This window comes from Arvicanthis niloticus, chromosome 6 (assembly GCF_011762505.2).
Source record: "Arvicanthis niloticus isolate mArvNil1 chromosome 6, mArvNil1.pat.X, whole genome shotgun sequence".
Taxonomy (NCBI): Eukaryota; Metazoa; Chordata; class Mammalia; order Rodentia; family Muridae; genus Arvicanthis; species Arvicanthis niloticus.
Window position 1 is genome coordinate 45,132,718 of NC_047663.1, and position 478,283 is coordinate 45,611,000.

The following is a 478,283-nucleotide window of genomic DNA, read 5'->3' on the forward strand; positions in this document are numbered from 1 at the left end:
TGGGCTAGAACTCACTATATAGACCAGGCTGGCCTTTAACTCACAGAGATCCTCCTGCCTCCGCTTCCTGAGTGCTGGGATTAGAGGTTCGCACAAGCACACCTGGCTAGTTTTTGCTTTTCACCTGGGAGGCCGAGGCAGGCACATCTCTGAGTTCAAGGCCAATCTGGTTTACACAGCAAGTTCCAGGCTATCCATGGCTACATATGAGATAGAAGAAGGGGGTGGAGACCCATTAAACCATGCACTTTAGATGGGTGAGTTTTACAATATGTGAATTACATTAATAAAGCTATTAAAACTCCCATTAGATGATAACGGGTTTATTAGGACACTCTTGTCATTATAGCACTTGGGAGGCTGAAGTAGGAGAATTAATATGGTCTGAGGCCAGCCTGGGCTATATTGCAAAACAGTGTCTCAAAAATTCAAAAATAAATAAATAAATCCTACAATAACTTCCCATCCCCCAGAAGGGAAACTCCCTGTAGCACTTAGTGTGACCACAGAACACACTTAGGTGGGGCTGGGTTCTGTTCTTAAGCACTTTGTTAGCCCCATCTCAGCCTCTCTCCACTCTCTGACGCAGACATTGAGCTTCTGCCTGCCTTGCAGATAGCTGAACTGCTGGGAGGCGGAGCAACTTGTTCCAGATGACTTAATTCCCTTGTGTTTGTGTCTAGCCTGGGCACTCCTGGCAGTATGTTGTAAGGACCTGTTTAGAAGCCTGGAATGCAGCCCCAGGGACTCTAGTGTTGGGTTTAGAGTCCTATCCCTTACTCCTGACCCTCAGACCCTACTCATGTACAGAAAAAAGAGAAAGAGCCAGAGATAGGTCCAGTGGTCTCACAGTCTTTGACCCAGCTTCTTTTGGACAAGGACAACTTATTCTGTCCCCAATTCCCAGGAGATAATTCTAGAATCTGTTTTCTCCTGAGCCCTAATATGATTTCTCTTCTGTCTCTGTAACCAACAACTCTGAAGCTGGCCCAGCCCAGAGCCATCAGCTACACCCTGGAGCCTGGCAAGGTCCCTAAGTGCAGTAGGCAGCACAGGAAGTTTAGATGGGCACTGCCCAGGACCCTGCCTAATTTTGTCTCTCAAGCCTCTTATACCCAGAAAGCTGCTACTGTCCCCAGCACCCTTTCAGGTGGCTCTGGATCATATGGGAACCTAATGACATGGACAGAGATGTCAGAAGAAGTATAGAAGGAGTGACCACAACTCCTAGTGGCTGGATAATCAGTGACTCAGTGGTAGTGTCACTCTAAAGGAGACAGATAGTGTCACCCAACCCAGGTCTCTCGTTCTAACTGGCTTGTTTTCTTCCCCTGGCCCTAACCTGATTCTGAAAGTCCCTGTCCTATCCAGCCCTGTCTGTCAGCACACATTCTCTGTAAGATCTTCTGTAAGCAGCCCTACCCAATGACTTGTCATGAGGACAATCTAAGACAAGCTATTCAGAGTCCCTCAGAAGTGAAGATTAGCACACATGCACCTCCTTGGCCAGCCATGCCCTCCGACTTGTGCCCAGACCTCCAACAAAAGCCAGATAGTGAAATCGGGGAAATCAGGAGATTCACTGTGCTCCAAGAACTTCATTGTATCCCAACCCCCAGCCTTACAACTCCCTCCCTTTCCCTCCCCATGTGCCCCAAGGGAAACCAGGCCCCAGGGCTCCCAGGGAAGAAAGGAGTGGTTCTTGGAAACAGAGGCTGGTAGAATGCCCTGGTGGCCTAGGAGGCCTGGCTCTCCTTGGGGCATTTGGAGCCCTTGGCTCCCTTCTGGTAGTGTTCTCTGTTGATACAGAACTACAGTTAGACAGCCCCCCACCTCATCCCTACAGTTCAAACAAACAAAAAACAATCAAGACAGCCCCTCCACACACATGCACAAACACCAAGTTGGCTGTCACTCTCTTCTGCAGAATTTCACTCCAGATGTACCCCTGAATCCTTCTGCCAACAGGGGCAGCAAGAAGTGGACCAGTGATACCCAGAGGCAAACATGAAGAAAGAGTAAACAGAATTGAGCCTTAGGCCCCCTCCAAAAGGGAAGTCAGGAGATGAGACAGGATTCCTGCCAAGGCTCCAACACCCGATGCTTCTCGGCACTTTAAGCCCCTTCCCTGAGGACGTGTCTGCTGCACTAAAGCACCCATACCCTTTCCCTGAACAAAGCACAGGGCTTACCATGATAGAAAAGATGAGGGGGATGAGGTTGAGAGGCCAGACGGGACAGAAGCAAGAGGCAATGGCAAGGACCAGGTAATCTTTGGGGGCTTCTTGGTCCTGGGCATAGGAGGTGGTGATGACGGAGGATGCTCGCCGAGAGCTGGCCCGGGAAGGGGAGCCAGAAAGTGAGGGCTGGCGGTGCCCCTCAGAGATAACCTTGAAGGGCAGGCTGTGACCATTCTGCTCCAGGTCCAGAGCCCCTGACAGAGACTTGGACAGATTCAGGGCTTGGTCATCCTTGTTCTCCACTTTGGTGAGAAGCTTTTCCATCTCAGGCAGTTCCAAGGGTGAGGTGGAGCCTGGGTCTTGAAGCTGAGGCTGCACTGGGTTGGCCATGTTGACTTGGGCCTTGGGTTTCTTCAAGTCCAAGTAGGGATAGCCTGCTCCAGAGGGTCCTCAGCACAACATTCCCCAGTCCAGATTTCAAACCTCCAGGACAAGGGTGGATGTATTTTGCAGAGTCTGGGGGTTAGCTGAGTGCTGGAAGATTCAGAAGAGGTTCTCCAGGATCTAAGCAGCCACAACTGGAGCCGGCTGCTGCTGCTGCTGCTGCTGCTGCTGCCACCGCCACTACCACCACCTTGGAACTCCCAGGAAGCTGAAGGCTTCAGCTCCGTTCAAGTTTGAGGCCAACTTTGCTGGAGCTGCTGACTGCACAGATGGGCGGGGAGGCAAGAGAAAGCAGAGGGAGCAGAGAGAAGATTGCTCCTTTCCTCTGCTCTCCAAAGAATGAGGGTGAGGAAGCAGAGAAGCTCAGTGTGTGTGTGTGTGTGTGTGTGTGTGTGTGTGTGTGTCTGCCACACAGCCTTCCTCCCTCTCCACCCGCTTTGGAAATATCTCTCTTTTTCAATTCCCTTCTCCCCAGAGAATCATCCCAGCAGCATCTTGCCTCTGCCCCAGCCCAGCCTGGCCCAGCCTATAGGGATCTGGGCCAGCCTCTGGTTTCCTCTGCAGCCTCAGACCTGCTCTTCTGGGCCATGGACTTAGATAGAGAAAAAGACAATGATCACAAAAAAAAAGCCTTCTGTTCCTCCCCCAGGCTCGTGCTTTCTATCATCTGATGGCGAATGCTGTGCCCTGGCCCCTTCAGGTCCCACAGAGCCCTTTAACCCTCAACACTTAACAGGGGGAAGAGACCTGAGGGCGTTGTGGTTCCTGGGACATAGTAGGGCCCTCTGCCTGAGATTCTAATCAGTTCACCAGGGCTGAAAAGGGCGTCTGTGGGATAAAGGCCTCTCCATCTCTCTCCTGCCAGGCCTTATGGTGCTAAGCCATAGGCAGAGACCCTCTTGGAATTGCTCCAACAGACCCCATCTCTGAAGTGCCAGAGGCTCTGCCTGTCTTCCTTCTAGTTCTCATCCCTCCTCTGTTTCTGCCCCCTCCAGTCTCTTCATCTTGTTCTCTTTCCCTTACCTGTCTCCTTGCTTTGTTTTACCAGAGTGACCTAAAGCCACCAAGGGGACACAGAGGAGTATAACTTGCACTGAACATCATGGAACCACTTAAAATCCCAGAGTCATGCAGGATGTGGGAACCAGAGCTGGAAGGGTCACAGAGACCATGAAGTTCACAAATTGGATGCTTTTGTAAATAAGAAACAGGCCTGGATTGGAAAGAAACATTAATCTTAGAATGTCATCGCAAATAGCAATTCCTGGCCTATGTCCTGGGGTTGGTGGGGAGCAAAGCCAGCCATGTTAGTTGTACCTGTGTGGTGGTGGTAGGGGTTGATTTCGAGCTTATTTCAGAAATGCTGCTCCTAGCAAAGGTAGAAAGGGTTGACTTCACTGTGAGCTGGCAGAAGGGAGGGAGAGAGGGAAAAGGGGAGGGAGGCAGAGAGAGGAGGTGGGGGAGAAAAGAAAAGAGAGAGGAGGGCAGGCAGTCCTGAGGAGGACTCCCCTGCAGGGGTGCCTGAAGGGGAACTGAAAGCAGACTTGGGAACAAGTAAGTTTAGAAAACGTTTGAGAATTTAAGCTGGCTTAGTGGGTAAAGTGCCTGCCAAGCAATCATGAGGCGTGGAGTTCAGACTCTCAACACACCCACATAAATGCCAGTAGGAATGGCAGCCCACCTGTACCCCCAGCCCCCAGGAGGCAGAAACAGAGGATCCCCAGCTAAAGAGACTCTGACCTGTGATAGACAGTGAGGAGTAACTGGAGAAGACACCCAGTCAACCTCTGGTCTTCCCAACATGCGCACAAGCATGTATGTGCACCAGCACACATGAGCACTCCCACAACACTCATGCTTCCCCACCCTCAAGCATACACCCAAAAAAGCATGCTTACTCAGTAAGGAAAACCATTGTTTGCAAAGACAGCCAGCCCTCTTGGGAGACACTTTCTCCATCTCAGACTTCAGGGTGGCTCTTACTGTCTCAAGCCACGAGGAGGGCTAGAGAAGTAAACTCGTGGGTGTCCTTGCCTGGGGACACTTAGCCTAGAAAATATGCTAATGCATTTCAAATAGGAAAAAAAAAAAAGCCTCCCAAGGCAAGGAAATAGAGTCCTGGACTGTGCTGGTGCACAGATGTCCCTTAGATAAAGAACTCCAGGCCCATCACAGTCTGAGATCTTCTAGCCAATCATGGCTTTGAGCACCTGAAATAGGTCTAGTCCAAATGAAAATGTGCTGGCAAAAATATTTTAAGTAAATAAATATCAGAGGGAATCAAATATAAAGAAGCCCTTTTTACTTAATAGGAGATACAAGAGAGAAAGAAAGAAGAAAAAAGAAGGAGAAAGAAAGAAAGAGAGAGAAAGAAAAAGAAAGAGAGAAAGAAAAAGGAAGAGAGAGAGAGAGAGAGAGAGAGAGAGAGAGAGAGAGAGAGAGAGAGAGAGAGAGAGAGAAGTCAAGCTGCCGCTCCCCAGACTGGTCTGAGCAGTAGCAGGTGCCTGGATGGGCTGGGATTGGGGGAACCACCAAGTCAGGTTGACCAATGTAAAATTCTGGGTTTGTAGTGCCACCTAGTGGGTGACAATGATAGGAGCATGACCACAGAAGTAGATGTCTTGGGCTTCCCACAGGAGTCCAAAGGAGTCCAACTTGACCAGTGGCCCAGCATGCTGGTCCACTATGCTGTAGTCCCAAATAGGGTCCCGTCCAGGTTGTACATGGAGCCTCACAGACTCTATTTATTCTGCAAGGTGGACTTGGCCTACAGAGGTGTGTGTGTGTGTGTGTGTGTGTGTGTGTGTGTGTGTGTGTGTGTGTGGTGTGTGGTGTGTGGTGTGTAGAGGCCAGACATTGATATTGAGAATCTTTCTCAATCAATCTCAACTTTATTTCTTGAGACAGAGTTGTTCACTGAACTTGGAAAGTGCTTATTGGCTAGACCGACTGAATAGCAAGCTCTGGGAGCTTCCTGTTTCTGTCTCCCGAGTGCTAGGACTTCAGCAGTGTGCACACCTGATTTACATGAGTGCTGGGCTCAGATTCCCCAGTGTTCACTAACTTAGGCATCTCCCCAGCTTCCAACACATGGTGGGTTTCCTTCCTACCCACCCCCATACCCTCTATTCTTAAAAAATATTTTTCTTACATTTATTTATTTTGTTGGGGGTAGGGGTGCATGTATACTCGACAAAGTGTGTGGAAGTCAGAACATCTTGCAGAAGTTGGTCCCTTTTTTCCACTATGGTGGCTTCAGAGAGCAAACTCGGGTTATCAGTTTGGCAGTGTGTGACTTTATCTACTGAGACACCATCCCCAACCCTTATCATATTTTTTTGTTTTAAATTATTCCACATAAAAATTTGGATTTCAGATTTTTAATATGAAGATATTGGAACCCAAAGAGCTTTGAATTCTTTCACCAACCCCATGTTCGCACAGCCCAGCCTGCCTGGGGATGAGAGTGCTGAGCCCTGCCCCAGGTGGACCAGAGACTGCAGAGCCCTCCAGACCGTGAAGATGCCAAGAGTACTGCACCGTTTTTATTATCTGCCATTAGAAGCTAGCTTCTGACAGGCTGAGTGATCTCTGAAGCGTGAGGTTGGTGGGTTTCTGGGCACCTTGGGCTATACAAGCAGATACTATCTCAAAACCCTTTTTAAAAGTGGGCATGGTGGTGTGAACTTTTAATCCCAGCACTCTGGAGGCAGAGGCAGGTGGATCTCTGTAAGTTCAAAGCCAACCTTGTCTACAAAACAAATTCCAGGTCAATCAGGACTACACAGTGATGTGCATTCTGAAAGAGAGAGAGAGAGAGAGAGAGAGAGAGAGAGAGAGAGAGAGAGAAAGAGAGAGAGAGAGAGAATTCTAACAGGCAGGAGAAGTGGCTCAGCGGTTAAGAACACTTGCTCTTGCGCATATGGTGGTTCATTTAGTTCTAAGGGAATCTTCTGACCTCTATGGCTACCAAACATGGACATGGTGCACACACATGCAGGCAGGTAAAACACTCATACAAAAAATGAATACATTAAAAAAAATAAAAACAAAACATAAGCAGGCTGGAAAGCACATGAGGCTCCTGCAGAGGTCACCCAAATTCAGTTCCCAGCACCCGTGTTAGGTGGCTCCCAGCCACACCTAATTCCAGCTGCAGGGGATTTAGCACTGTGTTCTGGATTCTGAGGGTCCCTGAGCTCATGTGTTCATAACTGCCTCATACACACACATAACTAAAACTTTTTTTTTAAATCCAGGCAAAAACTTGCCAAAAAAGTACCAACACTTCTACTGCTACTGCTAATAATAATAATTATATTTTTAAAAATCATTAAAAATCTTGGGAGTCTTTTTGAATGATGTTTTTACTAATCTTGCATAAAGAATTTCTTAGTGCATTTTTATGCATTTTTTATATCTTTTGGCCTCAGCAGCACTAATATGCATTTTAAATCATGCTGCTGTGCTTTTTTCTTCCTTTTTTTTTTCTACATTTGAACAAATCCATTTGGCCTTAGTGATAATCTTCATCTCTTTAACAGCCCCAAATTTATCTTTCTTTTACAGGAACCACTCATCTGGGGGAATGGATATGATTTTGAGAAGCATTTTTTTTTCAAAATTTATGTAAGATTTGTAGAAAACCTTTGTAGAAATATTATATAGGCACATAATTGAGCTCCCTAAAGCATCAGGGAGGGGGAGCTCCTTTTAGGTTGGTACATACATGCACACACACAGACACATTCATACAGTCATACATCTACATAAGTGTATATATAGTATATATATGTGCCAAAAGACCTCATGATAGCCAAATACAAATTATCTTAGCAACATTCAAACACAGAGTCCTGATAAACCAATTAAAGGAGCCATGTTGCAGACTCCATGGCTTCTAAACACCTTTCACACAGTCTCTTAAAACAACCTTGTGGACAGACTGATTAAATGGCTTTCAGTGAGTGCTTACTGAGGAGCTAAACACTCTGCCAAGAGCTTTAAATGTGTGTCTCACTTGGTCTGTACAGCAGCTTGTGATGTAACAACTGACAGTAGCCCATTATACAGAAAAGAATGCCAAGGCTTAAAGAGATTAGCCGATTTGCTCAAGGTTAATCAACTGCTAAATTGGAAAGTTTGGCCTGATTCAACTCCCTCATGTGCTGCAGATCCTAATTCTACCCACAGAGGGTGCCATCGCTTTCCTCAGGGAAAGAATGTGATTGGGTAAGAAAAATCTTATTATCTTAGAATTTAGAAAAATAAGATTTGCCAGTTATTTGTCATATTTCCAGAGAAAAGATCCCTGAAGGTAAAGACAGGAGTGAAGCATTGCCTAAGCTCGCCAAATACAAAATTGGAGTATGGAACGGTTAACAACTTATAAACAACTGCTGGGAAATATCTCAGCTGCCCTGAGGTGGCCTCATTAGCCACATCAGTTGTGAAGTGGCAGGGAGGTGGCATCCCAGATCGTATCCCAGGCAGGCCCAGGTTCTCTCCTCTCCAGCGTTCATCCACTTAGGAGCAGGACCGAAGCTAGCTAGAGTCTCACTTGACTAAACCCAAAGTGGAAGCTTTCCTGCGGGCTGCTGAACACAGACAGGAGCCGTAAGGCTGTGACTGCGGACAGGATGTCAGAGAGCACATAGCTTCAATTGTGGCCTTGAGCTTCATCTCAACTGTGCTGAGAAACCCTCACTCTCCCCAGAGTCTGTGCCTATGGTGTCTATCCAGCCCCCATTCAGGGGCAATAGCCCAGCAAACACTGCCTTCAGCATTAACGCCCCAGCAGGAACCCATCCTAAACGCTGGCCAGTTCTCCATAATTCTCAGGGAAGGTGTTGTCTTGGCTTAAAACCATACCTCAAAATCTCTCCTGTATTTCCAGTTTACCTCTCTACCGGAAACCTTGGCGGTCAATTGGCTGAGAGCTCTGTCTACCACTCTGGGTCCCCTACCCCTGTCCTTGGCCCTGCCCTCAACTTTCCTCCTTGAAGCTAGCCCAGTTACACTTCTGGCAGCCTCCAATGCCACTATTAGCTTTCTCCAAATAGTGTCTCCAGCACACAGAGAAGTGTCTAGCCATCCCCAGGGTCTTGCTATAAGCCAGTGGCCCAGTGCCTACCTGGGGCCTTATCCATCCTTCCCAGATAACCCCCTGGTTCTGAGGCTTTCTTGACATATCAGGTCACTGAACTCATTGGAGTCCCAATAGTGCACGGAGAAGACATGTTTCATTTTTATTTGGTCATTTTCCGGGCCTCTCTCAGTTCAGCAGCAGCCCAAACAGGGGAAGAGGACCACGGCATGTGCCCTCAGATCATAACAGCCGTCTACCCACAAAATCCCACAAGTCCCACTTCCCAAACGCAGTAAGGGAAAAGAGGGCTCAGAAGCCCAGGAAAGCAAAGGCCACTTTCCAGGAACGAGAGGCTGACCAAGTCCAAACCTAAGATCTCCCTCCATTTTCACCACCCCAGGCTGGCATGTGGGGAGGCTGCCCTGGGCTCCGGGGTTCTTTCCCATGGTAAGACAGCGTCCTCTGCCACGCAAGTCACAACCCATTCAATTTTGCTCTGTCCAGGATGACTTTTGCAATCTTCTCTTTGTAGTCATTCGACTAACCCAACTTTCCTCTGGGTGGCGTGGTCAGGAGTGCTGGTAGCCCAGCCCAGAGCCCCACCGCCACGGAACCGGTCCAACAGGGGGAGCCCCAGGACATCGGCGCCAGCTTCCCCCGGAGGCTTGGGACAAACTGGGCACTTCGGGCATCACCCTAGGCCGCCCCAAGTGCGCGTGCGGGGAGCAGGAAGCGCAGCGCGGTGCAGGAGGCACTAAGGGGCTGGCGAGATCCCTGCGCGCTAGGCTAGGCGCTGCAGGGGACGTCGCAGACCTCGGAACACTGAAGCCGGAGTCCCCCGCGCTCGAGCCGTGGGCAGCCTGGCCGTGACACTCCAGGTGGCCGCAGGGCCAGCGGGGCGCCGGGCTGGCGCGCAGGACCAGGGAGAGCGCAGTGATGCGGTGGATGGCTCTGCGCAGCGTAGCGATCTTGGAGAGCCTCTTGCCGCCCAGGTCGTGCTGCAGCGCCCGGCGCAGCGCGTTAAATGCCTCGTTGTAATCCAGGATGCGCTTGCGCTCGCGCACATTGGCCGCCATGCGCCGAGCCTTGGACCTTGCGGGCCGTTCGCGCTTTCTGCCAGCTGCCTCTTCTGCCTCATCCAGGCTGCTCCTCAGCACTCCAAAATTCCTGCCAGCCTCCGGGCAGGAGCGCCCCAAGTCCTCCACAAAATCCTCACCCCGCTTCAGGCCCCTGAGGCCTAGTCCTGGCGTGCCTCGGAGCATGGCCTATGTCTTGGTCCTGCAGCTTCAGCTATTCAGGTCCAAAAGGCTCTGGTCCACTGACCGATGGCTCTTGCTGGCTGGACACTCTCTGGACAGGCCCTCTCTAGCTGGGCTTTATGGCACCACGTGGCTCCCCGCCCTTCCAGTCCATCCATCTCCCTCCTCCTACTTTATTACCTGCCCCCAGGTGAGATGGTGAGGGAGGACCTGAGAGGAAGGAAGCAAGCAAGGAAGGAAGCATGCAGATTCTTGTACACAGGACCAGCTGGGCAGCCTGGCCACGCCCTGGGCAATGCTCCAGTTGTCCCAGGGAACATGCTTGCTGTGCTGTACGGACTCTCTGGAGTAACTGGGTTCTGTTTTCCCTACACCTGACCCCCAGATAGAATGCCACATTTGATTCTTGGCAAGAGAGCAGATAGGGTTACAGAAGGAAAGCAACGGTGGATTGGGTGAATTTTATAAAGCTTGAGTGCCAGAGAGATGTCTCACCGACTAAAAGCAACCCGCTGCTGAGCTCCCACCGGAACTCCATCTTGGAGCAGCTAGAGTTGACACTAAGGGAATGCATGGCCATCCCAGAAGAATCCAGAAAGGAGGAGCAGATCTGAAGCACCCGGCTCTGCAGGTGCTACAAGTAACCTTTCAGCTACCATCACGAGGCTAGTCTCGGTTCTGAGTTGGGGTTTGGACTGAGCCTAGCATTCCTACTCTTTTTGTCTCCCGCTTCTTCAAGCAGAGCTGGGCTGAGTCAGAAGCAAAGAGTGATGAAGACTTTTATTTCTGGCTTCCCTCCCAGTACCCATCAGGGAGCAAAGCTTAATGTCCAGGGCCTTTGGGCAGCCCTGTCCCACTACAGAGTACGGTCAGGTTATGAATCCCCATTGCCGTCACTGAAGACTGGAATTTTAGACAAGATCAAAAAAGGGAAAGAAAGAGAGGGAAAAGAAGGAAGGAAGGAAAGAATAATACTCATTCCTAGAGACAGGTGTGCATTCATGATTTATCAGGAACAATATCAGATTAAGATTCACCTCGTTTCCAGCCACATTCCAAATGCTGGGGCACCAGTCAAGATGGGCACACAGGTCACATGCATATTACCAATGACCTCACTGCTTCAAGCTGAGTTTTCCTGCAGAAGAAAAGAACAGGGCACTGGGAAACAAACTGCCTGCATTTACTTATGAAATAACCTAAAGATCGTCAGGATGGATTTCTCCAACACGTTCAATATATGTGAAATAGAAAACAGCTAAGTTCCGCATGTTGGCACAGGCCTATAATCCCAGCACTTGGGAGGTAGAGGCAGACGCCAGCCTCAGCTACATAATAGTTTGAGGCCAGCCTGGGTTACATGAGCTCTCACTTCAAAACCAAAACAGAACAAAAATTTTTTTTAAAAAAAAATAGCTAGAAGCGGGCTGGAGAGATGGCTCAGAGGTTAAGGGCACTGGCTCTTCTTCCAAAGGTCCTGAGTTCAATTCCCAGCAACCACATGGTGGCTCACAACCATCTAGAATGAGATCTGGTGCCCTCTTCTGGCTTGTGGGCATACATGCAGGCAGAACACTGTATACATAATAAATAAATTTTTTTAAAAAATCAGAAAAAAAAAAGAAAAGAAAAAAAGAAAAAAAATAGCTAGAAGCTAGACATCGTAGTGCATGCTTGTCATCTCAGCACTCTGGACAGCTGAGCCGAGAAGATCATGAGTTAGAGGCCGGTCTGGACTGCCTATGGAGAGAGACCTTGCTTTAGAAGAGACAGGAGAGGGTGGGAGTGTAGCTCAGTGTGGGTGTCTGCCCATAAAGCCCCAGGTTCCAAGCTTAGCACTACAAAACAAACTCATCAACCAAGCAAAGAAGAAATGAGCTAAAACCAGTATTCCCAGTGTCTGAACACTACCACCTGCACCATGCCCAGGCAACAGGATGCCAGTTTAGATGGATCTCAGGATGGAAGACAGAGCAGGCCAAAGCCTGGGCATTGGGTGCCTGGTGTCACTTTCCACATTCCGTGGCTACTCTGTCATGTCTTTTAGCCTTTTGAAGCCACAGTAGAGACTGCTGAATCATGGCCCTTTCCATCCAGGAGGACATTGGGACTCAGGGCCTTACCCAGCCTCTAAGAAAGCCTGGCTCTGGGGTGGGACACCTGAGCAGTTTGGTACTGAAGGAAGCTCAGTGGTGGGAATGCTCTTCCATCCACACCAGCCAGCAGCTCCTTACTGTGGAAATCAGTCATCTCATCCGCACGCCTCGGTTTCTTTTGTTTTATGTAGAAGATGCCTTCTCTGTGAGAGTTTAGCCTGGGGGCTGGTGAGACGGTTCAGTCTGGAAAGTGCCTGCTGTACAAACAGGAAGACCCATTCAGATCTCAATACCCACATGAAAGCTGGGCATAACATCTGTAGAACCCCAGAGCGGTTAGATGGAGACAGGTGGACCCCGGGAGCTCACTGGTAAGCCAGCCTAGGTATTCTGATGAGTTCAGTGAGAGATCGTATCTCAAAGTTAGAAGGTGGAGAACAACTGAGAAAAACATGTAGTGGAATTGGGATGGATGGAGGTGATATGGAAATAAAAGAGAGCAGACAGCCAGGCAGAAGCAGAATTGTTCTTTTCATCACAACAGCTACGGGACCACGGTTTCTCCTCCGGAGTAGAGACTGTTTGCACAAGGCACAAGGAGTTTGGGGACTTTATAGAACTGGATGAAAGATGCTATCTACAGAGCAGTTCTGCAGTCTCAAAGTAGTAGACACCCACAACAGGTGCACACGCCTTTAATTCCAGTATTTGGGAGGCAGAGGCAGGTGAATCTCTGTGAGTTCAAGGCCAGCCTGGTCTACATAGAGAGTTCCAGGACAGCCAGGACTACCTAGAGAAACTCTATCTCAAAACAAACAAAAAGTGGTAAACAGGACGGACAGTAGTCTGTGGGGACTCTTTTGAGCCCAACAGCACACAGGTGTTATGAATCAAGTCAGTGCTTCCTGTCCTGAGTGTCTCAGTCCATGTGGACTTTCAGGTCCTTAACCCTTCACACCTGGTGTCACCCTCTAACTTCTGCTTGTATGCACATACATGTGTACACACTCTTGCCCGCACACACACACATATACTATACACAGGCACACCAGAGAGAGGGAGAGAGAGAGAGAGAGAGAGAGAGAGAGAGAGAGAGAGAGAGAGAGAGAGAAGACAGGACTATGTCCCTTGCCAGGCCAAGTGTGAAGCCAAATAAAAATGTGGAGCCCTTGTTCAAAATTATTAAGAACTTGAAGATGGAGACAGACAGCTTTTTGTTTTGTTTTGTTTTTGTTTTTTGAGACAGGGTTTCTCTATGTAGCCCTGGCTGACCTGGAACTCACTCTGTAGACCAGGCTGGCCTCAAACTCAGAAATCTGCCTGCCTCTGCCTCCCAAGTGCTGGGATTGAAGGTGTGCACCACCACTGCCCGGCTGACAGACAGCTTTTAACTGAACCCTAGTGTTTGGAAGCAGTACAGTCCCAGACCCACGAGGGTACAAAAGGGCTCAAGCCTTTGGTAGAAGTTTATCTGGATATGTAGCAAGACCTTCAGTACAGCCAAAGATGGGCAAGTCCTGAACTCCCCATCACCGAGGACTGATGAAGAAGACCTAGTGAAGCTGTCCTTCCTCCTAGATCTCCAGGGAGCTTCCAGGAAGCAGAGGGGAAGGTGCCAGTGGGTGAGAAATAAGCTTAAATTGCTTCTGACGCCTTCCTTCCTCCAGTGACTCAGCATTTTAGAACTCACACTCCACTGTGGACACTATGCAGCCTAGTAATAATTAATCATAAAAATTATAATCTTAATAGTATTGATACTGACTTCTGCAAAATGTTTATTGTAGCCAAGGTATTGGACTAAGTGCTTTTAAGCATACATTATCTTAGCCTCACAACAATCTTATATGGAAGGCCTATTATTATAGTACCCATTTTACAGAATGCAAACTGAGACTCTGAGAGTCAAGGAACTTATGCCAAGCCAGTGAGCTGACCTGCAATGTACCTCCTATTCCAACACTAAGGTCTTAACCTGCTGTAAATCCCCAATGACCACCTGTAGTTATTAGAATCCTGGCACTTATTTGTCTTTTGAAATAAAAGCCAATAAAGAACTGGGGCTGGGACACAGTGGCAGGACACTTGCTTATCATGTGCAAGGGTCATGGATTCCATTCCCAACTAGGAAATGGCCTCGGGTGTAAAGGAACTAAGTGGTTCCCACTGGCAGGAAGCACATACCTGCAATCTCAGCACTAGGAAGGCCAAGGCAGGAAGATTGAGAGTTCAAGGCCAGCCTTTGATACAGAGTGAGATCCTGTCTTGATTTATTTATTTTTTTAAGAATTGATTATTGTTTTGTTTTTTGAGACAAAGTCTTTCTGTGTAGCCTTGGCTGTCCTGGAACTCACTTTGTAGACCAGCTTGGCCTCAAACTCACATAGATCCACCTGCCCCTGCCTCTCAAGTGCTGGGATTAAGAGCATGTGCCACCACCGCCAGCTAAGATTTCATTTTAAGAGTGTGTGTGTGTGTGTGTGTGTGTGCACGTCATGCAGGTACCCTCAGAGGCCAGATGACTCTGGAGCTGGAATTACAGGCTATTGTGAGCTATTCATCCTGTTTCAATTTTAAAAAAAAAAAAAAAAACCTTTTTCAACCAAGTATGAAAAATAAAAAGCTGTTGTCTGATACAGAGGAAATTTGGGAGCTTGGGGTCAGGGGAAATGGAGGTGTGAGCAACGGAGGACAGGAGGCTGGAACAGCAGACAGCTAACTGTAACCAGCCCTGATGCAACAGATGACCTGTAAGACCCAGGGCCAGCTGCAGAAAGGTCCCCACCCTGTGTCCACAGCCCGTCTGCTCCAGCAGGTTAACCCAAAGTGGCCTGGAGGGATCAGTCTACAGCTCAGAGTCTGTATCCTTACAGGATCTTTGTTAGGAGACTTCTCCACTGAGTCCCCACGGTGGCATGCAGCTTGCCAGCCTCAGCAGCTTCAGCATCTTCCTCCCTTGGTCTCCTGGACTGAGTCTCAGAGCTGAGCACTTCCAGATTCATGCTGGGGCCACCTTTAGGCCCCCTTAAAGCCTCAGCTCTAACACAGAACACAGCAGAATACATAGAACATTTGCTGAAATGTTTACTAAATAATGTAATCCCTGCTATTAAGATAACCATGACTGACGGCTGTGGTGGCTCACATCTGTAATCCGGTACTAGGGAGGTGGATACAGGAGAATTGTGCATTTGAAGCCTAGCAAGACTTTGTCTTAAATAATAATCACCATTAAACTAGAAACCCCAGCATAGGTCTGATCAAACTTTAAGTTCATATCCAATGAATACCTATTGTCTACCAAGTATGAGAGCTGTGTGCACATATACTCATAAATAAAGGCGTTTGGGGCTGGAGAGATGGCTCAGTGGTTAAGAGCACTGACTGCTCTTCCAGAGGTCCTGAGTTCGATTCCCAGCAACCACATGGTGGTTCACAACCATCTGTAATGGGATCTGATGCTCTCTTCTGGTGTATCTGAAGACAGCTACTGTGTACTCATATAAATAAAAATAAATAAATCTTAAAAAAAAAAAAAAACCCAAAAACCAAAGTCATTAACTCAAGGCAAATCTGTGAGGCTTGGAAGAACTTCAACTGCACGGAAATAATTTAGAGCCGCCCCCATCACATGGGGTCAAGGAAGGGTAGCTGTGGTTCTCAGATGTGGTGGCCATGATTCCATCAAGCAGAGACTTCTAGAGACCCACCCACCTTAATCCCACCCCTGCCCCTACCGGCTGCTGTATTCAGAACTGTCTCCACAGCAACAGTTTTAAGGTTCAAAAAAGATTGGTTTAGAGTATAGGAGCTGGAGAGATGGTTCAGCAGCGTGTGCGTGTGCATATACCTGTGTGAGTGTGTGTGTGTGTGTGTGTGTGTGTGTGTGTCTCCCAACCACCTGTGACTCCAGCTCCAAGGGAGGCCGAGGCCGAATTTTAACTTTCATAGTCAGGTGTGGTGAAGCACACCTGTAATCCCAACACCCCGAAGTCAGAGGCAGGAGGATTGCTGCACGTCTGAAATCAATTTGGTCCACATAGCAAGTTTCAGGTCAGCCAGGGCTACACAGTGAGACTTTGTCACAGCCACACCAAGTTTACCTTGCATAAAAACCTGACTTGTGCCTATAATCTGGCAGTCCAGTAAACTGAGACAGGAGTATCTTGCAGCCGGCCTGGGCAATTTAATAGAACCCTGCCTGTCTCCAAATTTAAAAAGGAACGGAGAAGGGAGGGGGAGAGGGGGGAGAGAAAGGAAAAGAAGAGACTGCAGCTGCACATCAATAGCTCTGGGACCAAGCTTTCTTATCACTGGCTCCTGGGCGAGCCCTTTGGGATCCTCACGGATCGGATCGCAGGATCTTCAAAGCGCTTCCGCAGCACCTGCGGCGCTGGACCCTGGAGCCGCCCCTGCCCGGAGCTGTAGCTCCCTCACGCCGCGGAGGAGGAGCCACTGCCGGTGATTTACGGCCGGGCGGTTCCGCTGGCGGCCGGCGAAGGTGCCTATTACCGCCCAGACCGACCTGGATTTCAGAAATTCTTGCTCTTCTCCGGCGTCGCTCCCCTGGGGGAGCATAGGATCCCACCTTGGAAGAAAACCGAGAACCACACTTGGGAGGCACGAGAAGGCGCTGTGTCTCTGCCCTACCAGACCAGGGCCCTCGCCTTGCCACCGGGGCCATGGCTTAGTATGGGACAACGATCCAGGCTCTGCTGCTTCATGCTGCTTCATGCTGCTTCATTCAACAACAGGGGGAAAAATCAGTACGAACCCAGCTACACTAAGTACGCACTCTACCACTGTCCTACACTTCTGTCCCTGCTCCCACTGCCAACAACAAAGGACAAACTATTTTCAGGACCCGGGTTCGAGTCCCAAGACAAGGAAGCTAGCTCACAACCCTCTGTAACTCCAGGTCCAGGGGATCTTAAACCCTCTTCTGGCCTACATTGAATAGACATACCTACACGCAGACCAAACACCCGTACACAAAATAATAATTTTTAAGACTTTTTAGGAACTACTGAATGCCTACTGGGGTTGTTTCAGACGGTTTAGAGACGTGACTGGTATCACCAAAAACTTATCCTGTGGGGTCGTGGAGAGCGAGTAAGAAGTAACTTGTGTATTGAAGGCTGCGGGTCTAGTTCAGCTGAATGTTTGCCTAGCATTCAGGAGGCCCGGGCTTCCATTCTCCGCACTACATAGACTAGTGTAGTAACTCAGGTTTGTAACCGTGTGTGTGTGTGTGTGTGTGTGTGTGTGTGTGTGTGTGATCGAAAAAAAAAAAAAGCTGGAGCCAGATTTCCGAGGATAAACAGAGGGATTGCAAAACATGATTGGAAGGGTGTGGAAAGGCATTAAATATTAAAAGAAAAATATGTACCCCAGCCTAGCAGTATACGTCATGGTACAATAGTGTAGAAAAGAATACAGCTAATTGGTTTTACCAAACCATGAAGTGGAGAGGCCAAGGGATAATCTGAGGCTGGGGAATCTCTGGGCACAGAGGTGTGGGGGGAGGGTGTAGGGAGAGGGTGATATGACCCTTAGTTTTCATTCTGTGGACAGCTACAAATTACAATCGTATTAAACTGATGTATAGCTCAGAGTTACAGCATGATCCCAGCACTCCAGAGGTTGAAGCAGCACTTCAAGTTCTAGGCCAGCTTGTGCTACATATTCAAAGCCTGCTAAATAAATAAACCAAGGCATCCTGTGTGATAGTGAATCATAGCTGAGTACCTTCGACCTGAGAGAATAGGTTGAAGACAAATTTCTTAGGAAGTAAGGATCCTAATCCCAGCACTTGGGAGGCAGAGGCAGGCAGATTTCTGAGTTCAAGGCCAGCCTGGTCTACAGAGTGAGTTCCAGGACAGCCAGGGCTACACAGAGAAACCCTGTCTCGAGAAACCAAAAAAAAAAAAAAAAAGTAAGGATCCAGGAGGCAGGGGTGTCTAAGCGAGGCAGGGATGGAGACAGGGCATTGGAGTTGGTATCTGCTGAGAAAATAGATCTGGGACGTGGTGGTGACAGAAGAGAGGCCTTATCTCCATACTGTCCTTCAAAACTGGAGGCTCATACCAGGCGGGGTGGCACATACAGTCAGGGCTGTTACAGAGAAATTATGCCTGATAAAAACCAAACCAACCAGTCAAACAAACCTGGGGGCTCCCGGCTTTTGAAGAAGTTGTAGCAATCAGATCTTTGGAGTAGGGACGTGGGCATCTTTTCCTGGGCAGCTGGGTGACATCATAGTAAATATGACAGACTTTCTAGAGTTGACAACGCTGCTCTTCCAGAGGACAAGAGTTCAGTTCCCAGCACTCACATGGCTGGTGACAACCATCTGTAATTTTAGCCCCAGGGACATCCTATGCCCTTCTTCTGGCCTCCAAGAGCACCAGGCACACACATGGTATACAGACATGTATGCAGGCAAAACACTCATACACACAAAAAGCACACATAAGTAAATATTCAGCAAAATAGTTAGTTCTGGGCTGGAGAGACGGCTCAGTGGTTAAGAGCACTGACTGCTCTTCCAGAGGTCCTGAGTTCAACTCCCAGCAACCACATGGTGGCTCACAACCATCTGTAATGGGATCAGATGCCCTCTTCTGGTGTGTCTGAAGACAGTGCCGGTGTACTCACATACATAAAATAAATACATCTTTAAAAATATAGTTTTATTGTCCTCTTGCCAATGGATTAGATGCCAGCATTCCGGGAGTGCCAACTTCATGTCCACATTCGGTTCTGGCTACCACTCCCATTTCCAGACAATACAGCATCACCCTTCAGTGCACCCCTGCCTCCCAAGCCTCCATCCACTGCTTCTCAGGCTCAGTGGTCTCCAACCATGGCGTGAGTTAGTCTTCCCTTCATTCAGCTCTAAGCCTCCACCCCCAGCCAGGTCCTGATTTGGTCTGGATTCAGACTCATTTTTAGTTCTACAGCCTTGGACAAGATGTTTATCTACCTCAGGCTTCTGTTTCCTTGTCTGTCAGATGGGCAAATGTGACAGTACTGCCTCATCAGATTTCTAATTAGAATTAAATAATTCTAATGGAGCGCTGAGTCCCCTCCCAGAGGCATTCAGGGACACAGACTCTTCCTCCTCCTGAGTTTCTCCCTCCCTGACAGGCTGTAAATCACCCACTTGACCAGAAGCAGCCCCTGCCCTCCCAGCCCAGCACTCCTCACCCCATCCACCCACTAATGATAGAGCCATTGGCTCCACCCACTAAAGACAGAGCCATTGGCTCCACCCACTAATGACAGAGCCATTGGCTCCACCCACTAATGACAGAGCCATTGGCTCCTCATTAAGAAAATGACAAAGAGGCCTCTGTGCTCAGCTGGTGTCCAATTTCCAGACCTGTCCTAGTAAGTGGGGAGTAAGGCAGGAATGTCAGGTCTGGGGGAGCTGTCATGGAGAGGAAGGAGGGCTCTGTCTCCTGGGAGAAGCAGCTGCAGTTCTAGCCAGGGTAAATGAAGGACAGGAACCCTCTCAAAAGGATTCTGTTTCCATGGAGAGAAAAAACAGGGCTTAAGCTGAGAGCCAGGCTTAGGCTCAAAGATGGTGACCTTTGCCCTCCTGAGGTCTGTCAATGGCTGATGCTCACTCCTAGGGTTAAAGTCGAGAGAGCAAAGATAAGATTCCAGTACTTGTAGATGTCCCCAGATGAGCACGGGGAGGAGTGACTCAGGCCATCATGAATGTTCCTGGAAACCAGGTATTAATCTTTCAGCTCTATTTGATGTCTAGTTCAATCTGTCTCCAAAGGTGTCCAGTGCTACAACTCTCCAAGCCACCACCCATGTGTGTGTGTAGGTCCAGCTGGCCAGCTTTGTTCTTCAGAATTGTCTTTGGACAATTCTTGGCCCTTTAACATTATATATATATATATAAAATATTATTTATAATATATTATATATAATATATTATATATATAATGTTAAAGGGCCAAGAATATATATTCACAGTTAATACTTATATATATTTATAATATATGATATATTAATATATATGATATATATGTAATTTAAACTTCAGGATGGAGAGATGACTCAACAGTTAGGAACACTGACTCTCCTTCCAGAGGACCAGAGGCTCAGTTCCCAGCATCCATATGGTACCTCACAATCACCAGTTCCAGATGAGCTGGCATCCTCTTCAGGTCTCTGAGGGCACTGTATGCTTGCAATACATAGATATGCATGCAAGAAAAACAACTATACACATAAAATACATCTATAATGAAAACTTCGTTGTAAAGAACTTTCTTTGTTTTGTTTTTTGTTTTGTTTTTTCGAGACAGGGTATAGCCTATCTGTATAGCCCTGGCTGTCCTGGAACTCACTCTGTAGACCAGGCTGGCCTTTGTAAAGAACTTTCAAAAAATAAAAATTGCTAACCAGAAGCGGGCACAAGATCTTAATATGAGTAATGAGTCACTGTGCAGTTGCTGGAAATTGAACTCAGAACCTCTGGAAGAGCAGACAGTGCTGTTAATCTTTAAGCCATCTCTCCAGCCCTATTTATTGTGTGATTTAAAAAAATAAAGATAAAATGTTACTTGCTTAGTGTGCATACGTGTCTCATAGGGCAGCTAGTGGGGACTGGTTTTCTCCTTCCACTGGGGGGGTTGCAGGGACTGAACTCAGGTCATCAGATTTGGCAGCAAGCCCTGTTGAGCCCTCTCACTCAACTGGGGTTTCTCTTTAAAGCCATTCCTATGTGTCTTTCTTTCTCAAGATGACTTCTCTTGTGTTGAGAAAAAGCCACAGAAATTCTAGAGTTCACATGCATACTCCACCATGCACCAAAGAGAATAACCCAGCATTTACCCTCCCCCTAAAATTTTGGCCCATAGAGAGTATGAACTAATGTGATTTTTTAAAAACAAGATTTACTTAGTTTTATTCTATGTGCATGGGTGTTTGAGAGTATGTGTTTCTGTGCACCACATGAGTAGTGCCGAGAAAGGCAAGAAGAAGACATTGGATCCCTTGGAACTAGAGTTGTTACAGACCACTGTTAGCCACCCTGAGGATGTTGGGAATTAAACCCAGGTCCTCTGTCCTCAAGACGAGCCAGTGCTCTGAACCATTGAGCCATCTCCTGGGCCCCTTGTTGCTTTTTGTTTGTAAAAGTGGGGTTTTGTTTAAACCTCCTTCCTCAGCCTCAAAGTGTGGAGATTACAGCTGTGCCCCACCATGCTGGACTTGCTTTAAACCCATAGGTTTGGCAAGAGATGACAAATCCAGCTGTCATTTCAAAGCCTTCCCTGCAGTTGACTGGCATATCTAGTGTGTGCAGAATCAATGAGCCCCCCCCCAACTCTCTCCCTCCCCCCTTCCCCTCTCCCCATCTGCTACCCTCCACACATATGCTAGCTTCCTTCCCTCCAGCTCCTTCCCATTCAAAGACACCAGCCATGCCACCCCAGCCAGCAGCAGGAGCCACAGGCTAGAAATGACAGAGCTACCAGACTGTGAAGTCCCAACTTCTTGATGCCTGAAAGAAATTCCCAGCTGGAAACACTGAGACTGGAGACTTAGCTATCACAGAAACGCCTCCTCCCCCAATTCCCTAAACAAGGAACATTTTAAACACTTCCCCTAAATTTGATCCTAGCCTCCTGTGCAGCAGGTAAGCCAGCATTTGCCCAAGGGCGCTCAGCCCCTGACTGGAGGATGTCCGTGAAGGAAAAGGAAGCAAAGAGACAGGAAAATCTGGTCCAAAAAGCTCAAAATTCAGGGACAGGTGGTCAGGAGTATGAGTCCTTCATGAGTCACAGCTAACCCAACCAGTCAGGTGACTTCAACATTCACCAGGACAAACTTCCAGGCTGTTCAGGAGGTAATATGTGTAAGACTCCTATTTGATAAAGGAGTTAAAACAGTGTTGGCAGAAAGTTACCCATTGTCCTTGGTTAATTTTGCTTCATATATAAACACATTACAGCTTATTACTCTCAGAGTTGTCATTTCAACAAGGCCCTGGAATTTGGAAGCCTCTCAGGCCTCTGGCTCCCGTCTCCCCAGGCTCTCCCAGACAAGCAGGCCTGTGCCTTTGCTTGCATCATAAATCAGGCCCCACAGGCCTGTAATTATGGGACCACGAAGGCAGGCTGAGCCCACCCTGTCCCAGGGGCTTCCTGCACTCCGCCCCTCCAGGGGGAGGGACGGGCTGGGAGCTGGGGGGTCCCTCCTCAGGCCTCTGATTTATGGCAGTCTGTGTGAAGGAGATTTACGAGCTAAGAACCAAAGCTGGAACGAGGTGGAAGTGTGCGGAGCTGGGGAGCTCGGTGCAGGAGGACACTTGGTGACCCACGTAGGTGTTCCGCACCAAGTGGGCTTGTGGAAGGGGTAAAGGCTCGCAAACCTCCAGCTCCCGGCTCCGGGGGCAGCATCCTCCTGCTTGGTGATTCTATAGGACATCCGGCTGTGCCCTTAGATAGATCACCTTTATATCATAAGATATATCATCATTTTCAGATGAAATATTAAACATTCCTATGGTTGCCTTGACTACAAAGCTCAGTAGTCTCTGAAGGGTCAGTCTCCCTCCAAATTCTGCTTCATCATGCTCACAAATGCAAGGACCCAGGCTAGGATAGACACCAGCTTGGGGTAGTTCAGGGAAGGGAACAAAAGAGGACAACCTCCAGGCCCTGCAGCAGCTCATTTAGATTTGAGTCCTAAATGCCTGTTGTACTTTTTGTTTATTTTGTGTTTAGAGACAGGGTCTCTCTCTCTCTCTCTCTCTCTCTCTCTCTCTCTCTCTTTTGTTTGTTTGTTCGTTTGTTTGTTTTTTCGAGACAGGGCTTCTCTGTGTAGTCCTTGCTGTCCTGGAACTCACTCTGTAGACCAGGCTGGCCTCGAACTCAGAAATCCGCCTGCCTCTGCCTCCCAAGTGCTAGGATTAAAGGCGTGTGCCACCACCGCCCAGCTTTTTTTTTTTTTTTAAGATTTATTTGTTTATTATATATGAGTACACTGTAGCTGTCTTCAGACACACCAGAAGAGGGCATCAGATCTCAATACAGATGGTTGTGAGCCACCATGTGGTTGCTGGGATTTGAACTCAGGACTTCTGGAAGTGCAGTTAGCGCTCTTAACCACTGAGCCATCTCTCCAGCCCGACAGGGTCTCTTATAACCCAGGCTGGCCTCAAAGTCATCATATAGCTGCAGCTAATCTTAAAACTCTGATCCTCCTGCCTCAGCTGCTAAATGCTGGGATTATAGGGGTGCACCACAAAGCCCAGCCTTCTGGTGTTCTTATACCATTTCATGGAAGTGGCAACAACTTCCAGTGGTCGCACGGCTTAAAGTGAGCAGTTGTCTGAGTGATTTGGGGTGAGGTTGGAAGAGACCTGAGGTTACTGATAAGACAGAATACATTGAAGGACACAATTCGTGGGAACTCCTGGGAATAAAGGGCCTGAGGCCCGGGACATGGGCTGCAGAAAGAAGACAAGAAGCCACCTAAGCAGGTGTAACCAGATCTCTTTCTTCTAGGAACACGCCCAGAAGCCACACTTTGGTAGGCTATGAAGCACTCACCTCTGTCTGTGCAATGCACCAGCTTCTGAAGGAGCCGGGCTGTTGGGTGCAGCAGAGGTCCAGAAACCCTCTTAACCTACTAGGCAGCCATGCTGGAAGGAATGGGGACGATCCTTGTTTACCTTCAGTACAAGAAAGAAATGCTTCCCAACCGATTTATCTTTTAATTTCACTTTGTGTGTGTGGCTGTTTCCCTGCGTGTATATCTGATCATCACCTGGCTACCTGGTATCTGTGGAATCCAAAAGAGAGCATCAGTTCTCCCAAAACCAGAGTTACTGACTTAATGAGAGTCGCCATGGGAGTGCAGGGAACTGAACTCTGGAAGAGCAGCTGAGTGCTCACAGCCACTCAGCCTCCCCTCCTGCTCCCAATGGGTTGTTTCTTTGTTCATTAATTTTAGAGGGGAACTCACAATGTTGCCCTGGCTGGCCTTGAACTTGTAGAGCTCCATCCGGTCCTGTCTCCAGAGAGCTGAGATTATAGGCATGCACCACACCTGGCCATCTTTGAGTGGATTTCTGACTCAGATTTCACCTCAGGCAATTGATTTAACCTCTCTGACCCTGATTCCTCATTTGAACAATTAGAACAATAAAACCATCTTGGGGTAAGTGCTTGCTCTCTAGGTATCAGGACCGGTGTTCAATCCCCCCCAGGTGTGTATGGGGATGGGGCACTTCAGGAAAGAGCACTTGCTCCCTAGCTCAGCCATCTGAGTTCAATCCCAGGGACCCATAAGGTAGAGAACCCGTTCCCCAAACTGTCCTCTGACTTCCACATGTGCACATGGGGTGTATATGTGCACCCCCCACCACACACATATTAAATAAGTGCAGATAAGAAAGAAGGTCTGTGTGTGGCTATGCATGCCTACAATCCCAAAATCGACAAGGCAGAGGCAAGTGGTTTTGCAATGCTCATAGCCAGGTACTTAGACAAAATGGTGAGCCTCCAGTTCAGGGAGAGAGCCTGTCTCAAGACAGTGGGGTTGAAGAGGGCAATAGAGAAAGACACCTGACATTCTGCTCCTGTTTCCACACGCGCATGCATAGCATGTGCAGCTGCAAACTCACATACTGTGTGACACACACACACACACACAGCCTGCACTCACAAAGCATGTGACACACACACACCACCCCACACAAAGCACACATACAGCCTGCACTCACAAAGCATGTGACACACACACCACACCATACAAAGCACACATACAGCCTGCACTCACAAAGCATGTGACACACACATACACACACATCACACAAAGCACACATACAGCCTGCACTCACAAAGCATACACACACATACACACACATCACACAAAGCACACATACAGCCTGCACTCACAAAGCATACACACACATACACACACATACACACACATCACACAAGGCACACATACAGCCTACACTCCCAAAGCATGTGACACACACACACACCACACCACACAAAGCACACATACAGCCTGCACTCACAACACATACACACACACACACACACACACCACAAAACACATATATAGCCTGTACTCACAAGGCATGTGCCACACGCACACACCACACCACACAAAGCACACACAGCCTGCTTACTTAGCATGTTACATATACCACACCACATAAAACACACAGAAACAAAGAAAAGTCAGGTGGCTCAAACCACCACATAAGTAAAAATAAAGCTAAATCTTAAATAAATAAGCAAGGGGCAGAGGGAATGGCGGAGACATTAACACACTTGTGCACCACTTGACCCTGGTCTAAATGCACACACATACACACATCCATGAACATATGCACACACATAAAAATAAACAAGCCTTTCCATCTCCATAGTATGTAATTCTGCTTTTTACTACCTTCAAGATTTTTCCTTCATTTTTTATCTTACATGTATGGGTGTTTGGCCTGTCCCTGGTATGTAGTTTATTAATTAAGGAAAAGCAGGGGCTGGGGAGATGGCTCAGTGGTTAGGAGTCCTGGATGCTCTTCCAGAAGACCTGGATTTGATTTCCAGCACCCACGTGGTGGCTCACAACTGTCTGCAACTCCGGTTTCAGGGGGATCTGATACCCTCTTCTGACCTCTGTGAATAGTAGACATAAACATGGTTCACAGACATACAAATATGGAAAACACTCAGATACATAAAATAATAAATGTATTTTTAAAAGAAATTAAATGTAAAAATTAATTATATACTAAATAATTATTTTAAAATAATTTTCTTCACAAACATTTGATGTGTATACTTTTACATAATTGGATACAATTTGGATAAAATTTTCTAGGATGAAAAAAGATGATGAGTGGGCAAAAATTGAGGCGTGCATCTGGGGGTGGGGGTGGAGGTGGGGGTGGGGGTGGGGCAGAGTGTTTGGAACAGGGCCTTGCTAAATAGCCTTGGTTGGCCTGGAACTTGCTCTACACACCAGGCTGGCCTCAAACTCACAGAGATCCACCCACTTCTGCCTCCGTAGCCCTGGAGTTAAAATTGTGCACCACCAAACCCATCTGAGTGGGAAGATTTTAAACAGCCATGTACTGGATGAAGTACTCAAGTATATAATTCCCAAGAGGGCCAGGAAGCATCCTGCATGTCCCAGCTGCCCACTCTGCCAAGTCTATAGCCCATAAAGGCTAGCAGCCCCAATCCCGACTTATTCTCAGGGTCTGTTTGTTTATCCACAAATGTTCCAACAATATATACTTCCGTAGTTAACTGGTTGCAATCAGCTAGGAATACAAAGGAGCATGGTGGCACAAGCCAGCACCTTTAAATCCAGCAGTCAGGATGGGGTGGGATTGTAAGCTGCATGCATAAAAGGGAAAAAAAGAAAAGGAAGGGAGGGAGGGAGGAAGGGAGGGAGGGAGGGAGGGAGGGAGGGAAAGAAGGAAGGACAGCTTTGTCCCGGAGCCAAGCAGACAGAATCCATCCAGCAAAATCTAAAACTCAGAAGATTGTTGGTGTGACTGAGCTACATCAGAGGATCTGCACCCAACAGACAAGTTGTCCTTTGTCAACTGTTCCTGGGTGTGTGGAGGAAGCACAAAATATCATCCAAGCACGAATCAATTCTTTCTTTTAGGAGCTCTCATTTGAATTGATTCACAGAGTCTCTAACCCTTGAAACATGAGTAACTCAGAAAACTTTTACTCCTAAGATTGAACTCTGGAAAGAGTACTTTGGAGAGGCAAAAGAAAATTCAGATGGCTCGCTTGCGCCCTCTGCTGGTCATGCTCTGGAACTTTGCACAAACACAGGCTTTGGGGCTTGCGGCTCTCTCTGAGGTTACAGCAAACAAGTTTATTCTCAGCACAAGTTTATTCTCACAAGTCGCCTGGCTCCTGCTGCTGCGGTAAGGGGCTCCTCCAATTCCTCCTAGAAGCGCCCCCTTCTCAATATGTTTAAAATGTCTTTTTTTTTTGAGGGGGAAGATGTAGTTTTGGGGTTTATTACCTATCTTTATTTATTGTGTGTGCATGCATGTGTGTGTGTGAGGATGTCACACTGCATGTGTAAAGGTCAGAGGATGGGCAGGAATTGGTTCTCTCTCCATCATGTCCATACTAGGGATCAAACTCAGTTCATCTTGCTTTCAAGCAAGTGCCTTTACCACCTGAGCTATCTTCCTGTTTGGTTGTGGTGCAGTTAATCAAACCCCGATTCTTGCCCATTTTTAAATTGTGTGTATGTGTGTGTGTGTGTGCGCGCGCGCGTGTGTGTTCTAGTAGCACTGTACCATTACATTCTCAGCCTCTGCTGCATAGTTTTGCATATTAAATATCATTCTAAGTGAGGTTGGCTCATAACTGTAATCCCAGTGGTCCAGTGTCCCAGAGGCTGAGGCAGGAAGATTTTGAACCTAAGCTACATGACAAGAAATGACCTCTTATAAAAGCAGACAACCAAGCAAACAGAAAAGGCAAATACTGAGAACCATGTATGCTCATGCACTCTTCTAATCCCAGCACTCGGGAGCCTGAAGCAGGAGAATCATAAGTTCAAAACCACCTTGGGTCACACACAGAGTTCAAAGCCAGTCTAAGCTTAATAGCAAGTCCCTATCACAGCGGGTTGAGGAGTAGGGCTGGGGGGGTGGGGGGCTCAGCAGTTAAAAGCACTTGCTGCTTTTCCAGAGGGGACCTGGGTTTTTATTCTCAGCACCCACAAGGCAGCTCACAACCATCTGCAGCTCCAGTTCCAGGGGATCTGATACCCTTTTGGCTCCTTTGGGGACTAGGCACCAGCATGGTGCCCAGACATATAAGCAGGCAAAACACCACACACTTTAAATTGCAGGAGGAAGAAGAGAAAGCTACAGGTGCATCAATTAGGGTTGGGGTAAAGGAGCTTTCACGTCAATCCCAGATGGGAGGTTAAGGCAGAAGGATCATGTGCCCGAGAGCAGTTTAGGCTGTATAGGGAAACCCAGTCCTAAATTTAAAAAAAGCAAAAATTAAAATAAAATTAAAATAAATTCATAAACACATATAACATTCTTAGAGCTGTACAGGATAAACACCATTATGCGATGATCTCCAAAATAATGTTGAGTAAAAGTATGTAAAGTACCCTACTGTCTGTGAAAATGTGAGACGAGAGCTCATCCCTTTCTGTGAGGTGTGAGAAGTTCCACCCCACCCCCCACCCCTCCCAGCCCCATCCTGTCTTTGTCTTTGTGCTTCTAGAAAGAAAAGTTACTATGTAAACTTCTTTCCCCAGGAACAGTAACAGTAATGTAGGCAATATGTCCTAGGCTCCCACTGTGACTTAAATCTGATGCTGGGCTCTTTGCACAGGTGCATTGCCCTACTTTACAGATGGGAGGAAGGAGGCACAGAGAGGTTTAGAGCTAGCCAGAATGTAGCAGAGCTGGGATTGAAACCCAGACACTCAGACTTCTCCTAATCCCTTGCCCAGATGCACCGCTTTTAACAGTTGTATCCTATTCACACTACCTGGTTTTTGCTCTTTGTAAATATTTTTCTTGAACAATTTGAAGAAGACAGACATGCAGCTCTCCTCCCAACTTTATTATGACTATCCTTGGACAAAGACATCTTATGCAAGCCTAATAAGGGCTGTCGGGTGATCCTGGTGTTCTTTGATCTACAGGACACAGTACATTTTAATACTTGTGCTAATAAGGACCTCAATACCTGAGTGTGGCCCTTCCGGGGAAGTGTGTGACCTGACATCAGTGATCTGTGTGGTTGTCGTGTGCCTTTTGTCTTCTGCAATTGGAGACCAACTTTGTCAGCCTTTTTTGCCTTTGCCACAAATCATCCTTTTTCTGCCTCTCCACTGTAACATAAAGTCTACTCAAGAAACATAAGGGGCTAGAGAGATGGCTAAGCAGGTAAGAGCACTTGCCGCCCTCACAGAGGACCAGGGTTTCATTCCTGGAACCCATGTGGTAAGTCCTGACCATCCTTAACTCCGGTTACAGAGGATCCAGTGCCGTCTTCTGACCTCCAGGTACACTAGGCATGCATGTGATTATGGGTACATACATGCAGGCAAACACTTAAATATGTGTAAGTCTAAAAAGTAAACATATAAATAAAACAAAAGTATATGAATCTTTAAAAAATACTTTTAAAGAAAATATTATAGAGCAAGCAAGATGGTGCCCAGGTAAAGGTGCTTGCCGCCAAGCCTGGCATCTGGGAACTCGTGGTAGAAAGAGAGGATCTACTCCTGCAAGTTGTCTTTTGAATTCTAAATGTGTGTCATGGCATATGCATGTACACACACACACACACACACACACACACACACACACACACACACACAGAAACAGACAGAGACAGAGACAGAGAGATAGAGAACAATTACATAGACACTACAGTTGGTTGACACAGACCTGTGATTCCAGCACTTGAGAGGTGGAGGCAGGAGGATTAGGAGTTCAAAGTCATCCTTGGCTACACAGCAAGTTCATAGCCAGCCTGGAGTAAATAAAGCCAGGTGGTGTCCTGGTGCATGACTGTAAGCCCAGCACTTCAGACGCTAAAGCAGGAGAAAAATTCTGAGCCTGGGTTACATAGCAAAATCTCTGTATCGCTCATTCACTCTCTGTAACACTCTCTGTTTCTCTCTGACTTCTCTCTGTTTCTCTCTCTCTCTGTTTCTCTCTCTCTCTCTCTCTCTCTCTCTCTCTCTCTCTGCCACACACAGACACACACACATCACAGGAAACTTGAGCTCAGTTTCTCATGCTGGTAAGCTATGTCCTCAGCCCCCTCCTGTCTGTGTGTGTGTGTGTGTGTGTGTGTGTGTGTGTGTGTGTGTGTAGGTGGTTGTCACTGAGACAGAAGGATTGCTGGGGCTTGTAAAGTAGCAGCCTAGCTCCATGGTCAGTGAGACCCAGTCTCGAGAATAAGGCAGAGAGAGACAGGGCAGAGCAGCTGACATCCTCCTCTGTGCATAAACATGTGCACACACACTGTGCATGCATATACACACTTTCATATAGCACACAGATGTGTGTGTACATGCGTGCATGTGTGAGAGAGGAGAGAGAGAGAGAGAGAGAGGAAGAAGAGAGGGAGAAATCTATCCTCCACAATGACTGTTTCAGTATGCAAATAAACAGGGAGGAGGAAATGGCTCAGTTATTAAAGTGCTTGCTGTGCCATCTTAGGGTCACGTACTGAAGCAGGCCCATGGCCATTAGGCTGTAGTCTCCACACTGGGAAGGCAGTAATGGGCCTGGGCTCACTGGCCCCTCATCTAGCCTACTCAATAAGTTTTAGGCCAGTGAGGACAGTCTGAAGAAAGCAGTGTGGGCAGCTCCCAGACAACCAGTACAGGAGGTTGTCCTGCCATCCACTTGTACTTGCACACACATACAGCCACACCCACACTACACACACACAGCTGCACCCACACCCACACTGCACACACACACATACAGCTGCACCCACACTACACCCGCACTACACACACACATACCCACACCCACACTACACACACAGCCACACCACATACACACATACAGCTGCACCCACACTACACACACATACAGCTGCACCCACACTACACACATACACATACAGCCACATACACACTATACACCTACACTACACACACACACCCTCACACACATACAGCCTACAAATAATTAGAAACTTTCCTCCATTCCCATGAAATTATGGCATAACTGATATACTGTCAAATACATCAATACTGCACCAGAAAAGTCCCTGACAGCAGAGGACATGCCTGTGGCCCCAGCACTCAGGAGGCTGAGGTGGCAGAGCATGTGAGCCCAGAAGTAGGAGCCTGGGCAACACAGCAAAACTTTCTAAGGAAGGAGGAGGGGAAAAAGGAGGGGCAGAGAGTAGGGCTAAAGGACGAAAAGAGAAAAAGAAGGGGGGCTGGAGAGAATGGCTCAGTGGTTAAGAGCACTCACTGCTCCAGAGGTCCTGAGTTCAATTCCAAGCAACCACATGGTGGCTCACAACCATCTGTGATGGGATCTGATGCCCTCTTCTGGTGAGTCTAAAGACAGCAACAGTGTACTCACATACATAAACTAAATAAATAAATGGAGAGAGAGAGAGAGAAAGAGAGAGAGAGAGAGAGAGAGAGAGAGAGAGAGAGAGAGAGAACAAGAAGAAAGAACTCAGAAAAGAAAGAAAAGCCAGTGGTAGGGCTGGAGAGATGGCTCAGTGATTAAGAGCACTCACTGTTCTTCCAGAGGTCCTGAGTTCAATTCCCAGCAACCACATGGTGGCTCACAACCATCTGTTGTAATGGGACCCGATGCTCTCTTCTAGTGTGTCTGAAGACAGAGACAGTGTACTCATATACATAAAATAAATAAATAAATATATCTTTTAAAAAATATTAAAAAAGAAAGCCCATGGTGATACATGCCTCTAATCCTGGACATTCAGGAGGCTAAGACAGGATTTCCAGATCAGGGCCAACCTGGACTACATAGAGAGATTATGATTATTTTAGAAAAAAAAAAAGCTGGGCCAGGCATAGTGGTGCATACCTTTAATCTGGAGGTGGCTGGGGCTCAGTCACTGACGTGCTTGCTGTGCCAGAGAGGACTTGACTTTAACTGCCAGAACCTATTTAATAAAACTGGCACATAGCCGGCAGTGGTGGCGCATGCCTTTAATCCCAGCACTTGGGAGGCAGAGGCAGGTGGATTTCTGAGTTAGAGGCCAGCCTGGTCTACAGAGTGAGTTCCAGGACAGCCAGGGCTATACAGAGAAACCCTGTCTTGAAAAACAAAAAACAAAACAAAACAAAACAAAAAAAGCTGGCACATACTTGTAATTTCATCTTTGAGGAGGCAGAGGCAGGCAGATCTCTGTGAATGTGAGGCCAATCTGTTCTACACATTGAGTTCCAGGCCAGCCAGGCTAAACAGTGAGAGCCTATCTTTAAAAAGGGGGTGGGGGAGCAGGAAAAATTGCTACCCAGAGAGAAAGACTAGTGGTGGCTAAGAGGGAAAGTTTGGGGTTTGGGTTTTTTTTATTATTATTATTATTATTATCAAATCATAATTTTTACTTTTTAACACAGGGGTTATAAACACAAAAATGCAGGATGTGGGGAAGGGGATGACACAAGAGCATAGGTGTTCAGGGGGAGTACAGATATCTTTCAGAACAGGGTATCAGCTGGTTCAGGGGTCAGGTCACTATGACTCTGCCTATGATTCACTTGTCCTTATCTAAGTTGGTACTATCCACCAAGGCTGCCTATTTACAAGGTCTATGACTACTCAGGCTGGTAGATTTCCACAAAAGCTGCCTGTTTACAATAGTTTATAGACATCTGTTTCAGTGTTTTTCCATAGAGACCCAAGACTTTGTGTTAGCAGGCATGTATGTCAGGCCTATTGCTGATTTTAGGCTTATGGCTGATTTTAGGCCTTCAGTGTATAAGCAGGGCGGCCCCTGACATCTCCCTTCTCCAAGTATAGAAGGGCTGTGGCGATTCTAATCTTGCCAAGGCGGGGATAGAGGTCTGACCTCCATTAATTAAAGGGAACCTTGTAATTGCTCCAGTCCTCCTGTCGTTGTCCAGTGAGGCATGAGGGCCATACCCGTCCCGATGTCTTTTTCCTGGAAAGGGGATACTTTTGACATCAACCCCTATGCAGTCAGGCTTGTCCCTCAGGGAACCCAGAAACATATTTTTAACTTTTATTTATATTCCCTTGCAGTGCTTAGCCTCGCAGCCTAAGCAAGAATTCAGATCACCAGACAGAGGGGGTTCTGGGTGACCCCTCTCTGCTTGGTCTAGGGGCGGAAGTCCCCTCTTTTAGGTTTGGTGGAGATGGGATTTGGAAACACCCTGGATAGAGTAACATCCTCATCTAGAGTCTCATGGTCCTCCATAGCTAACTTACGATAATGTATCTGAATAGATTTTGCTATTAGATTATCTATCTGTTGTTTCACAAAGTTAGTCAGCCTATTTAAGGCCCAGGGACCAAAGGAAATAAGCAAAAATAACCTAATTAATGGTCCCAAGATGGAAGGAAGTAGGGTTAACAATCATGGAGAGGTTGAAGACCAACTCTTGTACAAGCTCTCCTTTTTCTCTTTTTCTGTCTTTTCTCAAGATCTTCTCTGGGTTTCTTTAGCCCAGTAGTTTGAGAACTCACTCTGTACCCTAGACTGGCTTTGAACTTGTGGCAATCCTCCTAGTTTCCCAAGTTCTGGAATTGCAGGCTTATGGGTTTGTATCTTGGGTTTGGTTTGGGATCTCTGGTGGGGTTTGAAGTCCTGGCAAATGCTCTCTTAGCCTACAGGTACAATCTGTGGTGCCAGCCTCTAGAGGACGGCATTGACTGCCTGGAGGCGCATGGCACGTGGGAGAAACCGCAACATCTTCTCTAGTAAAGCCATGGGTGCCCAGGGCCCAGGGCTATGCGGTCTCCAATGCGGTCACCAATAGCCCAGGGCTATGCGGTCTCCAACACCAATGCCCAACACCACTGATGTGGGGAGAAGCTGGAAGCCCAAGAGACAGGCGTGGCAGGGAGAGGTGTGGCAGCCTTCAGGAGGAGCCACTGCTGGGTGTGGCTTCTCTGAGTCCCATAGAGGATCTAACTAGTGCTCCACTCCCATCTTGTGTTGAAGTGGCCTGAAGGAACATCCCTGCTGATCACAGAGAGCAGAGAACAGAGCTAACTAGCACCAAGAGTGCCTGGAAATATATTTGAGTCACATGACATGAGGACTAGCCCAAACCATCCCTAAAGCTACACTGCATGCCATCCACTGTTCAACTGCGTGAGCCAGAATATTCTTTTTTTTTATTTCTTTTTTTCTTTTATTGGATATTCTCTTTATTTACATTTCAAATGTTATCCTCTTTCTGGGTTTCCCCTCCAGAAATCCCCTATCCCATTTCCCATTCCCTGCTTCCTTGAGGGTTCTCCGCTCCCACCTTGATGGCTGGAGGCAGGATCTGGTCTCTTATTTCTGTGGGTTTGCTGTTTACTGCAGCACAGCTGGCCTGAGAGCTTCCAGGTGATTCTCTTGTCACTCCCTATCTAGAGAGGAGTTCAGGGATCCAAGACGTGTGCCTTCCATAGTTCCATTGCTGTGAAGAGACACCATGACCAAGGCAGCACTTATTTAATTGGGGCTTACAGATCAGAGGTTTTAGTCTCCTATCATCATAGCAGGAAGCATGGCGGCATGCAGGCTGACTCAATGCTGGGAAAGAGCTGAGTATTCTACATCTTGATCTGAAGGCACCCAGGAGAGGACCACTGTGCCTCACACTGGGCAGAGCCTGAGCACGTGTATTACCTCAAAGTCCTGCCACACAGCGACACACCTCCTCCCACAAGGCCACACCTCCCAATAGTGCCACTTCCTGGGCCAAGCATATTGAAACCACCACAAGAGGCAAGCATTTTTTTTTAAACCATGAAGCCATCTCACCAGCCCTATTTTTGATTGTTTTTCAAGGCAGAGACAGAGAGAGACTCATGCAGCCCTACACTGGCCTCCATCTCCTGAGCCTGCTCACTCCCAATGTGTCAGCATTGTTAGACCTCTAAACTTCTTTTTTTCTATTTTTAAATTCAACTTGTATTTATGTGCACATGTGTGTATCTGTGTGGATGTGTGCCACAGGTGTGCTGACGCCCCTGGAGGCCAAAGGAAGACATCAGATTCCCTGGAGGTGGGGTTACAGGAGCTGTGAGCCTCCTATTGTATGTCCTGGGAACTAAAACTCAGGTCCTCTCTAAGATCAACCAATGCTCTTCATCACTGAGCCAGCTCCCCAGCCCCATAAACCTCTTTTCTTTATAAAGCAAGCCTGCTTCAGGTATTTCATTACAATGATGAAAATCTAACACAGGCCTGGGTCTCAGGACCACTATGTTCACAGCAGCAAAACAGACTCACAACAGAGCGAATCAAGACTGTCCCCGTCCCCTCAGAAACTACTCTGACTGAGATCCACCAACCTGCTTCTGTGTCAGGAGTGCTAGGATTAAAGGTGTGGTCCGCCACCCAATAGGCTAGTGTCCTTCTTGAACCCCATGTACGGATGGAGGTGACCATTTAAGCTGTGATCCTGGGGATAGGAATACAACTGTCCTAGTTGGCTTCCACTGTCATCTTGACACAGTCATGACTTGACACAGAGTCATTTAAGAGGAAAGCCTCAACTGAGGAACTGTCTAGATCTGATTGTGGGAGAAAGTTTTATTATTGATCGATGCAGGAGGACCCAGCCCATTGTGGACTGCATCATCCCTGGGCAGGTGGTCTTATATAAAAAAGCTAACTAGGCATGAGCCTGCAAGTCGGCCAATCAGAAAGCAGCATCTGCCATGGCTCCTGCTGTACTTTCTTGGGCTATGAGTTCATATTCTTTTTTTTTTTTTTTTTTTTTTTTTTTTTTTTTTTTTTGGTTTTTCGAGACAGGGTTTCTCTGTATAGCCCTGGCTGTCCTGGAACACACTCTGTAGACCAGGCTGGCCTCGAACTCAGAAATCTGCCTGCCTCTGCCTCCCAAGTGCTGGGATTAAAGGCATGCACCACCACCGCCCGGCTTGAGTTCATATTCTTGTCAGAGGTAGTAGTTTATGGACTAGCAAACAGTCCCCACTTCAGGTTCCTACCTTGCCTTCCCTCAACAAAGGACTTGTGACCTGGATGTGTAAGATGAAATAAGCCCTTAGGATGCTTTTGGTCAGAGAGTTTTATCACGGGAACAGACAGGAAACCAGAACAACAGTGTAAGACTTGGAAACTGCCTCCCTGAGCCTGCACACTCCCAAAGCCTTGTATCCTACTGGGTCTCACCTGCAGTTCTTGCCTCAGCCCCATGAGGGAGCCTTTGCCACTTCCTGCTACCTTCAGAGTCCCCAGTCTCCTTCTTAGGACTCCAGAAATGGGCCAGCCTTTGAGGCTCTCCTGCCATGCAGAATGAGTTCCTGCTGGGCACTGGGTGGCACAGGAGACTGGCGTGAGCTCGGGCAGCGGGGGAGGTTCCAGAACACAAGGCTATTTTTAACCTGGCACAGATGCCCTATTCCCAGCTAAGGGAGGGTGTGGGGTGGGTGGGAAGCAAGCTTGCCTTCCTGACTTATTATTTTATTAACCACTTAGGATGCTGGATACGAGGGGCATCACTTAGTTTTGTGGCAAGTTTTCCTCACCACAACTCCTTCCTGCTTCTTACTTTTCAAGCAATGATCTCCCTGCAGAGGGCAGAGAAGGAAGAGGAGAAAATGGAATTGACCAAGTGCCGGTGACTAAGGGTGAGGAAGGGGTGAGCATTCTGTCTTGTGCTGTCAGCAGTGGGAGTGAGTCCAAAAAACCACTTAGCCCCTTAAATTGCTCACTTATCCTCTCTATAGTGAGTTTGCTCTAAATGGCTTGGAAAACCATTGCAGCTAATCAAAGGCAGCTGGAAGAGGGCCAGGCTGGACCCAGCAGGGGTCCGAATTGAGCCTGGATCCATTATCGCTATCTAGTCCAACATTTTAGTAGTGGGTTTCCGTCTGATTTCAGAGTGAGATGATTAGGTCATTATTTGTTAAATTATACCTTTTAATTAGTGGATCTATTAAAATGAAAAGCCTGAGAGAGGCACACATGCCTCTGGGTTTTTGTTTGGGATTTATAATTATCACTGTTAGGAAGAGATTAGTGGGGGGCGTTAAAGCCTTTTTTAAAAAATCCTGTGAACAGAGATGCCAATAAGCAAGATACGGACCTTGCTGCTGCAGCTGCTTGCATCATTATCTGTTTCTCATTACTGCAGAAAATGGAGGTGAAAGGGGCCGAGGTCTAGCTCAGCAATACAGCAACTCTCAGCATGCTGGAGGCCCTGGGTTCCATCTCCAACACCCAAAATAATAAATCAAGGAAAGATGACTGGGCTTGGCTATGGCTTAGCCTTAGAACATTTGCCTCATGAGTCCCCAAGTTCCAAGCCCAGCACTATACACAGTCCATGAACTATCACAAAGATTCTCTTGTTTTCAGTGTTGGGGATGGGGCCCAGAGCTTTGCGAATGTCCATAAGCACTACCGACTGCTCCTCCAACCAGTTGGTTCTGTATTTTTCCAAAGAGCGGGTCCAATACTGGAATTGAGGCATAAAAGAGATCATGATTTTGGCCAATACAGTGCGGAGTTTTAACCCATCACTCATTCCTTATAAGTTTTGGGTTCTTGGACGGTAGGGAAGTTGCAGGTGGTGAGGGGAGCGAGATACTGGATCTGTCTATGTAGACTTAAGCCTTTGGGAAGTTTGATTTTGTTTTTAAGAGGAACCAGCAGGGATAACATGACGATGCTGTTTGGAGTTGAGCTTTCTTCATGTCGCTGTCCAATCTAGCTTTACAGACTCCGCTGAGTGCAGAACGGCCTTGGTCCAGCAGAGGGCGCGCCACAGCAGGTTTTAGATGCTCTCCTCTCCAGGACAACACACTACACCATCTGTTGAGAGCCCAGCAGCGTGGCTCTCTTCTCCCGCTGTTTCTTCTGTCTCTACTAATAGCAAGGAAGCCAATCATAATCTCTGCACACGTTTGGCCTCGGACTATCAGAAGCCACCAAGGCACACGCTCCGGCTTTTTTTCATCTTTTTACTTAAAAGCAGATCCTCGCTGCTCGCTGCACCAGGGGTATCTAAGCCACTTCTTCTTAGACTTCCAGATGCGAAAGCTTTTCTTCCAGTTGCTCTGTGCTCTGCAGACCTCACTGACTGCAGGTGGGGTGCCTCACCCCAGCCTGACATGAGCTCTTGTCTACTGTCCCTCCTCCCTTAGGCTTCATTACCGTATTCTGTCATGGATCACAAACCCCACGGGAGCAGCCGCTAGGGGCATCTTCTGTCCTCTGTCTCCAGCAATAATCAGCCCAGTGTCTGATACAGACACCCCAGAAACATTCAATGAACAAAAATGAGTGTAGTCATGTAACTCATGTAAATCCAAGTTTAGTCTCTCTCTCTCTCTCTCTCTCTCTCTCTCTCTCTCTCTCTCTCTGTCTCTCTCCCTCTCTCTCTCTCTCTCATGCACTAAGCAAGCTCTCTGTTATCAGGCACTGGGGAAGCAGACATAAAAGTCACAGTTCCTGCCCTCACAGAGATTGTAATCAGTAGAAGGCAGACATGAATCCGGGCAACTTGAATTTCCAGCTTCCTCTGGGTTGGTAGTTAATTTCACACCCGACACACCAAAAGGTTGCTGGCTGGCTGGACGAACACCGCACCCTCCCCCCCACTACCGCCCCCCGAAATTCAACCACAGAACTTGACTCCCAGTCTTTCCTTGGGTTCTATTACTTTGAAGCCCCAGCTTACACTCTACATCCGATCCTTCCTATGAAATCAGACCACCTTGCCAAGGTCGTGCTGATTGTACATCGGGGTTTGTCTGAGTCTAGTTGCCTCGAAAGGGGAAATGATAAAGCAGCCCTCTGATGGGCAGTTTGTGTTCTAAAAGGGGGTGGGGCTTTTGGAGTTGGTGGTGTTTGTTGTAGTTTTTTGGTTTGGTTTGGTTTGGTTGAGACTGGGCCTCGCACTGTATTCCAGAATAGCCTTGAATTCATAAAAACCCCTGCTTGAGCTTCTCAAGTGACCTGACACACACTCAGCTTGCTGGTTTGATGTTGCTGATTCCGTGTGCAGGCCGGGTGCTTGCTTTCCAGACTTCCATCTTTATGCATAATAGCTGCTTATAGGAGCAGTAAAGAGAGATGCCCTGTGAGAGCCAGCAGCAGAGACGAAGCCTGCAGACAGGCATTGCCTTCAGATAAGCAAATGTCAGATTCTACAGATGAGCTTTCGGAGGCAGGGCTATCACGATGGCCCGAAGCAACTCAGACTCGCTTCTAGAACAGAGTACATGTTCGGGAAATGATCTTATGTAAAGCTATGGCTTCTGAAAAGGGTCGGAGCATGAAATGAATTACAGAAAAGGCCATCGTGGTTTTTCCCCTTCACTCTTGCAGTAACAAAGCCAATAATTTGATCTTTACGATTTCAGAGCATTGAAATTTTACCCCAAGTAAATGCTTTGCTTTTGTGGTTGGCATTGTTTTTCAACCACACAATTACACCAGCTACAGCTGTGTGCACTGGTGTGAATCAAATACTATCTGTCATTTGGATTCTGTGACTCCCCTCCATAGCCCCCAGCAAGGGTCCCGAGGAACACAATTAATCCACTCACTGGATGGTTCACAGAGCAATTCTATCAAACCTTTGAAAAGAATGTGATAAGAAGGACTGCTTAAAATGTTACAGACTACAGAGGAAAGAGCACCTGAGCACAGGCCTGATACCAAACTCAGTGACGACTATGACACTATGTCTGTCACTTACCTCACTAATTAATAGCAGTGCAAAAGAAAAAAAAAGCACAAATGAACTCTCAATGCATGTTATAACACAGAATATTATAATTAGTTTAGGGTCATTATATAGCATTTATCCCAGAAATTCAAGGATGGTTTATCACAGATAACCGTACCACCATCACTTGCAACTTCATCTGGTTGTAGTAGACTAATTTATTTGGTGTTTTTTTTTCTTTTGTTTGATTTTTTTTTTTAGTTATTGTTATTGTTTTTGCATTGCTGTAATTTGAACCTAAGACCTTGCGTGTGCTGGGCAAGTGTTTTACCATTAAGCTGTATCACAGCCCACTTAGATAATTCACAAATTATCTAGTCTTTTCTATGTATGAAAGGTTGGGAATTCACTTTGGTGACTAGAGGACAGGTCTCACTTTTTCTAGAAAACTGGATACAGTTCTAAAGTATGTCAGATACAGTTGCATAAACCTGTATGTACTCTCAGTGCTCAGAAAGCAGGGCAAGAAGATTGCGAGTTCAAGGCCCATCACAGCTATATAATAAATTCATGGCCACCTTTGCCACCATGTCTAATGACCTGAGTTCAATTCCCAGGACCCACATGGTAGGAGAGAATTGACTCCCAATAATTATCCTCTGGGACACACACACACATATGCACATACTAAATTACATACATAAATGTATTTTTAAAATGTTAAGCGAAGATGCATGGTAACAACAAACCCAAGGTGCTGCTGGGTTAAAAGCAGAGGTGAGATAAAGAACAAAGTTCTGTTCTCTGCAGGAAATGGAACCAGAGGTAATCATATTAGCGAATAATCACTGTCTCAGAAAAACGACGTTTTCTCTCATTTGTACTTTGTTTTATTTTATACAGCTACATCAAATTATGTTATACATAAGGTGGAGGCTCAAGTGAAGCTGTCTAGGGGACATGGGGGACTAAAGAGGGAGGGAAAAGGGACACAAAAAGAAAGGGTAGTAAACAGTGGGGGATCATGCTCAATGCACAGTAAATACGTGTATAAAAATTAAAAATTAAAAAAAGAAAAAGGGAGAGAGGCTGGAGAGATGGTTCAATGGTTAGAGCTCTTGCGGGTCTTTCAGAGAACCAGAATTCAGTTCCCAGCATCCATATCAGGTAGTAACAACTCCCTGCAACTCCAGCTCCAGGGAATCTGGCTCCCTCTTTTGACTTCCACAGGCATGAAACACACATGTGAACATAACTCAGAGAAATAAACACATGCATACACACACACACACACAAATCAATAAATAATAAAACCTTATTTTTAAAAGAGAACTGGACATGGTAGCTCACACCTTTAATCTCAGCACTTGGGAGGTAGAGGCAAGGGACTTTCTGTGATTTTGAGACCATATTGAGCTACAGAGTGAGCTCTAGGCCAGCTGAGACTGCATAGGAAGACTGTGGTAGTTTGAATGATAATGGCCCCACAAGCTCACGGGGCGTGGCACTATTGGGAGGCGTGGCTGTGTCGGAGTGGGTGTGGTGTTGCTGGAGGAAGTGTGTCACTGGAGATGGCTTGTGGTTTCAGAGGTTCTAGCCAGTGTGGCTTTCTCTTCCTGCTGTCTGCTGATCCGGATGTAGAATTCTCAGCTTCTTCTCCAGCACCATGCCTGCCTGCACGTCACCATGGTTCCCACTATGACGGTAATGGACTAAACCTCTGAAACTGTAAGCCAGCCCCAACGGAATGCTTTTCTTTATAAGAGTTGCAGTGGTCATGGTGTCTCTTCACAGCAATAGAACCCCTAACTAAGACAGCCTGCATAGGCTCATATATTTGAACGTTTGGTTCCCAGTTGGTAGACGACATATTGGCCTTGGTGGAGGAGTTGTGTGACCAGGGGTGAGCTGTGGGATTTCAGAAGCCCGTGCCAGGCTCAGTCTTTCTCTCTGTCTACAATCTACAGATCAAGAGGTGAGCTCTCAACTACCACTCCAGTACCGTTCCTGCCTGCTGCCATGCTTCCCACCATGAAGATCAGGGACTGACCCTCTGAAACTATAAGCATCCTCCCCCTCAATTAAACACTTTATTCTGTAAGTTGCCATGGCGTGGTGTTTTGCCATGACAATAGAACAGTAACCAAGACAGAGATCTTCCCCTTTTTGTTTTTGTTTTGTTTTTCGAGATAGGATTTCTCTGTGTAGTCCTGGCTATCCTGGAATTCACTCTGTAGACCAGGCTGGCCTTGAACTCAGAAATCCGCCTGCCTCTGCCTCCCAAGTGCTGGGATTAAAGGCATAAAGGCGTGTGCCAACACTGCCCGGTGACCCTATCTCAAAAAAGTCAAATAAGTAAAATTTTTAAAAAGGAGGGATGAAGCCAATAACTTATATGTATATTTAATAATCCCTAGAAGGATAAGATACTAAACGGGACTGTGGCACCTGGGGACTGAGCGGAGTGCAGTGAGTTCTTTATGGCATGCTTGTTTGGTGTTTGAGCCCTGTGGGTGTCTTATGTTTGGCAGCTGCAGGCTGTGACCCTCAGCGCAGCATTCTTACCTGCTTTTAAAGCAGCAGACCAAGCATATTTCCCAGCAACCATAAGGAGCTGCCCTGACACAGGCTCTCATCCAGCCAAAGGCATCGATTATATTTTATCACTGGCTGGGCTGGCTGGCTCTGGTTTATGAGAGAGACTGGAACCTGTTGGTCTCTCTTAACTATTGTCTCTAAACTTAAAGATATTTTTTTGGCCCGTGTCACCACACAGGCACACACCTCGGAAGGCGGAGGCAGGTGGATCTCTGTGAATTTGAGGCCAGCCTGGTTTACAAACCAAGTCCAGAACAGCCAGGGCTCTGCTACAGAGAAACCCTGTCTCAAGTTGGGGGTCTCACTGCATAACCTTGACAGGTCTGGAACTCACTATGTAGACCTGGTTGGCCTGAAACTCACAGAGATCCTCCTGTCTCTGCTGGGATTAAAGGCATGTGCTATTCTGCACCGTTGGCTTTAAACTTTTTTAAGTTGTAGCAAAGCATGCACAGAGGCTAGGGGATGCCACTCAGTTTAGAGAATGCTTACCTAGTGTGCATAAGACCAAGCTTAATCCTTAGCACCAAATAAAAGCAGGTCCAACAGTACATGTCTGCAATCCCACTACCTTGGAGTTGGAAACCAGAGGATTATGAATTCAAGGCTAGCCTAGTCTACACAGTGCGTTACTGAGACCCTGTCCCAAAAAACAAAAAAAACAAAACAAACAAAAAAACCAAAAATAAAAAACCAGACATACACTGTACCACTGAGCTCACTTTTAACCCCCCTTCAGCATACAGCACTTGGGAGGCAGAGGCAGGGGGAATCTCTGAGCTTGAGACCAGTCTAGTCTACTGTCCAGGACAGGCAGGGCTCCACAGAGGAAGACTGTCTTGAGGATGGGGGTGGGGAATGTGTCATTAAGTACTTTCACGATTCTATTCAGCCATTGCCATCAGCTATCTAGCCTTTTGTCAGATCCCACACTGACACTCTGAGCTCATTAAACAATAGCCCTCTTTCCCTCCTACCCACCCTCTGGCCGTTTAGTTCCTAGTAACCATAATTTCTGGGAAAAAAAAATGTGCTCATTCTAGGCGTCTCATGAAAGTGGGCATCACACAATGTCTGCTCTTTGTGCCTGACACATTTCACTTAATGGTGTTCCAAAGCTCCTCCACATCACAGCCCACACCAGAGGCCTGTCCCCTGTGGCTGAGAGTGCAAGTACTCTGGCCCGCAAGGTCACTGCACACATGTGCATGTGATACACAGATACACACGGGCAGGGAAAAAATCAAACATATAAAATAAGTAATTAAAAAAGTTCTTGAAGTAAATAAATCTTTTACTTAAAAAGGTATCATAACATAAACTAGGCATCAGTGACACACACCTCTAACAGCAGAACTTAAGAGGCCGAAGCAGGTGGATCTCTGTGAGTTAAAGGCCAGCCTGGTCTACATAGAGAGTTCCAGGATGTCAGGGCTACATCGAGATACTCTGTCTTTGAAGAAAAAAGAAAAGCACCGCAGCCTAGTAGCACAGGCTTTAAGAATTCATTGTTCCTTTGTTTCCACAAGCAAGCCTGCCTGTGTGTTTGTGTCTCACCTTAGTCTCCAAACAAGGCCCAAGGATTTCAAAGCCACCTGACACCCACCCCTTTCCCAGCTGGCACAAGAAGCACAGATGGCCTGCTACATCCACCTGTCAGTAAGCAAACAGAAAGCAGAGCCATGTGCCTAATGTCGCGGGTTTGGTTGCCTTTGGCACCTTTCAAAATTGGCCTGTGGGGACACCAACATGGCTGTTTGCTAATAATTCCAAAAAGGACTACAAGCTCAATGATTTGCTATTACTTCTGACCTCTGAGAAGGCTTTTGGGAAGGGCACTGGCATTGCTATCCTGAAAGAGCAGAAGGCTCAGTCTGCCCACTCTCTTCACTTCCTCTAAGCCTTTGTTCAGTGGGTCACTCTTACATTCCCATTGTCAGTCACACACCAGCTGTCAAGGAAATGCCTGTTAGGTAAATACGTGGCTGCTCCACATTCACCATGGATGCAGCTTCTGTGTGGGAGGCAGATGGCAGAGTATGGTTCACTATAGCATCAAGAACTAGCACAAGGGTGCTGTGTGCCCAGTCTCCCTGCCCAGATCAGAGACAGACAAGAGTGAGCCAACTTAGTTCAATTCATACGTTTTCTTTTTTCAATTTTTTTATATTTATATATGTTTGGGGACACACGCATATCATCACACAATCATGGAAGCCAGAGGACACCTTTCTAGAGTCTGTTCTGTCCCTCTACTGTGTGGACCCCAGGAATGGAACTCAGGTCTTCAGTCCTGGTGGCAAGCATTAAGACATCTCACTGACTTTTATCTCACACGGTTTAATCTACCATCCGCCCTCTTGCTTTGCCAAAACTGCCCTGATTTCTCATGGAGGAAATTAACTTTATCAGATAATATGCCATGCAGTGGAGGCACAGTTAACCCAACCCCCAGGGCCACAACCTGATCCTGATTGGTCCAAGACAGTGTCCTACCCTTTGACTGTGGTGATTGGTTTTTAAATGACACGTAAGGGGCTCAAAAGATGGCTCAGTGGTTAATGCCAAGGAGTTTGGTTTGGTTCCCAGCACCCACATCAGGTGGCTCTCTGTCACCTGTAGCCCCAGCTCTAGGGAATCTGACACTTTTGGCCTCAGTAGGCAGTGGCATTCACATGCACATAGCACATACCTTCACACACACACACACACACACACACCATTGTTATTATGTAATTATCAATATTTAATCTTTTGATGGGGGGCGGGGTCTCACTGTGAAGCCTATGATGGTCTTGAACTGGCAATCCTTTTGCTTTTGCTTTGGCTTCCTAAGTACTAGAATTACAGGTGAACCCATCACACCTAGCTTCCAAGCCATAGAAATATATTTTTAAGTAAAAAGAAAAAGAAAAGGTAAGAGTAGGCTGGAGTGATGGCTCAGTGGTTAAGGGCACTGACTGCTCTTCCAGAGGTCCTGAGTTCAATTCTCAGCAACCACATGGTGGTTCACAACCATCTGTAATGGGATCTGATGCCTTCTTCTAGTGTCTGAAGACAGTGACAGTATACTCATACACATAAAATAAAGAATTCTTTTTTTTTTTTAAAAAGAGTAAATTGTGCAATATATCTCAAGATCTGTTTCATGTTCTGCGTCCTCTGTGGCACCTGAATGTTCCCTGGACTTGGAGTCTGAAAGGGATTGTCAGTGCCCAGTACTGTCTCCAGTGATGACTCATTCGGAACTGGGCTTCATGCTGTAAGCAGGCCTCCTGACACATGACTGTCTGGTCACATTGTGTTTTACGTCCTTAGCTGTCTCTGTCTGGGTGGTGTTGTCTATTATATAAACCACTGTGGCTGTCTCCAGACTCAGCGCAAGATGCAGCCGTCAGCACTGGAGGTTTCCTGTCATAGAAGATACGATCACACATGTTGGTGCATGCCTTTGATTGCAGCCCTTGGGTAGTAGACAGAGGCAGGCAGATCTCTAAGTCCAAGGATAACTTGCTTACAACACAGTGAGTTTCAGGCAAGCCATGGCTATATAATGAGACCCTGTGAGAAGAAGAGAAAAGGGAGGAAGAGGGGGAGAAAGAAGAGGAGGAGGAAGTAGAGGAGACAGCTTTAATTTCCTGTGAACAGGTAATGTGAGGCACACATGCCACTCAGTAATGTGTTCACATTTTTACTCATTTTTATCTTTTAATAGGTTATTTATTTAATATCTGCTGTGTGTAACTGTGCATGCACATAGAGGCCAGAAGGAGGCGCCAGTGTCCCCTTTATCACTCTCTCCTATTCCTTTGAATCAGGATCTCTCCCAGAACCCAGATGGGAAGGTGAGTAACTGAGTAATGCTCTTACTCCTAAACAAGGAACTCTTTTTTTTTTTTTTTTTTTTTTTTTTTTTTTTTTTTTTTTTTTTTGGTTTTTTTTTTTTTTTGGTTTTTCGAGACAGGGTTTCTCTGTGTAGCTCTGGCTGTCCTGGACCTCACTCTGTAGACCAGGCTAGCCTCGAACTCAGAAATCTACCTGCCTCTGCCTCCCGAGTGCTGGGATTAAAGGCGTGGCCACCACCACCCGACAGGAACTCTTTTTTTTAAAGGAGACTTTCTATTATTATTATTATTATCATTATATTTTCAGATTTGTTTTTCCTTGAGACAGGGTTTTTCTACATAGCCCTGCCTTTCTTAGAACTCTTTACATAGACCACACTGGCCTCAAACTCAGAGATCTGCCTGTCTTTGCCTCCCCAGTGCTAGGATTAAAGACACTGGCCACCATGCCTGGCTCTTTTAATTATTTTGATTATGTATATTCGTGTGTGTGTGTGTGTGTGTGTGTGTGTGTGTGTGTGTGTTGTGTGTGTGTGTGTATAACGAGTTACAGGCAGTTGTGAGCATCCCAACGTGGGTGCTGGGAACTGAACACTGACTGGCCTTGGTTGGTCAGAACACTCTATGTAGATCAGGCTGGCCTCCAGTTCATACAGATCCATCTCCTTGGCTCTCAAGTCCCAAGAGTAAAGGCATGTGTCACTATACTATACCCAGCTAAAAGTAAATCTTTAAAAAATATATTACCTTACCTTCCCCATCACCCTTTCTTAAAGATAAGATTTTTGTCATACAGTCCAGGCTGACCTTAAACTCAAGATCCTTGTGCCTCACTTCCCAAGCAGCTGGGATTATGGACACACACCATTTTTGCTGATGTAATACACCATTCTTAAAATGTGGGCATTGCCTGAAACATCTCATGTATAGGAGGCAGAGGGAGGCAGATCTCTGTGAGTTGGAGGCCAGCCTGGTCTACACAGAGAGAGTTCAGGCCAGCTAGAGCTACACAATGAGTAACCTCACATTTTAAATAAAAGGTTTACTTGTTATTACGTTATGTGTATAAGTGCTTTGCCTGGATATTTGTAGCTATGTGTAAGCTCAGAACCTGCTCAGGCCAGAAGACCTGTCAGATTCCCTGAAAGGAGAGTTACAGATAGTAGTGGTCCACCATCTGTAACTGGTGGAACTGGGAACTGAACCCAGATCCTCTGCAAGAGTAGCCAGTGCTTTTAACTGCTGAACCATCTTATCCAGCCCAAGGTAATGTATTTATGTGAACGTGCACTGAGCACAAAAACCTTCGCATAGGCAGACAGCAAATGTGTCCTTGTTTGTTACACTGGTACATGATGACTTTGCAAAATGCTCAGTAAATAAAAGTGTAGCTGTATAGCTAGTAGACAAATGCATAGGTGATTCATGAGTTGGAGAAAAAAAACACACCACACAGATGCCTGAAGCCTGGAAGTGCAGGAGAATACAAACACTTTAGGGAAGAGGCTTAAGCCAGGCACTTGACTAGGATGCCTTCCAGACTAATTACCAAGGAAATACTAAGGAAATACTAAACCAAACTTCACAGGGCGTGGCTTTCCCCCTGGCAGTTCTCACTTCCGTGGTGGACAGACAAAGCTCAGAATGTTAGAGTGAAAGCACAATCCTGGGCTGGGGACACATATAGATAACGACACATTTCGGGTGACTGCTGTGTGAGTAATTGTGTTGGCTTGGCTGAGAACAAGAGCTCCCCTTTGAGCAGACAAAAGTGAGATCTTTGAGATTAAGTGAAAGTTCTGTCATCCAGAATACTAATTGGAAAATATGCAAAATATCTATTTTCTAGTTTGGTCTCCTGAGCCAAACCAGCAGAAATAAACACCTCTAATCTCCCGACTGTAGTCTCTAAAATCTGTGTCTCATTTTTAAAAATACCCAGACCCTTTTGAGAATGGGAGATGTTTGGTCTGGACAGGAAATAGAAAAGATAAGATAGGAACACCTTGCCAAACCAGAAAGCCATCGTCACAGCTTCTGAAGATACAAAGGTGACACAAAGGGCCTCAAAAACCAGTTTATAAAGCCCCCACTAGCCACAGGTGGGACAATACAAATTCATATCATGAAAAAAATCACATAAATATCTTTTAGTGCCAAAATTGTTACTATATTAAAAATAATTTGGAACAAAAGAAAACCTCACTGACTGTCATCCAGGAATACCAATGGATCAACTCATTGTTTTTTAATTTTATCTATTTGTAGTACAATCAATTTAAGCTTATTCCCGATTAGCTTACAAATAAATGAGACTCAGACTATGGTTATTTTATTTGGCTTTGACAATTACTGGGGGTAACCCCTAATCTACTCTCCTAACTGCCAGTCTGCTACTTCCTCCTGGGGTGTACCCAGATACTATAAGGGTCCATGATTCTCTGAAGAATGATTCCCTGGACTCAAATAGTATGTAAACACAAAGGGTCTCTCATTTCTAGAATAGAGAGACACCCAAATGAGATGCGGTCCTGATTTAAAGCACATCAGGGAATTCTGGGGTAGGTGGCCTCTATGTTCATCTGTTGGGTCCATCTCTAAGGACATTCCATTACTGGAGTGTGGGGGCTGGAAAGTTGCTGGAGAGGTCTGGAGACTTACTGAGGAAGTAGCTGAGGAAGTCTGGAAACTGCTGCTGACCCATTGTCCTTGCCTCAGGCCAGGTGGCGGGCCAGCTTCTAAGGCCTGGACTTTCCTGGAATCCTCCAGTTCTTGGAAATTGAGATTTAGGCCTAGTCTCCTTAACTGTTTATTTGAAGCCTGTCATGGAATCAGCCTAGCCTTCTCAGTACTTGCTGCTTCTCTTGGCCACGGGATCATCATCTCTTCATCTCCCCTCATGAAGAGGCAGCTTCTTCTCTCCTCTTCTCTCTTCCAACTAGATCACTCCAAACACACCTACCTCCAATCCCTCCAGTAATTGGCTGTAGCCAATTTTATTTAACCAATAGTTTTAAATCAATGAACAAGGTTTGCACAACAAAAGCTTGCAAATGTGAGAAGTCACTCATAGCCCTAGACCTTCCCTTCAGTTATCTACTTACTTATTATTTAGGGTTTTTTTGTTTTTGTTTTGTTTTGTTTTGTTTTGTTTTTAAAAAGAGTTACTCTGTGCAGCCCTGTATGTCCTGGAATTCACTTTGTAGGCCAGGTTGGCCTTGAACTCAGAGATCTGCCTGTCCCTGGTGGGACTAAAGGCACGTGCCACCACTCTGGCTTAAATTTATTTTTTAAAGATTTCTTTATTTTTATTTTATATGTATAAGGAGGGGTTGGGAAAAAGAGACAGGAGCATTCCTGGAGCTCATGGGCTAGCCAACCTAGCAAAGGTAATACATATACTTAACCATTAAGCCATTCTCCAGCCCTGAAACTCATTATTTAGACCAGAAAGACTGACTCTGAACCTGCAGTAATCCTCCTTCCTCTGCCCCTTGACTGCTGGGGATTACAGCGATATACCACTGTGCCCAGATCTTTCAACCTACTTTAAAAAAAACAAACAGATTATATATATATATATATCTTGTTGGCATCTTGTAGGAGTCTGGGGGGCAGTTGGAGGAATAAGAAGTATTAGCTGGCCATAGGCATCTGATCCTTCACTCTCTGTAGGCTTGAGACTTGAGGGCCTGAGGTTTGAGGAGGAGTGGACTTGAAGAACCAGAGAATCAATACAATATACTATTGGGACCAAGGCGAATCCCTCTGGTAAAGGAGTGGTTCTAGAGAGAAAGTTATGGGGTGTTTGAGTGTCTTAGCTACTGTCCTATTGCTGTGAAGAGACACCTTGGCTAAGGCAACTCTTATAAAAGAAAGCATTTAATTGGGTGCTTTCAGAGGGTTAGTTTATTATCATGGCAGGGAAGCACAGCTGCAGGCATGGGGCTGAGAAAGAGATGCAAGCTTTACATTCTGGTTTTTAGGCAACAGGTGGGGGGGAGAGGAAGAAGGAGGAGGAGGAGGAAGAGGAAGAAGAGGAGGAGGGAAGGGAAGAAAGAAAGAAAGAAAGAAAGAAAGAGGAGCTGGGAATATTTATTAACCAATGCCTATTTCAGCCTATTTCATAGGAACTTCCCCATAGAAATTTCAAGCTGGACCACCCTTGAGAACTTAATAATTTTAAGAAAAAAATGAGGGAATGAAGCATAGCCATTCTAGCAAATGCCTTTAAGCCCAGGACTGGGAAATGTTTCGGTTTTCAATCACAACTATTGAGCCCACCAAGGGCCAAGTCTCCCTCACCTAGTACAAGTTTTATGTAAATCTCTTATTTCCCCTGCCTGGTAAAACTCTACTTTAGACAATGTCCCCTCCACTCCCCACATTCCAGAAATCAATGGCTTGAAGCCGTGGTCCCTCCCCTTCCTTTATTTGCCTTTAAAATTAGCCAGTCTCAAAAGACTGTGAGCTTGGTCTCTAGCAAATGGGGGAAAAGTCACCACCCATGGCAGAATAAAAACCAAGTGAACTTCCTACCCCAGTGTGCTCTCATGACTTTTGCAAAAAGTAGTCTTGCCTAGTTTCATTTTGTTACTGTGTTCTTTTGTATAATACCGAGATTACTCATTGTTTCAAATATCAGAAGGCAGAGGCAGGAGGATCTCTGGTTGTTCAAAGACAGCCTGGTCTACAAGGTGAGTTTCAAACAGGACAGGCCTATATAGTAGGATCCAGTTTCAAACAGAATAACCCCACCCCCACACCACACCACAACACACACATAGAGTGTGGTGGAGGTTCACATTTGAGGTGAGGACACCATGGGGGCTGTCCACAATAGCTGCAGCAAAGACTCCCAGATAGACCAAGAGGAGGTGACAGGGGACATAGAAACATCTGCTTCAGAGAAGCATTCAGGTTGAAGTTTGAATGGGTGCAGCAAGCAGAAGGAATTCAGGAAATGACAGTGGGAAAACAAGCCGGCTTCAGAGCATACACAGGGAAGGATCTGGTATGCCAGGTTAGAATGTTTAAATCTCATTTGCCTGGCCCTAGGGCCACCCAGGTGCTCAGCACATCTTCCCTGGGAGAACGGATGGAAATGACAAATGCATCTGACGAATGCATCTGGACTTCAATACTGCAAAGCTGCTGGGTTTCAGAACCCAGAAAACTAGCCAGCTATGTGACCTCTAACCTCAGTGACCTCCCCCGCCCCTCACCTCTGTCTCTGAGACAGCAACTATAACTCCATCTTTATAGATTTGTTGTGAGGAATTAGACAAGATCAAAGCTGTGTGTCAATTAGAAATGTGGACCTAATAAATGTTAGCTCCCTTGCTCCTGTTCCGGTGATAACCAGAAGCCAGGTAACAAAGCAGAACTACTCACCGACTAGAGACAACGAAGGCTGTTCCTGAGATCTGTTTACGGAAGATGTATGCTGCAATTCCCAGCTATATGGGCCCTGGTGGGAAAAATTAGAGGTTTCAGTAACAATTTCCTTGAGTCAAAAGGAAATCATAGCACGGCTTTAATTAAAGGACAGAGTTGAAAGTGTCCTCCCTGGGAGTTCAGGCATTCAGAAATTGATGTTTATAGTAACTTAGAGTTTTTCTCTTTCCTTGTCCGTTTCAGCACACATGCTGCAAGATCTTTAGATCAATACGCTATTGACTGGGGTCATCCATCACTATTGGAGTCTCAGCAGAGGCTGTGATGCCTATAGATTCTGACGGAATGTCTCTGACCTGGCTGCCTGCAGGGATGGGGAAGGCCTAATCTTCCCAGTAGAGATAAGAGGTTGTGCTGGCCTCTGAGGCTTTAGGGTATGGAGCTAAGGTAAGAAAAAACAGAGTAAAGAACTAGGTGAAGTATTTCAAAGTCATTCCAACTAGGGATTATGAAATTAGTGTATTTTTAAAGATATTCAGGCCTTTAATCCCAGCATTCAGGAGGTAGAGGCAAGCAGATCTCTGAGTTTGAGGCCAGCCTGGTCTACAGAGTGAGTTCTAGGACAGCCAGTGCTGTTAGACAGAGAAATCCTGTCTTGAATAAAGCTAAAACAAGATCTTCAGTCCTCTGTAATAGTCTCACTTGAAGACAAATGCCAGGACAATCTATGCTAATCGCTCACTAAATCAGAAAAAAAAAAAAAAAAAAAAAAAAAAAAAGCAAACAGAAGAGGGGACAGGAGTAAAACCAGGAAACACAAACTTTGACAAGGAAGAAAATTCCAGAGTTGTAAGCCTCTGGGGAAATCACATTTGGCCCAGTTCTGAAGGATGCAAAAAATTAGTCAAGCAGGAACAGAAAAGTGTGTGTGTGTGTGTACACATGCATGCACATGTCCGTGACTGTGCGTATGTGTGTAGGTGTGTGCATGTGCATTCATGTGTTTGTGCGTTCATGTGCATGTGTGCATGTGTGTGTGTGTGTGTGTGTGTGTGTGTGCAGTCTGGCTGACCATTCCTTTATTCACTTTTTCCCCTTCAACAGTGATCAGCTATCTCTATGTCACACTAAGCAAGAAGGAACACAAGGTGGAAGAGAAACCTCTGCTTTTGTGTGCTTTTTCAGAGGAAACACAAGGTGTCAGTAATTGTAATGGGTTGTAGGAAGCCAAAGGCAGCCCTGTGCAGGATCCCAGCATGCTGGGGAAGAGCTGGAGAAAGCTTCACAGACATCTTCAACTTCAGAGAGTTCTCTGGGGGAGTAGAGGGGGAGGGTAAAGTGGAAAAAACACACATAAAATAACTTTTATGGAGGGGGAAGCTGGCTTTTGTTTTTAAGGAAACTTTGGGGACAAGGAGTTGTAATTGATTTTTTTAAAAAGGCTAAATAAAGTACCGGAGGAATGCAGAGACTAAACCTAGCAGGCCCCCTATGCCATGCAAGGAGTCTGGACTCCACCCTGTGGATGACAGGAACCACTGAAGGAATTTGAACAAAAGCATTGACTAGATCTTGTTTGTGGTTAGCCGGCTGGGAGAGGGTTCAATTGATTAAGTATTAGCCTCCAAAGCATGAGGAACTTGAGTTCAGACTCCAGCACTTATTTAAAATTGGCCATAAACACAGGGGAGAGCAAAATAGGCAGTTCTTGGGGGAGCTTCCTGGCCAATATGTCAAACAGCAGAAATTGGGAGCCCAGGTTCAGTGAGCTGCCTTGTCTCTTTTCTGGTGGAGGTGTAAAGTCATAGAGAAAGAGAGCAGACCTCCAACCTCTACAAAGATAGACACTGGTCATACACCATGCTTGTAGTTGAATGTGCGCGCGCGCTCACACACACACACACACACACACACACACACACACACACACACACGACAAAGGATGTTTCTCAGAACCGGGAAGTATGAATTGAAGAGGATTGAAAGGGGGAAATGGATGAGGTTCAGGAGACAGGAGAGTGGCTGGAGGCTGGAAAGAAGTTCCTCCTGCTTTTACCTCCACTTCCCTAAGTGAGAGATGAAAGGAAGACTTCCAGCTCTGGAGTCACTTTGCCTCTGAATCGTATCAGTTTCCTCATCTTTGAAATGAAGAAACCCATGAATCACTGATAAGGTCTCTGCTCTCCAGCAAGCACGAGACCGAGTGTTTCAGGGCATCTCTGCAGGCTGGAATCCCCACATGGCCTACTGGTAACTTCCCCCAGCTCCTGTTTTGTTCCCCACCTTTAAGGGCGTTGTCTGAGGCCACAAAGAGAAGGTGGAGTGGAAGGCCATCCACTAGACCTAGGCCTCTGCAACTATAGCTTGGCTCAAGTCACTCAAGAGTGCCCTCAGCTTTGAGGTCACAGGACCATTACAATTTCCCTTCCGGAAAAATCTTTAGGGAGCAATGAAGAGAACATTTAAAGGTACCCAAACACCAAAGTCTAATCCCCAATTTGGGGTTGAGTGGCTGTATGCTCTTCAACAAGTTAGTCCAAGGCGATGGATAAATCCCAGCCTCTGGGCAGCCCAAAGGAACTTGCCACATCTCCTTTCCCGCCTCTTTCCCTCCTTGGTCGCGGGTGCCTCCTGACCAAGGCAGGGTCTTGGAGAGCTTGATGAGAGCGGGGCGAGGCTGGGTTGGGGTAGGAGTGTGGCAGGAGGCGCCAGTTGGGATCCAGAGAGCTCTGCGCGCTCCCCGGCCCTAGTTCCCGCTTCCCCGTGGCCGCGCGCTTGGGTGCAGGGAGGGGGCGCGGATCGCGCGCTGCGGCTGGAGCTGCGCAACACCGCTGGCCCGGAGGGTGCGAGCCGGCCGAGCTGCGGGCAGCGCCGGCGCCTCTGAGGTGGGCAGCCCGGCCGGCCCGCCCTGCCCTGGCCCTGGCCTAGCTGCCCGCGCGGCTCCGAGGCGCGCCCGCAGGCTCTGGCCCTGCGCCACCGAGGCTCCGCCCCCGCCGCTGCTCTCCGCGCGCCTGAGCCCACCGGGCCAAGCCGTGTAGCTGCGGACCGCGGTCTCAGCCCTAGCGGCCGGAGCTCCCGCCCCCGCAGCCGGGTGGCTGCTTACGTCAGGGAGGCGAAACCTAGAAGAAGAGGAAAAAAAAGAAGGCACGAGGGCGGAAGGGGAAAAAACTTTAGTTGTTTTTTTTTTTTTTTTTCCTTTTTCTCCTCCAGGCACTGAAGCGAGGGACAAGCGACTGCGACAGCACGCGCTTCCGAGCGAGCTCCAGGCGCCACCTCAGCCGGCTGAGGCGCACAGCAGCCGGGCCCGGGAGGCCCGACGGCGGGGTCAGTATGTGGGACCCACAGGAGTTTGAACGCCACTGGCAGGCCGAGTTCCCCGGGGAGGAGACTCCAGTCATGAAGTTGGAATCGGTGCCGGACATGGAGCGCGAGCTCGAGCGTTGCAAACTCAACCTGAAGCGGCTGCAACAGGTGTTGGCCGAGGAGAAGTTCAAAGTCTGGTACCTGCAGGCGGCCCTGGCTGGAGAGAAGATGGATCTACCCGGAGGGCGGCCGGAGGGCGGGGACGGCGGAGACTGCAGCAGTGGCACCGGGAGCCGGGGAGCCGCCGTGGAGGAGCAGGAGCCAGCCGGGCCCGTGCGCGCGCCGCCACCACGCGACAAGGAGAACGCATCGGGCCGCGACCCAGATTCCCCTGGCCCCGCGCACCCAGACTCAGAGGTGGCAACACCGGCGGAGCCATGCCCCTACGTGTGCCTGGATCTTCCTGCCTGGCCCGGGGCGGCGGAGGGAGGGGGCGCCGTGCGCAGTCTGACCGCTGCCATCCACCAGCAACTGGTGCAGCCTCGTCTGCTCTTCAGGCTCCGAGAGGACTGTGCGCCCCCAGGCCACGATGGCACGGGGTCCACTGTACCCGGAGAGGAGCGGTCCTCTGAGACCCGGGCAGGGCGGGGCTCGGAAGAGGGCGAACCGGACGCTTCAGGTGGGGATGATGGAGGCGATTGCAGTGACCACGACTTCGAGATGGTGGATTTGAATGAGAAATTCGTCCTCGGCCACCTACTTATGGCCCCCTACCGGTTTGGGACCCGCGATGAAGCTGAGAAGCCCGCGCGGCCCTGCAGTCCCCATCGTTGGATGCACCTGATCTCCGGAGGCTGGCGACACCACCGGCGGCGGAGTCGAGACCTGGAGCAGCTGGAGGCGGAGGATGAGTCCCCCAGACGTGGGGCTCGGGAGCACCTCGCCCAGTGGGGGCGCAAGAGGTTCCTGCGCGTGCCAGACCGGGATTCGCCCAGTCACAGCTCGCCTGAGAGAGGCAGTGACTGCAGCCACAACAGCTCAGACCACGAAGACGGCTTCTCCGCAGGTAGGCGAACCCCTATTCTAGGTACCTGGCTGATCTATCCTGCTGGCTGCTGGTACTCCACCACGGAAGACCTTGGTGGTCCTTTTAACCCTAGGCAGTTGGGGAGCCTTTTCTTTTTTTCTCTGTAAAGCCATCTGTGGAATGCAAAACGAGAGCGTGCGAAGTGATTTTTTTTTTTAGGTTCGGATGAGTTTATGAAAATAAGCGTGATGGCTGTGCCCGGGGTCGGAGGGAGAAGTGTGGTAGAATGGCGCAACTGATTAGACCTTGGCAGAACCTTTCATCTTGGTCTTCAGCCCTCACTTCCCACAGGTCCTCCAGTGTCTTTTGCACCACCCTAATAGCTCTCTCTGCAGAAGCTCCAGAAGTCCCCCATTTCCCCTGAGATTTCTTAGTGCAGAAATCCTTCCCCAAATGTTTTGAAGTTATCTTGCATTTTCTCCAGCCTGCATCTCATGCGGGGGTGGGGGGATGGGAGGGTGGGCGCTAGTTTACTCTAGGAGGTGCCTAATGCTCCTCTTTGCTGACTATTCTTCTTTCCCAGAAGGCTACTCTGGGGTCTGTGGGCTTCCCAGGAGCCCGAGAGGAGGGAAAGGCTTGGATTCCCAGTTTTGAGCTGGCCTGGTTCTTAGAGAGCCTGTTGGACCCAATGCCTTCCCTGATAAAGGAGAAAATTGAATCTGAAGTGTGTTCGAACAGGTGAGCTGAGATCATCCTGTGTCTTCTGCTTCCTCTCTAATCTGCCATCTTTCTTGAGGACAGGGTCTGGTCTTAGTTGTCTTTGAATCCCCCTGTGATCACAGTGCTCCATAAATAATATCTAAATTAATGAGCAACTGCTTTGAATTTGCAAGGCTGTTCAGCTCTTCATAGGTCAGGGAGTAGAACTAGGTAAGGAGAAATAGTTGACTGAACTGTGGGGTGATATGTAACTGCCCCTTTGCTGCATCATAAGTGCCAGGGTCCCCTCAGGCATGCAGATGGCATGGTGTCTCCGTTGACTGTGTTGTAAGGAACTTAAGATGCCTTCTTGCTCTGTGAATGGGGTGGGCTGTGTGTGGGGAGATACATCAATGATTCTGGGATTGTTCCAAAATCTCCATTATTAGGTCTTATCTGGGTGAGTTTGCATTTGAATGAGAAACTGTCCACTTTGCTAAAAGCACATTTGGAAGATCCATCAAGTCATCTGTTTTGATCAATTACACTTATTCATTAGCAGATATTGGCTGCACTTCCCATAGGTAATGCTTCTGCCACCCCTGCTAGTAATCATTTTTTATCGTCTCCTTTAATTTAAAGCAAGAGTGAAGATTTTTCTCTGGTGCCAGATTTCAAATGCCCTCCTCAGAGGCTAAAGTCGCCTCAGCTGCTTTGTAGTTGGCACCTGTCCCATTTCTCCCAAGACGCACATCAGTCATTCTGTCAGGTAATCTCAGTGCTCTGGACCTTCCCCAGGAGTGATTGTTAATTCTGCAGGCAGGCTGTTCGATAGCACCTTGATGCAAATTAGAAACCAGCACTTGCTTGGGGCTAACTACACAGTTGCTCCTCAGGGTAGATCTGTGATGAAAAGGGTCTCTTTCCTTTAGACCAAAGACTCCAGCCAGGGCACATGCTCTGGCACCAGTGGCCTTGGCGAGGTGCCAAAGCCAGAGCTCTTCTAGGCTCTCCTCATGACAGACTTGTATAGGAAACCACCTCACAGCTGCAGGTGGAGATCACACATTCTTTCTCCAAAACCTCAGGGAGGATATGATAGAGAAGACACACATGCAAGCATATGCACACCGTATGCAGCGACACATGTACACGCAGGCTCACAGCAATTGATAGTTTTTCTTAGACTGCAGAACAGTCTGCAGGTAGCTGAAGCATTGTGAGGTCATCTTTGCTTGCATTTCCTGTAATTCTCATTTAATTAGCTCCTCAGACATGACTGTTTTGTATATGGATCCAATATCTCTCCCTGAACCCAAGCTCAATGGTGAAATGGAAACTGTAGGGGAATAAAAATGTTTTGTGTCTCCATTTATACAAATGTGTCTAACGTATACTCAGTTTCCCAGAAGTATTTGTTGAATGGTATATTTATACATTTATTTGTGTGTGTCTGTGTGTGTGGGTTTGCATATGCCACAGTGCACACGTGAAAGTCAGAGAGTGACTTCTGTAACTTGATTCTTTCCTCTCATCGGGTGGGTCCCAAGGATCGAACTCAGGTCCTCGGGCTTGGTGACAAGTGCCCGTGTCTGCTGAGCCATCTCACTGGTCCAGAAATATGTTAATTTTTTGTCCTTTTTGTTGTTGTTGTTTGTTTTTGAGACAGGGTCTCACTGTGCAGCTCTGGCTGGTCCGAAACTCACTATATAGAACAGGCTAGCCTGGAACTCACAGTGGTCTTCCTGTCTTTGCCTACATAGTTCTGGGATTAAAAGTATGTGTCACCATGCCTGGCTCTCAGAGTAATGTATCTGTAATAGTATATAAGAGAATAATAGATAAAGGGAGTGTAGCTCATGGACAGGACACATGCTTCCCATGCTCACCGCTGTGGGTTTATCCCTGAGCATCAAAAGCAAGAAGGAAGGAAAGAATGGGGGAAGAAAGCATGAGAAAGCATTGTAGCACACGGCTAGTATCACTGCTTTAAAAGTGTGTTTCCATGATATATAAATGTGTGGGTAATGTGTATGCCACAGGTGATGATGGCACAAACTTGTAATCCTAGCACTCTAGGAGGCTGCAACAGGAGGATGGAGAACTGGTTAGCCTCGGCTACATAGTAAGCCCTTATCTAGAAAATGGAAAACGCCATGGTCTCCGCATCGCACGGTGCTCGTGTGACAGCGTGAGGAGTTATTTGATGTTTCTGTGGCTTACTTTCTCCATTAGTAAAAAAGGACTTCCTCATACTATTGAATAGATGTGCTACCATCTCCAAAGAGCTTAGAACAGGCCTGGGAATGTAGTAAGCATGTGAGTATATGAAGTAACTACTGCTATAGGCTGAATTGACTCTATAGAACTTTCTACTTCCAGAATATTCTGGATCAACTCAGGCCCTTTCTAAAAGCTTCCAGGCAACAGGGCAGGAGCCAGGGCAGAGCATCAAGTTTGGCTTATGAAGCTCTTTAGACTGGCCCCATGTGTTATAGCGGGCTTTGCCTTAGCCACAGGGTTTGAAGGAGAGAGAACCCCGAGGTAACATATAAAATAACTAAGGGACTCCCCCTCCATGGAAAAGGGACATTTTCTATTAAGTAGAGAGCAGATCCATAAACCTGAACATCTTTGGGGTTTTACTTCACTCATGAGAAGAAAATCAGAGTTTAATTAATAGGCATGCCAGTTCATTTTAAGCATCGTTTCTTGATCATCTCTATTGCCTTGATTAGTTTGGGAAAAGTCTAGCTCATGATGGCATGGTTAGTACTTGGTGGTTGGGAAAGGACAAAGGAGTTGTGGGCGGAGCAGAATCTGATGTGTCAGGTCAAATATACTGTTGTCCTGAGTGTACCTGGTGTCATTCTCACTAGATATGAGGCCCTGGGCAGGTTTCAGCCTGTCTTTCACAGGCAGCAATAAGGAATAGCACTCACTTGGCCTACTTTTGTCTCAGTTCCTGTCCTGAGTACTTTATCCCTAGTTATTAGTTTATGGCATACAGCCTCGTGAGACAGAAAGTTGAGGCCCGGGAAGCCTAAAGGACACTCTACCAGTCACTCAGTTTACAAACGGAATACATAGTCAGTCTGATTCCCAAGTACATTGCTTTCAAACAAATGCTAAGCTTCTGGCTACAAGTGTTGGTATGTACCTCCCAGGATAGTTGGGAAGATTGAATTCAGGGAACTAGGAAGTTGTTTAGATTGGTTAATAGCACACTTGACTTATCATGACCATGAAGTCCACACATGTCTGTATCATAATAGCTTTTGTTATCAGTGAAATCCCTACCAGACTCCAAATCAAACGAGCTGGGGTCACCTCGCAGGGTTACCACCTACTTATGGGGTTCCTGTGAACTGGGCCTCATAGGTAGCAGGGTATATTGCTAGGTTTCAGACTTCCCTTCAGTGGCCAGCCAGTCCTGGGCTCATATAGCTTATCCTTCAGTGGAGGCTGGTGTTTCACTTGGATGCTAGCATGCTTCTGTACCACCACTGGTACAGTCAGTCAAGGGGTCTGTCTTCAGGGTTCATGAGTCCTTTCTGCAGACTGTGGTTTCTCCTGTGTGTCTGCATTGCTTGTGAACCCAGATACTGTCCTCTAACAAAGCTTCCAGGTAGCTTTTCCAAGTCCAGCATCCTTTTGACTGTCAGAAATTATTTATCTGATAGTCTGGCTCAGTTAAATGCCAAAGTAGTTTGCTCAGTGGAGACAAGTTCTCTCCACACAACCTTCCTTAACCTCTGATGTGGGGATTGAACCCATACGTAAAGGGCCTTGTATACACTAAAGAAGCCCTCTACCACTGAACTGCAGCCCAACCCCAGTACTCTCTATTTCTTTAAATTTTTTTTTGGCCCTTAGCCATTCATCCATTCATTATCCATCCATCCGTCATCCATCTCTCCCTCTCTCCTCCCCTCCCTCCGTCTGTCCTATGTAGCAAGCATATCTCAAGATCATGCTTCATGCAAGCTGTGTTCAGGACTGAGACTGCTCAGGTTGGTGGCCCACCCTCAGCTTTTCATTATCTTTTTGCTGAGTAGAAATTTTGATTTTTAGATAAACGCCTTTTTGATGGGTGACTACTGTTAAATCCTAAGTAGGGAACCAGACATAGTGGCATATGCCTGTAATCACAGCATTTGGGAGGCTAGAGCAGAAGGATCATGAGTTTGGGGCCACTGTGGTCAGCATGTTTCATAAAAAGAAAAGAATCTAAATAAGAAATGTGAGCTGGAGAGATGTGATGGCTTAGTGGAAGCCTGAAGACCTGCCTTTGATCCTGCAACCCACGTAAACTTGGTAAATGTGGAAGGAGAGAGCCAACTCTACAGAGCTGGCCTGTGACCTCCACGTGTGTGAGGTGACATGCACCCCATCCCAATAATAACAAAGTACTAGCCTAGGCTAGACCTGTGTTTCTGTCTACCTCAGACAGATGAGAACCCTGGACCATGAAAGCAACCTTAAAGTCATACTTAGGACCCCAAGGAAAGCGTAGGAGTCAGATGGGGGCTGTTCCTATTGTGTCCTCAGCCTTTTCCAGGAATTTAATTAGAGGACACTAAAACCGTAGTCTGTTGGAGGCCAGGTGACAGAGCAGCAGGCCACCTCTGCAGATGGCAGTGGTTAGTCCTATCTTACTGGTGCCTCTGAGACTCTGAGGGAGCCAACCAGATCTATGTAGAGAGCTTATGGAGCTGGCACTGGAACACGGGTCTGTCCACAAAGCTGGTGTATGGCATTCTGCTTGCAATGCCATACTAGGCCAGCTGTTCAGGGCCTGGCTTCGCTCTTCTCTTCTCTTCTCTTCTCTTCTCTTCTCTTCTCTTCTCTTCTCTTCTCTTCTCTTCTCTTTTCTTCTTTCCTTTTCTTTTTTATTTTCTTGTTTTTGTTTTTGAGACAGTTTCTCTGTGTAGCCCTGGCTGTCCTGGAACTTGCTCTATAGACCAGACTTGTCTTGAACTCAAGAGATCCCCTACCCCAACCCCAGTGCCTCTGCTTCTGGAGTGTTGGGATTAACGGTGTGTGGCAATACCATCCAGCTCAGGGCCTGATTTCTATACCTGGAAGCCTATCAGTTGGATTCTGCTGGCTTCTGATGGAGACCTTTTATTTTTAAACTTAAAGGAAAATGCATTTCCTGCTGGATGCTCATGTTACCTTGCTCATTTGTAATTTGATTCTCTCTCTCTCTCTCTCTCTCTCTCTCTCTCTCTCTCTCTCTCTCTCTCGATGACTAATGAGATTGTTGCACTGGGAGGAATTCCTTGCATTCAGGGATGTGTGTGAATAACTTAATTTAAATTGAATTTTCAGTGGTAGCTGTGATAAAATAATACTGATCTAGTCCCTGTTGTGAGAGATATTAAAAAATTTTGTGTGGGGGGGGGCAAGTGTGGTGGTGCACATCTGTAACCCTAGTACTTGTGATGCTCAGGTGAGAGGATCAGGAGCTGTGTCATGAACCCTGCATCAAAACAGAACTGGTTGGGACACACGTACTGGTTTGTTGTGCTTCGTTAGTGATGAGAGTTCATGCTGAGTCACTGGCTCTCCTGGACTGGACGTGCCTCCCTCCACCGCTCACATCCACTGTCTTGCCCTCATCATTAATAGGTAGGTCTTAGGTTAACCTTCTCTCTATACAAGTATGGAATGCAACCAGCCTCGAAACTGATTCCTCTGGTCTATCTGGTTTTCTTCTGTTTAAGAATAATTTTGTAGTTGCCTCTAGATCACAGGTTCTCAATCTGTGGGTTGAGACTTTTTTGGGGTTGCAACCCTTTGGGGGCCGAATATCAAATATCCTGCATATATTATGATTCATAACAGTAGCAAAATTACAGTTATAAGGTAGTGATGAAATAATTTTATGGTTGGAGTCACCACAACCTGAGGAACTGTATTAAGGGTTGCAGCATTAGGAAGGTTGAGAACCACTGGCCATCCCAGCACCCACATGGCAGCTCACACTTGTCTGTAACTCCAATTCCTGGGCTTCTGACATCGTCACACAGACATAATGCAGGCAAAGCACATTAAAATAAAAATAAGTTTTAAAAAACATTTATCATTTGTGTGTGTGTGTGTTTGCGTGTGCATGTGCATACATTTTGCCTGCATGTGTATGTTATATGCGTGCCTGGTGCTCATGGAACCAGGAGCGGTATAGGATTTCCTAGAATAGTAGTTAAGGACTTTTATGAACTGCCATGTGGAAGCTGGGAACCAAACCCAAGTCTTCTGTATGAGCAGTAAATGCTCTTAAATGCTGAGCTTTCTCTTCAGACCTCACTTTACTATCTTTTAAATACTGGTATAAACACTTCTTTATACTGGAGAGATGGAACACTTTTTTTTAAAAATTAAAATCTTGAAAAATCTTAATAACAACAACAAAACAAACAAACAAACAAACCCCGATTCCATTGTCTGGAAAAGCAGTGTATCTGGACAGTAGACAGGGCTGCAGGGTTGGGGTATTTCCCTGGGACGACTTTCTGACTTTCTCCAAGTTTCAGGCTCTTCGCCTGTGAGATGGAGGTGGCAGTAATAGGAGTATATCCTAGACTTGTTATGAAGCCTTAATGGGATAATGTATGCAATCGCAGAGCACAGCACCAGCTCATAGGTTTAGCAGCTCTCAGGTGACTCCCGTAACTGTTAAGTCCAGAGATTTTCAGTTGGCTGAGCTGGGCTCATATTACATCTCCTTCCTGTCCCTCCCATCATCCCTTCCCTCCCTGACTCCCTCCCTCTCTGTTTCTTCCTTCCATGTTGGACATGGAAGCCAGAGCCTGGTGCATGTTGGGAAAACATTCTATCACTGAGTTACGCCCCCATATTTGCATCTCGTCACATAAAGAAGCTCTCAGCTTCATTTTTGTTTTGTTTTCTCTTTTCCCTTCTTTTTTTTTTTTTTTTTTGGTTTTTCGAGACAGGGTTTCTCTGTTGTAACTCTGGCTGTCCTGAAACTCACTCTGTAGACCAGGCTGGCCTCAAACTCAGAAATCCACCTGCCTCTGCCTCCCAAGTGCTGGGATTAAAGGCGTGCGCCACCACCGCCCGGCCCTTCTTACTCCGCCCGTCTCCCTTCTTACTCAGTCCATAAATGTGTTGTTCCTTCAGAGGAGACCGGCCTTCTTGGTTGTTTGTGGTCTCTAGTCCTTTTCCTCTTTCCCCAGTTATCTGCAAAGCCAGCAGCTGGGATTTCTGGGATTCCTGCTTTCCTCTACCTGCTCAAGCTAACATTCTTGATGCTGGTCCTTTTTGTGTGCTCTTTTCTGGTGTTTGAGGTGCATGATCATAATTCTGCAAATCCCCAAATCAATCCTTTGAGGCCTGGCTCTTCCATAGAACCTGTATTGGTTAAGATATAGGATTGCTACATAGAATAAAGTCTTTAAGTTGGTATTTAAGCAAGGTGAGAGTTTTATTTATCTGTCATATGAAAGAACTCCAGAGTAAACTATCTGGAGATGGTTGGGAACTGTGGAATCATGAGGGATTCAGGCTTTTTCATCTTTTTCTATTATGGTCCAAAATGGCTGCTGGAGATCCACCCATCACACTTAGGCTTCAGGCAAGAATTTTAAAAACAGGAAAAAGAGGGAGTGGCAGTTGCTGGGTCTGCTATTTGGTTTGCTGTCAAGAGGTCTCTCTTGACAGTTTCTGTTTTTAATCACATCAGCCTAGCTATCGGGGAGGCTGGGAAATAGAGTACTGTATAAGGGCATACAGTCCTCTCAAGTCAAATGGGGTCTCTGTTACAAGGAAAAAATGGAAGTATAGAGAGTGAGCAGGCAGCTAGCAGCCTCTGGCACGAGCCTTTCCATCAACTCCATCCCGCCTGTGATTCTTAGAGTGAGCCCACACTGCACAATTGTTTTTATTATTATGCCATCTATCAGTTCATTGACCCAGTGGACAAATGACAACAGAACCCCTTCTCTCTGCAAGGCACGATGCCTGTTATGTTCTGAAGCATCGCTCTCAAGTCAAGGGTTGGCTGGCTCCTTAAAGGCAGTCTTTCTCAGCAGTGTCTTTCCCAAGGCTGAGTATGAGACAGGCATTAGAAAAGTGGCTTTCACAGCCCCAGGTGAGAAGCTCAGGGGGAAAAAAACCAAAACAAAACCCCAAGCAACAAACCTCATAACTTCTCTTCCTTAGTCCTGTGCTAGAAAATTCAGGTGTTTTGGTTTTGAGGGTGGACCATGAACCATCTCCAAACATCAAAGCTGTGCTGCTGCCCAGCGTGGTCTGTTTTAGACGCTGAGCTCTGTTTGCATATCAAACAAGATGTATGAGTAGAAGTCTCACCTGCTTCCCTCACCACTGTTCTGCACATAGCTGTTTCTGTCACATGCATCTCCCTTGTCATCTCTGCACCATATTAGCTGCAGAGAAAATCTGCAGTGTCTCCACCGTGAGAATCGGCTTCCTTTCCCATCATGCCTTCACGTTTGAGTCTTGCAGTCATCTGCCTGAGAATAGTCTGTCTGAAGGTGCATTGCCTCGAGCTCATGGCATGTCTTGTGATTGCTGAGCAAAAAATAGCTTTAAAGGTTTATTGGCACCTAGGAGAGAAGGAACTAAAATATGTTTAGTACCTACTGTCTGCACGGTGTGAAGCCGGGTTTCCGTTCTTGTTCTATTGCGCATGCCTGAAATCTCAGCCATTCAGAGGTTGGAGAGTCAGAAGCTTACTGAATAACTTAATGTGATTCTACCTCAAAAGAAAAGGGAGGCTTAGGGGTATAGCTCAGTGGCAGAGTTCTTGCCCAGTATGCAAGAGGACCTCTGTTCAATTCCCAGGATGGCAAGGAAAAAAGGGGGTGGGGGTGGGAAGGAAAGATGATGTCCCACAGACAGGGAACTGGCTGCAATGGGTTAACTAGCCAGCCCCCAAGATTTTCTATTGAGAATTCATGTATTATTAAATTGACCTGTTGAGTGCATTCAGTGATGCGTTTTAGGATTTAAAGTTATATTACTGATATATTTCACTCTAATCTCAGCTGCCCCCCCCCCCCCCCCGTGGAGGACTTGGGTACATTTTGAGCACAGACTCAAACCTCAACCACAGCCCCCATTCTATTTCCTCATTTGCATGTGCAGTGATTTAAAATATATGAAGCTGGTCTGGGGCTGTTATTTAGTTGATGGTAGAGTGCTTAAAACATTCACAAGAGGGAGGCAGAAGCAGGCAGATTTTTGAGTGTGAGGCCAGCCTGGTTTACTGAGTTAGTTCCAGGATAACCAGGGCTATACAGAGAAACTCTGTCTTGAAAAACAGAACAAAACAAACAAATAGAGAGGGAGACAAAGAGAGGGAGGGAGAGAGAGAGAGAGAGAGAGAGAGAGAGAGAGAGAGAGAGAGAGAGAGAATATGAATATGAATGAACACATGTCCACAAGACTCTAGGTTCAGTTCCCAGTACTGGATGGATGTTAAATGGGGTGTCATGATGCAGTGATCCCAGTCCTAAGGAGGTGGACTCTGGAGGACCAGAATTTTAAGCTCCTCCTTGGCTTCATAGTGCGTTTGAGACTATGCTGGACTACCAGAGATTCTGTCTCAAGAAAAAATAAAATAACAACCTGATATGTGGGAAAACATCAGGACCTTTTGCTTTGGGGGATGACATATATACACAAAAGGGCTGTTGGGGACCTGGAAAGATGGGCAGGCCTGCAGAGGACACAAGTCTGATTCCTAGTACCCATGTTAGGTGGCTTACAACCACTTATAAACCCAGGTCCAGGGGATCTGAAGCCCTCTTTCAATCTCTATGGATACCTGAATTCACATGTGCACATACCTCTTACTCCCAATATACATAATTATAAATAAAATTTAATATTTGAGGGGGCCATTGGCCACATTAGTCACCCATTACTGCAGACCCTGGAGCCCCTTTCTGTTGAGTGGGACTGCCTTAATTCTTCTGAGTCTCATTCTTCCTGTTTGTGCTTTAGGTCTCAGGGCAGGAGTTATAGGGTCCCATACATGAGGCTCCTCCCCTGAACACCATTTATGCCCTTGGTTGTGGTTGTCAGACTGACATGGGAGCTTGTTCTGACCTATGCTGCCTGTGTTGTAGCATCAGGATATCATAGTGCCTGGCCACATGGGAAGTGCTCAATAAATGTTTATGAGTAGCTAGAGGTCCATCATCCCCACCCAAACTACCTCAAGGACCAATTGGTTTGCCTCTAGCCTTTCCTCTCCAGCATCAAGTTACATTTCACATTAAAGATAAATGGCTGCTCTCTGCTCCCAAGTCGAAATTTGTACCTTTATTCACAAATTACAGTGGCTCTCCATACCATATACAGAGAGTAAGATCTGATTTTTTTTTTTTTTTTTTTAACAAGGCTATCTGGGAAACCCCCTCTTCCTTCATGCATGCAAACTTTATGTCCCAGCAGTATTGAGGGCTTTGTGTAGCTTCCTAACACAGAGCATATGCTTCTCTTTCTGCTTTTGCCTTGACTGCCCCTCTGCCTTGTCTTTAGGACAGATTTTCATCCATCCTTTAAGCCTAGGATAGGAGGCTCCCTGCTCTGTGAAGTCTTCTTTGTCTTCTTCACCACATAGAACTAGGACTCGGCTCTCAGTTAAGAGTTCATTTAGGGAGCTGAGAGATTGTTCAGCAGGCTCACTGGCTGCTTTTACAGAGAACCCATGTTTGAGTCCCAGCATTTGCATAGTGGCTCACAATTGTAACTCCATGTCCAGGGGGTCCAATACCCTCCTCTGGCCTTCACAGGGACCAGGCATGCATGTGGTGCACAGAAGACATACACATATCAAGGAACTGAAAACTCCCTTCTCCAGTGCTTACATTGCAGCCCTGCACCTCCACAGTAGTCATGATAAGCAAAATTTTGGGCCTCAAAGAAGCCCACATCCTAATTCCTGGACCCTTATATATAAAACAGAGACTTTGAAGATAAGAGTAAACTAGGGACTTTGAGGAGTGAGTGTGTGTGTGTGTGTGTGTGTGTGTGTGTGTGTGTGTGTGTGTGTTGGTCAGGATGATATAACCCTTTGCTACCTATTTTGAATATTTAGAAAATGACTAGCCAAGAAATGTGAGTGGTGTTTGGAATCCACAGACTACAGGAAAATGACAATTTCTCCATTCTCCAGAAAGGAATTTGTTCCTGCCAGCACCTCGGTTTAAGCCTGCAAGCCCTAGGCTGGCCTGGGTTACAGAGTAAGAACTGCCTCAGGTTTCCAAGGTATAGAACTGTAAGTTGGGGTTATTTTAAGTGTCATTCACTGTAGTGGCTTCCTGTGCTAGGGGTATGTTTTCCTCCTGTTGGGAGGACTGTCTCAGCAGGGACTTCAGATTCAAATCCTCCCATTGTCTTACAGTGGGAAGGTGTTTGTCCTCTTGCTTGTGGAATCACAGTGTGAAATGGGTGAGTGCTGTATTACCTTGTGTGTGCTTGGGATTTAGGGAGGGAAGGACACAAAGGATTCAAGCTAATCATTGGCTGAGTGTCCCTGTAAGAATGGAGCCAAGTATGGTGGTTTGTGTTCACAATCCTAAAGTCAGTATTGGTCTCAGTGGGTACTAGACCTGCCTGGGCTACAGAGTAAGAACCTGTTTTAAAGCTAATTTTTTAAAAAAGTGTTTATGGACCTCCTACCTGACAACTTCTGATGTCACACTTTGGGGCCACATGGCCATCTTTATCTGCAAGGGAGGCTGATCAGGAATCTTAGCTCTTTAGCTCACCATGAAGGATGTTAGGGGAAAGAAACTGTGAATAGCTTTTGGAAAATAGCCCAGTATTGGCTCCACCATCCACCCCTGAACTTTGCACACTGGTGTGTTAGGGCAGCTATATAACTGTTTGTAAGTGGTTTGTAACCCTCTCCACTTCTCTTTGCACAGGTCAGTTTTTTAAATTGTAGTATCACTGCCTTTTAGACAATGATGACATAATGTTTTTGTTGAACAAGTGGAAGAGTTATTGCATGTTTTTGGTGGCTGTATGTATTTTTGAGATAGGGTCTCATTATATAGTCCAGGCTGGACTTGAACTCAAGATCCCCCTGCTTATGCCTTTCTGACGTTAGGTTGGCCAGCATGAGCTATTGTACCTGATGAATCATGTATTTTCAGGTAAGGATTTATTTTTACTTCATTTATTTTATGTGTATAGGTGTTTTACTGGTTGTCTGTCTAGGGAGTCCCTAATGCCCAAGGAGGCTTGAAGATGTTGTTGTGTTCCTCAGAGTTACAGATAGTTGTGAGCTGCCATGTGGGTGCTGGAAGTTGAACCCTAATACTCTATAAGACCCTGATACTCTACTCAGACCCTGTTAATTTTTTTTATTTATGTTTTATGGATGGTGTGGTGGTTTGAATGAACTGTCTCTTGAATAAGTCTTGGGTATTTGGAAACTTGGTCTGCAGATGGTGGCTGTTTGAGAAGAATTAGGAGATGTTGGGTCCCCTGAGACTGGTATTATAGGTGATTGTAAGCTGCCATGTGAGTGCAGGGAATTGAACCCCGGTCCTCTGGAAGAGCAGCCAGTGCTCTTAATCACTGAGCCACCTCTCCAGCCCTTTAAGTGAGGATTTGGTGGGATTTAGAATACCTAGGCAGGCTATTGGCCTCTAAGAATTAAAACACCTTTGACTTTTTCTCTTCCCCATTTTTTCATCCTCCTTTGCCTCCTGCTCCTGTGGCTCAGGCTAGCCCCAAACTGTATAGGTAGGATCACAGCAATGTGACATCATCTGGCTTTCCTTTTTCTTCATCTACACTTCTTTTCTTTTTTGGTTTACTCAAGAGCTGGGATTTTCTGTTCCTTCCCTCCCTACTTCCCTCCTGCTTTCCTTTCTTTTCTTCTATTCATTCTTTTTTTCTTTTGACAAGGTCTCACTGTAGCCTTAGCTGGTTTGGAACATGCTCTGTAGACCACTCTGGCCTTGAACATACAGAAATCTACCTGCTTCTGCCTCTGAGTGCTAGGATTAAAGGCATGTGCTAACATGCCTGGTTTGTGCTGCCTTTTTCTTATTTTACCCTTTTCAGGCTTTACAGCCCCCAAGTTTCTAATTTATTTATATTGCTGTTCCTGCCTTTAATAAAGCTGCTACTAGCTGAGCATGATGGCACCAGCCTTTAATCTCCAGCACTTGGTAGACAGAGGCAGGTGGATCTCTGTGAGTTCCAGGACAGTCTGGTCTTCTAAGTGAGTTCCAGGACAGCCAGGGCTGTTATACAGAGAAACCTTATTTCAAAAAACCAACCTCAGCCAGCTCCTCCTCAAAGCTGCTTCAGTGTTAACTTGATGATCATGATACATTTGCACCTGGAGGTTTCCTTGAGCCCTGGATTCTCTTGCCTGACCTCAAGTGCTGAGATTACAGGCATTCCCCACACAGAAGGGCTCCCTGGCTGTATACATGTGTATGTAAGAGGTGAGCCTAGAGCAAATGTGAAAAACAATGTTAGAAGTTAAGTGGCTAGATTGTTTTCTCTTTCCCTTCAGCCTCTGCCTCACCCTTGTCTATTCCCAGTCTCTCTCTTCTCTTCTGAAACAAGGTTTCACTATGTTGTCATTTTGTTCTGAAAATGTTCTCAAATGCCTGGGCTCAAGACATCCTCAGCTTCCACAGAGCTGGGACTCAAGCCCAGTGCCACTATGCCCATCTTATTTACTGTGTTCTCATTCAGTGATTTGCTAGGACAACTCTAAGAGTCAACAGAGTATTCTGATAACTGAATGTTGCACATGTGTATATAATGTAACATTTTCATTTTATTATTTACTTTTTATATTTTTTTCTGTAGATTTTTTTTTTTGTCTACATATATGTCTGTGCACTATGTGTGTGCCTGGTACTGTGGGAGCTCAGAAGATGTTGTTGGAACTGAAACTGGAGATGGTTTTGAGCTGCAATGTGGGAGTTGGGAATCGGTTCTTGGTCCCCTGAAAGAGTAGCCAATGCTCTTAACTTCTGAGCTATCTTTCTAGCCCTGGTCTGAGTTTTGGTAGTGTTTAAAGCAAACTGACAAACATTATGTCAAGGCCCCTGGCTCCAAGTACAAAATCACTGAATCCCTAGCAGTGAAAAGGATCTTAGAATTTAAAAACATGAAAATCTCCAGCACTTGGGAGGCAGAGGCAGGGGGATTTCTGAGTTCGAGGCCAGCCTGGTCTACAGAGTGAGTTCCAGGACAGCCAGGGCTACACAGAGAAACCCTGTCTCGAAAAACCAAACAACAACAACAACAACAACAACAACAACAACAAAACAAAAACAACAACAAAAAAAACTATGAAAATCTATTTTGTGCAGCTTGACATGGGTCTGTTGATACATTGCTTATTTTGCTTATTTGTGAGAGAGGAACGCCTAAGTGCCTGTTGTCCAGCTTGCTGAGAAATAAGATTTTCTTGGGAATCTCACACACTTGGAAATGATGGAACCCTAGAAGTGCAATGCAAATGTAAGGGTTCTTGTCTGGTAATTAGATTTTTTTTTAAAAAGATAGGATCTTGCTATGTATTCCTGGCTGGCCTCGAACTCACAGAGATCCACTTGCTTCTGTCTCTGGGGTGCCAGGATTAAAGGTGAGCATTAGCATATCCATCATAGATTCTTGAAGCCGTCCTGGGCAGTGTTCTTATTGCTCACATCTTTATTTCTAATCATAAAGAACAGACTAGTAAACAAAAGTATGAAGCTATTAATCTGTAAGTTAGGGACAGCTTGCTACAATATTATTTAAAGTATATATTATATATATTTACTTTTTTGTTAATTTTGTTTCTCACTTGTTATAACTATTGGTCATCTATAACTCTGTCTGAAGTTCTTTGAGATGGTGCTAATGGCCTTGGTCAATTGGTGACTTACTCATCCTTCAAACAACTACCCAGAGCAAAGGTATTTTTGTTGTTGTTTTGATTGTGTGTGGGGGGGGGGTTGGGGAGTAATAATAGTTCCTCATGTAGCTCAGTTGGCCTTAAACTTGTTATATAGCTAAGGATGGCTTTGAACTTCTGGTCCTTTTGCTTGTACCTCATGAGTCCTGGGATTTCCATCATGACCCACCACGAATGGTTTTTATGCAGTACTAGGGATCCAACCCAGGGCTTCATGCGTGCTAGGCGAATGCCCTACCAGCTGAGCTAAATCTTCAGCCCTCACCACTAACTATTAATTTCTTCAGGCTGTAGGTCTGAGATAATGCAATTGGACTAGATGATTTTCTAGTCATGAATTCTATGAAATCCAATAAGTTGAATGAGCCGGGACTCTGAACCCTGTAAGGTGGAGCCTGGCTTTGAGTCAGAGGGATGTGAGTATTGTGGTTCAGACCTGAAATGTCCCCAAAGGTTCATGTTTTGAACATTTGTTTCCTCCCTGGTGGCACTATTTGAGGATACTGTGGAATCTTTAAGAGGTGGGCCCTGGCTGGAGGAAGCAGGTCACTAGGCCATTGAAGATTATGATTGGGCTCCTAGTTGTCAATATGTGAGGCTGTATAAACCCCTGCTGCCTTGGACTAAGATGTTCCACCATGCCGTCCTGTGTTGGACTGCAACCTTCTGAAATGGTGAGCGAGAATAACTCATGCCTAGTGTAACTAACATACCAGGGTTACAGCCACGTCTTCTGTAGCCAGACAATTGTTCCACTAACTGAAGTACTTCATCTCCCCTTGAGACATGTTATTTCCTGAAACAAAAAGGTATGATTCCCAATACCCCTCACACACAGACACACACACACACACACACACACACACACACACACACACCTCAGTTTAAAGGAATAATGTACAAAAAGTAAATATCACAAGGTGTGACTTATAGTTAGAGCTGTGCAAATGCAAACAGTCACTAGTGTGTTGGTCAGGGTCTGGGACTGTATTACTTAGACACAAGTCCTAGCTCCGTCACATAGTAATTGTGTGACCTCATGTGAGTTTCTTGGCCTTTTTTTGTCTTGGTGTCTGTATCTGTAGACCAAGGAAACCATACTCATACAAAATCAATGTCTAATTAAGTTGTATGAAGATTACACAAATCAGTATGTATCTATAAAGTATTCTGGACAGTAGCTGGTACACAGCAGACACTCTCAGCAGGCTGGATAACCTTGTCACAGTCATTACTAGTGTGGTCATGAGCATTGCTGAAATAGACTACAAGGGTGAAAACAGTATTATGCTCGTCAGGTTGCCTGGTCATATTCTTAATTGAAACCTGAGGCTCTTGGAAATCCTGCACTTTGAATAATCTAAGAGCTGGAGCAATGAAGCATCCAATTACAGATGCCTCTCAGCAGCAGTGAGCAAGGTGAGACCTCCACAAGGCCTCGCTGGGTTGTGATCCTATTATGGAGAAAGCCCTGCTTTGTATGCAGCTGCATTGTCTTCGCTTGGCTGCATAATTGTGCCCTTTTGTCTTATTTTAAAACATCTGGAGAAATCTCAAGTCCACTCCCACTGACAGCAGTGAAAGCCACAGCATGTCACAGCTCTAATGAGTCTTGCTGACGCTGTTATGGCCTCACTGAGGCAACTAGACCAGAGCAGACTAACAGGCTAGGCTGGCATCCCTGCTCCCTTTGAACACAGATAGCCTCACCAGATTTCATGATGATGCTCTCTAAGGTTTCCTAGGATCTCCCAGGCCTGCCTTCTTTGTCTTAGAAGGGCATTGGGTTGCTTTCTGAATGTTGGGCTTGATGGTAACATTTGTGGGCAGCAGTGCTAAAACAAATTAATTATTCATATCAGTGGACCTGAAGGAGCTGTTGTTAGTTGAGGGAACTCCCTCTGGTCTCTAGACTCACAATCCCCACCAGAGACTTTTGGTCAGATGGGAGGCAGCTGTGACCACACTCCAAGCTCGGTACAGTCTGGTGACCTGCCTTGTTTAAATTACAGAGGGTTAAAAGAAAATGAAATTGTTTCTTTAATATAGAGATTCTTCTGTGAGCGTATGTACTTCTGTCTTTCTCAACAGATAATGAATCAGGTAGACTAGGTGCGATTTTGCCAGTTGTTTCAACCTTCTTCCTCAACCCCTGTGTCTACAAGCACAGAAAGTATAGAAGGTAATGGGCAGAGCAAGACTCAAGTGTGGACTTCCTGGCCTTGGTGTCTTGCCTCTGCATAATTTAGCTGCATGAGCTTAGGCAAATTACATAACTTTTGCAGGCAAATTACATAACTTTCCTAAAAAATGGGGTCTATAATAGTTTATTTAACAAATACGTGAAAAGGAAACGGGTTAATGTGTGCTCAGACAGGCATATACTAAGTGTTACTTAGATGTCAGCGTCTACCAGTGTTAGACAGCTGCCTAGTTGCTATAGGCATTTAAGGTTATAATTCTTGTGTTAAGGATTGTTTCACAGACCACAAAAATGCCCTCCTTTCCTAGTGTACCTTTGAGCTGGCTAATAAGACCTTGGAATGTAACAATTATGTTACTGAAATGTAATAATTATGTTATAGTAACACCATCCCAGGTAACCAGACTTCTCAGTGTTCTAGTGGTTAAACCTCATATGTGTGTGTGTGTGTGTGTGTGTGTGTGTGTGTGTGTAGACACAGACATAGATACAGATGAGGTGTCTTAATTTGCTTTCTGTTGCTATAATAAAGGCCATGACCAAAACAACTTGGGGAGAAAAGGTGTATTTTCTCTTATGCTTCCATGTCATAATCTATGATTGTAGGAAGTCAGAGCAAGAACTCAAGGCAAGCACCTGCAGTCAGGACAGAGGTCACGGGGGAACAATGGTAATTGTCTTGTTTGTGGCTTGCTCAGCCTATCTTCTTGTAAGTTCAAGGACCACCTGCCAAAAGATGATACCAGCCACAGTGAGCTGGACCCTCCCACATCAATCACTAATCAACAAAACCTGTCTACAGGCCAGTTTGATGGAGGTAATTCCTCAGTGGAGGTTCCTTCTTTTCAGATTATCTAGATTTGTATGAAGTTGGCAAAACCAAGCAGCATACCAGCCTTCTGAACTCTTGTAGATCTGCCCTCCTGCAGGCCCCAGTGTTCACAGCTTTCAGAGGACAATGGCAAACTTGGCTCCACTGAGTTGGGGGGACTGGGCATGAATTTGATTCGGGCAATATTTTATTTTTTAAGTGAGAGGATAAATACAACTTAGCCAGTATACTTATATACTTTGTGCTAAATTAGGATGGAAACATTTACAACCACAAGTTTTATATGTAAGCTATTAATTTTTTTATTTGCTATTATTTTGTTTTGAGACAGCGTCTTGTGTAGCCTAACTTGGCCATAGACTCACCATGTACCTCTCTGATTCCTCCCATCTCTCAAGAGCAGGAATTAGAGGCCTAAACTCTGTTGTTTTTGTCTTTGAGATAGGGACTTAATATGTGGCTAGGGCTGGCTTCTGAGTGCTGCTGCCACACCCAGAATAGATCTAATCCCCAACACCGCCTTCTGGAAACCAAACCTGAGCCTTCAGGAATGCTAGGCCAACTTTCCACCATTGAGTCACATTGAGTCACATTCCCAGCTCATACATTCAGACCTTAAATCCCTGGCTCTTTTCTTCTCTTAAATTGCTTCTGCCTTATAGACATTTTTAGCATTTGGCTTTGTTAAGGTAGGTAATTTAGACTTGTTAAGAAGTAATTTACATATTTCACTTAAGTCAACTGTGGTGGATGGAGATTTATGAAAGAAAGGAAGAAGGGGGGAAGGAAGGAAATAGGGAGGGAATAAAGGAGGGGAGGGAGGAGGGGCAGATACAGAAAAAGGAAAGGAGTGTACAGCAATAATGTACACTAGTGTCATGGATTCTAAAAATTGATGAAGCCCCCCCCCCGCCCCCAAACCTTTTGAGACAGGGTTTCATGTACCAGCCTGTCCTTGAACTCACTAAATAGCCAGGGCTGAACCTTCTACCTCCACTTTCCAAGTACTGAGATTACAGGCATTTACCACCATGCCTAACTCCAAAACTTAATCTTTATTTAAAGTTGAAGACCCTTGACAAGCTGATCATTGGGTTTAAGGCAGGGAAGAGGTGCTGTACAGCACCTGACAGCTCTTAAAGATAGATAACGGGCAGGACAGAGCTGTGCTGTAGCTTGCAGGTAACCTCTGCTAAGCTTGTACAGAGGACAAAGAGTGACCTTTAACCTCTGTAAACCCAATTCAAACTAAATATCACACACCATCACTAAGATGGTGGGGAGTGGGCATCTTCTGGCTCTGAGGGTGGCCCTCACCCTTGGTTTGCTGTTTGGGTCCCAGACAGACTGATAGCTTTCTCTGTTTCCTAAATGATCATCTAGGGGATCAGTTCAGGCACAGTTTATGGAAAAAATAGTCAGAATCTGAAGTTTCATGTTTCTCTGGTTCCCAGAGTGGCCTGACTTCCACTCCAGCTCATTAAGAAATCAAGATGCTTTAGAAACTGAATTGTGGAAATGATCGGCCGGCTGTCTTAATCTCTCAGCTGAAGCTTGGAGAAAGCTCTGTGCTATGCTCAGATAGAGTGATCTCATTTGTAGCTCCTGTCAAGGATTTGTAGAGAATTTTATACTTCTTTAGTCTTTTGGCAAATGATTAAAAAAAAAATCTCCAGTCAAACCCCTGTCTTTCTATCTTGATTTAACCCTTTGTTTCATTCTGTCTTGCTTAGAGTTGGTAATGCAGGTAGGCACTAGCTCCTGGTGGTAACTTCAGGCTCTGGAGCCAGGCTGGACACATTTAAAACGTCTCTCCTGCCTATCAGTTAGGAGATTTACTTATTTATTCCTCTCTAGGTTGGTTCTGAGGACAGGGTTTCCTTGTGGAGCCTAGGCCGCCTTCTAACTTGTAGTGAACCTCCTAATTCAGCCTCTCAAGAACTGGGACTACCATTTTTTTGTGGTACCATGACTGGTTTACAACGTGCTGGGGGCAGAGCTCGGGGCTTCCTGTGTGGTAGGCACATACTCCACCAAATGAACTGCATCCCCATCCTCAGTTATGAGGATTTAAAAAGGGATTCTGCCTCTTCATGCCTGGTTTTATCTGTGCAATGGATGTACTAGTAGCTCTATCTTCTGGAGTGCTGCACAGCTGAATGTGTGAACTCTTGGGAAACCAGACCTGACACGCAGCAAGCCACCTTTGTATTCCCAGTATCTGCTGGAGCACCATTTACCACCTCTCTACCTGTTAAGTATCTGATTAACCTGAAAGATGCAGGACATTACTAAACTATTATCGTTCCTCTACCTCCAAAATATTCTAGATAAAGAAGTCAAGTGGCTGGAGAGCTGGCTCAGATGTTAAGGGTGCTTCCTGTTCAGTCATGAGGACAGATTTCTGACTGCAGCACCCATGCAACAAGTCAGGGGTCTGGTGTACATTTGTAACCCCAGCTCTAAGGCAGGGTGGAGGCAGGAGGATCACTGGGGCATCATTGGGGCATGCTGGCTTCTGGCCTAGCTGAGAAAAGCACAGGCCCTAATTTCAGAAAGAGAAAGGGAGAGGGTGAAGGGGAGGGGGACGGGGAGGAGAGGGAAGGGGGAAGGGAGAGAGGGAGAGGGAGAGGGAGAGGGAGAGGGAGAGGGAGAGGGAGAGGGAGAGGGAGAGGGAGAGGGAGAGGGAGAGGGAGAGGGAGAGGACAGACCCTACCTCAAAACAATAGGCTGAGAGCAATAAAGGAGGGCACTGATGCCATTTTCTGATCTCCGAATTGTCTGTCTCTGTCTTTGTATTTGTCTTTCTCTGTGTAACTCTTTGTCTCTTTCACATACACCTGCACACACACTTGCACACATACACACAAGTAAATGAATACATTTTAAAAAATCAATTGCATGTTAAATCATCTGTAAAAACATTATAAGGAAGGAGCTTCAAGATCTGGTGAGACAGGTAAAGGCACTTGCTGCCAAGCCTGCCAACTTGACTTTGATTCCCAAGAGTCAGGGTGGAAGGAGAGGACTGACTCCTGCAAGTTGTCCTCCAACTACATGGAACTTTCCCCCAAATGAATGAATAATGTGATTTTTCTTGTAGCAGCTTCCTAGCCAGTCATGCCTGCCTGTGAGGATACACACCTAGAATCCCAGCACTTGAAAGGTTGCGGCAAGAGATTTGTGGTGTTTTCTTTTTAATTTTTATTTTATGTATATGGGTGGGTTTTGTCTACAGATATGTCTATGCATTACATGCCTGGTGCCTGAAAAGACTGCCTTCAGAGTTGTGAGTTTTAAGGCCAGCCTGGGCTACAAGTGAGGTCCTATCTCAAAGAAATGAATGAATGGATAAATTTCTATATCCATTGGAATGAAGCTGTGGAGTCTCAGTGTCTGTCTCTGTCTTTGTCTTTCTGTCTTGTCTGTCTGTCTCTGTATATATAATTTTTGGAGTCAGGTGATCTTTTACTGGAATTCTTTTCTCTTCTTATTTCTTAACTAGCCGGGCTTCTCACTCCACCGTTGCTGATGTCATCTATGATGTCATCGAGGTGGTGCCCTCACATTGCTATCCACAGGCTGTGAAGTACCGAGGAGCTCCTAAATAGTTCCAACGAAGTTCTGTGGCTAAAGACTGGGGTTACAGGTGTGCTTTAGCACACTTTTAATCCCAGCACTCAGGAGACAGAGACAGGAGGATCTCTGTGACTGTGAAATCAGCCTGGTGTATATGACAAGCTCCAGGACAGCCAGAGCTACATAGAGAGAACTTCTCTCTCAAAAACAAAAAACCAAACCAAACCAAACCAAACCAAAACAAAACAAAACAAAACAACCCAGAAAACCAAATAAAAACAAAACAAAACCTAAAATTGGTCATTGTCTATTGGTCAGAGTTGACAGTCTTATCAAAAGTCACAGCTTCACTGTTTTTCTGCTTCTTTGTCTTTTTTGGTGGTTCCTTGAGGGCTCTAATGATCAGGGCAGAGGCAGAAGATACCACCTTAGTCTGGGCCTGTCCTGAATAGTCTGCCCTAGTAATTCTGCCTTTTTTTTTTTTTTTTTTTTTTGTGAGGGGGGCCAGACTGAGGGGACCAATCTAGGGGTTGAGGTGGGTGTGGCACTGGAAACATCTGTGCACTTCAGGTGCATGACTTTGATCTCATTGTGGTCAAACTTGGATGGCATGGTGGAGGCAGCTGGTGTTGGATGAACCAAGATTTGGGATTTAAAAAGTATTTATTAATTTCACAGGTGAGCATGTGAGTGGAGATCAGAGGATGACCTGTAGGATTTGGTCATCTTTCCACCACGCATGTTCTGGGATCAAGTCACCAGATTCTGAGCTGTCACACTACCCTCCCGCTGTCCATCCGTGCTGGAGTGTATCTTCTGGCCTTAAGAAGCCATTTTTTGTACATCAGCCTTTTGAGTAGCTGGGACTGTAGGTGTGTGCCACAGCACCAGGCTCTGTAATCTGCATTTTTATCCAGCCAAGGAGATTGTGAATAACCAACTCCAGCCACCAGGGGTTGGCAGGCTTCCCGAAGGTTGCTGTCAGGTGGTAATGAATGTCTAGTAAGTTTAAATATAGGTCCCTTTCTGCCCCCACAACTCAAAGGTTGACATTGAAAAGAAGCCAACAAAAGAAAGAAAAAGCACCAGTTTTCTTAAGAACTTGAAGCATTCTAAGCAGAGCAAGGAGAGAAAGTCCTTTTTGAGTTGTGTGTGAGTAGGTAAGATATCGCTAGACAGCTGATAAAATGACCCATCTGTGTTTGGAGCCAGCAAATGGAAGGAGCCCATAGTGACCTTTAGCTCCAAAGAAAACACAGTAGCCCGAAACTGAGTGGCACTTGGACAATGGCACAAAGTTTTCTCAGATTTACTGTTTCCAGTCCCTTGACTGGTTGAGGTTTGACTCATGCAGCTGACCCTTTCCTGTCCCCAGATAGTCATTGTAGTATTTGACAGCCTCATGCCCCGCTTCTGTATCTATACTTTATTCCCCTGGCTGATCTCCAGGGAAGGGGGATTCTGGTGTTAGAGTCAGATCTTTCCAGGTGACAAGTGACAACCCATAGTGCCAATGTAACTGAGCTTCTGAACCCTCAGTCCTTTCTCTTCTGTGTCTGTGTTTTCCTTGTTCAGAGAAAAGAGTCTTTGTTAATTTAGATGTGGGTGTATGGAAAGTGTGTGTTGTTCAGGAGTCAAGACCTCTGTAGTTAAGACTGTTTTGTTGTGGTTTCCAAGTTTGCTGAATTTACAAATAGTTAGGCGTACCTGCTGGACTTTGGTAAGTGGAACCTTCCTTGATGTTTTTAAAAACCATTCTGAAGCGCTTATAGCCTCCAATCTAATCAATAAAAAAGTCAACAAAAGCCTTTTCCTACAGATCTCAGTGTTGATGGAGGAACCAAACCACCATGAATCAGAAGGTTAAGAGAGAAGGATGTAGGCAGTAAAACACACCCACTTCAGTGCAGGTCCAGAGAGGAAAGCATTGTCTGTGTGACTTTATGACCCATGGGAAATCAATTCTGGGCTACCATAAACAACTCATATCTATGAAAGGGATGCCGGCACCATTAACCCAAACATCATTGATCTCTGTGCCCAGCAGCACCTCAAGGAGAAGAGTCACACTGCTTCAAGGACTGGGAGTCCTCCTGTGGGACCAGGTTGGTAAATGACATTCACGGCATAAATGCTGACCACAGAGACCATACTAAGGGCATAAATGCAGACCACAAGCTAAAGGCTTGCCTTCTCTAACTGGCTTGCATGACTCAAGGTTCCTCTTTATATACACCTGGCAACCGCTGTTGTTTAAATGGGGAGCAGCAACAACAAATGGCACACCTTTGCTGACCAGTCAGTGCGCACAGGAGTGGGAGTACTTGATCCACCATCTTTCCCATATCCTTTGGCATTTTGCCATCTTTCTTCAGCTCCAGTGTCCACATGCAGAAAACCCAGCAGCCTCCTCCCGAAGCCACGACCATAAAGGAAGCCATGTCAGGGCTGATGTTCTCCTAGGTCAGCAGAGAACTTGATGTTGTCAATAGCCAGCCTCTTCCTGTCAGAAGGGATCTAAGACTTCCTTTCATGGGCCAGCAAGTTTTGGTGGTGTATGCTGTTGAGAAACCTAGTACAGGCAGCTATTCTTAGAGAAAATATCAACTCCTCTGTGCTTAGGTAGTTTGGATGCCCTGAATCGCTGCTCTTCACACTCCATTTTCCAGATTATAGGTGGGACTGTCTGTCAGGTGACAGGTTATCCAGGTCAACCTAGCAGAGAAGCTTCTAGTGTCCACCTCATCCTTGGCACTTGGTACTCTGAACACTTTTTTTTAAACCCTTAGAACTCAGTGGGTCTGCTCACATCTCTTTCCTAGACAGAAGCAGGGAAGGAATTCTGACAGCAGTGACCCCAAAATGGCTCATCTTCTAAGAGGCGCTGCCTCAAGGATTATAAAACTACAAGGTTACGCTTACAAGATCTCTTCCAGCCCCCGTGTTCTCGATGGAGAAAAGGCACAGAAGATAACTCTAATTCCTGACAGGGTACCTTACTTTTTATTATTCCAAACAATACTACAATGAGAAGCCATGTATAGTACAGAAACATGGACCACACAAATAAATGTTTTCTTAAAAAAAAAAAAAAAAAAGGGCTGGTGAGATGGCTCAGTGGTTAAGAGCACTGACTGCTCTTCCGGAGGTCATGAGTTCAAATCCCAGCAACCACATGGTGGCTCACAACCATCTGTAATGAGATCTGATGCCCTCTTATGGGGTGTCTGAAGACAGCAACAGTGTACTTACATATAATAAATAAATAGTTTAAAAAAAAAAAAGTATCCAGATGTGGGACTGGAGAAATGGCTCAGCTGGTAAGAGCTCTTGCTGTTCTTCCAAAGGGCCTGCATTGGTTCCCAGCATCCACAAGATGGGTCACAGTTGCCTGTAACTCCCATCCCAGGGGATCTGATGTCCTCTTCTGTGGGCATCAGGTACACACACGGTACACATACACACCATGCAAGCAGATACTTACATACATGAAATAAAATCTACACTGTTAATTCCATCTCCCAGCAGGCAGAGAGGCAGGCCAGCTTGGTCTACATAGTGAGACTTTGGGGGCAGGAGGGGTAGGGGAGAAGGAAAAATCTAGATACGGAGTCATTAAGTTAAGAAACACATGTATTTTAATATCAATAGGCACAGTCAAACTGTCCTATGAAAAATGGTTAACACAGCTTATATCTTCACTGTACCTTTTTCTTATGGCTCTGAGGATTCACCCCAGGGCTCTGGGCATGGTAGGTAAGTTCTCTACTATTGAGCTATGTTTCTACTCCTAACCATACCTTCTCATCGTCACCATCATTTGTTACTGTTGGTAGTTGCTCCAGTCTAATGTGTCCTGATTACAGATAAGGCTCGGCATCTTCTCTTACATTCTTGGCTGTTTCTTCTTTGTCATATTCTTTGACTACTTTTTGGATTTAATGTGAATATACCTCATGCCTCAAGTTCAAGGAGCACCATCATAATCATTTGACTCAATAAACCTTATCTTTTTATTTCTAGTTTCCAAGAGTGATTTTTTTCCTACAATTTTAAAGTCGAAATACATTTTGACTTTTCACAAATGCTTTGCTCAAACATGTTGGGATGTTCATATGATTTTTTGTCCTTAATCTGTTAATGCAGTAGATTGTACAGACTCTCAAATGTGGAGTGAGGCTTAGATTCCTGAAATGAGGAGCTGGAGAAATGGCTCAGCAGTTAAGAACTCTGCTCTGCTCTGTTCAGTTCCCAGCACCCATGCCAAGTAGCATAAAATCAACTCCAGATGATCTGACATCTCTGGCCTCTGTGGGCACCTAAACTCACTGCACATACCCACACGCAGACACACACCTACACACAATTAAAAATAATAAAAATAAATCTTAAAAAAAAAAAAAAAGACCTGGCAGCCAAATGCGGTGTCATAGTCGTTTGTGCCCAGACTCAGGGTTGATTTGCTGAGTTAAGTGCTTGCTTTGCAAGCACAAGACCTGAATTGGGGTCTTCTGTATCTGTGTAAAAGCCAGAAATGGCAGTACGAGCCTATAACCAAAGCAGAAAAAAGTTCAAATGAAGATCTCAGTTTTGTGGTTGGAGGCTTGACTTAGAGACTCTCAGTAATCCTCCCACGTGCTGGAAGACCTGTTTCAAACTCAACATGTCGGGGCTAGAGAGATAGCTCAGTGGTTATGAATGCTTGGTGCTCTTTCAGAAGATCTAGAGCAACCCATCACAGGCAGCTCACAAATGCATGTAACTCCAGTTCCAGACGATCTGGTACTGTTCCTAGCTTCTGGGAGCTCCTGCACAGATGTGCACTCTCTCTCACTCTGGTTCTTTTGCTCTCTCTCACAACCCTCCTGTCACTTAAATAAAGATATTTTAAAGTGCATTAATAGAGCTGGAGTGGTGGTTAAAATACTGGTTGTGTTGGGCAGTGGTGACATACTCCTTTAATCCCAGAATGGCAGAGGTGGGTGAATCTCTGAGTTCAAGGTCAGCCTGGTCTATAGAGTTTCAGGACTGCCAAAGCTACACAGAGAAAACCAAAAACCAACCAACCAACCAACCAACCAACCAACCATTGGTTGTTCTTCCAAAGGACATGGATTCAGTTCCCAACACCTACATATCTACATGGTGCCTCACGACCATCTTTAACTGCAGTTCTAGGGAATGTGATACCGTCTCTGATTTTCTTGTCTACCACACACATACACATATGCACAGACATAGATGCAAATTCAGCACCCATATACATAAAATAATTTAAATGGTTTTTGTTTTTTTAAGACAGAATTTCTCTGTGTAGCTCTGGCTATCCTGGAACTCACTCTGTAGACCAGGCTGGCCCTGAACTCAACTCTGCCTGCCTCTGCCTCCCAAGCACTGGGATCAAAGGCATGCACCACCACTGCCCGGTTGTTTAAAAAAAAAAAAAAGTTTTAAGTCAACATTTGACTGCTGTAGCAAAAGCCCTTTACTAAACACCTGAGTTATTCATTTTCAGAATAAAAAATTCAAAAATATATACTGAAATACTTGGAATAAAACATGTCAGTTCTCAATTCCTATCACTCCCACCCCAGGGAACTTGAGTAAATGTGTGTTGTACATTGTTTATTCTGTCTTTTATTCTGTCCTTTTATGGCATACCTACAAGGATTTGGATCTAATTTGTGCACTGTTTGATTTATACAAAACCATAAGGGACAATTACTATTATTGTTAGTTTTGTTTTTGGTTTTTTTTTTTTTTTTTTTTTTTTTTTTTTTTTTTTTTTGAGACAAGGTCTTATTACAGAGTCCAGGCTAACCTGAACTCCCTGTGTAGCATGGGCTAGGCCTTAAACTTCTAATCCTTCTGCCTCAGCTTCCAGAATGCTGGGTTAACAGGTATGCACTACCACCCTGGTGAAAGGTTCATATTAGAAACCTGCTTTATAAAAAAGAGAAAACTGAGCCCTGAGGTAACATACTGATGGGCCATCTTCTCATTTTGAAGAGCTGGTTCCTTTTTGAGAAATAGTCTACAGCTCTTGCAAACATATGAGAGAGAAGAATTTTTTTGTGTGGCTGCATGTGTTTTATCCACTTCCCAATAGCTCAGAGGTGCCTAAGTAGAGTAGGCTGGCCAGCCCTCTGCCAGCTCTGGGGTTACAGACTCATCACCATGCCCAAGGGCTTTATGTTTGTTTGTTTTTAACATAGATTATGAGGATGGAACGCAGGTCCTTCCTCTTGCAAGGAAAGCGCTAACAACTGCTATCACCCCCACCCTAGGAATATAGTGCTTAAAAACTAAGACTGATCTGAGGCAGAGAGACACTGGGCAGAGCTGAGTCTTTCAACCCTCTCCACTCTTTTTTCAGAGACCTGAGCTGGACATGACCTGCCTGATTTGAATTTCCAGCCAATCTTGTTTGGATTTTACCTTTCTCTTTTGCTGGACCATTTTAAGCTCCATGCAAAGAAGGAACCACCCCCCCACCCCCACCCCTTAACTTTCTCCAGGGAAGATTATACAAGATGGTTTATTCCAAGATGCCTCTAGGGAAATCGAAAATTCAGATAACATTGGAGTGAGCTGTAGGAGAGGATGTGGGCTGGCCCTGCCCCTGCCCCTGGGCAGCTAGACTGGGGCTGTGCCTTCTCTTGTCTCTGCTCAGCAATTTAGCAGCTGATCTTGCACTGGAGGCTAGATAATGAAACCCTATTTATTTTAAAGCCAAAACAAAGGGTTAAGTCTGTTGTCATCTCCCACTTTGGTCAGCACCTCCTGGAATACCCCTTGCCTGCTGGCCATCACCATGGGAGGGGTCATGCAGCAATGGGACTTCTCATTTGATGCTAGACTAGTCTTGCGTGCAAAAGAAGGTAATTCTGCATGCCCTCAATCACTCACTATGGGTGCAGGATTTTATGTTTAAAGGCCACAGAGCCTTCATATGATCAGGACCTCCTTGCCTCCCTACTTTGCTAAGGAATCATTTGCTGGCCCTGCTGGGGTTGGAAGTGATAGCCAAGGAGTTCCCCTTGACCCAGTGACCCGACATTGACCAGGACAAGTTGGGAAACTAGGTGTGGCTTGGTAAGTTCAGCTTCAAACCAGCAGTCTAGTTTCCAGACTCTATAATCTGGCTGGTTATTAATTGTGACTGTGGATTGTCTTTCCTTCCCTAGCAGGATCAGCCAATTTCATGAAACATTTACTAAGAGACAATACATGAAAACATGAAAAGGGTGTTTTGTACACTGGGGAACACACAAGAGCTGGGGCCCCTTGAGAATCAGACTTGTTCACAGAAGTGAGGCAGAGGCGAGGCGTGTTTGTATTTGAAGTCTGTTCACTGAGAATAAACTGGATAGTCATTCAGTTTACAACCAAGAATGAGTGGTCACACTGAAGTCTGATGTGAGTACTAGGAAGAGAGATTTTCTTTTGGTGTGTAGTGCTGGAGATTGAACCTAGAGCTTGTACATGCTAGGCAAGCACCTTACCACTAGGCAACATCTCTACCAGCCTCACCCTAGGGCCCCTCCATGCCATTTTTAATTGTTAAGCAGAGTTTGGGTAAATTGTCTAGTTGGTGTTGAATTTGCTGTATAGTTTCCCAGGCTGGCCTGAAGCCCTAGGTCCTTCACTCCTTCATCCTCAGTCTCCAAGCAGCCAGGATTACAGATATGTGTCACTATTCCAGAGATGGCCATTGAATGTAAACTGTGGGGCCCAAGAATAGCTGAATCTGCTAGTAGACACATTCTTCTGGGAGGGAGGTATGGGGGTGCATGCCATTAATCCCACTCCAGAGGCAGAGGCAGAGAGGCAGAGAGGCAGAGAGGCAGAGAGGCTGAGAGGCAGAGAGGTAGAGAGGCAGAGAGGCAGAGGCAAATGGATCTCTGAGTTCGAGGCCAGCCTGATTTATAGAGCAAGTTTCAGGACAGCTAGGAAAACCCTGTCTCAAAACAAAACCCAACCCAACTCAACCCAATCCCAACCCCAACACCAACCCCAACCAAACCAAACTAAACTAAACCAAAAGAAAAAAGCATTCTTCTGTTTGAAATATGTCCTTACTACAATTCAAGCCTATTCCAAGTTAATTACATGTGGGCATGTGTGTATGGGGGGGGGTGTTGGGACCAATCCAGGACATAATAATGCATTATAAACATGTGATATACTGTTGAACGAACTCTACCCTTGACTTCCTTAGCTTTAAGCTTAAAACAAAATTTTTATGTATATATTTTATTTTCTGTGTATGGATATTCTGCCTGCACATATGTCTGTGCACAACATAAGCCTGTTCCCCAAGGAAGTCAGAAAGGGCTGTCAACCCCCACTGGGAATAGAGTTCCTGATGGTTGTGAGCCACCTTGTGAATACTGGGAATTGAGCCTGGGTCTCTGCAAGAGAAACAAGTGCTTTCTAACACCGAGGCATCTCTTCAGGCCCCCTTTTTGGTTTTGGTTTGAAGATAATACCTTGTTTTTGTTTTTTGTTTCTGAGACAAAGTCTTGATTTGCAGCCCTGGCTATCCTGGAACTCTCTCTGTAGACCAGGTTGGCCTTGAATTCACAGAGATCCACCTGCCTCTGCCTGTGTGATGAGGACCACCACCACTCAGTTAAATTTATTTTTAAAGATTACTTTGTTTTATATGTTTGAATTTTTTTCTTGCATGGTTGTATGTGCACCTTGTGTGAGCAACCACGTGGGTGCTGGACACTGAACCTTGGTTCTTTGGAAGAACAGCAGGTGTTTCTAACCCTTGAGACATCTTTATGGGTCCCTGGCATTTTGATCCTCCTGACTCAGCTTCTGGAGTGTAGGATTGCAGGCATTTAGCACCATGCCTAACTAATTTTTGTGGTTCTAGGGGTTGAACCCAGGGCATCACACATGCTCAACAAGTCCTTGTCTCTCTCAAACATGACAGCTCTGAATTTAAGGTGAAGGGATTGTATTCCTTCTAGATGGATCTTTTCCCTATTCTAGGGCAGTGGTTCCCAACCTCCCTAATGCTGCCACCCTTTAATGCAGTTCCTCATGTTGTAGTGATCCCAACCTTAAAGTTATTTTAGTTACTACTACATAACAGTAACTTTGCAACTTTTATGAATCTCAATCTAAATCTCTGCTTTCTGGAGGTCTTACGCGACCACTGTAAAAAGATCAACCCATTTGACTCCCAAATGGGTTGTGACCCACAGGTTGAGAGCCACTGTTCTAGGTTTTCTTGAATACCGAAACAATTAAGGGGATACACTTAATAAGGGCCAGCAGATAAAAGGCTCACAAGTTTGAAACTAGCCTCAACAAAACCCACCATCAACAAGGAATTGTCAACATGGTTGTAGACACCTGTAATTGGGTGTGTGTGGCATGTCCAAAGGCCAGAGGCATTGGACACCCCTGGGGTTGGAGTCACAGGCAATTATGAGCTGCCCTTTTTGGATGCTGGGAACTGAACTCAGGTCCTCTGCAAGAGCAGTATGCACTCTTTGTCTCTATGCTGGAGGATGCCTATGCTGGTGTCTTTTATCAGTTACCTCATCTGTCCCCTTACCCATCTCAGTGAGCTAGTTCATTGCTATGTGTGTGTGTGTGTGTGTGTGTGTGCGTTCGTGCATGTGAGTGCAGACGCTTGAGGAGACCAGAAGGGGCCAGATCCCCTGGAGCTGGAGTTTCATGTGGTTGTGAGCTATTCAAAACAGGTTCTGGGAAGTTGGGTCCTGTGATGGTTTGGATGAGAATGGCCCTCAGTGGCTCATGTATTTGAATGCTTAGTCCAGTTAGTAGAACTGTTTGGAAAGGTGTGGTCATGTTGGAGGAGGTGTGTTATTGGGGATGGATGCTCCAGTTAGCCCTTCTTCTGCCATGTGTTTGTGGATCACTATATAAGCTCTCAGCAACTACTCTACTGCCATGCCATGCCTGCCCGCCTCCCTCCCTGCCTGCTTCCTTGCCTGCCTGCCTGCCTGCCGCCATGCTCTCCACGAGGATAGTCATGGACTCAACCTCTGAAACTGTAAGCTCCAATGACCTCTTTTTTGTAAGTTGCCTTGGTCATGGTGTCTTGTCACATCAACAAAACACTAAGACAGTTCCTCTGCAAGAACAATATGTGCTTTCTTAACCATTGAGCAATCTTTCCAGTCTTCCCCTGACACTTTTGAAGGGGGATCTTGGTTAGGGTTAATATTGCTGAAACACCATGACCAAAAGCAACGAGGGGAGGAAAGGATTTTTTTTTGCTTATGTATCCTGAGTCACAGTTCATTGAGGGAAGCCAAGGCAAGAATGCAAACTGAGTAGGAACCTGGAATCAGGAGCTGATGCAGAGGCCATTGAGGGGTGTTACTTACTGGCTTACTCCTAATAGCTTGCTCACTCTGCTTATAGGACCCAGGCCACTATCCCAGGGTGTCCTCAACCATAATGGACTGGACCCTCTTATCAATCACTAAGAAAATGTCCTACAGGCTTGCCCACAGCCTGATCTGGAAGCATTTTCTCAAATGAGGTTTCCTCCTCTTAGGTGACTTTAGCTTGTGTCAAGTTGACATAAAACTAACCAGGTCAGGACATGAGACGAAAAAGTACTATTCTCATTTTTAAAAATCATTTTATTTATTATTGTGTGTGAGCATGTGTGAATGTGCGTGTGCACACGCACTATGGTGTGCATGTGGAAGTCAAAGAATAACTTCGTGGAGTCTTGTCCTTCCACCTTTATGTGGCTCTGAGGATTAAACGTTGGTTATCAGGCCTTAGTGGCAAGCACTTTTGCCTGCTGAGCCATCTCTCCAGTCCTGTTATCCTCATCTGTCAGCAAATGAAATCAAAGTTCAGTTGATTTTCCCTAAAGACAGCAGGTCTTAAGTCTTGATACACTGTTTCTAGGACCCACATCTGAGCTACACTGTTTAAACTCTGCTGCAGCAACAACAGCAGCTCAGACGCTAGCTTGGTAAAGCTATTATAAACAGCCGTAAGAGATGCCCTGCTGCACCTGCTTTTAAGATTAAAGAAACTGACAGTTTTTACCTTGGCATAAGGATTGTAAATTCCTGACTTGGGAGTGAGGATGGGAAAAGCAACATTTTAACAAGATTGCCTGATGTCTGGCACAAGCTGGGCTGTGGCATTCCCAGGAGAAGCTTTATCAGTAGCCACACTAACAATATTGTGTCCTCCTGGCAAGTATGTCCTGTGCCTCATTGTCATAGGTGAATTGACTTGGACACTGCCTCTTTCACTGCTGTAGAACTTGGGTAGCTGTGCTGGCAGATATTATTGATTTTATTGTGATTGTGTGGAGGCTTATGAAGTCAGAAATGCTGAGCTAATTGAGGTAGGATATACCTGTTTGAGTGGAGTGACACACACTTTTAAAACCAGCATTTGGTTTTAAAATTGGCAAAGGCAGGGAGATCTCTGTGTGTTTGAGGCCAGCCTGATTTATATAGTGAGTTCTGGGACAACCAGAGCAGCTTAGTGAGACCCTGACTTTAAAATTAATTGATTAATTAGTTAATTAATACAATATTTTAATTTTAAAAGACCCTGTTTTTAAAAAAATAAATGATATGATATGATATAGTACATGCCTGAAGTTCTAGAACTAGGGAGGCCAAAGCAGGTGTGTTTGAGGCCAGCCTGGGCTATGTGAGGCCCTGTCTTTAAAAAGTAAAATAAGATGAAATTCGAAATGCTTATGAAGTTTGCAGCCACTTGGAATGAGTAACTAGAAGCTCAAGGTTCTCTCTCCCAGAGTTTCCCAATGGCTGTGCCCAGAATATGTTGGAAATGTGAAGACATAAAGTTGACCACTAAGAGCTTAGTCAACCTGAGGGTGTTGTGCATGTGATGTCACTTCCTGTGTGTACCACAGAGTGATAGTCTGGAAGGCATCTCTGCCTTCTGTTCCCCCTCGGGTTAAGACTGAGGTTTGTGTGGTGGACCAAGCCTTTTTCATAGCAATGCTTCCTGCACCCCTCCCTCACTCTGTTTCCACTGCTGAAAAGCTAATGCCACTGATATGGCCCTTGATAGTGTTGACAAGTGGATAACAGAAGACTTTCCCCCAATTAAGTGCTAAAACTGAACTAGCCCAAAGGAAGGAATAGCTAAGGCTCCATCAGGAATAGTTCTCGGCTTCTTATCAGGGAACACTACAACTCTGATCTTATCCTTTGTGACCCCAGACAACATGGCAAATCCAGCAATACTTCTCACCCCAAAGAGACCAGACACATCTTACGCTGTGAGCAAACTTGAGTTCTTATACACGGTCTCATTTTTGTGTTTGTGGCCAAACAGGCCCTGAACGAAGCGAGGTCATTTCTCATTTAGGTAGAAATCACCTTGCTTGATGGAATGGGACAGTAGAAGAAAATGAAGGAAGACGGATCTACCAGTGATCAGGCTGAGAAACTCCAGGGCCATCTGCAGAACCACTCTGATTTCAAGTGTGCAATGACCCTGTTGTGTACTAAGTGGGGTGGTGCGTTGAGTCATAGTTTGCTTTTAGTGTCTAAAAGATTTTCCCCTCAGTGGCAGGGCTTTGTGTGTATTAGGCAAGCATTGTTACGGAGCTGTATTCCCAGCCCCCATCAAAAGGAATTTTTATTGTGACTCAATGACTTTTACAGCAGAGAAAATTAAATTACTGTATAAACATGCAGTTAAGACAATTATGGACGGGGTGTGCTGAGATGGCTCAGTGGATAGAGGCACTTGCCTGCTGGACTGATGACATGAGTTTAGTCCTTGGATCCCACGAGGTGGCGGGAGAGAACCAGCTCCTAAGAGTTGTCCTCTGACCTCCATGTGTGCATCTATACGCATACAAAAAATAATAATAGTAAGAATAAAATATGTTTTAAATAAGGGGGTTGGATGTATAGTTCAGTGGTAGAGCATTTGTCCAAAAGCATAAACCCACAGCACCACAAAAATGAAAAACAATACAAAAAAATAGCCTACACGCTTCATACTCTCTGTGGCCTCCCGGTGATACATGAAATGCGTATAAAACGAGCAAATGACAGGATGCTAATTGTGGTGTGGCTTCTGAGTCAGCAGCTTGGGTGTTCTTGGTGGCAGGACCTTGGCACATTGTATCTGTCCCTGACACCTGCAGAGTTGAGGATAGGTTTTGTTTTCCAAAACAAGGCATTTGTAACCCTGATCATTTCTAAGCTGTTTTTGCACCTTCAGTAGCCTGCTTAGAAGAATGAGGGTCTGGGCAGGGAATGAGGGTACCTTGTGCTTGGACACAGATACCTTTGCCTGTAGAATCAGGTGAGTCATATGGAAAGTCAGTTTGTTTGTGTCTTGGGGTCATAATACTCTTTGGCAATAGAAAAATCTCTTCCTTTTTTGGCCCTGAAGTTACACTGGAAATCCTCAGCAGCTCAGCTGTGGCCTGATGTGCCCATGGGTACTGGTGTTGGGGTTAGTGGTCTCTGCAGAAGTCAAGGTTCCTGTCAGGCCTGGGAGGAAGTGTGGCCTATGTACGTGTGCAGCTGTGTGTGTGGCTCAGAGAATGAACATCTCTGTGGCAGCTTCCTCTTCTTGGCTTAACTGTGGTGGGAGACAAAGAGGTTCTCTTATTAAAACAACCCTGAAACCCTAATGAAAAACAGCTTCACTCTCCTAAAGGGCCCCTTGAAGAACTAACCCAAGCATTGAGGCTCTAGTCAGCCAGATGCAACAGCAGCACGTGTCCCTGCCTCCTCGGCCTGCAGAATGCTTTGATCTCAGGGTCTTAGGGTACATTTGCTACAACAGTTAGAAGTTGAGGGGAAGAGAAGGCTTGGAGCCCAGGTCCAACTGAGTATGTAAAGGAAAGGAGCCTAGGAACTGCCTTCTGAACTCTGTCCTTGCCTGTGCGGATCCCCAGGGGAGCCAAAGCTAAGAATGCTGGCTATGGGAAGGCACTACTCACAGTTTTGAACTAGAATGGGATCCAGGAAAGGAGACTTCCCAGCATCCTCCCTCCCTCTGCTGGTGGCCTGTGGCTACTATCATGTGATAAGCATGTGGCTTTGTAGGAGAGAAGCTTGCACAATCACACAGAAATAGGAAGCTGGGAGATAATCAAGTGTGGCACATAAAGAATTGGGCAATGAGTTGTCTAGAAGACTTTTGAGAAGGGAGCCAGGTTTTCTCTGAGTTATGTCTGTGTCTGAGGAGTCCTGAGAGCATGAACTATCTGAGTGGTCAAGAGGTCAGTGTTGTGCTGTCCTCTGCCTGTCAGATAAAAGTTGGGCATTTGCTGGCCTGCTCTGGCAGAGGCAGGCAGGGGCAGATTTGAGAGCCACCAGGCTGTTGTTTTGTCACCCCAGAGCAGATCTGGCAGGGCCTGGGTCCTGATTGCTCTGAATTAGCTCTGGGCCCAGGAAAGGCTGCTGCTTTCGGGAAGCACCCCCTAAAGCAGGTAGCTCCTGAGCACTGCACAGGGCTCCTGCCCAGATGGCTCTGCAAGGGAACTGAAATGCCTCAGCCTTCGTGTTTCCAGTTCCTGTGTGGCAGGTTCTCAGATGCACAGCTGTACCTCCTTAGGAAAGTGAGTCGCAGCCGGGTGGTGGTGGCGCACGCCTTTAATCCCAGCACTTGGGAGGCAGAGGCAGGCGGATTTCTGAGTTCGAGACCAGCCTGGTCTACAGAGTGAGTTCCAGGACAGCCAGGGCTACACAGGGAAACCCTGTCTCGAAAAACCAAAACAAACAAACAAACAAACAAACAAACAAAAAAACAAACAAAAAAAAAAAACAAAAAAAGGAAGAAAAGAAAGAAAGAAAGAAAGTGAATCACATGGTGTTATCCTCTCCCAGAATGTCATGCAGCGCTATTGAGAGCACTGAGCAGAGAGTGTTCCAGAAAGTTCAAACTTTGGGCAACAGAGGTGTGGATATTGGGAAGGGGCTGGCTGAGACAAGATATGGAGCTATTAGCTCAGTTTCTTCCTGTGTTCCCCTGAGATGCTTTTCCTCAAAATGTTCATTGTGGGACCGGTGAGATGGCTCAGCCATCTCAAGTTGTTTGCTGTGCAAGACTGATGACTGAATCCAGCCTTCAGAACCTACAGTGGAAGGAGAGAACTGACACCCAAAAGTCGTCCTCTGATCCCTGGAATGTATAATGGCACCTGTCTACCCACCCACACATCACACCTACACAGATACAGGCCCACTATTAAAAAAAAATTAAAACATCTCTTACATGGACTGATGGTGTGGCTCATTGGCAGAACATGTACTTAGTGACTCTAGATTCCATCTCCAGTAACAAAAATGAAACATTTTTTTTTTTTTACTTTATAATTCTTAGTTGAGCCTATGTCAGGTTAGGGCTGCCTGTGTGAGAGAGATGCCTAGAGTCTAGTTAGCTCCAAAATCATTAAGTGCCCTTACCACCAGGGACCCTCCAGGCACAGGCTTTATATCAGAAGTGTTAGACCTCATTTTAAGGAGAAAGCATGGCAGTCTGTCTTTGTTCCTTTCTGGCACTGCCAGTTCTCTTGTCACGCAGCTGAAGAACTCTGCTGGTGCTGGCCATGGAGGCACATCCTGTAATCCTAGACACTGTTTAGGACATTAATCTTGGTGACACTGGGAACATATTAAACCAAAGAGCTTTTCAGTAACTGAAGCTGAGGCAGGAGGATTGCAGATTTGAAGCCAGCTTGGGAGAAGTGCCACTGTAGTCATGAACACACAGCAGTGGTAGATATCTGCCCTGCCGTCATGGATAGAGGAGGTGCCCAGGAAGCCTCATCTCATTCCGAGGCGCTCTTGTTGACGGTTTCTGCGGAGGGATGTCATTTTCTTAAATGATATAGCCACTGGGGGACAAGATGGGAAGAATTTGTGCAGAGGAAAAAGGAAAAGGAGATGACAGAGGATTGTGGGAAGTGAATATAATCACATATATGGTATGTATGCATGGAACTGTCAGAAAATCAAAGAGAAAGAAAACATACAAAATCCCTGCTGATAAATCCACGTCAGCATCCTGTACTCGTGCTGCCTGAAGTACAGTTCCTCTCCAGTGATTATCAGTGGCAGCCAGACCACAGTGTGAGCTTCGCTCTACCCTTTGCTGGACCTGTGACCCAGAACCTCTCTTTTAAAGTGGGGGAGATGAATCTGTCTTCCACAACGGGTGTCAACTAGAAAGCTGAAAACAATGTGTTTAACATAGTCACGGTGTCTAGGATGTAAATCTTGGTGACACTGGAGACACCTTAACTAAAGGGCTTTTCAGTAACTGAATAGAGGAAATTGCTCCTAAGGTCAGGTGTGCTTTGAAGGGGAGAGGTCAGGCCTCTCCTAAGAAGAGCTGCAAATTCTGTTGGGTTTGTTGTAGTTACTTCTCTATGGATGTGACAAAACACCACGACTGAGGCAATGTATAGAAGAAACAGTTTGTCGGGACTTACAGTCTCAGAGGATGAGTACATGACGATCATGGCAGGGAGCATGGGGCTGGAGCAACAGTTGAGAGGCAATAACCATGAGACAGGGGGAGCTAAATGAGATTGGTGTAGGATTTTGGAACCTTGAAGCCCACCTCCAGTGACACACCTCCTGCAACAAAACCACACCTCCAATACTTCCCAAACAATTTCACCAACAGGGACCACGTATTCAAACGGGAGCTTATGGGGGTCCCATAAGCTTATTCTCATTCAAACCACAAGTCCCTGAGTTCCTGTTAAGGCAGCACCCTCGAGTAGCACATCTTCCTTCAGGCACCCATTGTAGCGCTCACATCCTTTTTTTTTTTTTTTTTTTTTTTAAAGATTTATTTATTTTATGTGTATGAGTACACTATTGCTTCCTTCAGACACACCAGAAGAGGGTATTACAGATGGTTGTGAGCCACCATGTGGTAGCTGGGAATTGAACTCAGGACTTCTGGAAGAGCAGTCAGTGCTGTTAACCACTGAGCCATCTCTCCAGCCCCTCTTCCCCATCCTTTATCTTTCTCTTCTTCCTCCTTGTCTGTCTACGTCTCAGGCTTTCCTCCAACTTTCTGTGTAACAGAGGATTAACTTGAATTTTTGATCTTCCTGCCTTTACCCACCAAGTGCTGGGATTACAGATGTATACCACCACACTTGACTTTATATGGTGCTGAGCTCAAACCCAGGGTTTTCTGTATGCTTAGCTTGTACTTCACCAAGTGAGCTATACCCACAGCCTTCCTCCCTTCTTTTTTTTTTTTTTTTTCTTTTCTTTTTAAAAAAGGCAATGTCTCACTGTGTTGCCCAAACTGGTTTAACTCTGAGCACAAGTGATTCCTGCCTCAGTCTCCCAGGTAAACATAAACTGTTTACCACATCACTGGCACAATAAACATACATATTTGTGGTTGTCACATTATTATTACACTCTTCTCATTGCCCTTCCATTACTGTAATAAAGTTGTTGAGGCAGCCTACTTTATAAAGAAGGGTTTTATTTGCCTCAGAACTTTGGAGGCTGGAAGTCCAAACAGCATAGGCCAGGTTCTGATGACATTATGGCAGAGCATGTGTGCATCTCTCCACGTTCTCTCTCTCCCTCTCTTTAAAAGATTCGTTTATTCTATATATATGAGTACACTGTAGCTGTCTTCAGACACACCAGAAGAGGGCATCAGTTCTCATGACAGATGGTTGTGAGCCACCATGTGGTTGCCAGGAATTGAACTCAGGACCTCTGGAAGAGCAGTCAGTGCTGTTAACCACTGAGCCATCTCTCCAGCCCCTCTCCCCCTCTCCCTCTCTTTATAAAGCCACTGGGCTTCAATCATGAAGCTCTCCCTTAATGACCTAATTATTTCCTCAAAGTTCTCTCATTTGGACTTCTTGGCAGAAGGATTGTCTACAATGTGAGGCCCTAGGTTCAATCCCCAACACTGCAAACAAACAATAAGACAAAGCAAAGTCCCCAGTTCAAAGGACCATGCAGATTTAAGTTTCTACCCTCCTTTAAAAAAGGATCTCTCTCTCTCTCTCTCTCTCTCTCTCTCTCTCTCTCTCTCTCTCTCTCTCTCTCTCTCTCTCTCTCTCTGTAAGTATCTAAGACAGCCAGAAGAGAGTGTCAGGCCCCCTGGAACTGGAGTTACAGGCTATTTGGATGTTAGACTTTCACATGCAGGTGCTGGGAACCAAACTCAGGGCTGAAGAGATGGCTCAACTGTTAAAGAGCATGTATTGCTCTTTCAGAGGACTCAAGTCTCTACCCTCCTAATACTATTAACACACGACTTTACAAATTAGACTTTTGCATGAATACAGGGAGCACAGATCATATTCAAACCATAGCACAGGATAGGAAAGATAGGACCTAAAGTGAGTTAAATACACCAGAACAGCCTTACTAGGTAGCAGGGGAAAAACTGGCAAGAACCTTGGATTAAACCCCTGGGGGAGTAGGGATGTAGCTCAGTAATACAGTGCTTACTTACCTAGCATGCATGAAATCCTAGTACCAAGCTCTGTAACACCCAGACAGACAGACAGACAGACAGACACACACACACACACACACACACACACACCCCTGGTATATGGCCCCTGATAGCCTCAGGTAATTTTCTATGGTAAAGGCTCAATCAATGAAACCTTGCAGGCCCCAACAGACCAGGTGAGTCCTGCATTCTCTGGGACTTTATGGGTTACTCAACAGTCCCTGGGGATCCAGGCACACCACATTACAGAAGGTCTCCTTCGCTCAGTTCTCCCACTATTAATCAGCCTGTCTGTGGACCCTCTTAAACTAGGTCCTTGAGTGGGCAGGAGGCCAGAATCAGGTTCCACAACTCCCATTAGATGAAAAGCAGATTTCCAGTCTGCCTGCTTAGAGGGCTTAGAGAGATGTGAGTACATTATTAAGTCAACTCTGGGGCTGGATAGATAGCTCAGCAGTTAAGAGCACTGACTGCTCTTTCAGAGGACCTGAGTTCAATTCCCAGCAATCACATGGTGGCTCACAACCATCTGTAATGGGATCCGATGCCCTCTTCTGGTGTGTCTGAAGGAAGCAATAGTGTACTCATATATGATAAGTAAATAAATAAATAAATCTTAAAAAAAAGTCAACTCTGGGAGGCTTCCAGCTCTAGCCTAGGCAAAGCAGTTCAACATCACCCCCAGCAACCTAAGTCTTCTTCCACAGATTCCCAGGCCTTCCACCCTACAGAGAGTAGAGGTTTCAGGCCAAGCAGGCTGCCTCCAGAGGCTGTGTTCTTCTACGAAAGCAACAGTTCACTTTTCTACTCCAAAACCAAATTGCCTTGCAAATTTGGGACAGGTCTAGAGAAGGACTCTGGCTTCAGCTTCAGAGATTGAAATTCCCTTAGTGGGCTGAATCTTTTCTAGGTTTCTATTTTATTTCTATGTTGGAACCTGATTGGGTGAAAAAGAGTGCAGCATAGGATGTTGGCTGCTGAGCTGGGGAGGCTGTGCATTGGGGAGTTCTTAGTTGGGGCTTTGTATGAGCAGTTAGAGAATAATTAGAGCAGCAGTTGTCCTGCCCCAAATCTGATTTTAGGTTCCCCTGGAGTCATTTCAGAGGATGTGGCCACATGTCAGCCATCCAGCCCAGACAATTTATTTCCAGTTGATGGAACGCAGATAGCTAAATATCCATACTGCTTAATTCCAGGCTCTTAGTAGCCAGGAACCATTCATTCATTTGATCCACCCTTTGAACAACATGCTAGGGCTTGCTGAAAAGAGAGCTCACTGTCTAGCAAGAGATGGCCCTGAATGGTCTTAATTTTTTAAAAAAAGCATTTATTTTATGCATATGGGAGTTTTGCCTGTGGGTATGTCTTGACACCATGTGTGTCTAGTGCCCCTGGAGGCCAGAAGAGGATGCTGGATCCTTTGGAACTGGAGTTATAGATGATAGTTAGCCACCATGTGGGTGCTGGGAGTCAAATCTGGGTCTCCTGGAAGAGCAGCCAGTGCTCTTAACCTCTGAACCATCTCTCCAGGCCCTGAATGGTCTTTAAGAGCACCAAGGAATCGGAGAAAGAGAAGCAGGTCTCCCTGGCTTGGTTGTTAGGTAAAGCCCCTTAGAAACAGTGGTATTTCAGTTTAACACCATAATGTAAGTATGCTCAGGCAGAGAGGAGGAAGCAGTGTTGGGATTTGTTTTCCTGAGATAGGATCTTAGTCAGTCAGGCTGGCCTTGTGCTTACTGTGGTCTTCCGGTTTCAGCCTCTTACAGGAAGCAATAATGGGTATGTGCCACCATGCCAGGATAGGGACAGAACATTTTCTTTAACTTTATTTAAAGATGTATTTTATTTTATGTGTATGTGTTTTGCCTGTGTACCACCTGTGTGCCTGGTGCCACAGAGATTAGAAGAAAATATCAGATCCCCTGGATCAGATATTTGTAAACCACCATGTGGGTGCTAAGAACTGAAGCCAGGTCCTCTGCAAGAGCAACAAGTGTTCTTGAGCACTAAGCCTACTCTACTGCCCTGACGACAGAACATTTTAATCAGCTGTGATGGTTTTTATATGCTCAGCTGAGGGAGTGGCAGGATTAAAAGGTGTGGCCCTATGGAGTAGGTGTGTCACTGTGGGTGTGGGCTATCAGACCCTCATCCTACCTGCCCGGAAGCGAGTATTCTGCTAGAAGCCTTCAGATGAAGATGGAGAACTCTCCTCCTGAACCATTCCTGCCTGGAAGTTGCCATGTTCCCACCTTGATGATTATGGACTGAACCTCTAAACCTATAAGCCAGCCCCAATTAAATGTTGTCCTTATAAGAGTTGCCTTGGTCATGGTGTCTGTTGACAGCAGTAAAACCCTAAGACACCAGCTATATCAACCTGTGCAAGAAGTACAGTCAGGCAGCTGCAGGAAGGAGCAGGAAGTGGTGTGCGTGTGAAGTGGTCCAAAGGGATATGCAGGACGGTGGTCACAGGGTCTGACAGGCTATGAAAATAATAGTGGGGGTTAGGTTTGTATAGCTGAGTGGAAGAACACCTGCTTAACATGCCCAAGACCCAGGGTTTGATCCCTAATGTTGCTAAAAAGAGAGATGGGGTGGGGGTGGGGGAGGAGGAGAATAATATGCCTTTCTCCAGATACTGCTGTAAGTGTGCCTTAGAAAAAGGGAAATGGCATGTGAGAGTTCTCGTACAGCATGCTGTCTGTGGCTTTGAGATGCAGGGAGACTTCCGTCAGAGCATCCGGTCTATGACATCAGCTTAATGAGCCTGGGACTGCTCAAACCAGCAGATCCTTGACAACTTCTACTGACTTGCTACCTGTCTCATTCTTTCTCACTTTCCCTACATTAGGATCTGAGCCTGGAGCAGAGGCAGGGAGATCTTTCAGAGTTAGAGGCCAAGTTGGTTTACAAAGTGAGTTCTAGGACAACCAGGACTGTTACACAGTGAAACCCTGTCTCAAAAACCAAAGAAAACAATAACCATAAAACCCTTTTTGTTACAGCAATGACGGCTACTTCTTTCAATGACAGCTACTCCTTTTCCAGTTAAGAAGCACTGTCTTGTGATGAGAGTACAAAGTTATGTTCAGCTGTGTCCCAAGCCCCTGTAGCTGGCAAGCAGGGAGGTATGGCAATCTCTTCATTGAAGATGTTGCTGGATAAGACTGGGCAGGAGTGACACACTTGGGAAGAAGAGGCAGGCAGATCTCTGTGAGTTCAAGGCTAGCCTGGTCTATAGAGTGAGTGCCAGGGCAGCCAAGGATACTCAAAGAAATCCTAGCTCAAAAAGCAAAAGCAAAACAAAACAAAAAACCCAAACAAACAAAAACAAAAAAGATTTTACTGGAGGGGCTAGAAGATGGCTTATCAGTTAAGGGCACTTGCTGTTCTTTCAGAGGACCTGGGTTCAGTTCCTAGCACCCACATGTCACTAAGTCTACAACTGCTTGTAACTCCCAGCTCTAAGGGAATATGTTTTCCAAGGGTGCACATGCACAGCTGCACAGGAACACACACACACACACACACACACACACACACACACACACACATATCCTTCCACATAGATACTTAAGCATGTACATAAGTAAAAATAAAATTTACTCTTAAAAAATGTTCCTGGAGGGTTTGTCCAACGGAAGAGTATTTTGCCCACACTATTCTTGTTCCTCCTGGCTTTCTCAGACTCTGTTCACAGTGGTTACCTGCAGCCCTACATAGAGTCTGGTGGGAAAGCTGAGATTTGAGTCCAGGTCCTTGGAGGTTGCCTATCTAGAACACCTCGTGCAGCTGAGGTGACACTGTGGCCACCAGATGGCGCCCAAGAGTTCCTGTTCTCTGCCGCAGGACCAGTAGTGATAGGAATTGACTGCAGAGAGAAGTTGCCTTAAAAGAGGTCTGATGCTTAAAGAGACACTGCCACATAGCCTCGGGCTGGACCCTTAAATCTGTAGAACAAGACTCTACCATGGCAAGCACCACTGTTCAGGGTCAGTGGCTTCTTTGTCTTTGCTTTCCTGGGTTTTGATTCCATTTCCTTGATGGCTCTAAGTCGTTGCCTGGCTCTAAGTTCCTGAGCCTGAGGGGACTGAGCCAGCCAGGAGGGTGGCGTCAGAGCTTCTGGCAGAGCAGGTTTGGAGCTGGGATGCATCTGCAGAACTCTGGCTGAAAGAGTGGCATAGCCAGCTTCGGGGCAGTGAGGACCACAGGAGGACAGAGGATCGGCCTGTGAGCTCTGACCTCTGCTGGACTTAATTCTGCTGCCTTGGAGCTAAGGAGACTGGAGCCTTTGAATTTGATGTCTGGGTTATTGGGATTTGAGAATTCTTGTGTCTTCTTCAGGTGGCATCTTTCCAAATACTGATGGGGACTCAGAGGTGAGTACATTGAGGGAGTGGGCTCTGAGGTGGAGTCTTCTTATTGACTGTAGGAAAAGTCTCATGTTGACCCTTGGGATGTGAGGGTTGAAAATTGTTAGTTGAGGGTCACTTTTGAAGGTCTCCTGCTCAAACTGCTTTTGCTTAGCCTCATCTAGGCCAACTGCTCTACCATGGTGCTGACTCTTTCTGGTGTCTGGCTGTGTGGATAGGGCCTGGGAAATGTGTGTGTGTGGTATGTCCCTGCTGCTGTCTGTCCTGGTATTGATATGAGGAAAGCATCAAGCGTGTGAATGTGGTTCTCTGTCTGCATCTTGTCAGGGCTACAGACCTTCACCATGGCTCAAGTTGACAAAACATCCACAGTGAAATGAAATGGGGGTGGAGGCTTGAAGGTAGATCTGTTGTCTGTAGATCTCACTGTGTTCCGGGAAAGCTAAGAGAGTAGAAAGGGGCAGGGAGGAAGAGAATAAAGGACAGAGTCTTGGACCAAGCCGTCTCTCTGACAGGCAACTCATGGGATGCCTGGCCTGGGGAATTTTCTACTTAAATTATTTTAAATTTACATTTATTCATTTATGAGAGAGAGAGAGAGAGAGACAAGAGAGAGAGAGAGAGAGAGAGAGAGAGAGAGAGAGAGACAGAGAGAGAGACAGAGAGAGAGACAGAGAGAGAGACAGAGAGAGACAGAGAAGAGAGGAGTGTGTGTGTGTGCATGAATACCACAGCATGTATGTGGAGGTCAGGAGAGATCAGAGGATAACTTTTGGGGAGTCTGCTGCCTACCATGTGAGTCCCAAGGGTAAAGCTCATGATGTTCTTAGGCTTGGTTGTGAGCACTGTACCCATTGAGCCCCTCCATGGCTTTGGGGATTTTTTTCTTTCCAAACCTCAGAACTGAAGATGAATTTTGAGAACAGTAAATGCTACTTTGCTCTACCAAGGAAAAAAGAAATGAAGTAGGGAGTGAAAACAGGCTACTGGCCAGTCGTGGTGACATACATGCCTCTAATCCCAGCGCTTTCCGTGAGTTCAAGACCAGCCAGGCCTACATAGTGAGTTCTAGACCAGCCAGGCCTACATAGTGAGTTCTAGACCAGCTATGCCTATATAGTGAGACTGACTCTATTTCAAAAAAGAAACAAAGGAAAAGCAAACAAAAAACCCAACTACACACATACAAGTACACACCAAGAAACAAAAAAACAGGCTACCCCAGGATCTCTGAGAAAGCCAAGTTTACAGTCTTTCAGGGCTAATAAGATACCTGGAGGTCATCTACCTGATCTACCTGGGTTCCACCTTCTGTACCTATGAAAACTAAAGTTGGAAAGCCTAAGCCTGGCCTTAGGCAGGTGAGCAGAGGGCTAGGGACTTGGCCTAACAATCATTGGATTGTTTTTCAGCTTGTCTGAGGGGTCATCTGACCTGTTGTCATAGATGTGGTTTTCTGTGGGAAACAGTTCTCTTTTTGCTTACTTATTGGTGGCCCCTGGGAGTTCTGGAATGACACTGTCTTGCCTTTTTTTTTTCTTTTTCTTTTTTTTTTCAGCTCCAATTTCTTCTTCCCTGGGTTTAACGCTTCTTTTATTTATTTGTTCCTTCCTAGGCCAGTATAGCACTATACAGGTGGACTCTAGGCCCAGACTTGATTCCTTTTCAAGTGTCACTGTCTGCTGGCTGGTCAGTGGCCCTAACCTTTCTGTGCCTCCATCTCTGTCTGTGAAATGGGGCCAATATAACACCCTTCTTGCTTGCTTTCTGTGAGGATCAGGCCAGAGGAAGCTTGTAAAGCTTATAGAACAGTCCCTGGCAGTACCTGGCAGTTAGGCATTAATCAGTGCAAACTATTATTAATTTTGATAACTTTATGCATTTTGAAATATTTTTATTTTTATCTTATGAGTGTTTTGTCTGCATGTGTATCTGTGCATTGTGTATGTGTCTAGTGCCTGCAGAGGCCAGAGGGTGTCAGATCCCCTGGAAACCGAAGTTGCAGGTGGTTTGAGTTGCCATGTGGGTGCTAGAAGTCAAACTTGGGTCTTCTGGAAAAGCACTATCTCTCCAACCCATCATCTGCATTTTATTAGTTCATTCTCACGAATTAAATCCCAACTGCAGTTTCCTCTCCTTAGCTTTTTTTGGGGGAGGGGGAGGGGTAGGGGGTCAGGATTTGAACTCCTGCCTCAGCCCTCAGAGTGGCCGGAATCACAGGCATGAATACATTGCTACACCAGGCTTAACATGCATTTTTGAATGACAGTCAGCTAAGCTTTTGGCAAATCCCTGGTATGTGTGAGGTCACATTGCTGTAAGCACTTCTGGAAGTTTATATACACTGATGCTTCCTGCTTGGCCCCAGCGATAGAGACACTTTCATTTGTTTTGTTAGCAGTGACCACTGGGTGATCAGAGACTTTTGGGGCCTTCCTGTGGTGCCCAGCAAAGCTGTGTTGCTAACCTGAGAAAGGAAGAAGAGTGGAGATATATAGGTAACATCACTGATTTTGCATCCTGGCCAAGTAGCTGGTAGACATGAGTGCTGGTTGTTAGAGAGGCAATGAGTAGTGCACCCCTGAGAATAAGGGAGGGGGTGGCTGCTGGTCTTCAGAATGGGCTTTATCTGTCTTCCACTGAGTCTCTCAACTCAAGCCTGTGTAACTAACCTTAAATCCTGTGATGAGGGAGGAGCAGGCAGGAAACCACAGGGATGGGGATGGGGATGGGGATGGGGATGGGGATGGGGATGGGGATGGGGATGGGGATGGGGATGGGGATGGGGATGGGGATGGGGATGGGATGGGATGGGGATGGGGATGGGGATGGGGATGGGGATGGGGGACAGGATAAGCTGGGTGCACAGGTTAGGGATACAGAGAGTGTTGGCCCTTAGGACTAGACAGAGAATGGTTGCTAGGGGCTTGTCAGAAGTGGTGCATCGAATGCTGATCAGTGCCTTGGAGCTCTCCACCCATCTGTATATCTAGTCACTTAGCTGCATCGAGGATTAGCGGTTCCCTCATAAGGATACCTCCCTGATGCTCTGACATATTGGGGCTGATAGCTGGGGTAGAGAGCTCTTCAGGATAGCAGGCCTTGGACAAACTACAGAGAAGTATGCCCCTTTAACGCCTTAGTTCCCGGAGTGTGTGAGTTAGGATCTTTCTCAACCTTTCTCTGCCCTCAGTGTCCCTTAACCTAACTGGAGGCTTTTGTCAGTCTCAAGTCACCCAGGTGTTCCAAGACCCACCCACTTATCTCTGTAAACAAGGTTAGAATTAATCCGTGTGATGAGATTCTTGAAGTAACTACCCCTTTTCAAGACAGCAGGTCAGAAGTGGTATTGTGTGACAAAACTTTTCCTGGGAGACACAATACACATTACTCACCCAAGACAGGGAACTCAATGGCAGAGCAAAGTACAGATACCATCAAAATCAAATTTGGTGATCCAATAGGTTTTATTGGGGGTTATTTACAGGAGCAGAAATGACTTAAAGACAGCTGCATCATCAAGGCCCACCTCAGCAGGGGTGCCAACTCACAAAGCTGGGAAACCTGGAGTATGCAATGCATAGCTTGCAGGGAGCTCAAAAGGTTGGAGTGTCCTTTCCAAATGACTCTGGTCTAAACCTCTTCTAGCAGCTGGTCTGGCTTCTGCTTCTTCCAGCTGGTCTGAATCTTCTTTGCAGCAGAATTCTCAGCTCTTGTTGCCTACTCTGGCAAGAAGGGGCCTAGTTAATCTTGTCGGTTTCTGGGACTTCCTGAAACTGTGGTAAAGTTGTTTACCTTCTTGCTTAGGGAGCTTCCCAGCAGGATAGAATGTTTCAGTCTTGGAAGAAACTGTTACATAACAGGTGGGCAGATGGTTATGGAACAAAACTGTAAGGGCTTCCTAGCAGATGGTCTTGCATTCATGGATCAGCAAAGATTTCCAGGGACCTTCAGTGACTTGGTTTATCAGTCAGCTGACATTGAAGTGGCATGCATAAGATCCCAGCCCACAGTATGTGTTTGGATCACTGAGCTGTACCTTAGTTTTCTCATCTGGAAAACCAAGATAAGAGCTGTGCTTGGTAACCCAGGCCTCTAGTCTTAGCTTTTAAAATCTCAAAGTTAGCCCCCCATGACACACCTCCTCTAATAAGACCATACTCGCTAATCCTTCCCAAACAATTCCACTGACCAAGGACCAAGTGTTTGAATTTATGAGCCTGTGGGGGCCATACTCATTCAAACCACCACATTGTCTCAAAAGGTAAAGAGAGCTGGAGAAAGCCGGGTGGTGGTGGCGCACGCCTTTAATCCCAGCACTTGGGAGGCAGAGGCAGGCGGATCTCTGAGTTCGAGGCCAGCCTGGTCTATACAGAGTGAGTTCCAGGACAGCCAAGGGCTACACAGAGAAACCCTGTCTCGAAAAACCAAAGAGAGAGAGAGAGAGAGAGAGAGAGAGAGAGAGACAGACAGACAGAGAGAGAGAGAGCGAGAGCTGGAGATAGAGCTTTGTGGTAGCGTGCGGGAGTGTGGTCCTGGGTTCAAGTCCTAGCACTGCGTAAAGAAAGTGAGGAGAAAATGGAGGATAAGAAAGAAAGGAAATGGAAGTAACAGTGATGTTCATCAAGAGATCATCCTCGTGGGAAAAAAAATCTTAGTATCTATCACACACAGACACCAAGTATTCAGTGGCCAGTATTAGCACTATGGCCTGCAGATTGTCTCTGCACACTGTTGTGGGGGGACAGTCCTGGACAAGATTAGACAGAATGTAGAATAAAGCAAACTATAACAACTACAAGAAGAGCAAGCAACTGCAGCATTTTAGCTAGGAAAAAAAATGCTGAAAATAGCTTGCTCAAGCCTTTGTGGATAAAAATGTGAAATGTATGCAAATGTATGTGACTCACATAGAATCGTATATCCATGGCCTCCTCAGAATCAGCACAGGATGTGGAGATGTGGGGCTGTGGCCGGCCCGAAAATCCCTGTGGCGTATCATGTGGTGTATTGTGGGAGGGGTCAGTGCTGCAGCCTTTGAGGGTTTGTAGCTGATAGCTGTATCCAGGCATGTTTTCCCTTTCTCGTGGGTTCTATGCCTTCAGAAAGTGCAGAATAAGGCACGCCCTTGTCCTTTCTCTGTCTGCTTCCTCAGAGAGCTTGCTTGCTCCCTCTCCCACCCGGAACTCTATTTCTGGATAGTCTCGCTGGAGATGCACAGCCCCCTTCCTTGCCATGCTCTAGGTGTTGGCTAGCTCCTCCCAATTGTATAAGCCAGTCAAAGGTGGTCGGGAGGGTAACAGCTGAGCAGGAAGGGCCAGCAAGCCACAGAACCAAAAAACATGAGTTAGACCTAAAGGGGTACATGAGAGCCTCTATCTGCTGCAGCCACCTGTGGGGGCTTCCACACACAAGAGCATCTACCCTTGAACCTTCCAGAGGCTCTCTCCTGTGTATCAATGGTCTCTAGCTTTTCTTGAGCATCTATAGAGGCCAGTGTCCAGACAGCTGGGCAGTTTACAAGGCTGGCTACAAATTTCTTTATAGGCAAGGGTCTCCTTCTACCTCTCAAAACTGTCTTTGCTTGTTTGAGATAAGGAGGAGCCCCTGTGGGTACTAACAACTCTGCCCTCCTTAGAGGTTATGAGGAACTTAACTCTTTGTAAACCTCTGTATGGCTGGAGCCCAAAAAGGGCTTAGGCTGTCTGAAGATGGGATGGGATGGCATGGGAAGTGTTCCATGATTAGAAATGCCACTGTACTAATATATGAAAGATCTAACCCAGGTCTTCCTTAGTGGGCTTGATTACATCCTTCCCTGAGAATTCAGAAAACAGGCTGCAGCAGCCTTTGCTGACCTGGACCGCCCTAGCCTAACTCCTTTTAGTCCAGTTCTGTCTCCAAGTCACTTGGCCCAAGGAGGTTGGGAAAGTTGCTATGGGTCCCATGTCGTCAGTCCCCCACCCCCAAGCCTTGTTGAGGTCACTGTTTGGAATTTTGTTTCTTAAGACTGTTCTCTGAGGCATCTGACCCCCATCTTCCTTCAACTCCTATGTGATTGTGCACAGAGGCTAGGGATCACCAGAGGGCTCCTGGAGGAATTGGGAGAGTCCAATTGTGGCTTCTGTACCTCGATTTGCCTCTCTGCCATAAAGGGGCACATGTAAGAGGTAGATCCTACCTCTGATGCCAGAGGATGACCCTCACCCCACTGGCCTCACCTTACTTAAGCCCGTGGTGTGTGTGTGTGGTGGTGGTGGGTGGTGGGAAACATGCACTGTAAGATCAAGGATAGATGGGGTGTTTTAAGGTTTGGTAGGAAAACAATTCCTGGGTGGCCCAGCCTTCCAGTGGGGCGCAGGACGTTAACCCAGTCCAAGGCTGTGCTGCCCATGCTTGTCTAGGGGTGGGGCCTGTACCAGCCCCGAAATCGTGCTTAGAGATCCTGGGGTGGCAGGTGATGTCACCCCTGCGGGTCCATAGGTTTCCCTAGTCTGCGGGTTGCCAGAATTTATGCTCAGCCCAACTGGAGGAGGAGGGGGAACCTCTGGCCCTGCGCCGCCTCCCGGAGACCCCGCGGGAGCTCTGTGCGCCGGCTGGAGGCCATCGGTGGGGCTGCGGGTTGCTCTCACACCCCACCGGCCCTCTGCGGCTGGGGGTGGGCGCGCTGAGCCTCGCGCGGATTGGCTGCCGCCTCCGCCCCCCGCCCCGGGCGCCGCGCAGCCCCGGGGAAGTTGCTAGTTGGCGCGCGGGCTGCGGGGCCGCGGCTCCCAGATCCGCAGCGGGTTCGCTGAGGCTGCCACAGCCCTGCACTGAGCTCCCGGGGGGCGCTCCCCTCTCCTCACCTTGGCAGCTCCTCCCTACTACCTGTTTCCCTGGCTCTCCCGCCACCACCCTGAGCTCTGCAACTTCGACCTCCGAGTCTGGCCGCCCCTCCCGGCACCCCGCCCGCCGGCGCCCTCCCTCCTTTGTTGTGCGATGAGGGTCGGGTTTCCCATCTGACCAAGGAGACTCTGCCGCGCGGAGCTGCTGGCATGGAGCCGCTTAGCCACCGGGGCCTGCCGCGCCTGTCTTGGATCGACACCCTCTACAGCAGTACGTGTGCCCATGGGTTCCTGGGCGGGGGACGGGGGGTGTAAGAGGGACACCCCGCACCCTCCGAGGGAACCCTGTTGCCCTCGGGGTCCCAGGTGCACTCAGGCACCGGAGAGTGTTAGCGGCCATGGTCTGCCAGGTGTGCAGCCAGCCTGGAGGAGGAGGAGCGCTATGGAGTCCTCATAGCAGATTTAAGGGGGGAGGGCTAGACAGACCGGGGCTGGGGGAATTGTGTCACCCCTCCCACCTGTTGTGTAACCCATCACTCTAGCGCTCCGCGAGTGGGAAGCGTCCTTTTTAGGGCTCTACCTTGGCCTTCAGAATTGGCAGCTTTTCTCCTCACATTGAAGCAGGAAAGCCATTTTGGGAAAAGTCTTTGGCTCTTTCTAGTTTACTACCTCAGGGGCATTCCGGGTGTGTGATTCGGGTTGATGATGGGATCAGGTTGGAAGAAAGACTGTAGGTACGGATCTCTGTGGGGGCCATTTGGATGAAAGAGCCAACCTCTTAGCTCAGCAGTCTTTCTTGCCAGCTTCATCACCACCCTCATTCTCAGCACTACCATCACCACCCCCAAGAAAAGCAAATGAAGGGGGGGAAAAAAACCTTCGGTACTCCACCCCCTCGCTCCCAAGTCAGCCATGATCATGTGAATGCTCTTGTACTGCCTGGGGGATGTGTAGTTGATCACTGGGACTTACTCAGATGGGAACCATTCCCACCCACTCCCCCTCCATGCCTTAGGTGGCACTGGCCATGTCGCCCTCCCCGCCCCCTCTTTAACTTATTGGCATTCTGTGGTGTAGGGAGATGATCCTGGTGGCCTACTAAGAAAGACAGTGGATTTGCTCTTACCTATGGAAATGCTGGGAACCCATACCACTACTCTGTTAGCACACCCTAGCTCTGAGGCAGGTACAGCTAGGTGGTGACTCTGAACGTTAGATGCATGAAACAAGGACATTTTGAAGGGTCAACCTGGCTTGAGTTCCTTATTAATAGTCACATTGCAGGGGTGAGAGGAGATGATGTCCTGAGCCTGGAGGCCTTGCCTTGGAGCCTCTGCATTACCCAACACCTAGGCTCTGCCCTCTGCATCCCTTGGGGGCTGCCTCTGCCCTCCCTTTGGGCCTGCACTTCTCATATCTTCTACCCAGCCTCTTTCCCCAGTTTCCTACCCCTCCTCCTCTCAGGAGCTCTCCTTGTGATGGTTCATTCTGCTTTGGGTTTTCAACATCAAAGAGGCAAATCTGGTTCCCCTGGGTGTCCATCCTGGCCAAACCCAGCCAGTCCATCTGCTCTTTTCCAGTAGAGGCCAGCATCATTGGGTGAAGGTCAGGACTCACAGCTGTGGTGTGTGTGTGTACACGTGTGTCTGTGCAAATGGGAACACGCATCTGTTAAGAGGCCTGATGCAGATCTGCTCCTGACTCAAAGGACAGATTAGTGACCTCTGCTTAGCTGTGCTCTTGCAAATCAGTCATAACAATGCCTCATATTCATTTGCAGTTTGTGCTCTTGGATATTTCTGGCTCTCTACAAAACCCATTCCCACTTTCCTTATTTCCCAAAGCATAGAATTCTATGGAAAGAAATTTGTGGCTTTCTCTATATTACTAAGGATGATTCTATAACTTGATCATCCGAGTCCCCAGCCCCAGCCTGGAGTTGAGAAGCAAAATTGCCTTGAGAATTCCTGACTAGAGGAAAGTCAGAGAAGGGAATTAGCACCCTTCTTTAGGGGTGCTTTATAAACCAGTTCTCACTTTGACAGCTTGGCGTTTGAGCTGTCTAGTCTATTGTAAGGCCCTGGGGCAGCTGCATGGTGAGGTGGTGGGCAGGGGCACTAACTTTGCATAGTGTACGCTTACTTCCGGAGTGCCTGATTTGTGAGTCTGTAACAGAAGGCTTCCTGGGGAGGTTTTATGCAGTCATATTTGGGCTGTTAGCCATCAAGTTTTCTTTTTGACAAGAACCTAAGTTAAACAAATACTCAGGCTGTCATTTGCCTGGCAGCATGATTCTGTGGTTCCAAGGGGGCAGTTCTGGGCCTCTGTGGAAGCTGTTTGCTTACCAAGCTCACAGGTCCCCACAAATGCTATATCCAGGATTGTAAATGGGGTACACATGGCAGCCAGTGTGACTCCCTAGAGATGTGAAGCGATTCAGTTATAGAGGCTTAGAGTGAGTGACATTTCTGTAAGAGTACTCATAGCTTTTCCAGGTTGTTGTGAGTGTGCCAGGTACTTCCTACCTCTTCTTTTCAAACTGCACAGCTCTTACAGATCAGAAAAGGGAGGTTGAGTAAACTTAAAATTTAGTCAAAATCACATAGCTGATAAAGGACAGGGGAATTCAGATCACACTCTGGCCAATGGGGAGGACTTGAGTGTCTCCCAGTATGTCTGAGCTTACTCAGGGCAATGCCTGTCTATTCAGAACGCTCCTCAGTTGTTGCTCTGAAATGATGTAGCAGGGTAAGTGGTTTTGATAACTTTGACACCATTCTGTGTCTCTGTAAGACCTTGGGCCCTGTTTTGTAGCCTATGCCAGATTGGCTGAGGCTCCCTCTAAACCTAGTGGCTCTCTCCTCCCGTCAGACTAACCACCAACCCCTTTCTCTTGACTTCTTGTCATTGGAGTTCTTGGTCTCTTCTTTCTGGTGTCTGCAGCTATGCCAGAAGGTGTGTGCTGATGGCAGAGTATATTGATGGTCGTCATACACTCCTTGTAAAGGTGGTAGCTGTAAATGTCATCTCTTTGTAGTGGAGTCCTGAATGGCTGGGTCATGGAGATTCATCAGGCACAGAGAGAAGTGGTTGATCCTAGCTGCCCTCGTGATCTGGAACTGGTTGGGACAGGGTTCTTGGCCCCGATAGCCTGAAGTGGCTGTTGAGGGTGCAGCCACCTCAGCTCCTGCATCTTGACCTCTCATTGTCCGTGTGGATATAATAATGGCTATAAAGGTTCTTCCTCAACACTTTGTCTTGACTCTTCCGCAGTGGCTGGTATGAGTCTCTCTGTGGGTTTGTTTTCTTTCTCATAATTCCTCTATGTCTTTTCATCAGTCACCCTTTCTGCTAGACACTTCTGCCCTCTCTACTGTACCATGGAGGGAGTCTGGACTAAGTTAAGTTCTGTGACGCAACACAAGCACAAGGACACTCTGAAACTCTGCCCATCCCTCCTAAGTGGAGCCAGCCCTCCAAGCAGGTCGGGGCTGAGACACATGTGCACCAGGCAGGCTCATCATTTAGCTCCTCTTCAGATGGGAAATCTTTAGGTATGTGCTCTAGATTGATTTAAAAGGGAGGCACGGGGCTACGTTTAAGCTCTCCTCCTTTGCCATTTTGATCTCATTTATCTCAAGCAATACATACCTACCCTCCTGAGCCAAGCAAAACCCTATGCTTTCCTGGGCTCTATAGAAGACAGAGCATGACCATCTGTAGTTTCAAGACCCCCACCTAATGGAATCAATGCCTGTTACTCCAGTAGCATTGAAGACTATCTGTTGTGATATTCTCATGTCCCGTATAGACTTAGCCTGTATGCCAAGGGCTGTGAGGATAGGAACCCATTTCCAGATCACCCTGACCCTGACTCAATGTCTCATCCTACTCCTGTGTTCTCTGTGTATCCCAGGACCACTAGCACTGAGCGTAATCAGAGTAGCTCCCTCAGCCAGGCTCCATCAGACTGCTCCTTATGTCCCAGCCAACATCTGCAGATGGGTGTTCTCTTTTGCTGAATACTAATTCATTCTTTCTCATCAGCATCAGTCCATAATTGTAATGGCAGTTGGAGTCTCAGAGGTAGGACTGACAGAATAATTAGGTCATCTGTTCAATAAAACTTTGTTATGACCATTGCTGCTGTTATTTGGAAAAAGGAAGAAGTGATAAGAACACTCATGGAGAATTGGCTGGAAGATGCGTCTTGGGGTTGATTAGATAGTGGGGAAGGTGTTGCCTTTTGTCCTGGGGCAGGGTGGGATGCTTAGGCTGTTCTCTGAAGTATGATATATATCTTGGCACGAGTCTGTTCTGTCCTTGTGCCCACTCTACTGTAAAGTGGTATGTCTCAGGGGTGGCTTGTGGATCCATTTGTTAATATCTATTAACATCTTTGAGGATAAGGTACACCATTGAACTGCCTGGCTCATCAGCCTCATGATTGAACAGGTTCTGTGAGAACCTTGCATATGGTGAGCTCACTGATCTCGACAGAGTACTGTGCTAACGTTCTACGCAGCTATACCCACTGCTTTTAAGGAAGTACCTAGCTGGTAGCTCATGAATAAGCCCTCAGTAGTTTTTGGTGGTGTGAGTCTGAGAGGGAGCAAATATTTTCCTTCTGTGTTTTTTGGCTCCTTTAACTCCTGACTCCACCAAAAATCCCAGAAACACATTATCTGGCCCATTCATGAGTTTCCTGACATGTGTTTGGTAATTGTAGTAGTGTGTTGTGAATTTTGAGACCCCCCAGGGGAGTCCTCTGCTTTGCCAGGGCCTGTGATTAGAAGGCTTCTCTGCTATGTTTGTGTTGCAGCTGTTTGACTCAGCTTGAGTCTTTTAGGGCAAATCTGGAGCTAGGCTTCAAATGGCTCCAGAATAACAGATTTCCTTCACCTCAGGTGAGGTTTTGGCTATGGTGGGCTAAGATAGTATGTGGGGATATGGCCCACTATGTTCTTTCAGGGACTAAGCACTTTTCTCTGAGGGTTGCCTGGATCTCTGAGAGAAGCATGCAAGCCTGTCTATCTCCAGGGCTGTCAAAAGGAATACGAAGTCTCACCTGTCTGAGGCTGGTCTTGATCTCTTAACCCTCCTTTCCCCAACACTTGGGATTACAGGCTTTATACAGTGCTGGAGATGTAAACCAGGGTTTCATGCATACTGTACAGGGACTCTGCTAAATAAGCTGTATCCTGAGCCCTTCTAGGTTGTTTTGCTCTGTGACTTAGCCTGCCTCAACCAGTTGGAGCCTTGAGGACCCATGGTTGGTAGCAGGAGTCTTACGTTGGCTTTGAATCTTGGGCAAAACCTTCTTTAGATTCTGTAAGGAGGGAGGAAAAAAGAAACCAGGGCAATGGACTGACTATTTAATACCCATTTGGAAGCTGATGACAGATGCTAGATCCTGCTCCTGTGACCTCCAAGGCATTTGGAAAGAGCCCTTTAAGATGGTACCTCTGCCAGGCAATGGTGGCGCACGCCTTTAATCCCAGCACTTGGGAGGCAGAAGCAGGCGGATTTCTGAGTTCGAGGCCAGCCTGGTCTACACAGAGAAACACTGTCTCGAAAAACCAAAAAAAAAAAAAAAAAAAAAAAAAAAAAAAAAAAAAGATGATACCTCTAATGGTCCTATGACACTTTATGCTGGGGGCAACCAGTTGTCTGGTCCCTAAATTCTGCTTTAGTCTCCCTCAGTTTCCTGCCTCTGTGCTTAGTTGCTATCTTCTCTTCTTACTCCTCCGTCACACACTAGAACAAGACATGAATCTGGCTTTATGGGCTGTTTAGAAAACGTCAGGGTTACCTGGCCTTTGGAGATGAGGCTAGCTGGGGTAAGTTCTGCAGCTACCTAGTTGGTCAAGTCCACTCCCCTCTTCCTTGTCTCTGCCCTCACATGCCTTTATGTCCCTTTAGGCCACATGAGGAGTCATTTTGCCTGAAGTGAGCAAGGTCTGCAGAAGGGGTTGGGTACCTAGGGGAGCCTAGGGTTGATGAGGGACCTGTGGGTTTGCTTGGGGATTCTGGGGAAGGATGTGGCTGTAATTATCTGCATGGGATTGAAAGGCTGATCCTGTTAGTGTGCTGGGCTAACCTCTTCCTCCTGGGTATTGCCTCCCAGGCAGCAGTAAGAGTTTAATGGATCAAGATTACACAGCATAAAGATGCTGTGTAATTAAGCTTAGTTGCCTCCCTGACTGGGGGACATCAGTACACAGCACCAATTGATTTCTTCCTTTGTGGTTACTTCGGATATTGTTGGCTATCCTTAGCATTTTTCTTCTCTCTCTGTCTCTCTGTCTCTGTTACTCTGTCTCTCTCTGTCTCTCATTGGTCTCTCCCTTGAGGGCATAATTTTAAGAAAAAAGGCCCCTTTATGAAGTTTTGATGTTAGGGCATCAGTGTGTTCTGTGATGGCACCTAGTGGAGGCCTTTTTGGGAAAAAAGGAGTTCTGAAGAGAAACCTCGTCCTTGAGTCCCCAAATTACATCTTCCAATAAAAATAATCTGTGAGTCTTACTGGACTCAGGGACATTAGGTTTTTCCATTTGAGAAAAACCTGTCTTCTAATTTTTAAAAAATTTGTTACTAAATATATGTGTGCATTTGTGTATATGGGTTGGTGTGCATGCTTGCTTATTTATATATGGAGGTTAAAGGACCATTTATGGAGCCAGTTTTCTCTCTCCACATTTCGTATGGATTCTGGGGGTTCAACTCGGGCTGGCAAACTTGTTCAGCAAGCACTTTTACCTAATGAACCATTTTTTAAAAAAGATTTATTTATTTATTTAATGTATATAAGCACACTGTCCTTGAAACACCAGAAGAGGGCATCAGATCCAATTACAGATGGTTGTGAGCCACCATGTGGTTGCTGGGAATTGAACTCATAACCTTTGGAAGAGCAGCCAGTGCTCTTAACCATTGAGCCATCTCTCCAGCCCCTAATGAACCATTTTGTTAGCCTTCTGTTTTCTTTAGAAAATTTGGAAGTGGGGGTTGGTGATGTAGCTTAGTGGGTAAAGTACTTGCCTAGGATTCATAAAGGCCCAGTTTAAGGCCAAAGCAACCACACAAAACTTGAGTGTGGTGACACCCTGAAGGATTGAAAGTTCAAGGATAGCTGTGTAGGGAGCTTGGGCTACAGGAAATATTACCTCAGAGATGGATGCATGTAAACCCAGCAGCTGAAGACTGAAGCATGGTTTTGAGGTTAGCCTGGGCTATATAGTGAGATCTAGGATAGCCTGGACTAGTGAGTGAAATCTGAAGAAAAAAGTAAAGAAAATGTACAATTTAATTAGCCCTACGCTGTGCCAGATATCCTAGACATTTTCTGTGGGTTATCTATAAAACTCTCAGACAGCCACTTGTTTATCATTTCCTGATAGAGGTGAGAACATGGAGGATCTGAGAGACTCAGCTTGCATTTGACCAGGTCTCAGTGCTCTGACTCCAACGACCACTCAGCTTCCTACAGAATACCAATACCACAGTACTGTCCAGTACCTGTTGTGTGGCAGCCCTGGCAAAGGAGTGCCACACGTCATCACTGCTCTTCTAAACCTCCACTCATGTGCAGGTGGAGATCCTCTATGTGACAGGGAGAAAACTGGAATTAGGGATTAGCTGGAGGCTGGCAAGCTAGAGGAGGCACTGGGTGTGGAACATCAGGTTAGCCTGACCCTAAAACAATGCTCCACTTTCTATACTCGTCCCTTTCACAGTGGGTCAATGAAGGGCCAGTAGCTGCCGTTCCACTGAACTGCATAGATCTGGTTATCTTTGGCCAGCGTGACAACTGATATCCTGGATGACCTGGAACTTGCTCTATAATAGAGCAGGCAGACCTGGAACTCAGAGATCCTCCTGCCTCTGCCTCCTGAGTGCTGGGATTCAAGGTGTGCACCCCACCACTGCGCTCCAGCCCTTTCTTACTCTTTATTTTGAGCCAGTCTTTTTGACAAGGCTGACTTGAAACCCTTGATCGTCCTGCCTCAGCTTCCCACATAGCTGGGATTATAGGCAAGCACTACCAAGACTTAGTCTTGTTTCTCCATGGTGTGAGTGGCTCATCTTTTAGGGATCCTTCTTGTGTCTCACCAACTGGCTGCCTTTTCCTAGGGATAGTGCCCCACCCCCGGGATATTTGGAACCCATATCCCTGCATGACCCCATTTTGGAGGTTATTGGCAAGAAATAATACTTGGTAATGAGAGGGGGAAGCAGGGGAGGGAGGGAGACTGACAGGCCATGAATCTAGGCTTTGGAGATGGGGTTTGGGTGTACTTAATGTCTTGTTTTCAGAGCACTTGGGGATAGGGGTAAAGAAGTGGGAACTGGAAGAGAGGACTTGGCAGAGCCACAGTGTGCTGGCCCTGCTCTTGGACCTTTTAAAATTCACCTCCACAGTCCCAGAAGGAGAATAAAGAGCCCTTAGCCATAAATCAGGCCACTGAGTACCAAGCTTCTTTGCCCAGGCCCAGGGCCTGTTGGGTGGAGATCTGGCTGATGTCTGAATTTACCCAGTGCAGCATGTTAATTAGGGGTGATGTGACTCAGGTGTAGTAGCCTCCAGCCTCACTTTCTACATCCATAGAGGTCCCCAGGCCCAGGGAACCCCTTATTGAGATGGTGGACCTCAGGAAAAGACTGAGCCTGGTGACTCGGACCTTTGTATACCCACCTTTGGTTAAGGCCAAAAAGTCCCAATTAAGACTAAAGGCCTTATTTCACAAAGGGTTTCTGTGTGGTGAGCAGAGAGAAGAAAGGCTGAGCAGGGATCAAAGGAGGAAGGCAGAAGCGCACTGCCCTCCCCCCACCCCACGCACATGGGTTGGGGGAAAGCTTTCCAGTTCCAGTCTCTTTCTTCCCCTTGGTACTCAAGATTTCAAGGACAGCTCACATCCGGTATTGAGTCAGCAGTGTTTTTTTAGGAACCTCTGCTTTCTGGAGTATAGGGACAGAGGGACGCTGCATCTCAGTCACATGTTTTTCTATGGGGACACACAGAGAATTCCAGTTGCTCCTGGGGCCTTATTATTCCCTCCTGACTCCTCTTCTTCCACCACTCTGCAGGAGCCTCCTTCCTGGGGTCCTGTTCTGTTCCTGCCTCCTAGCCTTTCCCCCCACCCTTGATTCTAGAATGTTTAGCCTTGCTATGGTGCTGTCCACCCCTCAACCATCCAGAGCTTTCTTTTGCTCTCCTGCCTTTCCCCACTACCCTCTTCATATTTTTCCGAGGGAGCAGTGTCTCTCTGGGAAGACCCCACTATAAGGCTGCCAACTCTAAAAGTGATTCGAGGTCAGGAGAGCAGGTCCTAGTAATGGAGTTCCATTCCTCCAAAATACACCCTCCCTTTGGTGTGTCCACTGGTTGTTCTGTGAAGGTGGAAACAGTGATTGGAGGGAGCAAAGCAGGGTTGGGGAAATACCCACGATTTAGTATCCTGTGGCATTATGTGTTCATTATGTGTCAGGAGAGAAGAGCCAGGGAGTTATGGAGGTCTAGGATGTAGCATTAAAAGGAATTTGCTCGTGGGTAGCCTGACTGAAAAAGCCAGCTCTATACCCTTGTGATTTTTAAAAAAAGTATTTAAGAGATGAATGGTTTAAAAAAATATATTCGTGTGTGTGTGTGTGTGTGTGTGTGTGTGTGTGTGTGTGTATGTCTGTGTCTCTGTGTGTGTGTTGTATGTGAGGATGCACGTATACCATAATGTGTGCGAGTGGCGGGTGGAGGGAGGTGTCGGTATTTGTCCTGGCCCTCCACCCTGTTTGAAGCAGGGTTCTTCCTGGTTGTCACTGTGCTTTGTACTCCAGGCTAGCAGGCCCCAGGACTTCCAAGGGATTCTTTTGTGTCTCCCCCACCCACCTCACTGTAGGAGTACTGGAATTACAAGTCATGTACTATGTCTGACTTTTAGATGGGTTCCAGAGGTCCAAACCCAGGAATCACCAGGTTTGCAGGACAAGTACTTTTCCCAGCTGAGCTATCTTCCTGACCCTCTTACCATTTTTTTTTTTTAAGTGACTTGCCGACTCTGTGGACTCTGAAGGCATTACATAAAGTATCTGTTCTGTGTGAGCCAGTGCACTACACAAACTGAAAAAAAAATTCACAGAACTGTTCATATTCTGTCACTGTCCTTCCTCTAGCAAATTCACAGTGAATTCATATTTTTATACCCTCCTAGCCTTTTCCATTCCACCCCATTTAAACAAAGAACAGAAGTGTTGGTCATGATCTACAGTGTTTAAAACAAAATAATGGCGTTGATATTAAAGGACTCTTATTAGCTGGGGAGCAATAACTCAGCCGACTGCCGTCATTAATGTACTGCTGCTGTGGGTTTTGCCACATTCACTCTGGTATTACAGACTTAATGTTTTTCTTCCACTTGATTTATCGTTTTTAAGATATGACTTACTTAGGAAACAAATGAGAAATGTGGCATTTGTAATAAGTAAAATGTTACCTTACAAATAAACATACTGAAAACTAAGTGGAGCTATTAGTGCTTGGTTGCACATTGTTGCTCTTGGGAGGTTCTAATTTTGGGTCTTTTCACTTCATTGTTGAGAAGACGGAGGATAGAGACCTTAAAGACATGCTGGTTCCAAGAGGGTTTTTTTCTCCTTACAAATATGAAAGGTTGATTTTCTTAACCTGTGATTGGGCTTAACCTGTGATTGGGCTTAACTGTGCATCATGACTAGCAAGAGAGTGCTATTCAAACGACTCTCTGCATTAACTCCTACTTCCATCTAACCCCCAGTGTTTCTTGTAGCCAGAACAGGAAGGAAAAGAGATGGTTTGCCTAGGACCAAATGCCTGGCGTAGCTTTTCACACTCCCATTGTGCATTGGAACCTCCCGGGATCATTTGAGCTCTGTTTAGTAGGTCTTGGACGAGACCAGAGGTTCTGGATTCTGACAGGTGTCACTGCTGGGCTCCTGCTAATTCAAGGAACATAGTTTGGGTAAGACTGTCCCAGAATCCTTTATGCCCACTCAGTGAGGGCTGACTGGATTCTGAGCCAAGTCAGACCCTTTCTGTTCCTCTAGAGCAGTGGTTCTCAACCTTCCTAATACTGCGACCCTTTAATGTGGTTTCTCAAATTGTGGTGACCCCCCCAATCATAAAATTATTCCATTGCTACTTTATAGCTATAATTTTGCTACTGTTGTGAATTGCAATGTAAATATCTGATATGCAGGATATCTAATATTTGACCCCCTAAACAGGTAGAGAATGGCCACTTTAGATTCTAGGCAAGTAAAAGTACACCTGTAATCCTACTATAGGTAGGGGATTGCACAGAGTTTAAAGGCTAGTTTGGATTACATAGTGAGTACCAGTCAGGGTTGCATAATGAGACCTTGTCTTTTTTTTTTTTAAGATTTATTTATTTATTTTATGTATATAAGTACACTATAGCTGTCTTCAGACACACCAGACCCCATTACAGGTGGTTGTGAGCCTCCATGTGGTTGCTGGGAATCGAACTCAGGACCTCTGGAAGAGCAGTCAGTGCTCTTAACTGCTGAGCCATCTCTCCAGCCCAATGAGACCCTGTCTTAAGAATTCTCCCCATCTCCCCTCAAAAAAGTAGACTTGAGCTAGCATTCTCACACTCATGATCTCTTTTAATCTGCACAGTGTGTCAGTCAGCCTGTCTTCTCTGTGACAAAAAAACTTCACATAGATACTCCCTCTGTGCGTGCGTGCGTGCGTGTGTGTGTTAGGAGTCAGGGGTGTGGGGTGCATGTGCTGGCCATATACCCCACACTGATGGCTGATATTGGATGTCTTCCTCTATGACACTTGACCTTTGTTTTTCAGACAGGTACTAGATAAGTGCCATGTTAAGTCCATGGACTGCAAAGCCATTATATAAAGCGTGTGTTTTACTTCATGACCAGGCTGGTCTTGAACTTACAGAGATCTGCCTGCCTCTGCTTCCTGCCTGCTGGAATTAAAAGTACACACCACATTTGCAGTGCGACAGGGTCTCTTAATGATCCTGAAGATCACTGATTGGCTGGATAGGATTGCACCAATCCCCAGGGATCCTCCTGTTTCTGCTCCCCATTGCTAGGATTATATGTGCATGACACCATGGTTTGCTTTCTTGAGTGGATGTTGGAGATCTGAACTCAAGTTCTTATGCTTATGTGGCAACTACTTAATCCTCTGAGTCATCTCTCCCATCCCTATATAAATATCTTAAAGGCTTATTTTGGTTCAAGGTTTCAGAGCTTCAGTTCATTGGCCACTTGGCTTCATGTTTCTGGATGTGTGGTGATGTTGCGTTTTATGCTACTGTCTTTGCTCTGGGACTGGCCATGCTACCAGCCCCCACCTGTCTTCCCTTTTGCTCTACTGCCTTTGCTCAGGGAAGTGGGCTGCACTACCAGCCCCCACCTGGCTTCCCTTGAATCCTTGAACAAAAGACACATACAGTTTGTTCCTTTACAGCTTGCTTTCTTGGCACAATTGCTGGGTGCTGGTCCCACCAAGCCCCTGTCAGACATCCCTGGCCCCCCGCCTGTAGTAGTGGCCTCATGCTCCAGCTCCCCTTAGAGACCTCACATGGTTGCTGTGTTCTTCTCCCTCCAAAGCATGGCAAAAACCCCTTCTCTCTTTCCTTGTGTCTTCTTTACCTCCTGGGACCTGGAAGTCCCACCTGTACCTTCCGCTCAGCAATTGGCCCCTGGCTTTCTTTACTGACAAATCAAGAACCAGTTGGGGAACAGGACCTTAGCATCAGAACCACCCCCTTCATGGTGAGGCAGAGCACATAGTAAGAGAATATGGCAGGGAGAAGCTGAAATGAGATACACCCTGGGTGGCCCACCTCCTGCTTTTTTACCATCTCCTAAAAGCCATCAAGTTATGATCCATCAGTGGCTTACTCTGCTGTTGAATTTAGAGCCCTCATGGTCCATTCACCTCCCAGAAGCCTGTCAACCAGGAACCAAGCAAGCTTTCATTCAGTACATGAGTCTGAGAGACACTTCATTCTATGGAAGGTTGTTGCCCCTGTTTTAAGGGTGAATGGGGACCTGGCATTGTGATTAGTTGCTGCTGGTGACTTTTGCCTTGGGACACCCTCTGTAGGGGGCACTCAGGATCTCCCTTCTTTCTGAGTGGCAGCCGCATAGGCATCTGGTCTTTATGAGTGTCTCTGTCTAGACATAAACCCATGTTCTCCCACCTCCATTTCCCCCCATGATGGGCCAAGTGTGGTGTTAATGGAGCAGAAATGGTTGTTAATTTTGTAGTGCATCATTGAGAGGGTTAATAAGAGACCATCTGGTCTTCTACCCAATTGCTTAGAGGGCCCTTCTCCCTTAATTCAGGCAGACAAGCATTTTGCAGACCCCGAGGCATCTCTTGAGTTAATGTTCCCTGTCTTGGAGGTTTGAGGGGCATCCACCTTGATAGGCAGTAGGAGCAGTGTTCTGTCCCTAGTGTGAAAACTTCAGTGAGTGAAAGCAAAAGGTGACTTCTTTCTCTAGCTCCCTGGAAAGGAAGAATGGAACACAAGCTTTCTGTCAGAGCTGTTTGTGGCCTGAGGACTCTCTGTGGCTGTTTGTGGCTGGTGAGCTGCCCCCACAGCCTGGGCCTGGCAGCAGGTTCCTGCAAGCATCCTTCGCCCTTTCCCTGAGGCAAAGGCTTCAGTCCTTTCCTGTTGGGTGTGCATTTGTAGATTCAACCAACTGCAGATTGTAAATATTCAAAGGAAAATGCATATCTTGAGCACATGCAGACTTTTTTTCTTGTCACGATTCCCTAAACTAAAGAAAGGAATAATGAACAAAGCTCAACCCATCTGCCTCTGCTTCTCTCAGAATATTCAACGGGGCCATTCTGTTCTCACCGTATCTGGTCCAAACTGTCTTTAAGATTTCCCCATGCCTAGAGACCCCCTCGTTATACACTCTCATTCCCCAGCATCTCAGCACGAGACCCCTCACTGTCCCACAGCAAACCTGTGCTTCTATAGCATCATCCTGTCTCACCTCAGTCATCACCACCTCCAGGAGGCCTCCCTGGCTTGACATAGGGAGTATTCATCTTAACAAGATGCTAACTGAGCCACATCCTTTAGCATTTCCTTATCTATTGTCTTACAGTGAAGTTGTGTTTCCTGCTAGTTACCAGTTCTTTGCCAGATTCTATCCTTAGAGGCTGTATTTGTAGGATGCTAGACACTGTTCTCAGCACTTCACAAACAATATCCCGTTTAAACTTCACCTACCTGCCAAAGTACCAATTGTTCTTGTTCTTTTTAAATGGAGTGGTCATCAGCTCCTCCCCTACCATGCCTCCTTAGGTCACTGCCCAGATTGGGGGTGGTGGTGGTGTTTATTCTGTAGATTCCCATAGGTGAGACTTTCTGGAGAACTTATTCAGTGTTTGACAAGCTCTACTTGCCCAGTCAGATTTGAAGATGGGGCACTTAGCTTTTTAACTCTTTTTTTCATTTCCTCTACACTTGCTTGCTAGGTGCTGTGGCTGAGCTGCAAACGCTTGACATGAGACAGATGAGCAGGCGCGAAATGACTTTAATCCAGTGCCTATGCAATGAGTCCCACAGAGGATGTGAGAGAATGCTCAGACGGCTGAAGTGTGTGTGCATATGGTTCCTCTGTCTCTATGGTTTCTACACCGGCAGATTTAAACAACTACAGACGACGGATATTCAGCAGAATGGGCAGCGTCTTTACTGTATGTCATGTAATGACGGTTTAGAGGACATAGGCTAGGGCGTGTGCCTAACTGCTAAGCTATAACTCTAGCCCTTTCCTGTGCCTTATTTACTTTTTGTAGTACTTGGGGTGAAACCCAGGGCCTTGGAAAGACTAGGCAAGCACTGCATGATCAACCTACAACTCCTTCTTTATGCTGTTTTATACAAAGGATTTCAGCATCCAGGGGTTTTGAGATCCCTTGGGGATCCTGAGCTCAACACCCCCCCCATCCTATATCAGTACAGATTCCTGAGCTACACAAAGGAATAAAGACCTGGGACTTCTGGGTATGATGATGGCACAGGCTGGGGGAGAGGGGGGCAGGGAGGCTTTGTTTAGTGCATCCAGGTTATTTTGTTATGTGTTAGAACGTCTGAGGTAATAAAAAATGGTCTGGACTAGCCCTCTCCCTGTCACAGATACTTTACTAACATAGATTTCCTTTGTAAATGTAAATTTATTTTAAAATGACATCTTTTTTCCAGAGCTATTTCCCCATCTGAGTTGTCTTAGAATAACTAGCTTAAAACGTGCCAAAGGAGCCAGTCTGAGTTTATTTCCAAGACCCGCTACGCAGAAGGAGAGAACTGAGTCCAGCAAGTTATCCTCTGACCTTCACACACTGGTTGACACAGGGCACACCATCCTCTGCGTGTGTGCACACACATAACAAATAAAATAAACATAATTTAAAATGTTTTTAAAAAAAACAAAGAAATACAGTTTAGGGTGGTGTATTCTTGGGAGGGGTGCTCCAAGCTGAGCAGGTGGGAGGTTTGAGATGCTTTGTGATTGGTTGGGAGTGGGGGTAAAGCAAAGAAGCATGCTGGAGACAGCGATCTGTTTTTCCTTTCGAAACCTGTTTTTCTAGCACACAAGCATCCAAGAGAACTGTGAGCAAGAAGGATGCCAGGAGGAGGGAGAGCTGGGTGCCAGGAGAGTAGAGGACAGTTGAGAAAAGATTACAGAGCTCAGGTTCATGACCTTCTTTGTCCTGGCTGTAACTCAGGGTTGGCCTTGACCGATGACCGCTGTTAATCAGCTGAGTGTCCTTGCAAGTGAGCATTCTCGTTCTGCACCCGCAGGTTGAGCCTCCTGCTGTAACTTTACAGAGAGCCTCCAGGGATTCCTTGATGCCCACCCCACGGGAGAAAGACCTAGATTCCAAAATCCATTCCTGCACATATTTAGCCAGTGACTGACTGCCCTTTACTCCCCAGCTCCCCAGTTCCTGTAGGATAAGATCTCAGCTCCCTAGAGTGACATAGGAAGCTAGCTCCATTGCTTCTTGGCCTTTCGGCTGAGATCAAGAACAAAGGCTGATGCCTGCTCATCTCTAGCACAGCCTTTCCTGGTGCCCCATCCACATTAGGAACCTCTCACCTTATGTATGGTTCAGACCCACTATGCATTTTGCAAATTCTGCTCTTTGCCTGTAGCATGCATTTGTGTTTTTCTGGGCCAGGCCAAGTTGAGGCTGAAGGTCCCTTCAGCAGCAACTGAACTGGGGAGTGGGGTCTAGACCTAGATTCCTGGCCCTAGAGAGAAACTCTCCAGAAGTTTCTGGAGTCCTTCCCTGTCCCTCTTCACAGAGGAGTCAAACATGGACCCTGGGCTTGCAGGTAGAGGTGAAATCAGGTGACTAAGTTGTCTTTCTTTGAACATTTGTTGTTTCTTGACACCTTTGAGTAAAAATAGAACTGAGAATGACTGAAGTGAAAATGCTGCCTTGGAGTCCTGGAGATCAGAGGTGGAGAGGTGGGGTCTCCAGGGGAAGGTGTGTGCATGGCCCTCAGTGCAGGAGTCCTGAGCCAGAAGGGGCCTTCTGAGCTGGAGCCGGGCAGTGGGTGGGCTTTGGCCTTGGGCTGGTCTGACCCTCCAGGCTCTAGAGCAGAGCTGCTCTTGCTGGCACTTTCTGTCTCCCGGGGGAATGGTTTCAGGACCTGCTGTAGGAATTCCTCTGGGGCTTTCTGAGTTTTCTCTTGGACTTTCTGTGCTCAGGTCCTGGCCTCAGGCAGGAATGGTTTCAGAAGAGCTATGAGTACCACCCTTGTCTATTCCACTGCTGAAGACTTTCTGATAGTCTGGTTTGGGGGACCAGTAGCTCCTGCTCTTTGTGCAGGAGTTGAGGAGCAGGCTGGGGACACAGTTCTTTGCTTCAGCCTGTCCCCTCCTCTGGAAAGGGCAGGTGCTGTTGATTCACACAGATGTGGGCCTTGGGGACCTGCTGGGACTATTTCCTTCACTCTTTATTCCTTTGAGCATTCTTTCTTTATAAAATGGTGAGGTGAGAAAAAATTATATATAATTGGCACGTTATCAAGTCCAGGAAATGGTTGCTGAATTTTTAGCAAATAAAAATATAAGATGCTTTCAAGTTTGAGATCTGCTTAGACCATCTACTTACCTTTAACCAGTGTAGGAAATTTATTGATATATTGGGATTGGGGGAAAGAAGAGATGAGAGGAGAGGAGAAAAGAAAGGCTAGCTATGTAGCTCATTGGTAGAACACTTTTCTTGCATATGCGAGGCACTGGACCTCAGCATTGCAGGATGTTATCATCTGGTGAGCTGGTTAGTCCTAGCCATTCTGTAGGCTGAAGCAGGATGATCCCTCGAGCCTGGGCAACATAGTGTGACTCCTCTTACCCAAACAACGGTAGCAGTAGCAGCAACCAAACAAAACCTCCAAACCAAAGAACAAACCAGAAGCACAAAAAAGTCCTACCTAGGGGGCTCAGTTATATTAGATCAGGAATTCGTTGGTTAGTTTTGCAACCTGATTCAAATGGGAAACATCCAGGAAGAAGGAAACTGAACTGAGAAATACTTCTATCAGATTGGCTTCTAGGCAATCTGATGTGGAAGGACCCAGCTCACCGTAGGCAGTGCCACCTCTGGGCATGTGGTCCTGGGTTATATAAAATGCAAGCTGAGTAAGTGATGGAGAGCAAGCCAGTAAGTGCATTTCTCTATGGCCTGTCCTTCGTCCGTCTCCATGTTCCTTCCTCCAGCTTCCTGCCTTGAATTCCTGCCCTGACTTTCCTCAGTGGTGGGTATTGAAGTGTAAGCCGAATAAACGCTATCCTTCCCAAGTTGCTCGTGGTCAGAATGTCTTAGTATAGCAATAGAAAGCAAGTTAAGACAATAATGAACGAGTTAAAGCATACTGTATCATGCAAAATTTGGGACATATGTATATACTAAAAATCTATCTGTTATTTATCCAAAATTCACATTTAACTTGGTGTCTCACTTTCCTTTCCTTTCCTTTCCTTTCCTTTCCTTTCCTTTCCTTTCCTTTCCTTTCCTTTCCTTTCCTTTCCTTTCCTTTCCTTTGCTTTCCTTTCCTTAGTTACAGTCTCACTATATAGTCCTGGCTGACCTGGAACTTGCTATATAGATCTGGTTGGCATTAAACTCAGTGTTCGGTCTGCCTCTGACTCCTGAATGCTGAGATTAAAGGTGTGTACTACTGTGCCCTCATCTGTTTACTCTGGTGTCCCTACCACTGGATTAAATGTTATATATAACACTTTGGCGGATCCTTCTTCTATGTGCTATTCTCTCCTTTTGCCCAAAGACCAAGCTGATAAAATTCTGGGAGTTGTCATAGAAATATTGAGATTGTTTTGTTTTTTGTTTTTTGTTTTTTTGTTTTTTTTTTTGAGAATTGACACAAAAATAATGATAGGATTTATGGAAGGATGCCAGTGAAATTTCTTGAGCAATTTAGCACTTGCTGTGAGTCCCACGTGTTTCCCAGGACTTTGTGTGTACGAAGGCCTTTATTACCAATGGACCATGAAGGAGACACAGTGGGTAAGCAATCCTTGTTCTTGCTTTTCAGTTTGTTTTGTTCTGTCTTGTCTTGTTTTTGGTGGGCGGTACTAGGGATAGAACCTAGGGCCAAGGCCTCTGGGGTGCTGCCACTGAGCTAGATCTCCAGTTCTGTGTTCTTGCTCCTAACCAGGATGCTGTATCACTCTGTCTTGTTTGCCCACCTGCAGGAGTTCAAAGACTTACATTGTTTTCCAACGTCAAGGACATGGAGACTTACAGGGGTGGGCCTCACAAAGCAGGTGATGCGCAGCATACACCAGAAGGAGGTGTGACTTACTGCCTGGGTGCCCTGTGATCTTTATATGGAGAGGAACAGCCTGACCTAAGGAGCTGCCATGGGAGATTATATTTTCTTGCCTAACACCCTGACTGTCATGGAGACACCTGCAGAGTGTTAACCTATCCCAGGTGCAATAAACAGCACATTGCTGAGTGTTTACAAAGTCTTACTGAAGTGAGAATCCCCAACAGGTTGAAGTCCAGACCTGTCTGAAATCTGTGCTGGCAAGTCCTGATGCTTGATCCATTTCAGACTTACTAATTGACAAAGACTTCTGCCACTCTGTGATGTCTTCCTTCAAGAGACTCACAGTAATTCTCCAAGACAAAAAAATTTCCCTTGAAAGAATGAGTTGTAGGGCTGGGGAGATAGATGGCTCAGCAGTTAAGAGCACTGGCTGTTCTCCCAGAGGTCCTGAGTTCAATTCCCAGCAACCACATGGTGGCTCACAACCATCTGTGATGGGATCCGATGCTCTCTTCTGGTGTGTCTGAAGACAGTGTACTCACATACATTAAATAAATAAATAAATAAATAAATAAATAAATAAATCTTTAAGGAAAAATGGATTGTAGCTGGGGATGATGGTGCACGCCTTTAGTCACAGCACTGGAAGCAGAGGCAGGTGGATTTCTGTGTGTTCCAGCCTGGTCTACAAAATCAGTTCCAGGACAGGCAGGGCTATACAGAGAAATTCCACCTCAAACAAAACAAAACAAGTAAAGGAAACAAATGAAAATAAATGAGTTTTGTGTAGGCAAGGGTGGAGATGATGAAGTACAGTACTCATGTATTCTCAAAAAAGACCAAGCGAGCGTGTAGAGTAATTGAAGCCAGAGTCCTCAGGTATGGCTGCACCTCTGGCCTCCCTAGCCCTGCCTCTTAGATTGCTTCTACTCCCAGTCCCTTGCCATCCTCATTTTCTCAATGCCCTGGCCCTGGTCCTCAAGGAACTCCCCAGTAAGTGCTTGTTAGGAGATTGGGGGGAGGGGGGGCATCCACTCATCAGGAGTCAGGCCCTTACCTGATAACTCCCCATCCCATCCGTAAGTGTAAGCGAGGAGCACGGGGCACAGTTAGATGGGGAGTGTGGGAGCTTCTAACAAGGACTGTGACCTTTGTGTGGTTAGGACAAGGGCAGGGCCTGGCTTCCAGAGCTGGAGATAGAGGCAGTGAGTGAGCTCAGGGCTTCTAGGAGGGAGCTGTAACATACATTGGATCCATGGCTTGGGAGGCCACAGGGAGGAACTGGGGAGAGAACAGGATGAAGGTCCAGGAAGCTAACCTGTGTCTGGAGTAAATACACGCTGAACTTCTTCTCATCACCATGTCAGTGTAGGACACATGCACCCACCCACATGTGCCCTGATCTGTGTGAAAGCCGGCCAAGATGAAGACTGCACAGCTGTTACTGCACAGCTTTATTCCAGAGCAAGGGATTATTGGTATTAGTGATGAGTGTTGGCTGGGTGCTCAGCTTCAATGAATCTTAAACATCTCATTTCTGCCCGGGTGCCTATAACCTCCAAAGGATTGTAGGTAGAGGAAAGAGAAATCTCACAGCTGCAAAGCCTAGATTTAAGTCCCTGCACTCCCACTTAATGCCCAAGTAGCAGCATAAAGCAAGTTAGGCAGGAACCTTCTCTCTTCCCTCTCCCTACTCCCTCCCTCCCTCCTCTATTTCCTTCCTCCCTCTTTTTTCTTCCCTCTCTCCTTCTTCCTTATCCCCCCTTCCTTATCCCTCTCTCCTTTCTCTCCTCCTCCTCCCTCCCTCCCTCTCCCTATTTTCTTCCTCCCTCTCTTTTCTTCCTATCTCCTTCCTTATCCCCCTTCTTTATCCCCCTTCCTTACCTCCTCTCCTTTCTCTCCCTCTTCCTCATTCCCTTCTTCCCTCCCTCCCTCTCTTCCTCCCTCCCTCCATCCATCTGTCTCACAGTGGGTGGCTTGCCTCTGCTGTCCTGAATCCTGAGATTAAAGGTGTGCACCAGCCCAAGCAAGTCTTTTAATGACTCTCTCATTAGTGAAGTATACTCACAAGGCTGGTTTGGAGGCTCAGAGTGGGATGGTACAGTCCTGTCTGGTGACAGAGGCTAATTAGAGGACACAGTGAGCCTTTAGCCCAGTTCTTTAAAAGTCTTAATGTTTGGATTGTTGGGGCTTTCTGGAAAGCACAGGTGAGGTGCTAGACAGGTGAGCTTTGTGGCCTCAGCTCTGTGTCCTTAAGAAGGGACACTGTGTCTAGGTCTGAAGAAGACCAGGGTACAGCCATCTCCCACCCTCTTTTCTTGACAGCAGCACCCCCTGGAGGCTGGAAAGTAAACAATAGTGTCTTATATAGACTGTTTCCCATCCCACATATCCAGAGGAGATCACTGTGTACCCGATTTCCTTCTTGAAGTCCAGACCTTGTTAAGTTTCAGACATTTGAAGTGTCAGATACTACTGAGTGGGTTCTCTACGGCCTTTGCTTTTTCTATGGAGAAGGGTAACATGTTAGCAGGGGCTCCACAGGGCAGCTGTTGTCCCAGTCATCTCTTTATGCACATGCGCACACACGCACACCAGTCTGGTTGGTGTTCACACCTTGTGTGCTGCTGGTTGTGTAGACTTAGTGCCAAAGGCTGGACATTTTGCCTGTTTGGTTCTGTTCTACCTGCACTTCCTGGGATAGTGTCCGAGACACAAGAATTACTTCTAGAGGGAGGGAGGGAGGGAGAGAGAGAAGGTGGGTGGTTCCAGATTCAGTATTTCCCTTAGAGCCAGAGAGATGTGGGTATGAGTATTGATTCAATGAAGCCGTGTTCTCATAGGCAAATCTGGGCTATAGTGTTTCTTGGCTAGAACAGCTACAGGTTGACTCTGTTTAACTTTAGTTATAGCATATGTAAGTGCCAGGTCCTCGGGAGGCACCTGCTAAGCCATTTTCTGCCTTTTACATGTGACCAGAGGTGCAAAGGGCAGTGTCCAGGGCTCTGTTCTTGGCTGTGCTTGTATTCTCCCCTGGGTCTTCCCCTTTGTCTTCAATCAGGGCTTGTTGTGGGTCTCTGTCCTTGTGGCCCCAAGAGACTAAGCCCCCAGGACCACACCCCTTCCCCAGGAGTGGCTTCATTCATGAACCCTATAGTTCATGCACATTACCCATCCTTGATTAAGTCCAAGGTCTGACCTTGGATCAAAGATACAGAAGGATATTTCCCCCTCTTAAACTTGAGATAGGATTTCACTATGTATCTAGGCTGGCCTTGAACTCAAGATCCTTCTGCCTCAGCCATCCCTGTGTTCGCATTATGAACATTCACAGGCATGCCTTGATCTACTCCTAATATTAATGACAAAAGTTGTCATTGGCTTTATTGTTTGATTATGGTCTACAAGTCTTATCTACTTAAGTCTTCCCAACTTATTTATGACTAGAGTAGGGTTTTAGTAGAACTAGTTTCCTTTGTATACTTACTATATACTTTATTCACGTACCCCCCTCCCCACTCCAGAGAAGTTTGTTTCTCTTGACAGACTACCCCTGATCTATGGCACAAAAGGCTCAGTCCTGGCTCATTGTCTAAGTCCCAGGTTCCCTGTACTTTGAGCATAACTGAGCCTTTTCAGAGCTCTGGGCCTGTGGCTTATAGCAGTGGCTCTTACTGATATGGGAGGCATAAAACATGGGTGTTGTTTGTTTTGTTTTTCTGTTCTGTTCTGTTTTTGAGCTGGCCTGGAACTCACAGAGATCTACCTGCCTCTGCTTCCTGAGTACTGGGATTACTTTAAAGCATGCATCACTGTACCCAGAGGAAACCTGGGTTCTTCTTATTCCACCTCAGCCACTTGCTGGCTGTGGGACCTCAGGGGGTCCTTTAAAAGCCATGAGTTAAACATGTTTTTTATTTCTATTCCATATGTGAAATACATCATACATGTAAAAGTACATGTGAAAGACCTGGTTTGGATTAATAGGGACCAACAAGATGAGTATGTGTTAAGTTTCAAGAGAGTGTTACAGTCCTGAGAAAATGCTGTGTGCCTTGATGTTTTTATATGCTAAAGCAAAGCACCCCAGGCTGGGTGCTCACACAGCAGGAATATGCCCTTTCTCAGTTCTTCACACCAGAAGGTCAAGATAAGGTGTCAGCAGGGTTGGTTCCTTCTGAGAGTTGAGACTCTGCTGCCTTCCTATGGCAGTTGCTGACTGCATGTGTAGAAACCACCAGGATTCAGTGTCTTTGTCTTCTCCCAGCTTTCCCTGTCTGTGTTAGGTTTCCTCTTTGTAGGAGGACACAGGTCACATTGGATTAAGGCCTGCCCCCAGGACCTCACATCAACCTCATTGCCAATATAGATACCCTGTTTGCAAATCAAGTCACATTCTGAGGTGCAGGTGCCAGGACTCCAGCATCTTTTTTCCCCCATAATGTTGCCCCAGTACACACTGCAGTTGAGGGACCTGCTGTCTTGAATTTTGTGTTTGTCATTCTTACCTTTTTTTTTTTTTTTTTTTTTTTTTGAGACAGGGTTTCTCTGTATAGCCCTGGCTGTCCTGGAACTCACTCTGTAGACCAGGCTGGCCTCGAACTCAGAAATCCGCCTGCCTCTGCCTCCCAAGTGCTGGGATTAAAGGCATGCGCCACCACCGCCATTCTTACCTTTATTTTACTACATAGTTATATATATATATATATATATATATATATATATATATATATATATATATGTTATCATATATAGTACATATTATATATAATATTATATATATATAATGTTACAAATATACATACATGTATACACATATATATACATATATACATACAGAAAACAAGGTCTCACTATGTAGCCCTGGCCAACCTGGAATTTGCACTGTAGACCAGGCTGGCCTTGAACTCACAGAGCTCTACCTGTCTCCACTTCCTGAGTGCTAGGCGTGAAGGCATTTAACCACCATGCCCAGCTATACATTCCTAAATAATATATGTAATTTTGTTTGTAATTCATATAAGTAATATTATATCTTTCTGTAACTTACCTTTTTTTTTTCATTTAAGGCTTTTTGACGTTCCTCTTTGTTCCTGCCTATAGCTCTAAATTATTCATTGTCAAAGCTGCCTAGAATTCTGTAGTAGGAATGAACTACAGCTTGTTTAGTGCTAATAAAGGTACTCCCACGTTTTGGGACAAAAATCCATTAGCACTCACTTGCGTATATATTCCCACATTGTGTGCATATTTAACGTGAATGTGAATGGAGCAAGCTTTACAAAACAGGACCTATACATAGAAGGTAAGATACTATTTCAAAAGGGTTGATGGTGTATGTGGTTCAACAGCTAAACGATTGCCAGTGATGTGTAAAGCCCTGGGTCCTGTCTCCAGCTCCATGGCGAAAGAAATTCCTTTGCAGTCCATTCCAAAAAGCAGCCTACCAGATGAATTACACAGTCCACTAATGAGCCAACCTGCTGTCTGAAAGAACTGAAGGTTGATGTACCCACTGTGTATCATGTGTCCGCCTTGATGGCTCTGTGGGTCCCTGCCTGGCGGGTAAACCCGGTCCATGGTCCTGCTGGTCTCACCAGCTGTCTGTCTGCACACCCACTGAGGCGAGACCACATGTCTGCAGGTTTTCATCCTCCCATCTGTCACCATTGGCTTCTCACTGTTCCTACTGTGGCCTTGGCCCTGTAATTGTAGCCCAATCACCACACACACACACACACGCACACACACACACACACACTTACACACATCCTACTCTCCCTGGATATTTTAGCTGCATGTGCACTGTGACGTTACTGGCTTAGGTTATAAGATCACGTCTGGGGCTGCCTGAGGTCCTGACTTGGCCATTAGCAACTGTGTGACTTAAAGGAGATAATTAGTCACTCTGTGCCCCAGTTTCTTCATCTTCATAAGATGAGACAGTAATGGTGCCTATTCCTGCCTTAGCCAGAACCTGAAATGGCTCTAGCTCTTTGTCAGGTGTCTCTGGACACAATGGCTTCCTTGGACAAAGGTCAGAATGTCAAACCATGGAGGTGGAGGTAGGTAGAAGGGCAGCTTCTGGATGCAGGCTGCTGCAGTGGGATCCTGGCTCGAAGTTATCTGGCCATATTGCTTCTAGCAAGTTGCCTAGACTTTTTGTTCCTAAGCTAAGGCTTCTGCAAAGTGGGATGATGGTGAAGCTGGGCAATTAACCCTTAAGAGGATTGAGTTTGATAATGTACACAAAGCTTAAGTATAGTGTCCAGGTCTGCTTCCATAGCTTACCCAGCCACCGTCAGGGAGGTGGTGGCTTTAAAACACAGAAAGCCTCCCTTTTTTCATAGGACTCTGAGACCCTTGTGCAGGGAGCAGCCACATGGCCACTTTGATTCCCATAGTAAAGGTCCAGTCCTCAGAGCTGTCCCCTTGAGCAGAGGCCTGGGCTCTTTGCCACTGGACTCTTGAGACACAGCCTTCGTTCTGTGCAGGCAAGTGACAGCTGTCTTCATTTTGATGTCCATAGGATTCATTGAGGATCCTGGAATTGGAGTTGAACCAAAGGTCATCCAGTCGGAGACATTCTGTGTCCCATGGTGGGCACTTCTTTACTCTCCATGGCTAGTGTTCTGACTGCCCTGCCCTTTCTTTTCTGGGTACACCCCGTAGATGGAGCAGGAAGACGTTCTGTCTGTGCACACTGGTCATCATCTGTCCTCAGCCTCCATGGTTAGCCACAGCTGCTCATCCCCATCCTTTGCAGTTCTCCTAGCTCTTATGCTTCCTTAAATCAAGAGTCTACTTGGTTTTCCTTGCTTAGAACCTTTAAGACCCCCTCTCTTTTGGGAGAGCCAGACTTAGTAGTAACATGCCTGTAATTTCAGCCTTTGGGAGGTGGAGATAGGGAGACCAGAAGTTCATAGACTTTCTTAGCTACAAAGCTAGCTTGAGGCCAGCCGGAGCTGCCTGAGACTCTGTCTCAAAATAAAAATAGGAAAAATAAAATAATAGCAAATCCTTTCATGGCTCTCTGTTGCTCTTTGGGGGGAATCCAGCTATTATGTATTCTTCTGAGCTTCATGGATGTGGCCTGCTCTTCTCTCATGTCTAGTCTCTCACCCTACCCCCCCTTGAGAAAAAGATTATTTTATATACATGAGTACACTACACTGTCACTGTCTCCTGACACACCAGAAATGAGCATCGGATCCCAGTACACATGTAGTTGCTGGGACTTGAACTCAGGACCTCTAAGAGAACAGCATTTTTTTTTTTTTTTTGATTGTTGATAGATGTGGGACAGCCCAGCCCAAAGTGGGCAGTGCAGTCCCTCGGCTGGTGGTCCTGGGAGATGTAAGAAAGGAAGCTGAACATGAGAGTCTGGAAGCAAGCCCACAGGCAGCTTTCCTTTGTGGCCCCTGCCCTTGATTCTGCTTCAGTTCTTGCCCCATCTTTTTTCTCCATGATCCATTGTGATCAGGATGTGCAAACCAAATAAATCCTTTCCTCCCCAGTTTTTGTTCATGGTGTTTATCACAGCAATAGAACCCAAACTAGGACACATGGGAACTGAGAATTAACTGAGCCACTGCCCATTAGGAGCAACTGATAAATGCATTTGGTATCTGCCCATCATGAGAACAGGGATTGAGTCTTCGTTTCCCAGCGTTGTCCCTGTCACCTAGCACAACCCTGGTGCAGTACGCACCAGACATCTTTTGGTGGAAAGAAGGGCCCTTCCTCTTTCTGGAGAAATACTTCTTAGATAGTTTGACCATCTTCCACTTGGATTAGGTGTCTTTCACTGTTGAGTTGTAAACTTTCTCTAGATGTTCCAGATTCAAGTTTCTTGGCTAAGGAAACAATTTCATTCCGTGGATGATCTTTTTGCTTTCTTGATGGTGTCCTTAGAAGTAGGGAAAAAATTAATTTTGATGATGTACAGTTCTATATTTTCTTTTACTGCTTTTTGTCTTAGTTACTTTTCTGTTGCTGTGAAGAAGCATCATGACCAAGGCAACTTATAAATAGTGTTCAGTTGGAAGCCTGCTTACAGTTTCAGAGCATAGCGGCAGGAGGGCAGGCAGGCAGACAGGTGCAGGCAGCAGGTGAGCAGGGAATGGGAGCCATAGTTGAGAGCTCAAATACTGAGACTCAACCATGAGAGAGAGAGAGAGAGAGAGAGAGAGAGAGAGAGAGAGAGAGAGAGAGAGAGAGGTGGAAATGGATTGGTTGGGCTTTTAAAACCTCAGATTCCTTCCCCAGTGACATATGCCTTCCAGCAAGGCCACACCTTCTGATCCTTCCTAAACAGTCCAGCAACTAGGACCCGAAAATTCAAATACATTAGCCTATGGGGACCGTTATCATCAACTACCACACTTTTGATATTGTTATCTAAGAATCCTTTGTCCAATCCAAGTTATGAAAAGCCACTGCTGGATTTATATATATATATATATATATATATATATATATATATATATATATATATAATTTTTATTTTTATATTTTTTTGGTTTTTCGAGACAGGGTTTCTCTGTTAGCCTTGGCTGTCCTGGAACTCACTTTGTAGACCAGGCTGGCCTCGAACTCAGAAATCCGCCTGCCTCTGCCTCCCAAGTGCTGGGATTAAAGGCGTGTGCCACCACTGCCCGGCCTTCTAAATATTTTATAGCTGCAGCTCTTACTTGTAGGTCTTTAATTCACACACTTATGTGTATGAATGTTTGTGTTTGTTTGTTTTTTGCATGTATGTCTGCACACCACAGAAGAGGGCATCAGATCCTTGGAAGTGGAGTTGCAGATGGTTGTGAGTCACTCTGTGGGTGCTGGGAATCACACCTAAGTCCTCTGGAAGGGTAACCAGTGCTCTTAACTGCTGAGCCATCTTTCCAGCCCCCTTTAATTCATCCTCATTTCTTTTCTTACAGATTTTCAAAACAGGGTTTCTTTGTGTAGACTTGGCTGTCCTGGAACTTGCTTTATAGATCATACAAGCCTCAAACTCACAGAGTTCTACCTCCTGAGTTAATTCATCTTTAATATTAAATGTTCTCATATTATTTTGTAGAGACAAGTTATTACTATGTAGCACAGGCTATCCTCAAATTCCTGCCTCAGCCTACTAAGTGGTAGGATTACAGGTTTGAGCCACTAAATCTAACTCAGTTAGTAGTGTTGCTTTGTTTTTCCAGGGTCTTACTGTGTATCCCTGGCTGGTCTAGAACTCACTGTGTAGATTGGGCTGATCTTAAATTCACAGATAGCTGTTTGTCTCTACCTCTCCTGAGAGCTGGGGTTAATGGCATGTACCACCATGCACAGTCAAGCAAGAGCTTTTGGTATACTTAACCAATAAGCTATACATCTCCAGCCTCGCGTTAAATTTTAAAAATTATTATTATTATTTATTATTGTGTGTGTACATATGTGAAGGTCAGAGGACAACTTTGAGGTTCTCTCCTTCCAACTTTACATGAGTCCCAGGGGTTGAGCTTGTGTTACCAGGCTTGTATGGCAATTACCTTTACTGTTTGAGCCACCTTGATTGATGGCCCCTAACTGAGTTCCGCTTCACTGCTTTACATTTGGTAATCCAGTTGTGCTGGTACCGGCTGTTGAAAAGTCTGTTCTTTCCCTATAGAGTAGCTTTGACACCCTTGTCAGGATTCAGTTGATGGGAGGCAGTGCTTGCCTCAAATGTATGATGTCCTAGTTTAATCCCAGTACCAGAAAACAAAACAAAAATATCAATTGGCTACCTGTAGTGCCTGCTCCCTTTGGGAGACTAAGGCAGAGGAGGTTAGATTTGAGGCCAGTTAGGCTACAGAAAGAGACTGAAAAACAAAAGGAAAAAAAAGCCCTTGACCATAGTTACACAGGATTATTTCTGGACTCTTCAGAGCTGCTCTAAAGATGTTTATTGGAAGCCACTGCCAGCAGTTTTCCACCTCTCTGTAGTCCTGGAAGCTCCCACAGGACACAGGACCGGTTACTGGGCATCCCATGGTGAATGCTTCTCCCAAGAGGCTCTCAGAGCTAATCACTTCCCGCATCTGTCAGTGTGGCCAGGGAGGTTGCAGTGGGGCACCCCAGTGCAGGCCTCTGCCAGGGTGCAGGTCCCAGAGCAGGGCCTGTTTGTGTGAATCCCAGCTACTGATTGGGTGGGGGCCCTGAGTGCTCCAAGGACCAGGTGGGAAAAAGAGCCAGCCAGCTGGAGGGAGGCATTCCTGGCACCACAGGCATTTGCACTGACGCTGGCCTGCACGGGAGGGCGAGTCCTGCATCCATGGGTAGGCACTTGGAGGCTGGGGGACTGTGCCTTGCCAGCTCTCCTGAAAACGTGGGCTTTTTGCCTGTGTCTTTTGGGGGTGGTGAGGCTGGGTGAGTTGACCCTTCAGGTTTCTAAGAGTTTCCTGAAGTTGGTGGCATTGATGAGCTAATGGGTTGGGTGGGTCTTGGCAGGTATATCCTAGATACAGAGTGAATAGAACTCCCAGGGAAGCCAGAGTCCCTCAGAATGGGGTTGAAAGTTTGGAGGCATCATGGGACACGTTAGTTGAAAGAGAGTGCTGAGATTATGGATATTATGCTGCTGATATGGAGTGTGTAAAGCTATATGTCTCCATTTCGGATTTGTTTGCTTGTTTGTTTTTGGTTTGTTTTGCTAACTTGGAGACAGAACACAGGACTATGTACATGCTTAACAAATGCTCTACTCCCAAGCCACACCCCCAACCCTGCACCTGTTGACTTTTGAAGAGTTGGGCTGCCTGTGGGCCCAGAGAAGAAGTGGGTTCAGAGAAGGGGTGGGTTGCAGGGTGCTGGGTCAGTGGGTGAGAAAGGACACTTATGAGAGTAGAGTGTATTGTGGCACAGTGCGACTTTCCTGATCTTCCACAGGTGGCATCCACTGCAGTGACACTATGTTCTTTAGGGATGTGGGAAGAGAAGCCTTTGCTCACTTCATGGTCTTGGTTCCTTGGATTTCAGCTCTCGAATGGAAGGGGGAGCAGAGTTGTTTGTAGGCTGCACACCTCTCCTCGTTCCTCATTTGTTCCCACCCCTTGCCCACCCCCGAGTGAGAGCAGAGCTGTGTGAGTGAGTCTGAGCAGCTCACTGCCTGAGAATTGCATCAGCCTGGCCTGGCAGGCTGGAGCGGGAGCCTGTTGCTATGGTGACTACCAGGCTTCAAACCAGAGGGAAGGATGAGGTAGTGGAGGGTGTGTTTTTCTACACCTTGTGGTGTTGCAGTGTGATAGGCACCCAGTTCTGGTGGGCCTACGTTCCCACCACTCCATGGAGGTGTCATCTGCTTCAATGGGCAGGATGGAACTGGGCCAAAAGCTGTGTTTAACCAAAGGATACAAGTGGCCCCTCCATGGTTCCTCTGCCTAGTTTTGGGGTTGGAATGAGACTGGAATTTGACTAAGTGAGCTAGAATTTGGAGACAGAGAAAGGTCAGGGTGTCCTCCCATCCCCCAGAGCTCCAAATCTGAGGTGATAAACCTGTGGGCTGCCTTGTGCAGGTTTTTTCCCCTCCCCCTAACAGAACACATCATTTGGCTGAATATAACAGACTTGGGCAAGCAGTCAGATCCGTCTCTCATCTTTTTCATCAGTGGGAAAGGAGATAGAATTCTGTTCTAACACACTGAGCACCTGTGAGGTGTCAGCATCACAGCAGAGCCACCTCGTCCTTGTGACATAGCCTATGCTCTGCTCTGGTAAGGAAATGCTATCCTTACATAGCAAAGCAGAAAAGAGCATAAGAGCTTAACACCTTACTCAGAGGGCTACATCACAACTCTGGTTCTTTGTCTTGTGTTTTGCTGGATTCCAGAGACCTCTCCAAGACATCACAAACCCTTAGAATGTCCAGGGAAGAAACACAATCATCCTTGAGTGGAAAGTCTCAGCAGTGTCTCTGCAGGAAATATCCCCAGGTCTGTATGGGGTGTGACACACTGCCAGTGCTGTGATCTCTGGACAGGAGTGACGATGTTGGGGCCTGCTGTGGTGCAGCCTGGAGGCAGAAGAGACCCTGTTAGGGTGGAACATTAACAAAATCTGTTTGGGATGTGGGCCAAGCTTGGGATATTCGCAGACCTTCAGGACCCTTTGCAGATAAGGACCAGTTGCCCAATAAATTCTCAGAAATGATCAGGGGTGAATAAGATGTGTGGATCTGAAGGGCCAGGGCCTGTTGAGAGCTCAGAAATTGGATCCACCTAGCTGAGCTTTCAGTCATAGCTGAAATTCACTCAGAATGTGCTGACTCATCCCTCCTCACAGAAACCCATTGCATTTGGCTGCTATTATTATCCCATTTTGAAGGCAAAATAGAGGCACAGAGAGGTTATGGTGACTTGCCAAGGTCATACAGCTGATAGGAGGTGGAGTCTGGGATTCAAGCCAGGCAGTCTGGTTCCAGAGCTTGAGTTCTTACCAAATGTTCCACTGACTCTTACCTTCCAGAAGGATGATGGTGAGTCAGCTCATGGGACCTCCCCTGACCCAGGAGAGGCAGAGGAAGGAGCGAACACACAAGTGCACATTAACTGACCAGTGCTGGAGAGACAGTGTGTGTGTTTGTGTGTGCGTGTGTGTGTGTGTGTGTGTGCGCGTGCGCGTGCGCACGCGCACGCGTGCTGTGAGCTGTGCTTGTTGGTGGCTGTGCTTTGTGCTTTTGCAGGAGTGTGGGGTTAGGGAAGTCACTGTGTGTGTACTTCCCACCCCTCCCCTCCTCCCTCCGTGAGTGGTTGTTTTCTGGTGGGAGTGGGCTTGCATGGACCACATGCCTAGACAGTTTGTCCAACTCTATGGAAGGGCCCTGGGCTCTCAGGAAGGAGTCCAGATCTGGGGCTGAGAATGAGTGGCAGGCACAGAGGGAGCAGGCTGTCAGATTGGGGAGCACAGCTACCATGTGTGAGGTCTGTCCTGTTGTGCCTCTGTTACTCTTGGCAGTGTGTGTGCTACCAACACAGCGTGCAGCTGCCCTTCTTGGGCTCTTTCCCAAGGCCAAGACAGTAAGAAATAAGAACAACAATAACTTCAGTGATGAGAATAATAGCCAGCACCATCACTTGTGACATGCCAGGCTTTACCTAAACTAACTCATTTAGCAGCCACAAAAACTCTATGAGAGTTTGAGTGCTGTTGTTATCTCATTTTATAAACAAAGAAGTTAAGCAGTTTGCCCAGAGCCACACAGTTAATGATGAATTCAGGTAGCCTGGAAGTCTGTATACTACTATGTCCTCTTGCGGCTCCTGGAGAAACACCTGGGCACTGTACGCCTCTTCTGGCCTTGCATTCAAAATCCCACCTTTCCTTTCCTTTCCTTTCCTTTCCTTTCCTTTCCTTTCCTTTCCTTTCCTTTCCTTTCCTTTCCTTTTTTCTTTCTTTCTTTCTTTCTTTCTCTTTCTTTTTTTTCTGAGAGGCTGGGCGTGTCATTTACCTGCCCATCTGCTCCGTGTGTGAAATGGGATTTTCATTATTAGCCAGGCTGAAGTTTTTGTGCAAACAGTGTCTGCCATTGTCTTCACATCCAGGTATGGACATTTCTAGCTCTATTTGGAACAGAGCTGGCTGACCACCGTACAACCTAGCCTGGAGGCCTGGTGTCCCTTGTCTCTTGGCCTCTTGTATCTGGCTTGTTCTCTGCAGCTATCCTTGCTGTGGCAGCCAAGCGGAGACATCTGACTCCTCATCATGTCTGGCCTTGTGGTTGCTCCCTGATGGAGGCTGCTGTCCTCTGGCAATGAGGCTGGCATATCTTACTGCCAGGTGAGAGGATGAGGCTCTCCAGACTGAGCGGGGGCCTTGGTGGTATAAGAGAGGTGAGGCTCAGTGCCAGGGCAAGTGACGTCATGGGGAAGTCCTCTTCCTTGCCGTGACCCCTGGACCATTCAGCATCTTCCCAGAGTCACTGCCCACTGGCATCAACCTGACATGGAGATGGAATGGGTTCTGGAGTGGGAGCCTAGGTGCTGCCTGATGAGAGAGGGAACACTGGAATTCGAGCCCACAAATGCCTGGCGGCCCTGCTTAGAGCTGAGCCAGGATGTACAAAGCAGGATGCACTCAGCTAATGAATCTGCCTTTGCAACTCAAGAGGGACACCAGAGTCTGTATCAGCCTCCTTGCCCTGGTGATTTTTTTTAAGATTTTTTTTTTTTTATTTTATGTTACACTATTTTGTCTTCATGTTAAGTGCAACATGTACATGCAGTGCCTGCAAAGGCCAAAAAAAGCATCATGTAGTCCCTGGAACTAGAGTTATAGATGGTTTTGAGCCCTGATATGGGTACTGGAATCGAACTTGGGTCCTCTGCAAGAGCAGCAAATGTTCTTAACCACCAAGCCATCTCTCTCTTCCCTTGCAAGGGCTCTTATCCTTGGTATTGATCCCTTTCTGTCTTCTTTTGTAAAATAAATATATTTTATTCAGGCATGTAGTACACACCTTTAATCCCATCATTTGTGAGGCAGGAGGAACTCTGTGAGTTCCAAGCCAGCCAGAGTGAGATCCTGTCTTTGAAAAAAAAAAAAGTATTTTATTTTTTGGATAATATGTTATACAAGTTATGCCTTTTAAATTTGCTATCATTTTAAGTGCACAGTTCAGTAGGCTTAAATACCTTCACACAGTTGTATGACCACCATGTATGATCACCTCAGGCTCTTCTCATTCTGCAGAGTGGAATTGCCCCATTAATCAGCAGCACCCCACTCCCTTCTAGCACCAGCAACTCCTGATTTTACTTTGCATTTCCACAGTGGGGTGCCACCTCTCTCTCTCTCGCTCTCTCTCTCTGTCTCTCTCTCTCTGGCTCTCTCTCTCTGTCTGTCTCTCTCTCTCTCTTTTTGTGAGCAGTTTATTTCATGTAGCATAATATCCCCAAGGTTCATTAGGACTATGGATGGCCCTGAATTTCTTTGCATCTTGATGTGGAAGATATTCCATTGCTTAAAGGTGCTACTTTTTAAATCCTTTCACTCTTGGGGACCTTGTGTTGCTCCCACCTTTTGGGTCTTGTGAATAATGTTTTTGTGAATCTACCCCTTCATATGAGCTATCCTTGGATTTTTTTTTTTAAATTTATTTATTCATTTATATGAATATACTGTAGCTGTCTTCAGACACACCAGAAGAGGGCATCAGATCCCATTACAGATGGTTGTGAGCCACCATGTGGTTGCTGGGGATTGAACTCAGGACCTCTGGAAGAGCATGTACCCAGTGCTCTTAACCTCTGAGTCATCTCTCCAGTCGTATCCTTGGATCTTAATCTGGGCTGGGTGGGTGGACCTGGCTTTAGGGGTAATGTTAGAGAGCAAGAGTGCCATAGCCATGTGGAGAGCCTGGCTCTGTGGCATCAGCTTCTACTAAGCTATCATAAGCCTGGTGTGGTGGTGCATGCTTAAATCCCATCCCAGGAAGGCTGAAGCATGAGGATCAGAGTTCAAGGCCAGCCAGGGATACATAGCTTCTGGATAGCCTGATCTGTATAATCCCATCGTAACAAAACAAACAAAGCAAACTCAAGATTTGAGGGCTCCTGGAACCAGCACCTTCTGAAGGATATTCCAGATCCCTAGAACAAAGTGTTGAGTTTCTCGTTTTCTCAGCAGGAGGGTGTCTGTAATTTACCATGAGCTGGCATAGGAAAACAGGAAGTATGGGTGTGACATCTGTGAGCCTGGGATTGGCCAGATGATGGATTCTTCCGTGGTTATGTTATAGGACCAAGCTAACCCTTGAAGCCCTGACTTAACACAGGCAAGGCTGCCTCTTGCTTATAGCTCCATCGCAGGTAAGCAGGGTGTGCTTACCTGCAGGGTCTGCACCGTGTGGTCAGTTGGGGACCTTGACGGATGGATTCTTTGCTGTCTGGAGCCATGGCCTTTAAGGCCCACGGCCTCAGTAGATGAGGAAGAGCGATTGTACATGGTTTTCCTCTGCCTCTGTCTAATGTCCACTTAAACTTTGGTGGACAGAACTGCTCACAATGCCTTGTCCAACTGCAGAACAGCTGGATATGGTGGTACTTGGTGAATCCAGAAGGAGAGGAAAATGGGATATTGTTGAGTGCTGGTCATTGTTGGACATAACAAGGACGTGACACCTTTGTGAAGGAAGAAGGCCCTCAAGCTTGCTTTGTGGCTAGGGTGGTCCTGCCATGTGAGTGTGTGCCACTGGACTGAGCTTTCTTACAGTCATTGTCTCATGGAATACTCACAATGAAATTATCATTCCATTACACTGTTGTGGAAGCCACAGCTCTAGGCCACAGCCTCAACCAAGGCCACTTGCCTCAAGGTGATGGCTATGCTTGCTGGCAAGTGCTCACCTGTGCTGGAGCTGACCAGAGTAGTGGATGTTAGATGTGGGCAGGGCAACAGGAAGGGGGCGGGGAACCCATGTGTGTCCACATGTGCATAGGAATGCCCATGTGTGTCCACCTGTGCATAAGGAGATGGGCTTGGATGTTCCTGGGCTCAGACCTCGCCTGGCTTTGCCTCTACAACCCCAGAAAGTAATGCTGCTGTAAATTTGAATGGGTTCTCTCGTCTCTTTGAAGCAGTAAAATCACTGCCGTTCTGGAGCCAAGAGAGCACGGGATGAAATTTGACGTATCTCTTTTAGTTCTGCTCAGTAGAAAAAAAAGCTTTTTGAAGTGCTGGTAACTGAATCCAGGTGTTTGTGTGTGCTAGGCATATGCTCTGCCACTGAGACACATCAGCTTCAACAGTGGAGTTCTTGTAAGGTCCGGAGGCTCTGGGTGGAGAACCAGCAACTGGAACAGAATTCCATAGGTAGAATGAGGTCTCCCAGCCACAATGAGGAGACGTGCCTGGGTTGTGTGAGTTGTGCTGGAGCGTACAAAGGGAGTGCCTTTGTCCACTTAATGTAGGGAAGTGTGGAAGTGTGGAGCCATATGCCTTTGTGGTTCTGGTCCTGGTGGCTGCCAACCCACAACATCGCTCTTAAACTCCCACCGACTCCTCTAAGCCTCACATTACTTTTCTCTGAGCTGCCTCTTACAGCTTCTCAGTACTGGATTGAGAATCATTTAATTTTTCATGAATACCCTAAGGACTTATAAAGCCATTTATGGGAGAGGGCTCTGAGGAGGCCATTGCAGGCAGGTGATAAAAGGCTGTGGATTTGAAGATCGTTTTCATGGTGGTCATCCCTATCAGGCCTCCTGGGTGCTCCCCATTTTGTGGCTCTGGGGCTGAACATTTCCTACTGGGGACAAGGAAAGACAGAAAAGGGCCTTAAATGAAACCAGTCCAGTTCTTACTTGTTATCAACCCTGAGATGGTCCTGAGGGATGTTAGCTCTGACAAGGGTTAGAATTCCTGAAGATTGGTCAGAGCAACCTCCTGGCCCCTACACCTTAAATAATCAAATCAGTTGTCCTGAGAAGAGCTTAGAAAGCTTTTTAGGGACTGGTGTCACCCAGCCAGCAAGTCTCCTGCACAGGTTCTGTGTGGATCCTGACTTTGACTTACAGACCAAAGTCTTTGCCCTCTAGTCTCCTGCCACCTAGTGGACAAACCAGCACATGCCAATCAGAACATGCCAATGGAAGCAAACACTGTACGTTTATTGTTGTTACTTTGGTCTTGTTGACCAAATGATTTATTGTCTGTGAACTGTCCTCCTTATCGAGTGTCTCTCATTATTCACCAGGATATAATAAACACCCAGTTACAGATGAAGAAGTGAAGGTGCCAAGAGAATGAACAACTTGTAGAAAACATACAGAGCTAGAACCTGGCCTTCCAAACCTCTGGCTTGGCCTCAGTCTCATTAACCAGGACATTGGATAGGCTCCAGTAATGGAGCTGGGGGTCAGCTCCTGCCCCTGCATCTGGCATGTGATATCTTAGGAGGTGTTTGTTGACTGGCCCGATTATTTACACATACAATAAGCTTCCCCTCCATTATGGAAGGAAGGATATATGTCCGTTTGGTAGTGTCTGTCTTGCATGATCAGTGCACGTGTAACTGCCTCTCCTACAGAGTATGTGGCGTGGTTGTTTTCTTTTGTTTTTGTCAGGTATGATGTTGCATGCCTTTGGTCAGGTATGATGTTGCATGTCTATAATCCCAGCACTCAGCAGGCAGAAGCAGGATGATCATAAAATCAAGGCCAGTTTGGGCTATATAATGAGACCCTGCCTCTAAAAACGAGATACAGGAACGGAGATTGCTCAGTGGGCTAAGAGTACTTGCTGCATAAGCATGAGGACCTGAGTTTGATCCCTCCATCCCTGTGAAAAGCCAAGAGTTCCTGCATACTCCTGTAACCATAGCATGGCAGCAGTGGGGATGGAGATTAGAGACAGGAGAATCTCATGAGTTTGGTGGACAGTCTAGTAGAAAAATGGTTAGCTCCAGCTTCAGTGAGAGACCCTGTCTCAAGGGAATAAGGTGGAGAAGGATAGAGGTACATATACTTAGGTACCTGCCTGTGTGTGCACACACAGAGACACAGGTATATTTCAGAGAATTTAGGAATTTTAGTTTGCCTAAGGAGGAAATTACATCAGAGCATAAAAAGAAATCAGACTTGGTTCAAAGAGCAGGCTTTAAGTTGGGCTCAATTGTTTTAGTACCTGATGGCCTTGGTTGACAGGTGGAATTTCTCTGAGCCTCAGTTTATGCCCCATTTATGTACAGAGGGGTAGATAATGCAGGGACTAGTAGTTCTCTGGCAGCCTGCCTAACTTTCAAGGGTGAAATTAACTCCTGGCTGTAGGGTTGCTCTGTATACTGGAAATGATTCGGATTCCAGTCAGCATTTCTGTCCATCCTCAGAGCCTGGAAACTGGTGAAGATGTTCCCTTTTCTACCCTGAGCCAGTTGGCACATTTTCTTCCTTATATCAAGACCTGAGATTTTTTTTGTCTCTGACTTGGGAACCCTGGCCTTCTCCAGTCAGCCATGGTCTCTGCCTCCCTTCCCAGAGGAATCCTGGAGGTGGATGATCAGATCACCATCTCCACGGCAACCAAAGAGGTCCTGCTGTACTCCCACAGAGGGCCTTGAGTCTGTTCCCAGCAGTGGGGGTGGAGCCAGAATGGAGAACTCCTATGACATTAGCCACACACCAAGCAGTGAGCTGCCACGTGTCATTGGCCAGGTGACCAACTGTCCCTGTGCTAATTTAGTGATTGGATGAAGGTAGGAACCATTCTATGCTCCAAGTAATTACTGTATGCTGATCAAGGGATCTGGGTGAAGGAGCCATGGACTAGGCTCCACGCCTGTTCACTGTATACACTCAGATCAGAAGAAAACACAGCTCTTCCTGTGTACTGCCTCCTCTATCCCCAGGCAAACTCTGGATCCCTTAAGCCTTCCTGCAAGCCCTGCTTCTTGTCAGCAGCCTTCCCAGTGCTTAGGGAGTTGATGGCTTGCTACCAACTGACTGCGTTGTAGGGCCGCTTCAGAGCCTGAGCTCTGTTAGGCTTTCAACTGAGTTCTTATCTTAAACTGGTAATTTCTGCATTTCTCAGAAGTAGAATTGCACAGGGTTGGGGTAGTATTAATAGCCCTGACTCGACCTACATGAACTCAGTTCAAGTCTCTGGGGTGGGACCTAGTCACCAGGAGTTTCCATCATGTGTGAAGTCGAGAACTTCAGTCTTAAAAACTCAGCATGTGAACCCCAGAGGGCCTTGATGCCTTTCTCCATGCCGACACTACTTGACGGATGGTGACTATTGCAAATGACAGAAGGTGCTGTGACAGCTGCTTGTCAGTTCCATCAAAACCCTGTGTAAGGGTCCATGATTTGCTGAAGAATGACATCCTGGACTCATGCAGAAGTCCAGCATGCTGGGATCTTCCCATTACCAAGATAGAGAGACAACCAAGTGAGCTTGCAGGCCTGATTTAAAGCACATTGGGGAATTCTGGGGTAGGTGACCTCTATGTTCATCTGTTGTGTCCATCTCTAAGGACATTCCATTACTGGAGTGTGGGGGCTGGAAAGTTGCTGGAGAGGTCTGGAGACTTACTGAGGAAGTAGCTGAGGAAGTCTGGAAACTGCTGCTGACCCATTGTCCTTGCCTGTGGCCAGGTGGCGGGCCAGCTTCTGAGGCCTGGACTTGCCTAGAATCCCCCAGTTCTTGAAAACTGAGATTTAGGCCTGGTCTCCTTAACTGCCAATTTGAAGCCTATCATGGAATCAGCCTAAGCTTTCTCACCTGTTTTTGTAGTTTAACACCCAGGAGATCCTTGTGGGCATCCAGTGTTAGGGATGCAGTCAGGGTTGCGCTGATAATAGCTATTGTTTATTTAGTGCTTGCCCTGGGCATTGCATATATCTTTCCCATAACAAGTTCACAAAAAATTGATGGGTACTGAGTTTAGTGTTGTACCCCTAGAACCCTGCTACTTGCGAGCATGGAGGCAGAAGGATCGGGAATTCAGAGCCAGTCTTGGCTATATAGCTGTTTGAGGCTGACCTGAGTTACATGAGACCCTTGCTCAAAAGAAAAAGGAGCTAAATATGTATTAAAAAAATCACAAATTGATAAAAGTACCCTTCAAAAAATTTAGGGACTGTAGAGAGATGGCTCAGTGGTTAAGAGCACCCTTGCTCTTGCAGAGGACCTGGATTCAATTCCTAGCACCCACATGGTGGCTCACAGACATCTGTAACTCCAGTTTTAGGGTAATCTGACAACCTCTCCTGACCTCCATGGGTACCAGGCATATATATATGTGGTGCACATACATACATGTAAGCAAAATACACATACATATAAAATAAATCCTCAGTTGATAGAGTGCGTCCCCTGGGCTCAGCCCTTACCACCCTGTAAACAGATTGAGGCGGTGCACACCTGTAATTCCAGAACTCAGAACGTGAAGGCAGGAGGATCAGAGGGGCTTATAGTCCTCCTCAACTACATAGAAGGAAATTACATGAAACCCTGACTTGAGAGGAGAAGAAAGAGAAAACTGAAGCTCTTGAAGTATAGATATTGTTAACCACCTATTTTACAGATGGGGAAACTGAGGCTCTGCATGATTAGGTAGCTTGTCTAAGATCTCGTGGCTGGTAAGTAGGAATATTGAAGATAGAACTGGTATCTGATTCCATAGCCCATGCCCACCATGTTGTCCCAGCCAGACCCCTCTTTGTTTATGGGGCAGCAGGTGCTAAGAGGAGGTGACTTGTGCTGAGAGAACCCCTCATCTTGTTGTTAGGTTCTGACCAAGGGCTCCAAGTGGTAGCACATTGATCAGCATAGGTCCTCTGGGCTCTGAAGTATCTGCCCTCTACTCTTCTGTGTTCCCTGGGTGCCACCTCCGCCTCTACTCTGCCTGTTTACCACACCAAGTTCCTTAATGTCATTCTGACAGACACTGTTGTGTGGGCACTGTCCTTATCTTACAGAGAAAAACTCAAACTCAGAGAAGCTGTGACTCAAAGAAACCAAAGCCAACCAGCTGGTAATCTACATCTGGTGTTTAAAGCCAGGCTCCCAGCTTTGTGGCAGCTCAGCTTTGGCATGGGCAAGAAGACACTGGATTGTCTGTATGCATGGAACTGGCTTTCCATAAGGGTGGAGAGAGCCAAGGACAAACCAGTAGCAGAGCCGGACAGGAGACTGTGGAACTTATGCTTGCTCCTGACTTGAGGTCCTATAGAGACTGTCAGTCTCAGAGCAGATGGTAGGAATGAGCTCTAGACACCCACGGGACTGTGCCTGCCCCCGGGAGGCTATGGACAGAAGTCCACTCCTCACTGGGACTCGGAAATGAGCCCTGTGTTCGGAAGACAGTGTAGACATCAGAAAACACTGTCCATCTGGAGCAATGTGATGCAGGGGATTGTGGGCTACTGAGTAACTCCTTCCTGACGGTCCTCTGCACCCCTGCCACCTGGAGGCATTCTGGTCTCAGAATGGTGACCAGCCCAGCAGATGTAACCTCTGGTTCTGACATCCTAGACTTCTGTTGTGGTTTTTAGTTTCAGGACTAGGAAATGGCTGCTTCACTCACCAGAAGGAATGTTCTAGCACCTCTGCATCCCCTGCCTCAACAAGTCTGTTTTCTGTGCCTGCTCCCTTGCCGTGGGCAGCAGTGTAGCCTTGGGCTCTGCTTTAGTTCACCCGCCCTCAGCTCAGAATCTCTCCTGGCCTTTTTGTGGAAGAGTCACACTCCTTCACTGTCTCTCCTCGTTCTCCTTGCTAATGAATTTGGCCTTTGCTTCCCCATCCAAATGTGCTGTTCCAGAGTCCCTGGTGTCCCCCACCCACACTTCCCGTTCCCACACCAGAGCACACCCCCCTCTTGATTCTCTTCTGGACCTTACTCTCTAGATTTCAGCTTCATGTGGTTTCCATGACAGCCGTTCACCATCCTTTTTAGTCCTCAGCAGCCCCTTCTTGGACTTGGTGCCTTCTTTGCTCTGCTCACTCCCTCCTTCTTCATCTAGAGTGATTTGTAAATTTAGCCTTACCCGTCGTCTTTCTACCCGTTTCCCTGACCTGTAGGCTGCTGGCTCCTGTTCGCAAGACATCCTGGGTACTGACATTGTCTCCCACATCCGAATAGACTAGAAATGTCAGTAAGGTCAAATCTTTCACCATGCTGGGATTATATGAGGATGCTCACCTTTTTTTTTGTTTTTGTTTTGTTTTGTTTTTGTTTTTGTTGTTGTTGTTTGTTTTTTTCGAGACAGGGTTTCTCTGTGTAGTCCTGGCTGTCCTGGAACTCACTCTGTAGACCAGGCTGGCCTCGAACTCAGAAATCCGCCTGCCTCTGCCTCCCAAGCGCTGGGATTAAAGGTGTGCGCCACCACCGCCCGGCCACCTTTATTTAAAAATCAATCAATCAATCATTCATTCATTCATTCATTCATGGATTCAGCATGTGCTGTGATAGTTATTATAAACACTGGGGATGAAACAGGGAATAAAATGTATAAGAATGCGTGTCCTCCGGGAATTTGCCTCCTCATCAAGAGGAAACAAGGAATAGTAAGAACCTCAGAGTAAATGATCTGATGCGTTAGAAGCTGGGGTAAGAGGCATCAACCACATGGGGGTGGTTACTGCTTGTGATTTTAAATGGCATGCCTGGTGGAGCTGCCCCACAAAGATTTGAAGGAGGTGGGGAGTTGGCCTTGAGGCAAATGAGAGGTCTTAGATGTCACCAGGAGTTCACTTTGGAAAATTGGTGACATTCAGGTCTTCGAGGCCCACACCTGTAATTCTAGCATTCAGGAGGCTGCGATGGTGGCTTGCTGAGATTCTAGGCCAGCCTGGGATGTAGTGTGAGACCCTGTCACAAAACAAAACAAGAATGAATTGCTGGGACTAGGTGGGGGCTAGTCTGTCTATGTAGTTCCAGGATTAACAGATAACAAGCATGCATATGGCCCTGGGTTTAATCCTCAGCACTAAACAAAAAAGAAAGGAGTGGGATACTCTGTAGGGGGAAGGGCAGGAGCAGGGAGACCCATTCAGAGGGCGTTCTTCTGAGAATATGTGTCACTCAGACTAGGTATTAATACTGAGAGGTGACTGTTCCACAGGTAGAGCCAACAGGAATTTCTGGAGTGGGTGTGTGTGTAAGAGAGTTAGGATGATTGACAAGAGGGTGATAACTCTAGGCGAGTGGGTAAAGCTGTGGTACGGCAGCCGTGTGTGTGCCACTTTGGTTAGACGTTTTTACATTGGGATGCTTCTTGACGTTGAACTTGAGCAGACAGGCACCGTCTGCATAAAGGAGGGAGACGTGGGCTGAGAGTCATCAGGATGTACAAGATTCTTCAGAGTAGGAGACTGGATGAGGAGGAGACAAGTTGGGAGAAGTCTAAGTTCCAAGTCCTGGGCTGAGGAAGCAGGAGCACCGTGCCCTGTGCTGAGGTAGTATTGGGTAAGGTGTAACCACTCATAGAACAACTCCTGGAAGCCAGATGGAAGGAGCACTGTTCACCACCCTGAGTGCTACCACGAGTTAGGGTGAGCTTCGACTGTGCTTTGATCCAAAGCACAGTCCTCTAGATGGTAGGTGAGAGTTGGTGCCTGTTTCTTCTTGGGCTTTTTGTTCCTCCCCAGAGCATGGGTCAGAGGTGAAGACTGACCGGGCCATGGAACATTGTAGTTTCAGCCTAGTTTCCATCTCAGTGTCTGACACACAGCCTAGCTGTTTCAGCTGTTCTATGTAATGCAATAGGAGACTAGGATTCTGTCTTATGTCAGGTCCATGTGTGATGTACCATCCTGCTACTGTCATTCCAAAGTGTATGATCTGGCTCTCATGGTATGTATGGAACAGCAGCTGGGCATCTTCTCATTGGTTTTGTGATCCAGGAGCTGGCTCTGCATCTCTAGAATAATTTGGAGCTCTATGGATAGGACCTTGCTTGCTCTCGCCCACACCTGCTACACCTGAACCCAGGGCCTGTACCTAGGAACCTGTCCCTGCTTCTGTCTGTGGTACCTTCAGTCATCCAAGCCAGAGGATCCCCTTCCTGACTACACTTTGCATAAAACCTTCCACATCCACTCTGTTGTTCCCTCGTTAACTGGCACCGCCCTCGGCACCCACAGGAGGACTGTGCTGCACTCCAGAATGGCCCCTCTGACCTGACTGGCTTACTGTTCCTCAAGCCACTTTGCTCTTTTGGCTTTAGTGGTTCCTGTTACTGACTGGAATTGACTGTAGGGTACAATGCGCTGGTCTCTCCACAGCCTGATCCCTCTGGAGCACAGCAGCTCTAGGTCAGTCCACTTACCAGTGCTGATAGCCGCTCAGCAGGGGGCCCTCTTCTGCTGTTCCTTCTCAATACAGGTTGTTTCTTGTATTCTTGGGCATCCTGGAGCAGTCTTCTGCACGATTTTTTTGTGTGTCATTGTATGTCCAACTCACATGGTGGAACACCATTGGTCCTGGCATTAAATTCCCATGTTCAATCTGGCTTTCTGCCTAGACCTTGGACAACCTTAAACTCCCTGTGCCATTATTGTCTCAATTGTAAAAGCAAATGGTACAATTTATGTAATTCTTAAGTTCCTAAAACTTTTTTCCTTAATACTAATAATTATTATTACTGTATTATATAAATATTACATATTTATATACAATATATCATTTAATTATATTTATATAGAGTCACATATTTTATATATTATATATAATTATATATTTATATATGTTATATACTATATAACTACATATAATTAATATATAACTATTATTATTATTATTATTATTATTATTATTTTGGTTTTTCAAGATAGGGTTTCTCTATATAGTAGTCCTAGCTGTCCTGGAGCTCACTCTGTAGACCAGGCTGGCCTTCAACTTAAAGAGATCTTCCGGCCTTTGCCTCCCCAGAGCTGGGATTAAAGGTGTGTGCCACCACAACCCAGCCATAACTTTTTCCCGTTTTTGAGACATGTCTTGTGTAACCCAAGCAGGCCTTGAACTCTCAGTAATCCTCTGTCTTCCGCATGCTGACATTATAGATTGCATGTCACATTGCCCAGCTCTTCTTAAAACCTTTTATGTATCAGGTATGGTGGTGTACATCTATAACCCTAGTACTCAGGAGATGAGGCAGGAGGATCACTATGAGTTCAGAGCCAGCCTGAGCTACAGAATAAGTTAAAGTTAGCCTGAAACCTACAGCAAGACCGTGTCTTTAAAAATCAAGCCAGCTATGCAAACAAACAAAAAAAAAACCCCACACTTTCTTTTTTTTTTTAAGATTTATTTATTTATTTTATGTATATGAGTGCACTGTAGTAGCTGTCTTCAGACACACCAGAAGAAGGCATCAGATCCTATTACAGATGGTTTTGAGCTATCATGTGGTTGCTGGGAATTGAACTCAGGACCTCTGGAAGTGTAGTCAGTGCTGAGCCATCTCTCCAGCCCCAAACCCACACTTTTTAAAGTGTACCAACCTTGGGTATCCAACTGAGTGAACATTTCCACGTGTCTCTTTATATAAGTGGATCAAGATAGGGGACGTTCCCATAACCCATGGAAGTTTGCTCATGCCTGCCCCAGTCGGCACACTGCCTGTTTCCAGCCCTGGGTTTCACTTGTTCTTAAACTGTGTGTGACCGAGTCTATGCTGTGTGCTTTCATATCTGGCTGCTTTTGTTCTACATAAGATCTGTAAGATGAACCTTGTGGATGAAATGAAATAGTGCACCCAGTGTGGCACAGTTGTGAGCCACAGTGCAAAGTGTGGCACAGTTGCGAGCCACAGTGCATAAGTGTTGGTCACAGGAGCTCCTGGGGCCAGCAGGACAGCTCTCTGAAGACTTGATGTTGCTTTTGTCGGATTGATGGTTAGGCCCGTGCTTTCCTCTGTGCTTCTTCCCTGCCCCCACCATGCCCCATTGGTTCCTAGGTAAAAAATAACTTACAGTTAGCCTTGATGTCACCCATGCTGGGATGTCAGGACCACTCTACTACCTAGAATTATATCTTGTACCTGTAGGTTTTTTAAAATCTGCAGAAGAGGAAGAGAGGACCCCATCCCTTTTATCAGCATCTGCTTGGAGTTTGGGGCCCTCCTTGTGTCTGTCTAGCCATAGCTGTTGGTCTCTGGGTCAGGCCAGCTTCAAGACAAGATTGTAAACACAATCTTGTAAATGGTAAATCTTGTAAATGGTTTCCTGCCATTTGGGCACTGGTGGTAGTAGGAATGAGGGCGAGTGAGCCATGTTGGCTTGAACTTTCCTCTTGCCAGCCAGTTCTCTTTATTGCTTGAATTTGTGTTTGAGGGCCGGTCATCTGGCTGCTCTCAGTATACTGGCTTCATCACAGGCTGAGAGTATGGTACCCCATATTCATGGGTGATATCTTCTCTGGGTGACACAGGATTATGCCTGTGTATAACACCCAGGAGCGTATGTCAGGAGGAATTGCCGAGAGGTAGCTGTGTTATATGACACCGTGGCTGGGGTCTCTGGGCTAGCAGGCTGACTCAGCAGAGCTCCAAGTCCTGACCAACCTCCAGTTTGACTCAGGATCTAGGCTGTGCCCCCTTCTGTCGTGCAGTTCCCCTCACCTCCTTGCTCACTCAGTGTTCCAGCCATGGTGGCTATTTATAGGCCTGTTTCATACTTGTGCCATTGCCAAGCCTCCTCCTTGCCTAGAACTATGCTCCCGGCCTCCACCCACCTGGCAAGCACCCACACATCGTTCAAGAGTTAATTAATAATATCAACAATAGCAGCTAAGATTTATTGGGTGCTTACTATGTGGTGAGTGCTTCACGCATATCATCCAGTTGAGTCCTTGCAGGCCTGGAGCTTGCTCTCTCTGTCCACCGTCCACTCAATTATCTGCTCAGAAGTGGCTACCTGGTGCTTAGGCACAAAGAGGCTGAAAACTGAAAGACAATGGATAGAGTCTGTTTTCTCCATACCTTGCTCTTAGAAAGTGATAGTCCCTGGAATGTTTGGTCCCCTCACCCCTCTTTGCTTCACCATTTTTATTGCATGCTAGACTGTCTTCCTTTACTGGGATGTAAGGATATCACTTAGAAATGTGTGCGTTACACATGACAGAAACCTGATCTGCTAGGGCTTTTATTTCCTACCTTGCAGGATACAAGGCACGCTGATTTCAGTTGGTTCCGTAGCTCGAGGCTCACACAGATATCTTTGCTCGCCTTTCACTTTTTCCTCACAGCAGCAGAATGGCTGTTGTAGCTCCTGTCATCACAGCCAAGTTCAAGGCAAGAAATCAAATCAAGCCACAGGCCTTTCAGAATCTCACTGGTCAGAATGGCATTTAGCAGACACTTCTTACAAGAGAGGCAGGGAATGTAGATGTCTTTCTGAGGACAAGGTCCATTTCTGCTTCTTATAAAACCAAGCTGATGCAAGCAGGGAAGAGAGATAACACTAGACAGAAAACAAGCAAGGCTGCTACTGTCTGGGGAGTAGGTCACCACAATTCATTCCTCTCAGATTTCCAAACTATGAATGCTCAGTAATGTGTTTTCTTTTAGTTTGCTTTTGATTTGTCCTTGGGGGGCGGGGGTAACAGGGTTTTACTGTGTAGCCCAGGCTGACCTTGAACTCAGAATTCTCCTGCCCCAGGCTTCCAAGTGCAAGTGTCATAGATGAGCGCCATCACATCCAGTTTCTGTAATCATGTTCCGTGTGGTCTCCCCAGCTTCTGCGTGTGTCCAGAACTTCTGGGTTTTTTTTTTTTTCAGATATACTACTATGCTACTGTTGCTAATATCCTCTTTCACTTATATGATGGCGTATGTCGCCCACATAACGCTAGGTGATTGCATATTGGTCTGTCTTGAAGATATATCATAATTTACTCATCCGGTTCTCAATGCCTAATCATTCAGATTGTTTTAAATATGTTTTTGCAACCATAAATAGCCTTGAAAGTCTATTTTAAACATTTTTAAACTTTGTTTGTGTGGGTGTGTTTTTTGGTTGGTTTTGGGTTTTTTGTTTATGTTGTTTTTGTTTTTTTCAGACAGGGTCTCCCTATTTGCTCTGGCTGTTCTAGAATTCACTATGTAGACCAGGCTAGCCTAGAACTCACAGAGATCCACCTGCCTCTATCTCCTGAATGCTGAGATTGAAGGCGTGTGTCACTACACTTGGTCTTGTATGGATGTTTGTCTGCATGTCTGTTGTATGGATGTTTTGTCTGCATGTCTGGTGCCTGCGGAAGCCAGAAGGTGTCTGATCCTTGGAACTGAAATGATTGTGATCCACCATGTGGTTTCTGGGAATCAAACCCAGGCCCTCTGGAAGAACAGTCAGCACTCTTAACCATTGATCCATCTCTCTAGCCCTATGCAAGCATATTTCCATGAGTATTTATAACCAATTGCATATTATTATCTTAGGGCACAGTTTTGAATTATGCTGGGTTCAAGCTGTGTTGACTACTAACATTTCTTTTACCATTTACCAGATAAACTGAGCAAAGTTGTGTTAGTTAAATACACCTTCCAGGAGCTCTGAGAATGTTCCTTTACAGCTTTGGGCTTATTAATTAGTACTATCATTTTGTGGTGCTGGCCTTCACCCTCAGGGTCTCACGCATCCTAGACAAGAAGCCTACCATTATTTTTATGTTCTTGTTAATTTGATAGGAAAATTATACCAAGGGGAAAGGAAAAGTAGTTTGCATTTTCTTTGATTGTAGTGAGGTTAACCTTTAAAAAGAGTATCTCTGGCCATTTGCTGTTCTATTTTAAGTTTTCTTCTTCTTCCCCATGCTCATTAGAATATGACATAATTATCTTTTTCTCACCAGCTTATAAAAGTGCTTTATCCGGGTACCATGTGAGGCATACATAGGAGAGCTAGCTGGCTTTGAGAGCTAAAGAGGGTCTCACTGATGGACAAAGGCTGAAGAGAGGGTTTTAGGCATCAGATCAACAGATGCAGTGGTGTGGGGAGGGGGCTTCCTTGCCATATACATTATCACAAAAGTTGGTGGCTTAAAGCCACTAAGTTATCTCACTCTTGAAATTATAGGCCTTCATGTTGGGAAGCGCTTCCTTCAAGACTTCAGGAGTCAAATTCTTGTTTGCTTCTCTCAGTGCTGGCTGCTCACATTCACAGGGCCTTCCCTATATCTTTCCTTTGGTTCCTAAACTTCAAGGGATTCACCACCTATGGTTTCATCCAAGATGATTTTCTTTTGAGATCCTCAACTTGATGGTGTCTTCAAGTATCTTTTTTTTTATCCAAATAAGGTCATATTTACAGGTACCAGGGTTTAGGATTAGATGCTTTGGCTATCTGTTCAGACAACTGAAGGAGCCTGGAGATGATCTGACACTGTAGGGCAGAAAGAGACAACCATAAAGTGGAGGTAGATTTGGACTACAGAAATTCTTCAGCTGATACATTAGGCTGGTTGTACCATTGGTACCATTGTTTGTGGGGAAGTATGGAGTCTTAAACAGAGGCAAGGCATAATTGGGTTGTAGCTCGGCTGCTCTGGGGGAGAAAATTGTCGAGGTGGGTATTTGAGAAGACTTACATTAAGAGTGGGAAGGAGGAGTCTGGAGAGACTTGGAAGTCTTCTGTCATCTGATATAACCACAGGTCAGAATTGGGGGTTGGAAGATGTGTGTGTCCAGGAAATAATCAGAGACAGATATGCTGCCCAGACCACTCTGTGGAGTGCCTAAGTAAAGGAAGGAAGGAAGGAAGGAAGGAAGGAAGCAAGAAAATCCCAGACAACACTGTCCCCACCCCTATCATTCTATTATGAGAAATATCAGACATGAAGAAAATTTGAGAGTATTGCACACTGAACAGCCCATTTACTGTTAGCTAGACTCTGTAATTACCAGTTTCCCACGGCTGCTCCTTTCCACATCTGTCCAACCCCCCATCCCATTCCTGCTTATATTTTATGTATTTCAGAATTGCAGATGATTCCCCTTCAGGCTGGCATATCATTAAGAGGCGTTCAGTAGTTGGTGAACTGCATAAAGCTTAACTGTACTAGGGTTTGGTAAATTCTGGTGACTATGTTGTGTATTTCAGATCTCTGCTAGGATAAGGAATGATTCCATTGGCCTGGGAAGTTCTCTTGTGCCCACTGCTATCACCTCCTGTCCACATCCCATTCTCTGAGGCCACCAGTGTTGTGACAGTATTTCCAAACATGAATCAGTGTTGTCTGTTCTAGAACGTTCTACAAGCAGAAGCATTCAGGCCCTGCACTCACATCTAACTTCTTTCACTTAGGGTAATGTCTTCAAGAATCAGTTGTACAGTTCCTTATTGTTGTCTGGTGGCAATCTGTTTTAAGAACAGCAGTTTTAAAGAGATGGGTAGTGAAAGATTTCACCAAGGAGACAAAAAAGAGTCTGGCTGGTAGTGGTTCAGATAGCACGGATGTCTCTGGTCCCAGCCCCTCCTTGCTCCTTCTCTTTTATAAAAGAAGTCTGAGGGTAAATCATTCCAGGGTCAGAAAGGAGGCTCCATTATCCTGCTACTCTATCAGTGACTTGAACTCCTGCTATTCTGTTCAGCCCTCTGTCTTCAGAGACGTCTCATGGTTTAGCATGGCTGCCGCAGCTCCAGCCAACAAAAGGAAGAATGGTGAATGCAGGGGTGATGTACTTCTTGTTTGTTACTATTGATAAGTTTTTAATTATTTATTTATTTATATGTATATGAATGATCTATCTTCACACACACCAAAAGAGGACATCAGATTCCATGACAGATGGTTGTGAGCCACCATGTCATATGGTTGCTGGAATTGAACTCAGGACCTCTAGAAGAGCAGCCAATACTGTAAGCCTCTGAGCCATTTCTCTAGCCCCCTATTATTATTAAATAATATATGTGTGGCCTGTTGTATGCTTGTTAGTTTGTGTGTGTGAGTGCGTGTGCATATACACGTGCATACATGCACGTGTGTGGCAGCCAGAAGTCCAGGTCAAATGCTTTTGTTTGTCACTCTCCACCTTTCAAGTTCTAAAATTTTTGTGTGTGCATGCACACATCTGTGTGCATATATATATATGTGTGTATGTGTATATATATATATGTGTGTATATATATGTATACGTATACATATATACATATATATGCCGGAAAAGAGCATCCAATCCCCTAGAGTTGGTTGTGAGCTACCGGACACAGGTATTGGGAATTGAATTTGAGTCCTCTGGAAGAGCAGTAAAAATTCTTTTTCCATCTCTCCAGCTTCACTTTTAATTTTCTAAGACAGTATTTCACTGAACCTGAAACTCCTCAGTTTGGTTAGATTTACCAACCAGTGAGCTCAATGAGCTTCAGGGATCCTCCTGTCTCCATGCACTCCCTACTTACCAGCAATGGCATCACAGGTATGTGCCACCGTCTCCGGCATTTTACATGAGTGATAGAAATCTGGACTTATGTCTTTATGCTTGTGTAGAAGGCACTTTACCAACTGAGCCATCTCTCCAGCCTCCATGACCAAAAGCAACGTGGGGAAGAAAGACTGTACTTTTAGCAACTGCCTTCAAAGTCTCCATACATGTCCACCTACCACTCCCACCTCGAGACGGACTATGCTCTCCAGGCTGGCCTTTAACTTGTAATGATCCTCCTGCCCTGGCCTCCCATGTGCTGGGATTGTAGGTCCAGGGCACTATACTCAGCTATTCCACTTGCTCATTAGTAAGGACTTAATCACACACTACTAAGAAATGTAGTTTCCTTACTAGCCACTGAGCATAGTGCCACTGCAAATACAGTGGGGTTTCTGCTACCAAGAGGGGGAGTGGAGCTGGCTGTTAGCAACTTCATTGTCTCACTTCCTTTTGTGGCCAGGCCACATCCACTTAGTGTTCTCACTTGAGGCCTTCGTGGACCAAAGCCTGTCTGTGCCCAGTGGGATTCCTTTTCAACCTTTCCTAGAGGGTTGCTTTCTCCTTCTTTTTCTGTATCTCTTTTCCTAATAGAACTGTTCTAGACTCCCAGGATTTTATGAAAGTGAGTAACAAGAAAGGAACTACCTAGAAATACTTGCAGAGGACGCTGTGCCAGTCCTCATGTTTGTTCCTTGTGTCCCCTCATTGGCTAACATGTCCCATGAGGAGAGCCAAAGGCAGGGTGCTAGGATTTCTTTGGCGTGAGATTCAGAAAGGACAGGACAGTCCTTGAAGACTTAGACAGACCACGGTCTCAGGCAGATGTCTGAGGCGCAGCGTCCTCTTCTGTGAGAACAACCTTGGAGAGGTGCTTAGATGGAGCAGGAGTGCATGCTGGGGGAAAGGCTGGCAGAGACCTTCCTTTCCTATGGGAGATGCAAGGAATTGCACTAGAGGCGAGCCAGGTCATCTTCCCTTTGGTCTTTCTGTGAAGCATGCCTTTGGGTAACACATTCATTTCTGTAATGCATGATACAGGCCAGTCTAGCTGATGGCTAAGCCAAGTTCCACCATAATTCATTACCCTACCCCCTTAGCTTCAGTATGACCAGGGAGACCCAGAACCCCTGGAAGAGAAAAGAGGTCTGTGGATCTTCATGTATATGCCTTTCCTGAGGAAATACAGCCTGTGTCCCCAGTCAGCTTAATGGACATCGGCAGAGCCCTGGAAGAGGAAGTCAGCAGAAGCAGGTGCAGAGAGCCCAGGGGAAGCTTATCAACTGCCAACAGCCAGATTGGACTGAGTGTAGCCATGGCCTGGCGCCCCAGTGACCTGGTGACACCATTCTCAGCTTCTGGCTGCCTGTGGGTCGGTGTGTTGTGACAGAGAAGGAGGAGCCAGGGCCTCCACAGAGAGCTTGACTCACTGGGGCCTGCCTGGTGTAGACCTCAGGCCTGAGGTGGAGAGTGCATCCCTCCACTTACTCAGCCTGCCACTTCAGCTTTCCAAGAGCCTGCTATACATCAGGGAGGCCATGTGCTGTGGGTACTATAAACTGGGTTCCCAGGGAGCATCCTGGAGGAAGTGATGTCTGAGCAGATAATGGGACAGATTCAGCCAGGCTCCTCTGACAAACTGGCCACAATCCCAAAAACTAGGAACCATATGACAAATTGCTGTTTTCAGCAAGTCCTGTGTACATCAGGACACTGACTGCCACCCATGGTTTCAAGGTTCATTCTTGGCATTCCTCTGTAAGACATGGTACCAGCTCCTTCTGGTCTTTCAGAGGCTGTACCCCTGACCTCTCCTCACCGATGACTCGCTCCCTGAGCTAGGGTTCAAGACAGAGGAGACCTTCTTCTACCTTGCTTGCAGCAACCTGAACTCTGAGACATCCTGATAGCGGGCTAGAATGTTGGAAATAGCAACACCCAGCTCTCCGTCCAGTCGCTGACTAAGAATAATGCCTGGGTCTTAGTGAGACTGTTCTATAACTCTTGGCAAAGCCTAGAGGTACCACCCTGTTCCATGGTGGCCTACCCTAATGCCCCCAGGAGGGTGTTTGTGTGGGTGCTGGCCCTTGTGTGGTGCTAGGAACACTGAGGGGTTAATACAGCTTTACTTCCTGTCACCTTCCCTCCTGCCTGCTCTGAAGGAAGCTGTGTTGGAATTATAGACATAAATGCTGGCTTTTGAGGAGCCTGCTGCTCACCAAGTCCCTGCCAGGCCTGGGCACAACCCTCTCTCCCACGCCTGCCTGCCTTGGGCTCTGTCCTGCATGCAGGGCTGCATTCAGAGGACTGACGGCCTCCTAGGGCCCACTTTCTGGGCCCTCCCTACCCCCAAACCTGCCCTGTTCACCCCCCACGGATTGAGCTCAGTGTACAATGGTACCCAAGGAGGAGGGACCGAGGAAGTGACATCGCTTGGCCCGCCCCCACCTCCTTATTCCCTATAAAAAGCAAAATGGTGACTCAGAGAGAAGAGTTGGAATCGTCCTGCCTCCCGCTCCCACTGTTAATTTTTAGACGTGGAATTAGGCAGGAGGCGAAGGAAACACAGCTCCACATACGCAGCTGACATGCTATTAGGCGGGTGGAGACAGCAGAACCGCTCCTCCCCGACTCCCAGCAGCCTCTGACGGACTCAGCAGAGCCTGTGCCTGCTGGAGCTCCCACCCCCCTCCCCAGGCCTGGCTGTACAGCCCCTGCCCTGGCCCAGGGTGCATGGTGCAGCAGGGGCCATGGCAGCCGGGGGCCGCCGCCGGCGCCCACTGCGCTACCAGTCCCTGGCAGCCCTGGTGGAAGACTCTCAGTGGCCTTTCTTGTTCCTTGTCTCAGACTTCAGCTACGGTGCGGAGGACTACGACGCAGAGGGGCATGAGGAGCAGAAGGGGCCCCCCGAGGGCTCGGAGACCATGCCGTACATCGACGAGTCACCTACCATGTCGCCCCAGCTCAGCACCCGCAGCCAGGGTGGTGGGGACAGCATCTCACCCACCCCACCTGAGGGGTTGGCACCTGGGGTAGGTACTCCTATTTTCTCTTCTGGGGAGGGGAGATTACACGACAAGTGCAAGAAGTGGGCCAGGGCCTGCCTAGGACAGTGTTGGCAGTGAGTCTGGGGGAGGGTGGATCTGGACTTCTGACGCCTGTTCTTCTAGCTCCTGGTTCACTACCTGCAGCGCTCTGCTGCCCCTCATCTGCTCCCTGCTCTGCCAGCTGTTTGTTCCTCTGCTTCCTGGATGTGCTCTCTCCCTTTCAATCACCTCAATCTCTCATAGGATGGGGAGGGGTCTCTGGAAGGACCAGGCTTTTTCTATCTGTACCTGGCTAGATACATATGGCCTGTGGGACAAGTGCCCCCACAAAACCAGTACTGGTCTCAAGCTCCCTGTGGGATAAAACATTATGTTTCTGTAATGTTCCCCAGGATGAGGGCCTCCTGTTCCACACGAAAGGGGTAAGCCTGGGTGCCTAACTTTTCTGCTACCAGGAGAGGTAGGAGCTGTCCTCTCAGAAGCCTTTTGTGAGAAATATTAACTAGGCTTTGATAGGGCAGGGAGATAGGAGTGTGTGGAGGACGGTAGTAGTTATAATTAGTGCTGTTCCTAGTGACAGAGATCAGCTCTGGCCCAGCTCATGAGTGTACGCATCTGAAATACATGAGCAAGCCACGCAGTGATTCCTTGGGGGTCTTTTCTGGAGTTGGGAGGAAAATGATAGCCATTTGTGTTGGTGGGGGGAACTCAGTTTCACAGGTCCTTTTTGTCCAGTTGGTCTAGGTGTGTTTTGTGGGGTTCCCTTTCCTCTCTCTGAAGTCCCTGGGGGAGCATCAGAGATGCTATGCAATGCATCCTGCTTCTCTAGGGCCTAATACCCCCCACCCACCTGGAGGCTGCCTGGACTCTACCATTTGGAAGAACCCCTGCTCTTTCCCACCCTCTGCAGGCTCTCACCCCCTCTTCACACACTGGGGTGGCTGTTATAGCCTTTGGCAACAAGGGCCTTGGCAACCAGCATCCCACTTGGGGGAAGCCACATTGTTGCCACGGCAACAAAGGCCTAGGCAGAGCTCAGCGCTGCCAGGTGGTGCAAGTTTGAGAAGGGATGGTGGGGGGCAGGTAGGAGATGGAGGGGATGGATGTAGGTGTTGGCCAGCTTCAGGCTCCCCCACAGCCAGCATTCTTGGATGCTGTTGCCCTGAGGAGGAGTGGTGAATTGGAGACAGCCATTTTGGCCATGTAGAAGCAGGGTGTTTGAATCAATGGAGGAGCGGTTGTTTTGGGACCTGGACTCAGGCCAACCAGGAACAAAAAGGAAGAGAGAACTCTGGTTCTCCATCATTGCCTTCTGGTTGTAGGTGGGGATCAGATCTCTCCTAAGCAATTACCTATACCCCTTTGTAAGCAAGCACAGGATGATACACATTGAATCTCCATGCAGGGCCTGGTCTATGCAATCTCCTCTTTTGTCTCTACCGCTTGTCTCCCTTCCCCTTCTTCCTCACAACTACCTTGCAGGAGTATTTATTCATAGATATTTGGATTTCCTGGTGAAAAGTCCTGTCTGTGTTCTATGTATTGCAGGGCTATATCTCTGCCTGAGGCTCTCAGCTTTGGGTAACAGCTTTACTTTTTCCCATTGTTCTTGATGGTCAGAACAGAATAACTTGAATGGAAGATTTTGAAATGTTAAATATTTACAGAAAACTGTCAACTGAAGTACTTAGGGCTCTCAGTACCGATTTTCACACTATTGATAGATAGAGGGATTATTCATGCCAATTGGGAATGGCTGAGGCAATTCTAGCTGCAGGATGCTGCCTGCCCCAGCTGCCTTCCCAAGCTATAATCTCTGCCTTCCTGGAGCTAGCTGCCTTTCTGCTCCTTCTGTTGGGTTACTGGCCCCACCTAGTGGACGCTACAAGTATTGCTATTTGCAATAGGGTGCCTGGATTGTGCAAACCCTCTTTCCCAGTTCTTATCATGATCTGGTTTTGTTTTTATAAAAGAGGTAGGGGTGTGTGTGTGTGTGTGTGTGTGTGTGTGTGTGTGTGTCCCTGTCTGTCCATCTGTCTGTCTGTCTGTGGCTGTGTATATATGGCTTGGGGGGTGTGTGTGTGTGTCCGTCTGTCTGTCTGTGGCTGTGTATATATATGGCTTGTATGTGTGTGTGTGTGTTTGTGCCTGCTACTTGGCTGTGCTCATTTGGCTAGGCAGTCTTTTCCTCTGCCAGGCTTCCTGTTAGGAACTTGGGAACAGAGGGGATATTTGGACCAAATCAGACAATTGTTCTAGATATTCAGATATCTAACTTTTGGCTCAGCCTGGCAGCTAAACTTTCCACACCCAAACATGCAGCCAAGTTGTACCTAGGAAGGAGGTCAGAATTTGGTTTATGTGTTAGAAAAACATAAAGCAAATGGTGTGTGTGCAAAACTCTGCTTTCTGGCTATAGGACACTGAACAGGGGCATTGAGTGGAGAGCCAACGTGTAGTCCCTAGTCCAAGTCCAGAGGCGTGAGAATCAGGTAAGTCAAAGGTCAAAGATTCTAGATGTAATTCAGCTCAAGAACACCTAGTGTTTCAGAGTCCAAAGTCTCGAAAAGACTAGTGTCCCAGCACTAGCAGGCATGCAGGTGGAACCCCTCTGTCTTTGTTTAAGACAGGATTCTCTTGAACTTTACTTTATTGTCCTGGCTGCCTGACACTCATGATCCTTCTGCCTGGGCCTCCTGGTGATGAGTCACACATGCACCACAATTCCTGGCTGGCAAGAGCTCCTCTTTCTTAGCCTTTTTGGTTTCATATCTTCAATAGACTGGATGAGGCAAAGCCAGCTCACCTTAGGGAGGGCATCTGCTTTGCTCAGTCTGTAGATTCAGATGTGAATCTCATTGAGAACCATCTCACAGACACCCAGGATAATATGTAGACACCACATGGCTTAGTCAGGTTGGCACATAGGATGAACTATCAGTGTCTTGTGTTAGTGGCCTAGAAACCGGAAATAACATAAGCTTTGGAAAGTCATAAATACAGTGGAGCACCATTTCTTCAGGTCTGAATGGCTCCAGCTCCTCTGAAGGGAGGCTGTGAGGAATGGCCAGGGATTGCTCACAGGGAGCCTTATAGCATTGAATACATCCAGTCCCAGCACTCAGAAGGCAAAGGCAGGAGAGTTGTGGATTCTAGGCCAGACTGGGCTACATAGTAAGCACCTGTCTCAAAACAATCCCCACAAGATGGCTGTCATGGGCTGGGACCGGGAACATTGCAAAGACTCAAATCTGGTAAATACATCCTGGGAAATGGATCTGTTTGCAGCTCACCTCCATTCTGGATCTGTCCTCCCAAGTGTAGAAGCCTCAGCCAAGACTGTGCTATGATACTTTTCATCTTGGCTTGTGCCCCAGAGGTAACAGGTGAACCACAAACCCTGCTTTGCAGGTCTTTCCCAAGCATAGGCTGAGGCGGGTGCCCTGGCACAGGGCCAGGGTCACCCATTGCTAGTGGCTGAACTCAACTGGAAGTGTGTAGTTTCCCTTGGGAAAGAAGGTGAGGACACTCCCATTCAGCTACAACTTCCTGTCCCAGAACCACAGTCTGAACAGAAAACCTCACTGCTATAGATCACAGTTCCTGTCTCCTCTCTGGCTGATGTAGTCAAAGGGACCCCAAGACAGAGAAAAGATCTGGATTTTGTCTGTCTTCTGCTTTGAATGTGAATCATCCAAGGATATCACCCTCTCTGAATTAATTTACTAATTGGTAAATGGAAGATCCCGAGAATCCCCTCCCCCGTGTGACCTGACACAAACTATCAGAAGTCTGCCATGAGATGTTATTCAGGCCGGAATGCCATGTAATTTGTAAGGTTCGTATGGGTGCAGACCAGCTGGCATGAGGATCCGGAGGTGAAAATGGAGGCGGGAAGTAGCCATCATTACCACTGTCTTCTTTTCAATTTCTCCCTCCCATCAGCCACTGGAAGCCCAAGGCTGAGCCTCTCACATCGGTTGCTTCATTTAAAGTCCATGATGTCTTTGCAAGATATGTGCCCTGCTTTCATTTTATAGTTGGGGGAACTGAAACTCAGGGAGTTGACATAATTCACCAGAGACTGTTGCATCCAGTGGGACCAAGGCTCCTTTTCAGGTCTTGTGAAGCTTTTACATAAGTGGCGCTGCCACCCTCTCAGACACCCTCCCGGATAAAGATCTGATAGCCCAGCTGACCCCCCTCCCCAGTAGTGGGGGGTGAGATACAGTTCTTGGGACTTGCATCTGTCCTTCTAGATAAGGAACACCATTCTTGGCCACCCCTTTGTACATCCACAGCTCCCGTGGTAAGCTCCCAGTCAGTCAGTCACCTCTGAGATCCTGGTTGGTATTTGGGATTGAATTGTGTAGTTGTAGAGTGGAGAGTCAGGGACTAAGCTGGGCAGAGCCACTATCTGTTGTCCCTGCCCTCTCAAGCTGGGGTGTTGATTGGGGCTGTGTGGAAAAACCTGGGTGCCCTAGTGGGGGCTCAGCACCCTTGCTTCTGTTTCCCCCTGCTGGGTTTTCTGTCTCCGCTGCAGTGAGGACAGTAACTGTCTCCTCCTGTGCATGGTGTTGGCCCACCGCTTCCAGCTGCCGGTGGAGCTGTTACATACATGAAGAAACAAGGGCTTCGGGAGCTTCCGGCCTTGCCAGGTTGGGAAGGAAGAAGATAAAGCAACTTAGTGTGCCACTGGCCACTTACTAGTGGGCGCTCCTTATCTTCTCCAGGCCATGCCCCCCCTTTCACACCCCATAATAGCTTCCTTGGTGTCTTCCCCAGTGGACTGCATCTGAGTGGCCTGGCCACCCTATGGTTCTCACACCATCTCTGACCTCTCTTCTCCTACTGGCCTGCTGGCAGCACAGTTCATAAATGTGTATCTTACCTGCAAGTAAGGCTACTCCCAAAGTCATATTTATTCAATAAAGGTATGCTAATTAACAGTTGCCCAGGGCCCTGTGGGTAGGAGGGTGGGCCCAACCAGAAGAGGTCTCAGCCCTAGATATTCTGAAATTTGGAAGGAGGTAGGGAGGAAGAAAAGAGGTATCTGGTAAAAAGAGTGATTCCAGCATGAAGCAAGTGTGGTGACAGCCACCAAGTGTATCCTCAAGCTGGGTGTGGTAGCCCATTTCTGTATCGGCCCTGAGGAAGCTGAAGCAGGAGGATATTTGAGTTTGAGGCCAGCTTGGATTCATAGTGAGTTCTAGGGTAGCCTGGAACTAAACTAAACTAAATAGGAAAATAGTGTCTCTAAAAAAAAAAAAATGTCCTCGTGGATGACAGAGGTGAGCTACTAGGGTCAGAGGCTCTGCCTCTCTGCTTTCGCCCAGGGGCCCAGAAGGGTCCCAAAGAACCAGCAGGATCTTAACACTACATCATTGTCTGTTGTTACTGAGTTTCTCCACTGGTAGGTGCTAGCTAGGCCAGAGCAGCTTCTCTTCCTTTCCCAGAGAGGATACTCTTATTTGCCTGCCCAGTAAGAGGCATGTGCCAGTGTGGTGGGTAACAGGAAGAGAGTAATTACTGTGAGCTAAGATTTGAGTTCAGCTACTAACTGTCCAGCAGGCCAGTCATGGCAATGTGTGCCTGAAATCTTAGCATATAGGAAGTTGAGGTAGTGGAGTTTCCAGTTCCAGGCTGGTCTAGGTTCCTAGTAAGACCCTGTCTGGGCAGTGGGGATGGGGTGGGGGAGGGTAAGAAAGAGCTGTCTAGCATTTGGACAGGTAATGAGCTTCCTGTCCTTGGAAGGATCCCAGTAGAGGCTGATGACTGAGGCAGAGAAGAGATTTCTTCCTTGGTCATTTCTTTTGGGTTGCCATTTGCACTAGGGATGCCACTTCATTGGCTGAGTTCCTTAGGAACCATTCTCTTAACCTGAGCCCCCCTTTTACCTGACTCTCGGGAGACCCAGGGCTGTGGATATGCTAAGCCGGTACTCTGTCACCAGGCCATACCCCAAGCCCCAGATTCCCCCATGAAGGCCATCCATCCAACATCTTTAAGAAATGTACAATAGCCCCAAAAGGAAGTCATGTGACCTCAAGTGAGATCTTAGAGAAGGGGTCATGGAGGAGGTAGAAGTAAGGGGATTATATAACTTGGTGTGGGAAAGTCCCTAGAGGCTTGAGAAACAGAGTGGTTTGGTGTGGCTGGGTTATTAGGTTGGAGATGAGTCTCTGGTGGACCACCCCCCACCAGTGTGCCTCCTCACACAACATCTGCCAAGGGAAGAAGGTGAGAAGAACTGGTGTTTACTAAGTCTCAGCTCAGTTCGGGTGCTGCCCTGTGTTTGCCAGACGTTCCAGTAGCCCTAGAGATGGCACAGTACTAGTTCCTATTTGCACAACAAGGCTATTCCCATTTTATGGATGAGGAAACCAAGGCACATTTAAATGCTTTGCCCAGTGTTACAGAGCTTTAAGAGGCAAAACTAGAATTCAAATCCAGAGTCCAATGGAGAATTCTCTCACTCCACCCTCCACCCCTTTCTCTCTGTGTGTGTGTGTGTGTGCACATGCGCATGCCAACGTATGTACATACTTTCATAAATGTATGTACACTGCATGTGTGCAGGAGCCCATGAAGGCCAAAAGAATGTTGAGTCCCCTGGAACTGGGGTTACAAACAGTTGTGTGCCACCATGAAAGTGCTGGGAACTGAACCTAGGTCCTCTCGAAGAGCAGTAAGCAGCGCTCTTAACCATTGAAACATCTTTCCTGCCCCCGATTTTGTTAGTTTGTTTTTTACCATATAAACAGTGTTATCTTATACCCAAAAGCTTTATGCTATTGAGTTCTGTCCAAGTTTTGTTTTAAATTGTTTGAAACAGTATCACTCTGTAGCCCAGGCTAGCCTTGAACCCATAGCACTTCTCTTGTCTCTGTCTCCCTAGTACTTGACAGGCATGAGCCAGGATACCAGACTTATGCGATCTTTTGAGTGATGCTTGCCACTATGGAAAGAGAAGGCAGATGGGGACACGGAGTTCATGAGGAGAGAGTCCAGTTCTCTCTGTGGCTCCTGTGACCCCACTGCCTTGACCCCACTCCAGGGCCAGCCATGCTTCCCAGAGCCTGGTGCTGGCACTCAAGCTTCTGCCAGGAGAGCTGGATGGGCATCTTCAGGCTAAGGAAACTGCGTCTGTCAGAGGTCTGGAAGCAAGAATGTACCTAGCCCTTTTAGGAGTTACTGTCACCGGTGTGTTGGTTTGAGTCACCAGTGAGAAGCCAGTGGGCCAGCTGTCCCTGTTTGTCTGACTTAGTGGCTTGCTGTTGAGCACAGATTGAGCAGTGTTTTAAAATGAGTGATGTGATACCAGATGAGGGATACACCCAGGAGTGGTCATCTGACTTCCCTGAAATCCTTCCACACCTAACCTTTGGCTATAATGGTGAAACCCAAAGGCTCCCACTCTGCCCGACTCCATCACTGAATTCTTTGCCAGCCCCTGAAGTTTCCCCACTGATCTCCATCTGGAATATTAACTCCATATGATTTCCCTGCCTGTCTCCCATCTCCAGCAGTATGGCTAACCCATTCATTTTTATTTTACTTCACTGTTTTCGGTGCTTGAAGGTAAGGACTTACTTATGAGGCTGTATTCTGCTGCTGAGCCTTGTCCCCAACCCTGGGCATTTTGAGACAGACTTTCCCTATGTAGCCCAGTTTGGTTTTGAACATGTAACCCTCTTGACTTAGCCAAGTGCTAGAGTTTCAAGTATGTATCGCCATGCTCAGCTATGGCTGAATTTTAATGTCACATCCTCCAGGGAGCCTCCTGTGACCTCTCATTTGTTACATCAGATGCACCTGCTTGTGCCCTCCCAGCTTCACTGTAAATTCCCGCCATAGCACGGGGGGTGGGGGGGGAATGGTTAAACAGCCTTGAGAATGCTAAGCACTCAGTCTATGACTGGGCTACACCCCAGCCTCCACGCTTCTTTTTATAGCTTTATTTTCTCTGATTACATATTCAAAATTCTCACTCATCAGAAATACATCATCTAGATCATGAAAGCTTGCTTCCTACAGAAAACTACTGAGGGTTTATTTCTCTCTGTTTTTTCCATATGAAGACTATGTATTAAAACAATTCCATACTATTGGTTAGATTGTTATTTTACCTGGTAAAGAATGAGAGATACCTTGCATAGCTAGAATTAAGATCTACTGTATTCCTTTTGTGGCTGTGTAGTATTCATTCCATGTATATCAGAATTCTTTTAACCAGCTTCTCTCTCTCAGCGCTTTTTTGGTAAGGAGGGAGGCAGTGCTATGATTGAACCCAGACCTTGCACATGCTGGCTAAATACTCTGCCACTGAATTACAACTCCAATGCTAATTCAGACACTTTTTTGTGTCGTTTTAGTGTGTGTGTTAGACTAACTACTGTAGAACTCGAGCAGGCCTGGGACTCAAAATCTTCCTGCCTCTGCGTGACTGCTAGAATTTTTGGTGTACCATCCCACCATTGGAATCTAGTGTACCACCGATTCCAGTTCACTGTCAGGTGTTTGAACTCGTAGCAGCCTGTGCTGCTTTCTCACGTCAGTGAACAGTTTATACATCTCTGTGCCCTTCTCTATGTGCCTTTTTAGACAATTCCCTAGGGTGGAATTGCTGAGTCAGAGGGTGTGGACATTTAAAAATCACAAAGCTGTTTCCAAGTTACCCTTTCTGGAGTTATACCTCAACAACATAATTCTAAAATGTGCCCCTCCCCAGTCCTGCCTTTCCTTTGGCACAGCCTTGTGAGTCAGTCATGTGGTCATTCTGTTCCTGAGACCATCAGCTCCACAAAGGGCAGTGTCCCCTGTTTGTGACTACATTTTGAGTATGAGCACAATGCCTGACGTACAGCAGGCAAGTGATAAGTGCTTGTTGATTGAGTTGGTAAGAGAGTGAGAGGATGGAGATGTAAGTAAAAGGAAAGGCCACACCCCCTCTGTGTTCACGTGCTTGTGTGTGTGTGTGTATGTATGGAGATGTAAGTATAAGAAAAGGCCACACCCCCTCTATGTGCGTGTGCTTGTGTGTGTGTGTGTGTGTGTGTGTGTGTATGGAGATGTAAGCATAAGGAAAGGCCACACCCCCTCTATGTTCACGTGCGTGTGTGTGTGTGTGTGTGTGTGTGTGTGTGTGTGTGATAGCTCACAATAGGCTACAATAGGCTTTGAGATGTGGACCTAGTAGGTGTGAGAAATTGTGATCAGCTATAGGAAGTTCATGGTTCTTGTCCTTCGTGCTCCTGTCCCGGCTGCCCTCTGCATACTTGTCTCCTGCTGCTTTTGTCTTCTGTCTCTTTACTGCTTCCTGAGCCTTCTTAAGAAACCATCTTTAGGGCTGGGATGTAACATAGCTTATGCAAGGCCCTGGATTCCAGCTTCAGCACCACCACAAAAAAAAAAAAAGAAAAAGAAAAAGAAAAACCTTTGTTTTGGACATTCCTCCCTTTGCCTGGAAAGCCCTCCCTGTTTCCAGGTGCTGCTCAGAAGCCCACGAGTCATATCTCAGAGCCTGCGTCATTAACTCCCTACTCATGCATGGCATTCTCTGTCTCTACCCTCTCACCCTCTTACTGACTTTATCAGCAGACACTCCCCAGTGAAGTTTTTCCTTGGCGTGAGTACTGTTGTCTACTCCATCCTATTTTTCTTCATCCCTCACCTCAGTGGATTGAGAGTTCAGCAGTGGTAGGGGTTTGGTCACACATCCCAGGCCTCCTTAAGGTATAACTATGCATGTACCATTGAGCACGTTAGCCGGACAGACAAGGTGTTGGGTAGGTGTGAGACATTGCAAGGCCTGCTTGGGTTGTGGTTTGAAAAAAGAAAGATGGAAGAAACAAAGAATTTAGTGAAAGGGATGTGGGGGGCCGTGGGCACAAGGAGCCACAAGATAACAGCCCACTGATGGAAGTGGAAAGGCCAGAAGGGGAAGCTGGGGTGGGGAAGAGGAGGGACTTACTGGTCTGGATTTGGGGAGCTGAGGATGGTTGCTGCTCTTGACTTCCATGTGAGGAGAGCCAGCTGCCTGTGCAAGTCTCATGCCTAGAGGTGGCAGTGGGTTGCCATTGGCAGAGCAGTAAGATGGAATGAGTTTCCCGAAGGCTGGGAGCATAGGGCTGTGGGACAGAGCTTTGAGCCGTGAGGCAGGAGGAAGGATCAGCCAAAACCCACTCACTGTGTACCCAGCTGCCCGAGAGATTTGAAAAAGGTCAGAGGACAGTGGCCATGTTGGCTGTTTCTCTGGAGAGGAAAGTCTGGAACTGGGCTGAGCAGGCAGAGTAAGGAGGAAACCTAGGTTCAGGGCCGCCTTGAACTATTGAGAGGGAAAGGGAGGGAGCACCCTGGGGATTTGTGAGTCACTTCCCCTCCAGAGGGAGGACTGAGGGCCTCTGAGTGGATGGAGCTTCTGTGTCCACTCACTGGAATTTCCAACCAATTGGAGTGGGGTGGGGCAGTTTATGCCTCGAATGTTTGGGGAGCAGCTTCTGTGGGGTTCACAGAAAGACCCTTGGTGACAGTCCTCAGCTGCCTGCTCATCTGACCCATGTGGGCCCCCATGCTGTGCACATAGAGCTGGCAGGGTAGAAGACAGAAGAACTGTAGCACGTTGCCCTGAGCTGGCACACTGTGCCCTAGGGAATGCCAAGCCTGGCTGTTCCCAAGCCATGAAGCAGCCTTCCCCACCCAAACCAAATGAGGACTTGAGGCTTGAGAGGGCCTTCAGATGTGTCTCGGCTATTTATAACTCTGCCAGAGCAAAACTGGACTGAGAAAAAGTAGTGGATTATGGGTTGGAGATATCTGCAGGATCCCAGTGGGACAGATCCTTGACCAGGCCTTAGAGAGCCCGTCGCACCTCTCTCCTTCTGTTTCATTTTTGGTGACAGGATGGAGGCTGCACCTGGTGGGGGGGCAGGTTTTCTATTATTGACAGAAGGGCAATAGCTTCACCAGACCTCAGAGTCCCAGAAAATGTTTAAGGAGTAGGGTAAGAAACTACTCTCATTACTTTCAGTCTCCCCCACCCCTCGGCCTCCAACATGCTTCTTCTCAGCTAAGGTGCCCAGTGGAGTAGAGAGGAGTCGTCACTGCGTGTCCCCAGTGTGGATAGTTTGCCTTTCCTTGGCAGTGGCCTCAACAGTTTGACTCAGCCCTGTGGCCATATGGTTGCCACTGACAAGTGAATGTGATGTCGTATGAAAGTCTGGTGTGATGGTTTGTATACGCTTGGCTTGGGGAATGGCACTATTAGGAGGTGTGGCCTTGTTGGAGTAGGTGTGTCACTGTGGGTGTGGGCTTTAAGACCCTCATCCTAGCTGCCTGGAAGTCAGTTTTCTGCTAGCAGCCTTCAGATGAAGATGTAGAACTCTCTCTCAGCTCTGCCTGAATCATGCCTGCCTAGACTCTGCCATGCTCCCCCCTTGATGATAATGGACTGAACCTCTGACCTGTAAGCCAGCCCCAGTTAAATGTTGTCCTTTATAAGACTTGCATTGGTCGTGGTATCTGTCCACAGCAGTAAAACCCTAACTAAGACAGCTGGTCATAAAAAGCACATGAAGTTTTGATGGACATATGCAGACACTGCACCACCTGGTTTGTGGTACCCGTTACACAAGTTTACAGAGATAAAGTGGTAGGCTGGTAGATGAAGCTGAATTTTATTCCAAGCTGCCAGATCTTCTAAAGAGATGGGGCACAGGGCACACACTAAGGGGAAACTCCTCCCACATAACCACAGCTAACAACCAGTTGCAAGAATAAAGGCAGTGTGGCCACCCTTAAGCCTAGCTCTGAGCAAAGGCAGTGTGGCCACCCTTAAGTCTAGCTCAGAGCAAGGATGTGGTTCAGAATGTGTTGTGCTTTTTAAAAATGTAAATTACTTGCTTTCATTTTAAAGTCGGGAAATTTTATTTAAGCATTCATATTTTCCCTTGGGCATGGTGACAAAGGCAGACAGATCTCAGAGTTCCAGGCCAGCCTGACTTACATAGCTGGTTCCAGGATAGCTAGGGCCACACAGAGAGACCCTCTCTCAAAAACAGCTCCCTGTAATTGTTTTTGAGCTAGGCTTAAGGGTTAAGAACACTTGCTGCAGCCAGGTGGTGGCAGTGCATACCTTAATCCCAGCACTGCAGAGGCAGAAGCAGGATTTCTGAGCTCCAGGACAGCCAGGGTTACAGAGAAAAAACCAAATCCCCCCCCCCCCCCCCCCAAAGAGCACGTCTTGTTCTTGTAGAGAACCTGGGTTTAGTTCCTAGCACCTTCATTACTACTGTTACAGGGGATCTGCTGTTTTCTGATCGATGCAAGCATGAGACACATGTGATACACAGAGGGAAAATAATCATAAATCATACATGTACAATAACATAAATTTAAAAACGACAAAAAGAGCAAACAAGTCTTTCGTGGTTACATCCAGAGATCCTGTCTCAGAACAAAAACTAAAAACATAAAGAATACAGATTTTTGCAAACTTGAGCTTGTGTTTCCTTTGGGAGACATCAATTAGCTGGAGCCCCGATAGTTTCTTCAGCTCACTTAGAACTTTTGTGCTTGCCTTACCTGAACTTTGAATGAGTGCTAAAGATATGCCACAGTTGGCTTCAATGTTGGCTTGTAAAAGAGTTCCTGCAGCAGGCCCTAGACCCCTCCCCCATGGCAGTATGAGTGTGTCTACTTAGGGATCAGGGTCAGGGGACCAGGATGCGAGCCTCATCTTCTGCAATGAATTTAGTTTCTGGAACATGGAAGACTCTTGAGGAAAGAATGAGAGTGAAGCACAATGGGAGCCGGCAGGGTGGATAATACTACCTGTCCTAGATTGTGTGTACTGGCCTTGTAGGCGGGCTCTCTCTCCTTGGGCTTTGCGGAAGCTACTCCAAGGAAGTAGCATTGCCAGCAGCACCTGACCGTGATGTGGCTCTCGGGTGGTCCATGGTGCCCAGTGACACATGCTCAGGAACCGTTCTGGCACTATGCTTCAGCTGGACATGGGGCAGGCCAGTCCTCCCCTGTATAAATACAAAGCCTTGTTCACTCTACCGTGGTGCAATGGCAACTGCGGTTTCTCACCGGCAGTGGGCCTCCCCTCCGCAAAGGTGCTGGATGGAGCCTGAGGCCGAGGTGCGAAGGGGGCTCTATCTTGTGACGATCCCACGGGGATGTGGACTGAGTGAGTGAAGGGTGGCTTCTCGGGGAAGCCGCTCTCCTGCTCCCCCTTGCCCGAGGGCTCCTGCGAGAAGTTGTAAATAAAGCTTGTCTCTGGGAAGCAGACCTCCCCCCGCGCCCGCCCGGCCTGTCTGCGGCCTCCTCCCTCCCTCCTCCTTCGCTCCAGAAGCCTCCGCCAGCCGCTCGCCCGCCCGGTGACCACAGAAGGAACGAGCAGCTCCACCTCGCAAGTCAAGACGTGCGTTTCCTGTGCATTTGGAGCAATCGGGCCTCCGGGTCCAGAAAGGGCGGGCTCTGTGGTGCCGGCAGCGCAGCACCGGGACGCCCGGACGAGCCTGGCACCAGGCCTGGGGCGAGCGGAGTGGCCGAGGAAGGAACGGACCGCGGAGGGCGCTGGCTGCCGCCCCTGCCCGGCGTTTTTCCCGCGAGCCGCTGCCCGGAGGCCCCGCTTCCCCTTTCTCAGGGTGGGGACGCTCGGGAGGCGGGCCCGGCGCGCAGGACGGCTGGAAAGCGGCAGCAGGAAAAGGTTCATAATGGAGCCTTTCATCGCGAGCCGGTGGCCAGGTGCCAGGACCGACTCCGCGGAGGCCAGCATGCTGGTGTAGGCCTGCCCTGCGCTCTTCCCCGCCCGCCTGTCCCCTGCCTGCCTCCCTGCTGGGGCGCGCGGCAGCCGCCGCCGCCGCTGCTGCTGCTGCTGCTGCTGTTGCTGCCGCCGCTGTGTGGACCCTGCTTCCTGTTTGCCCTCTGCGGCTCTGGCTGCCATGGAAGAGGAAGAGGAGGCAATAGGCTTTTTGGACAAGGTTCTGGAGGATGAAGATGTGTTTCTCCTGGAGGAGTGTGAACTGGGAACCCCGACCAGCCCTGGCTCAGGGTCCCCCTTCTTGGTGGCCGTGAAGGTGGGAATGTGACACGCCCTGGATGCTTGTGGGGAGGGGGCAGGGATGGCTCTTGACTGATGCTGAAGCCGTGTTTAGAGAAATGGCTGATGTGTGCACAAGCCTCATGGCTGAGTGGAAGAGCCTAACTCAGCATGAGATGGGCTGGTACGTTCCTGCCAGAGGATTGAGGGCTCTGCTCTCTCAACAGCTGTTCTTGAGGGAGAGAGGTGGAGTGCCTGCCTGCCCTGCACCAGTTGTCCTTAGGGGCAGGGACTGTTGGCTTTCCCCTCAGTCAGCTGTGTTGAGGGATCTTTTTGGCAGTGACATGAGTCACCTGGTGGCCTGTCACTGATGTGAGCCTATTGCCCCCAGAAGAGCTGGCTGACTTGAAACTAGTGGCCAGTAATTTATTGTTTCCATGGCAACCAGAGGATAAGGGCATTTGTGAAGTGTGGCCAAGGGAGCTACCTCTTTTCCAAGGAGGAGACTGGCGACTTGGTGCGTCTTGACTAATGCAAGTGAGCCTTTAGGAAGACCAAGAATTTGAGGTCACTTGGGCTTTCTTGAAGGAAAATAATTGAATCAGCTGGAGAGGGGGGTGGAAACAGCTGTCCGGTAGGTAAGCATTTTTCCCAAGGTGGGCATAGGCAGGAGTAGCCCACTTGTTCCAGGTCTGTAGACTTAAAGCAAAGCTCCCAGAGAGGCAAGTTAGGAAGGAATGGGCTGTTGGGAATGCCAGCTCTGGTGTGGAGAGATAACCTTTCTTGCTTATACCTACCTTTAAGAAGGCTACCTACTCTAGCCATGGCTTCTCTTTTCTGTGCCTGGAGGGAGGGCCTCTGAGGACTGTGGCAAGGAGTATGCACACTGTAAAGCCAGGCTACCTAACCACATGAGCCCTGGAGGGTGTGGTGGTCGGTGCCTTGCCAGGCTAGGTGTCTGAGACTCTCTGAGGCTTCCCTTTCCATAAGATGATCACAGTTCTGCTCCACCCACACCATGATGTGGCTTCAAGAAGAGCCAATGGAGACTAAAAATAGACTGCAGACCTAGGTTAGGTAGGTGGCAAATATGCAGGGTTGGGGTGGAGAGATGACTGCAGGCTTGGGTGGGAGCTGCAATGGGATCCTGGCACCTCCTCTCTATTCGGTAATCTGATTTGGAGCACCAGAGTAAGTCACGTCCCTCATTGGGCCCACAGACACCTCTGAACTTAGGCTGTGGCCAGCCTTCCTACCAGCCTCTTTGTAATTCAAGGAGCATACTGGGAGTTTAGCAGTCAAGGGATGGCCAATCTATGAGGTTCCTGATGAACCTTCTCTCAGGAGCCCTCCCAGCACTGGTATTAACACCACTCCCGCTGCATCTTGGGCATATCCTTTCTCTGGGTCATGGTATATAACTAACTTCAGCATACTTACTCTGCTGACCACTGAGTGGTACTGGCTGTATGGCTGGGACCCGTGAGAACTTTTGGAATGACTGAGTTTGTTGAGACACAGAAGCTATATCAGATTCCTGGCCTTGTTTCATATTAAAAGTGTTCTCAGGGAGTGGCACTCGGTTGCCAGTGGGATCTTGGACACTTAGCATGCCTAAAATCATCCTTCCTCTCAGGTCCGCATGAGGTCAGAATAGAGCTCTCCCTCTGCTTCTCTCCCCTCCCTCCTCCTCTGCTTTGGTGTTTCTGGAGTTAGCATCAGCCTGGGAGCTTCTTGCTTATCTGTAATAACCTCTCCAACACCTGTTTCCTCTGTCAGGTTTGGCCTTAGACAGATTGCCCAGGGTTGCAGAGAAGTGGAAAGCACGCCCATCAGTTCATGGAAGTGCTGTCAGGCTGTGTGTTAAGTGCTCATCAAGACATCATGGAGGAGACAAGTATGACCAAACACAGCATGGTCCTTTCTCACCAAGTAAAGGATCAAGTTCACAGGGGACAGAAAAGTGGAGTGAGAAAGCAAGCAGGCCATGAGAAGCATCTGATCAAAGAATACCAGAATCCAGGTGTGGTGGTGAATGCCTGCAATACTACCCTTCAGGAGGTTGAGGCAGGAGAAGTACCCAGGAGTTCAAGGCCAGCCTGAAATACATAGTGAGTTCCAAGTCAGTATGGGCTATGAATGAGACCCTGTTTACAAAGGCCCCTGGATTCAGAGGAGGAGGGAACCACTTTTAATTGAGTCAGGGCTGGACTTCGTACACGGTTCCACACGCACATGTGCAGGGACCAAGGAGCCAAGGTGGTGCTCTTAATGTCCTGGCTGCAGATGGGCTTGGCTCCCTCCTCTATGGCAGCTGGTAGGAATCCAAGGCAATTTACTCTTTGCTATTACTTTACATCAGGAGTACTTACCTTAAACAGTAGTCGTGTTGCCGTGCATTTGCCCAAATGCCAGCCCTATAAATCAATCCTGGTTTCACTGTAATTTCCATGGTGCTTCGTCTTCCTGGGGGACAGATGCAAAACTGGCTGGCCGTTTTCTCCAGAGCCATAGCTGGAGCTTGCTACATCTCACAACCCAGCTAGCTTTCTTTGAGGAGTTAATGATTTGTAAACTCATAATGCAGATACTGATAGCAGCAGCACATCCCATCTGTAAACCGGTGCATAGTTTTCCAAAAATTTTCACACAGTTCTATTTAAAGGTAGTTAGGGCTGACGAATGGAGTCTTGTAGATGCTGCTATTTCAAGGAACTCATTTGTCAGGAATAAAAAGCCCTTTTGTATTCCATATTAACTCTTCAGGTATCAGTGCTTAGGGAGAATGGCTTGTCTGAAATGGCTGTATTCCTGTTTGACTACTCAGGTCTCTCCTCTCGGCAGTGATGGTGTTATCCATCACCCCATTGGTTTCCAAAGGTATGGGCCACATAATTGGTGAGAGATGATTTTAGGTGACACATTGATATATGTTTTATAGTTAGGTATATGTTTTAATGTGTATGAGGAAAAACAGGACTCATATATCATTTCTATGATTTGATATAAAGCTTAGGATAAGACTGTATTTAAAAAAAAAAAAGTCAATATTGGCCAAGGAATGGTAGGGCATGTCTTTACTCCCAGTACTTGGGAGGTAGAGGCAGGAGGATCTCTGTGAGTTCAAGGTCAGCCTAGTCTACATAGTTAAAACTTGTATTATGCTATGGTGGGAAGGCTATACTGGTGGGGTATGAGCAACTGAGGTTCTTCAACGAATATGGAGTATATGAATCTGGCCAAGGCTTCAGACAGCTCGAGGGTAGAACATGAAGATCTACCACCTAGAGAAGACTTGGGGGGAGGAGAGACTCCATGCATTGTACTCTCTTTGGTGTGAAAGGGCCCAACTGTCCTGAGGCTATGGCTTAGCAGCAGTCCCTGATGTGAATCCAACCCCACACAGCATCTACTCTAATCCTGAGTGTTCCTTGCAGGCTGGTGTGGCCCGTGGGCTAAATTATGCTGACTGCATAGTCTCAGACCCTTGACGGTTAGCTTGTGGCTTAAAGCACAGCTAGAGCTGAGCCTGCCTGCTCAGTCCTCTCTGTTGCCTTGGAGAAGATAAAGGGCCGTGGAAAGATTGTTTCTTGACTTGGCTTAGAACCAAACCTTAGGAGGCTTTATTTAGCCCTAAGCTCTGCAGAAGGACAGGCCAGAGCTTGCCACAGCTTATCAATAGATACTGCCATAGTGACCTGGTATGTTGATTTAGGGGCCTCAAGATGACAAACTTGAAATCTAACAGATTGTGTAAATTGCTGGGGATGAAGGTGCCCACGTAGGATCTGATTTGTAAGCTGCGATTGGAGAGAAGGGAGTGACAGCTTTCCTGTGTTGGGGAAAGGATAGCTGTGTGGCAGAGCATTTGCCCAGGGGGTTCAATGCATGTAGTCATCTCTGGAAAACATGCTGAGAACAAGCATCTCCTCACTCGTATTACTAGTGTCCAGCATGTGTAGTAGAGAAGAAACAAATGAATTTTGAGTACTAGTATTTTATGAAACAAACAAATCTCACACAAGGACTGAAGAAACAATCATAAATTTCTAAGTTTTGTTTAGTTTTTAAGTTTATTGAGTATGTTGCAAGAGGGTAGCAGCCAGGCAATAACTCAAGAACCAGGTGTAGGGCTGGAGAGATGGCTTAGCGGTTAAGAGCACTCACTGCTCTTCTCGAGGTCCTGAGTTCAGTTCCCAGCAATGACATGGTGGCTCACAACCATCTGTAATGGAATCTGATGCCCTCTTCTGGTGTGTCTGAAGAGAGCAATAGTGTACTCATATACAGAAATAAATAATTAAAAAAAAAAAAAAAAAAAAAAAGAACCAGGTGCAACCATCTCCGATTGTCCCAAAGCAGAAACATACATGATCTCGAGAAAGCCATCCCTGCCCAAAGATGGAAGGCTCTTCAGTGCTAGGCTTACTGTTAGTAAAATTCACAGAACATAATTTCATATCATTAAATTCTCAGCTGCCTACACCCCATCCTAGCTTGAATTTTAGGAGTATAGCCCAAGAACGGGGACTATTAGAAATGACTGATTATTGCCTTTTAAGAGAGCCATCTCTGCCGGGCAGAGGTGGCGCACGCCTTTAATCCCAGCACTCGGGAGGTAGAGGCAGGCGATTTCTGAGTTCCAGGCCAGCCTGGTCTACAGAGTGAGTTCCAGGACAGCCAGGGCTACACAGAGAAACCCAGTCTCAAAAAAAAAAAAAAAAAAAAAAAAAAAAAAAAAAAAAAGGAGAGAGAGAGAGAGAGAGAGAGAGAGAGAGAGAGAGAGAGACATCTCTTCTTAAAACCAGCCTTTGGGGTAGGCTTATGAGCCAAGGGTCTTGTTAAAATGCATGGTTACAGGGCAGGGGGTCTTGCTCCACAGAAGAGGAAGGCTTCTTCAGATCATCAACTCTCCAGAGGCTAAGAGCACTGTGGTCAAGCCCACCTGTTTACAAAGTGTTTGCCAGATACTCAGGTAAATCCTTGGATGTAAGGTATGAGGGGCAGTATGGGAGCAGTGTCCTCCAGCTTGGAAGGCAAAATGCAGGTCAGGTTTGGGAAGCAGGCAGCTAGCAGGCCATTGTGGATCTGACTTTGAGAGCTGGAGCTCTGCCTCCCTGGACTCCAGGGTGTGTTGGAGGTTGGGCTGTCTCCAAGCAGCTGCCCATTTGCACCCTCTATGCCTCAGGGCCCTAATGTTTTATTATACCTACCAGATTGTGAGATGTCAGTGAAGAGCACTTAGCACAGTTTCTGGTACTTGTGAAGCCATCAATAAATAACTCTGTCCTTCCATAATGTAGGGTTTGTACTGTTTCCTAATGCCACTGAAACAGATTGCCACAAACTTATGGCTAGAAACAACCCTGATCTTAGTTTCTTGCATCGCTTCTGGAAGTTCTCAAGAAATAAATTTCTTTCACCGGCTCCCTGTATCCCTTGGCTGCAGGTCCCATTCTCTAGCCTCAAAGCCAGCAATTTAGCCTTTACCCCCCTTACCTCATTGTTACAAGTGACTATTAAGGGCCCACTTAGGTAATCCAGGAATTTCCTCAAGTTCCCGAGAAGTCCCTTAGTCTTAGTGGACCTCTCTGCAGGGTGATTATTGTCTTTACTCTAGGGAGAGATAACATTTCAGAGTTGGGGGGCAACAGCCTTCAGACATTTGTACCACTTAGGAAAAGATGTGAGGATTACTCCTTTGCAAAGTCTTCAGGGACACTGGAATGGGTTTTCTCTGTGGCTTGAGAGATTTTGGTGGCTTGATAGACTTTTCTGGCTCACATTAAGGGTGTGCATTTGATGCCCAGAAAGGAGCCGTTTGAGACAACAGTATAAGTACAAGCTTGGGAAGGGTGTAGGAGAGGGAGGAAATCATCACACAGATAAAAGGAAGATGAGGTAGTATTGGAGGACTTGGGGTGGTTCTTCCCAGCTCTGCCTCTCAAGTCTCATTTATTTCTGTTGTATAAGGGAGAGTACAGAACTCACTTCAGGGTGGGTGTCTGAGGGCTGGAAAGCAAGTATGCAAGTATGGAAAGGACTCGAAAGCCTTTCCCGGTGAAGGTCGGGTGGGACACAGGATTGAGGCTTGTCTTGGGGAGGAAGATCGTAATGCAGTTGCCGAAAAGGCCTGAGGGACATCTCACACTAGCCAGGCAGGTAACCTCAAGGCCATGCAGGTTTTAGGTGCTAAGGCTGGAGGAAGAAATGACAGAACAGCTGTCCTGTGAAGAAGAGGTGTCACTCAGCTGAGGGAAGAGCTCAGAAGGCAGCATCAACAGGAGAGCCCAGCTTCAGGGCAGAGTATGACTAGCTTTGTTGGAAAGGCAGAAATGGCTAGGCCTTGGCCTTAGGAGAGAGTGGGAGGTAGGGAAGGCCCTGAGGCCACTACAGGTATTTAAGTAAGATGTGTTGTGGCCTCAGTTACAATTTCTGGCCCTCCTTATTTATTATCTTTGTCTGTTTCAATGTTTTCTTCTCCTAGATTATAAACCGGGTGATGGCAGGGCCTGCTTGCTTCTTATTGTCGTTAGAAGGGCTGCTGCGCGGTAATATTCGTTGAATAAATAGATACGTGAACCTATCTTTCCCAGTTGAATTTTACAGTATTTATATTAAGTCCTTGACCAGAAGGTGTTCTTGGAAGATTGATTTTACTGCAGGAGAGAGGTAGGATTCAGAGGTCAGATAGGAGAACTTAGGTGGAAGGAATCAATCCTAGAGACAGTCAAGGAAGCCTCCAGACATGGCAGAGGGGAGGGAGGTGGAGCGATGAGTAGCCAGAACTAAAGCTTGAGGATCCTGCCTGGTGAGCATTACATGCTTCTCACTGATGGTAAAATTCTAACGCTTTTTCTGTGCCACTGTGCCAGTTGGTGGCATCCATGCTTAAACGGGGCATGATCTTCCACCACAGGGGAACAGGAATTCAAGAGGGAGGGAAACCTAGCATGAGTCTGTGCCTTACACCATGAGGAATGGCTGAGGTAAGCGTGGGTGGCTCACAACTGACACCTGTTAATAGTGTTGGGCCCCTAGGACAGGAAGACCTTAGCACAAGTGACCGCGAGGCCAGGGCTCCCATACCCATTTCCGCCGCCCCATTCTCTCCAACCCTGTCTCAGTTTATATATCACTTCCTCTGGGGGGCCCTGTCTGTCCTTAGCTGTTCTGTCCCATGGAACCAAGCTCAACCTCAGTGATGAAAGAATGTCTTTATCCTCTCTTCCCTCTTAAGGCCAGATGTAAAGCAGGTTCTTGCTGACCCTAGTTAATGTTACAACGTTACTAAGTAAAAAATGGTTGAGAGCAGAAACTCTGAGAGCAAAAGTGTCTGCAAAGGATGGGAGAGAAGCAACACCGTCTGGTAGCAGGACTATGGGTGGTTGCTTTTTCTTTTAAGTTTTACTGTTTTCCAAAATTTCTATAATATATCATATGGCATTAGGCAGAGCATAGAGGTTTGTGAATATAATTTCAGCATTTGAGTGGTTGAAGCAGGGGTATTGCTGTGAGCTCCAGACCAGCTCGGGCTACAGAATGGTATTCTGTGTGAAAACAAACAGCGATGTTAATAATATGACTTTTTATCACCTTTGAATGTGTTGGTTAAAAGAAGGGGGAAAAAAAAAGCAAAGAAATGGAGATCCTGAGCTGTGGCCCTTTCTCACTGGCTGCTGGTTTTTGGCTTGTTTTCTTGCAGGTGGAGGCAGGGAAGGGCCTGGAGATGAGGAAGCTGGTTCTCTCTGGGTTTCTGGCCAGTGAAGAGATCTACATTAACCAGCTGGAAGCTCTGTTACTGGTGAGTACCTGGAGTAGGCATGCAGTGGCTCCCTGTCAGCCAATGTCCTGCTTTAAAACTGTTCTTGGGGTTGGAGAGGACCCATAAAGAACAGACACTAGTGTTCCTCTGTTCACAGCTGGGCATCTGGAGAACTGGGTCAGTCACTGCTGCGTGCGTCTCCATGATCCTACCGTGACAGGCGGGAAAAGACACATAGGTGTGGGAGGATAAGCACTCTTATCCTCTCATCAATGGTGATGACTGTGACGTTGTATTGCTAGTTGATACAGTGCTACATACTAGTGGGCACCTGGCTACTTCCCCAGCTCTGCACTGGGTAGTGTGTATCAGTCAATCAGGCCAAGACCCTTTCGTCACCCTTGGTCCACATCTTTCCTCTTCCCCGGGAAAGGAGACCATTACCACCATCCTGAAAGCTCTCTGGAAAATGTGAGATGGAGGATGTCTGTTTTTAAATGTGCTATTACTCTGAAGCGTTAGATCAGCCCGAGCTCTCAGTAAAGATGAAGGTGGAGTTGCGTGAATCAGATTGGGTGGTGACTATTAAAACATTCTCCAGAGATAAAAGCACCACCACACAGATGCGTTAGCCTTTGAAGAAAGTGCTTATTAGATGCGTCTGGGTATTATGCAGAGTGATCGTGTGGTGTAAATTCTTTTCTCTGGGTGTTGTGCAGTCAGATGGCATTTAAAAAAAAAAAACTGTTTAAAAAAAATCTGAGGCAGGAGGATCAACATGACTTTGAAGCCAGTATGGGCTACCTAGTGAATTTCAGGCCAGTCTGAGACCTCGTCTCGAAAAGCTAAAAAGACAAACCAAGCAAACAAATAAAAACCTCAGAGAATCAGAGATAAATGTAGATCAGTAGAGGATGGTCCTCATAAGTAAGACACATGTTTGTATGCTTGTTGTGAGATGGTATGTCATTCAGTGTCCCAGAGGCATTGGTGTTTATTACCTAAGGAATGACTCTTGAACTGTAAGGCTGCTGTTTGGGGAGTGGGGGGAGCTCTGTGCTGAGCTTGCCTCAGGGTCTCCTTGGGAGTTTATTGGTAAGCCCAGAGATGGTTTCCAAATGGGGACAGTGGCCGACAGGAATCTAGTCTGAATCTGGAGCCAAGAGCAGGACACAGCCTTACCCTGCTGTTAGTAGCAGGCATAGTGCAGAGTTTCCAACTGCATCTCAACCCCTTGATGGGTTGTGAAAGTGTAGAGGTTTGAAGCAACATTTTAAAACGAATTGAAAAAGAATGTCAGTGTACATTGTAAGCAGTGAAGGGCAGGTGCTATCAGAATGTGTGTATAGATGATATACAGGGGCACTTTATCTTTTTCTTTTATCCACCTCCCCGCTTCTCTCCCTACCCCTGTCTCTTTCTCATGTAGCCCAGGCTGGCCTTGAACTCACTCTGAGTTCTGGCTTTGAACACCTGATCCTTTTCCTCCACCTCTCAAGTGCTAAGGTTATACTAATGTGCAAGCCCACTACATTATTTCTTAAATGTTTTGTGGATTCAAAACCCACTGCTTTGCTAGATGTGAGAGTGTGTGTTTGTAATCCCAACACTCTGTAGGCTGAGGCTAGACCGTCAGAGTTAGAGGCCAGCCTGAGCTAGATAATGAGACCTTGTCTCAAAACAAATAAGACCACTGTCTGAAAAGTTATGTGCAAACTCTCTGATCCTTAGCTTTCTTATTTGAAGATGATATAGATCCTCTCCCTTCTGTGGAGAATCTATTTCGAGACCCATAATGGATGCCTGCAAAACCTTGTATAGTACTGAATCCTAGATATACTGTGTATTTTTTTATGAATACAAACTTATAGACAAATCAGGTACAGTAAGATATTAGCAATAATTAATGAACATGAACAATGGTTGCTGTATACCATGATGAAAGTTGTGTAGCAAAGTCGTGTAACATGGCCTCTGTTTTGAATGCAGACACAGTTTTCAGAGCATGGGTGACCACAGGTAACTGATGAGTTGACACCTCTTTCCCCTCTGGGTTGATCCTTTGGGACCCAGTACTGTAGTGGCTACTAAAGTTAAAAGGCAGACAGACCCAGGGTTGCTGTACCTAAAACTGTATCACTAGCAGAATGCAGATCTGAAAGGGACCAGATGCCTGGCTGAGAGCCCCTCTTCACACCTTACCTTCACGAAGTGAAAAGATCATGCCATGCCTTATTTTTTCCATCTGCAGTCTAGGCTCACACGTAGTACTCTCTGCGTGAGACTGTAGTGAAGACAGTGAATTATATTTGGCTCTTGGGAAGGGCCTCAGTGTTATCTGGCATTGTTACTGTTTCTCTCTGAGCTGAGCAGAGACAAGAGTCAGGCTCCTGTGTTCCTTTTGGTTTTGTTTTGAGACAGGGTCTTGCTATGTAGATCAGGCTGAGCCCAAACTTGGAACTGTCTTTCTGCTTTTGCCTCCTGTGTTCTAGGTGACAGTGGGTTTGAAAAGCAGTGTCTTGCCCAGTTTAATGGTGTATGCCTATAATTCCAGCAGCAAGCTTCAGGCTTTTGTGTTCTTGTCAGTACCCCTCCCCCAGGTACCCCAAAGAAGGAGGAGGAGGTACCCCTGAGCGGCATGCTTCTCACATTCCAGTTTTCTTCATAAGATGTTCTTATCTGGGCAGAGAGAGATTTAGGAGCCTGGATGGAGCCTCCCTGACATGCCTTCCTAAAGCGCTCCCACCCCAAAGGCACAGCTGTGTGATCGATCCCACACCCCACCGCTCCCAACTTGTTCTCTCTGGCCTCTCCGAGGAGGAGAGACAGGTGGGAAGGTTTGTTGCTGGAAGGCCTAGGGAGGGGGTGGGGCTGGATTCTCCCCAGCCTCTGGCTCAGAGGATAAAGCTCAAAGATAAGGACTCAATCCCTAGCTCCACTAATCAGGAGGCCTCCCCTTTCAGCCACTGAGGAGCTCAACTCTGCCTTTCCTGGGTGGTCCAGCTTAGAGGTGAAACTGTTTCCCTGGCTTTCTCTCCCCCTTCTCATAACACCAGATCCCTTATCCCCAAGGGAGTGACTTAAAAGTGGAAATTGACTTCTCAGTGCAAAGTGTCTCTTTTCCCCTCAGTACTTCCTGGTATGCAAAGGACTAGGCCTGTGTACTTAAGACTGTACACACTGGCAGAAACAACACACAGACAGGAAAGCCACATAGGGGCCTCTGTTCCCCAGCCAGCACTCAGGGGCCAGGTTTAGTAATCTTCTGGAAGTCTTTGTTCCTGGTGAGCTTCTGTAACTCCTGAGGTCTGAGAGAGAGAGGAGAGAGGAGAGAGAGAGAGAGAGAGAGAGAGAGAGAGAGAGAGAGAGAGAGAGAGAGAGAGAGAGAGAGCACGCGCTCAGGTTTAGGGGCTGGGGCTGTAAAAGAAAGACAAGAAAACTAAATGGGTTGTAGTTCTGTACATGTCCTGTGTGGGTGTAGACTGTGGCCTACAGTCCATCCCACCTTAAGGTCATAGTTTGCCACAGCTAGCCCACTTGCTGCCTTCTCTTAGCCTTTCATTTTGGCTGTTTCTATCGGAGTTCATGGTCCTAGGGCATCTCAACTTGCTTATTTATGTGATAGGTTAACTACACCTCCTCTGTGAGCTCCAAGAAGCAACCAAGGCTATGTTAGTAAATGTGCCTGGCAGGGCCAAGCCTTCAGGGGTAGGAGGTAGAGGAAGTGGGCAGATTTCTTTCCCCGATTTCGAAAGGCTACTTGCTAAGAAGACACAGCAGACTTGACTATATGAGGTCAGAACTGGCTAACTCACATCTTCAAGTGAATTTCCCAGGGTAGGAGTTGAGGCAACCCAGGCGTTCTCTCTAAAAATTCTTTTGACAGCCTCTGTCTTATCCTTGCTATATAGCCGGATCAGGGAAGATGTGCCAGCTCCCTGGTCCTAATAGCAATGTTGAGTCAAGCTCAGTGAGAGGGGACTGGACTTTGAGCCTGTATGTGAGTCTTCAGATAAAAATAACTGACTGAGGGCCAGCCAGACTTTCCCCTTCACCATGGAGAACGGGGATGAGAGCAAAAGTCAGTCCTTCATCTGGTGAGAAAGTTGCATGCATCCAGTGCAGGCTAGCCCATGTGACTGGCCCTGGTGAGAGCCCTTTTCTTCCCCTTTCACAGTGGGAAGTTTAGGAGGAAGCAGAGCTGTTGGGCCTGTCTAGGCGTAGGAGGTGGACAAGTGTGTGCTTCCCCAGCAGCAGCTTCTGAGAAGTCTTGGCCTTCCCAGGACTGCTCTCCTGTTTCTTTTATTCCCTCCACCTGGAGATTGTGCCAAGGCACAGGATGAATGGCTTTGGGGCTCTGTGGCAATTTGTTCTTGTCTGTTGGGTTAGATAGAGATGTTATGCACGTCTGAAGGGAAGTCCCCTTGTATCCTTCTACCCGGGCATGGGAGCACCCTGTGCCTTTCTCCTAGTTCCTCCTGCTCCCTTGCCTGTGCGTCCCTGCATCTCTTCTCCTGCTCAGATCTCACCAACTTCAGAGGCCCCATTACTTAAACGTGTACCTCCCCCACAAAGCCTTTCTTAGCTGCTCTAGTATATCCAAGTTGGGGGAAATGTCCTGCCTCACGCTGGCCACCAAATTGCTTGGTTTGTTTCAGTCCATTTTTCAAAGAGTCTGATGTTCTCAAGAAAGGAGATCATGGATCACCAAAATGATCTCCTGAGTACTGGGCTTCTGTCACTCGAGTCTCTGCAGAATGCTGGGTCATTGCACAGCCAGTCATACTGTCAAAGCCATACTCCCCTCTGCATAAACACACTCTTGTGCTCCATCCAGCCCTGCTCAGCCCTTCTCCTCCTGTGTATGTACACTGTATATAGGCTTGGTGACTTTCAGCTCTTGTCTCTCCAAGACTGGTTCTGACTCCATTTCAGTCTTCAAGGAAATCTTGATGGGTACAATTCCCTCTGGCCCCATGTTTCTATCTCAGAGTAAGGGTCCCTCCCCTCTTTGGAGGAACCTTAGGTAGTCCTCTCCTTATTTTCTTCATCGCATTTACTGGTGTGTATAATTTCATGTCTGATCATTTACTCGTGTTTCCTCTGTCTCCTCTGCTGGATTGGAAACCCCATGAGGACTGGGGTTGTATGTGTTCCAGGCATACCACTGGGTGTTGGGGATTGGTCTTATGTTTGGCACTTGGTTCATTATTTATAGGATGAATAATAATATTGGTTGCCTTCTAGATGCCAAGTATGTACTAGATACTTTATTCTTTTTTAAAGATTTATTTACTATCTTTATGTGTATGTGTCTGCATGAGTTTATGTGCACTGCACGCAAGCACAAATTAGAGACAAGAAGAGGGCATCAGATCCTCTGGAACCGGAGTTACAGGTGATTGTGAGCCACCATGTGGGTGCTGAGGACTGATCCCACGTCCTCTGCATGAGCAGGAAGCAGTCTTAACCACTGAGTCATTTCTCCAGCCCGTAGAGTGATACTTTATGTAATGTGTGACTTTTGAGATTCGACCTTCCTATTGGTTCTTTTGTGAAGGTAATACCGCTTCAGTCCCACACACGAGTCTTCTAGTGAAGTGATGATACACCCAGAAATGGGGAGTGACTTGCTCTCGACTAGTAAATGGCTGCGTCTGGCTACAGCTCACACTGGTTGGTCTGACCCAGATCGAATCCCATCCTGTTTTTTTTAGCAAGGACTTGGTACTAAAGATTACTTGGTTCTAGTGCCAAGAGGGTCAGCAGGTCTCCTTGGGCCCAGTTTTGTCTTGTTTCTGGACTTTGTAGAATGTGGAGGACAAAGAAAGTCAACAGTCAGACATTATCTGGATATATGAGACTTCCTCTTGTGGACAGATTTGGGCTTAGCCACTGTCAGAAGGAAGATGGAGTGCAGTTGAGTTGAAAGGCTGGCTTCTGTGACCAACCCAGGTTGGCTGTCATAGCACTGAAGGAGCCAGTGGTAGCTCTGTTTCCCTTGGTGTAGGTGATCCCACGGCCCAGCACCTCAGCTGTTGACTCTCCCACTCTCTCCAAGAATGCTTCTCTTGTTAGTTGGCTCACGATCTCATTCTGTGAGTCGCTGACAGCCCTGGTGAGTCCATGCTGACTGTCATCTCCCCACTGCTCCCAGGGCTATGGGGAAACAGGTTATTGGAGAGCCCTTTCCTTACTGCCTTCAGGTAATAGTAATCATAGCTAATGTAGGCTGCTCTCCTTTGGTATTGTGTCCTTCCTGCCCATATTTCTACAGCTTGATTCCTGCTGGGCCATTGCAGTATAGTCTTAGCATCTTCTGAGAGTTTTTCTGATAAATTAATGTTTATTATTGTATGTGACTTATTTATATGACTTTTTCTTTATATTTTTGTTTTGTTTTTGAGACAAACAAAAATACAAAACAAAAAAGGATATACAGGGTCTCTCTGTATATCCTTGGCTGTTCTGGAACTCACTTTGTAGACCAGGATGGACTCAAACTCACAGAAATCCCCTCTGCCTTGCAAGTGTTGGGATTAAAGGTGTAGAATGGTGGAGCACCACCATACTCAGCTATTTATGTTAATTTTATTTGTGTATTCACTTTTAAAAATTCGAGGTGGGGTTTCTTTTTGTTTTCCAGGCTGTTATCAAACACCAGGGGTTATACAATCCTCTTGCCTCAGCCTCCTCAGCAACTGGAACCACAGGCATGCACCATGGTGCTCAGCCTCACTGTGGGTAATTTAGAAAATGACAAAGGCTCTTTCTAAAGAGCCTTTAACCCAGGCAGTGCTTAGAATGGTGCTGACTTACCATCAGTCACTGCCCCTTCCACTGAGGGCCCTACTGGTCTTGGCATAGATGGGCCAGTATGACTGGTTGCTTTCATTTTCGTGTCAACAGGCATTGAGAAAGAGTCTTGAGACCAGAACCACACTCAGTGGGAAAGATCATCATGCTCGCTTAGTAATGTCTGCATGTCTGCCACGGATGTGGGAAGTAGGAGGGTTGCGTGTGTGTACTTGCTCCTCTCTGAGTTAGCATTGGTTTCTTTTTCAGACTGGCTCTCATTGTGTTGCCTGGTCTGGTCTGAAATTCTCCTGCCTCAGCCTCTGGAATGCTCCCAGTACAGACCTGGCTTAAGATAGAGTCTCTTTTTGGTTTTATCTCCTGAGTACTAGAACCGCCTTCCGTTTCTCAAAAGAAAGCAGCTTAAGGAGCTGACCTCCCAGGCAACACTCTCTTCCACTGAAGCATGACAAAGAGGCTTATGACTGGGGCATGAGGCCACTGTGGAAGAGAATAGGGACCTGTTCAATGGACCAGTGAACACATATGAGCCAGGGGTTGTAAGTTAAGGTTAGGGAAGGGATGTGTTGTGGCTGCTGTGGCAGATTGCTGCTGTCAGGTTCCCTCTCTCTGCCTATGGCTTGTTGGGACCTGTGACAACAGCTCTGAGAAATCATGTTTCAGGTACTCTACCTTCAGCGGCCCTGTCTAGGCAGGACTTGGGCATCGCTGCATGTTAATCAGTGCCACAATCTGCCCGGGACCTGCCAACACTCTGTTCCATTCATCACCACTCTCGCACTTTGTTCTTCTTCTTCTTCAGCCCATGAAACCCCTGAAGGCCACAGCTACCACCTCCCAGCCTGTGCTCACCATCCAACAGATTGAGACCATCTTCTATAAGATCCAGGACATCTATGAGATCCACAAGGAGTTCTATGACAACCTCTGCCCCAAGGTGCAGCAGTGGGACAGCCAGGTCACCATGGGCCATCTTTTCCAGAAACTGGTGAGTCTCCATGACAGACTGGTGTTAGAACTGGTCACTCTAGCCTGAGGCCTGGGTCATCTCCAAGCCCTTGGAGGCCAGTCTGGGCCTGGGTTCTTTGGGGCAACTGGACTTGGATCCTCAACCCCAGCCCCATCCTAGTGGATCCCTGAAAGTGCTTCTAGGGGTAGCAATGGAGCCAGGTCCTGTGTGTGAATGTTTCTGGGGAATGCTGCCTTCATCTGCATGGGGGTCCTTTGAGCGCTGGAATGGAGCTTCCTCTGCCAGGATTCAGGCTCCTCTGTCACTCCACGGACAGAGAAGTGTGTGACAGGCTGCAGGAGGATGATGCTCATCTGAGACCTTGTGAGGCCATTGCATCACAGTGCTGCCTTTACAAAGTGAAGCAGTTGGACGGCTGTGGTCTTATCAGTTGATTCCAGAGCAGAGAGTACCAGCAGCCGGTGTTACCTGCTACTGCTCATAGAAGTGTTGTGAGAACAAGCACAACTAGAGCCAGATTCCAGCTGGGTTTGAATCCTGGCTTTGCCACAGATAGTCCTGTGATAGCTTAACCTCCTGTTCTCAGCTTCCTCCTCCATGAAGAGGGGTACCAATAGCCAACTGGATTATTGCAGGAGTGAGTTAATCCCTGAAAACGCCTGCTGCTGTTGCTGTTCTCATTACTGCTGTTTTAGAAAGAGGTTCTCATGAGGCGTTGTTTCCCAGAATGCCATAGTTCTGGTAGTTGGGGACCCAGCTGCTTCCCCTGGTGCAGAGATGGTAAATATCTAGTGATCTTTCCCTGTCCATGGACGTCTGAGGTGATTGACGTGGGGGCTGCCTCTACTCAGCCCTCACAGGTACAGAGCACTAGCTCTAGTGAGAGGGCAGGGAGGCAGAGCAGAATGAAAGAGCTCTCCGTTTAATTATTTCTGTGGCTTTTGGTGCAGGGTCTCTATAACCCAGGCTGACCTTGAACTTGAAGCTGTTCTTCCGTCTCAGCCTCCCAGTGCTGGGATTACGGGTATGTGCCTACATAGCTTTATCAGTATGTCTGTATCATTCTGACTTGGAGTCCCCTTGGTCTCAGGTCTGGTTAGGAATCTGCTTCCCAACCCCCGCCCCTCCCAGCATCATGAACTGCTGTCTGCCACCCTGAGGCTGCCTGCTCTGTGAGGGCTGGGTGGACCCAGGGCAAGCCAGGCATCTGGAGGCAGTTTATTTCTGCTGAAGTCTCTGGGTATTTGATTATCCATTACCAAGAGAGGAGAATTAGCATCTCTGCTGTTTGTTTTATGAGATCATTCCAGTGCCAAACTCCTGTTTCCAAGCAACCTGTGCTTCCCAGTTAATGACCCTGGCAGGCTGGGCCTCTGGCCTTCCAGCCTCGGGTAACTATGGAGATGAAAGTACCTGGCATGGCCCATGACCACCTCACACAGGTGGCTTCTGGATCACAAGAGGGTAGCAACATAGGTATTCATGCTTTGTCTTTCTCATGGTGACAGAGGAGACGACCGGGTGTGTGTCAGCTACTTGAGTGTTTGCCTAGCTTGCAGAAAGCCCAGAGTTCAGTCCCTTGCTCTAAATAAAACTGGGCGTGGTTAGCCACACCTGTAATCCTAGTACTTTGGAAGCAAAAGGCAGGAGGATCAGAAGTTCATGCTTACTTAACCTTGGCCAGGTAGTGAGTTTGAGGCCAGATACAGGAGACCCTGTTTCAAAGAAGGAAAAGATAAAGAAGTTGTGAGAATCGAGGGTATGAGAGCCCTTCCTGGAAGACTGTGATTTGTGCTGGTTTTGGAAGTGTCTGGGATATCGCTGTGCCTTAGTGCACTTATGGTTAAGGGTTTCCTAGAGAAAAGTGCACTTTGACCCCTCTGCTCCTTTCCCAGGAGCTTTTCTTTCTGAGGTTGCACTGCTTGGGCTTGCTTCTCCCCAATACCCTGGTTCACACCCTCCTCTCTGGCTTCCTGGTCCTAAGGGCAGCCTCACTAGCTTCTGTCTCCTCGCTGGGTAGCTCCAGCGACCTGCCCCTGGCCCCTGCCCAGCCTTTGTGTCCTGAAGGAACATGGATTCTTTAGGGAACCAGTTGGTCTTAAGGGGGAGCACAGGAGCAGTGTACTTTCCTTGGTTGGAAGGAGAAACCCCCAGGGAAGCCTGCATCAGCTGTGTTCTCTTGCTACTTTATTGGGAAAAAAACTTAAAGCAGAAAATCTAGAGGATAATCTATCAGGCAGCTGGGTCTGCAGCTCTCAGTGTAACAGATGAGGGTCGTCAGAGAAATACCAAACCTTTCCTTTTCTCCATTGCTTCATCCTCTTTGTCCTCCTCCCTCTCCCTCTCTCTTTAAAGCTAGCAGCAGCAGCAGCAGCAGCTGTGTATGTATGGATACTGTGCATGGGTGAGCTGGGATGGCTGTATAGAGTCTCTTCCCCTTCTGCCATTACATGGACTCTAAGGATCAGATTCAGGTCACCAGGCTTGTGTGGCACAGGCACCTTTGCCTGATGAGTCATCTTGCCAGCCCCTCCCCTAGTAAAACTTTCTAATCAAAAAAAAAAATTAAGTTTTAGCCAGGAGACTGAGGCAGGAGAATTGCAAGTTCAAGGCCAGACGTTGTCTCAGAATGGAAAGAAAAAGGAGCCAGGTGTAGGCCTGGTGCTGCACATCTGTTAATGCCAGCACATGGGAGGTGGGAACAGAAAGATCAGGAGCTTGAGGTCATCTCAGGCTACATAGAGAATTTGAGACTAGCCTGGGCTACATGAGACCCTCTCTCATAAACAATAAACAAAACAAAAAAATGCAAAGTATTACAAATGAAGGAGAGTCTGCTCTTCCTTGACTCTTTTCTCTTGAAGCAGCTTGGTGGGAATCTGATGTGGACCCGTGTAGTATACAGTTTGTATTTTTGATACTTTCATATTCTCATGGTACTGCATGCACTTGTAAAATGTGCGAGTGTGTATGTGTGTACATTTTGCAGTCTGGTCACATTTGCTCTGATGCGTGTGTTCATTCATCTGAACTGTGTTTGTCCGAGTTCCTGTGCTTGAAAACATCTGTTCACCTCTCCTACTGTGAGGAATAAGTTGAGGGCCATGAGTGTCCTTGCTCAGATCTCCTGGGGCACAGGCATGTCCAGGTTTCTCAAGAGCAGCACTAGCCAATGGAAATAGGTTGTGGGCCACATACAGTTTTTAGTTATTTCATTCATTATTATGTGTGTGTGAGAGTGTAAATGGAGGTGTGTGGCCATGGTGCATGTGTACAGGTCAGAGGGCAACTTTCAGGAGTTAATTCTTTGGGTTCAGGAACTGAACTCAATGCAATAAGCTATTTTACCCGCTGAACTGTCTTGCTGGCCCCACATATATAATTTGAAATGTCCTAGTAACCATGGTTTTTTTTTTGTTTTTTTTTTAAGCAGTGCTGGAGTTTGAACCCAGGGCCTCACATATACAGGGAAACTCTAGCATGGAGCTGTGTTCGCAATCAGGAACCACAGTTTTTAAAAGTAAAGACTGGAAGTAGCTCTATGGTAATGTGGTTGCTTCCCATACCCATCGCTCTGGGTTTGATCTCCAGGAACCCAGAAAACAAACAAATACAAGGTGTGTGTGGCAGTGCCTGCTTGTTCTCCTGCTACTAGGAAGGCTAAGCTGAAGGATCACTGGAACCCAGGCATTTGAGGCTATCTGGGCAGTACTATAAAACCAGAGAGAAAGAGAGAGGGACACACAGACAGATAGACAGAGCTGGGGAGGTGACTCAGTGGCTACTAGCTGATTGCCTGAGTTCAAGCCCTGGATGACACAATAGTAGATATAACTGACTCCTGATTAGTGTTTGTGTATGAGCGTCTGCCTGAATGTATGTTTGTCCACCACACATCTGTCAGCTGAAGCTAGAAGAGGGTTTTAGATCCCCTGGGACCAGAGCCAGTTGTGAGCTGCCATGTGGGTGCTAGGAATTGAATCTGGGTCCTTTGGGAAAGCACTTAACTACTGAGCCATTTCTCCAGCCCCTGGAAGTTGTTTTCTGTGCTGTCTGCTGCAGCACATGGGTACATGCACACAGTCCTATCATAATATACAGATAATAAAATTTTTTCAAAGGGTTGGGATGATGGCTGAACAGTTAAGAGTGCTTCCTGTTCATCTAGAGGACTCAGATTTGGTTTCCAGTACCCATGTTGTATGGCTTACAACTGCCTATAACATGGTACACAGACATACTTGCAGGTAAGACATTCACACATAGAAAATAAAGTAAATTAAAAAATAATTGCTGGAGAGGCTAGGTATCGTGGTGTACACTCTAATCAGCACTCAGAAGGTGGGTCAGCAGTTTAAGGTCATACTCAGCTACATAGCAAGGCAGAGGTCAGCCTGGAATACTCCTGCTTCAAAAATAAAATAAAAAGGGTATGTATGTGTGGGGATAATTTATATCCTCTTTTATTTACTGGGTCTTTGGGATCCAATGTGGATTTGTTGTTGTTTGTTTTGTTGAGACAGGGTCTCACTGTGTATTCTTGGCTGGAGAAGTAGCTATGTAAACCGTATTGGACTTGAGACCCATCTGCCTCTGCTCCCAGTGTGGACTTTATACATGTGGCATATGTCAGTTGGCAGTGGCCGCGTTGTACATGTTCAGTGTTCGTGTGTTACCCATGACCTCTGTATTAAACAACATGATGTTGTGGTTTGTGCTAATGGTAGATTTGCTAATCCATAGGCTGAAGTTGTACCTATGGTCAGTTTGATTAGTTATTGACCAATTAATTGTATCAACTTACACTGTAGTCTGAGGGCTGGAATCAAAGCTCAGTGTCATTAGACTCTAACTGTTGACTCTTCAGGTGGGCTTGGCATCACACATTATAGCTTTAGTTTGCATGCCTACTCTTTGCTCTCTCGAGAGAAAATACTTTTACCCAACCCAGAGAAGGCTTGTCACAAATACTGAAGTAATTAAGTTAACAAGCCTCAGTTTTCCTTTTAGAAAAAAGGGTGATGGGCCCACCCTTGCATCTAGGGGCAGCAAGGTTTTTGCCTGTTGGGACGAGTGTTAGGGTCCAGCTGGCATTAGGTGTATAGTGAGCAGGGGTCTGGCTCCCTGGAGGCTGAGAAGGTGGGGACAGAACCTTAGGGACTCAGTGTGGAGAAGGGGCTGAGCAAGCTCCTCGTGCTCACCCTGAGCTCACCCTGCTGCTTTGTCTCCTTTGCTCTGTTTAATTACATGATGTGGAAGAGGTGTAAGGCATTGAGAGGCTTCAAGCCCTGGGAGATCTTGATGGTACTAAAGGGAAAACTAACAAAACACAAGACAAAACAACAACAACAAAACCCAGTACATAAAACCAAGTGTTGGGATAAGTTGTGTTTCTGGCATGCTAACAAAGCCCTGCCCTGCCCTCCCCACTCCCAGTACCACCTTGTTATCCTTATTGGCTGAGCCAGTTTCCATGGAAACTGTCAAGTTCAAAGGGATACTATAATATGTTCATCTCTGCCTTTCCCTGGTTTCCAGCAAACCCTTTGGAGCTGAGTTAGAGGTTCTGAGTGCTAAGGGGGCTCCAGGAGCTCAGGTTAAGCTTTCAGCCGTTCACTAACTCCCTCCACCCCCTTCTCCTCATTTCCTCTGTCTCCTCCCTGCAGGCCAGCCAGCTTGGCGTGTACAAAGCATTTGTGGATAACTATAAAGTCGCTCTGGAGACCGCTGAGAAGTGCAGCCAATCCAACAACCAGTTCCAGAAGATCTCTGAGGTAGGCAGTTCTCCCCACAGCCACCCCATCCATCCTGGGCTCTGGTAACCATCTGAGAAACCTCTGAGTCTATGGATCTCCTTCCCGTCTTGCCCCAGGGAAGCTGCTCACAATAATGCTCACCCTGACATTTGCTTTCTTGCAACTGACATTTTTCCTCTTAATATAAGAATATCGATTGGTTTGACTTATTTTTTTCAGATTAGAAACTGGAAAGGAGGAGGGAACAAAATAAAGGGTGGGGGCAACATTCCCCATGACTTTCCCAAGTGACTTCCCGACCTTTGACCTTTGTTTCCTCTCCTGTGGAATGAGCTGTCTGGACTGGCCCTGCTTATCTCAAAACTTGATGGGGGCAAGGTGGAAAGATGATGGTCTGGCAATTAAAAGCTCCTACTGTTCTTGCACAAGACCTAAGTTGTGTTCCTAGCACCCAAGTTGGGTGCCCACTTGTAATCCCAGCTGCAGATCTGATCCTCTGGCCTCCTCAGGCACCTGTCATCAGGTGGACATATGCACACACAGTTATACACGTATACACATAATTTAAAAAAAGAAATCACCAGGGCCAGTGTTTAATATGCAGATGTCCAGGCTTTTCCTTTCTTGGAGAGCTCACTCCTTTTCTCCTCTCTTCTCCTTGAGTGTCATCCTCACCCCATCCCTCCACCCCCACCACCCTATCTCACTCTCTCACTCTGTGCAGCTCAGACCAGTCTTCCTTCCTCAGTCTCCTGAGTTCTGGGATTACAAGTGTGTGCCCTGATGGCTTGGATCTTCTGATTCAAGAGGGGAGGGTAGATCAGGAGCAGGACTTTATATTCTGACAGGTTCTTGATTTACCATCAGAAAGGGAAGTGTGAGGAACTATGGACTGAGTAGTTTGGAAAGGTACTAAACATATGAAACTGCACTCTCATGGAGTCAACCAGAGTCAGTTAAGAACAGAAGCCCTAGACCCCTTTGGCCAGAAACATGCCTGTCCCTACTCCACAGCTAAGTCTTCCCCGATTACACATACATGTGTGGTAGAGGTATGAAATCACCTGCCATTGGCACTTCTTGTGGTGCTGTTATTCTTTCATTTTGTTTTTGAGACAAGGTCTTACCATTTAGCCTTGCCTGGCCTGGAACTCACTATTTAGCCCAGGCTGACCTCCTGCCTCTGCCTTCTGGATGCTAGGGTAATAGGTGTGCATCTCCATGCCCCACGTGGCTTTGGAGCTTCTGTCCAGGAAGTGGCAGGGAGAGGCTGGTAGTCTAAGGTCCTTCAGTTCAGCTCATTCTGTATCCAGCGGCTCCCATGGCAGTCAAGCCACTGGCTTTGGAGGCAGCACCCAGCTCAGAACAAGAGAGCCTCTGCTTTAGAAGGAGCTAGGGGTAGGGGGTACTTCTGTAGTTTTGGAAGTCCTGCCTTGAAGCACCCCTTTCCCTGGCTTTGGCGTTAGAAAAGAGAGACACATAATTCCTCGAAACTGCTGGAATTCCAGGTCATACCTAAGCTGATCTAGAGATCACACAGCAGTTGGGAAGGTGGAGATGAAAATGTGATTATGAGTGCCTCTCAATCCCAGTACTCAGGAGGCAGAGGCAAGTGGATCTCTGTGAGTTCAAGGCCAGTCTTGTCTATATAGCCACTTCCAGGCCAGCCAGGGCTATATAGGTAGTGAGACCCTGTCTTAAGAGAGAGAGGAGGAAGGAAGGAGGAAGAGCAGAGAGTGTGTGTGTGTGTGTGTTCCTAAATAGGTAAATAAAAGTCAATTTTAAAAAGAAAAAGGGAAACCGTGACAGTTTGATTATTAGAAAAAGCTACTGGGAACTTAAGGTTTGGTGTGCAGGCACATGGAGCTGATGCTTCACTCTGGAAACACAGTTCCTTTCAGTTTCCAGATGGATAGATGGGAAGCACCGAGAGAAGGCTTGTGCTCAGCTTCTTCTCTCAGACCCCTGGATCAGATAGCTGGGGCACCCTGTGGGAAGACAGATGGGACAAGGGTGGGGACATCCCTCTTGGTAAAATCATGAGTCTGGGGAATTGATGCTTCCTCTCAGCATCCAGCCCTCTCTGAGAATGAACTAGACTGTGTTTACAGTGGCTCTGCTATGGCCCCGGGTACCCAGAGGGTCCAGAGACTATGCGGTCCACTTTTAGCCTGGCTGACTGCTTATTCTCTGTGCATCTACACATCCACTCTGCTGCATCCATGCATTGAGCTCCCCCACCCTGATACCCAAAGCCTGTTCCAGAGGACAGAGCCAGACCCATGGCCCTCTGCCAGGTGGCTGCTCATCTTGACTCACTCAGTAAGATGACGCTGATGCTTCCTGCTGGCGCTGCCACTTAATTACTGCAATTAGGCCCTTCTCCTCTGCAGCAGCAGTGATTTCATACCTCTAGGCTGCACTGGAGGGGGTGTGGACCAAAATCCCTTAAAGCAGGGAATCCAGGCACCAGTGAGAGACAGACTCAGCATAGAGAGAAGCTGAGTTCCTCCCCCAAACCCCCACGAGCCAAGCTCAGTTCCTGGGGGTTTTCTCTGTCTAGAAACAGCTGGAGACAGAGCGGGGAAATGAGCTTCTACTGTGTGGACCTTGCCTTCCCCCCAGGCAGAGCAGGCAGTACCACCTGGGCATCTGACCTTGGCCTCACCTTCCCCCTTGTCTCTCTGGAGGACCTGCCTCTTCTAGGCTCTGGTTCAAACTGCCCAGTAAGGATTGCATTTCAGCTCCAGTTGCAGCCACTGTCCTGTTGGCAAAGGCTGGGGTGTCTCTTCCTCTAAAGCAGATGGAAGAGGTTTTGATCTAATGATCAAAGTCTTTCCAGCACTCACTCCTGGGTCACCTGTCATAGGTACCAGAGGTAGTGAGAAGTGTGAACAGCTCTGGGGGCTGGGTTAGTCCTTGTCTGGGGAGGGTACGGCTTGCTGCCCTGTGGACTCCAAGCCCATCTCCTCTCTGTTAATTGTGCAGGGATGCAGACCCTGCCACAGCTCAGGGGTGTTTATTCCCAAAGGTCAGCTGGCATACCTAGTGTATACTGACTTCAGTCCTGTCTTCCCAGGGCTGGTGTGTACCCATCTCTGAGGGGTGGTTGGCAGTGGGAGCATCTTTGCTCTTGGCCACATTCATCCTCCAGGGGCAAGGTCATCAGAGGGCAGGTCTTAGGAGGTTTGGTTTATTTATTTATTTTTTTTATTTATTTTTTGCCACAGTACTTTGTAGCAATCAATCCTGACCCTGGATCTTGGAGTCTGCCTTCTTGCCTCTTGTTACTTATGCCCAGGGCGTCAGAGCCCCTCTCCTCACTAAGCTCTGCTGTAAGAGAGAGAAGCTAGGGAACAGAACAGATAGTGATTTTTCTCCTCCCTCTCACAGGAACTCAAAGTGAAAGGGCCCAAGGACTCTAAGGACAGCCATACATCAGTCACCATGGAAGGTACTTTGGGGAGTGGTCTGGATTACAGTTCTCTTCCTTTGTTTTAGTGAACTGTGAGCTGTGTGAACCGTGGCAGCCTCTCTCTCTCTCTCTCTCTCTCTCTCTCTCTCTCTCTCTCTCTCTCTGTGTGTGTGTGTGTGTGTGTGTGTGTGTGTGTGTGTGTGTGTCTGCTTCTCCTCCCTAGGCATCAGGCCAGCTACAAACGTGCTCCTCCTTAGGATGCCAGCAAGCTTTTGGTCCCTCCTCCCTCCTCCCCTCCCTTCCTCCTCCTGCCTCTCCACGCTCCTGCCCTCCCCCTTGTTGGATGAGCACTCGGAAGGAAGCTGCTGCTTGATTCTGGAGGTTGTGCAGCAGCAGCCAGCAAGGTGGCTGAGTGGCTGGCCTGCTGAGGAGAGCCAGGAGCCTGGAGCAATGGCTGCAGGTCCCTGCTGCAAGGAGAGAGGCTGCCATGGAAATCCTACTCATCATTCGCTTCTGCTGTAACTGCACCTATGGTAACCCAGGCGCCCCTCCATGGGAAGGGCATGCCTTAAGCCATCTGGGGGCTGGCTAGAATGGACTTCAATACGGTCAGCAGGATTTAGGGGCTGCAGGGAAGGGAGGACAGTCATGTTGTTGAACCCACTTGCATTTGCTTTGTGGTCAGCCTGGAGTTGAAATCCAGAAGCTATACTGAGTATCTTTGAAATGGAAGGACCAGGCTAGAAAGGTCCAGGTTCTCCTGGGGCAGTGTGTGGAACTGGTAGCTTAGCATGTGCATGCATGAGAGGCATTGAGCAACTTCCTGAAGAGGCTAAGGAAAGTGACAGGCTGTTCCCTCAGGCCTGAGGTGGTGGGTAGAGAGCAGTTGGGAGCAGGCAGAGAGTGACAGAGAGTTTGGACAGCTGCACCTCAAGACAAGAGGGTGCCAGCCTGGGCAGGAGGGAGAAGTTGGGAGTTTCTTTGTTTCGTGAGCTCGGAGGATGCTGAGCATCAAGGGTATTGTGTGCTCCGCACACATGCTGCCTCCTCTCTAATGGCTTTGGGAGAGCAGGGAGGAGCTGGTTGGTTTAGGGAGCAGCATTTCCAGCCCCTAAACACCCCCCCCCCAGCCCAGGTCCCAGCACTCAGTGCAAAAGGTCTGCTTGAGAGGGGGTGTGGCCGGCTGCTGCTTTGTGAAGGTCACACACCCACTTCAGTGGAAGGGACCTGGAGCGTCCTCTGTGCCACTCCTTCAGCTAGGGAGAGGTGTCCTGGGACAGGTGCGTGCTGTCAGTCAAGCTCCTTGTTCATAGAATACCAAAGCAGGTGCATGCAGGGAGTTATCCAGACCTGGTGGCCCTACTTTCTAAGGCAAGAAGTGCCTTAGGGGTGTCCTAAGTCACCTCTGGCAGGGTATGAGGGGCTCATGTAAGCCCATGTGTGTCAAAGAGGCAACTAGCTGGTTAAGGACCTTTCCTATTCCCTCCTACCATGCGCTTTGTCTTTACCCTTCTCAGTCACTTTGCTTGCCTATCTCCGTGGTAACCTGGGGCTCCTGTTACAGGAACCGAGTGGGGGGTGGCAGTTTGCTGGAGGAAAGATGATAAATGAGCTTTCTAGTTCTTTCCTCGAGGCCTGTATGTTAGGGAGCAGTTTAGGACCACTCTCCCCCTCACCTTCCATGGCTTGTTCTGTGTCTGGTGCTCATGGTGGAAACAGCCTTTGTGCTACCTGTCAGCTGGATCTAACAGGCTGGGGGCTAGACAACAGTGGGGCTTGGTGGCCTGGCAGAGGTCAGGGAAGAAATGCAGGGCCTGGTTGAGGGGCCAGTTAAGTGTCTGTGCTGGTTTTCTAACAAGGAGAAAGGATCAGCTCTCTGCTCCCCATTCCCTCCCTAGAAGGAAAAAGTCCTGATGAAGCAGACCTGAGACCTGGAGTCCAGGGTCTCTTTGTTCCCTACAATTCCATAAACTTTGAAGTCTGCTTCAAAGTAGGGAGTAGGGTGAGGAGCTAGCTCTGCGGCAAGCACTCACCTGGGCAGACGGAGTCTTTTCCAGAACTCTTATATGTGGAGTTCCTTCCATCTGCTACTCTTTTCTGAAGAATGCAGTCCAATTTCAGGCAAATAGCTTGGAGTTTCTGCACCATAAAATTGAACTGCTGAAAATTGCGTCCCCTTTTAAGTGACAGGAAACAATGTGTGTAAGGCAGTACCATGACACATGGTAAGAGACCAGCTTGTTCATGTTGGTGGTCTGACTTTTGGTGTTTATAGAGGTATGGTCAGGGAAGGCTTCCTGGAAGAGGGAGAAAGGTAGACAATGTAGCCTTTGACGGCACCTGTCCCAGGAAGAGTAGGGGAAGCATGATACAGGAGTAGAGAATGGACAGCCTGCAGAACCCAGGAACAGGGAAGGGGCAGGGCCTGTGGAGCAAAGAGGAACACTTAGAAGCCGGGAGAACAAAGGCACTGGGGGCACCTCTCCTTGCCTGATTTCCTTCCACATACCTGATCCCCTTGACCATTGAATGCCAAGACTGTAGGATTCATTCCATGCCCCTGTCAGATGGACTCTTGAGGTGACTTCAGGCATATTAATAGCCCCCTGAAACCTGATCCACCATTTCTGCAGACTTCTGAGTTTAGTCAGAAACCTCTTTCTCCTGGGACCCAGAGAGGGCTGCAGAAGCTGCTATTTCAGTGTCATCTTTCCTGGGGGAGGGACTCTGGGCCCACCCCAGCCTGTGTCTGTTGACCTTGAGGTCTCAGTGTTTCTAGTATGAGTTCTCCCAGCACAGTGCAGATGCCTAAGCTACAGGTGGATAGGGTGCCTTAGATCCTCAGAGATGAGACCCATGTACACACCCATGCTTTATTCTCACTGTCCCAGTACACCCCAAACCTATGGGTCCATCCATTCCATCCCTCATCAGAGGGCTTGCTAGAAATGGCTGGTTAAGAAAGAACTGCAAAAAAAAAAGTAACAGCATTTGTCAGCTGTTAATATATATCCCTCTCAGCAAAATAGCTCCTTTCTCCTTTGGAGATCTTGGTTTAGTCAATGAAGTGTAGAGGGGACATCTGTTTCTTTTAAGAGCTTGCGTATGATCCCAATGGGCAACCAAGCAAACAAAGGCTACAGACAGGGCACTTAGCATACATTGTCAGAGCACCGGGATGTTCCCTGAAGTGGTTGCTTAACACTTCACAAGGTATCTAGGGCTTTGGGAGACTGTCCAAGTGTGAGGAATTTAGGATCTGGCCAGGTTCTTTGGAACATTCAGTTAGAGTCCTTTTTCTTCAACCAACATCCTGCCTTTTAGAGTACCTATGACAGGAAGCCAAAGTCATGGTTCCAGGATTTGAAGATCCAGGTGTAGGACCAGCCCTGTTGAGAAGAGCAGTCCATAGAACATGCTAGGCTGATGGCTGCAGCTTCTTCCCAGTCCCTGATGAATCTGAGTGATCATCATTCACTGTCTGGGTCACAGAAGAGTGGAACCTGCCTGGCCTTGCATTTTTCCAGCTTCTTTGGGGCTTCTGTAGCAAGACTGTACCCAAATTCCTTTAGAAAGTCTTTGCTCCTCAGTTGGCCACTGGCTTGAGGACGGAGTGTTTGCGTGGTGATCTGCCTTGCCTTTTGGCCCCTCAGCTTATCCCGTTTTGTCAGTGGGCTTGAGGACATAAAAAGTCTTTTCTCACAGAGCTGAGGCCAAATGTATGAATGGGAATGAATGAAGCATGTGGCTTCCAGCTGGATGTGTCAGTCCTAAGACTAGAAGTGCCTGAGAGTGACTGACAGGTGGGGCATATCCTTCTGGAAAAGTAGCAAGTACCTTTGGCCATCCTAGAGTCCCGAGGGCACCACAGTGTGCTGAAGGGCCTCTGTGGGTATGTCTGTGTGGCTGGGGATGGGCCCAGGGGAGCTTCAGCTGTTAGGGCCTAGTCAGCACAGGACTGGGTGAGGAGAAGAAGGTTCAGGTGGGGAGGGAGCCTGAGTGGACAGAGCTGTGTGTGTTTGTTTTATTTGGCTTCTCCACGGAGTGAAAACGGAGGTATGAGTTGCCACAGAAGCCACTTGGCTTCCAAGTGACTGTTCATTTGGAGAAACAGGACAGGTTAGGAGTAAAAAGCCCAGCTTCATGGTCCAGAGTTTCTCCTTCATCATCCTGTCTTTCTTGGCCTTCCTACAGCTCTGCTCTACAAGCCTATTGACCGAGTCACTCGGAGCACCCTTGTCCTGCACGTGAGTGTCGTGTCCCATTGTGGCCAGAGGTGGGTTAGGAGTTTTGTGTGAAGGCATTGAAGTCATTGAGACTCCATTTGGGGAACAAGGCAGAGGGTCCCTGGGCCCTGACTTTGCCAGCCTGGCCTATGGTAACCATGCCAACGGGGCCGTGTCCTAAATATAGCTTGGCTACTAAGCTTGATACTTGGCCAAATACTCCTTAGGAGGCAGACACTTGCTGCTGCTTTGTTCCCTGCCTCATGGTCGTCAGGGCCCTGGAACAGCTGTACAGTGGGTAGAGGAGGGTTCCCCAGCTGTTTGGTGAGGTATGGCTTCACTCGGCCACAGACCCTTGGGAAAAGAGTCACTTGAGTACAGCAGAAATCAGAGGAACACCAACTGCCTTCACCACTGTTCCCTGGACCCAGGTTCCGTTCTGATTTCACAGGAATGGCTGGGTAGAGTGTGGGTCCTGGGAGTACCCCTTCAGAATTCTTTGGAGGATTGCATGTTCCCACTGTTTTCTCATTGAACCTGAACCATTTCCTCTCAGCTCATTCCCCGCCCCCACCCTTTCCCAGGATCTGTTGAAGCACACACCTGTGGACCACCCAGACTACCCGCTGCTTCAGGATGCCCTCCGAATCTCCCAGAATTTTCTGTCTAGCATTAATGAAGACATTGATCCTCGCCGGACTGCAGTCACAACCCCCAAGGGGGAGGTGAGTTCCGGGCCCTGCACAGTTTCACACCTAGACTGAGGAGTAGACAGTTGGCCAGACCCCTTGTACCTGCTGTCCTTGGCCACCCTGATTAACTATAGCATGTTGGGTCCTAGGTTAAGAACTTTATGACTGGCTGGGCAGTCCATGGTGGTGGACACATTTAATCCCAACACTTGGGAGGCAAAGGCAGGAGGATCTCTGAGTTCGAGGCCAGCTTGATCTATGGAGCAAGTTCCAGGGCAAGGCTACACAGAGCAACCCTGTACTGAAAAAGCCATTTCCCTCCTGTCCCCCCCCCCCAAAAGAAATTTAAGACTATTGTCTGATAGGTCTCTATAATAACCTGTTAAGACAATCTCTGAGCCTGGTACAGGGATCCCCAGATAAAAGTGTCAAAACTAGATTCTTAACTGGGCTGTCAAACTCCACACATTGCCCCAGCTAGCAGCTGGACCTCTGGAGACCTCATTCTTGGTACACATCCTTGCTCTGATTGGAATGATGCTCTCTGGGAGCCCCTAGGAGATACTTAATGAATATACTAGGTAGGCCAGAGCTAGGCAACCAGCCCAACAACAGAAAAACACTAGTACTGGACATGGTTAGTACTGGACATGGTTAATCCTGGACGTGGTTAGTCCTGGACGTGGTTAGTCCTGGACATGGTTAGTACTGGACTTGGTTAGTCCTGGACATAGTTAGTACTGGACGTGGTTAGTACTGGACATAGTTAGTACTGGACATGGTTAGGTTAGTACTGGATGTGGTTAGTACTAGACATGGTTAGTCCTGGATGTGGTTAATCCTGGACGTGGTTAGTCCTGGACATGGTTAGTCCTGGACGTGATTAGTCCTGGACATGGTTAGTCCTGGACGTGGTTAGTACTAGACATGGTTAGTACTGGACATGGTTAGTACTGGAGGTGGTTAGTCCTGGACATGGTTAGTCCTGGACATGGTTAGTCCTGGACGTGGTTAGTCCTGGACATGGTTAGTTCTGGACATGGTTAGTACTAGACATGGTTAGTACTAGACATGGTTAGTCCTGGACATGGTTTAGTACTGGGCATGGGTTAGCCACCCAGGCTGATGATATGTCCTTGGAAACACCTAGATGTGGCGTTGCATCTCCCCTGGGGTGGGGTGAGAAGCTTCCTGATGGAAGAGTGGGAAAGCAGTGTGATGAACTGGGGAGACGGTGACCCTCAGTGGTCAACAGACTGGCCCAGATACAGTTCCTTTAGTCTAATTGAGGTAATTAAGTAGCGTTTAGGGGGGAAGGCTGACTGGGTTTATGCTCCTTTGTTTCATTTATGAGTCTCCCATGTCTGCTGGGAAAGGAAGTAATGAGGGGCAGGGTCTGGGGCATGGCTAATGGGGCGTGGAGCTGTCTGTACGCACTTCCCAACCCTGGTGTGCAGCAGCCCGGAAAATGGCACTAGTTCATTTTACTCTGAGGATATCTGAAAAAAGTCTCTAGAACGCAGAGAGTGCTATCAGTTTCGGGTTGTCTAAATCATATCCTTTCAGCATGCTCACCCACAGACGATAGTGTATGTAGGTCACACAGAGAAGGCTGGAATAGATGGTGACAGCCCTGAAGAAGCCCACTAGCTCTGAGGGTGGCAGGGAGGAAACGATACATGCCTCACGAGCACTGAAGTGCTTCTGGCTGTCCCAATCACTATAGCTCGCCTTGGGGAAATCCTAGGGTCCTTCATCCGTAGTTGAAGAATCCACTGAGAAGGTAGCATGGGTTGGCTGAGCAGGATAAGCTGAAAGTAGATCAAACTCTCCATTGGGAGGAGATGTGAGATTGGAGGTGTTCACAGACAAAGATGGAGAGACCAAGTCATTCCAGAGAGTTTTTATTAATCCAGGGGAAGCTGCTGAGAGCTGTGGGAAGGGTACCCCTTCTGAGTGTCAATCGCTTATGGTGTGCCCCTGCACTGTGTGTAGGGTGTGCCCCTGCGCTGTGTGTATGGTGTGTCAATGCACTGTGTGTATGGTGTGCCCCTGCACTGTGTGTATGGTGTGCCCCTGCACTGTGTGTATGGTGTGCCCCTGCACTGTGTATATGGTGTGCCCCTGCACTGTGCTAGTCCACACTGAGTACTGCTTCACGAGACAGACACCATTCTCTTAGCTGTATAGATAGTAAACCTGAGATTAGAGGAGAGCACAGCTGAGAAAGGGCTGAGTCTGGATTCCAACCAAGACTCCAAAGCCAGTGCAAGCCGGCCTGGCCCTCTAAACTCTCCTCCCTCTGAGCAGGTGGGTGTGTGTGCTCTCTCTCCCTCAGACTCGGCAGCTGGTGAAGGACGGCTTCCTGGTGGAAATGTCTGAGAGCTCCCGGAAGCTGCGGCACGTCTTTCTCTTCACAGATGTTTTACTGTGTGCCAAGCTAAAGAAGACCTCTGCAGGGTGAGGATATGGGTTTGGGGTCACAGTCGGGGACAACTGGCTTGGGCAGAGAGTTTCTTCTTCTTCTTGCCCTTTTTAAAAAAAGGTATGTTAGCCAGGAGTGGTGGCTTATTATCTGTAGAGATGCTAACACAGAAAGATCACAGCAAATTTAAGGCTTACAGGGTTACAGTTTCACCACACATACTCAATTCAGTTTTACATGTAGTCTTTTCTAAAAAGAAATCATGCTATTACTATTATTGTTGTTGTTATTGTAATATATTACAGAAAAACAATAACCTCCCTGAACATGAGCATAAGTCTTCTGTGACTTTATTTCTTTCCCATTTTTAAAAATGGTTTTGTAGTTTTTTTTTTCTTATAGTTATACTAAATACTAACAGAGAATGCCTGATTTGGGGCTCTGCTTTTTATTTTTGACATTTACACTATTATTATATATTAGATAGGTCTCACTATGTAGCCCTGGCTGTCCTGGAACACCCTATGTAGACCAGGCTAGCCTTGAACTCAGAGATCTTCCTGCCTCTACCTCCTGGGTGCTGGTCCATCAGAGACATACGCCACCAGCTTGGGCTTTTCCTGTTCCATGCCAGCATTTTTCTTATCACTGCTGAGCCATTACAAACACCACTTTACTTTTCTGCATGATATTAAGTGGATATGTCATAATTTACTCAAGTATTCTCTCCTTACTAAACAAAGTTTTTGCTAACTACAGTTCCATGGGTATTCATTACATCTGCTGCCATTTGTTGACATCTTCCACAACTCCAGATGCCATGACAAATGTTTCAAATACATTATTTCTAATCTTCCTATCACCTTCACAAAGTGTTTGTTATTTTCCTTATTTCATAGTCAGAAGCCAAAGAGAAGACAAGTAAGTTGCTCAAGGTCACATGACTAGAAATGGAGGAGATGGGATTTGAACTCTTAACTCTGAAGCTCCTTTTCAATTCCTTTTCAGTAGAGTGGATAGATTCTGTCATTTATAACCTATTATATGCTAGACATGTTGCCTCATACTATTGAGGGAGAGCTTTGTGCCTACTGGAACATAAGGAACCAGAACTGAGAACAATCTAATTATCAGAGGAATTGGAAGAAGAGAGGAGGTCACTGTGGGCTTCAGTTGAGGACATAACTCCCAGGAACTAGACCACAGAGATGCCAGTAGTAAGCTGTGTACGGGGATTCTGCTCCTGTGCTGCATTTATGAGTCCCCAGTGTCTGCTAGAAAGGAAGTAATGAGGGGCATGGTCTGCAACATGACTGACAAGACATGGAGCGCCCTCTGTTTTCAGCTTTTCTCCCACAGCAGATATTAATAATCAATCATAGCACCCTTTCCCACTAAGCTTAGATATAGAGTGAGTGAGTGAGTGAGTGAGTGAGTGAGTGAGTGACTGACTGACTGACTGACTGACTGACTGAAATGGAGTCTTGCTATGCAGCCTTGCCTGTCATGGAACTGTGTATGTAGACTAGGCTGGCCTTGAATTTATAGAGATCTCTGCCTCTGCCTCTGAATGCTGGGTTAAAGTACATGCCACCACACCCAGCTTGGATATAGTTTTATGACTCTCAGCCCAGGGCTTTGTATGCTCCCTGTGGATTGGAACTAGCATTCAGAATCGAATCTATAGGCCATCTCCACAATAAAGGACAGTGATTGGGAGCTTCCTTGTGGATAGAGTAGCAGAGATGGCAGGGTGTGAGGCAAGAGATAAGAAGACATGAGCACAGCCGAGAAGGCTTCATTCCTGATACACAGTGATTTGGGATAGTTAAAAGCACCAGTCCCATTGGGGTGAAAGACTGGGCTTCACTGCTGGCTGACTGAGACCTGGTTCTCTGTGTTCCTGTCACAAATGTGTGCCTAAGGTTCCTCAAGAGCAGGGAGTGTTCCTCTCTTCCATGCGTCTCAGCAGACCCCTTTGTGGCTAGTTTTTTGCTCTGAGCAAGCAGTTCTGCATTGAAGAGACTACTTTGCCTAACTTACATCTCCCACTGCTTGCTTACAGAAAGCACCAGCAGTATGACTGTAAGTGGTACATCCCTCTGGCTGACTTAGTGTTCCCATCCCCTGAGGAGTCAGAGGCCAGTCCCCAGGTGCACCCCTTCCCAGACCATGAGCTCGAGGACATGAAAATGAAGATCTCTGCCCTCAAGAGTGAGATCCAGAAGGAGGTAAGCCATGGCCTGGGGCTGTTTTGAACTGGGTGTTCTAAGGGAGGGGGGAGCTGCAGGTTTACAGGGTGTGATAGGGGAGGCAGGATGCAAGAACGGGAGCCCCTGCTTGTGAAAGTGATGAAGGAGGGCCAAGGGCCAGTGCTAGTGCTAGTGGGTTCAATTATGGATTGTTTCTTCAGTAACCGCTTGTGTTGCACATTGTAGAAAGAGGAAACAAGAGAGGAGGAGTGAGAGGCTTTCTTGAGAAAAAGCACAGGCGGCCTCGTGAGAAACTGACACCTCTAGCGGGAACTCAATAGGGAGAGGGGACCCGGGTACAACAATTGGCCAAAACATGTGCTAGGAAGGAAATCAGATTCTTGTCACACACAGAACATCCACAAATCGTTCTATGCTGGTCCACAAAGTGAGTCTCTAATCTTTTTAAAAGCTCGATAGCCTGTGGGTTGTATCCACAGACTTCACTGTAGAAAATTATACAAAGATAACTAGAAGTTAGTAGTTTAAGGAGGAGGACTCAAAATAAAAACGGAAAAGTATTTAGAAGTGCATAAAAAGTGAAAAGTACTGCAGACCAAAACCCATGGGATGAGGCCGAAGCACTGTCTGGAGGAGAATGTGTAGCCTTACATTTGTGTATTCAAAAGCAGTGGCCTGGGGAAGGTGAGGTGTTGCTGTGGGTAAAAGCACTTGCCACCAAAACCAAGGACCTGGGTTCAGTCCCCAGGTCTACAAGATGAAAGAGAAAGAATCACCTCCCTCAGTTTACCCACTCAACCATCTTGCTGGTCATACTGATAATGTTTAAAACTCATTTTTTCTAGTCATCAATGTAATAGATGCTTACAATGATAGGATATAGTGTAAAAGTATTTTCCTACATTGTTAACAACTTAAAGTGTTCGTGTGTGTGTGTGTGTGTGTGGTGTGTAACCAGACCACATGCCCTATTCTGGTACTTTTTAGTGTTCTCACAGAACTACGCCTGGAATTCTGAAATTCTGGGTTGTCAGATTCCCTTTAGCAGCTATGTTCTTCTCTGCTGCCAAGCATGTACTTGGTTATTTGGATTGTTCCTGGTTTGTTCCCTGTAGGAAGCAGGTTTATAGTCCATATTACTTCCCTGAGTCTCTGTAAGTGACATGGCTGGGCAGCTGTGTGCATTCAGCTAGAGCTGCCTCTGAGAAACGTTTTCCCTTCTTCCAACAGGATGTGAGAGCCACTGCCACTGAGCTGGCTGTGAGATTTGCTAGAGTTTGCTAGACTAACACGTTAAGGGATAGGGAGATGGCTCAGTGGTTAAAGTATTTGCCATGCAAATAAGAAACCACAGGTCAGATAAAAACCCATGTAAATACTGGCTGGGTGGGGTGGCCGTCCTGTAATTCCAGCACTCGGAACCCCAGACTAAGCTGGCTATTGAGACTAGCCCTGTCAGTGAGCTCTAGGTTTGATTGAGAGGCCCTACCTCAAAAAATAAGGTGGGAGAGGGATCAGGGGAGATTCCGTCGTCATCTGTGGGCCTACACTTGAGTGCACACACACATGAACACATAATGCACTCCACACACATCCATGAAGGTAGAAGATGAGGTTAATCCAAATTAAAGAGTGGGGAATCCAGTAACGCTGAGGTTCGAGGCATAGGAAGCTTCCTTGACGAACTAGAAAGTTGGAAAGTTGGAGAAAGCTCCTTGTGCAGTATGGGACAGACTTGTTGGTGAGCAGGGCAGGCTTGGCAGCATATGGAACCACAGGCCAGGCTCTGAGGCCCTGCATTAGACCAGTAACTAGGGCTCCATGCTGACAGGTATCTGACGGTTTCTAATAGAGGTGATTGAGTGAAGGAGAAGCCTTACTACCTTACCCATGGCCGCCTGAAAGCCTCAGGACTTGCCAGGTCATTGGGGTTTCTCTGGCGAAGCAGAACAGAGGAAGTGCTTAGGACTGGGATAGTTCCAGTACTATTGGGGGATGGGGCTCTGGGTTTGGGGTGGTTTAGTTGTCTGGCCTGACTGTGGATGTCTGGGGGGTGGGGGAGCTCCCGGCTGGGGCCTTGGGTTTAGTTGCATGTGAATGGTAGGCTGGTAGGAGAGTTAGGAATTATCTGGCTCTTGGGAGGTACAAACCTGGGCCCTAGATATCAATACCTCATGAACTATAGCAAATAAGAACCTGATTAGCATACAGGAGAATGTTGTGTTTAGCACAGCTGAGTGAGATAAGAACTTCATATGAGGGAAAACACCCATGTCTCATCTCCTGCAGAAAGCCAACAAAGGACAGAGCCGAGCCATTGAGCGCCTCAAAAAGAAGATGTTTGAGAATGAGTTCTTATTGCTGCTCAATTCCCCGACGATCCCATTCCGGATACACAATCGGAATGGAAAGGTCAGGAGGAGCAGGGTGGAGGGCCACCTGTTCCCTTAGTGCAGGGTTGCCCACTCCCTGTGGCTTCTGGCACTGACCTATGGGAATCAGGAGCAGGGACTGGAAACCCCATTTCCTAGTCCTCAGCTCCAGTCCTGGATAGGCTCTCCCAGCTGCAGTAAGCTACTGCTCTCTGCTGGCCATCATTGGCACTGTCACGGCCACTTGTTACCTGGCTTCCTAAAAAGGACAGCCCCACCCTAGCTGTCCCTTCCTTCAGTTTCAGAGGGCCTGATTAGGCTTTAATGGGGCACCTAGAGGGTGGGGATGCACCTTTCCAGCTATGCCACTGCACTGAACTCTTGCCTCTCCCTCCAGAGTTACCTGTTTCTTCTGTCTTCTGACTATGAGAGGTCGGAGTGGAGAGAAGCGATTCAGAAGCTACAGAAGAAGGGTAAAGTCCTGCCTGGTTTCATACTGCTCTGAAGGTGTCCTTGGCAGCACAGAGCCTTGTGTCTTTCCAAGCTTGTTACCTCTAATGTCTCTCTTTAGCCCTTGTAGTCACCTTAAGATGCCAGGGAGGTGGCCTCCCCCTAGGATCCTGGGTTGCGTGTCCTCCTCCCCTTGCTTCCCACTCACACACATGAGCCTCTTTATATAGTACTCTGGCCTCTGATGGCACCCACAGCTGTGCTCATGTGGATACCTGCAGGACTTTCCCTTCACCCAAAGAACCAACTCCAGCACTAGAATCTAAGCTGATTTCCTGAAGCATCTGCAAGGAAGAGCAATAGGTTCTCCGTGGATCTATAATGAAGCCCCCTCTCTTCTTGGCTTCTCCCACAGATCTCCAGGCCTTTGTCCTGAGCTCTGTGGAGCTCCAGGTGCTCACGGGATCCTGTTTCAAGCTTAGGACTGTGCACAACATTCCTGTCACCAGCAATAAAGATGGTAAGATTTGAAACTCCAGGCTGCCCAGCTAGCAAGTCCAGCCTCCCAGGGCATTACCAGGGGTCTTCGACAGGGACCAAGGAGGCTAGGCATGGCTGCTAGTGACTGATCTCACTGCCCAATGAGGCTGAAACTGTCCTCTTGTCAGGTATACAGAGAGTGTAAATGGGATATACTCACTCCAGGGCTCAGGTAGTCCTGGGCCCCCTCCAGTTTGAGTGGAGATGGTGCTGGAACTCATGCCACCAGAACAGAAGAAGGCTGCAGAAGAGGCAAGGGTTTGCAAGGGAGGGGTGAGACAGTAGGTAGACTAGAGAAGGATATGAGAAATCAGGACAGGTGTTTCATAAATGCCAAGCAAGGGAGATTGGAGGTGGTGCTTTCATTTCAGGGGCCTACAGGAGCCAGAGAGCTGTGACGAGGCTAGAAACTGGCCTGGGGTCTGCTCCCCTGGTGCTGGATGGCATCTGCTGTAGGACCTCCTAATCTTCCTGTCTCTGTCTTCTCAGTAGTGCTGGGATTACAGCATGCACCGCCATCCAGGGCATGAAAGGAGTTTTGAAGGCTAGATTTCTTCAGGCTCACTTGGGGACCTTTGTGTCCCAAACAAAGGGCCAAGCCTTCCCTTGGAGCCTTGCCTTTTCTACTAGAACAAAGTGACTCAAATTAGTCCATTTCCATTTTTGAAGAGTTAGGCAGAGGAGGGCAGCCTTGGGATAAGCCATGATCAAAGAGAGGAAGATAGTAAATGCACGGCCCAAGACATTTGTTGTAGCTCCCAGTCTGAGCAGAAAGGACTCCTCTTTACTTAGAGCTTCACACGCTGTGGAAGAGTGAACATTGGACTTGTTTCCCAGCTGGCCAGCAGGTGGTGCTGTGGACCACAGCCCCCTGTCTGCCTTCCCACCAGCCCAGGGTGGAAGAGCTGAGTCTCTGACACCTCTAGCCTCCTCTTTGCTCTCTTGCAGACGATGAGTCTCCGGGACTGTACGGCTTCCTTCATGTCATCGTCCACTCTGCCAAGGGCTTTAAACAGTCAGCCAGTAAGTGCCCCCTTGGCCCTAAGAAGAAGTTGTGTGGCCACTGTCCAACTTTCATAGCAAGTCCCTGAGGTCGCACTATGCAGGACTCTTTCCTCGCCTGCTCAGCTCTGATCCCCGCATGCTGGGGCCTGCCAACATGCCTGGAGTTGTGAGACTTTCCCTCTAAGGCTAGAGGCCAACTCCTCTCAGCAGGGAAGTCCCCTTTGCCATTTGTGCTTCAAGCCTTCCCTTTAGATCTATAGACACTGACACTCAAACTTACGTCTTGTGATTACAAACTCTGTGATCCTGGGCAAGTTTCCTAATCTTTCTAAGGCTCAACTTCCTTCTCTATAAAAGACAGCCATGGGCCTGGAGGAAGTGCTCAGTGGTTAAGAGTGCTTGTTGCTCCTGCAGAGGACCTGGGTTCAGTTCCCAACACCCACATGGTGGGTCACAACCATCTGTCTCCAGTTCGAGGGATCCAGCGCTCTCTTCTGGTCTCCACAAGCACTGGGTGCACTCGTGCACAGATGTACATGCAAGCAAAACACTTATACACACAAAATAATCTACCCCCCCCTTTCTCTCTCTTTAATTTTGTTTGAGACAAAATTGAGTCTCTCTATTTAACCCTTGTTGTCCTAGAATTTCCTCTGTAGACCAGGTTGGCTTCAAACTCACAGAGATCTGTTTACTTCTGCCTTCTAAGCACTGGAATTAAAGGAATACAGTGCCATGCCTCAAAAAAAATTTATGACAATCACATTTGTTTTTATTGACCTAAAAGTGGGCTTAAATATTATTGTGTATGTGTGCAGAGCATGGGGTACTGCGGTGAATCCTCACTCCTTGCATATACTAGGCAAGTGCTTTACCACTGAGCAATGCTCATTTCAATTAAACTTTTTTTTTTTTTTTTAAAGACAAGGACACACTATGCAGCTCTTACTGGCCTTGAACTCTCTATGTAGATCAAGCTGTCCCCAAACTTACAGAGATCTAACCTGGCTCTGCCTTCCTGGGATTAAAGATGTGCACCACCAAACCCACCTCCAGTTAAACTTATTTATTTTATTTATTTATTTTATGTACATGAGTACACTGTTGCTCTCTTCAGACACATTAGAAGAGGGCATCAGATCCCATTATGTTGTGAGCCACCATGTGGTTGCTGGGATTGAACTCAGGACCTCTGAAAGAGCAGTCAGTTCTCCTAACACCTGAGCCATCTCTTTAGCCCTCAATTAAACTTCTAATTCTACTTCTTGTCTAGTGAGTTTATAGTTCCTAACTGTTTGCCAGATGAGGAAACTGAGTCACAGAGATGTGAAATGACTTAATATAACACACAGGCTCAGAAACTCAGGGCTCCTGGCTCCTACCTCTTCATACCAAGCTATTGGCCCCTAAACAGCCATTCAGTCAGTCAGCATTGCTTCTGGGTTGAACAGACCTCCACCTGGTGTCCCCAACACCATGGTGCCTGCCATGCTGTTGTGTCACTTACAGTTTGCCTTTCCTGCTGTGAGCACTTCAGAGACAGGAAGCAGGACTCCTCGTTTGTCCCTGGATGGTTAGGAGCTCAAAAGGGTCGTGTGACACTGAATTTACAGAACACCAACAGCATACCCAGAGAATAGTGAGAAAAATGCAGTGCCATGCATATTCGAGGCCTTTGCAGCCTCATTGTCTGCGCTGGACTTGTGGCATCTCCCTGTGGTCACTAATGTCTGCTTTGTACACAGGAAGCTGAGGCTCCAGGGATTTGCCCAGCCTGCATAGTCAGTAGAGATGTCATAGGATCCATGTACCCTTGTTGCTGAAGCTCAGGTTCTGCCCCTCAGAGCCTGTCCCCCTTCCTTCCTGAGCCCTTGACTACCCGTACCCTGGCTCACTTGGTATGTCTGTCCTTCCCCTACAGATCTTTACTGTACTCTGGAGGTGGATTCCTTTGGCTATTTTGTCAGCAAAGCCAAAACCAGGGTGTTTCGAGACACGACAGAGCCCAAGTGGGATGAGGTAAGTAGAGGAGGCTCGGCTCCCCATTTGTCATTGAGCGTGGCTCTGCTGAGGGTGACCACATCACTGGCTGGACTAGCTGTATCTCCCTAATTCCTTACTTTCACTAGTCATCCTCCTGCAGACCAGTGTTTAGGTTGATGAATCCTGGGGGTTTCAGCTAAGGTCCCCAACCCCACTCCACCAGTCACATAGAGGCCTCCAGGAACTCCAGAAAGTACCAGTGCCCCTCTTTGTCTTGTGATGTGATCCTCCTGGGTCCTGCCTAGCTCAGCCTTGCAAACTCATGACCCACACTTTCTGGGAAGCTGAGAAGCCACAAGTCTCACCTTCAGAAGCTCAGGGCCTCTGTTCCTTCCGTCTCTCACCAGGAGTTTGAGATTGAGCTGGAGGGTTCACAGTCCCTGAGGATCCTGTGTTATGAGAAGTGCTACGACAAGACCAAGGTCAACAAAGACAACAATGAAATTGTGGACAAGATCATGGGCAAGGGGCAGATCCAGGTAAGGAGCCAGGGTGAGACCTGGAGCTGTGGACCAGGTTGTATAGTTAAGGAGCTCTTCTCATTCGTTGTTTGGTCTTTTCTGACTGGCTCAAAGCTAGGACAAGTTCCCCCAAGTTGGCTCCTTGCTGTGTCTCAGCTGTCCATAGATCCTGGGTCCCCAGGTGACCATACCTGGCCCAGGTAGACAACCGTGTTTCTGCAACGTGGATAGATATCATGGAGTAACTGCCTTTGCTGTCACAGTCACTTTGAGTCTGTTGGTGGTTTTTGTGTGATGCTATGTTGGGAAACATCCTGAGGTTGTCATAAGCATGAAGAGATGTAGATGGTTGTAATGAGTCGTGTCTGCTCTGGGCGTGAGACAGAAGGGAGTCACATGTTTGCCAGTAGTTGCCATTCTACCACAAGGGCTTAGGATCAGCAGGGCTGCTGGGCTCTAAGTTCCTGTACTGTCCTCACCTGTGATGGGAGTCACTGTCTTGGAGGGGGGGAGGGGAGGATCTCAACAGAGTCAGAGCCTCAGTGAGTGCATGTATTTCAGTTGTGTTTCTTGGTGCCCAGAAGATGGAAATGAGGAAAAGGGTCTGTGTGGACTCGAGTCGTACTTGCGTCTCTGAGGCCTTGTGCCAGCTCTGAAGAAGGCTGTTATGTACTTATCTTCTCAAGAAAGCTTGAGGGATAATGTTTAGCATGGAGCCATTCACACTGCTGCCTGGCACCTTGTGTGGCCTCACGCCTAAGACACAATGTCCGTGGATTCTGTGACCATGGCATCAAAGGAGATGATGGCAAGGTTGGACATCAGGCACGGGTGCTCTGGGTTTCTTAACTCTTGACCCCAACAGGTATACCATCTTAGTCCTGGGTAGGGAGTGTCACTCTTTTCTTTCTTTTTCTTTTTTTTAAGATTTATTTATTTAATGTATGTTGAGTACACTGTTGCTCTTTTTAGACACAGACAGAAGAGGGCACTGGATCCCATTACAGATGGTTGTGAGCCACCATGTGGTTGCTGGGAATTGAACTCAGGACCTCTGAAAGAGCAACCAGTGTTCTTAACCTCTGAGCCATCGCTCCAGCCCCAGAGTGTCACTTTTTTTAATACTTGTTTTTATTTTATGTTTATGGAGATTTTGCCTGCATACATGTGTATTCACAGTGTGTTTGTGTGTGTGAGAGAGAGAGACAGACAGAGAGAGAGAGAGAGAGAGAGAGAGAGAGAGAGAGAGAGAGAGAGAGACTGACTGACTGACTGACTGGCTCTGGTGCGGGCAGAACCAGAGAAGGGTGTTAGATCCCCTGAAATTAGAGTTAAGGATGGTTGTGAACTTCCATGTGGGTGCTGGAAACAGAACCTGGGTCCTCTAAGTGGTCATAACCATTGTGCTATCTTAGTGTTCTTTTTGCAGAAAATGATTGTTCTCTGGTACATGAGGTTGAAGTTTTATATCTGGTGTTTTATGTGGTGCCACTGGGAGGTGTGTGGGGTAGTATCCTCCATCCCCCACCTGTCTTGGGTTCAGTATCTGAATAGAGGGGTGGTATCCTCCAATAGAGGCCCAGCCATCTGCCTCATGTTCTTAAGCACAGCTTTCCTGATGCTGAGGGACCTGTACCCTGCTTCTTGGTGCTGTCGCCAGGGAGACAGTGCTGCTAGGCAACCATGTGCCATTGTTTCTGAAATAAGAATGACATAAAGCTCTCTAAATCCAATTCCTGTCACATGTCCTCTTAAGTAGCAAAACCCTTGGGCAAGGCCCAAGCAACAGGCAGGAGATGAGTTCCAGGCTGGCCTGGCCAGCCTTAGCAGACATACAGCCAAGAGATGTAAGAAGCTGCCAATGCCTGGGCCATTGATGGCTGTAAAATAGAAGAATGACCAGGGCAGTCAGCTCAGTGAGTACTGAGGCCCATAGCCCCTCTCCACTCAGATACTAGGGCCAGGAGTCCCCCACTGGATGGCAGCCCCGATCCTTCTGCTCTCACTGTGCTGCTCAGGGCCAGAGGAAACACCATAAATCATCGACTCTTGGAGACAGGAGCAGATGGAGGTCGCGGGGGAGGGGAGGCTGCCAGGTTGTATTTGGCAAAGCCGAAAGCACATTCTGCTAAGGAAAATGTTTCTGGTTTTAGCTTCGAAGAATGTTAGATGCCTGGGAGTTGATATTAAAAGAAACACAAACGTTCCTGCTGCCAGCTGACCAGGCCAGTGAGTGGGCAGCTCAGAGCCCAGGGCCTCAGGAGGCCTTTGAAGATCTCTAGCTCTCAGCCTCCTGAGCACAATGCTGGGCTCTGAGTCATGGATTCACCTCACCATCTCCTGTGCAGTGGGGAGGGGGTATTGTGGCTCTTACAGTCTTGCACTGTAGCAACCTCAGAGCCACTGAGATATCCACTGGATGGATAGTCTGCACTGGACAGTCCCACATGGCCAGGCCCCACAGAGTCGTAGGACAGCCTGTTCTCATAGCTGCCACATGTTAAGGTGTCTAGCGTTCCACCTAACTCTGGAACCCGGGTTGCTTCCCTTCAGTGGGTCAGTCCTGAGAGCTTGGTGGGAGAGGAGGTAGAACCTAAGGAATGCTTGATGGGAAGAGGGAGAGAAATCCCTCCACTCAGACCAGCTGGGGATCAGTGAGGGGACCCTTGTCTGAACTCTAGGCATTTGCTTCTATCATGGGTTTGCTCTCTTGTAGCCATGATGTGTAGCGGAGCATCTGGAGCTGGAGGCTGGGCTGTGTGTCATATTCAGTGCAGACAAATGGTAGCACTGGGCACTGCCATGTGTGTCCAGTACTTGTGCTCTTAGAAGCTCATACCCAAGTGCTGTCTGATGTGATAGTGCTACAGCTCTGCATGAAAGGTGACCTCCTTGTCCCGCTTCAAAGGCAACACTGAGCCCAAAGTGCCTCTGCTGACAGTATGCAGGGAAAGCTACACTGTCTCCTTGGGGCTGTGTCTCTGCATCTTAGGCCTTCATCAAGAAGTTGTGCAGCCCAGGTGGAAGACCTTGGTGTGGTTAATGGTCTGGTGATGGAGCTGGAGCAGTGTTCTGCTGTCTGGCATAACGAGAGCCTCAGATTGCCATTGGTTGGAGTAGTGTCACCTCTGGGCACAAAAAAACATCTCTGCATAGTGCACCTAGAAAGACGTAGAATGCATGGGAAAGAGCCAGGCAGATTATACATTTGGGGGGAGGGTGTTTACAGTGCCTTGGCAGTGAGTGCCCAGAAGTGGAGAGTACCCTGTCAGATTGCAGGGCTAGTGTTCCACTGCAGGCTACCAGAGAGCAGTACAAGATGCTAGCACAATACTAAGAGCCCAGCACTACAGATGCCCTCAGCTATGGTCACAGGGGGTCTCCGCAGTATCCTGTGGGCAGGAAGGGTCACAAAGATAAGCACACTGAGGCAGTGAGAACAAATAACCTGTCCAAGGTCCAGGGGTAAAGTCAAGAGAGCCAGCATCCTAACTTAGAGCTAGCCCCTGCCACCGACTCCAAAGCTCCATTGCACTAGAGCTCATTGCTCCAGAGCGGCCCCACTGCTCGGGGTAAGGACTGTGGTGGAAACTAATAGGGAAGGTCATGTGGCTGGAGGTAGGGAGGCTTCAAGAAGGATGTGGGGCCAGAGGGATCTGAGGGTGCTGGATCTTTAATCCCCAAAGCAGGATTTGTTTGTATTAAAAATTGGAGTCATTGTGAAGAGACTTGACAGTCACTAGCTCTCTCATCGAGTCCCACAGCTCTTTATTATGTAATTCTGTGCCTTTTTCTCCCCCTTGGGTTTGTACACTATTATGTAGGCTTAATCATAGTGTGTGTTTTGTGTATTTGCTCTATTTTCATGGCATTGTATCATAGACTCTCGTTTAGGCCTGTATATAGTCTTTAGATATACATTTTAAAGGCACATTATTAAAGTACTTTTAATCAGTTTATATAGTAGCAGGCATGTAATTGCTCTCTTAAGGGTCTGTTACTTTAGCGAGTGGGCAGGCTCTGGATCAGCAGAAAGGAGGCAGGAGTTTGGGGGAGGGACCCTCATGTGAGCTCAGAGGAGCAGGAATGTGCAGGGAGTGGGCCAGGAAATTAAGGCACCCAGCTTGTCCTGAACAGGAGGGGCTGTGAGCCAGGCAAGTGGGTGGGAGGTGAAGGAATGAGTAAAAGAAGATGGTCTGTAGGGTTTAAGGTCATCCCTTCCTGTCTTGAGGAGCAGACCGAGGCCACAAAGGTGAATGACAGGCCTGCCTTCACATATGTTGTCTGTGGTTCAGGGACCTCCATCCAAAGTCGGCAAAACTTTTGATTGGCTGCTGGTTGGACAAGTAAATGACAGTATTCATAGGTAGAATGGAGACAGTGTGTGACTTCAAGGCAACTGCCCTTTGCCAGTGAAATTCACTGAAACACCCTACCAGCTTGTTTCATCTCTCTTGCAAGCTGACCCCTTTCTTTCCAGATCCTCAGAGTCATTACTTGTCGATTTTCTGTACAGCCACCACACTATCTACCTCTCCTGCTGGCCTGCCCATAGCTCAGCTCAGCCTGAAGCATCCTCCATTAGCTTTCTCTGCTTCCCTGCTCCCAGGGGGGACTCCTCTATGTTTATCCTGGTCTATTTCTAACTACATCATTCCAGACTCCAGATGTGATCTCCCCAACTGCTGTCTGATTAACATATTCCCAGGGTCTAACCAGTCAAAGCTGGCTGGGTCTGAAGGGGAAAAGGCAAGCAAGGGTGATTTTATAACCAGGCCATTTAAAGAGATCAGAGCTCTTATAAATGGAGTTAGTCACAAAGGCCAGTCTCCACCTCCAGTGCCCAAATCGCCAAATCTGACAGTATTTAAACACTCTTAAATCTCTGCCCCCACCATATAGGAGCTCACATAGCCTAATCTGGCCTCGGATTCTCTGTAGTCAAGGCCAGATTTGAACTTCTGATCTCTTGCATCTTGTGTCTATCTCCTAGGAATGTGCCACTGTGCCCTACTTAGCTCTCTGTATTATTTTACACTTATTTGTTTTGTGGGAAAAGAAGGATAGGAGGGAGTGCTCATGCCAGAGCACACCAGAGGACAGCCTGTGGGGATCCGTCCACACGTTTTCTCATATCCATCTCTACCATGCGGCTTTGGAACATTTTACCTTCTTCTCTGGCTGCTTTATATCCATTAAACACTAACTGCCTTCTCCCCTCCCCCAGCCTCTGGCAACCACCATTCTCCTCTCTGCATTTGACTACTTATTATAATGCCTTCAGGGTTCATTCATGTCCCATTTGTCTTTTCCTTACTTTCCTTTTGAGAGCTCAATAATATTCCACTATTATGGATATACCATATTTTGTTTATCCATTTTTCCATCTGTGGACATTGATATTTGCTCCACCTTTAGACTCTATAGTTTTAAGTGGGAAAAAAAAAAAAAAGACAATGCCTAGTCTTTGGAGCTGGAGATTTCAGAGTCTCCTTTCCTAGCTTCATGTATGCTTTTTACTTCCAGCTGCAAAAAGACAGCAGAGCCCCGTGACCGCAGGTCACAGCTAGGAGCTTGGTGTGGTTAAGCCGGCTCTGATCTTCCAGCCCCTAGGGAGGGAGCAGTCTGGCCCCTTTCCTTTCTTTCCTCAGCTCTCCTGCCCAGCCTCCCTTGGGCAGTTATTGAATGTGGTATCCAGTGACTTGAGACTGTGGGAAGAGTCCTGGGCTGTGGGTCAGAGAAATAATTCCTGGTTCCTTGGCCGCTTGGCCGCTTCGTTTCTCCATCAGTTAAGTGGGAATTATTCTCACTCTTCACTGCGATCTTGTAAGATGCAGGTTATGGAATGTACCTGGAAGAGCAGGTCAGAGCTCTGCATGCACATCCATTCATGTTTTATCTGCATTTGTCTGCTGGGCACCCTGAAGTGACAAGCACTGAGCAGAGATCCCAAGAGAACAGGACTTCTAATGTAGTAAAGAAACCATGAAAGGATTTGCTCCTTCAGCCTACCTTGAAGGGGCTTTGAGGCCAGACAGATCAGAGGTCTGTCTTTCTCCTTCTGTTCATTATTTGGGAGAATGGGGTGAGTTGCTCCATCTGCCCTAGCCTCAGTCTCTTTACCTGTAAATTGGGTTGTGATGAGAGTCCATGAGGCTCTTGGGACAGGGCCTAGAACAAACTTGGGGGATGAGGAGGGCCTTTTGTTCTAAGCTGGCAGGCTCAGCTCCCCATTCCAGGAATTCTGGGTATACCTTGTCAAGAAGTCCCCTCCTAAGGCTGCTACTTGCAAGTGTCCTTTGTGTTTGAGCTGGGGTGCCACATCAGGATCTGTTGTCCTGAGGTGATAGAGTTAGAACAGCTGTGGTGAAGGATCTGAGGTGGCCCTGCCCCACACACAGCAGCTGGACTCTTCTAGATCTGCTCTCAGCTGGCTCAGGGCACCTTGTGACGAGCCCTGAAACAAGGGACCTTTGTCAGCTACAGGAGAGCTGCTTCTGGTCTCAATTACTGTGCAGAGTGAGAGAGCTTGGGGGGAGTCTAGGTCAGGAGCCTGCTGGAGCAAGAGTGAAGGCTTCCCCCACCAGCCTCCTACCCTCCAGCGTTCCCACTTAATTCTCTCAATGGTCCTGTGGGCCAGTTCTTGTCCTGGTAGCCTGGTTCTGGGACATTGACCAAGGTGACCTATAGTCTTTCTCTGAATAGATGACAAGGCTGTTAAATGGAACTCCTTGACTCTTTGTCCTGTTTGTCCACTGGGCCTTGTTTATTAACTCAGTGACCACAGTCAGGTCCCTGTTCCCTGGTAGAGGGCATGTTTTTAACTAATGGAAGTTGGTGGGGGGTTGGGAGGATTGGCCAGTCACACACACACACACACACACACACTTCTTTGTTTGTTTGTTTTTGCTTTTTAGTTTTTCCAGGCAGGGTTTCTCTGTGTAGCCTTGGCCATCTGAGAACTCCCTCTGTAGACCAGGCTGGCCTGGAACTCACAGAGATCCACCTGCCTGCCTCTACCTCCGAGTGTTGGGATTAAAGGCGCACCACCACCACTGCCTGGCCCTTTCTTTCCTTTTTATCTCCAAGCCTCATCCTGGTAAACATCACAGCCTCTGGCTGTTCCCTGCTCTAGAACACAGGGGTGGCCTCTCTGAAAGATAGACTCCCCTTACCTCCAGCCTGTGCCAGATATGGTTGTCCAGAGGTTGGTGTCTATGAACGTCTGCCCCAAGTTCATGTTTTGTGGCCCTTGCAGTCAGCTGCTCTCAGCGCTGCCCCAGGTGGGGTGCTTTTCTTTGCCATGGTCACCACTACTTGACACATGTCCTAGAGTCACATGGGGGAGAGGAGGCTATGGAACAGGTGTGGTTTTGCTCATTGCCTCAGACCCCATCTCCTCCGGTGGTCTAGGGGACTGGGACCATTGTCCTGCCAGGGGTTCATTCTGCTTCAGCTGTTGCAGATTCTTTCCCAGTGTATTTGTTGTCACTTTTTCTTGTTTATCCAGGGTTTTTATTTTGTTTCGGTTTGTTTATTTGTTTGAGATAGGGTTTTTCTGTGTAACAGCCCTAGCTGTCCTGGGACTCCATTTGTAGACCAGGCTAGCCTTGAACTCACAGAGATTTCTCTGCCTCTGCCTCTGCCTCTGCCTCTGCCTCTGCCTCTGCCTCTGCCTCTGCCTCTGCCTCTGCCTCTGCCTCTGCCTCTGCCTCTGCCTCTGCCTCTGCCTCTGCCTCTGCCTCTGCCTCTGCCTCTGCCTCTGCCTCTGCCTCTGCCTCTGCCTCTGCCTCTGCCTCTGCCTCTCTGCCTCTGCCTCTGCCCCTCTGCCCCTCTGCCCCTCTGCCCCTCTGCCCCTCTGCCCCTCTGCCCCTCTGCCCCTCTGCCCCTCTGCCCCTCTGCCCCTCTGCCCCTCTGCCCCTCTGCCCCTCTGCCCCTCTGCCCCTCTGCCCCTCTGCCCCTCTGCCCCTCTGCCCCTCTGCCCCTCTGCCCCTCTGCCCCTCTGCCCCTCTGCCCCTCTGCCTCTGCCTCTGCCTCTGCCAAGATTAAAAGCGTGTGCTACCATACCACACTTGGCTACTGTCACTCAAGGCTGGTCCTGATGCCAAGCATGGAGAGTAAGCAGAGGCACATTTGTCTTGGGGCACCGGAAGACCTGTGAGAATGCAAGCATCAGCTGAGCTGCCTCTATTGCCCAGGTGTTCCTGATTTGGGGAACCTGGACCCTACCAGTGTATCCTGGAGACAGGAAAGACAAGATGCATTTGACAGGAAGTAGGTGGAAGCCCCCTTCCTCCCTGTTCCTCTGTATTTGGGAATTCCATCTTGGCATGCAGGCTTGATGCCTCTCCTCTATCCCACGCTGAAGGTAGGAGACACACTGGGAAGCCAATCCAGAAAGCATCTTGCTACCTGCTCCCTTTAGGCCCTGAGAATACCCTCACAAACTCTGAGAAGGATGCTATCCTCTCAGCTCTGGCTTCCAGGCCCTGAGGCTCAGAGGCAGAAGACAGGTTTGGTGCCAGCAGCCTTGGATAACTCCCACAGCATGTCTTCTCAATCCTGGATGAACATGAAGAGCCTGCCCTTCAAGGGGTGGGGGTTGCTGCTTTGCTTTCCTAGAAATCAAAGTAGCTGCTCTGATGCCTACTTTAATTTGTTCCAAAAGCTTTAAGAAAAAGACTCATATAAATTCCACGGAATTCTCTCGAGTAATAGCTGGGGCTGCCTCTGAGTGCCAATACCAGGTATCCATAGAGTGGGATCTGCTGCCTTCCCAGTAGTAATGAGGGTGTGGATACTGTACTTGCTCTTGGGCTAGTCCTCATGCTGGGAAATTTAATACCTGGTTGCATGCCTGCACCACATGCAGTCTGCCGTACCTTGAGTTAATTGCTGAGCTGCAGTAGCTTCAGGGCAGACCCCAGAGTGACTTGAGTGTCCACAATGGCCTAGAAAACACCAGTCTGAATGAATGGATGGGATAAGTGTTGGCTCACTGGAAGACCCTGGGAGGTAAGAGGCACTTACAGTTTTCTCAAAGTGAAGCTAAGAGTTGAGTTCTGAATCAAATATTCTACTTAAGAATAAAAGCCCCTCGTCTGGGCAGGGCATGGTGGTGCCGACCTGTTATCCCAGTGCTCAGGAGACCGTAGCAAACAGATCTCTGTGACTTCAAGGCCAGTCTGGTTTACATAGTGAGTCCCAGGCTAGCCAGAGCTACAGAGTGAGATTCTGTGTCCCAAAAGAAGGGGAATTAAAGTTCCCAATCTCTGAAATTCTCCACCTCCCCTACCCTGAGGGGACTGAGGGCCAGTAGCTGCTGTCAAAGGAAACTGCATTTTTCCTGAGAACTGTTGTCTCTGCTCAGCTTTGGACCATTGTCGAGAGCCCAGTATGTTATCTGTCCTGAGCAGGTTGTGATAAGGTTTTAGGGTCCCCGTGGGGAGAGGAGCGATAAGTCCTCTCCACTCAGGAATCGTATACAGGATTGAATGTGAGATAGTCAGTTTCACGAGAGGGGAGAGAGTACACCAGAGACAGAGGTTTGATATTTAATTGCTCTTTAATAATGCACAGCAAACAATATAGTATCACCAATGCCAAAGCTATTGTAACAAGGAGGTATTGCCACATTTCCTATGCATTGACTCTATCAATGTCAGTATACAAATAATAAGTTGGTAATTACCAAAGAAGTAAACATAGCAGTGAGTACATTATTATTTGTGAGTTATATGACCTGAGTCCTTATGACTGTAGTTTCCAGCAGCTCACGTCCAGAGAGTGCTTGATCACGAAGATAGGAGCGTTGGTCTCTCGGCTGCTGCTTTGATGATCGGGTGCAGCGGAGTGCTCGGTCTCTCAGCTTGATGATCGGGTGCGGAGTGCTCAGTCTCTCGGCTACAGAGGAGACCTGGACGGAGGATCACACTAGCCAGTCATGGCTACCAGTGTGATGAAGTGCTCCGGCCAAGGGCTTCTTTTTTATGCTTGAATTAGGGTTAATTCTGACGTACGGCAGATAACCAGATGTGTCTGGCTATCTGTGGGGCTATGATTTCATTACAGCTGGTTATCACACTTATTCAAAACAACTTATTTTTCAAAACAATTTTTAATTATAAAAACAACTTCTGGTTATCACAGCACTTTAAAACAACTTCACTTCAAACTTGTTTTCTTTCCTATTACAAATATGGAGTCATCTCTGTTAAGGGCCTGTCCCTTACAACCATAGACACTGGAAGGGAGACCTGGGGCCTCTGGATCAGCCTGTGGAGCTTGGGAAGTTGCAGCAGGGATAAGCATGGCCCTGAGATGGGTGAGGACTAGAGGACAGAGCCATGGGTTCCCTGTCTGGTCTCAGCCAGACTCACCACTATGCTTACTTTTTTATTTGATTGGGAGGTAGGGGGACTGAAGCACAAAATTTCATTTGATGCCTGGAGGCAGCTCAGCAGTTAGGAGCTCTTACTACTCTTGCCGAGGATCCGGGTTCAGTTCCCAACACCCATGTGGTAACTCACAACTGTCTGTAACTCTAGTTCTAGGATATCCTCTACTATAGTGTGGCCTGGGAGGCCCCATGTGTCCAAAGCACACCTCTGGAGTCCTCTACCACTGACAAGGAGCAGGCAAGTGGCCTGGGGGGAAGGGGGGGGACTTGTCTTTGCATGCTTCTGGCTGCTGCCTGTGTCCTGTCCTGGAGTCAGGATGGAGTAAGTGGGTATGTAGGGATAAAGTAAGTGGTTTTCCCACCCTGTCCCTGGGTGGATTTAGTTCTGAATGATCCAAATGTTCCCAAAGGCTCAAGCGGATTTTCCACCCTTTCCACGGCCAAATGTGCCGTGAGAAACACAAGGGATTGCCAGGAACATGCTGTCCATCCAGTCTTTCTACAGCACATAAGCTCTTAGGCTATTTCAGCCTCTCCTGTCCACCAACAGCCACTGGGAACCCTGGGAACAGCCACCTGAGGTGGTAAGGCAGAGTGAAGAGGGCCTGCATGGGAATCAGTGTTTTGGATCATCCACAAACCAGGAACCAGTACAGGCTTCTGAGGAGACGGCAGGAGGGCAGGCCACCTTGGGTGGGCTGGGTAGGTTTTTCATCTTAACTACAGTGTGTATTTAAACTTGGGCCCATCCTGGTACCTGCTCCCAACCCCTTTACCCTGGACATCTATAATTACCCATACCAGCTTAGGAACAAAGAGTTGAGCTGAAACTGCTACAACCCCTTACATGGATGTTTATCAGGCATAAGAAGGGCTCTTGAGGACCTTTGGAGCCTGGGAGGGGAGCAGACTCCCTACAGAGCTCTGATTGCGTCTATTGTGTCAGGGCAGGGGGTATTCATTGGGGAGGGGGCAGGTTGCTGTTAGGCTGATTTCTGCTTTGAGCTCTAAGAAGGCCGCCCAGCAGGTAGTTGGCATCTATTCAGTGGTGAGTGAGTGAGTAAATGAGCCAAAAGGTAGCTTCTTAGCTTAGCTCTGTTACTGGCTCCTGTTGATTTTGAGCTAGGAGTTCCCATTGCTGGGCCTAGCGAAGGCCTGAACAGAGAAGATACTGAGGACTTACTATCAGTATGTGTGTTTAACTAGGATGGTGTCTTAGTTAGGGTTACTTATCGCTGTGATAAAACACCATGACCAAAAACAATTTGGGAAGCAGAGGGTTTATTTGGCATACACTTTCAAATCACTGTTCATCATTAAAGGAAGTCAGGACAGGAACTCACACAGGGCAGGAACTTGGAGGCAGGAGCTGGTACAGAGACCATGGAGGGTGCTGCTTTCTGGCTTGCTCATCATGGCTTGCTCAGCTATAGAGCCCAGGACCTCCAGCCCAGGGATGTACTACCCTTAATAGGCTGGGCCCCGCCCCATCAATCACTAATTAAGAAAATGCTCTACAGGTTTGCCTGTAGCTGGATCTTATGGAGGTATTTTCCCAATTGAGGTTCCCTCTCCTCAAGTGACTTTAGCTTGTATCAAGTTGACATAAAGCCATCCAGCACAGATGGATACCTATCAAGATAAAAGCACACAGGAATGTAGGGCCAGCAAAACATGTTGAGAGGCCAGGACCCTCTCCTGGTCCCCCCTGTTTTCCCTTATGATATGCCTTGTCACACCCCCCACACACACACTGGCATGGCCTCTTCATAGACCTGGTCTCTGTGGCCCCAGTGCTTGTCTTCAGTCCTCTTCTGTACAGTAATCTCAGCCTGTCTCGCCTCCATCAGCATCTGCCTTCCAGTTCCTTTGGTCCTCTGCCATGCTGCTCTCTTCTGAGATTCAGAGGCTCCCTCCCCCCTCCCCCACTTGTTCCCCCCAGGCTCCTGTGTTCTACCTAGGATTCTCAGAGTAGTCTACTTGGGGGAGCTCACCCACACACACACACTCTTGAGTAGGGGAAGCTGGCATCTGATCTATAAGACAAAGGCAAGGATTGGAGTCAGGGCTGAGGGGAGATGAAAGTTGTTCTGAGAAAGCAGGTTACTGTAGAGAGGCAGCCTCCACATTCTGAGGTTCTGAGAAAGAACCATCCTCCTGTGTTCATGGGGGACGCGGGAGCTTGCCTGAAGCTATCCTTGGCATATAACTCTTGGCAGGGTAATGCTGTGGGAGACCCTGCGTCTCTGTGGGAGTCCCAGCCAGTGTTTCAGGCTGGGCATTATCCCCGTTGACTTCTTTTCCCTCAGAAATGCCACTGCCGACCACTTAACCCAGTTGTGCCTCAGTCACATCTGTGCTGATTAGAGGGGTCTCCCTCTCTACATATAGCCAGGGACCTACCCACCTTCCCCCCCCCCCCCCCCCCCGGGACAGCTACTCTTTGCTTTGGCCAAGAGCCAAGGGAAGGAATGAGGGAGAATGTGACTGTCCACCAGAGATGTTTTTAATTCCAAAGGCAGTGACATCTGGTCATTTGTGAGGGCCTTACCACCCAGGCTCTGTTTATCCAGACACAGGGGCCCTGTGTGTCCTCAGAGGCGGCTTGGCCAGGTGTGGCTGAATGGATAGGGAGGGCACAGCAGGAGGGGATGTGATTACTTCCTGGGTGGCCAGGCTGGTGTGAGCCTTGCCTAGCTAGAGCAGAGATGAGGACCACCTGATTGTCTGCAGAGACCACACTGTTCAGACTACTGCTTTTGAGGAACTTGCTGGGACATCATTTTGCAAAGCTCTTCCTCTACCCTGCTGCTAGGCCACAGGTTTCAGGAAGGCAAATCTGTGCTGTTCCCCGGAGGAAGGCTCCAGTCCTTGAGGAGGAAAGGAAAGCTGAATGTCTGGGGAAGAGCTTCCCAACTCAATCATCCATCTGCTAAGCACGTTGATCACCATGGAGACCAGCTGGCCAATGCTCATCCAATCTGAGCTTGCTTTACCCAGACAAGTGTTGAGCCTGGGGTTCTTTAGACAGACAAGTGTAGGACTTTGGGAACAGGATTTATCCTGCCCTCTTTCTCCCACACACCAGTGGTGGGGAGCAGTACACTGTTCCCCAGACTGCACTCTGTGTCATGTGACCCAGCTAGAGGAAAGAGAACCTTAGGAAGTCAGTGTTAGCTGTTCTGAAGTTAACCAGCCAGCACCAGATACCAGCTGTGTGTCTGCATCGGGTGAATGAGGTGAGCAGTTCGGTTGGTGCCTTCTCAGCTAGTTACACAACCAGCCATTGTACCTTGGAGAAGGGATGCTGAACAAAGCAGGGACCTGTGGGAGGGATGGAATGACTTTACCCGTGCTTATAGTGCCTCAGCTCCACAAAGCATCCCTCATTCCCTCCAGCTAAAATTGATCTTTCTCTCCACTTGTATGACATCTCATCCTCACTGTCCTGGTAGTATAACCCTGGGTTTCTTGAAAACGGAGAGAGGACACTTCTGTCCTCATATGCTACATAGTAGGTCCACAAAGGCTCTTCTGCTTCTTTATCTACAGTTAAGTTCCATTTCCTCCCTGCCTACTCTAGGCTGGCAGTTTGTCAACACTGGCTTTTGGTTCATCTGATTCCTCAGCCCCTACTCTAGGGTCAGGCACTTAACCAGTCCCTCCTCATGGCTCCAAGTATCATTCCTTCTAAGTGAGGAGGGCAGAGGCCCTGCACTAACCTCAGTCTTCTCTAGTGACTCCGTTTCCCCAGATGTGAAGTGGGAGCCTTTGTTCTTCATATGGTTAGAGGGACGTTTTTTAGTCCATACAGAGAGAAGAGAGGGTCAGTGTGGTGCTGACCACTCAGAATAGCAGTCTTTATCTTCTTAGTTCTTGGCTGGCCCTGCAGTGAAACTGTTCCTTTCCCAGAAAGGTACCAGAGGCAGAAACAGAAAACGTCAAGGACTGTCACTGGTTGAGACCCAGCAGGGGTATTCAGAGGGCCAGGACTGATTGCTATACCCAAGTCCTTCACTTTCCCCTGAATCCTGAGAACTGTCCACACTTGGCCAGGCAGTGACTGTGACTGACCCACAGGGGCTGTGAAGGGCTCTCACTGCCCCTTCTGAGCTGCAGCTGTGTGACCTCAGGCCAGAAAGCTACTTCTCTGTGAGCTCCGGTTCTCCCAACTCTGAAATGGAAAAATGACCTGCATTTTTCAGTAAGTGCAGTATCGAAAGCCCTGCGCGGGGTACTTGGCTCATGGTTGGCACTGTGCAGACCTGGTTTGCTTCCTATATATGCCCAGCTTTGCAGTGGTGGGATGTCCAGGATAACTGGGTTGCATATACCCTAGCCATGTAGGTTTTTTGCATTCTAGCTTTTCTCTTGTCTCTAAGTATCACACTCTTTAAGTTGCATGGTTAGCTTGAGAAAGGATTCACTTCTCATTCTTCAGTTACAACAAGAGCTTGCTGGGCATGATGCCACACACCGTTTAGGGAGGCCAAAGCAGGTAGATCTCTGAGTTTGAGGCCAGCATGGTCTACATAGCCAGTGCTACATTAAGAGACCATGCTGGCCTCAAACTCAGAGATCTACCTGCTCAGACATAAACAAAGAACAACAACAAACCCCAAGCACTTACGAGTTTTCTTCCAAGGTACTGCGGTTGCTCCTGTGCTGTTGGACACCCTCTGCCCCTTATAGCAAAAGTCTTTGTTGGTGAGGTGTCCAGGGCTACAGCTGCAAACAGCAGTGGGGGAGCACCTCCATGTTAGTGGGGGAGCACCTCCATGTCAGACATCCTTGACCAGAGTCACATTTGCTTTCACAAAGTCCTTGGTGAGCATCACATGGGGCAGCCAGAGATGCTGCCTCTTTATTCTGTACATTTGTCATAGGAAACTTGTGAGCATAAACAAGTGGCTGGCCCTGCCACCAAGTTGGGACTGAGGAACATGCCTTAGGGTAGGAATTGAGTGGGTCGGAAAGTGGAACTCCAAAGCAGGCCTTTGCAAAGGAGATGGGCAGCTCTTCATGGCCAGATGCAGCTTTTACCCAAAACAGTGGCCCCTGAAGTTGCCACCGGCTTGGCCTCAAGCCTCCTTGATACTACCCAAGTGCCAGGAACAGCCTGGTGGTGAAGGAGTTAAAAGTAATGTTTAGCTTCCTGACAAACTTTATTTAGTAGAGACTAGAAAGAGAGATAGAGGGTGGGTGAGGAGAAGCCCCAGCTTGCCAAGAGTTAAACACCGGGCCTGCATGGTTTTGGAGGGGGCAGCTCCAGAGCCCTTTTTGAGTCACTTCCTTAAGTGGGGCGGTAATGTGCGCACTGCCTGCAGCCGCCTGTGGTGCTCTCCCAGTTCACGCTATGTGTCCCAGGATCTGCAGCTCACAGGAGAAGGCTGCAGGCTGCCTGCCGGAAGGCACCGGGCCCTAGTGGTGCCTCAGACTCTGCTGCTTCCCGGCTGCAGTCTCCAGGGAGGGGGAAGGAGGAGAAGGAGGAAGACGCAGAGGGAGGGGAGGAGAAACCGGAGGCCCACACCCGCTGCTTTGGGACTGCTCCACTAACAGTCCGGCTAAGCACTTGGGCACAGACAGCAGCTCTCTCCAGAGCTGTGCGCCTCTCCGCCTTTCTGCCTGGATCTGGTTCGGCAGGCTGGCCGCTGGCATGACGGACATCCTGCCTCAGCCGGACTGCAGCCTGAAAGCAGTGTGTGAATCGCTGGAGCACTGCTGCCTGGATCAGTTGGAGGAGCCAGGGAGCAAGCGAATGCCCAATACTGGCGCCAGACTCTGGGGCCGAGTGCGCAGTAAGCTGCTTCGCCACAAGGTGCTAGCAGGGGCAGGTTGGGTGGTGGAGGATTAGAGTGGCTGCGGGAGGTCTAGGGCTTCTGGGGACTCTGTCTACCTCTACATTACTGCTCCAGCTGGATCCCAGAAGTCCCAAGACAGAGGGTGGAATATGGTTATGCTTTAAGTGGCTTGAACTTAGTGATGAATGCTAGTGGCAGCCCCCACCCTAACCCTGGATGCCTTTTCTGCATCTGTCCCTGGCTTAGCAGAAAGAGGTTTGTCTCCTGTGCAAGTGGACTCTGCTTGGCTTCCTTCTGAATATAAACTGGCAGAAATAGACGTAGATAGGCAGCCTCACTGGATCTCATTGTCCACCCAACAGCCCAGCACAGGCTACCCCAGCCATCTTTTGTGGATATCAGTTCTCTATCCCTTTGCTGAGGAGCTCCTCAACATGGTCTACCATATAAGCTTTATTTGTGCAAGCTGAAAGGATCGTTGCCACCTGGGAGGAAGAACTGGTAGCAGAGAGGGAATAACGTGCTAAGTCTGGGGGCTGTAGACTGCTTCTTCAGGGACCACCCAGACAACTACTGGACTAATGCCAACTGGGCATCCAACAACTCACACAGCATGCCAGGGGGTTCCTGACCAAGCTATGCCAGGGCAAGCTGCCTGCAGCCCCAGACCTGAGTTGGGATCAAAGTCTGAGATTAAAGCTGACTGTCCTACATCTGGGAAGGCTGCCTTGGAGCTGCTTTAGGTCCTGGCATCAGGCAGCCAAGGAAAAGCCAGACCCAGTGCTTAACACACAGTAAGTGCTTGATAATGCCACAGATCAGATCAACTGCCTGAGTTGTTACAGGGTGCTGATCCTGGCTGACATGGAGTCTGTGACAAGTCTCCCTGAAGCTCAGAGGAAGACCCTTGGCCAAGATCTGTGCCAGCCAGCACATGCTAATAGGGGTAGGGTACTCTTGGGCCCATTGGCTCCTGTTTGGTTTGATCTTTGGCTAGTGAGGCATAGTTGACCCTGTAGAGGTGACATCAGTCCTGGAAAGTGCTGGGTAGGGAAGCAACTTGAACTATCCTGCTTGGGCCCCTGTGTCACCTTCAGTCTCCCTGGGGACCAAGCAGGCAGAACCCTACTGGCCCTGGCACTTACCAGAGCCCCTCTATGCTGAGGCAGCTATTTGTTGCAGGCAGCTTGGAGCCATCCCCATCCCCTCTCCTGGGTCTTGCTGAGGCCAGCAGACACCAGCCCAGAACACATCATTCCCAAACCTCAAGGTTGGCAAGAAACTGCCATAGCAGGTTCCTGACCTAAAACTAGCCAGAGTTGTACAGCCTACCTGCCACCCTGGGTACCAGGCAGGTAGGGTTAAAATTCTAAACCTTGAAACCCACACTTTAGTTCTCCTTTCATTTGTGGCTGGCAAAACAGAGCCTCTTTAGGAACTCATTGGCTGGCTTGACTTTCAGTGGTATCTAACAGTTTCTGCTTCTCATGTGATCTCTGGCTGAGGGTAGCGGGCCAGCCAGGTGCTGGACTGCTGAGCGTGTTGGCATCAATGCAACTGCAGTGGCTGTGGTGCAGGGCTGTGCTCTGTAGTTGGTGATTCAGTCCCCTAGCACATGCTGTGTGATAAAGTGTGTTCGTGTCATGGACCCTGCAGGTGACAGAGGGACATCACCCTCCTGGGCCTGCCTCACTGCATAGGCCAGAAAGTGGGGGCGAGGCCTGTTCTTCCCTTCCTCCTGCAGCCTACTTATTTCAAAGCGGCTATGGGTGCTGAGATTAGGTAGGACTTTAGGTGTGGTGAGGGACATGTTCTGCCCAGTCTGGCAGGAGGGACCACCTTATTAGCTCGATAACTGTACCTTAAGGATTTGATGTCATGAATGCCGGGATACCTGTGGCCTTCCTGTTGCCCTCTAACCAAAGCCATTAAAAGGCAGAAGAGGGGTGACTCATCTGGGACCTCACACTGGGGCTGAAGAGTGTTCTCTAGAAAGGTCCTGGTATTAAAATGGAGCTTTTGAAATGGTGTGAAACCTGTTTGCTGGAGGAACAGAGGCGGAGGTGCAGGGCTGGAATAGGTTACTTTTGTCCCTGCGATCAGTTCTGAGCCTGAAGCCTCATTCTAGGCCCTGGCTTGGCAGTTGGTTTGTTGTGCAAGCATTTAGCAGGGGACACACGTGGCATTTGGCTTTGTGGGTTCTGCCAGGGTGTGCAGTATTTAACTTGCATTTCAATTTGCCTTCTTCTCTCCCCCACCCCCACCCCTTCTCCAATCATATTCAAGTAGAGTAAGCTGGGGGGGGGGGGTGAGTTACCCTTCTTCCTATCCTGCCTGGGTCTAAATTCTTTGTTTGAACCTGTGAGGGGAAGGGAATTGAAGGAAGAATTCCATTCCTAATCCTGGAACAGCCGAAGTTTTTAATAGGGCCCCTTGTGGGAATCATAGAGGCGAAGTAAGAGGCCCAAAGCAAGGCCAGGCCAGAGACATTTGTCTAGTGAGGAAATCAAGACTCTTACTGTTTCTCTGCACCCCAAGACAAAGATGCGTCTCATTCAGACCAGGCCAGATGCTGTCCAGAAGTGGAGATTCAGGCCGAACGAAGAAACAAGGGAGCTAGGGAAAGCTTCTGGGCCTTTATCTTTGCCTCAAAGAATGGTTGTGTGGGCCTGAGAAGTCCGGGCTTTCAAAGAGCTTCTCTTGACAAGACGGAGGCTGATGTTGCTAAATGTACCTGCCCTGTGGTGGCCATTACCTCACCCTGCTTGCATAAAGGGTCAGAGGTGGTACCTGAGAAAGGATGAGATGTGGGGTGCCTTGAGGTCACTTGTCTGGGGGCCCTTAGAGCCTAGGAGGACAATAGAAGAGGGTTCCATTGTCACCTTGATTGGTCTTGCAGAGCAGCTCCTCACCCCCTCTGGAGGGTCATTTAGCTCGACAGATATTTCCAACAGAGGTTTGCATACAATATGTACATCCCAACACATTTACTTGGCCATTTACCGACTGTTCCTGCCATTGAGGGCTTGGGTACTGGGTATAAGATACACATGTGTCCTGGGCTCATTGATTTATTATGGCTCTGAACATCAAAAAAGACCTTAATGCTGTGTGTGGTGGCACAAGCCTATAATTCTAGTTTTCAAGGCTGAGACAGCAAGACCACCACATGTTTGAATCTAGCCTGAGCTACATAATAAGCTACATAGTAAGACCCTTTCTGAGAAAGGAGAAAAGATAGTAGAAGCTTCTGCACTAGAAATGCCCTGGCTGTGGCTGTCTGATGCTCTACCCTGCTGCCATCTTCCCTGAGTCCTTATTAGCAAAGGGAAGAAACTTGCATTGTATGCCTCCACCATTCATGGACCCAAACACATCCCTGTAGCATTCCTTCACAGTAGACAAAAGAACAAGAGCACTCCCCCCAAGGACTAGAGACTCCTGCCACAACCCTCCTTCTAGACCTCTGTGGACAGGACCATGGTCACACCAGCAGGTAGGAAGGAGGGTTTTTGTATTCACACAGCGCTGCACTTGCACCTCCGGGAGAAACCCTGACTTCTGGGACCATGTGAATAATCTTTCAACTCCACTTCTCCCATCTTTCCACTGAGCTGCCTCCCCAAAGCAGGAGTCCTTGACTCTGCATATTTGATGTTATGTAGCCCCACCCAGGTGTAGAGTCACCCTGTATACAATATGCTGTTTCACAGGATCCATGCACCCAAAGGTGGGAGTCCTTGTTCAGGGGAACTTGTCAGATTTTTGGTACCTGGGATATCTTAGCTCTGGGAACTGTATGACATAAGTGCCTGGCCACTATGGTTCCCTCCAACATCTCTGATCCCATACACAGGTTGACCAGTTGGCCTGGTTGGGCTTAGTGCCCTACATTTAGATGGCCTTGGACCAGAGATTGCTGAGCCTGCCAACCTAACTGATTCCTCAAAGGCCAGAACTGGCACCCAGGGCTGTAGTAGCATCCAGGATAGTGATGCCCCATACTCAGGAGGTCAGAGCTATGGAGGGCTTTAAGAAGGATCTCAGAAACATCTATAGGTGCTGTCTGGGGGTGTTGCCACATTGTTGGTAAAGGGCACTCTTGTGCAAGGATTCAGCCCTCTGCCAAGTACTCCCTCTGCTGAGTTGGCAAGGGACTATTTGTCTTCCTTTCTTCTGTCACAGCATGCTGGGGACAGGAAAGAGGCAGTTTTGTTCTGTCAACTACCTAGTGGACACACAATCGCAGCCCCCTGCTCCTGGGACCTGCCCAATGCTCAGAAGAAAGCCACTGCCCGTCTTTGGATTCTAGGATCTTTAAACCATCTGTTTTGTCCTTGGACCCACCGGAGTGCCATAAGACCTGTTCCTGGGCTTCTGCAGGGGGTTGGTTGGGAGGGGCCCTGGCTTAACTTGAAACATGCCCTGAGACAGAACCTAGAAGCGTCTCTATCCTGGACAGTGACCCTTACTACAGTCGGCGTATCAAATACATACAGCCGGTGCAGTGTCACCAACAGTGCCCATTCCTATCAGGTGCTTGAGTGTTGTGTCTGCCCTCCAGGAAGCCTCCTGGGAGTACCCCAGACTCGTGACACAGGTTTCTAGAGAAGAAAGGGCTCTAGGCTGGTAGGAGCTGAGGGACTTCATTTGTTCAGTCCTGGAAAGACGATTTAACTTGCTGTAAGACCTTGAATAAACCTCTGCTGTACCTCCTATGTTCTGGGCCAAGGGATATGGAGGGGCCCAGGCAGGGAGGCCTGATCTAAAAAAGTCAGTCAATAAGTAGGGTCATTCTAGGCTGGGTGATTTATAAAGAAAAGAAAATGGGGTAATATATTAAAGAGGAATGGTTGGAAGGCTTGGCTGGAGGTTTTATGGGGGGGGGGGGGGGGGCTTAAGACAGGGTTTCTGTGTAACAGCCCTGGCAGTCCTGAGACTCGCTTTGTAGACCAGTCTGGCTTCAAACTCAAGAGATCTACCTAACTCTGCCTCCCAAGTGCTGGGATTAAAGGCATGAACCACTACTCCCAGCTAGATAATTTAAATGATGAACTTTCATGAGTTTGACCACAAAAGATCTGGGCACAGTGAAGTCCAGACAAGGCGCCTAGTGAGAGAAGCTCTAGGAGAGGTATGTTCAAAAGCAGAAGGCCATGCAGAGTGGAGAGGACAAAGTTGAAGGCATAAGTACTTGTCAGCATCAAGAAAGAAGCCACTAGAGCCTTAGAGCAGTTTAATTGTGTCGATGTGTCTTGAGCATGACCTGGGTACCGGGCATCAGTCTGTGAGCTGATTGCTTGTGTTATCCATGCCATTTTATATACAAGGGAATGGAGGCTTAGAGAATGACCCAGGTGATGTTATACGCTTCTTAGCAGAGGAGCTAGTTCTTAAATCTAAACAGCTTGGCCCCTATATATAGGCTCTCACTCTACCAGCTGCCTTATGTGGCCTCTAAGGAGGAAACCCAACACTTGTTCAGGCCCCGAGGCTGTTTCTCAGAAGTCCAGTTGTCAGGGTTGTGTGGTCAGTGGATAGCCTAGATAGGAACTTGTGGAGGCACAAGGTTTCTACCCAGCTGCCTTGTGGATAGGGTGTGCCGCCTGGCCCAGTATGCTGTGTCTCAAAGAATACAGGGATGCTGTTGATAACGTGTGGACATGAGACTCAGAACAGATGTGAGGCTTGGGGGTGAGTCTGCTTGGAGCTACACAGTAAATTGCCAGTGTCCCCATTTTCACTAGCAGTGGGATCTGTACCTAGAAAGTCTTCCTGGCCAGGGTGGGAGGTAAAGTCAGTTTCAGAAAAGGATTTTATAATTCTTATCAAACCATTGCAAGTCAAGGCCTTTGAGCCCATGGTGGTCTTCCAGACCCTTCACATTCCAACAGCAGCCAGCATGGAAGGATCCTGTAGTGCCTACTGCCTCAGGCAGCTGATGTCTGCCTCTGTTGCTTTGGCCTTGACCATCTCCAGACCAGGCTGTTGCCCCTGTTCTTGCTGCCCCGCTGACCCCAGCATGGCCCTGGGCAAGGGCAGAGTAAAATACTTGCTTTTCACTCGCAGCTTGGCCCTATGGTAAAATCCTCAGGCTGGCTGTGAGTAGGGAAGGCCTTGGCAGAGCTGCAGGGCTGGGGAAGAGATGAAGGCCAGAGGCAGTCCAGTCTTGATTTTGTTTGTCTCTCCTTAAAGTTCAGCCATGCCCAGCCAGAGCCCAGGAGTGTGGTCTACACAGCCATGCCCAGCCAGAGCCCAGGAGTGTGGTCTACACAGAATAGGTTGAGGCCCTGGATGGAGTGCTAGAAAAGGCAGGTTGCTGAGGGACTAAGAAGCTAACCTGGCTTCAATAAAAGCCTCATTCAGAGCTGCTAAACCCCTTCCATATGTGGGCCTTGGGAACTTGAGAGTTCTTGAGAGGGGGAGGGGAAGGGAGCAGAGGCAAAGGGGCCTCACCCGGGTGTCTTAGAATAGGGAGTCAGCCTAGCCCATCTGTGGCTGGTTTGGGAGGAGAGGGGCAAACTGCGGCCACAGAGCACCTTCAGGGCAGCCTGGCTGGCCCTGCTGTACCTGTTCCAGGGGCAGAGGGCTAGAAAGTCAGAACTGGCTGGGCTTTACAGTGAGGCTGCCAGGCCACTGGAAAGATGAGGTGACAATTTCCTGAGCCTGACCCTAGTCTTTTCTGACCCAGTTGCTGAGCTGGAAGGCAGGATGGAGATCTGTTCCTCTGCCCTTCCCTGAGCTCAGCAGCCACGTTGACAGAATCTTAAGTGCCCTGCTGCAGGAAGGCGAGGCAGTCTCTTGGCAGATCTCTTTCAGACTGCCTGCCCTGCTGTGCCTCTCACGCCTGTGGTATGTCCCAATGACAGGCTGGCTTACTTTCCCAGAGGATCCAGCCCTAAGCCCGTGACTACTTGGGAAGACAAGGTAAAGCAGCCCAAGACCACCACTATGGCCCTTGGTATCAGACTCATAGGAATCATACCTACAGCACACATGGTACCTAACTGGGTCAAGAAGCTCCAGAAACATCCAGACTCCAGGCTCCCTTTTGTTTGGTACCTGACAGCAGTCTGTTGTATTGAGGCTCTTGAGTCATGTGATGCTCCTGTGCTGCCTCTTAGCACAGCAGCTTTAGCATGCTGGATTTACTGCCCTTATTAAAGAACATTTCACTTTTATAAATCTCTAAAACAAGCTGTAGACTTTGAGGAGAGTCTGTTCCTTTCCAGAAAAGGGCAATGGTGGGTCTCGGTCTCAGCAGGCCAAAGGCAGAGTAGACTAGGAATGGTAGGCTGGTAGGAGCCATGGCAGGGGCAGAAGGTCAGGGGCTTGTGCAGGGGGCTGAGCTCCTCACAACCTCTGCTCTCCAGTGCTGGGGCAATGGTAGAGGGGGGTATCCTAAGAAAGGGGGTTTACTTTCAGAGGTGGGGGCCTGGAGCCCTGCTGAACATTGTCATGGGGGTATGCGTCATCCACTGAGCCACTGGTTATGTTCCAGGGCACTGCCTGCTGAAGACTGCTCTTACCTCTGTCTCTCTCTCCCCTGAGACCAGAGGTAGCTGGTTTTGATTTTCTGTTTGTCCCCAGCTGCTCCTAGGCAGGCCTCTTAGTGAAGATTAAACAGTCCACATGAGGGTTTGTCCAGAAGCTGAAGCAACAGCAGTCGTCGTTCCCAGAACTCTGAAGGGCTAGCTGTCTGGTAGAGGACATGTGTCATAGTAGAATGTGGCCCAGCAGTCAGGAGGACGCAGGCTTGAAAATGGCTTTGTCAGCTGAGATAGAATAGAAAGAGACGCCAGTGACAAGAGTAGTCCACACTTGCTTAGTGTCACCTAAATGCAAGGCACAGGGAAGTGGCAGAGAAGTGATGGGTTACCTGCCTGGGCTGGTGAAAGCTGGGCCTGGGGAGGAAGGACTTCCACACCTAAGAATGTTCCCAAAACTCACACTGAGTGTCCCTCTCTGTGCTTGGAGCCTTCCCCTTATATGACCATGTTGGTGCTTCCTGTCCTAAATATGGGGTCACTTTGGTCTAAAAGAGTGACGGCTAACGGGGATTCTAGCAGAGCTCTTTGTTATGTGGCTCATAGCGTGGTGCACTCTTGGACAGTAATCCGAAGGCCTCCACTTTTTTTAGGGAGAGGGCAGAATACATGTCCACGATGGGCCTAAAGCTAAACATAGAAGGCTGATTTGCTGTTTGTCAGTGTTTGACCACTGCTTAATAACTCCCTCTAAGGTGTTTTGGGACCTGTTTCTCTCTTCCCTGAGCCCCACCCTGGAGGAGCCTCACTGAAGGTATGTTACCTGTGGTTCTTCCCCATCCAGCCCTTCACAAGCCCCATCTGCCCTTCTCCTTCAGATGGTCTGATACCTTTCACTCAATGCCTGTTCCCAAGACCCACAGATAGCACCTGTCTTCTGGGAGGTTGTCCCCTCTTGACTGACATCCCAGAGGCTGGCTCCTGCACCCTGAGCACTAATCTAATCAGGAAATAGCAGAGTCCACAGTTCCCAGGGGTTATAAATAGTCACAGCAACTCAGGCAGCATCGTTTCTCTGGAAAATGTGCCATGTCCCTCTTGGCTCCCCACCCTCCCTTCTCTGTATTTAAATGACATCCTGAAATAGACTTGGTTTCTCAAGGCTGCTGGCCTCCTGGGAATCTGAGCATCATCGTCAGGGCACTGAGAAGCTGGGCAGGTCTTTTTAAGTGGATACTAGGGGCACCTGTGGCAGGAACCAAAGACATGGCAGTGTTGGGAACCCACAGAAAACAAGAAGAGCATCTTACCCATAGCTGTCCTGAGAAAGGCTGGAGCATGTGAACACACAGCAAGGGGCACCCAGCAGGTGGTAGACAGGGTGGACCATAGAGGGTACTGAGACCTGTGGTTCTCTATGAGGTCTTTCTGGAAGAGGGAGCTAGAATGAAACCTAGCACTAGCAGTGGCTCTACCTGTTTTAAAAGCTCCCAGGGAAACAGACTTATGGGTAGAAAATAGAGCAAACAGTAAGTTTGTGTTAGAAGCAGCCAGACAGACTCCACACCAAGAAACCTGGTGTCTCTTTTCTGAGTGAATCACAGGCCAGCAACCACCACTCTAAAGCGCAGGTGCCAGGTTAGATGCATTACATAGTATCCTACGGATTTAGTAAAGAGAGTAAGTCCGGGAGATGTGACTACACCCAGTGCACATTCCCTAGGTCTGGGCACTGCACAGATTCCTTGCACTGTTTAAGTCTCTGTGTCCTCATCTTTAGAATGGGGAGAGCTACGAAGGCTTAAATAACACTGGTGGATTATGTTGATTAACTGAGATGTGTATACAAAGGGTTTGTCAAAGTGTCAGACTTAAACAGAATGCTCAAACTGTCAGGCAGCCCCGTGAGTAAGCCAAGGCTTGTCAGTAATCCACCCAAAATCAGGAGATAGAACAGGAGACTCAGGCCAGTCTGACTACTAATCCCTAACATTTCCAAACCAGGCTCTGTTCAGATGACACTCCAGGAGTCGGGAACCACTGGGTCTCTCAAGAAGAAGTGCGAGGTTATAGGGTGCTAAGATAGGGATGTAAGGTGAGTCTGGCTAGGTGTAAGGACTATGAAACAGACTGAGGCTTCGCTGGTACCTAGAAAGACTTACTTTTGAAAGGATTGGTCATAAGCTAGGCATGATTATGTACATCTGAAATCCCAGCACTCAGAGGCTGAGGCAGGAGGATTGAGAGTTCCAGGGTGACAGAGTGGCATAGACCCTATCTAAAAAATCTCCAAAACCGGGATGTATCTGTTTCAGTCGGCTGAGGAAGGGCACTTGAGATCCCTCTATTGTGTGGGTCACCTCTGCGTGGGCACCTTGGAGGCAGTCAGGGAGGAAGAACCAGAGCAGACAGAGGCCCTGTCTCTAAGACTGAGCAGTCTAGATGCAGTTAAGGACCTGTGAACAGGCAGGCTGTGCTGTAGGTCAGGATTTGGGGACAAATGTGGAGAGAGAAGGGAGGTTCAGAAAACAAAGTTGGGGCTTCTGTCAAGATGAAGTAGAATCCTCAGCCTCAAGCCTTCTGAATGAGAGGGCCTAGGCAGCAGTCACACTGGTGGCTGTCTTTGTTGGAGGCCATCCTGTAGGCAGGGGCTCTGCCCAGGGAAGATGTGTGTATGTGCTTGGTTCTCCCTATGCTACATTTTCTTTATATTCTCAATTCCATTCCTCCTCTGTGACAAGGAAGTGACTGCTGAACACAGGGTTTGAGTCTCTGTAGACTGGATGCAGGCCCAGAGCCAGCCAGGTATAACCCCAGACCCCATCAGATGTGACAGGCACAGGAAACACCTGGGCTCACCCACATGCAGCTTTTTTTCTGTGAGGACAGTAGTCTGGTTAGAGGCACATGTGTCCCTGAAGGTTCAGAGACTTGCTGAGGATCAAGGTGGCAAGGGAGAGTTGAATCGGCTCTGATCAAGGAGAGGGGCACCTTCTGTGAGACACTGTGCCTGTCACTCTGTGCTGGCTCCTGACCACCACATTGTCAGATGGGCCTTGTCACTTCAAAAGATGAGCTCACTCTTGTGTTTAAGTGGATGATGGTGGGTGTTGAATCACTATGGTAATTAGATTCCACTGCATATACTTAAAGAATGATGTCACCACTTTACAATGTCAATATTTACATTATTCTAGAAATGATCTTTACAGCTACTTAAACTTGCCATAGAAATGTTGAGATGTTGACTTTAAAATGTGCTGGGGTTGGGGGTTGGCTGGGGTACATCGGTGATGTGGGCACAGCATGTTTTGAGTGTCTCATTCTTCTGTCTAGTAGGTGCCAAGGGCTAGAGGCCCTCAAGGAAATCAGGAAGCTCTGGTGTGCCCCTCCCCCTTCTCCAAGTGTGTGCTGTGCATGGTGCTTACTTGTGTGCAGTTGTTGTGTCTGTAAAATTAGGGGACAAGGCTCATCTGACTATGTGGTAGTCAGCAGCCAGCACAGTATGAGGGACACAGTCTCACTGGAGGTGTCCCTCCTCTTTAGGGAACCAGGAATCCTTCCCTAGGGAATGGGAGCTGTGGCTGAAGCTACTTTTTAACAGGTTGATTTCAGGATGAGCATCTAGGCCTCTGCCTTTCTGATTTTTTACCTTTCTTGTAAGTGATTGCTGACCCACAGGAAAAGCTGGCCTCTGACTCTCTCTCTCTCTCTCTCTCTCTCTCTCTCTCTCTCTCTCTCTCTCTCTTTCTGCAGCTGGATCCACAGACAGTAGAAAGCAAGAACTGGCATACAGATGTGATTGAAATGAATGGGGTAAGGACATCTGAACCACATGCCATTCCTCCTGCCATCTTCCCCTGGGTGCTAGGCTGCCTGTGCCTCCCTCAGACCAGTGTTCTCTCTTTGGCCACATCCTTCCCCATCCCAGCCGCAGGTGCGCATGGAGCCCTGCCAGATTGGGGTAGCCCTGTGTGCAGTCTTGGGGAGAGAGACCTTGTGTTTGGTGATACTCATTCCCTGGGGGATTTGTACCTACTCAACCCCCTGACCAGATCAAAGTGGAATTCTCCATGAAATTTACCAGCCGTGACATGAGCCTGAAGAGGACCCCATCCAAAAAGCAGACAGGCGTCTTCGGAGTGAAGATCAACGTGGTGACCAAGTAGGTGCTATCTTGGAGACCAAATAGCTTCAGTACATAGGTGCCAGCCACTTTCCACCTCTCATTCCTTGCTCCCTGCCCATGCCAGCAGCTTAATCAGTCAGTACCACAGGCAGCCAGTTTGGAGACCAGGAATGGCTCCCAGGATACTTTAGAAATAAGCAGGTCAGCCAGGCAGTGGTGGTGCACGCCTTTAATCCCAGCACTTGGGAGGCAGAGGCAGGTGGATTTCTGAGTTCGAGGCCAGCCTGGTCTACAGAGTGAGTATCAGGACAGCCAGGACTACACAGAAAAACCCTGTCTTAAAAAAAAAAAAAAAGAAAAGAAAAGAAAGAAAGAAGCAGGTCAACATGGAAATGGTGGACAGTCCCAGGGGAAGCCAGAGGTCTGTTTCCTGCAGTAAACAAGAAGTGACAGTGACTGTGGGCCCACGTTCGGGCTTTGCAGCAGTAAGCTAGCATCGGAGGGTGGCTGGCTGGGAAAGGCCCACACCCTTTTAGGTCACCCTGCCCCTTTGGGCTCTTTGGTCCCAGGTCCTGCCCTACCCTGGTCATGCAGACTCGCTCTTCAGTCTCCCTGTGAGCATTTTTATTTATTGCATCACCAGGGCTTGGTCCCAGGATCTCTGAGTTGTTACCGAAGTTGTTACCCCACTCATAAGCATTTTAATCCAGTGGGATGTCCTTTGCCCAGTCTTTGAGCCTTCTCCCACCCATGCTGTACCTCAGCAAGCAGGCTTTAAGGAACAGGATAGCCTCTTCCCTGGTCCTTCCTTGCCTCGACTCCTGACACCAAGGGGCTAAAGCTGACCAAGGCTGAGGTATCCTGTAGAGGAGCTAGAGGGTGCAGCCAGTGTGAGACACTCCCTCCATGTTCTCTGCACCCGTGTCCTGCAGGCGGGAGCGCTCCAAGGTGCCCTACATCGTCCGGCAGTGCATAGAAGAGGTGGAGAAGAGGGGCATCGAGGAGGTTGGCATCTACAGGATATCAGGGGTGGCCACGGACATCCAGGCCCTGAAGGCTGTCTTTGATGCCAGTGAGTAGGGAGTCCCAGTGGGTAGGGTTGGTACCTGAGCAGCTGGTGGAGAGCAGAGAAGTCTTGGCCAATGCCCTGTAGTTTGTTGTGACACGAAGGAGGCTGTTTTTGAGTCCCCTGGCAAGTTACATGTTCTGGGTCTTGTCACTTAAGTCTCCCTCACTCACGTTTCTTAACCACTGCTACAATAAGGATGGCGTTCAGAGAGGTCAGGTCACTTGTTCTGGGTTACCCAGCTTGTATGTTTTTGTACCTGAACTTAAATTGAGACCTTTTGACTCCAGAGTATATATTGCTGGCACAGGCTCCTTCCTCCCTACTGTCTTCAGGCCCTGTTATCACGTGGCAGGTCTCTTCTGTGGTGGACCCTGGCCCTCAGTTTCTTTTCCATCGGGCTGGGTTGGGCACTGGTAGTATATCCAATGCTCAGGATGCCTGAACTAGGCAGGCAGTCATGAGTCCAGGTAGGGTAAGGATAGGCTAGGGGCCAAGAGCATGATGGTACATGGCTCCCCAGAACATGTGATTAGGTGTGTGCTGTGTGGTGTGGATATAGCTCTGATACTCTGAGCGACTAGTTATGTCCCTTCTCTCTTCTGAGAAGTCATGGCAGATAGACCCCAGCCTGTCCCTTGCTGCCTTTTCCCACAGATAACAGCTGCATTGACATATCGTAGAGCTTGTAGGCACCATCTATGCCCTACCTTCCTAGGGGGAGTAAAGTGGGTAGAGGTTTGAGGGACAGATCTAAGAGACTAAGACAGTACTGAGGGCTGCCACTGAGATGTCTCGGAGATCAGTGTGGCCTGTGACCATGCTCCCTCCTGTACAGATAACAAGGACATCCTACTGATGCTGAGCGACATGGACATCAATGCCATTGCTGGCACCCTCAAGCTCTACTTTCGGGAGCTGCCTGAGCCCCTCCTTACAGACCGACTTTACCCAGCCTTCATGGAGGGCATTGGTGAGGCTTCTGCGGTCCTGAGGGTGGTTGGGCAAAGTCTCCTAGACTGGTAAAATAAAAAGCAGAAGGAAATGCCCCAGGCATTCCTGCCAGTGGCTTGTCCAGAGTAGTCTCCGTCCTTGCGACTGAAGGACCTGAGAATGAGGTGCCACCTGCTGAAGCTGGGCCCTATTTTACCCGTCCCTCTCTCTGCCCATGTGTCCCTTTTGTGACTCTCCCTTACACACTGATCTGCTTCCTGGAAACACAGGCCCTGAGCTAGCAGGGCCTAGGGCTAGAGAGGAAGCTGGTTTAAGCTGTAGTATACTGGGGACAGCTGTTCTGAGCCCCACAGACTGGCTCTCTTCATTGCTAGGTACTAGCCAGTGGAGCTCCTATGACCACCTACAGGGGCCACTTCCAGGCCTAGCACAGTGTTCCCTTCTCCTGAGGCAGATAAGACTTAAGACCCTCTTGAGAATTCGAAGCCTAGGGGAGGTCGTTCATTCTAGTCACCAGCTTCAGAGCTGTTGGGACAGAAAGCATCCCCATCCCAGTAATGATGTGTGACTAGTGGGTTAAACTAGCATAGAGTATGGGTCGGGTGGACTGGGGTAATGGCCAGCGAGAAGGGAAGGAAGAGGCTGCTCCCTCAGCCTACCTTCTAGCCATGTTATGAGGCATGGTGGGCATCCTAGGGGAACCCACTGTTGACAGGCCACACACAGGTCAGGCCCTCCCTCTGGTCCAGGCTTCTGGCCTTCCCAGGCTGGCCCTGCCCTAGCCCTTTCTCCTCCTGCAGCCCTGTCAGACCCTGCTGCCAAGGAGAACTGCATGATGCACCTACTCCGATCCCTGCCCGACCCCAACCTCATCACCTTCCTTTTCCTGCTGGAACACTTGAAAAGGTAAGAAGGAGAAGCAGGGCCCAGCCCAGAGCAGTCGCCTGTCCCACCAGACCCATTGTCTCAGCTCCACCTCCTGGGTACTGGCCTGTGCTAGGCCACCCTCCTGACCCCCCCTCCCTCAGCATCCTGAGCAGTTCGGTTGTTTCTCCTCCTCCTGAGCTCACACCCTGTTGTTGGGAAACTGGCTCCTAATTGCAGCATAAAATAATTGGCCATGGTACCATAGCACATGCCTGTGGTCAGGATGCTGAAGCAGGGGGATTGCTTGAACAATCAAGAACTAGCTTGGGTGGGAAACATAAGGAGACCCTCACAGAATGGTGGGGTGAACCACAGGGTCTCAGGTGGGTTTAATCTATGGACCCCCAAAGCAGCCATTTAGTTGGTGTAACGTTTTTGTTTTGTTTACATTTATTTATTGTGTGCATGTGTATGTATGTGTGGTTTTGCATGTAGAGGTCAGAGGACAATTTGCAGAAGTCGACTCTATTATGCAGCTTCTGAGGGCTGGACTCAGGGCATCAGAATTGGCAACAAGGACCTTTAGCCACTGAGCCATCACGCTAGCCCAGTATAGCCTTTTTTAAGTGAAGCAGAAAGGGCAGCAGGGTTGTGCTCCAGGCCAAGGACTACTTTATTCCTGGGTATAGATGTGTCCTGGGTCATTACATCATCCAGTGTGTTCATTATGAGTCAGTTAAGAATTTGAAGCCCATACATTATGAAACAGGGAAACTGAGACCCTAAGCCCAGCAGGGACTTGCTTGGCTCAGCAGTAAAATTGTATTTAATACCCACATCTTCCTAAACTAAGACCCTGCTCACCTTCCCTCCTATGGTCAGGGCAAAGCAGAGCTGTTAAGCTGACATCACTGTTCAGTACTGAACTTAGTAACAGCCTGTCCTCATCACTCACTTTTTAGCCCAGGACTTACTACAGACACCAGTCAAAAGGAGGTCACTTGGTGTTCCTTAAATCCACTTGCTACCTTGGGCCAGCATCCCCTCATCTGGGTGCTGGCTGTGGTTCAGGCAGGCCAGGCTCTGGAGGCCCAGTGGAGACCTAGTCACAGCTGGCGCTGATGCTTTGCTTTTCCCATGATGAGACAATGTTCCTCCCTCTGGTTTGGCCAGGACCAGTCCCAACTAGTTTGGTGAACATTGTGAGAGGACACGCTGAGAAGGAATGGGAAAGGAAAATTCATTAGGTTTTTCCATCCTGGGAACTGGGCCCGTGTGTGTGTGTGTGTGTGTGTGTGTGTGTGTGTGTGTGTGTGTGTGTGTGTGTGTGTAGGGACTAGCCAGCTGCGCAGCTGTTGCTGGCACTACATTTGCCTGTTTCCAAAGCAGTCAGCAGGCACATTTGTGACTCCTGCCCAGAGGGTGGGAGTCATGTTGGAGAACAGGATGAGAGGCCCAATCCAGGGTTTGTGTATATCGAGGCTCCAGAAACATTTCCTAGTATGGAGTTGAGGGAGATCCAGAACTTCTTGGTGTGTTTGGTGATCTCCCTCGACAGTAGCCACAGACAACAGCTTCCACTGTCACTCAGGGGACATATCAAACTAGTCTATTACATAATAGGAGGGGAGATCTGGAACGAGTCAGAGCAGGCCCATGAGCAGGCCTTTCAGAGACAATGGGGAATTCAGCCCCCAGACTTGGTTTAGACCACTCCTGCTACAATACAGCCTGCATAACTGGGCTCAGCTAGCAGCTGCCTCTGGGCAGCAGGTCCTCCCTGCTCTGCCCTATCCACTGCTGACTTCCCATATCTGTACTACTGTTGGGCTCTTGGGGAGACTTCCCATCACTCAGAAACCAGCTCTAGCACCTATGCTGTATGACTGTGGGGAAGTCACTAAACCTCTCTTATTTTGTTTCCTTACCTCTACAGAGTGGATGATAATGATACCTCAAAATGGCTGACAACATACAGTATTACAGGAAGAGTTCTTAGAACTGTAGTGTTCTCAATCTTATTGTAAGGTTTTTATCTAATCCAAGAGGGATGCCATTGGTAGTTGCTAGTCCTTAGGCTTAGCAGTTTTCCATCAGCTTGGCACATAGCTTAGAGCTAGGGTATGTTACAGCAATTTACTGGGACAAGGCTGGGACCTCAGTCCCTTAGCCTAATGTCCTTCCCACCTATAGGAAGGGAGGCTAGGTGACTTCTACCTTGATGTCCCTGATGGAGCTACTACAAGTACCATTAGCTTCCTGCCATCCTGAGGATGGGCTCCTGAGGAGTGACTCTGTTCTCTTTCCTTTCTCTCAGGGTTGCCGAGAAGGAGCCCATCAACAAGATGTCGCTTCACAACCTTGCCACGGTGTTTGGCCCCACGTTACTGAGACCCTCAGAAGTAGAGAGCAAAGCACATCTCACATCAGCTGCAGACATCTGGTCCCATGACGTCATGGCCCAGGTACTACCAGCACTGTGTAGGCCTGTGGACAGTTCAGAGGCCCCAGCTCCCCTCCTAGGCAGCTATATTAGTGGTCTAGAGGATGCCCAAGCACTTGGCTACAGAGCATCCTCCCTGCTCAAGGCAAGATAAAAAGGGTTGCCTGTCCCAGGTGCTAGCTGCTTTCTTTCCTGAATGCTTCAGTCTTAGAGACAGAAAATTGGGGGCTGGAAACTGACCTCATGTGTGAAAGCCCTGGGGTTGCTTTCAGGGTCACTCAGGCCCATGCTGAAAGCTTTTGACCCTGACAAAGAGGTGGCTCCTTGACCCTTGACCCTGCAGCACCTCTAGTGCTGTAAATGAGCAAAGGGATCTGGACTTCCAGTAAAGGGGAGGGAGCCAAAGTGAGCCTGGGGAGTGACATGGCTGTAGTCCAGCAATCATTCCTTTTCAGCTTAGCAGGTGAGGAGGGTCTGGAACACGAGAACCCCAACTTCAGTCTCCCTGTTTCCTCACAGGTCCAGGTCCTACTCTACTACCTGCAGCACCCCCCCATTTCCTTCGCAGAACTGAAGCGGAACACACTGTACTTCTCCACAGATGTGTAGCCTGGGGTGGCAGCTGTGGGGGTGGCCAGAGCCAGCCCTCCAGCCAGGGCCCAACATAGACTTGAAAGACTGCAACAGAAACTCCCCAGCCTAGCACTCTAGAGTCCAAGGGAAGCCACCTCCAAGAACTGGAACATGTGCATCTTTTGTGCCACCTTGTACAAAGCCAGCTGATCAGCCCCGCCTCACCACACCCCAGCTCCTACCCTCATACCTGAGTGTGTCTGATGCTCCGTGCTGTCCAGGAATTGTTTTATGTACATTTGTCTTTGCAGAAAAGGTAGTGGCCGAGCTGGTGTGGGCACAGACAGCTTGCTTGTTCTTTCATTTCTCCCAACACTCACTTTCTGCCTGAGTCCAGTCCAAGGACTTTTACTTTGCGCTGTGTAACTGCTGCCAGCTTCTCCTCTCCTGGCCCTGCTCCCAGATTGCAGCCTCCCTGCAGTGTCTGCCCTCTCCACCTCCCAGCCTGCTGCATGCATGTGCAGCATGGGCTTTTGCTCCATCACTGCAAAGTTCTGCAGGGGCCCTGGGCAGTGCTGGCCTGTCTGACGTGCTGCGTGCTGCCCTTGGCCTCCTTGCTTTCCACATGTGGAAGGACATTTGCTTTCCTTGCTGTCTGTGCAAATGTTGAACAAGGAGACAGACACACACTAATCCTCAGCACAGAGCTGGAGAGCTCATTTCTGGAATGTTCTATTTGAGAATTGCCATTTCTGGGGTTTGTCTGTTCTGTCTCCTGCCTACCGGTATGGCATCTTCAGCTGTTTCTTCTATTGCTGAATTTTCTGTTCCTTTCCCCTGGTGTTCTATTTTCTTTCAGTGTAATGACCCACAAGTGTCCTGCCATCAAGAGAGGTCAGGATTGCACCTGAAGGGTATGGTGGGCAACCAGGCTGTGAAGGAACAAGATGGGTGGAGCAGCCAGCAGTGGCAAGTCAAGGGAAGCCAGTTTCCACTGTCAGGACCCGCAGAGGCTATCCTAGTGTACAGCCTCCTGGAGGGCAGCTTCTGTGGCTGAATCAGGTGTCCAGGTGAAAACAGGCTCTGTCCTGGAACCTGGAACCACACATACCTCGTGGTACTTTTGCCTTAGATTTTACACTCTCAACAGCCAAGCACTGCCACGGGGCAGCCACGTTGCCATGCGTGCTCCAGAGCCTTGGAATAGCAGATAGAACCCAGTTGGAATGCTTCTACCCTGGCTTCTAAATTCAGGCCTGTGGGTAATCTCAAGTATACAAGAAATTGTGGGGTAGGCTGGCTGTCTTGTGAATGAGCTCTGCTTGGGCTGTAGAGCGTCGGGTCAGCAGGTGTCATTCCCAGCTCTGTGACCTACTGCTTGGTACTAAAGAGGAGTTTTACTCCCAAAGCACCATTTCCAGTCTGAGTAGGAGCTACCAGCCTGTGGCAATTAGCAGGGAAAGAAAGGTGCTCCTGTCACAGGGGCTTGAGCTACCATACAGCTTCCTAGATCTTCTATATGGCAGAGGTCATTCTTGGCCCTCAGGATTGGGGAGACCAGCTCTCATCGTGTGTGCTCAGGGCTAAGTCTAAACAAGGGTTTGCTGGCCCCCAGGCCGTTGTTTGCTAGGTGAGGTTAGGTAGGGCTCTTCTGGGCCTGTTCATACCTATTGCCTTTGACAGAACGGTACAGGTTGTTTATGCAGGAGGAAGGAATGCCAACTTCCCAGCTGCCTATTTGCAGTTTAACAAGGAGTCTTGCTGTCTCAAACAGGTGAAAGAAAATGCCGTGCATGTAAAGATCACATCTGCCACTGTCTTGGCGCTCAGGTGCTGGTATGTGGCATTCTTGCTTCCAAAGGATTGACAGTAACAAATTATCAAAGCTTGACTGGAACTGGCCTCCTGCCTCTTTAGAACAGGGAGTGTAGGCTGTTCAGCGTCAGCTCCTGCAGCCCCAGCTTGCTCAGGCAGTGTAACAGGGAAGCTGGAGCTGAGAACTACTAAAAGTTCCTATTATTTATAAATTTCACCCAAAGTGGACAGAGTCAGGTGCCAAACCTGAACTGAGGCACACCAAGAAGTATCTGGTGGTTCTCCTGAGACAGGGGCCGTGCAGCCCAGAACCCCCTCACTGCCAGCAGGGCACCAGGAGACAGGGTCCAGGAATCCAGGTATGCCTGTACTTGCTTGGGCAACGACTGAGGGCTGCCAGCCTCTGCTGACGAGGTAGGATGGGACTCCCAATAAGTTGGTATGGATATATTTTTTTTTGTCTCTGTTCTGTTTAAACTTATGTAGATTATTATAAATTGATGTAAACCATGTGAGAGGGAAATGTTAATAAAAAAAAAATTGCAAAGCCTCAACATTTGCACAAAACTCAGCCCTGTAGTGTGGTTGTTTGTGTTCTTAGTAGTCCAGGAAAGACCACCAATCTAAATATTTAAATCCTTCCAGCTGCACCCAGATGTGTTTCCAGGAACCTGTTTATCTGTCTAACCTTACACCTCCCTTCTGACTTTTGGGGACTGTGGCAGTTGAGGGAGAAAGCTGCCTTCTCTCTGTACATATTTCTAAATCATTGCTGCAGTAGTTCAGTTCATGGGATACTCACTATTGACCCGGTCACCAGCAGGCCTGGGAAAGATGACAGAGGTAGCCCACTGGCCTTCCACTACTTATGTTTTCCTCAAAATTAGCATGTCTCTTATGACAGCCTTCTGTTGAAGTTGCTTGTCCGAGACCTGCATGCCCCCCACCAAGAGCCCGCACTCCTTTAGGAGACCCAATAGGATCTGTGTGAGACTGACAGCAGCTGAAGTCACTGGACACTGTTTATTCTAGAGATCAAGAACAGATGTGTCTGCAAATTGCTGTTTGGTTTATGAGCTCATACTGACCCCCAGCCATCTAAAACAGGAAGCTATTCATCTCTTGATTGAATGGTCCACATAGACAAGGGTTGGGTTGTTCAACTGACGGCTACTGACAGGAGGCTCCTCTTTGCCAAGGTAGTTGTGATAGCAGCAGTTCTTGTACTGGGGCTCACATGAAAGAGCAGCAGGTAAAGACCTCAGGCACCCAAGCACTTACTTCGACAGGTACCAGGTAGAGTCCATCCTTGCACCAGTGTTCCTAGGTGAAGGATTTACAGACGATATAGGACGCACTCCTAAGCTTGTTTCAGAGCTCTGAGCTAGGCTCCACTGAAGCCTTGTGCTTATGAAATAGAGCAGGCATCCTACAGAATTCACTGCAGACTAGAAGCAGGGAGACTGACTAATTGAGTACTTGCCTAAACATGCATAGAGCCTTGGAGTCTTTCCTCCACAAATGAATGAAAAGGATTCAGCAAAGATCACGAGCCCCGTGCACTAACTCACACCCGTTCTAAGGAGACAGCAAAAGGTGTTATTCTGGATCTGATACTATTATTCGAATACAAATACACACCCAGATGACTAATGTTGAAGTTGAGTCTTTGAATTCTGCTTAAGGTTGAGTGGAGATGAGGAAGAAAACAAAGCAAAGGTGGAAGGGTTACTATATAGCAGACTGAATGCTGGCTGAAGGCAGCCAGGTACAGGCCTTGGGTGAGCCTCCTACACAGCTGACAGGAGGTAAGGACTGAGCCCATTAGTTCCACCTGCACCCACACACTAAACAATTTGGTGGCACAGCCCAAACATAAAAGGCTCATTTCCTGTCATGGTATAATTAGGCTGAACTGTTGAACAACAGCAACAAAAAACAAACCACCAAAAGCCAAAGAAAAGCTTAATGGAGAACAAGGGTGGTGGTGAACAGACCTTCGCCATCTGATCTGAGCCAGTAGCTACAGTGTGACTCGGCTGGCAGGATGACCACAGCAAGACACTCATGGACCTTTCACCTGGGCTGGGCTGGGGCCCGAGACCCAGGGTTCAGTAAGCTGTAGGCATGACCATCAGCCAACCCAACGCCTTTGAGGAGACAGAGGAGTTACCAGCCTGTTGCAATACATCCAGGAACACAGCTAGACTTTCTAGAGAGGCCCAGCTGATGGAATGGCTATGGTAGCAAAGATACAGTTTCCACAGACGCTAAGAGCAACACTCCCAGAGTTCCTTACAGGTTTCCTAATCTTTCCATTGGACTTGTCACTCTTTGGGCCAGCTGACATCTTTTGTTGGAGGTGTGAAATCTGAAAAACTAGCTCCTTATAATAGTACATAGGCTTTTTAAAAAAAAAAAAAAAAAAAAACGGGTATTTTTGCCTGCATGTATATATGTCTGTATACTTCTTAGGTGCCTGGTGCCCTCAAAGGTCAGAAGAGGACCTTAGATCCCTGGAACCAGAGTTACAGATGATTGTAAGCCACAATGTAGATGCTGGGAACCAAACCTGGGACCTCTGGTATAGCAGCCGGTGCTATTAACCATTGAGCCATCTCACCAGCCTCCATATACATATTTTTAACAAGGACAGCAAAGACACTAACTCAAATTACGTAACTGCCTCGATGGCGTAAGTTTACTTTGCCCTGCCCTGGAACTCATGATGGATGCTTGCACAGTCCGAAGGAAGAAGAGCTTCCTGGCTCTGGGCAAACACCTCCCTGTTGACAGCTGGAGAGCTGAGCGAGGTCAGAGCTGAGCCTGGTTCAAGCTTAATTCTTTAACAGTCCACACACGGCCTCCTGATTTGTGTACTGCAAGGAGACCACCTGCCATACCATCTCCCCTGAAAATCCTGCTTGGAATTCAGAAGTAGAAAAGTATGGTTGTCCCAATGTCTGGAGAGAGAGCAGCAAGGTGGGTCCTTCACACTACCAGTTTCGGCTTCACCCCTGAAACAATGCCAAGTGTGTAGAAACTGCTCCAAAGAACAGCCCTGAAGGTGGCTGGCGTCCTCCTTCCTTTCAGGCTATTTCTTTCACCGTAGGTAATAATCAATTGCAGCAGAGAAAGCAGCAAAACCTCCGCAACCTATGGCCCCGGCCTTTACTCCAGCTGCAAAGCAAACACAAGCAGTGTTACCATTGTAATGAGTGCTGGGTTGGGACTGTACTTGTAAGTTTGTACCACAGATGTAAAGAAACCAATTTAAGCATGTTAAATCTTCCAAATTATAATGCCTCATTAAGATTTCAATGAAGTGGGTCTGGAGAGATGGTTCAAGCGGTTAAGAGTGCTGGCTACTCTTCCCAAGGACCTGGGTTCAATACCCAGCACCTACATGGCAGTTCATAACTGTCTGTAGGTCCAGTTCCAGGACATCTGGCACCCTCAGACATACATGCAGACAAAACACTAATGCACATGAAATAAAAATAAATCATAAGAAAGATCTCAATGAAGCAACATACCTCACCCAAACCAGTGTGCTTCATCTAAATATATGCATTTGCTTAGCTGTCCTCACTCCAGTTACTGTTTCCAGTCATATGGAACTAGCCCTCAGTCAGGAAAGTGGTTAAGGGAAGCAGTCCTTGGAATCAAATGAAAGCATATGGCCTTATACCCTGATCTGTTTATGGAATAAATTCCTGGGAAGGTGATCAAAGCAATCCTGGGGGGAGCTGAGCTCACAGCCTTGATGAAGCTATGGAAGACCAAAAGAGAAGCGCCTCTGCCAACCAAACATGGCTGTGAGGAGCTGGTGCAGCTTAAGTGACAGCAAATCGTTGGCTCTCAGAAGATGAGAGGCTTTTGCTCTGGGTAGGTCAGGCTGTGAGTGATGGAGAGTAGCCCAGCAATACATACTGCTTCTAGCTTCTAAGGGCATTCAAGTGCTTGAGGCCAGTGCTACACACTTCAACAGGGACGGGCTGGGGAACGGCTTGTTTCTAGCTGATAACCTAACATTTCTAGCATGTCTGCATCTACCTTCCTTCTGTCTCGTCCTCCTTTTTTATTTACTTTTTTTTTGTTTTGTTTTGTTTTTGTTTTGTTATTTGAGATAAGGTTTCTCTGTATAGCCCTAGCTGTTCTGGAACTCGATCTATAGACCATGCTGGCCTCAAAACTCACAGAGATCTGCTTGCCTCTGCCTCCCAAGTGTGGGAGCAAAGGCATGCACTGCCACCGTCCACTATTTTATGTGTATGTGTGTACACATGGGTGCCTGAGGAAGCCAGAAAAGGGTGTTAGGTCCTCTGAAGCTGCAGTTACAGGTGGCTGTGAAGGGTTCTAGGAACTAACTCTGCAAGAATAGTAATATGCTCTTAACCTCTGGGCTGAACCACCTCTCCAACCTGCTGCATTGACTTTTTTGAGACAAGGTCTCTTGACTCCCCCTGAGCACTGGGCTTACATGTATGTGCCACCAATTCCAATGTGCACTCAGGTTTCAATTAATAGAAATCTGAGAGTCCCCAACGACAGAAAGACACAGCTGTTAAAATTCATATACAGAATTAAAACCAGGCTGGGACTGTAGCTCAGTATTAGAACTCATGCTTAGTGTTTACAAGGACCTGGGTCTGGTCTGCAGAACTGTAAAACAAACAAAACCCCCAACAACTGTATAAAATCAAAAAAAGATATTCAGAACACTTGAAATGCCATGAAATGAATCTCAGCACAGTCTGAAAGTGTGGACAGATAGAATGTTCAGGGCAGAGTGACTCTGTACCATCCTACATGCCAACACAGTACTTACCATGAAAGCATCATCTCACACACTTAATATGAAAGCTCTTTTTTTCTTGGAAAGATCTGGCTCTATGGTTAAGTGTGGGTAATTTCCCCATCCTCGGGGGCTTCTGACACAGCAGGAAATACTTTTAGTTGTCCGATCTGAAGATGCTATGAGCATCTGGCCAAATGCACATAACTCCATTCTAGACACCAGCAAAGATTTATCTGGGGGGGGGGGGGGGAGTGGCTGGAGAGATGGCTCAGCAGTTAAAAGGGCACCTGTTCCTCTCTCAGAGGACCCAGGCTTGGTTCCCACCAGCCATATGGCTTACAAGTGTCTGTAGTTCCAGTTGAGGGGATCTGATACCCTCCTCTGGTGCCAGACACATATGTGAGGCACAGACATATATACAAAATATATGTAGGCAAAACACATTACAAAATAAAGTTTTCTTTAAAAAAAAAAAAAAAAAAGAAAGAAAAAGAAAAAAGATTTTATGTGGTCCAAAATCTCTAGAGGCCAAGGATGAGAAAGCCTCGAATGGATGGAGATACTAGCAAGTTTTCAGAACCGAGTTTACACAGAAGCAGCAGCTGGGATTTATTTGTCAGAGGGAAGAATATCAAGTATCCTTAGAACACTCATGTTGGGAAATGTCAACATCACCACGTTGTCCCAGACCACAAAAGAAAACCACTCAAGAGCTGTTTACCAACCTCTGAAGCCGATGGCTCCGCCAGTGATGCAGCCACTAATGACGCTGTTCTTCCAGTCTGACTTTCCCCGGTACTGTGGGTGGAGAAATGCTGTTTAGAGCCAGGGAACCGAGCCAGGCAAGACGACTGAGGAAGAAAACACAGGGCTCCCAGCTACCCACTCTAGTCCTACTCAAACCATGATTTCAAAAGGCCATTCCTAAAAGTTGTATGTGCTCATACATGGTTCCTGCAGGGGGCACCAGAGAGCTGAAGTCGAGTCTAGTCAAGTCTGCCATTTGGGAAGTAAAATTTCATATGTTCTCCAGTATAATTTTAAATCATTAATTACAATTACCTGGATTGAGGATGTGGTCCAGTGGTTAAGCACCTGCCTACTATGCATAAAGCCCCAAGTTCAATCCCCAGTACCAAATAAATAAAAAACAAACAAACAAACAAAAAAACCCACTTGTCTACAGAAGATTTTTTGTAAAAAGCAAAAAACCCAAATTATAAATATATAAAAAGTTCACATTAGGGGCTATTTTTTTGGATAAACAATACCAATATTTGACATTTTTAATGTTTGTGTTAAGGGAAAGTCTTCCTATCTAGCCTAACCTGGCCCAAACCTCATGATCCTTTGCTTCAGTTCCTGAGGGCTGAAGCTGCAAACGGCCCACATCTAAGGCTTGACATTTCTGATCTGCATTCTGAAGGAACACTGAGAACACTGCTCTTTTAAAAGTTGTGTCATGGGCTGGGCATGGTGGCAATGCCTTTAATCCCTGTGCTCAGGAGACAGAGACAGGGGATTTCTGTGAGTTCTAAACTTACCTGGTCTATACAGTGAGTTCCAGGCCATCCAGGGTTATAGTGTAAGACCCTGTCTCAAAAAAGGAGGGTATTTGTTGGAGAGATGGCTTGGTAGTTAAGAGCACTGGCTTCTCTTCCAGAAAGACCCTGGCTCAATTCTCTAGATTTACATGGCAGCTAATAACTGTCTATAACTCCAATCCCAAGAGAGCAGATACACTCTCCTGGCATCCTCAGGCCCGAGGCATACACACAGTGCACATACATACATGCAGGCAAACATACACACACACACACACACACACACACACACACACACACACACACACAAAGATGTTTCAACCTGACTTTTTGTTTGTGTGTTTCTATTTTGTTTTTCAAGACAGGGTTTCTCTGTGTAGTCCTGGCTGTCTTGGAACTCACTCTGTAGACCAGGCTGGCCTCAACTCAGAAATCCACCTGCCTCTGCCTCCCAAGTGCTGGGATTAAAGCCGTGAGCCACCACTGCCCGGCTGAACCTGATTTTTAAAAAAAAAAGATAATCAAAAAGTGTACAACCACAATAGAAAGGGCTTTTTAAAAAGCAAGAGGCACTTACAGATTCTACCAGACACTCAGTACACGAAAACATGGCGCCCACAATGGCAAAATTTTTGGCATAGGACATTCCTCTCTGTCCCATGTCTTTCAGGACTTCTTTTGCAGTTGGTGTCCGGTAAGGGTCCTTGGGGTCAAAGCCTACGTTGGTATCAATGCCAGCAGTAAAGATGCCAAACGCACCTCCCAAGACAAACCCTAGAGGCAAGCAGAGATAAGAGTTCTTTTGCACATTCTCTGGATTACTATTTTGGAACAACTGAAGATGGCCTCTCTGGTCTCTTGGTCTCAGTCCCCATCTTGCTTCCCCCACAGTACACAGTTGGAGTCTATCCGCCCCCGCCCCCCCTAGGATTCCCCTCCTTTCATTTTTCTGCCTTTCAGTGTGCCACCACTGCCTGGCTTTAATGTGGAATCTTATATTACTGTCAACAATTGACTTGTCTGAGCCTTGGACAATTCTTTGTGTGTATGTGGGTGTAGGCCAGAGGTCAATCCTGGGGTGTCATTCTTCAGGAACTATCCACAAATTTCTTTTTGTTGTTGTTTTTTGTTTTTTGTTTTTTTTTCAAGACAGGGGCTCTCTGTATAACAGCCTGGCTGTCCTGGAACTCAATATGCAGATCAGGCAGGCCTCAAACTCAGAGATTCATTCGCCTGCCTCTTCCTCTCCAGTGCTGGGTTAGAGGCCCTGGTTACCTCACCCAGCCTTACCTGGCTGTTTTACATAGATGCTGTGTCGTGGACGCAGACCTTCATGCTTACACGACAAGCACTTTACCAACTGAGCTTTCTCCACAGCCATCTCTATATGATTTCTTCTCAAGATGATCGCCTCAAGATCAATGAAGCTCAATGAAGCCAGACACCTCCTCTCCTAGAATTTCTTGCTTTCCAATTACTCCGGCTCCAAAACTCTATCTCTTTTTTTCTACTTCATTTTTAAAAGTTTGTTTTGTTTGCTTGTTTGTTTTGGGGGGATCTTTGCTTGCTTGTTTTGATTTTTGAGTTAGCATCTCTATTATGTAGCCCTGGCTGTCCTGGAATTCACTGTATAGACTAGGCGGATCTGGAACTCTGAGGTCTGACTGCCTGTTCATCCCCGATTTTAAAGATCTGAACTCCTGCTATTAGAATTTTTAAATGTTTTTCATTCTTAGTGAAATTTAAACTCATCTACAAATATACTTAACCTTTTCACCTGCACACTACAAGTATGCTATACATTCTCAAATGCTCAAAGGTTAGTGTGTGTTGGGGGTTGTTAATGTTCATCCCAGCCCCACCCCAACTGTTTAATCACACTGACCTTTATTGTTTTCTTGTTATTGTTGTTTTATTTTGAGACAAGGTGTCTCTATGTAGCCCTGTCTGTCTGTCTCTGTCTCCCCGTTCCCCCCACCACTCCCCCACCCCTCAGTGCTGGGGTTAAAGGCCTGGACCACCACCACCCAGCAATAATTTCCAAGCTCCAAACTTCTGCCTTGAGGACCTTTGCATCTGCGACTCCTTATGCGTATGCAGCATTCTTCTCTCTGGGTCCTAATATTCTCCTTCAGGGTTCCTGTCGCTTTCATCCATATTCTCACTGCCTGGCACATGACGGTTAGATAGTAACTAACAACTTATTGAATGAATGAATGAATGAATGAATGAACGAAAGAAAGAAAGAAAGGAACTACTTAGGAACCTGCAGACCTTGACTGTGAATGTTAACACCAGGATCAAGAGAGGCATCTTCGGGTTTAAGGAGCCAGTCTGGGTGCAATCAAGGTCGAGACCTACAGGTTCCTGGCCTTCCAAGCCCATGGTCTTAGCAAGGAACCCTAAGGCTCTCCAAGCCCTCAACCCCTCGAGGGTCCCACGAGGCTCGCCTCACCTCCCACACAGGCCAGCACAGCCTTGAAGGCGCAACTTTCCATTGCCCTCTCGATCATCTTCTGCTCCTCGCTCTTGGCAGGACTCGGGATCCCGCCCAGGCTGCCAGGCTCCAGAAGCCGGGGCTGACGCTTGTCACCCACCAAGTACTGAAGAAGAAGGCTATATTGCAACGGAGCTTCGGCGGAACCCGCCGCCTCAGGAGCTGAACCCCCGGCCTTGGGGGCGGTAGCCGCCATGATCGCGGGGGACCTAGTACCTTTCACGTCGTATTTCCCACAGCCGATTCCACACGCTTACCTAGGAGTCTAACCAGCGTGACCACAACGGCAGATTCGCCACAGTGAAGAAGATGTAAAAGCGAGAGTCGGCTTCAGCGTCGAGGAAACTATCATGTTTTCTTAAAGCCTCTTTAAATAGTGAGCCAAGTTTGTAAGGCATTGCTAAAAGCACTGACAAAATTCAGTATCTCAAGAGCACCCCTCAACTAGGGGCTCCATTGAAGTGCGTGCCGGGATTTGTAGTTCTAATTCGAATGTCCGACTACATTTCCCAGAAAGCTGTGCGCGCTCGATGGCCTTGCTATTTCCTTTGAAAGCTCCTTTGAGAAGCGGCCTAAAAGCAGGCAGGCTCCTGCTAGGCTGCAGTTCGTTAAACTTGCAGCAGGGGACGCGCGTGTCCGCTTTGTTGCCAGGCCATGCAGCAGTTATCCAGCTACCTCAATCACTAGAACCACAGGCTAGTTGGTATTCTGGGACGTGCTTTGTAAGTAAGTGTTAAAACATGGCATAAATATGTTCGAAAGGTATTTTATTACATAGTTATTAAGGATAAAGAAGGTAAAAAAAACCTCTTAAAAAAAAAAAAAAGCCGGGTGGTGGTGGCGCATGCCTTTAATCCCAGCACTTAGGAGGCAGAGGCAGGTGGATTTCTGAGTTCGAGGCCAGCCTGGTCTACAGAGTGAGTTCCAGGACACCCAGGGCTACACAGAGAAACCCTGTCTCGGAAAAAAAAAAAAAAAAAGGATAAAGAAGGGGGGCAATAAATGAACTGAGTGGTGGTCCAGCACACCTTAAATCCTAGCACTCAGAAGGCAGAGGCAGACAAGATCTCTGAGTTTAAGGCCAGCCTGGTCTACAGAGTGAGTTCCAGGGCAGCCAGGGGTACACAGAGAAACCATGCTTAAGAAAAATAAGAGACGGTGGGGGCGGGAGAGTAAGCTGAGCACAGCGTGTTGCATAGGGTACTAGTTGCATACGGCTATGAGGAAAATGTCAAAGCCCTATGGCTGGTAGAAGGTATGTGCCAACAGATACTGCTTAGCTGACTGAATTGTTGTACACAGTGGGTGTTGGACAAGTGACTTTATTTTTAGATTTTATTTATTTTTAAATTAATTCAAACGAGTCTTTATCTGAATGTATGTCTGTGCACCAAGTGCATGTAGTACCTAGGAGGCCAGAAGATGGCATTAGATCTTCTGGGACTGGAGTTAACACATGGTGTGTGGGTACTGAGAATTGAACTCTGGAACTCTGGAAAAAGAGCTAGTCCTCTCAACTGCTGATCCATTTCTGCAGACCCTGGACAGATGACTTTGCAATTAAGTGGCTTTGATTAATGTCCTCCAACAGCAGAGGGTAACTAGGAGCTACAGATGAAGTTAGAACTTCTTTTGCCCCTCCCCCACCATAACTGCACTTCCTGTTTCCTGTCTGGGTGAATCATTCTCTGGCTTACACACACACCTGTCTTTTGAGCCCATCCCTTTGCTCTGATGCTCACTACCATGGAAGTTGTGGTATTCCCCATCATTTCTCAGGCATTAGACCAATAACTAACCCCTTGCCTCCTGCCCAACTCTTCAAATCCTCCACAGAAACATCTTTGAGCACCCAAGTGAAATGCATCTTCTGCTTCAGATCCTTTGCTGTGCCAGGACACAAACTCTAGATCTGTGAATTGCCAGGAAAGCATTTATGCTTCACTCCAAGCTCAGCTCTTCCTATGCCATTCCCATCCTCACGATTTGCTTTCCATATTCTTATTTAGACTCAGAAGTGATGTGTCAGAATCATTCTTGCTTTGGGAGAGGAGTGTCCCAGTATTGGGGAGGCAGAGGCAGGCAGGTCTCTGACTTTAAGACCAACCTGTGTACTGCATGTGTGAAGGTTCCCTCTGAGGCCAGAAGAATGGCCCACTGGAACTGGAGTTACAAGTGGTTGTGAGTCACCTGATGAAAGTGCTGGGAGCTGCCGCTCAGTTCCTTTAGAAGAGCAATCACTGCTTTTAACCACTAGCCACCTGCCTCAATCATCCTCAGGGATTTGTTTGTTTATTTTTGTTTTGTTTTTGAGACAGAGTCTCACTGTGTAGCCTGGCTGGTTTGGAACTCCTATCTAGACCACACTGGCCCCCTTGGAGAGATCTGACTGCCTCCAGAGCACTCCAGAGCACTGGGATCAAAGGCATGGGCCACTATGCCAGGCAACTTGGAATTGTTAATGCTTTGTGTTCTTTAGTGTTAGAGAGCTAAGTTTGAACTTTTTGAAACTAATTTCTTTCTAGATGCCATCCTGTTTGTTTGTTTGTTTGTTTGTTTGTTTAAAGCAGGGTTTCTCTGTGTAGCCCTGGCTGCCTTGGGGAACTCACTCTGTAAACTGGGCTGGCCTCAAACTCAGAAATCTGCCTGGCTCTGCCTCTCCAGAGCTGGGGTCAAAGGCGTGCATCACCACCCTGCTTCTAGATGCCATTCATGTAACTGAGTCAATGGCCAACTGTTAGAAAATGTTGCTCCTATTACATGTTATTATTGATACTGGCCTTAGCAGTGGATCTGTGATTTCCTCATTAAGAAGAAAGATTTACTGGGCTGTTCAGTGACAGATCCTTAGATTCTATCCTGTTTCTGGTGGGTGGTCTAATATTCCTGGACCATATTTCCTATGTGCCAGAATTGCTGGGCTTTTAAAATTTTTTGTATGTATGTATGTATGTATGTATGTATGTATGTTCACACACATAGCTGTGCAAGTATGGGTGCCTGTAAAGGGTGGAAGAGGGCACTGGTTGTGGTACACACCCCTTAATCCTAGCACTCGGCAGGCAGACACAGACAGCTAGATCTCTCTTAGTTAGAGGTTAGTCTGGTCTACTTGTCAATTTCCAGACTAGCCAAGGCTGCATAGCAAGACTTTGTCTCAATAAAAACAAACAAACAAACAAAACAAATATATAGTTATTTTTTCTTGTTTAGATTCTCTTCCATTCCATAACACAGTGTTGATTGTCCAATTAAAATATTTTTAAGACTTAATTACTCTACTTTATAAGTATGAGTGTTTTGCCCACATGTATGTCTGTGGACCATGTGTGTGCCTGGTATCTGAGGAGATCAGAAGAAGGTGTCATTCACATCAGGTAGAATCAAAAGTTTGTTGTCATCTTTTTTTCCTTCGATATTTTATTTATTTACATTTCAGATGTCATCCTCTCTCCCCATTCCCCCCCCTTAACCCCCTATCCTATTCCTTCCTCTACCTATTTTTGCTTTTATGCCATTTAAATTACATGCAAGTATTAAGGTCAGTTCTAGGTTGAGGAACTAGCAATACAATAGATGCAAATAGTCAAGGAACAAGCAAGACAATAAACCCAGATAGTCAAAGAACAAGCAGGACAATAACCAGAGTCCCATGATCACTCCTGTGATCACTATTTCTAAGGGCTTATCAGGATGACCAAAATATCTGAGCCTACTTCCCTGTCCTAGCCCAAAGTCATTTTCATGCCTGAAGCCTACTTCTTTGTTCTAGCTTGAGATTTAGATTCCTGTCTGTAATTACTTCTTTGTTCTAGCCTAGGATTTAGATTCCTGCCTGAAATTACTTCTTTGTTGTAGCCTAATATCAGATTCCTGCCTGCAGTCCATTTCCTTGTCCTTGGCCAATGCCAGATTCCTTCCAAGCAGCCCATTTCCTTGTCTTTGGCCAATGTCAGCTTCGCCAGGCAGCATCAAAAGCTCTCTATATCTCCCCATTTTTTATTGCATAAACCAGACTGAGCCTGTCTTAGGTGGTATTGACAAGAATGCCTTCCTTATCCATCGTGGAATATGCATTATCAAAAACAATGCACTTCTGTCTTAGGTTGGTAAGGCTCTGCAGAATCTTACCCATCCTTGGCTTGCCAGCCTATTAAATTAATAACTCTGTCTAGGGGTCCATTTTCAGTTTCAAGTCATGTACTTTGGCTGCCAACATGTTGATATTATTAAAGACAAGCTTTAACACGATGGGCAGGAGTAAAAGTATTCCAAGGACAAAAAGGGCTAGCATGATCAAGCTATATGTGCCATTTTTGAGGTTTGACCAAAATGGAAATACTGACCTCAAGCCATAGATAATTTTATCAGAATTATCTTCAGCATCAAAGCTCAGCAGAGCAGCATCCTTTAAATTCATAATCTCACTATGCAAAGTTAAAGCATCCAGAGAGGTGTTAGAATTATGCCAAATACTCTACAATTGTCTTTAAACTTTTTTCTGATTATAATGACTATCATTGTAAATTTTAGAAGTAACACAACTCCAATGGTATTTGGCATGACACTCAAGATGGCTCCTAACTCTTAACCCCTGAACCTTTTTCTGATAATTTGAATAGGATATAGAGTATCAATCCATTGTTCCACACACTTATATAAATCCTCTTGTATACTCAACACATTAGTAACATTTTTTTGCTAAATGATTAACAAAAGTAGCTGTCATAACTTGTGTGTCAAAGCAATTGCAGAAGCAGTGGTGCTAACAATGTAATTAAAGCTGTTATACCAGCAATAATCAAGCCCACTACCCTCTTGCTTCTGCTTAAAGCCTAACTCACTTCTTCCAGCACTTGCAAGCTTTTTTCAGAAAATCAAAGTTTTCTAATACTCAGGGCAGTAAGACAAAAGCTGGTTGATGGACCCCCACAACAGACATGCCAGGTTTCAACATACTAACATATTAGTAAGTATACAGTCAATGCAACTTACAATAAATACTGTAGAAGAGACGAAAGTAATTTTAACTTGGCAATTAAAAGAGCCTTAACACAAGCACTAACAGTTGTTTGAAATCCAGATCCTGTCTCAACTTTATCTCTTGTTATCATACATCATAGAGAACTGCAGCTAACTTCCAAATATGTTTCTGAAAATGTCCAGATCCAGCCTTCCAAATGAAGACTGTTATTTCCAGTATTGGATTGATTTCTAGACAAGTACATGATTGAGTCTGAATAATTGGTCACCTTTAAGAAAAATACAAGAGTCATTATAACTTCTCTTTTTGATTCTCTGTCCCATAAGATCTAAAAACTTGAGGCAAGTTGTCCCATCTGGGATATAGGCAAGCAAAGGTGGGTCGGGAACATATGTCCAATACAGCTTCCCCTTCACCCTTGTCAGGGCACTCAGCAAGCTCACAGGTCAGCATCATTCTTTGTCTCAGCAACAGCATGTCTCACCAATCATTCTGGCAGCCACCATGCTCCTTCAGCATCCTGTAGAAAAAAAACACAAACATGCCCTCTTCCCCATATTAGATACCTGAGCAGGATCATGCCTTATACCTGTAAGGGATCCTACCTTTTCACCTAGGCATAAGTATGCCTAGTTGTAGGGTGCCATAGACACTTAGCAGAAAATTCCTTGGCATCCAATTTTTTTAAAAAAATTAAAATAAAAAGAGCATGATTTAAATAAATTTGTGGTGTGCAGGACATACCTCCCTACCTTTTATTTTATGCAGATATTGTTTTAAAGTTCCATGGGCCCTTTCCACAATACCTTGTCCTTGAGGATTATAAGGAATCCCCATAATAAATTGTTGACAAAAAGTCTCAACTGCTAGACTACAATTGCCAATTCCATTATCTAAGATCCTGGGGTTAGAGCTCCTGGGAGCCCCTCCTCCTTTGGGTTTTGTGGGATTGGGTGAAGAGCTGAAGCTCAAGATCTGCTCAGTGCTTGGGCTAGACCAGAAGGCTGTTGTCATCTTTATTTGATGATTAAGTCTGGTTTAAGGAAGACACATGTTGGTGCCACAGTGACAAAGGGTAGACTCGTGATGTTTAATTTTATGAATCATTTGAGTCGTTCATGGAGTTCTCTGCTCATTGGCTCAGCTTGATTCTGGGTATTGCTGTGAAGGTCTCCTGGATCAGATTAATATATGGCCGGGCAGTGGTAGCATTTAATCCCAGCACTTGGGAGGCAGAGGCAGGCGGATTTCTGAGTTCCAGGCCAGCCTGGTCTACAGAGTGAGTTCCAGGACAGCCAGGGCTACACAGAGAAACCCTGTCTCGAAAAAACCAAAACAAAAAACAAAAAACAAACCAGATTAATATATGAATTGGATTGGTGGACTGATTAAAGCTAGTATCCTCCCTGCTGTGGGTGTGTCTCATTCATCCCTGTGGAAGCCTGGATGGGACAAAAAGGCAAAGAAAGGGAAGTTATTCTTTGATATTTTGGACCTGGTAGCTGGAGGTCTACATGTAGACTTGAAGTCTGAGATATTTACATCATTGACTAGATTGGTCTACAGACAACACACACACACACACACACACACACACACAAAGAGAGAGAGAGAGAGAGAGAGAGAGAGAGAGAGAGAGAGAGAGAGAGAGACAGAGACAGAGACAGAGAGAGAGAGACAGAGAGAGAGAGAAGAGAGACAGAGAGAGAGAGAAGAGAGAGAAAATCTTTGTGCACGTGTTAGCATACCTAAAAGCCAAGAACTGTGGTATGTGAATCAGCTAAAACATTTTTTGAGCTGGATGAGGTGGTGCACGCCTTTAATCCCAGCGCTTGGAAGGCAGAGGCAGGTGGAAGGAAGGTGGATCTCTGTGAGTTCAAAGCCAACATGGTCTATAAATTGAGTGAGCTCTAGGACAGCCAGGGCCACACAAAGAAACTCTTTGTCTTGAAAAAAAAGATTTTTTTTCAAACGAGATGTTCCTGGCCCTGAACTCAGGATGCTTCTGCTTTGGAGGCTCTTCCTAGATGCTGGTATTATAGGTGTGACACCATGCTGATTTATGGATCTTCAATTTTTCAAAACTTATTTCATGTGTATTTTGCCTGTATGCATATCTGTGCACCACGTGTGCCTGGTATCTGAGAAGGCCAGAATAGGGCATCAGATCCCTTGGAAATGGAGTTACAGACAGTTGTGAGCCATTGTGTGAATGCCAAGTCCTCTAGAAGAGCAGTAAGTACCTTTAACTGCTTAGTCATCTCTCCAGACCCAGATTTTTTGTTTGTTTGTTTTTGTTTTTTGAGACAGGTTTTCTCTGTATAGCCCTGGCTGTCCTGAAACTCACTCTGCAGACCAGGCTGGCCTCAAGCTCAGAAATCCACCTGTCTCTGCCTCCCAAGTGCTGGGATTAAAGGCATGTGCCACCACTGCCCAGCAGACCCTTAATTAAAAAAAGTGTGTGTGTGTGAGTGCGCACACATGTATGATGTGTATAATCTGTGTGAATGCCGCATGCACGTGGAGGTCAGAAGACAGCTTTGTGGTAGCCATTCTCTCCTTCCAGTATTACATAAGTTTCAGGGACCAAACTCAGGCGTCTAGCTAGGCTCACATGGTGGACTGGCTAATTTTATGGCAATTATGTTAGAGCATGTGGGAAGAGGCATTCTTAACAGAAAATGCCTTCATAAAACTGGTCTGTTGGTGCTTGGAAGGCAGAGGCAGGCATATCTCTGAATTTGAGACCAGCTTGGTTGGTCTACATCGTGAATCTCAGGACAGCAAGGCCTACACAGAAAAACCCTGTTTTGGGAGGGACAGAAAGAAGGAAGCAAAGAACCAAAGAAAGAACCAAAGAAGACAGATCAAAAAACAAAACAACTGGTCTTAGGCAAATCCGTGGTACAGTTTCTTAATTACGGATTGACGTGGGAAGGACTTCCCTATTGTAGGTGGTGCCATCCCTAAGCTGGTGGTCTTAGGTTTTATAAGGCTGGGGGCTGGAGAAATGGCTCAGTGGTTAAGAGCACTGACTGCTCTTCCAGAGGTCCTGAGTTCAATTCCCAGCAACCACATGGTTTACAACCATCTCTAATGGGATGCAATGTCCTCTGAAGATACTTACATACATAAAATAAATAAGTTTTTTAAAAAAAGGCTGACTAGCAAGCCATGGCCTCTGCAGCAGCTCCTGCTCTGTTTGAGTTGTTTTTTTTTTTTTTTTTTTTTTTTTTAAACTTCCTTTGATGTATGGGAGTGTAAAGAGTATAAACCCATTCCTTTCCATGGAAGTGTAAAGAAAATAAACCCATTCCTTTCAAAATTGCTTTTGGTTATGGTGTTTTATCACAGCAATAGAAAGTCTAAGACATGTGGCAAGAACCTTTACCTGCTGACCCATCTTGCCAGCCCTGATTTATGAATTTATCTTCATCTTCATAGTACTAGGCAATTGAATTAGGGCCTCTAGCATGCTATGCCGTTACTCTACCACTGAGCTACCCCTTGATAGCTTGATGAATCTTAAAGATGGCAAACATATATTTGTTCTGTGTGTATTTTGAATGATACTATGTGACTCTAACTGTAATTTTTCAAAAGAAATTAGTATACATTTCTTATAAAATTAGGCATGTTGTGGTTATTTAATACAAAATTTAAGACATGTAACATAATTAAATCCTGGATGGAGCAGCTCCTTTAAGTGGGTCTCTTACCTCATACAGACCAAAGAACATTGACTAATTCTTTACAGGAAGCCAAATGAGTCTTGTTGGGCTTCTAGCAACAGACACCCGCTGGAATTATGAGTTTGGAATCATTTCCATTGCAAACCCCCTTCTTCCACACCCCGTTGAAAGGCAGCTGCAAACTTTGGCTTCTCACCAAGGCATGCTGCACCAACAATTCTCCAAATTGTATTTATATTTCACGTGCAGTATGTTCGGACTCTCACTTTCCCAGGTGCCAGATGCCGGCTTGGACACACTCCAGTGGAAACCGCTTTCCTGTAAAATAATGAGAGGAAGACGCTAAGCACATGATCTCTGCATGAGCCACACTTGTACCTAGTTTACCAACTCAATAATGGCTTCGATATTTCCCCAATCCACGATCCCCGGAGCCTCTCCTCACTGATTGCTGCTCCTGACAGCCTATTCTTTGGCTTGAAGAAGATGCAGATGCTGATAGTCCTTTCACGTTTTTGTGAACTGAGAGAAGGTCTTATTACATACCCCTGGCTGGCCTGGAATTTGCTATATAGACCAGTCTGGCCTTGAACTCATAGAGATCTGCCTGCCTCTGCCTCCCCAGTGCTGAGACTAAAGGCATATCTGGCCATCATGCCTGGCCTCCTTCCACATGTGTTTAGAATTTGTCTGACGATGTCTGACTGTAGATATCTATCTACAAGTCATGCTTTCAGACATGGGAAAGCACACACCCACTCAGGGACATTTCAGATGGGATTCAGGTGGGAAGATAAAACATCTTAATTTACTTGTAGAGTTTATTGTGAAATGTAACCTCCCTCTGTAGTACAGGCTGGCCTGGAATTCAGGATCCTCCTGCTCTCACCCTCCTAATGGTTGGGATTACAGGACTGCACCACCACATCCATACATTCAAGGCTTTAAGACCAGGATGCAAGGGTTGCTGGAGAGATGGTTCAGCATGGTTCAGAGCTCTAGGGATTTAATGTTTGGACCTCTACATTTACATGGGGTGGCTCACAATGCACTGTAATACCAGATGAATACACACACACACACACGAATAAGACTATTTAGTGCTTTGAAGCAGGTGTCACTGTGTAAACCTGGCTATTGTAGACCAGGTTGGCCTCAAACTCACAAAGATGTGTCTCCTGGGTGCTAGGATTAAAGGCATGAGCCACCATTTTATGGCACCTGAAAACTTACACAATTCTTCTGTCTACCTTAAACACATTGAGAACTCCAGGGCGCATAAGGTTATATTCTAAAGTTTAAATGGTTTTGTGTCACATACTTTGTGCTTGTTCTCTCTCTCTCTCGCTCTCTCTCTCTCTCTCTCTCTCTCTCTCTCTCTCTCTCTCTCTCTGTGTGTGTGACAGTAGAGGAAGCCTGTGTAATTAAAGCATTCTGCTGCGTTCACTAGTTAACCTTTTGCACCTTATGCGTTGGTAAAAGTTCTCTCTTTCATTCTTCCATTAGATGGCGGCAGATGCGAAAGAAATAACCTCCCAAGCCATGAAGGATGGCCAGTGGTTGGGTTTCCTTTTAAAATGTCACTGTTCTTAGTAGCTGAGCTGATACGCATAAATCGTCCTCTTTTTTTGAAATGTGTGTATGCATGTGTGTGTAATAGTATACATCTTGTCTTGTGTTCGTGCCTAGGAGACTTGCCACAGACCATTTGTTTAATCAGGGTTCTTTCCTAAGCCTTGGAAAGCATCTTTCAAGATGGGGTAAAAAAAAAAAATCTTAGAATTTTCTCAACTACCAGCAGACCTGAGATAAGCTATGAAGTCAGGAGAGCAGCCAACCCTGATTTGGAAACGCCGCGCCATCTGTTGCATACATTTACAGAAATGGAAGAAAGCCATTTCCCATTGGGGAATGATTCCAGCGACCTGTGGACTGAAATCCCACACTGTGACTTGTAATCAGCCCACAAGTATTTATGAATTCTCTCTCTTGTGCCTGGCATCAGAAACAGAGAGGTGGCGCCCACCAGTCTTATAGTAGCAAGCATGAAACACACACGACTGCTGAACAAGACCTGACCTGATATAGTGACATTGGGCGGTGATGGTGTTAAAAACTTACAAGTTTTATACGAGGTCATTGGGGTTCAAAACGTCTTAAGGCTTAGTATTGGAAAGGGAGAAGGAGGGGCTGGAAAAGAACAAGAACGGGTGCAGAACTCCAGTGTGGAGAGGATTTAGAAGTGGAAGATGAGAGGAATTAGGAGTAGGGACGCGGTTTAGCAGCGGTTTGCAGCCTCAGAAAGCGCCAGTTCAGGCGGGACCGTTCTCCTGCCTTAAGTCCAGGGATTCTGGTCCTGGTGTAGAACGGGTCAGGTTTCTTACTTTAGCCACGTACGGGAGGCCCTCGCCAAGACGCCAGCTGCTACGGACCTGCCTGCACAGCGCGGGCCAGCCACCGAGGGGGCGTGGCTACGGAGGGGAGTGGCTGGGCGGCCCGGTGGGCGGGACTCCCCTCTCAGCCTCCGCTGCCGCCGCTGCCTCCGCCCGCCGCGCGGACTAGCGAGCCGGGTAGCTGTCGCGAGCCCACCCGCCCGCCCGCGTGCCGGGGCTGCGGTGGGCCAGGATGTCGGTCTTCCTGGAGGAGCTGCTGGGAGACAAGCTGGTGACGGGCGGTGGCGAGGAGGTGGACGTGCACTCGCTGGGCGCCCGCGGCATCGCGCTGCTGGGGCTCTACTTCGGGTGCAGCCTGAGCGCCCCCTGCGCGCAGCTCAGCGCCAGCCTGGCCGCCTTCTACGGCCGCCTGCGAGGGGACACGGCGGCCGGGCCGGGGGCCGGTGCGGGGGCAGGCGCGGCCGCGGAGCCAGAGCCCCGGCACCGCCTGGAGATCGTCTTCGTGTCCTCGGACCAAGACCAGCGGCAGTGGCAGGACTTCGTGCGGGACATGCCATGGCTGGCGCTGCCCTACAAGGAGAAGCACCGGAAGGTGAGTAGCGCGGGCCCCGCGGCGCCCCCGGCCTGCAGGCGCGGTCCACCTTCTGGGAGCCAGCTGCTCGCCGCCCTCACCGGCTGTCCATAGGCCTGCCATCTCTATCTTGGCCGGCTCCTTCCTCTTGCCCCATCCAGGATCCTGTCGGGTTGGGGCGCTCGCGGCAACTCCCGGGTGCCAGTACCCAGCTGAGCCCACGCTGGGAAGTTTGACACCCCTCGGATCCACGCGGTGGGAATCGCGTAGGAGTGGCCGTGCTCTGCCCTCCCCACTCTATGACCCCTATCATCCTTCTCTAGCCACTTGATTTCCCGCAGATACCTGTGGTGTGTGGGGGAGGGCACTAGCCCCCTTCCCATAATGCCTACACCAGGAAGTTTCCTTTCTTTCCCAGAGAAATCTTGCCTTCCTGGGGTCCCCTCCTCTGTGGCCCGGGACCCGGAGGGGGCTGCTGATCGGAGCTTCAGGAGAGAGGGGAGCTCATTCCTCTCCCCCTTTCTTCCCTTGCCCCGCCCCGCCCCCTGGGCTGAGTTAGTGGCCACCGGGGAGCTTTTCATTGTCTGGCTGTCCAGCAATCTTCCCAGGCCCAGAACAGCCCGCAGTCCTTGTAGATGCCATAGTTTGGTGGTGGGCTGACTTGGCATACTTCGAATTAGATGTAGAACTGATCCCATCGGTGCAGATGAATGACAGGAAACGGCCCACCAGTTTGCTGATGAAATTAGTTCGGGTTTCTGAGTGTATCTGTTGGGTGAAGGCGTCTGTTTCAATAAAACACATTCAAGATATTTTGTAATGAGTGGTAACAGGAAAAGTTTTGGCGTGCCCTTGCTTAATTCGCGTGGCTAATGCAACGTATGAATCTGGCTCTTTCGTTTTTTCGAGGAGCATCTTAGTTTATGGGGCGCACGGGAGAAAGGCTATTCCCGGGCATTTAGGTTCCTCCAGGGAGGGTGGTAACATATGCCACGTGTTCCTTCTATGAGTACAGAATCAGGTTGAGACGCATGATTTAGACTTAGAGCAAAAGGCTTATAATTTGATCCAAAAATGTCTTGCGTAAATCATTCGTCCCAAAGTGGTGTAAGGCACAGATGTGAGATTTAAAGTTTGAAATATAGTTTAAGAAATACAGTTGGTAAATTTAACATTGGGAAAACGTCGGCCTGCTAACCACACAGAAGCAAGACTTTACATCTTAGCTATTTTTCAAGTTATTATGTCCCTATTTGACTTATATGTCTGTTAGGATATGAATATGCATGACTAGTACTTTTTTGCTTAAAAATATGGGAATCCTTTGTTTTCTTCTTGGTGGTTGTTTTGAGGATCCTTTTGGGAAGGAATAATGTTCGGAAGTCATTTATTGAAAAAATATTTCATCGTCATGGCCTTTTTCTGTTGTAGACTAAAATTTGTTTAAAATAATATCCTTATTGGGCAATACAAATGATTTCTAGCTTTTGAATATATACAACAAATGGCAGAATGTTCCAGACTTATGGTCTATTGTAGTTTTTACAGAAGGGGAAATAAAATTGCTGGGTAATAAAAACAGGGAGCAAACTGAGATGTTTTAGAAACATCTGATGTCTTTTGCCCCCCAAGTAGGAGTGTATTTTATATGACAAATGGCTTCTTCTATCTTGGCTAACCCCTTTGCATGAAAGAACATGTTCTGTAGCCATAGCCTGCTCCGGCTAGTCCCACTTAAATGAACATCTGGATGACACAGGCTCTTATTTGAAAATACAGTTCAGAATGTTGGATGTGCCTAAATCATAAGCCAGCATCTTAAACATTTATTTTGGTTTTATTCATTCATTTATATATGTATTCATTTATTTATATATCTTTGTGGTGCTAGGCATGAGATCTTTGCACATGCTAAGTGCCTTCCACCACTGAACTTCACGTCCCTAGCTTCCCAGATTTTTTGTGCCATTTTCCTGTAACACCCATAGTTTATTTGTTTCTTTAGAAGTTTCAGAAGCCCTCCTGTGGTGGAGAGTAGGCGATTTAGTGTCTGACCCCAGAAATTGTCTCTGTTTTGTGGTGACATGTCAGGTAAAAAGGCCATGATGGGTTTCCTGTAGAAAACATACTTGGAAATGGAAAAGAAGTGTCCTCACTGTGAAAGGGACCATTTCCCACCTTGAAACCAAAGAAGTGTAAAACACATTCTTTTCTGTAACTAAGTTTTTGTCTTCTGCAGCTTGAAATTAGGGTGCATAGAAGTCGGTGAGTTTGCAATACCAATTTCACCCCAAGAAAAGTGAAAAGAGAGGGTGTCTCAGTTCAAGCCACTGTGGGGGGACTTGTATGGATGGATCTGGCTAGGCTGTTTCCCCAACTGTAAAAATAGATTTAAAGACGGGCATTTTGTTCTATATGGAAGGGAAACTGAAGTTCCAGATTACATTTTTTTTTTTTTAAGTTTTCATTAACATTTGGTCTTTAAAAGCATTTTGTGTGTTTCTTCCCATTGGGAAAACAAAGGATATGGTTCTAATTAGTTATTGGCTGGCATTTCTCTACAGAAAATTGAAAAATTATGGTGGGGAAAGAAAATGCTGTGTGGTATTTCTCTTTCTCTCCTTTTATTAATATCTCCTTTATATAGTAAGAAAGTCTGGGGATGACCATATATGTTCAGCTTGCATTTTTGCCCAGCTCTCTCACCTCCATTGGAGCTGTGAGAAACCATGAGGTAAAGGGTACTCGTGGTGTTCCCCCTCCTCTTTAATTCTTTATGGAACATCATCTTCCCTGTTTCTGTTTCTTTTAATGGTAGGTCTAAAGTAATTGAAGCTTTTCTTCTTCCTTCCAGAACACACACATTATTATATAGCTGTATAGAAATTGTAATTAGATGATAATCAAACTTTGAGTGGATTTATGGGAGTGGCTCAGTCAGGAAGCCTGTAATCCTGACGTTAAGACGGCTGGGCTTGTTTTAATAAGTAGGCTAGTGGACGTTTGTCAGATTTCTGAAGAGAGAGAACGTGATGAGCAGCTGGAAATTGGTGATGACTTAGACTTTCGGATTTGAGCTGTCTCTTTCGATGAATAAAAGTTCATTGTTGAAACTGGAGAATCTGGCTCCAGGATCAACTTAACTGTGGCGATGAGAGTGAACACCAGTTTTGGTTTTAAAGCTACAGGCCTTGGCTCTGCCTGGGCAGGGCGTCTAGTGGAAAATAGTTGCTCATGGATGCTCTGACATCAGGGGGTGCAAACCACTGACCACCCTCCACACAGGTGTATTGGGCTTTGACTTGGTCTGTAATGTTCTGAAGTCAGGATGGGAAAGCATTAGGATTGGGTGACAACTCTGGCCCAGATCTTCGGTTACTTGTTTTGGACGGGTAAATGGAGTCTCTCTGCAGCTGGCCTGTGTGGGCTGCTTGCTCTGGCTGTTCTGGATGGTTCTTTTGGTATAGACTAAATCAGAGTCATGGCCTGGACTTCTCTTGAATCACTTGGACACTTTGGAGGTGACAAGATCTGATACCAACCCAATCTTCAAGCTCCAATCTTCAAGGCCTCTGGTCTTCCTCTTTCTCCGCCTTAGGCTGTGAGAGAACACTGACATTTGATTCTGGCCTTGCTTCTTATTCTCTTTCAAGACAGTGAGTGCAAGATGCCAAACAGGATACAGCTTTCAATATTGGAGGCTTTTGCCTTGTTCCTAAAGACTCTCAACCAGCCAGGACAGGCTCTCATTGGGGACTGTGTTTCCATTTGAATGGGTCTAATAAAAGATAACAGTCCAGTAAAAGCAATCAGAGCTGTATTCTGGAGAGGCTTTTCCCGTCTTTCATTATTTATAATGTGTGTTTTAATCTTATCTTCTCGGAGTAATGAAATAGTCTAGTGACTAAAAATCAAAGTTCTTTTGTCTTTTTTTTTTTTTTTTTTTTTTTTTTTTTTTTTTTTTGCCTGAGATCTGCCATTTTTTAGCTGTGTGTCCTGTGCGGGATACTCTACATCTCTGTGCCGTAAGTTCCTCATTGTAAAATTGGGATAGCAACACCTGTCTCATAGGATTGTTGTAGGGTCTGTGTGATATGCATGTGCCCGACATAAGTATATCAAGTATGGTACATACTTGATAAATCATTTGTTAATAAATTGTTACAACATTGAGTAATCCATTATACAGCCTGCCTCTGCCTCTTAGGAATGTGTCTCATTGCATAACTACAAACCTGTAGTAAGGGCTTTCTTCTTCCTCTTTTTCCTTTTTGTTTTGTTTTGTTTTTGTTTTGTTTTTTGAGACAAGGTTTCTCTGTGTAACCCTGGCTGTCTTGGAGCTCCCTCAGTAAATCAGTAGATCAGGCTAGCATTGAACCCACAGAGATCTGCCTTCCTCTGCCTCCCGAGTGGCCACCACCACCTGGCATTTCCTTTCTTCCTTTCTTAGGATCTCAGTGTCCAGAAGGGTCTTGAACTCACCTCCTGGTTGAAAAGGATTTTGAAGTTCTCACCCTCATGTCTTGGCCTCCTGGTGCTGTGATTGCAGGCTCTCACTACCAGCCCTGTCTATGTGGTGCTAATGAGAAACTTGAGGCTTACGGCATGCTAGGCAAACTCTCCATGCTAGGCAAACTCTCCGGCAATCATCACCTTTGATGTATTTCTTAAACTTTCAAAACTACCACTTATACCACGTAAGGGGGTACAGTGAAGGAGTTCAAGGAACTGCCCTCTAATAGCTAACAAGTAAGGAGAGCGATTTGGATGAATGCAGCTGCAGAAGCAAATGAGGGTTTGATTACACTGAAGAGACCCATAGTCACTTGTCTGCCTTTCTATACCTGCCAGCAACTGGGATTGATCCTCACAGCCCAAGCTTGGCAAAGCCTGTCACTCAAAGATGATCAAGCACCATTTTGGAAGAAAGCATGAATGTTCTGATTGTTTTGTGATTTGCCAAAGCTTTCTGGCTGACTCTAGTCACAGAGTCTAGGCAGTGTGGGGATGCTCTTTTAAGTGGGAAATGGACAGTGGGCCTCTGAGTTGTAGAAACTCACCCCTCCTGGGGTTGCATCCCTTCCCTGTTCTGGAATGCTGTAGGAGAGGTTTGTCCATTATCCTCTCTGTGGCTGGATTAACCCCGTCTTGCAGGTGATGGCTGTGCACACTATGTTCATTGGTTTGTCTTCCTGTTTGGGTTGAAGTGTGAACCAGAGCACAGAGCAAGGTAGTGGATGTTGAAGTTAGGACCACTGGTTTTGTTCTTCCTGGTTTCTCTTCAACCTTCCATCTCATGCTTCCTTTTGTTCGGAGGCCTGTTTTAATATTTGCACAATTGATAGAAAAATGCTCTGTGCTGTTTATGGCTGGAGCAGGGATGAGAAGGCCCCTCGGGTATCTTTTTTTTTTTTTTTCTCCTTCTAATTGAGCTTGAGGATTCTGGGGCTCCAGCTGCTCCTGTTCTGAGGTAGGTGTGGCTCCGAGACACACTGCTTCATTTGGGAGAGAGTGTAGACTTGGCCTAGGCTGTGTTTTCTTTCTTCACAGTCTGAATTCCCAGTGGTGCCCAGTGTTAACCACCAGGGTGCTTAGTTTTCTGCATCTCATTAATTTGTCATTATGCATATTCAAAGACACTCAAGGAAAATGGCTCTGAATTTAGACTCCTGTGAACCCTCAAGTTCTCTCGTACTCTTGTATCTTGCCATGATTTTCATAGTTGTGGGGAGCTTTTGAATGCCCAGGGCCATGCTCTTCTACATGCTCTTCTACAACTCATTCCCCGAAGGTGAAGGTGCCGTGCTGGGTCTAGCTAACCTGACCTGTTGAGTAGCTGGGAGCTCCAACCCCATCTTTCCATCCCTGGATCACTGGGTCCTGAGTTAACATTTCCTGTCGACCATTGCCTATCAGCTGCCTTCTCCAGGGCTTCCTGCCTCTAGTCTCAAATCATTTTCCAGATTAGAATGTTTTCATCTATTTTCAACCATCCATCCACTGGTACGTTGCCCTGGGTCACACAATGCTGGTGCTGTCCTGTTTAACCAGATGAGACGTTGGACCACCAGCGTGTGTGCTGCTGCTTTTCTGAGGTGTCACATCACTAAATGTCAGCTCACTGTTTCTGTGCTCCGCTTCTTTGTGGACCAGAGGCAAACAACTCTTGGATGAGCCTGTGCCAGTCCTCAGCCACCGTCTCCAGCAGAACCTCTCTAAGCCTTGCCAGAATGGAATGACAAGTTCAGAAATACAGTACTGGGCTGGAACTGCTTATCTAACATTTGAGAGGCCCTGGGCTCAACCCCTAGAGCCCCTATATTCGCTGAAAAGCTGAAAAAAGAAACAGCTTCCCAATCTTGAATCTCATGGATGAAGAATCCTCTGGCTCTTCGAAGCTCTTGCAGTCAAGTCTAACTGCTCACCTCTCACTCTGTGGGGATACAGGACTCTCTATCTTTTGCATTTCTAGGCTCTGCTAAGTTCTTCTCCCATCTGCCTGGGTTTGGAGCTTCCTGGTATCCCTGCCTTTAGAAGTTTTCCTTTCTCTATCAACTTACATTAACTATCTCTTGGTACACCTTGTGGCATGTGGAAAGCAACTTGCGCCAGTAGGTTCTTGCCTCCTGACCTGTGGGACCTGGGGTCTCAGATTGGCAAGCTTGTGGTGACAGCCGTTACCCTCTGAGACATCTTGCCAGCCTTATTGTGTTGTCTCTTATCAGTTTCTTTAAGGTTGTCATTTTCAGTCATGAGTTTTACAGGTCTCCTCATCACGTCCCTCAGTAACTCACTTAAAATCCCACATGAAAGACCCTCACCAGATGTATGCGAGCCCCGGCTTTTCTGTGAATGCCTCATTACTTTCACATGTGTCTCCAGAAACATGTAGCAGCAGTACATGTCTGTGGGTGTAGTGTGGTATTTTCTGTCACTTTTCCTCTAGGTAGAGCTCTGTGAGCTTCTATGCACTGTTTGTTTGTTTGTTTGTTTGTTTATTCATTTTGAGACGGGTCTCTCATCATAGCTCTGGCTGTTCCGGAATTTGCTCTGAAGACCAGGCTGGCCTTGCACTCACAGGGATTCTCCCGCCTCTGCTTCCTGAGTGCCGTGAGTAAAGGCATGTGCTACCCTTGCCTGGATGCTCCCATAGATCTTACGCACAGAGTTTTGAAAGATTTCCCGGTGTTTTCCATAGACTGTAAGCTCCGTGAGGACGGAATACAAATGAAGGAAGGGGAGGTGATCCCTGCCTGGTGCTGGAAAACAGAATGAAGTCATAGAAAGCAGGTGTGTGGCTTTCAGATTGATAACTCAAGATGGTTTTCAGATCACGTGAACTAAAATATGCGCTTTTGCCAGGTGCAGTGGCACATGCCATTAATCCCAGCAGAGGCAGGCAGAGCTCTGAGTTCAAGGCCAGCCTGGTCTACAGAGCAAGTTCCAGGACAGCCAGGGCTACACATAGAATTCTATTCTGTACAGTTTGTAAGGTTTTTGTTTTGTTTGTTTTGTTTTTTGTTTTTTTGTTTGTTTGTTTGTTTTTGTTTTTAAATTTTTCTTTCTTTTTTTAAAGGAAAGGGCTCACCCAGGCTGGGTTTGAACTCTGAATTCTCTTGCCTGTGCCTCCTGGATGCTAGAATTCCCATCTTATTCTTTTTGTTTGTTTGTTTTTGAGATAAGTTCTTACTGTGTAGCCCCAAACTGGCCTAGAACCTACTATGTAGACCAGTATGGCTTTGAACTCACAAAGATCAGCCTGCCTCTGCTTCTTGCCTCCTTCCTGCTGAAATTAAAGATGTTTACAAGTGTATGCAGCCTTTCTTTTCTAATTTAATTTTTTTATGGGTATGGGTGAGTGCACTGTGTGGTTTCAAGAGCCCATAGAGGTGAGAGGAGGGCATTAGATCCCCTAGACCTGGATATGCAGACAGTTGTGGGCTGCCCTGTGGGTACTGGGAATTGAACTGGGTCCTTCTGCAAGTAACTGCTCTCTTAACTGTTTGAGTCATAATGAGCTTTAAAGTGTGTGTGTGTGTGCATGTGTGTGAGAGACCAGAGGTCAAACCTAGGGCCTTGCTCAGTCTAAACAAATAGTACCTCTGAGCTTAGTAAGGAGAGTCAGTAGCTTCTTATGCCCTGTAATTCTGTGTTCAAAAATAGGAAAAGGCATGACTCTCCCTTTTTGAATGTTGACTTAGTGCATTAAAATAGTCTCATACGCAGAACTGTCATTTGAAGCTTCTGTTTCATAAATGCATTGCATTTCTCTATCACCCTTCTTCCCAGGAACTCAAAAGAGTGTCTCGTCCCTCCGTCAGCTACTAGTAATCAGTGTGGTTGACTTTAACTTTAAACATTTCCAAGTACGTTAAGAGTCGGAAAGCTGAAGTAAAGAGAACAGTGATGAGTTTGGGGGTCTTCATGCTGGAGTTCTGGGATCTCCGTGCTGGGTGACAGTTTGACTGACCTCTCTTAAATTTGAGTCTTTTCTTTCTGTTCGTGAAAATGTATCTTGAAAACCATTTACATCAACCCTGCTTCGTGGCGCAGGAGGAGGCAGGCTTCCATGTAAGTTCACTCTGAGATGAGCCAGCCCAATCTAACTACTTAACACATTTGCTATTGGTTGGCAAGGCGGGAGAGCCCAAATGTCTCTGCCCTTCACATTGTGGTGATTTCCAAGCCCCTTCCTTCCTCCCCCCTCTTTTTAATGACTCCAGGGTTTTTTTTTTTTTTTTTTTTTTTAAGTTCAGCTAGTGACGAGCTCCCAGCTCCCCTTCATCCTATGCAAAGCCTGCAGGGCTGCTGTCGTGCTTTTGTTCAGTGACAAAATTGAACTTCAGGTATCCTGTGGAGATCTGGGACTAAATCAGTCCTCCCCTTTATGAAGCTTTCAGTAACGGCTGTTCCAACTTCCAGTGAAATCTCAAACATGTGCTCTTTGCTTTATGACAAGGAAGAGGTAGAGTAATTACACATTGCCCTCCACGGTTCTGCTGCAGGGAAACCCTGCAATGGAGATGTTTGTTCTGGGACATCTGTGATTAAAAGCAAAATGTAAATATTCTGCTGCTCACTGGTCTTAACTCTCGGACCAGAGAGACGATATACTTTTTCTTCTTTGTATGAGCTTATAAATCAGAAAAATCCTTTTTCAGAAACAATTTAAACTTAGCATTCAGCTTTCCTTTCTACTGACTCCGTCACCCACTCTCCCTGCTCCTCACTCGGCTTTCTATAAAGATGCCAATTACAGATAAATCTAAGCAGCATTGCCACGGTTGGTTGCTTTCATCCTAGATTGATCCTGAAGAGTCACAAAGTGGGGTGCGACGAGGGCTGTGGGACTGTGGGGAGGCTCTTTGCTCTCGTTGGAGAATTTTCTCCAGGTCTACTCCACTCTACAGATTTTATTTTGGGGAGGGGGGAAAGGTCAATATTTCTGTCATAAAAATCTGAATGGCTCTTGTCTGCTCAGAATCCCAGAGATGTTGCCTTCTTCCCCTTTAAACACAATTAAGTCAACAGAGTTTTCATCGGATCAAGCTTCCTGTTACTCATTTTTCAGGGTTTGGTATGAAATCTAAAGATTGGGCTGAACAACTCACTGCGGGGGGGAGCAGGGGGACCTGAGATGTGGGTGTGGGCGTGGATGTGGGTGTGTGTGTGAACATGGGTGTGTGTGTGGACGTGGGTGTGTGTGTGGACGTGGGTGTGTGTGTGGACGTGGGTGTGTGTGGACGTGGGTGTGTGTGGACGTGGGTGTGTGTGTGGACGTGGGTGTGTGTGGACGTGGGTGTGTGTGTGGACGTGGGTGTGTGTGGACGTGGGTGTGTGTGTGGACATGGGTGTGTGTGTGGACATGGGTGTGTGTGTGGACGTGGGTGTGGGCGTGGACGTGGGTGTGTGTGGACGTGGGTGTGTGTGTGAACGTGGGTGTGTGTGTGAACGTGGGTGTGGGCGTGGACATGGGTGTGGGCGCGTTTCTCAGCTCCAGGCATTATGTGCCTGTAACTTCCAAATTCATTCACACCCATGGACTTTCAGAACGTCCCATCATTATAGGTGAGTATTTAAAATATAGTACTTAGCAAGCGAAGGAAGAGCATACTCACCGTCCAGTGTCCTTAAGTCCACTGTGTCCCAGTTTCCACTTGCTAGCTCAGTGACTTCAGAGCAGGTTACATGGTTTCTGTGTCTCCAGTTTCCTGATCAATAAATGCAGTTATCTGTATCCATTGGGTCCATTGGGGTTGTTTCTGAGGCTAAAATGAATCAATGTGCAAAGGTGGTGGGAACCGTGGCTAGCGTGGAGTGGGTGCCACGTAAGAGTTTGTCCCAAGCACTTGACAGCTCATTCTACCCTCTGTGCTTATTCTGATCCTAGGAGGGAGGGGTTCTCAGCCATTGTATTTCTTTACACAGCCTTCCTCCTTCCTCTGCATCTAGTGGTCTCTCATGTTCCCTAGTTTCTCTTTGGTTTCTTCCTAGGACAGTGACCATGCTTGTTTATTGTTGTTTTGATGACATACTGATATTTTTGTGTGTATGCGGGGATTGGACTCAGGGCCTCATGTGTGTTGAGGACAGACTATATACCTGCCCTCTATTCGTATTTTTAAAAAAGATTTATTTAATTTTTATTTATGTGTATGTGTGTCTGTGAGCATATGGCTCGTGAGTGCAGTTGCATGCAGAGGCCAGAAGAGGGCATTGGATCCCCTTGGAGCTAGAGTATAGGCAGTTCTGAGCCTGTTGATGGTCTAGGAACCAAACTCCAGTCCTCTGGGAGGGCCACAAGTGCTCTTAACTGCTGAGCCATCTAGCTAGTACTGCATATTTATATTCCAGATTTTGAATGTGACTGTATTTCCAGACCATGCCTATAATTCAATCAAATACTCAGCTCTACTGAGCGGGTCTTATTTTCTCTTTTACACTGGGAGTGAGTAAAAGAGGGTCCGGCACATGGCTCTTGTTACTTATCTGTAAACATTTTATCATAGCAGTCTTTACACATCATGTAGGTAACAGAAAGTGTGTCTAGAGAGATGGGAGGTACTTGCCTCATATGCACAAGGACTGGAGATCCTTAGCAGCCCTTCCTGAAGCTGGGGCTGTGGGCCTTGCCTGTATTCCCTGTGCCAGGAAGGTGGTGTGCACGCCACCAATTAGCAGAATTTGCAATTCCCAGATTCAGTGAGAAACTCTCTCTCAAAAAAATAAGGTGTTGAGTAATTGGAAGGGTACTGAGTGTTGACCACTGGAGTCCACATACACAAAGTAGGACAGTGAATTGTCATGTCAAAAAAAAAAAAAAAAAAAAAGCTGGGCGGTGGTGGCGCACGCCTTTAATCCCAGCACTTGGGAGGCAGAGGCAGGCGGATTTCTGAGTTCGAGGCCAGCCTGGTCTTCAGAGTGAGTTCCAGGACAGCCAGGGCTACACAGAGAAACCCTGTCTTGAAAAACAAAAAAACAAACAAAAAAAAAAAAAAAAAAAGAAAGAAAGAAAGAAAGAAAGAAAGAAAGAAAGAAAAAAAAAAAAGGTTGTGGGGCCTGAGAGATGACTCAGTGGTTAAGAGCACTGGCTGCTCTTCCAGAGGTCCTGAACTTAGTTCCCAGCACCTATGTGGTGGCTCACAACCATCTATAATGGGATCTGGTGCTCTCTTCTGGTGTGTGTGAGGACGGCTACAGTGTATTCACATAAAATAAGTAAATAAATCTCCCCACCCCCCTCTTCCTCTTGCTCCGGTCTGCTCGCTTGGGCCCATAAATAAATCTTAAAAAAATTAAAAGTTGTGGAAGTTTTCATTGTGCATACTCAGTGTATGTGGTATTTATTGTGCTGTGTGAGGAGGCTTCGTACACTCACTACAGCCCCACCCTCCCATCTCTTCCTTCCCTCTTCTGTTAGTCCCTATTGTGCTCATACAGTAACACTCATACCCGCTGGGTGATCTCCCAGCTCTTGTGTTGGCTCCTCTGATAGTCACGTCACACTGGTGACCCTTTAGTCACCCAGGATTCCAGAGTCTTCTCTAGCAGTCAGATGCCTGGACAAATGAGGATGGAGTCCAGATTCTCAGAGCTCCATTTTCTTTCTTTCTTTTTTTTTTTTTTCTTTTCTTTCTTTCTTTCTTTCTTTCTTTTTTTTTCTTTTTCTTTTTCTTTTTTTTTTTTTTTTTTTGTTGTTGTTGTTTTTTGTTTTGTTTTCGAGACAGGGTTTCTCTGTATAGCCCTGGCTGTCCTGGAACTCACTCTGAAGACCAGGCTGGCCTCGAACTCAGAAATCCGCCTGCCTCTGCCTCCCAAGTGCTGGGATTAAAGGCGTGAGCCACCACCGCCCGGCAGAGCTCCATTTTCAAAAGTCAGTTTAGATGTGGTCAGTTTCTATAGTCTGTTGAGATCATTGTGTTTGTTGATATGCCCACTACAACAACCAGAGCCCCTTCCCAGGTTTGAATTATGTATGATCCACCTGGGTGATAGACTCCTGGGGCACAGAGACCCTCCTCCAGGATAACTGTGGTCTGACTCCTCCTTACCCATGTCCACCATGGGAGAGCTTGGGAGTTCTTTACCTTTTCTCTCCTCAGGAAAGTTGGTGTGAAAGGGCCTGTACTTGGTAAACCCACATTTGTTCCTAAGTGAACACCTCTTCCACAGGGTCTGTGAATAAGCCGGAGTGAACCTGCTGAAGGGCGGATGTCAAGTTCACCAGCCTGTGGTTTGCAGGGTCTGCCCCCTGGAAAGTTCATGTGCCTTCCCTCTGTTGGTTTCAGGTCACAATGGCTGCCATTCTCACTGCACCTTTTCCTTCCTCTTGTTCTAAGTCCCACCTTGTTGGAGATGTGTTACTCAGCCCGAGGGCCGTGCAGGCCATGCTAGGACATTCATTTCCTGTAGAGGACTTTGCACCCAAGTCTGTGCATATTTGGTAGTGGCATGCAGTTGAGGGCGCTCCATTGTCAAGGAGGCCAAGAGCCTGAGCTTTCTGAGGGCCATGTGGCAACACAGAGCGGCCTTATCCCAACCCCAGAAAACCCCAGAACCCAGCTTCATCCGCTCATTAGAACGCCAAAGAGCTGAAGGAGTCGTTTTCTCACTCCTCCTCCCCAGGATGAGAATCCCACTGGCTAATTAAGTGTGGCATTTACTTTCAGAATGAGCGAGCAGTAGATACCAGGACTTAACAAAGAGATCTGGGGCCCTGTTGTAGAAAGACTTGTTTTTCTTAATATTTGACTTTTTAGGACAAATTAGTCCATTTATTTTGAGACTTTTTATCCCATTTTAAAATGGATTTGTTTTCTCCCTAACTATATTTGCCCATATAATCCCAGTATTTGGGAAATGGAGGCGGAAGGAACAAGAGTTCAAGGCCACTGTGAGCTACTTTAACAAAACACTTTTCGATAAAACAAAACCAACAGAAAAAGATTACACAGGACTCTCTCAGATCCGGTAGAGTTTGGCACCGAAGACTCCTGACTGCTCACGTTAGACCTGGGATGACTTAGAATTAAGTGCCCCAAAGGACTTTCCAGGGAAATGAAATTTCCTCAGTTTGTACAAGGCCCCCAGATCCCACCCTTGGACTCATTGCTCTAAGCCTGTACAAATGTTCTTAAGAGTAAAGTACTCCTTAATACCACTTGGACCTACTGCTTTTCTTTAGGACTTAGGGAAAGCACATATGTGTCTGCAGAGACCGTCAGAATGCTGGCTCGCAGCGATTCCTTGCTGGCATCATCCAGTGCACCCTGCTGCAGAGCCAAGACTCCATAATTCTAGGCCAATTCTAGGTCTCTCTAGGATCAAGACCTAGTTTGCTTTCATGAGGAAGATAGGGTTTATCCGCCTGTATCCAGCACAAATAACAAGCTTTCTGCTGACTGTGAACATTAAAAGTCACTTATATCCCTTCGTTTAGCATAGCAACTTCTTTCCATTGGCAAGGGAGAGTGAGCCTTCCAGTTTTTAATCATAAAATCAGACTCTTCCCCAAAACAGGCAATGACGATAGATAGTGTTTTGTACTCTTCCAGAAAAAATTATACATATACACTATGCATAGGCACGTGTGTGCTTATTGCTTATTGCACAATGGATTGCGTTTGGCATCAGTCTGTTTTCTTGAAGGGAACTACATTAAAACATTCTGGTCTTGGGATGTGACTCTCTGGTAGGCTACTTGGCAGGTACACCCCCAGCCTGAACTTATTCAACCCTCAGAAGCACGCAAACAATAACGATGATGGTGGCACATAAAATCTGCATTAAATACAACAGTGGCACTGATCACAGTCTAAATAAAAGGAAAGGCAGGCAAGCAGGGAAAGATCTCAACTGTCACTGCTGACCACAGTCCACCTCCCCAGTGACCAGTACCACAGTCAGTACATCTCTTCAGTGGTATTTTGGACATCTGCAAGCAAGTGTATGTGCACACAGATTTCCCGTACATATTTTGGAGCAGTTCTCATATACTATTATTTATTTATTAAGCTACAGGGTCTCATTATGTATCCTTCACTGGCCTAGAACTTACTGTGTAGTACCAGGCTGTCCTTGAACTCATAGAGACCCACCTGCCTCTGCCTCCCAAGTGCTGGGATTAGAGGTGTTCACTAGCACACCCTGATATTCTAATTTTTTCCCTTTTTTTTTTTTTTTTTTTTCTTTCAAGACAAGGTTTCTCGTGGTAACAGCCCTGGAGTTCCCAGAGCTCACTCTGTAGACCAGGCTACCCTCAAACTCAGAAACCCACCTGCCTCTGCCACCTGAGTCCTGGGATCAAAGTGCACCACCTCTGCTCAGCACCATTATAACCTTTGACTGAAATCAAAGGTGGTCAACAGAGACAAAAAGCCAGTCTCGTGTAACTCTGATGGCTGCCTTGGCACAGACCTGCACACAAACCAAAGCACAGACCCCCAGGACCACCACCGAGATTAGCAAGACACCTGGTGTGGCATGTTTCCCCCCCCCCCCCCCCCCCCGTACAATGGCTGGAGCGCTCGGAAGACAGTTTTCCACTTCTCCACGAGAGCCCCTCCCAGACTGACACAAACTCTCTCGCTGCCTGTTTGAATTCCGAAGTTCACTTTCTAAAGCAGGCAGTCTTCCCTTCTTGGAAGCATTCAGATTTATCCAGGAACAAAAGATTTCCCCATGCTGGGCACTGTCATTGTGGCTGGCCTTCTGTGGCAACTGGTATCAGGCAGCCTGTATTTAATCCACATTTGATGTGCTAAAGTGTACCGTGTTTTCAGAAAAACCAACACTCTTCAAATCTGAAGCTATGAAAGAGGAAAATGAAGGGGCACATCTTTTCATTATTGAAGGCTCTTGGTTTTAGGGTCTGGTGCTCATAGTGTAATTTCTTCTGCTCAGAACCCCTCTCCCCTGCCGTCTTAGGAATGTATCTGTTGCTTTGAGAAAAATGTACAAGGATTACATCAAAGTCTTCTCACGGAAGATTGAACATCTCCCCCTTTCCCTGGAACATTCCTCATTCTCTTCTGCATGAAGTAGCTGAGAAAAGCTAAAATTAATTTTCTTATGGGTCATGGAGCCAGGTTGCTTATGAAAGAATGAAAGGGTTGCCCTGGGAATGTTTATTAAACAGACAGAGAAGAGCAGTTATGAAAGGTGAACTTTGCAAACACCCAGTGAATCGTAAAATGGGACGTGCACAGCAAGCTCAAGAATCTGAATTTATATCCCCAGCACCCCTTAACTGCTGCGCTTGGTGGCCCATGCCTTTGGCTTAAGGACGGTAAGGGTTAGTCTGTTTAGATTTAGCCCTGGGTATAGATTCGGTGTGCAGCCCGTAGGACAGAACAAAATGGCGATGGTGCTCACCTCAGCCTGCTCTGTCTCTAGAACAGTGTTCCTCTGTAGACGACAGTAAGACACTGGAAACACTCCAAATGATCACCAGCCAGAGTAGCTCATACACCATACCTCAGAATGGTGTGGAACAACCATTAAAAACAGAGGCTTTGTGGGATTGCGGCCTTCTGTGTTATGCAGAAAGGCAAGATTCCAGATTGCATATATAACACAATTCCAGCATGGTATTAAATAGATACTTTAAAAAAAAAAAAAAAAAAAAAAAGATTGAAGTAACTATGCCAGACAGCATGTTGTCAAGATGGTGGCATCTATGGGTGGTAGGTCTCTGATTTCCAGATGTTCTGAATAAAACTGGTTTTATGATAAAAATCCATGTATGTGAAGAAAATTTAAGTGTTCCTTGCCAGAAAAGGCTTGCATCTCATCTGCGGCGCTTGGCTGTAGTAGTTTACTCTTTCCCATATAGTTAGCGGCTGAGTAGCCATGCTCATCCTTGCCGCTTACAAAGCAAAGGATCATGGGGCACCGGGACGGAGGATCAGCTTGAAGCCACAGACTTCAAGAAAGCCTTTTGGAAAGAATAACTTGAAAGTGACCTTTTCAAACGAGGGGGCGGGTAGTCAGTGGATTAAGAAAGAAAGATGTTCCCGATATAAATAACTATGTGGGAACGGAGGGGAAAGCTGAGAAGAGAAGGTTCATCTGATCCTGGTAGACAACGTCCATACACAGTGGAGGAGGTGATGTGAGCTTGCAGACTGCTGAGGGACACAAGAACAGTTTTACCTCCTGAAGGAAGCATTAGCTCGTTTGTCAGAGCTTCTAGGAGTACCTGTGGGGAGGTGTGATTTTTGTGGTGAGGAGTCTCTGAAGCAATGGTCCTTGCTCAAGGCCTGTCTCAGGCTTAGTTTTGGGCTTGGGATAAGAAAAGTCTAAATTGCAGATATGTCCCACAGTAAGAAACAGATGCTTTTTGGACCAAGAAGACCACACTCAATGGCTCAGTGGATAAAATGAAAACCTTAGTTCAGGTTCCCCAGCACTGTGTTAATGTGGGTTTAATGACATAGACATGTAACTTCATTGTTGTTGGGCAGAGACAGGCAGATTTCTGGAACTCTGTGGTAAGTTGGTGGCCCCACCCCAACCCCTACACACACACACACAAAGGGAGAGACCTAACTTAAACCAATGAACCTTGATCTGGGCCAGATTGCAGGAATGCATTTTTAATAAACTTCCTTAGAGTGCAATGAAGGCACTGTGTTAGTGAATTCCATTTGTTAAATAAAGCAAAGGAAATACTTTTAAAAATCGGTACATGGTGGTGTGTGTGTGTGTGTACATGGCGGTGAGAGAGAGAGAGAGAGAGAGCTCTGTGTCATGCTCTTAAAGGTTAGAGGACAGCTGAGCAGTCCCTTACCCTCTTCCACCTTATGTAGATACTGTTGTCATGGGCACTTAGAAATATTTACATATATATATACGTACTTTATATATAACATATATTTCTTTTTTTTTTTCTTTTTTTTTTTTTTGGTTTTTCAAGACAGGGTTTCTCTGTGTAGTCCTGGCTGTCCTGGAACTCACTCTGTAGACCAGGCTGGCCTTGAACTCAGAAATCCGCCTGCCTCTGCCTCCCAAGTGCTGGGATTAAAGGCGTGCGCCACCACCGCCCAGCATAACATATATTTCTTATTAGTGTTTTTGTATCAGTTCAAATAGAGGTGTGGTTGACAACGGAAGCCAGCATCACCTGAGAAGCCACCTTCTCTTAGATCCCACCTGCGTCTCCTCCTTTCTAGCTTTCAGAGCTCAGTCAAGGTTTTCATTCATAGTTCCTGCCATGCTGGGTTGCTGTGGAGGTGTGAGCCAATGGAAGATACAAAAAGACTGTCACACTGTGCTTGCCACCACAGTACTTGGTCTGGTGATGGTGACTATTGCTTTGTTCTTATAGACTAGGAAGTGTCCTGAGGGTGGGGACCCAGCTCCTCCTCATTTTCTTCTTATTTGACTCATTTGTGGTCCTGTCCTGCCCCCTCCCATCATCACCCTCCCATAAGCCCCACCCCCACCTCTCCCCATACCTCCCTCTACCCCCACCTCAGAGGATGGCACTTCATAACCCTTGCTGGCCTGAAACTCTGTAGAGACCAGGCTGGCCTTGAACTCCCCGGAGATCCATCTGCCTCTGTCCCCACATGCTTGGATTAGAGACGTCTGCCACCAGGACAGCCATCATCTCTTATTAAAAAAATATTTGTCACAAGTGCTTGTTAAAATAAAGAATAAAGGGCTTTGATTGGCGTTTAGAGGACCAGCAGGGCTGGAGTGGAAACGAGGATGGGACTCTCATAGCTGAATGTGGTGTGTGAGTCTGTAGTCCTAGCTACTTAGAAAGCTGAGGCAGGAGCACTACTTGAGTCTGTATTTTGAGACCTGAGCAACATACAACATAGACTTCATCCTAGGAGTGGGGAGTGAGTCTCAAAGTTGAATGACATAGATTTGTCTGATTGTTTGTGTTTAATCATAATTAAACAAATGTACAGTGTTGGGCAATGCTGCCACTGAATGATACCCTGGAAGCATGTTGAGGGCTGTGTAGCAATCCTTTATTTTAATTAATTAATTAATTAATTAAAATTTTTTTGAGACAGGTTTCCCCTGGATAGCCCTAGGCCTGGACTCACATCGCTCTGCCTTCCTCTGCCTCCCAAGGGTTGGAACTAAAGGTGTGTGTCAGTACTCCCTCACAACACTCTGCCTCTGCTTTTACCAGCGAGGAAACTTAGGCTCAGAGAGTAACTGGCGGCCGCCTGGCTGAGGTTCTAGCTCTTCTTACTGTCTGCTCAGTGGTGTTGCTTAGCCTCTAATCCTAATAGCCCTTAGAAAAAAAAAGATCCACCAGTATCTGTGAGTTGTTGCCAGATTTTATTTTGTTCACAGGCTAGAGAGATAAGCGCACCGAAAGGAGGGGAGTGGCACAGGGCTCTTTCCCGTGTGAGTTTATGTGCCCTGCTCTCTAGAAAATGGGACACTTTCCTGGTCCCAGGAGCCTGTTCCTGAGAGCACAGCGGCCTTCCTGTGACAAGGCCAGGGTCAAGCTGGGGACACAGGTCAGACCTCCTACGTGGAATGCCTCAAGTGGCTGTAACTCACGCAGAGAAAACAAACACTTTTCCACTCTGTACAACAGCACAGAGTTCTTCAGGACAGAGCCCAGGCTGTGAAATGTAAAAAGAGCTAGGTGCTTCACTGTGGGTCCAAGGCATGGGAGATAAGAAATTCCACACAGATGGCCCAGTGGCCAAGGTATTTTTTCCTGTCAGCCCATCAGGAAGGGAGAGGATATGCTCTCCTGCTGCCTGTCAGGCAGTTTGCACCCTTCCCCTGTTGTGTTTTGAGATAGCTGTGACCCAAGAGAGCCCTTGGCACTGGTCCCTGGGCCTGAGGTCACGGGAACTTGGCCTGTTGCTTTCAGGAGGTCTTTCCAACCTGAGCAGGAACATAGGAAAACAGGAATTTAACACATCATTGGCCTGAACTCAGGCCTTTGAAAGGGGGGCTGTGGGGTCACACTTGTGACTTTATGGGGCATGAGGGATACAGATGTTCTGAAACTTAGGAGTTCAAATCCATTCCAAAGCCAATTCTTATTATTTTATTTGTAGAGAGGGTCTTATGTAATCCAGGCTGGCTTCAAACTTGCCTTATAGTTGAGTGTAACCTGGGACTCCTATTACTTTACCTCTGCGTCCCAAGCACTGGGGTTACAGATTTGTGCTGTTATCTTTTGGTTTACAGTGCTAGGATTTGAACTCTGAGCTTCATGTATGCCAGGCAAGCACTCTGTCAACTGAGTTTCACACCTGCTTCTCTATAGCTAGTTCGTTCTTTCTCTCTTTCTCTTTCTTTCTTTCTTTCTTTCTTTCTTTCTTTCTTTCTTTCTTTCTTTCTTTCTTTCTTTCTTTCTTTCTTTCTTTCTTTCTTTTTTTATTGGGTGGAGGGCTAGGCATGCTTTAATCCCAGAATCAGATCTCTGAGTTCAAGGCCAGTCTGGCCAACATAACGAGTTTCAAGACATCCAGGCTATGGTAGAGAGACCCGTTCTCAACCCTCTCCCCCAGTTTGTGTCTATGTCTGTGTGTGTGTGTGGGGGGGGTATGCCTACATGAGTATTTATTCCTGCAGAGGCCAAAGATGTCAACGTCTCTTGGTTGGAATTGCAGGTGGTTGTAAGCCACCCTATGTGGGTGCTGGGAACCAAACTTGGGTCCTCTGGAAGAATAGTGAGCACTCTTTTTTTTTTTTTTTTTTTTTTTTTGGTTTTTTTTTTTTTTTTTTTTTTTTTTTGGTTTTTATCGAGACAGGGTTTTTCTGTGTAGCCCTGGCTGTCCTGGAACTCAACTCACTCTGTAGACCAGGCTGGCCTCAAACTCAGAAATCCGCCTGCCTCTGCCTCCCAAGTGCTGGGACTAAAGGCGTGCGCCACCACTGCCCGGCAAGCACTCTCAATCCCTGAGCTATCTCTCCAGCCCCTGCAGAGAGTTCTTGTTCAGTAATTATCTTGGTATAGTTTCATATACTCAATGAAATCCTAACACATCTCCTTGGAGTGTGCATAGCAGTTTGCTGTACAAAGAGGACATAGTCTGAAGCTACAAGGCTACTTGTGGCTGTGGTTGTCTCCCACCAGGAGCTTATTATGTTGGCAAAGTCGTCTTTCTCTATTTCGGACTCTTTAGCATGGGCACTGATTGCTTTTGAAGTTATAATTATAATCAGCCAGTTTATAGATTGACATCCATACAGTTAACAACGTTATGTAGTGTTCAGCTAGAGAGTTCTAACAGGTTTACTGCTGGGTGTCTGAAGCATAAAAGCTGATACTTGTCATGCACTCAGGAGAGATGGTAATCAAGGAGGTGTGGGAAGAGGCTGGTGAGCTGCATTTGAGATAACTTGTTCTGCTCATGGTGTCGGTGAGACAGTCCTGGTCCAGAACGTCTCCTGAGCTGGATGTACCGTTATCGTTAGCGTTATTCCTCACTGAACTCCTACTAGGTTCCAAGGACCCCGTTCTGAGGTGCCCCTTGCATATTATCTCATTGGCTCTTTCTAATACTCCATGAAGTAGGTACAGGAATTCTTCCTTAGCCACAGTTCTGCCTTGCATGGTTTCAGTTACCCATGGTCAGCTGTGGTCTGAAAATACTAAACAGAAAATTTCACAGATAGACAATTTGTTAGTTTTAAATTACATGCTAGGGGGCTAGGTATATAGCTTAGTGGTAGAGTACTTGCCAAGCATGCATGAAACCCTAGGTTCAATTCCTACCAATCAAAACAGAAATTACATGCTGTGAACTGTGAATAGCATGATAAGATAAAATCTTGCACCGTCCCCCTCTACCCAGAACGAGAATCATCCTATTGCAGTGTATCCATATCCTTTGAACACTGTATCCATATCCTTTGCACAATTTCTCCATATCCTTTGTGTAGTGTATCCATGTCCTTTGTGCAGTGTATCCATCTCCTTTGCCCAGTGTATCTATCCATGCTGTATATGCTGCCTGCCTATTAGTCACTTAGTAGCCTTCTCAGTTATTCTAGGTAAAATTGAACTGCTGTTTCGCTACTTCAGTTTTGTATTCAAATAACTCTTATTTTATAATGCCCCGGGAGCACAGGAGTAGTGGTGCAAAAAAGGGTCAGGGCAACCCACATAATATACAAAATATAAATGTAGGATTGAGTACTATCTGTGACTTCAGGCTAGACTCTCCAAATCTACAGAAACACATATAAAACAGGTTATCTATCTACCAATTGGTGACAGCATTGTGAATAGAGCTCCCAGGACCCCAACCCTGAGCATCCCCTAGGAGCAATGCTTCAACATTTGCTTATTTACTGTTGCAATGGCTTTTCAAACTTGGGTATTGGGCCCAAAACGAAGGTGACTGACTAGAGTGTAGAACTAGATTTTTACCCATGGCTGTCACCTCCAAAGCCAGCCCACCAGTGTCTCTGCACCCCACAGTGTGTTGCATTTTGCAGCTGTGCTGTAGGCATTCCTACAACCGGGCCTTCAGGCAGGGGCCTGCTTGTGGATCCCTTTGTCCCCACAGACCCAGGCTCAGCATTCCACCCAAACTGTATGGATTTCCTTTTCTTTCTGGTTTTCTGTGGCTTCCCACATTCTGATCTGTGAAAGCAGGGTACAGTTGGCTGTTGTTGGTCATGGTGTTTCTGTTTGTGTAAAGTCCTTGCAAGCAGTGACTTAGCTTACTCCTAGGGAATGTTTGCTTAGGATTCTGGGAGCATAACTTTGCTTCATGTGTGCTTCTGTTCGGACGCTTTGTTCTCCCATCTATATATTTCACTAAAATAAAAATTAACTAGCATAAATTTTATATTCATACTTTATGTCAATTATTCATGTGTATATAATTTATTAATATTGAGATGATGAGCTCATAGCCAACAGCACTATAGCTCATGATTGAGCAAAAGTTATCTGTGGGGCCAGTGAGATGGCTCAGACATAAAGGTGCTTACTCTGCATCCTAGCTGCCTAAATTTAATCCTGGAATCCCTGTGAAGGTAGAAGGAGAGAACCAACTTCACAGGGATTTTCTTTGATCTTCACATGTGTACACATGTGTACTGTGTAGCACATTCACCTGCACACACATACTATACATGTACACATATATAGTACCAATTAAAGTCATTATTGGCTAATTAAAATATTGGCTAATAAATATTAATTAATGGCTAGATGGGTAAGATGTGGGTGAGAGGGATGGGGTTAAGGGATATTGGGGCTTTGGCCCTCTTAAGGGCTACTGCTTAGACTGGATAGGTAGTAGCAGTGTAGCACACTAGACTGGAGCCACACCATCTGGTACAGTAGCTACAAGCCAAGTGTGGCTCTCGAGTACTTTGCAAGGCTAGTTGTGATTGGGGTGTGCCGTGATAATTGCATACCAGACATCAAAGACTCAGTGTGAGAATAAGAATATAAAACAACTCATTAATAGTTTTTATATTAATTACATGTTGGAACGATAGTCTTGTGAAATATTGGGATATTGGGTTAAGTAAATTCCAGCTCTAAGACAGGCTTCCTTCCATTTCTATATTTTTTTTCTTTTTCTTTTTAAATGAGACAGAATCTCGCTGTGTAGACCAGGCTGGCTTTGAACTCCTTATTCTCCTGCATCAGCCTTCTGAGTCCTGGGATTACAGACATGCACCACTATTCCTGAATACTTTCTAGCTTTCAGTGTGGCTACAAATAGGATTTTAGGTTGCACAGAGTTCTTGTGGGCAGCACTGGATAGAGAGGAAAGAGGACACACTCAACACTGCCAGAACAGCCGAGGAGGGATTGGCAAGAGGCAGTGGTTTTGAGAACTGTTGGGGCATATGATGGGGACTGTATCCTGGCTTTGCTGGGGGCAGTGAGATGTGGCACTAATGTCCCCAACTGAGGGGTTTTGTGGAGCAGCTATGGCAAGGTCTACAGAGAGGTGAGAATGGTGAGTCTTCAGCGAATGGAACCCTGAGTTGGACTGAGAGCTGGGGGTGGGGGGGGGACTTGAGGGGAGACTGCTAGGGAATAGGATCAGGGCTCTGGAAGCAGGAGCACAGAGGCCAGGAGGAGTCTGGTGCTCCACAGTGCTCTCTGAGAGGAGGAGCACAGAGGCCAGGAGGAGTCTGGTGCTCCACAGTGCTCTCTGAGAGCAGGAGCACAGAGGCCAGGAGGAGTCTGGTGCTCCACAGTGCTCTCTGAGAGCAGTAGCATAGAGGCCAGGAGGAGTCTGGTGCTCCACAGTGCTCTCTGAGAGCAGGAGCATAGAGGCCAGGAGGAGTCTGGTGCTCCACAGTGCTCTCTGAGAGCAGGAGTGCAGAGGCCAGGAGGAGTCTGGTGCTCCACAGTGCTCTCTGGTCTGAATGTGGACTTTAGCAAAGGTCGAAGACATCGCTTCTGTTTCTCAGTGTAAGCAAGGTGGCAGAAATCATGGAACAAGTTGGTTGCTTTTTGTTTTGTTTTCTTTTTTGAATCTCATGTAGCCCTTCATGGCCTTTAGCTGAAGATGATCTTGACTTATGATCCTTCTCCCTCCGCTGCTAAGGATACAGGTATGGGCTACCACATCTGTTTCATGTAGTGGTAGGGAGCAGAATCCACAGTCTGGTGCACGGGAAGCAAATATTCTACCAACTGAGCTATATTCCCAGCTTCCTAGAGAGCAGCCTTTATAGTTAGTTAGTTAGTTAGTTAGTTAGTTAGTTAGTTTGTTAGTTTGTTTGTTTGAGACAGGGTTTCTCTGTGTAGCTCTGGCTGTCCTGAAACTCACTCTGTAGGCCAGACTGGCTCCGAACTCAGAGATCCGCCTGCCTCTGCCTCCCGGGACTAAAGGCTTGTGCCACCCGGCTATACTTTATTATTATTAATAAACATCTGACACTATACTGTTTCTACTAGAGATGTGAGCCCACCACATCTCTAAAACCTCACAGGATACTTCCCCACCCTTTCCCGTTTTCATCAAGTACCTTGCTCAGAGTCACCTACCAGTAACACTTGTGGGGCTCTTAACTTGTATCTACTGCAGCCTGGCAGCTTGACTTAAACTTTCTGGCAAGCCCTAGACGTGCCCTGGCAAGAAGTAACTGCCTCGAGTTTCTCAGACCACAGAAACAAAACAAACCAGAAGCTACCCTTCTTAGAGCTGGCCTTGAGGGAGTTCTGGTGATGGATGGTGAGTTGTGGAGGATTCTGCATTCCAGGGGCCTGAGGTCAGTGCGCGTGCGCGTGTGAGCTGCCTGGCCCTGGCTTCCAGCGCTGCGCCTAGGTTTAGACCCTCTGCGTCTTGGGCACCTTCTTGTGCGAGTGTTCTGTGCCCAAGTTTTCCTGCTTTTTATCTTTTTCTGCCCTTGGAGCCGTTCAACTGAAGAGTCCTCGGTTCCCCAAAGAAAGGGAACCCTGTTGCCAACCCTTCTGGTCCAGTTCAGGCCCTGCTGGAAGAAACGCCATCCCCCCCATGCCCCCACCTTAAGCCTGTCCAGACTCCTGCCTGAGGTTTTACAGTGTGCGTCCACTTCCATACAAGGAAGTAGCTCGCCAGCTTGCAGAAGAGCCTGCAGCAGGAGGCTGTTTCCCTACAGCTGACAACCACTCGGCTTACATTTTAAAAATGTATTGATCTTAAAAGGCCCCAGCTCTCACCGCAGCACGTGTCTGTAAAGGGAGAACTCCACTATCTCACAGAGAACAGGCTCTAAGCACTGCAGGTTAGGCCCGAATGCTGACTTGCTGACCAACTGTTTGGGGCTCTAGAAAGATCTACTGATGTGAGAGGCCTTTTGAAAGGAAGAAATAGACTCTGTGTGTGTGTGTGTGTGTGTGTGTGTGTGTGTGTGCTTGCGCATGTATTGTTACCATGCATACATACAATTGTTTTTCTCCAGTGCTGGGGTGGAGCCCAGGGCCCCCCACATGCTATGCAGGGCCAGTGCTGCACCACTGAGGAACAGCTCTACTCCATTGGTGCCCTTTTGTTTTTCGATTTGATAAAAAGAAAAGATCCGATGGACCAGCTAGAGTGTCATGTGGGATGAAATGAAATGGTTACGCCAACCCAGACCCAGGCCCAAGTTTTCATGTATGTAGACCGTGAAATCGCTAAGAAGTCCCTTTTTTGTTTGAGCGTTCGTTTTCTCTCGGCATTGCTTTCTGTAATACACAGAACTAGGATTTATCTTGAGTTTTGTTTGCCTTTGGTCCCCAAGCGATCAAAGATGGACCTTGTAGAACTTGGAGGTGGTATAGAAAGCAGTATTTTTACGGTAAGAGATTTTAAAGTGGCGTCGTGGAGGGACCGGGGGAGGGTTTGCGCACCACTACGATGACGACTCAGACTGAGTGCCAAATATGTATTGCAGCATTAAGGGGGCTATGGATGGGGATAAGTTTGAGGGTAGCTGGGCTATATTCTAAGATGCCCCACCCCACCCCATCTTTAAAAACATAAAGAAAAAAATGATGTGGATTTCCTATGCTGCCATCTTCACTGGTGTGGAACCTTCTTCATTGGTGTGGAAACGGGTGCAACCCCTCATGCCCGATTGTTCACCATGCCATCTGGTTCTTTCTCCTGCTGCCATGTTGGGTTCAGCCCTTTCACTTCATTTTCTGTTTAGTGTCTCAGAGCTAGTTAATGGTGATCTCTGTGCTTCATTAGAGTGGAATCTGAATTATTTAAAAGCCATCATTCAAGACTGTTACATTCTGGAAGAACACGGCTGAACTCTTTTCTTGGGGGGGTGAGACCCCCCACTAGCCTGATGGTTCTTTTACTGGGCTGTCCACTCAGACACCAGCCGAAGTCTCTGCCTTCGATAAGATCTTGAAAAAAAAAACATACCTGCTAGGCCTTTCCTATTGCGATTTATTGAGCTTAAAATAGCAAACCTTAAACTCTATCTCTGTGCCCAGCCCCTTCCCCCCACCGGATCCTCTCTTTAATTGTATAAAAAGATTTTGAAATTCTTCCTTGATTCTTCCTGCCTCAGGAAAAGGGTGAAGCTACCAACTTTACTGTGGGACGTTGATCTGAATTCCTCTTCTCCTCTCTCTCTCTCTCTCTCTCTCTCTGTAGTTAAAAGATTCCCCATGGTGACAGGTGGGTTTGTAAGGTGATGGGCCTACCTACTGTGTTAAAAGGCTTCTTTTCAGCGATCTCTGTTTATTTATTTATTTTCATTTTTTTAAAAAAAGAAATGACTCCTGAAGCCCCAGGCCGTCGTCAACCTGCTGATTGTGTTGACTGTAAGCAGGGCCGATACTTGGGGCAGATTACTTCTGGCTCTTGTGGCCCACCACAGAAGCTGCAGGCCAAGTGGCCATGATCACAGGGTATGTGGCCTGGTTGCCACAGTTAAAGGATGGATGATGTCTGCATGTCAGAACCCTAATAGCCACAACCAGGCTGAGTCCGGAGCCTGGAGGCTGGCCAGGGAGTTGGAGGCCCTGCTGGGCAGCTCCACTTCAAATTCACTGAGGCTGCCCCCCCCCCCCCCATTTGCTGTTTCTCCTAGGTGTGGCTTCAGCACTATTGTGGGGAAGGAATGCTGCTCTCAGCCAACAGAGCCCTGCAGGTAGGAGAGGTAGGGAGCCAGGTTGGGACCCTGCTCTGTTTACCTTAATTAAGTGCCTGTTCCAAAGGAAATATCCATTGTTGATTTCTACCCTGACTGAGACTCAGTGCACCCTGGGGAGCTGTTAAAATATGCATTCCCAGGCTGCTGGCTCATTGTTACTTGCCCAGCTTAGAGCACAGTCCCTGGCGTCTCTGAGTTGCACAAGTAGAGCAAAGTCGTTAGGGCCTGCTGAGATGCTTAGGTACAGTCTCTTAGCCAGTCTAATGCAGTAGTCTCATCCTTGTACCCAGGAGGCCCCTTCACACACGGGAGGTAGCTCACCCGTCCTGGTAATTCCCTGTGTTAATGTGTTTCTACCAGGCTCTAGTGCTTTCTGATCTAGAACACATCAGTGAGGGGTTGCTGAGAGTAAGGATGTAAATGAGTGTGAGCCAGGGGGCTCTGCCTTTCCTTGACTAGGGAATCCTTGCTCCGGCCAATGCCTCATATGTGCTATCAGTGTGCACACAGCCTCGGAGTGAAGCAATGTCAGGCGGATTATTTTTGCAGTCATTCTGGCAAGTGTTGGAGCCAGGATTTGAACTCTGGCCCTGAAGCTGTGCTGAACTGTCTAATTGACTAAGGGTGTCATTAAAAGAGGCCCCTTCTGAGTGCGAGGCACTGGGTCACAGGGTACTTTACATACCCGATCTTACTTATCCCAAGGATCCTAGTAAAGTTAACATCGCCCCATTTTATAGGGAGGAAAATTTAGGCTCAAAGAGATGAAGAGGTATGCCCTCTGAGCATGGTGGAATCACAGGACTGTGGGCCTTCCCTCCACATCTTGTTCTTTTTTTCCCCAGGCGCTGCCATGTCTGGTGGGGAGCATGGTAGAGATATATTCAAGAAGCCAATATAGGAGCTAGAGAGATGGCCACGTGGTTGGAAGCTCTACCAGGGGACCTGAGTTCAGTTCCTCCCACCCATGTCAGGCTTGTGACTCATAACACCTAGAGCTACCGCTCCAGGAAATCTGATGCCCTCTTCTGACCTCTGTGGGTGTATCTGCATCATGTTCACACATGATGATACAGAGACACATACATGTAATTAAAATTCTTTAAATCTTTGAAAGAAAAAAAGAGATGTGTGGCCCCTGTGCTTTGGCAGGGGTTTCTTGCCCATTGTGTAGTGGGAGCAGTGGAGAAGGGTAAAGTGTGTTCCAGGGGCTGAGCATACCAGCCAGACTCTTGCCCAAGGGAGTTTAGGAAAGTGGCTCAAAAACCTCAGCTCCCTAAAGATGGCTGCTATGTGGTCTGGATGTTCCCTCAAGGCTCCTGTGCTGTGCTGTGATGCCCAGCATAGTGCAGTTAGGCAGTGGAAGAAGCTTTCCGAGGCAATTCCCAGGGTAAGGCAGTGAGACACAGGAGTGATGCTCAGGGCAGGGGTTACTGACCGGCTCCTGGGAGTGAGAGTGCATTGTTATAAAGTGAGACCACGGCATGCATCTGGCCACTTCTCCACGTGGCTGTTTCCTTTTCTGCCTCTCACTGTGACTGGATGTGGGGTGTCATCAGAGTATGCATCTGCCTGATCTTGGTCTGTAAACCTTTTCTTTGTAAAGAACTTAGTCTCAGGTATTTTGTTATGGCAACAGAAATTGTACTAATACAACAGCCTTCTGAACGTTCAAGCTCCCAGAATCCATCAGCTCCTTGCCTTTTACTTAGACCAGCTCCCTCAGCACATACCTTCTCTCCCTGCCCTAGGGAGTGTCCCTAGCAGCAAAGAAAGAGCCCTTTGAGCAGCTACCAGGGTGAAAACAGCCAAGGTCCCAGGACCCCAAGGACATTTCCAGGCTGTGGTCTGCTGGCCTAATGTAAAGGCGCTCCCGAGCTGCCTCTCATGGCCCAAAGATGAACATTTCTCTACAAAGGCAGAACTGCCAAGATTCAGGTGGGAGAGAGTTGCCCCCGACCCTGTGGGAAGAGGTCCAGGATTGGCTGCATGCTGTTGCCACCATGGTCGCCTGGACCCAATCATTAGGTGGGGCTTAAAGTTATGGAAACCTCCACCCTTGATATGCACTCCTGTTCTAAAAGATTTACCTACCACCACTACCACCACCACCATCTCTCCTCCCCTTCCTCCTCTTCCTCCTCTCCCTCTTCTCCCTCTTCCTCCCCTCTTCTTTTTAAAGACAGAGTTTCATGCATGCCTCAAACTGCTGCATAGCTGAAGATGACCTTACACTTCTGACCCTCTTGCACCTTGGTCTATGTAATGCTGGAGATGGAGCCCTGGCAAGTTACACAAGCACCCCATTCATACCCCAGCCCAAGGGTCTAACTTGGAAAGACACTCTTGTCTGTTCTACAGGATTTCTTTAAAGGCCCTTTGGTACTACAAGGCCAATTATACTGGGCACCGTGCTTCAGACACAGTTACCCCAATGCATGAACCCTGTGGTCATGCTGGCACAGGTCTTTGTGTGCTTATGAAACAGGGCAGTGCTGTCTTTCTATTCGTGTTATTTATTTATTTTTTTCTGTAAGCAAGCATTCTTTTTGGTGAATCTTCTGTTGTCTAACCTTTGAGAGCAACCCAGGACTAAAGAGCAGTTCACTTGTTTAACTCTTCTGGCAAACTCATTGATTGGTAAGTTAGGAGCTGCTGGGGAGTGCGGGGCTAGGGCAGACTGGTAGGAGGGTTCGTCATCCCTGGGAGAAGCTTACACAAATGCAGGTGTGGACTGGTGCAATCTTCTGAGATGCTTTCTTTTCTTTTTCTACGTATTTGTGTGTGTGTATGTATGCATCTGTGTTTGTGGATGCCAGTGTGCAAAGAACAGCTTCTGGTGCTGTTCCTCCTTATTTGAGGCAGGATTTCTGGGGTGTTATTGTTGTTGTTTTTCTGCTGTCTTTGCCAGACTGGTGGGAGTGTGAGCTTCCAGGATTCTTCTTACTCCCTTACTGTTTTCCCAAGGAGTTTTGGGATTGAAACAGTTAATTCTATGCGTCTGGCCTTTCTAGGACCTGGGGATTTGAACTCACTCAGTCAGTTTTCATGGCAAGTGCTTTTTCACCAACCAACCCCCTGCAGTCCTCTGAGGGAAATTCATAAGAGATGTGAAATCTTATTTCTATGTGCAGGCAGCCAGTTCCCCTTTCAGAAAGAGTGTTCACCAAATAGTTTAAGGTCCCAGCTTGTTCCTTGGGTGGCCCAATTGTGGTTGTGCCCTTAAGCCCTACTTCTGAGTTTGTACCCAGTAATCTGAGTGCCTGTGGAGATCTGCATAGGAAGGCAGAAGCACATCCTGGGAGTTTCTGGGCTTGCTTATGGAGAGAAGGCTCTACCTGGTTGGGAGACACTAAAGAAAGAGTAGGTGGCTCTGAGCCAGGCAGGACAGTCTAGACAGAGGCACAGGGAAGCTCTTGCCCCTCAGGGCAGCAGAAAGGGAGGTATGTTCTAGAGAGGTTCTCAGTGTGAGCTCACAAGTGGCCTTATCTGCACTGCGGCTAGGGCTTGACTATTCTCAGAGGTCCCCCCTTCCCCAGGTATTTATTCCTGAAATGATGCTTTGCACAGAGGGAATTCCGTAGAAAAGCTGGGGTTCTAGTGCCCCAGAACCCGAATCTACAACAAAGGCTTTACACAGCCTCTTCTGCCAGAATCTCCAGACAATCTTATAAAGTAGATGATGGTGATCTCTTTCCCAGTCTGGTAGCTGAGGATCTAAGGAATGAAGGGACTTACCAAAGCCATGAAATTAGCAAGCAATGGAAGTGAGGTTTAGTCCCAGCTTTGTCTCAAAACCCAGCAAGCTTTTGTCATAAAAGCTCAACAGACCACCAAGCTTTCCTGTTTAGTCCCAGGACCCAAACTCAGGTCCCAAGAAGTTATTGTCAGAGGTAGAGAAATAGAAGAACACATGGAAGTGGGGGACAGAGGCTTGGAAAGAGGTCAGAGCATTGGTCCTGCATGTGGGTGGCATAAGCAGCCCGAGGGCCTCGAATGCAGAGTCTGGGATGATGACTGTGTCAGGAACATCACTGCAGTTCTGTCGGGGAAATCAGACTGTTTGGGGAGGAGAGGGTGGCTTTACCACAGGATGAGACCACAGGCTTGAAAGACAGTTTAAAGAGACACACTTGCTCTTCTCCCTGCAGCTAAATCAAGGAGTGTGTGTGTTGAGACAGCAGTTCTTAGTGTTCTCCTCTGGTGAATTTTTGGGCATCTGTCACCATTTTAGAAAAATCTGTTTCATTTCTTTCTTTAAAAATATATAATGTTCTTGTTCTTTGAGATTTTTTTTTTTTTTTTTTTGATTTTTAAAAGTTACTTTTAAAAGCTGGGTGTGGTGGTGCATACCTTTAATCCTAGCACTCAGGAAGTTGAAGCAGGCAGATACCTGTGAGTTCAAGCCCAGCTTGGTCTACAAAGTGAGTCCAGCCAGGGCTCTGTTATACAGAGAAACCCTGTCTCTTTAAAACATATGCATATACATATATGTATACGTATGCATATTTGTATATGTATACATATACATTCCTTTTAATTGGGACTGCAGAGATGGCTCAGTGGTTAAGAGCACTTGTTCTTCCAGAGGACCTGGTTTTGGTTCCCAGCATTCATATATGGTAGTTCACAACCACCTGTAAGTCCAGTTCCAGAGAATCCAATGCTGTCTTCTGACTTCTGACTTCTGCAGCGGTCCTGACATGTTGAGAAGACACTTTAGCTTCAATTCTTCCCAACTCAGGCTCTTTATAATTTTTGCGCTCTCTCTCCTGAAGTCTTTGGGTGTGGTATAGATATCCCATTTGTGGCTGAACACTCCACCGTCTCCTTATTTATTTATTTATTTATTTATTTATTTATTTATTTATTTAAACTGTAGTATCTTTATCACAATGTTTAAGGACTCTCTTCAATGGCTTCCTGTCTGGACTGTTTCTCCTTTTGGAGGTGGGGAGAGGTTGTCACAGAAACTTTCAATGTCTCATTCTCAATTATGAGCCTGCAGTCATCGGTACCACTGCAAAAGAAGCTTCCTTGCCCATAGCAGCTGGTAGACTGCAGACATCTGCACAGCCAACAGTGGCAGCAGGGACCATGAAGCTCAACACGGCTTCCATCAGCAACACAGACCATAGACATCAACATGGCCTCGGGTGGTAACAGGGATCAGGGATACTAGCAGGGCTCCCAGCTTCAGAACGGACCATGGAAGTCTTTTGAGATGGCTTAATCCAGAAAATGAACTGTTTTTCACGTGATTGTACCACTGGGCAACGGTGTGTTCCGGGTAGAGCCTGCAAGAGCTCCATGTTGTTGCATCTCACCCTCTTGGCCCTACTTGGAGACTGCTTCTTTGTCCCCAGCAGCCTCACTCCCATACCTGTGGCTGCCACATTTCTCTAGCTCCGCTTCTTTCTGCTTAGCGCACTCACTGTTCTGTTCTGCCATCTTTTCCACCTCTCTATCCCACATTCATTTACTAAAGTGACACTGGGAACTGCTGTGTGTATGTACGTGCACCACATGCATGCCTTTTGCCACAGAGGCCAGAAGAGTCTGTTGGACTCCCTCCGACTACAGTTACAGATGGCTGTGAGCCACCTCGTGGGTGCTGGAAATGGAACTTGGGTCTTCTGCAAGAGCACCAAGTGCTCTCCAACTCTGAGCCATCTCTTCAGCCACCACCACCCCTTTAAAATTTTATATTTAGACTGTGAGTGCTAGTGCCTGCAAAGGCAAAAGTGGAGGCATAGGGTCTCCCTAGAGCTAGAGTTATAGGAGTTGTCTGACGAGGGTACTGGGAACCAAACTTAGGGCCTCTGGAAATACAGCGAGAGCAAGCCATCTCTATAGTCCTGCTTCTGAATTCTTTGCGCATGCGCCGGGTGGGGGTTGGGGGAATGAACTAAAATAATTGTTAAGGATGTTCTTTTGAGGAAAAAGCTTGGACTTAGTGACAAGGTGTGATCGCTAGTGTCTGAACACTGGACAAGGCAGTGTGGAAAGTGTATCCTGGAGAAGAAGAGGCTTGCAGGGAGAGGGGTGGCTACTCTGGATCCTGCCCAAACATCTTTAGGTCTTCATCGGGTGCTCAGGAACCCCTGGCAAGCATCTCTCTGTGGAGCCTCCCTTTCCCTGTCTGTGACTTCTCTTGGAAGTCTTTAGAATCAGGTAGTTAATACAGTTGTTCAGTGGGTCCCTTCACACAGGACAAATGCCTCAGTTGAGAGACTTAAAAATCTACAAACATCTTAGTCAAGAGAGAATTATGGTGCCCAAGAAGCTAACCCTAATATTTACCTTTAGAAATTGACAGCTTATTTTAAAGCAGTGAAGTGTTTGGTTCAGGGTAGGGAGGATGGGGTTAGAGCTGCTAACCTCGGAGTAAGTCCCAGGGTGGGGTGGACATGCAGTGGATTTACAGCCCTGCCCTAAGTCCTGTTTAAGGTTCTGAAGAGCCTTCAGGGGGTTGTCAAGTGAGGCAAACTGTAAGGGGCCCATCCCACACAGGGAGGGTGACACGAGGAAAGCTGCCTCTGATTTGTATCCAATTTATATTCCATAGACCTGCTACATTTTAAAGTAGCCCCAATCTCTTTCCCTCTTTTTCATTTTTTTAATAAAAACATTTATTAGGTCATTTTTCTGAAAGCATAAACAACAACAACAAAACGACTTAACATTGGTATAACTAACACAACACTGTTAAACCCAGTACTTGGGAGACAGAGGCAGGAGGATCTCTGTGAGTTTGTGGTAAGCTTATATATCTAGTTCCAGGCCATGTAAGACCCTGTCTCAATTAAAAAAAAAAAAAAAAAGGCACTAACATTGGATCATCGAGAAATACTGAAACTCGTGCATGTGCATGCACACATGCACACACATGCTTACATACGAACTGTAGGCTTTGTTAGAGGTAAAGCACCCTCAGCTTTTCTTTACATGCATGACCACATGTGTTATACAGATTCAGAGTGTCCTTCGATTCTATATTCTTCTGAAAGATGCTCTCTGATGGCTACAAGGTCTTTCACCTCATAAGCACACTATGGTTTATTCAGTATTTTTCCATGAAGGAAAACTAAAGCCGCTTCCTACTTCGCTGTTGTCGCTGGGCAAGTTACAAACCTCTGTGCATACTTTGTGAATGTCTTCGGTTGCGAGGGTATGCACCCAGGCGAATTGCTGCATCAGAGGTTGGGACATAGCTCAGGAGTAGAGGACTTGCCTGGCGTGTACAGGGCTCTGGTTTGATCCCCAGCTCTGGGGAGAAAGGATTTTGATGCTGCTTTCCTTCCTGTTTCCCTCTCATTTTCTCTACATTTCATATTTTTTGTTATTGTTGTTTTAAATCTGCCCCTCCCCCAACACGGTTAACACTGTTATTCTGTTATCACTGTTATCACTGTTATTCTGTTATCACTGTTGAGTCTCCTATGGCTTTATTACTGTTGCTGCCTGGTGAATGCTAGGCAGGCATTCTCTCTGAGTAACATTCCAGCTTCAACTGTGTTTTTATTGGTTTATTTATCATTAGTCCCTTAATTTTATTTTATTTGGCTTAAAAACATTTTTTTAGCATATAAGCAAACATACTCCCCCCCCCCATCTGCTCTTTGTATCCTCTGTGCCTCATTTTTTTTCCCCCGTTTGTTTCCGAAGCTTCAGACTCCTCAGTGTTTTTTTTTTTTTTCTTGAAAGGAGAAAGTTTTGTTAAGTCCTGGGTTTGCCCAAAGGCAGGGCATGCCTCTTCCTCCTCCCCTTCTGACTTGGTACTCACAGACTTTCAGAGTCCTGATGGGAGTGTGTGTGTGTGTGTGTGTGTGTGTGTGTGTCCTGGCAGGACAGGTCTGTGGTCTCTTTCTTCTGTGTTTGTGGGAGCTGCTGAGATAGGATCATGTTAAGCCTTCACACTGACCAAAAGTGTGATTGTGACCACTTGGCCACTTGTCACACAGATACAAGCTCTTTGCCCACCTGTAGCCACATTTTCATCCCACACTTTCAAATACTGCTCTCAAGAGCAGAAGAACTGGGTAAGCGATGTGCCTGCTCCAGCAATGCTTGCCCCTCCAAATAAGGGGACATTAGTGGGATTCACTGGAGTCTCCTCACAGGGCCCTTCCAAGCCTGGTGACTTTCCAATCTGGTCCCAGCTATGCTGGCTTTATCTAGCAGCAATTTCCTTTCCTTCCTCATGTCCTTAAGCCAAGTGTGAGGCTCCTGGGTTACTACTTAGCGAGGAGAGGAGGGAGAGACGGCCTGTAAGCCAGTGTTGGATACCTCTGGCTTTTTCCACTGAATGAGCATTTTTTCTTCCCTGGCTGCTCTGTCACTAAGTGCTGCTCTGGGCTGTGTGACTTCAAAGCCATTTCCTGCTGTCCTCAAACTAAAACTAAAATGAGAGACATTTCTGAGCCCTTTAAATAATAATGGTGGTAATAATAATAACAATAATAATGATAATAATAAATAGGAATAATAAAGCGTCTTGTGACTTCTCAGCTTTTCATGTGGCTTCTAGTGCTCCCCTGCCATCATGACCTGTTTTGGGGCTGCCAGCTCGCCTTCCTTTGATGTCTGTCTCCAGGATACCTCCCTGGAATCTGTTCTGAGAACAGGGAAATTGCTGTTGTGAGTTGGGGCTGGGGGGGGGGCGGGGGGGCGGGGGAGACCCAGGAACTTTGTGGATCTGTGCCGAAGGAATTCAGATTGAACTGGCAGTGACCCCGGAGGAGCGGTGTCCTTCCTGATTATGGGGAATATTTCAGTCCTTCCCTCCCTCTCCCCTTCTTCCCACATTTGCCTTTAGCTGCTGTTCATGTTCACTGCGGCGTGGAGGATCTGCGCCCAGTGACCCTGAGGTAGTCCTTGTCTTCTGAGTGTTTCAAGGCAGCTGTGGGTCACTGGGAGATGCTCTTTGCTCTGGATGCTAACGCTGTGGAATGCTTTTAGTCATACTCCCCCCATCCTTTCAGTAAAACATAAATTTTTATTATTATTACAGAGACTTTGATATACGGATCAAGCATCTCTTATTTTGAAAGGCTTAGAACCAGAAGTGTCTCTGGGTCCTGTTTGTTTGGTATCTGGGAATACTTCCATAGACTTGACTGCTTGAACATCCCAGATCAGAAAAATCCCCAATCTAAATACTCCAGAGGCTAAAACTTTTACAAGCCCAGAAAGGAGATGCCCATAAATGTTCAGAATTTCAGGTTTTCTTATTAGAGATGTGCCATCATCATGGTGTGTATGTGTGTGCGGTATATGTATATGTGTAAGGTGTGTATGGTGTATGTTCATGTGTTGTGGTGTGTCTGCATGTGCATATACAGGGTATATTTACATGTGTGTGCTGTGTGTATGTGTGTTTGTGGTATATATATATATATATATATATATATATATATATATACTTTGTGTGTGGTGTATGTATATATGTGTGGTATGTATATATACATACATATATGTATGTATTTGTGTACAATGTGTGTATTTGTGATGTATATGTATCTGCGGTATATATATATGTACATTGCATGTGTGTGATGTGTGTGGTATATATATGTGTAGAATATGTATGTGGTATATATATATATATATATATGTATGTATATGGGGCATATATGTACAGTGTGTACATGTGGTATTGTGGGACAGGGTCTTTCACTGAAGCTAGAGCTAAACTAGCAAGCCCTATATCCTCTGTACCTGTCCCCCACCTCTCCAGTGCTGAGTCACAGGTGTAGTACAACCATGCCTGGCTTTTGACATGGGTTCTGGGGGTTCAAACTTGGGTCCTCTTGCTTGCTCAGCAAGTGTTCTCACCTGCTGGAGCAGCTCCACGGACCCTATATACTATTTGATATTCATATACAGTCCAGCAAATTAGTCTACACATTGTTTTCCATAGTGACCTTCTTTTGATTAGCTGTTAAAATCATGTTTGTCTTAATTAATCTTAAGCCTTCTTCAACTTGAAGATAAGAGTGCTAATTAAGTTTTCTATCAAGTGAGCCAGACAAGTGCAGTGAAGGGCAGGATATTAGCCTGCTACAATAGCCAGAGAACCCACAGCAGGGGTGTGGAGAGATCACTGTGCTTGCTGAAGACCTATGTTTGGTTCCCAGCACTCATGTCCGACAGCTCACAACCTCTTCTAACTCCAGCTCCAGGGGACCTGGCATCCTCTTCTGACCTGTATTCACATGCACATAAACACACAGAGATACACATAACTTAAAAATAATGAAAATAGCCAGGCATAGGGCACACACCTTTCATCCCAGCACTTGGGGAGCAGAGGCAAGGCTCCTTTTGAGTTCTAGTTCTGACAGCAAGTTCCAGGTCAGATAGGGGTACGTAGTGAGACCCTGCCCCAACAACAAAACAATAATATAATAGTAAATTAAAAAAATAACCCAAGGCATGAATTCACATGCCTCTCAGGCAAACAGCCCTGCCTGGAGCCAAGCCTGCTTCTCCTCAGGGCTGGGGGAGGGGGGTGGGGCTCATCAGCCTTGAGTCAGAGGTCACAACACACTGTGTTGTTGGTTTTCTTTCTGTGTTAACTTTTATTTTATGCATACACGTGTCTAGTCAGAGACACCATCAGGCCTTCACAGTGCATGGAGGGGACTTGGTTGAGGGTCACTAAAGCCATCTGGGAAGCTGTCCCCTGTCCCTTCTCTGTCAGTGAGCAGTGTGTGTTGAATCCAAGTCCTGCAATTCGGAGGAGATACTCCAGATTTCTAGAACTTATATTCTTTCAGTAAAAACAAAGTTGTAGACATCCAACTTTAATTTGTTTATATTTGCAAGTTAGGGGGGAGAAAAGCCACCATAAGCCACGAGTTCTGAAAAACCTATCCAGCCTGTAGCTTTGTGGCTCGATTAGAAGAAAAAAAAAGCTGCTGTGGTGTGTGCGTGTTTACTTGTGTGTGAGTGTGTGTGAGTGTGTGAGTATGTATATGTGAGTGTGTGTGAGTAGGAGTGTGTGTGCATGAGTATGTGTGAGTGAATGTGTATATGTGTGTGTGATATGCATTAATTTGTACCACCGGGGCGGGGCAGTTAGGAGACAAATCCAGGTGTCACCCCTCCCTTTCATTTTGTTTGAGACAGGTTCCCTTCACTTGTGCACATGTCGTGTGAGCTGGCCCATGAGCGTCTAGGGCTTCTGTCTCTGCCTCCCGTCTTGCTGTAGGAGTGCTGAGATTACAAATGTACACTACTGAATCTGGCTTAGGTAGGTTCTGTGATTTAAACTCAGGTCTTTCCACTTGTGCAGCAACAGCTTCCTCACCGAGCCACTTCTCCATGCTTGCACCCCATGGTGGTCAGGCATCTGTAATATTCTTCTCTCTTGACTCTCTGTGTAGTTGGGGTTAGGTGTGGTGACACCCCCATTCTCCTTGCTTTTATTCTCCTTGTGTCTCTCATTTAGACCTTTTCTTCCACAGCAACATCCTGTCTGTTGGTTCTTAGGGCCTGGGAGATTTGGATCTCTGGGCCATTCGTGCCATGCAGAACACAGCATGTCCAGTTACAGGAAGGACTTTTTGTGGAGCCAGTGCTGGACCTGATGACGCACTGTATGCAGAAGCACAGAAGGGCTGCCTTTGCTGTATTTGCAGTCATTCAGCAGGCTATGGCCAGCTACAGAGCCTCAGGCAGAGTGTGGCCTTTCCAAAGGAGGTGGAGAAAAAAACACGAGAAACGGAAAAACAAAAGGCTTTGTGTGTGAATTGTGTGTGTGTGCGCGCGCGCGCGCATGCATGCGCATGTGTATGCGTGTGCGCGTGCATCCCTTGTGAATTGTGTGTGTGTGGGGGAGGCCTCCACCTGTGTGTGGGGATTGGAGGACAACCTCAGGTATCCGCCACTTCCTTCCACTTTGTTTGAGATAGGGTCACTCTTTTTTTTTTAATTTATTTTATGTATATGCGTGCACTGTCACTGTCTTAGATACTCCAGAAGAGGTCATCGGATCCCATTACAGATGGTTGTGAGCCACCATGTGGTTGCTGGGAATTGAACTCAGGATCTCTGGAAGAGCAGTTAGTTAATCGCTGAGCCATCTCTCCAGCCGCTGACAGGGTCACTCTTTGTTGCTTTGTTGTATGTGTCAGGCCAGCTAGACTATGACCTTTTGGGCATTCTCCTGTCTTTCCCCAATCTCATGGTAGGAGTCCTAGGATTGCAGATGCACCCTGCTTTTTTGTGGGTTCTGAGGAACTCAAGTCCATGGCAAGCACTTTATCCCACCTCTCCAGTCCTTGAAATTTATTTTGTGCATAATAGAAAACGATTGCTTTAGCTAATCCCCCCAATGACAAATGTTCATACAGTGTTGACACCCAAATGTGTGACTTCTGTCATAGGCTGAATTTGAGTGACATGCTGATGATGCAGGGGCAGGGGTGGTGGTGGTGGCAGACTCAAGTCATCCATTGGAGAGCAGCAGATATAAGCAAGAGAGAGACATCGTGGCCTGGTTTTATCTGGGTTGGTTTGAAGGGTGTAGCTGGCGTGGAATGTGTGGCGTGGGGTGTGGGGTGTAGAGTGGCTTTGTTTGGAAAGATCACTACAGTCAGTCCCCAGCTGGGTCTCTGTCCCTCAGCTCCTTTAGATAGAGCTCTTTCTTTAGCTTACTGTCACATTGAGGCTCAATAAACTCAGCAAAGGAACCGGCAGGTAGCTCACCTGCAGAGGGGCTTGATTACTGCAGTGAACCTGGAGCTGCTGGTTTCCTTTAAATGGGACTAGTTCTTATTATCTCAAATCCTGCTTTTTCTGCCTTGTCCAGCAGCTTCCGGGTCTTTCCAAGCTTCCTGGGCCCATCCATATCTTATTCCCTGACCTGACTTCATAGCTTTCTATTATTCCCTGAGTGGTCCTTTCATGGACTTCCTTGCTGGTTGTCTGACCACAAGTGGCCCTTGGTTGGCGCTGTCATAATCCAGTGGTACCCCCAAATCCCAGTTGTCTGACCACAAGTAGCCTTTGGTTGGTGCTGTCATAATCCAGTGGTACCCCTGAACCCCACTTTTCAGGAGTCTTAAGCCCAGAGGATTCTGGCTTCTCCACAGACCACACAATACAGACGAGGTGGTAACTTTTACAAGAGAATCCCCAGAAGCTTGGGAATTGGTGTGGAGTCCTGTGGTGGTTTTTAAAAACACAGCAAAAAAAACGACGTAATGATGAGTGACAGCCAGCAGCGACGCCATCCAACTCTGGAACTGGGCTAGAAGAATGTTCTAACTTGGACTGGAAGTTGGCCAGCTGTGGGATTTTATTGACCATAAGTTGCTAATTCAAAGACTTTTCCAGCCATGACCCCTGGTTTTCTTCTTACTGCACTTCCTACATTTCCCGGAGTCTGCATTTATGACTTTTATCATCATAAAGTTCAAAATGAAATACCTACTTAAAAATTAATTGAAGCCTGCGAACACCACGTCATTTGTTAATGTGCGTAGTGAGGCATGCTCGCCCCCCCCATCTCCTCCATCTGTTTATTTTGCGATTAATAAAAGGCAAAGCATGTTTGTGCTCGAGGCCGAAGAGCTTGGCTGCCTGTGTCGGAATCTGTGAATTTAGTCCAAATTGATAATGTCCTGGTATTTGTGGAGGCTTTTATTTATTTATTTTAGAAAAAGCTGCTTAAATAGAGGCCGATTTTTTTTTCTCTCTAAAGCTGACCACATAGAGTTCATCATAAACAGCTTTCTAGTAAGAGGTTTCAGAATAATAGGGATGTGGATTTACCATGGGGGCCTTGAGTTTTCAAGGCATTGTTTTAAGTTGGTGGGAGGCCCAGATGAAAGAGGAGTTCCAGGATAAGCCCCTGCGCTTTCGTGTAGCAGGAAAGTGGTGAGATGCAGGGGTTTGCGCTCCGCTCCGTCCTCATCAAGAGGTTGCTGCAGCAGTACAGGGCCCTCATTTGGGTTGTGGTTTTAGAACAGTCCTGCCGTGAAACTCACACTAGAAAATCAGTCCTTCTCTCCCCCACCTTCTCTCTCTGCCTATGACACGGTGGGCAGCAGGTCTACCTCCCTCCTTGCTTTGTGCCTTTTTTCCTTCTGTGAATAGTCATTTAATTTATTCCTTGCTGCTTATCATTTTAATAATCAGACTTTTCTCCCTGGGCCAGGCTCTTCGCCGGAGGCCTTGCCCTGCCTCTGTCTAACAGTGCGTATTCACCAACAGTCGTTGGCCTCTATGACGGCTAGTACAAATCCTGAGTACAAAATCAGAAAACCAGATCTGTTACCGTCAGAGTCTGCTTCTCTGGGAGCTCTAACACCCTAGGCTCAGCCACGCTTCCTCAGTATGCCGACCAACCAAGGGGGCAAGTAACAGCGACATTGGGAAGAGGAAAAAATAAAGGGGTTCAGGGACCCCCAAGTCCATCTTCCAGGTCTTGACATGAGAGTTAAGCTTTCAAATAGAGGACGAGAGGAACACATTAAGAAGCGGTCAAGGTGTGGTCCCATCCATTACTGTCTGGGCCGTAGTATCTCCTGCAAGGTGGTCTGGTATTATCAGAACTTTGAACCTTTTTCCTGAGACACAGTTTACAGACCTTACTAACACTAGGCTTTTCATTCTCTCAGCTTGAGATTCCTGGGAAAATTCCAGTCTCCCTAGGACCACTGTTTCAGTAGTCTGATACCAGAGGGAGCCACACAGAGATAGAATGCCCCTTTACCTCAAAACCCAAACCCCAAACCCAACAACCAAACCAACAGACAAACAGAACATTTCTAATCTGTATGGAAGCCTCATCAGAAAAAGAGACAGGAGAGATGGGCTGAAAGTCCACCAGCCTCTATGGCAGATGCCTGGTGCTGGCACTGGGAAGAGGCTCTGAAAGCCTGCACCAACAGCACCAACCACTGAGAAGCCATTAAAACTGCAAACTCTTGGACCTCAGCCAAGTCTACCTTCCCTTCAGAATCAGGATCTCTGGGGTAACACCTAGGAACATTCATCTTGAGGCCTTCCAGGCTTCTCTTCTACCCACCGTGCTGGGGGTGGGGGTAGGGACCAGGCATCCTGGGCGAAGTGCTCTACCACTGAGCAGCAACCCCAGCCCCTCTAGGTGACTCTGATACAGATCCAGCCTGAAAAGAACAAACAGGTCTTGAGCAAACTAGAAAAGGAACAGTTTCCCACACCAATATCATGTTCTGATGTGTTAAAAGTCTTGGACCCTTCTAAGAACATGCAAACTTATGGTCAGTGAAATGGTTCATGACCACCTGAGTTTGATCTCTGGGACCCACAAGGTAGGAGGAGAGGACTGACTCCCCAAAGTTACCCGTTGACCTCTACACAAAACACCCTGGCATGTGCACCCACACTCACCTGCACATACACACATGCATACACACATAAATATAATTTAAAAATTTAAAAGAAAATATAAATTTAAAAGAATATCAAAAACAGCTACTCTGGGGTTAGGACCAGAGAGAAACACAACTCATATGCAAGTGCTGAGCGGGGCCAGCAGAAGAGACTTCTGGGAAGAACCCATCTGCCACAGCCAGGTGGGGCAATGAGTGGGCGGGGTGACCCTTGGCCAAGCAGTTGAGTGGCAGGGAGTGCCAGGCTGTGGCTGACGTCTCATAAGTCATGTGCTATTATCTGGAAACAAGAAGCCCTTTGCTTCTGGCCTCCGACAACGCTCAGTGTGTGGCTCTCAGATGTCCTTTGGCTATTTCTAACTTAAAATAGATGAAAGTAGGGGCGGGGAAGCCACACCTTGCCTTCTATATATCCTGGTGATGGGTACAGAGGTCGTCCAGCAAACGTGCCCTGTGACCCCATGGCTGCTTCCGTTTGGAGCTGACCAAGAGGATCAGCCTCGTGTTGGGCCGCAGTCTCAGGAAAGGTAGAGGCCATCATACAACTGCCACCATCTCCTTGCACAGAGTGGACTGCCGAGATGGTGACCAGATAGCCTGAGTCCTCACCACAGCCTTCAGAGCCACAGAGCACAATTGGCAGGCGAAGCGAAATTTACCACGCCCAACCTTATCCATCCAGTCACTTCGTTATTAGCAGAAGCCCCAAAGAACGGTGGAGTACCTAGTGTCTCAGTGGGAACAGCTGCTGTTGCTAATGACATAATTTATTGCATGTTTTTCTTCTTAGGTAACACATTCCCCACGTTTATTACCAGCTCCATGAAATAGCTGAGCAGTGTTAGAAATTACAGTTTCCTGATCTGTAGACAATCCACTGATAGCATACCCAATAAGGAAAGAGGATTAAAGCCTGGAGTTCCAGAAAGTCATTTGAAACTGGTCTTCCCAAGAGAGCAGGTGGACTGTTTGTCTCCCTTCCTCCAAAGTGCTTACCATACAGGAGAGAAAGCAAAATGAGAAAAAAATACACACGGGGTCCATGCTGGAGCGGAGAGAAAATAGCTATAGAGATGTCCCTGCCGAGGGACTTCCTCCCGAGAGCGCTAGAGAGGGTTTTGTGGTGGTCACATGGACCTGTTTGTTCAGGTGCAGAGGGTGCGCTCTCCAGGTGGTAGGAAGGACCGATCCTGAGGAGCAGCTTGCCGGCCAGGGCATCTTCTGGAGAGGACTGTGAAGAGGAAGGAAACTTGGCAAGATGAAGTGGTGCCCGACACAGATGGCTTCACTAGAACTCCGGGGAGTTTGATCGCAAAAGTGTTTGAGGAAGATGAGAGCCATAATGGAAGAGGAGGAAGCCGGAGGAACCGCAGCAGGGTAGACAGAGCTGTTCTTCCTTCCTTTCTTCCTTTCTTCCTTTCTTTTTTTCTTTCTTTCTTTCTTTCTTTTTTTGAGACAGGGTTTCTCTGTGTAGCCCAGGCTGTCCTGGAACTCACTCTGTAGACCAGGCTGGCCTCGAACTCAGGAATCTGCCTGCCTCTGCCTCCCAAGTGCTGGGATTTAAGGCGTGCGCCACCACTGCCCGGCAGAGCTGTTCTTTCTTAAGGTCTCTAAGGTAATACTCAGATGTGGCAGGCAGGTGTGTCTCCCTATCCACCTAAAATACTTAAACCAAACTTAGTTCTCTTTACCCTTAAGCGGTGACTGTAACACTGCTTAGAGTTTTCCTGGTTATACCTGTAGTAGTTGTGGACATGTGGTGTGTGTGGTGCGTGTATACCCATGAGTGTGCATGATATGGAAGCCAGATGAAACTGGGTGTCTTCCTCTACCACCTTTTCCCCTTTTCCTCTCTGTTTTTGAGACAGGGTCTCACTGTATAGCCTTGAACTTACTATGAAGACTATGCTAGCTTTAAACTCAGAGATCACTTGCCTCTGCCTCCGAGTGCTGGGATTCAAGGTGTTTTTTTTTTTTTTTTTTTACCGTGTCCCTAGTCTCAACACTTTGGTATTTTGAGAGGCTCCCTCTTTATAAGGGGGCTGGCCTCGAACTCATAATCCTCTTGCTTCTGTCTTCAAGTGCTAAGATTACAGGTGTGTACCATCATGCCTGACTCTCCCCCTGAACTTCAAATTCAGCAATGTGTTTTACCTTGTGCCCTGGGACTTTCAAGACCTCCAACATTCTAGATTGGACCTGCCTGTTCCATAGAGCTCACCCTGGATCTCTTTGGAGGTCACTTTCCAATGACTTCCTTTCCAACTCTGGTCACTAATTTGGTTCAAGCATTTTCCTTTATTTATTTCTTTGCCTGAATACTTAAAAGCGTTACCAAGGAGACCTTACAGAACAGAATACATCTTTGAGTGCAGAACTTTTAAAATGAAGTGTATGGGTTCAGCATAGGTTTAGTGTAAATGAGAATCAGCTGTCTTTGGATGAAACACTACTACACGGTTTTGTTTCTTTTTTAGAAGATTAAAAACGGAAATGAACCAAGGATCACAAACGTGGCTTTTTCCCAGAGTGGCCCAGCTGCTTTCCAGGCTGCCTGTCAGCCTCTTCTGCTTGGGTCACCCTGGAATCGGAACTGCCTGTAGGGACGGAGGGGCACAAGGTATGGTGGGAAATGCTCAGATCAGGATTAACCCAGATCCTGAGTTGAAATCCTGGCTTTGCTTCCTGCTAGCCAACTGATCTCCCTCACACTGTGCACAGTAAGCCCAGCCTTCCTGGACTGTCAGGAGGATTAAGCTAACCAGAGGCTGGGGAGGCAACAGGGCAAAAGTGGGACAGTGTCTGTGGACAGCTTCTCACTGTGAAGCAAAGAGCAAAACCCATAAGAGCCAAAAAGTGAGAGCGGGTCAAGCTGGAGCTTAAGGGGTGGATCAGATGAGTAGTTACTGAACTCATTTAATAGCGAGAGCCAACATCTTACTACAGGGATCAACTCAGATGCCAATAGAGGACCAAGTAGTCACGGAAAGCATGTGAGACATACACGAATGGCGACCGCTCTTGAGGGTCAGTATCAGCCCAAGGGCAGTCTTTCCAGTACTCACCTGCAGTTGATCGCTGCCACGGAGCAGCAAAAACCCAGTGGTGTAAGGACCCTGTCAAAGCGTAAAATCTGTTCTTGTTTTGTTTTCAGATGTGCAATTAGTTAATTTTTACATGCTGTTGTTCAGGTTAAGAGTTTTCTTAGTATCGTGCAAGCCAGATGAGGCACATACAACAGTTCACCAGTGTGAGGCCTCAGTTTCACTGCATGACAAGTAAGTGTGAATTGCAAACAGATCCTAGAAATGAATCTTCACTGCATTTGCATACACAGCTGGTCCTAGTGCAGGGTTGGAGTGATTTGTTCATCTCCTGGTTTAGGGGTGTCTGCACAGAAAGACCTTTTTCTTCCAAGGGAAATTAAGAGTAATGTTGAGGGTGGTGGTGGAGCACAGCAATCCCAGGACTCAGGAAACAGAGACAGATGAATCTCTCTGAGTTGGAGGCCAGCTTGGTCTACAGGGCAAGTTCCAGGACAGCCAGGGCTACACAGAGAAACGCTGTCTTAGAACTGAACCAGACCAAACCAAACCAAACCAAACCAAACCAAACCAAACCAAACCAAAAAGGAGTACTGTTAAGCTAGGTGAGCAATGGCCAAGTACAGTGAGACAGTCCCCTCTGTTAATAGACAGGTTTATAACCTGATGACCTTCAAGGGTGCATGGGGCTCAGTAACTACCAGTTCACCATACCTGCTATGTCTCTGTCTTGACTACAGGGACTCACCAAGAATCTCATTGCCAGCTTCTTTCATGAAGTCAGATATGTCAAGAATCCTGTATGCCTTCAAGAGGAGGTAGTTAGATGTCACTTGTAAAAGGGTTGTTCACACACACACACACACACTTCATCACATGCACACATGCACACACATAGGTGCTCGCACACACACACACACACAAACTACACTGTACTTACAACATAGAAACACACATACTTGCACATAGACACACATACACAGACAGACACATACACACACACACACACTACACCATATACACGAACATACATGCACAGATACACACACATACAGGCATACACACTACACCATGGGCTCATAAACCCACATTTATGTAGCGCTTCACTCTCAGAAGCTCCTCATCTGCACCCTCTTCAGCCCCTTCCCAACAGTCCTCTCTGCACTCAGTCATTCTTCCAAGGGTTTAGCTACAGTGCACTTCTGTGGTTTTTCTTGACCTGTGTGGTTTCTCCATCCCTCCCCTGTTCAGTTACAAGCAGCTCAGTTCCTCAGAGAAATTAACTGTTAACACAAGCGATGGTGTTGGTGAGACTCCAGGTGAGAAAGGATGCATGCAGGCGTGACCACGGAAAGGAGACTGGTATGGGGTAGGCGGAGCTGACGGGGTGGGCTGGGCTGACCCTAGGTGTTATTTTCATTGTTTTACTTTTTGGTGTGGGACTGAGTAAGGAACCTTGTACTGAGGGCATTACCTTGAAGTTCTGTGTTCTCTCTTTTCTTCATGTCCCTTCCTTTTGTTCTCTGCTTTCAGGAGCTCCCGGGCTCTGAAGGAGCAGCCACGTCGCCCCCCCACAGAGCAGCAGCACTAGCCATCTTTTCTTTTTTTCTTTTCCTTTTGTTTTGTTTTTAGACAAGGTCTGTCTATGTAGCTTTAACTATCTTAGCTTTGAACTGGACAGAAATCCACCTGTCTCGGCCTCCCAAGTGCAGGGATTGAAAGGCTGTAGTTTAAAAACTCTCTCTCTTTTCCCTCTCCTCTCTCTCTTTTTCTCTCTCTCTCCCTCCCTCCCCTCCGTGTGTGTGTGTGTGTGTGTGTGTGTGTGTGTGTGTGTGTGTGTGTGTATGGTGTATGTGCTCACCTTGAGGCATGCCTCTGGGGGCCAGCAGCCAGCTTTCAAGATCTCAGGGATGGAGCTCAGGTTGGCAGGCTTGGCAGCAAATGCATTTCCCACTGAGCCATCTTGCCTGTCCCTGCCTTCATTTCTTTCACCTTCTTGTTCTATACCCCTTCCAAGCCCCCACCCCCATCAGATCACACCTCTGCCTCCTGTAGTCTAGGAAATAGTTTTCTTAAGGCATTGGGGAGAGAAGACAGACAAGGTCTGGCCCAGTACAACTTTTCATTGTCTGGAACCAGGTTCTGCAAATACCAGGAATCTATGAGACCATGCTGTCAGTGTTTGTTTTTGTGTGTGTGTGTGTCTGTGTGTCTGTGTCTGTGAGTCTGTGTAAAATGTGCAGTCGACAGCTGTGCCTAGAATCTGCAGCTGTAACACTGTCTTGACTCTTTAAGAGCCTCAAGCATTCCTGAAGGTTCCTGACAGGTAGTCATTTGTAATTTTACTGAGACAGGTTTGAGCTGCAGCTCTGTTGTAACTCCTAAGTAATTAAAGCCTCCTTGTGGAAAAGAGAAGCTGCTGCCAGTATTCAGTGTTTGGGGTTCTGGAGTGGGGGATGGAAGGAAAGCTATTCAAAGAAATGATCAGCTTTAGCCAGAAAAACAGTTGTTTGGGAGGCACCGAAGACTAGAATAATGGATTTTGCTGTTTTGGGTTATAGGCCCATGCTCATACAGACTCCCTAGGGAATAAAGGTATTCATAAAATCTGTTGCAGTGGCTGGGACCAAGGCAGAATTTATTGAGGGGAGCAAGGTTTAGAGAGAGGCTGACTTATGGAATATGAGCACACTAAAAAAAATCAGTAAAAGGTGAAAGATTTCTAAGCTCTGAAGAAAAGGGTTGAGGACACCAGGAGAACACAGCTCACAGACTCATCTAAATCGAGCCCACTGGGCTCACAGAGACAGAAGCAGCCGTGGGGAGCCTGCATGGGTCCGCACTAGATCCTCTGCATATGTTATGATTGCTCAGTGTGGTGTTTCTGTGGGACTACTAACAGTGGGAGTGGGGTTGTCTCTGACTCTCTTGCCTGCTCTTAGGACCCTTTTCCTCCTATTCCATGGCCTTGTCCAGCCTTGATGTGAGGGTCTGTGCCTAGACTTACTGCATCTTGTCACGTTGTGTTCATTTGATATCATTGGGAGGCCTGCTCTTTTCTGATGGGAAACGGAGGGAGAGTGGATCTGGGGGGGGGGGGGAAGGGCTGGGTGGGACTGGGATGAGTAGAGGGAGGGGAAACTGGGGTTAGAGTGTATTGTATGAGAGAAGAATAAAATTTTTTTTTAAATATCAGGAGGTTGAAGCCACCACTTAATGATAGAAATCTTGTGTGGCATGCTCTCCACAGCTTGTTCTGAATGAATAGATTTGGGGACTTCCGATGCTGTCTGGATGCGCTGCTTGGGACTGCCAGGCTCCGCACATTCCTGTCAGTGGACATGGTCAGGCAGGTGCAGCATGGCCAGCTGTCAGGAGTACTGTGCAGGAAAATCCTGGTTTTGTTCTAGGAGGCCACAGCTCACTGATGCCCAACTTTCTGGGGTTGTTTTGTTTTCATTTCTGTTCTTCTGTCTCTCAAGAGTGTGTCTATGTTGCCCAGACTCAAGACCAGGGATAGTGTTCTACCATTGAAATACACTCCTTCCCCTTTCCCCTTCTTGTGCCCCAGATTAGCCAGAGACTGTCCGGTGGAAAGCAGTGAGGGTTCATGGTCCTTACCTGAAGACCCTGGCTGTTCCCTGGGCTCCCTTCAAAGCAGCCCATTTCTCATCTCCCCATCTCTGTTTAAAGCCCAGACTGCCACACTGCCTGCCCGCTCTGTGTAACTGTAGTCCTGCCTGCTTAGTTCAGGCAGTCCTTTTTTGAGTGATAGAAGTTTAGCAGGTGAAATTAATTTACGCCTGAAGTGTGAATGAGCCTTGGTCTTTGAATGTTTGCGTTTTAAAATGAAATGAGGCTTGAGGGTTGCCAGGGGCCAGGGAAGCGGGGTAGAGGGGAGTTAGTGTTTAATGGGGATGGGGTTTCCGGCTGGGAAGATGAACCGCTCTGGAGCAGATGGCAGTGCGCGAATGCCCTCGGTGTCACTGAGCTGTGCACATCCCAATGGCGAAGATGGTAAAATTTGCATTGTGTATATTTTACCACAAAAATACTTTAAAAATCAGCCAGACATGATGGAGTGTGCCTGTAATCTGGCAGGAGGGTTAGGAGTCCCAGGTCATCCTCAGCTACTTAGTGAATTTGAGGTCAGCCTGGGATACATGAGTCTCAAAGAAAATGATAATAATAATGAAAGGAGAGAGCAAGATCACAGAATTGTGGGTAGGTAAGCACTCTTCTTCAAACGCCAGTTTCTAGCAGTGCCCCCACCCCCAGCATTGAGCTGTGGAGGTGTGCAGTAGAAGCAGCAGCCAGCGCTGCCTCTCTTAGTTCCTATGCCAGCTTGCCATATCCTGACCCATGGCAGCAGCCAGCTTTACCACTCTCAACCTCAGGCCTGAGACCCTAGGCCCTGACAGCTCTCTGGACTGCTGGTGATGAGGGCCCACAGAGTGTCCTCTCTGGTCTTTTCTATCAGCTTTCTGCTCTCTCACCATTGTTTCTGCTCTTGCCTCTTTTCTTCATGCCTGGCCATACTTGAACTGTCGAGCTGTTCCTTCACTTGTGGGAGGCCACTGCTAGGTAACATAGGGTATATGCCTCTGTCAGGACAGCATTTGGATGTCAGGATACTGGAGAGCTGTTCGGGAAGATGCCTGGATTGCTCCGGAGCAGGGAACCCTCAGGAGGAGGGTCCCTGTGGATAGATGAGATCCTCAGAAAGAATCAAGTCTCTGGCGACAGGGGTGCACATGTGTGCTGCCTGACAGATTCGGCTCAGTGGGTCTGAGGCTGACAGAGGCTGGTACCCTTTTAGCTGCTGAGCAGCTGACGCGGCCTCAGCCTTGACGGTTCTTTAGCAGGAAAACGGTGCTTACTGGGAGGCCAGGGTATGGAGCTCCAGAACAGGATGCTGGTTGCAAGCAGTCCTGTATAAATGTAACATTTGGCTGCAAGCACTTTTGCCCACTGAACCATCTTACCGGTCCTAGCTTCCTTCACTCTTATACATCCAGGGCCATGTCCAAGTGGGCTTTCCCACCTCAATTAACAATCAAGAGAATCCCCCACAGACCTAGCTGATGTACTGATCTAGATAATTCCTCGTAAAACTCTCTTCCTAATGATTTGCAGTTGTGCCAAGTTGACAGTTAAGGCTCAGCACAGACCTGATGCTCCCAGCATAGGAAGGCTGCCTGGATCCCCGCCCCACCCCCAGCCCGAGCAGCCTGCCTATGTAAGCCCAAGAAGGGGTATTTGGACCAAATAGCCATTTGTTGTGTCCACTCATAGTTTTGCATCTAGCACCAATCACAGTAACTTAAGACTTGTGTTGTGGACCAATCATGGCCTCGCTTCCAACCATACGCCTCACTCAGCCAGGGTTGGAAGTACTCCTCTCTGACTAAAATGGACATGGCTCATGTAGGCTTGTGATAGCCAAAAGATGGATTGGACTGTTCAGGCGCTCCTGGCTGGGACTGTGCTTTCAGGAGCCAGAACAACCAACTGCAGCGTTTTGCACAGTCTCCTCAAAGCATTGGTAGAATGTTCCAGATGGCTGGTGGTTAGCCTGGCTGACTGTTAGACTGATAGTCTTTTTACTCTTGGTAGTTTGGCCAAGAAGGAAGAGTTTTGTCGGCTGCTGATTAGGGAGTCAAATAATCCAAGGTTTTCCTCAGTTAAGGGACTGCTCATCGGGAGTGCTTACAATATACACTTAAGGAACATTAGTAACACCGATTTTAGCAGGTTTTAAGGATATTTTAGCGGTGCTTAACACTGCCTAGTACCTAGGTAGAGTCTGGTCTGGCTCACCACTGTTTGAAATAGCGATTCTCCGGAAGCCAAACCTCCAGCACATGGGCCTTTGAGAAGTCATCCCACATCCCAACTTCAACAATGATTCTTTTTAAAAATTCAAGAACAGAGCTAAGCTATACAAATCATTGCATGCTTTTGTCTACTGTACACGAATGGTATCTCGAATCATCAAATATGTATTTGTATCATTACACAGCCTCTCTGCCGTGTCCTTGTTTGTGATCTCAGATAAGATCCTCGTCCCAGTGTTGGGTGTACCCTGCTGTCTCCTGGATAGTTCTTCCAGGTGCTTCTAGTTGTATGCTTGGAGAGAGACTGGTGTGTATCTCTTTGTGAGAGTGCAAGCTCTTTGAAGATAGGCAGCATGTGTTCCTAGCTTTCCATTTCCCTCGGGCACCATTCAGTATCCAGAAGTCTGTAGATTCCCAAACAGTGAATTAGAGAACATTATTGAATGTCTCATTTTCAGATTTTTGCTCAGATACAGTGTCTCTTAAAACTGAAAATTCACAATTGTTTCTTAAAATTCCTAAACTGAGGGCTGGGGAGATGGGTGGGAGGTTAACAGTGCACCCTGATCTTCCAGCAGACCCAAGATGGATTCCCAGCACCTACATCCAGAGGTTGACAACACCTATAACTCCAGCTCTGAGGGTCTGATATCCTGTTCTGGTCTCCAGGCATCTAAATTCACATGCATGCCATAGCGTGTAGTTGTTACTATCACACTTTAAACTCCAGGCAGACCACACTACCAGCCCCACCCAGGTTCCCTTGGATCCAAAGATGAAAAACACACACACACACACACACACACACACACACACACACACAAAAGCTTATTTTTGATATGCTTTAGCTCAATGGCCAGGCTCTTCTGAGCCTTCCTGGGCTATGGCCCCCTTCTTTTCACTCCCAGCTCAGCATCTCGGAGTCTGCCCTCAACTTTGGTTGCTCAGTTACCTTCAGTCCTAGTTCAGCACCCTGAGTCCACCCTCAGCTTAATTATGTTTCTAATCTTCCACCTGCTACCCCAGGCCCAGTCAGGGAAGTGGCTAATGGCCACTCCAACCTAGATCCCACATGGCTGGTGGCTCTTTCTCCCTCCAAAGCATTGTGAAATCTTTTTCTCCCCTGTGTCTGCTAGGAAAACTGGAAGTCCCGCCCCTTCCGCCAAGCTATTAGCTGCTAGTATCTTTATTGATTTAACAAGAACCAATTGGGGAACAGGACCTTCAGGGTTCACAATCAGAATCACTCCCTATAGCATATATTCACGCAGAGATGCACATATGTATACATAATTTAAAACAAACAAGATAAATAGAATAAAACATCTTAAAACTGGCCATCATGTTACATGCTTGTTTCCCCAGTATCTAGGAGAGCAGAGGCAGGAGAATTTTGAGTTCCAGGTCAGTGTGGACCATAGAGTATGGCCATACTTCAAAACACTATAAATAAATAAATATCCTAAATATATATAATTACATGTCAATTACAAATAACTATATATGGATAGATGTAATGGTGCATGCTTATAATCATAGCACTCCAGAGGCAGATACAGGAGTTTAAGGCCTGGACTACATTGTGAGTTCTAAGACAGCAGATCTTTCTAATCTTATTGTAAGGACTGTGTGGTGGCACACGTTTTTAATTTCAGCACTCAGGAGGCACAGGCAGAGATGGATCTCTGTGAGTTTGAGGCTAGCCTTATCTACTTAGTGAGTTGTAGGCCAACCAAGACAATATAGTGAGACTTAGTCTCACAAAACAAGACAAAACACATTAATTTTATTCATGAGTATGGGTGTTTTGCCTGCATGTATGTATGTATAACATGTATATATCTGATACCCATGGAAACCAGAAGAGGGTGTTGAGTTCTCTGGTATTGTAGGTACAGATAGATGACTGTGAGCCACCATGTGGGTGCTGGGAATCAAACCCAGGTCCTCTGGAAGACAGTGCTTTTAACCACGGAGCCATCTCCACAGTTGTCGTCATCGTCTTCCACCCCACTGGTCTTAAAACAAGCAATTGGGGCCAACAAGATGGCTCAGTGGATGTGAACACCTGCCACCAAACTAATGGCCCAACTTTGATCCTGAGGATCCGTGTAAATGCAGAACTGACTCCTTCACGTTCTCTTCTGACTTCCTTATGTACCATGGCATATATGCATATGCATGTGTACATACCCAAATAAGTAAAGGTAAGAAACAAGTTGTCTATAAATGTGCCTTAGGGATTGAAGAGATGGCTCCATGGTTAAGAACACTTGTTATTCTTCTAAAAGACCGGAAGTTCAGTTCCCAGCACCCATGAGAAGTGGCTTAACACCACCTGTAACTCCAGTTCTAGGGGATCCAACACTTACATCTCTCTCTTTCTCTCTCTCTCTCTCTCTCTCTCTCTCTCTCTCTCTCTCTCACACACACACACACACACACACACACACGCACACACACATAAATAAAAAATTTCAAAAAACCTGACAGTTAAATACACTTATAGTATGTTTTCAATTTCTGAAATAATACATATGTTCTGTAGAATTTTTCTGGGCTCTAGAATAATTTGAATAGCATGATAATTACTGTTCCTTAGAAATTAGAAACTGTCCACGAAACTGTCTGGTCCTAGTGCCTTTTTAAGCAGGTGATAATTTGACAATATATGGATAGTCTGTGAATTTTTGTTCTTGAGTTTTTAAGTTCATTTTTGTTCTTTTAGATCTTCTTCTGGGGGTCGGGGGGATCCATTCACCCCAAATGAACTTCTAATAGTAGAATTTTGAGAAGAATTTTATTAGCAGGGTTTTCAGGCATAACCAGGTCATGAAAGAATGATTAACATGGTAGTCACCAGGAGAAACATAGGTGGCCTGTGATACTGAAATCTAATTTGGGAGGAATAAAAAGTAGAGATGTGGGGCTGGAGAGATGGCTCAGTGGTTAAGAGCACTGACTGCTCTTCCAGAGGACCTGAGTTCAATTCCCAGCAACCACATGGTGGCACACAACCATCTGTAAGGGGATCTGATGCCCTCTTCTGGTGTGTCTGAAGACAGCTACAGTGTACTCATACATAAACTCTTTTAAAAAGTAGTAATGTATTAAGCAAGCATATCCCATTTAGGAACCTGAGACCTTTTTGGAAAGAGACCTAACTATAGTAAGGCTTTAGGTCGTGTGTGGAAATAGCCAGGAACTCCCATTTCCCTCACAGCCCCAGCCTTGTCTAAAGTCTCCTTCGGAGCTGGATTATAACCATCACTGCTATACCATGCCAGTCTGGTATTTGGGAGCTGGTATCATGCTGCTGGCTAGCCTTACTTGAGTAATGGGGATTGGTAGTGCCCACCCTAGGGTTCTTAGGATTAGAGGCTATGGTCCTGGCAACAGCTCTCACACCCACCTAATGGCTATTGTCATGGTTTTCATGTGGTGAATACTGTAAAAGTACCCATTGGGGGTTGTAAATTGAACATACGTGACAGAGGCCCAGCTTTGAGGTGTCATTGTATGTGGGGAAGACAGGCAGAAACCGGTTCTGGGAAACTGTCACTTGGCGGGTCCCTTGAGTGTGAGCTGACAGAGACAATGGGGCAGGATAGGTTCAGAAGGGTGACTATGTGAGCCTCGAGTGAGTTTGCGAACAATCCAGGTATTGTCGGAGTCGGGAGGGCAGATGAGCTCAGCTTTAAATAGCAAAAGGACAAGAGTGTCTCCGGCAGCCTCCGCATTCTAGGACAGGCAGAAGGGCTGGTGTGGGGGCTGGAGAAGGGCGGGAGAAGTTTCCTGGAGAGCTGAAGGATGGCAGAGTGGACTACGCCGTGAGGTGGCATTGGTAGCCTCATAGAGAGAAGATGGCCATGGGCCACAGCACTTAAGAACAGAAGTCCACCCACAGGGAGCAGAGGAGTAATCTGGGGAGAGAAGAGGCTTCGAGAAAGCTCAGAGGAAAAGCAGAGGGCCCAGGTCACTCCAGTGACTTTATCCCAGAAACGAGTTTTCTCTGCAAGCTGCATTCAGGGAACCTTTAGCTGCCATCTCCACTCGCGTTTCTCGTGATGGAATGTAACAAAAGAAAATAACCTTAATCAAGACCAGACGTCTGGCCTGGGGTTTGGCATCTGTGTTTGTGGCATAAAAGACCGGGTCCAGCACAACCCGGCTTTCAGTCTTTGATTACACAACAAGAAAAGGCCCTGGTGTTTGAGGAGAGGTGGGAGTGTGTTTCCTGTGACTTGCTTGTCTGGTTTTGGCTCATCTTCCTATAGGCTGTTTGCTGATTTAGACACAAAACTTTTAAAAATGATAATAAATATTTCACTTATGCTATAAATGAATTCCTGTTATGTGCCAGGCTCTTTCCGTGAAGCAAGAGCTCCATAAACGTCTTATTATTCATGAGGAGTTGACTCCAGCATGTCAACAACATTTTCCACCACTAGCATGTTCTTCTCTTTGTTTGGGACATGAGTTCCACCCTGAGACTCAGCTCAGCCGTCACGTTCTTTGCAGGACCTCTAGCTAAGGCAACATAAGAAGCTCTCATGATGGCTTGTGCATGCTTTTAATATTAGTGTTCAGGAGGATGAAGCAGGAGGATCTAAGTTTAGGGCCAGCCTGGGCTACATAGTGAAGCCTTACCTAAGATTAAAAAAAAATAAAATAAGATAATGTTTTTTTAAAAAGGAACAGGAGTCCCTTCTTCCTGTAACACTGCTGACATTTTCTTACAGAGGTGGGGCCTGAGGTTTTTTTACTCTGGGACACTGAACAGAGGAGGAAAATCCTTGTGAAATAGGTGAGATAATGAGGTGGGTTGGCGCCAAGCTCCTGATGGCCTGCAGCCATCAACACTTAAGCTCAGAGAGGATGGAGAGTGAAGATGGATCTGGAGTAAGATGGCAGCATGATTGGAGAGTAGGAGTAGGCTCAGGAGAGCCCGGACGAGCTGGGACAGTTGCTACAATGCCACCTGTGTCTTGACTTCAGTTTCAGGGATTCAGAGATTCAGAGCCACAGACGTGGAGCACCCAGTCCCCACGTTCACTCACACACAGACCAGCTCTCCCGTCGGGGAGGCAAAGCCTGTTTGATTTGTTATTCCAGCATGTATCACAGAACATACTGGAGTGTCTAATAAATGTGATTAATGGCCAAAGATAAAGACCACGGAAAAGATCTGCTTGGTTTGAAAACTTGGAAGGCAGAGCTTAGAGTGGTGAGCAGCCTTGACGCCTGTTGGCTGCCGTGGTTTATGGGCTTCATGTCCAGGATCTCTCCGCAGTGGCCCTGGACAGCAGAAACTGAGGAGTCTTTGGGTGCTTACAGTAGCTAAGGTCGCTGGGCACAGCTTCATGTTCACCAGGAGGGACTGTCTACCCGCACCCTGAAGTCTTCCTAGTTGCATTTGAGTTGTATGGGGATTGTCACAGAACAGGGCTGAGATTTTAACCAAGGGCCTTGCACATGCTAAGGCATGTTCCGACATGAACTACATTCCCAGCCTTCCTTAGCTTTAAAGTTTGGATGTTTGTTCTATTGTCTGTTTTTTTTTTTTTTTTTTTTTTTTTTTTTTTTTTTTTTCTAGCTCAGTAAATCTGAAATTTAATACATTGGTTTTTACTTAAAACAAGAGAGTTAACCTTTAATCATTTCCAAATGCCCTCTGCAAGGGAAGGTTGTGTTCTAAGTAATTTCATTTTCAGCAGGGTAAGTAGAAAAGGCTAAAACACATCCCGAGCCACAGGGACCTCGAAGCTTATCACTCCTTGCGGTTTCTCCTGTTTGATACCATGCTTTCTGGAAGATGCAATTTTCTGCTTCCATTTCTGTTGTCGACATGCCAGGGTTTCCAGCAGAGTGGGCCTCAAGTTTAGCCGGAGGTTACTTTTCTTTGGAAGCAATTCAAATAAAATCATCATTCTGCTTCTCCCCTTTCATTTGACATTTGACTAAAACAATGCTTTGGCAGCTAGACAGGGGCTCTTAAGAGCCTCAGTATTTCTTCCCCCAATCTTTGCCTTTCAAGAAGCGCTTTATAAAATGTGGTTTAAAATTGAGCATAGAAATAAAAACACAGAACTGATTGCTTGGAGACCAAAACTCCAAGGGAATAGGAGAAAAAGAAGTTGGGGGCAGGGAGTAGGGTGGGCGTTGCGGGGAGCCTGGAAGTCAGCTCCGGCCTGTGAGTGATGGCCCTCTCACGGTTCATGTCCGTGTCTTGGAACCTGCCCCGCCATGCATAGCTTATTGCCACGTCCAGTTTCCAGCCCCCGAGGTGCCCTTGTTATCTAGCTAGAGTGCAATCTCATGTTTCCTCATGAGGCACTGTCATTTAACCATGTCCTGAGATTGATTTCTTTAATTTTATGTTATAGTAGTACTGTGCAATAAAGTGCAGATAGGTGGCAAACACTTAGGAAAATTTTCTTAAATAAGTAAGTAAAACTGGGAGTCGGGGAGATGACTCAGTGGGTCAAATGTTTGCTGCTCAACACGGGGACCTGAGTTTGATTCCCAGTACCTGTGGGAGAGCCATGTGTGGTGGTGTGTGCCTATCCCAGTGCTGGCGAAAGGAGACCGAGGGATCCCTGAGGCTTGCTGGCAAGCTGGTCTAACCAAATCTCATGAACCCCACATTCAGAGAGAGATTCTGTCTCAAAAATAAGATGAAGGGGACCATCAAGCTAAGTCAATGGAAGGCCAGGCATGGTGGCATATCTCTTTAATCCCAGCACTCATGAGGCTGAGGTAGATCTCTGTGAGTTCAAGGCCAACTAGGACTATGTAGAAAGATCCTGTCTAAAACGGGGGTGGGGGAAGGAGATGGCTCAGTGGTTAAAGGTACTTTCCATTAATCCTGACAACTTGAGTTTGATCGAAGGTCCCACAAGGTGCTTTCTATGTGCACATGTCCTGTTTCTTCCTGTGTTACTCTCTGCCTTACTTTTGAGACAGTCTCGCTATGAAACTCTTTAACTACAGTGGCAGGCCAGGGTCCCCCTTCTGTGTCTACTACTTCGCACTAGGATTACAGCTAAGCACTGCCATACCAGACTGCCAGTCTGCATACTGGGCACTATCCGAGGAGATCTGCAGGGCTCTGGCCCAGCTGAAGCAGCCAAAGAGTTGCAGCTCTTAGAGGGGGGAGCCAGAGCATGACAAGCTGCTGGGCCACCACTGCTTCCCTGGAGTCGGTAGCAGGCGGTATGACACAGTGGGACTCTAGGAGCCAAGGTCGGGCAGAAAGTGGCTATGGCAGGCTCAAGCAGCTTCCAGAGACAAAAGCTTTGGGAGAGAATACTCTTCCCTGGAGTGTTACAGCTGGATAAGACAGGCACTCTCAGACAGTCTTTGGTGAAATAACTCATGCACCTTATTCCTTGTGGGTAGGATCTTATAAACATTTGGGGGTAGGTTGGGGTCTAACGGTGGATGCTTTCTATTGGTCTGAGATGTTAGGGATGCCTCATCTGCATGTGGAAGGGCTACAGGTGTTGTCCTTACATGACTGATTGTCACATGGGGTGTCGTGGTCACGTGTTCCAGGACAGGAACCTGACTGAGAGTAGATTTAAACGCCTACCAGTCTCAATTATGAGAATTGCCAGGGTTCCTAAGTCCTCTTGACCTTACCAGGTTTTTAGTCTGGTGGCACGGTGCGCTGCCCCACACCAGATCTTACGTGGGATCTGGGAATCCAAGGCCGAGTCTTCATGCTCACACCAACTCCAGCCATCTTCCTGGCTCATCACCAGCACTTACATGGCAGTAATGTCTGCTCTTCTACTGAAGGGAACGAGGACAGAAGAGTCCTGTGAGAACATGCCATCTCTTCGTGGCATGTCGGCATCATAGGTGTTAGAGGGCACACTCCATTGCATTCTCTCCTTTGGCTTCATGCTGAGCAATTTGGAACATTGACCAGATCTTTCTTAACCAGTTGAACTGGCTTGTTGTACAATATCTGGAAGCAGGACCAGGGCCAAAAGCTTTATCTGTGGTCACTGCTGTTTTGAATCAGCTAAGGGCCAAGGCCTTGAGGCAAAGAGGGTACTGGAAGCCAGAAAGTGAATAAGCATATAGACATCCAAAATACAACGAGGAAACCTTGCCATTCCAAAGGTTTGCAGATGCCAGGGAGTTTTTGTTTGTTTTTCTTCTTATTACTTTGAATAGATCAGGTCCTGTATAGTCCAGACTGCAAACTTCAGATTCCCTATTTAGTTTAGGATAATCTTGAACTTCTGATCCTCCTTCCTCTACCTCCATGATTGCAGGCATATTCTACCATATCCAGTTGTATGTGGTGCTGAGAGATGGACCCCAAGGCTTCATGCATGCTAGGCAATCAGTCTGCCAATGGGGGCTGTGTCACAGCCTTTAGATACCCTGTTGATGACTGGCTTTGCTGAGTGTCCTGGCAGTGATTTAGCTAATAACTGTGTGCTCTTCCAGGTTTTACAAAACCAGGGGAAGGATTTTTGGATTTTTTTTTTTTTCTGTTTAAACTGAAAAGAAATTAATAGGTGCAGTCAGTGTTCTATATATGTAGACTTCACATTCTTGGATTCAAACCAATGTCAGGTCAAACATATACAACAAAGGGCCTGGTAACTTATATCTGTGATCCCAGAATTTGAAAGGCTGAGGCAGGAGGATTGATGCCAGGCTACTGGTAGCCTGGCTACCTAGTAAGTTCTAGACCTAGGTTTCTGTCTAGCAAAACCAAAAGTAGCCAAAACAAAACAAACCCCAAAAGATTTGGGCCAGGCATGGTAGCATATAATTCCAGCACTCAGGAGGCAGAGGCAGATGGAGCTCCGTGAGTTCAAGGCCAGCCTGGTCTACAGAGCGAGTTCTAGGACAGCCAGGGCTATACAGAGAAACCTTGTCTCAAGAAACAAAGCAAGAGCTATTTGGAGGGAAATCTCTTCTGTACAGCACATACAGGCTTTTTCCTTAACAGTATTGATTCAACAATAAAGCCACGTACATAGCATTTGACATTGCATTAAGTATTATAAACAATCCAGGGAGGATTAAGGTGTTTCGAGGGCTGGGGTGGGCGTGAATGGCATGTAAAGGCACAACACCATTTTATATAAGCACTTGAGCATCTTAGAGTTGGGTGTTCTTACAGGCATCGTGGACCAGTCTCCCATAGATACCAAAAGATGCCTATTTGTATTTGTGTTCAGAAAATTCATATAGATTGTTCTGGTGACCATAAACGAGATAACTGTAACATAAACACCCCCCCAAAAAAAACCCCAGATCAAATGATAAGCCAAGGGCTGGGACAGACATTTCTAATATACATGAGAGAGATTAGGGCCATTTGGATCTTTGTTGTTGTTTTTTCCCCCCTCAGGCACTGAAGGCTTTTAAAGTCAATTTGAGGAAAGAATTTGAACAGACAAAGAAATATAAACATATTTATAAAAGATACCTGGTTCCACTTAGAATAAAAGAAGTGTAACTAATGAAATACAATATGTGATTATTGGGTTGGCAAAAGGAGCATTTGATGACATACGGTGTTGGTGAGAGTGTGTTGAGGCAGGCACACACACACGGGCAGAGTGCAAATGGAGGAGGTTTCTTTGGCAACACCTCCGGGAATTTAAAATATATGTAATCTGAACTACTAGTCCAATTTCTAGGGATTTATCCAACACGTCTTACAAATATAAACAAAAGTGTCTACAGCAATGTTCATAGACGCGGAATGTTCAAAAGTGTTTACTGAAGCATCGTTTGCAGCTGCAGCAAAATGTGAAACACACATGTCTGTTAGTAAAGGGTTTGTTAGTGGATCAGGGATGGACCACCATGCTAAAGCACTTGCCCCCCATGCAGAAGGCCCTGGGTTGGATTCCCACATCGAGAGAAGAAAAAGAAGTCTGTTTATAGTGTGGCCATAGAATGGAATCCTGTTTGTTCATTAAAAACTGTGTCTCTCAGCCCTAGATACACACTTTGTTGCCTGACCTTTTATTATTATTATTATTATTATTATTATTATTATTATTATTATTGTTATTATTAATTTCATTTGTATGGGTGTTTTGCTCTCGAGTGTGTATGAGCAGCGTGTCCATGTCTGGTGCCTGAGGAGCTGAGAAGAGGGTGCTGGACGGTCAGGAGCTGGAGCTGCAGATGCCTGTGAACTGCCATGGGGGTGCTGGGAATCCAGCCAGGGGATCCCTGCAAGAGCAGCCACTGCTCTAAGCCACTATCACTCTAGTCCTGGATTTGTGACCTGTAAATATTTTTTTCTTTTTCTGCTAAGAGGTAATAAGCTGATAACTGGCCCAACTATTTAAAAGAGTGAGGAGAACAATTATGCATTGTATGTGTGTGTATATGTGCAATTGCATGCGCTGTGTGCAGGAACAGCTATATAAGAAGCCTGTGAGGGGGTTGCTCTGAGTATTAGACTAGGATCTGAGGAGAGAAAAAATTTTACATGAAAATTTTTACCATGAGGATGCATGCTTTGTTTTTATAACTGGAAGAAAAAAAAAACTCATAAAAGTGTAGTTCAACATTAAAAAGGAAAAATGACAGCCAGACGGTGATGGTGCTAGCCTTTGATTCCATCACCCAGGAGGCAGAGGCAGGAGGATCTCTGAGTTTGAGGCCAACCTGGTTTATAGAGTGAGTTCCAGGACAGCTAGAGCTACGCAGAGAAACCTTGTCTCAAAAAAACAAAAAACAAACAGAAAAAAAAAAGTTTAAAGTACCACTGGGGAGACAGAAACATAATGTTCACAAAAAAAAAAAAAAAAAAAAAAAAAAAAAAATGCCTTGAACAGTCACAAAGCTATACGTATCAAATGCGGAGCTATAAAATTGAACACACATGTACTGTGGGAACTTAGAGTCCTTCGAGAGTATGCAGATTGGAGTTAACTAGCAAAACATACTTTTAAAAAGTTTTTAAAGCTAAAAAAGATAAACAAGAGTGAGAAGGGCTCTTCTTAAGGCCTAGCCAGAACCCCCCAGAACTTGGAAGCTGGCCTCTCCAGTGCGTCTGCGGGGCGGAGGGAGTTCTTTGTTTCCCAGGCCCCAGCTAAGCTGCTCTGTGTGAGCCCGAAGGAAAGCTCCGCCTACATCGCCAACTGGACACCAATCAGAGGGGCTCAGGTGTTAAACACTCCCCTCCCCGTCACGCCCTCAGCCCCGTTTCCACTTGTAAAAGCCATTCTGAGTTTGCAAGCAACCGAAGATGGAGTAATCGAGGACAGATATGATTGAGCTGACCAGCACAGGCAATAGGATTGCCAGAAGAATCTGGAAATAATACTGACCACATTTGTTGGCATCCAGTCATAGAAGTAATAATGCTGTATGTATGTAGAAAGTATTTTTTGAAAAATCATCAGTTCTGAGTGTTTGTAGCAACTGAATACTTAACTTGGAACCAATGATACATTCTTTATAAAAACCAAAGCTCGGGGGGTCTTGGAGACATCCCCACAGCATTTGCAAGACATTGTATCATTGCTCGATGCCACTTACAAAGATTAGAGACGGGAGTCATGGGTTGTTTGATTTAAAAGGTGTGGCGTGGTTACAGCCTAGCACTGGAGTCTTTAGAATAAAAACTGGTTTTTGTACGCATTCTCCAGGAGCACGTCCCAGTGAGTGGGTAAAACGACATTTCAGATTTTTCTCATGTCAAGTAACCTGCCTGTTTGGTGGGAATATGTCACAGGCATTTTTGTTCAGTATCTCTGGGTACAGATGTAGCTATTAAATGGGGCATCGCTTGTGATATCTCCTAAGACAAGTGTCGTTTGCTGTGAGCTGCTTTATGGTAACCCTTTCGTAGGCAGTACCCAGGGGAGTTCAAGATCGCATCCTTTGGAACACAAACTATCAGACCTTTGCCTTTCATCCCCCTCAGAAACACAGCAGGAGCAGAGCAGTGTGCAGTCAGTGTCACGGCGGGGGGTTGGCACCTTTATTGTTTCTCTCATCAGTGCGGGGCTGTCAGAATCTTATTTAGAGACTGTTCTCAAAGGCACACAAGAACTCCATCTCTTTGATATCCCTAGAAAAGGAATACAATGTCTTCTATTCTGATGCTGAGTAATAGCACGTTCCAGAAATCCAGGAGGGTCGGGAGAGATTGTGTTTGGGAGCATTTTTATTGTTATTTTCTGGGTGTTTTGTTCAAGACAGGGTCTCATGGTACAGTTCTGGCTGGGCTAGAACTTCCTATATAGACCAGGCTCACTATGAATTCAGCGATCCACTTGCCTCTACCTCCCAAGTGCTGGGGATTGAAGGTGTGTGCTGCAGCCTAGACTTGGAACTTGCTCTAGAAAGCTCAGGTTTTGGCCCTGTTTTCAAGATCCTCCTGCCTCTGCTTCCTGAGCACTAGAGTTACAGGGAAGGAACATTTGCAACATGAGACTTTACCATACCGTATGATACTAAAACAGAAAGAGAGTCCTGGGACTGAACAGATCATCAGGCTTGGGGACAGGTACCTTAACCTGGTGAATCATCTGACTGGTCCCAAAATCTAAGACATGTACGATTTATTTATTTGTTTGTTTGTTGTAACTTAAACTATTTTTGAGATATGTTCTCTTGTGAACAGAAGGATTACTTGCTGGCAGTATATTCATAGAAGTTCTAAATTGGTTTATAGTTTTTAGAACATGATTTTTCTTTTTTTTTTTTTTTTTTTTTTTTGTTTTGGTTTTTGTTTTGTTTTGTTTTGTTGTTTTTCAAGACAGGGTTTCTCTATGTAGCAGCCCTGGCTGTCCTGGAACTCACTCTGTAGACCAGGCTGGCTTCCAACTGATAGAAATCCGCCTGCCTCTGCCTCCCAAGTGCTGGGATTAAAGGTGTGCACCACCACCTAAAACTGATCTCTTTTAACATCAAAAGATTGTATAGACTTTTTAGACCCCTTTTCTAATGGGCTTTTGAGTTCTGGTTTACATGTAAGTTTTGGTTCCCATGTGGTTGTGGCTGAAGGTCCTTCTGGCTGACCCTGAAGTCCTCCCCAGGGAGCCCCTGGCCAGGATTTGGGAACCACTGTCCTATACTATTTTCCTGTGATGGCTTCTCCCCAAAGGTGTGTTAGGCAGATTTTTGTTACTGTGACAAAACAGGAGAAAAACAAATTAAAGAAAGAAAATTTATTTTTTGGCTCACTGTTTCCAGTGATTCATATGATGGCCATTTGGCCCTGTGGCCTTAAGGCCTGAAGTGTAGCAGCAGAGGGTGCTTGAGGGGAGGGGCGTGGCTTGAATGATAGAGGCAAGCAGCTCACCTCCTAACTGCCAGGGAGCTGAGAGGGAGAAATGAGGTGAGACAGATAAAGCTCCTGTTGCAGTTTCTGTCTGAATTGTCCCCAGAAGTTCATGTTTTGGGTGCGTGTTCTTCATTTGGGGGTGCTCCTTCTGGAGTCAGTGGAAGCTTCAGGGAGTAGGACCTGGCCCCCAGAAGTAGGCTATTAGAGTTGGATACAGTGTAACCAGCTGCCTCATCTTCCTGCCACCCTGCCTTCCATTAGAGACTGTACTCTCAAACTGTGAGCCAAAACAAACACTTCCTTCCTGAGGTGGCTTTTCTGAGGTCTTTCCTCACAACAATGAGGAAAGTAACTAGGGCAGCCCTTAACAAGTACCAGACAAACTTGGGGAATTTCTGCTGACCCAGGAACAACTTATCTGGATGTGGAAGTTGTACTTCTTCTTCCTCCCCTTCGTGAAGAACCTGTGGGGATCCTGTGGGCACTCGGTAAGGAAAGCCCAATTTAGCTGTGAAGTGGAGGTTCTGCCCTCAATGCTCTTCATGACCTCCTTCAGCCGGTGTGCTTTGTCCTCCTGGAGCAGCACTTGGGTCAAATACAGCACATGGATTTGGAAACAAAGATGTGGTCCCTGGCTACAGTTACTTTTTTTTTTTCCTTTGTGGTGTTGGGGGCCCCTGGTGCATGCTGGGCAAGCACACTCCTGCTAAACTGCACTCCAGCCCTTCAGTTAGTTCTTGGAAACAAAAGCGTTCCCTTTTCCCTTTAAGTAGCTTGTCATAAAATGATCACCAGTCACTTAGTCATGTAATTGCCACTCCAAGATCGAATTGTTGTCTCTATTCCATAAAAGATGGGGAGGGGATAGTAGGTCTTTTGTTTGGCAAGAAATATTTAGACAGTAATTCTCTTCTCAGTCCTAAAATATTGCAGACAGAAACAGTCATATAAATCAGTAGGTGATTTTCTGGATCTCTTAGGATGCAGAGACAGCAGGAACAGGATGGGGAGGGGCAGGAGCTGATATTAATTAGCTCCATATTAATTAGCTCTTTTCCGACAAGTCCTTTGTCCCTTCACATCCCCTCGGCTGGCTCCTTCCAGAATTTGCTGACCATACTAGCGGTATGCTTTACAATCAAGATACTGTTGTTCTTTTTTTTTAGTTACTACATTTTAAAATCTATATGTATGTGTGCGTGCCTGCTTGTCGGTATGTGCACTGTGTGCATGCAGTGCTCTGGGAGGCCAGAAGAGGATGGTTGCTAGCTGCCCACTGTGGGTGCTGGGCTCTGAAACCCATTCAAGTGCAGCCCATGCTCTTAACTGTTGAGCGAGCCATCCTTTCAGCTTCTCCCTCCCTCCCTTTCATCCTTCTGTGGTTTGTTGGTTTATTTACTTGCTTTTTGAGATCAAGAGTCTTTCTTTGTAGCCCTGGCCTGCATGGACATTATTATGTAGACTGAGCCGACTTCAGATTTCTGATGTTCCTCCTGCCTCTGTCTACCAAATACTACCACACTCAGCCCCTGGGGCACTTAAACCATTTAACTATGACCGACAAAAACCAGTTTAGGTATCTCGCAGAAACTATAGTAGAATTTTTCTCATGAAGTTTCTGGCTTCTAATATGGTACCAATTCTAGGGGTTTGTTTGTTTGGCAGGGTCCTATTAAGTTCCCCCAGGCTAGCCTTGAACTTACTTTGTTGCTCAGGCAGATTTTGAACTTGAAATCCCTCTGCCTCGGTGGTACTCAGGCTGGTGTTTCTAAGCCTAGCTTGCTAGGGAACTGTTGATGTCAGTTCTGTTTTTATGCTTCAGGAAGGAAGGACAGATGTATGGGAAATGTTTCTAGATCCTTGGGAAGATTACTGACCTGTAAGGATGGAATCCTTTCTTAAGGCAGCCATAGTAACAGTCATCCGCCACGCACAGCCCCACACAGAGCACAGAATTCAGTGGTTGTTACAATGTATGTCCTACACTGGAGCTCTGAGCTGAAAGCTGTCCTAGCAGTTTTTTTGTTTTTTATTTTTTGTTTTTTTGTTTTTTGTTTTTTGTTTTCCCTTTCCTTTCCTTTATCTTTGCATTTGAAGAAGCTGAAGCTCAGAGCTGCTGAATAGCAAACCGTAGGGATGAACTGAAGATAGTTTTCTTTTTGGGTATGATGGCATGCACTGGGGGTAGGCAGTGGGGCAGGCAGTGGATTTTGGGTCTTTGGGAACCAAACTGAGAGAAAGTTCCTTGGGCAAGCAGGCATCTATAATCCTAGTACTCAGGAGGTGGAGGCAGGAGGATTTTGAGTTTGAAGCCTATCTGAGCTACCTAGAGAAACCCTGTCTCAAAAAGAAAATTGAACCCCCTTTTGTTTTTGTTTCTTGGTGCTGGGGGCAGAATCCAGGCTGTTGCTGCAGGAGCACGCCACCACTGAGCTGCATTCCGGGCCCAGTCCCATCACTGGAATATCATTTTTAGGATTTGAGTACCATAGCCTTCCAGGAATTATCCCGTGCACGCTGTGTGGGTTGCTTCCTCTTAACAAAATGTCACATGGACCTGTCCGCCACTGTGTGCTGTACCAGAGCAGGAGAAAGGCTGAAATGACCACATTAAAAACAAATACTTTACACCCACAGCTTGGGGCAGAAAGACTAGGAAAAGTGTTCCTTTTAGACCCTTTGTTCTTTTGTCTGCATGTTCCTTGTCTCATCCATGGCACCTGTGGCAAGGATGCAGCCAGCACGGGAGTTGGTCCACAGAAGGCTGAGGCTATGTAGATAGAAACGGGCAGGTGCCTTCCAAGGCTGACCTCCAGTGCCATAGCCTTCTCTAGGCCCAGCCTGCCCTTTCTCAGGCTCGGCACAACTTCCAGGATCACTGTCAGATCAGCAGATGTTGTTAGGCATGTAGGGACAGAGTTTGAGCTAATTCTGTCTAATTATTAAAATTCTTGGCAGGAATTCTATGTGAATCACTTCCAAAAAAATTTACATTAAAGTTAATGTTACATGTCTGACTTGAGCTCAGAAAACTGAGAAAGCTTGGAGCTCTGAGTCTGGACATGCAGCCTTAACCCCTCCTTGTCCAGGGAGAGCTTACTCTTCCACAAATGAAGAGATGTAAATGTTACCAAGTTTCCGTTTTTTTGGGGGGTGGAGGGTCTATGAGGGTTCACCCCAGGAGGGAGTTATTATAATCTTTGAGTTAAGGCAGATGTCAGACTCCCTGACTGTAGAAACTGTCTGGGTTTAGATCTTGCCAATCCACTCACTCATAGGCTGACTAGTCAGCCCCATCTTCTTCTTCCTCCTCCTCCTCTTCCTCCTCCTCTTCTTCTTCCTCCACTTCTTCCTCTTCCTCATTTTGTGATGTCTGGGTGCTTTGTGCATGTCCCAGGAAGCCCATTAGGTTTCTTAGATCTTTGGACCTTAGTGCTCCATCTAGAAAGTGGAGCTCAAGAGTTGACCTCTGGGGGCTGGAGTGGTTAAGAGCACTGACTGTTCTTCCAGAGGTCCTGAGTTCAATTCCCAGCAACCACATGGTGGCTCACAACCATCTGTCATGAGAACTGATGCACTCTTCTGGTGTGTCTGAAGACAGCTACAGTGTACTCATATAAGTAAAATAAATAAATCTTTTTTAAAAGAGTTGCTCTCTGTGTTAAATGAGAGCTGTCATACTGGGGACTTGGAGAGGTGGCTCCAAGGTTAAAAGCACTTGATTGTTCTTACAGAGGACCTGGGTTAAATATCTAACACATACACAGCAGCTCACAATTATTCATAACCCTAGTTCCAAGGGATCCAACATGCACACATGTGGTGTATGCACATACATGCTTGCAGACAGAACATTCATACACATAAAGTAAAAATAAACACTTTTAAAACCTGATAGACTGGAAGGAGTAAGCCCCTAATGGCTCTGATGCTTTTATTGTTGCTGGGTTAGTGTTGTTTCCTAAGATAGCCTCGGCTAACCTGTGCTCACTACATAGTCTAGGCTGGCTTCAAGCTCATGACAATCCTCCTGCCTCAGCATCCTGAATTCTGGGATTAAAGGCTCAAGTCACCACATTTAGCCTTACTGCTGTTGCTCTTGTGGCCCTCATCATGTTGAGCTATTTAGGGGAGTGCACACAGGCTGTGTGATGGAGGGCACAGTGTTCTGTTAGCTGTCTCTTTACTCCTCTATGCACAGGTGTGGAGGAAAGATAGCCTGTAGACAGTGCCTGACAGTTGTCTCTAGCCTGTAGCGGCCTGTTAAAATAAGTCAAGGAAGACCACCCAGGCAGGCAGTGTCTTTCCTGTGTTCACTTTTCTTCCACTGATGTGCCTGCCTCTGTTACACTGTAGATATTAGAGGTTGTTATGAAATGTTAGATATTTCATGTGTGCATGCATATGCGTGTGTATGCAAGTGCATGCATGTGCCAGAGGACAACATTAAGTGATGTCCTCAGGGACACCGTCAACTTCTTTGAGATAGGCGTCTCACGGGCCTGGAGCACAGAAATTAAGCTGGCTGACAAATTTCAGGAACCCTCCTGTCTCTGCCTCTACAGCCCTGGGACTACAAGTGTTTACCACCACGCTCAGCATCAGATGTAGGGGTCTGTGGGTTGACTTCGGGTTCTTGTGCTTGGGAGGCCAGAAATTTTCTGATTGAGCTGTCTTTTCTGTGGCCCCAGTGTTAATTTTTCCCCCTGAGGGGCCACACATGTAGCTGTGTCAGAAAACTTACCAAGTAGATGTGAGGCCCCTGGAATCATCTCTGACACACAAACAACCTTTTTCTATTAGCTTCATGGTTCCTGAGTTACTGAACAAAAGTTGAGTTTTACATTGAGAGTAGAAGAGAGTTTTTTTTTTTTTTGGTTTTTCAAGACAGGGTTTTTCTGTGTAGCTCTGGCTGTCCTGGAACTCACTCTGTAGACCAGGCTGGCCTCGAACTCAGAAATCCGCCTGCCTCTGCCTCCCAAGTCCTGGGATTAAAGGCGTGCGCCACCGCCGCCCAGCCTGAAGAGAGATTTCTTGTACGTGGTGGATAGTTTATAGTCAGTGAGGAATGAATTTGTGGTAGAAGTACTTTCTTCTGGTTCCAGGTTTAACCTTGACTCAACACCTGGAACTGAAAACCTAGGGATATTTTGGGAGATGGCAGAGTTGAGCTGGAGCCCCCACTGGGTACCACTGTCCAGCTTCCAGATGGAAGTGCATGAAGTATCGAGGCCAGGGCAGAACTTCACCTTAAATGTTTGCAGGACAGTGAGTTGACTCAGACTGAACCTATTGCTGTTGGTGTGTCCACAACTTGCAGGCATTGTACTGCCTTCCCCTTCAGTGTGCCCTTGAACATGGTGCCTGCTGCTAAAGGGAGCAACTGCTCTGTGTTTTAGCACCAGGGAAAGTGAGCCCAAGGAAGCTGGTGTGCGGAATTACAGAGTCTGACAGAGCTGGCAGTCTCTGTGAGAGGTGTTAAGTCAGGCCAAGGTTCTTTCCTGGAATAAACTGCAGAGGAGAGGAGCTGGCATCATTTAATTTAGATGCTGTCCCCTGCCACGTTTCCTGGGTTTTATGGATGCTAAGGTTGGGACTTGCAGTTAAGTGGGCAGGAGCAGAATGAAGACTCCATCTCTCTCTGAAGTCCGCACATGTTCCCAGCGGCTGGATCCCTGTGAACATCATTGCAAAATGAGCCCAAGTGTTCAAACATCACAAACCTCTTTGTCCTTTAAAAGAAAAAAGCATGCATTCGTTGGCCACCTTCTTTATAGACATCAGTTTGTGAGTGATTTTTTTTTAAATTTTTTTAGCCTTGTTAATAAAGTACTAATGTGGAGGGCCTTCCCAGTGGCAAGAATTTGAAAAATGAATGCCATTTGGTTTTGTTTCTCCTTGAACTAACAGATTCATCTTGCTTGTGAATAAACTCACCACCTTCCCTTTCCCACCAAGGAGAATATCAAGTGCTACCCATGGCCTGCATGCATCCTTCTTGGGACAGAGAGAGATTCTCGGAACATTTTTCTCTAGCCTGTGTCTGTCTGTTCTTGGAAGAGACAGAAATGTGTAGGGAGAAAGAACATGGACTCAGGAGCTTTGCTCCATGGCCATGAGAAAAATCATTGTTCCCAAGCCTTAGTTTCCCTATTTATTGACTGCCTTATGTATTTAAAAAACGTGTGTGTGTGTGTGTGTGTGTGTGTGTGTGTGTTCATGGATGACACTGGATAAGTGGAGGTCAAAGGACAACTTTGCGAAGTCTATTCTCTCCTCCACCTTTATGTAGGATCTGGGAGTTGAACTCAGGTTGCCTGGGTCCTGCATCAAGTGCCTTTAAGGGCCAAGCCATCTCTCCAGATCCTTTATTTTCCTTATTGCTCTAATTAATAGCCACGGCTCTTCTGTATGCTATTGTTGGTTGAGCCCAAGTGTCCCCAACACTCCACCATGTGTTGAGTTAACGAATGGGCAGGTGAGATATTACATGAAGGAAGGAGGTGAGGGTAATGCAGTGATTAAGGTACTGTGACAAAAGCATGTGCAGAACCAGGTGCACACCCAGAGTCAGGTGCACATACAGGATCAGGTGCACACACAGGGCCAGGTGCACGCACAGGATCAGGTACACATACAGGGCCAGGTGCACACACAGGGCCAAGTACTCACACAGGCCCAGGTGCACACACAGGGCCAGGTGCACACACAGGGCCAGGTGCACACACAGAGCCAAGTGCACACACAGGGCCAGATGCACACCCAGAGCCAGGTGCACACACAGGGCCAGATGCACACCCAGAGTCAGGTGCACACACAGGGCCAGGTGCACACACAGGGTCAGGTGCACACACAGAGTCAGGTCCACAAACAGGACCAGGTGCGCACTTAGGACCAAGTGTAGAGAAGGCATCCAGCCCTGCCCTTCTTTGGAAGGGAAACTGGAGAAGAAAAGCTGTCTTTCAGAGGAAGCGACTTCCTATTTTCTGTTGAGAGCCAAAGATGGAACCAGTGTTTCCCAGGCAATAGGGGACTGGGAGGAGTGTGTTTTGCTAAAAGAACATAATGTGCAGAACCAGGTCAGTGCCTCTCAAGTTGCCCCTTGAGGATATTTGTCTAGACTCTGGAAGACCAGGGTGATGAAAGACAGGAGAGCTATAAATGTCCTACAATGCACAGAGAACCACCGCCACCAAGAAATGAGAAGCCCTGAGCCATGGGTGAGGGCAACAACCCATCAGAGAGGCTTAGAGGGGGACTGATGGACTGATAGGCACAAAGATGAATGTCTGGAGGGAAGACATTCCTGTCAGTGAGTGAGTAGTTATTTGAAATTACATACTGCCCAGCAAGCTAAGTACCCAGAGAACTTTCTAGATGCAGAGTGTCAAGTTGTCCTTAAGTAATAGTGAGAGAGGAATTCATTTAACACCGAGTGGAAGAAATTGTTGCTGGTCACCAGGGACGAGGCATTAGGAAGCTAATAGGTTGCACTGTCGGTAATTTCTCTATTTCCTCTCCATGTCAGCGGAAGCATGAGGAGTATCAGTGAGGCTGCCTGGCACTTCTCTTCCTTCCCTTATTAAGTTAAATGATTGCTTTTCTCCATCTGACTGATAAGCTAAAACTGTGGCTGACCCTGCAAGGTGCTTTTAAGAAGAAATTAAGCACCACTCCCATCATGTGATTACTTTTGTTAGTCGTTTGTCCTTTGTTAGAAAGCCAGGCCACCGCTGCCTATTATTGTCTCCCTGCCTTTCCCAGTCGCAGTGACAGAATTTGGAAGTGGACTCTTGCACATGCTGGAAAAGTACCGTCCCACAGAGCCACCGTGCCACGAGCCCAGCCCAATTCAACATCTCCGAGTCCCCTCCCAGGTGCTTTCCCACCAGAACCCTCACTCGCAGCTTCCCTTTCCCCAGACTGAGCATTCTTGCTCTCAGGTGAGCTGGGCTTGGGCTTGCCTCCAGCCTGGCCTTCGTGAAGCTGATGGCCAGCCGTTTGCATTCTCCCACAGCAATTGATTTTCCTGGGTATGGCAGCCCTGGGTTTCCCATGGCTTTCCTGAAAGCTCACGTGTGTGTGACCAGTGGCAGCACTGCTGCCCAGGCTGCAGTTTCTATTACTGATCGGTATTTACCTACTGTGGGGACAGCTTCATGAGAGGTGTACATTAGATAGTCAAGCCTAGAAAAGGACCAGTTGGAAGAAAAGGAGAGACTGATGTGTAGCATCTGGAGGTCAGGAGGCTGTGTGAATAATCAGGACAGGTGGGTCCATAACATTGTCTCAATCACTGGGAACACAGAGCTCTGAACACAGTTCCAATTCCATAGAAATGCCCTGTACTGGTGTGAGTGAGGTGAGGTAGAAGGGTGAACAGTTCAGTAACTTCAGATTTTAGCTTAAAGTGAAGTGAACACTAAGATAACAGCTAAAACTATCAGGTGTTAAGCCTGTTCTATGTGCCAGACTCCATGTTCAAAGGTATACAGACACAAGTCAACTTAATCCTCCAAACAGCCCCGGGAGATACCAGAACAGCCTATGTAGGCCTATGACCCTAAAAGTTGTGCATCGGAAGGTATTGACAATATTGAAGGAAAAAAAAAAAAAAAAAGAGTGACATTGGAGAAGATTAAGTTATTTCTAAGCTGTGCATTTTTCATTGCTGTAATAAAATACCCAACAGATTCAGCTTACGAGAGAAAGGTCTGATTTGGACTCATTGTTGGATAGGTTTCATTCTGTGATCAACTGGCCCCGTTTCTGGTCCTGGAGTGGGGCAGAGCATCCTGAAGGGAGGGTGAGGCAGAGAGAAAATCCCTAGGGTGGCCAGGGAGCAGAGTGGGTGTGGCTTTGCAGGTGGGCCTCCTCCTTTCCCTTTAGTACAGAGTATGGGTGTGGGTGGGTGCTGGCTCACATTCAGGGCTGGTCTTCCTCCCTGGAAATGCTACCACACCTACACACATCTTCGGTATGCCTCACTCGCCTGGGCACTACTCAGTGCAGTCAGGCTCACAACCAGGGTGAGCCATCAGGAGCTGGATCCCCCGGTTGTAGCCACTTTAGGTAATATTTGCTGCTCTGTCCTCATCCTTGCCTTGTATGGTGGTTAATGACCTTCAGAGTTTCTCCTAGGGTGTGTGCATCTCTTTTTTCTTCTTCAAGGAACATTGTTCTTTTCCTTAGGGGAGGTGAAATCATAAGGGGCTTCAATAAAGGAAAGGAGATGAGGTAATCAGGAGAGTGAGGGTTTGGGGACAGCCCTTAGGACATCTGTTTGGCTGCCAGTGGGGCTGCAGCAGATGGATTTGTAACACACTGTAATCACATCTCAGTTATGCATTCTGGTGGAAGGAGTGTGTTCAAGCAGATCCTACAAAGCAGGGGTGTGTGTTTGTTGGGGTTCCTGTCTCTCAGTCTTCACCAGACTCTGTGGGTAACTCTGAACACAGGCAAGCCCTTACTACTAAGCTGTACCCCTAGTTCCAGTCTATCTGGAATGTTCCCTAGGGGCCCAAGTGTTGAAGGCCTAACCCCAACTGGGAACTATGGAAATGTGGGGAAGTCTTTAAAAGGGAGGACCTAGTAGGGGTCCTTTCTGTCATGGGGTGGGGGTGGGGCACCCTTCAAGGAAATCTCTCTAGCTCTTCCTTTTTTTCCTCTGGCTTTCCAGGCTTCACCAGGTGAGCACTTCTCCACTCTCTACTCCCTCCATTAAGTATTGCCTCCCACAGACCCACAGGCCAGGAGCCACCTGACCATTGTGTAATACTTCCAAACCCATGAGCCAAAGTAAACCTTTCCTCTTTTTAAGTTGATTATCTGAGGTATGTTGTTAGGGCAACAGAGAGCTGACACAAATACTGAGTTCACCATGGTAGTGTACAGAGACATGCCACTGTTAAAACCACCGGTGCATCTGTCACCATGTTGAGGTGTTAAAGAATGTCACAAAATCCCGACTGGGTAGAGGCCAGAGATGGTGCTGAGAGTGCTGTAATGCACAGAACAGCCCACCACAGCACAACACCCCAGTGTCAAGAGCGGGAGACCTTGCAGAGCAGGTGCTTGCCCAGGAGGGCTGGGTGCACAGTGGGCTGGTAAGACCACCTCAGGTCTCAGGTGTTTGAATTTTGGAAGAGTCTGGATTTTGGGACAGGCTGGGGTGTCATCAAGGGAAAATGACTCATTTGTGGGTAGTATCCCAGCCATAACCACCACATATCCCGCTAAGGCTGTCCCTTAAATTCAAACCCCAAGGTCCCAGTCTAATTAAAAGAGCCCAAATCATAATTGATGAGTTGTGCATGACGTTGTGTCTTGGGTTACTCTCAAGTGAAATGCACTCTCTGGTCCAGCTAGAGCCAAAAGCACAGGTCCCTTTTGTTCAAGCGTCCTGGTTTCTTTCTCCTTGCTTGGGCTTCCTTTTCCGGAAAGGAAGACCTTTACCCTTCTTGTCTCCATGTGACTACTCATGAGTTGACATCTGGAGTGGATGACCATGGGCTTTTTTGTTGTTTTGAGACAAGGTTTCTCTATGTAGCCCTGGCTAGCCTGGAACTTGCTATATAGACCAAGCTGGCCGGGAACATACAGAGATCCACCTGCCTCTGCCTCCCCAGCGCTGGGATCTCAGGTGTGCACTTGACCATTCACTTTCATAGCGCCAGCCTTGTGTCGGGCAAAGTCTGATGACCTTGAAGAGTACAACTCTTCAAGAAGAGGTAGCATTTGTGCTGAAAGGCTTACTTGTGTGTTGGACGTGTGAGTGGGGCTCTACATGATCAGATGGATGCTGTTAGACAGGGCTAGAAGGGAACAGTGCAAACCTTCCAAGTCAGCACGCCTCGTTCATGGTGTGCCGGGGCAGCCAGGGACCTCGGAATCAGCAGTGGACCTCTCATTGCTCCATAAATCTTGTCGAATGGGAGCAAGGATTCCAATCCCCTGATGGGCATGGAAAGAGAGTTGAGAAAGCAAACTGACTCCCTCATAGAATGTAAATATGAGTAAAGAGAAATAGTCTTTTTCATAAATTACCTCCTCCACCCTCATCCGTCTCAAGTCATAAAACCCCAAATGTAACCAGAAGAACATTCTTTTGAGAGAGAGAGAGGAGGGAAAAAAAAAAAACAAAAAAAAAACAAGTCCTTTCTTTCTTTCTGGGTTCATCTTTAGACCGGAGAGGGAAAAGCTTTCGGGAACAAAAAGATTCCAAGTGAGGCGTGTAGAACAAGTTTTATGAAAACTTTAATTATCTCCCACCTGCTGGCATCTTGTGAAGTTCACAGGGAAAGGGGTAATTGAGAACAGCTTCCGATGTGCAGACTTGCTGGGCTCTTTGCTCTTGTTAAGAGGGATTTGTTCTTAATCAAGTTTATTTCATAATAACCTAATCGGGTCTAGACACTGAGTTCACGTTGGCATGTTTGACACTGTTTAATGAAGCCACTCTGCACACAAGGTGTTGACTTCTGTTATTTTGAAGTTCCGGTCTTCCGGGAGTGTAAGGCATTTAGTGAGAAGGATCACAGGCAGACCATGTTCCTGCATGCCCTTTGTGCGTGGGGGAGTGTTGTGTGTTTTATGCGGTGTGTGCTGGAGCAGAGACAGAACATTCTGGTGCTTTGCTCCTCCAAGGCCTTAGACTTGAACTTGCAGGCACCACCCTCGTGCATTCTGCAGCCCCCACAGTTGGAGCTGCCTGTGTCTTTTATGTCTGTCCTCCCGAAGTCTTTCTTTTTGCCTTGAATTGTATCATCACTCCAGGTGTTGTGGCTCAGAGAGTCTCTGCAGCACCAGCAGCTTCATCACTAATTCAGCATCTTCCATACGTGAGGACCAGCTACTCACTGCGATGTATTCTCACTTAATCCTCCAGAGATGCCTGGGGTCACCTTGCTGGGGCGTGGTACAGCTGAGACTTGAACCTCATTCCCGACCAGAATCTATCCATCAGTTGAGGCTGTACTGCCTTCTTTGTGCCCTCAGATGTAAAAAGAGCTCCTAGTCTTCTGGCTTTCCATGTCTTTGGTTTTAATTTCCTTGTCTCTGGAATTTCAAATGGATGTCAGCGTTAATGTAAATGTCAGTTTATCTAGGATGTCCTCTGGCTTTTTGGTTGTGTTTTTCGGTGTGAATGTTCATAGAAAACTCCATGGTTTTCTTGAATGCTTTTCCTTTAAGTTAAAAAAATTCTTTTTTTTTTTTTTAATAAAACCATGCTGAACTTTCCCCAACCCCATATTGTGAGATGAATTCATCCTGCTTCTTACATTTTAAGCCCAAACCCTGTCTCTTTTCACAAACCATGTCTTCTTTTACTTATCCAGTGAACCCAAGTTGAATCACCGAGACCGTTCCTAAGTACGGATGCTGAGGACCTCAGCGACCTGAGTCAGTTATAGACTCAAGGCTGATTTGTGAATGAGGGAGTGCATGCTTTGAGCAAGGGCTCAAAACCAGGCCTCTGTGGGGTCAAAGCCCAGGCTCTCTTCCACCCTATTTCCTTTCTGCTGAGCGGGAATTGGGTGAGGAGGAAGCTTGCATCTTTTCCTTAGGGAAGAAGAGAAGGTGCGGTAGGCTTGTAGCAGGGAAAGCCTCCTCTCCAGGCAGAAGCAGTTGAGGGTGGCTCACGCCCATGCCATGAATGGAAAAACTGGGTCACGGCTCAGCCAGAGCCTGCATTCCTGCTTAATTGGCCAGCACATGTTTTATTTGTATTTGTTTACTTTATAGCCAGTTCTGACAAGTAAGAACCTGATTCTAGCTCAAAGTACACGTGTGTGTGAGTGTGAGTGTGTGTGTGTGTGTGTGTGTGTGTGTGTGTGTGTGTGTGTGTGTAATGGTTTTGGAGTAAGATCTCATTCTGTAGACCAGGCTGGCCTCAAGCTCACAGAGACTGGCCTGCCTCTGCCTCCCAAGGGCTGGGATTAAAGGTGTGTGCCAGCACCCTCGCCCCACCCACCAGCCACCAAGCCAAGAACTTTTAGTAAAAGGAATAAAGGACTGACAGCTGTCTGGGAGTTAGGAAATCTCCAAGTAGATGGTGCAGAAGACAGCATTGTTGCTGACTTTGGTGACAGAGCACACTCAGACACTGCCCTGTTACTGCACAATTGGTACTATCTTCCCCAACCCCCTACCTACCATGACATTTTCTGTGGCTGTTTCCTGGAAAGGTCTTGCCAGTCAATCAGGGGGGTGGAGCTTCTGGAAAACAGTTCTGTTGTTGCAGCCAAATCACCAGGCCAAAAAAAAAAAAAAGTTCACTCTTTCTCTCTTTCTCCACCTCTCTCTTGTTTCTTTCTGTCTTTGTCTCTTTCCTCTGCCTCCCTCTCTCCTGGGGAGTGGAACCCTGGGCTTCATGTGTACCACTGAGCCTCCCAGCCTGGTGCTTTTAGATTCTTTTATTCATGTGAGGATTACTGGAAAGGGTTTCAGTGTGCCTTAAACTGAAACTGAACAGCCAGTCAGTCTTTAAGGTTGCTATTCAGGTGGGGTTCCATTTCCTATCCCCCTCTTCCCATTCTTCTGCTGTTTCCCCCTGGTATCCCTGGCTGTTCCTTAGCCACTGTGTCTGCTGGTAGCTTAGCAACCTTGATTCACTTGTAGCGCCACCTCCCTGGTCACTGCTGGCCTCCCAAGGAAAAACCATGTGAAAGTGTCAGGTATCCAGCAGGCTGTATCTCCTTGGATGGAATATTCCCCTTGGCTCAGTAAAGGCCAAACCCTTTAGTTCAGCCTGGGTGTTAGGGGACCTTCTGCTTGCTTTATTTATTGACTTTCTAAAGCCAAAGCAATGTTAGCAGAGCCAAGAATAATGTTGGCAAGATTCTGTACAAGACCATAGCCTTGCATAGTTTTCGTGACTGCAGTCTGCTCAGCCTGACTTGGGGGTCCTGGAGCTGCTTCAGTTGAGAAGTCAGGCACTCCAGCCAGGTGGGTTCTTGACACAGATGCTTTAACTTAGGATGGGCCCTCGCCTTGTGCCAGCCTCTTTCTGCCTTTCATAGGATCCTATGCCATCATTTAGAGCTATATTTGCAGCCCTGATTTAAAACTGTTCAAGGGCATCAGAGGGCAGCATTGTAGTCCCCCAGGTAGGCAGGAAGCCCCTTCCTTTAGAATGGGGCATGAGTGAAGAGCAAAGGAAACAGCCATTCACTTCGAATGATAGTTTGTTTCCTAAGAGGCAAACAGGCCAAATAGAGGACTAGAGAATAAAATGGGCTGCAAAGTTCGTAACCCTTTCTAGAGTCTTCCTCCCACTCTGATGCAAAGCACTGGGTGTGTAGCTTGGTGGGATGCAGGTCACAGAACAACACTTGCTTAGCGTGTTCAAGGTCCTAAACTCTACCCTTAATACCACACATTTGCACAAAACAATAGCAAAAGTGAAGTCATGCATGTCTTGCTAAAATACTGCTTTTATGCAAACCTTGTTATAGGTCATGTCATCTTGAACAAACTCCTATTCCCAGAATTCTCTCCCTAGTCCCCTTTCATCCCGCCTTTGAGACCTGATGCAGGGCTGCTTGGCATAGCTGTCCCTTGTCCTTCATACACTCGTCAGCCATTCTGATGTGTCCTCAGCTAAATATCTGAGAAGCCCCACGAGCTTTGCCTGTATCCTTTGCTCCTAGATGAGCAGTTGGAGCATATATGCTTAAGTGCTCGCATTCTAGACACGTGTCTGAGTAGAAATCCAGAGCTGCTGAGACACCCGGCCAGACATGAGCCCGAGTTTAGTCTGATTAGTTCTTGTGGGCTAGTGGAGGTGTCTGTCCTTTCTCCAGTACTTCTCCTCTAAGACGTCACATTTCCCCTTTACTTAAGTGGGTAGAAAGCCAAACTAAGGACCGGGAAGAACTAGAGAGCAGGCTCAGCAGTTAAGAGCATTGGCAGCTCCTCCAGAGGACCGCGGTTTGATTTCCGGCAGGCACGCGATGGCTCACAACATCCTTTAACAGCAATTCCAGTGGACCCAGTGTACTTTTCTGGTCTCTGTGGGCATGTCATGCACATGCATATGTGCAGACAAAACACCCATACACATTTTAAAAAAGGCTTTAAAAAGAGGGGTGGGAGAAGGAAGAGGGGGAAGGAGAAAAGAGAGAAAACAGAGCTGGGTATGGAAGCGCATTTCCTGCAAATTCCAGCAGAGGAGAGGCTGGGGGGTGAGGGGGGACGAACGGTGTTCCTCAGAAGTGTTACCTCTCCTTGGAACAATGCCCAAGGGGTATCCACAGCTGGCCTTACAAGACCTTAGTGTCTGTCATGTTTTGCTGACCATGTCTGCCATCAACAGCAGTACCCCCTTGTTTGCCTTTAGGGGGCTTATTCACAGAGGAGGCCATGCTGTTGTGATTGACTGACTATTTCAGTACACTGACCTTGGTGGGACAGTTGCCACTGTGTCTTTGGCAAGTGTGCTTCTCTGGAAGCTTGTGTCCGTCCGTGGGCACTCTCCAACTCCCCACTGTGTCTGGCTTTATGGGAGCACAGCAGAAAGTCACCCCTGTAGAGAAGCACTCAGGAGAGGCACTGCCTTGGCTTAGCTGGCCTGGCTGGCCTGCTCTCCTCTCTCTTTAGCCTGAGGTCACGAAGGTGGGGTAGGAGGCATGGAGGACTAGGATGTAATGGAAACTTCAGGCCTGTGCTGGTTAAACTCCAAGAACAAAGGCTACTTACACCACAGGCAGCAAGGAGCCAGGGTGTTAAGGGCAGGCAGGGAAAGCCTGGGCCAGGAAGTGGTGAACAGAAGTCAGCCTCCATCATTTTCCTTTGAGGCTTTGCCTCTCAGGCTTCTCTGGCAAAGCTTCCTGAGCAAAAAGGAAAGGTGTATGGCAACTTCTGAGGTTTTTGTTTTGTTTTGTTAATTTTTCATTCTCTTGGTCTTTTTTATTTAAATGTGGGAAGGGTTTTGTTCTGTAGGTTGACACATCCTGCACAGTTGCTGAGGAGGAGGTTGGGCCAGGCAGTAGCAGTTCTCACCCTACCCTTCCTCTGGAGAGGGGAAGGGTGGGACCCACACACCCTCCAGTTTTCTCCTAGTACTGTGTGGCCCTGGGGACCCTGATGGCTTCCATCCTGTGGTCCTCACAGCCAAGCAGAGTCCATGCCACTTTCCTCCCATTAATACGGATCTTGAGGCTCTGTGTGCCCTGGCTTTGCTCCCATCAGCACAGACCTGTCCTTCACTTCGCCTATCAGGAGGCTCCAAGCCCATCCCCGCATCCTGGATGGCTGTCAACTGGTGTTGAGCTAAAGGCTTCCTGCAAGGGTCTTCCAGGTCCTGTCACTTTGCATTCTCTCTCTGCAGAGTTGCCTGTGGCACGTACACATGCCCATCACATAGGGCAGCCTTCACATAGCACAGACCACAGAGCACACCCTCTATGCTTTAGCTGCAGATACTGTAGTTTCTAAAGATTCCGTTTTCATTTTTGTTATTTCAATCCAGACTCATTGGAGATTATAAACACACCTCGATCTTTGCTCCTGTTCCGAACATTAAGATCAAATCTTCCCTTTGTTTGAATACTCCTCCCTCAGAACAGGTCTGAGCAGGTGACAATGTGGGTTGTGCCATCGAGAGTTTGAGCAGATAGCAGGTCTCTTTCTTCATTGCTGGCAGCTCTGTCCTTTGCCACCTATGTGGCTTTCTGGACCCCAGTTCTGCCTTCCTGGCTATGTGAAGCTCAGTTTTACCTCCCTGGCTACCTGGGTCCCACTTTTGCCTCCCTTCCTGGCCTCTGTCTAAGTCTGTTTTATACGGTAATGAAATGCTTCAAGCTGAGTAGTTTATAAGGAATGGAGGTTTTGAGGCTGGGGAGATGGCTTTGTGGGTTAGAGCACTTGCTATGCTGGTGTGAGAACCGGACAAGGAAATAACATGAGGAGGCGGACTGGCGGGTGCCAGCCCAGGTGCTTCTTCAGTCACTCCACACTGACAGCCCAGGCTGCCTCCCCATTCACTCTGCCAGCCCAGGCTGCTTCTCTAGTCACCCGTTGGTTTGTTTGTTTTGAGACAGAGTCTCAGTGTGTAGCCCTTGCTGGTCTGTAGATAGTCGTCTAGGCTGGACTTGAATTTACAGTGGTCCCGAGTTCACAGAGATTCCCCCAGCCTTTCCCTTCTGTACGTGTACCCCCACTCCTGGCTTTTTCTTCCTTTTACAAGCCACAAGTCCATCAAGGATGCCCTACCCTGATGGCCCTGTGGAGTCTCAGTTGTCACCAGCATATAAATTTGGAGGTCAACATTCTAGCTTGCAATTTGGGGGATATATTCCAACCATTGTAGATTCCCGCCCTGTAAGAAGTGGCTATATATGTCTCTATAACAGCAACTCAGAAACATATGGTATCAAAGCAGCAAGGAGGAGGTACACAGGCTTTTCTGGTGTGAGGGCAGCTCTCTGCTCTACCTGGAGTACGTGGAGGCTCTGATGACGGCATCAGAACTTGGCCTTTCTGAACTTCCGTTTTCTCTTGTGTGAAGCTGAGGACGACAATGATGATGATAGTGCTTCCTTTGGGGGCCCCTGGGGATTAAATGGGATTTTGCTTGAGAAGTCAGCATAATGCTGTGTATGGCAGGCTCTTCCTATAAGGTGGTTAGCTATAAAAGTAGAGAGGAAATTCAGGCAGTTGTGACACTGAAATAACCTCTCCCTATGAAATACTTTGGATACAGTGGGTTTTGCCAAAGCCTGCTGGGTAGAAACCTCAGTATGGAACCTGTTCTGGATGGCTTCTTTGCTTATTGAAAAGAAAAATGAGGCGCAGGCCATTCTGTGTTCATCTAGCAAGTATTTGTTAAGCTCTGGCACCTGCAGTCTTGCTAGTGTCTGAGGAGATGCTAGGGAAACATTGAACAGAGTGGTCTATGCTAACAATTTAGGCAGGAGACAACTAGAAACCCAGTCATTACTCTGTAGAGCGAGAATTGCTATTAAATGAGCTGACACATGTCATGTGCTTGTACCCAGAGCCTGGCCCTGTCATAGAAAGCCATCAGTTAAGTCTGTGAGCCCTCTATCAAGTGACAGGGAGGGAGGGAGGAAGGCAGGCAGAGGGCACCTAGGAGAGGGACTTCTAAAAACAGGTCACTTTGATCAAAGTCCTAAGGAAGGTTACAAGGTAGGTAGGTGTGTTTATGGGGGTGAGGGGAGAACAGTAGGGGGAGGGTTGTTGTGGGGTGCTATAGACAGCTCAAGAGCTTGAGCAGAGCTGCTTGCTGCAGAAAGGGAAGGCATCTGGCTAAGGCGTTTGGTCATTATCCTCGGAGTGACGGAGAACACCAGGACCTTAACCGGGAGGCTGTGTTGTACAGGACAGAGGGTCAGGAGGCAGGGACAGCAACTCAGGTCCAGACTGGAATGGAGATGAAGAGTGGATTTAAGAGGTGTCTATGGGATTGCAAATGTGAGGAAGAAGAAAGTAGAAGAAATCCTAATTTTCTGGCTTGGGAAACTGGGTGGAGCGTAGATGGTGTCATTCACTGAGAACAATAGTGAAGAAATCATGAGAACAATAGTGAAGAAAGACAGAGAAGCAGGTGGCATCCCCATGGGAACAATACCCAGAAGACTGGCATCCAGAATAGACTCTAGAATTTTTAGTTACTTATATTCTTAGAGGAACAAATGGTTTTGTAGTTGTTTTTGTTTGTTTAGATTATATTAAAGGCAGGTTTATTGGGAAGCTGCTCCCAGGTGAGTTCACTGTCCCCAAGGATTGATGCCAAGGGAACCACTGTGGGGTGAGGAGCAGAGGGGGAAAAGAAAGGGAGAAAGTACCCATGTTCTCCCAAAGAGAAAGAAGAGATGGGAGAAGAAGAGTTGTTGGGTTTTGAGACAGGGTCTCATGATATAGCACTGGCTGGTCTGGAACAGGCTATAGAGACTAGGCTGGCTTTGAACTTACAGAGGTCCACCTGCCTCTGCCTCTCCAGTGGTAGGATTAGAAGTCTAACTTCACCATGCCTTGCAAAATCATAGCTCTTTAGCAGGTTCACTGTGTTCAGACAACTGGTATACCTACAGGAATATCCTCCTAAACAAGATACTGAGTGTTCCAGCTTTCTGCAAAATCCCCTCATGTTCCTTTCCAGTTACTTAAAAGACTTGTTTTGAATCTTTTTATAGCTTGTGACTATCTAGAGATACAACAGCCATTCATTACCTTCCCTGTCTACTCTCTGTCCTAATTCCTGACCCCCATGTTCACTCAATACACACAGGCCAGGGCTCAGCTCCCTGGACTCTGCAGGACAGAAAGGAAGGAGAGCTCTGGGCCACCATTGGTCTAGCCAGCCTCTGGAGTTTAAGTCCAGACTGTGAGGTTCATAGATAAGAACTTCACTTTAATAGTTTGTTCCTGCCCCACTTGCTTTCAATTTGAAAGTTACCTGCCCTTCACAGTCAGCCTATCGTTTACTCACTCTGTCTCCATCTGTCTCTGTCTCTCTCTCTTCCTCTTCCTGCTGCTGCTGCTTCTCCTTCTCTTCCTTCTTCTTTTCTTTCTTTTTGGGAAAGGGTCTTGCCATATCTCCTGGCTACCCTGAGACATACTCCCCTCACCAGTGCTGAGATTACAGGCTTGTGTGGCCATGCTTGCCACAATCAGCCTTGACTGTTGGGCCCAAATGATAGTCTGCTCTAAACCTTTGAAGTGACAAATGCTGAGCTCTGTCCCTTCATGATGCAGACAGCTGCTCTTCCTCTCCCTTTGCCGACTGCCTCTTTGCCTTGAGTGGGTGTCAGGGTCAGAGAAGGAGGTGTCTGCCAACGTGGGGTCACTCCTTAGAGTCTGTATTTTCTTTTGGTGGCCTCTCTGAGTCTGATTAACCTCAATCAGAAAATAAATACTTACTTTTAATTTTCTTCCTGGCCTAGGTAAGCTAGATTCAAACTTTTTTTTTTTTTTTTTTTTTTTTAAATTCTCTAACATGTGAATGATAGAAAATGCTTCTCTGTTGGGGAAATGGGTCCTTTCCAAGATTTTCTTTCAAGGAAAAGTGTAACTCATTAGTTTACTAAGAAAGGCTTAAAGGGCAACAGAGAAGTAATTATTAAGATCCTTTTCTTCCTTCGATGTGTTCCTAATCAGAGCCCGGTCATGAGCCTCAGCTTTGGTAAGCAGTTCAAAGTTACTTCTATCATTTTATATTTGAGGATGTAGAGAGACCCTCTTCCCCAGAAAGAATAATACTCTCAAGGGACTAGAATTTGCGCTCTGATGAAACTGAAGACATTTTGGTGTTTGTTACCAGAATCACTTCTTGGGGTTAGGGGTGTCGAGGAGCGTTTGCCTATGTGCATGAGGCCCTGGGTTCCACATGAGTGCTGGGGGGAAGGAATCACTTGAATAAAACCCACTATGATCTCACTGGTTTTTATTTATTGGATTAAGAAAAAAAAAATCCTTCACCCTTGAACTTGGTACTTGTGAAAATATGTTTGGAACGAAAGTGGAGTTCCTCCTTAACCAAACCAAGCATAACTCCGAAGGTCTTTCGTCAGCATAGATGATGGTTCTCCGTTCAGCATGTTCTTCTTGGCTCAGCACAGTTCATCCCCGCCATGGGGATTGTGGTTGAATTCCATACCTGTGAGAAGTTTCTAGAGACTTTTGGCTTGGCCCAGTCCTGGCTTAGCCAGGTTCTTTCTTTGACTCATTCTTTTTGCCGCCCCCTGCTGGTTGCCAGGAAGAGGCACCTACAAAGACAGTCCCTACTGACTCTAACCAGAAACCAAAGACCAAGTTCAGCCCGTTCCAGCCAAACTTAGGTGAGCATTTCATGTTGGGCATCCCTGACATTAGTGAACAAGTAGTGTCTTGTCTGTTTCATAAAGGAACCTCAAATTTTTTGAGCCCCAAACTAAAATCACTCCCACCAGTTTTCCCCTTAAGACACTTTGCTGGCGTCTTCTCTTCTCCCTCCCTTCCTCCTTCTCTCCCTCCTTCTACACATTCAGAAATATATGAGGTCTTGACCAGTGGACTGGTTAATTCTTTTGTTTTTAATTTAACCTCTATTTTTATGCATATGGTTATTTTGCCTGTTTGTATGTCTATGCATCATGTGCTTGCAGAACCCATGGAGGCCAGAAGAAGGTATTGGATCCTGTGGGACTGGAGTTACAGATGGTTGTGAGCTGCCATGTGGATGCTGGGAATCTAACCCTGGCCCTGGAAGTGTGGCCAGTGCTCTTAACCTCTCCAGCCCCTGACTAATACTTGTAACAGTGTTGTACTGATGCATTTGGCAGAGCTACAGACCCTACTGTTTCTCAACTCACTTCCTCCCATTCTCTGCATGTAACTAGGTCAGGGCACAGGTCATTCAGTAGTCCCTTAATGAACCCACCAACCTCCCCACCAACCCCTCTTCACTGTTGCCAAATGACCTTTCTCTAGTACCTTGTCTGTTTTGTTGTTTGACACCTCTTTCACTGTGATGGGCTTAAATACCAATTTCTTGGTGTGGACTTAAGTTTCCCACCACCAAGCCTTCCTGGCTCTCTGTCTGCTCTCACCTTTGCACCCTATTTTCAGCTATACTGATCCGCTCCAGGCCTCCTGAAACATGCCACCCACTCTCGTACCTGTGGGCCCTGTGCAGATGGCAGTGCCATGAGGTTATGTTGTAGTCAGTCGTCCTTCAGATGTCCCTTCTCTGTTGAGACCTTCCTTTCATTGTGCAGTTGTCACTTGGCTTCCAGATTTGCCATCACTGAAGTTGTTGTTAGTTTTGTGTTGTTGGAAACAGGGTCTCACTGTGTCACCCAGGCTAGCCTCAAACTCATAATCCTCCTGCCTTTGCATCTTGAATGCTGGGGTTAAAGGCATCCACTTTGCCCAGATTTCTTAGTTTTTTTACTTTTCTAAAAATAAAAACTTAAAATCTAAATTTTTGCCAGACACAGTGGCATATATCTTTAATCTCAGCACTCGTAAGGCAGAGGCAGGTGGATCTCTGTGAGTTCAAGGCTAGTCTGGTCTACAGAGTAAGGTCTAGGACAGCTAGAGCTATACAGAAAAACCCTGTCTCAAAAAAAAAAAAAAATCAAACAACAAAACCCCCTATATTTACTTAGTGTGTGTGTGTGTGTGTGTGTGTGTGTGTGTGTGTGTGTGTGTGTGTTGTATTGCATGTGCACATACACATGCCACAGCACATGTGTGGAGGTCAGAAGACAACTTGTAGGACTCAGTTCTTTTTTTTCTATTGTTCCAGTCCCAGGGTTAGAACTCAGGTAGTCAGATTTAGCAGCAATCACCTTTACCTGCTGAGCCTGCCCACTGGTTCAGTTTTTGACATTTCTGTCTTCTTCTCCAGACAGTTCCGGCTCCAGTTCAAGTTTTCTAGTCTAGGTCTAACCTTGTTTCTAGTAGTTTCTATCACAATGCCACAAATTAGAGTCATGATGGGTAGACCATACGACGCCTGCCTTGCCATCTCCCACAGCTCCCCTGTCCTCTCTGACAGCGTCCAGGGCTTTTTCTACAGTCCTCAAAAGTTTATAGTTCTCTGGAAGCATGGGGGCTCCCTGCCCCTTGCTCAGACTTGGATACCTTCCCCTTCTCTTTCCTACCTCCCAATCATATCCAGCTCATTCTTGCAGAAGCAGATCAGATGTTGTAGCTTCCTTCTTGCTTGCCCTGACTTGCAAGGAGTTTACTAATGAAAATAGCTGGTGCCCCTGTAGTCTGACTCATAAGCCCCAGACATTGTTCTCGGCATTTGGGGTGTATTAACTGAGTCCTCTTGCATTATTACAACATTATAATGCTTACATTCTCCCAAGTCCTAACGGTTTATGTACACATCCCTCCTACCAGGCTCAGGGCTCCGTAAGGGTGAGCCCTGTGCATCAGTGGTTTTATGACCCCAGCCTTTAGACCAGGGTTTCACATGTAGAAGGAAACCAGAAATGGCTGGTAAAGCTTTTTTTTTTTTTTTTTTTTTTTTTTTTTTTTTTTTAAATACAGACCCTGGTCACTTTGTCCTTGTTTAGCATAGCAAGAAGTGTTTTTAATTATGTGGAATGTGCAGTGGGCTGGAGTTATCCCATACAAACGAGGAACACAGGCGTAATCGGTGGATGAGCTGGCAGGAGGTGCTGTTGTAGGCCCAGCCAGTGAAGTCAATTCCTGGGCCTAAGACACAGTCCCAGAAGACACGGCTCTTATTTCCTATACCCAAGTACCTTCTCCATGGGAGGAGAGATAGGCATGGGATGAGTTTAAAGAGTGGGGTAGGCAGTATGTGAGCAGCGGCCAGACTAAACCGTGCTCGAGAACCAAGCCAAGGTTGGAATGCAGGTCTGGAGAGCCCTCGCCTGCTTCACTGTTTCAGCATTCGCTCTAAGTCTGTCTGTCTGAGCCCCTCAACTCTCCTCGAAGTTCCCCATCCCATGAAGGCTGTTAACCCTGTGTTTGCCCGTTGGTGTTTAATTTCCTCTGCTGCTTTCATGGTTTCACATGCACTGGCTTGCATTTAAAGCTTCCACTTGAGTTCTGTGGACCACTGGGGAAAATGGTTGACTGTGCCCCAGGAAGAGGGGTTTCTGGGAATTCCGTTTTACAACCAGTCAGTCAGAAGCACAGGTAAAACGGTGTGTGATTCCCAGATGGCATGAAGGGGATAGTCAGCCATATTCATTCCCATCTTCCTCTCTCTCATGGTTCAGTATCCTGTTCTTGAATGTTTGTCAGCATGGCTGAAAGGCAACACCTCAATACTGGAACTTTCTGCCATGCCTGGGTTCTTCTGCTTGCAGCTGGTATTACTTCAGGCCTCCTTTGTTCTGTATTAGAACCACAGCTCACAACTCATTCACTCTCCCCCGCCCCCCAGCACACATGGCATATAGAATTCCATGCATAACATACCTCTATGGGCATGTCCAGATCGTCACATTCTTCTCTCTCATGCCCCCACCCCCAAATACCCCAGGAAATAGAGCAAACACTGCCACAGATGCTTTGAGGCGTATTGCTTGGAAAGGCATTTACAAGCCTGGAGTTAGGATGGCTAGCCAGGCTGGGATGCAATTCTGGGTTGGCCATTGCAACATCCGCTTTTCCCAATCTAAGAAGCTTTCCCAGAGTAAGTGGATGCATTAGGATTTATCAGAAAGCCGAGTGAGCTACAGACTTCCCTTTAAGTGATGTTTCTCACCCATCCTTTTCTCATCTTGTCGTTCTGGTCCCTCACGCTGGAGCTGTAGATGCCTGACAGGTGTGTACTCCTCCAGTGATGGTGGCTTATGTGTGGCTGTGAAGATCGCTGTGCTTAAAGATGAAAGCATGCAGCCGGAGAATTCTGTTCTCCAAACTGTTTCCTCTGAAAACTGTGGGGAGAGGAATTTGCATCCATTCAGTCTTTCCTGTCCCATGATGTTCCTACAGGATAATAATAATTAAAGGGGAAACTAGTGAGGCTGCCCATCTGTATCTTCAAAATCTCACAGAAATTCAAAAGAGCGTTTGGAACCACTCATGCACAAGGGCCAGCCCCTGGCTGAGCGGACCTTCCCCATTGTTTCCCTGATCTGTTATTACTGTGCTGTCAGACTGGGATTAAGAAGTAATTGGGGGAAGAATGGACCAAAAATTCCACAAGCTTAGAGATGCTTTTGAACCTCAGCACTGTTGACATTTTAAGCCAGATACGTTTTCACTGTGGGTCCCGTGCTTTGTAGAATGTTTCCCAGCACCCCTAATTTGTGCCTACTACGTGCCAGTAACAGCCCTATCTCCAGTTGTGGCAACAAGAAATTGCCCCAAACATCATCAAAGGTGTCCCCTGGGAAGCAAAATCACTCCAGCTGAGAACCAGTGGCTTAAAGTATGCACCAAGTCCCCTCTCATCCTGGATGGCCTGTCTGCCAGGGCCGTTCACACGCTGCTTCAGAGCAGCGGCTTACCGGTTCCTGCCTGAGATCAAAAGGTGAAGCACGGGCTTCCAGAGATGCCGAGAGAGAACAGGAAGGACTCAGAAGTTCATTGTCCATGGAATGTAAAAGTCTACAGAAATTAAAAAAAAAAGTTTGGTCTCCCTGGGTTGACAAGTTCTCTTCCTTTTTCACCGATTGGCCCAAGTCATTTACAGGGCAGGGACCATCCCAAGGAGTGTTTCCTAGTGGTATCAGTGTTTCTGTTGGGATCTGCATATGTTAGTAAGTCTTAGGGCACTGTTCTAAAGAAAACCATTCAAATGCTGCAGAAATAGATCCCTGAGAAGAAGAAGAGGGCAAGGCCTTTTGCCAGAGTTCCTTGAACACATGTCCCATCGGCAACTTGGGTACTAGAGGTTCCCACCAGCCTGTAACGGCTATTAGTTTGTAGCCCTCACTACTGCCGCTAAGCTGTATTGGGTAGCTCCCTGACCACAGAGCATGCACTGGGACCTGGTGAGTCCCTCCTGGGTCAGTGTAAGGAACCACAAGAGCAGCTGTCAGTGTCTGCCCTGGTGGCCCCTGCAAGGCTTTCTGGCCTTTGATGTAACCCCGTGTGCCTCATGACTGCCTGCCCCTTAAAAAGAAGCAGATGTGTGCTGGCTGGAGAGTTAAAGAAGACTGGGGTGGGAGAGAGATGAGAGAAAAGGAACTGTTAGGATGGGGCTCTCCAAATGTAGACACTGCGTGGAGGCCAGACTTGGCCGCTGCCTTGCTTCTGGAGACACCGAAATGGGCTTGGCAGGACCTTCCACTTCCGGTCTTCGATGCAGCAGCTTGGGCCTGCAGTGTTCTGTGCCTTGTACTGACTGCAGTGAATTTTGAGACAAAGGAAAGCATCTTCCTGGGATGTCCTTTCCCTGTGCATTTATTCCCACAAGTGCTTGTATAGTCACAGGCCTGTCTCCAGTTACAACCAGAAATTAGTCTCAGCCGTTGTCTTATGTACCCTCAGCAGCAAAATCAACCCCTATTGAGGCCCAATGGCCTAAAACATCCCCCCCCCCAAAAAAAAAAGCCTGCCTCCCTTTTTCCCTCTGGAAGACTTCTTCCCAGGTGGTCAGCTTGGATGGTGAGCCCCTCATAGAGCCTGCCTGTTCTGCCACTGGGGTGCCTGCTCTAAAGAGGGTGAAGAGTCTGGGTATACATGGATCCCAAGTGAGGGTACCTTCACTCTGCTGGGTGGTGAGAGTTTGAGGACTGTGTGAAGTGGGGTGATCTTGAAAGTCTCATTAAGTCTGGAGGAAGAAGGAAGGGTTGGGAAACAGGGCAGGGGATTTAAGGAGACTCTAGTTCTTTGCTTTTTGTTTGCATTTTATTTCACCAGAGTTCATCCATCTCAGAGGAAATGGCCTGCAGAGTCCAGCTGTGAGCCTTCCCCCCTGCCCCGCCCCCAGCCCTTCCTGTAGTATACACATGTCCCCTCAGTGCCCTCCAGAAAGGGCTAGGTTCCTAGAACACTGCAGGTAATTAACGACCAAATAGGATGTTCACGTGTTCACGAATGCAGTTTTATTTGTTGCTCAGGCCTTTATGGCCTTCATGGCCTTTGACTTGTGATCTTCCAGTTTCCACTTCCTCACGCTCACCATTCATAGACACCACCGAGTCTACGCTCACTTACATCAGTCTTTTGGGAGTTTTTGTTTTGTTTGTTTTTTTGTTTGGGGGGTATCAAAGGTCAATACTAGCACCTGGGAGGCAGAGGCAGGCGGATTTCTGAGTTCGAGGCCAGCCTGGTCTACAGAGTGAGTTCCAGGACAGCCAGGGCTACACAGAGAAACCCCTTTCTCAACCCCCCCCCCCAAAAAAAAAGGTCAAAACTAGGTGTCTTCCTTGATTACTTTCCACCTTTTAAAAATAATTTTAATGACATTTTTATTTTGACAGGCATGTTGGCACACTCCTTTAATCCCAGTTAAACTCTGAATCCAAGGCCAGTCTGGCCTAAATAGAGTTCAAGGCCAGCCAAGGCTATATCATAAGACTTTGTTTCAAAACAACAACAACAACAACAATTGTACTTATTCTCTGAGATTTTCATAAATGTATTCAGTGTATTTTAATCTTATTCATTATCCCCTACCTCTCTTCATCTTCCTGGAATACACCAACCCATCTTCCTCCCAAATTCATGTGCAGGCTTTTTGTTTGTTTGTTTGTTTGTTTTTGGTGTTTTGAGACAGAGTCTTTCTGTACAGTCCTGGCTGTCCTGGAACTCACTACATATACCAGACTGGCCTTGAACTCACAGAGATCCACCTGCCTCTGCTTCCGAGTGCTGGGATTAAAGGTGTGTGCTGCCATACTTGGCCCCCTCTTCTTTAAAAACCTTAATTATTATTTTGCTAGCTTCCTGGATCCAATTAGTGCTGTTATTTGCGAGAGGATACAGGCCACCCAAGGAAACGTGGGTAGCCTACCAGTAATTCTCCCTCCATAAAAACCATCAACCGCCACTTCCTCAGGAGTAGGGCCTTGGGAGCTCCTCCCTCATGCATGTGAAGTTGTGATTTGGTTGGTTTGATTTTGTGGTGCTGCTGTGTGGTGGTGCGTGCATCCCCTGTGTCCCGTCCAGAAGACTGTCATAGCTCTCCTTCCCGCTCTCCAGCTCTTCTGGTCTCTCTGCCCCTTTTCTGAGGTGTTCCCTGAGCCTCGGATAGGGAGGCTGATAGAGATGAGCCACCTACTACTGCACACTTGGTCACTTAATCTCACGACTTCGACCAGAGTCTCTGCATCAGCCTGTTAATTACCCATTGCAAAAAGTTTCTTACCAAGGCTGAGAACAGTATAAATCTATGAGTGTAAGCATTAAGAAGGCAGTTTGACATCTGACGGTTTATTGAAACAATACTGGTACGTTCTCTCACAGCGCCTATGATCTCCTTAGTCATGGGTTTTGATTTACAGGACCCAACATTAATTCCCTCCTGTGGAGCAGGCCTCAGAACCAATCAGAAAGTGGTTGGTTACCTTCATAACCATCATGTTACTGTTGTACCAGTGGGGACAACTTTCTTGGCATGATAGTACTGTAGCATGCAGGATTCAGTACTAAATAAGACTCTCTAAGGCTCTCACTAAACCTAGGTTGATTGGCTCCAGAAATTCACCTATCTTCACCTCTCTCAAGGCTACAGTTGCAGACACCCAGCTTTTACAAGGGTCTGTGAATCTAGACTCAGGTCCTCCTGTTACTGCCTGAGCTGTTTCCTCAGCCCCCTTCAGTCTTTAAGGGTCTGCCCATCATTTTGCAGTTAAGTGGATGCTATCTATGGTACTTGTTCAGACTCTCTGACCTGCAAATATTTAAACTGTGTCTTACTCTTAGGAATCGCAGGCTTGGGATTATAAGATCAACTCTTTGCCCCCCTAGGCTTGGAGAAAAACTCTCAGTGTTGCTTAGCTGTGTGGGTTCCACAGACTTTCCTGCCAGTGAAGGGAGAAGGCAAAGCCCTGTACTGGGATTGCTTCTAGGGCCTGGAAAGAATGCCCCAAGCACCCAGGGAACTTGCTGACGAGGCTGGCATCAGTTTTCTCTCCTGTAAAATGTTTCCATTCCACTGTTTGACTGCAGCCTGAGGCTGGCCCCAGCCTGAAGGTTTACAGAAAAGCAGTATTTGAATGCTGGCCTTGCCCTGACCCTACCCAGTCATTTGTTTCACTAAGAACATGTATTTTGAGATAGCAACTGAATGAGTTCACATTCAGCCTTTAATTGCTGGTTCAGTTAAAGGAGGGGGGGTGTTACTTGATAGAGCCTTGATTGAAATGGAGGGACCTCTGAGATGGTTAGAGAGGTCTCCCCAGCCCTGGCCCCCACACCCTGCCTCAGTTCCCCTTTCATTATAAAAGCAGAGCCTCGTGCAAATGGTTAACCATGGACACGGTATACAAGAAACAACTCTCAGACAGATACCTAACGTTTCTTACACATCCTTCTGGGTGATTCTTCTGCTATATATATGCAGATGAGTAGTGTCTGTTCTATTTATAAAAGCACACTTGATGTTTTAAAATATTAATCTAGAGCTGGAGAGATAGCTCAGAGTGTGAACGTTCTTGCAGAGGACCCAAGTTTAGTTCTCAATACCTCTGGTCAGGGGGACTCCCAGCTGCCTGTAACTCTAGCTTCAGGGGCATAATTTAAAATAAAATAAATAAAATAATTTTAAAATATTAATAAAAATATTAATATAGGGGTGGACAGGTGGCTTAGCATTGAAGAGCACTAGCTGTTCTTTCAGAGACCCCAGGCTCGAATCTCAGCACCCACATGGTGGCTCACAACTATCTGTAGCTTCAGTTCCAGGGGATCTAATGCTATCCTCTGGCCTCTGAGAGCACTAGATGCTTACACTGTGCATAGGCAGACCTGCAGAGAAAACATCCATACAAAAAATAAAAAATTAAATAAAATAAACCTTTAAAAAACGTTACTGTATCTCGCTGATCTTGGTAGTGCTTAGCAGTGCAGAGGCCTGCTTCCTTCTCCACAACACCAGTGTCTGTCCCTGGAGGGATGGGTATAATTGACCTATCTGTGAAAGCTTCACCCCTTCCTTAGACTTGTGCTATTTTAAATAATGCTACAATAAGCATTCTTGCACAGTCATGCATGCATGTCTGCGGACCAGCTTTCCAGAATTGAAATTGCTAAGCCGGAGAGTGTGTACACTGTGAACCTTGAAAGGCACCGGCAGGGTCCTCCTTTCAGGGAACGGAGTAGGACTGTGCTGCAGAGAACGTTTTTCTTGCTTTAGACAGCCAGTGTAAAAGGGAAGTTTTTCTTCAGCTAGAAAAATGTTACTCCTTAATATAGAAGAAATAAGCAGATGTCTTATAATGTCAGGGAACATGAGACATGCAGCAAGAGTGGCTTTGGGGAAGGCAAGACTTCTGGACATCTCAACTTTATTATTTACTCAATAAAACAATGGTCAAGATGACCTGTTTAATCCTATTGGATGGTTTTATATAAATCTGATATGGCCATGGGTCTAAGACTCGGGAGAACGTGAACCAGGGGTAAAATGCCCAAATGAGCCCTTTAACTCCTAGGGATTTGTGTCTTCACTGCACTAAGTGAAGAGTTCCCACCAGCAAGCAGACTAAATACCTCCTGGGTCACGTCCACGTGCAGGAGACCGTAGGGCAGGTTGGTGCATCCTTCCCTTTGCCCCATTAATACCAACCATATTCTTTTGGTGCACAATTAATTAGAAGTGTTTGCACAGGAGAGATTGGGGAAATCGTGGCTTCTTTTGCAAATTCTCTTGAAAATGATTTCTGGTAGAAGTATGGTCAAAAGTCTTCTGAGATGATGGACCAGAGAGTTGTCTGGAAAGGAATGGATTACAAGCAGCGTCCCTCCGGAGCCTCCCACTCATCTCCACGCACACTTAACGAGGGAAGGCAGCCCAGACCAGAGGTGGCAGCTCTTCTGTTTGGTCTCTGTGCAGCTAGCCATCCTGACCTGACTCTGTTGAGGTTGATGTCATATCCCACGCTGTACATAGAATCAGAGAACACAGATGGCTCTAACGTAGCATTCCCTTGTGCTTTTCCAAGTTCAAGAATCAGCATTGGGATAAACTGTGTTTAATTCCATGAGATGGAAAGTAGATTAACATTTATTCTGCGGGCTGGCAAGATGGCTCAGTGTGTAAAGGAGCCTGCTGTGCAAGCCTAATGACCGGAGTCTGACCCACTTAAAGTAGAAGGAGAGAACTCACTCCAAAAAGTTGTCCTTTGCTTTTCATACATTAAGATGGAGTGTACACACCCATGGAGCACAAACAATAAGTAAAAGTTTAAGGAAAAATGTATTCTACCCATTTAAAACTTTTTTTTTTTTTTAAAGTCTCACTATGTAGCCCTGGCTGGCCTGGAACTGAAAGACCCATATACCTCTGCCTCCCGAGTGCTGAGATAAAAGGCGTGCATCACCATGCCCAGAGCACCTAACTTTAAATTTTTGTATTGTTAGAATGTGTGTATGTGTGCGTGCATGCACGTGTGCAAGAGTGATGCGTATGTAGGCATGTGTCTGCCATGCTGTGTATATGGAGGTCAGAGGACAGCTTGTAGGAGTCATTCTGCCATTTTACCCCTAGCTCACACGTCTCCTGAGTCTTAGAAGCTTGAACTCAGATCTTGGCAGCCAGCACTTCACCCACAGAGCCATCTTGCCCACCCAACTCCCAGCTTTTTTATTTGGGGACCTTTCAGAGTCCAAGCAGTGAAGGCCTGTAAGCCTCTCACTTCAGTGTACCAGTCGTAAACATTTGCTACGTTGCTTTCTGAGGCGCTCCTGCTGCCAGGTCAAGGAACAAGCCCTCTGAACCCCCAGCTGTAGCTTTCCCCAAAAGCCCATGAAAATGGAATGTATACATCATGCACGGTATTTCACTCCTAAGCCTTTGAGAAAGTAACTTCCCAGAACAAAGGCATCCCCTTGGAGATGTCCTTAGCACATCCAAGACCTAGCATTACATGAAGGTTAGTCGTCTTATAGAATTGTCTACCTTCTAAATTTATTATGTTGTTTCTTTGAGATTAGAATCAGGTCAGATGCTTTTATTTGGTTTTTTCTTTGTTTGTTTTGTTTTGTCAAGAAGACTAGAAGGAAGCCCATCCTGGTGGTGCACACTTCGGTATCTCAGCACTTGGAAGAATGATGCAGAATCACGAGTTCCAGGTCAGCTTTAGCTACATAGTGAGATCTTGTGGGTTGTTTGTTTGTTTAAAGAAAAGCCAGGGCGGGAAGGACTTTAGGTCATAGGGATTATTCCAGCATTTAGGAGGCAGAGGCAGGCAGATCCCTTGAGTTCCAGGCTAGCCAGAGAGAGCTACATGGTGAGACCCTATCCAAAAATAAAATGTACTACAGAGGCAATGTGTATTTCTTACTTTATTTCATTATCTATCAGTGATGGCCAGTAAGTTCTTGGTTGAGTGTTGTCTCTGTGAAACCACAGGCAGTAGGCGCCAGACACTTCAAGCCATAGTAATAGTTCATTCCAGGTGTGATCCCTAATCTGCTTTATGTCGGTAGCTGCAGGATGCTGATGTCCCAGCGCTCTTCAGCCTGAATTGTTTTACAAGGTCCCCCTCCCCCCATGCCCCTCCCCCACACCCCCTCCATCTCCCCCGTGCCCCCATTTTTATTCAGTATCACTTTAGACTCATGAATTATTTTAATTCAGTTTCTGTAACCCATTATCTACAATATATTTTGCTGCTCTAATTAGCTCAAATTTGGTCAAAGGGAGTCTTTTCAGGCCGGCCCTTGAGCATTTTAACTTGCCCCCAGCAATCTTAAAGCCTCTCTGTGCTTTTCTGTCACCCAGTGGCATGTACTTGTCCTTTCTCTACTCTGGGAATCAACTCTTTCTCTAAGAGAACTTGTGCCATTTGTAGAACCTGTCTCTAAACCCAGGAATCCATGTGAAAGGGGCTCGTCAGATGTGTCACTGCTTCCAGACAGGAGAGAAAGTGCCAAGAAAACTGAATATTTTCTCAAAGCTTAAACCATCCTGAGATATCTGGTTCAGAACCAGCACCCCATGGGCTCTTCTCCTCCCCGTTCTGTGCTTGTGGGCTCCTTGTCCCGGGATGAGAACCTTGAACACCATCGGTAACCCTACCATGTAAAGCGCAAGACTTCATTTATCTCTTCATTCTAACGTCTTGTAAACTTAAGGGCAAACATTAGAGCAGTGTCAACACGAGCTGCGTCCTCTGTGGCCGCTTTCAGTCAGGTTCAGAACATGCTGCTCCTACCCGACTACACGGTTTGCTTTTCCCACTCACGATCTTATCTCTGTTCTTGTGATATTAAATACATATGTTGTTCAAAAGGCTGGCTCGGTAGTTAGAGGTGCTTGCTGCCCTTCCACCCAAGTTCAATTCTCAGCACTGACATCAGGCAGTTCACAACTGCCTGTAACTCCAGCTCCAGGCCAGCCAGTACCTGTCATGGGCATGCACACATCCAAGTGCACACATAAGCATAAATAAAAGATCTTAAATCTTGTTTTTTTTTTTTTTTTCCTTTTTAAGTTGAAACTGCTTACAACAATATGCTGATACACTAAGAGGAATCTCACGTCTCCTGCTGGGCATAACCCCTGCACTTAGTTTCTGACTTATCTTTTGTGGCCCATGTGTTATCCCTGTGTGTGTTGGCCCATTTTCTGTAACACACACAGGTTCATTGGGGAGCAGAGGAAGCATGCTAGAAGCAACCACCCGTGTTTCCCCACTCAGTCTGGAAACTAGCTTTAGTAACTGTTTTGCTTTTTTAAAAAGGCAAATGCTGGCCGGCAGACTATCCTGCAGGACAGTTGGAGAAAGTCAGGCAAGCACTTCAGGAAGGGTGACGCTCACCGGGCGGTGGTAGCGCACGCCTTTAATCCCAGCACTTGGGAGGCAGAGGCAGGCAGATTTCTGAGCTCAAGGCCAGCCTGGTCTACAGAGTGAGTTCCAGGACAGCCAGGGCTACACAGAGAAACCCTGTCTCAAAAAAAAAAAAAAAAAAAAAAAAAAGAAGGGTGACGCTCCCCCATCAGGTTTGGGCGGTCTCTTCTGTCCCCTCTGATGAACTGGCTGGCATGGCTTGAACAGCTCTGGGAGCCTGGTAATGGATTGTGCCTGAGCAGGGAGAGAGCTTCCCCACAGCTGCTGTCTTATGTCTGGAGTGATCTGGGCTTCTCTTTCCTCCCCCTCCTGGTTTTAAAACACCTACTCTTAATCCTTTCCTGCCTAAGTGTTGCAGGGAACAAATTTTTATCTTTTGAATAAACATCTTAGGGAAGTTAACTTTCACATTCTTGTCCTTTATTTGACATTTAGGAACTCTTACAAGCAATTAAAACCTAAACAAAACCTCTCCTAAACTTCAAGTGACCCCGGTAGAAAACTGCCCACTTTTTCTCATCTCAGCTCCTCTGGTGATGGCGAGCCTCTTTATCCTCATCCATACGACTCACCCAGCTAAGCATAGTGGTGCACTCCTTTAATCTCAGCACTTGGAGGCAGAGGCAGGTAGACTGCTATGAGTTCAAGGCCAGCCAGGTCTACTCCAGGCCAGCCAGGGCTCTGTAGAGTTAATTAGCTTGAGTCTTACCTTTGTTCATGTGAACTTGACCACCTGGAGTAGGGCAGGCTCAGTCCCACAAATGGGAGTTGCCACAGAAAGTCACATACTTAGCAAGATCTATGGAGTTGTACTTAAGGACCTGGTAGGTTCCCATCGGAGAACCTATTCTACAGTGACTTTGGAATCTTCAAAGACGAATGCAGTCAGAGTCCCAGGCTTCCCCAGAGCATCTTGTGTTGGCTTGGTGCTCACAAAGCTGGGACCTTGAGCTGTCCATTTACTCCTGGTCAGGGTTTGAGGTCTTTCCAATCCTCAGCCATCGTGAAGAACTTTGGCAGATGCAAGGAGAGGTTGGCCCTAGTGTCTGCATCTCCCCCGAGAAGCAGCCCTGGAGCTGTCTGCCTCTGACAGGAATCATTTTCCCTGGTTTTGATTGAGCTCTCTGGCTCGCTGGATAGATCTGTGTAATACACACATTCCCCTGCCAAGGTACACAGTCTGTAGGCTCAGAGGCTTGTTTTATGATTCCCCCTCCCAAACTTAATTTATTCTACATATCCCATGGCAGAGCGAAACATTTGTGGGTATTCTGGCTGCCAGAACTGGTGGTGGATCAAATGGGAGCAGGCCTGTACTTGTTGAGGAAGGAGAGGACTGCTTCCTTCTAGGGCATGTTTTCAGAGAGAAAGAGAGAGACACAGACAGACAGACAGACAGACAGACAGACAGACAGAGACTAATTCAACGAAGCTATGGGATCTGGGGAAATTCTATCCATGTTTCAGTCCCGAGGTAATAGGCGTGTTTTCACAAGCCTCTGAGAAGCTCTCTTTGGATAGATGGAAAATGTTCCCTTTCTTTTTTCTTTTTTTTTTTTTTTCTTTTTCTTCTTTTGGTTTTTCGAGATAGGGTTTCTCTGTATAGCCCTGGCTGTCCTGGAACTCACTCTGTAGACCAGGCTGGCCTCGAACTTAGAAATCTGCCTGCCTCTGCCTCCCAAGTGCTGGGATTAAAGGCGTACGCCACCACCGCCCGGCTAAATGTTCCCTTTCTTACTCTCAGCCTCAGATGGGGAGCTCCCAGTTCACCACAGGCCACTAAGCTTGAACTATGTGCACCCTTTCCACAAACCTGAGGCCCCTTAGAGCATAGTCAGACTGGAGATAGTCAGGGGGTATCTCTCTTCTTGTTCTTTCAGCTTATAAAATGCCTTAAACTCTTGAAACCCCATTCAGGTGAGCATGAAGTAATGAAAAAATATGGGACTCAAAGAGTCCTTCTCTCAGGGACTTGCTGTCACAAGGCCTTTCAACTACCCCAGAAGCCTTCCTGAGGGGTAAGTGAGCATGGTGGCTCATACCTATAGTCTGAGCTACAGAAATAGAAGGATCACAAATTTGAGGCCAGTCTGAGCCAATAAGCAAGGTTCTGTCTCAAAATTAAAGTTTGAGGGGCTGGGGCGATGGCTCAGAGCATTGCTGTTTCTGCAGAGGACTCGGTTCAGTTCCTATGATGCCACACAACTGCTTGTAAATTGGGGATCTGATGCTGTCTTCTGACCTCCTCTGGCAACAGGCAGACACATGGCGCACGTAAATACGCACACGCAAAGCCTGTGTGGTGTGTAAAATAAAAACAAACAGATCTTTGTTTAAAAGAAAAAGGTATAGATTCAAATATGAAATAAAATTTCCAGTAGGAGTGGTGCCACATGCCTTTACTTTAGTCCCAGCACTCAGGAGGCAGAGGCAGGGGGATCTCTGTGAATGTGAGGCCAACCTGGTCTATACAGCAAATTCCAGGGCTGCATAGTGAGATCCTGTCTCAAAAACAAAGTGAGAATTTTTAAAGGGCCAGGAAACTATAGAGTACTTGCTAGCTGTGTGAGGCCCTGAGCCCCACTCCCAGCACTTCAGAGGGAGAAGAGAAAAGGCCAGGAGGTGGGAGAGTGGAGTAGAAATGGCCTCTGTAGACTCCTTTATCTTATGAGTAGGTATTTTCACTGTCTCAGTGTCCCTAGGCTTGGAAGCTAAGATACATGGGTGAGGAAGGGGTGCTGTAGCCTAGTAAGGAAGACACTGGTCCACAGTCATGCTAACACAGTAGGCAGTAGAATTGCTACAAACAATAGATCCAGGCCTTGGGCAGCTAATGGGAACCTGACCTGACTCAGAGAAGGCAGTAGGCATTCCGAGAAGGCCCCTCCAAGGAAGGGGTTTCTGATCTCAGGTCTTTGGGATGAGTGGAAACTAACTAGCTGCGAGGAAACCAAGAACCATTAGAGAGGTCATGCACCATAGCCTGTGGGGCTCAAACTCAGCGGTTCTGAGACTCGCCTGGGACCTCACTTAAATCTTTACAATTTCTGATCTTCACCGTAGTTCCAGAACGAGACTCAGTGGAGCTTAGAGATCTGTGTGCCCCGTTCCCCGGGATTCTGATGCAGGTACTCCTATGGAGATACAATGTTAAACATTATTAGGAAATCCTTTCCTGTTCCATTTGCGCCAGAGACAATGCGGTGCCTGCGCAGAGGCGGGGTTCGTGGTGTCCTGGTAGATTTGGTGTAGCCTCAACTCTTCAGGTGTCTGTAACCCTGCTCTGACCAGGACTGCCTTCCCTTCCTCTCTACTCATCCCACCCCAATCCTGCTTTCAGCTCCACACACTTCCAACTTAGATGCCAACTCTAAGCTCTTGGAGTCCCTGAGGGAAGAGAGAAAGTGGGATTTTTGCCCCTGAACCTTTTGGACTTCAAATAGAAGTTGGTCTGTAGATTCCCTCCTAGATTTTTCTGGAGGTAGACAGAACAAAGGAGAAAGTGCAAGGGGACGAGACACAGCTGTGGGCAGGAGAGACCCACTTCCTGACAGGGGTGAGTTTATCAGGTCTCTTTATGGTTACCTGACAATGGCTGAGGCAGTGCTCTTCCCTCCGGCCAGCCCGCCAGATTCTCCTCCCCTTCACCATCGGCTGGCACTGGCCTCAGGAGTTTAAAGTGGAGGGTTGTTACTGGGATTGGCACCCCTGCCTGGGGTACAACATGTTTTTCCATTCTGAATTTTCAAGTCTGTGCCTTTATCACCAGAAACTCTTGATGGGCTGCCTCATCATTAAATCCCTGGGAAACTCAGCAATCTCTCCCTAGTTCAGAAAGGCAACTCCAGCGCCTTCTGCAGCCCACAGGGGCCAGACCAAACTCATCTGCGGAGGGAGTTCTCCTATTGTTAGGTTGACAGTAACCCTCTATTTGGAACAATGCTGCTAAGTTTTTTGTTTTTGTTTTTCCAAATAAATTTGGCATTTTAGAAAGAGTCTATTTAGAGCAGAATAAGCAAGTGAGAGTGAGACCGTATGTGGCTGTGCCGGGGCACTGGGGGAGCTGTCTGGACTTTGCATCTGGTTTAATAGGCACAGTAAACCTGTGAGCAGTGATGGTTTCCCCAGCTGACAATGGGGGGAGGGGCAGTGACTCAGGTTGGTGAAAAAGATATTGAAGCAGGGTGACTTCACCTCTCTGTCCTCCAGCCTGCCCTTCCTGGAGTGGTGTAAAGGGCTAAGTTTTGTCTGTTTTAATTTTTAATAGATTAATTTGGTGTGTGTGAGGGTTTAGACTGCATGTATGCATGTACACCAGGTGCATGCCTGGTACCTGCAGGGGTCGGAAGAGGGTGTCAAACCATCTGGAACTGGAGTTTTAGATGGTTGTGAGCCGCCAACATGGAAACTGGGACAAAAACCCAGTAGCTGCTTAACCACTGAGTCGTCTCTCCAGCCCTCCTACCGTTGTCTGTCTTTTTCTTCTTGCTTGCTTTTTCTTAATTTTTTTTTTTCTTTTGTTGTTGTTGCTGTTGTTTTGGATTTTTTGAGATAGGGTTTCTCTGTGCAGCCGTGGCTGTCCTGGAACTCACTCTGTAGACCAGGCTGGCCTTGAACTCAGAGATCCATCTGCCTCCCCTTCCCAAGTGCTGGGATTAAAGGCATGTGCCACCACTGGCTGGTGTTGTTGTTGATGTTGTTGTTGTTGTTGATGATGATGTTGATGATGATGATGATGATGATGTTGATGATGATGATGTTGATGATGTTGTTGTTGATGATGTTGTTGTTGGATGTTGTTGATGGTGGTGTTGATGGTGGTGTTGGTGTAGTGTTTTTCAATCACAGCCTCCCTCCTTGCTCCCAGCTTTCTAAGTTCTTCTATGGAGGCCAGCATAGGGCATATCACACCTTGCTCTCTGCCTGTCTGCATTGCCATCTCAGCTTGAGAGTCAGGGGTGCCAGGGGCCGGCTTCTTTAACAAATTTCCCTGCTTCTGGACACAAGGCTCTAACATGGGTGGTCTGGAGACCAGTCTGAAATGTGTTGACATTTAACAGTTCAGATCTGCTGAGGGCTGACAGGGTCACTGTGCTCTTTAAAATGGCCAGCGTGTCCCAGAGCGCCGGCCCACCTCATGGAGAACTCATTTGTGTGCGGTTTCTTCTCAGAAAGCCACGTCACTTTGTTTGCTAAGCAACTGATTCGAGGCGATATCCAAGGTCTGATTCCTAGGGACGTTTCTCTTATGGAGGAAAAAAAAAAAAATACCACTCCTGTCTCAGTCTCAAAGTTCTATGCTGCCTGTGTAGGTCCTGTGGCAGCCGTGCCTTCTGGAACCAGCCTATAGGAAGGTGCCAGTACAACTGGCCTGGGTCATTTGTTTAGCATCAAGTATGGGATCTGCAGCGCTGCTGCTGGATGGCACACACTGGGAAGATACTGGGCTGGGGGTGTAGCTGCGGGGTAGAGCACACTCACATATGGGCCAGGCCCTGTCCTGTGTTCAGTGAGCAGCACAACAAAACCACCTTGTAGAGGATCTACCACACTGTGAAGGCCGTGCAGCAGTAGTCCTGGCTGAGCTGGAACTCGTTATGTAGCCCAGGTCAGCCTTGAACTCATGGTTATCCTACCACTACCACGTCAGGCTCCTTGAGTTGCTGGGATTATAGGCAGGTGCCAGCCTCTCTGTTTCTGTTTGTTTTCCTTAACTGTCTCTTCTTCTTGTCTGTGGAAAAAGCCCCAGCCTTTCTTCTTCTGTCCTCCCTCAGCTTTGGTGGGGCACACCGTGGAGACGGAGCTGTCTGGAGGAGGGGCCACAATTGGAGAACGCAAACGAATCGATTTTCTTGGCAAGTTGGGGTTTGTTCACAGCCACCTTCCCTTGGAGCCACTCTCCAAGAGGCAGACTGGCTCTTCTCACATCTGCATACATACATGCAAATTGTATTTTCAGCTTACGTTTTAAAAGTATTGCATTTCCAGGGCTGGTGGTTGGCACATAGTGAAGCCATCCTGGGACCAATTTATCCTGTCCTCTCAGGCAAGTCATCCTGCAGCCCCCAGGATGAGGGAGAGTGTGTGCCTTAGAGCCCCAGGCACGTAGAATAACAACACAGCGGTCCCTCAGATTTTTGGTGGTCTCTAGTTTTGCCTTCCATATGTTTCCGTTACTGACAGTCTAAGGACATCACATGGAGAAATGTAAAAAGAAACGGCTGGTAGGTTTTAAACGGTTGTGAAGTTGCAGGATGACATTTTGTATGGTCCCAGCTGCTATCCTGCATATCCACGTCGTATATGCTACCCTCCCTTCAGTCTCTTCGTAACCATCTTTGTTAGTGGACAGACTGCTGAGGGACAGCAGTGCTTTTGTTCAAGTAACCCTTACTGTAGTTAATATTTGCCCCAAAGCACAACAGTGATCGTGGTGGTCACAATTCAGACATGCCAAGGGGAAGCCTCAAAATGCTTCTTTTAAGTGAAAAGGTAAAAAAAAAAAAAAAATTGTTACTAAGGAAAGAAAAAAAGAACACCCAAGTTGTCAAGATCTACCATGTGAGCGAATCTTCTGTTTCAAATCTTGAAGGGAAAAGAAATGTATAGTAGTTATGTTTTTGACCCTCAAATTACAAAATTATAGAGAAAGCATATGACAGTTTATCAGTCGCTATGGAAAGGGCTCTAAATTTGTGTACAAAAAGAAAGAAAGATAAAAACCTCATAGTGCCATAGGGCTGGGCATGCTTGGGGGAGTCTGCTGCGGATGGCGGAGGTGCTGTGGGGAGAAAGTCTTGGAGAGAGCACCGGGAATGTCCTGGCTTTGCTTTTCCCCTCTTCACTGCTGTGTTAAGCAGGGAGGGCTTCTTATTGGGACACACCACGAGTCTGTCTGAGGAATTGTTTACAAGGAACAGAAATTCACTCAAGCTGGCATAAGTAGATTGGGTTAGACTTAGAATAGTCGTTAATCCCAGGGGTATCCAGAGCCAGGAAATGAAGTGCAGCTGGGACACAGCGGGACCAGACACAAGGTCTGGTTTCGGAAGCAGGTTTTCACCCTGTTGGGGCTGCAGTCTCTGCCCTTTGCTCCTCTCCCTTCTCTTCCTCTCCAAGATCTTGATAACCTCCTCTTCTGTTTTGTTTCTTTCTGTTCCAAGCCCACATGCCTGTCACTGACATGAGTGTTTGGCCACTTTTCCCTCATCCCAGTGTCTACCTTGCTTCCATCCCCACTACACTTAGGAAATAATCACTGTCTCTGGAAATAAAGGGGTAAAGTCTCTGGCTACCAGAGCCTAAGAGCCTAAGAGCTTGAAGGGAGAGGCTGTCCCAAGGTCTAAAAGGATCAATGTGGGTAGCCTACAATACCTCTGTGGGTTTTTTGTTGTTGTTTTGGGTTGTTTTTTTAAGGCTTATTTAGTTTTGTTTTCTGTGTCTAAGTGCTTTGCCTGCATGTATGCATGCACACCACCAGCAGTCTGAAGGGTATCAGATCTCTTGGAACTAGTTACACACAGTCGTGAGTGTCATTTGGGTGCTGGGAACTGGAAACTGAATTCAGATCCTCTGCAAGGACAGCAAGTGCTTTTAACCATTGAACCATCTCTCCAACCTGACACCTCCATTATTACTGAATTCATCTTTGTATCCAGGTCTACATTACCAAGAGAGAGAACAATCACACTCAAGGTCAAGTGTCTATAGTACCTGCTGCAGTCACCTATGGCCAGGGGCTGGAGCATAGGGAAGAAGCTTGGTGCTGGGCTTTCAGTTGCTGAGATGTGAGTGGGGGCAGGGAGGGCACCTCAAATGACTGACCAAAGAGGAAGCTGTCCTGCATATGTATTAGCTTCTGCTCTTCCCTCAAAGGCAGAAAGCCCCATTTTAATCTCCCTGTCCCTACACCATCTGGCACAAACAGTTGGATTTAGGTGTTTATTAAGTGCCTATTGATAAACCACCAGGTATGTTCATGGCGTGGACCGGAATTTGTGCCTAACTGCATCCTGAAATGTGATACTTGACCATCCAGGTGAACCCAGTCCTTTCTTGTCACCTTTGTAACAAACTGAGAAAAGTCTACCCAGCCAAACGGGCTATTTATGTTTTCTTTCTCCCCATGAGACGTTTGGAAGCAACTGTGTGCTGTTTAGAGGTGATGCACACACTTACATCGAGTTGTGTCGAGTTGTGAAAATGGCTTCGGTGTCAGATGCCTGTATTTTGATGGAAATGCCCATCTAAATTTCCTGCTTGATTTTTTTTTTTCCTTAATGGCTAGGCATGAACCTGGCAAACACTATTATTTGCATCAGTGCCTTTTAGAGATTAAAAACAACACTCAGTAATTGGAAATAAATTGTTGGTGTTTGACATCCTTTTTGAGAGTGATAGGGACTTCAGACAACCTCTGCTTCATTACTAGCATATCTTCGTGGATCCATCTTACTCTCCGTTTGATGATGGCGTTATTTAGCAGAAAGAGAGACTTGATGTTTCTTTCTTTGTGAGAAGAGGGGAGAGCCACGCCGCACTCCACGCTTCCTCCTGTATTTATTTCTGTGCTGTGTATGTCGCCCCTTTTCCTTTATTCTACAGGAATCCTTTGGATGCATCAATTCAAGGACATATGTTTGTGGCTCACACACATCTGTCTTGAATTTCATCTTTTCCACCCTGTCTTCTGGTTTCCAAACACTTTACCTCCCTCTCAGTCTCCCTGCTGTTCCTTATTTCATTGTGCGGTGGGATCCTTTCAAGGCACTGGTAAGGGGAGCAGAGCAGGCCAGTCCATTTCTGTAGAGGCATCTTGGGACGTGGCAATCACAGCTTCTTAGGATGAGATCCCACTGACTCCTTTCACCCCAGACACAGCCGGTCCATGGCAGTGCGGCTGTTTGCAGAGCCGAGAAGGCAGGCGCCTAGCACACTGGCTTCCTGGGGAGGTGATGTTACCATCTTGGACCAATCCAGTCCAGTTTATGGAGGGCCTTCACATGCCAGGCTCCTTGCAGGCCCAGCACTTAGGATTATCTTTGATCTCCACCCCCCAGACTGGGAATTTCTCACATCATTGTAAATGTTTCCTCTCCTTGTCATTTGGCCTGAGCTCAGTGGGGACTTCCTGAAGCAGGAAAGTGGTAACAAGGGATTTATAACTGGGCACTCAGAAAGTTCTGCCAAGAAAACAGCAGCCAGGGAGGGGAAAGGGAACAAATTTTGTCTCCTGATGAAATAACAATCAAAGAGGAAATTGGGAAGAGTGCTGTGCTGGGCTCTGATGGCTCTGCGGTGGGACAGGTATGCGGTGGGACAGGTGCGGGTGCCACTGACAGAAAAAAGGTCTCCGCCATCCACACAGACCACACTTCCTGCTCTTATTTTCATTTTGGAGAGCCGACATGGAAAAGCTGGGCCCTCTGGCTTGTAATTTATAGCATTTGGTTTAGGAGGCGTTATGCAATCACATTCCTGATCTGCTGGAAGCTGCACAACTTTCTGAGGCTATCTGCTCATTTTCTGTTTCAGATTGCAACTTAGCGAGTGGCTGTTTAGGAACCATGATGAATGTGTGAAGTGCAGTAGTGGCTCACTTGGTCCTCATGCTTTGTCTGTGGAGTCACGTGTGAGAAGCAGCCAGCTCACTCTGTTGGCCTGAAGACAGAAGGCACCCAAGATATAAGCGGCATAGGGTTTGGTTCCCTGCGGGTACTCTGTCAGTGTAGACTGAAGTGGTCTTTTGGTGGCCAGCCCTGTGTGGTGGTGGCATTCTGGAAGGATGGAATTCCCTTTTGCTGTTGACTTGGCAGATCACATCTCAAAACCCTTCATGTCCACCTTATCCAGTCACCGTCTCTCATTGGTGCTGGGTTAGCTGATAGCTATAGAGTGTGAGAAATGGTCCCTGCAATGCTCGGCTCTTTGAAGGTTCATAGAAAATCAGCCTGAAGCTCTGAGGCCCTAGCTTGTCTGCCTGGGGAGAACCGAAGAGTCTGGGGGACCCCTTCTGTCCTGTCCCCTGGGCTAACACTGTTGCTGAGAGAAGACAGAGAAGGCTGTCTGTTTTCAGACACAGAATGTTCCTTGGTATGATTTCTTTTTCAATGTAAAATGCCAACAGAGGGACCAGAGAGGTGGCTCAGCGGTTAGTAGCACTGGCTGCCCTTCTAGAGGACCAGGGTTTGATTCCCAGCACCTATGTGGCAGCTTACAACTAACTCTCCAGTTCCAGTGAATCTGATACCCAGGCACACACATGATTTTCAGTCATACATTCAGGGAAAACACCCATACACACAAAATAAAAATAAATCTTAAAAAACAAATAAACTAACAGAAGCCTCACTGGCCCATTTTTGCAAAGCCCCTTTATCTGCTCTCGTAAGTGATTGCCTTAGACTACTGTGGAGTAAGAAAGGCTGGGCCAGTCGGGGTGAATCAGTTCCATCTAGCGTCTTCCAGCTAAGGGGGGTAAGTAGCTAAGAGGATAGGGGTAACATTACCTGAACAAGCATGTACCGTAGCATGGTCCTCCTTCAAAGTCGCTGTCATTCTTAGGCTTTCTTCCTCTGGTCCCCTCAATTTTTCAGGACAGGATTTCTCTGTGTGGCCCTGGCTGTCCTGGAACTGGCTCTGTAGACCAGGCTGGCCTTGAATGCAGAGATCTGACTGCCTTTGCCTCCCGAAAGCTGGGACTTAAAGGCATACACCCCCGCCCCCCATCCCACCACCCCTCTACGCCCCCTACCCCAGCTTCTGCTCTTCTCTTTGTTTTAGCCTTGAGGATCCTGTCAGGATCTGGTATAGAAAATTTGCCTCTAAGTTATGATCCTAACGCTGTGGATTAAAAACAGGTGACATGTCCCTCAAAGACTGCTACAGACCAAGGTCTTTGTGTTTAAGCAAAAGGGCACTGCTTGGTGTGAGAGTGGGGAAATGTGGACACTCTTTCGGCACTATCAGCAGATCCACAGTGACACAAGTCATAGAAACTCTATCCCCCACTAGACGTGACTGCCTTTGGGGTTGGGACGCCCATCTTTCAGATTCCAGACCCACACTGGCTATTTGTCCTGCTGTCAGAGGAGAACTCACAGCCTTTCTTTAGCTCTTCCAGCTCCTTACTACCAGGCTTTTCCAAACCACTCTGCCCAGTGGAGGTTTTGGGACCAGATGGGCTGTAAGCAATCCCTTTGTCAGCTTGTGGGAAATCCAGCGTGGGGAAGCCCGGCCACTTCCCCTAGGCTGCATCTGCGGTGCTGGCAGGGAAGATCCTGGAAGCCATATGCCTCTTTGTAGTCTCAGAATACTGCTCATCTCCCTAGTCATGGAACCATTTAGGCAGGAAATCGAACAGCTTGGTGAATGACTCTCCTTAAAGGGTGCTAGAAATGATACCATATTCCAATCTTTGGGCACTGAGCATTCTGAGCCACCCCTGTACCAGATGCATTCAGAGGCTTTTTGAATTGTGGCATTTGTAAAATTTGTTTGTTTGTTTGTGCAGGGTCTTTCTATATAGGCCTGGCTGGCCAGGAACTTGCTGTATAGGCCAAGCTAGCCTCAACCTCACAGAGATCTGCCTGCCTATGCTTCCGAAGTGCTGGGATGAACAGTATGTGCCACTATGGCTCAGTAAATTTTAGCACTTTTTAAAGGGGACCTTGGTATGTTTAGACTTTAATCACACCGATTTATACTTACTGACGGAAAACAGTCTGAATACAAGGCTTCCTGGATGGATTTTGGTAACTAAGCTGTTTTTCACGTGACTTCTGAGGAAGTATGGTTCTCAGAGCATGCCTCGCTTCTGTAGGTCCCTCTGCCTCGTTCTTCCATTTCTAGGATACACTTTCTCAAGCTCATGCTCTGTCCTTGCTAGCATCCCACTGTAGCCTTCCCCGCCAAAGAAACCAAGTCTGATCTTCCAGGTATGGGAGCCTACTCCTATAATCATAGTACTTGGGGTACTATGAAGTACATAGAAACTGGGACAGGAAGATCTCAAGTTCAAGGCCAGCCGGGCTACATAGTGAGACCTTGTCTATGCAGCGGGGTGTCAGATACAGGCATCTGAACCACACAGAGATCTGCCTCTGTACTTTCAACTTCTGGTTCGTACCTGTGTGGTACCCATCAGACAGACCCTGTCTCTGGTTGCGGCTGTAGCTAATGGCCCCATCTTAGTGACTCCCCTGTTGTGAGACAGGAAGAACAATGGATTAGAGATGGCCTGGAAAGAGCCTTCCATCTGTAATAAAGCCAGGGTTTTTTGTGCTGGCTACAGTTTCACCCGTATTATGCTTTATGCTTCACTCAAAGCCATCACCATCTCCCCTTTTTCTAAAGGCAGGCTATCGCTGTGTAGCCTCACCAGTCTAGCAGCCTCCCCACCACCACCCCACTCCCCACTTTCCTGATCTGTGCTTACCCTCTGGCAGAAAGTCCCTCATAAAGAGGGGACTTATGTGGATGGTGCTTTGTCCCAGGCCTGACAGGGCCAGTGGCACTCAGTGGCCTAAGCACCCATCAGGGGCCTGCCTCCGCAAAGCATTTGAGTTTGAGGACCACAGGCCCATTGTCCTAGCATGGACTCCTGAGAGGACCATGTACCAGGGACACTTCTGAGCACTTTCAGTGTTCGGCCCACTCTCTGTCCTGGGCCGGAGAGGCCACAAAGCCGGCTGGTGGTTGGCATAGAGTAATTTATAGAATTATAAATTATGGCATAGAAGCATGTGGAGGGTAATTTTCCTAAGGTGGCAGAGACAGTGTCCAAACCCCAGAGCCCGTGTTCTCATTCCCTGCCCTCTGCTTCCTGCCTCGGTGACCCCAAAGCACAATGGTCCCCTTGGAGGAGGGTTAAAGGGCACTGGTTGCTAAGCTAAGCCTCACCAGGAGGTGTAAATATGGAAGCAAAGCTTTCAGTGTGTGGGCTGCCAAGGACAGATGAAGAAATGGAAGTAGCATATGGGTTTTCTCCTTCTCCTTCCAGCAGCCAAGTGGTTCCTTACAGAAAGTGTCCTGCAAGGGAAGCCAAGCTTTGAGACTTGAGTGCTCACACCTCAGGCAGACAGGGACCTGGCCTTTACCAGGTAGGGGTATCACCCTGTCTGTTGTGTCAGAAGGTATCCAAAGGTATCCCAAATGGATACAAGGCCTAAGAAGTCATGTCCTTCCTTCTCTCCCCACCAGACTAGGAACCTGCAGCTGACAGAGGTGCTAGGCCAAGTTCAGAGGAGACATTATAGTTGGTCTAGGAGAACTGGCAGTGTTGTTTGTTTGTTTGTTTGTTTTTGTCATGGTACTGGGGATAAAACCCAGAGTTGTGCACAAAGCCATAGTGTAAACCTTAATCCTCACAGTGTGGTGTGAAGGAATATTATAATCCCATTTTTCTCCTGAGGAAGCCGAGGCTCTGAGAGACTATGTGACAGATGCAAAGATCGCTCACCTAGTGTACCACAGAGTCGAGGTCTGGGCAAACTCAGCCCAGACGGTTTTACTGTTCCACACTGCCCTCCCACAAACTGGGCTCAGACTAAAGATTTCACTGATGAGGACCAAATGACCCATGTATTCCAGTTCTAGTGACTCCCCACACACCCTCTTACAATGGAGGTGGTCACATGTCGGAGGTTTATTTAGCATGCAGAGCCCTGGCATAGTCACTTAATTAAGCCAGTCTTCCTTCTTGTCTCCTTTGCTTGTTTCTCTGGCAGATGGCACCATCAGCTTTATGGTGTGTGTGTGTGTGTGTGTGTGTGTGTGTGCGCGCGCGCGCGCGAGCATGTGTGCGCGCACGCGTGCATATGTGGTCAAAGCCCCACAGTGTCTTATATACTCAAAAGACTAGGACAGGAAGATCTCAAACTCAAAGATAGCCTGGGTGAGCTTGGGTGAGACACTGATGCCCCCCCCCCCCCCCAATCCTGTGTTATAATTGCATGGTGAGAGGCAGCTGAGTTCTCATAAGCTAGTGATGGATCTGACCATCTTGGCCCAATACACACACTATTTTGTTCTCTGTGCTGACTCCAGTAAACGTAGGGATGGGAAGGGGGCAGGGCTTTATTAGAGAAAGAAGAGCACTGATCTCACTGGCATTTGAAGCAGATCATTTATGTGTGAGTTAGAATGCCCTTCCCCAAGGAATTAAGGAGACACTGGATCATAAAGGCATTTAAAGAGCCTGACTTGATTGCTTAGTTAGGTACCCAGTCTAGCTGACCTCCCCCACCCCATTCCATTCCCCATCAATCAGTTCACCCAGCTTTCATGGAATACATAACACAGTGAGCACTGCCCTTGGCCAGCAGCTCCACCACAGTCCAGATTGCATCCTGGAAGTCATTCTGCAGGAGCAAGGCGATCAAACGTCTGGTGTGAACTCTGGGACTAGAACAAAGCCTCCAGGAGCAGCTAGAAGGTGGGGGTGGGGGTGGGGTGGCCACAGTGAGACTGGTGTGGGAGCCACGGAGAGCCTTCATCTACTGCACATTCGCTCACCTGGGCCAGGCTTTAGTCTAAGCACTGGGAGTAACTCATCTGCTCTTCACCATGATCCATGACTGTAGAATCTGTTACCCCATTTCACAGATGGAGGAGCTCGGGGAGAGGCTAGCTTTGTCTTGCTTGAGGTCACTGAGTGGCTGACAGTGATTCAGACACAGGCAGTCTGGCTGGAGATCCTTGTAAGGTATATATTGCCTTGATGTTGGGAGGAAGGATATTTTACCTCTGGCTCTCTGTAATGATGTGGGTTGTGTTAGTTTAGGAAGGTGGGACCCACTCAAGGGTGTGTTTTTGAGTGCCTTGCACAGAAAGGGTGGTTTGTAGCTGTAGTCAGCGCTGGGTGGAAGGGCAGGGGGCGTTTGTCTGAGAAGGCTCCAGCTGACCTGACCACGAAGCTTGCTGATTAATCCTACATCTGTGTCAGCTTCGGCTTCATCCCACAGATTTGCAGCAGCTGTTGAGAAATAAAAGCTTAGCCCCTCTGTCAAGCGCAAGGGCAGTTCTTAGCCTGAGAGCAGATCTTTGGGTCACATTCAGGAGCTGAGCTTTCTCAGAAATCACCAAATTGAGTTTCCCAGAATTGTGTGCAGTGCCAGCTAATGGAGTGAGTGGTTCAGACGCCCTCTGCGCTCTGCTCGAATCTTTACAGCTCACAAGTTCCGGGCCTGCCCCCTGTGATAGCTGCATTGCCTCATGGTTCACCAGCAGAGGTTTTCTGGCCAGCATCTCTAGGTTGATAGTTCCAACCACAACCTTGGAACCAGAACCAACCATCAGGCCCAGGATAGGAATTTTCTAGAAACTGGATAGCCTGTTTAGTCATCCCTTGTGATTTCTGCCAAGTTGAGCTAATGTTGCCTCCTCTTTGTTTCTTTCCTATGTTGTCTTGCTTCTGAATTTGGCAAACTGTTCATCAATATTCATTTATTTGTGGGTGGGTAAGGATCAAGTCTACAGGTGGTGTATATATTCATGGGAGGGCAGGGGTTGCGTGGACCTCTGCATGTCTGCTTGTGCGTGTATATATGTGTGTGCAAGTGAGTGTGTGTATGTGTATGTGCGTGTGCGTGCGTGCGTGTGTGTGTGTGTGTGTGTGTGTGTGTGTGTGTAGGTAGGTAGGTAGGTAGGTAGAACAGAAAAGGATGTAAGGTGTCCTGCTGGGTTTTTTTTGTTGTTGTTTTGTTTTTTTGACTATGCTGACCACTGAGACCCAGGGATCCTCTGTGGACCCACCATGTTGAAACTACAGCTGCCTATACTAACGGGTGTTGGGGGAATCCCATCACAGCAAGCACTGTTACCTAGTGAGCCTCTCCCCAGTCCTAATCATTCATATTTTAGCATTTAGATCTCTAAGTGTTAAGAGGTTTGATGTGATGCTCTTTTGCAGTCACCTGGCCTTTAGGACTCTGGAAGACAAAGTCCTGTGAGTGACAGGTGCCAACAAAATTAACCTTGTGTAGACTCTTTGCCAGGATGGTCACTAGAGAGAGGACAGATGTGGGCATGAAAGACCCTCGCACTCTCCAACCGCCGCAGTGGCTGTGTATGTGACCCTTTTAAAAATGCATAGGCTGCTCCAGCGACGTTGCTCACAGCACTGGTGCCTGACACATCAAAGCCCAGCTTTGACCCCAGCAGCACCTTAAAAGATTAAAACGCTAACTTTGCCATTGACCATTTCAAAAAAAAAAAAAAAAAAACTCCTGAATCCAGTGGAATATGAGCTCTTGCCCTCCATCCAGTCTTGGGGTTCCAAGGCAGCTGGATGGGAAGGGCCTGACTCAGCAGCACCTCCCTCCCACGCCCGCCTGAGGCAGGCTGTGCTGAGTTTCCAAGCTTTTAGTCATTCCAGCCGGAGGCAGGAAACCAAGTAGGAATTCCTTCCAGAGTCAGATGTGGTGTCAGGGTTCTCTTAGCAAAACCCACAGAGGCAAAAGCAGAAAAGCATTGCAGCAGGGTGTGAGGACAGCTGACACACGCCTGTAGTCCCAGCTGAGTGGAAGGATGAGGCAGGAGGATGGCTTGAAACAGGAGTTCAAGGCTAATCTGAACAGTATAATACCACTTTGTTTTTATATATATGATTTTTTAAAAAATATAAATATATATAGTGTGTGTACATGCGCAAATACACACACACACATATATATATAATCTGAAAGTAAGGATAAGGAGTTAAGAGGCAACTGAAAACAGATGACATAAAACAGGGCCTCCTAATGTCTAGTTTTGCATAAGATGCTTATAGCAAAATAACTGTGTCCAGAAGGAAACCCCCATTCTGTAAGTCATCTCATTTACAGTCTGCTAACTGTGCAGTTGATTGATTAACTGTAAAACAAAGCTGACACGGAAATAGTCTTTGAAGCGGATGCTGACAAGACAAGGGAAAGTAATCATAAACTGGATCCCAGCCTTAATGAAGCATCCCGTGTGGATGTGGCTTTGAAAACTGAAGTGTTTCCACATGTGACACCTTCCTTAGGCTCAAACACCCTGCAGTGGGCATTATGTGCTCCAAGTGACCAGTCCACAAAAGTCTAGTCAGGTTCAGGGCCAGGATGACAGCCCAGCCACTTGGTGGTCTGTTTTCTTTCCATGCTGACATGTTTCCTCCCAGATGAATCTCTTAGATGATGATGAAGTGCTGATGATTAAATGTGGGGGTCTGGGGTTCGGTGGTAAAGAGCACTTGTCTGGAATGCATGAGGCCTTCAGTTCAGTCCTCAGAATCCTCCCTCCCAAAAGTTCCACTGTAATACTGAGAAGAATATGAGCTCACTTTTGGGGGTGGTGGATTTGGAGACAGAGTCTCTTTATGTAGCCCTGGTGGTCCTAGAACTCTATGTAGACAAAGGCTGGGCAAAAACTCACAGATCCTGCTACTCCCTCCTGAGTGCTGGGATTAAAGATGTGCACCACTACTCATGACTGTTGGGGGTGCTTTTTTAAAAGTGCACTTAGCTTGAAGCACTAAGTTATCAGGACATTACCACCATCACTCAAACGAAGGATGGTCTGGTCACTGTAGGCACTCATCAGCCTGGAAAGGACTCTGGATGCTGGCAGCAGAACCTTGGTTCACTCTCACTGTGCTGCGTCTTAGGTTCTGGGCAGATGTTGGACATTTGAATGACAGACAGAAAGGTGGTAGGTGTCACAGCTTTCCCTATTGAGTCAAAGTCAAGATTGGCATACTCTGAACTCTTACGACAAAGGGTCTTTATCTGGGACCCACAGGCATGCTGCAGTTCTGCAGATCCCACTAGTGGGCCTCAGGGTTCATGAGCTCCATTATATTACACACAGATTTTCTATATGTGTACACTTTTCTGTGGCAGGTATGTCTATGTAACCCTCAAATGGTTAAGAAGCCTGTTTTTAGGGGCCTCTGGGAGACCTTTAGCAGGCTTTAAGGCAGAGTGAATCACTCTTGAAGCACAAGCTTTTCTCACACCATTCTGTGTGATAGAGGCTCTCAGCACAGACAAAGATGACCGCTTCAATCTTAGAACCAGCTTTCTGGTTCAGGTAGCAAGATCTGACTCAGGTATCAGGGGCAAGGCACTGGAGAGATGGCACATTGATTAAGAGGGTATCCCTTCTTTAGAGGACCTGGGTGTGGCTCCTAGCACCCTCATCAGGAGACCTAACCAACTCTACTCCAGCTCCAAGACATCTGACACCCTCTTTAGGTCTCTATGGGCCTGCATGCAGTAGTGTGCACTCACAAAGTTGTATATATATATATGCATGAAAAAAAAAAACTTTTTAAAAGAGAAGAACAGCTAGAGAGATGGCTCACAGTTAAGAGCACTGGCTGCTCTTCCAGAGGACCTGGGTTTGATTCCCAGCACCCACACGACAACACACAACATTCTGGAACTTCAGGTTCCAGGGAGCTGACACCCTCTTTGGCCTCCAAGGGAGAATCGGGCATACATGTGGTGTACAGACATACATGCAAGAAAAGCACCCGAACACATAAAAGTAAATAAGAACTTAAAAATTAAAAAAGAGAAGGTCAGAATGACTGTGGCTGGTCTTCCACACTCTTTCCAAGCTGAGTAACTCTGATCTACAGCTTGAAAATGTGCTCCAAGCCACAGACAGAGCTCACTGATGAATAAGCTCCTAAATAAATCATTGTCATGAAATTAGACCATGATGTGTTAGACTATAAAAGGACCAACTTTTCAGTGTCCCTTTATAAGCACAGAAGCAACAAATGGTTTTCCCTAAGCCAGCAGGCCTATACTTGGAAACAAAATCCAGTGATCAATGGAAACACCAGCCATGACCTGCTATCCTCCTGAGACCCAAGGAGGAAGGGACAAGCACTTAGAGCCCAGGTTGCGTGGACCCTGACGTCACTATCTTTTGGCTGCCATTGTTAGTTTTTTGGTATTTTTTTTTTTAACCCACCCTCAAAAAAAAAAAAAAAATGCTACCGTGGTTGGGCTAGGAAGATGGTTCAGTGGTTAAAGGCACTTGCTTAAGTTTCTAGCACCCAAGTCAGGCATCTTACAATTACCTGTAACTCCACTTCCAGGGTATTTGATACCCTCTTCTGGCTTCCAAGGGTACCTGTGCATACATACAGACACACATATACACAAAAATAAAAATAAAATAAATTTTAAAAATTAGGATTCATTCATTCAGTCTATCAGTCAGCCTATCATCTATCTATCTATCTATCTATCTATCATCTATTTATCTGTCATCTACATACCTACATACCTGTCATTACCACTGAGTTATACCCCTGGCCCTATTTCCTTCAAACACATAGGTAAGGGACTAGAACTATAAATAGCTCCGACTGTATCCCTTCTGGCCTTAGTAGCCAGCCTCCTGCCTTTTGACAGGTTCCTTGGGCTACAGGAGGCCTTCCCCATGCATGCGACTTGCTTCATTGCATGACAGAAGTCTGTGGCCCCATGTCATTCATCATAGGTGTGTGCTGTGTACATGTGTATATGTGTGTGTGTGTGTGTGTGTATGTGTGTATGTATGTATGGAGTTGTCACCCCCAGTGCCTATTACTAAAATGTGGGCCATCCTTCTAAGCACAACTCTGTCCTTTCCCTGTGAGATGTTCTTTCTAGTTCTTTATAAACGTCTGAAATTATTTCCCAGTTTTATTCTTATTTATCATCTTTCCCTCCTGAGAGCTGAAGCTCTACCAGGAGCCTTGTTCTTCTTTGTTGGTTGGTTGGTTTTTTGTTTTCCAAGATAGGGTTTCTAAGTTTAGCCTGCCTGTCCTAGAACTAGCTCTAGGCTGGCCTCAAATTCACAGAGATCTGCCTGCCTCTGCCACCTGTGTCCTGGGATTAAAGGTACCCATTACTACTGCCTGGCAGCCTTGTTCTTTCTCATGCCTCTTATATTTAGAAGAGGCACATAGTAGGCACTCAGTTTATAGCTGCATAGTGAATCTCAGCACTTGCAAGTTCTAAAACATAGAAGCAGAAAACCTGATGTGTCGTTACCCATGTATGTGCTTTGATGTCTTATTAGCTGTGTACATGCTAACGTCAGTGTGTGTAAGAGCAATGAAAGCAAGGTGCGTCTTCCCTGTCAGATCGGAAAAACTGACATCAGCAATCGCATTGGCAAGGGAGCCAGGAAACGGACTCTCGCTACCAGCAGGGGTGGAGCATGGTTTCGGCCTCCCCAAGCAGTGGATCCTTGGTTGCTCTTTTCATTTTTTGTGATTTTGCTGTTTTCCAATGTTTTCAAGTAATTACTTTTCCCCCTCCAAAATTACATTCTAAACAAAAAAATTTCAACTCGATCTTAATTTTTCTGTTTAAAATTTTTCTCCTTCCTTCCTTCCTTTCTTCCATCCTTCCTTCCTGAGGTGAAGGGGGGAGGAGGAAAGAGAGAGTATGTGCATGTGCACATATGTGCACCCACAGGGAAGAGGGTGTTGTGTGCCCTCTTCTGTGGCTCACTTATTTCTTTGTGGCATGGTCTCTCTATACCCAGGGCTCAAGTCTCAGCTGTGCTGGAAACCAGCAATACCCAGTTACCCTCCTATTATTTCTGCTCCCACTGGAACTAGAGTTACAGGCATTTAAAGGGACACTGGCTTGTTCCGTGGGTGATAGGATCTAAAGTCCAGTCCTCATGATTATGGAGCAAGTACTCTTAATTGCTGAGCCATCTTTCCAGTGCACAACCCACCCCCATCTTGGAAACCCCCTTTAAGTAACCTGGACGCACTCTGGCACAGCAAATTTAAGTTACCAATCCCAGTGGCACGAAGGTCTTGTTTGCTGTCAAACCTCTAAAGAGTATTTCATCAATATGCCGGGCAGTGGTGGCACACAGAATCCCAGCACTTAAGAGGCAGAAGCAGGTGGACCCCAGAGTTCCAAGCCAGCCTGGTCTACAGAGTGATTTCCAGGACAGGCATAGCTACACAGTCTCTGTTTCTAACCCTGTCTTGGGTGGGAGGTGGGTAATTCTCCGTCATCAAAGGCTGGAACAGTTCTGGAAGATCGGAATTCAAGGCTAGCCTGAGTTTCATACCTAATGCTAAGACAACCTCAGCTCCATGGTGAGAGCTTGTCTCATGACAATAACAATAAAACAACAACAACGTTTGATCTGAGCCCAGGATCAGGTTTCTGTGGAATGATGCTGCCCACAGCCACTCACAGCCACTCTGGTTAAGAGGCTGTTTTGTGAGCCCACCAGAAATGTGGGGCTGGTAAGCAATCAAATGCGGCTACCCAGTTTGAAGTAGGGTCCGACAACCGTTCTGCCAAGCCATGTGTCTCTACAGGCTGAGAAACCATACCATCAGAGCCCCGTCCACACCCTCCTTCCCCTCCACTGTGTGCAGCCACATCCCGAGCGAGGCCTGGTGCCCTTCCACGTAACCCTGCCCCGTTTGGCCAGTGGCTAAGTCCCTGGCCTGGTCTCGCAGGCGCCCCAGAAAGGAGTCTTCCAGCCTTCCTGTAGCTATTCTTTGCTTCTTTCTGTTTGGAGCTGTGTAGTAAGCCCAACATTTCCCTCCAGGGTTTTGGTGCTAGGGCTTGGCAGTTACATCTCAGAGCACCCAGTGGCTCACCAAAGGGGTGTTCACTCCATGGCCATGAGCAAGCAACGGAGCCTGTGAAAATCTGGTTTCTTGTCCAGGGCTGTGATGTTTCCAGGTTCTCAGCTTTCTTCTTAGACCCTGAGCCTCTAATAGTTGCACTGCTAGCCTCGGCATTCTGCCAGAAGCCCAGAGGCAGTTTGGAGTGGTGGTGCGGGCTGAGGGTTGGGGCAGGTTTGTGGCCTGTGTTCAGCAAGACAAACGGCACACATGCATAGCAAAGATGCTATTCCCGGCACAGGCCTGGACAAGTGTGGAGAGGGGCACATTTTAAATACTCATTCTTGTCAGAAAGCCTCTCCCCTCCTCCTTGGCTGATGGCTGGCTGCTCCGTGCTGCATGCTGCCTGCTGCTGAGCGGAGATGCTTCCCTCCCTTCCCAGGTCAGCTGGTTAAGGTCTTATTGCACTCCAAACATGTCAGGTCTTTACTGGGATTTTCAGGTTGTCCCCTGGGGATTGGCAAGAGACTAAATGTCCCTCTATCAATCCCCTCTGTCACAGCATGACCCATTCTAGGACTCGGAGTCCCTTACACCTTACAGTACCACACGGGCTCGTGGGGCTGTAATGAACCCATCCCCATTGCTGTGTAGCTCTGATTTGGGCCAGTCATTCCCAAATTGTTTCATCTCTTCCTGGGCCTGGGGGACATGGAAGAACTCTGCAACTAATTTGGTTTGGCTTTAACCACCTTATCGTACTTTTCTTTTTATAGCTTAAACTTTGGAACAAATACCGAGTCTCCAACATTCCATCGCTGATATTCCTAGACGCCACCACAGGGAAGGTTGTGTGCAGGAATGGGCTCCTGGTGATTCGAGATGACCCAGAAGGTAAGGCTTGGGTCAGCTCTCTGCTCTAGCCCCTCCTGGACCTCAGCACTAATGAAGTACTGTAAGTAGGTTTACATGGCTAGAGAATATTGTTTTGATAAAATTACTGTATTCTCCAGGACATGGTTAAGAGTTTTAAAGGCTCAGAATGTCCCTCCAGGGGGCATTAATTCTTGGGCCAAAGCAGATGGGATCTGGGAAGGAATGTTTAGCTCTGAGGGCTGGGGAGGCTGTTGGGAAGCAGCAAGAACCCAGATACCAACTCTAGTGTTATTTCAATAGCCTTAACAATAAGAATCTGCTCTCTCTCTCTCTCTCTCTCTCTCTCTCTCTCTCTCTCTCTCTCTCTGTGTGTGTGTGTGTGTGTGTGATTCCTCTATAAAAACATATAGTATCTGGGTGTGGTATTATGTGTCTTTAATCCCAACACTTAGGAGGCAGAGGCAGGTGGATTTCTTTGAGTTCAAGACCAGCCCAGTCTTCATAGCAAGTTCCACACTAGCCAGGGATACACAATAAGACCCTGTCTTGATGGAAACAAAATATATGCACAGAGAGGAGAGGGCTGAAGGCCCAGGGGCCCTTGCTGCCAAGCCTGACAACCTGAGTTCCACTTCTAGAACCAACATGGTGGAAGGAGAGAACCAACTTGTACAAGCTGTCCTCTGACCTCCATGTACACAAGAGGGATAAGTAAATAAAAAATAAAATTCTTTAACCAAAGCGTTCCTGGTTGTGCAGCAGACACCTTTGCCTGCCCAGCAATCTCACTGGCTCTCCCAGTGAGTTCTAATATGCATTTGGAGTTAAGAGTTGTGATCTGGCAGGATGGAACTGAATCCCTCCTGGGTAGTACCAAGCAAGGCAGAGGAGGACTAGACCCTGTCCCCCATTGGTGTGGGAACAGTAAGACTTCAGAGTTTTCAGATTTGGAGATGTTTGCATATATGTTACCATCCTTAAACCCCAAATCTGAAACCTTTTGCATTTATTTATTTATTTATTTATTTATTTATTTATCTTTTGAGTTAAGATTTTACGGTTTGCCCAGGCTATCTTGAAACTTGCTACATAGCACAGGCTGCTCCAATCTGTGCCTTTTTCCTGCCTCAGCCTCAGTACTGAGTCCTGAAATCTATAATTTCATGACTGTCAAAAAAGTTTGACTTTGCCAATCGGTGGTGGCACATGCCTTTAATTCCAGCACGTGGGAGAAGAAGCAGGTAGATCTCTGTGAATTGGAGGTCAGCCTGGTCTACAGAGCAAGTTCCAGGACAGCCAAGGTTACACAGAGAAACCCTGTCTTGAATGCCGCCCCTCTTCCTCCAAGTTTGGATTTCAGGAGGATTCAGAATGTTCCACTGTGTCACCCAGCAAAGTTTGTGTCTCTGTATTGTTCTCTTGGCCTCAGGGGTAAGTGCTCTGGCTTGTCTGGTGCAGTTTAAATCTCAGTGTCTGATGGCCTTGCTCATGCTGACCTGATGGCTGATGGCTATATACTGGCAAGTCTCCCCAGACTGCCTTCCCCTTTGCACCAGAGGACCAGAAGAATAGAGTCACAAGGTCTCCACTGCCACCTTGCTTACTGAGCCAACTGGAGGATTCATACCTGGACACACACACACACACACACACACACACACACACACACACACACATTCAGAGCTGGATGTGGTAGTGCATATCTGAAGCCCAACATTCTGGAGGCTAAGAAGGTTCTAAGTTCAAAGCCAACTTGAGCTACTCTCAAAAAATAGAAATCAAGGCCAGTGTGGTGGTGCACATCTTTAATCCCAGCACTTGGGAGGCAGAGGCAGGTGGTAGTCTATAAATTGAGGCCAGCCTGATCTACTTACTGAGCTCCAGGTTAGTCAGAAATACACAGTGAGACCTTGGAGAAAGAAGCAAACAAACAAGAGACAGATAGAGACAGAGATTGAGATTTCTTATGTAGAAGAATTACCCTTTATAAAAATCAGGACATGGCGAACTCACTCCCAGGATCGTTAACATGGCCAGCCTAGAGACTGGTCTCCTCAGAGTTTTGTATCCTCTGGTTTCTGGGTGGGCTTGGCCACCTGCATTTTTAAACTGGACTCTCATCCCTGGCCCCTCAGGCGATTTTGAGGCAGTGGGCCATGGACCACCCTGTGAGAAAATGATGTGTTGAGCTGGGAACACGTTAGTTCCTCTTCCTGCTGGGAGTTCAAGTGTCATCAAAATGCTGACCATCTGGGTTTTGTGAATTTTCATTTTTATTACACTGCAGTCCTCTCTTGGTCTCCTAGGCCCCAGCCCTGGCCTGTTGCTTTTGAATCTCTGACAGTGTGGCCTAGCAGCATCACACTTGAACAATCCCACAGTGGGTTCTAAACTGCATTCAGGGCTGGGAACCATGGAGCTGGCAGGATGAGATTGGATTGTTATCTGGATGTGGTCCAACACAGGTACAGCAGACCCAGCGCGTCTGTCAGTTACCTAGGTGGTCTGCTCTGGCCAGCTCTCCTTTCTGTTCTTGCTTCTGCATCTGAAGAGAGGCCTTTTCATCCCCTGGGCACTGCCTAGGAACCACTGACTAGGTGGTAATGAGGCTATCTGTGCCGCAGATGAGTTTTCCTTTTGTTTTTAAGTTTTTTTAGATTTACATTTTCTTTCTTTTTGTTTCTGTTTTTGTTTTTTGCTCTTTCAAGACAGGATGTCTCTTTGTATAGCCCTGGCTATCTTGGAATTCACTCTGTAGACCAGGCTACCCTCAAACTAACAGAGATCTCTGCCTCCCGAGTGATGGGATTAAAGGTGTGAGCCACCACCACCCAGCTTTTTTTTTTTTTTTTTCTTTTCTGAGACAGGGTTTCTCTGTGTAGCCCTAGCTGTCCTGGAACTCACTCTGTAGACCAGGCTGGCCTCGAACTTAGAAATCCACCTGCCTCTGCCTCCCAAGTGCTGGGATTAAAAGCGTGCGCCACCACTGCCCGGCTCAGCTTTTTAAGTTACATTTTCTAAAAACTTTGTGTGTGTGTGTGTGTGTGTGTGTGTGTGTGTGTGTGTGTGTGTGTGTATTGGCACACACATGCCCCAGCATACATGTGGTGATCAGAGGACACTCCTTCAGAATCTCTTCTCTCCTTCTTCCTTTACACATCCCATGGGCCTAGCTCTAGACACCTACCCATGGAAGGGACCACCTCGATAGCCTGAGTTCTTTTGTTTCTGCATTGGCTGCAGATCCTGTGGCTGGGCTAATAAATTCTGTATGGTGACACAATTGAGCCTAGAGTTCTGGAGACTTAAATAAAGAGCCTTCATATTCACACCCTCTGTGGCCTATCTGTTTCAGGTCTGGAATTCCCTTGGGGACCTAAACCCTTCCGGGAAGTTATTGCAGGACCCTTGCTTAGAAATAATGGACAGTCGCTGGAGAGCAGCAGCCTGGAGGGGTCTCACGTGGGAGTCTATTTCTCTGCACACTGGGTGAGTATTTGGCCTCTCCTTGGTTTAGACTGAAGGGAACAGCAGTGTCACCACTGTGCCTAGAAGACTCAGCTTCTGGGGGGGTAGGGGGTTCTGGCAGAAATTCTCTGGCCTTGCCTTTCCTCGATCATTGATGACAGTAAATGTTCATGCTATCATTGATGATGGCAACAAGGATACAGCCTCTCCTCAACCATCCATGCTGACAAGATTTCTCAGGCTCCAAAGTGGGAGGGATCTCCCTGCCGCCTGCTGCAAGTAGCCTAGGCTGAGCCTCGGCTGTGCATATGATTACCATGAAGAGACAAAAGCTTACTTCTGTCTCCTGTATATATTGGGTTTTGTTGTCCCAGCCCTACCCAGGTCTTCTCACCTGTCCTCCAGTGGCAGTGGCTGGAGGTAGAGAAGAAGACATGTCACATGCCATGGGCTCTTGTCTTTCAGTGTCCACCCTGCCGAAGCCTCACCAGAGTGCTGGTGGAATCCTACCGGAAGATCAAGGAGGCAGGCCAGAAGTTTGAGATCATCTTCGTTAGCGCTGACAGGTATGGTGTATCTTTGAAGCGTTGGTACACACCACTTTTCCAGTAATGGCTTACATGTGTACCTTTTGCCTCATATGTCTTCCTCAGTGTAGGCCATGGAGAAGGGCTTGGGGAAGACAGATCTGGGATATTAGCTGAGGTAAGCCTTGCTGCAAACACCTAGGGCTTTCCCAGTGCACTGTAGGGTCAGTGGAAATCAAGATGCATTTTTGGTTCAACTTTCTAGACTATGAGGGAAATACAGGGTGGAGGATGGAGGTGAGCCAGGGACTGTACCATGTGACAGAGATCTGGTCATGTACTTTGTCTAGGACTCCATCAATGCACGTGGATAAGAAATCACACAAGTAAGGAGTGTAGTTTCCCAGGGCCCTGTCCCTCTAGCCTCAGGTGTCTCTGCTTCTCCTCATTCCATCTTCAATAAGTAGTCTTCAGCTTAGAACCCCAGTCAAGATCCAGACTGAGAGAGCAGAAGCTTCTACCTCGCTAGGCCCTGGTCACAGAAGACTCTCAATATGCCACACTGTAGCTTTGACATTGTACTTATTGAAACACAATTTCTATATAAATAAATTGCATCTGTTTTGGGTTTTTCTGTCCAGTGAGCGCTACCCCATGTGTTTACTGTGTCATTATTGTCATCCAATCAAGATACAGAACATTTTTATCACCCACAAAGTTCCTTTGTGCCCCTCCCTGGTCATTGTACATCCCCATAGCTCAGCCCTAACATGCTTTCTATAACTAGAGCATGCTCACTTTCCCTGCTGCTTCAGTGTATAGTTATAGGTGCAGGCTTGGTGCCTACTGTGTAGTTCTTCACACACCACATACACACAGGGAACACAACTGTGGTATGTGTCCAGGCCTGCTATAAAAGTCAAATGTGTTGGGGCTGGAGATATAGCTCCGTGGTTGAGAGCACTTAGCTCCATCAGAGGACCAGCGTTCCGACTCGAGCACCTATAGATCCAGGGAGCTGCTCACAAATACCAAACACCCATAACTCCAACCACAAGGGGTGCAATGTCTCTTTCTGGCTTTTTCTTTTTCTTCCTTCACAAAAACACACACAAGCAAGTGCACACAAATCAAATCAAGTCAAATCTTTAACCCTCCCTCCCCCCCCCCCCCAAAAAAAATCAAATGTGTCCGTGCTGGGTATAGGTAAAATTAGGTTTAAAAAAAAAAAAAAGGCTGGGCAGTGGTGGCGCACGCCTTTAATCCCAGCACTTGGGAGGCAGAGGCAGGCAGATTTCTGAGTTCGAGGCCAGCCTGGGCTACAGAGTGAGTTCCAGGACAGCCAAGGCTATACAGAGAAACCCTGTCTCGAAAAACCAAAAAAAAAAAAAAAAAAAAAAAAAAAAAAAAAAAAAAAAAAGGTTAAAAAAGAATAGGTAAAATTAGTAGGAGACATGGCCTGGCTGCCATTTTAGTTTGGGAGCACTGGGTGGATGGAGTCATTTGCTTCTTGATGAGCAACAGAATGGATAGAGTATCAAACACTGATAGTCTGGTGCCCGAGGAACTAGGCGAGGAACTTGGGTTTAAGAATCCTAACCCCATAGGATCAGTAAACTTGGTAATAGCGGGAAGAGTGGAGATGCACACAGGATAAAGAAATTTTCTCCACATCTTTCTGCAGGTCAGAGGAGTCTTTCAAACAGTACTTCAGTGAGATGCCGTGGCTCGCTGTCCCCTACACTGATGAGGCCCGGCGGTCTCGTCTGAACCGACTGTATGGAATCCAAGGTAGGCATCCCAGTCCTGGACTCTGTGTGGCCTGGATGGAAACCTGCCCACCTGGGCTTTCCACATCCCTGGCCTCCTTTTAGGCAGGGAAAGAACATCTTTGAAACAGCATGGTGGTACATGCCTGTAAGCCTAGCACCTGGGAGGCAGAGGCAGGTGGCCTGCAAATTCCATGCCAGTCTGAGCTATATGGGGGACTGTTTCAGAAGGACCAAAGCCACAAATGAACAACTAGGCTTTCCTTTTTTGAGTATTCATGTTCCTGACATTTTTCAAAAATTACTTGGGCCAGGCAGTTATGGCACATGCTTTTAGTCCCAGCACTCAAGAGGCAGAGGTGGGTAGATCTCTCTAAGTTCAAGGCCTGTGGTCTACAGAGTGAGTTCTAGAACAGCCAGGGCTACACAGATAAACTCTGTCTTAAAAAAATTAAAACAACAAAAAATTTTTTTTTGTTTTAATTTGGGGTCTGGGGACTGGAGAAATGGCTCAGTGTTTGAGAACTTTGACTGCTCTTACACAGGGCCTGGTTCATTTCCCAGAATTCACTTCAGGAGGCTCACAGTGACCTGTAACTGCAGCTCTAGGAGATCTCACAGCCTCTTCTGGTTTTTTTGGGTGTACACACACACACATATACTTTTTAAAGTAAAGTAAAATAAATCTTTTAAAAATTACTTGGGGTACTTTATTTGTTTGTTTGTTGAAACAGGGTTTCACTCTGTGGTCTGGCTGTCCTGGAACTCATTCTGAAGACAAGGCTGGCCATGAACTCACAGAGATCCATCTGCTTCTGCCTCCCAAGTGCTGGGATTAAAGGCATGAGCCATCACTGTCCAGCTCTTAGGGTGAATTTTATGCATATAACATGACTTACACCTCATTACAGCAATAGTGTTGGAGGTTTGGGGTGGGTTTGTTGTTTTTAGTACTTGTTCTGGTAAGACAGCTACTTCTCATCCCCTTTCATAGTGGCTTCTGACATGAATGGCCTGCGGAGTACATGCTTCCAAATCCCTAGCCCAGAACTCTCCTCCAAGGTTTCCCTGTCATACAGACTAAAGGATAATCTTCTATTATTCTTCACTTGGTTCTATCCCTTGGAATGCTTGAGCCTCCATTCCTCCTCTGCAACTCATGCATGATGAACCTCTGACAGAGAATTGCTAAGAAGTGATATAGATGAAATGCTTCTTCCATGCAACGTGTGTGTGTGTGTGTGTGTGTGTGTGTGTGTGTGTGTGTGTGTGTTGCACTCCTACTACCTTTCAGTTGAGGGCATTTCCATAAAGAGTTGACCACCAGATTTGCATTACAATGATGTTCAGAAATAAAGACTATCACAGAAACAAACTAGACACTCCCTTTGTCAGATGAGCAACCCCCACTCCACCCCCCCACCCCCCCCACTCCACCCCACCCCCACTAGCCAAATGGGCTCTTTCTTGGGAAAGTGCTTGACTGGCAGTTCTAGAATTAAACTCGAGGTTAGGGCTTGCTTAAGTTCCATCCCTGCACTGCAAAAATAAACAGAAATACATGGGGCTGTGCTTCGACTTTTCCACCTGTGGGATTAAGTTTCCTTGCTCTGAAAGTGACTCAGTGTTCTAATTCAAGGAGACGTGACTGTATCTTTGTTCAGTGGACAAGAGGTTTCCTCCAGCATCACAGTCTTCAAGGCCACGCCACAGGCTCTCTAGCTTGTGACTAAAGGCTTTTCAAGCCACTACAGGCAAGACACACTTGGTAAGCTGGTTGAGAGCCAGGGCTCTCCTGGGTTTAGACTTTGTTGTCCGTCAGTGCCAGCTTCTTCTGATGACAATGGGGCTTTCCTTTCTGCCTGTATTAAGCAGCGGTTCATGACTGTGATGCTGTACCTAGCAGAGACAGCTTAAGGGAGGAAGGATTTACCATGGGTCTCAGCTTCAGAGTCAGCTCTCAGCTTGCCGGCTCAGGAGGCAAGGGAGATGGGGGAGGCTGACGCTCTGCAGACTTCGGCCCTATCTCCACTTTATTCTGTCCTGGCCACAGCCCATGGAGTGGTCCATCCACATCATCAGATGTGAGTTTTCTCCCTTAGCTGGCCAAGCCTCTGTAGAGATGCCCTTACAGATTCATGGAGAGCTGCTCCTCATCTCCTAGGTAACTCCAGATGCAGTCAGGTTGGCGCTGAAGATAGCCTCACTCCCCTTTAGCAACATAGGGACATCTGAGTTTTTGAGAATTTCTGTTTCTCACACACAGCAGTAAGTATGGATGAATATATCTTTAAAGACATAATAATAAATTTAAAAAGAAGAAATCTGCTGTATAGGGATTTATCCATAGGAAATTATCTCATAGCACCACAAAGAAGCTAAGCTCTCAAGCCAGTAGTAATTTGCAGTATTATTAAAGTTTTATTGTTATTGTATATGTAAGGGTATTTTTGCCTATACGTGTGTCTGTGTATGACATATGTGCTTGGCACCTTCCGAGGCCAGAAGTGGGTATCAGATATTATAACTGTGAGTCACCTTTGGGTGTTGGGAATCAAGTCTAGGTCCTCTGCAGTTACAAACAGTGCTTTTAATTGCTGACCTATCTCTCTCCAGTCCCTTGGTTGTTTTTTTCTGAGACAAGGTCTCACTCTACAGCCCAGGCTGGACCAGAATTCACTCTATAATCCTAGCTGGCCTAAATCTTTTCCCACCTCAACCTCTCGACCTTCCCAGCCCTGAGATGATGGACACAGGGAACAACACATTTTAAACTTTTGAAACATAGTCTCATTATGTAGCCTTTGCTGGCCTGGAACTCACTTTGTAGACCAGGCCGGCCTTAAACTTGCAGTAACATTCCTCTTGCCCTGCCTCCCAGGTGCTAGAGTTATAGGTATACGGGCCATGCCATGACAGGGCGATGGAGTAGTTTTACTAAGGAGCTCTAGGAACATTTCCTGGGCTATACCAGAGAGAGAGAGAGAGAGAGAGAGAGAGAGAGAGAGAGAGAGAGAGAGAGAGAGAGAGAGAGAGAGAGAGAGAGAGGATCCGACAGTCACCTGGCCAGATTGAGTGAGGACATATAATGTGAAGGGGTGTCTGGGATCTACCTTGGTTTCTTTCTCCAGAGTGGCCTTACCAAATGCTGACAGTTATTTGAGGTATAGCAGGGTAGCTATACATGCTGCAGGTTTTAAGGACAAGTTTGCCCTAAGCTAGGGGCAGCTGCCAGGAGCCTGGTCTCTGGCTCCCTTTAGGTGCCCAGGACTGAGCCCTGGGGTTGTGTGAAACTGTAGTAGTCATAGGGCCACCCTGGCTCACTGAGGATTTTGCATTTGGCTTCCCTCCATCTCCTTTGTCTCCCTGAAAAAGCCTGCTTCCCTGCATGGCCTCCCTGCTACGGGTGCTTTGTGCAGACTGGGGAATCTGTGGCCCTATAAGCTGTTTAAAATGCCTTTCTAAGGGAGCCATTTAGACACACTTGGCAAAAGGCAAATCTCATTAGCCATTGTCTAAGTAACCCCGGGCTGCTAGAGAGTATTGGAGAACACCCTGTTCTTTTGCAAGGAGGCTTAGGGGTCCTTCTATATTGGTTGAGGGACCCAGGCACTTTGTCCTTCCTCTCTCCTTCATCCCCAGCCTGGGGGAGGTTAGAAGGGGGCTCTGGCTGGGCGGCTATAGTGTGGAGCCTTGCTGTCCCCAACACAGAGCTTTCTGTTCCTTTCCCTCTTGCTCAATCCATCTTTCACTGTTTCTTCTGCCCTCCATTCCCCATGACCCTCCTCCCCATCCCATTCCCTCTCTGCCCCTTGCTTTGCCCACTTCCCTAACTTCCTTCAGAAAATGGACTCTGTAAATATAAAAACAGTATTTTCAGAGCTGTGTCTTTTCAGTCTGCAGAGAGCAAGTAGCTGGGCATTTATTTTGCAGACAAACCTCTGCATTCAGAGTGCTGGCGCCTCTGTGTAGAGCTTGCCTGTCTGCTGGTGGAGGGTGGCCAGGGCAGCCTGGGGATCCACCAAGTGGCCTTGCTGCTCTGTTCTGTTTGTTGCACTTAATTGTGAGCACATAAAAAGAAGGGAAAAAATAGGGGGAAAAAACAGAGAATAATATAATAAATACTCATGCAGTTATACCAGGAAGATGTTTTTTGTTCAGATATTTAGAATAGAATCCAGATTCTGTGAACACTCCTCAGCACACCCAACTTTCAAAAGAAAAAAAGAAGGAAGGAAAGAAGAAAGAAAGGAAAGAAGGGAGGGAAGGGGGGAGGGAGGGAAGGAGGGAAGGAGGGAGGGCGGGCAGTGGAAGGATTACAAACAAACAAAAGGCTTTCACTCTCTGCCTTCCTTCTCCAGGGGGAATCACCACCATACATTTGCTGTGTAACTCCATAAGCGGCTTCCGTATTTCCCTGCATGTATATGAACCCATGAATAATGTATCATTTCCTTGGTTTGTCTTTTAGAAGCATACTTTAAATGCTGTCATAATGTAATTTTCCATCTTGAGTTTTTTCCCTTACATGATGGTTTGAAATGTATCCCCACTAACATTCATATCTAGTTCATTATTTCTAGGCCTGGGAAGTGCCCCATGACATATCTGCCCCTTTTGATGGACAGTTTGACTCTGCCAGCAGACAGATCTGCTCCACTCTTGATTGACAGTTGGTTTCTGGGTTTTTAAGAACATGGCCATGCAGCTCTCCTGGTGCAGACTGGGTAGCTTTTGGGTCTTCTGGCTCCGTCCAAGTTAGTCCAGGCCCCATCTACCTGACCTCTGTTGAGTTTTTCTGAGCTTTGCCACCTCAGCCCGCTGCTCCCATCCTTTCCTTAGCTCTCTGAGCAAAGGAAGGCTTTTGGAGAGGGCACCGCAGGAGGAGAGAGATGGTGAGTGGAACTGGCTGTTGTTTTTTTGCATTTGTCATCCCTCCCCAGCCCTGGTGCCCCTGGGTTCTGATTTTCATCGTACATTAATCCACATATTACATCCCTTAAAATTCCAGCTTCTCCATATCTCGTTTCAGCTGTATGCCCATCTCACTCTACAACTGTTTCCACTTTTCTGAGTCCCCTTTGGCCACCGCCCACATGCTTGCACAGAGCTATAATGTACATGTGGCACTGTGGCAGCTGGGTTTTCCTCTTAGAAGTGTATTACAGCCTTTTCCTGTTGGCTGCACCCCTCCATGGTGACCACTGCCACCATCTCACAGTATTGTGCCCTGCAGTGTGCCCTGGCTTGCACTTCCTGCCCCAGGATGTCCTCCTTCAGTGTCCCCTCCTGCCTCTAATTAGTCTTTGGGGACTGGGAGCCACTGAGGATACTGCCATTTGGGTGCAAACAGAGCTAGCTAGGTGCTGTTCCTCCTGGCTTCTTTCTTTCTCAAGTGCCTGGATCATTTCAGCTTCTTTGTCTCACACCCACCCTCCCATCCCCAAACTATTCCCTTAGCAACAGAGAAACAAGCACACTAAACTGTGGGGTGGCCTCTATGTGTTGTTTTCAGGTTGTTCTAAACCACTAGTAGGTATCATCACTCAGGGGAAGGAGTTTGGCACTGACTTTTCAGGCCTTGTCCTTTCTCTTTGCTTTGGAGGAGACAGGGGAGGGGACTCTGGCACTGATAGATACTCTAGCTCCCTAAAGCTGAAGACACAGACTGAGTCTTCTTTGGGAATGAGGGTATATATGTGAGCTTGGGATGAGGCAGGGGAGAGAGTGCTGACCTCTTGCTTGGCACATGTTACAGTGGTGGGACTCTCCCTCTTCTCCCTCATTCCTTAGTGGACATTCTTCAGCCTGGCTTGAGGTTTCTGACTCTGCTCCACAGTTCCCACCTTCCGTGCCTCTGCCTTCTCAGGAAGAACTTTTTTAAACACGAGTGGATTTATAACATTATCACTTACAGAACCACGGACAGTGTCCCCATTCCTCTGCTGAAACATCTTGCATTTCCATCTTTTTATTCCTACCCATTACCGAGTAAGATAGAATCTGACATCCCCATCTGGCAGAAGTTAGGGACTGCGGGATCTTCCTTAAAACTCTGGGAATCCACACCTTTCCTCCAACCATCCCAGCTGGCTTTGCTGGGAAGCAAGTCTGGGCTGGGCAGAGATAAGCAGTCTCTCTTGTCTCTTGTTCCAGAAGCCCCTGGCTGGTGGGGAAGGTATTTTGCATGACTGCATTGGTGAGAAATTTGCTGAGGCTTCACCCTGTTTCTTCTTAAGTATTGACTTTGGAAAGCCTGCTTCAGGGACTGCATGCTGAGGAGGAGAATTGGGTGATGACACCCTCAACCTCCTCTGCCACCACACTGGGGAGGGAAGAGGAGAGAAGAAAATAGCTTGGCAAACTGGTTCTGGAATGTTCCTGGCCCCAGCCAGGTGCCAATGGAGTCCTTGGCAAAGGTGCTATCCTGGAGATAGCGCCACAGCCCTGGCAATAGGCAGGCCAGTGTTCCTATCCCACCGAGACTGGCTGGGTAGTCTTGTGGTGGCCCTCACAGCCTGTCAGGGTGACTAAGTAAGGTAGCAACTGTGTTGTACCTGGCAGAGCAGATGGTGCAGAGGCAAGCTCCCCTTTTCCTTGCTACCCTCTGATTCGGCAGCAGAGTACATACACCCTTAGAGGGTTCTAAGGTCAAACCCACGGTCCCCTGAAGGGAACAGTGGACCCGGTGGACCCAGGAGTATAGCTACTCTTCAGTTCCAGGTCTGATTGGGTGTATTTCATGCACTGAAGCCACACTCCTGACACTGCCCTGTGCCTGTGGACCTTATGGCCTTGGGTTCCTAGACACAAGCGCTGGTGCTCAAACCACTGAAACCGGAGAGGACCTTTTAGTTTTCATAGCTGAGGGGCTGGAGTCGAAAGAGACTGGCCAGAGGATCTGTGCTTCTGTGGCGGCATCAGCTTGAGTCCTTGCTGTCCTGTCCTGGTTCCCACAGGACTCAAGGGAGCAACAAATCCCCTCCTGGTAATTCAATGGAAATGATGGAAACAGGAACTAGACTCCCTGGCTGGCAGACTTGCAGCCACCTCCCAGAGCTCTGTGCCTGCCTGCCCTTCCTACATCCCCATTTAGTCCAGGCTAACAACAGGCCCCTTACTGTGTATAATCATAGCAGTGGGCAGGCTCAGTTTGCCCAGTAATCTCAGAAGCACTGGTTCAGATTAAAGGACTGTGCCAATGCTGTTTAGAGATAGGGACGCGGCAGTATGGATGGCTCGTGTGTCCCAGGCTGCCCCATGTGGCCTCTGGCCTGAGGCTTCCTTTGGGCTGCTGACATAACTCCTGTGTGTGGAGACCAGCCAATATGGGTTCAGGCCTCTTGGGGGAGAGGCAGCTATTAGGACAACTTCCCAGGTCTCCTGTTTAAGACTGAGCTCATCTTAAAAGTCCATGGGAGTCGGGGCTCTTCACCTATTCTCTGACACACCCATCCAGCTACTTCTAATAAATGTGAACAAAATGGATTCATTTATTCCTTTTGAAGATAGGCCCACCACTGTGTGCCCACTGGGCCCACGGCCACAGCAAGTTTCAAAGCCTCAGGGTCATACTTCTGGTACCTCACTGTACCCCCTACGGAGATGTAAAATGTCAGTGGAACAAATTACTGACCAAATACTTCAGAACATATAAATATTAAATTTCTCTGGCTTTCATATAAAACCCAAGCTATGGTCTGCTCCCAAGAGTGGGTACCTGGAGAGCTCTACTTGGGAGGGGACCAGCTACCAGTGGAGAGACAAGTGTCTCCAAAGGTCAGGGCAGAGGCTGACTCTGTGTGAGTGGCAGCTCTTGGCAGAAGAGAAGCAGTGGGGAGTGGGGTACAAAGAGCAAGGAGGTGGCATGCCCACACACACCGTGTTCACATGGGGATTTGTACTTAGAGTGCATGTGACTGACACCAGGACTGACCCCAAGCCTTGTGCACACTAAATGAGTGTTGATTTCTGTGTTCTGTTCTCTGAGTTTGTCACTCAATTGCTGTTGTTGGGGCTAGGATAGATGGGGACTCCAGCTCCTTCACAGTATCACCCCAGAGAAGTCCAAGGCACAGACTCCCTCAGCTTTCCTTGAAGTGACTCCACACAGACCCAGAGTGGTTCTATAGTTCTAGTCAGCAACTGGGTTTAGTTTTAGCCTAGGGCTTCCCGACCAGACCTGGATCCTTACTGTGAGAATGTGAATGTCCCTGATTTGGAAGATAAGCTCTCCCCTGTCTCAGGACAATGGCCAGCTAAGTGTTGTCTCTCTCTTGCAGGCATCCCCACGCTCATTGTACTGGACCCGCAGGGGGAGGTGATCACTCGGCAGGGCCGGGTGGAGGTGCTCAATGACGAGGACTGCAGGGAGTTCCCGTGGCACCCAAAGCCCGTGCTGGAGCTCTCAGACTCCAACGCTGTGCAGCTCAATGAGGGCCCCTGCCTCGTCCTTTTTGTAGGTATGGAGCTGAGGGGGACATGGAAGACAGGTCAGAATGGACCTCTCATGGGAGGCAGATAGGATCCCCTGCCCCCAGCTTCTTTCTGTCCTTAACAGTGTTGAGCTGGGGTCTTTGTCTCCCCAGCAGCCTTGCTTTTGACCCCAATGATTTATTCATGGCTATCCCCCTGCAGGCGGTAGTCTGGAGTAGCTTACTGCTTCTCTTTCCCTGTGTGCTGCTCCTGCTGCCAGCTGGGCAACAGGTCAGGCAGGAAGATGCCCCCAGCCCCCCATGAACAGAACCTTTGTTGGGAAGGGAGATGGGGAGGGTGTTGCTTGCATAGAAGCTGTAGGGGGTGGGGCCCCCTCAGGCTAAGGCTCATCCAGGCCTGCCACCACTTTCCTATGCTTTAATGGACAATTCCAGGGGGGCCACTAGAGCTAGCCCTGCTCCTCCACCCTCAGAAGCTATGCCTCTTGGCCAAGTAGAAAGACAGAAAAGTATCCCTGCAGACTGTGGAATGACTCAGGATGCTTTTACAACCCATGGCCAAGGACCTTGGGACTTTGGTGGTCACCTCCAGCGGAATTGCTCTATTAGGTCCATGGTTGGAATGGCCCCCACCAACTTCACTGAGGGCCTGGGGAGTACCCTCAGCACCCTGCTGCATTCTCTGGGGTCTGGTTTCAGGTGGTACCCTAGCATCAGAGCTGATAAGCAGACTGGTCCAGTCTTGGGTAGGAAGGCTTGTCATAGAGAAGCAGTCTTGAAAATGTTTCACTGTGGGGCTGTCCTGCCTGCTTCAGGTCCTCACACCCACATCCTGGGGCCCGTTTGGAAAGACCTCTGAACTTGGGGAGAATTAGGAACCTTTTGGCCTTCTCCAGAAATGTAGAAACCAAGTCCCAGAGAGGCAAAACAAGTTGGATAGTGAGTTAGATGGGGGTGTCCCCAGAGTTGGTGTCTGGTCCCCATGAGCCTCTTGGTCAGTGTGGCACTTCTGGGTAGACTCCTATACCCTCTGCACTTCCTTTACCACTTGAGGTTGTTGTGCTGACTCTTGACCACAGGCTTCAGCAGCCTATGCCTCCTGTGTCTAGTCCTCATGTTCTCCTGCAGATCGCCCCAGGCAGGTCTGCCTACTGGTGGCTTTAAAGCAGCTATGGTATCCCATCACCACCAGAGCTGCAGAGGGGACCACGGTCCTTGGTTCCTTGCAGCATTCATGGTTCCAGCTCTGTGACCGGGAGAGTACTCCTGGGGCCTCAGGGGTAGGCATGGGAGAAACACAACTTCCTGGGTAGCTTGGTGAAGAACTTCATGACAGGGTCTGCATGCTGCTGGGTAGGGTTCCAACTGCTCACTGAGCCCAGGGTATCTTAGGCCCAGCACTCAGGTCCATGCCTGGTCACTACTATTTGACAATTTAGAGTTGCTTGTCCTTCTTTTCTCTTCCCCGGTCACAGACTCTGAGGACGACGGAGAGTCTGAGGCAGCCAAACAGCTGATCCAGCCAATAGCTGAGAAGATCATCGCCAAGTACAAAGCCAAAGAAGAGGAGGCCCCGCTGCTATTCTTTGTGGCCGGGGAGGTGAGTGCGGAGGACAGGCCTGGTATCCTGGCCAGGCTGGCTGCAGCGACTTTCAGGACATAAGAGATCTTGGCTTCTGGAGGTCTGAAGGGACCTCTGGGTCTGAGCTGATAGTACCACACACAGATGTAAGAGGAAAAGGTGTGTCCTTACTCATCAGAAAGCATTTCCTATCCCTGCTGTATCCCCGCCCTTCCTTCTCACTCAGCGGCCCTCGGAACATTAGGAAACTCTCCCGGGTCTGTTCCCCATGCACTGCTGGGAGAGAAGCAGCTGCCACCTTCACTCCCATCAGAACCAGCCCCCAGTGCTTTGCAAAGTACCAGTCTGGCTAGTCCCACTGTGCCAGCCTGCAACTCAGGCTTAGCAACACAGGGATCCTGACTTAAAACACAGCTGAAGACACTTGGCAAGGTTGGAAATTGCTGCTGTTCCCCATCTGTTGCACCCAAGGCCTAGTTCTTGAAGGCCCTCACTGTGCCAGACTGAGCAGGGGACTCCCCAGGGTCAGGTGAGGGGTCCTTAAAGTAGAGACTCCCTGTGCAGGTGCCTGACCACCCTGAAAGCTTGGGAGCCTGCGTCCCACAGGCACCTGTGTTCTGCAAGATGGCCGCGATCAGCTGCGCAGGCGCTCTCCTGGCTCCTTCTGCACATGCTCATTGCTTCTCTACCCCACCCCAGCACCCCTCTGAGGTTCACATCAACAGACTCTATGAGACCACCCCCCAGCTTTTCCTGCACAGGTCAGAACCTCCAGTTGGTCAGAGCCTGTACACTGGATCCCAAGAGAAGCACAGAAAGACAAACAAGAGAGGCCAGACACCCTAAGCCACCCATTCATCATCTCCTCAGTAACCACCCCTGGCTGCCCTGCTGGGCCCCTTGCAGGCAGCCCCAGTTGCCCTGCCCAGCCCTGGGGTGGAGGGGAACAAAGAGGGTTCACAGGCTCCTGCCTGGGGGCTCCCAGCCGCCCCACACAAAGCACTGCAAGGCAGCTCTGCATGTATTAAACTCTAACCCCTAGAGAATAGCTCCCAAGAAAAGATGGGTGCAGAAGAGAAAGGCCAGGCTGGGGGCAGGGCGGGGATTCAGGAGCACAGCTGAAAAGCTTTGCAAGTTTTCTGTACCCTAGGCGCCTTGCCAGGAACTTCACCTGCTGTCTCCTTTGTTCCTCACCCTCTCACTGGGAACAATACTCATTATCCTGTTTCCTAGATGAGGGAAGTGAAGCCTTAGCAGGGACAGGGGCTGGGAGCACTGGGGCTGGTTTCCTCTCACAGCATCCTGGGTGTTAGGGATGGGACCTGGGCTCCACTGATGTCCTTTGCCAAGGCCACGCAGAAAGTGCATAGCAGAGAAGGAACTGGTGGGGTTGCTGTGACTCCAGGGACAGGGCTCACTCTTTTCTGACAGATGGACCAGTTCATGTTTAGGACAGACAGGTTTGGGGGTGCTGTCCATGGGTCAGAAAGCCAGGCAGAACCCCTGTTGTCATCCACTGCTCCACTGAGGTTCCAGTCTTGGCAGCTGACTCAGTCCAGCCCTCTGTCCTTCTGCTCAGAAGCAAGATAACCTGGCGGGGGGATGGGGGGAGGGGGCATGACGACGACAGGGAGATGGGAGGACATGGACTTTGATTGACTGAGCCCAGCAGTGTGTGGCCCAGGGCTGGGAAAGTCCTTTTATTCTTGTTGTCCTTTCCCAATCCAGCAGTGGTTAATCTGAAAGCCTTTGAGAACATTAAAATTCATCTCTCTGGTTTGCTCACGGGAAGCACTGGGGCTCTTGGCTTGGGACAGGCCTCCTGAAGGGATAATGTGAACAGTGTTTGTCCAGGTGCTTCCCTCTGTTTGTCATGAAGGGTTCTATTAACCCGTGAGGAGGGCTGGGCCTGGCAATCAATGCCCAAGATACAGAAGCATTCAGCCTTACAGAAGATGCATGCTATCGTATGAGAAAGGAAGATGTCACTCACAGACCCTCCTTAGTGTCTGGGAATGTAATAGATTTTGTCTGAGGAACCAGTGGGCTTAAGTTTCATGCCTCCTGATCCCCACCCCTGTTTAAGGCCAGGAAGACCCAGAGCCCTTTCTCTGCAGGGCAACTCAAAACCTTTCATTAAAATTAAGAGTGTTATATGTTGTACGGTGTGAAGTCCTGTTTCCCACTAGTCTCCAAATGAGGTCTGTCTCATCAAAGGTCACCTCAAATAGTTGCTCCTCCATAAGTTTTTCCTTGTCTTTGGCCCTCTTTGCCTGTTTGGATGAGGAGTGTTTGAGCCAAGGGAACTCACTGGGCCAGCAGCAGGGAATGCAGGGCAAGGCACCAGCTTCTTAGAGCAACACAGTGGAGTAGCGTCCAGGCTGGCTGTGCACCTCCTGCCTTCATTTCACACAGGGCATGGGAGACAGTAAGCTGTTTTTGTTGAAGAAGATTCCATAGTTGAAATCCTGACTTAGCCTCAGATAATCCTCAGTGGGGCTGCAAAGAATCGAGAGCTGGTTGCAAAACCTAGTGATCAGAACTTAAAATCATAACCTTAAAAGGCAGAGGGCATGTTAAAGTCACTTTCATGCTCATGAAGAAAGTTGGCTTGCCTCCTGGGTTGAGGGATGCAGGGAACTTGTTCATCCTCCTCCCTAAGGCAGGGTAGGTAGAGTCCTTATCCTTCGGATAGAAGTCCACCCCAGCCCCCTCCCAGCATGCTGACACTGTCCCTGTCCCATACTCTCTAAGGACTAGGCTCAGGAGATTCTCTTGTTAAAATTTACTGGTTTTCTTGCCCTTCTGGTGACTTCCAGGATGACATGACTGACTCCCTGAGAGATTACACCAACTTGCCTGAGGCAGCACCTCTGCTTACCATTCTGGACATGTCAGCCCGGGCCAAGTACGTGATGGATGTGGAAGAGATCACCCCAGCCATTGTGGAGACTTTTGTGAATGACTTCCTAGCAGAAAAGCTGAAGCCAGAGCCCATCTAGTGGGCCTGGCCTCCTGAGACGGTATTTAAGACAGTCTTCTCCCTTTCCTCCCCTCTGCCCTTGGACTTTCCCCGCGTGTCCTGAATCACACAACCCAAGTGTCCAACCTCTGTGGTGCCTTGTTTCTGCATTAACAACTCAGCTAGCACCCAAGGGTGTGCATCCTCACAGTGGCAGCAGATCCCACCATGTTTGGAGACGGCTTGGGATCCGTGAGGATGGCATGACCAGCTAGCACGGAGACTGCCACCTCTCCTGGCTCTTGATGGCGGACCTTCCAGGGTCTTCTACAGAGTGAGCAAGCAAGGACAGTGGATTGAGGCCCTGACTCTGACTCTGGGGTCAGTACACACAACCCAAGCCAGAGGGAACTCTTCTGTGACACCGCTACCTGTGGGAGTTACAGAGGAAGGGTCATGGCCTCAGCAGATATCAACTGAGAACTGTCAGCAAATTGCTTTGTAAGGACATAATCTTTCTTGGTCTGAGGGAAAACCAGCACATCAGTGGGTTCTTGGGCAGGGGACTTCAAATCTATAAGGGAACTTGTGGGTGTTTGTTTTGGTGGGAAAATGAATAGCCAAGCTAACAGTTCATAGAACGCTTACTGTGTGGTTAATTTCTTCCTGTCCCCATCTCCTTATTATTGGCCATCCCCAGGTTTCTGCCCATACAAAAACCTCCCACTATCTTGGAATTTCGGAAGTGAACTTCTCCCCCTTGGACATCTTCCCAAGACTTAACCCTGAGTTCCCAGAGAAGTGTTGCCCAGCTGCCCTGGGCTTCTCTGTGGGCTGGTTCTATGCCAGAGGCACATGAAGTACCTTTCATGGTCCGTTTTCTTTTCAAATTGGATCCAAAAAGCAATGAGGATTTTCTTTTTCTCTAGGAACCTACAGCAGGGACTATACTCTAGAGAGCAGAGCAGTGAGAGCATTGGGCATGCCACCTGGAGTTACTCTGCCCAGGACAGAACAGTGGAAATGCCAGCCATGTTCTTAGGGTCTGGGCTTTGGCCTAGGGACTCCCAGGACTCTAGTCTGTCACAGTCTGGTGTCAGGGCCTCACCCTCAGCTCCACCCAACACTTTACCAGCCCAAACCATTTATTTTGGAAAACCCAGTGTTCTCCCCCAACAAGCTATTGCCACTGTTCCTTGCTGAATCGGATTGTTGGCTTATAGTTCAGAGGTACAAAATTAGTTGGTAATTACTCTATTGGATGCTGCCAGCCTGAAGTGCAATCACCTAGAGAGAAATAAAGCAGATAAAGCAGGCCTCTGACCTCACCCTTTGCTTCAGTTTTCCTGTCCTCAGTGGTGAGTCCTTTTCCCTTTAGTGCTCTATTTGGGATGAGGAGAATGTTCTAGAGCCTGCAAGAATCTAAGGAACTGAGACTGGGAACAGAGTTTGGTTGTAGGGTATACAAGGCCCTGAGTTCAACACACACACATACACACACACACACACACACACCCCACAGAGCTGTTTCTATTGGTTTTCAGAAGGCAAGAAGCTCATTGGAGGCTGGGTTCTCAGACTGAAGACCATGTGAATTTTGTTTACTGAAGCTGAGGACTGACACTTCCATGGGGAGGCACTAGAACCACCATGGACCTCACTTCAAAGAGTAGGGCAAGGAATGGGATGTCCAAGCCTAGCTCTGTCCTATGGTTTACGGGCTGTCCTATGGTTAGTATCCTTGAAAGGGGGACAAGGACCAAGATGAACTCCCTCCCTTGGAAAATGAATAGGTTTCTGTCTGTGCCCTGTGTGTGATTGCTTTGAAGGAAAGGATGGTGTCCCTCTCAGCAGCTAGTTACCTTTTTGGGGAAAAAGAAAGAGAAGCCAGTTGGGAGGTGGAGGATCTGATCTATGCTGTACATCTAGGTGGCCTGTCCTGGGCTGATTCTCCTGTCTGGTGTTACTGGATGCAACACCAGGACTTCCTTTTAGAGTGGACGTGTGGGTTAGTCAGGATCCCAGGGACAGCTTCGTCCTGCACAACTGCTACAGTTGGAGAACGTGCCACGGAAGGATCTTTCCTATGAACCAGTGAACAACCCCTAAAGGTTACTGCAGCAGACCAAGTGGGTGGTGTGTTAGCTTCCACCAAGCAGCTCCAAGATACCTTCCTATTCTCCTTGCTAATTGGAAACAGGCTAAGACACCAGCTGTGGCGTATCCACAGCCTTCCGCCGGCAGCATGGGAAACGTCATGCCCTGCAGGTCGACGTGGGAAGGCAGCTATAAAAATGCCACTGTAGAATTCGCAGGTTTGTGTTCAAAATGACCTCCAGACCCCATTCCCACAACAGAGATGCATTTCTTTAAATTTCTCAAGACCAAGTCTTACTTTGCAGCCTACAAAGCCACTGTGTAGCTGGCCTCAAATTCCTGCTTCAAGGCTCCTAAGTGTTGGGACCAGAGGCATAAGCTACAGTGCCCAGCAAGATAAGATTTTTCACCCAGTTTTCACACAAAAGATCAAAGAGTTGTCTGGAATCCTACACTAGGGAGGGAGGAAGGAGGGTCATAAGTTCAAAGCCAGCCTGGGCTTCCTAGCAACACTGTCTCAAAATATCAAAAGTAATAAATCCATCAAGGAAAAGGCCATCTGTTAGGCTAATGATGGAACAGGGCAGCTGGAACCAGCTTCCTAAGAGTCAGGTGGTTTTTGCTCTGTCCTGCCCACCATGTGTTCTTAAAACCAGTGGCCCTCACTTATTCCAGCAGACGGAGCCAGCACTGCTTTTTTGGCAAGCTTCAAGTGGCAATTTCCAGCCAGACTTTGTTTTATCCTGTTGCCTAATTAAAGACACTAAGAAGCTGTTCCCCCTCCTGCTCCCATGCTCATGGCGGCGAACTGAACCCAGCGAGGAGAGAGGGGACTATGGCTCGGGAACAGGTATGTGGGACATGCAATGGTCTTTTTAAAGGAAGCTAGGAGAAAACATGGGCATGTGAGGACACGCATGTCAAAACGCTGCACACAGAGTTGACACACAGGGAGTGGCCTAAGCTAGCATCTGGTGCCACATGCTGAGGTGGTCACATTCTATACACAGATCACTTCTTCTGCTAGCCTGGGCAGACCTGTGCCTGCCTCGTAGCACCAGAACACACCAATGAGGTGCAAAAGGCAGGGACTGCAGAGGTTCAAGAGTGCCCCTCTCCACTCCCACTGTCTTGTGCAGCCAGTCACTGACCTGAGAGCCCTGAGCCCACCAAGATCTTACAAAGTTTCTCCCACAATGGTTATACTAAAGTGGTTACCTCATCTACATCCCTAAGTGACAATGCCTCCAAGCAGGCTGCTTAGGGGATCACCGTTCACCGTGATTTCATTATTTTTTAAAAGATTTATTTATTTATATATGCAAGTACACTATCGTTCTTTTCAGACACACAAGAGGACAAGGGATCCTATTACAGATGGTTGTGCACCACCATGAACTGGGAATTGAATTGCTGGGAATTGAACTGGAAGAACAGTTAGTGCCCTCAACTGCTGGGCCATCTCTCCAGCCCGCGACTTCATTATTAATGGCAAGGGCCTGTGAACATATGTGGTAAACTTTCCGGTAACAAAAGGCTGTATATGGAATTATATAGTGGTTCTGCTTTGTGGCTGGGAATTCTGCTGCAGGGAAATCAGAACATAGGGCATTCTCCATATACCTTATGGTGAAAAGATGAAGTTAAATGTCTTAGCTTCATTCCTGTTGCTGTGATAAAACACTGTGACCAAACAACTTACCGGAGAGTCTATTTTATAATTCACAGCTCCAGCGTGCAGTCCATCAGAGCCAGAAGTCACTCCTACAACACAGGATCTCATGCTGCTGCCCACAACGGGCAGGTCTTCACACCTTAACTAAGTAATCAAGCTAATTCCTCACAGACTGCCCACAGGCCAACTCATCTAGGCAGTCCTTTGTTGAGATTCCTTTCCCAGGTGAACCTAGAGGGCGTGAAGCTGACAATTAAAGCTAACCACTGCTACGTGGGTCACGCCTGTAGTGTCTGGGATGCTTCCCAAGCCAGGTAATGTATTAGTCCATGTGTGCAGAACTCCTGAAGGACAGTTGAGATTTCCTTTCCAAGTTACAAGTCTGAAAAGCTGTCATACTGCCAGAGTTGGCCTCAGTGGCCTCAGGGCTGGACTCTGGATGCTCAGACCTCAAATAACAATCATAGGGACTAGAGCGAAAAATACAGTCTTCCCCAGCCACTCTGGGCCTCGTCAGCGTGTGCCTCTCCTCATCTGCGGGAGCGGCAAGGGAGGGGGGTGACCCCTGCTGCAGCTCTTGCTTCCTTCTCCCAACTTTTGTCCCCACTCATCAAGCAGCAGCGCCAGTGATGGAGCATCCCAACCCTGAGGTTTCCTGAGTAGAGTGACACAGCTGGGAATCACTATACAGAGAGGAGGAAGCAAGCGCAGGGCCAATCCCCACAACACTGGGCCACTGAGCACCGAGTGTGCCTCCTGGGACTCCAGTGAGACTGGGCCTGCAGCTGTGGCCCCAGCTGCTCAGATGTGACTCGGTCCTTTTTAGAAACAGTTCGTCGGTTAATTTGGCTCCTAGTTTATTTTGTTTGTGTCTTCACTCCCTCCTGGAGTGAAAGGGGAAAAGAGGACTGTGTTGTAGTTAAAAGCAACATACTTTTTGAAAATAAAACAAGATGAGCCCAAGTGGCAAGAATGTCACCGAGCGCTGGAGAGGCAGCTGCATGAGGGTGGGAGCACAACCCATGGTCAGAGAATCCTGGCAGGCTCGGCTGCTGGGACTTCGTGTGGTCCTGATGCACTTCCGCATGGGTGGCAGAGACATCAGAAGTTGCTGGGGGCTCTTGGAGCAAGCAGTGGAAGATATCAAGTAGTGTTTTGCCCCCACGTGTCTAAGTGACCGGGATTCTCACCAGTTAGCAGCTGGATGAGGTAAAGGACCAAGCCTGCCTTGAAGCACTGGGCAAGGCCATGTGTGTAAGCTCTGTCAATGTGACAGGAACACGTTGGAACATCGGTGTTCTTCCAGAGGCTGAACATGGAAACTGTGTTAATGCCCATATTCTCTTGAATTTCAGATTCTGATTTCCACTGAGCTGAGATACACTCCAAGTTTGCCCTACTCTTTGGCAGAGGGGTCTAGGATTCCATTTGAACAACTTAAACCCAGGGAAAGTCCCAACTCTCTAGCTTGCGTAACCATTTCTGAGGTGAGGCCTGCCACCTTGTGGCCAAAGTCGCTGCTACAGCTGGGCTCCCTGCAAAGCCAAGCAGGAGCCTTGGCCAGGTTCTCAGAGCTTCCCTTCCAGCTACTGGCGGGTTTCCTAACACGGACTGCTCCGTTTTATTCCTGTTTCCTGGGGAAATGGTGATCGAACATTCATTGTTCTCAAAGGTGAAAATTCATGATAGTGATTTTCCATTTTCATTTGGCAAGAACATAGCCACAAGTGTTCTCCTGTAGTCAGTCACTTAAAAGGACAACTTGTGCACCACCCCTTCCCCCCAACATACAACCCCCAGGCTGTTCTAACACTGGCCAGAAAGCATTTGACAAGTACACTTCTTACTCCTCTTGCACCCAGGATGGCAGAAGGGCCTCACGTTGCACCAAGCCAGCGCAGTGCTATGCATGGCCACTCTTCTCCAGGATGCAGGATGTGCTCTCATTGATTTTCATTTTGTAACACAATGCAGGAGACAAAGCACAGGAGAGTGGCTTTATGCTGGCGAGATGTGCTTGCTTCCTTTTGGTGCCTTCTGTTTCTTTAGCACTTTCTGAGGTGTTGAAGGGGAGACTAAGTGTCAGCAGGCTCAGCAGAGTGCTGTGAATTCTTCCCTGCTGCCTTCTAGACCCAGCATGCTGTGACAGTCATTACAGTCCCCATCAGCTCACATTGTGTTCCAGCCTTTGTGGACAACAGTAAAGAAAGAGCTTTGGGCTCAGCACATGCCTTTAATCCCAGCAGAAGCAGGTAGAGCTCTGTGAATTCTAACCCAGACTGGACTACAGAGAGTTCCAGAACACCCAGGACTACATAGAGAAAGAAACCCCATCTCTGTCTCTGACTCTCACACAACCCCCTCTCCCCCAAGAAAAGGCTTTGGGCTCTTCTGGTTTTTAAAAGCTGACTAGAGACCAAAGATCTCCAAGACTCCATGGACTACTCACATCAGACATTTGTGCAGGTACCCTGGGCCAGCAGGAAGTGTCCATCCTGGGAGGACACAGACTGAATACTACCAGTACTCTCCCCAGACACCCCAGAGCCCTGCCACCTGCCACCTGGTACATGGGCTCGCTTGCCCAGTTGGTTCTCGCAAGAGTTTTACTAGAGTTGAAGGAACAGAAAGGGGAGCAGGTCGGCGCTGTGGTTTCTGTTGCACATGCAACAACTTGCTCAGCCTTCCTAGAATGAGCAGCTAAAGGAATCCTAAAGCCCCAGCCACTGGAGCTGCTGTGCTTGAGGATGTAGTACAACTACTTTTCTTGGAAGCTCAACTCTAAACCAATTGTTTGTGGTTACAGAAGTAGTGTTTAGAATGGATTCCGAGTCCCAGCACCCAACTCCTCCCCAGTCACTCAGCAGGTGCAGCTATCTGTTTTGCTCTTCTCCAACCTCACTGTATTCTGGGGGTGTTAAGGATCCAGCTTGTCCCTGGGGATCTGAGAGCTCAGTGCTGAGGCAGTATGATTAGAGCCTCGGCACTCTGACCTTGCAAGATCTTCACCTCAGAACACCCAGTGCTCCTTCCTGATTTAAAAATGAAATTCTTGAAGCCGGGCGGTGGTGGCGCACGCCTTTAATCCCAGCACTTGGGAGGCAGAGGCAGGTGGATTTCTGAGTTCGAGGCCAGCCTGGTCTACAGAGTGAGTTCCAGGACAGCCAGGACTACACAGAGAAACCCTGTCTCGAAAAAAAAAAAAAAAATGAAATTCTCGTTTTTTATTTTTAATTACATGTATATGAGTGCATCTGTGTTGGTGCATATCTGAGGAGGCCAGAAGAAGGAGCAGATCAATTGGAGATCAAATTAAAGGTGGTTGTGATCCGTCCAACATGAGCGCAGGAAATTAAACAGGGGTCCTCTGAAATACCAGTTAGATGCCCTTAACTGTGGAGCCATTTCTCCAGCCCCTTCCATCATCATTACTGTGTGTGTTGAGGTCAAAGGAAGACTGTGGAGTCGGTTTTCTCCTTCCACCTTTATGTGGGTTCCAGGGATTAAACTCAGGTCACCAGGTTTTGACAGCAAGTGCCTTTACTCCCTGGGCCATCTTGCTGTCTCCCTAAATTACAGCATTTAATCAAGTGTAACAAAACCCACAATTAGCAGCAAGGAACTGGTAAGCAAGCTGGCACTTCCAGCAGCAGGTTATGTTGCACAGTAGACTCAGGGTCTAGTCTTTCTTCATACAGAATCCTCAAAAAGATGCCTGTAAAGCCAGGCATGGTGGTGTACACCTTTAGTCCCGGCACTCTGGAAGCAGAGGCAGGTGGGGCTCTATGCTCAAGGCCACCCTGGTCTATATAGTGAGTTCCAGACTTTCCAGCACTATCCAGTGAGACCCAGTCTCAAACAAACAGGGGCTGTGCTAAGGGATGACACCACGCGATGAACTGCTTCTGTTGGTTCACCAAAAAGAGGGAAAATACACATCAGCTGCCTGTGAAACTGAAGGTCTGGACACACCAGCCCAGAGATGGCTACAGAGAAGACCAAAGAACAGCTGGCTGCTGGGTGCCATGCCCTGCAGCCCTCAGCTTCCCGGGAGACACTAAGGCACTGGGAACGTGGCTCCACTGGCAGAGTACTTATCTAGTACACACTAGCAAAAAGTTACAATCTCAAAACTAGTGGAGATGGGAGATCGTAGGGAGAATTTTGATGATGCTGGAGGGTTGGTTCAGTGGTTAAGAGCACCTGCTGCTCTTCCAGAGGACACAGGTTCGGTTCCTAACACTCACATGGTGGTTCATGACCCCCCAGTTCCAGGGGGAATGACACCTCCACTGACCTCCACCACGTACCAGGCATACTTGTGGTGTAGTGTACATACATGCAGACAAACACTCATATAAGTAAAACAAAGAATTTCGACCTTTGTTGTTTAATAATAAGGACAGCAGAAACTAAAAGAAACTCATATTTTTCCAGTACCATACAATGGTGGCAATGCCTACCTCCTGGCTCCTGTGTTGTCACCTTGGCCAATCTCCTAGCATCAGTCCAGCAGAGCAGGGGCTGGAGGCGCCCTTCCCCTCCCACTGAGGATTCCTGCGCTCCTTCAGTGGTAACTCCTGTCCCTGCTCAAGTCTTCCACCTTTATCCTCAGCTGTCTTTTCCCTTCAAAGAGCAGGATGCTCGCAGCCATGGCTGAATTCAGACTGTCCACACCAGGTACAACAGGGATCAGCAGTCTCTTGCCACCAGTACTCTCAGCCAATTGCAGGGACTCCAGGCTCACTCCATGTGTCTCCCCACCTATCACCACAGCTGCTGGTGCTTCTGTCCAGTCCAAATCATAACTCTGGACCTCAAGTTTGGGAAGCCAGTCTTTTCTGGTTTTAGTGTCTAGGTCCTCTTCATACTTGTGAAACTTTAAGAATCGGCGATCACATGCCCAGTCGCGGTCACTGGTTTTACTGGACATCTGAACCTGGGCATAGAGACCACAGTTGTCTGCCACATAGACTCGGGTGTCAGGAGGCAAGTGATTGGGCACTGTTTCCCATTCCACATTGTTTACAATGGGCACCTGGAAATGTGCCCCCATGCCTGCCCGGAGCACTTTAGGCTCCCAGACATCCACACAGCCTAAAAAACAAAGGATACAATTGAGACTTCACAAACCTTCCCAGACTACAAAGGGAATGCTGAGGTAAGTCCCCTTAATTCTAACCAAAAGATAAACCAAAAGCTTTTCCATTACAGTCTTTTCCATTGCTGGGACTAAGAGCCTCCCGTCCGATGACAGTGACCAGCAAAGGGTCTGAAGACCGATTGCTGCTAATGCTGAAATAGATTTTGTTCATCGCATCCATACACAGGTGCCAGGCATTGCAGGGGATGTAATGGTGATTAAAATGCCACCACGGACCTGCAGGAATGCAGGGTATCAACTGTGGCACTGGAAGAACATTGAACCAGGTGACTGTAGTATCAACAGGAACTAATATAAAAGCATGAACAAGAAAACACTGAACATCTAAGAGACTGTGACACTGAACTGGCTCCTAAGGGACAAGAGGATCTTGTTGGAGAAAGGTCCAGGTAGAGGACAAAGGCAGAGTGAGCAAGCATGCCTGCTGTTAGACAGAGTGGGGTGGGATAGGAGGCCAGAGGCAGGCAATGGCCAACATAACAGAAACAGTGCACTAAGCTGAGGAGCATAGAATTTTATCATGAACATTTACCGAAGGATTTAAGCAAACCAAGGACTAAATCTGACTTTCTTAGAAAGTCCCATTTGACTTGACCCATTTGTCAATCTGGACTAGAGCAGTCTCCCTACACTAACAATGGGGAAACCAGGCAAGAAGTTCATACAGCAATCCAGGAGGAACCAGGACCCCAACTACTTAGTAGCCCTGTCCCTGCCAAGGCCTGCCTTCATGCTGCAGTGAGAAGGCTAGAGGAACCCACTATGACACAGTCACATCTAGACTTAAGGATTCCTGTGCATTGGCTGCCCAGCAGATACTGACCTGTCTATATGCCTACTCCCACCACAGGAGAGTAGGAGGAAGGCATTTCACCATGAGTGTCATAGGGCTGCCTTATGACAAGTCATTTTAAAAGTTAACTCGTCAAATTTAGAATAGTATCTATTCTCTGTTGGATGTCAGACCAACAGAGAATGTACTCATGCCCAGACATCCCCACCTACAGGCTTTCCTAAGCATTGCAGGGAGCCAGAGATGGGAGCTGGGCTATAGGCCGAGATGAAGAAAAGGACTAGATGGGCCAGATCTTCTTCATCTAGAGAGGAGTAAGGAACCAGTGAGAGCTCCTTCTGCCGCATACCCGTGAACTGGCCGGCACACCTACTGTCCCAACCTCCTTCACCCCAGCCGTGGGAACAAGAACTACACCACCTCAGCGATGTGATGTGAGCACATTTTCAAAACCGCACTGCTGTCAAGGCACTCAACAATGGAATGCGTGGGGTACTGAAAATGGAACCCCAGAAACTAGATCTCACACTGCCAGACCTGTGCTTGGACAGAATGTGTCAGGGGAGAGTTGAATGGAGCAATTTAGGCAAGTCTCAGCAATTGTTCCACTATTAGTTTATATTTAATAGTAGCTTGGGTGTTTCTGATGAATGACATGCTCCCTCCCCTCCGCTCCCAGGGTGTAAAAGGCATTCTAGACATGTCTCAACTGCTAGCCAGGTACATTTAGAACCAAGCCTATTAATCCCTTTCTGTGAGAAAAAGCTCAAATGTAGGCTAATTTGTGTATAGCTGTTGTAACTATATATTCCCGAGGCTAAGAAAAATGTACCAGGACACATAATCACTTTGGTGACAGCTTTCCTTCCATGGGATTCTGAACTCAAGAGTTAGGAAGGATTTATATACTCAACACTTTGAGAACTCCAGATAGACAAAGATCTTAAACCAAGTCTTAACTTTGGCATGTAAATAATTAATGCATATTCATAAAACTCATAAAATGGGAACCCATTTCTTCCCTTCATTGATTTAAAATTCCAAAACAACGCAGCAGGTCTCAAAATAATTTTAAAACACAAGCAACATTTACCGAACGCTTCTTTGCATCATTTCAAGTAATCTCAAAAAAACAAAGACCAACCATGAGGAAGAGTCTTCTTATTCCTACTTTAGACAAGAGATTTGACATTTAACATATTGTTTATGGGCACGCAGTTAACCCAGGGAAGATCAGATAGTCAGACCCATGCGTGTCTGTCTAGATCCCTAACTCACTTGAAAACAGCCAACAAAGGTGCCAGGGAGGAAGTGCTTTTCCAAGGCTGGAGAGCTGCTCAGCATTCAAGAGTGTAGGCTGCTCTCACAGTGCACCTAACCAACTGGGGGGGTTGACTCCCAGAACCCACAGTGGGCAGCTCATAACTTCCTGTAGCTACAGTTCGAGGGCATCCTGAACCTGATCTTTGTAGACACCTGCACTTATATGTGCACACATAGACATACACATGTACACAGAATTAAAAATAAAATTAACCTATTTTGTTTTATTTAAAAAGAGGTATTCTTACCTTTGGTGAGTAAGACTTTACTGCAGCCTGCTCCAGCTGCAGATCTCAGGATTGTCCCCAGATTCCCAGGGTCACGGAGATTGTCACAAATCAACACTAAGGGCAGTGAATGGTGAAGCTGAGTCTCTGGATATGTTATCTTAATAGGGTCAGGTTTGGCAAAAATCCCTAAGAAAACAACACAGGCAATTCACTAGTCTGGAGTGTGCATGGGAATGGTTTGACTTTTTTTTTTTTTTTAATCATTCTTTATGTTTTCACAATTACCAAATGAAAACAAGAATATATTAAGACTACAAAATTTCAAACAACAAAAATTCTACCACTGTTAACCCCATCCTACCCCTTCTCCTTTCTGAACTCTATGCACCCAACTATATTTGCACACTTAACTGTGCTTTTTCACAGACAAACCACTGGGGGTGTGGTGGCAATCGGCTGGGAGCAGGAGAACTGAGAGTTTAAAGCCATCCTGATCTCTATAACAACATGTTCACACACAAAACAACAAGGGTTTGGGATGTTCTCAGTGGTGCAGCACTTGCCTAGCATGCAGATGGCTTTGAGGTTGATCCCTAACACTTCTAGAAGCAACAAAAACAGGATCTGAAAGCAAATGTTAAATATGACATATAGGAGCTGGAGCGCTGACTCAGCAGTTAAGAATACCTGCAGCTCTTGAGGACCTGAGTTCAATTCCCAGCACCCACATTGTGGCTCACAAATCCAGTCTCAGGAGATCTGATCCCCTCTTTTGACCTCAGTAGGCACCAGCCACACACATGGTGCACATACATATATGTAGGCAAAGTACTCATATATGTAACATTTTAGATTTAAAAACTAGCATCTATATAACCTATAAGTGAAGTTTTAAAAAGCTCATTTTGTCATCTTACACAATGAGTCTTTAAAATTTAATATCATGTCAGTATATTTGCAGCTACTATATTTTTCTAAGTGTTCTAATATGATGTGTCAGAGTTTAGCTCTTTCCAGTCTTTTCCTTTGTTTGGTAGGTTGGTTGTCTATTTGTAGGCTTGGCTATTCTACAGCTTGTCTATAAATGAGGCTGGCCTCCAACCCACAAAGATACACTTGCTTCTGTCTCCTGAGTACTAGGATTAAAGGCATGCACAACCACTGCCCGGCCCTTTGCAGTTTTTTAGTTGATAATTAGATTTAAAAGTTTCCCCATTACAAACAAACAAAAACAAAACAAAACAAAAAAATGCTACAGTAAGTGTCCACAGAAAACTCTGTAGATGTCTGAAAACTTCTCTGAGTCAAATTCCTGCAAGTGAAATGGACAGTGCACATATACTCTTACTGTTAACAAATGCCATGGGAACTGTTCTCCTCAGAGGCTAGGGGTCTCTATCCATGTCTAGAATGATAAATATCTGCCTCCTAGCTCAAAGCCTACTTATCAGAGGACATGTTTACTCTCATCTTTTACCACTCAGGAAAAGCAGCACTGCATTATTTCACTTTGCATTTTCCCCATTGCCAGGGAGACGGACATCTTTCGCACTCACCTGCCTACCTGTGACCCCTTTACATTACTGTCTTTGCTTATGCTTCCCAAACTGTCTTGAGGCTGGAGCCTTTCTCTATTTTCCTGTTGGGTTTTTGTTTTACTTAATGTGTAGGCTTAACCTAAATATTTAAACAATAGCAACATAGCTCTCCTTCATTGTTTGTCTTAAAACTTAAAAAATATCCCCAGGAAGCAAATTCATAAAATTTTTAACAGCCTTGCCCAGAAGTACTATATTGAAGACACTGTCTGCAAGGGCTCATACTGAAGGAGTTGGGGGGTAGCTGAGGACCAAGCCATTTGTAAGGTCTCTTGCTGACGGTCAGAATCTTAGGAAGTTGAGCACAGTAACACTTACCCAGTGACCCTTTTATCCTCAATCTAATACAACACACACAAATCAGCTGGGGTGCTCGGAAAAAAATGAAAACGCTAAGTGGCTTCCTTAATGAAAAATTCTCTCATTTAATAATCTCTGCAACGTATCCTAAAGCACAGTTTTCAGAGCAGTATCTAGGGGGAAAGAAAGAAACTAGAAAGGTGGCTGAAGATGAACTTGCAATTCTCCGAGATGGCTCAGCAGGTAAAAGGTATCTACTGCCATGCCTGACAACCTGAGACAGATGTCCAGGACTCATATAGTGGAGAGGGAAAACTGATTCGCACAGATTGTACAGATTGTCTTCTGACCCATGCATGTATACACACAAAATAGTTTTATTTTGAGATAGGGTTTCACTATTTGCTCTGGCTATCCTGGAACTATGTAGATCAGGCTGGCCTCAAACTCACAGAAATCTGCTTGCCTCTGCCTCCCAAATTCTGGAATTTTTAAATGCTTGCATTAATCCTGGCTCATAAAATGTTTTTAACATTACATAAAACAAACAAACCAACAACAACAACAACAAAACTGGGCATGTCTTGTTTTTCATGCTTCCTTCTCAGCAGTAAGGAGGTACAAGCAGGAACATCAGTGGTTCAGAGCTATCCTCAGCTACATACAGAGTTTTAAGCCTGCCTGAACTACTATTGTCAAAAACAAGCAAAAGGCCCACAATTCAATATGAATGAGAAATTGGTTCAGTTGCCAGTAAAAATACCATTAAAACATATAGGCCTGAGAAGTCCTATTTCTTTTTAGACATTAGTCAATAAAAATTTAAACTTAATTTAAATAAAATTCGTTACCTTAAGACAAGTATGAACAAGAAAGTCTAGGATACTACACTTGTATGAAATAGAAATTCCAGATATTGACACACTGTATATCACTGACCCATTATTCCTTGTGGTGTTACTAGGTCCGACCAATCCTTGATATCCTCAAATTTCACCTTAATGAGGCTGACACCTTTCAGCTTATCTACCGGCAACTCCTTGAGGTATTCCAGACGGCTAAAAAAGAACATTTTTGGCACAGCTCCAGCCTTGAGAGCATCTGCAATCAGTCTGCGACCTTCCAGTAGGATCTTCCCTTGCTTTTCCCGAAAAGGCCTGGACTTAACTATTGTCATCACACTGCTGTGGGTGCAAACAGAGAGGGGATGATTATCAACGTTCTTGTCATGTAGGGATATATGTAGTTCTAACAGACACAAGCCTCAAAGAAGACATTTATTTTGCACTGTAGAAACAGTAAGAGCCAGAAGCTCCATCGTGAGGCAAAAGAAACGGGAATAGATGACAAGTCTCAAAAACATATCACCTTAGTCTCCTGTCCCCGGGAAAGGCCTTATCGTAGCGAAGCCCTGCCTCTTCCCAGGTGTGAGGGGTCTGGGATGGGGATGTCTCAAGAGGCTGTTTCTGTCGCTGCCCCTGGGAACTGGCCTGAGGGGCCGCCTTGCCGGACTGCTTGTCAGGAGCGCGCTTCCGTCCCTCCACCTGTCCAGAGGGAGACAACACTCTCACCGGGCTGCGCCGCAGCGCCCGGACCCAGCGCCGAGAATCGAGGTCTCGAGTCTGGACCACTCGCAGCAATGGTCTCAGGGAGCACCACATGCCCTTCGCCAGCGTTGCCATCTTTCCTCTGGCGCGCGCTACCTCATCGGAGCGCGGGGTCGCGTACTAGTGACGTCACCCGACGGTCTTTCTGGTTCTGTGGGCGGGGTGGCCCTCTGTCTGGGACTTGGTTTTCGTGGTGGAAGTCATGGCCACTCGTCGAGCTCTGCACTTCGTTTTCAAAGTGGGGAACCGCGTCCAGACGGTGCATTTCTTTCGAGATGTCCTAGGGATGCAGGTGCAGACCGGGGCCGAGCGGGACTGGCATGAGACCCCGATGCCTGGGGAGGGAGGGCGCCATCAGCCGCCAGGCCCTAGCGCCGGCGTTTTCAGCTTTTGAGAGTCCCCTCTTTCAGGTTGGGAAGCCTTTGAAAGGGGACTGAGCTACCAGATATGTTTTCTACGCACGTTCACCTACAGCCCTTCACAAATATTTGTTACACTCCTGGCTTGGGGAGCTTGCAGTCTATCGTGAAGGAGCGTTGATAGGCAAAATCGTTATAAAAAGCCCCTCCCAGTTCACTACAGAGAGGTCTCCTGGTTTGAAACGTTTGGGTGTGATCAGCAAATCTCAGCTTCCATCAGGGCTGCGGATTTAAAGTTTAGGCTCTGAGAAGGGAATCCATGGCTTTGCGCATGCTCATCAAGCACTTCGCTCTCAAGCTCTGTCAGGGCAAGTTCGAACGGGTCTCCTTCATTGGTACTCAGGCTCTCGGTGTAAATCTGTGGCTCTCCTCTAAACAGCCCAGATTTAAGTATGAGGTCAGAATCAAGTCGCCTTCCTAGTACCTGGAAACAGTCTGAGAAGCTGTGATTCTAAGGGAGTCACTTAGCTGAAAGTGCAGTGGAGATTTATTGAGGAGCTCTTGGTAAGCCAGGGAGGTAGGGAACACACCAATGCAGAATTTTATTTTATTTTTTTTAACAGGCTTGTAGCAGTCCAAATCCAGCTTAGTGTAGAGATGGTACAGAAGGTAAGGAGTGTAAAGGGAGTTGCACAATCAGTCAACACAAATTAATCAGTCACAGAAATGTCTGCTGTGTAGGGGCTGGAGAGATGGCTCAGCCTTTAAGATGGTACACTTAGGTAGCAGGCACACATGACTCTGGTATTTGTTCCCATTTAGAGCACATGATGTAGGGAATTAGATTTATACCTATCAGTCAGAGTTTAGTGATACTAGATGTCATTGTTCTATTCACTGTTCAAAAGGTGCTTGTGAAGATTAAACATGTTACCGTAGAGGTGGTAACTGACTCACAGGGAGTTTGTGTTCTGTAAAGTAGTAGCTACTTTTATGTTAGAAATACAAAGGAGAGATTTACCAAGCTAGGTTCTCAGGAAATAATTCATGAGAACCTTGCATAAATTAGCCCTGAAAAGGAGTATTTCCACGTACCCGGATTAGAGGGGAAAGTTATTCAAGATGGCCTGAATAGGTGATGTGCAGATATTTGGAAAATGACACTGATTTTATATGCATTTGGCTAAATGCAGAGATTGGGATGTGAAGACACAGGTTGGGATCGTTTCTGGCATTGTCACGAATGCTGTGCCTGCAAAGCAATTTGAGTTTTATGCTAAAGTAAGGGGAAGTTTGTGATACCATCAGAGCTATGCTTTAGGAGCATATATTTATGATGGTATTAAGGAAACAAATCAATAAGTTTTGTGGTGTTTTTTTTTTTTTTTAATGTGGGACAGGGCCAGTAAGTAGCTCAGGTTGACCTTGCACTTGATATGCTTCTGTCTCAGTGCCTCCAGGGTCCCAGCATGCCCAGCTAATGATGTGTTTTGTAATCTTTGAGGGAAGTAATGGAGCGGTAGGAATGAAAACTGAAAGCAGCTGAGTGTGGTGGCCCATTCCTGCAATCCCAGCAGTTGTGAGGCTCAAGGCCAGCCTACACTAAGCAGCACGCCAGACTGCTATATAATGAGACGCTGTGTCAGGAAAAAAGGAGGTGGGAAGCAGAGACTAAGACATTGAAAGCCTTCTGTATACTAGGTTCTATCCTAGGTGTCTAAACAGGTTATCCGTTTTCACCAATGGAGTTGTCACACTCAGTCTGAAACAGCTGGCTCAGCAGTAAACACTGCAGTCAGACATCTCTAGTGCTAAACATTCTTCTCTCCCACAGGCGGCCTCCTATCCTAAAGAGATTTCATACCTGTTTGGGAATGCAACTCTTTTTTGGGGGGTGAGTGGGGGCAGGACAGGATTTCATTGTATATCCTCGACTGTCCTGGAATCCACTATGTAGACCAAGCTGACCCTGAACTCATAGAAATCCGTCTGCCTCTGTCTTCTAAGTGCTGGTATTAAAGGTATATACTACCAGGCCCATCTTAAGATGTTCTTACCTCTGCTACACCTAGCCTAGAAGGCCTGCTTGTTTCTCTTAGTAAAGTTGACAAATGATAATGTTTGTGTTCTTTTAGTTTATATAAATGCACTATGTACAATACTAGTACACCTGAAGTGCCAGCTTGTGGACGGCTGAGCCAGGAGGATCATAGTTTGAGACCAACAGTGAGACTTAGTCTTCTAAAGTCAAGGGCTAAGAGCGTTGCTCAGCAGTAGAGCGCTTGTCTAACACAAGTCCTTGGATTCCCCAGTGTTCCAATAGTAGAACTTTATCATTTATTCTATTCTCTTTACTAGGTTTTACGCCATGAGGAATTTGAAGAAGGCTGCAAAGCTGCATGTAATGGGTATGACACCTTGTATCTTAAAAGCTTAGGTTCTGTGTCGCTCCGAACAGAACACGCTCTCTCAAAGTTGAGTGTAAGACATGGGCTAAACTACTTTAAAGAACAAATAAAAATAACAGAAAGGAGGCACGAAATAAGAGAAGCTACTTGAATAGCAATGGGGAACACCCTTTGTTTCTCCACGCTCATGCAGCTCTCCAGGACTCCAGAGTCTGGCCAGGTACCTGACGTTAGCTCAGTTCCTTGTCTGTCTGGAGATATGTGAGACCAGCTACAAATCCTAGTAACCCCTCCTCCTGACCTCAGAGAAACACTACTTACATTTATTGGCTTATAGAGAATTCAAATCAGGAAGAGCTAGATAGAAGAGCAGTATGCAGAAAGGTATGGAAGAGAAGAGGGATGGCGTTTCCAATCGCTTCCATGATCCCAGCACCTGCATGGCTGCAACAACCCACAAACTCATCAGAGCTTGTTGAATAGTTTTTAAGCAGATTTGTAGAGTTTACTGTCCCCTTCTCACAGGTAAGTGTGGCTGCACATTCTGATCTTTTGGTCGTTTGCCAACCAAGCAAATCCTCAAGCTGTCTATCCTCACCTTCAGTCAGCTTGTTATCAGCAACCCAGGTATTCTAAAAGAGGTCCAGGAATACAAGGCCCACTTACCAGGAAATTCCAAGGTTTAAAGAGCTCTATGCCAGGAATCCTAACAAAGACCAAATATTTTTTCATATTTTAGTACAAGCACAAATAAATACCTGCAGTAGGGAAAGCAGTGGCTAGATAATAGCAATACTAAGCAACTGTATACTGAGTAATAGGAATACTAAGTAATAGCAATACTAAGTAATAGGAATACTAAGGAACCATATACTAAGTAATAGCAATACTAAGCTTAGTATTCATGGCAAGTTGGAAATGTCCAAGGTCCCTGGGATTTGCATGCTTACTGACTGATAGGCAAAGAAACTAGTTTGAGGTTAGGCTAGAGAACAGTCTTTAGGATTCCTTCTCCTACATTGTTTTTAAAAGTAACTAAGTCTTTCCTTAAGTAAATGCCAACCGGTTGGTGAGTGGAGTGTGTGGTGGGGGTGCCTGAGCTCTGTTCACAACTGCTGTCAGCACCTTCAGAGGTCATCTCCTTCCTTAGACAGAAGGGACTGGCCGTGTGTTCTAAAGGGGGAAGCAGACTTCCCTGTGCTCACTGAGTTCACTTGCTCTCATTGTTTTAGGCCTTATGATGGGAAGTGGAGTAAAACAATGGTGGGATTTGGGCCTGAGGATGATCATTTTGTTGCAGAGCTGACATACAATTATGGCATCGGAGACTACAAACTTGGCAATGACTTCATGGTAGGTTTCCCTCTGTCCCAGTGTGTTTCTGGATGAGGTGGAGACATAATAGTCCAGGTTAGAAACCAAGTTGGCTTTTAAAAAACAAAAGATTGTATGTGTATGAATGTTCTGCCTGTATGTATGTGTGTGCACCATGTGTACCATGTGATACCATGCAGTATCTGAAGAGGTCAGGAGAGGTGTCGGATACCCTTGAACTGGAGTTAGAGATGGTTGTGAGCTGCCCATGTGGGTCTTCTGCAAGAACATCTAGTACTTTTAACTATTGAGCCATTTCTCCAGTCCTAGATGGCATTTTAAAATGTGAAGTTGAAAATAGTTGTTAGTGAGGAGGTGACAGTGGAGCAAGAGCTCAGAGGAGGGAAGGGCGTGCGTTCGCTATGTGGATGGAGGAGGGTCCTAGGTGGAGGGAAGAGCTGGTGAGCAGGCCCAAACCCTGGCTTGAGAGTCACAAGGAGTAGCTGACTAGAGAGGAGAGGGGAAGGTGGTAGGAGAGGGTAAGAAGGGACATGATAGCTGGGTATGGTGGCACATAACCGTAATCCCAGCATTTAGAAGACCGAGGCAGGATTATCAGTTTTTGAGCCCAACCCAGACTATATATTTAAGGCTCTGTCTCAAAGGGGAAAAAAATGTGCATAGTATTGGGCCTTTTAAGAGCCATCAAGGGGAAACAAAGCCTGTGGGCTACTTGAGAACAAGCTGTAGGAAGCCTTTTTGAAACATTTACTCTGGCTACAAAGTAGATGATAGACTGCCGGAACAGACAGTTAAGTAGTCCAGGCCGAACACGGCTGGCTGTCCCAGAGGACAGAATTATATACTATTGGCAACCTTGATTAAAGAGTGCCTTAAAGTCCAAAACTGGACTGTGGATATAACTCTACCCCTAAGTAAAGATTCAGGTACAAGGTCAGCCTCATAAATGAATAACTAAATTCAAATTGTCTCAAATGGATAGCTGACCAGTCCATGTAAGATCAAGATTTTTCTGCTTTTGTCTTGAAAACTGAAGAGATTTTCTTTGGTATTAAATGTATTAAATATCACAGATATTTTTAAAAATTTATTTATTTATTTTATGTATATGAGTACACTTCACTGTCTTCAGACACACCAGAAGAGGGCATCAGATCCCATTAGAGATGGCTGTGAGCCACCATGTGGTTGCTGGGAATTGAACTCAGTACCTCTGGAAGAGCAGTCAGTACTCTTTACCACTGAGCCATCTCTCCAGCCTGCTATTTTAATTTTTTTGCTGTGATTTATAAATGTCTGCATCTGGAGAATTTGGAGAAAATACCTAAAACCCTCTTTTGAATTACTATAAGACGCCGGGCGGTGGTTGCGCACGCCTTTAATCCCAGCACTTGGGAGGCAGAAGCAGGCGGATTTCTGAGTTCGAGGCCAGCCTGGTCTACAGAGTGAGTTCCAGGATAGCCAGGGCTACACAGAGAAACCCTGTCTCGAAAAAAACAAAAACAAAACAAAAAAAAGAATTACTATAAGAAAATGCCAATTCAATCTTAGGCTCTGGGGTTTTGGTTCCTTACTTTGTCCTGCAAAGCTCTGTTGTGATGATATGTGTGGATGTTATTTTTCACAGGGAATCACGCTTGCTTCCAGCCAGGCTGTCAGCAATGCCAGGAAGCTGGAGTGGCCACTCAGTAAAGTTGCAGAAGGGGTTTTTGAAACTGAGGCCCCAGGAGGATATAAGTTCTACTTACAGGATAGAAGTCCATCTCAGTCAGGTAATTACATTAGGCCAGGCAAAGCCTGTTTAAAGGCACATTCGATGAAGATGGGATGGCGTGGGTGCTGGGGTGAAGTATTGTGGTTTTTCTCTGTTGATAGGATGTATCTTTCCAAGCCAGTGTTCTTGCCTGTATCCTAGGTATTCGCTTTTACATACATTAGGCATGTGTTATATATTAGTACCTAGCTACAGAGAGTCCACACTGGTTCTGTTCTACAGATAACACATCTTTTTAGGAAGGTTTTTCAGTAGCAAATAACAGCAAACCCAACCTAAACCAGTTTGAATACTAAGAGCGTGTTTCAAGTTCACAGAGCAGGTAGGAAGATTGAGGGGGAGTTGGTTCATCTGCTTAGCCGTATAGCCCCAGGTTTTCTCTCTGTGTTGGTCCTCTCATGCAGTTAGAGCTAGTTCCCACACTATGCTCTATGCTCCCATATCCACTTTGGGAAGGAGCCTGCAAACAGACTTTTTAAAGACCAGAACAAATCTCTGGAATCTACCAGGTCACTCTCTGGTCAGATTTAATATACTCTGCTTAATACAGGTTGAATACCCTATTCTGGAATTCTGAAATAGCAGATTAAATTTTTGTTTTGTTTTGTTGTTTTATTTTGTTTTGTTTTTTAAGACTGTGTCTTAGGGCTGGGTGTCATGACACAGGCCTTTACTCCCAGCACTTGGGAGGCAGAGGCAAGCAGATCTCTCAGTTCTGGAATAGCCAGAGCTACACAGAGTAACCCTATCTCAAAAACAAACAAACAAAAAACAAAAACAAAAAAACTAACTTGCGTTAACACGTTAACTACGCTAACCAAGAACTTGAGGATTATACCACCTCGACCTCCAGAGAGCTGCACTTTCAGGCTTGTAACCGTGTTCTGTAAGCTTGAGATTCTAGTGTTTGGGTTTTCAGATTAGGGATCCTCAGCCAGTAAAGTCTAAGCAAGTTTTCTAAACTGAGCTACTTCTGGTCCCAAGCATTTCAAGTAAGAAGTACTTAGCCTGGACTTAAGTTCCACATTCCTCAGGTGCTTTTGTCCTTTGCCTTGCTAAGATCTCTGAGGCTTTAATTTCCTGCTGGTCTGATTTGGACTGCACTTGTGACTATGCTGCAGGCTGTCTGGCTCTGGGGAGAGTGTATGTGCTGTTTGCTCAATTCTAGGGAGTAAAATTAAGGTCTGTTCTGTCACTGAGCTCAGGTTCTCCATGGATTTAGATTTGATGATTTTGCAATCAGTGGAGGACAGTAAACTTGAGTTTCCCAGGAGGAGGTCCTGTGAGAAGCACCGTGGTTAATCTTGGCATTGCTGTCCTGCTGATGGGATGGTGGTGATAGAAACTGAGGGCAAGCCCTGAGTTTGTCATAGTCAGGTGAGTCAGATGTAGTTGTACTACAGCTCTTTACAAAGTTACCTTGGCCACACCCAATGGCACAGACCTATAATCCCAGCGAGTAGGAGGGTTTATAGGCTAAGGCAAGAAGGCCTACGTGGACTGAAGAGCAAGGCCCTGACCTCTTGAGAGCCAGTCTCAAAATTAAAAGTGAGCAAAAAAAGGTTCAGTGACAGAATGCTTGCCTAGTGTGTGCGGTCCTAGGTAAAGTTTCTGTATTGTAGTAAATAAAAAAGGAAGAGAAGGGAAGAAAGAAAAGGAAAAGTGCTTCACAGGGCTGGGGCTACCACTTAGTGATAGAGCACTTGTCTAATGTGCAAGGGTTTGGGTTCAGCCTCTGGCACTGGAAGGGGTGGGGTTGCGGGGTGTCAGAAAATCACTTACAATATATTGTGTTTCCATTATATTTTATCTGCTTTTAGTTGGTTTTATGTATGTATGTATGTCTAGATTTTTTTTTTACCCTAGAAAAAAAATTTTTTATGTATTGCATATACAAAAGGAAGAGGAGCAGGGGAGGGGGAGGGTAATGAGGAGAGGAAGGTAGGACCCATGTGTCCAGAGATAACCACTGTGAGCATCCAGAGTCTGTGTTCAGATCTCTTATAGAAAACAATACATGCACATATATAAATGTACCCTGCATAAGCCATTGCAGGAATTCCATGGCAGCGTTTCTCTGCAGAAGATAAGCAGCCTCTGTTGTTGGGTGTTTTTGTTGTTCCTAGTGTTTCATTGTTCTGGGCAACACTGGGAATGGCCTTTGTGAAAAAAAGCCTTTCAAATAGACACAGTTGCTTTCTGAACTGCTGAGAGTGGACTTGCTTTTTCAGTACATTTTTAAAACTTTTGGTACATTCTGTCAAATCTGTGCCCACAAACTTTCTAACTTACATTCTATCATTTTAATTTCTTTCCCTGCAATAAAACAGTTAGCACTGATAGTTTGTCAAGACAATAAAAATTAAATAATGAAAAACAAACTACTTGTATCTATTTTCTTAGTTTATTCTTTAAATTTCCTACTTTAACGCCTCAGAAATACATTGTGCTGTTTAAGTCAAACATGTAGCTTTTCCTACTGGATGGTTATTTTGTTGTCATTTACTTGGCTTGTGTTTCATTTCATGTTGGTTTAAAATGCTTTTCTTATAAACTAAATTTTTTTGATAAGAAAAGAATTGCTGGAAATCAAATGGAAGCCTTGTAAGATCGGCCCCCCCCCCCAGCCTTCTAAGCTAAATTCTTAATGTACGCTCGAGCTTGTTGCGCCTTTTAGCCCATTCCACTGAAGCACTTTACACATCTGTTTTCCTGCCCTCAGATCCTGTATTAAAGGTGACTCTAGCAGTGTCTGATCTCCAGAAGTCCTTGACCTACTGGTCTGATCTCCTGGGAATGAAAATTTATGAGCAAGACGAGGAAAAGCAACGGGTTTTGCTGGGCTACGCTGAAAACCAGGTGAGCGACTTGCAAAGGAACAGCTTGTTTGCTCCTTTGTGTTTGGTTCATAAATCAGGTTAACATGAAAGTGGTCCCATGGTTTCTTCACAGTGATTGAGTTTCTAGATGAGTAGAAGGAAATAAACTCACAAATAGCATTACCACTCAGATCCTTCCTTGGTTTTTGTTCGTGGTTAGCTGACCTGTAAGCCTTGGAGTTTCTCCTGACTGCCTCCTGCCACACCATAGGAATGGTACCACATCCAGCTTTATGTGGGTACCGGGGATCTGTACTAAGGTCTTCACACTTGCGTGGCAAGTACCGTACCAAACACTAGAGTTTTGCACTACACACATGTATAACCTGTCAGAAAGCATCAGCCCACTCTCTTATTTCTTTTCAGTGTAAGCTGGAACTACAGGGCATTCAGGGTGCAGTTGACCATGCAGCAGCCTTTGGAAGAATTGCCTTTTCTTGTCCTCAGAAGGAAGTACGGTTTGATTACCTAATTGTTTGTTTTTAAAATTCATTATTTTTAATTATGTGTACGTATATCTCTGTGTGCCAGTGCAGGTACCTGTGGAGACAGCCAGGCCCCTCAGAATTGAACTTACTTACAGACAGTTGTGAGCCCCTAAAGTAAAGTGGGGGCAAGGAGCCAAACTCGATAGAGCCATCTTTCTAGCTCTTTTTTTTCTTTTACAATTTATTTTCTTTGTGTGTGTTATATGCATAAACATGAATGCAGGTGTCCACTTTGGACTTCCCTTGGGGCTGGAGTTACCAGCATTTATAAACTCCCTGGCATGGCTGCTGGGAACTGAACTTGCACCCCTTTGAGAGTAGTACTTGCTCTTAGTTGCTGAGTCCTCTCTTCAACCCCTAATTGGTTAAGTTTTGTCACTATCTGGTTTTAACCCAGCTAAGAACTTTGGACTTCCTGTGAGCTTTGTTTCATGCTTACCCATTCTTTCTTTTTTTTTTTTTTTTTTTTTTTTTTTTTTTTGGTTTTTCGAGACAGGGTTTCTCTGTTGAGTCCTGGCTGTCCTGGAACTCACTCTGTAGACCAGGCTGGCCTCGAACTCAGAAATCCGCCTGTCTCTGCCTCCCAAGTGCTGGGATTAAAGGCGTGCACCACCAGTGCCCGGCTTACCCGTTCTTTTAAGAACCACTGATAGTAAAATCCATCCCGTGGTGCCTTGATCAAATGAGGTCGGTGCCAGACAGTACTATGTGAGCCTTGCTCACTTGTCCTGTTGTGTTTTTCAAGTTGCCAGACTTAGAAGACTTGATGAAAAGGGAGAGCCAATCGATCCTGACCCCGTTGGTGAGTCTGGACACCCCAGGGAAAGCGACAGTGCAAGTGGTCATCCTGGCTGACCCTGTAAGTATTGCTTAGCGAGGGGACAGGCTAAAGATTTCTTCAAAGATTCTTTTTTATCACATTGCTTTTCTCTTTTATGATGTAGGATGGACATGAAATTTGCTTTGTTGGGGATGAAGCTTTTCGAGAGCTCTCTAAGATGGATCCAAAAGGAAGCAAATTATTGGATGATGTGAGTCTTGCTTCTACATAGATGTCATTATAGAGCGAAACAGGGTGGTATAAAGGACATGTAGGGTCTAGGTGCTGTCAAGCGTCCTGTCTCTGTTGTGATGACTTTTATTCAGAGACAATGTCTTCAATTTCACCTACCTTACCCCTTACAGCACTTAGCATCTCCACCTTCCCACTGCCTCAGACTAACCAACCATTCTTTCAGTTACTGAATGAAAGTGCCTAAGTTCTATCCCCTTTTGTTTCCTTGGCTGCTTGGTTATCTGATCCCCATTTGACACCATTCTCTTCCTTCCTACTTGTTCTCATTATTATACCAAGAGATCCAGGAGCTCCCATCTTTTAAAACTTTTCTTGGGAGACAGAGGGAGGGGATCTCTGAACTCAAGGCCAGCTGGTCTACATAGCAAGTTCTAAGCCAACTGGGGTTACATAGTGAGACTTTGTCTCATAAAAACAGAAAATAGTGGCTACAAACATGGTTTAGTGATTAAGAGAGCTTACTGATCTTACAGAGGATGCAGGTTTAGTTCCCAGCACTCATGTGAGCATTCAGCACTGCTTATGACTCCAGTTTCAAGGAATCTGACACCCTCTTCTGACCCCCAAGTGCTCCTCCGTGCAGTTGAAGAACACACATTCACTCCGGCACACAAAACACAAAAAACAACCCATTTCGATGCCATATTCCATCTCCAGATATTTGTTTGTTTTTTTGAGTTTGAGATATGAATCTGTGTCTCTAAACTGACTACAAATTAGTGATCCTCCTGCTTCATCCTCCCAAGTGTTAGGACTATATCACCAGGTTTCTTTAATTAGATTTCTGCTTTAAAGATCCATTTGCACATAGTTTCTATTTCTTGTCTGAAATACATACTTCATCTCTCTGCACTAACTAAATCGTGGCAGCAAATAGTGTTTATGTTGACATTCCTGGTGGTGATCTCATCTTGCCAAATGCGGCAGCTTCTGTTCTCACCACACTTGATTTTCATCAGGAAAACAGTAGCCCATTGTTGGACTCTAGTTTCTAACATAGACCCAGCATGAAGTAGACATTCTCTGAATACTTTGGACTTTCCAGACAGGGACTCGGTTGTCTAGATTGACCTTGAGTTCCTGGGCTCAAAGGACCTTCCTGCTTCAGCCTTCCATGTAGATAGGACAGTAGGCTTGACCACTGGGCTTCTCTCACTTCTGAGTATCTAATTGAATGATTAAAGAAATTAGTTTATCCCAGTTCTACACTTTTATGATCTGTATAACTGGCATTTAAGCAATTTGTTAAAATTCTCTGGACTTTTAAAACTTCCTTTCGAACTTTATCTAAAAAGGTGAGAAAATAAAAATATTGGGTTCCTGATGTGCTTTATAGAAGATAATTAACTGTAGACATAACTGTAGACAGTCATATTATTGCTAATTAAAGAAAATATGTAGAAGATACCTTTTAAAGCTTATCATGCAGGGAATGAGACTGTTGAGCAAGCTCTCGGTTAGCAAGCGTGCTGCGCTTTCTTTGTTCTTTCCTGCGCTGGCAGCCCCTCCCTTCCTGTGGCTTTGAGATCCTTCTTTATAGCTCCTGACGCTTCTTCCAGGCAACCACTATTTGGATTTCTGGTGCAGTAGATCTAGTTTGTTTATTCTTGGATTTCAAACAAATGAATCTATTTAATAGGTATTTTAATATGATTGATTTCTTTCTCTCAAAATATTTTGAGATTTCACCATGTAATTGAATGTATCATATTTTGTGTTGCTTTTATTAGATAACAATTTGTTTATCCATTCCCATGGTAGTGAACATTTAGATTGTTTGTAGATTTTTATCTACATAAGGAAGAATGCTGGTAGCATTCGTGTTTAAATCTTCTTCCAACCACATGTTTCGTGTCTCTAAGAACCATACCCAGGCAAATTGCTTTACTGTACAGGAGGAAAGTGCAGGCAGCTGACAAGAATAAATATACCAAAGTGAGTCTCCTTAGCCAGTTTCTCTTTTCATAGTTTGTTATGTTTACTTCTGAAAGTATTAAATGTAAACTTGAGAAACGAGTAAGTCATGCATGTTAGACTGTGCTCTGCTCTGAGTGGCATGTGAAATCTCTTGTTCTCTTGCTCAGTCCACTTATGGCAGGAATCATGTCTGGGCAGTGCATCACACTGTGTACACAACTGAATACGCAGCTCCCTTAGTCACTTTGTAGCTATCTTATTACTAGATTAACTCTTAGTTCAAAACCTTTATTTTACTTAATAATGGCTCAAAAGGGCAAACAGCAGTTTGGTTATGTCAAAGAATAGCTGTGGGCTGGCAAGATGGCTCCGTGGGTAAAGATCCTTGCTGCCAAGCCTGACAAACCTGAGTTCAGTCCCCGGGACCCACATAATGGAAAGAGAATGGACTCCTGGAACTCTCCTCTCATCTACCCCTGCACAGTGGCATGTGTGCACCTATACATACTACACTCGGTTCATAAATAAGTGTGAGGAACTAAGGGGACAGCCAGGCGGTGGTGGCACACGCCTTTAGTCCCAGCACTTGGGAGACAGAGGCAGGCGGATTTCTGAGTTCGAGATGTGCGCCATCACTGCCTGGCTAAGTTCTTTGTATTTTCATTAGCATAGTAAATCAGGTAGCCCCAGAAATTATTACCTATTTAGGCAAAGATTTATGAGGTAACCTAGGCTGTTCTAAAACTGACAAGTTTCCTGTTCTTCTCATTAAATGCTGGTATTGCACCACCAGGCTGGCTAGGTCTAAGATGGCATATAACTGAAACATAGCCATGTCTTGTCCCATTTCTGAAGCCCACTGCCCAGGACTTCTACCTTCACTATTGCTTAATCAAATTATGTATTATATTTTTCTGTTATGTTTTCTAAGGTAAACATTATCTTGTGATTTCCTCCTGGTGTAGATGAATATTTCTTACTCCAAATATTTAGTTGTTCCTTACCTTTTAATGTGGTACAACTTTATGAGGGTTTTTTTTGTTTGTTTGGTTGGTTGGTTAGTTTTTTTGATTTTTCAAGACAGGTTTCTTTGTGTATCCTTGGCTGTCTTGGAACTCACTCTGTAGACTAGGGTGGCCTTGAACTCCCAGAATGTCTGCCTCTGCCTCCCAAGTGCTGGGATTAAAGGCAGGTGCAGCCTTTTGTGGGTCTTTGACATTAAATACCTCAAAATAGACATGCTGTCTTATGAACAGTTACTTCCTGTGTGAGTCCTCAGCTGTTCAGTAGAATCCCCAAAGCCCAGACTGTCACTCCTCTCATACTAGACCCAGGATAGTCCCCAGTGCATGATAAAAACTCCATTTAAAACAGATTTATTTGTATTTCTGTCTTTGTGTGGTGTTAACTATATGGCATGTATGTAGGTGACGGTGACGTGTGGTGCAGGAGAGGGTGTTAATTCTCCTAGAGTTATAGTCATGGGCATCTGTGAGGCTGGGATGATGGTCCCCCACCTTGGGCCCTCTGCAAGAGCAGTACATGTGCGAAACTGCTGAGCCACCTCTCCAGCCCCAAAACGTCACTAAAAAAAAGGTATCACTATATCTTCTTATTGGCTGAATAAAAGTTTTTCATTGCCAAATAACTAAATGATTTGTAGGGACAAATGTTTTGGTTTTTCAAGACTTGGTTTTTCTGTGTATCTCTGACTGTCCTGGGATTTGCTCTGTAGATAAGGCTGGCCTCAAACTCAGAAATCTGCCTGTGTGCTGGGAATAAAGTGTTTACCTGGCTGTTTCAAACACTATTTTTGGTGGTGGTACTGGGGTGTGAACTGAAGGTAAGTACTCCACCACTGAGCCACATTCATTTTGTTTGGTCTCAGACTAAGCTCATAAGCACTGAAGGTCCCTGTTCTGCTAAGGACTCTGTAGTTACACAGTCCATAGTCTTTAATCAACAGCCAGGCTCTCTTGCCAGCTATATGTGCAAGTCACCAAACGACTGCTTGGTATTCACCAGCTCTCCTGTTAGAGAACAGTTTTCTACACAGGTGAACTGCTTTAGTGTTAATGCATGGTGGAGAGTGCAGACTTGGAGTAACATCTGTCCATCTGTTTCCATAGGCAATGGCAGCAGACAAAAGTGACGAGTGGTTTGCTACAAGAAATAAACCAAAAGCTTCCGGTTAATGGAATACACATGAACAGCACTTACAACTCCAGGCCAGTCTGTTATCAGTCTGGCATTTATCTGTTTGGAGAAATGCTCCCACCACCTGTTTGTGTCCTGCATAGGGGGTCTATTTGGTAGTCACTCTTCAAAGCTCTGTTTTGTTTTAGAAATGAAATATTTTTGTCACTCTTGAAAGAGGCAAATTCCTACTGTGTGTAATTGTATTAAATTTGGTAACAAATTTATTGTCCAGACTGAGACAACTGTATGGAACATTACTCTTGGTTGGGTCTGGAGGAAAATTTGATTACCTGTTAATCATGTAGAGAATACTGAAACCAGTGTTAAAATGAAGCCAAATCTGCTAGGCATGGGGGCACACACCTTTAATCTCAGCATTTGGGATGCAGAGACAGGAGGATCTCTGAGTTGGAGGCCAGCCAGGACTATAGAGACTGTGTCTCAAACATCGTAAAGCCAAACAAAAGCCAAATCTGCTTAGAGTGCTCATTTCCAGGACCTATGGTAAGATGCTGTTTCCAATCTCTTACCACAGAAGGTCTTGACATTAAAGAAACTTTTTTCCCTTTGGCTTTCTGAGACAGTCTCAGCTGATAGCCCTGGGTAACCTGTCACTTCACCATGTAACTCAAGGTAGCTTTTTTTTTTTTTAATGTTTTTATTTATTATATGTAAGTACACAGTAGCTGTCTTCAAACATCTCATTACAGATGGTTGTGAGCCAGCATGTGGTTGCTGGGATTTGAACTCAGGACTTCCAGAAGAGCAATCAGTGCTCTTAACCACTGAGCCATCTCATCAACCCTCAAGGTAGCTTTTAACTTCTCTTTTCTCTTAAGACAGAGTCTTACTCTGTAGCCCTGGCTGGACTGGAACTCTTGTCAGGCCTCAAGCTCAGAGACCCACCTGCCTCTGCCTCTTGCTGGGATCAAATGCACAGGCTATCATACCCATGGCTTTAAACTTCTGCTCTTCCTACTTCAGCCTCCAGTGCTAGGATTATAGATGTGTGCCACTATTCCAGGTGTGGTTTGAGCATGGTTGGCCCATGGGAAGTGGCACTATTGGAGGTGTGGCCTTATTAGAGGAGGTGTAGCCTTGTTAGAGGAAGTGTGTCAGTGTGGAGGCAGGGCTTTGAGATCTCTTAGATGTGCTCAAGTCTGGACAGTGTGGCAGTCTCCTCCTGGCTGCTTTTGGATTAAGATGTAGAACTTTTGGCTCCTTAAGCACCAAGTCTGCCTGCATAATGCCATGTTGATAATGGGCTGACCTCCTGAAACTGTAAGCTAGGCTCAATTGAATGTTTGCCATTTTAAGAGTTGCTATGGTCATGGTGTCTCTTCCCAGCAGTAGAACTCCTAACTCAGACACCAGGCTTGATGATCTTTTTTTTTTTTCTTCAAAGAATTTTTTTGACCACATATGGACAAAATCCAGCTCCTGGCTGGCAGGCACATCATCACTCCTCGCCTAAACTCTGTAAACCTCTTGCTTTAGCCCGGATGTGTGACTTCACTGATCCCTACCTGTGAGATCAGTGAAACCACCCAAAAGCTGCCTCCTAATAAACCTGCCTTTATCTACCTCGTGGTGAATAGGCAAACTGCTTTCAGCTCCCTTCTGGCAGGTGATCAAGCCTTCAGCCACCTGCCAGAGATTTCTAGATTCGTGAATGAAAGACACACACATAGAGCAGCTTAATTTTTAATGTGCCTAACTTGCTCAATGGCTGAGCACTTCCAAACTTCCTCTCCAGCAATCCCTAGTCAACACCCTCTAACTAAATCAGTATTTTATCTTTGCTGCCCTGTTACCTTCTGGACAACCTCCAATGGGGTGGCTTTCCCTTTATACCTACATTGCTGGATGATTTCTCTCCTGCACCTCTTAAATCTGATCTTTCCACTTCCAAGTCCGTGCCCAGCCATTGGCTGTAGGGAATTCTTTATTACCAATCAAAGCCAGCTGGGGGCAGGGACCCTCAGCATCTGGAAGCAGGCTTTCAGGAGATGAATTAAGACAAAGAGTAGAACCAATTCCCAACAATCTACTTTTAATCTGGTCTAGTCTGGCCTTTATCAGCATCACTGAGGGAGAGAAAATAGCCATCATAGGGCCCACAAAGAGCTGTGTAGGTAAAGATGCTTTCCAGGAGAGCCTAGCAACCCGAGTTGGATCCTGTGAACTCATATAAAGGTTAGAAGAGAGAACCAACTCTGAACTGTGTTCTGACCTTCACATGCACATTTGGCAACCTCACCCCCCACACACACACATAGTGCACACACGATAATAAAAAAAAATTTAATGATAAAAATATACTTCATAGCCATCATGGTGGCTCGCTCATATTTTAAATGCAGCACTTAGGAGGAAGAATTAGCTGGATCTCTGATGGCCAGCCTGGTTTATACAGTGAATTCCACATCAGTCAAACCCTATCTCATAAAGCAGAATATAGCCCCACCCCCAAAACTGCCTATAGAAATTTGCTGTTATATGAACAGATTTGCTAGAGATCAAACCCTGGAGCCTCACATGTGCCAGGCAAGTGCTACTTGCCTCAGACAAGACAAATTTTGAGGAAAAGTACTGGAAAATGCCATGCTACTACAAAGTGAAGAATTCTACTTTAACATTTCATATGCCAGCTTCTGGGCACAATTTTAGCACCTTGATGTCTCTGTAATGATGAACAGAGTATACAGGCACTTACATGAACCACATGTGCCTGTGTGTGTGTGTGTGTGTGTGTGTGTGTGTGTGTGTCCATCTGTCCATGACAGGGCCCCAAGCAGAAACCTAGGTTAAAAACAACAATCCTAGGAACATTTAGGTTGCTAAGCCTTAGATTGAGTCTTTGAGGCACTGAGATTCTGAAGCCATCTTGCTTCACTGTCCCTCAGCTGCTGTGTTGTGATGCATGAGTTACTTTACCACTGTGTCACTCAAAGTTTGAGTTCCATCAAAATCCTAACTTCTCTGGGCTGTGTTCCAGGTGAGGGCTTTTCTGTTTGACTTTAGCTCTTAGAGGGCAGAGCCCCTTTCTCCTCTGTACTGTTGGGTTCTTGGTGAGTTGACAGCCCCTGATAATACAGATCTCAGCCCCCACCCTCCAACCCTGGTCATTTTAATAGCATGATTCACCCCACCTATCTGCTCTTCTGCCAAATAGCCACACAGACTGTGGGACTGAGTAAACTATTAATGCCAGTCAGACCACACAAAGCCAGATTAATAGAGTTTCACCCAGCAGAGAGATACTTCTACACATCTAAATACCTCTCGAGGACCCTCACAGAGTTTCTCTTTTGCAACAGACTCCACTCTCATGCAGTTCGAGTGATTTATTGGTGTTTCTGCTAACCCTGCTACCCTCTCAGTGTGTTTCAGCCATCAGGAACTCTTAAGCCCATCCCTACCAGTGGGAGCCATGCTACTTCCTTGTGTCTGCCAAAATGCTCTTAGCAAGTATCGTTTTTCTTCAGCTCTTCCACTTTGGCAATGTAGATCCTCATGGCATCCATCTTGGACATCCCTTTGTTTACCATCCATGCCTCCCATTTGGCCTTTGCTCTCACATCTGTGGCAGGAGGGACAGGGATGTTACAGTCGCCCTGGGTGGCCTGTTTGTAGAAGCTGTACACCAGCAGTTTCTCCTGATCACTCACAGGCCCCTTCAGTTGCTTGAGTGAGGCACAGGCCATTTCAAACTCCACTTGGCTCATTGGTATACCAGAGGTGATGCCTCTGTGTTCTAAGTGATGCCTGGTACTAGAAGAAAGTTGGAGATAAACAAATCATGTGGTTATTAGGCCTTGGAAAGAAAGGGCAAAGAGATGACGTGAGGGAAGAAGACAAGACGTTTGTGGGTTTAATAAAGTACAAGTTGAGGACCAGGAACCCATTTGATTGTTCCTGTCCCACAGTGCTTTTCCAAGTGTGACTGCCCTTCAAAGTTATAAAAAGCGCCTATGAGTTCTGAAAGTTGACTCTGCTGTTGCCCACAGAAGACAGTGCAGCATGACAGGGCATTTGTGTATGTCTGAGGCTGGATGGGGAGGGGATAAATCCCATGGATCCGCTGCTGGTTAGTAGACAGCTGAAGGAAAGTTATTCCATATGGGTAAATCGTGGGCGGGAGATGCCCGGGGTTCCTGAGTTAGGGTGAATTGAGGGCTCTGGACTAAGGGATTCGACCTCCTAGCCTGAAGAGGCTAGGCTCCACATGGAGACGGCCAACGGTACCTGTGGATAGACGGCTGGGAAGCCTAGGCCGAGAGAGGGCGCTGTGGTTAGGGCGGCTTCGACGCCGCGAGCTTGTTGGAGAGGAGTACGCGTGCGCCTTGAACGGCAGCGGGTAGCAGAATACAACACGGAAGCGGAGACGCGCTGTGGGCGGGGCCTGTGACGCACCTGTAGCTCCGCCCTTTGTGCCGTGGCGCGGGCGCCGCGTTCGCGGCCTTGGAATAGGAGGGGCGGTCTCTCCCGCCGCCTGCGTCGCCGCCATGGACCTAGGTGGGTTACCATTTCCCTACTCCGGCCCCTCGGCTGCGCCCCACAAAGCACCTCCAGGGCGGGCCGAGGCTCTGCACTGCTTCTGCGGTGTTCTCTCGAGCCCGCTTGGGAGGCTGGGGTCTTGAGTTTTGGGGGACCCGCAGCCGCGAGGCCGGCCTCCATCCTGCAGCCCCACCTCACGGCGGTCTCCTCGATTCCTCCTCCGTCCTTCGTAGTGTCTTCCCAGTGGGAAACCACGAGCGAATGTAGCCTTGGTTCTCCTGGAAATGCACAGGGCTACTGCACGTGTTTCGGAAATGCCGGGCCGGGAGGGACGGACGTCCGGACAGTTCTTCGTTATTGAATGACCGCCGAGTTAGTGAACATGTTTCTTATCAGGTCTCCAAGTACATAAAGCAGAGATGCTGATACTGTCTTTCTCCCAGAGGCTTGGCGTTTTCTTTGCGACCACGTGCATAACAGGACCCCCTCCGCTGACTCACGCACAGCGGTGCCCCTCAGCCCTCGCTTGTGAGCAGGGGTTTCGCAGCCTGAGATTACACTTTTTAATATCCTTCTAGGCGAGGTCTGAAAGGAAGGCGGAGTTGATAGAAATCTGTGGCCATCTGCCAACCCTCCCCACCCTGCTAGGTGTGCTCTTTAGAGGGTTAGACAAGGGGGCCGTCCTGGGAAGTACTCCAAGATTTGCAAATAATGCGCTGTGGCTGTGGAGAAATGTTTTTGTCCCTAGCCAGCTCTTTAGTGTGGAATGGTAGTTTCGTGTCCCGAAGCTGTGAAGAGTGCTACCACGGCTTGACTCCCTAGTTGAGACGCCCTGCAAAGTTGTGTCTGAGCCTCTAGGTTCCTGTCTCTAAAACAGGAGTGATAATCCTCAAGAAGTTAGTTTGATGATTAAATGTTTTTTTATAGGCGTAAAGCTGGGTGTGGTGGCTTATGTCTAATTAGCATTCTGGAGGCAGAGGCAGAAGGATCTCAAGAGTTCCAGGCCAACCTGGTCTGCATAGTTTCAAGCCAGTTCCAGCTATGTAATAGCCTATCTCAGAAAAAATAAAAGTATGCCACCAAGCCCAGTGCCTACCAAAGTAAGCAGTCACTTCCTAGCACCAGCTACTGATAAAAGCCTTTGAGTTTCCCTTAGCTATGAAGTGACTCTGGGACTTTTTCAAGCCACATGTACACAGCGTCTGAAAGACACGTTTGGCAGCTGACATTTGCTCAGCTAAGCTGATGTCTAATGCAATAAAATTTAATTTACAGTTATAAGAAAATGTGTCTGGGGGCAGGCAGAACAACCTGAGCCAGAAAGAACCCTGCAGCTAGGTGAGCCAAGCTGCCACTGTGGAAACCAAGGTGGATTGCCTTCAGGCCTGGGTTTTGTGGGAGTTCTGATCCTTGACTTGGGGTGGACAGGCAGTAACAGTAAATGGTTAGTGGCCAGAAGATTCTTTAGTGGCCTAGAGTCAGTCATTTTTTTTCTGGGGGTAGAAGTTTGAGACTGTCATGATGTAGCCTTGGCTAGCCTGAAACTCAGTATGTGGACCAGGCTTGCCTCATAAAATTATGCCTCATGAGAGCTGGGACTAAAGAGATAGGCCCCCCAACAACTGTCCACTGGAGTCAGTTTTTGTTTCTGACTCTGTGGCATATGAGAATAGGGCAGATGTGTTTCTGGGAGCATAGAGGACTGAGGAAAGAGCTAGGTCCTGGGAAGGAGTTAGATTGTTAGGAACAGTGACTGTGACAAGTTGTTGCACTCTGAACTTCTAGGCCAGATTATACACTTTGAAAAAGACCTGTGCCCATTTGTTTCTGCACTGGAGGAGACAAAATATTGACAAAACTAGTCCTGCCAACAAGTGAGCATTTAAAATCAGGCTCTTGGCCGGGCAGTGGTGGCGCATGCCTTTAATCCCAGCACTTGGGAGGCAGAGGCAGGCGGATTTCTGAGTTCGAGGCCAACCTGGTCTACAGAGTGAGTTCCAGGTCAGCCAGGACTACACAGAGAAACCCTGTCTCGGGAAAAAAACAAAAACAAAAAACAACAAAATCAGGCTCTTGGTCATCTGATTATTGTGAAGTTAGCTTATATAACCCTTCTATTCTTCTGTCCCTGGGAGATGCTTCAAAAAGGTAACAGTACCAAAATAGTTACAAAAGTGTGATTAGTGTATGTTTTGTCATGTGATTCTCATAGTTATACCATGAAGATTATAATCTCATGTATGGGACGGGAGACTCAGTAATGTGTGTAAAGTCACATCGGTTTTTAATGACTGCGTTAGGATTTAAATCTGTTGTATTGATTAAACCCCCATATTGCCTTTTTTAAAATGTCTGTTAGCTCAGTGAATGAATGACTGCTTTCCTGATGTAATATTTGTTGTGTCCACTTCCTGGTTCCTGCCACAGAGCCAGAACCTTCACTAGCTTGTCCTTTTTTACTGGAAGAAACTGCTGGGTGAACTTTTTCCCTTTAAGGCACGGAATGTTGAAACTTGTTAGCAGGAATGTGTTTAGAAAGAAGGAAGGCAAGGCTTGGGAGACAGCTCAGTGGTAGAGTGCTTGCCTGTTATATGCAAGGCTCTGGGTTCAAAACAGGCTCAGCTGGGTGTGGTGGCACAGACCTTAAATCCTAGCACTCAGGATGTACAAGCAGGCATATCTCTAGAGTTCCAAGCCAGCTAGTTCATAGTGAGACCCTGTCTTAGACAATAACAAAATAACTAAAGACAATAACCCTCCTCCCTCAAACAAAGCCTGCCTGTTGTGTCTTCCATAGTCTCATCACTGAGCTCAGATTTGTTCAGTGTTTTTTTATTACATTCTTTGTGCGGATGCCACAGTGCACAAGTGTTAGTCAGAAGACAGCTTGTAGAGGTTACCATATTGGTTCTAGGGATCAAATTCAGGTCATCAAGCTTGGTGGCAGATGTCTTTAATCACTGAGTCATGCCACTGGCCTCTGTCATGTCTTCTAATGCATACTTGGTAGCACTGTCCCCTGATCCTCTACCCACTGTAACCTGGGCAGTCCAGTTGTCCTCTTCATGTTTTGCTGAGGGATCTTAGTCACTTCCTTAATTTTCATGGACTTCTCTGGGTTGGCACTGCCTATACTTATATCAGGCCTTTTCTCCTTAACTATTGCCATGGCTGAAAGACATCACTAAATGTTCTACCTTAGACTCCAGGTAGCCAACACTGAATTTGTCTTCCCTTAAAACTTGTCCTGAGGGGCTAAGAGAGATGACTTCATGGTTAAGAGCACATATGTTTCTTGTAGAAGACTAGAGTTTAGTTCTTAGCAGCCACACCAGCAGGCTCAATCACCTGTAATTCTAGCTCCAGTCTGGCCTCTGTGGACACTGCATTCATATGCACAAACCCCCACAGATACATACACATAATTAAAATAGAATATTTTTTAAAAACTTAAAACTTTTCTGAATTCCTCTCTGCCTCTTATTTCCAGAGGTACCATTGTCCTGATATCCAGGCCAGAGATCTTGGAAACTGATTTTTGTTCCTCAGCCAAGACCTTGTGACCCCAGACCTTTGCAAGCTCTTTGCAAACCATTCCTTCCTCTTCCATTGATGTCAAGGACATCTTGATAACAATAGGCATCCAATGGCTGTTTGCTTCTCCTTGCTTCTGCTTGCTATTCTGAAAACTTCATTAACTCTTGGCTTCTTTGTGCAGGACCCTTGAATATCTGTGAGGAAATGACTATTCTACATGGGGGCTTCTTGATGGCTGAGCAGCTGTTCCATCCCAAAGCTCTGGTACAGTTGACAAAGTCTGATTGGGAACATGTGGGACAGCCCATTGTGGAGGCCTTGAAGGAGATCTCCTCAGCCACCGCACATTCTCAGCCATTTGCCTGGAAGAAGAAAGCACTGATTATCATCTGGGCCAAGGTTCTTCAGCCCGCCCCTGTCAGCCCTTCTGACACTGATACTCGGTGGCAGGAAGATGTATTCTTCTCCGTGGGCAACATGATCCCTACCATCAACCACACAGTCCTTTTTGAGCTGCTCAAGTCTCTGGAAGCTTCTGGACTCTTCATTCAGCTCCTAATGGCCCTGCCTACCACCATTGGCCGCTCAGAACTACAGAGCTTTCTGGAGCACATGACTATTGATACTTCTTCCAAGGATGTGGCCTTCTTCCTAGATGTCTGGTGGGAAATGATGAAGCACAAGGGTGACCAGCAGGACCCCTTGCTTTCCCAGTTCAGGACGATGGCCCATAAATACTTGCCATCCTCAGACGAGTTTTCCCATCCTCCAAAGAGGTTTAAGTCTGACCCAGATATAGGTCCCACCATGCCACTTTTGGCCATGCTGCTTAACGGGCTGAAGCAGATCCAAAAGAGAATCCTGTCCCTTGGAATGAAGTGCTATGCATTAGCGAACTTGGCTGACATGCTGAGTGTGTTTGCACTGATGGAGGATGACACGCAGGAGGTGTCTGCCACTGTGTACCTAGACAAACTCGCTACAGTGATCTCTGTGTGGAATTCGGACACCCAGAACCCATACCATCAACAGGCCCTGGCAGACAAGGTAAAGGAGGCAGAGCGAGATGTGAGTCTCACCTCACTGGCCAAACTCCCCAGCGAGACTGTTTTCATGGGGTTTGAGCTTATGTATAACCTGCTGCAGGAGTGGGGTGCAGAACTGCAGGGCATGCTCAACAGCAGTCAGGGAACAAATTATGACACCTACCGGCTGTATGACAGTCTGACTTCCTTCAGCCGGAACTTGGAGCTCTACCTGGATACTAGCAACATGCCCAAGGAAGAGAGGGAGGTGGTCTCGGAATTGGCTGAGTGTGTCAGGGACTTCCTGAGGAAAACCAGCAGAATGCTAAATGACAAGGGCCTTGAGGACATCACTGCCTCCATTGCCATGGCCATCATTGAACAGAAGATGGACCGGCACATGGAAATGTGCTACATTTTTGCCTCTGAGAAGAAGTGGGCCTTTTCAGACGAGTGGGTTGCCTGCCTGGTTAACAACAGGTCTCTCTTCAGAGAACCAGACTTGGTCTTGAGTCTGCTGGAAACAGTGATTGAAGTCATCAACTCTAATAAGGTTATCCCCCAGACTCAGATCAAGCAGGTAATCTGCTTGACCCTGCAATGCTATGAAGACCTCTCTCTTCCAGACAAAAATAAAGTTCTTTCTGGTATCATGCATTATTTGGGGCCAAAGGGCCTCTCAGACAGGTTGTCTGATTACTTGGAGGGTTTCCAGGAAGACCTCAACACAACGTTTAACCAGCTTGCACAGAGTACCTCTGAACAGGGCCTATCTAAAGCTGTGGCCTCTGTGGCCCCCCTGGTGATCCTGAACCCAGAAGTTGTGGTGAAGAAGATGTGTAGCCTGGCTGTGACCAATCTTGGTACACACAGGTTCTTGGCTCAGATTCTCACTGCCTTCCCTGCCCTGAAGTTCACAGAAGAACAAGGGCCAAATCCATATACCAGTTTTATGGTATCCTGCCTCAAAGAAACTGTCTGGACCAAGTTCTCCACACCCAAAGAAGAGAAGCAGTTTCTGGAGCTGGTAAGCTGCCTGATGAATCCTGTGAAACCACAGGGGATTCCAATTGCTGCTCTTCTGGAGCCAGATGAGGTGCTGAAGGAGTTTGTCCTGCCTTTCTTGATGCTGGACATGGAGGAGGTAGGCCTGAGTCTGAAGCTCTTCATCCAGACCCTTGAAGCCAATGCAGGCTTGGAAGAGTATTGGCTGCAGACCTGCTCCCCATTTCCACTGCTCTTCAGCTTGTGCCAGCTCCTGGACAGCTTTAGCAAGTTCTGGCAGCTTCCCCGGGAGAAGCGCTACCTCACTCTGGACAGCAAGGATCTTGTGACCCACATTTTAGAGCTCCTCTGTGAGATCGTGCTAGCCAACACAGAAACCTTCTCCGCAGACACCTGGGCCAAATCTCTGTCCTGGCTCCACCGCAAATTAGACCAGCTAGATTGGACTGTGGGCCTGAGGCTGAAGAACTTCTTTGAAGGCCACTTCAAGTGTGAGGTGCCGGCTACCCTTTTTGAGATCTGTAAGCTTTCTGAGGCCCAGTGGACCTCACAGGCCCATGAAGGGTATGGGCCTGGCACGGGGCTTCTTGCCTGGATGGAGTGCTGTTCAGTCTCCAGTTGTATCTCTGAACAGATGCTTTCCCTCCTGGTGGTGGATGTGGGCAATCCTGAGGAGGTCAGATTGTTTAGCAAGGGCTTTCTGGTGGCCCTTGTACAAGTCTTGCCTTGGTGTAGCCCCCAGGAATGGCAATGCCTTCAGCAGCTGACCAGGAAGCTATTGGAGAAACAGCTTCTTCATGTCCCTTACAGTCTAGAGTATATTCAGTTTGTTCCCCTGCTCAACCTGAGGCCTTTTGCCCAGGAACTTCAGATCTCTGTTCTTTCTTTGAGAGCTTTCCAGTTTCTCTGCAGCCAGAGCTGTTGTAACTGGCTTCCTTTGGACGGTTGGAGCCATGTGGTCAAACTCCTCTGTAGTAGTCTGACCAGTGTCCTGGATGCAGTCAGGCTGATACAGTCAGTGGGTCCCTGGGCCCAGGGACAAGAAGGGGATCTTACTCAGGAAACCTTGTTTGTCTATACCCAGATGTTCTGTCATGTTCTGCATATCATGGCCATGCTCCCGCAGGAGGTTTGTGAACCCCTCTATGTGCTGGCCTTGGAAATCCTTACCTGCTATGAGACCTTAAGCAAAACCAACCCTTCTGTCAGCTCCTTGCTCCAGAAGGTAGATGAGCAGCGCTTCTTAAAGTCTATTGCCAAGAACATTAGCCCTGAGGAGCGGCGCCAAACCCTGCTACAAAAGATCAACAACTTCTGACCTGTGGAGGGCAGAACAAAGCTATGCCTCCAACATGGTGTTTCTACAGGACCCAGAGCTAAGAACAAACCTTGTTATGAGAATGGACACAGGGAAAGGAATACAAGAGCAGTGTAAAGAAATAGTTTCTTAGGTATTTGTCACATACTACTTGAATAAAATTTTTTTTGGGTTTAATCTTGTCTTGAGCCTTTCTCAGAAGTTTGGGCTTAAATATACTCCAAAGTTAGGTTTAGGTAGTCTTTAAGATCAAGTCAAGCCAGTACGACAGGTGTGGGAGTGCACACCTTAAGGCATCAGCCTTAAGGAGGGAGGCTCAGGCAGAGGGTGGCAACCTAGACTACATAGGAATATCCAAAAGTTTAAAAAAAGCCCAGCTGGGGAGGAACATGTTTGTAACCGAAATTCTCCACCTAGATTTGGCAGTAAGCCCAAAGGTGGAGCTACCTAGTAGGGAAAAAAATAGGTTATATATTCTTTTTAGTGAGGCCATCTTTGAGTCTTTTCAACTAGGCCTGGTAATGGTACATCCTTATAATCCCAGCATTCAGGTAGCTGACATAGAAGGCTCAGTTCAAGACCAGCCTGGGCTACTAGCAAGCATTTTTGTATTTGATCTTTTTCCCCAGGTTAGCTCAAAAACGGCAGATGTGGAAAGGGGCTCATTCAGCACTGGTGATTTGTGTGCCAAAGTGGTCTGCTCCTTTGTTAGGACTGAACTAAGAAATGTTGGATGTTAAGGGGGTAGTAACCATCCACTCGGCACACACAGGAGAGGTGCTAAGCCAGGGCTGGTGATCAGCTGGTGCCCTTGGAAGGTGGGTATAATTACCTTCTTCCTGGGGTGAGATTGTTTTGGTTTTGATGAATGAGTGGCAGAGGCAACAGTGTGCAAGAGCATAAAGACGAAAGCATAAGGTTTCTAGGGTAACATTACACAACTCTTAGAACTGGTTAGGGAGGTATCATTTAGGGAGATGAGAGAAAAGGTTCCATCACCTACTTATCCACACCCTCATCTAAAATGGTTTACTACTCTGGTACTCTTCTCCCACCTAATGTAAACTATTCTGTGGTCAACAGGCAGGCTTCCACCCTCCCAACTCCTAATTGGGATCCACCAGAGGAAGAGAAACCTGCAGTTACACGTGAACACTGAGCTTGAATTCTGGGCACCTTCTGTGTATCCTTTGTTACCTTGAACCAACATGTTGGACAAAGGTATGAGTAAGACCTGCCTGGAGGCCAGACTAGGAATTACTGAACACAGCGCTCAAGCTAGGTCTCAGATGTTTGGGGAAGTCAGCACCAGTGCATGTAACAAATGGAGAATTTAGTGCAATTTAATTACCATATGGATCACTTGTGGATACAGTAAACAGAACAAAATACACAAACAGCATTTTAAAATGTGTTTTAAATGGCACCTATTAAAGACTGAAACTCAAAAATTGAGACACAACCATCCGGTCTTTTAGAAGTCCACGGACAGTAAATTATAAGGCACTGTAGTGTTTTTACTGCCACCTGAAGTGGTGGCAGCAGGTCCTCTCAAACCCAGCCTATAGTGAGGGATGATCAGTGCTATCTACATCCTACTGCACATAGCTAATGGCATTGGTCCACAGGACATGCTCTGGCCAGTCTGGCTTTCCCCCTGTTCTCTAGCTTTCTGTGGCTAAATGGCTGCACATTCAACACTGAAATGGGTCTTAGCAGGAAGCACTGGCCTACAAGACACCTCAGAAGCTGGAAAGCAGACAACTATATCCATTTTGTATGAAAGGGCAGTGTCAGTGTGGGATTACCCAGAAAGCTACTATAGAAGCCACCACTTCACCTTATCCCTGGAGTTTCAGGCCAGCTTTTGGTGAGTGTGGATACAGAGAAAACTGGTCATGAGAGGCCATTCTAAAAAGGAAATAGTGTAGGTAACTGCTTGCAACAAGCTCACAAGTTTGATACTGGTCTTTATACAGTCAGTCTGCAAAGATGCTGGCCTCTGCTGGCCACCTGACCTACTCAAGTGCTTCAGGTTCTCAGCCCTGCCTCCTGCCCATTGTCAGTGAGTCCTTCTGACTACAAGTCAGCAGGCACAAGAATTCGTTGTTGATACACAGATGAGGACAAGGACTGTCTAGTAAACAGTAAAAGACACACCCACAATATCTTTCCTAGTATTGGAAAATGACACTATTTCAAGAACCAAGTTGTCACTTGCTTCTGGCCCAGTTCGGGTGTTGCCCTGAGTGGGTGGAAAGGGGGAGAGCAGTGCATCGCCTCCCAGAACTCTTGTCACAAGCCCAAGGAAGGCTCCTTAGGTTTGCATTAAAACTACTGCAGTGGAGGTTTGACAGGATCCAAGTTATCACAACAAAACAAAACAAAAAAAAAAAAGTGCTTTTGCAAAAGGCTGGTTAGAAGGGGGAGGTAATGGGGATTTTAAAAAAGAAAACCACAAATCCAGAGACTTATCAACATCCAGAAGGCAGAGACTACCCCAGGCATGATTTGGTCCTTGGAATACTGAGTAGACGCAGCTAGTGTGAGTGCCTGACCCCTGAGAGTAATTAACCATCCTTTTTGGCTTTGGCAGTGTCAAAGAGCCGGGCTGCTTTCTTGCACAGCAGTGAGAACCAGTAGAGCTGGGGAGAGATGAGGACGGCATTGGCCACGTTGCAGTGTAATGGGATATTAAACGGCACTTGGAGCACACTTAGTCCTTTTTGTTGTCCATAGGACCAGTACATGAATGGGAAGAGAAGGATCCGGCAGAACAGAAAGGTGGTCACCGTGAGGATTCCATTGATCTTGTAAAGAAGTGTATGCTGCTGCTTTAGCTGTAAGAGAAAAGGAAGGATGAGGCAAGGTCACCAAAAGGATGGGTTATTGGGGTATGGAGCCCAGTGTTACAACAGTTAAGCAGGTTCTTGTACAAGTCAAGACCTACAGTGCTAGATTGCTTGGCACCTGGACACACAAAAGCATGTTTACATGCATGTACTTGTGGAGGCCAAAAGATGGTAGATTGCCTTCATCTCACTCTCTTAAGACAGGGTCTCACTGAACCCAGAGCTCACGCTTTTAGCTAGGTTGTACACACTGCCATGCCTAGCCGGCACTTGCTTGTGGCTCAGTATTATGGCTGTTGCCCTGAGTAGGTACTTGTGCAGCAAGCTGTCTTGCCCACTGAACTATCTCCTCAATCATAATATATAACCTCATAATTTTACCAAAAGTGACTTAAATCACCCCCCTTATAGATGTATAAGAATGATTGATTAAATTGTGGCCAGAAAAATAATGCAATGGGGTGCGTGCGTGCGTGCGTGCGTGCGTGCGTGCGTGTGTGTGTGTGTGTGTGTGTGTATAACTTGGGTCAGATCAAAGTCTTACAGTTTGGATGATGATGTAATATATCAAAGGGTCTCCTTACTCAGCACTATCATCTCTCCAAACCCCAATCTGTTTCCTCCTTCATTACCTCTGCTGTTTCACCTATATACACACCTGGATCAGAACTCTGCCCAGCGACACAAACGGAGTACTCAGTTCTGCTGTGAAGATGCATCCGACAAAGAAGTCTCCAAGTTCTCCTCGGAGCTTCTGCAGAGAGAAGAAACGAAGATGTGGAGGGTAAAGAAGTCACTGGAAGGAAAATCTAGGGCTATAGGGAAAAGATGACCATGAGAAAAATGTTAACAGGCAAATGGCTCTCCAGTTCGATCCCATTGCTTCCCTGGCAATCACTTCTTGGGGAGGATCAAAGGCAAGTGCAGATAGGCTACAGCAGGCTTCCTCTGATTTTAGAGACAATAGGGAGGAGCTCTGTAGCCTGCTTCTGTGTGTCAAAGACAAGACACTGGGCCTGTTCAACTTAAAGTATGTGCTTGAAGGCAAAGTCCTTACCGAACAGCAGTCTAGCTGCTGGAACACCTGCTTAGTAACAGGGATAAGAAAACTAGCCAGTAAAGGCAATGGCCTAGAAGCCTGATGACCTAAGTTTCACCCACTTATACGACCTGTGCGATGGAAGGAAAGAACTCACTCTTGCAAGTTGTCCCTTGACCTCCACATTTGTCCCCATACATATACAAAGTAAATAAGAAAATAATAGAGTGCCAGAGTACATGCTTTAATCTCAGCACTCAGAGACAGGAAGATTGCTATATAGTTGAGAATAGACAGGGTCTATACAGTGAGACTCTGTCTTAGAAAATAAACAAATAGGGCTGGAAAGATGGTTCAGTGGTTAAGAACACTTGCTACTCTTCCAGGGAACCAGAGTTTGATTCCCAGCACCTCTGTTAAGCAGTTCAGAACTATCTGGATCTCTAGCTCCGAGAGATCTGATGCTACTTCTGGCCTCCACAGGTACTTGCACATCCACACAAATAGATAATCTCTAAAATAAATAATGTTGAGCCAGGTGGTGGTGGCACACACCTTTAATCCAAGCACTGAGGAAGCAGAGGCAGGCAGATCTCTGAGTTTGAGGCCAGCCTGGTCTGATCTATAGAGTGAGTTCCAGAACAGCCAGGAGTACACAGAGAAATCATGTCTTGAAAAACCAGAAAAGAGCTGGAGAGATGGCTCAGTGGTTAAGAACACTAGCTGCTCTTCCAGAGGTCCTGAGTTTAATTCCCAGCAACCACATGGTAACTCACAACCATCTGCAATGGGATCCGATGCTGTCTTCTGGTGTGGCTGAAGACAGCTACAGTGTACTCACATACATAAAATAAATAAATAAGTCTTTCAGGAAAAGAAAAACCGGGGGGGGGGGGGGGAAGGGAAAAAATGTTTAAGTTTATTGATGGTGCAGGCCTATAATTCTAGCTACTTGGGAAGCTGAGGCAGGACTATAAGTTCAAGGCCGAGCAACTTAGACTATTTTAAAAAGTAGAGAGAGCTGGGGATACAGATGTGTGGTAGACTGCTTTCCTAGCATCAGTGAGGTGCCAGCTTAATTCCTGGTACTGGAAAAAATAAACAGGACTGGAAGTAAAGCTCAGCAGTCATGAGCACTGGCTGCTCTTCCAGACAACCCAGGGTTAATTCCCAGCACCCACATGGTGGCTCAAACTATCAGTAACTCTAGTTCCAGGGAGTCCAACACTCTTGACCTCTGCAAAAGCCTCCAGGTAAGTAAGTAGTACACAGACATACAGGCAGGCAAAACACCCATACACATAAAACAAAACCAAATATTTTAAAAAGTAAATGTTGGCTAGAAGCCACAGACATTTCAGGCAGCATGGTTTCCCCCACTACTTGCATGGGAGACCAAATTCAATGAAGCAGTTAGCTGAAGGAGGGTGCACGTAGTACAAGAAAGAATGCTCTCCAACTCCTAAGAAATGGTCAAGGCATATGGTTCAATGGCAGAGTGGCTATGGCTGCTGTCTTGTGAGACCATACCTGTGAAATAGGTACAAGGAAAAGCAGAATGACCGCATGATGTGTGACCATAAGGCGGTTTTCAACCAGGAAGTTTCGGATAATGGTGGCGCGTCTGAGTTTCTGGTCTTTGGTTCGGCACCATTCGCAGAGGTACATGGCATAGAAGTCATAGATCATATATGGAATCAAAAACCAGACATATTCTGTGGCAAGCCAGTGCCTAAAAGAAAGCACAGAGACAGACTTAGTCAATAAAGCACAAAGCCAATGTCTTCACTGGTTCCCTCTGGCTCTTCAATCAGCTACTGTCACTCTGAACACTTCAGACTGAAGAGGGTGATGGCTGCTAAGGAGAGTGTCTCTAAATTATAAAGCAAATTTGTGAAGGCCAAGGTTGAGAAGCAGGAATTCACACTGCCTGTATATATAGGTAGTTTGTTGCAACTATTTGCTTGGTTCAGCTACTTATCTACAGTAGACTTCAAGCATTTTGATAGAAACTAACTTTGATGGAGATAAGTTTTCAAATGATTCAGCAGCTTCGCCAGGGAACTGGTTTGGAAGGTGTTCTAAATCACAAGTCCAACCTTTCCAGTTTAACTCCTCAGTTGCTCAACAGTTGGGAGTTTCTGAGACCTTCTGGATCTACACATTTTTTTTCTTTGCTTCTCCATGCCCTATTGTAGACAGTTTGCAGGAAGCAGTCTTGGCTATGCTATTTTCAAATCTATAGTTAATCCTGGGTTCCATTCATTCATAAAAATAGATGGTCCAGTAGGTTAAAATGCTTGTCACTAAGCCTGGTGGCCCCTCAGTTCAATCCCCAAGAACCCCATGGTAGAAGCAGAAAATCAGCTCCTGCTAGTTGTCTGTCTTTCATAAACACAGCATGGCATGCATGCAAACGCATAATGAATAAGTTTCAAGTTTTTAAAAAGTGTCTAGAAGTTCACCTGGACCTCAAGGACCACATAATAGCAACTAAATGCCAGGAGAAGCTGGGACAAAAGATGTCCATCTCCTGACCTGATTTTGGGCACATATCTGTTCCTATTAAGTTGCCCAGTAGAAGTGAAACATTTGCTGGGCCAAAAATGATGATTTGTTATTGTTCTAGCATACACAAGTCTTATCTCTGCACTTACCACTATCCCACAAACATTTCATATAAAGAAACATTTAAATTGGAATTTGTCCTATGCTGGGAGGATTAGACTCACTTAGTAAATTTCTGAGCAGCCGTGTTAGAAGAGGAAACTCATTGTATAGTTCTCAAACTACCTAAGCATCAGAGTCACCTGCAGGCTTGGGAAGCACTCTGCTCCCCAGAGACTAGCCATGCATAGGATCAAATCTGTACTTTTCACCTTGAATCAGGTGATTTCCCAAAGAGCCAATCCACTGAACTGCAGCACCAGGACTCTAGAGCAGGTGCCATGTGAGATTTGTGTGACTGAATAATTGCCCATTTATTACAGCATGGCTCAATAAAAAGAAAAAAAATGGAATAGAGGCAAACAAATAACAATGGCACATTTAATACACATGTAGGCAAATCAGTTAGCTGCTTTTTTTTTTTTTTTTTTTTTTTTCTTGTTTTGTTTTTCGAGACAGGGTTTCTCTGTGTAGCCCTGGCTGTCCTGGAACTCATTCTGTAGACCAGGCTGGCCTTGAACTCAGAAATCTGCCTGCCTCTGCCTCCCAAGTGGTGGTGGGATTAAAGGCGTGCGCCACCATTGCCCAGCTAGCTAGCTGCTTCTTTCTGGGCCAAAAGATCCAAGACCTAATGCCTATCAATGGAAAGTAAAATAACTATAAAAAGCAGGCATGGTGGTACACACTTTTAATCCCAGCACTGAGAAGGTAGAGGCTGGCAGATCTCTGAGTCTGAAGCCAGACGAAACTACCTAGTGAGACCCTGTCTCAAAAAGTAGAGACACAAGAGAAAAAACATAAAATGGCGACAGTATAATCAAGCCCACATAAGTGACCTGGGGGCCACTAAGAGACCGTCTTATTCTTTCCTCTGCTGCCTCTTCCAGCAGGGGAAACAGGACAGGCAGGGTGAAAAATCAGGAGAGGCCAACCACCTTTCTCTGGGCTCCTACCTGTCACCCTTTAGCTTCTCTGGAAGAAAAAGTGGTTTGAAGAGCCCAGTGGGAAGATAAATAAGAGCATCTTAGTGTGGTGGCACATCTGTTTGTTATTCCACCCTTGGGAGACAGATGGAAGAGGATTGTAACGAGTTCCATGCCAGTCAGGTCTACAGATTAAAAACAAAAGCACCACCACATCTTATGTCTAAACGGGATAGCCCATGCTGGTCTTAACTTATGATTTGTCTTACTGACGTGCTATAGACATCACTTTCTGGCCCGACTTTGGGCACAAACGTTTCAGTTTTCTAAAGGCACCAGAGACCTCTATTTAATCTTGAGCAAAGGAGAAAAGCAAAGGCAACTGCGGGAAACAGAGGGTGAACTTCGCTGTCAGAAGTTGGTCACAGACACTGCTATATCTCTGCTAAAGGATATTCCAGAGGGAGAGCCCAGTGAGGGTATTTAAAAGAACCAAAAGCCATACTCCCACTCATAAAGAGGGACTGTCAGACCACATTATCCTCTAACACACTACGTTAAGTCGGGCTCATTTTCTTGCTCTCTAGCATTTTTCCACTTTCCCCTCGGTTCTCCTAAGCTGGGATGTTGGAAGCAGCAAGAGGAAAGCACTAATTAGGGTGCACTGGTTTTCCTACCAGTCACATACATCATAGCGTGACAAAGAATTAGTATCCATGAGCCACTAAAATGTAAAAATGGGGGGAGGGAACCCCCTCAGCCGGGGTATTTGTACTTCCCACCTGGAAAGGGAAGTTACCTGTCTGAGACCACGTTGCTGCAGGAGGTGATGACGATGAGCCCCGCCCCGGTGGCCAGCACTGCCTGCACGGAGGACACTAGCCTGAGGTGGGGCAGAGAAGAGAAATCAAAGAAAGCATTCTTAGTCCAGGACTACGGACAGCACAAAGCACGACTCTCCAACTTTCCTTTCCCGGGCCGAGGCGCCCTCCAGGGCGGCCATGGCGCCGCGATGCCCAGAGCGAAGGCAGCAGGAGGGAGACGCACACTCTCTGTCCTTCCCGCCCAGGCCCGCCGCGCACCGAGGGACGCTTCCCGTCGCCCCCTTCCCGCCCGCAGCCCCGCGCAGGTCCGCAGCAGAGGGCAGCACCCCGCCGGGGCGGGCGGCGGAGTGTGATACCTGGTGCCGACCGTCAGGCGGTCGTCTTCCGTCCATCCGGGCCGCGAGCGGCGCAGCGCCCAGAGGCTAAGCGCGAAGAGCCCCGGGAAGAAGAGCGCGCCGCTGGTTAGGGGCAGCAGCATGGATGCGGATGCGGGTGCGGCCGCTCGCTGCGCGGCGTGCTCCGGGCTGGCGGCTTGGCCGGTTCTCACTATTTCTAATCTCCACCCGCCCCGCCCGGCCGCCGCCACTCGGGCCCAGCCGGCACTGGCCGCCCGCCCGCGGCGCTCCCCCGCGTGACCAGCGCGCCGGCCGCGATAGGCGCGGGCAGGAGCTGGGGCGGGGTCTAGCCGTGAGGCTGCCTGGTCCCCCCTCTGTCCCCGCGGGCGCGGGCAGGGGCCTCCCTGCTGGACGTGCACGATGCGGGTCATGGAGCCCAGGTCTCTGGCTGAAGGACCCGGAGGGCTGTGGCCATCTGTTCTTGTACACAGAGCATCGTCGCTTTCAAAGGGAGTTACCATCACAGGATGGCTTCTCAGGGATGAATCCCAAAGAGGCTTCAAAGCCCGTGTTTCCTCCCTACTGTGGAACCTATGGACCTCTTGGCTTTGGGTCCAAATACTACCTGAGTCTTGGAAACTATGTCGAGGATTACAGCTTTTAACCGTTTTTGGGCCAAGTGATTCTACTTTAACTTAGCACCTTGAAACTCACGGGACAGTCCAGTCGTCTCAGTATCGCTAGCTTTTCTTGGGAGAGAAACTGCTTAGGTTTGTAGCTTCCTAACTTCATAAGTGTGTGAATGTGTGGGTAGATGGGTCTTACAATTCGTTAATGCCCAGTAAAATGGAAAGGTACTACAGGTCTCTTCGAATCACCGGCATGAACACTGCTCTGCAAAGTCTCATTAGAGGGCTTTAGCGGGAACAACTGGGCTCAGTCATTCTGGGCCACGGATTTCCTCAATTGTGGAAGGAGGAAGCTGGATACATGCCCTTCAAGGCTTTTCCAATTGTGAAGTCTTATGATTCTGGGATCGCTATAAAATAACAGATGGTTTCTGATGCCAATAAAATAACATTCGGTTAATGGTATAGAAAGATAACAAACATAGCTTTTGCTCGTTTCAATTTGTATATTATTATTGAATCTAAGTTTTTTAAGCTTTAAAAGGTAATTTCTCTTTTTATTGCATGTTTGCTATTGCTAGGCTGTAATCCCTTTTGGGCGAAGACAGCTCTTCCAATCTCCCTATATGTTGCTAATGTGAGTTTAGTTGAAATTAAGGTAACAAAGCTCAAAGAGAACAGGGCTGTCATACACTTCGGGTAGGCTGCATCTCTGCTTCCCCAGTTCACAGCTAATGTAGATAGTAAAATGAAATGGACTCTTCAGTTTGGTACCAGGGTGACTCACAAATAAGACTCTTAATCTTAATCTGTAAACTTTCCATTCTCTCCCGAAAACATCTTTCTGCACTCCACCTATCCCCTATGCATGCATCCTGGTCACCTCCAGCTCTCTCTGTGACAAATGGTCCTAAGTCCTTCCTGCTTCAGCCAGGAGAGATCAGCTACGTGTAATAAACATGCTAACAGTGGCCAGAGGTGAGGACCAATCCACACAGGAGACTGCTCACTAAACTCAACAGGCATTCATGTCTAGAAATAAAAGAAAAACCAGCTTCCAATATTGTGCCCAAGGAAGTCACCACGACGTTTAGATTGATTTGCTGTAAAGCCAACAAGCATAAATCTGAACTTGGTTTTTCAGGTGATTAAACTCCTTTGGGAAAATGATAACGCTGAACCAAAAGCACCAAGCCCTAAGGGAAGGGGCGGAGGGAGCATTGACTAAAATAAAAAATAAATGAAAGCCAGACAGCGGTGGCCATGCCTTTGATCCCAGCACTAGGGAGGCAGAGGCAGGTGGGTCTCTGGGTCCAAGGCCAGCCTGGTCTGCAGAGTGAGTTCTAGGACTGTCGGGGCTACACAGAGGAACCCTGTCAGGAAAAAACAAAACAAAACAAAACAACCAAGAAACCTGTTCATTCTTGGAAGGATTTTTTCCATGCTGAGTGTCCAGCCCCACAGCCTTACACTTGTCAAGCATGTGTTCAACTCCCAAGCTACACTCCCAGCCCACTTCAAGCCTTCAAGCTTTAGCAAACATTTCCTCCTCCACAAAGGGTTTTCTGTTCTTCCAGGCAAGTTTATAAATTCATTTTCTAATGAGCCTTTTTTTCCTTAACATAAGATCTCTAAAATGTAGCCCTGCTAACCTGGAACTTGCTATGTGGACCATGCTGGACTCAAACTCACAGAGATCTCCTTGCCTCTGTTGTCTTTGTATTCTATATCTCAAACTGGCGTGGCACCTTTCAATGGTTCAGTAAATGATATTTTAAAACTGTATGTCAGAAACTATACAATATGCTAGGCACTGCATCAGACACTCTGTATGAGTGAATTAAATCCCCACACCAAATCTGCTGCTGTGTGAGAGAGAGGGAAAGGGGAAATGGGAGTCAGCCCAAAGCAATTAAAAACTTTCTCCAGGCAACACTGCTGGCAGCAGAACTGGGATTGAGCTTAGTACTGTCTGCCTTCAAGGTCAATATGCTTAATGAGTGTATTGCTTTTTAAACTTGATAATGAAGAGTAATACTATTTTTCAATATGGTTTCAGAGTAATAACTACATAATTACTGTTCCTCATTGTTCACTTGCAAATTTTAAGTATAGGAGTTTATGGGCACTAAGTGCGTGCGTGCGTGCGTGCGTGCGTGTATGTGTGTGTGTGTGTGTGTGTGTGTGTGTGTGTGTGTGTGTGTGTGTGATATCTACTTCCATAACACATGGGGATTTGGCCAGAGGAACAACAAAGTCCTGCTCTATCATTTCCTGCCTTATTCCTTTGAGGCTGGGTCTCTCATCAAACATGGAGCGAGGCCGGCTGCCAGAAGCTCAGGAATCCTCCTGGTTTCATTTCCAACAGCCTTGGGGTTAGAGTGTCCACACCACACCTAGCTTTCTGTGTGGGTGCTGGGGATTCAAACTCAAGCCTTTATGCTTGCACGGCAATCACTCTTAGACCCTGACCTTTGCCCCAGCCCTAATGTTACTACTAAAGAGAAACATGTTACTACTTTTTGCTCACAAAGAAACCTCAATGTGAACAGGAAGCTGACTTGCCACCCTGTGAAATGAAAGGACTCCAATGAAAACTGGGGCCCCCTGATGGTGTTCTAAGGTTATTTCAACTGCTTCCCAACACGGTGGTAGGATTTCTGGACTTTACAGTGGGCTGAGTTTCCAAAGTGAAACTTGGGTCGTATGTGATAGTACACATTTGTAATCCTAGCACTTGGGAGGCTAAGGAAGGAGGGTTGCAGTAAATTCAAGACAAGCCTAGCCTAGGATACAGAGCAAGTTCCAGGTTAACTGGGCCATGAAACAAGATTCTGTTTCAAAAAAAAAAAAAAAAAAAATCAAGGGTGAAACTTGGATGCTAATTGCTAAGTTAAAACTCCTTTACTGGACTCAGGTTCTCACCAGAGCTAGGGAGGCCGCTTGGTGAAGTGTAAACCACCTGTTGCATGAAGTAGAAGGACCTGAATTCCATCCTCGGAGCCCCTGTCAAACATCAACTTAGCACAGTGGTGAGCTTGAGACCCCAGCTCTAGAGAGATAGGAACAGGCAGATCCCTGTGACATGGAGTACAATCAGCCTACCCTGTGGAGAGCCCTGGGCCAATGAGAGGCCCTGTCTCAAAAATACAATCTGAAAGGCACTTAAGGATTGAAATTCGAGGTTGTCTTCTGGCCTCCACAGACACAGACAGACAGACACAACTCTCACTCGTTGAATAGGAAATTCGTAAAGATCCAGTTTGGGAAGGCTGTGTGAGGAGTCCACCACTGAAATATGCCATCCTCCTCTTTGGTTCTCTCCCATGCCCCTAGGCTGCCTGGATAGCATTAGCAGATGGGATACAGAGGCTCTCCCTATGACTGCTCCCCAGACATAAACTGAAAATATCTTGTTTCCTTGTGAAATATTTGCAAATTCCCAGGGGGCTGCCATATATGTGGCGTGTGGGCTACTCCCCTTCATCAAAGAGATCAGCTTCCTGCCCAGGCAAGTGCTCCTACAAGGAAACAATTGAGGATTCACGCACGAACATCTTTATTTTGAATTTGGAGAGCTCATACACTCATATGCTTAAAAAATTCTAATAGAGAACATGAAATCTTGAAGTCACTTATTTTGTTTGAGACCACATTTCTTGTCACAATAGGGACTGATGAAGCAGAAACAGAGTTGGAAGGAGGGCCAGAAAATAAACTAATAGGAAGGCCAGGTGAGAGAAACACGGGAAGATGATTAGGAGAGACCAAGTGGGGTTGGAGAAATGGCTCAGCAGTTAAGAGCACAGACTACTCTTGTAGAGGACTTGAGTTCAACTTCCAGCACCTACATAGGGCAGTTTACAGCTACCTGTAACTCCAGCTGCAGCTCTTTTGTCTTCCAAGTGCACCTGCACACACACACACACACACACACACACACACACACACACACATACGTATATATCCACACATATGTATATATGTGTATATATACATATACATATACATATACATATATATATAGGCAAAAATAGAGTTTTAGGGAATAAACCAAGATCTACTCCAAGACAGGCGCAAATAGACACAGAGATACAAATCTGTAGACTGACAATTACAACAGCTAAGCAAGAGAAAAGGATGCAAGACACCAAGAAAGATGCAAGGAGGCATACAAAAAGGAAAAGAATGTGGGCCTTTTCCTGGACCATTGTTCCCTTTAGGTGAGCACCCACAAACGTCACATGGCAGAAAGAAGGAGGTGACTTGCCATTAGGACTGAAGGTGTGGCTAGGGAGACAATCACTCTCCTCCTACAGCCCCGCACTGACGATGTATGCCTGCTGTTGGCACAGGTGGTAGTGACTGGGAAGCAATCATTGCAGACAGTACTGAGGCTGGGGATTTGCAGCTTGTAACTAACTCAAGCTGCGTGACATGGGAAAGCCGCTTCAGCTCCATGAGGGGAGTGGGCAGTTCTACCTGCCTCACAGGGTGACTTAAACAATCGAGTGAGTCATGAATCAAAGCTTCATGGTAAACTGTGTGCCAGGCATGACAAGGGACATTGTTCCTTATCTTGGCTGCCTGCAGCACAGCTCTCTGCTGTTAAACCTATGCTGCAAGCATTCTGGTTTCAGTGTGGAATACTATGAGAGCTCCTGTGTGGAAGGTTTGGTACCCAGGGCAGTAATGAAAAAGAGGTAGGGCCTTCACTCTGACCTCATCCAGGGATTAGTCTGTTGATGGGCTCAGAGCTTAATGGGCTACTGGGTGTGGTGGGAACTTTAGGAAGTAGGGTTTAGTAAATACCCTATAAGGGTGTATTTTGTCTGTATCCCCACCCCCTTCTCTCCCTGCAGCTTTGTTCTGCTGTGTGCTATCTGCCTCTCAGCAAGCCCAAACACAGTGGTACCAAATGACCACGAATGGAAACTCTGAAACCACACACAACATGGATCCTCATTTATGATTTACACTGTCTTGTTTTGTTTACAGTGACAGAAAACTGACTAACAAAATAAGCACCTGTTAGATTAAAGCTACCCATGACCAGCCTTAACTAGCCTAAACCAGCTCCAAACCTTGGTTTTCTTGGTTCTGTCCTGGTCTATTTGTAAAAGCAAACTGTGGGTCTTCTAGGAAGTGCAGTCACACCCCGAGCACACGGTTTCTGCAAACAGTGTTCACAGCCACACACCCCAGGGAAGTCTTTGCTCTGTGTGCAGTGATAATGATCTTGTCAATAAAACCATAATTTACACAAAGGGCTGATTATAAAGTGCTTGCCTTTGTGTATTATTTCATATTTCTGAAGTCTTCACATACAAATTTCTTTTATAAAAAGCAAAAAATTTAGATTGTCTGTAGGTCACAGTGTCCTGAAGGGAAGCATTTCTAAACTCATGTTTTACAGCTATTCAAGGACACTGAGCCTTTAGGGAAATTACTTTGAACAGAGGAGAGCTAGAAAATCCCTGTGAATAAACACTGCTCCTTCCTAAATTAGAAATAAGACCAGCAAAATTTGATGTCTTCTTGTCTCATAGTAATTCTACAAAAGGTTTATTGTTTGCTTATGTCTAATGACTTTTTGTATTGTTTTCTGATTAAAAAAAAAACATGCCCATCACAGATAATAATAATATATTTTGGTAGAATACTCCCTGATCATCTTCTTTATTTTATTTATTTTATTATTTGAGGCAGGGTTAAACTATGTAGCTCTGCTGGTCTGGAACTCTCTATGTAGACCATGCTAGTCTCACACTCACAGAGATCCATCTGCCTCTGCTTCTGCCTTTGAAGTGCTGGGACTGAAATAAAAAAAAAATAGGATGAAAGGCACGTGCTACTATGCTCAGCCAGCACTTACATTTAGTACATATTCAATTGAGATGATATTTAAAACTAAAGTACTAATACTTGTAATTATCTTTGGTTATTTATAATTTCACAAACTTTATTTTTAATAACTCATAAGTAATTTAACATTTGAGTTTAATTACTTGTATTATATTTAAATGCTAATTACTAAGAGTATTACTATTATCTTTCAAAGAGAAGAGGGTATGTTTCTACTTTTCTTTTGTTGTTGTTTTTGTTTTTGAGGCAGCGGCTCACTAAGTTCCCCTGGCTGGCCTGGAACTTGCTATATAGACCAGGCTAACCTCAAACTCTCTGAGATTCACTGCCTTTGCCTCTTGAGTGCTGTGTGTCTGTCATTATTTTGGGTTGTTGCTTTGTATTTTACTTTTTAAAGTATTTTTTTTTTATTTATTTATGTGAGGGGGCAGAGGTCAACCTCAAGTTGCCATCCCTGGGGTAGAGTCTTTGTTTAGAAGCAGGGATCTTTCTTTGGGCCTCAGGGCTTGCTTAGGCTAGGCTGGCTGGCCAGTGAGCCCCGGGTATCTGCCTTCCTGCATCTCTCCAGTGCTGGGATCATAAGTGGACCATACACCTGGCTCTTTTCTCTTTTAAAAATGTGAGCGCTAGACTCACACTCAGGCCCTCACGTCCACACAGCAAGCCCGTTATCAACTGAACCATCTCCTGTATTTGTTTTGCTATGTCGTCAGGCTGGTCTCAAACTTGGCTCTCCCGAGTTAGCTTACTGAGCACCACCATTCTGAGCTGACTGGCTGCTGCATCTATTCACAAACCAACAGAAACAAGGCTTTTTTTTTTTTTTCCCCTGATAACTTTTATTTTAAAAATATCCAGAATCCCGTTCTTACCAGCATCCAGCAACTGAGTGAGCACCACAGTATCCATAGAAACCCAAGCTTCTTTTTAAGTACCGGATTCCTGATTTGTTCTTTATATAGGCTGAACTCCATTAATCTCTAGGGGATAAACAGTATATTTATTGTGGCACTAGATATTTTTGAAGAAATGAAGAAAAAGTCATTCTTTGAAAGATAAATCTAGCCGGGTGGTGGTGGCGCACGCCTTTAATCCCAGCACTTGGGAGGCAGAGGCAGGCGGATTTCTGAGTTTGAGGCCAGCCTGGTCTACAGAGTGAGTTCCAGGACAGCCAGAGATACACAGAGAAACCCTGTCTCGAAAAACAAAAAAAAACCAAAACACAAAACAACAACAACAACAAAAAACAAAACAAAACAAAAAAAAAAAAACAAAAAAGAAAGAAAGAAAAAAAAGAAAGATAAATCTATAGTTTTACCATGCATAGCCTATTTCAACCGTGAAAATCATGTTAGCAAGATTGTAGGTATATGGCTCAAAACTAAAGTCAGGGCTGAGAAAGCTGATTAGTAACAAATACTTAAACATCTTACTTGGGGAAGAACCGCCATACAAGGCAACATGAACCTCAGCAGCAGGGTCACCATGTGGCCTCTGAATGCTGACACTCTGATGGGCCCCACAAAGATCAGTCTCCAGAGTGAACTGTGAGCTGTGAGTCTGGCTGAGACTCCCTTACCCTAAAGGCAGAAAAAAAAAAGTCCCCATATTACTAAGTAACATGAGGGGGCTGCCAGGCAGAGGCCTTAGAAGGATCTGGAAAGGTTTTTTGTTTTTTGTTTTGTTTTGTTTTGTTATTGATCTGGCAAGTTTTAAGTAGTATTAGTGCTAGGTGGTGGCCAGAGAGCAGGCACTAATCAGAATGTTCCTGCCCTCCTCCCCCCACCCGTGTTATTTACATTTCACTCTGAGGTGTTACTTTTACTTTGATGGTACTTCATGCTTTCCTGTATTCATCATTACTGTTTATGTAGAGAGTGTGTGTGTGTGCTTGCGTGCGTGCGTGTGTGTGTGTGTGTGTGTGTGTGTGTGTGTGTGTGTGTGTATGCTCCATGTGGAGGTCAGAGGACAACTTTCAAGAGTCCAGTCTCCCCTTCTACTGTGGGATCCAGGGATGGAACTTGGGTAGTTAGACTTGTAAATACATTGTCCACTCAGGCATCTCATTGGACCTTCTGTGTTTACTGTCAAATGCAGCGCTCACTCCATCTTCTGCTATTTAATTTCAACTATTAGTACTTTTGTAACTATTATAAAACTATTATAATCTCTTTTATAACAGCACATGGATAAACTCTCAGAACAGTACCAGCATTGCAAAGCAAGAAATTCCTGTTGAAATGACTCTTTTCTAACATTAATTTAGCAAGAAAAATGAAGACATAATTGAGTAAAGTAGGATATTATAACTTAAGCTGGCGAGATAGATCCAAGATCAACACACAAATATAAATAAATGTCACTGAGCCATGACTATCGGGAAATACAATGGAAAAGGAGTTCCCATTGTAAAACGTTGTTAGTTGGGCTTAGTGGTGGATCCTGGCACTCAAGAGGTAGACAAGCAGATTTTTGTGAGTTGAAGATCAAGTTCCAGAAGAGCCAGGGCTTCATAAAGACACCCTGTCTCAAAAACTAAGCAAAAAATTGTATAAAACAGTACAGGTGTGGTAGTACACACTTATAATTCCGGCACGTGGGAAGGAGATGCAGGAGGAACAGTGTTTCTTTGTGGGGGAGGAGATTATAATCTAGTTAGATTTCCTGCTCCCCTTTCTTCCCTCCAAACCCTCCTAGAGATCCCTCCCACACTCCCTCAAATCCATGGCCTCTTTTTTTGCTTGGAAGATAAATACCTTAAGGTGGTCTTTGGCTACATCTTGGGTTGAAGGCTAGCCTGTGGTAATAATTTATCAGTAGTAGAGATACTGAGATAATACAATTTATGGTGGCTTACACACGAGAACGATATGCAAATATAAATGACTTTTCATATGAGCAATGAATATTAACTAAAAGATACAACAGAAAAAAGGATTATATATATTAGATACTATATTATATATGTGTGATAGCTATGCATACATATACCATACATATGAATATAATGGCTAGTTTTAAGTCTAATAAGAAATATGCAACAGTTATGTGAAAGCAACTATATAACTTTACCAAAATAAATGAATGCCTAAATAAATAGAGTGTGGCCCTATGATGAAGGACTCGATATTATAAACATTGATTTACCCTAAGCTGATGTATAAACTCAATGTGATCTCAATTAAAACCCAACTGTTTACAGACTAGAGATGGTGTAAAAAAAAACAAAAAAACAAAAAACAAAAAAAACCAAAAGCCAAGAAATACTTGAATTGACTAAAAGGGCATGGGGAAAGAGAAAAAGGTTTTCTGGACACATCAAAACACTTTGTAACTAATCACAATTAAAGCAGTAAGGAAGAAACAAAGACATTAAGGGAACGAGACAGCCTTCAATTGTTGCTAATTTTTGTTTTGTTTTTTGAGACAGGGATATGTGTAGCCCAGGCTGGCCTCCCACTGTGTAGCTGAGGATGGCCTGAGGATCCTCCTGCTTCTGCCTTAGGAGTGTCAGGGTCACAGGCCTGCCCCACTTCACTGGGTTTCTGGCCAACACTACCATCTGAACTGTCTCCAGCCTGGTTTTGGGTTTTGAGATTTAGGATCTCACATGGCCCAGGTTGGTTGCACTAACTGTGTAACCAAGAATGTCCATGAACTCCTGATCCTCCTGCCTCCACTTCCTAAATCACAGAAGTTCAGTCTGGTTCTTCCTTCCAGCCCCATGTTCGCAGAAATAAGACTCAGACTCAAAATATATTTACAGATACCTTGGCCATATCTCTTATTAGATCATAACATATATTAACCCATTTATTTTAGTCTACATTCTGTCAAGTGGCTGATTACCTGTGCCCAGGTGCTATGTGTCAGTCTCCTCACAGCATCCCAGGTGGATCTCTCTCGCCTGGGTATATCCCAGGGTTCTTTCTTCTCTTGGATGTCTGTTCTACTTTTCCTATAGGCCATAGTTTTTTTGTTTTAATTGACAGGTGATACATCTATACAATGCATAAGATACTCTGTCTACACTGCCTGTTGGGACTACAGGCATACCATGTTATATCCAGTTTGTGGGGTGCTGAGGACAGGACCCAGGGTCTTGTGCATACATACAGGCCAGTATTCTATAAACTGAGCTACAACCCCAGGCCAAAGTTTATATGTGGCAAGTATGTCAGGACTAGCAAGAAAACTATAGAAATCACTACTTTTCCATTTAGAAAACTCCTAATTCTAAAATTACAAGTTAAAATTTGTTTGAGAGATGGTTTCACTCTGTACCCCAGTCTGGCCTCAAGCCTCTGGCCATCCTCTTGCCTCAGCCTCTCCAGGGCTGGAATTATAGTATGGGCCACTATGCAGGGCACATTTTGGTGGTATCAGGGAATTGAACCTGGAGCCCATGTGCACACTAAGCAAGTGAGCTATGGCCTCAGCCCCAGGAGCTAAATTGTCCCTCATAACTCGCTTCTCCCTCAAGCCTCCAAATGTGAATCACTTGGTACGTATTAAGGGCCAAGTTGAGGCCATGGTTGATTAAAGTGGGACCTACGACTGAGACATTACTAAACTGAGAGCCTCCTTACAATAGACAGAAAAGGACTCATGGTGACAGAGGAGCTGTGGATGTTCAGAGACTGGAATGCTGAGGCCGTAGCCAGAGACCTAGGGCTGCTGGTGGCCACCAGGGACTAAGGAGGAAGACGTGAAGACTTTTCTCTGACAGCCTCCTTCAAGATGGAACCAACCCTCCAAATGGTGTTTCAAGGTTCTGTTCTCTAGAGCTGTGAGAAATGTTTTTATAATCTACCAGCCATGGCAATGCATTACACTAGCTCTAGGAAACAAATGTAACACCACACAGGAATAAGCTTCAGGCGTGTTAAATGTCAAACCCTCTAAAGGCAGTTGGAGAAATTTCAAATATTATTTTTATAATTTACAGGTTAGAGAAAACAAGACACAAGCCCCAGACGTGATTAGGGGTTTAGACTAGAGTGGGATGGCTCTGTATGCATCTCACATTAGTGAGGCCAGTGAGATAACTCAGAGGTTTAAGTGCTTGCCACCGGGCCTGGCAACATGTGAATTCCATCTCCAGGACCCACATGGTGGAGAGAGAACCAACTCTCACAACTGACTCATCTATACACATGCTTGCACACATACATGTGGTGCATAAATAAATATCTTTAAAAGTTTTACAAATAGTTATTCAAATGAATAGAAATACAACAAGCCAATACAAACTTTGGAATATTTAAATAACTGATGCTATCTGGAAGGCTAAAAAGACTAAAAGATATAGGCATTATTTTATAGTGCTAATGTAAGATAAATATCTATTAAAAGGATATTTATGCTTGCCATGTGGTATGTAACTCTATAATACCAGCACTTGGAGGGTTGCGGCAGGAGGATCACGAATTTGAGGTCCTGGGGTACACACCAAAAATATTTTAAAACTCTAAATAACTAGTAACACTAATTGAACATTTTGCAGAATGTTCTAACTACAACACAATGGAATACTATATAGACATTTAAAAAGAGAACTATTGATAGGGTGTGCCTCTGTGGTACAATGCTTGTGGAGCAAACACAAGACCCTGTATTCCATCTTCTCCACTGGGGTGAGGGGAGACAGACAGAGAGACAGAGAAAGACACACACAGAGAGAAAGAGAGAGACAGAGACAGACAGACACCAGGTCAACAATGCAGAGAAAGGTCTCCAGAATATACTAAGAGGGAGAAGATGGCTGAGAACAAATTACTCAACAATAAGCGTAACTGATGTGATTTTGACCACAGTGGTTAAAATGTGCTGGGCACATGCTGCACTGTGTGATCGATCACACAGCGCTCACCGGGAAGACCACCTAACTGCTTGCCTCTACAGAAGGCTGCACATGTGCTTGTTCTCAGTGTGCATTTGTGATTATGGAACAATGGAGACTTCTGCATTTCCCTCCACTTACTTCCATGATGTCTGAGCGTTTCCTACAGAAGTGACTCACTGCTTAGCACATTAGTGGGGGAAACATAATAGACATGCTAAAAGCGATGGAGCTAACGGAAACCTGCAGGATGCTGTAAAATGCTGTTTACTGTCCTGTCCAGCTGTTTTGAAATCTACTCAGAAAATAGACTTTCAGTCCTGTCAGAATAGATACATGCATATCACATGCCAGCCACAGGGATGACATCATTTTCTCAAGTGTCAAAACATCACATAAGTGCCTACTAAGCAATTTCTCTGATTCTTCCAACAAGATTGTAATAGGACACTGGAGTCCAAAGAGGAGAAATATGCAGACAGGCACACAGCCAATCCTGGTTGGCTCATTTTATTAAAATAAACAATAAATAAATAATAAATTTATTTTATTAAATAAATTTTTATTTAATAAAATGAGGCCCCTAATTTTATTGTCCTGTCTCCTCCAGGACTATGATAAAGACTAAGGAATAATATACACGGAAACATTTAGTTGTGTACAAAATATTGTATGCAACCACTCTATTGCATTGCTCCCTAAAGCCATTTACTCTTGAATAGTGTAGTGTGCCACTGTATCTGTCCACAGGCTGCTAAACTCTAAACACAACATGTTAAATGTTCAAGACAAGGCAAGGCTGACTTCAAATTCACTATGTAGCTAAGGAACCTAGAACTTCTGATTTTCCTGCCTCTCCTTAGATTACAGACATGCTACATATAGCCATGCTTGGCTTTATGGATTACTGGGGATTGGCCCCAGCTCAAGAGATGCATCAGAATCTAGCAGACACTGGGCTGGAGACATAGCTGTGTCGGTAGTGTTTACTGAACTATACACAGAGGTATGAATTCCATCCCCAGCATCTCATAAAACAAGGATGTGGTTTTGCCCACCTGCAATTCCAGCAGTTGAGAGGAAGTAAAAGCAGGAAGGTCAGAAGTTCCAGGTCATCCTCAGCTCCATGAGAAGTTTGAGACCAGATTAGGGTTCATGAGATACTATATTTTATTTTTCTGTTTGCTGTAAAGAATCCAACAGGTAGAAGAAGCGCTGAAGAAACAGAAAAGAAGGTTGGAGGTGGCCATAGTATTGGTAAGATATTTAAGGGCTGGTTGGTTTGTTTGGTACTGGGGATAGAACCTGGGCCTTGTATATTCTAGGGAAGTGCTCCACCACTGAGCTTCCTCCTAGTAGCTACCTGCCCATCCCGTAAATGGTTTTTGTGGGAGAAATTACTGGGAGCTAGTCAGCATACAACTTCTACACAAGGGGCGGTCATCCTCATCTATACAATTGTCACTTGATTGAGGAAGTGAAAGGGGTTATGAAAGGTGATTCCAATATAGCCAATGAGAAGGCTAAGTTGGAAGCGTCTGGGAGCTTGCATGTATGCATGACTGAGTGCCTCTGCTGTTACCGTGGGAATGGGAGCTGCTGAAGCTAACTGGAGATTATGATCTGCTTTGCAAGAACGGGCATGCACAGTGAGCCACAATATCAATCAAAACAAAACTGGTGTCAAGGATGTAGGGAACATTTGGAACCATCCAAATGTCATTCAGAACAGCAAATGCCAGCAATGTTACAGTAGATTCAGAAATGAGGGACAGAAAAAGAACCAGTCATCATGAAAAGCTGTATACTAAAACAGCCTGTAAAGAAGTGCCAAGACATTGCCCAGGCGTGATGGGCTGGTCATAATGGCTCATACCTTTAATCTCAGTACTTGGGAGACAGAGGCAGGCAGATCTCCCTGAGTCCAAGGCCAGCCTGGTCTATGTAGTGAATTCTAGGATAACCAGGGTTGCATAGTGAGACCCTGTCTCAAAAAGAACAAGAAGAGGAGGAGAAGGAGGAAGAGGAGGAGGAAGAAAAGAGAAGAAGGAGGAGGAGGAAGAGGAGGAAGAGGAAAGAAAAGAAAAGAGAGAAAGATGGAGAGGAGGAACAGAAAGCATCAAGAGAAGGCTGGGGAGATAGCACAGAGGTTAAGAGCACCGGAAACTCTTCCAGAACACCTTGGGCTCAATACCCAGCACCCACACGGTAGCTCACAAAATTCTATTAACTCCAATTCCAGGGAATCTGATGCCTCCTTCTGGCCTGTTAAGCTAATGTATGGACATAAACACATGCAGGCAAAGCATCCACACACATAAAAATAAAACAAACAAACAAAACACTAATTGAGAATAAGATTTGACATAGGAATTAAAACTACAATATATTGTTTCTTTCACTTTCTTCTTTGTTTCTTTTTTTGTTTGTCTCTTTCATTGTTTCTTTGTTTCTTGATTTCTCTGTACAGCCTGGCTATCCTGGCTAGCTCTGTAGACCAAGCTAACTACAACTCAGAGATCTACCTGCTTCTTCTTGAATGCTGGGATTAAAGGTGTGGGCTACTGCCCTTGCTAAATATATTCTACTCTAGGATGGTAGGAAAAAAAACAAAAAAAAAAAAACAAAACCAAAAACCACCACCACCACCACCACCAACAACAACAACAAAAAAAACAAAAAACAAAAAAACTGAGTGTGGTAGCACATACCTGTTTTCCAGGATGGAAGCAGATGGAGTGTGAATTTGGGTCAACCTGAGCTACATATCAAGTTGCAGGCCAGGCTAAACAATATGGTGAGACAACTGCCTCAAACAAAACAAAACAGGATGTTAATAGCATCAATTTCTAACACTGATAAGGCCACTCCACCCCCCTAGTTCCAAAATGGTCCTAGGGCTCTTAAGCACAATCACATTTGATCCGGTTATTATGGGCTGCAGCAGCCTCACAGAGATCCACCTGCCTCTTCCTTCTGCATTCTGGGATTAAAGGCATATACCATCTGCACAATGAGGAGATGCTATTACTATTTCATGGACATAGACTAGATAATTTTGACATCCTGTAACTTTGCTCATTTGTTTGTTTGTAGTGGTGGTGATCAAACCTTTAGGAGGTTATAGACAGGGGAGCCAAAATGGAATAACAAGTCTCAGTCAAGCCTGGTGGTACAGGACTGTAATTCTAAATACTTCAGAGGCTTAGGTAGAAGGATCACAAGTTCAAGGCTTGCCTGGGTTGATGGTGAGATCAAGGCCAGCCTGGCAACTGAATGAGAACCTGTCTCAAAAGAAAAAGTAAACTCAGAGCCAGGGTGTAGCTCTATGCCAGGGTGGTTGCCTAGCATGTACAAGGTTCTGTGATTTAACCCCAGTATAGACACTGCAGTTCATTCTACACCTCTGTGTGTGTTTGGAATGTATGTGTGTAGTGTGCATGGGTGCACACGGAGGCCAGCGGAGAGCATCAGGTGGCCTGCTCTATCACGTTCTGCATATTACCTTATGTCAGGGTCTCTCACTGAATATGAAGCTTAACATTTGATCTAGGCTGGCTAGGCATGGAGCTCTCAATCTACCTGCTCCACCCCTCCATGCTGTTACTGGCATGACAGCCATGCCCAGCTTTTTACCTGGGTGCTGGGGATTTGAATCCAGATTCTCAAGCTTGCATAGCAAGTGTTTTTACTCACTGAACCATTTCCCCTGGCCAAGACCCTGTCTTGATCTATAAAAAGAACACAGTTTGCAGTGTCTACTCAGCATATTGGAGTTCAGCTCCCTCAAAACAGTGAGAGTAAGAAACAGTAAACTGGCAAAGAACGGTGAAACTTAGCTCACCAGAAGACTGTCCAAATCATTTAAATCACCACCATGTCCTCAACATCACTTTCCTTGGCACAGCAAGAAAGAGTATAGGGGTTCCTTGTTAGGAATTTCTGGGTGTTTTCTTTTCTTTTCACCTTACTCTCTTTCCTTACAGATGGACCACACAGTTCCCTCACAGCCATCTAGACCACCTTCCTTATTGATTAGTTTCTTTTAAAAATGTATTTATCTTTATTTTTTATGTGCATTGGTGTTTTGCTGCATGTAGGTTTGTGTGAGGGTGTCAGATCTTGGAGGTGCAGACAGTTTTGAGCTGCCATGTGTGCACTGGGAATCAAATTTGAATCCTCTGGAAGAGCAGCCAGTGCTCTTAACCACTGTGTCATCTCTCCAGCCCTTATTTCTGTTTCTTTTGAAATAGGGTCCTTACTATGTAGTTCAGACGAAGCTCAAATTGCCACCTTCCTGCCTGAATCTCCCAAGTACTGACTGAGGTTACAGATGTGTGCCACACCTAGCTTCCAGTCACCCGTCAAAGGGTGTTTAATTTTGCTTCATTTACTCTTATGTATCCAAGATTGACCTTAAAATCAGTATGTAGTCAAAAATGACCTTCAACCTTTAATCCGCCTGTTTCCACCTCACAAATGCTGGGATTACAGTCAAGTACCAGCACACCCAGTGAATGCCATGCTAGGGATCAAACCCAGGACTTTGTTCATAATAGATAGCACATCACCAACTGAGCCACACCCCCAGCTCCTTTACTTCAAGGTATCAGAGACTGAATGTGTACTTTATGTATGTGATTTCATGTTATTAAGGTCTCTATAATACTTTGTATCATCTATATACACCCATGCCACAGAATAGCAGAACATTATTTTTAAAAGCCTGGTTCATTTGTGAGACTATCACATGCTCATTTTCATATACAAATTATTCTCTATAAACTTCCACACTATATTTATCTTTTTTTCACTATATTCATCTTAAAAACTTATCATGTTTTTCTCCAGCCAAAGGTAGTTTCCGTTTTGCTTATTATAAACAGCTGACCTATTGTTACTTATCCTTAATGCATTTTTAAAAACTTTTAAAATTACACTTACTCA

The 478,283-nt window shown here is 46.8% G+C and overlaps 10 protein-coding genes and 1 long non-coding RNA gene across 17 annotated transcripts in view; 4 read left to right on the forward strand and 7 right to left on the reverse strand.

Annotated features, from left to right (window-relative positions):
* Positions 1-3,087, reverse strand: part of Trarg1 (trafficking regulator of GLUT4 (SLC2A4) 1) — a 20,492-nt gene extending 17,405 nt beyond the window's left edge. Inside the window, exon 1 of the mRNA XM_034507410.2 lies at positions 2,193-3,087. Within this exon, the coding sequence (XP_034363301.1) occupies positions 2,193-2,570 (378 nt within the window). The 5' untranslated portion in view covers positions 2,571-3,087. The remainder of the gene's footprint in view (positions 1-2,192) is intronic.
* Positions 3,088-8,929: 5,842 nt separating this feature from the next.
* On the reverse strand, positions 8,930-10,091 carry Bhlha9 (basic helix-loop-helix family member a9). The gene has a single exon (XM_034507885.2). The coding sequence runs from the start codon at positions 9,972-9,974 to the stop codon at positions 9,282-9,284; it is 693 nt and encodes a 230-aa protein (XP_034363776.1). The 5' UTR covers positions 9,975-10,091; the 3' UTR covers positions 8,930-9,281.
* A 925-nt stretch (positions 10,092-11,016) lies between these two features.
* On the reverse strand, positions 11,017-51,928 carry LOC143442751 (uncharacterized). The gene is made up of 3 exons (XR_013111193.1): positions 51,298-51,928; positions 12,206-12,324; positions 11,017-11,109 (listed from the first exon to the last, which is right to left on the reverse strand). It is a non-coding gene; the product is annotated as an uncharacterized LOC143442751 (long non-coding RNA).
* Positions 51,929-54,511: 2,583 nt separating this feature from the next.
* Positions 54,512-252,643, forward strand: Abr (ABR activator of RhoGEF and GTPase). Of its 6 annotated transcripts, none has more exons than XM_034504804.2 (23): positions 54,512-55,669; positions 161,143-161,327; positions 183,095-183,193; positions 190,773-190,958; positions 196,607-196,714; positions 200,090-200,150; positions 204,306-204,358; positions 204,922-205,062; positions 207,368-207,489; positions 209,520-209,685; positions 211,957-212,079; positions 212,437-212,512; positions 212,905-213,009; positions 213,978-214,052; positions 215,956-216,053; positions 216,425-216,556; positions 243,982-244,041; positions 244,281-244,390; positions 245,287-245,426; positions 246,259-246,393; positions 247,175-247,280; positions 249,559-249,706; positions 250,204-252,643. In XM_034504804.2, exons 1-23 carry the CDS (start codon positions 54,631-54,633, stop codon positions 250,291-250,293), a joined length of 3,558 nt encoding a protein of 1,185 aa, XP_034360695.2. In that variant the 5' UTR covers positions 54,512-54,630; the 3' UTR covers positions 250,294-252,643. The 6 variants fall into 6 exon arrangements, with proteins under 6 accessions (XP_034360695.2, XP_076792399.1, XP_034360696.1 ...); XM_076936284.1 differs by lacking the exon at positions 54,512-55,669 and adding an exon at positions 100,237-100,740; XM_034504805.1 differs by lacking the exon at positions 54,512-55,669 and adding an exon at positions 107,440-107,829.
* A 433-nt stretch (positions 252,644-253,076) lies between these two features.
* Positions 253,077-261,166, reverse strand: Timm22 (translocase of inner mitochondrial membrane 22). The gene is made up of 4 exons (XM_034507508.1): positions 260,873-261,166; positions 258,995-259,191; positions 257,599-257,671; positions 253,077-255,252 (listed from the first exon to the last, which is right to left on the reverse strand). Exons 1-4 carry the CDS (start codon positions 261,108-261,110, stop codon positions 255,176-255,178), a joined length of 585 nt encoding a protein of 194 aa, XP_034363399.1. The 5' UTR covers positions 261,111-261,166; the 3' UTR covers positions 253,077-255,175.
* A 10,999-nt stretch (positions 261,167-272,165) lies between these two features.
* On the forward strand, positions 272,166-412,395 carry Nxn (nucleoredoxin). The gene is made up of 8 exons (XM_034506931.2): positions 272,166-272,575; positions 392,912-393,029; positions 396,367-396,500; positions 396,945-397,045; positions 398,691-398,797; positions 407,058-407,237; positions 408,686-408,810; positions 411,612-412,395. Exons 1-8 carry the CDS (start codon positions 272,216-272,218, stop codon positions 411,792-411,794), a joined length of 1,308 nt encoding a protein of 435 aa, XP_034362822.1. The 5' UTR covers positions 272,166-272,215; the 3' UTR covers positions 411,795-412,395.
* A 7,489-nt stretch (positions 412,396-419,884) lies between these two features.
* Positions 419,885-426,652, reverse strand: Mrm3 (mitochondrial rRNA methyltransferase 3). The gene is made up of 4 exons (XM_034507936.2): positions 426,303-426,652; positions 425,874-426,118; positions 423,055-423,222; positions 419,885-420,623 (listed from the first exon to the last, which is right to left on the reverse strand). The coding sequence occupies exons 1-4, from the start codon at positions 426,614-426,616 to the stop codon at positions 420,094-420,096; spliced, it is 1,257 nt and encodes a 418-aa protein (XP_034363827.1). The 5' UTR covers positions 426,617-426,652; the 3' UTR covers positions 419,885-420,093.
* Positions 426,653-426,659: 7 nt separating this feature from the next.
* On the forward strand, positions 426,660-441,217 carry Glod4 (glyoxalase domain containing 4). Its single transcript, XM_034507937.2, has 9 exons — positions 426,660-426,833; positions 429,259-429,308; positions 430,541-430,661; positions 432,271-432,415; positions 435,140-435,276; positions 435,663-435,749; positions 436,530-436,643; positions 436,729-436,815; positions 440,906-441,217. The coding sequence occupies exons 1-9, from the start codon at positions 426,744-426,746 to the stop codon at positions 440,969-440,971; spliced, it is 897 nt and encodes a 298-aa protein (XP_034363828.1). The 5' UTR covers positions 426,660-426,743; the 3' UTR covers positions 440,972-441,217.
* Positions 441,218-444,310: 3,093 nt separating this feature from the next.
* Positions 444,311-445,366, reverse strand: LOC117711977 (diazepam-binding inhibitor-like 5). Its single transcript, XM_034507939.2, has 2 exons — positions 445,224-445,366; positions 444,311-444,749 (listed from the first exon to the last, which is right to left on the reverse strand). The coding sequence occupies exon 2, from the start codon at positions 444,701-444,703 to the stop codon at positions 444,440-444,442; it is 264 nt and encodes an 87-aa protein (XP_034363830.1). The 5' UTR covers positions 444,704-444,749; positions 445,224-445,366; the 3' UTR covers positions 444,311-444,439.
* Positions 445,358-453,693, forward strand: Gemin4 (gem nuclear organelle associated protein 4). 2 transcript variants are annotated; one of them, XR_013111194.1, is made up of 3 exons: positions 445,358-445,493; positions 449,194-452,493; positions 453,444-453,693. XR_013111194.1 is itself a non-coding variant. In XM_034507938.2 (2 exons), the coding sequence occupies exons 1-2, from the start codon at positions 445,484-445,486 to the stop codon at positions 452,358-452,360; spliced, it is 3,177 nt and encodes a 1,058-aa protein (XP_034363829.1). In that variant the 5' UTR covers positions 445,358-445,483; the 3' UTR covers positions 452,361-452,537. The 2 variants fall into 2 exon arrangements, 1 of the variants encoding a protein (XP_034363829.1); XM_034507938.2 differs by lacking the exon at positions 453,444-453,693 and having other exon boundaries at positions 449,194-452,537.
* Tlcd3a (TLC domain containing 3A) lies at positions 453,679-461,402 on the reverse strand. The gene is made up of 5 exons (XM_034507941.2): positions 461,022-461,402; positions 460,641-460,724; positions 457,782-457,983; positions 455,871-455,966; positions 453,679-455,200 (listed from the first exon to the last, which is right to left on the reverse strand). Exons 1-5 carry the CDS (start codon positions 461,141-461,143, stop codon positions 454,931-454,933), a joined length of 774 nt encoding a protein of 257 aa, XP_034363832.1. The 5' UTR covers positions 461,144-461,402; the 3' UTR covers positions 453,679-454,930.
* Positions 461,403-478,283: the final 16,881 nt, after the last annotated feature.

Bases quoted from the DNA above. Each gene is read 5' to 3' on its own strand.
- Bhlha9 (XM_034507885.2), bottom strand. From the start codon at position 9,974: ATGCTCCGAGGCACGCCAGGACTAGGCCTCAGGGGCCTGAAGCGGGGT.
- Abr (XM_034504804.2), top strand. From the start codon at position 54,631: ATGTGGGACCCACAGGAGTTTGAACGCCACTGGCAGGCCGAGTTCCCC. The intron at 196,715-200,089 runs GTAGGCAGTTCT...TCCCTCTCACAG, and splicing joins AGTTCCAGAAGATCTCTGAG to GAACTCAAAGTGAAAGGGCC. The intron at 204,359-204,921 runs GTGAGTGTCGTG...ACCCTTTCCCAG, and splicing joins GGAGCACCCTTGTCCTGCAC to GATCTGTTGAAGCACACACC.
- Timm22 (XM_034507508.1), bottom strand. From the start codon at position 261,110: ATGGCGGCTACCGCCCCCAAGGCCGGGGGTTCAGCTCCTGAGGCGGCG. The intron at 259,192-260,872 runs GTGAGGCGAGCC...GCTTGCCTCTAG, and splicing joins TGTGCTGGCCTGTGTGGGAG to GGTTTGTCTTGGGAGGTGCG. The intron at 255,253-257,598 runs GTTGGTAAACAG...TTTGCTTTGCAG, and splicing joins CGGAGCCATCGGCTTCAGAG to CTGGAGTAAAGGCCGGGGCC.
- Nxn (XM_034506931.2), top strand. From the start codon at position 272,216: ATGTCGGTCTTCCTGGAGGAGCTGCTGGGAGACAAGCTGGTGACGGGC. The intron at 272,576-392,911 runs GTGAGTAGCGCG...TTCTTTTTATAG, and splicing joins ACAAGGAGAAGCACCGGAAG to CTTAAACTTTGGAACAAATA. The intron at 397,046-398,690 runs GTATGGTGTATC...ATCTTTCTGCAG, and splicing joins ATCTTCGTTAGCGCTGACAG to GTCAGAGGAGTCTTTCAAAC.
- Mrm3 (XM_034507936.2), bottom strand. From the start codon at position 426,616: ATGGCAACGCTGGCGAAGGGCATGTGGTGCTCCCTGAGACCATTGCTG. The intron at 423,223-425,873 runs GTCAGTGATATA...TTGTTTTCTTAG, and splicing joins AACACCACAAGGAATAATGG to GGATTTTTGCCAAACCTGAC. The intron at 420,624-423,054 runs GTAAGAATACCT...TTTGTTTTTTAG, and splicing joins TAAAGTCTTACTCACCAAAG to GCTGTGTGGATGTCTGGGAG.
- Glod4 (XM_034507937.2), top strand. From the start codon at position 426,744: ATGGCCACTCGTCGAGCTCTGCACTTCGTTTTCAAAGTGGGGAACCGC. The intron at 432,416-435,139 runs GTAATTACATTA...TCCTGCCCTCAG, and splicing joins TAGAAGTCCATCTCAGTCAG to ATCCTGTATTAAAGGTGACT. The intron at 435,750-436,529 runs GTACGGTTTGAT...GTGTTTTTCAAG, and splicing joins TTTCTTGTCCTCAGAAGGAA to TTGCCAGACTTAGAAGACTT.
- LOC117711977 (XM_034507939.2), bottom strand. From the start codon at position 444,703: ATGAGCCAAGTGGAGTTTGAAATGGCCTGTGCCTCACTCAAGCAACTG.
- Tlcd3a (XM_034507941.2), bottom strand. From the start codon at position 461,143: ATGCTGCTGCCCCTAACCAGCGGCGCGCTCTTCTTCCCGGGGCTCTTC. The intron at 460,725-461,021 runs GTATCACACTCC...GCCCCACCTCAG, and splicing joins CGCCTGACGGTCGGCACCAG to GCTAGTGTCCTCCGTGCAGG. The intron at 457,984-460,640 runs GTAACTTCCCTT...GCTTTCTTTTAG, and splicing joins AGCAACGTGGTCTCAGACAG to GCACTGGCTTGCCACAGAAT.